This window comes from Mirounga angustirostris, unplaced genomic scaffold (assembly GCF_029215605.1).
Source record: "Mirounga angustirostris isolate CCGP_5_RB_7025 unplaced genomic scaffold, mMirAng1.0.hap1 SCAF_1, whole genome shotgun sequence".
NCBI lineage: Eukaryota > Metazoa > Chordata > Mammalia > Carnivora > Phocidae > Mirounga > Mirounga angustirostris.
Window position 1 is genome coordinate 199,028,642 of NW_026991709.1, and position 563,736 is coordinate 199,592,377.

The 563,736-nt window shown below is 43.7% G+C and overlaps 7 protein-coding genes, 1 long non-coding RNA gene and 2 pseudogenes across 41 annotated transcripts; 8 read left to right on the forward strand and 2 right to left on the reverse strand.

Annotated features, from left to right (window-relative positions):
* Positions 1-15,510: 15,510 nt before the first annotated feature.
* On the reverse strand, positions 15,511-29,882 carry LOC123833851 (uncharacterized). 2 transcript variants are annotated; one of them, XR_010413296.1, is made up of 4 exons: positions 29,756-29,882; positions 28,163-28,253; positions 27,843-27,959; positions 15,511-18,026 (listed from the first exon to the last, which is right to left on the reverse strand). It is a non-coding gene; the product is annotated as an uncharacterized LOC123833851 (long non-coding RNA). The 2 variants fall into 2 exon arrangements; XR_006788351.3 differs by lacking the exon at positions 15,511-18,026 and adding an exon at positions 26,607-27,750.
* Positions 29,883-29,928: 46 nt separating this feature from the next.
* On the forward strand, positions 29,929-230,213 carry MAP4 (microtubule associated protein 4). Of its 17 annotated transcripts, XM_054504783.2 has the most exons (21): positions 29,954-30,082; positions 80,879-80,919; positions 99,106-99,347; positions 117,437-117,502; positions 163,411-163,533; positions 171,112-171,225; positions 173,572-173,706; positions 174,274-175,389; positions 176,052-176,174; positions 178,153-181,491; positions 209,549-209,655; positions 210,671-210,886; positions 213,786-213,969; positions 214,565-214,624; positions 214,739-215,031; positions 216,446-216,559; positions 218,506-218,598; positions 224,926-225,007; positions 226,424-226,536; positions 228,347-228,536; positions 228,663-230,213. In XM_054504783.2, exons 3-21 carry the CDS (start codon positions 99,125-99,127, stop codon positions 228,668-228,670), a joined length of 6,699 nt encoding a protein of 2,232 aa, XP_054360758.1. In that variant the 5' UTR covers positions 29,954-30,082; positions 80,879-80,919; positions 99,106-99,124; the 3' UTR covers positions 228,671-230,213. The 17 variants fall into 17 exon arrangements, with proteins under 17 accessions (XP_045718473.1, XP_054360759.1, XP_054360761.1 ...); XM_045862517.3 differs by lacking the exon at positions 80,879-80,919 and having other exon boundaries at positions 29,929-30,082; XM_054504784.2 differs by lacking the exon at positions 80,879-80,919 and having other exon boundaries at positions 29,929-30,082; positions 228,763-228,902.
* LOC123833850 (short transmembrane mitochondrial protein 1-like) lies at positions 202,459-209,503 on the forward strand. The gene has a single exon (XM_064596754.1). It carries the CDS (start codon positions 202,459-202,461, stop codon positions 202,687-202,689), a length of 231 nt encoding a protein of 76 aa, XP_064452824.1. The 3' UTR covers positions 202,690-209,503.
* Positions 230,214-231,387: 1,174 nt separating the features above from the next.
* DHX30 (DExH-box helicase 30) lies at positions 231,388-260,856 on the reverse strand. Of its 7 annotated transcripts, none has more exons than XM_064596735.1 (22): positions 260,721-260,856; positions 258,753-258,847; positions 256,193-256,247; positions 251,096-251,191; positions 243,749-243,879; positions 243,019-243,129; positions 239,329-239,630; positions 238,727-238,847; positions 237,860-238,009; positions 235,801-235,953; positions 234,651-235,487; positions 234,308-234,383; positions 234,117-234,221; positions 233,677-233,852; positions 233,219-233,425; positions 233,044-233,125; positions 232,768-232,961; positions 232,515-232,674; positions 232,250-232,407; positions 232,052-232,155; positions 231,833-231,972; positions 231,388-231,713 (listed from the first exon to the last, which is right to left on the reverse strand). In XM_064596735.1, exons 3-22 carry the CDS (start codon positions 256,218-256,220, stop codon positions 231,460-231,462), a joined length of 3,585 nt encoding a protein of 1,194 aa, XP_064452805.1. In that variant the 5' UTR covers positions 256,221-256,247; positions 258,753-258,847; positions 260,721-260,856; the 3' UTR covers positions 231,388-231,459. The 7 variants fall into 7 exon arrangements, with proteins under 7 accessions (XP_064452805.1, XP_064452799.1, XP_045718491.1 ...); XM_064596729.1 differs by adding an exon at positions 258,979-259,057 and having other exon boundaries at positions 232,515-232,961; positions 260,721-260,834; XM_045862535.3 differs by having other exon boundaries at positions 232,515-232,961.
* Positions 260,857-282,014: 21,158 nt separating this feature from the next.
* Positions 282,015-282,784, forward strand: LOC123863024 (large ribosomal subunit protein eL13-like; annotated as a pseudogene).
* An 18,359-nt stretch (positions 282,785-301,143) lies between these two features.
* SMARCC1 (SWI/SNF related, matrix associated, actin dependent regulator of chromatin subfamily c member 1) lies at positions 301,144-482,217 on the forward strand. 6 transcript variants are annotated; one of them, XM_064596757.1, is made up of 28 exons: positions 301,145-301,395; positions 311,763-311,882; positions 335,798-335,883; positions 344,717-344,798; positions 346,262-346,354; positions 349,273-349,342; positions 360,985-361,054; positions 367,280-367,355; positions 370,084-370,209; positions 372,434-372,555; positions 376,343-376,467; positions 380,147-380,206; positions 384,035-384,072; positions 387,042-387,163; positions 392,036-392,107; positions 394,689-394,802; positions 395,401-395,554; positions 396,006-396,119; positions 402,354-402,413; positions 410,254-410,512; positions 411,388-411,549; positions 432,396-432,451; positions 434,759-434,873; positions 435,700-435,854; positions 451,854-451,988; positions 462,834-463,095; positions 474,793-474,969; positions 476,870-476,996. In XM_064596757.1, exons 1-28 carry the CDS (start codon positions 301,201-301,203, stop codon positions 476,977-476,979), a joined length of 3,330 nt encoding a protein of 1,109 aa, XP_064452827.1. In that variant the 5' UTR covers positions 301,145-301,200; the 3' UTR covers positions 476,980-476,996. The 6 variants fall into 6 exon arrangements, with proteins under 6 accessions (XP_064452835.1, XP_064452827.1, XP_064452828.1 ...); XM_064596758.1 differs by having other exon boundaries at positions 435,703-435,854; XM_045862541.3 differs by lacking the exon at positions 476,870-476,996 and adding an exon at positions 477,270-482,217 and having other exon boundaries at positions 301,146-301,395.
* Positions 350,837-357,129, forward strand: LOC123833853 (elongation factor 1-alpha 1-like; annotated as a pseudogene).
* Positions 482,218-486,030: 3,813 nt separating the features above from the next.
* CSPG5 (chondroitin sulfate proteoglycan 5) lies at positions 486,031-498,853 on the forward strand. Of its 3 annotated transcripts, XM_064596786.1 has the most exons (6): positions 486,031-486,294; positions 486,943-488,056; positions 491,294-491,482; positions 493,282-493,357; positions 498,335-498,466; positions 498,646-498,853. In XM_064596786.1, the coding sequence occupies exons 1-6, from the start codon at positions 486,198-486,200 to the stop codon at positions 498,664-498,666; spliced, it is 1,629 nt and encodes a 542-aa protein (XP_064452856.1). In that variant the 5' UTR covers positions 486,031-486,197; the 3' UTR covers positions 498,667-498,853. The 3 variants fall into 3 exon arrangements, with proteins under 3 accessions (XP_064452856.1, XP_064452859.1, XP_064452850.1); XM_064596789.1 differs by lacking the exons at positions 498,335-498,466; positions 498,646-498,853 and adding an exon at positions 496,548-496,685; XM_064596780.1 differs by having other exon boundaries at positions 486,032-486,294; positions 498,335-498,853.
* A 41,371-nt stretch (positions 498,854-540,224) lies between these two features.
* On the forward strand, positions 540,225-540,389 carry LOC123834789 (small ribosomal subunit protein uS14-like). Its single transcript, XM_045863814.1, has one exon. It carries the CDS (start codon positions 540,225-540,227, stop codon positions 540,387-540,389), a length of 165 nt encoding a protein of 54 aa, XP_045719770.1.
* Positions 540,390-541,811: 1,422 nt separating this feature from the next.
* Positions 541,812-553,621, forward strand: ELP6 (elongator acetyltransferase complex subunit 6). 4 transcript variants are annotated; one of them, XM_045862542.2, is made up of 7 exons: positions 541,812-541,980; positions 543,764-543,842; positions 545,081-545,151; positions 547,901-548,019; positions 549,451-549,652; positions 551,941-552,087; positions 553,205-553,621. In XM_045862542.2, exons 1-7 carry the CDS (start codon positions 541,819-541,821, stop codon positions 553,331-553,333), a joined length of 909 nt encoding a protein of 302 aa, XP_045718498.2. In that variant the 5' UTR covers positions 541,812-541,818; the 3' UTR covers positions 553,334-553,621. The 4 variants fall into 4 exon arrangements, with proteins under 4 accessions (XP_045718498.2, XP_045718499.1, XP_064452896.1 ...); XM_064596816.1 differs by lacking the exon at positions 541,812-541,980 and adding an exon at positions 542,119-542,635; XM_045862543.3 differs by lacking the exon at positions 545,081-545,151 and having other exon boundaries at positions 541,841-541,980.
* The last annotated feature ends 10,115 nt before the right edge of the window (positions 553,622-563,736 follow it).

The following is a 563,736-nucleotide window of genomic DNA, read 5'->3' on the forward strand; positions in this document are numbered from 1 at the left end:
CTCAGGTCATGATCCCAGGGTCCTGGGATTGAGTCCCACATTGGGCTCTCTGCTCCTTGGGAGCCTGCTTCTCCCTCTGCCTCTCTCTCTCTCTCTGTCTCTCATGAATAAATAAATAAAAATCTTTAAGAAAAAAAGAAAAAAAAAAAAACAACAGACGAGATCAAGATAGCAACAAAAAACACCTCGCGCCGAGACTTCATGAAACCCTATGAGGTCAGGGTCATTATCGAGCCCACTTGGTCAATGGGGAAACAGACACGGAGGGTCTGTGACTCACCACGAATAACCCGCTGAGGCTGACACATAGCCAGGAGGTATGGAGTGGCCGCCCAGCAGAGGACCCGGTCCATATGCTGGCTCAGGCAGGGCTGCTTTCTTTCCTTCCTCCACCCTCTCTGGACACCCACCACCTCGGAGAAGCCTGCTGAGGCAGGTTTGAGAATCTGCCTTTCACAGATGGGGAAACATGGCCCCGCAGGTGAGAAGCTGACATTCTTTCCCCATGTGGCCTCCACCAGCCTCTGTCCTCACTCCTGAGCCCATGCCCCATTCTCCCCGGAGGTCACCTGGGCCTTTCTTCCTCCAGGAAGACTTCCCTCCCTGACTCTCCTGACTGGGAAGGGAGCACTCTGGCCCTGGGCAGCATTATGGAAGCCCATGGTGTCCCTTCCTTTCTGCATGACTTTGGTGAACCAGAGAGACTGGGAGTTACTTCCTGAAGGTGTTGGCCAAAGCTAGGAGACCACCAAAAGCATTATTTACAGAATGCTTCGTCCAACAGCTATCACTAAGCACCTGCCAAGCATCAGGCATGTGGGCCCCACCACCAAAGACCTCAGTCTGGGGGTTCCTTAGCAGGAGGCTTATGTAAGGGGTTGAGTGTAGTGACCTGGGATGGTACTACGGTGACCCAGAGAGAGGACCCAGGTTTCAGATCTTAAGATCAAAAGAGAATTTTTTTAAATTTTATTTTATTATTTTATTATTATTATTTTTTAAAGATTTTATTTATTTATTTGAGACAGAGAGAATGAGAGAGACAGAGAGCACATGAGAGGGGGGAGGGTCAGAGGGAGAAGCAGGCTCCCTGCCGAGCAGGGACCCCGATGTGGGACTCGATCCAGGGACTCCAGGATCATGACCTGAGCCGAAGGCAGTCGCTTAATCAACTGAGCCACCCAGGCGCCCTGGCTTGTCTTTTTTTTTTTAAAGATTTCATTTATGTATTTGTGAGAGAGAGAGCACAAGCTGGGGAGGGGCAGAGAGAGAGGGAGAAGCAGGCTGCCCGCCAAGCAGAGAGCCCGATGCGGGGCTCGATCCCAGGACCCTGGGACCATGACCTGAGCCGAAGGCAGACGCTTAACGACTGAGCCACCCAGGCGCCACCGAGAATTTTTTTTTTAAAGATTTTATTTTTATATAATCTCTACACTCAACGTGGGGCTCAAACTCACAACCCTGAGATCAAGAGTCGCATGCTCCACTGACTGAGTCAGCCAGGCGCCCCCAGAGAGAATTCTTTAATAAACTCCAACTTGCTTCCCTCCATGTGAGGGGGTCCTCACCCTCAAGGGGGTGGTTTGGCTCTGCCAAGGTCCCTCCTGTCCTCTTCTCTGCTCACATGGGGCCACTACTGTAAAAAAAAAAAAAGCCTCACTGTGTCCTGTCCCCATAAAATGAGCACATAGTGTGATAGGGAAAAAATGCCCTCTGGAAGCCACTGGGCGCAGAGTTGGGCCTCCACGTAGGCAGCTTTGCTTCTCAGCACGAATGCCAACTGCCCTTTCAAATGCAAAACCGCTCAGCGTCCCAAGGAGTTTGGTCTCTGTCTGAAGGTCGGAGCCGGGTCCCCTGTTCCGTTTTCCCCCGCTGGCCTTTCTTGTCTGCTTCCTGCCTCCCGTCCAGCCAGCCAACTTGTCAGCGTTCCTCAGCAGCTTGTCTGCTCGAAGCTTTTTGTCCCTGAACATGCTGTTCCCTCGTGGGAAACACCTTTCCTTCCCCTGCTTTGCAAGGCAAACTCCTGCCAGTCCTTTTCACCAGGTTCAGCTCTCCTCCCCCAGAGTTTTCTCGGACTCTGCTGGGCAACATCAATCACCTCTCCTTCTGCTCTCTCTCTCTCTCTCTCAGGGGCATGCGATTATTTATTTATTTTTTTTTTTTTAAGATTTTATTTATTTGACAGAGAGAGAGACAGCGAGAGAGGGAACTCAAGCAGGGGGAGCGGGAGAGGGAGAAGCAGGCTCCCGGCCGAGCAGAGAGCCCGATGCGGGGCTCAATTCCAAGACCCTGGGATCATGACCTGAGCCCAAGGCAGACGCTTAACGACTGAGCCACCCAGGCGCCGCGGCATGCGATTATTTTGCATTTATCCTAACTGCCATTTCTCTCATTCTTTTCCTGTTTCTCTGGTTCTTCCCTAGTCTCAGTAGTTTACCCTAGAGAAACCGAGGTGGGGAGAGGGCTTGTGTCCTTTTTAGGGTACCAGAGCGTGGGAATCCAGATTGTTCCCTGGAACCCACAGCTTGGGCGGGGCCCTGTTGGTGGGAATGCTCAAGGTCAGACCTGAGGACTCCCCGCAAAGCTGGTGTCCCAGCAGGAACCATACCCTGCCTCTAAGTACCGAGGCGCCCACTGCTCTGTGGGTGACCGAATCCCAGTGAATCCTGCCGATGCACCTGGACAAGGCAAGGCCAGAGGCTTATGTCTCTATGCCTGGGCAGAGTGAGGCCTCCTTGGCCAAGAATCCACCTGAACCCCTTTGGCCATCAGAAGGCTGGGATCCTGGCTCTGAGCCCCCATAGGGGACTCTGAGGTTCTGCTGGAAGGATTCTCTGCTCTTTAATTAGGGCTAAATATATATAGTCTCCCCACCCACCCAGATTCAGATTCAGGCCAGGACACAGAACATCTGGCATTCTCTTTGGCTTCCAGAGTCGAACACTCTCCTGCTCTGAATCCCACCTTTACAGACAGAAGCTAGACCTTCACTTTCTCAGCCTCTTGGCAGCTGGGGCACCGCCACGACCTGGGCCCTGCTCCCTTGTTGGCAACTAAGAACCCCGACGGACACAGGCATTGTCCACCGGATGCAATACTTCATTCTGGGGAGGCTCCTAGAATATGGAGATGAGTCACAGCAGGTAAATATAGTAGGGCACCCCGGAAAAGACTACAATGAGGGGAGGTGTCCAGGGTTCTGGGAGCATCAGTGGTGGAGACTTACAGGGAGGGGTCCCATCTTACTCATGTATTAATTGCGCTGTCTTTCTGGCAGTGAGATGTCCTGTAAAGTCAACTGGATTTAATATCTGAAGACCTGAGTTTAAGTCTGTTGTGGCATGTTTTAGTTGGTATCTTGGACAAATTGCCACATCCACAGAGCCTCTGTTTTCTTATCCTCACCTTGAAGGATGTGGGAAGTTAAAACCAGGCAATGTGTGTAAAAGCTCTGAAAGTGGTCCAGCGCTATATAACTCTTCACTTATTTTTTTAATTGTCACTTCGTCCTTTTCAAGTTCTTCTTTTTGGGGGAAGGGGAGGGGCAGAGAGGGACTCTTTAAGCTGGCTCCACGTTCAGCATGGAGCCTGTCACTGGGCTCGATCTCAGAACCCTGAGATCATGACCTGAGCCGAAACCAAGAGTTGGATGCTCAACCGACTGAGCCACCCAGGTGCCCCTTCACTTTCTTTTTTTATAATATATATATTTTTAATTTTATTTATTTATTTGAGAGAGAGAGAGAGAGAGCAAGAGAGAGAGCGAGCAGGGGGAGGGGCAGAAGGAGAGGGAGAAGCAGACTCCCTGCTGAGCAGGGAGCCCGATGTGGGGCTCTATCCCAGGACCCTGGGATCATGACCTGAACCGAAGGCAGACGCTTAACTGACTGAGACACCCAGGCACCCCACTTTCTTTTTTCATAGATTTTGGCACACTGTTGGCACTTGAAAATTTCTACTGAATGGACAAATGAACAAACAAATAGATGATCAAATGGATAGTAGGCACTCAGGAAATGCTTTATTAAAAATAAAACACGGGAGGTGCCTGGGTGGCTCAGTCGTTAAGCGTTTGCCTTCAGCTCAGATCATGATCCCAGGGTCCTGGGATTGAGCCCCGCATCGGACTCCCTGCTCCATGGGGAGCCTGCTTCTCCCTCTCCCACTCCCACTGCTTGTGTTCCCTCTTGCTGTGTCTCTCTCTGTCAAATAAATAAATAAAATCTTTAAAAATAATAATAATAAATAAAACGTGGGGTGTCTGGGTGGCTCAGTCGGTTAAGCATCTGCCTTCAGTTCAGGTCATGATCTCAGGTTCTGGGATAGTCTTGTGTCAGGCTCCATGCTCAGTGGGAAGTCTGCTTCTCCCTCTCCCTCTGCCCCTCCCCTCGCGCCCTCTCTTGAGCACCTTCTCTCTCTCTCAAATAAATAAATAAAATCTTTAAAAAATAAAAATAAATAAAACTTGAAGAAAAATGCCACTTTGGGCACACATATTATCAGCTAATGAGCTGAGAACTTCACATACATTCTTTCACTTAATTTTCACAGTAACCTTGGGACACAACTACTTCCATTTTATAAATGAGGAAACTGAGGCCCAGAGATGTTAAGTAACTTGCCTAAGGTCACACAGCTAGTAGGTGGCAAGGCTGGGATTCACACTCCGGGCCGCTTGCTATAATCTTTTCTTGTCCCGCTTGCTATAATCTTTTCCACGAAACAGGAAATGCCCAGGCATTTCCCAACAATTTGGCCTAAGTCCCTCAACCTTTCACTACTACATAAAAACATAACTTTGTCCATCGCTTCGATGCACCTCTTTAACTCCTGGCGCAGGGCTACTGTTTGAGTTGGCGGATCTGGGGAGCCAGTCAAGGATGGCAGTTTCTGAGAGGCTATCTCCCTGAAAGGGTCCTTGTTTCCACCCTCACTGGTGCTGGGAGCGAAGTCTTTCCCGTTCTCTGAATCCCTCAGACCAGGGGTCTCTAGCCCCTATGAATTTCCCAGCAGGTACCACCCACCAATCTCTTCCTGTTAACTCAGCTGTCCCTAGAGACAGGCAGGATGCAAAGCATCACCCCCGCCGTCGGTAAAGGGACGAAGTCACTGCTGTCACAAGTCCGCATAGGAACGCAAACCCAGATCTTTGGACTCGGAGTTCAGGGCCCTCTTTACCGAATGGCTTGGCCTAGGATTTGAGCCCAAAAACTGGACACAGGAGAGGTTTACTGCAACTGGCTCAGGGCAAAGGCTGCTCAACAGCCTTTGGTCTATTGATCCCTTCCGGGGCCCTCGCGAGGGACAGGTCATGTGCGCAGGTAACAGCTTTGGTGCTGTGTGGGACCGAGGGGCAGAGGGAGGAGCTTGGAAGTGGAGCGGGAGAGATGCTTTCCTGTATAGCGGCTGATGTCCCCGAGACATAAGGAACAGAGTCTAAGTTCTGTAGACATGAAGTCTGCCGAGTCAGGGAAGCTGGACTGCCACAAAGAATCGGGGGGCTCTGGGGTAGAAGACCAGTGTTTGGGGCCTCAGTTTGTTCTGACCACTGTGCACACAGGATGCTACTTTTGGACCAGACCGTGCCTCATCCCTGGGGACATCGCAGGCCTAGGGATGCTCAGGAGGGATGAGAGGGCCCAGGGCTTCCAAGAGATCTGGGTCAATGCTGTTTTCATTCTCTTCCCTGCCGGCTGCTTTGAGCATTTTAATTTATTTAAAAAAAAAAATTTTTTTTTTTTAAGATTTTATTTATTTATTTATTTGAGACAGAGAGAATGAGAGAGAGAGAGCACATGAGAGGGGGGAGGGTCAGAGGCAGAAGCAGGCTCCCTGGCGAGCAGGGAGCCCGATGCGGGACTCGATCCCGGGACTCCAGGATCATGACCTGAGCCGAAGGCAGCCGCTTAACCAACTGAGCCACCCAGGCGCCCTGAGCATTTTAATTTAACTGAAAGGCAAAAATCCTTTAATCGCCAGATCTCCGTTATGGCGTAAATTTGGGGTATGAGGGAGGGTAGGGCGATGACAGTGGGTAAGGTGAGGCTGCAGGGTGGAAGGGCCTCGAGAAGGGTCTGAGTTGGATCTCAACTGGTTAACCTCTGGAAGGAGAGGCTGGGTTCTCCCATTAGCCCTTTGGAATCAATCCCTTGCCTCACACTTCCAATGGCACTGGCTGCAGATGCCCTGAGGAGTGGGGAAGAGTCTGGGGGAATCATGTTTACCTTTAAAAACAGCATTTGAAAACACATGTCCAAGGGCGCCTGGGTGGCTCAGTCGTTAAGTGTCTGCCTTCGGCTCAGGTCATGATCCCAAGGTCCTGGGATCAAGCCCCGCATCGGGCTCCCTGCTCAGCACAGAGTCTGCTTCTCCCTCTCCCTTATCCCTCCCCTCCCACTTATGCTCTCTTTCTCTCTCAGATAAATAAATCTTAAAAAAAAAAATTGTTCGGGGCGCCTGGGTGGCTCAGTTGATTGAGCAACTGCCTTCGGCTCAGGTCATGATCCTGGAGTCCCAGGATCGAGTCCCGCATCAGGCTCCCTGCTCAGCAGGGAGTCTGCTTCTCCCTCTCCCGCTCCCCTCTCTTGTGCTCTGTCTCTAAAATAAATAAATAAAATCTTAAAAAAAAAAATTGTTCACAGGTGATTAAAAAAAAGAAGAAACACACGTCCACATGAGGGCTTGTGCATGAATGTTCAGAGCAGCGTCAGTCACGATACCAAAAACAGCTCTGCCATCCATCACTGATGAGTGGACAAACGCCCGTGATACACCCACATGATGGAATACTACTCGGCAGTAAAAAGGGATGATTTCCTGACACAGGCATGATCCTCGAAAACATTCCACTGACTGAAAGAAGCCCAACACAAAAGACCACATATTGTATGAGTCCATGTATATGACATTTCTAGAAAAGGCAAAACTTAGAGACAGAAAGCAGTCCAGTGGTGGCTAAGAGCTCGGAGTGGGCTTGGGGACTGTCCACAGATGGACCCAAGGGAACTTTCTGGGGGTGGTGAGGATGTTCTAGAACTGGATTGTGGAGATGGTTGCACAATTCTGTAAATTTACTAATACTCATCAAATGGTACATTTGGAATGGGTGAATTTTATGGTATGTCAGTTATATGTTGACAAATACCCGAAGTCCTTTGCTTTTCACAAGTCCATCCCAGAGCTTCCCTGCGTGCCAGGCTGGGAGTAGAGGGCACAGTCCCTCCACCTCCTCCGCACATCTCAGGGCCAGGCTCAGAAATGCTGAATCAGACACTCTGGTGGTGAAGGCCAGCAATTAGAGCTTGAACAACCCTCCAGGGTGGTGAGGACCTCGGTCTGCTGGAAGGTGGAACGGACAGCAGGCGGGCCGTCTGTGTTGAGTGCTCGCTGCACGCAGCCCCCTGACAAGCCCCGAGTCATACCCTCCTCACAGCAGCCCGGTGATGTCCCTGTTATTATCAACCGTGCCCCATTTTTTGCACAAAGAAACGAAGGTTCAGACGGGCTGAGACACTTGTCTGCTAATAAGGGGGCAGAGCTGGGATCTCTGAGCTGAAACAGGCTTGCTCTATCACCCCGCCGACCTTGTGAGTGGGAGCAAGATGCCCAATGTCCGAAGGCCCAGAGAGGGGACAGAGACTTACAATAAATACAGTCCCCTCAGGTTCTATCTTGGAACAAAGCGTGGGTACAAAGAAATAAACAATAAGCAAAGCACTCAACATGCCCAGTATTTTTTCCTCAAGGCTGAGGCAGCCGGCTTTGTTTAACGTTCAATTGTTTACTCCTGGGGGACGAGAGGGTGGGGGAATTTAGAACAAGCTGCTTGGACAGAAGCCCAGGAGGTCCTAGCTCAGTTCCTTGGGAGCCCGGAATGTGAAGGGCTGGGGATACACAGGGAGCAGAACTCAGAGATCCTGGTCAGAAAGGAGGAGAGCCGCTAGGGCCCCGGGAGGGTGGGTCTGTGGTTTCCAGATGCGTGGATGATGTAATGTCTGCCTGTCCTGCAGACACCAGTCCTGTTCCGGGTGGCCTTCTTTGGCCTGCTTCTCAGGGGCTAGGCTACGTCCTGGAGCTGCTCAGGAAACTGAGGCAGACCAGCCCGGCCTCCCTGGTGAAACCCAGCGCAGCCAGAAGCCTGACGTGATGCTGTACGTGTCAGGGGAGGGGAGTGTCCTTTGTCCCTTCTTTTGGTCATTCAGCCCGGGTTGCTGCTGTCTGTTTGCCTTGCTTGGCCCTCCCACGCAAGGTTCACCGCCCGCCCCCACCCCCACCCCCAGCTTTTCCCACCACGGTCATCATTGACAGTCAGCCTTGATCCAACAGAGAAGTTCTTCTAGTCCAACTGTTCAAAGGGGCCGAGAGAGGGGAAGGGACTTACCCTGAGTAAGGGCAGAGCCAACAGCAGCATGCAGAACACTATTTCATAATGATAATCCCTACCATTTGTGTATTTTCATCATTTACCAAGTACTTTCATGGGGTTTCTCCCCCGACCCTCTCACTTAACCCTGTGAGATGGAGGGTGCATGACTGCTTGATTGATAGATGAGCAGCTTGGGCTTTATAGAATTTAACCGACTTGCTCCGGATCCCCCGCTGGTAAGTGACAAAGCCAGTGCTCATGCCAGATGCTTGGGTCCCAAATTATTTGCTCGGCGCTTCATTCCTGATGAATGAGCAAGACCCCCCAGTGCCCAGGGCCCAGGGAGGAGCCAGAGGAATCATATTAAACACAGCCTCATTGGAATCTGTCTTGGAACAAAGCGTGTGCATTTGTCTTGCTCGTTGGCTGAACAGGATCCTCTAAATTGAGCAGGTCTGGGTGGGCCCCTGGTTGACTCATTAGGTGGAGCATGCAACTCTTGATCTCAGGGTCAGGAGTTCAAGCCCTATGTTGGGTGTAGAGCTTACTTAAAAATAATAATAATAAAATAAAATAATAAAAATAAATAAATAAAGGGGTGCCTGGGTGGCTCAGTCGTTAAGCGTCTGCCTTCAGCTCAGGTCATGATCCCAGGGTCGGGATCGAGCCCCACATCGGGCTCCCTGCTCTGCAGGAAGCCTGCTTCTCCCTCTCCCACTCCCCCTGCTTGTCTTCCCTCTCTCGCTCTCTCTCTCTCTGTCAAATAAATAAATAAAATCTTAAAATAAATACATACATACATACATACATACATACATAAAGTAGGTGGGTCCCCAGCTTGAGCAAGTGACCTGGGCAAGAGCTGCTTCTGATGGCTGAGAATGGGGCTGGCGGCTGTGACCTGCCCCCTGGGTCCACAGGCAGCCTGGAAACAGCCTTCTGCTCCTGCCCATTGTGTTCTTTCCATCAGTCTTTTAGGCATTTTGCATGTCGTGGAAGACAAAACCCAGAAGCTGTCATGATCAACCTACTTTCCCCTCCAATCGAGCTCAAACATGATGAGGAGGAGGAGGAGGACCCTTGATTCCATTTGCCAAGGGCATACTGCTACCTTTCACACATCGTTGAGAGGCCTCATAGCTCATTAAAAAGGAGCCAGGACTAGAGCCCAGATACAGGGTGACTTTGGAGTGCATAACATCATCCTTCTGTCCCGTGCTTTTAAGGAAGGATGTGGAGCACACCCGTGGGTCTCAGGTCTGGGACGGGTGGGTACAGAAGCTGGTTGCTGCATGACGCCTGTGGGATCTCAGCCAGGTTCTCCGGGGCAGGGGCTTCCTTCCTTACATAGACTGTTACCTACGCCTCCAGGCAGCGTTTTTCTCACCTGGGTGCCCTGGAGAGAGAAACCAGGCTGCCATGTCCCTCTCTGCAGGCTGGATCCTGGACCCGAGTGCCAATTGCCCGGGATTCCCCACTGACATCAGTGCTGATCTCTGGCTGGGTTCTGGGGTGCTGTGTGCCAGGAGAAATGCCTGGAGGTGGCTTTCACCCAACCAGCTTGAGCAGGGAGGGGAGTGGCTCATCATGATGAAAGTCAGATGTGTGTTTTCAGCCGTGCCATCAGACTTCCTGAGTTTGCCTCCTCTGACTTAACTGCCCCTTATTTGGAATTAAATTAATTTTAATTAATTATTAATTTTATTGAGTAAATTTTATGTGTAACATTGTGTAAGTTGAAGGTGCGCACTGTGTTATTTTGATACATTTATATGTCATAATATGGTTGCCCATTGTAGAGCGAGGCAAAGGGGACCACAGCAACCTCTGAGCTGAACGTAAACAGGCTCATTAAGCGACCCACCTCGAAATAACCATAGACCCTAACTGACCCATTACAACCAAGCACAGTTCCCAAGATTACCAAAAAAGGGGAAAATTCCTTAAGTCCCCATACTCCCTCACTCTGCCCTTTAACTGTGGCCCCTCAGCCCTGCCTTGTGGCAGACGGCCTCTCTCGCCCGTTGTGCCCTTGTGGTGTATTCAAGAAGCTTCTGCCTCTTTTGTTCTGCCTTGGGTGAATTCTTTCACTGCCCATGCCGCTGGCCTCCACCCAGTTGGAACACCTCATGTTTGGTGGCCCCCCATCCGATCGGAACACCCCACATCCATGTCACTATATTTATCACATTACATAATTATAGTACAATATCGTTGTCTATATTCATTGTACTGTGCTTATCTGCCCCATATGATGGACTTCCCAGGCCAAGAGAGGGTGCTGACCAAAAGCTATATCCCTTCTCAAGGACACACAGTCCACCCACTCCTGCCTAAGGGAGTGGAGAGGTGGAGTCAGGGCCCAAGGCTTCAGGAAGACAAAAGCCACAGTCACAGCCATGAAGAAGACCCATGTGAGCCTTTTCACTGTAGAGAGAAACTGAGGCACTGACAGAAGAAGGATTCAGAATGTCAGTGCTGAAGCACCAAAAAAAGCTCAAGTTATGCTCAAAGCAAGGATGCTCATAAAGCATTCATTTTGATAAAAAGTATTAAATACATTCTGATGTAATTGAGTGGGGGCCAGGGAATGGGGTTAGGGGATTAGTCATTAAAATCCATAAATACGATGAAATATTATTCAGCCTTAAAAAGAAACGCAAATCTGACACAAGTTATAGCGTGGATGAACCTTGAAGACAACATGCCGAGTGAAATAAGCCAGGCACAAAAGGACAAATACTGCTTGATTCCACCTATATGAGGTATCTGGAGTAGTCAAATCCATAGAGACAGAAAGTAGAACGGTGATTACCAGGGGCTGGGGGGCAGGGAAGGGGCAGGGAGGAATGCGGAGCTAGTGTTCAATGAATACGGACTTTCCATATGGGATGATGTAAAGTTCTAGAGACAGATGGTGGTGCCGGTTGCACAGCGCTGTGAAGGTACTTCATGTCCTTGAACTGTACACTTATAAAAGACTAATATGATAAATTTTATGTTATGTGTGGGTTTTTTTTTTTAAGGTTTTTATTTATTTGACAGGGAGAGACACAGCGAGAGAGGGAACACAAGCAGGGGGAGTGGGAGAGGGAGAAGCAGGCTCCCCATGGAGCAGGGAGCCCGAAGTGGGACTCAATCCCGGGACCCCGGGATCATGACCTGAGCTGAAGGCAGACGCTTCACGACTGAGCCACCCAGGCGCCCCTAGAACCATCTTTGCTCATGTGTCTGGTGGTTGTATTATCAGTCTTCTGGGACATCACCTGGGGCTTCTGGCCATAGCATCTCCAAGAGGCTTCTCCATGTAGTCTGGGCTTCCTCAAAGTATGGTGTCCTCAGGGTAGTTAGACTTAGTGGTAGTTCAGGACTCCAGAGGTGACTGTCCCCAGAGGACTACGTGAAAGCTTTTGACTTACCCTCAGAGGTCCCACAGCATCACTCCCCCCCACCCCCCACTGCATTCTGATGGTTACAAATTAGTCATTAAGGATGGTCTTTTTTTTTTTTTAAGATTTTATTTATTTATTTGACAGAGAGAGACACAGTGAGAGAGGGAACACAAGCAGGGGGAGTGGGAGAGGGAGAAGCAGGCTTCCCGCCAAGCAGGGAGCCCGATGCGGGGCTCGATCCCAGGACCCTGGGATCATGACCTGAGCCCAAGGCAGACGCTTAACGACTGAGCCACCCAGGCGCCCCTATGTGTATTTTTAAATTTAATTTATTTATTATTTTAGAGAGAGAGCAGGTGCCGGCGGTGAGGGGCAGAGGGAGAGGGAGAGAGAAACTCAAGCAGACTCCACACTGAGCTCGGAGCCTGATTCAGCGCTCCATCTCACAACCCTTAGATCAAGACCTGAGCCAAAAGCAAGAGTCCGACGCCCAACCAACTGTGCCATGCAGGTGCCCCTACGTTATGTGCATTTTGCCATAACTTAAAAGAAAGTGTTAAGAGTTTAATGCTTGAATCCAAACTCTACCAAGAATCCTCGGGAAGATAAGCTATTACTTCATCAGGTAAGTTTGGCAAGTAAAATGCTGCTCTATACTTGTCTGAAATTCTACCTCTCATGAGACTTTGCACTGTGATACTGTGATTTATAATAAATACATATTTGGTCTTCATCCCCGTTCCTGACACGGAGCTCTTTAAACCCTGGAATTTGCTAAGAGATAAGAAAGTCAAGGTGTCGGGCGCCTGGGTGGCTCAGTTGGTTGGGCGACTGCCTTCGGCTCAGGTCATGATCCTGGAGTCCCTGGATCGAGTCCCGCATCAGGCTCCCTACTTGTCAGGGAGTCTGCTTCTCCCTCTGCCCCTCCCTGCCTCATGTGCTCTCTCTCATTCTCTCTCTCTCAAATAAATAAATAAAATCTTTAAAAAAGAAAAAGAAAGTTAAGGTGTCGTTGGTATTCACAACAAACCACGGTCAACCACACTGAGTTTATGTTAATGAAGTGCCTTTGGGAAGCTCCTACGAATGGGGGCTGGTTGCCAGGAAAACCAATCACATGGCTAGAAGGTGTGAATTTTGAGTCCCACTCCCTGACATCCGAAATGAGGAGAGGGGCTGGAGGTTGAATCAATGGCTAGTGGCCAGTGATTTAATGCATCATGCCTCTGTCATGAAGCCTCCACAAAAACCCAAGAAAAGGATGGGGATTGAAGAGCTTACAGGTTGTTGAACACGTGGAGATGCTGGGAAAGCAGTACCCTCAGAGAGAGCCTAGAAGCTCTGAGCCCCTTTCCATATACCCAATGTATCTCTTCCCTCTGCCTGTTCCTGAGTTAGATCCTTTTGTAATAAACCAGTAACCTAGGAAGTAAAATGTTTCTCAGAGTTCTGTGAGCCACATTAGCAAATTAACTGAACCCAAGGGAGAGATCGTTGGAACCTCCGATCTATAGCTAGTCCGTCAGAAGAGCACAGATTACAATCTGGACTTGGGAATGTTGTCTAAAGAAGGTGAATGGAATTGTAGGACACCCAGCTGCTGCTGAGAATTGCTTGATGGTGTGGGGAGGAAACACACTGGAACTTGTGTCAGAGTCATGGTATGCTGAGAACACAGGATGAGGTCTATTGGCTGGTATGCTTTGATTAATTTACTTAGCACGTATGTATCGTGGGTCTCCTATGAGGAGCACTGCGCTTGATGCAAGCTGGTTGAGTCCGAGGATCCAGAGGGGGTCCCTGTAGACCAGCCAAGAGGGTCCTTGGCTTCTTGCAGGATGGAAGTTAAATTTGAGCCAAGAGCAAGTGAGAGGAAAGTTTTTTGAAGATGTGGAGAGAGACTCTAGATACGGACAGAGCATCTGGGAGACTTGGAAAGTGAGTCTTGCCTTCGCTTGGGGCCTGGGTTTTTTGTTTGTTTGTTTTAAGTTTATTTTTGTAGTAATCTCTACACCCAAACTGGGGCTCAAACTCACAACCCCCGAAATCAAGAGTTGCATGCTTGGGGTGCCTGGCTGGCTCAGTTGATAGTGTATGAGACTCTTGATCTCAGGACTGTAAGTTTGAGCCCCACATTGGGTGTAGAGATTCTTTAAAAATAAAATCTTAAAAAAGCAAAGGAAAGAGTTGCATGCTCTTCTAGGTGAGGCAGCCAGGTGCCCCGGGCCTGGGGTTTTTACTGAGGACAGTGTCTGGTACACACGTCTTCTCACTAATCCAGGAACAAAGACTAGTGTTTAGGTGTCCTCCGTAAACCATTTATGCCCTGGAGCAAGGGGTCTTGATGAGTCAGTGGTCTTGGTTCCTGACGACCCCTCCCAGTCACTCCTTAGACGTTATCTATTGCGCCAGAAGGCTCCAAAACATTCATTAAATCCTTGACCTTTGCAAGGAGGACCTGTATTATCTGCTCTATAAGGCCTACATAAGGCGCAGGTGTAGGTCCTAGCAAGGACCAAAGCAGGAAAAGGAGCCCTTAGAGCAGTTTTTTATGGGGTCCCTTTAGTTGCCCTGTTTCAGGCTGAGCACAGGGTTACTAACATTTTATTCGTTTTGTTTAATTAAGGTATAATTTACATACAGTAAAACACAACATATATACGGGTCAATTCATTTTACCTGCGTATAGATCCATTTAACCACTACCTAGATCAAAAAGTTTAGCACCCTAGGAAATTCCCTCCTGCTTCTCCACCCTAGGTAATGACCTCCCCCAGAGGTGATCCTTGTTCTAACTTCTCTCCCCATAGATTGGTTCTGCCTGTTCTGAATGCTGTATAAATGGAATCACTTACTATTGTATTTATCAACTTTTTTGTGTCCAGCTTCTTTTGCTAATACGATATTTGTGAGATTTACCTAGGGTAGTGCGTGTGCCAATAATAAGTTATTTTTTTATGGCTGGGCAGTGTTCCATTTATAACTATACCACAGTTCATGTATCTATTCCTTTATGGATTTTTAGGTTAGTTCTAGTTTTTGCTTCTTATGCATGAAGATGCTCTGAACATTTAAAAAAAAATTTTTTTTTTTTTAAGTAATCTCTTCACCCAACATGGGGCTTGAACTCATGACCCCGAGATCAAGAGTCGCACCCTCTTCTGACTGAGGCAGCCAGGCAGCCCTCTGAACATTTTTGTACAAATCTTTTTTTGGACACATGCGTCTATTTCTCTTACGTGTGTGCCTAGAAGAATTGCTGGATCATAGAGGTGTTATATGGTGCATATTATTAAAATCTAATAGAGTCTAGTTCATAGATACGTCCTGCTCTTTCTCCCAGTGGTAGGCGCCTCCCTCCCCCAACTTCCTACCATTGCATTTGTTTTTCTCTGCTGGCCTTCAGCTAAGGACAAGCCATTCACATGTTCATTTGCATAATGTACATTTCTTGCATGCTGTGCACATGGCACTTTGTACACTGGTTATATAGCGAATACAGATATGAATAAGGCATCCACCTCAAGGAGTCTACAGCAGCTAATAGGGGAGGTTATAAACATAATCATAAAGAAGATACTAAGTGGCCAAACTAAGGTTGAGATAAAGTATTACAGGAGTTCAGAGATGAGAAACATAACATCCAGTGGGGTAACCAGAATAGCTTCATGGAGGAGACAACATTTGGGTTCAGCGCTGTAGGAGAAAAGTCAATTAAAACATGTGCAGAGTGTCGTATGAGGGGTGGGCAGGGGCGAGCTTTCTGGATGGAGGGCACATGGGCCAAAGCGGATATGTGAATGTCTGAAGTGTGTGACCCCTTAAGCTCATGAGGACAGAGCCCACGCTGGTCTAGCCGGCTCAGTGCCACATTCCCAGTGTCTGGCCAGGCCTGGCACACAGAAGATTCTCAGTCAAAATGCACTGCTTTACACAGTGAGTGGTGGAGTTTGGCTGCAGCAGAAGGAGCTTGGAGAGAGGCAGTGGGGAGAAGGATAATGTCCTCGTTATCTACTGCTGTGCAACAAATTACCTCCAAACTTGGTGGCTTGATTCGACAAGAAACATTTATTCTCTCTCACAGTTTCTGCGGATCAGGAATTTGAGCGTGGTTTGGCTGGTCGGTTCTGGCTGGGAGTCTCGAGCCCTGCAAGCCCGTGTTGCTGGGGCCACAGTCATCTGAAGGCCTGACTGAGGCTGGGGGACGCCCCTGTGCAGCAGCTCATTCGAACACCGCTGGTGCTGGCTTTGGTGGGAGACTCGCTTCCTCCCCACAGGGGCGTCTCCAGAGGGCTGCTCAAGTGTCCTAAGGATACTAACTGACCTCCCCCAGAGTGAGCGGTCCCAGAGGAAGGAGCCAGGAGGAAGCTATAACCGTTTCATTGCTTGACCTCCCAGTCAGGGCATCCCTTCTGCCACATTCTATGCATTAGAAGCAAGTCACCAAGTCTGGCCCACATGCAAAGGGAGGGGAACTAGGCTCTACCTGTGAAAGGGAAAAATCTCAAAAGCATTTTTGGATATATTTTAGATCGCCATGGTGATGGTGGGAAGATTTGTCTGCTCAGAACTCAGGGGCTCTCAGGGCCAAGTGGGACCCAGAGGGACCCAGCCTCCTTGAGGGATGCAGGAGTCTTGCCCTGGTGTTATCTACCCAGTGGACCCTGAGCCCTGGAGGGAAAGGTGAGGTAGTAAAAATGAACAACACAGTGAAGACACAGCACCGCACGCCATGGAGAACTCCGACGTGGCTCAGCCCAGGGCAGGAAACACTAGGGGTCTGATGGGAAGATAACCTGAGGACAAGAAAACTCCCCCAGGAGAGTCGGGGGAAGCCTCCTGGGGGGCGTGGCCTCCGAGCTGCATTCTCCCAGTGTTTTGTTTTGTTTTGTTTTTTTAAAGATTTTATTTATTTATTTGAAAGAGAGAGAATGAGAGAGAGAGAGAGCACATGAGAGGGGGGAGGGTCAGAGGGAGAAGCAGGCTCCCTGCCGAGCAGGGAGCCCGATGCGGGACTCGATCCCACGACTCCAGGATCATGACCTGAGCCGAAGGCAGTCACTTAACCAACTGAGCCACCCAGGCGCCCCTCTCCCAGTGTTTTTACTGAGCCCACAGGCGTGGTGCTGGGCACACTCACAGAAGGTTACACATGTGTGGTCAGCCTGTGCAGAGAGTGTCGGAGGCCTGGAGGGACCCCCGTCGACTGTGGCAGCAGACACTGTCTCTGTCCCAAGTCCGCTGAGACCTTCTGAGGCCACTCACTGTGGGTGCACAGCTTTTCAGTTGGCTACAGATTTTCCCAGGAGAAAACCGTGAAGTGTGCTGGAGATCGTGCGTGTGCACTTCTTTTGTTCATTTCCCCCACCAAAGGTCCTTCACATTGTTCAAGTCTTCCCTCCCTCTCTGCTCCTGCTTCTCTGAAAATACTGGCCCTGCGTGTACCTCGCCATTTCTTTGCTTCTTGACTCTCTGTCTGAGAGAGTCTGGAAGACTCTTCCCTGCCGCTCTCTTTCTCCCCTCAACAGCTGACCCTCAGGGCAAGTGTCAGGATTTGCTTAGTGAATGGGTGAGTCTGGGGAACTCCTGTTGTCCCTCAGGGAGCAACGAATGCCACCTCTGGGCCTTTTCCCAGACTGATGAGCAACCCCCTGCCCCTCATCTTCCCGTGGGTACGCCTGGGCCCCTGGGCAGGTTCCTCAGGGCCTGCTGGAGTCTAGTTGTGGGGATGGTAGAATATACCTTTAAAAATCAGTGCTGGGTGCATAGAACACCGTGTAACTGTTCCTTTTGATACGTTGGCTGTGAATTTCTTGGAACTGGCTGTGTGACCTTGGACAACTTGTACAGCCTCTCTGAGCCTTAAGTTCCTTATCTGTCAAAGAGGAAACATTGTGAGAATTAAAGCTGATGTTTGTTAAACTTTGGGCTCTCTCTGAACTCAGTGAGGGCTGAGAAAATGGGGCATTTCTGTCCTGTCCTTGCAGGGCTGGTGTGAGAACCACCACATAGGCTGCTACTGGGCAAAGGAGGGCTGTGACGATCCAGGTGAGTCACTACGTGTCCCCTGCGAACTTCGGGAAATGGAAGGAAGGCGTGGAGGAGAGAAGCTGGGAACGTGTGGTGGAGCAGGCCTCAGGGAGGGGGCAATTGTCAGCCTTTCACACATTCAGCCCCTGAGGCTCAGAGACCCCTGATTTGCCAGCAGGGCTCTTCCCAGATCAGCCAGGAGCTGGAGCTGGACGCTGCGGTGAGAGCGACAGCCTTGCCTGGGAGGAAGGAGACAAGATGGGTAAGACCATGGGGCTGTGATCAGAAAGACCCCTGCAAGTCAAGGGGAAAATGCACGTTTGAAAACTCTTGACTCCTAGTCACTAGACCAACAGCCAGGGAGCTGGAAAGTGAACCTCTGAGAGCCTGGGAGGCTGGTTGCAAGAAGACCAGGATAGAGACGTCTTGGAGCTGGAAGGAAGCATGGAGGACAAGCAGGACCGCACCACCCAAATTCCCAGATGAGGAGTTCCAACTTTCAGTGTGTTCTCGCTGGAGGGTGAGCTGCATCTTCTGGACTGTGGCTGAGGGTCAGAGGCAGGTCGACGGACAGCCTACTGCTTCAAAGGGAAAAGGAAGTCTTGAGGGAGATCAAAGTTCCAAGAGAGCTGGGAATTAGGACAGTCTGAATTATCTTCCTGACTCACTTAAAGACGTCTCACCTCTGGGAAGGTTGCCTCTTAACCATTTTTCTGTCACAAAAATTGCCCTCCTTGTCAACTGGCTAATAAGAGCAGTAGAAAACTTGGACCACCTACTCTGCTGTTCCTCTACTCTGGCTGTCAGATGACAAAGCCTTGCACGTGTGCACACACACACATACACACACGCACGTGTGTATGCCTGTCCAGCTCAGTGGCTCCCATTGTTTCCGGAGGCAAAACCAGATGCCCTTGTCTGTCTTTCAAGGCTGTCCTAGCTTGGGCACAGTTCTTCACCTTGACCTCCTCTCCTGCCACTCTGCCCCCAAAGTCCCTCTGCTGCTTCGAAGCTTCCCAAAGGGGCCTTGCATTTTCCCACTGCCCTGTTTTTCCTACTGGTATGCCATGCCCTCTTCCCCCTTTCCTTCCTCTGCCTTTAAAATCTTCTCTTTCAGGCTCATTTCCTAGGACTCCTCCTCTAGGAGACCACCCTTGACCCCTGCTACCGTCCATCCCCAGCAGAAACAATTTCTCTACCATCCATTTATCAAAGCCTGACTTGAATTACATAGCATTGTCTCCTCCCTCGCCCCCAACATTTTATGGTGAAACAGTTCAAATGCACAGCTAAGTTGAAAGAATTTTACAGTTAACACCCATTTCTCTAGCATCTTGTTTCTACTGTTAACATTTTATCAAGCTTGTTTTTATTATGTATCTATTTATCTTTCTATGCTCCTCTCCATCTGTTATTAACCCGTTTTTTGATACGTGTCAAAATAAATTCTAGACATCAGTACATTTCTCTTGAAATACTTCTAGATGTATACTATTAATCAGAGTTCAATCTTTTTTACTTTTTTTTTCTATTTTTTAAAAAAGATTTTAGGGGCATCTGGTGGCTCAGTTAGTTAAGCGTCTGCCCTTGGCTCGGACCATGATCCCAGGGTCCTGGGATAGAGCCCCGCATCGGGCTCCCCGCTCAGCAGGGAGTCTGCTTCTCCCTCTCCCTCTGCCGCTCCCCTTGCTTGTGCTCTCTCTCTCTATCAAATAAATAAATAAAATCTTAAAAAAAAATTATTTGAGAGAGAGAGAGGAGGGCATGAGTGAGTGGGGGCAGGGGCAGAGGGAGAGAATCCCAAGCCAACTCCACACCAAGTGCAGAGCTGCAGATGGGGCTCCATCTCAGGACCCTGAGATTATGCCCTGAGCCAAAATCAAGAGTTGGACACTCAGTCTACTGAGCCACCCAGGCGCCCCAACAGTTCTTTTCTATTTTGATGTGAAATTCGAATACAGTGAAATACACAAATCTTGGGTGCCTGGGTGGCTCAGTTGGTTAAGCAACTGCCTTCGGCTCAGGTCATGATCCTGGAGTCCCGGGATCGAGTCCCGCATCGGGCTCCCTGCTCAGCGAGGAGCCTGCTTCTCCCTCTGACCCTCCCCCCCTCATGTACTCTCTCTCATTCTCGCTCTCTCAAATAAATAAATAAATCTTAAAAAAAAAAGAAATACACAAATCTTAAGTGTACATTTGCTGAATTTGGACAAGTGCAAACACCTGTTCAATCCAACCCCTAATAACATATAGAACATTAGCATCACCGGGGCGCCTGGGTGGTTCAGATGGTTAAGCGTCTGCCTTCGGCTCAGGTCATGATCTCAGGGTCCTGGGATCGAGTCCCACATCGGGCTCCCTGCTCCTTGGGAGCCTGCTTCTCCCTCTGCCTCTCTTTCTCTGTCTCTCATGAATAAATAAATAAAATCTTAAAAAAAAAAAGAACATTAGCATCACCCAAATAGCTTCCCAGCAACCTCCTCCCTGCCTCCACCCCAGGTAACCACTCTTCTGATGGTTTTTCCTGTTTTAGAACTTCATATGAATGAAATCACACACTGTATACTCTTACATAAGGCTTCTTCCACTCAGCATGTTTTTGAAATTCAGACCTGTTACATAAAAGCACTTGTTTGTTCCTATTTATTGCTGAGTAGTATTCCATTGTATGGATGTACTATAATTTTTGTTTATCTATTCACCTGTTGATAGATGTCCGGCTGTTTCCTGTTTGGAGCTATTAAGAATATAGTTGCCCATTGTCAACTACAATTAAAAAAAAAAAGAATATTGTTGCTGTGAACATTCTTAAACAAATCTGTGTAGATGTATGTTTTAATTTTCTTGGCTAAATACCCAGGGGTGGAATTAAGTTTGCCTTTTTCTTTCTTTGGATCGTGAGCTTTTTTTTTTTTTTAAAGATTTATTTATTTATTTATTTATTGGAGAGCGAGCGAGAGAGAAACAGCATGAGAGGAGAGGGTCAGAGGGAGAAGCAGGCTCCCCGCTGAGCCGGGAGCCCGATGCAGGACTCGATCCCAGGACCCCGGGATCATGACCTGAGCCGAAGGCAGTCGCTTAACCAACTGAGCCACCCAGGCGCCCGGATTGTGAGCTTTTTGAGGGTTGATTTATTTAGCTTCTAGCTCCAAGCACAATGCCTTGGTACATGATAGGTTCTCCATAGACATTTGTTGAAATGAAACAAATTCAAGCACGACATAATTTTCCCATCTTCTATATAATATGCACCTCCCATTTAGCACTCTACGCGCCCAGTAACATATGAGCATTGTTTCTTTTAATCTTCCAATGAGCATCTGAGCTAAGAATTGATCCGTATCACAAGTTAGGAAACAGGCCAAGAGAATCTAGGTGAGCTGTCCCAGTGCAGGTGAAGGGAAGAGACAGAATTTGAAAATGATACTGTGGGAAGCATATTCTTCTATGCTGTTTTGCTTCTCTGAAGGTCTCAGCTGGGACCCGTGGAGTGACTGTCCCAGTTCACCCTGTATCTACTCTCAATGACTAGGCAAGGTAGGCTCTCTCCCTTCCCTCTATTCCCATTAGTCATGAATACATTTTCTGGTGGAACTCCAGATCTCACATACCTTGACAGAGGCCCACACTGCACTCCTCCAGATGGGAGGCATATAGTTTATCTCAAAATGCTGAGTGTCAACAGGTAAATGTGGACAGACAAGTGGACCAGAGACTCTACCACTGTGCAACCATCACAGCGGAGACTGGTTTAGGCAAGACCCATGAATGGATGTGAAATCTAGGGGATAATTTTGAAGAGAGGCAGGATGTCAGCATGTCTTAAAGTGCCTCTCCACAGATTGCTTATTAGTTCCAAGGGGGAAAATACAGTAACAATACATTGGAAAAATCAGAAAAAAAAATCACCATGACTCGATTAAAATTCACATCACTAGTGAGGGGCAGATGGACACCCCATGCCTCCTGGTATGATGCCCTGAGGACACACTATCACTTCCATAGTATTCCAGACTGAATCTAACCTTGAGAAAACATCAGACGCCCAAATGAGATATATTCTTAAAAAAAAAAAAAAAAGCTGTATTCTTCAGAAGTGTTAATGTCATAAAACACACACACACATACACGCAAAGGCTGTGAAGATGTTCCACTTTAATGGAAACTAAAGAGACATAACAGCTGAATGTGTTATTCGATCCTACACTGGATCCTGTTCAGGAGGAGAAAGAAAACAGGGACATAACTGAGTCAAGTGACAAAACTGGAATATGGATGGTAGATGAGGTCAAACTCCTGAGTCAATTTAAAATTTTTTTCAAGATTTTATTTATTTATTTGAGAGAGTGAGCATGAGTGGGAGAAGCAGCCTCCCCCGCTGAACAGGGAGCCTGACATGGGGTTTGGGGCTCGATCCCAAGCCCCTGGGATTATGACCTGAGCCGAAGGCAGACGCTTACCCGACTGAGCCACCCAGGTGCCCCAAAGTCCATTTAAATTTACTGAGTTGATATCTGTATTGCGGTTGTAAGATAGACCTTTATTATTGGGAATACATACTGAAGTATTTAGGGGTCAAAAGCCACCATGTATGTGACCTACACTCTAATGACTCCAAAAATATCTGTGTTTGGTGTGTGTGCAGTACTTAGAGCAACTGAGCAAAGTGTTGAGAAGAGGTGAATCTTGGTAAAGGATATACGAGAGTACTATTTTTATCCTTGCACCTTTTCAGTGAGTTTGAAATGATTTCCAAACAAAAAGTTTAGAAAATGCTCTCCTGCAAAGTCCCTGGAATCCTAGTCAGTGTGGACTGTGACCACAAGAACTGGACGTGAGCATCTCTTTCCTAAGTATGTTAGTCGGTCCCAAGCTGCCAAATGTATGATCCCAAGCAAAGTGAAAAAGTGCCAAGGAGCTAAGGCAGGCATCTTCTAAAAGAATCCCTTCCTCTTTGTCCCCTGTAAGAACATCTTTCTCAGAGCAGGCTCTCACTAGAGGCTTATTAAATCAGCCAGAGTTGCTTTCCGGCTTGTGAGTGATGACGGTGAACTCTGAATAGGTCTGAGATCTGGGTCCTGCCTCCCACTCTCCTGCTGAACTGCTGCATGACATCAGCCTCCTTATCAGTGGGGTGACAGGTTTGGACCAGAGCAGAGGTTGCGAGTTGGCAACCCAAGAGCCATCAGTCCACAGATGTATTTGTCCTACAGAGTATTTTAATTAATTAATTTTAAAATATTTTATTTGAGGAGCGCCTGGGTGGCTCAGTCGGTTGAGAGGTTGCCTTTGGCTCAGGTCATGATCTCAGGGTCCTGGGATCGAGCCCCATGTCGGGCTCCCTGCTTGGTGGGGAGTCTGCTTCTCCCTCTCCCTCTGACCCTCCTCCCTGCTTGTGCTCTCTCTCTGTCTCAAATAAATAAATAAAATTTTAAAAATAAATAAAATAAAATATTTTTTTGAGAGTGTGTGAGCGGGGTAGAGGAGGGGCAGCAGAGAGCCTGACCCGGGGCTCTATCCCACAACCCCTGAGATCATGACCTTAGCCGAAACCAAGAGTCTGACGGTCAACCGACTGACTACCCAGGTGCCCCCCTAACTCTTTTATATTATAACCAATCAGCTTTCTCATTTACAGTTTCTGCTTGGCCTTTGGACTGGAAGATCTCAAAGGACCTCCCAGTTCCCATCTTCTTTGACCATGTCCCATCTCTTTAGGGATTTCAGATGATGAAGAAGAGGTTGGACAGAGTGAAGAGTGAGGTGAAGAAGAATAACCGAACCAAAATGAGAGTCACTTCAAGTACATTGGCTTACAAAGGGCCAGACTGTAGTTCAAGATATTGATGTATCCAGTGGAGCTCTAGATGGGATGGGATGCTTGGAGTCAGTTGGAAAGAAACCAGAAGGTTTCACTGGGACTGAAGGATCAGGACAGAGGATGGAAGAAGGACTGAGGGAAAGCCAGGTATCTGGAGAGACTGCCAAGTGCCTGCAACTGAGGGCATTACTGTGAGCAGTCTTGGGGTCATCGCTAAGAGCAGTTGTGATTTGCAGCCAGGAAGTGGGTCTTGGAGAGAAAAGGGAAAGAAAAAAAAATTCAAAAATCAAGGTGTAGTGGAAAGAGTACTGAGCAAGGAATCAAAGGTTGTGGTTTTTAGTTCCAGATCTGCCACTTACTAATTGTGTGATCTTGGGCATATCACTCCACATCCCTGAATCTGTTTCCTCAACTTCAAAATACGGATGATAATACAAGCCCTGTCTTAGAGTTATAGAAAAGCTAACCTACAATACCAGACAGCAAAGCACTTAGCAACCGGGGAAGCACTATGCCAAAGTGAGATGAAATTTAGAAGGTGTAATTTAGTCTCAGAATTCCGCAACTTGAAGGGCCCTTTGAGGGTCTGTAACCCTCTCATTTAACAAACCATGAGTTTGAGGCCCCAAGAGGAGAAATTACATAGCACATAGCAAGTTTAAGGCAGAGGTGGGCAGAGTGATCCATTAATTTAATTTAATTTTTTTAAATATTTTATTTTTGGGGCGCCTGGGTGGCTCAGTCATTAAGCGTCTGCCTTCGGCTCAGGTCATGATCCCAGGGTCCTGGGATCGAGCCCCGCATCGGGCTCCCTGCTTGGCAGGAAGCCTGCTTCTCCCTCTCCCACTCCCCCTGCTTGTGTTCCCTCTCTCGCTGTGTCTCTGTCAAATAAATAATTAAAAAAAAAAATTTTTTTTTTTTGAGAGAGAGAGAGTGAGAGAGAGAGAGTGCATGAGAGGTGGTAGGGTCAGAGGAAGCAGCAGACTCCCCATTGAGCAGGGCGCCTGATGTGGGACTCGATCCTGGGACTCCAGGATCATGACCTGAGCCGAAGGCAGTCGCTCAACCAATTGAGCCACCCAGGCACCCCAAATAAATAAAATCTTTAAAAAAAATAAAGATTTTTATTTATTTGAGAGAGAGACAGAGAGAGAGAGAGCACACAAGCAGCCGGAGGGGCAGAGGGAGAAGCAGACTCCCTGCTAAGCAGGGAGCTTGATGTGATGTGGGGCTCCATTCCAGGATCCTGATATCATGACCTGAGCCGAAGGCAGCTGCTTAACCAACTGAGCCACCCAGGTGCCCCGCTCCATTAGTTTTATTTATTTTATTTTTAAGATTTTATTTATTTATTTGACAGAGAGATAGAGAGCACAAGTAGGCAGAGAGGCAGGCAGAGAGAGAGGGATCATGACCTGAGCCAAAGGCAGATAGATGCTTAACCAACTGAGCCACCCAGGAACCCCCCCCCCCCGCTCCATTAGTTTTAGAGTAGAACCCTCTTTGAGCTCCCTCTGGGGATGGGTGAATGAAACTAACCAAAGGAAGAGGGAATAGGGACCTACTGGGGGGAATTTGTGTACAGGGAATGTCCCAAAAGTGTGTGTTTCATCCATCCACTTGACAGGGACAGGTCTTAGTAACTAGTCTTGTGGTTATGGGAAAAAGGAAACACTTAGGGAACCTTGAAAGAAGTAGTCTTATTCGAGGGAAAGGAAGTCCCACATTGCACATTATGTAGCATGCACAGTGAATGAAATCACTGTGAAAGTGAGAGGTGAAAAGACCATCTTGTTCTACTTCCCTGATAAAGATGAGGAACCTGAGGCCCAGAGATGGGAAATGGCTTGCCCAAGGCCACACAGCTTGTTCCTGGCAGAGCGAGGACTATAATGGGGTTTCTCAACTTGTAGTCCAGGGCTTTTACTGTATGTGCCAGTTCAGATTGCCTATGGCAGCAAATAAGAGAGACTAATGGTGGCTTACGCCAATGGAGATTTATTGACTAATGATGGCTTTAGGACATAGGGGTTACTTTTCTCACTTTACAAGAGGCCCAGAGGGGGACAGTCAGATTAGTGTAGCTGCTGAAGGATGCTAAGGACCTAGTCTCCTCCTATCTTCCTACTCCTCACCCTCAGCCCATGACTTTTGTCCTTACTGTCTTAAGATGGCTGCATCACCTCTAGGCATTGTGTCTGTATTCCGGGCAGCTCAATTTGTCTTTTTTTTTTTTTTTTTAAGTAGGCTCCATGCTGGGCTTGAACTCCAGACCCTGAGATCAAGACCTGAGCTGAGATCAAGAGTCGAACACTCAATCCACTGAGCCACCCAGGAGCCCCTGAGTTTGTCTTTTTATAAAGACTTACCTGAAAAAAAAAAAAAAAAAGACTTATCTGAAAGCTTCATCCAGTGAGGCACATAGCTATCCCAATTGCAAAGGTGTCAGGGTAGGTAAGTATTTTAAGTGTCCAGGCACTAAAGTGGGGAGCTTTTGAGTTGTTAGTCTATAATGTTTGCAGCCACTATGCTACACCATTTTTAATTAATTAACTAATTAATTAATTTAAGGTTTTATTTTATTTTTTAATTTTTTTTTAATTTTTAATTTTTAATTTTTGAGAGAGAGGAATGACAGAGAGAGAGAGAAGGAGAAGGGTGAGAGTCAGAGGGAGAAGCAGACTCCCTGCCGAGCAGGGAGCCCGATGCGGGACTCGATCCCGGGACTCCAGGATCATGACCTGAGCCGAAGGCAGTCGCTTAACCAACTGAGCCACCCAGGCGCCCTTTATTTTATTTTTTAAAGTAATCTCTACACCCAACATGGGGCTTGAACTTACAACCCTGCGATCAAGAGTTGCATGCTCCACTGGCTGAGCCAACCAGGCATCCCTATGCTACACCATTTTATTTTATTTTTATTTTTTTAAAGATTTTATTTATTTATTTGACAGAGAGAGACACAGCAAGAGAGGGAACACAAGCAGGGGGAGTGGGAGAGGGAGAAGCAGGCCTCCCGCGGAACAGGGAGCCGGATGCGGAGCTCGATCCCAGGACCCTGGGATCACGACCTGAGCCAAAGGCAGATGCTTAACCAACTGAGCTACCCAGGCACCCCTATAATGTTTTTCTATAGAAGTCTTACAACCCTATTGTTACGGTTAATTCCTAAGTTCAAGAAACAAAGAAGGCAGATGATGCTGTGCAGAGCAAGATGTAAGGCAGATGATGAGGGGAGCCAGAGAGACAGCATCATTGCATAGGGTCTTGAAAACCATTTTCAGGATTTTAATGCAATGGAAAGTAACTGAAGAAGTTTCTGGTAAAACTGGAGGGAAGTCTTTATGGTAAGTCATTGGGTTCTGCTTATGTCTGTGTCCTGGCCTATATTTTGGTCAAAATTTGGATGAATAAATATAAAGCACACTTTTCATGGATAATAAATACATTAGATAACCCTAAAATGTCTTATTGTGAACTTGTAGAGCCTCAAGAATATATCCTTAGACATGGGACTGGATGTTCGCTAAGATCCTTTCCAACTCTGTTGCTGGGGTTCTATGCTTTCCATCCTGGGTACTCTGGCACTGGAGGAAGTGTTCTTTCCCATTGGAGGTGGGGAAACAGAAGGAACTGTGCTTTGAGAAACAATCTATTAAGGCAGATCCACGTTTCCACGAGTGATTCCACATAGGTGGTAAGTGCTGTAAGAGAGAGGCATAGAAGGGGTGCAGGAGGATGTGTATGAACTGGAGAGGGTGGTGCCTAAGTTGTGTAACTGGGACTGAAGCAGGTGGAAGGGGGGCTTGGAAGTAGCTGTGGCAGTACATAGGAAAGACAAAAGGGACTGAACCAGAAGGGCATCAGTGTTTAGGTAGAGATATTTCTTTCTTTCTTTTTTTTTTTTTTAATTTTATTTATTCATTTGAGAGACAGAGATACAGAAACAAACAGAGCATGAGCAGGGGGAGAGGCAGACAGAGAGGGAGAAGCAGGCTCCCCACTGAGCCAGGAGCCCGATGTGGGGCTCGATCCCAGGACCCTGGAATCATGACCTGAGCTGAAGGCAGATGCTTAACCATCTGAGCTACCCAGGCGCCCCAGTAGAGATGTTTCTGAGGCAGAAGGAGCATCTGGTAGGCCTGAGATGGGGGGAGGTGGGGGGATAATTGAGAATGACTCTTGAGTGACTATCTTGGGATACACGATACACATAATATGATGACTTTATTACCTTAAAGAAGGAATGGAAGATTCCAACACTTCTGAATTTTCCTAGCCATCTGACTTCTAAGGAGCTCAAAGCTAATTCCACTCTTGAAGCCTGGGACGGGCACTGGGGCTGGTTACTCTAGGCAGCAGAAGAATCAGAATAACTCTTTTAGCTCCCACCCTTTTTTTTAGGCTTTTTAGCTTTTTAAGCTTATTTAGTTCCCACCCTCCCAACAGTTAGGCTCCTGCTTGGACAAAAATCTGTGGGCTTTGGTATGAAGTAATGCTAATTCACTAGGACAGGAAGCCTATTTTATTTACTTTTTTCTAAGTGACCCTCACCATGCAGGCCTTCCTGATGTGCTGGTCCTCATTCAGTGTCTGTTGGATGAATGAATTCAGGCTTGCAACGGCTGTTTCCCTGCTTTGGAGTCTGCATGTGAGAGAGGGGAAAAGCTCTGAGTTTGGTCCCACAACACCTGCCTTATGAATTGGTCTGTGACCTAGAACCGTCATTTCAGTTCTCTGTGACTGGCCTAAAGTTTTTTCCAGGGCTCCAAATTCATAGTACTATGCCTTTTTCACTTATCCTTCTACTCTTCATTCCTTTGTATTTGTATAGGCTATAAATGCTCCTTCATAGTCATTATGAGCAGTACTCTATAAATGCTTGCTAAGTCCTAGGCACCAATCTAAGCACTTTAATGTGATCCACCTAACAACCCTAATAAACTAGGTGCCACTCTTACCCATTTTACAGTTGAGGAAACTGAGGTACAGAGAAATTAAGTATCTCCCACAAGCTCACGTAACTTCTAAGTAGCAGTTCCCAGATGTGTACACAGGGACTCAGGGGCCACAGTCCAAGTTTAACTACCTCACTATGCTACTTCTAGGTCACCCTAATGGGGACTATGACAGAGGCCGGTGACTGCATTATTTCATTTTTACTAAGGCAACTGAAGCTGAACTTCTCTACGGTGACACACAGAGTAGCAGAGCTGACCCCAAACCAGGGCTTTCAACCAAGTCCAGTGTTCTTTCTGGTAAGCAGCCTGCTCTAGAGGTTGACTACATGGCCCCAAGGCCTCGTTGCCTGAGTTAAAGCACCAATCTGCTGATTGCGGGCTTGCTGTCATTAGGTAAATTACCAAACTTCTGTGTTTGTTTCTCATCTGTAAAATGAGAATGGGAACATGAACACCAATTGTAGAGCATTGTTGTGACAGCTAAATGAGTTATTAGGTGTCGCATACTTAACACGAGAGAGCCTGGAATATAGTAAGTACTCAGGCGTTAGCCATCACTTTTCCTGCTATCCAGCAGATGCAGAACGTGACCGAAATAGTAATTTTAAGTTTTCTAGTGGCCACATTTTAAAAAGCAAACAATAACAACAACAAAAAACCCCATGAAATTATTCTAAATGTGCTTTTTTAACCATATATATCTAAAACTGTAACCAATTTTGTCATCAATTATCCAGTTTATAATCAATATAAAATTATGAATGAGATACATTCTTTGGTACTAAGTCTCGGAAATCCGATGTGTATCCTCACCTACAGCACATTTCAACTTGGACCAGCCACGTCACTTGTGCCTGGTGGCAGCGCAGCCCTGGAGCGGCCCCACACCGGCGTCCCCGTCCCCCCACGGTTCCTTCCCGCGACCAGCTGGCCCGCGCCCTAGGCCCCGCCCCGCGCCCCGCCCCGCGCCCCGCCCAGGTTACATCACAGAGCCCGCAGGCCCCGCGGGCGGGGAGACCCGGGGCCCGGCCGCGTGTGCCCGGCCGCTCGCATCCTCCCCGCTCCAGGCACCCAAATTCTGAAAGGAAGCGACGTCCACCACAGAGCCGCGGCGGCGGCCGGTCTACCTGCCGGCCGCCCGGGCGCTAGCAGACGGGAGGCGGGAGTCTGAAGCCCCCATGCGTACCTCGCCCCCAACGGCCCTCCGCTCGCGCCGCTTCCACGGCGAGGTCGAGGCGGCGGGGCCGGCGCCCATTGGCCTGCCACAGCCCTCCGCCCGCCCCCTCGCCTCGCTTATTGGTCGGAGCAGCGGCGCCCGCGGGATAGGCGGTGGCGGCGCCACTCCCTCGCGCCGGCCCTCAAGAGGGCGACGAGGAAGCGGCCGCCTCCCTGCGCCCCGCCCCACGGGCTAGCTCGGTGGCTCCGGCTCCTCCCGACTTCTCCCGGCTCCTCCCGGCTCCTCCCGGGCCTCTCCCGGCTCCCTCCGGCTTCGGCTCCGGCGCGGCGGCGGCGGGTAGGTGCGGCGACAGGCGGGGCCCGATCGGAGGGGCGGCCTCCCCACTGTCCCGGGGGCTGCCCGAGCCGCGCCCCGCGGCCGCCCGGGACCCCGCAGGGCCCGCCAGAGGCGGGGAAGGGCGGTGGCCGCAGACCTGCGGGACGCGGGGGCGGCCGGGCTGGGGGCCTGCGGGCGTGATCTTCCGAGGCTTCGGGGCGCTCAGCGATCCGGGGGCCCCTCGGGGCGGAGCGGGCTGAGAGGACCAGGGCTTCGGGCGTCTGAAGCGTGGGGCCGAGCGGCAAGCGTCGGGCTGAGGATGGGGTTGCGCTCGCGGAGCGAGGGTCGGCTGCGGTCTGGGGCCCTGGGTGGGGCTCGGGGGCGTAGGAAAACTCAAAGGTCGTTCCGTGAGACTTCGGGGGGGTCAGTTGAGGTGGGGGTGATGTGAGCTAGAGAAAGTGCCCAGTCTGCGGTTACGGGCGGGGCTGAGGGGCGGTCTGGAGAACCGGGCCCCAGCCTGGGCTCCCGGCGCGCGTCCCCTCCGGCACTGTTGGGGGACTAGCGTGTGTCTGGCTGCGGGAGGGCGAAGCCGTCGCAGCAAGGGTGGGGATGGGAGGATTGGGACAGGGACCGGGAGGGGACAGTTGGAAACGTTACCCAGAACCGAGATTGTGATTTAGCACTTGGACCAGGTTCTCCGCTGGTGTATTGCCTGAGCTCTTTTTTGGTGAAATTACCTCGTGGGGGAACGTTGGGATTTTTTTGCTCCCATTCAGAAACGTGTAAATTAAATGCATTTGCTGCTTTGGGGAGGAGGCAGTCATTACGCTTAGGTTTGTGTTTTAGCACCCAGACCCGGTGTGAAGCGCGCTTCTCGGGAGGGTTAGTGTTACCCAGCTTTCTCCTGGAAACCCCCTTTCTCCTTTCCCTCCTCTGGTTCGGTTACACTGTTGCTCCCTAGGGCCTCTCGATTCGCTCTCCCTGGCTGCATAGCATTGCAGTGTTTCTCTCTCTCTCTCTCTTTCTCTCTCTCTCTCTCTCTCTCTCTCTCTCTCTGTGTGTGTGTGTGTGTCTCCCGCCCGTTTCCCTGCTGCTGCGCTTTTGGCAACTGCCTCTGCTCTTTCCCAGGGATGGTTGTGGCATTGCATCAGGGGATATTTGTGCTTGTAATTTGCTCACTCAGCCCAGGAAGAGGGAGAATAGTATGCTGCAGAGATGGGAGGGGGGTGCCGTCAGCTCGGCTGGGTAGGCAGAGAAATGGGTGTGGTGAGGGAATACAGCTGCTCTAGGCCTGTAGGGTAACACTGCCCAGTCATCAGCTCAAAGAGATTCAAAGAGCAGCAGCAACAGCTATTTTTATAAATCAGTCCTGAATCCAAGCTGAGCACATGGATTTAGAGTGAACAGTTGTCATGCTCTAACTATTACCGGCTGGGTGTTTGGTAGACAACATTGGAGTTGCTAAGTGAGTACAGTGCAGCAGGTACTTTACTTGCAACTTTTAAACTCTGCTCCTCTCACCTCTCTGGGACGGGACCTCTCTCTTCAGGGGGTGTCTTTCCAATGCAGTGCTTTGATGGTCCAGACTCCTCCTTTTCAAGTGAAATGTTTCTGTATCAGTGGTAGTCTTCCTCTCCAGTTTGGCTTAAAAATAATAAAGCTGTCACCTTTTGAGCACTTGCCATCTTCCAGGGACTAATTGTAGGTATTTGTTTACAGATGGGGAAATTGAGACTGACAAGAATAAGAGGTCACATAGATAGTTATGTGGCAGAACTGGCATCCACATCAAGGTCTCTCTGACCCCCCCTCCCCCCAGTTTAGAAACGTGAAATTTTTGGTTCACACAGGAGTGACTCAAGCGCTTGAGAATTTATTCATGCAAAGTAATCTCACCAGAGACTGATTAGCCAGATACCAGTTTATTTACACCGAAAGTATAAAGTGCATGTACACAATTGGAATTAATTATCCGCTGGCTAGGACGCCTCCTTTGTTTCTGGGCAGCCAAATCAGTAATAAAAAGGCAATTGATTATAGAATGGGAACTAAGGGCCCTGGATGTTCTTAGGGGATGTTTTAATCAAATTACTGAATCCTGGTGAGTTTCCCTTCTTTTCCATTGTATGAACAAATACATTAGTGTTTGACAGTGCTGGGAAGATTCTAAGAACATTTTCCCACCCTGTCTCAGTGTTGTTTTTTTTTAAAGTCATCTCTTGAAATATTTGTCATCTCAGCCTATTTAACCTGTGTTAAGATTCTCAAATTTACAAGCAAGTTTACATTACATATTAAAAAGTCATTTTCCATTGTTTGCTGACATTGAAGGAAGCACCTGGATTTTCTTATGTCCAGGTGGCTTAGCTCTGTTTTTAATTTTTCTTGAGGATATGAAAACTTTTTAATTACATACTCTGGCTTTCAGGGGAGAGTAGGACAGGTTTCCCAAGCTTGCTTGAAATGGTTTGAGAGCTGGGAAAGATACTGCCTTGTGGTTTTAATTTTGGTTATAGGGTGGGGGTGTTTGTGGAAGTGAGTGTTCCCTTGTGTGAAGGGGGGACTTGTGCAATCAAGATAGGTGACTTAGCTTTATTTTTTTAAAGATTTTTTTAAAATTTATTTGACAGCGGGAGAGCACAAGCGGAGGGAGTGGCAAGCAGAGGGAGAAGCAGGCAGAAGCAGGCTCCCCGCTGAGCAGGGAGCCCGATGTAGGGCTCGATCCCAGGAATCTGGGATCATGACCTGAGCTGAAGGCAGACGCTTAACGTACTGAGCCACCCAGGCGTCCTGGTGACTTAGCTTTAGTCAGAGAGTTCTTCCTGATTTCAGTGTCTTGTTCTTTTTCCCCAACTGATCCATCCTTTGTCTCTTTTTTTTTTTTTTTGAAATTTCTGCTGTTGACCCTTCAAATTTAGGGCATCTTCCTCCTCCTCCTTCTCTTCCTTCTTCTCCTCCTCCTTTTTTTTTTTTCCTTCTTCTTCTTTTAAAAATTATTATTATTACTATTTTTAAGTAATCTCTACCCCCAACATGGGGCTCAAACTCAGGACCCCTGAGATCAAGAGTGCATGTTCGGTCCACCAACTGAGCCAGCCAGGCGCCCCCCTTCTTTTTTTAAATACTAAGCATGGTTAGTTGATGTGTAGATTTTATTTTCCCTTAAAAAGCAAGAAAATCTGAGGAACATTTTGACCTAATGGAAGTCATTGGTGGTTCATTTGATTTGGTAATTTGAAAAGGAAACCGAGTAAATATCACAAATTTCACTTTGTTCTTCTAAATGGCACTTTTAGAACCAGGTTTTTGTGGACTTAACTGCTAGGAATGTGTTGAGGACAATTATGGTCAAGAAAGGGGATAAAGCAAACTGACATATATGAGGGATCATATTCACCACCTTTTTAGAGCTCTCTGGGCTAATCTCTCGACACAGACCTAATGGGAATTGTTTTGTATGCCATTACATTTTTGTTTAATTTATTTTTGAGAGAGAGACAGAGTGCGCATGTGCGAGGTGGGGGTGAGGGCGAGGAGAGGGGGAGAGAGTGTTTTAAGCAGACGCCAAGCTGAGTGCCAAGGGATCCAGGGCTCTGTCTCACCACCCTGAGATCACGACCTGAGCCGAAACTAAGAGTCCGAGGCTTAACGGACTGCACCACCCTGGCGCCCCTGTATGTCATTAAATTTTTGAGCTTGAAAGTCAATCCAGTTTACTTTGGTGTTTGTTTATACCGTAGAAAAGTTAATCTTCCTTTAAAAAATTTTTTTTGGATTATTTATTTGGGAGAGAGCACGTGTGTGCATGGAGGTGTACGGGAGAGAGAAAGAGAGAATCCGGTGGCTCTATCTTAGGAACCTGAGATCACGACCTGAGCTGAAACCAAGAGTCTTGATGCTTAACCGACTGCGCCCTCCAGGCGCCTGGAAATGTTAATCTTCTCGCGGTAGAACTTCTTATTGGTTTGCATGTATTTCAATTTCTTTTAAAATGTATTGCTTTTCCTCACTTTCTTTCTGACTTTACAAGAAGGCAGTTTAAAAAATATTTTATTTTGAAATAATTTTAGATTTACAGAAGATTGTAAAGATAGTACAGAATTTCCATATAATCTTTTTTTTTTTTTTTTTTTAAAGATTTTATTTATGGGCGCCTGGGTGGCTCAGTTGGTTGAGCGACTGCCTTCGGCTCAGGTCATGATCCTGGAGTCCCGGGATCGAGTCCCGTCGGGCTCCCTGCTCGGCGGGGAGTCTGCTTCTCCCTCTCCCGCTCCTCCCTCTTGTGCTCTCTCTCTCTCTCACTCTCTCTCTCAAATAAATAAATAAAATCTTTAAAAAAAATATTTTATTTATTTATTTGACAGAGCGAGACACAGCGAGAGAAGGAACACAAGCGGGGGTGGGGTGTGGGAGAGGGAGAAGCAGGCTTCCCGCAGAGCAGGGAGCTTGATGCGGGGCTCGATCCCAGGACCCTGGTATCATGACCTGAGCGGAGGCTTAACGACTGAGCCACCCAGGAGCCCCAGAATTTCCATATAATCTTTACTTAATTTTCCTTAATGTTAACATCTTATATAGTGATACATTTATTAAAATTAAAAAGTCAATATTAGTTTAATATTATTTTAACTAAATTACAGGCTTTCCTCTCATTTCACTAGTTCTTCCCCAGTGATACCCTTTTTCTATTACAGGATCTGATCCAGGATACCACATTACATTTAGGTGTCCTGTTTCCCTAGTTTCCAACAATCTGTGACAGTTTCTTAGTCTCTGCTTGCCTTTTTCTCCTTGACACCTTTGAAGAGTAGCAGTCGGTTATTTGTAGAATGTTCCTGAATTGGGTTTTCTGATATTTTGTCATGATTAGCCTGAAGTGAGGCATTTCGGAGAAGAGTACCATAGAGATGGTATGTCCTTCTTGTCACGTCATATTGCATATCAGGGGATACCTGATAGCAATGTGACTTACTACTGATGTTAACTTTGATAACTTGATTAAGGTAATATTTGCCTGGTTTCACTAAAGTGACTATTTTTCCATTTCCTTACTTTGTTAGAAGCTAGAAACGAGTCACCAAGTCAAGCCCATTTCTGGAGGAAGGGAATTAATTAAGCTCTACCTCCTGAAGGGATGAGTATCAAAGAATTTGTGAGCCTGTGTTAGAATCACTCACAGTAATGAATAAATGTTTTGGGGGAGGTTCTGTGAGGTTACACAAAGATCTTAAGTTTGATCCACGAATTTTAGCATTTATCGGTGAAAATTGCCTGCAGCAGCAATTAGTGTGTAATTGTTTGAATTTCTGTTTCCCTCATTCCTTCTACATTATTTGGAATTCTTCTGATGGGAAGATTTGTACACGACTCTCCCCCAATTTATTTACTTACTCATTTGTATCAGTATGGATTCATGACAATTTATTTTTTCCTTTGGGTTGTAATCCAATACAGTACTTTGTTGCTCACATTCTTCTGGCTTTGGCCATTTGGCACCTATGTTCTTTTGATATGTCCCCCTTTTCTTTTTTTGGAGCTTACTTTCTGATGCTGCAAGATGCTCCAGTCTCATCTTGTATTTTCACTGTCTCAGCCCCCAGAAGAATCAGCCATTTTTCCAAGGAGCCTTGGTTTCTTTTATTGGAGAAAAATATTTAGAAACCCAGATCTAGTTTCTAAATGAAATGGATGTACTCACTGCTACTGGGCTGTCACTGCTTTAGGTCGTCTTAGAGGGCAGACCTAAGAAATACATGTATCTATACTGACCCAGGTACACACGTATCTATGTTTATTTCCGTATCTATCAGTATATACATATGATGCGGTCATACTGGTCTCTCTGACTCTAGTCCAGTACCACAAGTTCATTCTAGCATTCCTCTCCTTGCTTATTAGTAACTTTTTTCTCTGACAGTGAGAAACTTGGCTCTTGTTATTTATAATAGATTTACTTAACTGTTCAACCTCAGTGTATGTGTAAAATAGGAAAATGCAGTTTTCATTATCATAATAAAGTAAATTTCCAAAGCATTTTGCACTTGTTAACTAATTTAAATTATACTCCTATAATATTGATATTTTAAATTACTGTTTTTCAGCTTAAGTGGAGAGGTGATATCATTTGCCCTTGGCCAAACAGGAAGTGAGTGATTGCAGCTGGAATTGATGACCTATTCTCACTCCCACTGCTAGCTTGATCCCAAGCAAATCAGTCTCCTCATATCAAGTACCTTGACTAACAAGTCAACCTTTGTCCCTTCTTGGTGGGATTACTCCCTTTAATTAAAGAAGTTCCTGGTTTTTAGATTTTTTTTTTTTAACTTTTGACAGTGTTGACAGCAAGAGTAATTCCTTTTTGGAATTATTTTGTCCCACTTAAGTTTTTTCCAGACTAAACAGTTTTTTCCCCCAGCCACCTCTTATGAAATGTGCTTTCTAAACCTTTTACTATGTGGGGCATCTCCTGTGGATGTGCTACAGTTTGTCAGTTTGTCAGATACGGTCTGATCCGGGTATTGTGTTAGGCCCTGGAAATGAAGTATTTAAGGAATTCAAAATGACCACTTCCCTGGGGAGCTTACCACTTCGTTTCTACCATTGCTGCTTTACAATAATTTCTTCTTTCTTTCAATATCCACTTTTTAGTGTTGGTTTATACTTGTCTGGTAGTATGCTCCCTTCTAGGTCTTTTTCTCTAGAGCTGCTGTTAACCCAAGTCTTCATTCTTTCTCTCTCTCTTTTTTTTTTAAAGATATTATTTATTGGGGCGCCTGGGTGGCTCAGTCGTTAAGCGTCTGCCTTTGGCTCAGGTCGTGATCCCAGGGTCCTGGGATCGAGCCCCTCATCGGGCTCCCTGCTCGGCGGGAGGCCTGCTTCTCCCTCTCCCACTCCCCCTGCTTGTGTTCCCTCTCTCGCTGTGTCTCTCTCTTCAAATAAATAAATAAAATCTTAAAAAAAAAAAAAAGATATTATTTATTTATTTGACAGAGACACAGTGAAGATTTTATTTTTAATCTCTACACCCAACGTGGGACTTGAACTCAGAACCCCAAGATCAGGAGTCGCATGCTCTCGGCACCTGGGTTGCTCAGTTGTTTAAGCATCGGACTCTTGATTTTTGCTCAGGTCATGATCTCAGGGTCCTGAGAATGAGCCCTGCATTGGGCTGAGCTCAGCAGGGAGTCTGCTTGAGATTCTCTCCCTCTCCCTCTGCCCCTCCCCCTGCACTCCCGAGTGTGCACGTGCTCTCTTGCTCGCTCTCAAATAAATAAATAAAATCTTAAAAAAAAAGTTGCATGCTCTACTGACTGAGCCAGCCAGGTGCCCCTAAGATATTTTACATCTTAAGCTCTGAAGGCACAGCTAGTTTGTTCATTTTTTTTTTAATAAAGATTTGTTAATTTATAGAATGAAAAATTTAGGGGAGATTGAGGATAGTAATGAGTGGGAATAGAAGTTAGAGGCCCTTAAGAAAAATGTTGCTTCCTAAAGTGACTCCTCTGAGTTTTTTTTGTTGTTATTGTTTTTTTTTTTTTTTTAAAGATTTTATTTATTTATTTGAGAGAGAGAATGAGATAGAGAGATCCCTGCCGAGCAGGAAGCCCGATGCGGGACTCGATCCAGGGACTCCAAGATCATGACCTGAGCCGAAGGCAGTCGCTTAACCAACTGAGCCACCCAGGCGCCCCTTTTTTGTTGTTGTTAAACTGCTGTTTAACTGCTGTCTTTGTTAAAAAGAGATTCTTTTTTTTTTTTTTTTAACTGTCTGTAATTCTTGATCAGATGTTCATTTGTGTTAACCCATATTCTCTGTGAGGAATAGAAATACACTGGGAGGATTCAAGAGAGCCCTTATTCATCTTCTTATAGATAGAACATATTTTCATTGAAATAGTTTGTACTGGTGTGTAAATGTTCCTTTGGGTGACAGGTAAGTGATTTATTTCTTTTCTTTTCTTTCTTTCTTTTTCTTTCTTTCTTTCTTTCTTTCTTTCTTTCTTTCTTTCTTTCTTTCTTTCTTTTTTCTTTCTTGACAGGTAAGTGATTTCTGAGTTTAGGGAGGAGTGGGGAAGCGGAGCGGGGGGGGCGGTAAGACAGACTTTTTTCCCTTGGTATCAGCTCAGGTATCAGCTTTAAAAAGCCTTTCTGATCATTTTCTTAGTCTCCTCATGTATTTCTCTTTGGTGTTTTCATGAGTATGTATCTTTGGGCATATGTTATTCCATATTTAAAAAAATTTAAGGTATAATTCACATACAATAAAATTTACCATTTTAGAATATACAAGTCATTTTGGGTTTTGGTGTATTCAGTGTTGTGTAACCATCACCACTATAATTCCAGACCATTTGCATCATCCCTAAAAGAAATCCCAAACCCATTAGCAGTCACTCCCATCCACCCCATCCACCCCTTCCTCTCCTCCCCGCCCATCTTTGGCAACCAGGAATCTAATTTCTGTTGATGGATTTGCCCATTCTGGGCATATTCTATAAATACAATCATATAATATATAGCCTTTTGTCTCTGGATTTTTTCATTAGCATGTTTTCAAAGTTTGTCCATGTAGTAGTATGTATGAGTACTTCATTCCTTTTTTTTTTTTTTTTAAGATTTATTTGAGAGAGAGCATGCACATGAGCGCTCAGGAAGGGGAGGAGCAGAGAGAGAGGGAGAGAGAGAATATCAAGCCGACTTCACTGAGCATGGGGACTGACGTGGGGCTCGATCTCACGACCCTGAGATTATGATTTGAGCCAAAACCAAGGAGTCAGAGGTTTGACTGAGCCACCCAGGTGCCCAAGTACTTCATTTCTTTTTACGGCTGAATAATACTCCATTGTATGGGTATACCTCATTTTGTTTATTCTTTCAAAGGTGGGTTGTTTCCACTTTTTAGCTATTATGAATAACGCTGCTGTGAACATTTTTCTTTTTTTAGAGAGGGAGGGAGGGAGGGGGGAGAGAGAGAGAGCGCGCGCGCGCGCGCACCCTCCCGTGCCCTCGAAGTGGGGGTTAAGGCAGAGGGGGAGGGAGAGAGAGAATCCCAAGCAGGCTCCACGCCCAGTGCAGAGCTCAATCTCATGACCCTGAGATCATGAGCCAAAACCAAGAGTCAGATGCTTAACTGACTAAGCCACTCAGGTGCCCCAATGCTGCTGTGAACATTTGTGTACAAGTTTTTCTGTGGACATACGTTTTTATTTCTCAGGTATGTACCTAGGAGTGGATGGAATTACTGGGTCATATGGTAACTCTATGTTTAACCTTTTGAGGAACTGCTAGACTGCTTTCCATAGTGGTCACACCATTTTATGTTCCCATTAGCAGTATATGAGGGTTCCAGTTTTTCTATATCCTCACAAACACTTGCTATTATGTCTTTTTTTTTAATTTGTTTTTATTGTATACCATATCCATTAATGTGTCTACTCTGAGATAGTTTAACCTATCCAGATTTAATCTGTCTTTAGATGAAAAGCTTGTCTTACAATGGCTATGACAGTCATATCCTTGACTTGGTACTGGCTAGGTTTGAATTTTAATAGCTTAAAGTTGTTCAAAACATTTCTCAGTTATCATTTACTACTTAGGCTTGAAATGAATCTTCTAGATTTGTTAGTCACTTACTGCTCACTGGTCAGTTCTGGTCATTTGTCTCTCATTCCTTCCTCTGTTACTATTATTTTAACCTTTTGAACCCATTCATCTATTTTTCCCACCCACCACCTCTCTGCCTCTGGCATCCACCAATCTGTTATATGTCTTCAATTCCATCCAGTGGGTGTGCAGTGATATGTCATTGTGATTTTGATTTTCCTGATGATTGATGTACTTATTGGCTATTTGTAGATCTTTTTTTTTTTTTTAAGATTTTATTTATTTGAGATAGAGAGAGAGAGAGAGAGAGAGACGGAGCACAGGCAGGGGGAGGGGCAAAGGGAGAGGGAAAAACAGATTCCCCGCTGAGCAGGGAGCCCAATGCAGGGTCCAATCCCAGGACCTTGGGATCATGATCTGAGCCGGAGGCAGATGCTTAAGCGACTGAGCCACCCAGGCACCCCTGTAGGTCTTTGAAGAAATGTGTATTAAGGTCCTTCGCTCATTTTGAATTAGGCTTTTGTTTTTGTTTTTGAATTTTAAGAGTTCTTTATATTTTACAAATTCCTTATCAAATATGTGATTTGCAAATATTTTCTCTATTTTGTAGGCTTTTTTCATTTTCTTATAGTATCCTTTGAAGCATAAAACTTTCTAATTTTGATGAAGTCCACTTTACCTGTTTTTTCCATGGTTGCTTGAGCTTTAGGTCTCACATCTAAAGGTCCCTTGCCTACTGCAAGAGCACAAAGATCTCTGCCTGTTTTTCTTTCACGAGTTTGGTAGTTTTAGGTGTTACATTTAGGCTTTGTGTGCATTTTGAGTTATTTATTTATTTTTTTCTTTTATTATTTATTTATTTTTATTATTATTTTTTTAAGATTTTATTTATTTATTTGAGAGAGAGAGAATGAGAGAGCACATGAGAGGGGGGAGGGTCAGAGGGAGAAGCAGGCTCCCCGCCGAGCAGGGAGCCTGATGCGGGACTCGATCCCGGGACTACAGGATCATGACCTGAGCCGAAGGCAGTCGCTTAACCAACTGAGCCACCCAGGCGCCCCAAGGCGCCCGAGTTATTTTTTATATATGGTTTAAGTTAGGGGTCCAAATTATTTTTTTGCATGTGGATATCCAGTTCTTGTACCATTTTTTGAAAAGACTTGTCTTTTTTCCTTTGAATTGTCTTTGGCACTCATTTTTATTTTCTTTTTTAAGATTTATTTAGCATGCACAAGAGGAGGGGAGGGGCAGAGAAGGGGGGAGAGAGAGAAGCAGACTCCCTGCTGTGTGCGGAGCCCCACACGGGGCTCAATCCCATGACCCTGAGAGCCTGACCTGAGCTGAAATTAAGAGTTGGACACTTAACTGACTGAGCCACCTAGGTGCCCTGGCACTCATTTTGAAAGTCTGTTGATCTTCGACGTAGGGGTTTATTTCTGGATTCTCAGTTCTGTTCCGTGGACTTACATGTCTGTCTTTGTGCCAGTACCATACTGTCTTGATTACTGTAGACATTGTTGTGTGTTTTGAAATCAAGAACTGTTAGTTCTCTAACTTTGTTCTTCCTTTCAAGATTGTTTTGTCTATGCTGGATCCCATGCATTTCCATATGAACTTTAGGATCAGCTTGTCGATTTCTGCATAAAAGGCAGTTGGAATTTTGACAGGGACTGCATATTTATAGATGAACTTGGAGCATATTGACATCTTAACAATGTTGTCTTTCAATCCATGAACATGGAATGTCTTTACATTTATTTATTTTTTTCCTTCTCTTTCCTTTTTAAAGATTTTATTTATTTATTTGACAGAGAGATAGCGAGAGCAGGAACACAAGCAGGGGGAATGGGAGAGGGAGAAGCAGGCTTCCTGCTGAGCAGGGAGCCTGATGTGGGACTCGATCCCAGGACCCTGGGATCATGACCTGAGCTGAAGGCAGATGCTTAACGACTGAGCCACCCAGGCTCCCGTCTTTACATTTATTTATGTCTTCTTTAATTACTCTCAATAATGTTTTATAATTTTCAATGGACGAGGCTTGCACTTCTTTGATTAAATTTATTGCTAATCACTTTTTTCTTTTTGATGCTGTTGTAAATGGAATTGTTTTCTTAATTTCATTTTCTGATTGCTAATTGCTAGTGCATAGAAATACTACTGATTTTTTTGTGTGTTCATCTAGTGTTCTGCAACCTTGCTGAACTTGTTTATTACCTGTAATAGTTTTGTATATGTGTGAATTCCTTTGGATTTCTTTTTAAAATTTTTTATTTATTTTATTTTTAGAGAGAATGAGAGCTTTGGTGGGGTGGGGGGCAAAGGGAGAGGGAGAGAGAATCTCAAGCAGACTCCCTGGTGAACATGGAGCCCAATGTGGCACTTGATCTCACAATCCTGAGATTATAACCTGAGCCAAAATCAAGAATTGGATGGTCAACCAACTGAGCCACTTAGGCGCCCCTTCCTTTGGATTTCTGCATTGGATTTACTTATATATACCTTTCTACTGTGTTGAGATCCTCTTGAATAGTCTCTTGAATTCAGAGACTGTGTCTTGTATTTAATTTCTCTTTCTCTGTTACCAACTGTATATTCAATTAACACTGGTATAAAACTGCCATTGTAGAGGAATTCATTGTAGCATAATGTCATAGAAAATGGCACAGAGGGGGGCGTCTGGGTGGCTCAGTTGGTTAAGTGACTGCCTTCGGCTCAGGTAATGATCCTGGAGTCCCTGGATCGAGTCCCACATTGGGCTCCCTGCTTGGCGGGGAGCCTGCTTCTCCCTCTGACCCTCCCCCCTCTCATGTGCTCTCTCTGTCTCTCTCATTCTCTGTCTCAAATAAATAAATAAATCTTAAAAAAAAAAAAGAAAAGAAAATGGCACAGAGGGAAAGTGGAGTATTGTTAAGATTATTTTACCTATTATAAAATGTTTCCTGAGGTCCAAAAAAGTTAAATCCTCTTACTTCTATGTCTTCTTCTCTGTACACTTGCCTCTAATTACCCTTTGTTACTGGAACTCAGAAATAGTTCTTTTTTTTTTTTTTTTAAGATTTTATTTATTTATTTGAGAGAGAAAGAATGAGAGACAGCATGAAAGGGAGGAGGATCAGAGGGAGAAGCAGACTCCCTGCTGAGCGGGGAGCCTGATGTGGGACTCGATCCAGGGACTTCAGGATCATGACCGGAGCCGAAGTCAGTCGCTTAACCAACTGAGCCACGCAGGCGCCCCCAGAAATAGTTTTTATTATAAACTTCAGTGCCTTGGAATAGGAACCTTAATTTGATTTTATGTATCCTCTAGGGAAACGTGTCCGTCCTTATTCAAGAATAGTTCTTCGGGGGCGCCTGGGTGGCTCAGTCATTAAGCGTCTGCCTTTGGCTCAGGTCATGATCCCAGGGTCCTGGGATCAAGCCCCGCATCAGGCTCCCTGATCAGCGGGAAGCCTGCTTCTCCCTCTGCCACTCCGCCTGCTTGTGTTCCTGCTCTCGCTATGTTTCTCTGTCAAATAAATAAATAAAATCTTTATTAAAAAAAAAAAAAGAATAGTTCTTTGATGAATGTAGGAGTACTTATTAAGATAATGTGATTGGCTATGTTGGTTGTTAATTTTGTGTTCACATTATTGCTTGGGTAAACTTAAGTTCACTCATTTTCATTTTCCTCCTTATCACTAAATCACAGAGAGACAAGGGAGATAAAACATTGGCTGTCAAAAGAGCAGGATCTGTTTGTTACTGTTCTATCTTTCATTAGTAGACATGAAGAAATGCTTGTAAAAAGCTCCTGTTCGGGCGCCTGGGTGGCTCAGTTGGTTAAGCGACTGCCTTCGGCTCAGGTCATGATCCTGGAGTCCCAGGATCGAGTCCCGCATCGGGCTTCCTGCTCGGCAGGGAGTCTGCTTCTCCCTCTGACCCTCCCCCCTCTCATGCTCTCTCTATCTCATTCTCTCTCTCAAATAAATATATAAAATCTTTAAAAAAAAAAAAAAAGCTCCTGTTCTTCAGAAACGGGAAGAGTAGCAAATTGATATTATTAAAATGATTTATTGAAGAATGGATTCTCAGTATAGTAGATTGGCTATAGTGGGTATGGTGAATAATATGTGTAACTTCTGGGGTTTCTGAATATTGCTATATTTGTTATTAAAAATTTAGTGCCATCAGCAATCAAGATAACTATGTTGGCTAGCCCAGATTAGAAATTTCTGAAAGTAGCCACAAGCTGCATGGTTACGTGGTTGAGGAAACCAAGAGTATGTCATTGCTCCTTCTGTAATCCATTTCTCAACACTGGTAGGGAAATACAGTGGTATGAGATATACCTGTGTTGTTAAGTCTGTCCTATTTAATTCAACTCTTAAGATGTGATCTGGTAGTGTCCTTCTATAATTTTTGCCTATTTAAAGGGAAACCTTTTAGGTCTTTACTTGAAGTTCATATTTCTCAAACTTCCCACAGTTACATTGCCCTATCAATTGTGAGTTTGATTGCATAATAGTAATTTTTGTATACCTCATTCTTTTTTGTAGGAAACTTAAAATTTCAGATCCATCACAGAAGTTGAGATTGGTATAATGAAATGAACCCTAAGTACTGAACACTTCTCTTTATTTTTTTATTTTTATTTTTTGAGAGAGAGCACGCACGTGAGCAGGGTTGGGAGGGGGGCAGAAGGAGAGAAAGAATCTTAAGCGGGCTCTACATGCACTGTGGAGCCCGATGCAGGGCTTGATCTCATGGCCCTGAGATCATGACCTGAGTCTAAATCAAGAGTCAGATACGTAACTGACTGAGCCACTCCAAGAACACTTGTCTTTAATAATTATCAACTTATGACCAATTTTGATTGATCTATATCCCCACTTACTCCCCAACCCTTCTGTACTGGATTATTTTGAAGCAGATCCAAGACACCATATCATCTATAAATATTGTGAGATGTGTCTTAAAAAATAGTACTTGTGTTTTGTTCTTTTTTTAATTTAATTTAATTTATTTATTTGACAGAGTCACAGCGAGAGAGGGAACAGGGGGAGTGGGAGAGGGAGAAACAGGCTTCCCGCTGAGCGGGGAGCCCGATGTGGGGTTCCATCCCAGGACCCTGAGACCATGACCTGAGCTGAAGGCAAACACTTAATGACTGAGCCACCCAGGTGCCCCGTAGTACTTGTGTTTTAAGCATAATCACAGTCACTGGAGAGCCTTTAAATATGATAAAAATAGCCAGTTAATATTCAAATTTTCCTTTCTGTTCCATAGATATTTTTTATAGCTGGCCATTTCAAGTAGGATGCAGATGAGGTTTTCGTTAGGTCTCTTCCGTCTCCTCTTTTTTTTTTTTTTTTTTTTTAAGATTTTATTTATTTATTTGACAGGGAGAGAGAAAGAGCACAAGCAGGGGGAGCATCAGGGAGAAGGAGAAGCAGGCTCCTGGTGAGCAAGGAGCCCTATGTGGGGCGCGATCCCAGGATCATGACCTGAACCCAAGGCAGACGCTTAACTGACTGAGCCACCCAGACGTCCCTCCTTTTTTTTTTTTTTTTTAAAAAGATTTTTATTTGAGAGAGTAGAGCAAGTGAGAGAGCACAAGCAGGGGTGAGGGGGAGAGGTACAGGCACACTCCCTGCTGAGCAGGGAGCCCGATGTGGGGCTCTATCCCAGGACCCTGAGATCAAGACCCAAGCCGAAGGCAGACTCTTAACTGATTGAGTCACCCAGGCACCCCTCTTCAGTCTCCTTTAACAGGATCTCCATATCTCTTTTTTTCCTTACAATTTTTATATTGAAAAAAACTGAGTCATTTGTCCTGTAGAACTTTTCATATACTGAATTTTACTGCTTGCATCTTGGTGATGGTATTTAACATGTTTCTCAGTTGCCCATGTATTTCTTGTAAACTTTAAGTAAATCTCCAAGAGATCTGATTTTTTTTGGCAGGATGCCTGCCTCATTCTTAATTTCCATTCTAAGAAAATTATTAAATGTGATGGAGTTCATAAGAGAATGTCATTTAAGCTTGTGAGTAATGAGATATGGAACTGCTTTATAGAACTGATAACAATATATTACAACATTTTAGTTCTGAAGGAGACTGGGTTCTACCAGTTTCAGGCTTTTCTTGGCAAGATAAACATGAAGAACATTGTTGAACCCTCCTATTTAGCAGTTTGTAGTACTCATATTGGGGGTGGGGGGAACAGATGAACCAGTTCAGCTTGTCAGAGAATGCTGATCTGTATAGAAGCGACCCTAGACATACTAAAAGTCTGAAAAAAGTGATAGTGAACATGAGATTATGAAGTCCTTCATATGTGGGGCACCTGGGTGGCTCAGTCGGTTAAGTGGCTGCCTTCGGCTCAGGTCATGATCCCAGGGTCCTGGGATCGAGCCCCGCATCGGGCTCCCTGCTCGGCAGAGAGCCTGCTTCTCCCTCTCCCTCTATCTGCCGCTCTGCCTACTTGTGCTCTCTATCTCTGTTAAATAAATAAAAATCTTAAAAAAAAAAAAAAAGTCCTTCATGTCTTTTCTTAAAGACCACACGTGTCTTTTTCTACATAATCTTTTATTGTTACTTGTTCCGTGAGGAAAATGGGAAATTTGGAAAATATAGAAAATTATCAAGGCAAAAGTAAGCATTTGAAAACTGTCTCCCAGAGATGACATCACTTTAATATAGCCTTACAGTCTTCTTCTTCTAGGTGTACACATTTTTTACTTAGATGTTCCTGCTAATAATTATCTCTTGTTACTTTTTAAAAAGTTAAGACCGCATGATTTTCTGTGTTATTAAAAGCTATTTAATCTTTTTTAAAAAAGATTTCTAGAGAGAGAGAGCATGTGAGAGAGCAAGTGCTGGGGGGGAGGGGCGGAGAGAAGGGGAGAGAGAATCCCAAGTAGATACCCCGCTGAGCGCAGAGTCAAATGCAGGGCTCTATCTCACGACCCTGAGACCATGACCTGAGCCGAAATCGAGAGTCTGACTCTTAACCGACTGAGCCACCCAGACGCCCCAAAAGCTGTTTTATCTTTAATGACTGCATAATGTTGCATCATATGGGTGGGTTTTGATTTACTTAGTTTTCCCTTGTTATTGTATATGGACATTTTTTTTCCATCTTGGGTTATTTTTATGCATAAGAATCTGTTTATATTTCAGATTTTTATTATAATAGAGTCTTTTTAAAAAAACAGATGAATTGAGATATACTTTACACAATGTAAAATTCACACTGTTACTGGGTTTAAGTATATTTACTAAGTCATTCCATCATCACTGCTATCTAATTAAAAAAAAAGATTTATTTATTTTGGGGGGGCAGAGGAGTAGAAGGAGAGGGAGAAACTCAGGCCGACCTGTGCTGAGCATGGAGCCTGACACGGGACTCTATCTCACAACCCTTAGATTACGACCAGAGCCAAAACCAAGAGTCCCAATGCTTAACTGCACCACCCAGGTACCGCCAGGACTTGAACTTTAGTTTCAAGTATTCTTTTTACTATGTTCAGTTTAATACCACAGATATTTATATATCTTCTAGATGTATAGCAGATAAGTGCTGCGGATGATTTTTAAAAAGTAAGTTGTAAAATAGAAGAGAGGACACACACTGACTATTTTAATAATGGTGTCATGAAATAGACTGTAAATGCTCTACAAATTGATTATGCCTTAGTAGGTTAAAGGTGCTTTGTTGGATTGACTCCTAAGCAAGGATTCAGGTCCTTTTCATTAATTTTTAATTAGCAGAGCTGGATAGTTATCATTTATTATTATTTAAGATTTTATTTATTTGAGAAAGAGCATGAGAGAGAGAGCATGAGTTGGGGTGGGTTGGGGGGTGGGGAGGAGCAGTTGGAGAGGGGAAGCAGACTCTCCACTGAGCAGGGAGCCTGACACAGGGCACCATCTCAGGACTTTGGGATCATGACCTAAGCTGAAGGCAGACGCTTAACCGACTGAGCCACCTAGGCGCACCTTAACTATTCTTTAAAACGGTTCTTCACATGCTGCTTTGTTGACTTTGAGAGTAATGGGGAGATAGTGTTATTCAGTCAGAAGCGTGAAGATCATAGATTCTTAGGATTGAGAATAAAAGGACTCTTAGAGGGGAACATAATACTTTGTACCTTCAGTATTGTGTTTAGTTTTCAAAGCTGCATTTTCAGAAACATGACTAATCTAGAGCCCATCCAGAGGAAAACAGTCTAGCTTGTGATGAAAGTAGAAATTAGGGACGCCTGGGTGGCTCAGTCAAGCGTCTGCCTTCGGCTCAGGTCATGATCTCAGGGTCCTGAGGTTGAGTCCCGCATCGGGCTCCCTGCTCAGTGGGGAGCCTGCTTCTCCCTCTGCCTTCTGCTCCCCTTTCCTGTGCTATCTCTCTAACAAATAAATAAAATCTTAAAAAAAAAGGATTAAAAAAAAGAAAGTAGAAATTAGATGACTTGAGGCACTATTTAAGGAATTAGAGATGTTTCACTTGGAGAAGAAATAGGTGGGGGCAACTTTTATCAACTACATCAAGATTTGGCAAGTGGAAGAGGGATTAGTTGTAGTATTTTGTTGCTTTGGCAGAACTAGTACCATGAGGTAGAAGTTAAAGAGAAAGATGGAGTGGAAATTCCTTAGATGATAGTGAGTTTCCTATTCATGTTAAAGCAGAGCCTGAGCGGTGTTCTAGGGATACTGAGAAGGTGGTTAGGTTGAGTGATCCTCAAGATTTTGATAAGTAAGTTGTTCTTGGTTTTATTGGGTACAGATCCCTTTAAGAATTTGACCCACAGGGATACCTGGCTGGCTCAGAGGATAGAACATGTGACTCTTGATCTTGGGGTTGTGAGTTGGAATCCCCACGTTGGGTATAGCGATTACTTAAAAAAAAGTAAAGAAACAAAGAATCTAACTGACAGCAAAGACCCTGTCCCTAGAAAAAGCTTCTAAGTTTGTGTATGTGTATTTTGCTCTCATCCTTGAAAAACACTTTTTCTGGGTATAGGATTGTATGTTTTCTTTTCTTTCAGCATATTGAATTTATCATTCCATTATCTTCTGGCTTACATTGTTGCTATTGAGCAGTTAGCCTTGGTGTTCATTTCTGTCAAGTATTCTGTAGCATTACTAGTTGTTGATGATCTCAAACTATGTTTACAATTTGAGGGTCCTTAGTTTATCCAGATCAGGAGAACCTTGGGTGCCAGTGCACAGGAGGGGTATTCCATGGCCATAATTTCTCAGGAATTTTTGGTTCTTTTGCCACTAAGGCAGGCTTTTGTATCATCTCCTGTGGTTGTGGGAAATTTGGGCTTTGGTTTAAATCTGGTTCACCTTGAGAGGTATAATGGGGTGTCTCCTTATAAGAAGGACAACCTTGGAAGGGTGCTGATTTCTGTCCTGCTTGCCCTGTGTGGCCCTTGAACTGAAGCTCTAGATTAGGGCTTCTCAGATATTAGTGTACATATAAATCACAGGATCTTGTTATAATGGAGGTTCTGAAGGTTCAGAGTGTGTTAGTTAGTTTTCAGCTCATTTGGGTAAATACCAAAAAGCACACTTGCTGGATTGGATGATAATAGTAGGTTTAGTTTTGTAAGAAGCTGCCAAACTGTCTTCCAAAGTGGCTGTGCCATTTAGCATTCCCACCAGCACTGAATGAGAGTTCCTGGTGTGTCCCATCCTTGTCTGCACTTGGTGTTGTCAGTGTTCTGGATTTTGGCCATTCTAATAGATGAGTGGTGGCATCTCATTTTAATTTGCAGTTCTCTAATAACATGTGATGTGGAGCATCTTTTCATACTCTTATTTGCCACTATATATCTGGTGAGTTGTTTTTGTTCACATCTTTTGCCAGCCTCCTTTTTTCTTTTTTTAAGATTTTATTTATTTATTTGAGAGAGAGAGAGAGACAGAGCACGACCAGGGGGAGGGTCAGAGAGAGAGCAAGAGGGAGAAGCAGACTCCCCACTGAGCAGGGAGCCTGACTTGGGGCTTGATCCCAGGACCCTGGGATCATGACCTGAGCCGAAGGCAGATGCTTAACCGACTGAGCCACCCAGGCGCCCCTGGTCTCCTTTTCTTACTGTTGACTTTTAAGAGTTCTTTGTACATTTTGGATACCAATCCTTTATCAGATATGTGTTTTGCAAATATTTTTTCCCAGTCCATGGCTTGTCTTTTCATTCCCTTACAAGTATATTTGCAAATCAGAAGTTTTAATTTTAATAAAGTCCAACTTACAAATTTTTTTTTTCCATGTATCTTGTCTTTGGTGTCTTCCTTAAGAAGTCATCATCAAACTCAAGGTCACCTACCTTTTCTTCTAAGTTATCTTTTAGGAGTATTACCAATTTTGTGTTTTACATTTAGTTCTGTGGATCTTATGATCCATTATTCTTTTAATCTTCCGTAGTTTTGTTGGTTCTCTAGGTTTTGTTCTGTAGCAGTTTTATCATTCATGAGCACAAATGATAAGACTTTTTAGTAGGCAAGAAAGGTCAGCATAATACATTGCCTTCTGTTATACAGTGGTCCAAAGGAAATGTATTAGTAAACATATGAGTGACTGATCCAGGTACTTTTTGGTGATGGAACTATTGTTTGCAGAGTTCGGCTGCAGACTGACAATTTCTGAACCTATGTATACTAAAAGCTATATGATTGAGGGTTTTTTTTTTTTTTTAAGATTTTATTTATTTGACAGAGAGAGAGATAGCGAGAGCAGGAACACAAGCAGGGGGAGTGGGAGAGGGAGAAGCAGGCTTCCTGCCGAGCAGGGAGCCCGATATGGGACTCAATCCCAGGACCCTGGGATCATGACCTGAGCCGAAGGCAGACGCTTAACGACTGAGCCACCCAGGCGCCCCAGGATTTTTATTTTTAAGTAATCTCTGCACCCAATGTGGAGCTTGAACTTATAACCCCTGCTCTAACTGAGGGGTTGCATGCTCCTCTAACTGAGCCAGTTGGGCATCTCTTTATGGTTGTGATTTTATTTATTTATTTTTTTAAAGATTTTATTTATTTTTATTTGAGAGAGAGGGAGTACATGAGAGCGGGGAGGGTCAGAGGGAGAAGCAGACTCCCCACTGAGCAGGGAGCCCGATGCGGGACTCGATCCAGGGACTCCAGGATCATGACCTGAGCCGAAGGCAGTCGCTTAACCGACTGAGCCACCCAGGCGCCCCTATGGTTGTGATTTTAAAGGCCAGAGGTTTAAGAGAAGAGTAGTTTGATTTTGAAGTTATTAATACTTCATATGTCCATAGACTTTATGGACCATAAAGGATCAAAATAAGGATGGCTTGCTGTTATACTAATGTTGATATCATGTGGGGTTTTTATCATTATCAAGTTAGTTCATGTAGTTTTGGCTCATAGCTCTGTACTTTCACTTTTATTATTTAGTCATGAAGTCTGTTGATTGGCTGTTAAGTCAACTTTAACTTCCATTACTAATCATGAAGGCTGCTTCAAGTAATATAGTACCTAGATTTTCAGATCAGGTTCCATGCAGGGGAACTTAAGTCAGAAAAGACCAGCTGTTGGTTGGTTTTAAACAAAGTGAATAAACAACAACAACAACAAAGTGAACACAGGTCCCTGTAAACACTTTTTTCTTCTTTTTTTAAAAGATTTTATTTTATTTTATTTTATTTTAAAGATTTATTTATTTATTAGAGCAGGGTGAGGGGCAGAGGAAGAGGGAGAGAATCTCGAGCAGACTCCCTGCTGAGCAGGAGCCCGACTTGGGGCTCGATCTCAGGACCCTGAGATCATGACCTGAGCCAAAGTAAAGATCCGGATGTTCAACCAACTGAGCCACCCAGGCATCCCTGAAGATTTTATTTTATTTATTTATTTTTTTAAAAGAATTTATTCATTTGACAGAGAGAGACAGCGAGAGAGGGAACACAAGCAGGAAGAGTGGGAGAGGGAGAAGCAGGCTCCCCGCCGAGCAGGGAGCCCGATGTGGGGCTTGATCCCAGGACCCTGGGATCATGACCCGAGCCGAAGGCAGATGCTTAACGACTGAGCCACCCAGATGCCCCTAGATTTTAATTAATTAATTAATTAATTAATTAAATGACAGTGGGTTTTTTTTTTTAAGATTTTATTTATTTATTTGAGAGAGAGAGAAAGAGAGCACATGAGAGGGGGGATGGTCAGAGGGAGAAGCAGACTCCCTCCCAGCCTGATGTGGGACTCGATCCTGGGACTTCAGGATCATGACCTGAGCCGAAGGCAGTCGCTTAACCAACTGAGCCACCCAGGTGCCCTAGATTTTATTTTTTTAAGTAATCTCTATACCCAGTGTGGGAATCAAACCCACAACCACAAGATCAAGAGTTGTATGCTGTACTGACTGAGCCAGCAGGTACCCCCAGTTTTTCTCTTTAATTAATTATGTAGGTCTTTCTGGTAAAATAGGAGACTGTCTTGTTATTAAATGACAGTTTTGTCAAATAAAAGGGATTGTATGGTGGAGATGGTAACCAATTGTGACAGTTAATCATTTAAAAAAAATTTTTTTTAAAGATTTTATTTATTTGACAGAGAGAGAGAACAAGCAGGCAGAGTGGCAGGGAGAGGGAGTAGACTCCCTGCTGAGCAGGGAGCCTGATGTGGGGCCCTGGGATCATGACCTGAGCCGAAAGCAGATGCTTAACCGACTGAGCCACCCAGGCACCCTGTGACAGCTAATCTTTAGGAAATTCTGTTGAAGACACATCATCCCATTCAGCCAGACTCTGTTAAAATCAGATATACTGGGGCGCCTGGGGGCTCAGTCGTTACGTGTCTGCCTTCGGTTCAGGTCATGATCCCAGGGTCCTGGGATCGGGCCCCACATTGGGGTTCCTGCTCAGCAGGATGCCTGCTTCTCCCTCTCCCACTCCCCCTGCTTGTGTTCCCTCTCTCGCTGTGTCTCTGTCAAATAAATAAAATCTTAAAAAAAAAAAAATCAGATATACTGATCAAAGTTAGGCAAGTAGAATAAGATTTTTGGCCTAAAAACTATTTGGAAGTGGGTGGGTATACATAGTATTTAGGTGTGCCTCTTGGTTTCTAAAGAATCTGTTTTATGCAAATTTTCACATTATATACATAGCACTTGTAAGCCCTACAAGCTTGCTTGCTTTCTTTTTAACAAGCCAGAAATAAACTAGCTGAAATGATGAGGTAGTATCTTTCTAGCTCATTATAGTCTAAGAATGAGTCACTGTTCTCTTTGTGAAAAAACTCCAGGATACCTTATTTTCTTGAAGGCAATTTTTTTGCACTTGAGTTTTAAGATGTTGCTTGGTTTAAAGCCAATGAAAAGGAACTGCTGGGTTTTTTGTTGTTGTTGTTGTTAAGATTTATTTATTTATTTGTGAGAGAGAGAGAGAGAAAGCTGGGGGAGGAGGGTGGAGAGGGAGAGAGAGTCCTAAGCAGATGCTGTGCTGAGCATGGAGCCCAACACAGGGCTCGATCTCACTACCCTGAGATCATGACCTGAGCCAAAACCAAGAGTCCAATGCTTAACAGACCGTGCCACCCAGGCGCCCTGGAACTGCTAGGTTTTTAAGCATCTTATATATATATATATTTTTTTTTTTTTTTAAGATTTTTATTTATTTATTTGACAGAGAGAGACACAGTGAGAGAGGGAACACAAGCAGGGGGAGTGGGAGAGGGAGAAGCAGGTTTCCCGCAGAGCAGGGAGCCCGACACGGGGCTCGATCCCAGGACCCTGGGATCATGACCTGAGCCGAAGGCAGACGCTTAACAACTAAGCCACCCAGGTTCCCCTAAGCATCTTATATTTTTGAAGTGCTGATTATATTATTCAATCTAATTCATTATTTGTTGACTTTCTAATATGTCCTCGGTTTTGGCTTAGGTACTAAGGCTATAAGGATAAGTAACTTAAAGTCCTGCCTTAAGTTCAAATATTTAATATATTGGTCAGTTTTTTATATAATTTTTCTACTCTTTTTTTTTTTTTTTAAGATTTTATTTCTAAGTAATTTCTGTACCCAGTGTGGGGCTTAAAGTCACAACCTTGAGATCAAGAGTCACATGCTCTACTGCCTGAGCCAGCCAGACGCCCCTCAATTGTTTTTTAATTCTATTTTTTACACTAAGAGGTAATTACAGATTCACATGCAGTTGTAAGAAAATAATACAGAGATCCTTTGTACCCTTTATGCAGCGCCCCCCCCCCCCAACAGTTTGCAAAACAATATTACAACCAGGGTATTGACATTGAAACAGTTAATGGTAAATGGTACAGCCCTTCTGGAAAAGTTTGGCATTTTGCCTAGAAGTGCAGTTGTTGGGTCATATGGCAGTTGTATGTTTAGTTTTTAAAGAGATGCTGTTTATATTGACATAATATGTTGGAAATCCAGGCTCTTTACTGACAATGCAGTTACCTTATTTTATAGGTCTGCAGGGATTAAAGTCCTGGCTCCCCTCCTTGGCCATCTCTGACTCCACTCTGAAGGGGATGTTAAGTGCCTCATTCCAGCATGGAGAGGGTGGATGCCTGGTGTTGAGCAACAGTGTTTTCTGTGATGTTTGGCTGTAGTAGAGTGTCTATTGTCTAAAAGTTTTGTCTTGCTATGCTGGTCTTTTACTGATTCTTTGGTTAAAGAGAGCAGGATTTTATTGGGGTTTTTCTTGCCTACACTCTTTTTCTGGGTTGCCAGCTTCGTCAGTTCCAATTCTGAGATATATAAGGCAAAAAGAAAACTTGTCACTTTATTATTCCTCGGTTCCTGAGATCCCTAGCTGTTTTACTTTCTTCTCTCCACCTTTCAGAATCTTTGTTTGTTTTATATATAATGTTAGGTGTACCTAGTGGGAGGAATAGGGAAAAGTAGATCTTTTCTATCTTCCCGAAAGCAGAAGAGTTTTTATGTAGTTGTTGTTGTATTTAAGATTTTATTTTTAAGTAATCTCTATGCCCAATGTAGGGCTCAAACTCACAATCCTGAGATCAAGAGTTGCACCCTCCACCGACTGAGCCTGCCAAGCACCCCGTATTTGTTTTTAAAATGATTTATTTTTCTATTTATAAGTTAATATTTAATGTAGAAAATACAAAAAGTACAGAAGAGAATAACACTTTGATAAATATTTTTTCTAGCTATTTTCTGTGGATATGTATACGTACATATTTTTCTTACTAAAATAAGAACTGTTTATACTATTTAAGAAATTTCCAAAAAAGAAATTTCCACTTAACTATATTATAAGCATTGTTTCTTGTTAATAAATACTTATGTATAATACCATTTTTTTGTGGTATCAATTAAGTTGTAATGTGTATGTTCAGGAGATAATTAGTATCTATTACTTTCCTAGGGTAAGTGCTTGAGAGTTCCTATACAAATAAAAGATGTATTGTTTCATGTGAATCTGTGTTGAGGCATTGCTTTTTTACTAAAGAAGTCTGAAGTAGACCAGATTTAGCCATTAGTTTAAGAAATTCTGGGTTTTTGGGTAGGTGTTTAAATTTTAAAGTTTAAAAATAAAAGTATCCACATGTCTTTACAAATGCTGTTTTCATGAAAATTCTTGTTCGTATTTTCCATAATATCATGAAGGATCATTATACTTTGTAGGAGAAAATCAGAGATAATAATGGCTTTCTTGTTTGTTCTTGGAGGAAATAGGAGATACTAGCAGTGTTTGTTTCAGTGAACCCTAGCATTAGTTTTTTGCTGGAACTGCGAAACATAAGCCGGATGACTTCAATCTTTTTCCATAGTACCGCTTATTCTAATTGCTGTGCAGTATATTTCCACATGTTCAGATTTATTGGGGAGTTTAGATTTCATAGATTGTGATTTTTAGTATTAGCTCTCCAGATTCATGTTAACAAGTCTACTAAAAATTATTACCCAATTTCATTTTTTTACTCATTTTGTATAATTTTTTTCCTAGCATGATGTCAATACCTTCAATGTAAGTCAAATCAAAACCAAGAGTTAGGAAATCACTTTACAGATGAACATAGATCAGGGGTGCCTGGGTGGCTCAGTCGTTAAGCCTCTGCCTTCGGCTCAGGTCATGATCCCAGGGTCCTGGGATTGGGCCCTGCTTAGAGCTCCCTGCTCAGTGGGGAGTCTGCTTCTCCCTCTCCCTCTGCCCCTCCCCCCTGCTTGTACTGTCTCTCTCTCTCTCAAATGAATAAATAAAATCTTTTTCTTTCTTTCTTTCTTTCTTTCTTTTTTTTTTAAGATTTTATTTATTCATTTGAGAGAGAGAATGGGAGAGAGAGCACGAGAGGGGGGAGGGTCAGAGGGAGAAGCAGACTCCCTGCTGAGCAGGGAGCCCGATGCGGGACTCGATCCTGGGACTCCAGGATCATGACCTGAGCCGAAGGCAGTCGCTCAACCGACTGAGCCACCCAGGCGCCCTGAATAAATAAAATTTAAAAAAAAATGAACATATATCTAAAAGTACTGTGTATAATATTTGGAGTTATTTTTAGTTTGTATTTCTTTTCTTTTTTTTTTTTTTTGTTAAAGATTTATTTATTTGACAGAGAGACACAGCGAGAGAGGGAACATAAGCAGGGGGAGTGGGAGAGGGAGAAGCAGGCTTCCCGCTGAGCAGGGAGCCCGATGCGGGGCTCGATCCCAGGACCCTGGGATCATGACCTAAGCCGAAGGCAGACGCTTAATGACTGAGCCACCCAGGTGCCCCTTAGTTTGTATTTCTTTCTTTCTTTTTATGAATATAATTATAGATGTTTTACTTTTTTTTTAATTCTTATGTTAATCCCCATACATTACATCATTAGTTTTAGATGTAGTGTTCCATGATTCATTGTTTGTGCATAACACCCAGTGCTCCATGCAGAACGTGCCCTCCTCAATACCCACCACCAGGCTAAACCATCCTCCCCCCCCCCCCCCCCCCAGAACCCTCAGTTTGTTTTTCAGAGTCCATCATCTCTCATGGTTCGTCTGCCCCTCTGATTTCCCCCGCTTCATTCTTCCCCTCCCGCTACCTTCTTCTTCTTCTTCTTTTTTTTTTTCCCTTGACATATATTGCATTATTTGTTTCAGAGGTACAGATCTGAGATTTAACAGTCTTGCACAATTCACAGTGCTTACCAGAGCACATACCCTCCCCAGTGTCTATCACCCAGTCACCCCATCCCATTTAGTTTGTATTTCTTGAAACATGAATGTACATATGTCATTTGTTTAGGTAGCTATCCTTTCAACTTAACATGGAACAATTAATTAAACATGAATTATGATATTGATTATATTTTAAAAACCTTATAACTACATTTACTATTTTCTTCACAAAAGTGATAATAAGTAATGCTATAAAAATTTATTGTGGTGAACATAGCAGAATGTATAAACTTGTCAAATCATTAAGTTGTACACCTGAAGCTAATGTAACATTGTATGTCAACTGTACTGGGGGGGGAATTAAATTTAGAAAAAGGGGGGAAAAATAACAAGTTACTAGTTTTCATATTGTTTTACAAGAGTTAACAATTGAGGGGCGTCTGGCTGGCCCAGTAGGAAGGGCATGAGACTGTTGATCTTGGTGTCGTTAGTTCAAGCCCCATGTTGGGGGTAGAGATTACTTCAAAATAAATAAATAAATTAAGAAAACAAGGGTTAACCATTGAGAAGTGCTTAGCAAGCCCTCTTTCCTCTGCGTCTCTGCAGCTTGTATTTGGGATGTTCATCAGTATCTGAGACACCCTAAGTGTCTCAGACCAGCTTCATTGGGATCACCTGGAGGGTCTTTTAAATAATTTTTGGCGTTCTGAATAAACTAAAGAAAAAAGAGGGGCACCATGCTAACGCTCATTAGGAAGAGCATGTGATTCTTGGTCTCAGGGTGGTGAGTTCGAGTTCCACATTGTATATAGAGATTACTTAAATAAAAAAATAATTTTGGCTTTCTATCTTTGATTCTGATTCATTATATCTGAGGGGGAGTCCAGAATCTGAGTTTTTTAAAACAGATTTATTGAAATATAATTCACATCCTGCACAATTAATTCACTCATTTAAAAAAAATATTTTAGGGACTCCTGGCTGGCTCAGTTGGTAGAGCATGTGATTCTTAATCTCAGGGTTGTGAGTTCAAGCCCACGTTGAGGGCAGAGTTTACTTAAAAAAAAAAAAATTTTTTTTCAGGGCACCTGAGTAATGCAGTTGTTTAAGCATCTAACTCTTGGTTTCTGCTCAGGTTGTGATCTCAGGGTCATGAGATCGAGCCTATGTTAAGTTTTGAGGAGTCCACTTAAAGTATCTCTCTCCCTCTCTCCCCCTTCACCCCACTCTTTCTCTCTTGCTCTCTCAAATCAATCTTAAAAGTTTTTTTTCGGGGTGCCTGGGTGGCTCAGTAGTTAAGTGTCTGCCTTCAGCTTGAGTCATGATCCCAGGGTCCTGGGATCGAGCCCTGCATCGGGCTCCCTGCTCAGCGGGGAGCCTGCTTCTCCCTCTCCCACTCCCCCTGCTTGTGTTCCCTCTCTCGCTGTCTCTCTCTCTGTCAAAATAAATAAATAAAATCTTAAAAAACACACACACACACACACACAAGAAAAACCCACCTATTTAGGAAAAAAAGTTTTTTGGTTCCCCCCCCCCAAAAAGGAGTATACATTTTAGTGGGGTTTAGTATTTTCACAGGATTAAGCATCCATCTCCACAATTTAAGAGCTAAACTAGGACTTCCCCTCCCCCAAAACCCTGCCCCCTTGGCAGTCCCTTTCTCTCTTCCCCTCCCCTTAGCCCTAAGGAACTACCAATCTACTTTATATCTCTATAAATTTGCCTATTCTGGACATTTCATATAAATGAAATCATACAATATGTGGTCTTTGTGACTGGCCTCTTTCACTTAGCATGTTTTCAAGTTTCATCTGTGTTGTAGGATGTATTAGTACTTAATTACTTTTTAAGGATACATCATATTATATTGTATAGATCTATACCACATTTTGTTTATCCATTGGTAGGTTGATGGACATTTGGGTTGTTTCCACTTTTTGGCTATTATGTATAATGTTATTATGAACATTCTAGTGTATGTTTTTATGTGGACATTTGTTTTCATTTTTCTTGGATAGAATTTCTGGATCATTATGTGTAATCTTTTGAGGAGCTGCCATATTATTTTCCAGAGTGGCCGTACCATTTTTCGGTCCCCTTAAGCAGTATTTTAGGGTTCCAGTTTCTCCACATTTTGCCAACACTTACTGTCTGTCTTTTGACTATATCCATCATAGTGGGTGTGAAGTGCAGAATCTGAATTTAAAAAAGTTTGTCAAATGATTTTGATGGTCTGTAGTAGTAGTCTCAGTGGGGCTCGGGTTAAAGATGTAATCTTGTCCCCTAGGGGACATTTGACATTGTCTGGAGATATTTTTCATTTTCACAACTGGGAGAATGCTATTGGCATCTGGTGTATAGAGGCCAGGGATGCTGCTAAACATCTTACAATGCATAGGACAACACCCTACCGCAAAGAATTATCTGGTTCAAAAAGTCGGTAATACAGGGATTGAGAAACTCTGGTCTAGAAGAGAATTAGATTTAACAATTGCAAGATCAAATTTTTAGCCCTCACATTAGCAGTAGGATATTATCTTACATGATAGATTTAAATTTATATCACATCTTTGAATTTATGAGCATACATAGATGAATAGAAAAGGGAACCTTAGGCACCTAAGAGACTTAGTCTAGTTTAGTATAATATCATATGTATTCAGTGAGAGAAGTACATAATGGCCCAGAGTCTCATTTGGTACGTATTTGTTGAATGAACAAGGTGCGTGGTGATAGTTTGAACTACAATGATTTAGTCTAGATGAATGTCTAGATTGGTAGACATTCACCAAAATTAATGATCACATAAAAGAATGTGCATGAGAATCTGATTTTATTGTTTATTTCAAAGAAATTGTTTTAATGGAAATCACTTTAAAAGTCTTAACAGCCCTTTAAGTGAAATTGGAGACTGGCTGTGGTATGGTTCACTGGCAGAGGATATGTGAATGTGTTCGAAATCTTGTGCTTTTTTTAAAAAGATTTTATTTATTTATTTGACAGAGACAGACACAGTGAGAGAGGGAACACAAGCAGGGGGAGTGGGAGAGGGAGAAGCAGGCTTCCCGCTGAGCAGGGAGCCCGATGCGGGGCTTGATCCCAGGACCCTGAGATCATGACCTGAGCGGAAGGCAGATGCCTAACCACTGAGCCACCCAGGTGCCCCGAGGTGGTGCTATTTAATCAGACTAATTGTGGATCTAAGATCTGTTTGTCTTCCCTCCCCTCATCCCTCCATTCTTTTCTCCATGTTTATCAACTTTTGTATTATATTTGGCAATATGAGGGATAAAAGGAAATGTAAAAGTTACCTCTTTTAAATTTTATTACATTATTGAGAAAAATTAGATGTGTAATTTGTGAATACTGTAACTTTTTTCTTGTAGGAAAAGAGTGATTTATTGAAGTGAATTTTGCAGTTAAGCCCACATTTATGTGTGTATATAGGTATGTGTGAAAGCTATGCCTAATGTGGGGCTTGAGCTCATGACCTTGAGATCAAGAGTCACATGCTCTACTGACTGAGACAGTCAGGCACCCCCTAAACCTATTTTTAAAAATAGTTAATAGAGGGGCACCTGGGTGGTACAATCAGTTAAGCATTGGATTTTTAGTTTCAGCTCAGCTATGATCTCAGGGTCATGGATCGTGGGATCAAGCAGTGTCCAGCTCAGTGCTCAGCAGAGAGTCTTCTTAAGATTCTCTCTCTCCCTCTCCTCCTTCCCCTCCTTCCCTAAAATAAATAAATAAATCTTAAAAAACAAAAAAGTTACAAATGTGGGGCACCTGGGTGGCTCAGTTGGTTAAGTGTCTGACTCTTGATTTTGGCTCAGGTCATGATCTCAGTGTTGTGAGATTGAGCCCTGTATGTCAGGCTCTGTGCTGGTTGTGGAGCCTGCTTGAGATTCTTTCCCTCCCTCTCCTTTGTACCCCCGCCCCCCCAAAAAAGTTACAAATGTGAAGTTTTCTAATTTTCAAAACTTTTTCTAGAATTTGACATATGTGAGTATTTTTTTAAAAGTTTGTGATAAATTAAGACAATACTAATAAAACAGTGGGCAGCCTGACATGGAGTTTGGTCCCAGGACCCCGAGATCATGACCTGAGCTGAAGTCATATGCTCAACCAGCACCCAGGTTATTTTTCTTATTTGTTATTTGTTATTTGTTTGTGAGAACTCTTAGTATATTATACAGATTAGCCCTTTGAGTATTATTTGTAATAAAACTATTTTCCTCTTGTTTGTTGATTATCTTTTTTATTTTTTTATTTTTATTTATTTATTTATTTATTTATTTATTTATTTATTTATTTATTTGAGAGAGAGAGCATGAGGGGGGGAGAGTCAGAGAGAGAGGCAGACTCCCTGCTGAGCAGGGAGCCCGACGTGGGACTCGATCCCGGGACTCTAGGATCATAACCTGAGCCGAAGGCAGTCGCTTAACCAACTGAGCCACCCAGGCGCCCCTGTTGATTATCTTTTGACTTACTATTTTTTAAATAAGTTTTTTTTTTTTTAAGATTTTACTTATTTGACAGAGAGTGCACATGAGCACAAGCAGGGGGAGTGGCAGGCAGAGGGAGAGGGAGAAGCAGTCTCCCCACTGAGCAGGGAGCCCAATGTGGGGCTCAATTCCAGGACCCTGGGATCATGACCCAAGCTGAAAGCAGACGCTTAACCATCTGAGCCACCCAGGCGCCCCTTTACTTATTTTTTTAAATGAAAAAAATTTTTTTAAATTTTTGCATAGTCGGTTTCTTAATATTTTACTTTGATTTTGAGGTTTTTAAACTTTTATAAAGTATTTCTTCCACTAACAGGGTAATTTGTTCCTGAGAGCCTTCTTGATATGAGAATTTACAATTGAGGAATTTATAAGACTTTAATATTTTAATCTTCTTCTTTTTTTTTTTTAAGATTTTATTTATTTATTTGAGACAGAGAATGAGATAGAGCATGAGAGGGTCAGAGGGAGAAGCAGACTCCCTGCCGAGCAGGGAGCCCGATGTGGGACTTGATCCTGGGACTCCAGGATCATGACCTGAGCCGAAGGCAGTCGCCTAACCAACTGAGCCACCCAGGCGCCCTTCTTTTTTTTTTTTTTTTGAAGATTTGTTTATTTATTTATTTTAGAGAGTGGGGAGAGAGCGTGTGCATGTGCGGGAGGAGGGGCAGGGGGAGTGCGAGAGAGAGAATCACAAGCAGACACCCTGCTGAGCGTGGAGCCTGAAGTGGGGCTCCATCCCAGGACCCTGACACCACAACCCAAGCAGAAACCAAGAGTTGGTCACTGAACTGACTGAGCCACCCAGGTACCCCATAATTATCCTGTTTTTACAGATAAGGAAAATTTGCTCTGGGCCACCATGGGTCCCCCTCTCTACTCCAAAACAAGGACTCTTGCCATTGCTTTGCCCTATCTAGTGGCTTTAAGGTGAATTGTTTGTCAAGGAAAAGAGGTTCAGATTTGATTGTTAGGGTGATGATTTTTGTGACCTTATGGAGAGCTGGGTGAGAGACTATCAGAGCACTCTGTTCAGAGACGGGTGAAGAGTTTGGACAAGGGAGAGGGTTTAAACCAAGGCACATGGAGATCGATGAGAATTATCAAGTACTCTACAGTTCATGAAGTTATCACTTACGAACACTTACTATGTGCTAGAAACAATACATACTTTCTATGGATTTAACTGTTGTAACAACTCCATGATTGCAGGCTTTAAATTTTTATTGTACCGACAAGGAAACTGAATCTTGGAGAGATTACATAACTTCCCAAGTTTACTTAGTTCCATAGAGGAGAAGCCAGGATGGGCAGGGAGTCTCATTCTGGAACCTCTGCTCGCTCTTGACCATGTCAGTTTGGGGGTTTATTTTCTAATCATTGGAGTTGTTCAGTAGTGAAAGAGGTACCCTGTGAAGCATCACTTGCTAGTCACCAGTCATCTACATCAAGGGTCCACATATACTCTGTGGCTACATTAGAATGTCCTCAGGAGCTTTCTTAAAGTGTCAGGATTCTGTGATTTGATATATAGTAGTCCTTGATTTGTATGGTTGTGATATGCACAGATTTCACGTACCATGATTTAGTTAGATGATAGTCGTTCCCTAATTAACACATTTAAAATTTTACACAGTGTATTAGCTGTAATTGCATAAACTACCAAAATTTACTTTTAGCTCTTTTATCTACAGATAACTATGTAAATAACAGGTGTGCATCACTATCAGTGATCTGTGATGTCATTTTTTATTTTATTTTTTTAAAGATTTAATTTGAGAGAGAGAACAAGTGGGGGTACTGGGGGAAGGACAGAGGGAGCGGGAGAAGCAGACTCCCCACCGAGCAGGGATCCCCACGCAGAGCTCGATCCCAGGATCCTGGGATCACGACCTGAGCCAAACGCAGGCACTTAACAGACTGAACCACCCAGGCACCCCACTTTCTTTTAAAAATATTTTATTTAGGGTGCCTGGGTGGCTCGGTTGTTAAGTGGCTGCCTTCAGCTCAGGTCATGATCCCAGGGTCCTGGGGTTGAGCCCCGCATCGGGCTCCCTGCTCAGCAGGAAGCCTACTTCTCCCTCTCCCATTCCCCCTGCTTGTGTTCCCTCTCTCACTGTGTCTCTCTTTGTCAGATAAATAAATAAAATCTTTAAAAAATATATTTTATTTATTTTTTTTTAAAGTAGGCTCCACACCCAATGTGGGGCTCAAACTATGACCCCAAGATCGAGAGTTGCATGCTTTACCGACTTAGCCAGCTAGGCGCCCCTCACCTCTTTCAAAGCCTGTTGATGACTGGTCACTGCACATCTGTTATTCAGTTCATGCACAGACAGCCAAGTATGTGATTGTGTTGCCTCCTCATCTCTCAGTGATAAACCCACGTTAGCATTTCACAAAAATGGATAGTTGAAAGAGGGACTGGCCAAAAAAGATGAAAGTGCAAAAAAGAACTAAACAATAGTAACACTGGAAGTCCAAATTGATCATAAGCGTAGTTATAGAAAAAACAGCCCACTCTGGGAATGACACTGCTGCCATTCAAAGATTCTGGATAAGCAGCTGGAGGCAGTGAAGGTGAACTTATCAGTAAATGAGGAAGTGGTTTGATGAAAAAGATGAAGATGTCCCAGAGGAAGTGATGCTGGCCTTTCATCTTAAAAGAACTGAAGATACTTTGTGGCATTAAAAGCACAAAGGATAAAATGCTGGAAGTTGATCTAAACTTAGAAAGGAGTAGGACATTTGCCAAGGCATAGAAAAGATGCCCATTCCGTATCTTAGTTATATGATGAGAAGGCAGCTAGCACTGTTCAAACTACCCTTTAAAAAAAATTAATTCAATTTAATTAATATATACTGTATTATTAGTTTCAGGGGTAGAGTTTAGTGATTCATCAGTTGCATAATACTTTTTTTTTTTTTTAAAGATTTTATTTATTTATTTGACAGAGACAGAGACAGCGAGAGCAGGAACACAAGCAGGGGGAGTGGGAGAGGGAGAAGCAGGCTTCCCGCTGAGCCGGGAGCCCGATGTGGGACTCGATCCCAGGACCCTGGGATCATGACCTGAGCCGAAGGCAGTCGCTCAACCAACTGAGCCACCCAGGCGCCCAGTTGCATAATACTTTGCCTGTTCTGGACATTTCATATAAATGGAATGATGGTGTATGTGGTGTTTTGTGGCTCACTTAACATACTGTTTTTAAGTAAACCTTGTAGCTTATATTAGTATTCCATTCCTTTTTATGGATACTTAATATTCTATTGTATGGATGTACCACATTTTGTTTATTCATTTATCTGTTGATGGACATTTGGGTCGTTTCCACTTTTTTTTTTTTAAGATTTTATGTTATTATTATTTTTAAGATTTTATTTATTTGACAGAGAGAGAGCGCACAAGCAGAGGGAGCGGCAGACAGAGGGAGAGGGAGAAGCAGGCTCCCCGCTGAGCAAAAAGCCCGATGTGGGGCTTGACCCCAGGACCCAGGGATCATGACCTGAGCCAAACACAGATGCTTTTTTTAAAAAAAAAATTATTGTTATGTTAATCACCATACATTACATCATTAGTTTTTGATGTAGTGATTCATTGTTTGTGCATAACACCCAGTGCTCCATGCAGAACATGCTCTCTTTAATACCCATCACCAGGCTAACCCATCCTCCCACCCCCCCCTTTAGAACCCTCAGTTTGTTTTTCAGAGTCCATCGTCTCTCATAGTTCGTCTCCCCCTCCGATTTCGCCCCCTTCAATTCTTCCCCTCTTGCTATCTTCTTTTTTTTCTTAACGTATATTGCATTATTTGTTTCAGAGGTACAGATCTGTGATTCAACAGTCTTGCACAATTCACAGCGCTCACCATAGCACATACCCTCCCCAATGTCTATCACCCAGCCACCCCATCCCTCCCACCCCGCCCCCACTCCAGCAACCCTCAGTTTGTTTCCTGAGATTAAGAATTCCTCATATCGGGGCGCCTGGGTGGCTCAGTCGTTAAGTGTCTGCCTTCGGCTCAGGTCATGGTCCCAGGGTCCTGGGATCGAGCCCCGCATCGGGCTCCCCGCTCTGCGGGAAGCCTGCTTCTCCCTCTCCCACTCCCCCTGCTTGTGTTCCCTCTCTCGCTGTATCTCTCTCTGTCAAATAAATAAAATCTTAAAAAAAAAAAAAAAGAATTCCTCATATCAGTGAGGTCATATGATACATGTCTTTTTCTGATTGACTTATTTTGCTCAGCATAACGCCCTCCAGTTCCATCCACGTCATTGCAAATGGCAAATCTCATTCCTTTTGATGGCTGCATAATATTCCATTGTATATATATATACCACATTTTCTTTATCCATTCATCTGTTGATGGACATCTTGGCTCTTTCCACAGTTTGGCTATCTGAACACAGATGCTTAATGGACTGAGCCAGCCAGGCGCCCCATTTAAGATTTTATTTTTGAGTAATCGCTGCACCCAATGTGGAGCTGGAACTTACAACCCTGAGTTCGAGTCGCATGCTCTACCAGCTGAGTCCGCCAGGTGCCTCATGGGGGTTTTCTACCTTTTTAGCTATTGTGAATAATTGTGCTGTGAACATTTGTGTTCAAGTTTTTGTGTGGACCTATGTTTTTCTTTCTCTTGGGTTTATACCTTGGAGTGGAATTACTGGGTCATATGGTAATTCTGTGTTTAACCTATTGTGGGAGATTGTTGTCCATATTGTTTTCCAAAATGGCCACACCATTTTACATTTCCATTAGCAGTATACGAGGGTTCTAATTTCTCCAAATCCTTGTAAACATCATCATTATTATCTGTCCTTTTGATTATAATCATTCTAGGATATGAAGTGGCATCTCATTATGGTTTTGAGTTTCATTTTCCTGATAACTAATGTGCTTATTGGCTATTTGTGTGGTACTCAGATCATTTGCCCATTTTATTTATTTTTATTTTTATTTTATTTGTTTATTTACATGAGAGAGAGCGAGCATGAGCTGGGGGGCAGGTAAGGAACAGAGGGAGAGGGAGAAGCAGACTTCCTGCTGAGCAGGGAGCCCAATGTGGGGCTTGATCCCAGGAAAGGCAGACTCTTAACCGACTGAGCCACCCAGGTGCCCCCTTTGCCCATTTTATTTATTTATTTATTTATTTATTTATTTATTTATTGCCCATCTTAAAATTAGATTATTTTGTCTTTTTATTATTGAATTGTAAGAGGTTTTTTACATATTCTGTTATGTCCTTTATCAGATGTATGACTTACAAATACAGTTGACCCTTGAACAGTACAGGGGTTGGGGTGCTGAGGAAGATTCACATCCTGTGCAGTGGAAGATTCACATTAAGAGAAAACACATTTACAGTACTGTATGTTATCAAATAATTCATGTAGAGTGGACCTGTGCAGTTCAGACTTCTGTTTTCAAGTGTCAACTATATTTTCTCCCATTCTGTATATTTTTTCATTTTCTTGATGGTGTCCTTTGAAGCAGAAGAACTTAAAAAAATTTTTTTTTAAGATTTTATTTATTTATTTGACAGAGAGAGCGAGCCAAGCTCAAACAAGGGTAGTGGCAGGTAGAGGGAAAGGAAGAAGCAGGCTCCCCGCTAAGCAGGGAGCCCGATGCAGGGCTGGATCCCAGGACTCCGGGATTGTGATCTGAGTCCAAGGCAGATGCTTAACTGAGCTACCCATGTGCCCCAGAAAAGTAAATTTTGATGAAGTTTAATTTATCTACTTTTGTTGCTTGCATTTTTGATGTCATATTTAAGAAACCGTTGTCAAATCCAAGGTCATGAAGATTTGTACCTATATTTTTCTCTAAGATAGTTTTAGCATTTAGCATTCTTTGAGTTAATTTTTGTATATGAAGTGAGTTAGGAGGTCCAACTTCACTTTTTTGCATGTGGCTATCCAGCTATCCCAGCCCAATTTGTTGAAAAGACTGTTCTTTCTCTATTGAGTTATATTGGCATTTGTTGGAAATTAATCGACTGTAAAAGTGAAGATTTACTTTTGAACTTCCTGTTCTGTTCTGTTGATCTTTATGTCAGTGCTTATACTAGTACAACATTGTCTTGATCACTGCAGCTTTGTAGATTTTTCTAGATGTGTGAGTCCTCCAAATGTATCCTTCTGATTTCAAGATTGTTTTGGCTACTCTGAGTCCTTTGAATTTCAATATGAATTTTAAAATTAACTTGTCAGTTTCTGCAAAGAAACCAGCTGGGATTTTGATAGGGATTGAGTTGAATCTATAGATGAATTTGGGTAATATTTGCCATAAGTGTTCTTACCCATGAACTTGGGATGTTTTTCCATTTGTTTAGATCTTTAATTTCTTTCACCAGTGTTTTTTTCAGAGTATGAGCTTTATACTTCTCATGTTAAATTATTTGTAAGTTATTTCTGATGCTGTTTTAAGTGGAGTTTTCTTAATTTTGTGTTTGGATTGTTGATTGCAAGTGTTTGGTGCTCTTCTAATACTGACTTTGTTGAATTTAAAACTTTCAGGAATCAAAGGTCTTACTGGCTTGTAATTACAAGAAGTGGAGGCTTGTATAGTAGGGTGCTCTTACGAAAGCTTTATTTCATTGTTGGCTTTCAAACAGTTTGTGGTCAGACTTTGAGCTATTAGTTGATCGCCTTTGAGCTATAGGCCAATTGTACTTAGGAGTTCCAAACTGATGACTGCATATGCTAGTTGTATGGTAAATGTGACTGGTTTTCAAAAGCCCTTTCAGTTATAAAGCAAGTGACTTGGCAACAAAAATGCCTTTCATTCATATCATTCTTTTGTTTTCATGGTGTGAAGAGCTGTAGTTAAGAGGAGCAGTTTTAGGGGCGCCTGGGTGGCTCAGTCGTTAAGCGGCTGCCTTCTGCTCAGGTCACGGTCCCAGGGTCCTGGGATCGAGCCCTGCATCAGGCTCCCTGCTTGGCAGGAAGCCTGCTTCTCCCTCTCCCACTCCCCCTGCTTGTGTTCTCTCTCTCACAGTCTCTCTGTCAAATAAAGAAATAAAATCTTTAAAAAAAGAGGAACAGTTTTAGATTTTAGTGGTTTACCAAGTTGCATTAGAGGAAGTCTATAAAAGCATTGTTGAGCCAGACAGCTTTCAGATTAAAAACCTATCTATTAGCAAAGTAGGAGCCCCTTACAGATACCCTGGTTAACCTGTAGCTTAGTGTAGGTATGTTTCTGATAAGTTATAGTTTTATCATCTGCATCAGAACCATTGAGAGTATTTTGAAATGCAGATTCTGGGGCTTCTACCCAGACTTAACAAATCAGATTCTGGGAATAGGACTTATAATCTATTGTAAACCATCTTTCCAGCGATGACCCCATTAAAGTTTGGAAAACTGCTTTTCATTGGGTACCTCCACCTCATAAGAGATTTGGTTTTTTTGCCAGAATTGAAATTTTCAAATTGTGGGTCACAGGCGGCTCTTAAAAACAAAGCAAAATAAAACAAAACAAAAAACCCAGAAGATATCAGTCCATTTTATATAGTAAAGATTAGTACTGATTCATGAAAGTTGTTTCATTTGTATGTGTATGTGTGTGAGTAGGGGTCATTATATAAAGTGAATTTTTTACCTAGGGGTTGTGATCAAAGCAGAAAAATTAAAAACCTCAGAATGTGAAAAATGTACAACCTAGGAGCATGTGGGTAGCTCAGTTGGTTGAGCCTCTGACTCTTGGTTTCAGCTCAGGTCGTGATCTCAGGGTTGTGGGCTAGAAGCCCTGCATCAGGTTCCAAGCTCAGCATGGAGTCTGCTGGAGATTCTCCCTCTCCCTCTGTCTCTCCTGCTCGTGCTCGCTGTGTCTCTCAAATAAATAAATCTTTAAAAAAAAAAATGTACAAGCTATTTTACTTTACATTGTTTGGTATCTACCATGCTCCTGTAACTGGGAAAGGTTGCTGGTGAGTGTCCAGAGATCACTGAAAATTCTTGCTCTTGAGTTCACAGTTTATAAAAGGTAATAGGCATATAAATAGTAGTTTGTTAGTGGTGTGCTAGAAGCACATAACACATGGAGTGCTCTGGAAGACAGGAGGTTTTCATAGAGATAGAGCTAGTTGAGGTAGGTCTTGAAAAGGTGAAAAAATTGACGTTTTAGTTATTAAGCAAGAGGGCATTATTTTAGGATTAAAGACGATTCGATGTAAATGTGTGATTTGGTGTACGGAGATACTTATCCACTCTTACCCATATGTTATCCACACTCATCCTGATGGAGCTCCTGAGTGCACCAGGAGTTGAAAAGGAGGTTCTATAACTCCTTTCCTCTTTCTGAAGGCATTCTTTCTTTCCTTTCCTCAGAACTTTGTTTATTGGAGTTTACTTGTTTCCTTTTTCAGATTTTTTTTAAAACAATGCTCTTAAAGTTATTTGGCCATTGCATTTTTGTTTCTTTTTTTTTTAAGTAGGCTCCTTGTCCAATGTGGGGCCTGAACTCACAACCCTGAGATCAAGAGTTATTTGCTCTACCAACTGAGCCAGGCAGGTGCCCCTCCTTTTCAGATTTTATTTCATGTTGGTGGTTGTATTACTGTCTTCACTGAATGTATTTGGAACCACCAAGAGTCCAAGACAGGGTGGGGAGGTATACTTGAGAAGGGAATGGTGGGGAAGGCATTACGCCAATTCTACATCTACTTTTGTCTTCAGAATACTTTTCAGGCTACAGGCCAGTAATCTAATTTAGTCTTTATCTCTTTAGGCCATAGAACCATCTTTTTGTTTTATCTTACTGTAGAACAACATTCACCTTTAGATGTCAGATAGCTGGTGCACAAACTACAAGAGATCCTAGCAGTTTTTCTTTATCATCCCCTGCTGTAGATTCCTTTGTTGACATCAGCCATCTTTAGTCATTGGATTCTCAGTGCAGACTGACACATGCAAATTTAGGAAGCTTTCACTCTATAAACAGTGCTCTTGATCAATTTTGTATTTCCTGCGCGTTTTAGAGCAGAGACTGATTATTGACCACCTAAGCAGAAGGCACTGCTTGGGCAGGGGTCTCTAGGTGTGAACCCTGTGTTAAAGCATTTGGCCATAGCTCCATACATGACAGGATTCCTGCTTGAAGCCAAGCAGAGAGGAGGCACATCCATGTCCTTAGAGCACCACAATACAGTAAATGATAAATGACAACTTGTTTTAAGAATTTAAAAAATAGGGGGAATAGGAGTGCCTGGGTGTCTCAGTCAGCTAGGTGTCTAAATCTTGATTTTGGCTCAGGTCATGATCTTAGGGTCATGGGATCAGTCCTGGCACTGGGCTCCCTACCCTTCAGGGAGCCTGCTTCTCCTTCTCCCTCTGCCTGCCTCTCCCCCTGCTTGTGCTTGCACACACTCTCTCTGTCAAATAAATAAATAAAATCTTAAATAAAAAAATAAAAATTGCTGTGAGAGGCAGTTGGGGTCTACCACTTTATTTTTTATTTTTTAAAGGTTTTATTTATTGATTCATGAGAGACAGAGAGAGAGAGACAGAGGGAGAAGCAGGCTCCCAAGGAGCAGAGAGCCTGATGCGGGACTCGATCCTAGGACCCTGGGATCATGACCTGAGCGGAAGGCAGACGCTTAACCATCTGAGCCACCCAGACACCTGGGGTCTACCACTTCACTGAATAATCTCAGGCTTAACCTCTATCTAAGTTCCTTGGTGTCCTCATTTTAAAAATTTTATTTCATTTTTATTTAATTATAATTTTTCAATTAGGGGAGAGAGAGCATGCACGCAAGGGTGGGGATAAGGCAGAGGGAGAAGGAGAGAGAATCTTAAGGGCTTCATGCCCTATGCAGAGCCCAACACGAGGCTTGATCCCACAACCCTGAGATCATGACCTGAGCCCAAACCAAGAGTTGGATGCTTAACTGAGCCACCCAGGTGCCTCATTGGTGTCCTCATTTTAAATGGAGATAATAATGTACTTAGGTACTAGAAACGTTCAACGTAGTAATTGAATTAATATAAGTAAAGTGATTAGAATAGTATCTAGACTATAAGCGGAGAGGAACTCTTATTTTTTATATAAATTGGACCCAAGGTAGGTTCATTATTTGGAGCACAATATGAAGTTTGCTTTTTAATTGCCATAATAATGATTTTTTTCCTGGCATTAAACAGTTCTAAAAGTCTTTCTCTTTGGGGACGCCTGGGTGGCTCAGTCGGTTTAGCGTCTGCCTTCAGCTCAGGTCATGATCCCAGGGTCCTGGGATCGAGCCCCGCATCGGGCTTCCTGCTCGGCGGGAAGCCTGCTTCTCCCTCTCCCACTCCCCCTGCTTGTATTCCCTCTCTCACTGTCTCTCTCTCTCTGTCAAATAAATAAATAAAATCTTAAAAAAAAAAAAGTCTTTCTCTTTGTTCACTTGTGGCCAGACACCAAAGACAGGGGAAAATTCTGTAGAGTAAGTGATTTTTCTTTTTTAATGGTCAGTATGTGAGCTGTTTTTTCCCTGTGATTTCTTTTCCTTTTCCTTGCTCAAACAAAAATAGATCTGGTTTCCTGGGTTATCACAGCTTGTAACAAAAAGCTTTTTGATAAAGTTGGCTGTTGGGTCAGTAGGATGAGATCATTCCTTCCTAAGTAGTTTGCAATGTCTGAAGCATTTGTTGGAACAAAAGCTGGCTGGGTAGGCTTAAGCACACAATAAGCCTGACTTTGTGGTTTTGTTCAGGGCAGGAGTGTGGGTTTTCTGATAGAATACTACTGATACATAGAAGGTGAAAGGTATTTGGCACAATACCTACTCACTCTGGCTTGCCACGTGTAGAAAGAGATTAGAATGATAAAGAGGCTCAGGATACACTTAAATTTGGAATGTCAATTTAGGCCTTTCTTGAGATGTGATGAATTAATTGACAATACAGTGGTCTCTTCTGTGTTTGGTTTAGTGCATCTCTAATCAAAAATTAATTAAAGACATTTTGAAACTAGAGAGAGGTGGATGCCCCCAGATGGCACACTTTAAAATGGTTAATTGTAGGAGTGGCTGGGTGGCTCAGTCGTTAAGCGTCTACCTTCGGCTCAGGTCATGATCCCAGAGTCCTGGGATCGAGCCCCCTGTCGGGCTCCCTGCTCATCCCGGAGCCTGCTTCTCCCTCTCCCACTAGGGGGAGCTTGTGTTCCCTCTCTCGCTGTGTCTCTCTGTCAAATAAATAAAATCTTAAAAAATAAATAAAAAAATTAAATGGTTAATTGTATGTTCTGTACATTTTACCTTGATAACAAAAGAAAATGAGGGGTACCTGGGTGGTTCACTTGAGTAGTTGAGCCTTTGACTCAGGTCATGATCCTGGCTTTGGCTTGGACCGAGCCCTGTGTCTGTGTTGGGCTCCCTCCTCAGCGGGGTGTTTGCTTCTCCCTCTCCCTCTGCCCACCCCCAGCTTGTGCTCGCTCTGTCTTGCTCTTTCTCAAATAAATAAATAAAATCTTAAAAAAGAAAAAATATTAAGGACAACTGGGAGGAAAGCTAATAGAGTTGACCCTTGAACAACACAGGTCTGAACTGTGCTGGTCCACTTAACCGCAATTATTACTGGATAAATACAGGACAGGACTGTGAATGTGTTTTCTCTTCCTGATGATTTTTCTTAATGTTTTCTTTTCTCTAGCTTACATTATTGTAAGAATATAATATATAATATATATAACATACAAAATATGTGTTAACCGACTTTATGTTAACAGTAAGGTTTCTGGGCAACAGTAGCTAATTAGTAGATAATTTTGGCAGAGTCAGGAGTTATATATGGATTTTTGACTGTGTTGGGGTTGGTTCCGCTCAACCCCCGAGTTGTTCAAGGGTCAACTGTAGTAATAAATCTTAAAAGATCATGTAAAATGGCATTATACATTGCCAATCCTATATATTACAATATATAGGATTTTAAACCACTGAAATTACTGTTTTAAGAAATATGAATATGGATTTTTAAAAAAGATTTTATTTATTGAGAGAGAGCAGAGCTAGAGCAAGAGCACAAGTGGAGGGAAGGGGCAGAGGGAGAGGGAGAGGGAGAAGTAGGCTTTCCATTGAGCAGGGTCCTGGGATCATGACCCAAGCCAAAGGCAGATGCTTAACTCACTGAGCCACCCAGGCGCGCATGAATATGCATTCTTGCTCTTTCCTTAAAGCAGACATGTCAGAATGGGGCTTTTCATGTCATTGACAAACTCTTGAAAGAAGAATTAGTGGTTATTGTTTCTTAGGAAAGTAAGACCTTTTAGATGTATCAGTTGAGTTCTGCTTGTGCTCATAGTGTGGGTTTGTTTTGTTTTGTTTTGTTTTTTAATTTTCTTTCTGTCTCCCATCTTTCCTATCTAGTGACTTTGTGATTTAGGTAAACCCAGCCACTAAAACATAGCCAAAATCCTACCACCATGAGGAACTGTTTAGAATTGATGATGACTTAAATAGCTCTAGTTCAGGAGTCTCTTACTTAAAACTCCTACAGCATCCTGGCAGTGAAGGTGGAGTGAATCCTGGAATAAGTGAATTCCAAGTGAATCTTCAAATAAGATTATGCTGAATACACTGAGTGGATGTCTACAGAAGGCGTTTTATTTCTCAGCTCCAGTATATTATTGCTGAGTGGGAATGCGTGTTGGTTGTCTGATTGTATGATTTTTTTTTTTGAAAGAAGCTGTAAGTCTGTACTTCATGCAAAAATTTCTGATTTTTGAGCTGTTGGCACAACTTTTCCAAAGCAATCTGTAGGCGAACGCATGAAGGGCCTTGTTAGACCTCGGATTGCTACTTTATGAACTCTGAAGGAGTGCCTCTCTTGCAGGTTCAGCGAGTACTCACCCTACAGAGGGAACTTTGGGCTGGTTGGGAGTTGGAAGACTTTGATTCTGACTTTAGCTTTGCCACTAATTAGCCAGATGCCTTTGGGCGGGGGAAACCTCTTTGGATCTCACTTTATTTATTTATTTTTAAGATTTTATTTATTTATTTGACAGAGAGAGACACAGCGAGAGAGGGAACATAAGAAGGGGGAGTGGGAGAGGGAGAAGCAGGCTCCCTGCTGAGCAGAGAGCCCAATGTGGGGCTCGATCCCAGGACCCTGGGATCATGACCTGAGCCAAAGGCAGACGCTTAACGACTGAGCCACCCAGGCGCCCCTGGATCTCACTTTACTAGTTGTAAAGTCTGAGAGTAAACTGGATAGTTCAGGGTTCCCTCTTTTACTCCTTATTGTTTTATATATTATGCATGTATTCACTTGAACTGTGAAACAATGACCATTTATAATTCGAGGATATCAGGAAATTTTATTAGTCTAAGTACTTTAGGAGATGTTCCGCTTTCTCCAAAGGTAGCCTCCCGTAGGCAACAGAGGAGTCTTCCCTGCTTAACTTGAATTCTTGGCATACTTGCTGCCTCCAGTCAGTATCTGGTGGATATGCACATAATAATTGATGGTGCATTTTTGTATTTCAGTTTCTTCAAGTAAATGGTAAATTGTAATGCAGTGAAAGCTATATTGATTAGTGGGGTTTGGGGGGGTAGTTGTGATGAGAGGAAACAGTAAAGCTGACAGTGGACAGTATTTTCATAGTTATGGAGGACATAACACTTTTATAGCTTGATTCGTTTCCTTGTTTTTAGTTTAAGCTAATTAATCGGTGGCACTTGTATATGGGAATAATGATGTATGTGGTGTTCATTGCTTAAAATCTGCATACGATCGAAGGATGACTTACACCACTTACTCTAATAGCAAAACTGAAGTCTGAAAAACTTACATTTTGGCATTTAGCCTACAGAGATAAGAGGGTTATCTCCTCCTTTGACTTCAGACTGCATTTTATCCAGAAGGTGGTTTTATTTGGAAGAGTTAAGATTCTTCTAGAAAAATACTAAAGACAAGGGAAATAAATTTTTACATACTTAGTTTTTTTTTTTTTTTAAAGATTTTATTTATTTATTTGAGAGAGAGAGCGAGTACATGAGAGGGGGGAGGATCAGAGGGAGAAGCAGACTCCCCCGCCGAGCAGGGAGCCCGATGCGGGACTCGATCCAGGGACTCCAGGATCATGACCTGAGCCGAAGGCAGTCGCTTAACCAACTGAGCCACCCAGGCGCCCCAGTTTTTTTTTTAAAGATTTTATTTATTTATTTGAGAGAGAGAGAATGAGAGACAGAGAGCATGAGAGGGAGGAGGGTCAGAGGGAGAAGCAGACTCCCTGCCGAGCAGGGAGCCCGATGCGGGACCCGACCCCAGAACTCCAGGATCATGACCCGAGCCGAAGGCAGTTGCTTAACCAGCTGAGCCACCCAGGCGCCCCATTACATACTTAGTTTTAAGGTTTTGGGTTTTTTTTTAATTTTATTTATTTGTGTGTGAGAGAGCACAAGCAGGGGGAGCGGCAGGCAGAAGGAGAAGCAGGCTCCCCGCTGAGCAAGGAGGCAGAGGCAGGATTCGACCCCAGGACCCTGGGATCATGAACTGAGCCAAAGGCAGATGTTTAAATGACTGAGCCACCCAGGCGTCCCTTAAGTTGTTGTTTTGTTTTGTTTTTGTTTTTTTAAAGATTTTATTTATTATTTGATAGACACAGCCAGAGAGGGAACACAAGTAGGGGGAGTGGGAGAGGGAGAAGCAGGCTTCCCGCGGAGCAGGGAGCCCAGTGTGGGGCTCAATCCCAGGACCCTGGAATCATGACCTGAGCCGAAGGCAGACACTTAATGACTGAGCCACCCAGGCACCCCGTTTTTGTTTTTGTTCTTTTTAATTCCAGTTAGTTAACATACAATGTTAAATTAGTTTCAGGTATACAGTATAGTAATCCAGCACTTTCGTACATCACCCTAATTTTTCATATACTCTTAAGAATGCAAGTTAATGGTATTCATTAGATATACTTAGATGAACTGCAGCAATTTTGTAAAAGTATGTTGATTTGGTTCTTGGCATTGTCTTTGGAATAGTGTGGGATTTTTTGGAATACATGATGTAAGGGATTTAGTAAGAAACAGACCTCTATCTTGAGGGCTGGTCTAAATTCCTGTTTTGTATGAATGGTGAAAGTTTTTAGAGAAAACTTTGTGTTTGATTGGGATGTATTATGAGCGTTCACGATTAGGCTTTCATGGGAATGGCTAACTATAAGTAATGTAATGCTCTGTGAGCCGACAGGCAAACTTAATCCTAAATCTTTAAGCAGAAGTCGAAACTGATAGAATGATAAGTAGGATTTATGTTTACACAGTAACTGCAGCAATTTTGGCCAAAACATCTGATTTAATATTCTGATCCAATATATTAATTAACTGAATTTGTGTAGTTTCTTTGTAAATAGCACAGAGCTGCAAGTACTCAGGAGAAGAGAATGCGTAAAAGGTTTTTCTCTCTAACTACGACAGTTCAGGAATCCCTAAATCAGCGTACTAGTTTTTCTTCTAAAAAAGTGTGTATACAGGGGTACCTGAGTGGCTCAGTTGGTTAAGTGTCTGCCTTCAGCTCGGGTCATGATCCCAGGGTCCTGGGATGGAGCCCCACATCGGGCTCCCAGGGAGCCTGCTTGCTTCTCCCACTCCCACTCCCCCTGCTTGTGTTCCTCTCTTGCTGTGTCTCTCTCTGTCAAATAAATAAATAAAATCTTAAAAAAAAAAAAGTGTGTATACCTAAAAAAAATGAGTACTTTTTTTTAATGGCAGCCACATGGCACTTAGTATTAGATCAAGCTATACAAAAATACGGTTTTTATTGGTAAAAAAGTCAAATGCCAACAATTTTATTTGGTTCCGTCTAATAAATATTCAGTACATTTTGTTGGCCTGACCAGAGTCAAATCGTAATCAAAATGAAAGGCTTCAAAGGACTTACTGGATAATTCTTTTTATAAATAAAGTGAGGTAACTTGTCAGAGACCTTGTATTTAGTTTATGTATTTAGTATTGAGTTTTGTTTTTTTGTTTTTCTTTAAAGATTTTATTTATGTGACAGAGAGAGCACAAGCAGAGGTAGAGGGAGAGGGAGAAGCAGGCTCCCCGCTGAGCAGGGAGCCCGATGCGGGGCTCGATCCCAGGACCCTGGGATCATGACCTGAGCTGAAGGCAGATGCTTTACCAACTGAGCGACCCAGGCGCCCCATTGACTTGAATTGTTAAAAGCTTGGAGGTTTTTTTTTTTTTTCCTTCTCCTGTATTAATAAAGGCATAATCAGAAGCTATATATTTGGCCACAGGCCTAATGCCCAGTGCTCTAAATAGAAATAATAACAAATATCATTTTCACATGATATACTTAGATGGATAGTATAATACTTTTCAAATACTCCTTACAAAATGAGGGTAGTAGAATAGCAAATTATATCAAATTTTATGTAATTTATTGCTCTTTTGTGGTATATAAAGTTTTTAATAACTTCGGCCAAATTTTGCTGATGCAAGTCAGAATGTGAGAGATAGTGTCAATCATAGTATTTGGGATGGTTGCCTCTGAGATTTTCATAAGCATTTTTGTAGAAATTTAAAGTCCCTCGTCTTCATATGAGAAATTGTCTATCTTGCTGCCTTTTTGTGGTCTTGTAACACATATTTGGATAATAATATTAATTCAGAATTTAGCATGGAAATCTTTTACTGGGTAAAAGTTCCTGATGGAAAGTCAGGAGACATGGTATTCTACCAACTAGTATAATTTTTAGAAAGTTACTTTGTTCATCAGTTTCCTTATTTGTAAAATGAGGAGGTTAGATACGTAAGATCCCTGTATTAACGGTAATTAATGCTCTCTGCTTTAACCTATCTAGCATTTCAGTGGCTTAATACAATAAAGGTTTATTTCTTGCTTCATGTGATGATTGAAGAATTCCATCTCCTTCCATCTGGTGTCTTGGAATCTTCCAGTGGATCCTTTGTATTCATTTGGTTGACAACAAAGAGCCCCAGCAAGGAGGATTTCATTAATGTTTTTGTGGTAGAGCATATTACTTAAGCTGTCATTTCATTGACTAGAACCCAGTCATATGGTCTCAACTTGTAACTGTAAGGGTGGTAGGAAATGTTGTCTTGGTGAGTACCCAAGAAGAAGGAACAGTACCCAGGAAGAAGAAACAGGACTGAGGAGCACTGAGCACATCTCTGCCACACTCTTATTTAACTTATACGATCTTTAATTCTGTATTTCCTATTGCATGTCACTTTTTCTTTTTTTAAGGGGAGGGGTGGGGGGTGGGGGGGGTGGCAGAGAGAGAGAGAGAGAGAATCTTTAAGCAGGCACCATGGCCAGCACAGAGTCTGATTCGAGGCTCAATCTCAAAACCCTGAGATCATGACCTGAGCCGAAATCAAGAGTGGGATGCTTAACCGACTGAGCCACCAGGCAGGGCCCCTGCAGGTCACTTTTTGTACCTTTGATTACTCAGAATTTACTTCCAGATTTCTTGGAAGAAGTATAGTTTGGAAGTCTTTGCAATTTTAGTTTGTAAACTCTTTGGTGCTTGTTATATTTAGAAAAGCTCCCCCCCAAGATGGTTATATCATGTTATTTTCTTTTTTAATTTCCTTTGTGGTTTAAACTTCTCTTATATCTCATTATGCCTTGCTTATTTTTTGAAGGATTAAAAATGCATCTATGGCAAAAATCTCCCAGTGTACAAGAAATACAGTAGAATATTGAATACAGCCAACATCAGAGCGACCAAGTCATTGTCCACCCATGTTCAGTCTATCAGCCCACTAGCAGAAGGGAGAACAGACAAACCTTACACTGTCTTTTAAAGGTCAGCACATGCAGACTTGCAGACCAATAGAGAAGCACATTCCAGCGAGGAGGCAAAGTTCTTTTTGACTTCTGCCCACTTAAGGTTCAGTTTGGAGAGTCAGCACAAGCCTTTCAGTTGGTTTCAGCTGCTGCTTTAGCGTTATCCCTGTCCATTCTCCCTCCGTTTTTCTTTCTGTGATACATTACATAGACCTTTTGTACCTAAGAATTAAACGTATCATTCTTCATGGACCCATCCTGTGTTAGTAAATCTGATGAGAATGTTCTAAACCTAAGTATTCATTCTTTTCTTAAAATAATTAGCTCAAAACAATGCCACAGCTCCATTTGCATTATATTTGAATCAATACTTTCTTGTATAGTCCCCCTGCAGTAATAGCCCCGCCTGTTTTTTTTTTTTTTTTTTTAAAGATTTTTATTTTTAAGTAATCTCTATACGCAGTGTGGGACTTGAACCCACAACGCTGAGATCGAGAACCGCATGCTGCTCTGCGTGAGCCAGCCAGGTGCCCATCCCTGCCTTTTTTTTTTTTTTTTTAATTATTTATTTATTTGAGAGAGAGAGAGAGAGAAACAGCATGAGAGGGGATACGGTCAGAGGGAGAAGCAGACTCCCCGCTGAGCAGGGAGCCCGATGTGGGACTCGGTCCCAGGACTCCGGGATCATGACCTGAGCCGAAGGCAGTCGCTTAACCAACTGAGCCACCCAGGCGCCCCATCCCTGCCTTTTTTAATTGACTTTTTTCCCCCTTGATGGCAGAAAAATATGCCATCTGTACCACATATTTAAGGTCGTTCAGCTTTTTAAAATTATACTGTTTGTGGAAAGGTTAATTTTGTACAGAGTTGTCTCTAGATCTAGTGCATCACCATCATCCTAGAATTTTCATTTCTCTTACAGGTTAATTGTACTGTTGGATACTGTGGCTTTCCTGTGATGCTGTGTTCATTTGTCATTTTCCTGGTGTCTGCACTGAAAGTTAATTTTCAGAAAGAGTATTTGAAAGATAAACTTTTTAGATTTATTGCATGTTTGAATTTTTCATTTTTGTCTTCACTTAATAGGTTGGGTATAAAACTAGGTTCAAAATAATTTCTCTCAGTTTTAGAGGCATCATTCCATTGCTTTCTAGTGTCACTATTAGAAATCAGAGGCCAATCTATTTCTTATAACTTGATAGGTACTGTTTGGGGAATTTTCTTTGTTTTTCTCTTCCCCCCCCTCCCATCCTTGTCTCCCTGCTCCTTCCATCATCCCTGTCTCCCCTATCCTCCCCCATTTTTTTTGCTCTGATACTTTGTATCTTTCTCTATGTAAAACAGTATATATGTAAAATTTAAAGAATAAAAAGAATAAAATAAAATAAAGAATAAAAAGATAAACATCCATGAATCTACTAGCCAGCTTACAAAATTGGACTTTCCTAAGCCCCTTATTTGTCCCTTCCCTATTGAGTTTTTCTTCCCCTCAGAGAGTATCACTGTCCTGACATTTGTGCCTTTCCTTGTGTTTATTTTTTAAGATTTATTTATCTATTTTCGAGGGAGAGAGAGTATGAGTGGGAGGGCAGAGGGAGAGGGAGAGAGCATCTTAAGCAGACTCCACGCTGAGCATGGAGGCCTGATCTCACAACCCTGAGATCATGACCTGAGCTGAAACCAAGAGTGATGCTTAACTGATTGCGCCATGCAGACTCCCCTTGTGTTTATTTTAATAGTTTGAGTATAAATGTATAATTTTTTAAACACCGTGTTATTGAAATTCATCCATGTCTGTGTGTATATCTGTAGTTAATTCATTTTCAATGCTGTTATTTATTTCATTAATATAAAATTTAATCCATTCTCTGTTGATGTATCTTTGGGTTGTTTCTAGATTCTTCTTACGAATAATGCTGCTTTGACATTCTTATAAAGGTATGTAAAAGTTTATTAGAGATAACTAGAAATGGAAGGCCTGGGTCTGAGGATATGTACAAATTCTACCTTATAAACAATAACATACTATTGAGTATATCAATTTATATCAGTGTATGAGAAGTCCAGTTGCTGCTCATCCTTTCTAACACTTGATATTATCTGTCTTTTTCATTTTAGCAGTTCTGTTATTTGAATACCTATTTATTGGATCTCAGTGTAGTTTTAATTTGCCTTTCCCTGTGATTAGTAAAAGTAAGCACTTTTTCATATGTTTATTGGTTATTTGGATAGTCTCTTGTAAGAGGTGGCTTTTTTTTTTTTTTTTAAGATTTTATCTATTTGAGAGAGAGAGTGCAAGCAGAGGGAAGGACAAAGGGAGAGGGAGAGAGAATCTCAAGCAGACTCCTCACTGAGCCCAGGGTCTGACACGGGGCTCGATCTCATGACCCCTAGATATGACTTGAGCTGAAATCAAGAGTTGGATGCTCAACCGACTGAGCCACCCAGGCGCCCCGGCCTTATCTTTTTTTTTTATTTGTAGGATTTCTTTATATATCCCATATGTGAGTTGTTTTTATGTATTGCAAGTATCTTCTTCAATCTGTGGTTTGCCTTTCACTCTCTTAATGGAATATTTGGATGGACACAAATTCTTACCTTTAATGTAGTCTAATTTATCATTTTTATGGTTATGGTTAGTGATCTGTGTGACCTGTTTAAGAAATTGTGGCTTACTCCCACGATCATGAAGATACTCTCCCTGTTATCTTCTAGAAGCTTCATTGTTTTATCATTTAGGCCTGTTATCTACCTGGAATTGATTTTGGTGCATTGTGTGGGATAGAACTCAGGATATATCTTCCCCTATAATTGGATATCCAGTTGACCCAGCACCATTTATTGAAAAAAGGGTTCTTTACCTACTGCTCTGCAAGTGTCACATTTGTGATAAATTAAGTTACCATATGTAGTGGTTTTATTTTGAAACTGTTCACTTGTATTGGCCTCTTTCTTGGTGGTTGTCCCACTACCTTAATGTCTTCAATTCAATGTTTTTTTGTTTTTTGTTTTTTTTTAAAGATTTTATTTATTTATTTGAGAGAGAGAGAAACAGCATGAGAGGGGAGAGGGTCAGAGGGAGAAGCAGGCTCCCCGCTGAGCCGGGAGCCGGATGTGGGACTCGATCCCAGGACTCCGGGACCATGACCTGAGCAGAAGGCAGTCACTTAACCAACTGAGCCACCCAGGCGCCCCAATGTTTATTTATATTAGTTGAAACATATGAAATCGTCATATTTGTAGGTCATCACTTTTTAACAATTTCATATGGTTTAATCCAGCAGTGAGTTTTGATATCTAGTAGCTTAAGGTCTTCCAAGTTCTTTTTTTTTTTTTTTTTAATATTTGATTTATTTATTTGAGAGAGAAGTGAGCAAGCGAGAGAGAGCACAACAGGGTGAAGGGCAGAGGGAGAAGCAGACTCCCCATTGAGCAGGGAGCCTGATGTGAGACTCGATCCCAGGACTCTGGGATCATGACCTGAGCCACCCAGGCGCCCCAGGTCTTCTAAGTTCTCTAAGACTGTCTTAGCTGTTTGCATTTTTGTACAAAATTTAGAATCAGCTTTTCAGTTTGAATTAAAAGAAAACCTACTGGGATTTTGCTTGTAAAGGTTCAATCTGCAAATCAGTTTGGGTATAATTGACATCTTTAAAATTTGAGTCTTCTAGTCCATAGTACATGATCATGATATATCCTGTCTTTATTTAAATGTTTAATTTCTCTCAATTTTTTGTTTTCTGTGTAGTAGTCCAGGATATGTATTTTTTATTTTTATTTTTTAGAAGATTTTATTAACTTGAGAGAGAAAGAGAGAGATCAGGAGCAGGCGAGAAGAGTAGAGGGAGAAGCAGACTCCTCGCTAAGCAGGGAGCCCAATGTGGGACTCGATCCCAGAGTCCTGGGATCATGACCTGAGCTGAAGGTAGACTCTTAACCCACTGAGCCACCCAGGTGCCCTCAAGATGTCTTTCATTAAAGTTATTCTTAGAAATTTTGCAGAAAAATGCCACTGTAAGTGATATTTAAAAAAGTATCTTCCAATTGTTTTTGCTAGTATGTGGAAATACAGCTGTGTTTTAATAATTTGCCTGGAGTTCAACAACCTTGCTAAATTCATTTACCAATTTTATTTATTTATTTAAAGATCTTTATTTATTTATTTGACAGAGAGAGACACCGCGAGAGAGGGAACACAAGCAGGGGTCATGGGAGAGGGAGAAGCAGGCTTCCCGTGGAGCAGGGAGCCCGAAGAAGGGCTCCATCCCAGGATGCTGGGATCATGACCTGAGCCGAAGGCAGACGCTTAACGACTGAGCCACCCAGGCGCCCTTCATTTATTAATTTTAATAGTTTATTTATTTCCTCTGTGTATAGTTGTTTCCTGCAAACAATGACTGTTGTTATTATTTCTTTATAATCCTTATGCTCTTAGTTTTTTTCCTTGGCTCATTGTACAGTACTGGCTAGTAGCCGCAATAGCAGGCATTCTTATTTCTGTCCTATCTCAAGAGAATTATGCTTGTGGCAGGTTTGGTTTTGTTTTATAGATAACCTTTGTCAGATAAAGGATCCTCCCATCCTGATTTGTTAGGAGTTGTTGTTTTTTTTTCCCCAGAGGCTTTTTTGATTCTATTGAGAGATGAGCTTTTAGTTTCCCTACTTAATCTGTTTTGATGTAGTGAATACATTGATAGATTCTTCTAAGGTTTTATTAGCCAGCTTGGTTCAAGATGTATCTTTTCTACATTACTTGATTTGATTTGCTAATGTTTATTTTAGGATTTTTTTTCACTTAAGTTAGGAGTCAGCAAATTATGGCTCAAGGTCAAATTCAGCCTACCGTCTATTTTTGTATAATTTATGAGCTAAGGGGCGCCTGGGTGGCTCAGTCGGTTAAGCGTGTGTCTTCAGCTCAGGTTGTGATATCTCAGGGTGCTTGGGTTCCCCATCAGCGGGAGTCTGCCTGTCCCTGTCCCCTTGCTCCTCCCCCTGCTTGTGCTCTCTCTCTCTCTCTTTCAAATGGAGAAATAAAATCTTTAAAAAAAATTTATGAATGGTTTCCCACATTTTAAAATAATTGACAGAAAATCAAAAGGAGAAAAACATTTCAAGACAGGTGATGTACACTATTCAAATATCTGTGTCTATAAATTTTTATTGTAACCCAGACACACTCATTCATTTGTGTATTGTCTATGGAAGCTTTCATAGTATAATGGCAGTGTTGAGTCCAGGCAGTTTTTGCTTTGCACAGTAGTTCAGGACTGTAAAAATGGCCATGCAGGGTGAAACTGTGCAAAGCAAAGTTAGTAATCAATGGGAAAAATTATGATTGTTCTGTGATCTTTAAAAACTTTAAAAGCTCTCTTGTCTGTTATAAAATTTAGGGAAATGAAAAAATGGGAAAATTAATATTTACTACACTGTAATTCAAAACATTAAAAACATTGATTCATTTGGAAAACTGTGATTTATTTATTGGAAAAAATTTATTTGGAAAAACCTCCTACCAAGAATAATTTGAACAGTATCAGGCTTCTTCTTATCATATAACTTATGATGTGGAGTGGGCATCTTTTCTGTGTCTGTTCTACTCCTTTCTCAGTTTAACTTCCAGAACATTTTATCCTTTGTGTTTTCATTGGCTCAAAGTATCTTCAGAGTTCTTCTAATGTGCGATTTCTTGCCAGCATCACGTCTTCTAAGGCATTTTCATTTTTTTCACCAAACCATTGTCCTCATTTATGGAGATAAGCTTACCTTCACTGAGTTCCTCCGGCATCATATCCAGAGAGTCTTCTGAATGGTGGTAGTATCAGCATTCCCACAGTGAGCTATTTTTTTCTGTGATACATTGACCTTTGATTTGAATTTCACTTCCTTGTTACTACTTTTTGATTCTTTGCTGCACATTAATTTTTGTTGGCCAGTTCCCTCTTTCAGTTATTCATTTTTTTTTTAAAGATTTTATTTATTTATTTGAGAGAGAGAGAATGAGAGAGAGAGAGCATGAGAGGGGGGAGGGTCAAAGGGAGAAGCAGACTCCCTGCCGAGCAGGGAGCCCGATGCGGGACTCGATCCCGGGACTCCAGGATCATGACCTGAGCCGAAGGCAGTTGCTTACCCTCAGTTAATTCATTTTTATAAAATGCCACATGGGTTTATCATTGGGAGACGAGGAGGCAACACCACTGTTTATGCATGAACTGAATAACAGGTGCTCAGTGACCAGTCACCAACAGGCTTTGAAGAAGTGATGTGAAGAGAGCCTGGGTTAAGCCTCCGACTCTTGATTTTGGCTAAGGTCATGATCTCAGGGTTGTGAGATTGAGCCCTCATAGGGGGCTCCTCGCTCAGTGGGGAGTCAGCTTGGAGTTCTCTCTCTCCCTCCCCCCTCCCTCCCCTCTGAAATAAATAAATAAAATCTTAAAAGAAAAAAAAGTGATGTAATAGGTCACTGATCTCCATGCACACCTGTTATTTACATAGTGATTTGTAGACTGAAGAGCTAACAGCAAATTTTGTATTTTATGTGATTACTCACAATTAATATACCATGGTGACTGAAACTTGAACCATGTTGTTGGGGGACTGGTGTTACTTAACTAAACCATGGTAACTGAAATTTGTGCGTATTAGAACCATGCAAAGCAAGGACTGCTTGTATTTGTGACAAAGTATATGGACCACAGAGTTTAAACAGTTTACTCTCTGGCTCTGTACAGAAAATGTTTGCTGACTCCTTATCTAAGTTTGTAAGTTTATTTTGGCTTGTAATTTTCCATTATTGGGTTCTTCTTGTCTGGGCTTGGTAGCAGGTATATATTATCAATAATCATATAATCAATAGCAAATATATAAAACATATAAATGTTCTACACCCTATTTTATATATTAACAGATCCAGAAAGTAGGTAACACTATTATTCCCAACTAACATTTGAGGAAACTGAAGCAAAAAGGTGAAGAAACTTGCTCAGGGTCACATAGATACTATGTGGTAGAACCCAACTTTGAAACTTAGGCAGTCTGGCTGGAATGTGGGCCTCCAATCAGTACATTATACCTCGGTTAATCTCATAAAATGATTTGGTGAGAATTCTTCTATTTTCTAGAGTTTGTGTTAGATTGGAGTTATCTGCACCTTGAATATTTGATAGAACTATAAAATCCTTGGCGTGTGTGTGTGTGTGTAAGACTTAAAAATACTGTTTCAATTCTTTAATTGATTCGGGACTATTTAGGTTTTATGTATAATATTTTTGGATCAGTTATTGTAATATATGCTCTTTTAGAAACTGGTCTTTTTTTAGTTTATTTTTTTGGGGGCGCCTGGGTGGCTCAGTCGTTAAGCGTCTGCCTTTGGCTCAGGTCGTGATCCCCGGGTCCTGGGATCAAGCCCCGCATCGGGCTCCCCGCTCTGCGGGAAGCCTGCTTCTCCTTCTGCCACTCCCCCTGCTTGTGTTCCCTCTCTCGCTGTGTCTCTCTCTGTCATATAAATAAATAAAATCTAAAAAATAAAATAAATAAAGTTTATTATTTTTTTTTAGTAATCTTTCCACCCAGTGAGGGGCTCAAACTCACAATCCCGAGATCAAGAGTCCTGTGCTCCACGGACTGAGCCAGCCAGGCACCCCGGAACTGGTCTTTTTCATCTGATTTTCATATTTGTTGGCATAGTTGTTGATAATCACTTTTTCCCTCTACCACATTTGTAGCATTATTCTTTTCCTTCCTAAAATTGTTCATTTATGCCCTCTCTTCTTTTTTGGTCAGTTTTACCAAAGGTTTGTTAACTTTATTACTCTTCAAAGAGGGCTTTTGCTTTGTTAATCTTCTCTTTTCTTTCTTTGTGCCTTATTTTTGTTCAAGATTTTATTTCCTTCCTTTAGTTTTCTTCAGATTTATTTTTATCTAACTCTTTAAGATGGATCTTAACTAATTTATTTATATCCTTTTTCTAATAAAAGCACTTAAGGCTGGTGACTTCCTCAAATTCTCTCTTTTAGTATATTCCACAAGGTTTGATATGTAGTATTTTTGTTATTATTCAGTTCTGAGTATTTTTTCATTTCTTTTTTTTTAACTTTTTTAAAAAATATTTATTTATTTATTAGAGAGCAAGCGAGAGAGAAACAGCATGAGAGGGGAGAGGGTCAGAGGGAGAAGCAGGCTCCCCGCTGAGCCGGGAGCCCGATGTGGGACTTGATCCCAGGACCCCGGGATCATGACCTGAGCTGAAGGCAGTCGCTTAACCAACTGAGTCACCTAGGCACCCTATTTTTTCATTTCTATTATGATTTAACTCATGAGTTATTTGCAATGTGTTTTAAAATTTCCTAATAAATTTTTGAAAAATTCAGGTTTTTATCTCTAATTTATTTATGATGTTTCCTAAATGTATATTGTACAATAATGATTTTTTATAAAGTTTTTATTTAAATTCCAGTTAGTTAAACACAGTGTGATATTAGTTTCGAGTGTGCGATAGAGTGATTCAACACTTACATGCAACACCTGGTGCTCATCACAACAGGTGCACTCCTTAATCCCCATCACCCATTTCACCCATCCCTCCACTCACCTCCCCTCTGGTAACCATCAGTTTGTTCTCTTACAATGATGATTTTTAAAATTTGAGATTTGTTTTTTGTTGTTGTTTTTTTTTTAAAGATTTTATTTATTTATTTGAGACAGAGAATGAGAGAGAGAGAGCACATGAGAGGGGGGAGGGTCAGAGGGAGAAGCAGACTCCCTGCCGAGCAGGGAGCCCGATGCGGGAGTCCCGGGACTCCAGGATCATGACCTGAGCCGAAGGCAGTCGCTTAACCAACTGAGCCACCCAGGCGCCCAAGATTTTTTTTTTTTTTTTTTTTTAAAGATTTTATTTATTTGAGAGAGAGAGAATGAGAGACAGAGAGCATAAGAGGGAGGAGGGTCAGAGGGAGAAGCAGACTCCCTGCCGAGCAGGGAGCCCGATGCGGGACTTGATCCCGGGACTCCAGGATCATGACCTGATGACCTGAGCCGAAGGCAGTCGCTTAACCAACTGAGCCACACAGGCGCCCGAGATTTGTTTTATGTCCTAGTATACATTTATTTTACAAATGGAATGTCCCCTGTGTGCCAGAAAAGTGTCTTCTCCAGTATACTCTGTAGTCCATTAGCTGAAACTTGTATATTGAGTTGTTCAGAGCTTGTATATACTTACTGATTTTTGTCTACATGATGTGTCAATTACTGAGAGAGGTGTATTACAATATCCCCCTATGAAGGAGGACCCATCTGTTTCTCCTCATTAACGTCAGTTTTATGTTTTTGTTTTATTTTTATTGAAGTATAGTTGATAACACAACGTCACATTAGTTTTGGCTGTACAACTTAGTGATTGGTCCAGTTTTTTTTTTTTTTTTTTAAGATTTTATTTATTTATTTGAGAGAGAGAGCATGAGAGGGAGGAGGGTCAGAGGGAGAAGCAGACTCCCCGCCAAGCATGGAGCCTGATGCGGGACTCGATCCCGGGACTCCAGGATCATGACCTGAGCCGAAGGCAGTCACTTAACCAACTGAGCCACCCAGGCACCCTGGTCCAGTTTTTATGTTATGCTGTGCTCACCACAAGTGTAGTTACTATCTGTCACCATACAGTGCTGTTACATTACTGACTATATTCCCTGTGCTGTGCCTTTTATTCCCATGACTTATTCATATCATATCTGGAAGCCTGTATTCCAGCCTGGAAACCCACTCCTCTTCACCCATTTTGCCCATTTACCAATATTAAATATTAATCTTGTATGTACCTAACAAGTATCTCTATCCCCGCTATCTCCCTCTCCTCTGGCAACCGTCAGTTTGTTCTCTGTATTTATAGGTCTCTTTCTGCTTTTGTTTGTTTGTTTGTTTGGTTGGTTTTTAGATTCCACATATAAGTGAAATCATACAGTATTTGTCTTTCTCTGACTTATTTCATTTAACCTAATACCCTCTAGGTCCATCCATGTTGTTGCAAATGGCAAGAGCTCATCCTTTTTTATGGCTGAGTAATACTAAATTGTGTGTGTGTGTGTGTGCATGCATGTGTGTAAGTGTATGTATCACATCCATTCATCTGTTGTTGGACACTTGGATTGCTTCCATATCTTTGCTGTTATAAATAATGCTATAGTAAACATGGGGGTGTATATGCCTTTTTGAATTAGTGTTTTTGTTTTGCGTGAAGTTTTATGTTTTTTAAATAGCTCTTGTCTGGTACATACAAGATTAATACTTAATATTGGTAGATCATAGTGAGTTGAACTTGTCACTTTATTACTACTAATGGTTTTTTGCTTAGAGTCTCTCTCTCTCTCTCTCTCACACACACACACACACACACCCCACCCCCAGCTGCTGTGAGTGTTAGCAAGGGCCGTAGCATGTAGGAGCCATCTCTCCTAGAGAAGCCTGGGAAATTATGTCCCTTCCCTTCACATGGCTCTCAGCCAGCGACTGCCTCATGAGGGTTACAAAAACCTGGCTCCCTTACCTCATGGTGGGACTGGCTCTGTGGTGTGGTTGTGCTTCATAGCTTCCCAGACAGGAGGCATAGGCTAACCTTTAGCTGAAACCATAGTTTTGCCTTTCTTCCCTCCCTCACAGGTTTCTCCTGAAGGCACTGCCTCAGTAAATCACTTGTGTAAGAATCCCTGTCAGGCTCTACTTCTAATAAACTCTTATCTAAAGTACCTACCTTCTCCAAAAGGGAGAATTTGATCTCTTTCTAGTGTTAAGATTTACAAATTCTGTCTTATGTTTCATTTCAGTGAACTTTAAGTAGATTGTTGATTAATTCAGTAGCTCTCAATTGTGGGTGCCCTCAGAATCAACACTTAAAAACTGAAATTGCCCAACTCTATTCCTGAATGATTCTGATCCAGTGGCATTTCACTTTTAACTCAGATCTTTACTTCTATTTCAGGTAAAATGTTTAAAGTTATGTTAATTATTAACATGAAAGATTCCTTTGACTTTTCACTTTGCGTGTTCAGTTTTCACTTAGTATTATTATTTTTGACTTCTAGGCCTTTTTTTTTTAACCCCTTCCCCCCATTTGAAAGCATCTATAAGGCACTTTTATGTTAAAGGCAAGTCATTTACTACCACCACTAAGATCTTTCTACAAAATGCCTGCTAACTACTCCTGTAGAGTTTATGCCTTCCTCTTTTCGGCTCAGAAGAGCAGGGCTACTGTACCCCAATGCTGATTCTGTGCCCAGGACCCACAGTGGAAGAGCCAGGAGGATCCTAACAGTTAGGCAGATTCTGGAGGAGACACACATTGTGTGTGTCTATGATAAATAATTACAGAATTGTCAGCACAGATCCTCATTCTCCTCTTAATTCAGTCTTTCATTTTCCTTCACTTTCACTGACATCTTAAACAATAAAATAGAGCACACTCTGACTCTGAGCTTAAGGGAGAAACTTTACTTGGCTTGATGGAGAGGTTTTTCTTAAATAGTTCTCAAAAGCTAGGAGGTGATCAAGTGTGAATACTTTTTCCCTTTACCCAATTTCCCCAACACCAGGTAACCTTAAAAATTACATAGTATATTTACTACTACTTGACAGAAATATGTGAGCTGATACTATGGAGATTTCACATTTTAATAACTACAAAAGTTTTAATATTTATACAGTGATGTTAACATGATGGTGGTAGCTTATCCCTTCAACAAAATGCTATTTGTAAAAAAAAAAAAAAAAAAAAAAAAAAAAAAAAATGCTATTTGTTTCTGCCATATTGCATCATGCTGTTGTGCTTTTCTAAAAGCAGAGAGCTATTTTTATTGCCCTGCCTAATAATGATAAGATGACCAGCATGGAGAGCTGGCTTGTATGGTTACTCCTTGTTGGCTTTCTTTTCATGATTGCAGACAGCATGATTGCTGTGGCACAAAGCTATGTTTGGAAAGAAGAAATGAGGTGAATATGTTAATAAATGGTGACCCTTCAACCTTGAATATGTTTATTCTTTTTCCAGTTCTGAAGAATTTTTGTAGTTTTAGCACCTCTGACTAATTTCAAATTAGACCTACCTTTTTTTTTTTTTTAAAGCAGGCTCCATGCCCAGTGTGGAGCCCATTGCGGGGCTTGAACTCATGACCCTAAGATCTAGACCTAAGCTGAGATCAAGAGTCGATGCTTAACTGACTGAGCCACTCAGGCAACTCTAGACCTACTTTTTTTTTTTTTTTTTTTTTAAGATTTTATTTATTTATTTGTGAGAGAGAGTGAGCACATGCATGTACAAGCATGGGGAGCGGCAGGCAGAGGGAGAATCAGGCTTGCCTCTGAGCAAGGAGCCCAACTCAGGACTTGATCCCAGGTCCCTGGGATCGCGACCTAAGCTGAAGGCAGACGCTTAAGCGATGGAGCCACCCTGGTGTTCCCACTTTTATTAGTTCAGTCATACCATCTTAGAATTCTGGTTAGCCAGCCCCTTTGATTTGTTGGTTTTTGTTGTTTTAGCCCATCTTCTGTGTAAAGTAATCCACCAAGAGAAGATACACACATTGCTTAGACATGGTCCTTCCCCTTTGGGATCTAGCAGTTATAGGAGCCTCTGGTATATACAGCTAACTACGGTACATATCAGACTGTACTGTTTCAAGAGAAATACAGATGAGGTGTTAGTTCTCAGTGGTGCTGGGAGAACAGATCTCAGAATGGAATCACAGAAAAGGTGACAGTTGATGGTAGTTCGTTTCAAGACTCTGACAAGTGAGAAAGGAGTGACGAGGATTTGTTGTGTGGAGAGCAGTATGAACAAGGGCATGTGGCGATAATGTCAGTGATAGGCTTATAAAATGGCAGCTGGTCCCGTGTTGACTAAAGTACAGGGAGAGCCTCCGTGCAAACCACTGATGGCTGTGGTAGGTCCTAGGGCAGGGCCCTGTAGGATTATGTGACCTGGATATCACACAAAGGAGTTGGGAGTGTTTTTTTCCTAATTGGGATTGGGGTCCTTTTAAATCAGCTGAGATTTTTCCCCTGATGTTTAGGACTTCTCCCAATTGCTTTTATACTTTAAGAAGAAAAGGTAAGGCAAAAAAATAGATTTGAAAGTATAATGATGTCATTGTGTCAGATAAAACAGAAACTATAAGATTCCAAGATTTTATCAATTCTGTCACACCCTGCTTGTGTTTCTGGTGTTTGCTGGGTCTCCCCTTAGCCTGATCCTCAGTCTAGCTTCATTTATAAGTGACTTGTTTCTTCTGGTTCCTTTTTTTGTCCACTGTTAAAGTGAGGGAATTGGAGCCTAGATTATTTGAACTGGTGTTTTCATAAAAGCCTTTAGAGGTCTTAAGTGTTTAGAAATAATTTTTGGATAGGTGTAGGGAAACTCTGAACGTGTTTGGGTCTTAATTAGACTGAGGAAGAATAAGTGGGATGAAGAGTAACATTTTAAAAAACTTTTTTTCCTCACAATTCGGGGGCATTAGGTATTGAGAATCATCTTAAGATTCACTTTTTTTTTAAAGATTTTATTTATTTGACAGAGAGAGCGAGAGAGCACAAGCGGGGGGCGGGGAGCAGGAGTAGGAGCGGGAGAAGCAAGTTCCCTGCTGAGCAGGGAGCCCGATGTAGGGCTCGGTCCCAGGACCCCGGGGTCATAACCTGAGTCAAAGGCATCTATGCTTAACCATCTGAGCCACCCAGGCGCCCCTTAAGATTCACTCATTTTCTTTTTTTAATTGGAATAAAATGGAAGAGTCGCTCTTAAGGATGGTGATAGCAGAAATGTAAGTGCTGTGTCATTGTCATCTCTTGTTTTGGCTCACGTTACCAGACTTCAGCGGACATCATGCTGAGTGGATCACATGGCTAACAGTGGGAGGTAGCTAGTGTAGGTGATTCTTCTTGGAGAAATAGCTTTAAATTCACTGGGACAGAAATTTGGTGGGCAGGTGCCTGTTTAGAGGTCCAAAATGCATTCGGTCAGGACTGAACACAAACTGCCTGGATAACTCCTGTAAGTAAGCAAGCTGGGCTTTCAGGCTTGTGCTGCAAGATTTTATGTATGTGAATATGTGTGTGCATGTGTATGCAGTGTTTTTTTATGTTTTGAGGACAGGGCTCCCTAAAATAGCAGTGGGAAAAGGAACTCTTTGTTTTGGGGACTACATGGAAGTAAAATCCATGTGCTCTTCCATATAGGAATGTCACTGGGCAGTGGCTTCAGCTATTCTAGTAATCAGGGCTTTCTCCTGTTGCTGATCCTATGATGAATGGGACAAATGGTGGTTCTGAACAGAACCCTGTGGAGCCTGCAAATACCATCAGTTCATAATAGTACAGCTGTTGTCCTTGAAGTGTGTAGGGAGGTACCTGGGGGTGGAAACTTAATATATTCTGCAGGGGTTTGGGGTTTATTGCTAGGATAGTCAAGATGTTGCTGAGCTGTGCCTTTGCCATTCTGGTTCTGGGGAGGAGCAGGAGAAATTCAGATTAGCCTCAGGGATCACATGTGCCTGTGAGCTGTGTAAGATCTTAGCTGACTCCCATACAGGTCCTTAATAAAGATTTCGTTTTACTTTGAATGAAATACCGTTCTGATTGAAAGTATAAATCAAACTAGTTTTCTAGTTAAATAAATTAAAAGCAGAACACAGATACCAGACAAATAAGGGTCAGCTTGCTATGTAACAGACCTCTGAAAGGACTTCATTAAAACTAATCTGAGGAATAGAGTCCCCATTTAGTAACTGAAAGTTTGCTAGGCAAACTTAAAAAAATCTCATGTTGAATATGAAATCTTCGTGATGCAGGCTATACCACCACCATGTCAGATTATAAATGGTCTCTGGAATTGGCTGGGATGCTGGGTTTCTTCCAAGCCTGAGGAACAAGCACTTCATTTTGGTCACAGCACTCTCACTGATGTCCTGGGATAGCAGCTCAGTGTTGGCCTCAGGATTCTCTGCTGTTTACATCAGTCATTCAAAAAAAAAATATATATAGAAGAAAATATTAGCCCCACATATCTTTTTAGTTCTGTATCTTGTCCATAATTCATCCTCTACCCCCATTCCCCCCCAGAACTGACAGAATATCAATCATCGAGAAAATTCAAGTGAGCATTATGAGCAGTCTTCTGCTTTTAAGAATTATTATTAAATGTTTATTTAGTAAGTTGGTTATTTGGAACTCAGAAGCATTTCCCTTAGATAAACAATGTTATAAATGATAATTTTGTTTTTCACCTCATCCAGGTGACCGTGAAGAAAGTTTTGAAAACTGACAGGAGGTAATATTTGAAAAGAGCTTGCCTTTGGCATTGTATTACCTCCCTTTCTTTGACCTCCTGGGGCCTCTGGGACCACATACCCTCTCCCTACTTTGATACCTTATCCAAATCTGCTTTGTTCTCTGAAATGTTCCGTGTTGCTAAATTAGTATTCTTCTTTTCACACTAAAACCAAAAAGCTCACATACTTTGCACGGACTTGATCTCTGGGATTAAGAGGAAAGTTAACTTGATAAGAAATAAATTCACACTAAGGTGGAAAGATGGACCTTCTGGGATGTAAGTCCCCTTACTCCCTTTGGAATTGTGAAAAAGGATTCTACACTGTTAAAAAGAGCATGCTGGCTACCGCAAATGAATCTCGGTACAGATTTGGCTAATGTGACGGAGTGAAATGAAAATATGACTGTGGTTGTGAAAAGTGTTTCAGTATGTTGGTGGGAATTAGGCTTCTGTTCTTCTTTTTTATCATGAGTTTCCTTGCTCCACTTTAGCTTCGAAGCAGCACCTTTGGGAGGGCGGAGGGGCCAGGGGGACGGAAGTAGATGCAGAGGACAAAAGGCAGCAACAGGCCATTTGCAGACTAGATCGCTAATGGTAATGTTTCATCAGACAGAATGAGCACAGATCTGGAGTGAGTGATTGACATAGGTAAGACTGACCTAAGATTCACAAGAGGAATTTTGGGACCTTAAAAAGTTGCCCATACTTCTGGGTATTTAAATTAGATATGAACACTAATCTCTATAGACCTAGAAAATAGTTCAGTAACTAATTCCAGAGTTTGTAATCTAAAGTAAACCATACAACAGAGGAGATGCTTTGGGACCTCATCATATCTTCTTATTTACTCTGGATGAGTACATGGCTATTAATAGAGGGTAGTTAAGAGACCAAAATTCTGTTCTGTGCTTCATCATCTTGTCGTGTCATTTCTTCTTGTCTTCGTTCACATATTTTCAAAACTCTTCTCACCAGATAGTTTCACTTCAGGCATGTAGTCAGAATGAAATATCAGATGTTCAAAGCGCTATGCTTGAAAACTGTGTGTTCTCTTGGTCCCTGGTTAAATAATATGGGGCTTATTTTCTGGCAGAGTGGTGTCAAGTCTCCTTTGATGTTAGCCAGAACTGGGTGGAGTTTCTTAAGCTCCAGTCAGATATGCTCAAGCAGGGCACTGTGCAGTGATGAGTTTGTTTTTAGTCTCTCCCTTTGCCAAAAAGCTTTTGCCTTTTAATAAACCTGAACCCAGTTATAATTGGGAGTACTTGACATAGAAAAGTCACAGATGGCACATTGAGGATCTATATGCAATATATATGTTGTTTATTTCTAACTTAAGTGATGAATCTAAATGATAAGCATCTTATAGAATAATCAACCTTAGGAATCACTTAACATACCACTCTCATTTTACAGATGAGGGAACTCAGCCCCTGAAGGTGACTCACTGAAAGCTTTTTAGATTAAACTGGTGCCTCAGTGAGGCATAGAAACTTCTGTACCCAGCTTTCTTTTTTGCCTCCTAGTAACAAAATCCTTTTAAAGGTAAAACTTTATACAAATAAGAAAGGAATAGTAGAAATAGTCAAGAAGAAATCATTTCTTTTTAGTAGTTAGTCCTCATTCACAAGGGTACATTTTTGGATCTTCTTGAATATCCAGATTTGAGAATAACATTGCGTCATACCCTTTTGTCCATAAATTACATAATTCAACATTTTAAGGCATAACTGAATATTAAGTGACCTTAAATGGTTCTGTAAGTGTGGGATGAAATTCACGTATGAATTCATTAAAATCAATTCTGGAACACTTGCAGAACCAGTTTAACAAACCTGTAGAACACTTACCGAATTTATTTTTTTTAATTTTTTTAATTTTATTTTTTTTTAGATTTTTATTTATTTATTTGACAGAGAGAGACAGTGAGAGAGGGAACACAAGCAGGGGGAGTGGGAAAGAGAGAAGCAGGCTTCCCGCTGAGCAGGGAGCCCGATGCGGGGCTCTATCCCAGGACCCTGGGACCATGACCTGAGCTGAAGGCAGTCGCTTAACCAACTGAGCCACCCAGGAGCCCCCACTTACCAAATTTATTATACTTGTATATATTTTAGAGTAGAATAACTATAAAATTGAGTCATCTCTTCAATTTATTGAAAACTGGGGCTTTCTGGATAAAAGCCAGAAAGTAAATTGTGTCTGTGTGTGTGTGTGTGTTGTGTGTAAATCATATTTCTATTTATATGTAGTGACAAGAAAGGAATATCTAAGCTGTGTTGATACAGATGCTGGGTAGTTGGCTAGATGCACTCGGAGCCAAATGACCTTCCTGCTTTCCAGCTGTCTAATTTTCTATCAGTTTTACCTTCTTAGGCTGAATTTAAGCTGCCTTTCATATTCCATGAACCGAATGTCAGCTCAGGAAGTGGTTTGGTTGGGGTGGGGGTGAAGAGGGAAAGATTATAGTGGGTAAAGAGCTGCCCTTTGAGAATATGCACTCAGATAATTGAGATTGAAAAGATATTGTTGGTTTTGTCTGTATTTTTACCTGTGTCCTAAATTAAGAAGTTTGAGTGGATTGCATGAAAAAGGTGTCCTAGGTATGTATTATGGAAAAAATAGAGCTATTGTTAAGGATGGTACAGATGTCCTTTCAAGTGCTCTTTGACCTTGAAACTGTCTAATTATAGACATCCTTTATTATTTTTGGTTCATAATAGGTTTCAAATGCTAACTGGTAATGATAGTTATCATAAAAAAGGGAAAAGCAGTACTTTTTATGGAACTTATTGACATTAAATTTGTCAGGCTTTTAAAAAGTTCTTTAATGAGTCATTTTTCAGCACTTTTCCAGGCAGGATCTGGAGAAAATCATACTTTACATGTAAAGTAGCCTGGGAGGCATATAGAATAGGAGTGCCCATCCATATTCATGTGTTGTAAATGGGTTAGATGTGTGCTGCTGATGACTATGATAGGAACTTGTGTGTGGAGACAGAGTTGAAGATAGAATGATTATACTCTTTGGTGTGTATTTCTTTTTCCTTAGTAAATTTCGCTGGAGAGAGGTAGACAGTGGTGGACAGTTTTAAAGGACGGGGCCTTTAAAAATGGCTCGGAATCATAGTAAATTTTGGCTTTTAAAAATTTGGGTTGAGGAAAGACTGTGTATTAGTTGAGATTCTTTGGTTGTAAGCAATAGATTGACTAAATTAGGCAGAAGAAAGATGAGAAGGTTGCTCCCTTAGACTTGAGAAAGAGGACAGCAGGACAACTGAACAGCGGCCACTTGGTGGGTCTTCCATCCAGGATATAGTTATGAAATACTCCTTTTCCATCCATCCTCTTCCTGGTCATGTGCCCAACTCCACTGGGGTGGCTGTTGGTGAATATGGGGGGAGATAAGAATAAATTTCCAGGCAGACAGAAGCAGTAGCTATCATACTATGCAGCTAAGGATTTCTTTCGTTCTTTTTTTTAAGATTTATTTATTCATGAGAGAGAGAGCGTGTGCACGTTCGCACTGCTGTGCAAGCAAGGGGTTGGGTGCAGAGGGAGAGAGAGAAAATCCCCAGGCTGACCCAGTGTGGGGCTCCATCCCAGGACCTTGAGATCACAACCTGAGGCAAAATCAAGAGTGGGACGCTCAACTTACTGAGCCATCCAGGCGCCCTTAGGCAGCTAAGGATTTCTATTTGATTTACCTTTGCCTGCTCAAGAAAGCTCATATGTTCACTTATCTTTATGAGTCTCTTGGAGCCTCTATTAAATTAGACCTTTTGAAAGCAGAGATAGTACTTGGAACACTTTTTTTATTTCCCAATGTGCTATGTATGTATCGGGAGCTCAATTTATTTCAGGCCGTTTGGCATTTTTGCTACACTATTTCTGTATTTTCTGGGCCAGTCACCTGCAGTTTTGCCTGTAGTAGATTATACTTAACTTCAGGTCATATTTAAAAATTGAGAGCCTGATGTTCTGAAAAGATGGTGATGTACATGACCACACAGAGGGGCTGCCACCCCTAGCTAATCAGGGAACATGTCTGTATTTTTCATGCCACCAGGGCTAGGTATAGTTTGGTTAACGGAGCTATCCACAAGAAATTCATGAAGAAGCAGTATTTAACATCAACAAAATAAATCTTTCGTCAGGAGAGATGACTTCCTTCAATGTAACCTTTTTTTTAATGGGAATATAATGTAATCTGTATATTCTTTTTTTTTTTTTTTAAGATTTTATTTATATATTTGACAGAGACACAGCGAGAGAGGGAACACAAGCAGCGGGGGAGTGGGAGAGGGAGAAGCAGGCTTCCCACGGAGCAGGGAGCCTGATGCGGGGCTCGATCCCAGGACCCTAGGATCATGACCTGAGCCGAAGGCAGATGCTTAACCGACTGAGCCACCTAGGCACCCCTCCTTTTGTATATTCTTTTAAGAATTATTCTGGGACATGATTTGGAAACGAAGATAGATGAGATAATTGAAAAGTTTATAAGACTTGAAATCAAAAGACCTGATTTGAGTCTTATTGGCTGTAACTGGATAAATTGATTTTTTTTATACTTTTAAATTTTTTTTATTAATGGACGAAATGGCTCTTGCTCTGTTTACTTCCAAGAGATGTGAGAGAGTGTTTACTTCGGGTAAGACTGTTAACTCAGCTTTCATTTCTAATCTGTGAAATGAGGGAACCTCTTCGAGCCCTCAAGTTTTAGATTTTATTTCTTATTTTGTTTAGAACACCTGAGAAGAGTTTCTAGGGATGTGTTTCCCTTTGCACAGTGCTCATCTTACGCAACTTTTTTCCCCCTTAACCAGGCAGTTGCAGTGGTGCAAAATGGCTGACCTCAGTCTTGCAGATGCATTAACAGAGCCACCTCCAGAAATTGAGGAAGAGATAAAACGGGACTTTATTGCCACGCTGGAGGCAGAGGCCTTTGATGATGTTGTGGGAGAAACTGTTGGAAAAACAGACTATATTCCTCTCCTGGATGTTGATGAGAAAACCGGGAATTCGGAGTCAAAGAAGAAACCATGCTCAGATACTAGCCAGGTTGAAGGTAAGTAGTTAAACCAGGCTGCTGAGAAAGCAGATTAGGGATTATGCTTTGGGTCATAATCTTAGAAATCTTGAGGAAACTGAGCTGAGTTTTTTTAGTATAGGCTAGTCACTTTCTCTTTATCTAAATTTCTGTTAGAAACCAAAGATGTAGGTTCATTCATTACCCTTTAGTTGAGTGTGTGTTCATGAAACTGTAGATTACTTTTAATCTAAAGGTTTCTTCTGTAAAGTCTCAACTACTGTATAATCTGCCTAATTTCCTAGATTAAACTGTCTGCTATGCCTTTACTTTGAAAGTAGCTTTGTAAAAAGTCGGATATATAAAATTCTGTGTTTACATCAATATTGAATTTGGAATGGAACCAGATACCACTTGTTGTCTTTAGGAGTAATTGTAGGTCAGGATTAAACCATGGATTAAATATTTTTTTAAAATTTTATCTTATTGTGTTAATCACCATACATTACATCATTAGTTTTTGATGTAGTGTTCCATGATTCATTGTTTGCATATAACACCCAGTGCTGCATTCAGTATGTGCCCTCTTTTTTTTTTTTAAAGATTTTATTTATTTATTTGAGAGAGAGAGTGAGAGTGAGAGAGAGCACAAGAGGGGGGAGCGGGAGAGGGAGAAGCAGACTCCCTGCTGAGCAGGGAGCCCGATGCGGGACTCGATCCAGGGACTCCAGGATCATGACCTGAGCCGAAGGCAGTCGCTTAACCAACTGAGCCACCCAGGCGCCCCGCAATATGTGCCCTCTTTAATACCCATCTGGATTAAATCTTTAAAAGAGGTTTGCTGCTTTTATATGTTGCTGGATCAGATTTGCTACTATTTGGTTGAGGATTTTTGCATTTATGTTCATGTGGGATATTGGTCTGTAGTTTTCTTATGATGCCTTTGTCTGGTTTTAGAATTGAGGTCGTGCAGCATCATAAAATGAGTTGGGAAATGTTCCTTACAGTTCTGTTTTCTAGCATAGTTTGTGTAGAATTGATGTTTTTGTCTTTAATGTTGGATAGACTTGGTCAGTGAAGCCATCTGGCCCTGGAATTTTCTTGGTCAGGTTTTTTTTTTTAGGAATTCAATTCTTTAAGAGATACAGAACTATTCAGGTTATCTATTTCTTCTCAAGTGAGCTTTAGTAGTTTTTATCTTTCAGGGAATTGGCACATTTCCTCTTAAGTTGTCAAATTGATGGAGATAAAGTTGTACTATTACCTGATTCTTTTAATGTCAGTAGGATATACTTTATGCCCCGTCTTTCATTCATTATATTGGTAATTTGTGTTCTATCTTTTTTCTTGATGAGTCTGGGTAGAGTTTTATTGATTACTGATGTTTTTAAAGATCCAGCTTTTGGTTTCACAGATTTTTTCCCCCTATTTTTCTACTTTCAATTTCTGCTCATATCTTTAATATTTCCTTCCTTCTGCTTGCTTTGGGTTGATTTAGTCATTTTCTGTTTTTTTTTAAGGTCAGCAGTTTAGATCATTGATTTGAAACATTTCTTCTTTTCATAATTGATACAAAATACTGTATTAGTTTAAGGTGTACAACATAATGACTTCCTATTTTGTATCTTGTGAGATAACCACCACAATAAGTCTAATTAACTTCTGTTACCACACAGTTACAAATTTTTTTTCCTTGTGATGAGAATTTTTAAGATCGACTCTCAGCAACTTTCAAGTATACAGTACAGTGTTATTAACTGTGGTTGCCATGCTGTGCATTTCATCCCCAGGACCGACTTATTTTATAACTGGAAGTTTGTCCCTTTTGTCTGCCTTCACCCATTTTGCCAACCCTCCACCTCCCACCTTTGGCAACCATTTAAAATGTTACAAATTTCCCTCTAATCATGGTTTCATATGCATCCCATAGATTTTGGTTGTTGAAGACATCCTTTGAAATTTCAGTTCAGGGCGCCTGGGTGGCTCAGTGGGTTAAGCGACTGCCTTCGGCTCAGGTCATGATCCTGGAGTCCCGGGATCGAGTCCCACATCGGGCTCCCTGCTCTGCGGGGAGCCTGCTTCTCCCTCTCCCCCTCCCCCTGCTTGTGTTCGCTCTCTCGCTGTGTCTCTCTCTGTCAAATAAATAAATAAAATCTTTAAAAAAAATTTTTTTTTCAGTTCATTTCAGTTTGTCATGTTTTATTGTATGGTCCAGAATATGGCCTGTCATAGTCAGTGTTCTCTGAGCACTTGAAATAATATGATGCTGTTACTGTGTGGAGTACTCTTTTTATGTCAATTGAGTCTACTTGGTTGATAATGTTGTTGAGGTTTTCTGTATCCTTACTGACTTTGTATCTACTTGTAATGATTTCTGAGAGGGGGAGAGATGTTGAGGTCTCCACAGAATTTTTTTGATTTGTTTCTTTCTCCTTTCTATTCCACCAATTTTTATTTCATGTATTTTGAAGATCTGTAGTTGACATACAGGGTTATATTAGTTTCAGGTGTACAATATGGTGATTCAGCACTTCCATATATTACTCAGTGCCCATCAAGATAAGTGTACTCTTAATCCCCTTCACCCATGATTGTTACATCTTCTTCATGAATTGACCCTCTTATCGTTATGTAGTATCTCATTATTTTTGGTAATATTGTTTGTTCTGAAGTCTCATTTTTGTCCTACTAATAGAGCTACTGGAGCTTCCTTTTGTTTAATGTTGACATGGTATTACCTGTCTGTATCCTTTTACTTTCAGTGCATTTCTTTCTTTCTTTTTTTTTTTTTTAAAGATTTTATTTACTTATTTGAGAAAGAATGAGAGAGAGGGAGAGCATAAGAGGGGGGAGGGTCAGAGGGAGCAGACTCCCCGCCGAGCAGGGAGCCCGATGCGGACTCGATCCCGGGACTCCAGGATCATGACCTGAGCTGAAGGCAGTTGCTTAACCAACTGAGCCACCCAGGCACCCCTTTTACTTTCAGTGCATTTCTTTATTAATATTTAATAAAAGTGGGTTTCTTGTAGACAGAATATATGGGTCTTGCTTTTGTGTCCAGTCTGAAGATCTGTCTTTTCATTGGTATTTTAGACTATATTTAATGTGATTATTGATATGGTTGGATTTAAATCTGTCATTTTGCTAGTTGCTTTCTATTTCTTCCGTCTGTTCTTTATTGTTTTTCTTTCTGTAAAAAAACCCAGAAATATTGGATTAATTCAATATTTTTTATGATTTTGTTTTTAACTTCAATATTGGCTTATTATGTATATTTCTTTTAAAATTTATTTTATATTTGGGGCGCTTGGGTGGCTCAGTCAGTTGGGCATCTGACTCTTGGTTTCCACTTGGATCATGATCTCAGGGTCTTGGGATCAGGCCCACGCGGGGCTCTGCACTTGGCATGGAGTCGGCTTGGGATTCTCTCCCTCCCCCATTCCCCCCCTTGCCCCTCCCTTTGCTCCCCTTGCTCAACCTTGGCTCTCTCTCTAAATAAATGAATGAATAAAGTCTTTAAATTAAAATTGTTTCATATTTGACCTACTGTTTACAGTGTAATTTCTTCCAGTTTGCTGTCCAGTAATATTGTACCACTTCATGTATAGTGTAAGATTCCATGCTAAACAGTAAATGTCCAATTCCTCTTTCATTTTTTGTTTTACTGTCATACACCTAATTTTACATATGTTAATAACCTACATTGTTACTCTTTTTTTTTTAGATTGTCAGTTACCTTTTAGATTAAAATTTTGGGAAATAACCTTTTACAATTATTCTAATTTTGACCATCTTGGGCACTCTTTATTTCTTTGTATAGATCCAGATTTCTATCTAGTACCATACTCCTAATGCCTGAAAGAATTCTTTTAACATTTTTGGGGGGGGGGATTTTTCTTTTTTTTAATTTAATTTTATTATGTTATATTAGTCACCATACAGTACATTATTAGGTTTTGATGTAGTGTTCCATGATACATTGTTACTTTTAACATTTCTTACAGCACAGGTCTTTTAGCAGTGAATTATTTCAGCTTTGGTTTATGAAAAACAAGCATTCAGTTTTGGAAGATACCTCTCCAAGGTGTATATTCTTTGTGACTTTTTTCTTTCATTTAGGAAAATTAGTCTTCCCACTTGGATAGTTTGTGATGAGAAGTCTGTTATAATCTTTTTTTTTTTTTAAGATTTTATTTAATTATTAGAGAGAGAGAGAGCATGAACAGGGTGAGGGGCAGAGGGAGAAGCAGACTCCCCGCTGAGCAGGGAGCTCGACGTGGGCTCGATCTCAGAACCCTGAGATCATGAACTGAGCTGAAGGCAGACGCTCAGCTGACTGAGCCACCCAGGCACCCCCAAGTCTGTTATAATCTTTTTTTTTTTTTTTTAAGATTTTATTTATTTATTTGACAGAGAGATAGCACAAGTAGGCAGAGAGGCAGGCAGAGGGAGAGGGAGAAGCAGGCTCCCCGCGGAGCAGGGAGCCCGATGCGGGACTCAATCCCAGGACCCCGGGATCATGACCTGAGCCAAAGGCAGCCGATTAACCAACTGAGCCACCCACGCGCCCCCAAGTCTGTTATAATCTTGATCTTTGTTCCTTTTTGCCCCTCTGGCTGCCTTTAGAATTTTATCTTTATCTTTGGTTTTTGGCAGTTGGAATATGTTGTGTTTAGGTAGTATCTTGGTATTTGTCCTGCTTGGGGTTCTCCGAGCTTGATCTGAGCTTTGATGTGGTTTATGAAGTTTGGAAATTTTTGGATTGTTATCTTTTAAAAATACTTCTTTGCCTTATTCTTTATCTTTTCTCCTGGGATTCCAGTGACATTTTTATTAGATTTTTAGGTATTGCTTCACAGCTCTTGGATGCTTCCCCCCCCTTTGTTTTCTGTTTCATTTGGGTACTTTCTTTTGACCTATTTTCAAGTTCTCTGATTCCCATCCCCCACCCCCGCCCCCTGGGTTTCGTTGAATCTAATGTGGAGCCCTCAGCACTCTTTAGTAGCTTTTCTGGTTTTAATCTCTAGCATTTCTATTTGACTCTTTTCTTATAGTCTCTTCTGGCTCTCTGCTGAAGTTCCCCATCTGTTCATGCATATTTTGATCTTTTCCACTATAGACTTTAACAATATTCATAATTATTTTAAGTCTCTTGTCTGCTAAATTTGAACATCTGGGTCATTTCTTAGTCTGATTGTTTTGTCTCTTGACAGTGGTTGTTTTTGGGGGGGCACTTTTTATGTGTCTCTTAATTTTTGAGTGAATGCTGGACTTCACATGTAAAACAGTAGTGACTGAGATAAAAAAAAATATTTATGCCTGGAAGTAGTCTTGTCTTTTTTTTCACTAGAGTTAATATCAAGGGTTGAGTCCGTTTAGGCTAGGGCAGAGTTAGGTTTGAGTTTCGTTGTTACTATGATTGTCTTCAGTGCAGTACTGGCTTCAAATTCCTCTGTTCCTTGTGCTTAGAGCCAGGAGTGCGGTGCTGAAAGGTTCCTCTCAATGTTCTTGTTCCACTCTTAGCTTTTGGTCTCCCTGTGCACCTGTGCCCTTGAAGGGTGTTTGTCCATGTGCTAGCCCCTCCCTTATCAGAAAGGGCTAGCCTGGAAGTAGATAGGAGTTTTGTCATCTTTGGTTTTTGGTCCTGGCTTAGGCTTAATCCTGTGTGCATGGTTGAGTCTTTCTCAGTAATATCCCTCTTACAGTGGGAGGGTCTTCTAATGGTATCCTGCAGGATCCTGGGTAGGACTTACTGCTCCTCCCCTAGGGTAAGAGGATATTTTCTTCACTCTTTCCCCAGCTGCAATGGGTCTTTACCCAGGACCTGGAGTTGACAGGGTTTGGCACTCCCCCCCCCCCGCCCCCCCAGCAGCTCAGCTTTTGTTTGTGTAGAATAGAAGGGTGGGGTGGTTTGGGGAGGTCAGGGCCGCACCCCTTTCCTCTAGTGGTGGCTTTCTCCCAAGTCTGCAGAAGGACACTTTCCCACTCAGCTTGCGGTCTTATGAGCATCTGGTAAATATCTGTACAGGCAGACCTGCAGGTGATGTGAACTCCCCTTGCGTGGATGCCAGGGACCCTATACTCTCATGCAACTATCATTAAACTTTTTAGTTGAATTCTTCTTACCTGCTGGTGTTACACTGCACATCTCTCCCTCACATGCTCTGACACAGGACAGCCAGTGCTTACCTCCCTGTCCTGGAGGGCCATGTCTTGCTTTGGATTTCATTTTCTGTTTTCCTTTAGCAATGCTTCCACCACCTGGGACTCAGCTTAGGTGGGTGAGGATAATGATGTGGCAGCAGTAGATTTTCTTATGCTTCATCTTGGGTGACTTGTGTACCATTAACTTAACCCCAGAAGAGGAAAGTTTTTTTAGAAACTATTTTGCTTATAAAAATTACGACATTGTCCCTAATATTTTTAATATGTGAATAACCTGTAGTTAAGTACTATAATTAAAAGTTCATTAATTCAGGGAGACTACTCTAGAAATTGGTAACCATGATTACTCCAGGAAGAAGTAGCTGGCTGGAGTGTAGGATGGGAGGGAGCCTTATTTTTACTGTTTATCCCTTTGAACCAGTTGGGTTTTGTACACGTGCATTTACTTATTAACCTGTTCAAAAAGAATAACATAAAATTTATAATTACAGGAGAACTAAATTACAAGTTTCTAATTTTTTTCATACGACCTTGTTTGTAGAAGGTTTGGTTAAGAATAAGTGGGAGAGGGGCGCCTGGGTGGCTCAGTCGTTAAACGTCTGCCTTCGGCTCAGGTCATCTGGGATTGAGCCCTGTATCAGGCTCCCTGCTCTGCGGGCAGCCTGCTTCTCCCTCTCCCACTTCCCCTGCTTGTGTTCCCTCTCTCACTGTGTCTCTGTCAAAAAATAAATAAAATCTTAAAAAAAAAAAAAAAAAGAATAAGTGGGATTAGGAGAGGTGGCTGGAGACATTGAAGAAGAAAGGAAAAGAATTTCTTTATTTGGTCTTGCAGAGATCTGGGGCAGTGAGTACACTCTCAGTGAATGGGGGCTTCTCTACTGTGAGTCTGATTTTTATAAATTATCAGACTCTGGTGGATTTTGCCCAAAGGATAGGTTTCATGTTTGTGTTTTACCTGGAGAACGTTCTAAGTAGATGTTTTTTCTTCTGAATACTTCTTCAGAAGTGATGGAAGGGCCCTAGACTTCATTATTTCATGTTTATACTTCATTACTTCCTTATTTCATGTACATCCAACTTTAAGTTTGATTTTGTTATTGGATGAGATTCAGTAAATTATCACTGGAGCTCTAGATGTGATTTTGCAGCAGCCTCAGGTAGGCCAGCCAGTGGAAATTGATCAACCACTTTCTTGCATCTAGGATAGAAAGGGCAGTTGAAAGGGTTACATGTAATAGAACTTTTTGGATAGTGGTGTTTCTATGTCTTTTCATTCTCACATGCCCCCACCCTAATTGCCCTCAACTTAAAAAGAGGGGTAAGCAAGCAGGCTGCCTTTATGATACTTAACACAGAGTAGGAAATGTTGCTCCCCCCCACCCCCCTATACAGTTCCTGCCCCAAACCTGGAAACAATGATTTTTCAAGCCTTGTTACTACTGGATTTGTCATTGTTTTTAGGCCTTTTTTGTGGATACACTATACTCTTTTCCGTTTTACCCCTATTCAGTTTTGTTTCCATGAGTATTTTTATTTTCTTATTGCCCCCATAAAACGTCTAAATAGCCAAACACCTTGAAATAAAACTGGTATCGTACTACTTCTAAAATGCCTGTCACCTTGGGAAACAGTTCTCAAAATACTTTTTCGGATACATGTATTGATTTTTTTTCTTCTTCGGAGATGTTATCTAGATCAGCTCTATGTGGCTCTCTTTTGTAGGCCAGGGAAACAAAAGACAGCTTTCTCATATATGAATAACAAAACAGTAATACTTTTGTGACTTTTGTTCATTCAAAACATTGTCGTAGATGTTTGAATGAGCATCTAGCACATTGTTGATGCTTAGACACAAATAATTGGCAAATTTGTGAACAAGTCACTTAATTTTTCTGAACTCTGTGCTTAGTTCTACTTGTGGGAGTGGGAGAATATCTTCTTCCCAGCATTCCAGGAGGTTTTCACGGCTAAGAAGTTGTTTCTATTAAATTTATTTTTAAAGATTTTATTTATTTATCTGAGAGAGAAAGAGAATGACAGAGAGAGTGGGGAGGGCGAGGGGTAGAGGGAGAAGCTGACTCCTCGCTGAGCAAGGAGCAAGATGTGGGACTCGATCCCAGGACCCGGGCACAACCCAAGCTGAAGGCAGACGCTTAACCACTGAGCCACCCAGGTGCCCTCTATTAAATGTTTTAGGACATTTAGGACATTTAGGACAGTGGTTCTCCAAGAGTGGTCCTTGGACCAGCAGTAGTATCCTTTCACTTGGGCCCACATGGAATCAGAAACTTTGGGTATGTCTGTGTTTTAACAAGCCCTTGCAGGTGACTTTGAGGCACCCAAGAGAAGAAACATTGATCAGGAGAAAGGACCAAAGTCCTAGAAAGGATGATAACTAGGTAACTGCCCAGTGAGTTCTTGTTCAGCTGCCGGGCCTTCTATCACAGAGCATCGCAGCCAACTTTATTGGCCACCAGAGGGCGGTGTTGGAACACACCTGACTTTTTGCACTAGAAGGTGCCCTTGTGCTGCGATCATGCTGAATCCCCCCATTTTGCCCAAAGTGACTAACTGTGGCAGTCTTCCTCACAGCACACATGCCCTCTCAGCTTCTTGCTACTAACCTTTGCCAAATTGGTTTGCCAGCTGTTGGACTCTGAAGTCACTTCAGAGAGAAGAGATTTAACAAAACAATAAATTTGAATATCTTTATTTCTCAGAGCATACAATTAGTTTAAAAAACGTGTGTTGTTTTCAGTGCTGTAGGTGTTTAGCTGAGAAAGTTTTCATTTCATTCCCCCTCTGGGGGAATCGGTGAAAGAAGAGAGGGTAGCATCTTTTGAATTAGGACTTACCCGGTAATGTACAGTGACCCTCTTTCCTACTCTACAACCTAATTGTTGGGGCACCTGGATTGTGCAGTTGGTTGCGTGTCTGACTCTTGGTTTCAGCTCAGGTCATGATCTCAGGGTGGGGGGGTCGGGCTCCATGCTCAGCTCAGAGTCTGCTCGAGACTCTCTCTCCCTCTGCCCCTCCTGCTCTTTTTTTTTTTTTCTTTCTCTCTCTAAAATAAATAAATCTTTAAAAAAATAAAAATCAAAAAATAAAACCTGTTGTTTTTATGTTATAATGTTTGTTTGTTTTGATTCTTCTCTCCTCAGCTTTTTTTTTTTTTTTAAGGACTGTTAGGTGTTATATGTATGGTAGAATCTGAGTCTCTTTTATTTTCTTCTGACCTCCTTGTTTGGCTTTTATTTTATTCTGGTGAGTTGCTTATTTCTTAGACTTCCAGTTATTACATAGTATGCTAATGTCACTTAAGCTAGATTTTTATATAAGGCAAAAGTAAAATAATTTCACTGTTCTCCCAAGGTTACTTTAAAGTTTAGTGATTAATCTACAGTAATCTATAGTCTCCAGATTGATCAATCTAGAGCTGATCTATCTGTAGTTAATAACAATAGTTGTTAACATTTACATAACACTATACAGTTGGCACAATACTGCCTCTAGTATTATTAGTCCTCATGATAACCATGGGGGGTAGATACTATCCCATTTTCCAGGGGAGGCTGTTAAGGATTAGAAAGCACAGGGAATTGGATTTGATCATTTGTTTAATAGTGACAGACCACAATTGTACCCAGATCTCCTGATTTTAAACCCGGTGTTCTTTCGGTGAAACCATACTGTCTTCACGGATGCACAGTTTCTACTTAATTTAGCCTTACAGAGGCTATTTTTCAAAACTAAAGATTCACTTATTTAACTCAAGGCAAAATTATTAGACATATAAGTACTGTCTTCAGGAAATATAAATGCGAGCCTTACTTCATCTGTATATGAAGAACTTGAGCTTTGAACCTGAGCATTGTAAAGTTTTCCACTTTCTCAGACAACTCTTTCACATCTTCTTTCTGTTCCAACCTCCAGCACTTAATTAACTCTCCTGTTCATATTCTCAGCCAAAGACTTTTATAATTATAACAAAGAATCAATAGACTCAGTTAGAAGAGAACTTCTGCACAGTTCCCCCCGCTGCATCCCCCCACTGCATCTCCTCCTAACCTACCGTCCCCTGTGCCCTTTACTCTGCTCTTACTGCTGGTGTTCCGGGCGAGCTGTGCTCTCACTCAGGGCCCTGCTACAAGCAGTTGTCTCTTCTGTCTCCTGCACCAGCGGTTCCTCTCATTCATCGGCATCAAACATGCCATAATTTTTCCCTTCAATAAGAAAATCCTGTCTCAGGACGCCTGGGTGGCTCAGTCGGTTAAGCGGCTGCCTTCGTCCCGGGTCATGATCCCGGGGTCCTAGGATCAAGTCCCACATCGGGCTCCTTGCTCAGCGGGGAGCCTGCTTCTCCCTCTCTCTCCCTCTGCTTGTGCTCTCTCTGTCAAATAAATAAAATCTTAAAAAGAAAAAAAAAGAAAATCCTGTCTCAACCGGCTGCCCATCTCATTTACTTCTTTTTTTCTTGCTTCTTTGAAAAAGGTGGATCTAGGACCTGTCTGGTTCTGTCTGGAGCACCCCCCCACCCCCATCCTGCAGTCACCCCTGCCATACCACCCAAACTGCTGCTTTCACAGCGCCAACGAGGAATCCTGGATGGCCGCAAGGGTTTTAGCATGAGCAACTGAAATGAAGGAATTGCCATCAATTTGAGATTGGGAAGGCTCTAGAAGGAGTAGATTTTGAGGGGAATATAAGAAATTCAGGGAATTGTGGGAGTTGTCAAAGTGTGAGTTACGTGACAGCAGGGAAGATCCTCAAGTGGAGAAGAGCAGTGGGCAGCTAGGTAAGAGTCTGGAGTTCAGAGGAGAGTTCTGGGCTGGAGATACCAGTCTGGAGGTTGATGATATTTAAAGCTTTGGCCAGAGGTAGTAGTTGTAAAGCATGTCATTTTCAGAATGTTTTACTTTTGCCACATAAAAATAAGTTACACCACTGTTTAGTGTATCCAAATCCTTCAAAATATATAGCATTTTGATTCTCATCATCTATTTTAAAAATGCATGAGCAAGCTGTTCTTTATCATTGGAAATGTAAATCCTTCTTTTGATTCCTTCAACTCTTATTTCTCCTTTGTGTTTGTCATAGATGTTTATCTTTGTATAATACATTTTATAGTTGAAAGGTTTTTCTTGATTGTTATGTGTTTTTGTAGCAAAATATGTATATAAGCTTAAATTTTAATTTAAAATGTTCCTGTAGGGGCACCTGGGTGGCTCAGTCAGTTAAGTGTCTGCCTTCGGCTCAGGTCATGATCCCAGGGTCCTGGAATCGAGTCCCACATTGGGCTCCTTGCTCAGCAGAGAGCCTGCTTCTCCCTCTCCCTCTGCCTGCCACTCTGTCTACTGTGCTCTCTATCTCTCTGTCAAATAAAATAAAATTTAAAAAAATCTTAAAAAAAAAAAAAGTTCCTGTAACCATAGGCTATAAGTATTAATTTGGTTCAGAAGAAAAGTTATTATTACAGTTACTAGTAGTATACAACTGATCACATATATTATAATTTTTGGTAAATCATAACTAACCATAAAAGTTGAATTTGATTGGAAATGTTTTTCTTTTTTCTTTCTTTTTTTTTTTTTTTAAGATTTTATTTATTTATTTGAGAGAGAGAGAGAATGAGAGAGAGCACATGAGAGGGGTTAGAGTCAGAGGGAGAAGCAGACTCCCTGCTGAGCAGGGAGCCCAATGCGGGACTCGATCCAGGGACTCCAGGATCATGACCTGAGCTGAAGGCAGTCGCTTAACCGACTGAGCCACCCAGGCGCCCTGGAAATGTTTTTCTTAATGATGGGGATTTATATTTTCCTCAGATCATGAATCTGTGGATCATTATTTTTTGCTGGGATGAGAGAGAATTTAGCAATTTCTATTGCTATTTGTTTAAAAAAGATTTATTTATTTTAGAGAGTGTGCATGCAAACAGGGGAGGGGGCAGAGGGAGACAGAATCTCAAGCAGACTCTCTCTGAGCGCGGAGCCTGACGTGGGGTTCAAACCCATGACCCCGAGATCATGACCTGAGCTGAAATCAAGAGTTGGATGCTCAACTGACTGAGCCACCCAGGCGCCCCTATTCCTATTGTTTTAATAAACGTAATAGCCAGAAAACTTTATTCACATAGCTAAGTATGTGGGAATAGAAGTCTTATTATGGCAATATCCTCCATTCTTTGAGTTATATGTTAAGAATTCCATAAGTCAATATTATTAGAAATTATTTTCAGTTAGAAATTCTTTTCAGCGTCCTATCAGAAGGCAACTACGTTATGACCTCTTTTAATTTTGATGAAAGCAAAGTATTGGAAACTATTTAATCTGGAAGAGGATTTGCTACTCAGTGATTAGATAATTCACTTTGTTCAGGGGCTTGCTTTTGTTTCATGAATCTGGGATGTTTTCTTTTATCCTTCTGAGGGAAATGAGGTAGTTTTTTTTTTTTTTTTTAAAGTCTATTTGCTGTATCAGCATTGTTTCCCTGAGTGATATTTATTCTCTTTGAATGTGATGCCTTACTTTTTTGGTAATAGTGTTCCTCCGTTATTTGGCAATACTATCTATTTGAGATTCTCCCACCTGCCTCTGACAGGGATATAACCGTGCTGCCAGGTGGGGTGTGAGGGCTCCCCATTCCATCTGGGGGTCCGCACAAGGCAGACTTGTGCCGTGAGGGAAGGAAAGTGTGGGGGGAACGGGGACTGGCTTGATAGCTTTTAATGGAGTCCTCATCATCCCTGCTGTTTGTAAGCATAGAGGACCTTGCAGTCCTGCTTTCCTGTGCCTTTGGGCTGTGGGTTTTTTTCGGTGTGATCCCATTTGCTTTCATTTTCTTGGATATTCCTTGTAATTTCTAGGACTTCTTTTAAGCCATCTTTCCTGCTGTTTTTTTTTTTTTTTTTTTTTTTTTTAAGATTTTCTTTATTTACTTATTTGAGAGAGAGCGAGTGAGCTGGGGAGGAGCAGAGGGAGAGGAACAAGCTGACTCCACGCTGAGTGCGGAGCCCGACTTGGGGCTCATTCCCACCACCCATGACCTGAGCCAAAACCAAGAGTTGGATGCTTAACTGACTGAGCCACCCAGATGCCCTTATTATTATTTTTTAATTATTTTTTAAAAATTTTATTATGTTATGTTAGTCACCATACATCATTGGTTTTTGATGTGGTGATCCATGATCCATTGTTTTCATATAACACCCAGTGCTCCATGCAGTACGTGCCCTCCTTAATACCCATCACCGGGCTAACCCATCCCCCCTCCCCCCCCCAAAACCCTTTTTGTTTCTCAGAGTCCATAGTCTCTCATGGTTCATCTCTCCCTCCAATTCCCCCCCATTTTCCCCTTCCTTCTCCTAATGTCCTCATGCTATTCCTTATGTTCCACAAATAAGTGAAACCATATGATAATTGACTTTCTCTGCTTGACTTATTTCACTTAGCATAATCTCCTCCAGTCCCATCCATGTTGATGTAAAAGTTGGGTATTCATCCTTTCTGATGGCTGAGTAATATTCCATTGTATATATGGACCACATCTCCTTTATCCATTCGTCTGTTGAAGGGCATCTCGGCTCTTTCCACAGTTTGGCTATTGCGGAATTGCTGCTATGAACATTGGGGTGCATATGGCCCTTCTTTTCACTACACCTGTGTCTTTGGGGTAAATACCCAGGAGTGCAATTGCTGGGTCATAGGGTAGCTCTATTTTTAAATTTTTGAGGAACTTCCACACTGTTTTCCAAAGTGGCTGTACCAACTTGCATTCCCACCAACAGTGTAAGAGTGTTCCCCTTTCTCCACAACCTCTCCAACATTTGTTGTTTTCCCTGTCCATTTTTGCCATTCTAACTGGTGTAAGGTGGTGTCTCACTGTGGTTTTGATTTGGAGTTCCCTGATGGCTAATGATGATGAATATTTTTTCCTGTGTCTGTTAACCATTTGTATGTCTTCTTCAGAGAAGTGTCTTTTCATATCTTCTGCCCACTTTTTGACTTGGTTATTTGTTTTTTGGGTGTTGAGTTTGAGAAGTTCTTTATAGATCTTGGATACCAGCCCTTTATCTGTAGTGTCATTTGCAAATATCTTCTCCCATTCTGTGGGTTGCCTCTTTGTTTTGTTGACTGTTTCCTTTGCTGTGCAGAAGCTTTTTATCTTGATGAAGTCCCAAAAGTTCATTTTTGCTTTTGTTTCATTAGCTTTTGGAGATGTATCTTGAAAGAAGTTGCTGTGGCCGATTTCAAAGAGGTTACTGCCTATGTTCTCCTCTAGGATTTTGATGGATTCCTGTCTCACATTGAGGTCTTTCATCCACTTTGAGTTTATCTTTGTGAATGGTGTTAGAGAATGGTCGAGTTTCATTCTTCTGCATGTGGCTGTCCAATTTTCCCAGCACCATTTATTGAAGAGACTGTCTTTTTTCCATTGCATATTTTTTCCTGCTTTGTCAAAGATTATTTACCATAGAGTTGAGGGTCCGTATCTGGGTTCTCTATTCTGTTCCATTGGTCTATATGTCTGTTTTTGTGCCAGTACCATGCTGTCTTGGTGATCACAGATTTGTAATATAGCTTGAAATCAGGCAATGTGATGCCCCCAGCTTTTTCTTTTTCAACATTTCCTTGGTGATTCCGGGTCTTTTCTGATTCCATACAAATTTTAGGATTGTTTGTTCCAGCACTTTGAAAAATGTCACTGGAATTTTGATCGGGATGGCATTGAAGGTATAGATTGTTGTTGGAACAATGTTTATTCTTCCGACCATGAGCATGGAATATTTTTCCATCTTTTTGTATCTTCTTCAATTTCTTTCATGAGTGTTCTGTAGTTCCTAGAATATAGATCCTTTACCTCTTCGGTTAGGTTTATTCCGAGGTATCTTATGGTTTTTGGTGCTATTGTAAATGGAATCGTTTCTCTGCCCTTATTATTTTTATTAAGGAAGCTCTACACCCAATGTGGGGCTTTAACTCATGACTGAGTCACATGCTTTATCAACTGAGCCAGTCAGTCATCCCTACTCTTAAATTCTTTAAGGTGCTCAATTAAAATAGGACTTTATGTCTGTGAAAGTCTCCTTTTTATCCCTATCTCTGGTTCCCCATCAGTGGCATTTGGTATATATTCTTTCATTTTTTTCCCCTGATTATTTGTATGTGCGTGCGTTGTGTTTGTGTGTTTTATAATGCTATTATGCCATATTTGCTTTTATTTTTTCTTAATGTGTCCTGGCCATCTTCCCATTTCAGTACATGAAAAGCTACCTAATTTCTTTTAAAATTGCATTATTACTTCACAATTTAGCGAATCTGTCGGTGAGCATTTGTTACTTTTTAAACAATGACATAATAAACATCTCATTAGCATCCATTTTTGTGTACTTTTATGTCTTTCTCTGAACTACATACCTAAAATGGATTGTCAAGTTAAGCATTTCAAAATTTGATAGGCTGCCAAATTGTCTCATAAAAAGGATGTTCCAATTTATATTCCTCCAGTGGTATATAAGATTACCTGTTTTCTTTTTTTTTTTTTTTAAGATTTTATTTATTTATTTATTTGAGAGAGAGACAGAGAGAGAGAGAGAGAGAAACAGCATGAGAAGGGATAGGGTCAGAGGGAGAAGCAGGCTCCCCGCCGAGCCGGGAGCCCGATGCGGGACTCGATCCCAGGACTCCAGGATCATGACCTGAGCCGAAGGCAGTCGCTTAACCAACTGAGCCACCCAGGCGCCCAAGATTACCTGTTTTCTTACACTGTTGCCAACAGTGGCTATTATTAAATTTTAAAAAGATTCTATCACTCTTATGACCAGAAGTTGGTATTTTTTGTAATTTGCATTTTCCTATAATCTGCATTTTATTTTCTTACAATCTGCATTTTAAAATGAGGCAGATTTTAAAAATATGTATTCTTTCTTGAGCTAGGAAGAATAAATTTTATAAGCTTATTTTGTGGGCATAAAAGCAAATTTATTCCAAACATGTTCTATCCCATATTTGGCATAAATATGGGATAGAACGTTTAGTATCTCTTCGGTAAGTAAAACACAGTACATGAAGCCCTAGCATGGTGCCTTGTGCTAGTGGGTATTTAATAAAAGTCTATTCTCTTTCAGTCCTTTATTCCTTTTTCTTCCAGTTAATTAATAGTCTCCTTTCAGTCTGCTTTGTTCTTTAGGTTGTTCTCTGTAGTTGTTCCTCTGTTATCTGAGATAACAGAATGAAAGACTTTTCAGTGAGTTTATATGAAAGATTTCTGCCTTGGATTTGTAGGAGTCAGAAGATTGGGTAGTGTAGTTTCTTGTCTTTCAAAGTAAAACCTTGCATTTTATATTTTTGTAGCATACATTCTAGATTTTTACTTGTCTTATGAAAAATATCTCTGTGAGGTTCTTGAGAGTGACTCATGGGAAACTCTTGGGTTGGCAAGTTGATGGCAGAGCTAGACTGGTTGCTGAAATTTTATAGTCAAAGCCTTTAAGAAAAGGTTGTACATCCTTATATTGATCTATGTAGTCAATGCAGTTTCATTCAGGATATAGAAGAGCAAGAGAACTAGAACAACCAAAACAGTTTTGGAAAAACCCAATTTAGAGGACTCACATGACCTCTTTTAAAGACTATACAAATTCAATAATCAAGATGGTATAGTACTGGAAAAATGAAGAGACTTATAGGCTGGTGGAATAGAAGAGATAGAGTCCAGAAATAGATCCACACATAGTATGGTCAGTCGATTTTTCAACAAAGGTGCAAAGGCAGTTAAGTGGAATAAGGATAGTCTTTACAACAAATGATACAGGAATGATTAGATGTCCGTATGCAAAAATATGAATCTAGACCCATATTTTATACCATATACAAAATTAATCATGTATCATAGGCCTCAAAATGAAACCTAAATTTGAAAACTATGAGTTCTAGAGGAAAACATAGGAGAAGGTCCTGTGACCTTGGGTTAGACAAAGATTTCTTTTTTTTTTTTTTAAGTTTTAAAATTTTTAAGTAGGCTCCACGCTCAGCATAGAGCGAACTTGCGGCTCAAACTCACAACCCTGAGGTCAAGACCTGAGCGGAAATCAAGAGTCATCACACAACTGACTGAGCCACCCAGGCGCCCTTAAACAAAGATTTCTTAGCTACTTCACTGAAAACATAAGAAAGCATGAGGGAAAAAGTGAACAATTAGCGTTCATCAAAATTTAAACTTTTGCTCTGCAAAAGACACAGTTAAGAGAATGAAAATGCAAGTCATAGGCTGGGAGAAAATATTTGCAGAATTCATCTGATAAAAGGGTTGGTATTGAGAATAAATAAGGAATCCTCAAAATTCAGTAATAAGAAAACAAATAGCCCAAATAAAAACGATAAAAAAATTTGACCATTCAGTTCACTAAAGAAAAGGATGACAAATAAACAAACACATGCAAAGATGCTCAACATCTTTAGTCATTAGGGAATGAGACACAACTATATTAGAATAACTAAGATTAAAAGAAAACAAAAACAGTTCTCTGCTCCCAGAAGTGATATTGGTGACCATGTAATTCTCACCCTTAGGAGCAGCAAGGATGATGCCCTGGACTTTTTATGTGGGAATTGTTTTAATGGCCCTTGTAGCATTGGATTTGAATCACAGACGCAAAATCTGTGGTGCTTCATAATGGTTTTGGAATGGAATATAATGGTGATCTTTGACGGTTTACAGAACAGAAAAGATTTCGGCTTGCTTATTAGGAAGGGTTCTTCTGTAGTGTTTGGGTATCGTAAAATTGAATGACTCTGTTCTGTTTCTTGGTTTCCTTTTATTGGATCTTTACATTTTGGACAGATTTTTATCTGCTTTAAGCTCATGCCGTGAAGAGTGACAAAAGTCTACCTGGTTAGATAGCTTTGAATCTGTTTTTCATATTGCTGTCTGTCATCGTGGGTAATTACTCTTTGTGGTTATTGCAGGTACTCCATCCAAACCAACAGGGCTAGCCAATGGTGATCACGGAATAGAAAGGAATGATACTACGGGTAAGTGGTTCCCAGGATTCCCCAAATGTGGGGCTGAAACAGTCACAGTAAACACCTTGATGAGCTCCTTTGAGGAAGATTCTTAGTGAATCACATGAACTATTTCTAAGGATATTGTTGTTCTTGTTGGTGTATTCATGTCCAGGGCCCTCTGCCACATAACATCTCCAACAATGGAAAGAGTGAATTTCCTTTGATGTTTCTTAAGTTATTTGTTGTAATTACACCACACAAGAGCTGGATCAATCTTAAAAATACGCTTATAGATGCAGACTAATCATCATCAAAATATGTTATATTGGAGGCATTTGGCCACTACAGCTCTTTATACAGGCTCTTCTCCACTGTACTTAGCTTGCTTTCCGTGGCTCAATGTTAGGAAACCCGTGAGCTGCAAATTAAAAGTTCTTCCCTTTTGATTTTGCCCTCAGTCTTTCTCTTAGTCTTTTTCCCTTGTTAACTGTTATTTTTGAAATCTGTCTCTAACTTTAATGCCTAGCCCATTAACTAGGGCTTTGATACTCCATCAGCTAGCCCTGAACCCCTGTGGCTTTCCACCTCATAACTAGCACCAGCCCCCAATCCCCAGTGTATTTGTATTGAGCAGAATTCTCTAAGCAGTAGTGGGGCTCTCTTAGGTAGCTGATAAGGAGAGTCAGCTTGTATTTCTGTAAATAACTGCACTGATTTTGCAGTTGTGATCAGGCTGACACTGTTGACCCAAATGAATAGACGTTTAATGGTCAAGTAAATTATTCTTTGCAACAGAGCATGCTCTTAACTGGGGCATCACATTTGATTGACATTACTGTACTGGAGGCAAGCACTAGACATGGATTGTGTCTGTGTTTCTCTTGTATGCCTACCTCAGCCTGGAGAAGATTTTCCTTGAGCCACCGTATGATTTCTCGGTTTTTAAGGCTTCCTTCTGTTAGCAACAGCAATTATTCTAGGATTTATTCTTTATTCTGTGACCTTTGGAAATGTTGTATATATCTTTGTACCTCAGATTTATTGATGGCTGGTTTCCATTTGTTGTGAATGTTAGTTTTGCTCCGTGACATTAACATCCTTATTAGCAGCTCATGACTTAGAAACTCTTTATTTTAAGGTAAAAACATCCAGAAGTGCCACCTTATCTTCCAGTTTTGTGAACTGAATTTTTTTAATTTTTTTTTTTTTATAATCTTTGTTGTATTATTGACTGTTTCTGTGCCTGCTTTGAAAGCAAAGTCATCTATGTAGTATAGTTTTAAGGAAACATTTATGGCAATATCCCTGTGATTAAAGGAGAAGCTTGAACATGAACTTTTAAAAAATGAGTAAGTTCAGCTTTCTTTAACAAGGAGGCAGTGCCAGGGAAAAGAAAGGCTTGGAGGGGATTGACTTGATTAGCCAGTTGAAAGAGTGGATGCCATTTTCATCCAGAAAGGAAGCAGCTATCAAAACTAGAGAGAGTTCTCCAGCAAGATGTCAAGTGTGACCAGAAGAGACTTTGTGTAGCAATTGCTTCCCATTGCCAATTCTTAATAGCACAGAAAAAAAGAAGAGGAAAAACATACAGCTTGGCCCTTACTGTTTCAAGACTTTTAGTTCCCTGGTGGCAAAAAAGAATCCGAATATTTATGAACTACCCAATGACATTATGGCAGCAGGTAGAATATAGTTTGCATATGGGAAGATGTTTGCATTCTGAGTTTGACCACCTGAAAATATGCATGTTTCACTGGGGATGGGAAGGAGGAGTAGGGAGGGGACGGAGAGTGCATGTTTCTGGAGCATGTTATGACCTCATTCTAATTTGGCCATTACTAAACTAGAGCACATAGCTCAGTGCCATTTTGAAAATTCCCATTTCTGTTTCGTTCAGGATGTTGTCTCTAGTCGTAATTGCAGACCAGTTCCACTGATAGCGTATAAAGGGTTTATGAGCATCTTGCTATGTTGAACTTGCTGTTTACTAATGACCTGTGCTTTTCTGCCTTTTCCTTCCCCTTCCTACTTCTTCCTCCCTTTCTATTTTTCTCCTCCTAGAAGCCTAGCGTGTCTCTCCACACTGGGGCTGCTGCAACACCAGACCAGTGATCTTTCCTAAGCACCGTTACACTTCTAAAACCTTCAGCATTTTGCAGAGCTTTGCTTTTCCTTCCTGGACATGGTGTAGAAGAAGCGGAGGGTAGTTCTTCGGGGCCTATTTCTGCTGATGCCTGAGCAAACCACCTGCTTCCTCTTGTGCTCTGCAGGGCTTGATGGAACCTCCTTTCCCTTTGTGAGCACAAAGTGCACGATGAATTCTTTTTAATTTTAGTATTTTATAAAAGTCATCTAAGGTCTTTTATTTCTTGTTCTCTTTTAAAACTCATTTTATCATTTAATTCAGTCTCACGTTTTTTCTTTTCTTTAAACATTTTGAGTTGGCCTTTTCCATTTGGTTTTCAGATCTTCAAAATGAATCAGGATCTCATAACACCAAGTGAAAACGTGTGCTTTCATAAAGGGATTGAGTCCACCAGTACTGCATTGACCCTCCCTTCCCCTCCCCCTCCTCTCTCTGTGAGCTTGCTTTTAGGGAAGGGTGATATTTCAGGCTACCTAGGTTTCTCTCCGTCTTACTAAAATCTGAATAACTATAGCTATTTTAATTTAAAGTTTTCTCATTTAGAGTAGCTCAGATTAAACTTTGAAAAGCATTTCCTCAAATTAAACCATATTTTGTTATTTGCAAGTTGGGCTGAAATGGTTTCTATGACGAAATTATGGTTTATTTGTCTAGAGGCTTAGATTCTCTTGAAAATCTGACAACCTTTTATTGTTTATGAAATTTTATAACTAAAGTTACTTTCATAACATGATCATGAGCTATCAAAACAAGAATTGAGAAGTTAAAGAAAATGCAACCCTGTTTTGTTAGACTACTCGGATGTTGATACAGATAGAAAACAGCTTCTATAAAAATATGGGAACGAAAGTACATTGCAGTACACTGAAGAACCACAACCAGCTTATCAGTTTTCTAATGAAATGGTTATCAGATTGGACTCACACTCTGTTCAGGTAGTGTCTAGTATCCCTTTGATCTCTGGCGCAGCATGCCAGTGGGATTGGTGGACCACATGTGAAGACCTTTACCATGAACGTTATTACCACTTATACTCCTTGTATTCTGAGGATTGTCCCAGTGGGACTTTCTTATTCTCGTTCCTCATTTTCCCACACTAAGAGCTAAAAAACCTGGAAGAACAACTTGGAAAAAGTACTGCGGAACTTTTCAGATAATAAGCTTTGATTGGACTTTGAGAAATAGAATATAAAACCTGGGCCATGTTTTGAAATCTTAGAGGAGTTCTGGTTTAAGATCCAGAATGTGAAATACTCTTTAATTTTCTATCCTCTTACTGATTATGGAGGTTATCGTAATCACCAAGCTATTGATTGTTTCAAATTAAAATAAATAATTGGCAGTATGTTCTGAAGAAGATTTTGAGATGTACATTATTTTAGATCCTCTGACATGAAAGTGCTTTTGAGATGGAAGTTTAAACCGAGTCTCTTTGACTTCTGGAATTTAGGAAGCATTCATTCCCTCTTCTGATCACAGACGGGGGCCACATTGCCAAGAATTCCTCCTGTGAGTTCTTGGAGAGAAGACACTTAGAGGAGGCACATTTTAGAGGGAAATGCTGATGCTTCCCTTCTAAGCAGTTGATAATGAAAACTCTTACCATTGGAGAGCACCCATCAAATAGAACATAGCATTTTCCCTTCGGTGTGTAGTTGTTCACTATGTTTTTTGGTTCTCTGTGTGTGTTTGGTTGGTTTGGCTTCGGTTTTTTGGCTAGGGAAATTTTCAAAACTGGTAGTGCTAACTTTTTAAGGATCATGGTTGACATTTTTCTATCACCGCTAAGCAGTCTCTACAGCTTGTCTTAAGTGTTTGAAGAAGCCTGGGTGCAGCTCGGCTCTGGCAGTGGTCAAAGGGACACACACTCCATTATTACATTGATTTATTCCACTTTTTTTTTCCATTTTGCTGTGTTTTTGTTTGACTTTTTTTTTCCAAAAAAAAATTTTTTTTTTAAACAGAATTGAAATTTTCTACTAGCCAGCTAAAATGTGGTATATATTGTTAGCTCTCTCTGTTTCACTTGGATGTTTCATTTTGTTTTGCATATAGCTTTGTATGAAGCAGCCAGTTCTATAAAGAAATGCTGTGTTGCCATCGTGGTCACACGCAGGTGTGAGGTTACCAGACTGGTCAGGGTTGTTCTATTGAAATATGATGTTTCTTATATGTAATCTTTCTCTCTCTCTCTCTCTTTTTTTTTTTTTCCTTTCTTGGCCCAATGTTGAAGATGTAGAACTTTGTTTACAAATAATATTTTATATAGCCCCATTCATGCACCTGAGTTTATATTTTTTGTGACTTTAGACTTCAACAGTTTGTATATTGGGACATTTTAATGTGATCATTGTGCTAAATAAATTACACTAATAAAAATCTTACATTGACACCCTACAGACTGGATTTTGGTTGGAGTCTTAATTATTGAAGTATAACGTGACTAAGACATGAGTTTGGCAAATAAAGACTCTTGAAGAATGAGTTCTTGGTCTAGCTAAGCTTCTGATCCCACCCATAATAATTTCATAATTGTATGGGTTTTTTTACTTTACCAGGCATTTTCATTCACTTACGTTGTCGTTTTTGATTCTTTAGAGTAACTCCTTTTTATCCAGAAGCCCAAATGACTGATATTTTATAGCATCTGGTGAGAAAAACAGTTGGCAGAGTGGCAATATGCAGTTAACCCAAAAGAGTTTCATGGTATATCAATTATTGTTAGATGCCTTCTAATACTACATGTATGTTTAGTTAATACTCATTTTCATAATCTTCCTAAAATACATTCTGAATTATCCATTGAAACTGTTACATTCAATGACATTTTAATTTTGTAACTTTATTATTTAATGAACTTTAGTATGCTGCAACTGGGAAGAATTCAACAGAATGCCCAGTTCCCTACCCATTCTGGATTAATGTCTCCTTACAGTAGGTAGATTTGCAAATGCAATATGTTGACTGAATTAAGACATTGAAAAGGTTCTATGCCTAAGGTAATTTGCATGGCATAAATAACTTTTTTAGCTTGGCAAGACATTTCTTTTTATTGAAAAACCTCAATTTAACGTTCTAAGTTGTCTTTTTAAAGATTTTGTTTTTGAAAACCCAACGTGGGGCTTGAACTCACAACCCCAAGACCGAGTCACATGCTTCACCAACTGAGCCAGCCAGGCACCCTCTTAGGTTTCCTTTTTTTTTTTTTTTTTTTTAAAGATTTTATTTATTTATTTTGACAGAGAGAGACATAGCAAGAGTAGGAACACAAGCAGGGGGAGCGGGAGAGGGAGAAGCAGGCTTCCCGCAGAGCAGGGAGCCCGATGTGGGACTCGATCCCAGGACCCTGGGATCATGACCTGAGCCGAAGGCAGACGCTTAACGACTGAGCCACCCAGGCGCCCACCCTCTTAGGTTTTCTTTTACTAAGAGGGCTTAACACAATCTCTTCTTAGGTTTAAAGCACAAGAATTTAAATACTATAAGTAATAATTCACAAACCTCACTAACTTTCTTATAAGTACACTAGTATTAAGGCTTTTGGTGGGATGGGGACAATTCTCAGATCTTATTAGTATATTCATTTTGATGAAAGTGACATGAGGGGTGCCTAGCTGGCTCAGTTGGTTAATAACGCGTCCAACTCTCGGTTTCAGCTTAGGTCATGGCCTCATGGGTTGTGAGACTGACCCCACATCTGACTCATCTGGGAGTCTGCTTCAGGATTCTCTCCCTTTGCCCTTCCCCCTGCTTGCCCTCTCTCTCTCTCTAAAAATAAAATCTTTAAAAAAAAAGAGAGGTGAAACCTGGCCCCTTGTCAACCTGATAATATGGTGGAGCTGGGAGGCTAAAGAGGGTTCTGGACAAAGACACAGTACTGATCGGTTGGGCACAGAATATCAGCTTCATTTCTAAGTAATGTGTAAGAGTGGATTATCCTCAATTTTATATTGATGCTGTTTCCATTACAGTGAAGGCTTAACAAGACTTAACCACAAATTATTTGTGGTATAAACCTCGGTGCTACCATGGAGGCTAAGCTAGATGCAGTATACTAAGTGCTCCACAAATGGCTGTTTCCACTGTGAACAGACTAGGTGGTTTTTTATTGTGAGAACTGTTCTGAATGTGATGTGGTATCAATCTCTCAGGTCATACCAGCTGGGAGACAGTAAAACTGCTTTGTCAGAATGTCATGACACAAATGAGATCCTAGGTGTTTCATCACTGTTTTCCTGTAGCATCAGATAGGGTGCAAGGAATTTAGCATTAGAAAAATTCTGAGAGAGGCACCTGGGTGGCTCAGTCGGTTAAGTGCCTGCCTTCGGCTCAGGTCATGATCCCAGGGTCCTGGGATCCAGCCCCGCATTGGGCTCCCTGCTCAGCGAGAAGCCTGCTTCTCCCTCTCCCACTCCCCCTGCTTGTGCTCTCTCTCTCTCTCTGTCAAATAAATAAATAAAATCTTAAAAAAAAAAAAGAAAAGAAAAATTCTGAGAAACCAAAAATGTGAAATCTTAGCAGAAAAATAAATCTGTAATGTTAGAGTTTCTGAGCAGCTATTATAACCAGCATCTAAGTTGGCATTATAACTTATAAGTGAAGCCCGAACATAAAGCTGCACACCGTGTTCCTAGATGTGGACACAGCAAGACCTCCTTTCCCCCTTTCTCCTACCCAAATCCTGGAAACAAAGGTTTGGTTTCTTTCTTTTATTTTCCAGATATGAGTTTTATGTTGGAGACACATGAGTAAAATACGAACACCTTATGTTTCTTTTTTTTTTTTCTTAAGATTTTTATTATTTATTTGTCAGAGAGCACAAGCAGGGGGAGCAGCAGACAGAGGGAGAAGCAGGCACCCCGCTGGGCAAGGAGCCCGATGCGGGACTCGATCCCAGGACCCTTGGATCATGACCTGAGCTGAAGGCAGGTGCTTAACTGCCTGAGCCACCCAGGCGTCCCAGAACACCTTATGTTTCTTGAAGGTTTTTGTTGTTGTTGTTCATGGTTTTCTGGTAAAAATGTAGAACTAATCAGAAAATTCCACATATACCATTAATACAACATGTTACATTCCCTTCTAGGGTGTTTAGGACTCCCTTGAAAACCAGCTCATGCACTGAGCTTTTAATTGTACAGTGAGTCATTTGATTTCAGTTTCTACTGGAGCTTGGTATTGAATAAGACAAAACCGCTTCTTCGTGAGCTTTGAGTGAATCAATTTTTCTGATCTACTTTTTATTTTTATTTTTAAATTTTTTAAAAAATAATATTCATTTGAGAGAGAGAGCAAGTGAGCACGAGCAGGGGGGAGAGAGGGGCAGAGGGAGAAGCAAGGAGCCCGATGCAGGGCTCGATCCCAGGATCCTGGGATCACAACCCGAGCTGAAGGCAGACACTTAACCGACTGAGCCCCCCAGCACCCCTGATGCATGTTTTTAAAGATTTTATTTATTTATTTGACAGAGACACAGCAAGAGAGGGAACACAAGCAGGGGGGAGTGGGAGAGGAAGAAGCAGGCTTCCCGCGGAGCAGGGAGCCTGATGCGGGGCTCGATCCCAGGACCCTGGGATCATGACCTGAGCCGAAGGCAGAAGCTTAATGACTGAGCCACCCAGGCGCCGCCCCCCCCAATATACTTTTTAAACCATAACTTTGTATGATTTGCTTCTCTCTGTGGAATGAAACTCCACCTTATGCCAAAAGGCATATGAAGATAGAGAATATTTTTTTATTTGTAATTTCATAAGCAATATATGAATACATTCTCCTTTTTCTTTTTTTTTTTTTTAAAGATTTTATTTATTTTTATTTGAGAGAGAGAGAATGAGAGAGAGGGAGTACATGAGAGGTGGGAGGGTCAGAGGGAGAAGCAGACTCCCTGCCGAGCAAGGAGCCCGATGCGGGACTCGATCCAGGGACTCCAGGATCATGACCTGAGCCAAAGGCAGTCGCTTAACCAACTGAGCCACCCAGGCGCCCAATACATTCTCCTTTCTAAAAAAAAATTAAAGCATTATAAATATAGCCATACTCTAGAGACCAGAGGAGTTTTATTCAAAGAACTAATATTCACACAGAGCTTCTGTAAATTGATCTTGTATTTTTACCTGAATGTAGACTTGAACAGGTTTTTCTGATATATCTTATGAATAATAGGGATACCTGTCATTTGTATAACCCATTAGAGTTTGTAAACTGTTTTGGAATGTATAACAGTATATCCGTTTTTCATTTGAAGAAGGTGAAGTTAGGTTCATACTAGAGCTCAAAATTGAACCTAGGCTGATGAGCCCTGTGCTGTCTTTACCACAGTATGTCATTTCACAGTGGGTCTTCTAAGTGCTAACCAAGTGTCACAAAGGCAGTTGGAAGGAACAGACCTTTAAAGGCCTGTTTTAAAGCCTTTTTAAGGCACTACTTTCTGGGAGAAAATCCAGGCCAAGGCAAGGGCTTTATATGTACATAGGTAGTTTATTTTGAGAAGTGATCCCATGAAAAAAAAGTAGGGGACCAGGAAAAGTGGAATTGGAAAGAGGAAAAGCCAGTACGATGAGGTATTACTTAGTTACTTCTGTGGACAAAGTGGCCTTAATCCTGAGCCATCTCTTGGCTAACGGTTGTGCTTCTGGGTTTGCACTTTTGCAATGCTGGACTGCAGATATCTCATCTCTGGTATCAGGGATGGCGTGCGGCAGAAAACAGTCAAATCACACCTACATGCAGCTGGATGCTGCATATGTTATAGGTGGAGTGAAAGATGGGCTTTTAAGAAGGATTGGGCACAAGAGGTGTCCAATTAACCAAGAGGTTAATTCAACAAAAAATTCGTCTGCTTATGCCTTATTATAAGGAATGAGGTTCTTGAATTCTACCAAGAGAATTTGAAGGAATTCTACATATCACAGAACTAATTTCCAAAGCCTAATTATTAGAAACTATAGAACTAATCACAAAAGTTAGTTCTGGAATTTCCCATCCTAATATTTTTCTTCTTGAATCAGTTTCAGTAGTTCCTGCCTTTTTAGGAATTCGCCCATTTCATCTTTTAATTTGTTGACATACTGTTGTTTCTAATTTTCTCTTATAAAGCCTTTTATTTCTGTAAGATTGGTGTTGACATCTCCTCTTGCATTTCTGAGTTTAGTAATTTGAGTCCTGTCTCTTTTTCCTGATCAGTCCAGTTAAAGGTTTGTCAAATTTGGTTTTGTTGAGTATTCTCTATTTTTCTTTTTTCTACTTCATTTATTTTCACTTTCATTTTATCATTTCCTTTCTTCTGCTTGCTTTGGGTTTAGTTTGCTCTTCTTCTGGTTTCTTAAGGTGGAAAGTTATGTCATTGATTTGTGATTTTTGTTTTTTACCCCCCTTTAATGTAGGGATTTACAGCTATAAATTTCCTTCTAAGCACTGCGTTAGCTGCATCTCGTAAGTTTGGGTGTGTTATGTTTTCATTTTCATTCATCTTAAAGTATTTTCTAATTTCCTTGTGATTTCTTTGATCTATTGGTAATTTAGGAGTTTGTTGTTAATTTCCACGTATTTGTGAATTTCACAAACTATCTTCTGTTGTCATTTCCTAATTTCATTCCATTGTTGTTGTAGAACATACTGCATATGATTTCAGTCCTTTTAAATATATTCAGGCTTGTTTTATGGCCTAACATGTGGTCTGTCCTAGAAAATGTTCCATGTGTACTTGAGAAGAATGCATATTCTGCTGTTGTTGCATGGAGTGTTCTATAAAATGTCTGTTAGGTCTAGTTGGTTTATAATGTCGTTTAGGTCCTCTATTCCTTATTGATATTCTGTCTAGTCCTATTAATTACTGAAGGTGGGGTAGGGTAGTGAAGTCTCCAATAATCATTGTTGAACTGTTTTATTTCTCAGTTTGGTTAGTTTTTTATTCATGTATTTTAGAGCTCTAATGTCTTAAAGGAGAAATTTGAATAATGTAATTAACTCTTACATGGTTTTTACATTGCTCACAGATTCATTCCTTTTGAAAAATTCTAGGGTTTGGATAAAAGGATGTAAATAAATGAATACTACAACTGTGAGCTTCTAGGAGCTTCCAAAGCAGCAGCAAAATGTCAGTCACTGGTAGGAAGATTTAAAATGCTTTTTGAAAAGATGATTTTTTCTTTCAAAATCCAACCACTTTCTTTGTTTTTTTGGTAGAAATAGGAAAATCTATCCTAAAATTCATATAGAATCTCAAAGGACCCTAAATAGCCAAAACAATATTGAAAAAGAATGAAGTTGGAGGTTTCACACTTCCTGATTTCAGAACTTAATTGCAGTGCTACTACAGTAATCAAAATGGTGTGGTTCTAAGATAAAGATAGACATATAGACCAAGGAATAGAATATAGAGCCCAGAAATAAATCCTTGCAAATATGGTCAGATGATTTTAGACCCTTGCAAATACGGTCAAATGATTTTAGACAAGAGTGCTAAGACCATTCAGTGGGGGAAAAGAGAGTCTTTTCAACAAATGGTGTTAGGACAGCTGCATATCCACACACAAAAGAGTGACATTGGACCCTTACTTTACACCATATGCAAAAAATAAGTCAAAAGGGATCAAAGACCTAAACATAAGAGCCAAAACTATAAAACTTTTAGAAGAAAACATAGGGCAAAAGCTTCATGACATTGGATTTGGCAATAATTTCTTGGATATGACACCAAAACACAGGCCACAAATTAAAATAGATAAACTGGACCACATAAAAATTAAAAACTTTTGTGTATCAGAGGACACTATCAGTAGAAGGCAACCCACAGAATGGGAGAAAATATTCACAAAACATGTCTCAAGGGATTAATATCCAGAATATATAAAACAGTCCTATAGTCAACAACATAAAAACAAACAACTAGATTAAAAATGTGCAAGAGACTTGAATAGACAGTTCCCCAGAGAAGATCTGCAAAGAGCAATAAGCACATGAAAAGATGCTTAACATCACTAATCATTAGGGAAATCCAAATCAAAACCACAATGAGATATCACTTCACATCCATGAGGGTGGCTATTATCCAAAAACTCCAAACAAACAGAAAATAACAAGTGTTGGTAAGGATGAGGAGAAACTGGAACCGTTGTACATGATTGGTGGGAATGTAAAATGGTGCAACCACTATAGGAAGTGGATTGGTAGTTTTACACAAAATTAGAATTACTGAATGATCCAGCACTCCCACTTCTGGGTATATACCCCAAAGAATTGAAAGCAGAGACTTGAACATATTTATACACCTGTGTTCGCAGCAGTATTATTTACAATAGCCAAAAGGTGGAAGCAACCCATATGCCCACTAATGGGTGGATAGATAAATAAAATGTGGCATATACATACAAAGGAGTGATATTCAGCCTTAAAAAAGGAGGAAAATTCTAATACATGCTCCAACGTGGATGCACCCTGAAGACATACTAAGTGAAATAAGCCAGTTACAAAAGAACAGATACTGATTCCACTTAGATGATTACTCTTATATGAGGTTCCACAAATAAATAGTCAACTTCATAGAGACAGAAAGTTGGGGACAGAGTGTTAAGTTTTGTAAGACAAAAAACATTCTGGAGATGGATGGCAGTGATGCTTGCATAACATCGTGAATGTACTTAATGCTACTGGACTGTACACTTAAAAATGGTAAAAATAAATAGGCTAGCTCAGTAAAAAAGATGATTTTCAAATTAACCATCATGTACATGACAGACCTCTTTAGAACTTAAGTAATGCTTTATATATTAGCTGTCTTGTGGATTTGTTCTAGTTTGTCCAGTTTCAGAGAGAAACACACAAATATGTAAACATTACTTAAATGCTAAAGAGTTATAAGGAACATTTGGTAAGAACAGATGTATAATAGTAGTTAAGTTCCATGAGGAGGTTGGATGAGAACTAGGGAAATTTGAAATTAGAACTTGAAATCTCCATTTGGATATAAAGTTGACATCTCAAACTTAAAGTGTCCTAAACTGAAGTGATTCCACCACACCCCCCGGCTCCCAAATCAAAACAAAACAAAAACAAAACCCTGCTTCTCCATTCATTAAATGGAAATAGAATGCTAGTTGCTCAGCCTAAACATTTGGCTTCCCCTATCTCCTTATTTTGCACCCCAATTCTAATTTGTTAGAAAAGTCGACCTACAACCTGACCACTTCTCACCACCCCCACTGCTCTTTCCCTGATTGGACCTACCTCCTCTCACCTTGACTACTGTAATAACCTCTCAAACTAGTCTCCCACCTCCATTTGTTTGCTCCCTACAGTGTATTCTCAACAGCATCCAGAGTGGTCCTGTATATAGATCATGTTGCTCTTTTCCTTAAAACCCTGCCACTGGTTTCCTATCTCAAACTAGAAACCAAAGTCTTTACCAGTGGCCACAGGGCTGTGTAATACCCCTTTAACTGTCCCCTTTGCGAGCTTTGCTTCCTTGGTGTTCTTGCGCTGTTCCTGAACAAGCCAGGTGGGCCCTTACCTTGGGCTCTGAGTCCTGGCTGTTTTCTCTGGATTGTTCTTCCTTCTTATATAAGATATACTCGTAGTTCACGCTATAGCTTTTCAGTGAGGCCTTCCTATTCTGTCTAAAATTACACCCCTTCTATTTTTCTCTCCCAACTTCTCTGCTTTCATTTTCCCGATGGTACTTGTCACTTTATAATTTGTACGGTTTAATGATTTATCTTGCTTATTGTCTGACTTTCCCCACTAGAGGATAAATACTATGACAGGGATAGAGTTTCTGTTTTGGTCACTACCATGGCCCAGCACCTAGAACAGTGTTTGGCACCATAGTATATGCTCAGTAGCTATTGAATGAATCATCTTGTTGAATGTGTAATTTTTAAAAAAGAAAAAATCCTGAAGGAAAGAAATGTGGCTCTGAGAAAGTCTGTCCTAAATTGGCCACGATATTTGTACTAAGATGAAAGAGGTGAGAGGACATAAAGTAGGTGAAGGGCGTATGGGGAGGGTGCACCCATCGAGGCACTGATGAAAGCAGAGAGAAGAGCTCTCTCTGGACCAGAGGGGTGTTTCTGTCATTGCACATTTCCTGCTCATTCTAAAGGATATCAGGCCTTCGCCCTGTAGAATCCCTTGCTGTGTTTCTGTAGCATGTAAGAGAAGTAGCAGGCAGTTTTTAATTTATCCAGGATACAGATGTATCCTCTCCTGTCTATTGAGGCAAAGCCCACGTGTGTGTTATTTAGCCCATTTGCCCTGGTGTTACTCCCAGATCCCCAAAATGTCACGTTTACAACGACTTTCCACCTTCTTCTTTACCTAATACATTTTCACGGCTAAAACATTGTCACCGAGGTTGAAAAAAATACTTGTAATAATAAAGCCTTGTGCTGTGAGCTCTCTAGGCTATTGAAAAAATCACAAGTTTCTGTCTAGACCGTAATGGCTGTTGTGTTTAATGTTGAGAAGACCACCGGGCCCCCTTGCTCTTTTGTGTATAAACAGAATGATGATCTGACTTAAATTTTTTATATTGTGATGTGCCATCAGCAGTTTGATCATGCTTCCTTCTTTTTTTTTTTTTTAAAGATTTTATTTATTTATTTGAGAGAGAGAGAATGAGAGACAGATAGCAAGAGAGGGAAGAGGGTCAGAGGGAGAAGCAGACCCCCCGCTGAGCAGGGAGCCCGATGTGGGACTCGATCCCGGGACTCCAGGATCATGACCTGAGCCAAAGGCAGTCGCTTAACCAACTGAGCCACCCAGGTGCCCTCCTTCTTTTTTTTTTTTTTTAATTTTTTATTGTTATGTTAATCCCTATACATTACATCATTAGTTTTAGATGTAGTGTTCCATGATTCATTGTTTGTGCATAACACCCAGTGCTCCATGCAGAACGTGCCCTCCTCAATACCCATCACCAGGCTAACCCATCCTCCCACCCCCCTCCCCTCTAGAACCCTCAGTTTGTTTTTCAGAGTCCATCGTCTCTCATGGTTCGTCTACCCCTCTGATTTACCCCCTTCATTCTTCCCCTCCTGCTATCTTCTTCTTCTTTTTTTTTTTCCCTTGACATATATTGCATTATTTGTTTCAGAGGTACAGATCTGAGATTTAACAGTCTTGCACAATTCACAGTGCTTACCAGAGCACATACCCTCCCCAGTGTCTATCACCCAGTCACCCCATCCCTCCCACCCCACCCCCTACTCCAGCAGCCCTCAGTTTGTTTCCTGCAATTAAGAATTCCTCATATCAGTGAGGTCATATGATACATGTCTTTCTCTGTTTGACTTATTTCGCCCAGCATAATATCCTCCAGTTCCATCCACGTCGTTGCAAATGGCAAGATCTCCTTCCTTTTGATGGCTGCATAATATTCCATTGTATATATATACCACTTCTTCTTTATCCATTCATCTGTCAATGGACATCTTGGCTCTTTCCACAGTTTGGCTATTGTGGACATTGCTGCTATAAACATCGGGGTGCACGTACCCTTTTGGATCCCTACTTTTGTATCTTTGGGGTAAATACCCAGTAGTGCAATTGCTGGATCATATGGTAGCTCTATTTTCAACTTTTTGAGGAACCTCCACACTGTTTTCCAGAGTGACTGCACCAGCTTGCATTCCCACCAACAGTGTAGGAGGGTTCCCCTTTCTCTGCATCCCCGCCAACATCTGTCGTTTCCTGACTTGTTAATTTTAGCCATTCTGACTGGTGTGAGGTGGTATCTCATTGAGGTTTTGATTTGGATTTCCCTGATGCCGAGCGATATTGGGCACTTTTTCATGTGTCTGTTGGCCATTTGGATGTCTTCTTTGGAAAAATGTCTGTTCATGTCTTCTGCCCATTTCTTGATTGGATTCTTTGTTCTTTGGGTGTTGAGTTTGATAAGTTCTTTATAGATTTTGGGTACTAGCCCTTTATCTGATATGTCATTTGCAAATATCTTCTCCCATTCTGTCGGTTGTCTTTTGGTTTTGTTGACTGTTTCCTTTGCTTTGCAAAAGCTTTTTATCTTGATGAAGTCCCAATAGTTCATTTTTGCCCTTGCTTCCTTTGCCTTTGGCAGTGTTTCTAGGAAGAAGTTGCTGTGCCTGAGGTCGAAGAGGTTGCTGCCTGTGTTCTCCTATAGGATTTTGATGGACTCCTGTCTCACATTGAGGTCTTGCAACCATTTGGAGTCTATTTTTGTGTGTGGTGTAAGGAAATGGTCCAGTTTCATTCTTCTGCATGTGGCTATCCAGTTTTCCCAACACCATTTGTTGAAGAGACTGTCTTTTTTCCATTGGACATTCTTTCCTGCTTTGTCGAAGATTAGTTGACCATAGAGTTGAGGGTCCATTTCTGGGCTCTCTATTCTGTTCCATTGATCTATGTGTCTGTTTTTGTGCCAGTAGCATACTGTCTTGATGATGACAGCTTTGTAATAGAGCTGGAATTCCGGAATTGTGATGCCGCCAGCTTTGCTTTTCTTTTTCAGCATTCCTCTGGCTATTCGGGGTCTTTTCTGGTTCCATACAAATTTTAGGATGATTTATTCCATTTCTTTGAAAAAGTGGATGGTATTTTGATGGGGATTGCATTGAATGTGTAGATTGCTCTAGGTAGCATTGACATCTTCACAATATTTGTTCTTCCAATCCATGAGCATGGAACGTTTTTCCATTTCTTTGTGTCTTCCTCAATTTCTTTCATGAGTATTTTATAGTTTTCTGAGTACAGATCCTTTGCCTCTTTGGTTAGATGTATTCCTAGGTATCTTATGGTTTTGGGTGCAATTGTAAATGGGATTGACTCCTTAATTTCTCTTTCTTCTGTCTTGTTGTTGGTGTATAGGAATGCCACTGACTTCTGTGCATTGATTTTATATCCTGCCACTTTACTGAATTCCTGTATGAGTTCTAGCAGTTTTGGGGTGGAGTCTTTGGGGTTTTCCACATAAAGTATCATATCATCTGCAAAGAGTGAGAGTTTGACTTCTTCTTCGCCGATTTGGATGCCTTTTCTTTCTTTTTGTTGTCTGATTGCTGTGGCTAGGACTTCTAATACTATGTTGAATAGCAGTGGTGATAGTGGACATCCCTGCCGCGTTCCTGACCTTAGGGGGAAAGCTCTCAGTTTTTCCCCATTGAGAATGATATTCGCTGTAGGTTTTTCATAGATGGCTTTTATGATATTGAGGTATGTACCCTCCTCTATGACTATACTCTGAAGAGTTTTGATCAAGAAAGGATGCTGTACTTTGTCAAATGCTTTTTCTGCATTTATTGAGAGGATCATATGATTCTTGTTCTTTCTTTTAATGTATTGTATCACGTTGATTGATTTGCGGATGTTGAACCAACCTTGCAGCCCAGGGATAAATCCCACTTGGTCGTGGTGAATAATCCTTTTAATGTACTGTTGGATCCTATTGGCTAATATTTTGGTGAGATATTGGTCTGTAGTTCTCCTTTTTGATGGGGTCTTTGTCTGGTTTTGGGATCAAGGTAATGGTGGCCTCATAAAATGAGTTCGGAAGTTTTCCTTCCATTTCTATTTTTGGAACAGTTTCAGGAGAATAGGTATTAATTCTTCTTTAAATGTTTGGTAGAATTCCCCTGGGAAGCCATCTGGCCCTGGGCTTTTGTTTTTTGGGAGGTTTTTGATGACTGCTTCCATTTCCTTCGTGGTTATAGGTCTGTTCAGGTTTTCCATTTCTTCCTGGTTCAGTTTTGGTAGTTGATACATCTCTAGGAATGCATCCATTTCTTCCAGGTTATCTAATTTGCTGGCATAGCATGCTTCCTTCTTTTTTTTTTTTAAAAAAGATTTTATTTATTTATTTGACAGAGAAAGACACAGCGAGAGAGGGAACACAAACGGGGAGTGGTAGAGGGAGAAGCAGACTCCCCGCCGAGCAGGGAGCCCAATGCGGGACTCGATCCCGGGACTCCAGGATCATGACCTGAGACGAAGGCAGTCGCTTAACCAACTGAGCCACCCAGGCGCCCCCATGCTTCCTTCTTTTAACGAGCATCTGTCCCTGAGCAGGTGGTTCTCTCTGTTTCAGGCTTCACATGGGCAAAGAAATTTAAGAGCAAGGCCACATACATTTCAGTAATTTTTGTCCAGTATCAGTACATGTCTTTCTGGAAACAAGTCCCTCTTAGTGATTTGTTTAGATTTGAGAAAGCTATGGGAAGAACAGGCGTAGATCTAGCCCCTATAAGCTTGGGTCTCTTGGGCAAGTTATTTGCCCTCCTCGAGCTGAAGTTTCCTCCTCTATAAAAGGCAAATTAGTAATAAAAGAATTGTTTGGGGTAACAGAGAAAATAATTTTGATGCTTTGTAACATGGTGGAAGGGGTTAATAAATGTAAAATGATATGAGGATGATGATTAATGTCCACACCGAAAGTCCTTACAGGTCCAGCCCAGGAAATGGTTTGGCCAATAAATCACTCTCTGTTTGGCCATCAGCCCCCTTTCCTATTTAAATGATTATATAATTGGATGATTTAAATGATTATATTTAATTGGATGTAACTAGAACATGTCTGGTGTCTATTGTGTCTTTGGAGATGCTCTATTTCTACAGGACAAAATTGAAGGTGACTCTTTAAACGAATTCCAGGCAAACTGAAGGAAGGGCTTTTGTTTTGTTTCTTATAAGAAAATTTTAGGACTTTGTCACTGCCAAAACCTGGCATGGCTGGGTTTCCGGCAGGTTTTCAGCAATTTAAAATGAGATGAGAAGATTCTAAGCGTGCAAATTGGAAATGTAAGTACTGATGTTCGACCCTTTACAGGTCTTCATGAAAGAGTTCTGCTTTCTGGTTAAAACAGTTAATATTTTTGGTCTTCAGTTTTTCTGTGGAAAATAAAGAGGTGTTCTGTTGTTGAAACAGCTGCTGCTGTTATTGGTGCTGAACAGAAAGATACAATATGTTCTTTCGTGCACATGATAGCCTTTTAATTAGAAATTAACATGTGCCTTCTGATTTATTTTCTTTGGTTTAAATACCGTTCTTTTCCCCATTTTTTTCTAGCCATCTCACAGTTTTTTAACTCTTTCAATATCCGTATCAGTCAGGGTCTAGTCAGGAGACAAACCACACAGTAATTTAAACAGGGAATTAACTTTTAAAGGGTAAAGAAGACTCTAAGAATACAGGGATAGCAGATACAGCGAACAGTTACTACCTCCAGGACTCAGGCAGAGTACGCAAGGAAAGAGAAATTTGGAAGAGTGCTCTTTTCCCCCGAAGCTAGTTTCTTACCTTAGACGTCTTCAGTGGATGGTAAAGATGTTTGTTGAGTTGATGTAAGCCGAGGTTGGCAAACAGGAAGCTATACATGGAGGTACTGCTGAATCACGAGATAGCCAGCTTTGGGTCACTGTGGAACTTGCTTGGGAAGATGCTCATGTGAGTGCCCACTGAAACACCAGTGGAGTGCCGTGGGAGCAAGAAGATGGAAAAGCACATAGGAAGCAGGAAAAGAAGCCTCTTCCTCCAGCACCCTCTACTAAGCTAATATGCTAACTGATAAGAGGAGAAACATTTACAGGGTCCAGCTCCATTATCACAAGTAATGCAATAAAGGGAAGATTCGAGTCTAAGAAGCAGAACATTGGTAACTGGCCCAGTCTACTCCCTTGGCTACTTAGCTTCCATCTGTACTTTTCTACATATATTTGAACTCTCATATATCAATGGAACAACTCTTATATTTCCACATAACAAGATAAAACTCTCATATGATGAAGAAGCTCTCATCCTTTTCCCAAATGAGAAGATGCTTAGTCACTATAGTCACTGTCTCCATTGCTGGATATATTATTCACCCCTCAAATCATAGGTCACTGAATATTCTGTTGTTAAGAGACTGATTGCAAAGTTAAGCTTTGGCAACTTATAATGGGAAGAAAGAAGAGTAGAAGAAAAATGGTTAGACTAAACAAATAAAACACAAAATAGAACAAAGAGAAAATATGCAAAGCCATCACAGTTAATCATTTTGTAATTTGTCATGAGACCATAATTGATATCAATGCCTTTTTTTTTAAAGATTCCATTTATTTCATTTGAGAGGGAGAGGGAGAGAGAGAATCTCAAGCAGACCCCCCACTGAGCTTGGAGTTTGACATTGGGCTCAGTCCCACAACTCTGAGATCATGACCTGAGCTGAAACCAAAAGTCGGACGTTCAGCTGACCATCCAGGCACCTGATCTCTATGTCTTCTATTCCTGTTTCCCTTGCACTGAGCCAGAATCTCAGGTGGTTGAAGTTCTTTACCTCATGAAATGACCCAAACTTTGGAACTTTCATTTGCTTAGTAGTTTGGCCTTTTTGGAGTAGCTCTAGTTTTCCATTAACTTTATTATGAGCATAGAAGTATTAGAGGTATCTCAGTGAATCCCCTGGGTTCCAGCCATAGTCTTCCTTCCTTTCATTGTGTAGCAGCAATCCAGTTTCCCCTGGATAATCAGGCTCAGTCGTCCCAGCCAGTGGAGTAACCCCCTTTTCTGCCTTTTGGTTCAGTGGAATAAGGAGTCCCAAATGGCCAGGTGGGAGTCTCATTTTCTAACTAATTGAACTGTTGGTGTGTATGCTGGTAGATACATTCCCTCCTAGGAGACTAAGACCTTCAAATTAGGACATCTCAAAGTTGTCAGGAGTGGAAGCAAAAATTTTTATGAGTGGGTTACTGGATATAACAGTGATTCCCCTTGATTCCCAGACCCACATATTATCTGGCCTATAATGGTCTTTGATCTAAAGGATTCAGAGTAATACCCCATTTTTTTTTTTTTTTAGGATGTTGTCTTTCAACTAAAAGTGTAACTGAGTCTTCAGTTAGCAATTCTATTTTTTAATTAGGCCAGCCATTCTGGGTGATGGAGTGTAATAATACCAGTTAATTCCATGGGCATTAACCCATTTTTTTACTTTGCTATGAGATGACTTTCTTGATCAGAGGCAATCCTTATGGAATGTCACGTTGGTGGATCAGGCATTTTGTGAGTCCACGGGTGGTGGTGCTGGCAGAAACATTATAAGCAGAGAAGGCAAATCTATATCCAGAATACACGTCTATTCAAGTAAGGACAAATCTCTTCCCCTTCTCCATGATGGAAGATGTTTGGTATAATCAGCTTGCCACTAGGTTGCAGCAAGTTTCTCTGGGAATGGTGCCATATTGGGAGGCTTAGTGTTGGCCTCTGCCATTGACAGATAACACACTTGGCAGTAGCTTTAGTCAGGTCAGCCTTGTTTAAGGGAAGTCCATGTTGTTAAGCCCATGTGTAACTTTCATTCCTGCCACCATGGCCACTTTTCATGGGTCCACTGAGGAAGCACTTTGGTGGCTGGGGAAGGAGGTTGACTGATATACATAGGTATGTCATTTTGTTGACCGGGGTTATGAAGAGCTTCCTCCACAGTGACTGCTCTTTAGTGATACTCACATGGGGCACAAAACCCTTAATAATGGGATATAAACAGTGTAAATCTGTGCTCTGGCCATCTCACTCCAGGCAGAGGGGACAATCAATGTACTGCTCAAAGTTCTGCCCACTGGGACGGTTGTTGTTCACCACTGTCCTTCAGGGTTAGCTTTAAGTGAGCTTGTGTGCTATACCTGTACCAGCCTATTTTGCAGACCATGTATAAACCAGACTTTGGTGTTTCTTCTTTATTCGGCTAATCTTAATGAAACTCTTAGGAGGCAGTGTGACAGGAGTCAGTGCTGAATCAGGTGTCTGAGCTACCTGCTCATGTAACTTACTCATATCTTTGGACCTGCTTGAATTTAGTCTCTTATATATCATTTCCACTTGAGGATAGATTGATACCGCATATGGCCAACTTGATGGCTAGGTATGTTAGACAATATCCAGTTCATGATGAGAAGCTCAGGTTACATGTTCACATTATGCCCATGTTTAGGCATTTAGTCTCTGCCAACACCCAATAGCAAGCCTGAAGCTATTTCTGAAAAGGTGAATAGTTGTCTGCAGAAGAGAGTATAGATTTTCTCAAAAATTCTAGAAGTTTGGGCTGTGATTCTCTTATTCTTGCTCGCTAGAGGCCCCATTCAGCATCCCTATTTGCCATGGATGCTTCAGATATCTTTGGATCTACTGGATCATAAGGCGCAAATGGCAAACCACCTTCAACTGCAGTCCAGACTTGCTGCAGAGCCTTCTCTTGCTCTGGTCCTCACTCTTAACTGTTAGCCTTTTAGGCACTTTGTAGATGGATTAAAGAAGGACACTCAGATTTGGTATTTGTTGCCTACAAAATCCAAAAAGACCTACTAAGCAGTGTACCTCTTCTTTCATGGTTAGTGATGTGAGTTGTTGCAACTCGTTTCCCTTGGAAGGGAAATCTTATGTGAAGAGCCCTTGAATTTTTGTGGTTTATCTCCCGCCCTCTTAGTTTGCATATGTCTTTCTAAAGCATCTATATTTGCTACTTCCTACACATCAGACCCATTTAGCATAATGTCAGTGTAGTGGGTTAGGGTGATATTTTTTGGAATGCCTTGAGGTTCAGTGTCTCTGGGCTGTATTAAGGTAGAATTGATGTAGCTCTGTGGCAAAGCTCATAGGCATGTAAAAGGCAGGTAAAAGCCAAGTGCTTCTGGTGGTCCTTGCAAGTTGGTATTGGAAAAAAGACATTAACCAGGTCAATAGCTGTGTACCAAGTACCAGGACCATGTTGACTTGCTCCACTAAAGATGCTACATCAGGGGCATCAGCTGCCGGATGGAGTAACCTCCTAATTAAGTTTAGGATAGAGTTCGGGGCGCCTGGGTGGCTCAGTGGGTTAAGCAGCTGCCTTTGGCTCAGGTCATGATCCCAGGGTCCTGGAATCAAGTCCCGCGTCGGGCTCCCTGCTCAGCGGGGAGCCTGCTTCTCCCTTTCTCTCTGCCCTTCCCCCTGCTTGTGCTCCCTCTCTCTCAAATAAATAAATAAAATCTAAAAAAAAAAAGTTTAGGCTAGAGTTCAGTCATTCTACAAGATCCATCTGATTTCTACCCAGGCCAAACTGGTGAGTTAATTATGAATGTGATAGATATCACCGCCTTTGTTTTTTTCAAGTCTTTGATAGTGGCATTAATGTCTTTAATTCTCTTGGGCAGGGGGCGAGGGTGGTGTTGCTTCTGGTTTAGTATCATGGTACAGAAGAGAAGTTCTAGGGGATTCCCACTTAGCTCTTACTTTTTTTTTTTTTTTAAGATTTTATTTATTTATTTGACAGAGAGAGAGAGAGTGAGAGCAGGAACACAAGCAGGGGGAGTGGGAGAGGGAGAAGCAGGCCTCCCGCAGAGCAGGGAGCCTGATGCGGGGCTCGATCCCAGGACCCCGGGATCATGACCTGAGCTGAAGGCAGTCACTTAACCGACTGAGCCACCCAGGTGCCCCCCACTTAGCCTTTCCTATTATGACTCTTGTCAGTTGGGTTAGCCAACTGGTAATGTGTGTGTGTGGAGGAAGCCAGTGTGGGAGTTCTGCCAGTTGTCAAGTATGTCTGTTCCCAGTTATTTATCCAGGAGCTAAGGAAATAACTACAAAATGGGTCTGTGGAACAACTGGGTCCATTGTGAGTTGGACTTGAGCTAAGTACTCCATCTATAGCCTGACTACCAGAAGCTCTCACTTTTACTGGTAAGTGGCATTTTGGGTCCCCAGGAATTAGTAATCCCTGAAAGGTCTAGGTATTTCCTTTTCTCTTATCCAGTCACTCTAGTAAATGGCTTTTGAGGAAGCTCGGAGGAATATTCACAATTTGTATTTTTGGAAACTGCAGGATTCTTCCCTTAGGGTTTCTGGGTTCGTGAATTGACTTGGGTCTGGGAACTGGGTGAGAGGTCATGAGTTTTCAAAAGTGGTTTTCACTACCTGAGGTAGAGTTTTTTCCTCTTATATAGATCAGTCCATGTTTTAATAGGCTGCCTATGGAATGCTGTGATCAGTTTAGTACCACTAAAGATCCTGGTGGACCGAGGCGTTCTGATTACCAATATAACCCTACTGCCTTTTATGGTAGGTGTACCCACTTTGTCTTTGTCTAGTAAGTACTGCCACTTGGCTTCTGCTATTCTAAGATACCATACTCCTTATTGAAATCAGGAAACCCGCTTCAGTGATGACATCCTTCATAGTCATACCTAGGGGTAGTGACAGAGAGTGTATGGCTTGCAAAGCATAGAGTATTTACACCTGGCCCTTTACAGATAAAAGTGTGCCGACACAGGTCTAGGGGGACAGAGCTTTTCAAGCATGCAGGTGTTCCTTCACTAATGTTTTGGGTTTTTCTTGTTGTTGGTTTGTTGTTGTTGTTGTTATTGTTTGAGAGAGTGCATGCACGTGAGCGGGGAGGGGGAGAATTTTTTTTTTTTTTAAGATTTTATTTATTTCATGCGCCTGGGTGGCTCAGTTGGTTAAGCAACTGCCTTCGGCTCAGGTTGTGATCCTGGAGTCCCGGGATCGAGTCCCACATCGGGCTCCCTGCTCAGCGGGGAGTCTGCTTCTCCCTCTGACCCTCCCCCTCTCATGCTCTCTGTCTCCCATTCTCTCTCTCAGATAAATAAATAAAATCTTAAAAAAAAAAAAAAAGATTTTATTTATTTGAGAGAGCACACGAACTTGAGCAGGGTGGGGGGCAGAGGGAGAGGGAGAAGCAGACTCCCCGCTGAGCAGGGAACCCCACCTGGAGCTTGATCCCAGGACCACCCCCACCCCCGATCATGACCTGAGCCAAAGGCAGACGTTTAACTGACTGAGCCACCCAGGCACCCCCACTAATATATTTCTTAATTCCTTAGTTAAAAGGAGTTTCTTCTGGACCTTCTTGTGCAGCTTAGGAAAAATCGATTATGCATGAAAAATCTATTCCAACACTTCTATCTCCCTAAGCCTTTGGATTCCCTCTTTTACATCTTGCCGGGGAAGCTTTGGCATCTCTACCTCATTAAATGTAGTTCACTTTTGAGTCCAAATTTCAGTCAACCAATTGATTGAGCTGCTTATAGCTACTTTGAGCTGCATAAGCTAACACATTAAATTTGGACTCTAGTGAGTGAACCCGTACCAATATATTAGGCCCAATATAGAATTATATCCTACTTCCTGTGGTCAGACATCCTTAGAATCTATTCTTATACATGTTCCCCTGGTTTTATTACCAGAATCTTTTTTTTGTGTGTGTGCACAGATTGTTTTCTTCAGGATCATAGTGTATACTTGTCCTCCTTGATCTGGGTTGGTATACTTTTATCTGCAAAGATCCGCATTTAAATATTTTAGGTTTTTGGGCGCCTGGGTGGCTCAGTTGGTTAAGCAACTGCCTTCGGCTCAGGTCATGATCCTGGAGTCCCGGGATCGAGTCCCGCATCGGGCTCCCTGCTCGGCAGGGAGTCTGCTTGTCCCTCTGACCCTCCTCCCTCTCATGCTCTCTGTCTCTCATTCTCTCTCTCTCAAATAAATAAATAAAATCTTTAAAAAAAAATAAATATTTTAGGTTTTTGCAGGCCAGACAGTCTTCTGTCACAAATACTCAGCTCTGCCATTGTAGCACAAAAGCAGCCGTAGATAATACATAAACAAGTGAGCAGGCCATGTTCCAGTAAAACTGTATTTATGGACGCTGAAATGTGAATTTCACATAATTTTCACATGTCAGAAAATTTTCTTCTTTTTACTTTTTTAAACCTTTTAAAAAATGTAAAACCGCATGGACTTTGGGTGATAATGATGTGTCAGTGTAGGTTCACTGATTGTAGCAAATGTACCAGGCTCAGGGGGATGTTGATTGGGGCGGCAGGGGGTGGGGTGGGGGGGTTGCTGTATGCAGGAGGGATTTATGGGAAAGCTCAGTATTTTCTGTTCAGTTTTGCTGGGAACCTAAAACTAATAAAGTTCTGTTTTTTTAAAATGTAAAAATTATTCATAGGCCATGTACGAAAACAGATGGTAGGGGAGATTTGGCCCATGGACTGTAGCTTGCCAAACCCTACCCAAGAGCATGTTGAGATTTGACCATAGTTACGGGCCCAGAGGCAACAGAGGGTAGTTGTGGTAGGCCATGAGGAAAATGAGCATCCCCTTTCAAGGCATCTGCCCCAGGTGAACTTTTCTTGGGGTTTTGAATCAGGAAGACTAGTATCCTTGAGCACCAGAGGGCAGGCTCCTTTGCTAGAAAGCAAGGCTCAGAGTGACCTGGGGTTTCAGGATGGTCACTCTCATCTAGATATAACCAGATGTCTCCATTCGAAGTGTCATTGTTCTGTTCTTTTCCAGTCAATGTCCTGACTACACACAAGACGCTTGGTGAGACTGTGAGTTCCACAGACTTCGTATTGAACTTTTTTGTTTGATTTTCTTAACAATAGTAGCCTTGGCTAATAGGAAACAAGAGATTCTTTGAGTCTGTGATATAAACTCTCTGGTTCTCAGACTGACTCTAAGAGCTTGAGAGACCTGAGTTTGTCATTGTGTTTCAGTAAGCACACAGTGTGTTCCGTAGAGGGAACCTGTTCTTACTGCAGTTGTTGTAGTCTGCATTATTGCCTGAACATACTTGGGCTCCCAGGCCACTTGCTTCCGTTTGCACTTCAGCAATCACAGATAGCTCAGCTACTTGTGTTGCAGCGACAGGCCATGGGTCCCTAGCATCCTGTTCCCCATTGACAAGGTTCTTATTAGCTCTGCACTTAAACCCAAAGGCCTGACCAAACGAATCACCATATCCCATGTTTGGAAGTTTATCTTCTGGGATTGCCTGACTCTTGGTATCAATTCTGTGTCAGGGTCCACTCAAGAAACAGAAACACAGTAGTTTGAATAAGGGAAAGTTAAAATAAAGAATTAGTAACTAGTAAGAAATTTAAGGGGTAGAAAGAGCTCTGAAGAATATAGAAGTAGCAGATACAGAGTAATAGTTACTACTTTTTGTACCTGACAGAGACTATACAAGAAAGGGATGAATTTGGAAGAGAGCCCTCCCAAGGTTGAGATTCAGACCTCTTTTTTTTTTTTTTTTAAGATTTTATTTATTTATTTGAGAGAGAGAAAGAAAGAGAGCACAAGATGGGGGGAGCGGGAGAGGGAGAAGCAGACTCCCCACTGAGCAGGAAGCCCGACGCGGGACTCGATCCTGGGACTCCAGGATCATGACCTGAGCCGAAGGCAGTCGCTTAACCAACTGAGCCACCCAGGCGCCCAAGATTCAGACCTCTTTGAAGAGGGTACAGCTGTAGTCCACTGGGGTGTGGAGAAGGTCCTGAGATGCCACACGCTGAGGCTGGCAAGTAGGAATGCCACTTTTTGGGCAACCAACAAAACTCTGTAGAAAGCAGCCCTGGATGGATGTACTAAGAAGCTAGCTGGGGTGACAGTGAAACTCACATAAAGCCACGTGTGGGGTGCCACTGAAACTTGTGGGTGTGAGCACCATTGGGTGTCTCACATACTACTTGAACACCACAGGATCGAGAAGAGATAAAATAACTGGAACTTGGCACATTGTATAGGTACTTAACTTTTTATTTGAATGAAAAAGCTTAACGTCCAGCTCAACGATAGCATAAAATTGTCAGTATCTTTGTTATGTTTGATTCATTCAACTTAGTTAAAAAAACAAACAAACAAAAAAACACAGAACCCTGCAATTCGACCTGGTCAACCAACTGAAGTGGATAAATGTAAAATTCTGAATGACTGAGTTAAAAGGATACTTCATTTGGTTTAAAGGATACTTCATTTGGTTTAAAGAAAATTGATTGCCTTTTAGGGCACCAAAGGACACCTTTTCTGAAGACTGTTAATACTTTTCTATGTATACTTTTCTTAACGCATACACTGTTAATACTTTTCTAAATAGTGGGCCGTGGTCATGCTCAGTAACTGCGAAGGACAACACTTATGTTTTTATTGCATTTGTGGAGTAAAGACAAAGCTATGGCATCAGGTGGCTTGCAGTGATACCCTTTTACTAGGCATTAGTAAACCAAGGAATTAGAGATTTGTCAGTTCTAGGAGGATTCTGGAAGATCATTTCATTTGGCATCCGTTGTTGGATGGTAACAGTATGTGAGGCAAAGTAGGAAGCAAATGTGCCTATGGTTGTGTTTTGAGTGAGAGGACCAGGGTTTGAAACCTAAACTTCTCCCTGAGTGAATGCCTCTTTGTGCTGCCTCGGGGTGGAAGATCTCACCACATGTCCAGCTGTGAGGAGAAGGAAGGGGTGCAAAAGCAATGGGAAACCAAACCCTCCCACAGACCTTTTCTGCCGACAAACTTATCAGAGTGAAAAATCCTTCAGAATCTGAGGGAATGAGAAACTGGAAGAGAATAGTATGTTTGGACATTGATTTCCTCTTTGATTCATTTGTGTTTTAGTGTTCCAAATAATATTCTGTAATGAGAAGAGTAAGTATCCATGAATAATTTGCCCTACTTGGGAAAGTGGTTTTTCATCTTCGGTTTAGAACTGGAATGTCAAGTTATCCATAGTTGTCTGGAAGAAATTGGCTGAATGAGTAGAAGTCAGTGAAATATGGGTGTGGACATGAATGCAGTTTAACGTTCACGTGTGATGTCTACCACAGTTGAATTTTGAATATGGATACTTGTAAATCTTTTTTTTCTTTAAACTAAAATCTTGTTAACATCTGCCATAATTTAAATACATACATATAACTGGTTTAACAGAATGTGAAATAGAGATGGGATTCATTGTAATTTATTGACATTTTAAGCAAATTATTTTGTCTGAAGAGCCTAGTTTTTATATCCCTCTAATTGGGGATGCTATATTATCATGTCATGGGTATATGACAGTCATGGTTAATTATGCCTGTTGCTCTGACCTAATTATTACTAGTTGCTCCTTTTACTCTCAACTGTCTTGGCCTACTCTGACCAGGCAGATTTAAGTTTTTGAATGAGCCGATTTAGTTTAATGTAATTTCTATTGTTTAATGGCCTGAATATTTAGAAAAAGGAAATTATCCACTGATTATAATATTTTGATATTCAGCAAAAATATAAAAACAATAAAATTAAGTGGAACAAAGGTGTTACAAAAAGTAGACTCTTAATTTGTAAGTTGTATCTTTAAGAAAAACCCAGCAGAGTACCAGTATTTTTATCTCCAGATAATTTTTTCCCCTGCAAATTGCAATCATTTGTTCATTCAACAAAACCATTTTTGTGCACTGTCTAGCTGTCAAGCATAGTATATGGTGCTGGGAAAACTGAGTGGGGAGGCATAGTCCTTAATCTCATGTGGCTAACCATGGACCAAGTTTGTATTCAGGGGTTTACGTGTGCGCACAGGTTGCAATGAGAGAGGTCCTTGAATTTATAAGAGGGGGTGGTACATGGAGATACTTCCTAGAGGGTGACCCTGAAAGGATGGATGAGTAAGCCTTGGGCAGGTGACTGTGGGGGGAGCTAAGGAAAGTATTCTAGATGAATAGAGTAGCTTACATAAAATGGTAGAGGGATGTGAGGAAGGAATAGTATGGTTAGCTGGGAAGTGGGGTGCATGAGGTGGACTGGACGATTAATGGGACGATTAATGATGTTGAAACATTGAGACTGGTTTGCACAGAATCTTGTGTGAGACAAATTTACCCTTCAATCTCTAGGTTACAAGGAAGCATTGAAGAATTTTAAACCAGAGAGTAATATAAACAAGTTTTATGTTAAGAGAGAGGCTAGAGGGGCACCTGGGTGGCTCAGTCTGTTAAGCATCTGCCTTTGGCTTAGGTCATGATCCCAGGGTCCTGGGATGGAGCCCCGCTTCGGGCTCCCTGCTCGGCGGGGAGCCTGCTTCTCCCTCTCCCTCTGATTGCTGCTCCCCCTGCTTGTGCTCTCTCTCTCTCTCTGTCAAATAAATAAAATCTGGGGGGAAAAAAAAAGAAGAGCGACCAGAGGCAAACTCTTTATTGGATTTTTCCCTCAGCAGTCTTATTTCATCTATCTCGTACTCACTCCCTCCATCCATCCCTAAACATTCTTTGAAGCAAATCTCAGACATCGTATCATTATATCTTTAAATCAGTCTCTATCTCTAAATAATGATTCCTTTCTTTTTTATTTTGTTCATTTGAGAGAGGGAGAGAGAGAGAGAGAGAGAGAGCGCGCGCAAGCAGGAGAAGAGGCAGAGGGAGACAGAGAAGCAGACTCCCCCACTGAGCAGAAAGCCCGACACAGGGCTTTATCCCAGGACCTGGAGCCGAAGGCAGACACTTAACTGACTGAGCCACCCAGGCGCCCCAAAAATGGTTCCTTTTAAAAACATAATTATAGGGGTGCGCCTGGGTGGCTCAGTCGTTAAGTGTCTGCCTTCGGCTCAGGTCATGATCCCGGGGTCCTGGGATCGAGCCCCGCATCGGGCTCCCTGCTCCACGGGAAGCCTGCTTCTCCCTCTCCCATTCCCCCTGCTTGTGTTCCTGTGCTCTCTGTCTCTATCAAATAAATAAAATCTTTAAAAATAAATATAAAAACATAATTATAGTACCATTTACACACACACACATACACACACACATACCAATTCATAATATCAAATGTCCATAACACCACTATTTCCCCCAGTTGTCTCTCTTTTTTTTTTAAGATTTTATTTATTTGAGAGAGAGAGAGTGAGACAGATCACAGAGGTAGAGGGAGAAGCAGACTTTCCGCCGAGCAGAGAGCCCAATGCGGGGCTCAATCCCAGGACCCTGGGAGCCAAGGTCAGCAGATGCTGAATCAACTGAGCCAGGTGCCCCATAATAACTGGTTTTTTGAAATTAGAATGTAAAGTTGATTATTCTGTGGGGGATTTTTTTTCTTTAATACAATGTGGGTCTTGTTTGTATTTTAAAGATGCTAGAGATTTAGGGGCTCCTGGGTGGCTCAGTTGGTTAAGCCTCTGACTCTTGATCTCAGTTCAGGTCTTGATCTCGGGGTCATGAGTTCAAGCCCCACATTGGGCTCCGTGCTGGGCATGGACCTACTTAAAAAAAAAAAAAAGATGCTAGAGATTTAATTGTGCTTATAACCAGAGGAGAAGAAATAGAGAAGGGATAAAAAAGCAAGTCATGGAGGTTGGAGGACTTGATGATAAGGGAGATGTGAAAGGACATACTTGCATAAGTGGTGTCCTTAGAAAAGAGAGTGACCTGTATTTCTCATATTCTCTGGTTTAGCATTTTTTTCCACATTAAAAAAATAAAGGTGGAGGATTATACTTCTCATAAATAGGAAGGAAAGAGGTAATGATGGGCTTATGTAGGTAAGTTTGTGTTAGAGGAAAGGGCAATTGAAGAATATTATTTTCCGTAAAGTAAGAGCTTATATTTTGGGATGGAGAGAAGAGTATGTAACAACCTCTTTGGAGAATAAGAAGTATAGAGACATACGTTTTTATAGGAACAATGTACATTCAGTATGATAGTAAATTGAGTGTGACGGGAGGTAAAAGGAACAACTGAAAACAGTGTAGTGTTTATAGCTAAACCACTGCTCACTTAGCACGTACTCTGGCCTCACAGTGGCATCCTTCTTCACCTGTGCCCACTCTGGGAAGCATCCTGCAGGATTTATGATTGGAGCAAAACAAGCATATTGTGTGGTCTCTTAGGACATTTCTAAGACAAGCATGCTGGTTTGTTTTACAGTGAACCAAAAAGAAACTGTTAACACATAGTCATCATCTCCTTCCCACTGGAGACCTTCAATGCTTCAGTGTTTTCAAATATTATTAGAACTGTGAACTCTTAAAAAAAAAAAAAAGTCTGCCAGCCATCTTAGGATGTCAAAGGTTGTTTAATTTCAGATCAGGAAGGTTTGTGGGCTTTTATTAGTACAGAGAAAGACATCCTAATATAGTTGGATACGAGTATTTAAATCTATTTTATTTTATTTTTTAATTTAATTTTTTATTTTTTTAAAGATTTTATTTATTTATTTGACAGAGAGAGAGGGGACACAAGCAGGGGGAGTGGGAGAGAGAGAAGCAGGCTCCCGGCAGAGCAGAGAGCCCGATGCGGGGCTCGATCCCAGGACCCTGGGATCATGACCTGAGCCGAAGGCAGACGCCCAACAACTGAGCCACCCAGGCGCCCCTAAATCTATTTTATTATAAAAAATGGAGTTGACTGAAAATCTGAGGAGTTAGCTTTCTCCTATCACTTTCTATTTGTAGAAAATAGAAGTACTGAAAGATTTTTAAATTTAAATTCAATTTAGTTAACATATAATGTATTAGTTTCAGGGTAGAATTTGGTGATTCATTAGTTGCATATCACATCCAGTGCTCATTTCATCAGGTGCCCTCCTTAATGCCTGTCACCCAGTTACGCACCCCTCTACACTTTCCCCTCTCCAGCAATCCTCAGTTTGTTTCCTGTAGTTAAGAGTCTCTTATGGTTTGCCTCCCCTCTTTTTGTCTTATTTTAGTTTTCCTTCCCTTCCCCTATGTTCATCTGTTTTGTTTCTTAATTTCCATATATGAGTGAAATCATATGGTATTTGTCTTTCTCTGACTGACTTATTTCACTTAACATAAAACCCTCTAGTTCTTGTTTTTTTTTTTTTTTTTTTTAAGATTTTATTTATTTATTTGACAGAGAGAGACACAGCGAGAGAGGGAACACAAGCAGGGGGAGTGGGAGAGGGAGAAGCAGACTTCCCACCAAGCAGGGAGCCCGATGCAGGACTCGATCCCAGGACCCTGGGATCATGACCTGAGCCGAAGGCAGACGCTTAACGACTGAGCCACCCAGGCACCCCAAAGCCCTCTAGTTCTATCCATGTCATTGCAAATGGCAAGATTTAATTCTTTTTGATGGCTGAGTCGTATTCCACTGTCTGTATATATCACATCTTCTTTATGCATTCATCTGTCAATGAACATTTGGACTCTTTCCATATTTTGGCTATTGCAGACATTGCTGCTATAAACATTGGGGTGCACGTGCCCCTTCGAATCAGAAAAACTGAAATTTTTATTTTGAATTAATTTCAAAGATAGAAAAATGTTGAGAGAGTAGAATAAATAAAACAAAGAACTCTTGTATGTTTTTCCTGATTCACCAACGATTAACATCTTGCCACAATTGCTTTATGATTCTGTGATATATACAGGTATATACATGCTATATGCCTGTTCAATTTTGTTTTATCTTTGTAATAATAATCTAAGACATTCTCAAATGTGTTATTTACACATTTGGTATTGAAAATACCATATTCAGAGATTGCTCCCTGTCTTTTCTGTGAAACCCTCTTGCCAGCATTAATTTTCTTACTTCTCTTTTCATGTAATTTAAATACCTTCATCATACAGTTTAGCCCATTGTGAGATATTGTATTATGTGTCTCCTTATTTCTCAGATGGCTAAGTTTGTATCACAGAAGCATAAACTTAAAAGTACCAACTAATCAAGCATTAATATCTGTATATATATCAAAGCCAGACAATTCTATCAAATAAGATCCATTCCAAATGTAAGATAGACCAACAGATTTTAATATAACAGAATGCAAAATGTTCACTGATAAGGTTTCAGATTCTACACTGTGAAAACCTTTAAGAAACTGCCACTCGTTGGGACACCTGGGTGGCTCAGATGGTTAAGCATCTGCCTTTGGCTTAGATCATGATCCCGAGGTCCTGGGATCGAGCCCTGCATCGGGCTCCTTGCTCAGCGGGGAGCCTGCTTCTCCCTCTGCCTGCCACTCCCCCTGCTTGTGCTCTCTCTGACAAATAAACAAACAAACAAACAAACAAACTTTAAAAGAAAGAAACTGCCACTTGTCAAGTTTTAATGTTAAGTCAAAGCCTGAACTTTGTCTGGGATTTCTCAATGCTTGGGGGTGGGGGTGCTGGGGAAAGGAGCTAGAAGGGCGATCGCTACACATGAGTCTACAGTGTGTATGTAGGGATGTGGACTAGTAATAGACTTTTAGAACTGGAAGGAAGCTAAAAGACCAGATACTGGTGTATATCCTTTCATGATATAAGTGAGATATTGAGGTTCAGGGGAATTAAATGAGCTAAGTAAGGTCTCACCAAAGCGGAGTCTTTCTGCCCCAGTGTTCTTTTTTCTCCTTCTTTATCCTTTTACTTTTCTTTCCAAATAAATAGCAATATTCTCAGGATGCCTGGGTGGCTCAGTCGGTTAAGGGTCCGACTCTTGGTTTCAGCTCAGGTCATGATCTCAGGGTCCTGGGGTCAAGCCCTGTGTGGGACTCTGCGCTCAATGTGGAGTCTGCTTGTCCTTCTTACTCTGCTCCTCCCCTGCTCATGCGCATGCTCTCTCTCTCTCAAATAAATAAAACCTTTAAAAAATATAAATAGCAATATTCTCTAGAGGCAGACTGTCTCTACTCTTTTTTTTTTTTTTTTAAAGATTTTATTTATTTATTTGACAGAGAGAGACACAGTGAGAGAGGGAACACAAGCAGGGGGAGTGGGAGAGGGAGAAGCAGGCTTCCCGCCGAGCAGACAGCCCGATGCGGGGCTCGATCCCAGGACCCTGGGATCATGACCTGAGCCGAAGGCAGTCGCTTAACCGACTGAGCCACCCAGGCGCCCCTAGGAAACTTTTCTAGTGATGGATATGTTCATTCTCTTGTGATGGCATACCTCAAAATTTATCAAACTGTACACTTTAAATATGTGCAGCTCATTGTTTGTCAGTTGTACCTCAGTAAAGCTGGTTACAAAATTAAGGACCCCAAAGAGCTTTTGTTTATATGGGTTACAGCTGCCAATATTTATCAAACTAGATATTAAATCTGAGAGACTTTTAAAACATAATCATTAACATTTTTAATAAGTATAGTTTCAAAAAAAGTTTAGTAGGAAGGACTGTGTTGTTTTACATTTTTCTAAATGTCTTGACTGTCTGGTTTAATAGAAGACAGCTGGATACTCAAATCTGCCTCTGCATTCAGTCTGTCACAATACATTGTTTGAGTTGAAGAATATGAAGAAAATCTGTCTCATACATATGTAGTTAAGAGGAGGAGTATTTTGACAGTTCCTTTTCAGGTAACTGGATATTCTTTGACTTGACATTAAAACTTGACAAGTGGTAGTTTCTAAAGGTTTTCACAATGCAGAATCTGAAACCTTATCAGTGAACATTTTGTATTCTGTTATATTAAAATATGTTGGTCTGTCTTACCCTTGGAATGGATCTTATTGATAGAATTGTTCTGGCTTTGATACATAGATTAACAGATACTAATGCTTGATTAGTTGGTACTTTTAATATTTAACCAGTTGCCTTCACTGTTAAATGCTCCAATTTCATAGGAGAAACTGGCCCCTATTTTTTCCCATTCTAGCATCTTTTAGGAGAACCAAGGTATCTAGGGTTGTTTCCATTGCATTATGTAAATTGCTTCTTATTTAGAATTTCATTTTTCTTTTTTTTACTGAAATAGATTCTCTGAGTAGATTGTAGTTATGCTGGAAAAATAATTTTTATTCTGAAGGCTGTTGTTCCTGCAAGGGAGTTTGCCTACTTTTGCTGTGGAGTTTTAAGAAGGAAATCTAGGTCAGTAGCATTGAATGAAGAGTGGGAGTGAGCCCCTGTCAGATTTGCTCATTAAATACTGTTGGCTGGAGGCTGGCTCTTTCCACGTTGCTCCTGAGAGAGCTGCTCTGGGCTGTGGCGCAGCAATGCTGTGGCAGGAGGATAAACAGTGCCTTCTGCATCTGAAGACCAGAGATGCCCGTTTCTTCCCCAGAATGGATGAGGAAAATGTGTTCCCTTCTCTGATGAAAGATTGTGGGTTTGGGGGGCACCTGCCTGGCTCAGTCAGGGGAACATGTAGCTCTTGATCTCAGGGTTGTAGGTTTAGGCCCCACAGTGGGTGTAGAAATTACTTGAAACTAAAATCTTAAAAAAAACAATTGTGAGGTGTTTTGTTTTGTTTTACCACAATGAAGTATCACTTCACCCCAGTTAGAATGACTAGTATCAAAAATGTAAGATGCTCCAATTGGATCGGGGAGGGGGACGCCAAATGTGGGGCATCCCAGTTGGGTGGGGGCTGGCACCCAGTGTAGTGAAAGAATTCATCCCAGGCAGAACAAAAGAGATAGAAGTTTATTGAATACACCCCAAGGGAGCCGTGGGCAGGACAGCAGAGGGGAGACTTTGAGGCGGTGGTGAGGGTGGAGTGAGGTAGTAATTTGGTAATCTTAGGAATCTTGTGCCTGGTTGTAATTGGTCAGTTAAGGCCTCTGGCTGTTTTGAGGTGGGTTGCTTAATGAGCCTGTTTGCATTCAATTCCGTGGTCCCCGTGTGCCTTTTTGCCTTATTCAAGTTTGCTTTGCTCAGCCTGTTGCCTAAAAGTGGCCTCTACAAAAAAGGCAAGAAATAACAAGTGTTGGCTAGGATGTGGGGAAAAAAGGAACCCTCATACAACTGTGGAAAATAGTGTGGAGGTTCCTCAAAAGATTAAAAATAGAAATAACATACAATCCAGTTATTCCACTACTGAGTATATACCCAAAGAAAACAACACTAATTTGAAAAGATACATGTATCCCTGTGTTTATTGCAGCATTATTTACAATAGCCAAGATACGAAAGCAACCCAAGTATCCATTGATAGATGAATGGATAAAGAAGACGTGGGGCAAGTGCACGCATACGTATGTAAAACAATTGTACTCAACCATAAAAAAGAAAAAATCTTGCCATGTGCGACAACATTGGTGGACAAAAGCATTTGTCACGTTGAAGCCCTAAACACATTGCCTTTGAAATAGTAGATGGTGGGTACACCTCTTCTAGTTCAAAGATGGAAATTCTAGTACTTTTCTATGGAATATAAAATTATTGCTAGCATGTTTTTTTTTTTTAATTACTGTAATTCTAGAACTGAACACATACCTTAGAGGTCATTACTGAAACCAAGAGAGACAAAAACGCTGTCCCAAATTTATACATTTAAGCTTTCGGTCAGAGCAGGGTCAGGAATTCAAATATTTCTGTTTGTGCCCAGCCCTTTGCCCTCCCTCCTTCCCTTTCTGTTGTTTAAACTCTGCTATAGATTGATTAAAATATTTAATGATAAATAAGTGGGGAGGGGCACCTGGATGGCTCAGTTGTTAAGCGACTGCCTTTGGCTCAGGTCATGATCCAGGGTCCTGGGATTGAGCCCCGCATCGGGCTCCCTGCTCAGAGGGAAGCCTGCTTCTCCCTCTCCCACTCCCCCTACTTGTGTTCCCTCCCTGTCAAATAAATAAAATCTTTAAAAATAATAATAATAATAAATAAGGGGGGGGAGAAAAATAATTCTGGAAGGTAGCCAAGGACCAGGTGTTGAGACTGCTGCTTATAGTATTGTTCAGTCAGTTACAGATTGACTCATAGATTCAACCTCAGAGCATCAGAAAACTCTGTTTTCTCCTACCATTTTCTGGTTAATTTCTCTTTAATAATCCAGAATGGAGCTGTATTGTTACATTTGTGCTTATGTGATTTGAGAAGTAAGATAAGTCAATCCATAAAAATTAATTATTTATATTTTTTATTAATTTTTTTTTTTTTTTAGATTTTATTTATTTGACAGAGAGACAAGGAGAGAGGGAACACAAGCAGGGGGAGTGGGAGAGGGAGAAGCAGGCTTCCCGCTGAGCAGGGAGCCCGATGTGGGGCTCGATCCCAGGACCCTGGGATCATGACCTGAGCCGAAGGCAGACGCTTAACGACTGAGCCACCCAGGCACCCTATTTTTTATTAATTTTAAGAAGTATTTATCCAGGGCGCCTGGGTGGCTCAGTTGGTTAAGCGACTGCCTTCGGCTCAGGTCATGATCCTGGAGTCCCAGGATCGAGCCCCGCATCGGGCTCCCTGCTCAGCAGGAAGTCTGCTTCTCCCTCTGACCCTCCTCCCTCTCATGCTCTCTATCATTCTCTCTCTCTCTCAATAAATAAATAAAAACCTAAAAAAAAAGTGTTTATCCAAATACTTGCCACCTTTCCTCTTCCCTCTTTCATATGCCACTTACGAACCTTCCCAAGGACACTGTGGTTTGTTTTTTGATTTATTGTAGACTTTCTGGCTTAACAAGTGTCCAGGTACTTCCATTTATCCAATAGCTTCTGAGTACTTGTATGTAAGTTATATTTTACTAGGTTTTTGAGAGAGATAAAGATGAATGGATAAGTCAGAGGTCTCAGAATTTAGTTTTAGAATTAAAATGCGTTTTAAAAATTATGTATCACAACTTTTTATTTATTTATTTTTTAAAGATTTTTATTTATTTATTTGACAGAGAGAGACACAGTGAGAGAGGGAACACAAGCAGGGGGAGTGGGAGAGGGAGAAGCAGGCTCCCCGCTGAGCCGGGAGCCCGATGCGGGGCTCGATGCAGGGCTCGATGCGGGGCTCGATCCCAGGACCCTGGGATCATGACCTGAGCTGAAGGCAGACGCTTAACGACTGAGCCACCCAGGCGCCCCTATTTATTTATTTATTTTTAACTCTAGGTTAGTGGTCTGTAGCTCTAGAAGTCTCAAGGTCACACCCAGAGTTAAATAGCAGAGCCAGGGTTAGAACCTTATAAAAACTAGGGACTGTACATTTATATATTTGTTGGCTGCCTATAGCTAGGGTTTTTTTTTTAACATATAAGACTTCTAGAATCATACTTGGCTCATAAGTCTCTCTCTTGCTTTTCTCTCCTCCCCTTGTTTCTTTCTTTCTCTGCTTCACTCACTCATTCACTCACACTCTGCCTTTCTCCCTCTCTCCTACTCTTTCTTGTCTCCCCTCTGTTCTCCCCTGCCCTCTTTTTGGCTTCATTCTCAGGCAGACTCTTTCAAGGTGGGAAAGAGGGCCACTGGCAGCCTAGGTGTATCATTATGGCTCAAGATCCAAAATGTCAGAATGTCTGTATATCAAATTTCTCCAGGGTGCCTGGGTGGCTCAGTCGTTAAGCGTCTGCCTTCGGCTCAGGTCATGATCCCAGGGTCCTGGGATCGAGCCCCGCATCGGGCTCCCTGCTCAGCAGGAAGCCTGCTTCTCGCCCTCCCACTCTCCCTGCTGTGTTCCTGCTCTCGCTGTCTCTGTCTCTGTCAAATAAATAAATAAAATCTTTAAAAAAAAATTTTTTTTTCTCCAAAGGACTTTTGTCCTGGTTTAATCACAAGTGTACTTCTTTGGTCAGGAAAGCAGAAACACCGTGATTGACCTCTGCACTAGGATTGCCTGGAAAGGAGTAGGGCAGTTCCCTTTGGAAGGGATATAGGCTGACAAATCTTGGGGTCTGCTCTTTTTGGCCTTTGACATCCTAGCTATTCTCTAGCGGCCCTCTATGAAGAAATGCTGTCCTCCATAAACTTTTTTCATTCAAATTGGTGTGCTCCTTATTTTCCCATTCTTAACCACGGCCTCAACTCGTATTTGGCTCTGTTGAATATTTTCCCCACGTCTCTAGGACTGTGTAAAAACAGGTATGTGGTCTATATAAAATTGGCTCTATGCTGAAATAGTGATGAATACATATTAGGTATTACAGAAAATTAAACCACACAACGAACCATATTTGACAGCAGTCAGCTCTGCAGAACTCCCATGTGTTGAAATGCTGTTTAAAGTTGGCTCTCTTGGGGCACCTGGGTGGCTCAGTGGGTTAAATGTCCCGACTCTTGATTTTGGCTCAGGTCATGATCTCAGGGTGGTGAGATCAAGCCCTGAGTGGGGCTCCACAATGGGCATGGAGCCTGCATAAGGTTCTGTCTCTCCAGGGCACCTGGGTGGCACATTTGGTTAAGTGTGGAACTCTTGGTTTCAGCTGGGGTTTTGATCTCAGGGTCATGAGATTAAGCCCCGCAAAAGGGCTCTACACTCTGTCCAGAGTCTGCTTAAGACTTTCTCTCCCTCTGGGCGCCTGGGTGGCTCAGATGGTTATGCGTCTGCCTTCGGCTCAGGTCATGATCCCAGAGTCCTAGGATTGAGTCCCTCATCGGGCTCCCCGCTTAGCGGGGAACCTGCTTCTCCCTCTGCCTCTCTGTCTGTCTCTTATGAATAAATAAATAAAATCTTAAAAAAAAAAAAAAAAAGACTTCTCTCCCTCTGTTCCTCCCTTCCACATGCAAGCTCTTTCTCTCTCTCAAATCTTTTTTTTTTTTTTTAAGATTTCATTTATTTATTTGAGAGAGAGAGCAGGATAGAGAGCAAGCAGCAGGGAGGAGCAGAGGGGAGGGAGAAGAAGGTTCCACGCTGAGCAGGGAGCCCGACGTGTGTCTCGATCCCAGGATTCTGGGATCATGACCTGAGCTGAAAGCAGATGCTTAACTGACTGAGCCACCCAAGTTGCACCTAAAATAAAACTTAAAAAAAAAAAACAAAACAAAAAAACCCCTCCCTCCCCCTTTCCCCACCCACCTCCTGCTTGTGTGCATGCTCGTATGCACTCTCTCTCTCTCAAAAATTAAAAAAATTAAAGAATTAAAAACAAAGCTGGCTCTCTTAAAGCTAAAGGAAGGACAGAAAGAAGAAAGCATACTGGGGGAGAGAATAGAAGGAGGAAGAGGTGCTTGGAGGAGACAGAGTTGACTATTCAAACCTCTAGAGGTGCTTAGACATGAATATACAGGACCCCATTACAGGCTGTTGACATCCCTGCTGGTAGTAACCTCCAGACCTGAACTGTATTGGTAAGATTTTCTCTTCTCCCCTGCCCCAAGTTGTACCATAACAGGAGGTGTCTACTTTTGTACTTTGTCAATTAGTGAGAGTTGACTTAGGGAATAGCTATGTGTGTCCTATCTCCGTATCATCCATTGTAAGCTGTCACTGATGAAAGACAATTATGATGATCAGTTTCCATCTTAAAAAGACAGTTGTGACAAACATTGCTTAAAGTTCGGAAAAAGTCTTATCTTCTTTTGAAGAATTGATGTGTTTCCTTTTCTTACTACTTACAGCAGAAGTTTCTTAGTTGTAGCAGGTCAATGCCCATAATAACCTCCAGAGAGAAACCACTCTGGCTAGAGGCTCTGGTTAAGACACAGAACCCAGGAGGGTTTGCCATTTGTGATGTTAACTGTCCTACCAGCAGATAAGTTTCTTAGGGATTTGGTGTTTTACTTATGTAAGAAGAGTTTTAGTTACAAAATGATAATTAAATATCTTAATTAAAATTAGAGTATATTATTCACCTTCCATTCTTGTAGGCACGGAAAGTAAATCCACAGATTTATTATGCTTAAGTAAAAATGTTTATAGAAAAAAAAATCTTCCGATATCCAATATTGTCCCAGGAGAGGAGTAAATGCAAATCGAGGATAAATGATTTTGTTTTATTCTTCTTCTGTCCCTTTCCCCCAAATCACTACATGTAGGTGAAATCAGATTTAAATGATTCTATGAAACATGAAAATAAAGGGCAACCTTGAAGGGGACCATTTGTACCTAGAGGCAGCCTGATGAGTTGGCTGCTAATGAGGAGTCCTGTCATTTCTACTCCCACTTTGCCTTGAGGTTAGCGGTCGGTGTATTAGCTGTAGAAGTTTATAAGTACCCTGTGGCGGAGCCTTCTCCTTCTCCCAGCCACATCTTCCTTAGGTCCTCGTCTGTTTTCCAGAAGGAAGACAGTAGGGAAACTTTAAACTTTGGTACTGTGGCTATTCAGCCTTTCAAAACTTCTTTCATTTGCCTTTATGCCCGTGTCAACAAAAGTTCCTACCCCTAACAAGGAAGGTATATACTAAAGTCACCCTAATCCATTTTTAGAATATTTTTTATCACCCTCAAAGTTCCCTTGGGCCCATTTGTGTTCAGTTCCCATTCCTACTTACAGTCTAGGCAACCACTCTTCTACTTCCTGTCTTTAAAGTTGTGTCTTTTCTAGAAAATTCATGTAAACAGAATTATACAATATTTAGTCTTTTGTGTCTTGCTTTTCTCACATTTCATAATGCTTTTTTTTCTTTTTTAAGATTTTATTTATTTATTTGACAGAGAGAGACACAGTGAGAGAGGGAACACAAGCAGGGGGAGTGGGAGAGGGAGAAGCATACTTCCCCATGGAGCAGGGAGCCCGATGTGTGGGGCTTGATCCCAGGACTCTGGGATCATGACCTGAGCCGAAGGCAGACGCTTAACAACTGAGCCACCCAGGCGCCCCATTTCATAATGCTTTAAGGCTCATCCATATTGTAGTGTTTTCAGTAGTTCATTCCCATTTATAGCTGCATAATATTCCACTATATTTTTGCACCCTATTTTGTTTATCCATTCCACCAATTGAGCATTGTGTTTCTAATTTTTAGCTGTTATGAACAATGCAGCTGTGAACATTAATGTATTCTTTTTTGTGTAGATATGTGTTTTCATTTCTCTTGGGTAGATAGATACCTAGGAATTGCTGGGTCAGACCTGTTTAACATTTTAAGAAACTGTCGAAGTCTAGAAATAGAAATTACATCTTTCTAGATTACATCTTTCAACAAGGGTGCCAAAATAAATCAGTGGGGGAAGAATACAGTAGTATCCCCATATCCACAATTTTGCTTTCCCTGGCTTCAGGTATTTGTGGTTAACTGCGATATGGAAGCAGATAGTCCTTCTGACGTAACAGAAGGTCAGTAGTAGCCTAACACTACGTCACAATGCCTACATCATTCCCCTCAGTGTATCTCATCACACAGGCATTTTATCATCTCACATCATCACAAGAAGGGTGAATATAGTACAATAAGATCTTTTGATAGACCACATTCACATAACTTTTATTTACAGTATATTGTTATAATTGTCCCATTTTATTACCAGTTATTGTTGTTCATCCCCTTGCTGTACCTAATTTATAAATTAAACTTTATCACAGATATGTATGAATAGGAAAAAACATGGTGTATATAGGGCTCAGTACTATCTGTAGTTTCAGGTGTCCATGGGGGTGGGGAGGGTCTTGGAACATATCCCCCACCAAAAAGGGAGACTGCTATAATCTTTTCAACAAATGGGGCTGGGAAACTTGGATTATCTATATTTGCAAAAGAATAAAGTTGGGACCCCTACCCAATACCATATAAAAAAATAAAATGGATCATAGACCTAAATATAAGAAGTAAAAGGAAAAATCTCCTAGAAGAAAACATGGGCATAGATCGTTACGAACTTGGGTTAGCCAGTGATTTCTTAGGACTCCAAAGCAAAAGTGGCAAAAGAAAAGCAGATAAATTAGACTTTATCAGAGTGCCTGGCTGGCTCAGTGAGAAGAGCATGTGACTCTTGATCTTGGAGTTGTAAGTTTGAGCCCCACATTGGGTGTAGAGATGATTTAAAAATAAAATCTTCAGGGCGCCTGGGTGGCTCAGTTGGTTAAGCGACTGCCTTCGGCTCAGGTCATGATCCTGGAGTCCCGGGATCGAGTCCCACATCGGGCTCCCTGCTCGGCAGGGAGTCTGCTTCTCCCTCTGACCCTCCTCCCTCTCATGCTCTCTGTCTCTCATTCTCTCTCTCTCAAATAAATAAATAAAATCTTTAAAAAAATAAAAATAAAATAAAATCTTCAAAAAAAAATGGACTTTATAAAAATTAAAAATTTTTTATGCTCCAAGGACATCATTAAGAAAAAGGATCTTGGATAGATCTAGAGGTATAATGCTAAGTGCAATAAATCAGTCAGAGAAAGACAGATACAATATGATTTTACTCATATGTGGAATTTAGGAAATGAACAAAGATAAAAAAGAAACACATCCTTAAATACAGAGCACAGACTGGTGCTTGCCAGAGGAAAGGTAGGTTGGGGGGATGGGTGAGATAGGTGAAGGCGATTAAGAGTACACTTCTTGTGATGAGCACTGAGTAATGTATAGAATTGTTGAATCATTATATTGTACACCTGAAACTAATGTAACTGTATGTTAACTATGCTTGAATTAAAAAAAGAAAGTGAACTGTGTATCTCAATTAAAAAAGCCCAAATAGCTCAATTAAAAAATAGGTAGGGGCACCTGGGTGGCTCAGTCGTTAAGCGCCTGCCTTCGGCTCAGGTCATGATCCCAGGGTCCTGGGATCGAGCCCCGCATCGGGCTCCCAGCTCCGCGGGAAGCCTGCTTCTCCCTCTCCCACTCCCCCTGCTTGTGTTCCCTCTCTCGCTGTGTCTCTCTCTGTCAAATAAATAAAATCTTAAAAAAAAATAAAAAATAAAATAAAATAAAAAATAGGTAAATGATTTGAATAGGCTTTTTTTTTTTTTTTTTTAAGATTTGTTTGTTTATTTTAGAGAGAGAGAGAGAATCTCAAGCAGACTCCACACTGAGCGTGGAGCCCAACGCAGGGCTTGATCTCACAACCCTGAGGTCATGACCCAGGCCATACTAACAGTTGGGTGCTTAACCGACTGCACCACCCAGGCGCCCCTTGAATAGACGTTTCTTAAAAAAAAAAAGAGGCAAATGATTGATAAGCAATTGAAAATATGCAGAACATCACTAGTCATTAGGGAAATGCAAATCAAAACCACAGTGGGATACACTTCACACCCACATCTGGTATAGCTAAAATAAAAAAGATCAACAAGTGTTGGTAAAGATGTGGAGAAATTGAAACTGACGCATTGTTGGTTGGGATTGTAAATGGCATAAGCACTTTGCAAAAAACAGTTTGGCAGTTCCTCAGAATGTTAAACATACGAGTTGCTATATGATCTAGAAACTCGGTTAGGCATATAGCCAGTAGAATTGGAAACATTCCCACACAAAAACCTATACTTAATATTCATAGTAGCATTATTTAACAATAGCCAAAAATGGAAACAATCAGATGTCAATAGATGAACATATAAACTATATATTTTGAATGAATATATAAACTATAAACTTTCCCACCAGTGGGCTGGTGGGAAAGGTGAATTGGTATAGGATTTTGGAGTAATAAAAATGTTTTGAAGTTAGACGGTGGTGGTTGTATAACTCAGTGAATGTACTAAAACCCCCCTGGATGCTACACTTAATTAAAACAGTAAATTTATATCTCAACTAAGCTGTTCATAAAGAGAAGGAAACCATGAAATTAATTTCTAAAGTAGTACCATTTAACATTCCCTCCAGGAATGGAAGAAATTTCCTTTTTCTCTGCATCCTCACAAACTCCTGGTATTGTCTGTCTTTTTGATTTAGTGGTTCTCAAGTGTAGTGGCAACTCATGGTGATTTCAATTTGCATTTCCCTAACGACTAATGATGATGAGCTTCTTTTATGTGCATATTACCCATTTGTGTATTGTCTTTGATGAAAAGGTCTATTGAAATCTTTTGCCCATTTAAAATTGAGTTGCTTGACTTATAATTGTGTATAAGAGATTTTTTTTCAAGTCTTAATTTTTTATTATTAGACTCAACAGACGAAGAATAACATTTTATTAAATATGATCAGAACAACAAAATGTAAGGGAAATAAGATTAAAACTTTACACATTGTTTGTTGTAAGTATGAGCAAAAATAAGCAAAAAGACTGAAGTAGCTATTTCAGTAGCTATTTAAACATATTAAATGTTTAAACAATTTTGAACACATAGTATGTACCAATATTTAAGTTACTTATAAATATTGTTTTTAAGGTGATAAATGAACTTGTTTCTTGTAAAACTTACCTAATAATAGATCATAAGTATAATTATAAGAGATTCTGATCTCTTCTGCATACAGTCCTTTATTAGATTTGTCATTTGCAAATATTTTCTCCCAATCTGTGGCTTCTCTTTTCATTTTCTTAGTGGTATTTTTAAAAAGCAAAAGCTGTAAATTTTGATGATGTCCAGTTCACAAGTTTTTTTTCCTTATATGGATCCTGCCTGTGATGACATTTCTAAGAAATCTTTGCCTAGTCCAGGGTCATAGAGATTTTTTTCTCCTATATTTTCTTCTACAAGTTCTTTTAGTTTCACCCATTTACATTTAGGTTCTTAATCTATTTGGAGTTAGATTTTGCATATGGTGTGAGGTAAGTGACCAGTTGTTTCTGTATCATTGGTTGAAAAAATGATCCCCCATTGAATTACCTTGGCACCTCTGTTAAAAACCAGTTGTCCACAACTTAACGTAGTTTTCCTTCTGAACTCTGTTCTGCTCCATTTATCAAATGTGTTGTCCATACCACACTGACTTGGTTATTAAACATTTGTAGTAACTTTTGAAATCAAATCATTTAAATCCTCCAATGTTCTTTTCTTCAAAATTGTTTTGTCTATTCTGTGGTTTTTTTTGTTTGTTTGTTTTTGTTTTTTGCATTTCCATATAAATTATGGAATGAGCTTGTTGACACCTTCAAAAAATTCTGCTGGGACTTTTAACTGTAGTTGCCTTGAATCTATTGTCAGTTTGAGAATCACCATCTTAACAATATTGAGTCTTCTATTAATGACCATAGTATATATCTCCCCATTTATTTAGATCTGACATTTTAAAAATTTTGGTGACTTGAAATGATTGCTGTTGACAATTTTGTCAAATTTTGTACTTGTTCTTTTGTGGGTAAAAATCACTAACCTTTTCACATACCATACCCAGAAGATAACCTGCGGTGTTTTTAACCTTGTAACAGGCTTATACTTCCAGTATTTTGATTATGTTTTTCTGTCTTAAAATTTAAAAAAAAATTTCTTGAAAATGCACTAGGTAGGTATGATTTTTGTCATATTGTACTAACTGTGATACTAGTAGAAACTCAATTCTAGTGGAGGAGAAGACAGTAAAAAACTCAATTCTAGTGGAGAAGACAGTGATACCTTGTAACTTTTGTTTGGTGTTTCTCTCTGAAGGTTCTCCAACTCCATTCCTTGAAGAGAAAATGGCCTACCAGGGATATCAGAACATCCAGAACTGGCCAGAAAACACAAACTTTTGCTTTGAACCACAACAATTGGTGAATCCTACCCAGACTGGTAAGTGCAGGCTTGCCTGTGACTGTTCAGTATGAGTGATGACACAAACATGAAAAATTTGTAGCCACCACTCAGATAAAACTTTTTAGCCTAAATATAGCTTGCAAAGCACAACCAGAGTGTAACCCTTTGCCCTGAACATTTAGTTGACCCTTTCTTCTCTCAATCCCTTCTTCTGATGCGCATGCCTCTCCATATCTCTCCCTTTCGTGTTTTGAGTAACTTAACTGAAATTCATATTCATTGAAGACTAAATGGTCAGTAGTATTGTAGAATCGTAATTCTTCGAAAAGGAATTATTACAGTAATAGTAGCACCATTTGTTGAATGTCTGTTTTGTGTGCCAGGCACAGGGCTAGAGCCTTTTTATACATATTTTCTGTGTTTCTTACCTAACTCTGCAAGTATGTATTATTCTCATTTGACAGGAGGGAAAACTAGGACTCATACCCAATTTCTATAAAATCAAACTATTCTGTAGAGACAAAAAGCATATGTGTAGTTGCCTACAGCTGGAAATGGTGGCGGAATGGATTGCAGTGGGACCTCAAAGGAGTAATATCAATGGCTCCATGCCAGGTTGAGAGCTCAGTTTTTTTGTTTGCACTTATATATGGCTTCTTTTTTACCATCTAACTTATTACAAGGTGCTCATAGCTGGTTCCAAATAATCTAGTACTTGATGTTCTATACCATTTTCCAGTTATTGGGTATATCAATATATGGTAATTTTTAAAAACCGCTTTATTAAGACATAATTCATATACCATACAATTCACCTTTTTTTTTTTTTTTAAGATTTTATTTATTTATTTGAGAGAGAGAGAATGAGAGAGAGCACATGAGAGGGAGGAGGGTCAGAGGGAGAAGCAGACTCCCTGTTGAGCAGGGAGCCGGATGCGGGACTCGATCCAGGGACTCCAGGATCATGACCTGAGCCGAAGGCAGTCGCTTAACCAACTGAGCCACCCAGGCGCCCTACAATTCACCTATTTAAAGTGTACGATTCAGGGGCGCCTGGGTGCCTTAGTTGGTTAAGCATCTGCTTTTGGCTCAGGTCATGATCCCAGAGTCCTGGGATCAAGTCCCATGTTGTTCTCCCTGCTCAGCAGGGAGTCTCCTTCTCCCTCTCCCTCTGCTCCTCCACCCCCGCCACTCATGCTCTCTCTCTCTCTCTCAAATAAATAAATAAAATCTTCAAAAAACAAAATCAAGTGTACAATTCAGTGGATTTTTAGTATATTCGTGTGTGTGTGTGTGTGTGTGTGTGTGTGTGTGTAGCCATCACCAGAATCAACTTTAAAACATTTTTATAAGCAACCACTAACCTACTTTCTGTCTCTCTAAATTTACCTATTCTGGACATTTTATATGAATGAAATCATATGTGGTCTTTTGTGACTGGCTTTTTCACTTAGCAAGTTTTCAAGGATCATGCATTTTGTGGTACAGATCAGTACTTCATTCTTTCAGAGGAACTCATAATATTCCGTTGTATGGATATACCACATTTTGTTTATCTGTTCATCAGTTGATAAATATATAGGTTGTTAGCATTTTTTTTCTTTTACTGTTGTCACTAATGCTGTTTTAAACGTTTATGTACAGGTTTTTGTGTAGACATATATTTTCATTTCCCATGGGTTTATACCTAGATTGGTATTGCTGATCATTTGATAACTCAGTGTTGAATCATTTGAGGAACTGCCCAACTATTTTCCAAAGCAGCTGTACAATTTTACATTGCCACCAGTAGTGGATTAGGTTTGTAATTCCTCCACATCCTTAAAAATCCTTGTTTTCCCTTTTGAAAAATTTAACCTAACCTAGTTGGGATTGAAGTGGTATATCTTGTTATGATTTTAATTTGCATTTTCCTCTTGGCTAATGATGTTCATTATCTTTTTATTTTTCATATGTTTATTGACTATTTGTATATCTTCCTTAGACAAGTGTGTATTCAGATCCTTATCCCAATTTTAATTGGTGTATCTTTTTTGTTGTTGTCCTGTAAGAGTTCTTTATATACTACACCCTTGTCAGATTTATGATTTGCAAATATTTTCTCCCATTTTGTGGGTTGTCTCCTAATTTTCTTTATAGTGCCCATTGATGCATAAAAGTTTTTTTTGTTTTTTTTGTTTTTTTGCAAAAGAGAATGAGAGAGAGCACGAGAGGGAGGAGGGTCAGAGGGAGAAGCAGACAACCTGCTGAGCAGGGAGCCCGATGTGGGACTCGATCCCGGGACTCCAGGATCATGACCTGAGCCGAAGGCAGTCGCTTAACCGACTGAGCCACCCAGGCACCCATAAAAGTTTTTTATTTTGATGAAGTCCAATATATCTAGTTTTTCTCTTGTTGCTCATGCTTTGGTGTTATATCTAAGACTCCACTGCCAAATCTGAGGTCATGAACATTTATCCTTATGTTTTCTTTTTCTTTTTTTGACGATTTTATTTATTTGAGAGAGAGAGAGAAGCAGCAGGGGGAGCAGCAGGCAGAGGGAGAAGCAGGCTCCCCACTGAGCAAGGAGCCCGATGCGGGACTCTATCCCAGGACTTGGGATCATGACCTAAGCCGAAGGCAGATGCTTAACTGTCTGAGCTACCGAGGCATCCCTATCCTTATGTTTTCTTCTAAAAATTTTATATTTTTAGCTCTTGTATTAAGGTCTTTGATCCATTGTAAGTTGATTTTTGTATATGGTGAGAGGTAGAGAGATCCATATTCATTATTTTGCATGTTGATATCCAGTTGTCCCAGCTGCATTTTTTTGAAGACTGTTCTTTGCCCATTTCATGGTCTTGGCATCCTTGCTGAAATCTGTTGACCATAGATACATAATTTTGTTCATCAACTCTTAGTTCTATTCCACTGGATCTGTCTGTCTGTCCTAATGCCAGGACTATACTGTCATGATTACTATAGCTTTGTGGTAAGTTTTGCAGTTAGGAAGTGTGAGTTTTCCTCACTTTTGTGGGGTTGGGTTGTTTTTTTTGTTTGTTTTTGTTGTTTTTTTTAAAATTGTTTTAGCTATTCTGGCTGGGTCTTTTGTGATTCCATATGAATTTTAGAATCAGCTTGTCAATTTCTATAAAGAAATCAGCTGGGATTCTTACAGGAATTTATAGCTCTATAAATATAGATATATATTTATCAATATAGATATTGATATATCTATATCTATAGATCAAATTGAGTTTTGCTATCTTTATAATATTAAGTCTTTCAATCCATAAACATAGAATGTTTTTCCATTTATTTATATCTTATTTCTTTCAACAGTATTTTTGTAGTTTCACAGTATAAATTTTATATCCCTGTTTATAAAATTTATTCCTAGTATTTTATTCTTTTTGATGCTATGAATGAAATTGTTTTCTTAATTTCATTTTTAGATTATTCATTGGAAGGGTATAGATATACAATTGATTTTTGTATATTGATCTTGTATCTTCAGCCTTGCTCAATTAATTAGTTCTAGTAGTTTTAGTGGATTCCTTAGGATTTTCCACATGTATGATCATGTCATTTACAAATGTAATTTTAGTTCCTCATTTCCAATCTTGATGCGTTTTATTTCTTTTTCTTGCCTAATTTTCCTGGCTAGAACCTTCAGTACAATGATTAACTAGAAGTGGTGAGAGCAGACATCCTTGTTTTGTTACTTTCTTTAGAGGGAAAGCATCCAGTCTTTGGCCATTAAGTATGGTGTCAGCAGAGTATGTTTTGCAGATGCCATTTATCAGATTAAGGAAAGTGCCTTCAATTCCTAATTTGTCAAGTACTTGATTTATCATGAAAGGGTGTTGGGTTTTGTCAAGTGGTTTTTCTGCATCTATTGAAATGATCATGTGGTTTTAATTTTTATTCTACTGATACGTATATATTACATTGATTACCAATCTTGCATTCCTGGGATAAATCCCATTTAGTCATGGCGTATAATTTGTGTTATTTTCTGGCACATTCATAAACATATTTGTTGAAGATTTTGGCATCCATATTTAGAAGAGATGCTGCTCTGTAGTTTCCTTATGATGTCTTTGTCTAGTTTTGGTATCAGAGTAATATCAGGGTGTTAACATTCTGTGGAAATACCAACCAGAGAATGAGTTAGGAAGTGTTCTCCCTGCTTCAGGTTTTTCTGGAAGAGTTTATGAAGAATTAGTTGTAATTCTTCTGTTAATGTTTGGTAGAATTGATCAGCGAAGCTATCTTAGCCAGAGATTTTCTTTGTGAGTCATTTTTAATTAGTACTATTAAAGTCAGGAAGAAGAGGAACCAGCAAGGGTAACGTCAAAGGAATGGCCAGTTTTGAGGTTGGAGAAAACTTGGAAGAGTATAATGTCTTGAAAGCCAAGTGTGATAGTCAGCCCCCAAGATGGTTCCAGTGATCCCCAACTCCTGGTATTCACACTTTTGTGTAGTAACCTCCCACATCATACTAGGCTTGGCCTGTGTGATCAGTAGAATAGATGGCAGAAATAATGGTATGTCATTTCTAAGATTAGGTTATAAAAGACACTGTGGCTTCCATCTTGGTTATTCTCGGTTTACTCACCCTGGGGATAGCCAGTTGCTATGGAGACACCCATGTAGGTGAGAATCAGAGGCCTCTATAGTCAATAGCCATGTAAATAAGCCGCTGTGCAGACAGGTTCTCCAGCCCCTGTCAAGTCTTCTGATGATCACAGCCTTGGCCAGTGCCTTGACTACATACAGCCTTGCGCGAGACACACTAATCAGTGGAGGTGGGGAAAATAGATCCTGGGGGACATTTTGAAGGTCAGCTCAGCTGGATTTTCTTATGAATTGGGAATGGTATATGAAAGAGAGAAGTTAAGGATGACTCCAATGTTTTTGACTAAAAAGATAGAATGCCATTAGAGATGGGAAGATTGTATGAGGGGTAGTTTGGGAAACATGTTACGTTTTGGCTTTATTTTATACATTAAGAATTGGCAATTTGATATGAAAATCAAGAAATAAGGGGTGAGGTCTAGATGGCTGGAGGTACAAATTTGAGTGTTATTAACTTACGGACAGAATTTTAAACTGTGAGATTAGATAAGGTCACTAAGTGGGGGGAATGTGGATAGAGAAAAGGTCTTCATCCCTTTAACCACTTGGTCCTTCAATTCTCAGCTGAAATATTTACCAGGTGAAGATCTTTGACTTGAACTAAAATATCTGTCTGCTAAATGTTCTCAGCCCTGACCTTATTATGCATCTCTGGGTTTTTAGAGCACACAGACTCTGTCATATTAGAGGCATCCAGAAAAAACATAATAAATAAATGACAGAACTTTGTAGAAACCATTCATTTTTACATGCAAGGTAGCACATCTCCCATCCTAATGTGCAAACCATACAGCAGTTACTGTCCTTGATGGTTTAGGCGTTGTGTTTTCCTTCAGTGGAAGTGTTAGGAGGAGCCTTTCCAAACCCGGGGTACCGGGCAGCATGAATGGTTGTAATCTCTCTCATCTCCCAGCTCCCCTGCTGTTCTCGAGAAGCAGCTTTGGGTCTTCCTCCACCCCCAGCAGTTTCTCAGTTTGCCTTCCGCTGTTCATACTTCCCAGTGCCACAGTCTCCTCTGATCTTGCCATCTCTTGCTAGAGGAGGGTGGTACAGCTGCCTCAGAGCCACAGGAATGAACACTGTCCCAAGGCCTAGGCTTTTATGCATCTGCCGCTGACAAATGAAGCACCTTAAGGGAATGAGTCACTAGCATCTACCAAGGAACTAGTTAGAAAGCAGATTCTTAGGGCCTAGCAATCAGTGTTTCTTTAAGGCTGCAGGGTAATTCAGATGTGTGCTAATTTTGAGAAGGCCTTCTTAGAAGCAGAATTCTTTTATTCATTTATTTATTTATTTTTTATTTTGTCTCTGGTAAAGAATAAAGAATTTTCCTATGACTGGGCAGGGACTAAACACTATTAGCCCCATTTCTAGTACCCAGAATAAAACCATGCAGATCACAAATCTCCCCATCTAGAATATCAGAAAGATTAAATCACAAATCATTTAGTCCATTTCTCAAAGTTCTGTTGACTATGGCATTCTTAATATTTCATTTCTGTATCAGGGCAGAAATGTCTTGTGAACATTTTCTTTCTTTCTTTTTTTTTTTTTTTAAGATTTTATTTATTTATTTATTTGACAGAGAACACAAGCAGGGGGAGTGGGAGAGGGAGAAGCAGGCTCCCCACTGAGCAGGGAGCCCAATGCGGGGCTCGATCCCAGGACCCTGGGATCGTGACCTGAGCCCAAGGCAGACGCCTAACAACTGAGCCACCCAGGCGCCCCTCTTGTGAACATTTCATGACTAAAGATCAAAAAGAAAGGAAGCAACTTTAAATAAATTTGGAAACAGTATCCACAGTTAAAGGCTGATTATCCTTTACTTGTATTGGAATACATGCTGATCTATCTGCTCAAGGATGGAAGTAGACTTGCTAGTAGCAGTGAGCACACAGGGCAATTTTTATTTAAATTCTAGTTAGTTCAGGGCGCCTGGGTGGCTCAGTCAGTTAAGTGTCTGCCTTCAGCTCAGGTCATGATCCCAGGGTCCTGGGATCGAGCCCTGTATCAGGCTCCCTGCTCAGTGGGGAGTCTGCTTTTCCTCCCTCTGCCCTTCCACACCCACTCTTGTGCTCTCTCAAATAAACAAATAAAATCTTTTTAAAAAATTCTTGTTAGTGTAATATTGGTTTCAGGAGTAGAATTTAGTGATTCATCACTTACATATAACACCCAGAGCTCATCAGAACAAGTGTCCCTTAGTAGCAAAATTCTTGCTTGGCCTGACTGGCTTTGCTTTTTTTTCTCATGTAAGAAGACACAGAGTTGGGGCGCCTGGGTGGCTTAGTCATTAAGCGTCTGCCTTCAGCCCAGGTCATGATCCCCAGATCCTGGGATAGAGCCCCGCATCGGGATCCCTGCTCCACGGGAAGTCTGCTTCTCCCTCTCCCACTCCCCCTGCTTGTGTTCCTTCTCTCACTCTCAAATAAATAAATAAAATCTTTAAAAAAAAAAAAAAAGGCATAGAGTTTCCCTGATGTTTTGAGTGCCTTTACTAATGGCAACTCATGATTCTGGAGTTTCTCTTCTGAAGATGCCAGCTGTTCACCTTGTCTCATTCAGACAACTTCTTAAAAGTAGGTTTCTTCGTGATGTCCAATGAGGTGAAAATGTCTTTTTTACTTGTCTGGCTGTCTTTTTTTTTTTTTTTTTCTTAATAACCTAAAATGAATGTCTAAATATATATTGGAGTTTAATTATATCTGTAATTTCACCTCTTAGCATATTATAGAATTGAGCATTAGTTGTGCCTTTAGTTTTTTATTTGTTGGCTGATTCAGATAATCAAATCTTAGAGAATATGAGATTATATATTCTTAACTTGTAACAAAGGAATAAGGTAATCTCTACCATATTCCGTTACATATTTTCTCAATTTATTTAACTTCTGTTGATGACACATGTAACCAATCAATACTCATCATAGGATAAGGAATGCTAATCTTTTTAGTTGTATTCACTGGGAATGAGTTTTAAATTTCTTTTTTCCAGATCCCTTTAAGATGCACCATGATGATGGCCTGGAGGATTTTCTCTTTCTCCCCAGTGGAACAACCAATGCTTCAGCATTTACAGAACAAAATGATCCCCTGCAAGACAGTTATGGTATGATGTCTTCAACTGGATTTATTGCTTAACTCCCAACAGTTAATGTGGCCTTTTACCCATCACCTTTGAAGTTAACCACTAGGCAAAGTCATGTTTTTTGGCTCTGGCTGTAACAAGGCTCTACCTAGATTGGGCTCAGGAGAGAATTCAGCAGTTGGGGTGCTCAGGGTCTGCTCACCTCCTCTTGTGAGATCTTGAATACTATATGATAGGGCCAGATTCTGTCTCCACATTTTACTAGCTCATTACCTTGGGTAAGTTATATCCTCTCTAAACTTTTATTTCTTTATCTACAATATGGGGCCAGCAATAGTTCCTACCTTAAAGATGTGGTGATAATGAAATAAAATTTTGTAAAAGCACTTCTCATAGCATCTGGTACTTAGTAAACATTAAACAGATCTTAGTTCTCAATTAGTAGTATCCTCATTCCTGGTTTTGTGTAACTTTTAACATGAATGTGGCCAGGATACTGTGGGGGAGGTAAAACTTAACTTCCTCCCATCTTAGGTTGTCAGCTGGGACTCTAAAACAAAAAGATTAACAGGAGACAATTTGTTAACACATGCAGCATCCATCATACGGGTGAAAAGTGACTCAAAGTGGTAGCTTAGAATTTTGGTTAGCATCTTCAACAAAGAACAGTAAATGTATAAAGAAATAACAGGACAAAGGAAAGCAGTTTTAGGCTTTCATGAGTGCCAAACTGGGGGAAGAAAATGCATGGGAGGGAACTGATGGAGTAAGGTTTGTGTGCAGATTCCTCTGCTGCCCTCTCTGGGCTGATAAGAGTCTGGGTCCAGGAAGTGGAGAATTTATATCCTGTCTTTAAGCAGAAGGTGGAGAGGTTTTTCTAGGTTTACTGCTCCCTACTTGCCTTCAGCTCAAAATAATTTTTATGTCAAAGAGGCATATTTTGGTGGTGACTTTCAGGTTTCCTTCAGTACCTATCACTAGTAAGTCCCACTTCCAACAATGCTTGTAATTTTGTATTTGTAAAGGTCATGGCTAATAATATGTTGCATTTGTGCCTCTCTTTGGACTGCAGATCTCTAGGGGGAAGGATGTTAAATGGGTTGACTTGATGCTTTCTATGTAGTCTCCCGATGCTTTTCAGCTTTTAGTGAGTCATTTAGTCCCATTGACTTCTTTACAGCATCTTCTCTTCCTTTATGCTCCCTCTGCCTTCCCCCATGTAAAGCCCCTATCACTTTATACCTAGGCTGCTCCCTTTTAAATTCATTCCAAATATACCTGCTGATTTGGTCACCAGGTCCCTGTTCTGTATTCATCACCTCATTTTCATTAAGACCTTAAGACACTCTATTTTTTTTCTCTTCAAGTCTAGATGTCTCTGGCTTTCCAGGTCCTTCTTCCATTGTTTGTTCCAATCCTATTTTCCCTTTCTGGTATGCAACATCTACTTGAATCCAACTAATTTTGTAGTCGCAGAAACATTCTTGTCCTATTGGCATTTTCATACCTTTCTTTGCTCAGTGTTCTCCATCCTTGAAATTGACTACTCTCTCCTCTCTTCCTGCTCTTGCTTCTCCTCTGAAGCCTTCTGTGACTATTCTGGTCCTCATGGTTGTTTTTAAACTCTTAGAACACTTAGTCCATACTATACAGTGGTTGATACATGTCTGTCTTGCCTCTCTAGCTAAATTGTAATACTCTTGCTGGCAAGGACCATGTGATAGTAAATCCCCTATTATGTCTTAGAGCACAGCATAATAACAATCCCTTAACAGTTGTCTATTTCTTAATAATTTATAAAGCATTTTCACAAAACTGTTGTAATGTTGCAGAGGGAGGCATTGATTTCCTTTTACAGATGAGGAAATCAAGACTCTCAGTTCCTTACTACGTGTTATGTTGTATCAGTTGTGATATTTATTGGTGCTAGCATTCAGTCTTTGGTATTTTTACTCTTCACAATACAATGTAGAAGGTAGCCAATCAATGCTGACTAATGACATGACAGTCAGTTAACAATTTGCCAGAACCCTGAAGAACGTCAGTGGTTTTTACTTTAAAACTTTCTTGCTTTGTTTTTCATTGGTCTTGTGTCATTATGGCAATATATGTAAAGCTGATTTTTTTTTTTAAGATTTCATTTATTAGAGAGAAAGCGGGCATGAGCAGGGGGAGGGGCAGAGGGAGAGAGAGAAGCAGGCTCCTTGCTAAGCAGGGAGCCCGACATGGGGCTCGATCCCAGGACTCTGGGATCATGACCTGAGCCAAAGGCAGATGTATAAAGCTGATTTTAAATATCATACGCCTTTTTCTCCCTATTATTGACCCAGTTTTCAAAAATCTGTTTGTTTGTGTTTTCAATATTAGGTCTGTTTCCCTGTGACACATTTGCTCCTGCAAGTATTGGACCTCAGGGGTGGCCTGTGGAAGCCCCAAACTCTCCACACTCGGAATCCTTCATTTCCCCAGAGGCCGTGACACACCCTCTGCAGCCCACAGCAGGTAACTTATTAGAACCCCTCTTTATCACTTCATGGTTATAGAGTCTTAGTCAATTTAAATAATCAGACTTAAGTTTTAGCAACGTAGAGCAGTATAGATAAAAATTTCAGAACTATCACAAATGCTTTTATTCCTTTACTGATTTCACAGCTGAAGGAATGAAGGTGTGGTTGAAATACAATACTTGGAGTTCAAGGGCAGAGAAAATCCCTTTTTAATTGAGTACATACTTAGGACTCGGAGGTTTTTTCCTGGATGTCCCACCAGTTCCCATTCTTAAAATAATTGTGTGCCTGTGTTGTTGTTGTTGTTGTTTTTAAACCTGTGTTTTTTTCTTTCCTTTTCCTTTCTTCCTCCACTCTTTACTCTCTCAATATCCTGTTCTTCTCAGTACTGGGACTATCAGAGAGTAGGCACAAATACATTAACTAGACAGCTTTTTAAGTCCTGTTTAGGGTGTTATGGTCACAAAATCTAGATACTCCTATGCTCTCAGAAAATAAGTTTTGAATGCAGAGCTACGAGCACACAATGATGGGTCCTAAATTTCCAACTTATTTCCCGTAGAGCCAGCTGAAGAGGTAGAAGTGACATCAGCAGAAGAGAGGGCATCAACAGAAGCATTGGAAATCATGATGGGACTGAAGGCTGCTGACATGGCACCATCTAGAGAAACAGAGATGTCTCCAGCCAAGGACATGGCACAGGCCACAGAAACAGAGGTGGCCTTGGCTAAAGACACGGAACCATCTACCAAGTCAGATGTGACACTGGCTAAGGACATGGAATCACCTATCGAATCAGATATGGCCCTAGTCAAGGACATGGTACTACCCAGAGAAACCGAAGAAGCCCCAGTTAAGGATGCTGTATTGTCCACAGAAGCAGATGTCTCTTTAGCCAAGGACATGGTACTGCCCACAGAAACAGAGGTAGCCCCAGCCAAAGATGTATTACCATTCAAAGAAACAGAGAGGGCCCCACCTATAAAAATGGATGTGTCCCCAGATGAGGGCCTGGTGCCACCCACAGACAGAGAGATGGCCCCAGCCAAGGGTGTGGTATCACTCTCAGAAATAGAAGTGGCACTGTCTAAGGATGTTGTATCATCCACAGAAATATCCCCAGCCAAGGAGGTGGCCTTGTCCCCAGAGACAGAGGTGGCCCTGACTGGGGATGTGGCGCTGCCTCTGGAAACCAAGGTGATGTCGACTGAGGATGTGGCACTGCCCCCAGAAACCGAGGTGGCCCCAGTCAAGGATATGGCTCCACATCCAGTTACAGAAAAGGCTCTAGTGAAGGACGTGGCTCCATCCCCAGAACCAGAGATGGCCCTGGGCAAGGACATGGTTTCACCTCCAAAAACAGAGATGGCTCTGGGTGAGAATGTGGCTGTGTCCCCAGAAACAGAAGTAACCCTGATCAAGGATGTGCCTCAACCTCCAGAAACAGAGTTAACCCTGGCTAAGGATGTGGCTCCGCCCCCTGGGACAGAGGTGACTCTGGCCAACAGTGTGAGTCCAGCCAAGGATGTTGCAGTACTCTCAGAAACAGAGGTGACACCAGTTCCAGTTAAGGACATGGACACTGCACGGTCACAGGAAGAAATAAGTGAGGAGTCCCAGTTAAAATCTCTCAAGGATGAGGGGCAGTCAGCTGCATCTACTTTTATCATTTCTCCAGGTATGGGTTTATGTTTACTCAGTATTTCTGTCTCCCAGGGTCTCACCAGAAAGGTGAGGGACAAATGTCGTACCAGATAAAATAAAGACAATTACACTGTATTTTGCAAGTCTACACACATTGCTGCTCTCCTAGACGATCTTTCTCACCTTCATCCTCCTCCAGTTTCCAACATCTCCCTCCTTATTTCTCTGCTGATCTGTTTTCCTTGTTGGTAATTTCAACAATAAAAGAACGTTCACAGACTTTTGCCACCTTGTCTGCCGACTTGTGTACTGTACCCCTAGTCTCTGCCTCACTCCCATTACTGGCAGTAAACGGTGCCTGCTCCTGATTACGGCTGATCTCCATTTTGCCCCTAGACCCCACCTCCTCTTCCCTACTTTAGGATGCCCTAGCCATTCTTCCCTTTCTTGCCACTCACCAGTTTTTCCCCCTGTCCATTGAATCAGTCCCACCAACATACAAATATTTATATTTCCCATTTAAAACAAAACAGTTTCCCAGCTTCACCTTCCAGCTACCACTCCATTTCTCTGCTGCCCTCAGAGGAGCATCTCTCATTCCTCCAAAACTATTCCTGCTTCCAGTTTCTGAAAGGTGGAAAAAGAGCTAAAGTAGTGCTACTCTAAAACCTGTGTGGTTTTTATTGTTACATTTAGATCCAGCCACAGCCGTGGGCCAGAAGTCCAACCTGCCGACAGATGAGGATTATGTGTTAGAGAAACAAGAGCAGAAGAAACCATTCAGTAGTCAACCTTCCGACCTTCCTTCAGAGACCTCAGGTAAGCGAGGGAAACACAGTGGACTCTCTGAAACCACCTGGACTGGGAGCGATGGGTTGGTGGTGGTCGACGTTGTCCCTGGTTTTGTGGCGGTTTAATTAGCAGTATTGTTTATGAAGTCCATTCTCTTTCTTAGACAGATTTTTATCTTGTTTAGGCAGAAAGTCAGCTGCTTACATATTTTTAAATTATCGCATCAACTCAAGACATCTAAATCTTAACTCAGTTCAGCTGTCCACTATTCTGTGCTGTGTGGTCTTGGGCAGGTTATTTAACTTCCCTGTTTCTCTGTTTATTCAGCTATAAGAGGAATATGTTGGTCAAATGTTCTATAAACCTTTGCTAGTAAACCCTTGCTAGTTATAGTGTGTTTCGTGGCCCAGCAGCATCTGCATTGCTTGGGAGCCTGTTAGAAATGCATCATCCTGGATTCCACCTCAGACCTTCATATGCATTTTAACAAGTTCTCCAGATAATTCTTGTATACACTGAACTCGGAGAGGCACTGCTCCAAGGTACTTTCTAACTTGGAGTTCAGTCATTCAGTGAACTTTAAGATTACGTGTTTTTGATGTAAGCCCAAAGCATGTGTGTATGATTATCGACTTAATGATTCTCTGCTCACTTCTCTGTGACTGATTAGAATGTGCACTTGAGGACAGGGACCATGACTTAACGTCACTGAGATTCTGTAGTGCTTATATACTGTCTAGCCCCAAGTAGGAGCTAAATAAATTTCGATCTTTTTAAATGTTGTTTTAGCGACAAATACATCAATAAAGATTTATCAAGTCCTTATCATGTACAAAGTACACCATGCTGAGGCATATAGTTATCTAAGTCTGGGTCCTTGCCCTTGTGTTGTTATATCATAGCCTGGATGGTGAGGAAAGTTGCCAGGCGTGAACTCTGAAACCAAAGAGTTATATAATAATTCAATAAATAGTATAAGAGATAGCACCAAATAGCTGCTGGTTAATTGCCAAATTAAATTTAATAAATGTTGTGTAGTACTAAAGCCCAGCACTTTTTTGAGAGAAGCAGTAATTGACCTGAGGTGTTAAATCAAGGGTAGGATTTGGAGGACATTGGAGGGAAAAACAAGAACAAACGGTGCTATGTAAGTGTTCTAATGTTCTCTGAAATCATTTCATTGGGTCAGACTTGACAAAAGCTGTCCTAGACCTGCTCTCAGTGGGACTCTTTCTAGGACCTTAAATCCATGCTGCATTGACTTGGCGACAGGAGGTTGGAGCAGTTGATTTCCTGAAACTTTTCTAAGGGTGGTTATCCTAATTGTTCTCATTCTACCTACTGGGCATTATGTGTATTTTTCTGTCTTTCAGGAAGTACATTTAGGAACAGAACATTGAAATCTAACACATTTGTCTTTCAAAGTAGGAGGCTTTGGTTCTGGAATGATGAGGATTTTTCTTTGGCCAAAATACTAATTCAGTATCTTTTTTTCTTTTCTTCCCCCCGCCCCGCTACCTCCCCAGCATAAGTCTGGCCTCCTGTTTTGTTTCCCAGAGTTGATCTGGTTAGCCTGACAACTAATTAATATAATATTGGTGACAGACTCTTAGAATTATAAATTCTGTCCAAAATCATATATATTTCATTCAGTTAATTAACAAATGTCACCAAAAAGAGATAGGAGCTTACCATCTTGTTGCAGAATTGGGAATTATGTACCTATTAAAAATAATGACAAATATAAATATCAGATGAGATTTACAGGCACTACCTATTGAAGATCTCTGAATTTTTTTCTTTACCTGAGATGATGATCTTTGTTGATTTGCTAATTCCAGTTAAGAGTGAGAAATACTTTAGAAAAAAACTGTTTTCCTAAATCAATCAGTGTGTGGGTTGGTGAAAATAGACTTAACTGAGTCAGTAAATGGACTTTTTTTTTTTTTTAAGAAACAATAACAAGGAGTTTTTTTGGAACTTTGGCCAACTTCATGTATTACAGGTACCCCTCCCACACAAGGCAAACAAGTGTGCAGACCCAGTGATCGCAGGTCCACTCGGCCCAGGCCTGCCAGGGTCCCTCCTGAGCTGCTGGGAGGCTCTTCTCCGTGGAAGACTCTCAATCCCAGCCTGGGCCCCTGCTCTTTGTCTGAGTTGGGTTGGGTCCCTGGTCCGTCTACTTATGGTGAGCCTGGGAACCAAAGGAAAACTACTCATGTTGACTTCCTTGAACCCAAGCGAGATCTTGGCAGGGAGGCCTGGGAGATAGAAAGCCCACCAATGATGATGAAGAAAAAAAAGAAGAAACCAAAGCAAAAGAGATATTCTCAACCCCGGGCTGGGGGACCTTGGGATGACAACAGTGCAGACAACCATAAAGGTCATCCCTTTACAGCAGACCCAGAGAAATCAGGGGTTCTCCCCACCCTGCCTCCCACAGTGGGCACAGAATATGGACTGGCATCCAGAGAAAATTTAAAAAAGGAATGTGAAGTGGAGTCCAGAGCCGCCAAACTGGTAGCTGAGAACTTTGTCTCAGAAAGTCTCAGCGTTCCTTTGTATCCTTTGGAAGAACCCCTGAAAACTGCAGGAAGTTCTCAGCCTAAGCCAGGAAGAGAAGCGAAAGTCAGTGGTAACAAGTCAGTACCACTGGGCCAGGACCAGAAATGGCTACAGCCAGGTGAAGGCAAACCAGAGTCTACACCCCACCTGAAGACTCCTGTGGATGAAAGCCGGACAGTAGGCTCACCTGGTCTGAAAGAACCCTTGACAGAAGTTTCTGCACACAAAGTAGAAATTCCTTTGGAGACCAGACCCAAAGAGGGTTGCTCTCCTGTCTTGGACCAAGAGGCCATGGGTGGGGATTCAAAACCCACAGCAGCAAAAAAATTGCCTGATCTGGTACCCACTTTGCCAGCAGGTACCTCGTTAGGAAGTAGTCTAAAAGAAGGGAATGATGAAAGTAAAGTGACTAAATTGCAGAAAGACAAACAGACAGGGTTTTCTGAAGGGATTAAAGAACTAACAAAGGAAGCTCTTCCAAAGCCAAGCCAAGAGATGAGCATCTTGGCTTCCAAGCAGCCTCAGGACGAGATGTTAGTTCTGACACCTGGGCTAGAGAATGAGCCATCTCAGAGAATGGCAGGCGATGGCAGAAGCAGGAAGGCAAGGGCAGGTTCTGGGAGGGTGAGAGCCAGTTCTGGGAAGGGAAGAGCAAGATCTGAGCCACCATTTTTTGTGGACAGCTGGAAGGATGGTCCAGCTGTTCTTGTGCCAAGTGAGCCAGCCCCTAAAACTGAAAGAACGCCTGCCGGGGAGAAGAGTGAGGAGCTGGGTTCTTCAAAGCAACCAGGGACCATAGTGAGTCTCACTGAGGGGGTGGTGATGGGGGAGCCTCCAGAGACGGCTGACACTAGGGGGGCCAGCACCTCACACATGTTGATTCCTTTGGGAAATGGGTCAGGCACAGCTCAGACTTCCAGCGCTAGAACAGAAAGAGGGGCCGCAGCCGTCGATAAGGGTGTCAATAGCCAGAGCAAGGAAGGAAAGTGTCCTTGGATGGGTAGTGAGGCAGCTCCTTGGATTTCTGAAAAGCCTAAAAAAAGGAGTAGTGAGGGGAAAAACAAAAAGTTCAAAAATAATTATTCCATACAGCCTGCTAGAATGGAGAGCAAGGAAGAAACCCCCAACCCACCTTTTGTAGGGAAGGATAGAGATGCTGGGAGTACTCCTCATCAAAACAAACACGTAGGACTCGCTTTCCCTTTAAATCAGGATCCTTTGTCCCCAAGTACATCAGCTATTCCCACAGTGGAAGTAGGTGACCGAAAGGGGAGGAGTGATGAGGTTAATTCTTTTGAGCTTGGGGCTCTTGGTGGGAACAAGACAAACATAGTCAAGGACTCCACTGTTATTGAACCAGCTACCAAGGTGACAGATGTGAGCTGCCAAGGCCAAATCCAGGGGACAGGATTTGTCCCTTCAGCACTGTCTATAGAGAATAAGACCAATGCAGCCAAGGGACATGCTTACAAACCAAATGAAAGGAGCAATGATGGAAAAAGTAAAAAGGTTAAAAATAGTTTTCCCGAGAAGCATCTTCTGGAGAATAGGATAGATGCGTCAAAAATACGTGTTCCCATGGAAACCACAGGGGACCACAGAACTGAAGGAATGGGCTATGTGGACGAAAATAGAAATATCACTTTTACCTGCCCCAGAACACTCCCAGGGTTGATGAATAAGTCAGCCCCTCCAGAGGCTCTGGAGTCAGCAGCCTGTGAAGGACTGCCCACTCCTGCCTCTCAAGTAGTAAAGGAGGGTGATTCTTTTCCAAACCTCTTGGCAGAAAGTGGGCAAGAGACCTCTCTGGCCCAGATACCCAAATTATTAGTGGTAGATAATTGCAGCAAAGATGGAGTCCCAGGTGAGGAAAGACCCAAGGCCCCCTCCGCTGTTAGGCCTTCTGCAGGCACGGGAGGAGGGGTTGCCCTCACTTTTACAGCAGCCGTAGAAACAGTTAAGAGCCAGGGAGGTAACTGTCTTACGAATAAAGGTGAGCTTGCTGATCCCATGAAGAATGAAGCAGGGATGGATGGAGGACCTGTGATGGGAGGATCTGAGTCAGTGCCCAGTGCTGCATCTAAGCCTTCAATAGAAAAAATCACAGAGCTCGCAAAGGGACATCTTTCTGGAGTGCCAGTAGAAGACCAGAGCCTACCAGGTGAGGTCAGAGTCCTAGAAGCATGTGCAGATATGAATAATTTTCCAACACACTCAGTTAACAAAAAGAAAGAGTCTGAGGAAGGTTCTGCTGCAGTTCAAATCCCTGACTTACTGGAAGACAAAGCACAAAAGCCCGGTTTCTGTGAGGACCAAAATGCTGACAGTCGAGATTCCAAGGACCCAGACAGTTTGAATAAGGAGGTAGATAGGGCCCTTTTGCCTCCAAAAAGTGAAAAAAATAAAGTGGAAGAAGTTAGTCCGGCTTCTAAAATCACTGAATCGGAACATATTTCCTCGGCAACACCAGAATTCCAGTCAGATTTCCCAGACGGCAGAGCTGTAGGTCCTCCGTCGTGGGCAGTAGATAAGTTCGTAGTGCCTACTTCCAAGGATCCGGAACTCCCAGAACCCAAAGATAAGATCTCGGAGGCCCCTGACAAAATGACCGAAAAGTCTGAGCCGAAGGCACCAGGAGAAGGGAAGAAGGAAGATAAAAGCCGAATGGCAGAACCCTTGAAAGGCTACATGAGACCCACCAAGTCCCGAGGCCTTACTCCACTTTTGCCAAAGTCTACCGTCCAGGAGCGAGAGAGACCCAAGCAGCTGAAGTCCAGCGGTATGCCCCTGCCGTGGGGAAATGTGTGTGCTTGTGGCTTTTGAGTCAGCATCCAAAAGGCAAAGAGCTTGTGCTTTGGTTCCATCCAGACTCTAATCATCCTTGTTAATCGTTGGTTTGTCAGCATGAAAATGTGTAACTGCTAATTACGTGTTTTCTGCAGCCAAGGCATGCCTTGTGTCCAGCTTAAGGAGGCTGGTGACTTGGTTGCATGCCTTTTTACCCAGCACTGAACCTTGAGTTTTAGGGGAAGTTGAATTTCAAACAATGAATTGTTTAACAGAAGGTCTATCACCATCCACTATTCTTAATTAAAAAAAAAAAAAAAATGTGCCTCCTGTGTGTAAAGCTTACGGCCAGATTTAATCATTATTTTGTATAAGGATTCACAGAAGGAAAGAAAACATTTCAGGTCCAGCTGTATGCGTGGGATTTATTTTCTTGTCAGTATATATTTGTAGCTTGTGCTGGTGGGACTGAATATCCAAACTGCCTTTGGAGTCATGAAAATGGTCTTCCCCATATGAGGACATGGTGACTAGCTTCCGACCAGCATTGCTAGGCACAGACTCTGTGTTTCTAGAAGTGGGAAACGATCTCTCAGTGATGCAACCACATCTTCTACCAGTTTGCTGTTCATAGCCATTGGCCACAGTTGCACGTCGGGTGGAGTTGGGGCATAGTCTTTGTCCATGTGACATAGTCTGCATCCTTGGACAAGTCTGTAAAACTTGCTGATGTGGGATTCTTCCTATTTTTGCCCTTTTTGGACCTCCTCAGTCAAGTACTTGGAATGAGACTGAGAAAGATATTTCCTTTGAGATTTAGAAATGTTTTCTTTCTTTTTTTCCTGAAAAGTATACATCTAATCATGACTTCCCAGAGCCTAACCTTCAAAAAATGTTTCCTAGCCTTTGAGGTTTTGCAGCCTTCTGATGATGCTGTTTCTCACCTTGCATGATGCAGCTACTAACTCCAGAAATTTAAAACAAAACGAAACAAAAAAACACAAGTTGGCCTTAGGGTTTTGGACAGCCTTCGTCAGGGGATGATGTGCTGCATGATATGGACTTTTTGTTTTGGGTAAAGCTTGTGCTTTGCATGGATTTTGTACCCAGTAAGGAATACGTGCTGTGTGAGTAGAGAATACTAAAGGTCATTATCTGCATAAGACATTCTCATCTTTTCTGTTTTTATCTTTCTTCTGTTAGCTACCCTATTGCCAAGGCAGAAAATGAAGTCATAGATAGAGGGCTTTCCAGCCTTCGTTAGGATTTCAGTGTTCTATCGAGTTCTTTCGTGTTAGTTTTTAGACTGGTTCTTCAGTTTGAACAGTGATACAAAGGGTGACGTAAATTTTCTGAATGCTAGCCATTTCTTTTTGCTCACTATTTCTAAAGAAATGTAGTTAGAGGATTTGTTTGAGTAAGCAAAGCAGAAGTTTCAGAACTTTCAAGGCCTTGCCTTGGCCAAGCCAAGCTCAGAGAGATTGTGTTGGTAGGGGTAGCCCTGCAGAGTGGCTGAGGAGGGAATGGTGATTTCAGGCAAAAGTTATTGTTTCTTCTATGACTCTATCACACCTTCCCCCTAAGGACAGTATTTACTTTTTTTAATAGTTAAATTTCTTTTTCAGGGTGCCTCAGTCATTAAGCGTCTGCCTTCAGCTCAGGTCATGATCCCAAGGTCCTGGGATCGAGCCCCACATCGGGCTCCCTGCTCAGTGGGAAGTCTGCTTCTACCTCTCCCACTCCCCCTGCTTGTGTTAACTCTCTCACTATGTCTCTGTTAAAGAAATTTTGAATCAGTTAGTACATTCCCATGGTATGAAGGGGTGTGCACTTAAACGTAAGTCTGTGTCCTTCCATCAATCCCCAACCAAATTTCCCTCTCCAGAGGCACCCAATGTTAAGTGTGTCTTTATACATCCTTCCAGAGAGTTTATGCATAAAGAAGCAATGACATATACATTTGTGGATTTTATACAAATGAGACCTACCGTACGTACTGGTGCGTGCCTTGCTTTGTAAACTTAACAGTTTTGGGGTTTTTTAAAAGATTTTTATTTATTTGAGAGAGAGAGAGAGAGAGAGAGAAAGTATACAAGCAGGGGGAGAGGCAAAGGAAGAGGGAGAAGCAGACTCCCCACTGAGCTGGGAGCCCAGTGTGGGGCTCGATCCAAGGACCTGGAGATCATCACCTGAGCCGAAGGCAGATGCTTAACCATCTGAGCCACCCAGGTGCCCCTGTAAACTTAACAATTATTTTAAAGGTCTTTACAGATCAGTACAAAGAAGGGGGCCTCATTCTTATTTAATAGCTGTATAGTATTTTGATCATATGGCTATAACCTAATGTATTTTACCACTTCTTTATTGGTGGACATTTAGGTGTTTCCTAGTTTTTCTTTATTAGAAGCAAGGTACATAGACTGTTCTTGTATGTACAGAATGTCCTAGTTGTGCTAGCACATCTGTGTAATAAAAAAGGACTCTGGAGTAGACTCTGGTTTGAAGACTGTGGATTGGTAATTTTGACAGGTGTTGCCCCTCGGTCCCCCGTAGGGCCGCAGAGGTACACTCACACTCGGCACATACCGTACTGCCCTCCTCTGTACTTTCTCCACTCCTGCGTGTTCCTCTGACTGTGTGTGCTGACCTTACAGATGAGCATTTGTTTCTGGGCTTAGATTTATTTTGTGTTTTACTTATTTGGTGACTTCCTTATGTATTACCAGGTTTATAAAAGAACATATAGTTAGCAATATATTTACTTCCCTATTTCCAAAGAGGATACGATTGGCAAAAGAGAATGAATTTAGGGGCGCCTGAGTGGTTAAGCATCCATCCATCCCTACTCTGAGTTTATGAAAATAACTTCTATTTTTAATTTTTCATATTTTGGATCTCTGATCGGTGTAGAGTTGACAAGTGTGTGTGTGTGTGTGTGTGTGTGTGATTTATGAGATGTGACATAGAATTTCTTGGTCGTCGCCTACCAGCATGTGTCTGATCTGTCTCCTACTGAAGTGCCACCCTTGCCAGGCTCTGCATTCCTGTGTGTATTTGCTGTTGTCCGATCCATTGGTCTTTCCACTGAGGCTTCAGTAGCATAATGCGGCTTTAATAGTATGTTGTCCTAACTAAGAGGTCTAGTCCCACTCCTCACCCTATGACTGTTTTTTAGAGTTTTCCTGACTCTTCTGCCCACTTATTACTACATATAAAATTGAGAATTGACTTGCATAGTTTTGTAAAAAGATAAATAAAAATCCAGTCAGCATTTTTCTTTGAATCACATTAAATGTATCGGTTATCCTCAGGAGAGGTGATGTCTTGTATGGTGAGATTTTCTATCCAGCCACAGAATACTGTGCCATGTTCAGTAACCTCACATGTTTGGGTGTGCGTGCCTTCCTCCCTCACTGGGGTATTTTGATGTTTTCTTCATGCAGATCTTCCAGTAAGAAGATCTTCCATGCAGATTTCTAGTAAGGCTTCTTCCAAGATATCCAGGAAGCAGGTGAATGTGCAGATACAGAGCTTCAGGCAACCCTGAGGCAGGGAACTGAGTGGAATGGGGAGTGTAGTGATTTTTGATAGGAGACTAGGCAGGTGGCCCCTCATACTAAAATAGCATTGGTCATGTAGACTCTGAGGTTTAATCCATGACTGGTTCTAGACCTGGCCTTGTTAAATGTTTCCTTTGTTCTTCACTTCAGATCATTTGTGTTAACTACCCGCCCCCCAGATTGCCAGTGATTAATAGCAACTACCATCTATCTGTTGAGTGAATACCATGTGCCTAGTTATCTGTCGATAGGTAGTAGGTAGGTCGTCATTACATACACACACACCAAAACAATGGTATGAAGTATTCTCTCCATTTTACAGATGAGAAAATGGCGACTCTCCACATGAAGGTCATGCAGATAGTATAATATCAGAGGTAGAATTTGAACCCAATCTTTCTGACACTAAGGCCTGTGCTTTTCTCATTCTTGCCTCAGAGGAACCTTCAGAAATTTTAGGTCTTAAAAAGAAACAGATGAAGATTGACAATTGGTCATTATATTTTTTTTATTTTAATATCTAAGCACTAACTAAGTACTTTTTTAGGTAGAGAAATGGAAACACATCATGAGGACATAAATTTTAAATCGGAGGCTAATTTGGGATTGCGATCTAGGTCTTTTGGCTCTGTCTAGCATTTTATTCTCCAGGCCGAGACTATGTTTGATTTATTCATGTGTTTCCTGTAACAGCTAGTATTGAGATTTACATATATATGCTGCCTAATGACATTTTAAAAATTATAAATGAATTATCTTAGGTGCCCCTAATGAATTTTCTTTTGCCAGTCTTATCCTCTTTGGAAATAGGCTAAGTGAATACATTGCTAACTATATGCTCTCACTGTTTCCGCTCCTGTTATGTTTTCATGCCACTCTCAAGTTTACAGAACATTCTGCATGTTCTGAGGCATGGAGGATTGTAAGACTTTGGGAAATCTAAGCTCACTTTGTCAGAAAAGGACTTCCCGTGGGACTGGTTTTTGTGAATGGAAGAGCAGGTGTGAAAGGACGACCCTCTACTGGACTCAAGTCTGTGCTGTCGCTTCACACCAGTTGCTTCCCTGGCAGCCAGGTAGAGCTGTGAGTGACAGTGCATTTGGCATGTTGTCCTGGGAGTGCAACAGTCACCATGGATCCCCGTAGACAGGCCCTTCCCTTTGCCATAGTTAAAACCTGGCCGCCTTTTTTCTGGCTTCATTTCTTTTTCTTTAGTTTGCCTGAGCCCTTCTTCCAGCAGCTGAGAATGTCAGTTTATGGTGGGAAGTTCTCTTGGCATGAAACTCGAAGTAATTTATAAACCCCAGATCCTAACAGTTTCATAAATAAAATATGCTCAGCAGATGAAAAAACCATTTGTAATCTTAAAACTTGCTACAATTTTACAACCGGAGAAGTATGTGTTTGGTAATATCTTTTTTCTGCTGCCTCTTTCCCACCTACCTGCTCATTCTCTGGCTTTTTAAAAAATAGCTGTATATTAAAGAAACTTAATGGGAAATTCTATATGTCATACAACTAAAAATAGCTACCATTTTTTGAAACTTACTATATGCTCAGCACTGTCTTAAACTCTTTTAACCCTCAAAGAATCCTGGGCTACCGTTTGCCTCATTTGGCCAGAGCATGTAAATATTCTTTGAAATGAGTCCAGCATATATTAATTTTTCTACTTTAAAATGAGGTTCTTCCCCTCACACTCCCTCACTGGTCATTTTTATCTTCTGGTGACAATAATATTAGAAGACCTGGAAAACAAACGATAAACAATTGAGCTTCTGATTTTTGATGTTGCAGGTATATTTACTTATTTAAAATATGAAGGTGCACCTGGCTGGCTCAGTTGGTAGAGCATGCAACTCTTGATTTGGGGGTTGTAAATTTGAGCCCCGCATTGGGTGTAGAGATTACTGAAAAATAAAATCTTAAAAAAAATAATAAGATAAAATAAAATATGAAGTGGACAATAAAGAGGTCTTCCATTTATTGTATTTCCCTTTATTTCCCTTACCTTATTTTTTTTTTTAAGATTTTATTTATTTTTTAAGATTTTATTTATTTGACAGAGAGAGAGAAGTAGAAGCAGGGAGAGTGGCAGGGAGAGGGAGAAGCAGGCTCCCCACTGAGCAAGGAGCCTGATGAGGGGCTTGATCCCAGGACCCTGAGATCATGACCCGAGCTGAAGGCAGACGCTTAACCGACTGCCTGGGCGCCCCTCCGCCCTTATTACCTCTTAACTTTAACCTAAGATATTGAAGCAGGTCATTTCAGCTGTGAGCAGATTGAAATTGTTCGTTTTTAAATTGTTTAGCAATGATGGCAGTTTGTTTAAGTTTAGACAAAAATGTAATTGTCATACAAACATTGCCTAGTGCTCTGTAAATAGTGGACACTCAACATGATTTGGACTTTTTAGTATTTAGTTCATTCATTCATTCAGCAGACACCAGGTAACATTACTCCCACATTCTAAGGGTAGATTAATGACCCACTCTCTACTCCTCAAGGATTCCAGAGTGGGGAGATAAACACACAAACAGATAATTTACTGTAGTGAGAAACTCAGTTCTGTAATTTGAGCTATGAGTTTGTAGAGCAAAGGCGAGTAAGCTTTCTAGGGGACAGACTGTGTAAAGGCATAGTGAAGTACAGGTGCATGGAATATTTGAGAAGTAGCAAACATTTTGCAGTGACTGACATATAAGTCAAATTGGAAAGCAGGGAGATCTGTGAAACATTCTGAGATGAGATTGAGAGGAAGAATATAAGCTCTTTTTTTTTTTTCTTTTTTTTTTTTAAGATTTTATTTAGTTGACAGAGACACAGCGAGAGAGGGAACACAAGCAGGGGGAGTGGGAGAGGGAGAAGCAGGCTTCCCGCAGAGCAGGGAGCCCGCTGTGGGACTCGATCCCAGGACCCTGGGATCATGACCTGAGCTGAAGGCAGTCGCTTAACCAACTGAGCCACCCAGGCACCCAAGAATATAAGCTCTTGAAGGGTTCTGGGAGTCCTGTTGCCTCCATAAGTGGAGGATCTTAGACTTTGTGACTCGTGGTGGAGGAGATGGGGAGGTACCTATTTTAGTTGGATGATTCTCTTTTCTTTTTCATGGAGGCTTATGGGAGGGTCAGTACTATGCTAAAAGAACAAAGGGTTAGAGATTCCAAGTCCTACTTCTTGGGGTACGTTTCATCTGTAAGCATTTTAATGCTTTAGGGTGTCAAATGACAAAAATAATAAAATTTAGTAAGGAATTTGATGTCCTTTATTCAAAGGAAAACAATCCATGGATTGGGGAAGTACAGTGCCTAAGAAGCAGAGGCGCTCTCTTCCCGAGGGATTTTGGGCAAGAGCGAGTTTTATAGAGCATTACAAGAGGGACTGTGTAACAGCATGACGAAGAGGTTAGAGACTTCCTTATAAGGCTAGCAGCAGGTCCTATTTTCTAGGGTAAGGTAAGCTAGCTAAAGCTGAATTGGAGGGTTGTAATTGGTATATGTTAGATTTCCTTGACAGTGAGCCGTTTTCCAAATGTGCAGACTTAGATTTTTAGACTTTAGATTTGTGATGTGAGCCAGGCCTCCATTTTATGGGTCCCAGTATGCAATTTATCTTTATCAGGAGTCACAGAAGTTCGATTTCTAGCTTCGGTTTTTTTCATCTTGTTTGCTTCCCAATCTTTGAAACTTAATTAGGGAGAATCACGGTTTTCTTGAGTTAAACATGTACTAAGAAATGTGTCTGAAATTCAGTAGAATATGGCTTTGAAATGTTTTTGCATATAAGTATGTGCATATAAACACAAACATCATTTCCTTCCAGGTAAGAAACTTAGACTGCAACTTTGTACCCTTCGGGTTTTGTTAGTAAAGAGTGTCATCAGTCATTGTAATCAGTAGAATCATCGACTGTCACTGTAGTGATAATTTATTAGAAACTGTTTCCTGGAGACAGTAACTGGGAACATTTGGTCAATCTGGAAAGTAGCTTCGTTGCCTTGGTAACGGATAGGAAAGATGCAGGGAAACCAGTTGTGGAACATACCAAACCAAGGCCCTGAACACGTTGAGCGCTCGCTCAAGGCCCAGGCAAAACCAGAAACATCTGCCAGTTGTGCCAACACGCTTGGAGGCTAGACATGCCGTTATATGGTCCGATGAACGAGCCTTAGAAGCCACCTACTGACCAGACATATGGGAACCTCTGCTCTTTCCTCAGACTCAGAATGGAACGGCAAAGTCTTTAACCCAAAGGACCTTCCAAATTGGAACCTCTCTAAACGAGTTTAATGATGGGAAGGGTCAGGCCAAATGATACAGAGTCCGTATAAAAGGAATCCACTCATCCTTCCACTGAGAGAACTTTTCTAAGATCCTACTTAACGTGTATCCGAGTGCTGGGCACCCCATGGCAAAAATGGACTGGTCATTTTCTCGCTTCCTAGTAGCTCCCAGAAAAGGCACATAAGTAAAAGATTATGGTGTAGTTGCCGAATCCTAAGACAGAGTAGAGCAAGTATGATGTTGTAAAAACATGAATGAGTCAGTTTGGGGGTGAGGGTCTGGGAGACTTCACAGAGGTGACATTGAAGTGAGTTCTGTAAGAATAGTAGAACCTAGAGGAAAGAATTCCAGTGGCGGCGGAGTCTAGAATTGAAGCCTTCTGGTTCCTAAGTACATTTATTTTTGCCTGGACATGCTCAGCCTTTTAAGACTTCATGTAAGTTTCTCATCTACCAACTTGATAAAAATATCACAGTGGCTGGGGAGGTTTGAGTTCTTACTACAGCTGTGTCCTGGGGGTGAATGTGAATTCCCGAGTGAAACTATGTCTTTAATTCTGAATCGGACCAGAGCACTGACAGAGCCATCCTCCGATTTTACTAATTCTTCTGTACTAGGTTTTCCCCATCTTTTGTGATCCAGGTGGCATTCACCTCATTTGAAAATCTTTAAACCCATTAATTCTTGTTCTGTGTGATTTCTTCCTTGGTATGTGTTGGTATAGCCACTCTATCCCCTTCCCTGTGTAAAAGTCTCTGGATCTCCACTTTTTTTTTTACTGAAGCAGGACCTGCCTGCCTATTCAGAAACCCCATGAAGGGAAGCTCACAGTGTTGAGGCACTATACAAAAACATAACATAAACTTAAGGGTTTTTTTTATTTATTTTTTTATTATGTTAATCACCATACATTACATCATTAGTTTTTGATGTAGTGTTCCATGATTCACTGTTTGCATATAACACCCAGTGCTCCATGCAGTACGTGCCCTCTTTAATACCCACCACCAGGCTAACCCATCCCCCCACCCCCCCTCCCCTCTAGAACCCTCAGTTTTTTCTGAGTCCATAGTCTCTCATGGTTCATCTCCCCCTCCAATTTCCCCCCCTTCATTCTTTCCTTCCTGCTATCTTCTTTATTTTTTGTTTGTTTGTTTTTTTGTTTGTTTGTTTGTTTAAGATTTATTTATTTATTTATTTATTTATTTGAGACAGAGAGAACGAGAGAGAGAGCACATGAGAGGGGGGAGGGTCAGAGGCAGAAGCAGACTCCCTGCCGAGCAGGGAGCCTGATGCGGGACTCGATCCAGGGACTCCAGGATCATGACCTGAGCCGAAGGCAGTCGCTTAACCAACTGAGCCACCCAGGCGCCTCTTCTTTATTTTTTTTTTAACATATAATGTATTATTTGTTTCAGAGGTACAGGTCTGTGATTCATCAGTCTTACACAATTCACAGTGCTCACCATAGCACATACCCTCCCCAATGTCTATCACCCAGCCACCCCATCCCTCCCACCCACCGCCCACTCCAGCAACCCTCAGTTTGTTTCCTGAGATTAAGAATTCCTCATATCAGTGAGGTCATATGATACATGTCTTTGTCTGATTGACTTATTTTGCTCAGCATAATACCTTCCAGTTCCATCCATGTCGTTGCAAATGGCAAGATTTCATTCCTTTTGATGGCTGCATAATATTCCATTGTGTGTGTATACATATATATATATATATGTATACACACATACATACCACATCTTCTTTATCCATTCATCTGTCGATGGACATCTTGGCTCTTTCCATAGTGTGGCTATTGTGGACATTGCTGCTATAAACATCAGGGTGTACGTACCCCTTCGGATCCCTACATTTGTATCTTTGGGGTAAATACCCAGTAGTGCAATTGCTGGATCGTATGGTAGCTCTATCTTCAACTTTTTGAGGAACCTCCATACTGTTTTCCAGAGTGGCTGTACCAGCTTGCATTCCCAATAAACTTAAGTTCTCTTGAGAATGGAAACTCATAACTGAAGATTGCTAAGGAAGAGGTTACTCGCACCTTCCTCATTCTTTGCATAATTAAAACAAAACAAGATCATGATGAAGGTATAAAGTAGACAGTAGAACTAAATGCATTGCTTCTTTTTCTCCTTTATTTCAAGCTTGCTTTTCCCCCTAAACCCATACGTATATACACATTGTATCTTAATTTGGAAGTTTTGAATTGATCACAAGAAGATAAATTACAAGTATTGTAAATTAAAGCATGTAGTACTTGTCTTCACTGAGCAAAACAGAAACAATGAAAAGGAGATGCATCCAGTGACTAAGATGAAGTTCTGCTCAGCAGTGTGGGAAGACTGGTGGTTAAAAACCAGGCATCTTCCATGTGGCTTTTCCATTAACTCACCATGTGATCTCAGACAAACCACTGCATTTTCCCTCCTTTAGATCCCGTTTGCTCTTCTGTAAATGGGCAGATGAAGGTAGAGGAGTTGCAGCGTTCTGATCCTGTCCTGTAGCACATAGTTCATTGTCCTTGCAGTACTGTTTTTATAAAATGATCCTTATCCGTTTAAGAAACAAAACAAAGGAGCAAAGGGGGAAAAAAGTGAGACAAACCAAGAAACAGACTCTTAACTACGGGGGAATGGAGGAAGCAGGTGATGGGGATTAAGGAGGGTACTTGTGATGGGCATCGGGTGATTCAAATAAAAACTTTAAAAAAAAAAAGTGAAAATAGAATAAAATGATCCTTGTCCTCAGAGCTTGGGAGAATAGAATATTATTTTCTTTAGGCAATTCCTCAGATTTTGAGAGCTAGCTAGCTTTTCTTTTTCTCTTATCTGTTAATTATTAAAATTGGGGTTTGTATGGTGTTTCTTGGTGGTGGTGGTTTATTTTTGCCTACCTTTGTCAGAGGGGACCTCATGCGGTAATTCTCCAGTCCAGGGATTTATGCTTTATGATTTCACATCAAATTCCCTACTGGAAGTGGTAAAACCTACTTCATACATGAATACATTTTCTTAGTGTTTTGTTGGGGGTTTTTTATTTTATTTTATTTATTTATTTTTTTTAAAGATTTCATTTATTTATTTGACATAGAGACAGCGAGAGAGGGAACACAAGCAGGGGGAGTGGGAAAGGGAAGGGAGAAGCAGGCTTTCCGCCGAGCAGGGAGCCTGATGCGGGGCTCGATCCCAGGGCCCTGAGATCATGACCTGAGCCGAAGGCAGTCGCTCAACCAACTGAGCCACCCAGGTGCCCCTGTTGGGTTTTTTTAAGCTAGCATCAGTGGGTACATTCTCTGTGTTAAATGGTTTTTATGTTGTATTACTTCACCCCTACACAAGGGGTGGATTTTATGGGTGTCCCCATATTATGCCTTATGTTCTCCTGTTGTGCTCAGACCCTGTGGTGACACCAAGCTATGTGTAAGATTGAGCATCTAGCTGACATGGTGTCTTGGGCACTCACCTGTACTCTGGGCTTCCTGTCTGGGCTTATACCTCTTGGCCACTGACCCCTCAGATTGCCTCTTAAACTCTCTGACTCTTGAGCCTTATAACTCTGAGGCCTCTGCTTGGTACAATAGCCAGATGCCACATCATTGTCTTTTTTCAGGCTGACCACAGTCCTGATAAGCAGTAAGAACTACGGTCCAGAATATGTGCTCCTTTGTGACCGGCCGGCTTTATTCTCCTGGTTCCTGCTCCTGGTCTTTGGCTGACTTGCAGTTTGCTATTTATAGATAGAGTCACTGAGACAAGATATGTGGGATTTGAAGGTACCAGGGACTGGCAGTTCTCGTTATTGCCTGAGCTTTGTTTGTTTTGTTTGTTGTTGGTGCCAGTGAGAGGGTTTGGATAAGCTGGCTAGAATTAAAAATCACTGGACTCTAGGGAACAAGTGTCCATGCTTGTTCTTCACCTAGGTTCTCTGCCCCGTCAGAATATGTCAGCCAACTCAGACAGCGGAGTTGTCTCGTCAGACGTGCTTCTGCAGCCCCTAGTCATGCCTCTTCCAACAGGCAGCACCCTTGCATGGGGAGGGGCGGGGTCTACCGAACATACTGGCTCCTGGAGCCCCAAGTTAAATTCCCTCTGAGCTGGACATAGCAACAGACCTGTGATTCCCTGATGCACATTTCAACCTTCTCATTGAGATGTAAGAGTGTTAAAACTGAGAGACCGGAAGCCACCTTCAAGATTCCCCGCATTTTATGGATGAAGAAACTGAAGCTAGGAGCAATTAAGTGCAGTACTCGGAATCGTAACTATTAAGTGGTACAGAGAGATTTTAAAACCTGGTCTTCTGACTTCAAGCCAAATTAATTTATTTCCCCACAAACCCAGATTAGAAGGTGTCAGTGAATTGAGGCTGCGCATGTTTGTTGGGGGCAGGGAGTGACTAGTTTCTGAGTGGATGGGGTTGTTGAGGCATACCTGATGTCTAAGGTATTTTCTAAAATGTGTCTCTGGCTTGTTTGGACAGCATTGCAACAACAGCCTCCCGCCAGACTTTCTTAACTTTCATCATATATTATATATACTTAATTCTATCATTTACTTATAATATATATATATAAGAAGGCCAGGATTCAGCTGTATTTCTTCACCAAGCCTTTCTGTGCCCAAGACTCTCATCTTTCTTTTTCCCCAATTACTTAGTAGAATCATACCTTTCTGGCACCCCCTTCATTTCATTATGCATCTTCACTTCCCTTTCCTTGGTGGGAGCTTTGCGGTAGAGTTAGATGATCTTGGTTCCTTGCCAGTGAACCTTTATTGGCTTCCATGTGTATTGCTACTAAAGTGCCTAAGGTTGAGAGGAACGAGAGGCTCAGTTTATGTTCAGGACAGAGGTTAAATGGAAATGCACATTTTTTGAGGATTTCAACCCCACCACTCCTGACCATGAATGTAGCCCAGTGTTAGGTACTGTAGAAGGCGTATATGGTTGGTTCCTGCACTATAGTTGGGGACTTGAGAGAAGCTATGTGAATGGTATGAATAGTAGAGAAGGGGTACTTGGAGACAGGCTCCACTTAACAAAACTTTCCTGGGCTGGGTTTCGGTTATCTCGTCAGGTTTTATAGATCAAAGAGAACAATCGTAACTTGCCCTTTTTTTTCTAAAAGCATTATTAAAAACTGTAACGAGATCAGTGCAGTTGATGGCAGATGGCTTTAAAACAATCTAGCCTGACTTTTCTTTGTCTTGGAAAAAGGCATCTCATGTATTCTTGAGAGAATATTTCATGATGGTAACTTACAGGGGAAGCAACAAAAATCAGCTATGTTCAAGGTAGAATATGGCCTGTCCTTTCAGTGTAACTTTCTTTTTCAAGAATTTCCTTTTATGGATTCTTCAGTCCTGAATGTACAGTTTATAAACTCAAAGGCCAGCACAGCAAAGGACCGTGCTGGATTAAATCGGGGCCGTGGGCCCTGTCACAGATTGCCAGAGTCTCTGCACTTCAGAGGTCAGAGGAAAATCAACTGGCCCCCGTGTGTTCACATGGCAACTAAGTCAGCTGACTGGGAAGAGCAGGGCTGGTGCAGGAGGGAGGGACCCCGCTTGTCCAAGGAACCAGGGGGGAGCAGGGTCAGGAATCAAAGTGCAAGGCAGGGAGGGTATGTTGTCACACAAGTGTCTTGTAACTGGGATATACGTCTCCAAAGCCCTGATGGCTGAAATCCGTGAAGGAACCCTTTATTAAACTCTGCCACGGTGCAGAGCTACAGATGAAGCTCTCCCTGGGCTTTGAGGATTCCACTCATCAGTTTTCAAGTGAATTTGATAAGTTGCTATGACAGCAAACCCACTTGTGCTCTGAGAAATGAACGCCTCCAATTTTGATACTACATTAAGGTCTTTTTTAAGTGAAATTTTGAGCCATTTTCTGAAATCATTGTTCTCGAAGGGTTATGACTGGGAATTGGCAAATGAGTCTTGTCTGTTTTTAAAACGGTTTTTTGAGTGGGTGAATGGGGAAGTGTGGGCATAGTGTCAGATAAGTGAACATGTGAGTATGCATGTATCTATATCAGTGAAAGCCGGAGTAATTACTATCCTCAGTTCCCAGATTGGCACCATACCGTGTTGTAAATTGCAGATCTAAACAGAGTGCTAGCTCACAGGAAATTACACTTTCAGTTTAACAGTGGCATTTGATTGTGCAGAAAGTAGCAGGTTCTTTCCTTTCTCTTTCTTTTTCGTTCTTTCTTTCACACTAGTAGGTACATGTAGCACCCAGCTGCTGGAGGAGAGAGGAGCTTTGGGGGAAAGATAGGTTTTGTCATGAATACTGGGGACTTGGTGTGATGTCACTGCCAGCTCTGTGTGATCGTAGGTGGTGTTAGAGCTCCAGGAGCGAGGGGGGAGAGCAGTCGAAGAGACGATGTCGCTCTCAGACAAGCAGCCTGCCTCTTGCTCTGCCGCTTACGGCCAGCCCTGTCAGGGCAAGCCTGCAGAGTGCCGAATGGACCCCCCAAAAGAAATCCACCAAGCTGGATTTGAGTGGCAGAGGACAGAGGGCAAACTGAATGAAATCGGACTGAATGTCAGCATGGATGGGCAGCTGAAAGACGGGCTTGTGAAGAATGCCAGCTTCCTGGAGCAGAATAAGCTCTGCTTCTTTGAGGGGAAGCTAGACAAAGAGCTCAGCACTGAAGTGCAGGACAAGGAGTATCAAGCAGCCTCGGGTCACCTTGAGAGCAGGTATGTGATTTCAGAAACCTGCCATTCCTCGGGGGGGAACTCAGTCCACCAGAAGACAGCTGAGTTCCATGTGGGACCCGGAGAGGGTCCAGACAAGAACAAAGCCTCTACAGTTCAGGGGATGGTGGCAGGGAAGAATGGGCCAGAGACCAAGAGCCAGCCAGATCTGGATTTCCCTGGGGCTGCTGACATCCCCACCCAGTATGTTAAGGAGCAAGAAACCAGTGTTTGGAACCCCAACTTTCATCCAGTGGCTCAGGGCTTGAGGGAAGCAACTCCAGGAAAGGAGAACGGCATCACCACCGGCTGCCAGGTGACTGGGGTGGTGAAGGATAACTCTGGGCCGCCTGAATTTGAGTCCTCCCCATCGGTGGCCATCGTGCGCCCAACCCCCACAGTTGAGCCTTCACCCACTGCCATTCCACCGATCACTATGGTGGAGTTCCCACAGGAGTATGTAAGTGCCAGCTCTCATGACCGAGACCACGAGAAGGAGCTGGAGAGATTGACTTTTCCTGAGGAGGGGGCTTTGCTCAACCAAGTGCCCCAGCAGAAAAAAGCAATGCGCCGGGCCCTGTCGGAATGTTCTCACCTCTCGGTTCCCCCAGCTGTCAACCTTGCAGATAAGTATCCTGAGCTCCCTGCCCGAGAAGAGCTTTCTTCTGGCCTGCCGCCTCTTACCAGTAGCCCCGCACCAAGTCCTACGCCCAGGAAAGTGGGGGCTCCTGCCGTAAGGCGCTCCATGACGGTGGCTGAGGAACAGACAGCTAACTACAGATTGATCCCCGGGGAACTGCCCATCCCGTCTATTGCAGAGATGCCTCCTTTCATCTGTGAGGAACCTGTGGCCGAGAAGAGAGAAGACCTGACCCCCTTTGGCAACAGCAGCAGCGACAGCTCCGGGAAGAAGGAACTGGGCCCTGCTGGGTTGTGTCTGCATGGAAAGCTGGAGCAGATTCCTGAAGTAAGCAGCAGGGAGAAAGGACAAGAAGGTGTTAGTGAAACAAGAACGGATTCCTGCTCCCAGCTCTGCCAAGGAGGTGAGAAACAACAGCCAGGAGAGACGGCTCTGGCGGGGAAGAAAGAAATTGAGGTCACTGCAACCCAGAGCACTCCATCGTTCCTGTGTGAAGAGACCCCACGTGATGGTATGTTTCTAAATTTTGCCTCCATGGGGAACAAGCAGACAGCAAGGAAGAAACCGAAGTGACAGATTACCGGCAGGAGCGTTAGGCAGCTTGTTACCGCCAGAGTCTGTGTGCCTGGGGAAAGCTGAATTCTTTGCATTGGAAGGTTGCTGGGAGTGAGGCGACAAAGTGAACAAAGTGAATCTAGCTAGGTCAGCCTGAATGCTGGCATGACGGATAGTGGGGCCTGGGGGTGTGGGCCGATGGGGTCAGAGGGTGGCGGACATAAGAAATAGAGCCCCTTACTTGACCTCATGTCACCCTGCCCACCCCATCCCCCATCCTCCCATCCCTCAGCTCCCTGTTGGTTTGAACCAGATGATTCCTGAGCCCTAAATCATCCAGTCACAACTGATTGATTTCCTTGCTTGAAAATCTGCCACTGTGTGGATTCACAATGGGCGTATCAGCACTAACCTCCTCTCATTAAGTAGCACAGCCTGGGTGCAAGCTCTGTTTTCCATTTCGCTTTTGAGAACATTTTACTTTTGTTCAAGTGGAAAAAGAGCCTTTTAAAACTGGCTATTTAATATTCTTTTCCTGTTCTTCATGTTTGACCCAATCTTGCTTCTAGTCTTCTCTTTCTGTATGTGTGGGGGTAGAATTTGTGGAGAGAAGGGAAAGAAAGGGAAAGGAGAGAGAAGGAGAGACTTGCACTTAATAAACAACTAACCGTCAGGGTCTTTGTGGCTGCCTCCTGTGTCTTTCCCTGGCTCTTCTCTTCCCCATCCCTCCCCCCCCACCCAGGTTATTGTTGGTGGTCTACAAAAGCTTGTTTTCCTCCGAGTCCAGTTTGAGCACAAAGGGCCGTGATTCACAAGCTGCTTAATGGGGATTTAAACCATGTGTGCTGTCTGTTAAAAAAAAAAAAAAAAAGCCTCTTTCCCTAATACTTATTCCTCTCAGTACATTTTCATGAAGTTTTTTACTCCTTTTCTCTTAAAATTAGAAGTGGTGTTTTCCTAGGGGAAGGGGTAGTAGAAAGGACCCTAGAAGACTAAACAGGGTTTTTTAATGGAGATGGGCGAAGAAGCGGCATAGCTCCTCTGTGATTTTTGACTCCAAGACAACAAGAACTCGGGTACTCTGTGCTGTTGCTTACTTCTAGCTGGGGCAGAACTGCAAGCCCCTCGTGGATAGGATTGTGTCATCTTCTTGTTGATCCGCTGCTGCCCAGTTCCGTGCCATATACCTTCTAGGTGGTAATGAGTGCAGAGTTTCGTTTATTTCAAAACAAGTTTATCCTAGTTCATGCTAACAGAAGTTCATGGTGGTAGAAAAAAAATTCAAGTAACTTGCAAACCTCACTGATCTATTCACCTAATAAAATGTTTTAAGTGCCAACTCTGCTAAACACCATGTAGGTAAAACTAGATAAAGATTCATTTACTTAACATGCTTTCCGTCTGCCAGTCACTATCTAGGCACTGGATATCGTCATTAGATTGTCAAGCAAGTTATGATCTAATTGGGGTTGGGGAAAGGAACAGTGAGAGAGGGGTGAATCATGGAGGAGAGGGAGCCTGGGACTGTCTAACATTGCGAGGGAAAGCCTTCCAGGCAGAGGAACTCATGTAAACAAAGGTATGAAGCCTAGACAGCTCACAACAGGTACAAGAACAATGGCCAGTATTCGTGGGGCACCCTTGTAAGGATTATTTAATTTCAAAGAACGGAAACACACTCAGAGGAACTCAAATTTATAAAAAGGTGTTTATTGACAGGGAATCTCAGGGAAGCCAATTGCAGGAAGTGTAGCCAGGCTGCAGCCATTGTGTGCCTCTCAGAACATCTGCTTTGCTCTAAACACGTGTTCTATTCTCTTCCCTTCTGGGAACTGTTTTCTCTCTGCCATCTCTTACATTTTGCTGCTTTGGTGACTGGTCCGCACAGGGCATTGGGTTGCCGTGGTTTGGGCTCCGTGCCCCACTTCATGCTACCTTACATCCCTTATTATCTGTTTACCTCATTCATCTGGGGGCTTCTCAGGAGAAGAGTGTAGGTTGAGCAAATGTGTCCAAGCCATCTGTACATACGTGGCCAGAAATAATGGGAGAACAAATCTAGAAAGTTGTTTGGAACCCAAGCTTCAAATGCCCCCCTAAGATGTTTTAAAAAAAAAAAGTGGCTGCCTCTGACAGTAAAGTGGCCCAAAGTCGGCTTTGGGATGACTCTCCTGTTTTCAGTAGATAAGATGAACTGGAGGACAGACGATTGAGGGCAAAAATTCTTGTGACAACAGCCTGATTCGTGTAGTAGTAGCAGGTGAAATACGACATGAAGGGGAAGTATAATAGGTGAAATCAACTAATCAACTTGACTTGAAAACTGGGTGTGGAGGGTGAGAGAGAGAGGAGTCAGAGTGGTGCTCTGACACTGAGCCTGGGTTTCCCCACAGCATACATACTGGAAAAATCCAACAGAAGGGAGAAGTATGGTAGAGCAGTTATGAGTTCCGTTTTGCGCATTCTTTTTCGAAACTGTGGGGACATTTGGGTGGTGGTCTCTAGCAGTTGGTTGGCATAGACCCCTGAGGCAAAGATGGAGGGTCATGGTGAGAAGCGCCATCTGGGTGGGAGACAGCAGTTTCTGCTTATGTGTATGTCAGGTGTTCTTCACTGGATGACAATTACTTATACAGGTTGAGATGTTAACATGCTTATGTCATAGGCAGTGCGACTTTGTGTTCATGTTGTTTACTGAAAAATCCTATGCCTGTTGAAAAATGTTCATAGTGGTCTGGGGCTAATGGCAATAAGTCACACATTTGGTAAGATATTCTTTCAGCTTGCTATAGAAAAAAAAGACATTAGCAACGCGTAGGTATGGGTTTTTTTTTCATATATTTTTAAAAGATTTTATTTATTTATTCAAGAGAGAGCACGAGCCGGGGGGAGGGAGAGGTACAAGCAGACTCCCCGCTGAGTGGGAAGGCCAATGTGGTGCTGGATCCCAGGACCCGGAGGTCATGACCTGAGCCACTTAACTGACTGAACCACCCACGTGCCCCCATATTTTTAAAACAAAGCAAATTCAGTTTTCACTAAAAATACATAGGGTTTCAAACATCAAAAAGTACAAAATGCTATACATTAGAAAATCTCCTACCAAGAGAAGACCACTTGATTCACTTTTTTTGCTCCTTTCCTCTAAATACAGATAAATACCCTGAAAAGAATTCAGCAGACAATTATAAAAGGAATCTGAAAGGTGGAAACGAGAGGGCAGACTGGGAGGGAGCTCAGGACTTGAGGAAGGACAGTGCACATGAGTTCCCTGGGTTTTGTTTCTAATCTCCCATGTACCCAGGTCTGGGCCCTGTGGAGTACCTGCAACCTAGAAGTGCCAGCAAGCATAGGCGCCCCCCCAAAAAAAAGAAAGAAGAAGGAGAAGAGAAGGAAAAAAAAAGAACGAACAAAAAGCCTACTTTTTCTTGCTAAAAGACCAGGAAAGGGGAAAGCCTATTTCCCTCCCCATAACCAGCAACAGCAGTGGGCTCAGTCCTGTTGAGCAGTGCTCATGAGGACCTACCTGTTGCCCATTCCACACCTGACAGCACTACAGTACGACCTATCCCTAGTCCCCCACAGCACCAGGGACACCCACAGGCCTGGCGTCTTATAGCCTTCTATCCAGGAGCAGAACGGGACCTTGGGAGGTTTCCTCCTACAACCTTAACCTCCAGCAGCAAAAGGCCAGGTAAGTGCTTCCTGCTTCCGGTGGTACCTGCAGAGATTGAACAAAAGTCTTGCCAGCGCCAGGCAGCCAGAGAACAAGTCAAGAGAAACTGCATTCTTTGGGTCCAGCATTGCTCAACCCCCACCTAGTGAAACCACCTGGCCCAGGGAAGTGCCTTCAGCCCTTACTGGAAGTACCAGCAGGCATTGAGTGACAGTCTCAGGAAGCCAGAAGAACACAGCAGGCCAGAATTGCATTACAAGGGCTCTGGAAACTAAATTGTCATTGAAACTACAGCCAAATTTAAAGAGTGATTGCCTGCTAACATACAAAATTAGGACTTTAAAGCAGCCATTATAAAATTGCTTCAAGCAATGATGAATTATCTTGAAACAAATGAAAAACTAGAAAATATCAGCAAAGAAATAGAAGTTATAAAAAAGTACAAAATGGAAATTATGGATAGGAAAGATAAAATAATCAAATTAAAAACTATGTCTGATGGGCTCAATAGTACACTGGAAATGTCAGAGAACAGAGTCATTGAACTTGAACACAGATCAATAGAATTTATTCCATCTGAACAACAAGAGAGAAAATAGACTGAAAAAGAAATACTACAGCTCCTCAGAGACTTTGGGAGAATAACACAAAATCTAACATATTATTGGAATCCCAGGAGATGAGAAAGAATGTGAGACTGAACAACTATTGGAAGAAATAATGACTGAATACTTCCCAAATTTGTCAAAAGACCTAAACCTGCAGATTCAAGAAGCTGAATGAACCTCAAAGAGAAAAACCCAAGGAAATCTACACCAATATATATTATAATTAAATTCTGCAAACTAAAGACAAAGAAAAAAAATCTTAAAAGCAACCAGAGAGAAATTATGTATTAGCTGTTGGGGAACAGCAGTTCAGATGACAGCATGATTCTTACCGGAAACCTTGGAGGGCAGGAGGAAGTGGCACAACATTTTTTAAGTGCTAGAAGAAAAGAAGAGTCAAGTGCAAGTTCTATATCTGGTAAAACTATCCTACAGGAATAAAGGGAAAGTAACGACATTCTTAGAGGAGAACTAAGAGCATTTGTTCCTAGCAGATATACCCTTAGAGAAAGGCTAAAGGAAACTCTCCAAAAAGATAAAGATACCATAACAGGAGGAGGCTTGGAATTTCAGAAATGAAAGAACAACAAGAACAATGGAATGGGTAAAAATCGGGGTAAATATAAATGGACTATCCTCATGAATTTTAAAAATCATATTTGATGATTGAAACAAAAATTATAGTACCATCTGATGTGGTGCTCGATGTATGAAAAGGAAATACCTAAGACATTATATTTAAAAAGCAGGGAGAACAAAAGATCCTAAATGGAAGTAAGCAAAACCATACACTCAAAAGCGAAAAGTGAAAATGGGATTTTAAAAAATGTTTAAGTAGCCCACCGGCAGGCAAGAGAAACAGAGGGAACAAATAAAAATAACAGAGCCACCCTCCATGCCCTCCTCACTGACACCATGCTCCAGTTCCTACTTGGATTTACTTTTAGTACCATGGTGGGAATGTATCTGGCTCAGAACTATGACATACCAGACCTGGCTAGAAAACTTGAAGAAAAAAAGGACTTGGATGCCAAGAAGAAACCCCCTAGTTCATGGAGCAGACTCCAGCACTACCTTCTGGATATTCCGATTCTGCTGTTCTTGAGGGCCTCCTTACCATCTGAACCAAAATTCCAGCCTCAGTGATTTTCCTTTCTCCTAGATCCTCCCTTGGCTCAGAGCACAAAGGGGGCCACAAGCGAAGAACTATGCTTTTCCAACCACCTCATCTCTTCCCTTCCTCCTTCCAGCCACTTGAGATGGCCTAAGACTGGAACTATGGTGCTAGATTAATGAATGTGACCTTTAATTAGTAGTCTCTTCCTTCATTCTTTGGGATTTCTACTACTTTTTTCCTAAAGAAAAATGGATGGGTTTGCGTAGCTGATTAGATTAAGCAATGCTGATTACACAGTAGCAATTATAATGGATGTTTAAACATTTGGTACTAAGTTATGTTTTTTGGGGGGGTTTTTTTGTTTTTTTAATTTGACAGAGAGACACAGCGAGAGAGGGAACATAAGCAGGGGGAGTAGGAGAGGGAGAAGCAGACTTCCTGCTGAGCAGGGAGCCCAATGCGGGGCTCAATCCCAAGACCCTGGGATCATGACCTGAGCCAAAGGCAGACGCTTAACAACTGAGCCACCCAGGCGCCCCCTAAGTTACGTTGTTTTGAATTAATTAAAATTAAAGTCTAGAGGGAAAAAAACAAATAATAAAATGTCAGTATAAGCCTTAGCCTATCAGTAATTACTTTAAATGCAAAAAGTCTAAATACTACAATTAAAAGACAGAGATTGGAAGGATAGATTATTTAAAAATGGCCCAAGGACATGCCCTCTACAAGAAATGCATGTCAATCATAAGAACCACAGGTAGGTTGAAAGCAAAAGGTGGAAAAAAGATATATCATGTTAACATTAATTTTTGGGGGGTGCCTGGGTGGCTCAGTCAGTTAAGTATCTGCCTTCGGCCCAGGTCATGATCCCAGGGTTCTGGGATGGAGCATGACATCGGGCTCCCTGCTCAGTGGGGAACCTGCTTCTCCCTCTCCCTCTCCCTGCCACTCCCCCAACTTGTGCTCTATCTCTCTCTCAAATGAATAAATAAAATATTTTTTTAAAAACCTTAATTTTTTTAAGTGGCTATATTAATATCAGACAAACTGAACTTCAGAGCAAAGAATAAAGAATCAGTCCATCAAGAAGACAGAGCAGTTCTAAATGTATACGCACCAAAAGGCAGAGCTGCAAAATACATGAAACAAAAAATGATGGAGCTGAAAGGAGAAATAGATCCACAATTATGGTTCAGGACTTCTGCATCCCACTCTAAGCAATCGATAGAACTATTGGACAGAGTATTAGTAAAGGTAAAGAATAACTTAATACCATCACACAACAGGATCCAGTTGACATTTACAGAAATTCCACCGAACGACAGCAGAATGAATATATATTCTTTTCAAGATCCCATGGAACATATGCCAAGATGGATCCTAGGTCACAAAATGAACTTCAGTACATCTAGAAGATTAAAATCAGGGGCGCCTGGGTGGCTCAGTCAGTTAAGCATGTATCTTCGGCTCAGGTCATGATCCTGGGGTCCTGAGCAGGCAGTCTGCTTCTCCCTCTCTGTGCCTTCCCCTGCTCATACTCTCTCCCCTCTCGCGTTCTCCCAAATAAATAAAATCTTTAAAATAAAAAAAAAAGGGCACCTGGGTGGCTCAGTTGGTTGAGTGACTGCCTTCGGCTCAGGTCATGATCCTGGAGTCCTGGGATTGAGTCCCGCATCGGGCTCCCTGCTCAGCAGAGAGTCTGCTTCTCCCCCTGACCCTCCCCCCTCTCATGCTCTCTCTCTCTCTATCTCATTCTCTCTCTCAAATAAATAAATAAAAAATCTTAAAAAAAATAAAATAAAATAAAATAAAAATCATACAGAATATGTTGTCTGGCCATATGGAATCAAATCAGAAACCAATAATAGAAAGACCACAGGAAAATCTTTAATCATTTGGAAATTAAGAGTACACTTCTTAATAATCCATGGGTCAAAGAGGAAGTTATCACAGGAAATTTTAAAAATGAGAGGGTCTGGCTGGCTCAGTCGGTGGAGTGTGCAACTCTTGATCTCAGGGTTGTAAGTTCGAGCCTCAAATTGGGTGTGGAGATTACTTCAAAAAAATTTTTAAATCTTTTAAGAAATTTAAAATGAACTTCATGATCCCAGGGTGCTGTATGGAAGTGTCGAATTACTGTATTGTACACCTGCAACTAATTTTTTTTTTTTTTAAAGATTCCATTTATTTGACAGAGAGAGACAGCGAGAGCAGGAACACAAGCAGGGGGAGTGGGAGAGGGAGAAGCAGACTTCCCACCGAGCAGGGAGCCCGATGTGGGACTCGATCCCAGGACCCTGGGATCGTGACCTGAGCTGAAGGCAGATGCTTAATGACTGAGCCACCCAGGCGCCCCACCTGCAACTAATATTACACTGTATGTTAACTAACTGGAATTAAAATTTAAAACAAAATAAATTAAAAATAAAATGAACTGAATAAAGTGCTCGCTTCGGCAGCACATATACTAAAATGAACTGAATAAAAACAAAAATACAACATACCAAAATGTGTAGAATGCAGCCGTAGCAGTGCTGGGAGGGAACTTATGGCCTCCACGTGCTTACATTAGAAAGAGAAAAGATCTCAAATCAGTAGTCTAAGTTGCTATATCAAGAAACTAGAAAAAGAAAAAATAAATCCGAAGCAAGCAGAAATCAGTGAGATTGTAAACAAGAAAACAACAAAGGAAATTTATTAAACCAAAAGCCGGTTCTTAAAAAAATCCCAATACAGGGCACCTGGGTGGCTCAGTTGGTTAAGCGACTGCCTTCGGCTCAGGTCATGATCCTGGAGTCCCGGGATCGAGTCCCGCATCGGGCTCCCTGCTCGGCGGGGAGTCTGCCTCTCCCTCTCCCACTCCCCGTTTGTGTTCCCTCTCTCGCTGTGTCTTTCTCTGTCAAATAAATAAATAAAATCCTTAAAAAAAAAAAAAACTAATACAGCTGGTAAACCTTGAACAAAATTGACAGATAAAAAGAAGACGCAAACCACTAACAACAGGAATAGGGGACGTCACTACAGCCATTAAGAGGATAGAAGTGAACACATTAAGAGGATAGAAGTGAACACCAGGAGCACCTTTACACCCCCAGATTCAATAACTTAGAATAAATTGCTTGAAAAGCACAAGTTACCAAAACTAAACCAAGATGAAATAGATAACCTGAATAACCATTAATAAAATTAGATTTTTAAATTAAAAAGTTCCTGAGGGATTCACTCTAGGGGTTTACCTTATATTTAAAGAATAATTAACACCAATTTTACACATTCTCTTCCAGAAAATATAAGAGGAGGGAAAATTTCTGATTCATTTCTTGAGGTCTGAATTTGTCTGATAGCAGAACCAGACAAAGACCATACAAAACAAACTACAGACTAGTATCTCTCATGAACTTAGATACAAAATGTTAACATCATATCCAGGAATATATAAAAACTGTACCCAACAGCCAAATGGAGTTTATTCCAGATACACACGGCTGGTTCAGTAATCAAAAACCAAATCAACATAATCCATATCAACAGTCTAAAAATTCATAAGCACAGAAATGCATTCAACAAAACCCCAACACTCATTTATGGTAAAACACTCATCCAAGATTAGAGGGAGAACTTCCTCAGCTTGATCAACTTCCTCATCTACAAAAAACCAACTGTACCATCACACTTAACAGGGAAATACTGAGTGCTTTCCCCCTGACTGGGAACGAGGCAAGGATGCCTGCTCTCACCACTCCTACTTAATGTGGTTCTGGAAGTTCTGATCAGCACAACAAAGTAAAAGGAAATAAAAGAGCATTTAGATTAGAAAGGAAGAAATAAATCTGGCTCTCTTTGCAAATGACATGACTGTCTATATAGAAAATCCCAGGGGCGCTTGGGTGGCTCAGTCGTTAAGCGTCTGCCTTCGTTCGGCTCAGGTCATGATCCCAGGGTCCTGGGATCAAGCCCCGCATCGGGCTCCCTGCTCCGCGGGAGGCCTGCTTTTCCCTCTCCCACTCCCCCTGCTTGTGCTCCCTCTCACTGTGTCTCTCTCTGTCAAATGAATAAATAAAATCTTTAAAAAAAAAAAAAATTTCCAAGGAATCTACCAAAAAACGTCCTAGAACTAATAAGTGTTTCAGCAAGGTCACAGGATGGAATTAACTGTATTTCCATATACTAACAGTGACACCATTTTTTTTTTTTTAAAGATTTTATTTATTTAACAGAGAGAGAGACAGCGAGAGCAGGAACACAAGCAGGGGGAGTGGGAGAGGGAGAAGCAGGCTTCCCACTGAGCAGGGAGCCCGATGCGGGACTCGATCCCAGAACCCTTGGGATCACGACCTGAGCTGAAGGCAGACGCTTAACGACTGAGCCACCCAGGCGCCCAACAGTGACACCATTTTAATAAAAATCCTGTGCATCAATATTTGTAGCCGCAGTAGGTGGATAGTGAAACTGGTAGAGCCGTACCACGAGCAGTGACCGCTGATACATGCAACACCACCGATGCATCTCGGAAGCACCGGGCTGGATGAAAGAAGCCAGACACAAAAGGGAACATACTGTATGATTCCACTTATGTAATATTCTTGAGATAATGTTGTAGAGATAGAGAGCAGATTAGTGGCTGCCAGAGATTTAAGGATTAGAAAAGGAGGGGGGAGGGTGGCTCTAAAAGGGTGACATGAGGGAGCCCTGTGGTAATGGCACACTTATCTGTCCTGATTGTTAGGAGTGGTTATGTAAAGCTACATGTGCTAAAATTGCACGCATGCGCGTGCACATTCTCACGAATGAGTGCACGTGGAACTGGACACATCCGAGTAACCTCCGTAGATTGTACCAATACCAGCGTCCTGGTTTTTTGTTTTTTGTTTTTTGTTTTTGAGTGAGAATGAGAGCACGAGAGGGAAGAGGGTCAGAGGGAGAAGCAGACTCCCCGCTGAGCAGGGAGCCCGATGTGGGACTCGATCCTGGGACTCCAGGATCATGACCTGAGCCAAAGGCAGTCGCTTAACCAACTGAGCCACCAAGGCACCCAGCGCCCTGGTTTTGATAGTGTGCTGTACTTTTGCAGGAGGTAGTGTTGGGGGAGGCAAGGTCAAGTGTGACCTTGGAAGTTCCTTCCAAAGGCCTTTTTAAAATGCATGCACAAGTGTATTTGCATTAGAAATGTATTTGCCCCCATCCCTTCTCTAGACAAATGGGTTTCCTATAATCTTAACTATTCTGCACCTTACTTTTTTTCTTCACTTAATAGAGATGGTTCCATATTGGTCATGCTTTATTTTTTCAGATACAGAGAGTACATTGATATTTCTGCCGTGGTGCTTAAATCACGTTTCTATGAACAGACTTCCGGGGTGTTTCTGTTCTGTGCTGTTAGGAGCAATGCTCTGATGAAGATCTTGCACATTTGCTATTTTGCTGGTGTGTGAGTATGCCTCTGAAATAAGTTTCTGGAAATTGGATATCTGGATTAGAATCTATCTATACCTAGAGTCTTCAGAAACACCGCTAGATTGCCCTGCATAGGAGTTGTACCATTCCATACACTTCGCAGCAGCGAGTATCTTCATTTATCCCCACAGGCTGTTTTCACATTGTAGGACTTCCGACAATATGTTAGGTTAAAAATGGCATCTCAGTGTGGTTTTAGTTTTTATTTCTATGAAAAATTGGACATCCTTTCTTATTTTCAATTTGTATTTTGATTTATATTTCCTTTTCTGTAAACTGTGTTCATAATCTTTGGGCCGTTATTCCAGTGGGTTGTTGGCTTTTATAGGAGTTAGTGATTTGTAGGAGTAATTTATATAATAAGCTCTGTCTTTGATGTGATGTTAATGATATTTTTTCTGTTAATTGTCTGCCTTCTGACTTTTTTTTTTTTTTTTAAAGATTTTATTTATTTATTTGACAGAGAGAGATACAGCGAGAGAGGGAACACAAGCGGGGGGAGAGGGAGAGGGAGAAGCAGGCCTCCCGCCGAGCAGGGAGCCCGATGCGGGGCTTGATCCCAGGAACCTGGGATCATGACCTGAGCCGGAGGCAGATGCTTAACGACTGAGCCACCCAGGCGCCCCTGCCTTCTGACTTTTCTTATCATTTTCTTTTTTTTTTTTTTTTGGCCACACTGAAGTTTGTTGTTTTGTTTTTAATTTTTCCTTAGTCAGACTGATCTTCTGTGGCTTCTGGATTTTGTGCCACTCAGAAAGGTCTTTACCACACCCAGGTTATAAATTTCATGGTATTTCATTGCATTCAGGTGTAGCCCTATTGAAATCTGGAGTTACGTCCCCACAGTGGTGCTGCTGGGCCAAGCATTAGGCGTAGACTTTATTTCTGGCCTTGGGTCTGATTTCATGGGTCTCCTCGGGCTTGTTGGAAATCTGGGTCACTGCTAGAACCAGATCAAGTTAATCTCACATCCTCCATAAAGTGGTGCTTTATAGGGAAAGGAAGTAAGGGGAGGACATTGGATGATCTTCTGGCTCTTATCCCATCTTCAGCAACCTTTATTCTAAGAGAGAAACTCTAGTAGAAGAGGTGTTTGTCCCCTGTGTGCTCCAGGGTTAGTGGTTGGGTGACAGAACCCCTTTGCTGGTCTCCAGGGAAGGGAAACCAAACTTTAAGGGCTGTTTCCTTCCATTGGTCATTTGTGCAAATCCCACTTAGGTTGCTTTTCCACAGGGACTGTCTGCCTGAATCTCTGGAATCTAAAACGGTCCTGTCACAGTGAGAGGAACTTGGGAGTCTTGTCCACAGTTCAGAGCACAGCACTGTGGATTTTCTTCAGAACGGAGTCCTAGTCAGTGGTCTGTCTTCCTAAGACTTGCTTTTTCAAAATGGGTATGAAAAACATCTGCTTAGCATGACTTTACCCCCACTTAGGAATAAGTAAGCCAGAAGAAGGACGGCCTGCAGGGAGTGTGACCGGAAATGACATCACCGCCCCTCCAAACAAGGAGCTCCCACCTAGCCCAGAGAAGAAAACAAAGGTAGGCACCAGAGTGGTGGGGTTATCTTCTCCTGCTACCATTTTTAAAAACTGTATCTTCTGCTATTACTGCTTGAATTAATGAATGAAATTTGGTTTTTTCTGAGCTATCAGTAGTCCTTTTCTGGACATTCTTAGAAAATATTTTATATTCCTATTTTATCATCGTAGCCTAACTCAACCCTTAAAATCTCTGCCTTTGACCCCATTATCTTGAATACATGTAGAAATGTTCTGTAGAGGTTGTTTCTGCTTCCCTTAACAACAACAATAACGGGATTTGCAGAACTATTCAGAAATAGATTCTTCATTCGTAAAAAGGGAACTCAGATTTTTTTTTTTTATTTGAAAGAGATAGAATGAGAGAGGGAGAGAGAGCATATGAGAGGGGGGAGGGTCAGAGGGAGAAGCAGACTCCCCGCTGAGCAGGGAGCCGGATGCGGGGCTCGATCCTGGGACTCCAGGATCATGACCTGAGCCGAAGGCAGTCGCTTAACCAACTGAGCCACCCAGGCGCCCCGAGAACTCAGATTTTTAAGGTGGAGCAAAGCTTCAGGAACTTACCGGTGCTCGTTGGAGAATACAAATGCCATACTTCAGTGTGGTCCTAAAACCCTGCCATGTTGCCTCATCAAGGCACAAATAATGACCGTTTAATTACCTGCTGGTGACTTCTTCATAGAATTATTGCAGCCACCAAAAATTAGTTAATTGTTTAAAACCATCACTGAATTTAAGTCTTCAGGTACTGAACTGCTGGAATTTGTGACACTGTCATTAAGAATGAAGTCCCAGTTTTCTTTATTTTTCTCATGGTTTCTTTCCACTCCTTACCAAGCTCAGAAGAACGGAATGCTGCTTTTCAGTTGCATATATCCTCATTGCTTATAATTTTACTTTGAATTGTGCAATTTATACTTTTTTTCATTTGTTTTTATTTTTGTCTGTGTGTTTGATGTTGGCTTTAAAAAAAAAAACCAAACAAACAAACAAAAAAACAACACATCAACTTAAAGCCTTTGGCCGCCACTCAGCCTGCAAAGACTTCAACATCGAAAGCCAAAACTCAGCCCAGTCCTCTCCCTAAGCAGCCAGCTCCCGCCACCTTTGGTGGGGCGAATAAAAAACCCATGAGCCTCGCTGCAGGCTTAGTGCCGGCTGCCCCACCCAAACGCCCTGCCACCGCCACTGCCAGGCCGTCCACCTTACCTTCAAAAGACTCAAAACCCAAGGTAAGTAGCCACCCAGGCCCTGTGCCTGGGAGACGTTCTCCCCTCCGAGGGTCGATCGCTCTCGTTGCTGCCACGCAGTGCAGTCGAGCTGGTGGAATTGGGGGAAGGGGAGAGAGGCGACTTGCAAATCTTGAGGGTGCACAATGCAGCCATAACACCTGAAGGCCTTTCAGACTTTGTACCTTTCCCTGCCCTGCTGGGAGGCAGTACTGCCTCTGCTTAGGTTTCTTTTCCTTTCTCCCAGCTCCTCCTTACTCTTCCCTTGTTTGAACACCTGTTAGCGAGTTTGCCCTCCTCCACATACTGTCACCTACTCCTTTTTGGTACAGTTCCACGTCAGAGTCCCCATATTCGCTTCCTTATCGTTCTCTTTAATCCTCTAGCAGAAGTGAGTTTCGCCTGTGACTTTTTTGGATAAGGTCTTCTGGCTGATCTCTGTAGGTTCCAACAACGTGTGACAACTTCTTTGCTTTTGACATTGGGCCTCTCTCAATGGGCTCCCCGCTGCAGGTTTTCAGTTTTCCAGGTCAGCCACACATAACTGCCTAGAAACCGGTCCATTTGGAGTAGGAGTGGCTTCAGCAGGATCGTTCTAGAAGGGCAGCTGGGCTCTGTGGCTGCCTTCCTTAACATCTTGTTTTGCTTGAGAAGGGCTTTTCGGTCAGCTCAGTGTTGTTCTTTAAATTCATGGTGGGCAATGTTAGTGTATCATCTAATCTTGTAAAGAAAATTGATGGAACCTAGGAATTGTAGTCTCGGTTGGAATCTGGCCAAGAAACTGAGAAATCCTGTCATAGGTTAAGAATGATAAAATATATAGCTTTCTGGCGCTCCCCATTTACCCAGTTGACTGCTTTTCTTGATCGTGAGAAGATGATTTAGTTGCATGAGAGGGCAGAGGGAGGGTGACTGGAGCCCTGGCATGGCAAATCCTGGGGCAGACAGAAGACGGCAGGGGGAGGTGGTCCAGTGAAATTTCACTTGGCAGTAATAACAACCATGAAGTGTCCTCTACTGGTTCCTTTATATAAGTTAATTCCTTTGATTCTCTCGGTCAGCAACCCCTGATGTGTGGGTATTAGTATTCTCATTTCATAGCTCAGTGAGATAACCTTCCTAAGGTCCAGTGCTAGCTGGTAGCAGAGGCAGTGTGGGAGCTTGGGGCTGACTCCACCACTGATGCTCAGGGCCTCTGTCAACACTGTTCTTTCGTGGCTTTTGCCATGCAGCTTTTAGACAGCACTCTGAGATACAGCTGACCTGAAAATGTGATCTGCATTCCAGTTACTACTGCTGTTTGTTTTTTAGATAAGAAACAGATGAAAATATTTTGAGAGATTGATTAAAAACTAAAGTCTAATGAAATTTATTTTTATCCTTATTTGGTAGAAAGAGAAAGCAAAAGAAAAAAAACAAACAAAAGGAAAAAAAACTTACTTAGAAAAAGTAGATCCAGGATTCTGGTAGAGAAGAAAATTTGTAAAATGATAAACAGCAGAGTAACTGCGGTTATGAAAGCAGGCTGGTTCTGTCGCTTGCTGAAGCCAAGAGCCTGACCTCTAAATCAAGGATGTCACATTTTTTAGAGCCTTCTATCCTTAGTACCTTTTTTCCAACTTATTTTATCACTATTATTAGCAAAATAAGACCCTAGTAGATTATTCTGAATCATAGTCCTAATATTGAGAATTTGAAGGAGGCCTCAGAGAGTGTCTGTTTTATACTCAGATCTTAGAGCCGACAGGAGGGATCCCTCTGCATAAATCCTACGATCTATTCCAAACAGAGCTGGTGGCTGAGCCAGTTCCTCTAATTCCAGCTATACTTAGGGACTTCATTTGTAGAAACAGCCATTACCCTGCGCTTTCAGGGTTAGACTTTAATTCGATGCCAGCCCTTAATTTCTGAGCACCTCCTTAGCTGATTTTCCATTTAAGCTGTATCCTGCTTGTCTCCACCAACATACGACACTGTGTGGCCATTTGTCATGGAGTAAAAGGGCTGGATACACTGTGTCTATGATTTGGCTTATTGTCTAGAGTAACTTGGTACTTCTGTTCCCATAGAAACCAGGCTACATGATTCCTTCCCTTCCTTACTAGTGACGCCATGCCCAGCCTCCCTGGAAGAGGGGCTAGAGTGACCCAGATGCCAAGACTTTTCCCCTTGGCTCTCAGTCACAGCTGCGACATCAGTGCTCCTCATCCCCTGTGGGGGTCAGGCCTGCCCCCTCCGCCCCGCTCTCCACGTGCCTGTGCTCTCAGAGACTTCTCCTCCTCTAGTCCCTAACACCACATGGCATCACAGCTGGTCCCGGGGTCCTCTGTGCCGAATTCCTTTATCCGACTGAGGAAATAGAGCCCAGAGAGACACTGTGATTTGCCAGGAACACACTGAGTTGGGGGCCTGCCTGGGACTTTAGAGCTTAGCATTCTCATCTGACTGGTGAGGCCAGTGTTCTCACTGTTTGCAGCCTTAACCAGCATTCACTGTGTGCATCTTCGCCAAAAGAGTGACTGGATTTGAACATCATTTTTACATTTTTTGTGTTGTTTATATATTTACTTATCTTCGGTCAAGTAATTAAAATACTGATATATTTAATGTATTTAAATACATTAGATCCTGAGACAGACTGTGTTTGTGATGTGGTATACTTTTCTGGTTTGTTCATTCTCACTGGTGCAGGCTGGATTGAGATAGTTAGGCTCCGTTCCCTGACTCCAGCTGACACAGCACCCTGCATGGCCCGTTTCTCACTCTGTCTGAAGGACTTAGATCTTAGAACAGCATAAACTGTTCTGTCAGTGAGTGCCAAATCCACAGTTTTTCTGGTGTCCGCTGACTTCCCGGGCCGCCTGCTGACCTGCAGCTCTTATTCCCATTTCCCTGTCACCAGCCTGTTGCAGAGGCAAAGATTCTGGAGAAGCGGGCCTCACCATCCAAGCCAGCCTCTGCTCCAGCCCCCCGGCCTGGCGCCAAGAGCTCCCAGACTGTTCCAAAAGCCCCGGCCGCTGCCAGTCCTGCCTCAGCTGGGCCAGGCAGTCGGAGCCCCCCCACGCCTGTGCCCAAGAGGCCCACCGGTGAGTACTGTTACCCTCCACTCCCGTGGGAACCAGTGGGGAGAAGGGTGGGGCCTTGGCTTTGCCCCAGCTGTAGCTCCAGCCAACGTCACAGAAAGCCGTGCACCCCTGTTTGTGCCCTCGTCCTTAATGGGGTACAGTGAAAAGTGGATCCTTGATCTCCATATGAGGTTAGCAAGTACGTATATTCAGAAAATTGAGTGAAAGGGATTCTTACGGATTCCCAGGTAGTGTTTACTGTTCCTTTCTTAGTAACTTCGCAGCACTCAGCACATCGTGGTCATGGGCATACATGACAGGAGATAGTCCCACTGGTGCATGGACTGCTAACCCACTTCCGAGGCCATGCGGAAGGCACTGGCAAGGCTGTAGAAAAGAATGAGATAGAGTGGGTGGCCGTGTATGCTCCAGAAGGGCACAGTCTTTCCCTGGCTGTCTAATTTACCCCTCATTTATTCCCAGCGACTAGCACAGCGCATGGCCCAAAAGGGACATTCAGTAATTGTTGAATGAATGAATGAATCTCAGGATGGGATGAACCATTCACTAGGTTAGTTTGTAAACACTAAATGTTAAAACGTGTATGTTTGTGCAGCCATTAGGACTGAGGGAAAACCTGCGGACATGAAGAAGACAGCTACAAAGTCTGCACCAGGTAACACCCGGTCCCTTGCTTCTAAAATAAACCCTTACCTCTCTGTGGCTCTAAGGCTCCCTTTTGCTCTCTCCCCCTGAACCCTTGTCCTCTCTCACACTCCTACCTTTGCAGCTGACTTGAGTCGCTCCAAGAGCACGTCCACCAGCAACGTGAAGAAAAGCGCCACTGTCCCTGGGGTTGCCCCCATGGCAGGGGTGGCTCCCAGCCGAGCCAAGGCCACACCCACCCCTCCCCGGCCCTCTGGGACCCCTTCCTCAGACAAGAAGCCCGCCTCAGCCAAGCCCAGCTCCTCTGCCCCAAGGCTGAGCCGCCTGTCTACCAACACTTCTGCCCCTGATCTGAAGAATGTCCGCTCCAAGGTTGGCTCCACGGAAAACATCAAGCATCAGCCTGGAGGAGGCCGGGTGAGTCCAGGGAGCTGGGGGTCCTCGGCATGCCGGCCCTTGCTTCTTCCGCTGCCACACCCACCCACCCGCTGTCCCCCAGGCGTGTCCTCACATCAGCCCCAGGCGCCAACCAAAGAAGAAGGGTGGTGGGGACATTGGATTCAGTGCCAGGGACTTTCAGCCTGGGCTCCAGGTCCCAGCAGCAGGCTCTCTCTTCCCGTCCCCATCAGAGGAGGTCTTGTTCTGTATTTCGGGGTTTAGGCTTACATTTTTGTTTGGAGGCAACAGGGTTCTTCTCCTTAACAAGACGAACAGAGGTGGACTGTGAGACCGTGTGAAGGTGAGAGACTGGACGTGCTCCTTACCCTTGCGCTGTCTGAGCAGCAGGACGTGTAGGAGGTAGAAGCTTTGATGTGGGGGGTGGCGGGGGGGGGGGTGCCTTCAGCGTGAAAGAGGTAGGGCATCCTCTGGTGGCCGGGAGGACTCGCTGCTGCAGACCTCCTGCTTTCCTAATCGGAAGGGCGGCCCGGGAAGTCGTGGTGGAGGGCGGCAGGGCAGGCCCCGGCGCTTTACTCTTAAGGCTTTTCTGGTTGCATCCACCCCAGAATTACTTGTCAGCTGTTAGCAGCAGTGGGACTTTGGTGTATGAAAAGATGGTGGCGAAAGTCCCAGTCGAAGTCCTTGGAGCAGGAACCTTCTCATTTCCTATGTGATTCTCCAGCATTAAACCACCACCCCTTCTCCCACTCAGGGTAGGATAGCTTAATTTGCTTCAACCCAGAGCCCTTAAAAAATTGAACAGGGCCCAAAATGAGGCAGAATCCTGGTACTTTTGGAAGACATTGATGGCAAACTGAGATTAGTCTGGAAAAAGGGCCTGAGAGTTGCTTTTGCTAAGAGGCTGTGGCTCTGGCGTACCCAATGCATGACCCATCTCCCCCTTCCTGGGCTCTTCTTATGCTTTCCTTGGGCAAAAGTTGCAGGTGGTCCTGGGGGGACGTTGAGTGACTCGGCCTGATAATCAAATTATTTTTTGCTCCCAACATACCTGAGTGGTATGAGACTTCCCATCATCAGTAGTGGCTCCCTGTTGACTATGGCAGCTTGCTTGGGGTGAGGACATTTGAATGGGAGGGCATGATGATTGGCAAACACACACTCCAAAGGGAATCACTAACTTAGCCCTCCTTCCCACCTTTCTCTGTGAGTGCTATCTTGATCTCTTCCTAGGGTCTCAAGACTTTGTTCTGCAGCTTCTCCCCCTGGCTGGTCTACCCTGGAAAATGGTGGGGTTTTTTCCTAGGAGCACGGGTGACCTGCTTCTGCCGGTGGCCTGGCCTGATTTTGAGTCCCCGACAGCTTTCTTCCCTTCTTGGCATTTGGGCTCTTACCCTCTTGGTTTGAAATGTGCCCTCCCTTTATCTCCATCCAGGCCAAAGTAGAGAAAAAAACAGAGGCATCTGCTCCGGCTCGAAAGCCTGAACCTAACGCAGTCACTAAAACAGCCGGTCCCATTGCGAGTGCGCAGAAACCACCTGCTGGGAAAGTGAGTTTTATTTAGACTTTTACCTCTTGAAGGTGAAAGATGATAAACTGTTTCTTCCAGCCTGAGTCACTTTCCCTTCTATTGCACTTTTTTCCTGTCCTTAGTTTCTACTTTGCTCCCGCATTCCCTCCTCTTTGTTTGATGACTCAGCCATCAGAAAAATTTTTGTATTAACCCTGACAGTTAACAGAGTTGGGAGCCCATTAACCTTTGGGAAATATCTATTCAACCGGATAACATGGATCCAAAAACCTTCAGCCACTTTCTTCATACTGACCTTGATGTGAAACCCCAGCCGTTTTGCACGTAGAACACACAAACTGAGCACCCAGGTCCTGCCTCAGTGAGGCATGTGGTATTGGTTACTTGCCAGCACCTGGAACCCTGGACCCCTGGTGCTTTAAACTGACCTTTCAGTTTAAGAAGGCCCCTTTCACAACATGCTGGCTACAGAGATAGCTTTGTTTGCCCTGGTTCCCCATGTCCCCTTCTCACTGAAAGTTCACATGCTCCATTCCCTCTGGAAACCCGCTCAGCTTAGGGATTGCACAGGTAAGAGGAAACTCTGGGTTCTTTCCTCTTGCCTCCACATCCTGGAACCAGGCCCCTCCCGCTTGCTGTGGGAACCTTCTTCCCTTAGCTGTGGCAGGTAGGTGGTCTCTCCAGCCAGGGGCTGCTAGAGGACCCTAACCTCCAGCTCTCAGGGACCAGGATGGGGAGTCTCAGCCCAAGGAATTCGTACAGTCGGTGAGGCTTCCAGGTGACTCCTAGAGGTCCTGTGGGTCTCTGGTTCAGAGCAGGGTTTCATTAGGAAACGGTTTGCTAACCAGTTATTCATCACTGACATTGTAAAGAAGGCACAAAACGGTGAGGTATTTGGGTTGGAATTTCTCGGGGTGGATTTCTCTGCTCTGTGGAAAACTCTTCCGCTTGGAGCCTGTTTCATTTGTGAAGGGCTCTGAAGCGAAGGAAGGAAGCTGGCAACTGTTTCTCTTTCAGAAGACTCAAAGAGAGTTCTTTGTTCCAGCCCTTAGAGCCTGGGCCTTTGTGTGGCTGCATTCCAGGGGGAGCCACTCATAAGCACTACAGTGGGCTGTGTCCTGTGGTCCGTCCCTGCCCCCCCCCGCCCCGCCCCATTACGCATCACTGCAGCCCTGCTTGGAGCGGCTTCTCTTTGCGCCCGAAAACTCACAGGGCACAGGATTAGGCATCTGGAGGACTGAGGGAAGTGTTGTACCCTCGAGTTGAAGAAAAGTCTAGACCAGAGGCTCAGTGTACTTTCTTGAGCCCGAGACTACCGGGCTGCTTGTGGAGTGTGGAGCTGCCGAGAACGTGGCTTGCGCTCCCCCTGGCGTCCGGATTCTGCATGGCAGGCCCAGCGGCCTCTGGTCCACTTGCATTCATGATTGAGCTCTGATGTCCCTTCCTTCCTGTATCAGATCTGTGCCCTGTGAGCCAGCTGCCCAGTGCTTCTCGGAGCTGCCTTTCCTTCCCAGATAGAAGGGAAGGGCCAAGGTTCGGTGAGGACCAGTCCAGATGAGCAGGACCCTTGCAGAGAGGCTCCCCCAGACACTCCCAGCTGTCGGGGAAGAACAGGCGGGAGCAGGAGTGGGGCTGTGCCTGGGTGGGCATCCGGGGCCTGCTGCTGGCTGGGCCTCGTGAGCCACGGCCCAGCCCCAAGGAGCAGTGAGGAGGACCATTAGCCCTTCTGCAGCCTCTGCTTCTGTCCTTGTGTTGTTTGTCTTTGTCCTTCACTCCCTTTCCTGCTTCCCTCAGATTCCTTCCCCTGTGCTTCTCCACAGCTGTTCGGCTGCAGGTGGGGGCGGAGTTGGAACAACACTCTGTTGTCACTTTGGTCACGTGTGGACGCGCTGCCTGCCCTTTGTCGGTTCTAACCAGCCCTCTCCCTTTATGTTGTTTTTTTTTTCTGTTCTCTAACACTCCAGGTCCAGATAGTCTCCAAAAAAGTGAGCTACAGCCATATTCAGTCCAAGTGTGGTTCCAAGGACAATATTAAGCATGTCCCTGGAGGTGGTAATGTAAGTATGGGCTCCGGACAGCTAGCGTCTGCAGCACAGCCCCCGTGGGGCACACTGGGGAGAGGGCCATGGCAGCCTGGCCCGGGGCTTCCTTCCAGATGCAGGCTAGCGGAGTGAGGGGAGGCCTCAATGCCCCGGTATATTTAGGCTGGCTGGTCCTGGGAAACCCCTAAATATTACAACCCGGTGACGCCCACTCGGCATCTCACCTCTCTTTCCCCCACTTTCACCTTTCTGAGTCCTCCCTCCTCTTATTCCCTCAGCAGCTCCTTTTCTCTTTGTCCTCTTCCTTCTTCCATCCAGACATCCCTTTATCATGCTGCCCTTCTGTGCCAGCCCTAAGCTCTGCTAGGGACACAGGTGACTCTGGCTAACAGGGAGGCCCTGGTCTAGCATTAAGAACACTCTGTTCGCCCTCCACGTGTCCCTGTGACCTTGCAGAGGCAGGCGAGGCTCCAGCACGTGCTGGAGGGAGGGGTGTTATGGAGCTGCCACGTGTGGCCTCCGCCTTCACTGCTCCGCACCCGCTTCTCCCCCTGATCAGCCTGATCACTCCGTTCCTTCTCCTTACTGTCCTGAACTGGGCTGAGTCCTGCTCTGCTCACCCCGTTCATTTTCAAGCTCTGTCCCTCCTGCCCTTTAGTGGCCATGCCATCCTGCCTGTGGCTGACCAGCACTCCCCCTGCCCAGCAGTTCTGTTGTGAGGAATCCGCCTCAGGGCATCCCTTTGTTGCCCCACCCAAGCCCCCTTACCGAAGCTCCTTCCAGTTACTTCCCCGCCAGTGGCTCTGCTGGCCTGGGCAGGAACTGCATCCTTGACACGCGGTGGAATGCACCTGGCTGGCTTGGTCACTGGCCTGACCAGAGCCAGCCTGGTGTGGGATCTGCTGAAGTGGGTGAAGCGCTTAAAGGCAGTATCTGGTTAAGGTGATGAGGATCCAGCTTGAGAGCCCCAGGGAGGCACCGGCTTTAGCTTTTCCTTTCAGGCTTTTGGGCGAGCTGAAAACAGGAGGTGAGCAGGAGACTCCGAAGGAGTTGGTCACTGTGTGTGTGACCCAGGAATGCACTTGGTGTGGTGTGCGGTGTATGCACAAGCTCGGAAAGTAGGCATCATGTATCACCTCCTGCGCTCTCCCACGCTGCTTACACACAGCTTCAAGGTTTTTTCAAAAGCACTTTTTTAATAAAAGATTGTATTTAGTTGGGAGAGAGAGAGTGCATGAGCCAGGGCGGGGGGTGGGGGGGCCACACAATGACAGAGCAGGAGGGAGAGGGACGAGCAGACTCCGTGCTCAATCTCATGACCTGAGCCAGAGTCAGAGTTGGCCGCTGACCCGACTGAGCCCCAGGCGCCGCGTCAGCATTTTAGTGTGGGAGGGAGGCTCCCTTCGACGGCAGGGCGTTCCGAAACCGCCTGGGAGCCGCGCTTGCCTGCGGGAAGGGGAGGGTAAGCGGCCTGGCTGGAGGCACTGTGCTTCCTTCCCTCGGCACCCGTGAAGCCAGCGCGGATGCACGTGCAGTGCAGAAAGAGTGGGCCCGCCGTGCGGGTAGAACAGTGTCACACGTCACCCGCAAACCCTGTCCCCTCCTGGTTAGAGACTCAGAGTCTGGCACCCAGAGGGGAGGCCCGGAGCAGGGCCCCCGTCAGTACCACAGAGCGCCCCGGCGCACATACACGCGTCGCCTTGTCGGGAGCCAGGGGCACGCGAGGGCAGGGAACAGAGCAGATTTCCCCCCGGTTTTGTGTGTGTGTGAGACCGTTTTTCTGCCATTTCACCCTCGTGAGGGGAGACATGTGTGATGGGTTGATGGGTTCTTAGACCCGGCGGCTGTGTCATCTCAGCAGCCTCTACCCCTCCCCGCGGCAGGCTGCGGGGCATCACCGGACTGGGGGACGGGGGGCGGGGGGCAGACGGTGTGAACAGCTAGAGCGAGGTGCAGGGGATGTGGGGTTGGTGGTGCAGCGAGAGGGCCGTGGGGCTTTGCTGGGGAGAGGACATCTGAGAAACGCGTCCTAGGCCAGGGAAGCGGCACGTGGCTCCCTTAAGCATCGAGTGGCGGCGAGTGGCCTGGGGGGGACAGGACGGCGGGGGGGGACAGGACGGGGAGGATAGTCTGGAAGGGACTGTGGCTTCTCTCCATGCCAGCCTCAGGAGGCAGAGCCACATCTCAGATGTAGTGGGCCTCGTTAAGTGAGGGGGACACGGTTACGCTTTTTAAAACTTGCAATTATAGAAAATTTTCAAATACATACAAAAATAGAAAAAAAAAATACTACCATGAACTGGATATACCTTTTATTTATTATCCTTGTGGCCAGTCTTTTTTTTTTTTTTTAAGGGATCTCTACACCCAGCGGGGGGCTCAAATTCATGACCCTGAGATCAAGAGTCGCACGCTCCGCCAAGCCAGCCAGGTGCCCCTCCTCGTGTCCAGTCTTGTCTGTGTATGCCACCCTGACTGTTTTGAAGCCAGTCCTAGATACGGCATTCATCTGCAGAAAATCCATTTATAACTTTAACAGATAAGAACTCTTCAGTGTACGTGTGTGTATGTGCATGTATGATGTGTGTAAAACTCCCACGGACATGTTAAACAGGTTTGCTGATTTGAATCAGGATGCAAGTAAGGTCCATAAATGTGATTGGTTGATGAGTCTCTTGTCTTTTATAATCTTAGGTTTCTTTTACTCTACAGGCTCCCTTCAATTTTTTTGTAGCAGTATTTTTCTTTTTTTCTTTTTTTCTTTTTTTTTTGGTGAGTAAAGCTATAGAAGCTTATTGAGTGAAGATACAGAAAAAACTCTCAAGAGTGAGAGTGGTCCTGGCAGGGTTGCTTGTAGCGGTATTTTTCATGCGTAAACCAAGTAGCTTGTCCTAGAATCTGAATTCTGCTGCTGATTACACCCCCGTGGTTTCATTTAGCATATTCCATCGTCCCTTGATAGTCTTTAAATTGATTCAGGATTGATCCCCGCCCGCCCCCCGCCCCACCCAAATTTCTGCAAGCCTTTCATAGGTAGTGGTGGCGTTTCCGTCAGGAGGCACTCCATCTGATGGCCAGTAGCTAGACCCATGTGTTCAGTAGGAGTGCACTGTGGAGAGACTCTCATTCTGCCACTCCTTCGTTTATTGGCTGGAGCGCGTCTGTAAAGCAGAATCTCCCCTAATCAGCTGTTCTGCAAGCAGTCAGCAAGTGGTGGCTTCAGTTACAGAACGCTGGCTCAAGCAGTGCGTGGGCCCCACACCTCAGCGAGTGAGCTCCGTGACTGCTCACGGGTGTCTCGGGGAGGGCACGAGATGGGCTTGCCCCCTCTGCAGCAGGACACATTTGTCTGGGCTTCAGCGGCTGCCAGACATTTGGCTGGGAAAAGTACTTCCCTGTGTTCTCGTTTAGGAGAATTGCAGCCTTGTTGGAAACACAAAGCAGAGGCTGCTGTTTTGAGGGTGATAGGTCCTTTGTAAATGATGACTGAATACATGAAGCACTTAGTGTCCGGTTGATGCTGATGTCCCTTCAAGAGATGATGTGAAAAGGTGGAGTGAAGCTCGGGCCTGGGAAGGCTTTGAAGAAGGTGGCCCTTGAGCTGGGCTTTGAAGGATGGGGAGGAGAATGCATTGGGCTTGCCAGGCTAGGGAGCAGTATGAGCAGAGAGTGAGGATGGCCGAAGCAAGCGGAGGATTATGGGAAGTTACTCTGTGGCCGGCCCTGGGCGGTGGGTGGGCACATGAAAATGCAGTAGGCATCACATGTGTTCTCTTGGAGTACAATGGAAACTGTATTTCCTGACACCGAAGAAAGGGAGTGTCCTAGAAGGTAGTCATTGAATGGCATGGCGAAGAAACCCCCACCAGAGGGTGTGGCACCTGCTGGCAGGGCTCCTGGGGCCCCTGCCTGGAGGACTTGACTGGGATGGAAAGCTGGGCTTTTCCACAGAACCGGGGAGCAGCTGGGTCACTTACAGGGACCCTGGAATCTTCATCCCAGAACCCAGTGCCCAGCTGTAGATGACCACCTTTCCTAAGTGAAACACATGCCCTCAGTCCCAGTAGCAAGATGTTCACCCCAACGGGATTCATGTCAGATAAAAGGCTATTCGTCCTTTTGATTACTCAACAGCTGTGGACAGAATGTCAGATTAGCCAAAGGCCTCGTGGAGCCTGGAGGTTGCGCCTCATCACTGCAGATGTCGGGCCCCGGGCTGCTGGCTTGGGCTCTGTGCACATACACGACCGTGCTGGACCCGGCTCTTTGGGAGAGGGAGGGGGTATATCGTGCACATGGTTATTAGTACCCTTAATAATGAGCAGAGCAACCAAAACTGAGCAGTTTTCACGTATAAATTGGCAAAGTTTTGGTGGTGGTGGTGGTGGTTTTTTGTTTTAACTTTTATTTGCATGTGTTCTATACAGAATTTACTCCAGGGCCGTAAGTTTTTGTTTCTTCAGTTTCTTCTGGGATATCGTTTTTCTCCTGTGCAACCTCCACTTCTGGTTTAGGAACAATCTACTCTTTTCCGTCAGGAGCATCTCAGTGTGGCAGGGAAAGCGCATGTGTGGGCTGATCCTTCCACGAGCCCTGTAAGCTCCACGCCGCATCTTGGCGGCTTTGTTCTCCTGGATGTGCTCCATGACCAGAGAATCTGCATCTAACCCCTTCAGTTCAGCATGACTCTCTGCATTTTTTTTTTTTAAAGATTTTATTTCTTTATTTGACAGAGACACAGCAAGAGAGGGAACACAACCAGGGGGAGTGGGGGAGGGAGAAGCAGACGCTTAACGACTGAGCCACCCAGGCGCCCCGACTCTCTGCGTTTTTTAAGCATGTGCAGTAAAAATACAGCACTCTCTTGGGGACACCCATCCTGTGTCCAGCCCTGCCATTTGGCCTGGCCACGCGTCCCACCTCCAACACTGCATCGTGGTGACAGCGTGGGTCATGTTGCTTCTGCAAAGTGACATCTTTCAGATACTTGGTGGCTTTTCAGATATGCTTCCTCTTGATGACCTGGGCCATTTCACATGTGTTCTTAAAGTGAACGTGAAGGTTTGAACCTCTTGATTTGCCTGATTTTGTAGGGTTTTCTGGGTCAAGTGAATAGCGAACCATTTTCAGAGATCACCTCAGGCTGCTTACTGGAAAAGCGTTGTTATTGTTTTTAATGGGAATGTCCAGTGCTGGGAGGATATGGTGAGACAAACACTTAAGCTCAGTGGTGGGTGTCCATTGTCACATTTCTAGAAAGCAGTTAGGCCGCATGGCTTAAGAACCTTGATACATACAGTCTGAACCTTTCACCAGGTAACTAAAGTTCTGGGCATCTTGCTTAAGGGGTCATCAAAATTGCCATGACTTCTATTCACAAAGATATTTATTGCTGCCATTGTTTTTTTGTTTGTTTTTTTTTTTCTTTTTTTTTTTAAGATTTATTTTGGAGAGGGGCTCCTGGGTGGCTCAGTCATTAAGTGTCTGCCTTTGGCTCTGGTCATGATCCCAGGGTCCTGGGATTGAGTCCCACATCAGGCTCCCTGCTCGGCGGGGAGACTGCTTCTCCCTCTGCCTCTGCCCTTGGTTGTGTTCCCTCTCTCACTGTATCTCTCTCTGTCAGATAAAGAAAATCTTTAAAAAAAAAAAAAAGGTTTATTTTGGAGAGAGAGTGAGTGGGGGCGAGGGGCAGAGGGAGAGAAAGAGAGTCCTAAACAGACTCCACACTGAGCGTAGAGCCCAACATGGGGCTCGATCCCACATCCCTGAGATGGCGACCCAAGCTGAAACAAGAGTCAGATGCCCAACCAACCGACTGCGCCACCCAGGCACCCCCATTGCTGCCATGGTTTTAATGGTGAAAAATGAGAAAAAACCCAAATGTTCAGTATCAGGCATGATATTGGGTTTATATAAGATCTTATAGGATGGATTATTATGTGGCCCCCTGTTTACATTTCTCAACTTCTGTGGGAAGATGCTTGTAACATGAATTAAGCAGGAGTACATATTGTAGACAGATAGATACCTATGTGGCCAGCCAGGAGGGAAAAATGCACTGAAAAGAACTGGAAGGAGAACATGAAAACATTATTCCAGATTATCTCTGAGCAAGGAGTTAATGGGTAAGATTTCAGGTGGAACAAAATGACACCTTAGGAGATTTGGATCCAGCAAAATGGGAGAAGAGCTGCCTGGCAGATGCACAGATACAGCGGGGAGGGAAAGGCCTGGTGTGTGTGGAACACCGGTTTGGTCTGCCTGCGGGTGGGCTCAGAAGCTGCGGGCCCTGAAATACACCCTCTCTCTGAGGCAATGATATTTTTGTGGTTTGTTTCTCAGGTTCAGATTCAGAATAAGAAGGTGGACATCTCTAAGGTCTCCTCCAAGTGTGGGTCCAAGGCCAACATCAAGCACAAACCTGGTGAGTGTGTCCCCCTGAGCCTAGCATGCCTGGGGCGTGCGGTCCTGCCAAGGCCGCTGGGTTTCACCCCAATGCTTCTGTCATTCCATAAAGATTCCTGGAGCCACCCCCACCCACCCAGGAGGCAGCGATGGAAACCACGCAGTTCAGTGCCTGTCGGGGGAGGGGGGTGGGTCTTAGTGCCTCTGAGGAGGAACAGGTCGTGAAGGGCACTGCTGTCTCGAGCACCTGCCGGGAGCTGATGCGGAGGGAGCTGTTGCACTGGGAGCAGGGCCCGTTCCGAGGCACTGAAACCTCAGCGGCCACTGGCGGGTCACAGAGTGGGGCTGTGGCTGGGGGTGTCTCTGCTGCGGCAGGGGTGCGGTTCGCCCGGCTTCTTGGAGGCAGGCACCGGGGCCAGTTCTCCCTCGGCAGAAAGTGTCATCATCCATTTTAGAATGTGTTCTGTTTAAAAGGATCAAAACAGTCTGGCCCTTAACTCCCTGGCATTTTCTCCCTTTTATCTGTTAAACCCACTCTTGTGCGATACCTCCCTCCCGAGTGCCGCTGACTGACTGGAGGCCCGGTTTTTTTGGGGGGGGCTTCAGTGGGTCGGCGAGCTGGCAAACTTGGCAAGAAGCTGCGTGCTCTGGTTTAGGACGGGAGCCGAGGAGACGGCTGCGTGAGGGAAGCCAGGCTGCGGGAACTGGAGGGGGCCGACCCGCCGGGATCCTGTGGCCACACCGTGGCTGTGAGCTCTGAACCTCACCCTAGTGCCCCAGCCGCGCAAGGACACTGGGCCCCGGGGCCAGGCCAGGCCTATCCCTTCTCAACTCAGTGCCCAGACGACTCCCACCTCTCCCCCTCTTCCTACACTACAAAGAAGCCACTTTCCACTTTCCTTCTTGTCACTATAGTGTGGGTCAGTTCAGCAGCTCAGACAGACCACACTCCCATCCTGTCTCTGTCCGTCGCCGGCTCAGTGGTGACTTTGGGCAAGGCACGCTCCCAGCATCAGCCCTAGCAGCTGTGAAACCAGAGTCCCGACCCTGACAGGGCGTTCGTAGACTGAAAGGAAGCTGGGGCGCCCCGTGCCCCCAGCCAGTGAGAGGGAGCTGTTAACTTTGCCAAGGGAACCTAAAGCAGACCCCTCGAGGCACCTGTAGAGGCTTGGCTGGAGGCTGTGCGGTGGAGGTGAGGGGGACTTCGCTCTGCGGAGGCGTTCCTGCCGGCCAGGTACAGGTTGTCAGCCCCACTTTGAGATGAACCCTGTGTGACGAGCACGTTCACTGTCCTTTTGTCCACTGTCCCCAGAGCCGCTGGGAGGAGGTCACGTTGGTGTCTATACTGGGCACGTAGCGAGTCCTTGGCCAAGCTAGGATCTCTGCTCCAGCCTCCTGGCTTTGCCCGTGTGACCGGTGGTTTTGTTGGTTCCAGGTGGAGGAGATGTCAAGATTGAAAGTCAGAAGCTGAACTTCAAGGAGAAGGCCCAGGCGAAAGTGGGATCCCTCGATAATGTGGGCCACCTGCCTGCAGGAGGGGCCGTGAAGGTAGTGAGTGGGGCAGCAGGGGCCGCCGCTTGGGAGGGGTGGGTGGGGTGGTGCAGCCGGAGTCTGGGTCCCAGCAGCTGGGCGCCTGTCACCGCCCCTCAGTATCGTCAGGAGTCCTGTTTCCCCCACACCGGTGTGTTTTCCCCGTGTTCATCATCAGTCCCGAGTGAGGCAGGAGAGGTAAAGAGGCCCCGGCCCAGCCGCCTCTGCCCTGTCTACCTGGAGACAGAACCTCTCCTGGGAGCCGCGGCCCGCCTGCCTTCCTGAGCCCATCTCAGCTCTGCGGGCTGGGGCGCGGCTCCCCCACAAGGCGGGTGGTCTGCGTGGCACCGCTGTCCCCAGCTCCCTCACGAGAGGCCATGTGGGGTCGTGTTCCATGCCAGGCGCGTCCCAGACTGGGGCTCCGCGAGAGCGCTCAGGTGGGCAGGGCTTCCCATGCTCAGGACCGGCTGGGCCTCTCCTGCCTTCCCTCCCTCCCTCGTGCCTTCCCTCCCTCCCTCCTTCCACAGCACCGTGAGACCCTTTGTAAAGTGCCAGGATGCTGTTATCCTCTGTTCCATGTTGGGGGGCGGGGGGACCCGTGGGGGCAGCATCCTGCAGGCTTCCAAGCATGAGGATAGGTGCAGGGGCTCGGGGCAAGGTGAGCACGGGGGAGGGCAGAGAGCAGCTGCAGTGGGCCTTCCGTCTGCCCAGCCCGGCCCAGCCTCTGTCCCAGCTTCCGTCAGTGCCCCCATTCAAGGCCTGACTGGCTTCCGTGAATATTTGGGGGCCTGGCTCTGTCACAGACTCTCAGTCATGCCTCTCTACCTTATGAGGAGCCACTCCCTAGTCAGCCCTCGTGGGGCATTAGCTCGGGTGTCATCACTTGTCCAAGGCCACGTGGCAAGTACCCGACCAGGGTTTACACCTGGACCTTCTGACTCCCAAGTCTTGCGTTCTTTTCTTTATTCACATCATCTCCCTTTATTATTTCTGGAATTGTTTTTCTAATACAGAGGCCTGTCTCCTTCACTAATCTGATTAGAAACCACTGTGGAGTCTCCGTTGTCACCTTTTGGGCATTCTGGGGCCCAGGGGTTCCAGCTCCCCCTGCCCCGGCCTTCCCTCTTCTGCTTTACTCACACCGGGTGCTCACTGCCCACCCCATCCGCCTCCTGGGAAGCCCTGCAGGCCCCCAAAGTTTCCCTGGGTCACACTTTGGACACCCCTTCCCTGTGGTCCCCAGGCTCCAGGAGGGCGCCCAGCGCAGAAGAGGCCTCAGTGTCTGGAGGTGGCTAGATGGGCAGGCAGGGCTGCCCCCTCTGTGGCGGGAGCAGTCTGGGATTCGCTGGGTCGGAGGAGGCGGGCTGCACCCCTCCGAAGTGACTTCGGGCTCCCAGGGCTCCCTAGCTGGCCTGCAGCACCCCTGCCTCCCAGCCGCTCCCAGAGCCACGCTCCAGCGGTCATGCCCAGGGTTTCTGCTGGCGACCCGCCGTCACGGCTAGCTGCCTGGTGCCAGCCTTGCGGAGAAGCCGGCACATCTCTCCTCTCCCCTCGGAAAGCCTTGCGGCAGCCTTGCCCTCCCCAGAGGAGTCTCCCGGAGTGTGGTCCAGCTCGGCCGCACGCTGGGCCTAGGGCTGCACTCGCCGGCTCCTGGGCCAGCAGTCGCCTCCGGGCAGGGGTGCGCAGGGGAGTACCTGGCCTAGATTCTTCGGACGACCGTACGGTAGTCAGTGGGGGGCAGGGGGCTATGTGTAAAACCCACCACCATCACCCATCCCACCTCCTCCCCGACTGACCCTGCACTGTCTCCCCCACTGTTTCATTGTAGACTGAGGGCGGTGGCAGCGAGGCCCCTCCGTGTCCGGGCCCCCCCGCTGGGGAGGAGCCGGCCATCCCTGAGGCAGCGCCCGAAGCTGGCGCCCCCACTTCAGCCAGTGGCCTCAGTGGCAACACCACCCTGGCAGGGGGTGGTGACCAAAGGGAGGCCCAGACCTTGGACAGCCAGATCCAGGAGACAAGTAAGTGGCTGGGCTTGGCCTGAGGGCCGGCCGGGGGCCCTGCCACTGGCTGTTAATTCAAACTCCTTTTCTGTTTTTGACTAGAGTGTGGCCTAAAGTTTAACCAAGCAACCTTTTATTTTCCAGGCATCTAATGATGACATTCTGGTCTCGTCTTCCGTCCCCTGTGTTCCCCCTCTTGTGTCCCTCGTTACCCCCTCCCTTCCCTCCTCCCGTGTCACTGCAGATTGAGACCTACAGGCTGACGTTCCGGGCAAATGCCAGGGCCCGCACCGACCACGGGGCTGACATTGTCTCCCGCCCCCCCCACTTCCCTGGCGGCCCCAGCTCAGGCACCCGGGCCCTTGGCTCCCTCTCCCGGGCTGCAATCTAGACCCCACACGGCTTGGGTGCTGGGCCCCAGGCCCCAAGTCCTGCAGGCCCCACCCTGTTCCCCCTGCCTTGCTTGCCCAGGGCAGCAGCAGGCCCGCCCCCAAACCTCCTCTGCTCCCTGCCCTGGCCCCCACCCCACCCCCGCTCCTTGCTTTGTTCCTGTCCCATCATTGCGCACCGCTCGGCAGACGAGGTTGGGAGGTGAATGGGGTGGAGAGGCCAACTTGGGATCTTGTGGGATCTGGGGGTGGGGGGTGGGGAGCCAGATTCCAACCTCCTCTTTGGGTTTTTTGGACCAAACCCAAGAGAAACTGACATAACTGCCCTCCTCGCTGGGTCCACCTGAAGAGAAGAGTGGAATTGGACGGCCGCACGGTGGCAGGATGCTGATTGCCTCCCCCGGAGCCCGCTAGGCCACTGCCTCTCCCTTTGACCCCTCCGTGGTGCCCACCGTGCAGGTGGGGCCAGGCGCATCTTGCTGCCCTGCCCCAAGTTAGTTAGGGGTCGGCTTATACTGTCCCCACTGCTTCCCATACCTGCCTAGCTGCTGTCACACTCTTTTCTTGTTTTATCTTTTTTTTTTTTTTTTTAAATAACCTAAAAACTGGTAGAGGAGTTTCGCAGGTTGAAGCCATGTCTAAATGAAAGTCCTCAGTAGGTGTTAAAGGAAACAGGGAGGGGAGATCCTTAAGCCTCCAGCCGGGAGGTCAGGCATCAGGGGCTGCCCTGACCTGGGCAGCTCGGGGCCCCGGAGAAGGTGTGGGCAGGGCAGGTGAGACGCAGGGGCTGTGGCCTGGTGGGCAGGTAGGGCACACTAGGGCTGGTCGGTGTGGACTGGTGGTTCTGGTATTTTGTGTGTATGCTGCTTTTCTTTTCTAACCAAGAGGCTGGTTTTGGCATCTCTGTCTCATTCCCTGGGATCTAGTGGGAGATACAAGTTTGGGGCTGGAGAAACAGGGAAGGGCTATGGAGGTCAAAATTCTCCAGACTCACAGGCCTAGGACACCAGAGCCCTCAGTTACCAGGGAGCCCAAGATGTCCAGAACTCACGTGGGTGATGGGGAATCAGGTGTGGAAATTTTAAAAAGGCATGAGACAGGCCATCTCCACCCCCACTACAGCCTGACTGGGGAGGGGGGAGAGGCGAGGCCGGCCTGTGGAGGGGTGTCCCAGCTAGGCCCGGTCTTGGGGTGGCTGCGATGATGAGAAATCCCGGGAATTGTATTGACACGAAGATTCTTATTGCACTTGTATTTTTTTTTTTATTAAAGTTTGCATGGTTTCTAATAAAGGATTAAAATATAACAGTTTGTAGTGAAATGGCCCGGGAGTCTCCGAGGGCGTGCCTCTGGACGAGCATTTCCTGCAGTGCAGACTTGCCCCCGAGGAGGCCGGCACTCGGCCCCTCGCCCTCCCCGCCGCTGCTCATGCTGCCCCCCTTCCTGGAGCCCAGAAGGTAGGGGTTCTTGACTTAGGTTCAGATCGGACCTCCGTGTAGAGGGAAGGCATCTGGGCCGGCAGGTTCTCCCACTTCTGAGGTAGCATTTCTCTCGGGGAGGTGGGACCCCACATCCGTGGCTCCCCACATCCAGCGCAGACTGCAGGGGTCTTCCCCGCACCGAGGACTGCAGAACGCCGTGTGCCAGGGACATCGGGGCACCCGTGTTTTGTCGGCAGGAGGAAGGGGCAGAAGGAAGCTGGGGAGGAAGCGGTAGATGGTGCAGGGCCTGAAGGTGCCGATGCCCTCCTTGTGTGAGTCCCGGGGCCACGCACGTGCGGAGGTGGACAACCGGTCCAAGGGTAGGGGTGGGAGAGGTGACCCTCGTGGAGAACGCTGTAGGTGGGCTGGAGTGGTCCCAGCTCCCTTGAAGTGTCCCCCAAGCCCGAGAAGCAGAGAAGGCGCCCTCACAGCGAGGGACCACCTGCAGCCGTGTGGGGGTGCGTCTCTGAACCTCCAGTTTGCTTCTGGCTCAGCCACTGCCTGTGTCAATCTGTGGTTCTGTTGTACCGATTGCGAGAGTGAATAAAGCTCGTGCTGGCCCACCACACAGGTGGTCTCTTCTGTACGTCGTGCGGTCTGGTCGGGGTCCACCGCCAGCATCCCCGACCTCGCCGCCCCCCCAGCTCGTCCCCTGGCATCAAGGGGCTGCCGTGCACCGTGCAGTCTGGATGACCTTAGCCCCTCATCTGTGCACTGTGGATGTGACCGAAGTCCCAGCTCACGGAAGGGCCGCTACGCAACCCAAGGCCCCTCGAAGGTTACGGTTCAAGTGGCCTTGGCTGCCTGGGGAACTGCTCCCCGGTTCTGCTCGGGGCGAGGCGCGGAGCGCGAGGGAGGCCTGGGTGAGTGCGTGCTCCGTGCCCGCCGGCCCGGCCTGAGGGGACAGGGACCGGGGGCACGGGGGGGGGGGGCCCTGCGCAAAGCAGGAGTGTGGGTGCTGCGGCCCCGAGAGAGGAGCCCCCCCGCGGACAGCGATGCTCACAAGGGATAAATAGAACTTTATTTTAAATAAACATTTGCACTCTGTACATGGCCCCAGCAGACGGGGGCTCAGTCGTCCGCCGTCTTGCGCACGTCGAAGCTGCCACAGGGCCCCCGCAGCAGCTCGGCCAGCAGCGCCAGCAGCTGCCCGTGCTCCTGCTGCACGCCCGGCGGCAGTGCGGCCAGCTCGCTGCGCAGGCTCCGCTCCACCATGCGGCCCAGCGCCCGGCGCAGCTCCCGCAGCAGCCGCACGGTGCGCGAGTCCCCCTCCAGCCGCAGCAGGTCACTGTCGCTCAGGGAGATGGTGGCTCGGCGCCCATCGTCTGGGGGGGGGGGGGAAGGCGGCGCAGAGGCGAGGTGAGACCGGGCTCCCCCCCCCCCAGGGGCCACAGAGCAGCCCAAGCCGCAGCGGGAGGGGGCGGGAGGGGCGGCCAGTACCCACCCCGGATGTGCACGTCCCCGTCGGTCAGCAGCAGCACGGCTAGCGGGTGCACCTGGGAGGAGTCCCGCACGAAGACGCTGCCGTTGGACTTGACAGCCATGAAATACGTCAGCCATCGGCTCCGCAGCCGCGTGGCCTCCCTACGGAACAGAGCGCGGGCGTGAGCCCACCGTTCGGGCCCCCACCAGCCACCCGGCCCCGGCCCTGCCTGCCTCCCACCTGTTAATGGTCGACTTGTGCAGCAAGATGTTGCCTGATTTGGTCCTGTAAGTGACACTGTTGGGCTTGAACTTGCCCTGCCGGGTCACCTTGCCCTGCCTCACCTGCGAGGATCAAAGGAGAGAGGGGCGGGCTGAGCGAGGAGCCCGGGGTGGCGGAGGAGGCTGGGGCCCACCGGACCCTTTCCCGAGATGGCACCTGGATGAGGTTAGGGTAGAGGCCCGCCATCAGCACACCCTTCACCAGCTCCTCCTCCTCGCTGTACTCGTTGCACTGGGCAGAGGCCAGGGTGCAGTCGGAGGGCTTCCCCACCAGGAAAGCCTCGTAAATGTTCTCCGAGAACTGCTTGATGAGTCCTGGGGAGGGGAGGGCGGGCTGAGCCTGCGGCCCCCTGAGCCACAAGGCCGGGGAACCCCAAGCCCGTGCCCTGGGCCAGTTGGGCGGGGGAGGGGGGCCCACTGACCGTGGATGAAGCGCAGGCTGGGGGCGTAGAGCAGATTTTCCTCCAGATAGTTCTCACGGGAGCTGCGGTCCTGCCAGCGCAGCACCTCCTCCCAGCCCGCCACGGCCCGCACGAAGGCCAGGTGATCACTGCCGCTGTCGTGGCTCAACAGTGCCTTCACCTGGGAGGGAGCGGAAGGGGGCGCCGAGGCCACAGGGTGAGGGCCGGCTGCAGCGGCTTTCCGGACAGGGGGTGGGGGAGGGGCGGGGCTGACCTTGTCCACCTCCGCCCGGTTCTGCAGGCTACTGCTGAAGGGGTCCCGGGTGAGACAGGAGACGACCACTAGCAGCGGGTGCAGGCAGCGGAAGATGGCGGCCAGCACTATGGCCTTGGCCAGCCGGGGGTCGGTGGAGATGTGGGCCAGGCGCTGCCCCAGGGTGGTCAGGTACTCCCGCTGGTCCAGCACTCCTGCAACAGCTCAGCGGTCAGACTCGCCCTTGAGCGCCACGCTGCGGCGCGGCCCGGCCCGGCCCGGCCCGGCCCCACTCACCGATCTCCTGGAGCAAGATCACAGCCTCGTCCACCGCCTTAATGTTTGGACTGTCCACGGCCTTGGAAAGGAACTCCACCGCCTACAGCGAGAAGCGGCCGGAGCCCGCCATGAGCCCCACCTCCCACCTTCCCTCACCAAGTCCAGCCCCGGCCCGGCCCCGCCTCTGGCGCACCGTCTTCTCAGGCATGTGGATTTTGGCTTGTAGCACCAGGTTCTCGAGGGGCGTGCGCAGAATCTCCGGCACTTGGAAAGGGACCATTTTCTCCAGCCGGCTCCGCGGGAACAGGTGGTAGGCAAAGCCTGACTGGCAGCGGCCCGCCCGGCCCCGGCGCTGGATCACATTGGCTCGTGACACCCACACAGTCTCCAGGCACGACACCTGGGGGAGGGGGCAGGTGAGCAGCGACGCAGAGGCCAGCAGGCCTTCCTCAGTGCTGCCCCTCGTCTGGCCTTCACCTCACTTAACCCCTCAACGGCCCCCCCACAACAGGGACACCGACAGCCCACGAGTGTGGCCTTCTCCGGACACACGACACAGCGGCAAGTCCAAGGCTGATCGGGGCTGGGGGCCACCTCGGAACTTGTAGTTCTTCCCCCAGGGGCTGGCTGGGCCCGGGAGACGGGTGCCACCTTGGTCTTCAGGTCATAGCGTTCCTCCTTGTGCAGACCGCTGTCCACCACGTGCACGATGTCATTGACTGTAATCGACGTCTCCGCGATATTGGTGGCCAAGACGATCTTGCGCACCCCAACTGGCGGCTGCTGGAATATGGCCTTCTGGTCCATCATGGGGATGTTGGAGTGCACTGGTGGGCAGCAAGAACACGCTGGTTATGGGTACTGCTCCTGCTCCCTGGGATGAGGGTACAGGGCAAGGACTTTGACCCCATTTTGATGAAACAGAGGCCCAGATCAAGGATACGTGAGTGCCCAGTCAAGGTGGAAAAGCCAGCCAGAGCAGGGCAGCCTGGTCAGAAATCCAGCCCCGAGTCCCAGCTGGGTGGGAGTCCCCAGGCCAGAGGGCCAGACTGGCGTCTGGGGGCAATCGCGCCTCGCTCGCCCGCTCTCACCTGGCAGGATGAGGTACTTGCTCTCGTGCATGCCCAGGGCCTCCTGGAGGCGTTGCTGCACTCCTTTGATCTCCTGCCAACCAGGCAGGAAGCAGAGGATCCCACCTGTAAAGGGGCCCTGCAGGCATGAGCCGTCACTCTCGGCAGCTGGAGGGCAGGGTGGGCACGGGGGCGGGGGGGAAAGCACCCACCTGGCTCCCCTCGGGCATCGATGTGCAGAACCAGATCCGTCACGAGGTCCAAATCGAGTGCACACTCATCCTCAGACTGGGGGCAGGGGGGTGGGGGGAGAGGCCACAGTCACAGCCCCCGGGGAAGGACGCAGCCACTCTGTGACTCGGCGAGGCCAAGGCACTCAACAGTCACCCCCAACCCTCACCGCCCTCTCGCCCAGAAGCCCTGATCGTTCTGTTTCTATCAAGGACACCGAGACTTGGGAGCACGGCCTTGCCCTCGGCCACGGCACCACAGGGACAGGCAGGCGGGGAAGCCAGGGCAAAGGCCGGGGAGGGCGGGGGCGGCGGGTCCCCTCACCTCGTGGTGCCGGTGCCGGTGCGGGTACTGGTGCTTGCCCAGCTTGGCCAGGATGTCCTCCAGGTAGTGCTCCTTGACCGGGTACATGAAGCCCGGCACCTTGATGACCGGGCAGCCGCCAAAGTAGCGGGAGAAGCGCTCGTTATCGCCCGTGGCGCTCATCAGCACTAGCCGCAGGGCCGGGTTGAGCCGCTGCAGGCCCTTGAGCAGAATCAGCAGGAAGTCTGTGTTCACGTCCCGCTCGTGGACCTCGTCCACGATGACATGGCTCACGCCCTCCAGGCTGGGGTTGCTCTGCAGCTTCCGCAGCAGGATGCCCACGGTGCAGAAGAGCAGGGCCCCGCCGCGGGCCGGGGGCTTGCTTTCCAACCGCACCTGGAAGCCCACGTTCCGGCGCAGAGAAGGGCCCAGTTCGTGGCTGACCCGCTGTGCCACAGACACGGCGGAGATGCGGCGCGGCTGGGTGATGATCACGTTGCAGCGGGCGCCGCGGCCCTCGGTCACGAAGCGCTCCAGCAGCAGCTGGGGGATGCGCGTGGTCTTGCCGCAGCCCGTGTCCCCAGAGATGACCACCACCGGGTGCTGCTCGATGGCATTGAGGATGGTGTCCCGATGCGGGTCCACGGGGAGCTGGGGGGCCTCCTGCCAGACTGGCCCTCGCCGCCGCCACAGCTCCAGCAAGTTCTGGCTCAGACGTACCTCCTCTGCTTCTGACAGGGGCACGTAGGGCTTGCCTGTGATAGGGTCACTCAGGGGCCCTGAGTCCTTGCCCAAGGGCAAGATGTCCTCGCTCTGCAGCCGGAGCTCCGGGGAGATCCAGGAACTGTCCACAGGGTACTGAGGGATGGGAGAAGCAAGCACAACGGTGAAAGACCGACACCTTTTTCCTCATTCACTCGCGATACCCTCCACACGGTTCACCGGGGCCGGACGCCGAGGCCCGGCCCACTGGTGGGGGACTCCGTGCACGACTGCCCGAGGACGTTCTCGGGCAAGACAGGGCTGCTCGGGGCAAGGGTGCTCCTGGGCTCCGGCCTCAGCGGGGACAACGGGCAGGTAGCGCGCCCGCGGCACGCGTGGAGCCTTTCCGTCAGGAGAAGCTGGAGGCGGGCAGGGGGCGGGGGTGGGGCGGCGCTCTCGGCTCTCTTACATGGTTCAGGAAGGTCTCTATCTTTCGGAGGATGGGCTCAGGCACCTGGATGGTGCATGGCCGGCGCTGCGTCTCGCCCAGCTCACGCAAGGAGGCCAGGTTATACATGGCGTGGGTAAGCGGCTCATTGTTGCGGTCCACCAGGCCCAGGCTCTGCAGCGGGGACAAGCACAGCTCGCTCTGGGGCCCTGCCTCCCCAGAACCAGCGCAAACAGGCTCAGGAGCTTGAGAGAGATCACACAGAGCAACTGCTTCTCTAAGAGATTTTGGTTTTTAGCAGACACGTACAGAAAAGAGTAATTAGAAACCTGGAAAATGCAAATCTCCACCCGTCCCAAAATTTAACTAGTTAAAATCATTCCAAGAAAAACAAGCCCTGACATATCCAAGAGGAATGCCCCTCAGAAACCTCTCCTTGAGCAGCGGGGGCCCCCACAACAGCCCAATCTCGCCTCTACGAGTTCCCAGCACGGACGCTAAGCCAGGAGGGCCAGGCTCTCACTGACCCCATCACAGCCCCACAGCACCCATTTTCACTACCTCCAAAGCACACCCCCTTGCCCCCGCAACCTTTCTGGTCCACATGGCACCTGTTCCACCTGTGACCCCATCATACGAACACAGGTGGACTTTCCTAGAAGTGTCTATTCACACGACTCGGTAAACACCGCGTCTTGCTTCCCTCCCTAGACCTAACCCTCGGCATCCCAGCACCTCCGACAGGCGTGCAAAACCGGTCGTCCTTCCCTAGTCCTGTGTGCCTGTCCCCTGTGCTATTGGGACCCCCCCCCCCCCCGCTTCAGGAACACTGTCCCCATGGGGGCTCGCCCCCTCCGCGCTCATGACCGACCTCAAGCACAAGCATCTAGTCCCTGGGCCACGGAGGCGCCGACACAGACACCTCGCCCCCAGAGAGGCTTCCACCTCTCCCAGGCCTGGGGGTTTCCCTGTGGCCTCGGAGCAGCGGCCAGCCCGGGGCTGTCTCCGCACCGCTGCCACCTGGGAGCTGGCTCCTCCCCACGACACGGCTGGCCCGCGCTGCGAGGCTCCCAATCACCCGTGCCCGTGGCCATCCGGCTGAAAGTCAGACTTCCGCCAGGTGCCGTCCATTAGCCCCAGTGCTGCCCTCCGGAACCACAGGTTCCTGTACCTCTCCCTCTTCTTTAAGATTTTACTAATTGATTCATTCAGTCACTCGCTGGTTTATTTGAGCGAGAGCGCACCCACACGCACGCAGGGGGAGGGGCAGAGGGAGAACCCGCGAGCAGACTCCCTGCTGAGCGCAGAGCCCAAGCACCGGGCCTCGATCCCAGCACCGAGATCACGACCTGAGCTGAAACCGAGAGTCGGACGCTTAACTGACTGCACCCCCAGGCGCCCCGATCCCTCCTCCATTCTCCAGGCTCTCGCTACCTCTCACCATCAGCTGGGTCTAAAACGGGGTTCCTGGAGCCGAACGCACACCAAAGGCATGTCTGACCAGAGCAGAGGGCAGGGCCTCCTCGCTCTCTTGCTCTGCACACTAAGCCTGTGCCGACGGGGTTCATATCACCCCCTTCTCGGGCAGTCACGGCTCTGCTGGCTTCCCACTGTGGGGCACAGCTGGCCTCCGCAGCCTCTTCACAGGAACTGCCTCACCTTGGACTTCGCGGAATCTTCGATCTCCATCCCAGGTAAAGCCTTAGGATCCGTTTTGCCCACAAAGCCCAGGTAATTCAGATCTTTCTAGACACCAAGTCTGCCACTCAGCACAGGCACCATTCCCCCAGCTTTGTGCCATTCAGAAAAACAGGCGTGTCCCCTCCGGGCTTCAGCTGGGCGCCGGCAACACCCCAGAAAAGGCTGAGCCCACAGGCAAAGCACCTTCGCAGCGAGCGTGAGGGCCTCCGGAAGGCAGCAGCCACAGCCGGACGAGCAAGGCTCGGGCCCCAGATGCTTCTGTGCTCGGGCCAAAGGCCCGGGGTGGTGGATTTCGTTTCCTGGAGAACGGGACCAATCCGCCAAGGGTAGGGGAGCTCCAAGCCTCTGACACATCAGGCCAGGGACCCGCCCGACTCACCTTCAGTTTCTTGCAGGCCAAGGCTGCCGCCTTATTCTCAGCCTCTGCTTTGCGGCGCCCTTTGGCGACAAAGGTCATGGGACAGGGCCAGAGCAGGGTGAGGGTGGACAGCTTGGTCTTGGTGCCCACAGTATGGAACTGCATGAGGTTCTACACGGAAGGCAAGAGAAATGGCTATAGAAAGGCAGAGAATGCGGTTCTCAGGATGCCAAGGAACCCAGAGATGGAATTAACCCCCATCACAGCAGGTGCCAAACATCGGCCACACGAGACGAGCCACTGGGCAGCAGAAGCAAGCCCCGACAGGGCCGCAGCTCCCGGGGCTGGCTCCGGCTGTCCCGTGGTTTCACGCCTGAAGTCAGTGTCTGGGCAGTGCCTCCACCTGCCCTCCTAGCCCACGGTGCTCTCGGCACCTTCAAAGCAAACAGGCATGGTGGCAGCTGTGGGTCGAACCTGTCAGCGTGAGCCAGAACCAGGCACATTCTGGGGGTGCATGAAGGCCTTACCCCCTGGGGAGGAGCTGTGCCGACCGAAGCCCTGAGCCCAGCCACAGAGATGAAATTCAACCTCAGCCAGAGAGCGCCACCCCGACCCCACCCCTGCCAGCCACCCCGGACCAAACCCGGGTCTCCCGCTCCCACGGCGCCAGCCCGACCCCCGAACTCCCACACCAACTTCCATTCACTCCTGGCTGCTTCACCCCCTTCACAGTGCAAGGACCCCGAGCCCCCCCGACTGGCTTAGGTGCGGGCTGAGGGTACAGGTAACCTCGGCCTTCCCAGCTTCCCTCCTACCTGGTCCCGGGGACGAGCAGACACAACCAAGCCAGCTCCCCACCCACACGCACTTCTAGGAGACCCGACTCACCTTAGCTGTGGAGGACGATGTTGCTATCTGAATCACTTTGGCCAGAAGGTTCTTGGGAAGCGGAAACTGGGTCAGGGCCCTGATAGCACTGTCGTCATCTGTCATTTCAAAGGAACCCCCCCTGGGAGGACCAAAAGTTCAGGTGAAAAAGCTCTCTCTCTTCCTGCGCCCATTTCACCTCAGGCTCTGAGGCCCAGGGGGGGCTAGGACACTGCAGGCGGGCAGCAGGAGGTATGGAAAAAACAACAGGCCCGGCGTCTTCGCGTGGCCCCTGATCTTCTCAGACACACAGCATGACTGACGCTCCCTCAGTTTCCCCAAACAGATAACTGAGGGCAGGGGGCAGGGGCCCAGGGGCAGGCAGAGTAGTGGCTGGGCCTCGGAGGGACCCAAGTGTGACCCAGAGGGAGGGTCCCTGCTGTTGTTTTGCAGAAGCCCAGCCACACAGCAGAACGACAGACATGCCGATATGAATAACGGGACACACAGGCAGAGACGCAGGGCAGGGACCCTCCCATTTTAGAGAAGGCTCCCAGGGAACATCACCCATCCCCATGTCAAGGTGCAGCCAGCTTCCCCGCATCCCCCACGTCCAGCTGTACCTCGAGTCCCTGAGTGGGGTGTGGGAGTCCTGCTGGGTCATGGACAGGAAGTCGGTGACATCAATGGTCCCCTCTTCCAGCTCTTCTTCCTCATCCTCCTCTTCTTCCCGGCCCAAGGAGCGGGACAGGCCCCCAGGTCCCCCCGGCCGGATGCTCTCAGGGTTCAGCTGCCGCCAGGAAGTAGGTGGCATGGTGGGTTCTGGGCGCCACCAGCTGTCAGCCGGAGAGCCAAAGCGGTCAGCTAGCACGCGGTATTTGGCTGCATCAAACAGCTCATTTCGGGGACCCAGCAGGCCCCAGCCCTGGGGGGGGGGGGAATATTGTGAGGGCCCATCCTCGTGCCTCAGTCTGCCCAGAACCTGCCCCCTTACACTGTTAAGTCCCCTAGGCATGAGTCATACCTTTGCACCCGTCCGCCTGCCTCAGCCCCCAAGCCACAACTGGGCATCAAGAGGGCACGTGAGATGTCTAGCTCTGACACATGAAAATGACAAGGTAAACTCTTACAAATCTATTAGACAAAAAAACTGGGGGAAAAAAAAACCCCAAACCCCACAGGCAATGGAAAAGCTGATACATTCACAAAGTGATCTAGAAAGCTTTAGTGAATACAGCAGTTAAGAGAAATGGAACCCACCTCACAAAACAGATCTATCTCTGGTCTGACCTAAGAATCCTATGCTGAGAACATATTCTAGAAATAACCTGGGATGCTTATAAAGCCATTCATACAAAATATATTATTTTAAAATGTATTACAGCTTCATTCTCTTCTAGACAGAATACCAAATAAAACTTGCTGAGTCTCTAGCACGCATAAAACAACACTCTGGCTACCCTGAGTATCATCAGGAAAGACGGGACCTGGTCCCTGCCTGCAAGAAACTCCCGAATCCACAAGGCAGAAGAGAAATGCAGGTGACTAGGGTCTAAGGAACCACACACTGAGAAGCCAGATGAACATAAATAACATAATTCCAATCCAAGTCTGGCTAAGCTGCTCGGGCATTTGACAAGAGCACACTCAGTAACCCCGTGCTGCTGGCAACAGGCACCGAGCAGGAGGGCAACGCTTAATAAACACTCTGGTTCGGAAGGGGAAAGGAAGGAGCTGCGGAACGGTGAGTGCCGACGTTGGGGAATAAAAAAGCTGCGAACTCCCATGTGAACAAAGGACTCCCATAACAACAAAAACATCCATCCGATTAAACAACAGGCAAAGAACTTCAGACATCTCTCCAAAAAGACACAGATGGAAGAAGCACAAGATGCAAATGCAGTCTCAAAACTTAGAGCTCTTTGGGGCGCCTGGGCGGCTCAGTCATTAAGTGTCTGCCTTTGGCTCAGGTCATGGTCCCGGGGTCCTGGGATCGAGCCCCACTTCAGGTTCCCTGCTCGGCCGGAAGCCTGCTTCTCCCTCCCCCATTCCCCCTGCTTGTGTTCCCTCTCTCGCTGTGTCTGTCAAATAAATAAATAAAATCTTTAAAAAAACAAACAAACAAAAAACTTAGAGCTCTTTGCAGCATGGCACAAAATGATACATACAGGCACAAATCCTCAAAATCCACTCCCACCTGATTTAGGTACATTTGGGGCAAAAAAAACTTTTTTTCCCCCCAAAGAACCAATTACTGTATGTGACTACGGAACTTCATCTTCCACAAATTCATAGTCGGCTTGGTTTAATGTTCTTTAGAGCTTCTGCCACATTTTCAGCTCCATCAGGTCAAAAAGAAGAGTTTATGAAAGCAGTCCCTTCCCCCCCACCAACCCAGAAGGAGATTTCATTTGGCTCTAAAGCAGCTCCCTGTGATCTGTAGCTATGAGTTTCCTAAGGGGAAGACAACAGAAGGACACTGAGAGAAGATGCTTCTGGGAGCTGTGAAGAGTGGACAGAACTACCTCCTCCTGACAGTCAGAGACAAGGACTGGGGATGTGAAAAACAAACACTGTCTTCTGTCGCATTCTGTCCTCTGCAGCTACTCTATACGAGATCTACCATCAGGGTGTGATACCTTACATACTGAGAAAACACTGTGCAGTTAACACAAATTTAAGAATTTACCTTAAAAAAAAAAGAGAAAAGAGATGCTCAACATCAGTACCCCTTAGGGAAATGCCAATCAAAACCAAGAGATCCCACCTCACACCCACGAGGACAGCTACTAAAAACCACCACCCAGAGCGCTGGTGCAGATGTAGCGAGACTGTGCCCCGGTGGTAGGAATGTGAAACGGTGCAGCCCCCCGTGGAAGAAGTATGGCGATTCCTTAAAAAAGCTGAGAACAGAACTACCGTACGATCCAACAATTCCATTTCTGGGAACTGAAAGCAGTGTCCCGAAGAGAGTGTCTGTACACTCGTGTTCACAGCAGCCTTATTCACAAGAGCCAGAGGTGCAAACCACCAAAGTGCCCACCAGTGCACGATGGAGCACACGCATACCACGGAGTGCTCCTCGGCTTTGAGGAGGAGGGAGGTTCTGACACGAGCCACGGGAACGGACCTTGAGGACACTACGCTAAGTACGATAAGCGAGCCACAAAGAGACAGATACTGTTTGACTCCACTTCTCCGAGGAGATGAAATGCCTGAGGAGGCAAATTCATAGAAAGAGGCAGTAGAATGGCGGCTGCTGGGGGTTGAGGGGAAGGGGTAGGGGATCTGCTGTTTACTGTGTATGGTGTTTCAGTTTTGCAAGGTGAAAAAGTTCTGGAGACTGGCTGCACAATGCTTAATGCTATGCTTAATACTATTCAACTGCTGAAAAGTGGTTAAGATGGTAAATTTCATATTTTGTGTAACTTAACCACAATTCAACAAACATACAAACAAACGAGAGGCTATGAGCAGAGCGGAGACAGAGACAGAGAAAGGGCAGGGAGGAACGTGACCGTGACTTGCTGCACACAGGCCACCTTCAAACATGCAGAGAATCTCTCACCCTCGGCATACTGACGCAGAAAGGGGACAGAGACGAGAAGGGGGCGTGGGGCCCCAGCAGGAAGAGGGCCCTCCCTCCTCAGATGCAGGGAGCAGGCGGGGACAGTGAAGGCCTGGGGATTCAGTGGGAGAGAATCTGAAGGAATACCCGCCCTACAGCTTTGTCCCCAGTGGAGCAGAAATAAAGACCGAGGAGTCCGAGCAAGATTCAAGGTTGGCGCAGCCACAAAGGGAGCCAATTAGGGATTGACAGAAAGGCTGGTGAGCAGCACCGAAGGGCTCGTTAACTACTGGGTAACCAAGAACCTGAAAGCAGCCCGTGCCCACCCACTGGGGAGTGACAGAAGCAACGCCCGTGTCCGTTACAAGGAACAGACAACTGTGTGGGTGCACGGAAAACCCATGGGAAATCACTGGAAAAGAAAAACCGAAACCAAAATGGAAGTGTGGCCACGGTGCCGCACGAAGGGCGCGTTTTTCATCAAGAGCTCTCCTCCGTGTTTTCTGAAACCACAGACAGTAGAAAACTACAGTGGCAAAAAACCAAACCAAACCCAAACAGCCAAGTATTCCCTTGCTGGCTGCACAGCAAGAAAAGCAGCACGAGGTGGGAAGGACAGGGGAGTGAGTGAACACCCGTCAACCTCCACCGAGAGGCACCTGGTACCAGAAAGCCCATCAGAGCCTGGGGCGAGGACCTTCCCAGGATGGAGGGTGGCCTGGCTCTCTCGCCAGGGGAGGGTCACCTTGAAGAGCTGGCAGGCCGCCGCTGCCGCCTGCCGCTCGGCGTCGATCTTCTTGCTGCCATAGCCTTCGACCTCCACGCTCTTGGGCCACTTTATGTGGAGGGTGACTTTCTGGGGAAGAGAAGAGAGAATCAGGACCGTGGCCTTTCCAGACTGCAGAGCTGCCGCACGTCACACGGGGCTGCTCTAGGCCTGATGGCAGCAGAGCCGAGTGCAGGCAGCACTCCATGCCCACGGCTAAGCCCCGTGAGGCTCTAACCAGCCCACCCTCAAGCCGTTCATCCCACCTCAAGTTGTTTTGCTTCTTCAAAGTGCCATGTTCTAGCCAGAGAGCAAGGTGGAACCCATCTTTATTATTAAAAATCTTCATTCAGAATGGTCTGCCTGCATGCTTCTGTGGGTCCCAGGACCTACGAGACTCTAGGAACAGGAATTTTTATCAACTCTGACCCTCTGCAGTCCCAGTTATTCAACAGGAACCAGAACCGGGGGTCAGTGCAGAGGCCGGTCATACCCAAGATGGGAACTCCTCACCTTATCTCCCCCGTGTTCCCTTTCTCTAAATCAGGCTCTTTTTTAGACCTAGCTTTGAGAGTCTCTGCTGGCCATTTTCAATTCACGAAACCCACTTTATGGGCTTCCCTGACAAAGAAACTGAGGGAGAAAAGGGCAGCCAGCCTCTTTCCTGAGAGTCACACCAACATGTCTCCCAGCCACCAGTCAGTTTTACCTTTTTCTTCGGTCCATTCGTGTGCACGTAGACCAGTTTGTCTTTTGCATGTGAGATGCCGAGGGCTCTTCCAATTACACTGTTGAGAAGGTTTTTGGGCTGTGGGAACTCTTTTAATAGGTCCCTAGAAGCTAAGAAAATAAGAACAAAAGCATTACAGTTGCTCTTTTTCTTTTAAAAACTCCGTGGGGTGTGTATCAGGACAACCCTGGGCTGGATACTGAGGATGTTGGCTCATGACCCCAAACCACCCAGGAGCATCTTGGTAAAGGAGGGAGGAACGGCTTCAGGGTTTACAGGGGACGGTAAACGTGCACGACCAGACCCACTTGCACAACCATTTCCTGAAGGAGGACCAGTGAGCCACACACCACAGAGGAGAACCAGCCAGCATCCTCTCCCCCGTAAGCTCCTGATTTAATACATCAGCTACAGAAGCCGAGGCGGCAACAAACCCCCCTTGTCTGAAAGAAGGTACTGAACAAAAAACAAAACAAAACTCCACCACACACACAAACTGGAGATCAAGACAATGCAAGGCCCCTCCTAAAACAAACGACACACAAAAGGGAGGGTTGGTCCCAAAGTCTGAATACCAGGCCCTAGCTCTCAATTGCACCTCAACATCCTGCAAAAGGCCTCTTAGAGCCAGATTATATGTAGGGACATTGATCAGGGATCTCCACAGCTGAGACACAGGAAATAAGCTGTTCCCTCCCCAAGTTCAAGTGGAATCAAGTGGAGGCAGGATGCATCAGACACCCTGAGAAGTAGCTCACTTTTTTTCACTTGTACTTTGGATCGATCCCAGAATACAAATGGGTGAGATGTCCAACCAGAGGCAGCTTGTGCCAGACCCAAGGCTCAGCCAGGCCTTGGAGAAGCCTGCTGGGAGCAGCTAAAAACAGAAGTAAGGGCCCCAAAGCACCAAAGTGGCCCTTCAAGAGATGCAGGGTCAGAGACTGGCAGAGGAGATGGAGAAACCTTTTCATTCTCCACCCACAGTCTCCGGTGTTATATTTGGCTTTAAACCAGCTCCAAAAAGAAAAACTTTGGGGCGCCTGGGTGGCTCAGTTGGTTAAGCGACTGCCTTCGGCTCAGGTCATGATCCTGGAGTCCCGGGATCGAGTCCCGCATCGGGCTCCCTGCTCGGCGGGGAGCCTGCTTCTCCCTCTGACCCTCCCCCGTCTCATGTGCTCTCTGTCTCTCTCATTCTCTGTCTCAGATAAATAAATAAAATCTTTAAAAAAAAAAAAAAAGAAAGAAAAAAGAAAAACTTTGTACACAGGCCCCTGTACGCATCAGTCATAAATCGCCCAGGGAGATTTTTCACCACAATGGCCACCCTGACCCCCAACAGGCACTTAAGAATGGTGGTGATGTTGGGGAAGCCTCTATTTTGACGAAGCTCCCCACAGGAGTCCTGACGTAACCCGAATCCTGGGTTGAGACTGTTTCCCTGGAGCAGATGACTGTGTCAACTGGCCAAGAAGGAGGATTCTGCCTGACTCTGTCTCCCTCTAAAGAACTTACAAAGCAACTGAGATTCAAGCAGTTAAGAGTGGTACTTAAGTAGACTCAAAGGGCTTCCCACAGAGGGACCCAAAGTTAAGGAGCCCACTAGACCCCCAGGCACAACAGATGTGCACCGGTCCCCCCTCCAGCTCTACAGGAACGGAGGAGGCTGGCTCCCTATCCGTCGTTGATAGGCAGGGATGCTCTCACCAGTCTCATTCCCCGCGCTATTCAGGAGACACAAGGCTGGGAATCACTCTGTCTCGACCTCAAATCCTCAAGTACCAAGTGTAGTTTGGGCTCTTTTCCCACGCTGGTGAGGGCGTGCTTACCCTTGATGCTCCAACCCTTGACCACCCATTCGGGCAGCAGGTGGATGTTTTCCTGTTGCCCCCACGCCCTCGAGGTCCCGTGCCTCTCACCTATTCTTGCCTGGTGCAGGCGCTCCGGTCCCCGAACCTCCGCGCCCGGGGTCCATTTGGGCCTGTGCCACACTGAGCTTTACAACAGCAGCGCTGCGGCCCGCCAGCGGCCGGCGGTCTCGGCCACTAGCGGAGAGGGGCCCCGGCCCGCCAGGCCCGGCCCCGGCCCGCGCCCCCAGCTCTGCCAGCCCCGGCAGCCACGGACGTCGCGGCGTGGCCGCCCCGACCCTCACCGTTCACCATGCGTCCGTCGCCTTCCCCGGGGCCGCTAGGGGCTACCCCTGCCTCGGCGGCCTCCTCTGTGCGATCGGGGTGGGCGCAGCCTGACGAGAGGCCGCGCGAGCGTCCCTGTCGCCCGCTAGCGCGGGGGCCCGGCGGTCGCAGGCGCGGAGAGACGCCGGCAGCCAGCGCCATGAGCCTCCTGGCGGCCGCCATCGCGCTCCCGCCGACGCCCGCGGGCCCGGAGCCGGGAAGGGGAGGGCGGGAGGGCGGGAGCAGCGGCCCGCGCGCCCCCTGGCGGCCGGGAGGACCGGGGACAGGCGCCAGCCGAGGCGGTCCCAGCGCCCGGGTTCCTCAGCAGGGGCCTCCCGCGTCCTGGGCTCGTCACCTGGCGGGCAGCCTGGCACGGCTGGCACCCAGCTGAATTCACTGCCCCGGCAAAGCCAAACCCACAGATCCGTCGTCTGAATCGGGGGCAAGAAGACGGAAAGGGACTTTTTGGGAAAAGTTCAGGCCTTAGCTCAATCAACGTCCATCCAAGGAGATGAACTCCAGGTTCCCTCTAGGTCCCACCCATTGCTCATAAATACCTCTCACGTGCCCTGGCAAATTGGCTTGCACTCCAGACGGAAGAGGGAGGATAACCACTAAACCAGGGCACCCCCATCTCATTTCATGGCTTACAAAGTAAACCTGATGAAGAATCTGGATCTGGGACAGGCAAGACCTCCTGAACATAAGCAGACCACTTTTAATTCCAGGGCTGGAGTCAAAGTTGAAAAATACCAGACTTGGGTAACGTGCCCAAGAACTGAGCTGGTCCAGCAGTGTGAATCTGAAGCTGCTGCTCCTTACTTGTTTGAAAGCCAAATGGGATTCTATTTCCAAACTACTATGCCTGGGTTCTAGCCAGGCTCGCTCCCCTTCTGCCTCGTATGGCATTGAGGAACGGAAATTTGGCTCAGCTGGGCTTAACAGAGTCTGCATGTTGGGGCAGCGACAGCAAGGGGCTTGGTTAGAGGTTGGCAGTGCAGCTGGGGATACACTGGGAGGGAGGGTTTTGTTTGTGTGTTTGTTTTGTAATTCTAGATCTGACTCTGAAGACTCCTGGAGAGCTTGTGAAAACATTGCTGGGAGCCACCCCCAAGTTTCTTACTCATTAGGTCTGGAGTGGAGCCCAGGAATCTGCATTTTTAACAAGTTCCCAGATGATAATGAGACTGCTGGTCTGGGACCTCACTCAGAACTGCTGGCCTATGGCAAGAACATAGCCTATGAGTCCTAATACTTGGGCTTAGTCCAAGCTCTGTCACTTGCCAGCTGTGAACCTTGGGCAGTTTCATCAGTTGGGAAAATGAGGACATACTTGATCTCATTTGGTACAACTGGGGTCAGGATAAACTGGGAATGTCTGGAAGGCGGCTCTACAGAGTGCTTTGTTAGAGAAGCCCCTGCACTGAGGTCTGAGACAACAGACGCAGGGCAGGATGGGGCAGCTTCAACTCCCCCTCCTCTATTCCCTCCTCAGTGGGCTTTTAGCAGGAAAGGGGCAAAAGGGAAGGTGACCTTGGCGGCAGTGATGTGACCTCCCAAGGGGACACCACCATCTGTATCAAACGCCCTTATCCAGATCATCCACCTTGGGATGGTGAGACCCTTGGGGCATAATGTGATTTCACCATGGCTTTGACTTTGGCCAAGTGTCACTCTAACTGGCCAAAAGCCAAAGCATCCACCCAGCTTCAGGGTAGTTTTCAAGGACTGTTAGCAGCCCAAGTTCCCTCAAAAGAATCTAGAAGCTTACCAAGCCTGATAATGGCATTAGGGGCTGAGGCCAAATTTTGAAAATGGTGGTGTCTGAAAGCTGAAGGAGACAAAAGCCTAGACAGAAAGCCCCCCCACCCCCTCACCCCCCCGGAAAGCAGGGCCTGGGCCCATCATGGTGCTGCAGCAAGTCCTCAGTATAGCACTCTGTTCGACAGCCACTTAGGCTAAGGTCGGAATGCTCTGATTTTTTGGATCTGCTCCCAAAGGGGCCAAAGTGGAGGGAAAGACACAAATCAAGACTGACCACGAGTTGTTAACCGGTCAAGCAGGGTGATAAGTGCTTGGGGTTCACCATATTATTTTCTCTATTTTATTAAATGTATTTCGAACAGATGTCTGAAATTTTATGTTTAAAAAAAAGCATCATGTGATGCCAACCAACTAGTTGATTCTCAGGGAGCTCCTTGACCCCCTTTCCTATTTCATTTACTGCATTTGGGCTCTAACAGTTGGTATCACCTTGAGCAACTATTTCACTTCCACAAACCTCACTGCCTCTTATAAAATGAGGGCATCTCTTACACTGGATCTTAAAAACTTTCTGGTTTTGTGATCTTCTCCCCATTGGTCCAGAGCAGGGGTTGCCAAACTACAGCCTGCAGACCAAATCCACCCACTGCCAGTTTTTATAAATAAAGTTTTATTGGAACACAGCTCTGCTCATTGTTTGTGTATTATCTATCACTGCTTTCACACTGCAATGGCACAGTGAAGGAGCTGCAAAAGAAACCATATGGCCCAGAAAGCCTAGAATACGTATTTTGTGACCCTTAAAGAAAGAAAGTTTGCCGACTCCTGCCTTAAGAGAATTTTGAAGAAAGTTAGAAGGGCTCAGGTATGCCCTCTTCCTTTCCACCAATATTAAAGACTTCTCCACTCTCCATTCTTTGGGGAGAGAAAGTTGACTCCTTTGCCTGTGAAAAGGAAGAAACTTTTGGGAAAAAAAAAAAAAAGAAATGTTTTACTGGCTCAGGGATCTCTCCATTCATTTCTCAATCAAGCACAACATCTGGTACTAAATGTGCTAAACAACAACATCAGGGAGTGTGGAATTAAAGTGTGAAGGATCCGCTGAATACACAAGAGGATGTTTTAGGACCCTAAACTTTAGAGGTCCCAGGAGAAAGGAACAAGAGGAAGCCCAAGACAGTCTAGACTTGGGGGAGACTGGAGAATTTCTGGGGGTGGGGGTAGTGAGAGGGAGCATCTCAGTCAACATTCTGTCAGTGTCTTCAACCACAGTTAGATTTTGTGGATGGTCAAAATGGCAAGACATGGTCCCCTTGGCTGGCAACGAGAAAGGCAAAGGGATCTGCAGGAGCCAGGTGGCCACCCTGACCGCTCTATGCATCCTCAGGGCTTTTCTGTCCACATCCGTAAAGCCACAGGGTCCCTTGAGGTAAACCACCATACCAAGAAGAGGGGACACATGTGCATGAGGGAATGGACAGGAGGGACTAGTCCTAGGAAGGATCCTGCCAGAAGGGCTGTTATTCCACATTGCTTTCCGGTGCTCTAGGTCTCAGATCAGGGTGGGTGGGAAAGATTGACAGAAGAGGCTCTGAATTTCCTCACCCTTTACCAAGGAGGCCTTGTTAAGAGGCTGGCGGTAGAGTGGGGGGAGACTGGCAAAGGAGGTGAGAGTTTGTTCCAATTCCAAATCTGACTCTGATAGGCACTGTAACCTATTCAAGTGGCCACCATTTTGTGAGCGCTGTCTTCCTATCTGAACACCAGAGAGACTGTTTCTGCCATACACACTTCCTTCTAAAGGCAGAGGCACCGGTGAAGTCACTAGGGAATCAGAAAGCATGGCAGAAAGGCCCAACAGTCATGTGTGCACTAAAAGGTCTGTTGCTTCTGGGATGAAGAAATGGAGGCAAGAACCCTTTTTAGGTTGAGAGAGAGAGAGAGAGAGAGAGAGAGAGAGGAGGCAAAGATGCATACACCCATGGATGCCTCCTGGAGGCGCAGCTGTGAGGAGACAATCAGGCTCGGGGCGGGGGGCGGGGGCGGCCCTGAGCTCCTCCAGGGAAGACAGTGCGGGGACTGTCCCCCACCAGGAGCAGCTGCCCCCCCAAGTACAGCAGCCTTCTCCCCTGCATGTGCTCAAGGAGGCACTACCTAGTCGTGCTGCCTGGTTCATCCCACCTAACCATCTTTAAGCTTAGCCAAAGCACATCTGACACTCTCAGAGCCACTCACCTGCCATGTTGGAAATGTTAACGTTCAGCCTTTTCGAGTTACAGGGCATTTTAAGAAAGAAAAAAAAAAGGGCAATCAACTCTTGTTTTGGCAACGGTAGGGGGTGGCATTTCTTTAACACCTAAGTCAAATGGTCAGAGGGGCTGGAAGTCTCTCTTTCCATGCTGCTGTCTGGAGTCGGGGCCACTGCAGCAGGAAGGCATTGCATGTGGACACGGTGTGGGACCAGGGCAGCAGCGTGGGCTGCAGAAACTGAGGTGCTCTGTGCTCCCCGACCCTTCCTGAACTCTTGACCTTCAAAGCACTTTACAGACAGAACCTAAAGTGGACATGCTGTCTCCACATGAGGCAAAGACTCTATGACCTAAAATAGTGTTCTTCCGCTAGGCAACTGGCATCGGGGTGTGAACAGACAGCCAACGGGGCAAGAGGGGCGGCTGTCGGAGGACAAACAAGAAGCCACCAGGAGCACTGGTCTTAGCGGACCTGGAAAAGATCTAAGTCTGAGGGAGGAGCGGAGACACTCCCAGGCAGCGATGCTTCCCTGGGTCCCATTACTGGCCCCATCCCTGGGTACCAGTGGAACCTGAGGGGAGCGATCACCTGTCCGGGTGCTCTGACATCCTCCCCAATCAAAAGGAGAGCCTACCCTGCCAAATGGACTGAGAGACAGATTTTAATGTCAGTAAAGTGCTTTGAGGAGCTGGGGGGGGGAGGGGGAGGTGAGGAGGGGATCTGCCAGGCATCCCCAGAGCCTCCAAGCTGGAAGACACGGGGCATGGGCGAGGGTTCTCAGTTCTGGCCTGCTACAGGCACCCTGTGCTTTCTGAACCGCCTGAGCCAGGGACCGCCTAGAAGATCTAAGCCCTGCAGATTCTGGTGCTGGTGCTGAACACCCAGACTGAGCCTAGGCTGTACGCCTGGTCACACGAGGAAGCCCGAGGAGACCACGAGGTCTAAGCCAGGGGGCCAAGGCTCATAAAATAACCCAGACCTTTCCAAATGATCTCTCCCTGAGGGTTCCAACAGCTCCGCCAGCCCCACTCCTCCTCTCTTGCTTTCCAGAGGACCGTGACCCTGGCACCCAGGCTCCCACTGCCACCCGCCTCCCCACAGACCCTGGACCAAGCTGATGCTGGAGGCAAGGCTCCTCCCTTACCTCGAGAGATGGTCCCTCCAGGGGCAGGGTTGACACACATGGGTGGAAGGCGGGGTGGGGGAAGTTTGCACTGACGCTGCCTGTGCTGGGCCCGATCTGGGGAAAGAGAGAGGGCATCAAGGTGGCATGTTCTCACACCTCAGTTACAGACCCCTGGCCTGACTCACCCCAGAGTGTCTGGGAGGAGCTCTGGGCAGCAGGGCTGCCGGGTGGTACGTGCAGCCAGTCACCGGCTCTGAGAAACAGTCCCACAAATCCCACACAGAAAGAAGGCAATTGTCTTACGTAGATGGGATACGCAACAAATTTGTAGAGATCCCTTCCTGACTCTCAAAACAGCCCTCAAACTATCCCTGTTCCCTGAGCCACCTTGGGGGAGTCAAACACCCATCCCACTTCCTTCTCTATAGTCGTGAGTGGTGAGGATCAAACAAGAAAACAGTTGAAAACTGGAAAACCATGGTACCGTGTAAATCCCCTTGTCTGTCTTCTGCTTATGGTAGCTATCCCTGGATCTGCTCTTGGTTCCCAGATGGCCATTTTAGCGACCAGGTCTCAAATTACTCTGTCCCTCTAAGAAATGGGCAAGAAAAGGACCAACTGACTGTTGGGGTCCTTCCTAAGCCAAGACCAGCCTTCTCTCTCCATAAAAGTCAATGGTTTGCCATTCCAAATACTTCCATTCATTTGGAGACTAAATACTACTTATCAGTGACCCATAAAGTATGTTTTTAAGAAGTTCCAAAACTTTGATATGCATGAACATCACTTTTGCACGGGGAGGTGGGATTGTACAAGGAAGTAAGGTTCACATGTTGAACACCACCTATGTGGTGAAGACATCACCGAATCACTGGGTCTGGGGGGGGAAGGTACGTGAGCTCTCTGCTCTCTTTGCCCCACTGGTTTCAATATGATAAACGGGGCAGGAGAGGAACAGGGAGAGACACCCACCCACACGACACACTTGAGCAACATTCTGTTCTGCTACCATCATGTCCATTTCCATAATGCAAATTGGCTCATATGTAATTGGTACATGAGGAAATGATATCAGTAAAACATGAGAACCCTCAGGTCAAATGTGATTTTTCTAAAGCAAGGGAACTGAAACAGCAAAGATAGAACTATAATTTTCAACAAGAAAATAAAAGACCCTTTTATATATATGTATACGTACATATATATATCGCGCAGTCCCTGCAGCGAGGTCCTCCTCCCCCACACTACCAGCTGCACGCGTACCTTCTTGGCAGCCCCACGGGCTCAGAGCCCCCCTGCCCCCCGCGCGGCCTCGGCACTGCCAGCTCTGTGCCCGTGGGAACACGTCCTGCACATTTTTAGCATTACACTGCGCCACCAGTCTCGGCTGTCCACAGCATCCTCCCAGGCGACAGCGACTGCCGTCGGCACACTCGGGCCATCTAGCTGCGCTGTACCGCCTCGGCTCTGTTTCTCCCACGAGCCCTCTTATGATATGAGAGGTGTGTGATTCTGCAGAAAACGCGTCCAGTGTTACGGCAGAAATACCTGTAGGGTCTTCTGGAACAAAGTGCCTAGGATCAAGGTTTATCTTGAAACTAAGGTGGAAAATGACCAGCTCAACCTCGCCAGTCCTGTTTGAGAAGGGCTCTCATTCATAACTAGGGATGCTGGATTGAAAAAAAAAGAAATAAATGATTTGGGGCACCTGGTGCCTCAGTCATTAAGCATCTGGGGTCCTGGGATCGAGCCCTGCATCGGTCTCCCTGCTCGGCGGGAAGCCTGCCTCTCCCTCTCCCACTCCCCCTGCTTGTGTTCCCTCTCTCACTGTGTCTCTCTCTGCCAAATAAATAAATAAATAAATAGATCTTTAAAAAAAAAAAAAGAAAGAAATGATTTGATGATTATCTGTTTCCTTAAGCATTTTCAGTAACTGGGAGGGGGAGAAGTGAGCCCTCTTCTGACCATGGAGCTGGAGGAAAATGGCACATTCTTGCTGTTGATCTAGTGTTTTTCCAAGTTTTGTGCTGACTGTAGAAGACTCAGCTTGCTCTCTTTGGCCTGATCCTGACGGCATTACCTCCGAGAGACAAGAAACTTGTGTTAAGAAGCCAGCAAAGGCAGTAACAGGCCACTTACCAGGCACACGAGCGTGCTAGTTGGGCGGGGCGGGCTGCTCCGCTGAATCACGTAAGAGAAAGATGGCAGCCACAGACCCAGCGGGCCACGGTCCACAAAGCTGCAGGGAACTGCTCTAGCTCGTACCTTCAGAAGCATCCAGTGGCCCGCCCCACCGAGACTCTAAGCGCCGGAGTGCAAGAAAGCATCTCTGACACGGAGCTGTCCCCACACCAGTGTCTCCCACACAGGTGCTCACTCGCGCAGCCGCATAGCACACCGCACGCTAAGGCCAGGCTGTCACTCTCTGGCAAAACACCAGCTGCAGGGATGCACCCCAGAGAGCTCCATCTACTCACACTTAGCAAGGGCCTGCCGATTCAAGACTAAGGGCTGGAGACAGACCACAGCCAAGTGCTTTTCCTATATCATCTCTAATCTTCGTTATACCTCTGAATATAGGGGCTGGGGAACGGGATCAGGTAAGTTAATACCTTGCTCGTGTTAATGGGGATGAGATATGAACCCCAGAGAGTCTGACTCAAGCTTGACACCATGTGACATTTCCCCTCAGGATTCATGACACCTTAGGGAGCTCATAATCTCATCATGAGGAGCAAAGAAACATAAAAACTAGATAAGAGATAAAGAACAGTCCTATAGGACAATAAAAATGTCACAAGGCCACACATGACCAATTGCTGAGGTCATGGTGCAAACCACAAGTGATACTAGCATTCAGAAGACAGGAAAGGGCATTCAGCCTTATAGTCAGAAAAGAAAAGGTAGGTTTGCCTGAAGGAAAGTATTCAAGGCAGTAAATTCTTTCTGATTAACGGTTTTCCCTGAGACCTTCAAGCATAAGATGGTTGTTGGTAAGAATATAACACTTACCTGTGTGGAAAGCAAGGCCCCAAATCAGACTATGTCTGATTATTATGTCCTGAAGCTACTTAATACCACAGATTGTGAATTTACCAGGTGTCAGGCCCTGTTCTAAGCTCTTTATATGTATTAACTCATCTGATCCTTAGAACAACCCTGTAAGGCAGATACTAAGGTCCGACCTACTTACATCATGAGGAAATGAAGGCACAGAGGCCCAATCACCTGCCTCCAGCCTTGGCCAGCAAGGGTGCAGGAGTATGATGTGAACCAGGCATCTGGCTTCAGAATTTTTGCACAGTGAGGCTATGTTGACTCCCATGAAACTGAATGCTAACAACATCACCCCTGACGAAAAGCCTCTCGAACAAATCAATCCCCAGCCTAGAAAGAAAATCACAAATGCTCTAAAGGAATTTTGCCACAACTCTCTCCCCTGGTACCATCTCCCTATCACGTGGGAGTGAAATAACACAGAAAAAAGGAGGATTATGATTTTTACTGGGCTCTCCATCTCTTTACAAAATCAGTGCCGTTCATTCAGACACTCCCACCATGAGAGAACCTATTTTCATCCAACTTTCACAAGTGGGTGGACAACAAAGCCCACTGATTAATAAGTAAACACAAAGTGTACTTAATTTTCAGCTCAAAATATGCTGTTTGCACTAATCTCAAACCCAATATTTCCAGTCAGTTAACCAATGAAACCAGGACGATAGAGATTAATTTCTTCATGCACTATGAAAACAGTCGGAGTGGCTAAAAACAAACAAGGAGGGGGCGCCTGAGTGGCTCAATCAGTTAAGCGTCTGCCTTCAGCTCAGGTCATGATCACAGGGTCCTGGGATCGAGCCCCACAACGGGCTCCCTGCTCAGCGGGGAGCCTGCTTCTCCCTCTCCCTCTGCTTCTCTCCCCTGCTTCTGCTCTCTCCTCTCTCTGTCAAATAAATAAAATCTTTAAAAAACAAACAAACAAATAAGGAGGCAGGAAGAGGCTGTTCTGAGTGCCCTGGTACATCCAGCCCTCCTTCTGACCCCATTCAACAGGACACCACTCAGCCAAGGTTTTCCAGGCCTCTAGGAACATAAGTGGGGGAGGAGCCATCATGGGCAGGAAGACCTTTTTTCTTTTTTTTTGGTAGGCTCCATATCCTGTGGGGAACCCAACATGGGGCTCAAACTCACCACCCTGAGATCAAGAGTCACATGCTCTACTGACTGAGCCAGCCCGAGGCCCCCAGGGAAGGACCTTTTAAATCAGCGGTCATGGAAGGTCTATTATGGTTCTCACTGATTTGTAAAATATGCTCAGAAAGGAGTCTCACAGTCAGCATCAACACAGGTAACAGGCCTGCTACTCACTGGTCCCTTAGAGGAGGAAAGTCATGCCCCTAAGATACGCAAAGCCCTCTGGAATGTGGTCCTTGAAGGCTTCCCCAGCTATAGCACTCCATGTAAGCAGGAATGAATGCTACCCTACGGCCCAGCCATGGCTCAATTCTGCCATTGCTTACACAATCCTCTGACCCCAGCTGCCGGAGAGCACGGGTTCCAAAACTTGCCACAGTTTCTATGACCACTAATATAGCAATGACTCAATCCACCTTCCCCAGCGTTTGCTGAGGCCTACCCCGTGCAGAAGGCTGTGCCAGGTGTCACAGATGATAAAGGAGCCCTGGCTTCAGGGAGCTTCTAGTCTAGAGATACGACGATTAGTTCAGAACAGACTAAGCGCAAGAAAGTCCAGACACGGTGCTGAGGAAAATCAGAGAGAGGGGAGAGACTGCCTTGGCTGATAGAATCAGCAATGGTTCATGGAGGAAATGGTGTAAAACACTGACTTAGAAAAACAGATGGGAATCTAATGAGCAGCGAGTACATGTGAGAGGATATTCAGGGGGAGGGGCAGCAAACAAACAGAGGGACTCGGCCAAGGAGTCAGCCCCAGGTCGTAAGCACCGTGCAAGCGGAAGGCAGAGAAAGGACTCTGGTAAGTCATGCAAAGAAGGGGTCTAAGGGCTCCACAATGGTAAGGGATCTCCACAGCTCTCACAGCTGCCCATCACACGGAGGGAGGGCATGAGGTCACAAGCACAGCTCCGTTCTTACCTTTTCTGAATGAGTCCAGGCTGAACATTTCTGGCCAGGAGGGAAGGCTTGAATCCTAAAAAGGAGGGTCGAGAGGCAATGGTTACTATTCTTGGTCCAGGATCCCGCAGAGAAGACTTCAATAACACAGACAGCGCTGTCCAGAAGGCGAGAAAAATGAAGCTTTTCACTAATGAGCCCCAACTGCTGCTCCCAGTCGTAAGGATGGAAGGGCCAACTATGGCTTTATTACAGGGCTTTGTTTCTTTCTCATTGAGAGCTTTCTTCTTTTTTCTGTCCTAAACTCCCTGAACCCTGCTCAACAGAACGAAATACATTTCGTCCGGAGAGACATATTTCCACCTCATCACAATACTTGCAATTTTCCTGGGACTTCTGGGAAGAAAGGAAATTCTAAATGGGCCCCTTTTCTCATGTGGCAGCAGCAAGCGGGACTGATGATTACCCTATGGACAAACTAGTTTACGGGGCTTTCACAAAACCCAGTCAAGCCCCTAGAGATGGGACCTGACGGCAGTATCAAAGAGTAACTGGGGCGCCTGGGTGGCTCAGTCGGTTGGGCGACTGCCTTCGGCTCGGGTCGTGATCCTGGAGTCCCGGGATCGAGTCCCGCATCGGGTTTCCTGCTCGGCGGGGGGTCTGCCTCTCCCTCTGACCCTCCTCCCTCTCGTGCTCTCTGTCTCTCATTCTCTCTCTCTCAAATAAATAAATAAAATCTTTAAAAAACAAAGAAAGAGGGCGCCTGGGTGGCTCAGTTGGTTAAGCGACTGCCTTCGGCTCGGGTCGTGATCCTGGAGTCCCGGGATCGAGTCCCGCATCGGGCTCCCCGCTCGGCGGGGAGTCTGCTTCTCCCTCTGACCCTCCTCCCTCTCGTGCTCTCTGTCTCTCATTCTCTCTCTCTCAAATAAATAAATAAAATCTTTAAAAAAAAAAAAAAGAGTAACTGTATTGTAATTCAAAATAAAAAGCTTTTCACAGTGGAGTCCATTAAATAACAAATATTAAGTTAAAGTTCAACTGTTGGACAAAAAGTTTTGGTACATTTTGTTCATTTAACTGAGGAGTATACCTAGAACCTTAAAACATACACACACACAGAGATAAGTAACACCTCTGGCTTAATGATTTTGTTTAAAAAAAAAAACCACTCAGACTCACTTATAGATGTTTTTAAGAATGTAGTAGTACTCCTGTGTTGGTGCAGTAACCTTATGTGGCCTCAGTTTAAAAACATTTACACACTGTGGGGCGCCTGGGTGGCTCAGTCGGTTAAGCATCTGTCTTCGGCTCAGGTCATGATCTCAGGGTCCTGGGATCGAGCCCCACGTCGGGCTCCCTGCTCAGTGGGGTATCTGCTCCTCCCTTTCCTTCTGCCCCTCCTCCTGCTCATGCTCTCTCTCAAATAAATAAACAAAATCTTTTTAAAAAATTAAAAAACAAAAACATCTACACAATGTTTTAGCAAACCAGGATAACGTCCAATATTACAAGGAGTCTAATAGGGCCTATACTCCTGCTCCTGACTGCTTTTCTGTCTAATTCTCAAATGGCGGGGAGATGGAGGTAGAGGGGTGACCTGGGGCCGAATCTTTCAGGTCTATAGCAGGTCTGCCCTGATGGCCTCCTCTCCCCCAGGGATGCCAGAAATTTCAGCCAATAGGATATGGTAGCTCAGAGGGAAAACTTCAATACAATATCAACAATGATACAATTCACTTTAAGAAGTTATATTCTATAGATTCCTTCTTTCCAAATTTTTTAAAAAAGGGTATAATTTGAGATTCTAATCTTAAAGAAAAACTGAATACTATAAAATCTAAACCATCTGGGGCGCCTGGGTGGCTCAGTCGGTTAAGCGTCTGCCTTTGGCTCAGGTCATGATCCCAGGGTCCTGGGATCAAGTCCCACATCAGGCTCCCTGCTCTGCGGGGAGCCTGATTCTCCCTCTCCCCCTACCCCTGCTTGTGTTCCCTCTCTCGCTGTGTCTCTCTCTGTCAAATAAATAAATAAAATCTTAAAAAAAAAAATCTAAACCATCTAAGTGATTATTATTTGAGAGACAATACTTTCTTGCTAAGAAAGAGTAAATTAATTTGCTTGTAAACAGACTGCTCTGCTTTTAAAAAGTCCCCGACCCTCTCCAAGGCTCACATATACTATCTTTTCCTGTATCAGTCTAAAAGATATGTATGATATTCAAGATAGGATGTTTTAGATATTTCACTGAGCTCTAGAACATTTCATAGAGATTGAAAAGAAAGCTGAGTTCCATGAAATATAATTATGTTGGAAACTTTTATGATTCAGTGTTTCTCTTAAATAATTCAAAGATAAGTAAAATGATATTATGTCAAGAGTTCTTGCATAATGAAACACCACTTAAGTCCAGGTAGAGTCACTATGGGATGATTCAAGGACAGAGAGATTCCATAACGACTAATTAAAAATCATACCCTTCTTCCAAGACAGCCACAAATGGATTTAATACGTGCCTTTGCTTTGCAGCGTGGCTAAGCATGAGGTCCGCCACTGTTCTGTGTGCATGGCTAAATCAACTTACCTTACACGAGCAGTGACAGTCTCAGATTTTGTAGGCTTTTGAACTGGAGCTGAATTCTCTCCTTGCTATTCCTCATCACGAGGCTGGGCCTCCTCCTAAAAAATACAAGGCTGGGTCACTAAAGTGACGGGCCCCACAGGGAAAATAAAGTTGTTGCAGACCACTGAAATCCATTTACTAACTCTAACAACAAGGACAAGTTTTGTTAATGGCATGAAGCACACACCGGACACGCCGGCCTCACTTCAGGACCCGCCACGACAGACTCACGACCCATCCAATTGTGAGCTGCCCTACACCGACACCTGTAAGATACCAAGAAAGAGATGTCATGGTAAAGAGGGGCTTGTAGCCCTGAAAGCATTTTCTCCAAGCCCAGAGCAAAACTGGCTTCAGTTCTGAGTTCTAATCCCATAACGACTCTAATATGACCCTATCTAAGGTAGATAAAGAAGCTCCTCCAGATTAGGAAAGTAACAACCAAATGTTGAATGCCATTTTTATAGTTCACAAAGTACTTCCATAGACTTTATAGCACTTAATCTATGCAACTAACCAGGGAGGTTGAAATTATATTTCCCAGAGAAGGAAATTGAGGCAGATTTTCCCAGAGAAAGTTACACAACTTGTCCAAGACCCCATAGCTGACTCAGGACAGAATGGAAGTCTGCAGTTAGGTACTGGACTCCAAAGCTTTCCATGCTTATATTACACTATCTTTCTTATTTCCATGATACTATGCTGTTGCCTAGGTGTCCCATGGTTCATTCCTGGAAATAATATTTTATAGTGATACAAAGGTTGAAAGGGGCAAGATGGATCCAACTGATAAACTTCGGACCATGGCTACATAATTTAAAACACTTGGAGAATAAATATCTTTTGGAGGTAAAACAACAACCTACACAGGTTTAAAAAAAAAAAAAATGCAGCAAAGGATGTATCTCCTGCATCTTAAACAGCTCTACAAATAAAGAGCACTATCATAAACTCCATCAGGAAAAGAGGCCCCCCTCCTGGAAACTCCAACACTCCAAGATTTAAGTGTAAATTGTGAGATATAGTCAAGACCCACAATGACAGGGGTTTCATTGCTTTCAAAGAAACTGCAAGGGAAACCATCAGATATTGTCTCCTTTCCCTTTGGCCAGTAAGTTGCAACCAAAAACAGTTTGAGAGTGCACCTGGCCATCTGCAGTCCACCTGCTACAGTGTATGGCAAGCCCTGTGGATTGGGGTTGCAAAGTGGGACAATCTCTGTCTTGCAACATCACAATTAAGGCGACCAATGTTGCTACACGAGGACTAGCTAGACAGCATGCTGACGCCATACTCCGGGCTTGGGGGTTCTGAGGACCCCTGGGACTCCAGTTCACTGCAAACAAAGGACCCAACATGCATTAGGTCTTCCCCTGCGAAATGGGGCAAGTCACCACCAGCAAACAAAGAACACCTCACCCCTTGGCCTCCCCCAGTGACAAGGTCGGTGCAAAAAGGGGCAAACCAGGGGGGCCAGAATGCACCAGGCCTCCCTTTGGACGAACGGTCCAGGCGGCACGGGGGACAGACAAAGGTCCCGGGGCACTCCGGGGGCTTCCTCCAGGCCCTGCCTCGGGGAACCGAGCATCCCCTGAGGCGGAGGCGTCGTTGCGCCAATGAAGCGGCCTCTCCCGCGGTCCCCGCGGAGCCCCTGGCTACCAGGCCCGCCCCGGCGGACCGGCCTGGCCCCCGCCCCCGCCCAGGCTCCATGGCAACGGCAGGCCGAGGCCTGGCTGCCCACGGCTCGGCCGGGCCGGCTTCGCGGGCAGGCCTAGGATGCCCGGCCTGCTCCTCGGGCCCGCCCGCTTCTCCGCCCCACTCTCCGCCAAGCCGGCGGTCGGACCCGGGCCCCTCCTCGCGCCGACCACCCCCGGCCGCGGCAAGCTCCTCAAGAGGACACGAAAGGGGAGAATAAAAAGCCCAATTCACCTGTTGTTACAGATGTGAAACAAGCCTCGGTGCACCGCGCATGAGCCGCGGGCCCCCCCAACCACGGCCGGACTACAACTCCCACCAGCGGCGGCGCGGCCCCTTCCGGGTCCCGTGGCGGAAGTCCCGCCGGCCGCCTCGGCGCTCCCCGCCCTGTCTCCTGCGCCAACGCCGCGTCTGAGCGGGTCTCCCGCGGGTCTCCAGCGGGTCCCCCACACGGGGCTCACAGTGGCCTCCTAGGGCTCACGCCGCTGGGCGGCCAACCCGCGGCGAGACCCCGGCGCTGGGCCCAATGGGGGGGGGCCGCGGTGGGCGCAGGCGGGACTTCCGGCAGAGCGGCCGAGGGGGTGGGCGCGCGGGCTGCTGTGGGGCCGCCGAGGGAGCGGGACTGGGCTGCCGGGGCCGGGGCCTCACACCGCGCCTCCTCGCAGCGCCTCAGCATGCGGCAGTGTGAGAGCGGGAGGGCCCTCGCGTCCTCTGCGCCCCCACCCCGCGGCCCCCGGCCAGTCAGGGCTGAGCCGGGAACGAAGTCCTGCTCGGGCTCCGGACCTGCACCCGCCTTCCCCGCCACAGCCCGTTGCCACGCCTCTTCTCCTCTCCATCTCTCCTCCGATCTTCTGTTGGTTTAGGGAGGTGAGAATTTCTGCCTCACGACGTTGTTAGGAGGAGACCAGCGCGATGGCACGTTGTAAACTGTACAACGCTGGGGAAAGGACGAGGTGGCACTTGCTGGTCCGAACGCCGCTGGGCGGCTCTGGAGGTCTCGCCCCCGCCCCCTGGCCTCCGAAGTGAGCAAGGAGCATTGTCGCTGTCACATGCTGCGGTCCTCTAGATGAGGCTCCTGTGGGAGTTCGGTGGCATCCAACTTCAAAAGGAGAGAACTCAGATGGGATTGCTCTGAGGCTGGGTCAAGATTTTACAGCTGGAACGACCTAGAACATGCTTTTAAGACGTGGCCTTTCAGGATATATGAAGAATTTTGCCATATCCCGTCTTTCTTGTCCAAGCAATTAAATGCAACAAGTATTTTTTTTCTCTCTACATTGGACAGAAGGGTGGGGGAGGTGAGCGTGGAGCATCATCCACTCATTCAAATAATTATTACCTTTTCTGAGCAGGGCATGGTGCGGGGCTATGGTGTGTGGGAAATGATCCCTGTACAGATATTTGAGTGAACTGTATAGCAATTGATATAAGCAGGTTTTGAGGATACAACAACCTGCCCTCGAGGGGCTTAGGGCATGGTAGACAAGATGAGAACATCGTGTGGGGCAAAAAGAAAGTGATAAATGCTGGGGAGGAGATATCAAGTGTTAGAGGATTGAGAGAAAGGAAAATCAAGGAGAAGGAACCACAGAAGCAAAGACACCAGTGGAACAAAAGGCAACTTCTAAGAATATGCAGTAGCTTGGTGTGACCAGAGGGTTGGATATGTGTACCAGCTTTAGAGGCGATGAACAAAAAAGTATAGCGGGGAATGCTATGCTGAGGGATGTTAACTTTATTTGTACACAATTATCTTTCTAAGATACTATTTTTACAGTTCTAAGTAGGAAAGAACCATCGGATTTCAGGAAGGTTATTCTAAAAGTATGAGGGTAAAATAGAAGTGAGGGTACTAATGAGATGAGGAGGTACCGAGGGATTCAGCTGTGCTCAGGAGTGAAAAAGGCAAGAAAGAGGTATGACAGGGTGATGGTAAAGCGCCAAGCTGACCTCTGGCCACAGGTGTGTGGAAAGGTGACTGAGATCTGTGCCGGGGGACTGGAAGGATTGCGCACTGTTACCATAATGAAGGGACAGGGCAGTCGGAGATGATGGATTCCACTTCATACAGATTATGTTTGAAATGCTGTTGGGAACATTAAGTGATGAACATGTCCCTACTGCAAAAGATGTCCTGACAGAATGAGAAAAGCAGGTAAACAAGTCTTAAGACCTAGGGGAAACCCTGCAAAAGAGGCACAAGTGGAACATTCATAGTGCTTTTCCTTGCTGCAGATTTCCCATTTTTAGTTTTCTTTCTGAAGGACCTTTCCTTGAACTATTCTTTTTTTTTTTTTAATATTTTATTTATTTATCTGATAGAGAGAGACACAGTGAGAGAGGGAACACAAGCCGGGGGCGTGGGAGAGGGAGAAGCAGGCTTCCCGCTGAGCAGGGAGCCCGATGCAGGGCTCAATCCCAGGATCCCAGGATCATGACCTGAGCTGAGACGCTTAACGACTGAGCCACCCAGGCACCCCTCCTTAACTGTTCTTAATGAATGGCTGTATCTGGTAAAGTTGATAAAGTGATCCATTTTATAAGATAAGGTGAGTGCCAATGAGTGTCTTTTTCCCTCTCCCATATATTTCCCCTCTTGTTTCCTGCTCATTTCCTTATCACTACCTTATTTTCCTGGGTCCAATCCCTAGACTTCATTCTTTGCTAATATCTCTATCTAGAAACTCCGCTTCCTCAGACCATGTAAGGCCCTCTAACAGTTTCTTCTTCCCCATGTGGTAGCACCCAAGGTATATCTTTGATCTGTCTTCCCCAACTAGAACGCCAGCCTCTTGGAGTTATATTTGGGTCCCAATGCCAGGTAAGTGCTCCAAGGAGTGTTGTTGTGGGTTTTTTTTAAAGATTTTATTTATTTATTTGACAGAGACACAGCGAGAGAGGGAGCACAAGCAGGGGGAGTGGGAGAAGGAGAAGCAGGCTTCCCGCTGAGCAGAGAGCCCGCCCAATGTGGGGCTCGATCCCAGGACCCCGGGATCATGACCTGAGCCGAAGGCAGAAGCTTAACGACTGAGCCACCCAGGCGCCCCTACAAGGAGTGTTTGGATAATGGTTTTCCTCCATCAGATTCTCGTCCTGTGGATTCATGCTACTTAGGTTACTTTTCTTCAGGTTCTTAAGGTTGAGGTGTTGATAGAACCAATTTTATTTTATATATTGAAGTAGAACTTGTAACGAAGGCCATCAAGCCACAGAATAGAGGGTGGAAGAAGAACATAATTTTATAATAACTCATGGGATCTATAGCCACGAGAAGTGGGATCAAAGACCTCCCTTGCAGCTCCACGCTACTGTTTCTATGTGCCTGCAGGAGATTCTGTGTTGCTAGTCCCACAGTATTTCTTGGATTCCTTTAACCTGCCCACACTTTCTGTCAGTAGTCCCGTTTGTAAACTCTTCTTCAGTTGCCTAGTTTGAGTGGCATTTCCCCCCCTTACGTTTATTACCCCAGACTAACCTACTTCAAAGTAGGTTTTCAAAAAAGGCTAAATACTCTCTTTCTGTGCTTTGTCAAAGTCAGAGCTGAGTAGTTGGCAAAATATACTGTAGAGTTAGAAGATTCTTAAGTCAGAACAAAGTTGAACCAGATGACTTTTCAGGCCTTTTCAGTTCTGAAATTTCATTACTCTGGACAGAATTCCATTTACAGTGGCACCTGGGTGGCTCAGTCAGTTAAACCGTCTGCCTTCAGCTCAGGTCATGATCTCAGGATCCTGGGATTGAGCCCCGCATCCAGCTCTGCTCAACAGTGAGTCTGCTTCTCTCTCTTCCTCTCTATCTGTGATCTCTCTTGCTCTCTCTCAAATAAAAACGTAAATAAAATCATTTTAAAAGGGGGGGGGTTGGTGCCTGAGTGGCTCAGTCGGTTGGGCGTCAGCCTTCGGCTCAGATTGTGATCTCAGGATCCTGGGATAGAGCCCCGTGTCGGGCTCCCTCCTCGCAGCGAACCTGCTTCTCCCTCTCCTCCCTGCTCTTGCTCTCTCCGGCTACCTCTCTCTCTCTCAAATAAATAAAATCTTTAAAGAAAATCTTCAAAAAAAAAAAAATTCCATTTACAGTTAACGGGTGCTTATTCAGATCTCTGTAAAAATGGAAAATTCCAGGGCGCTTGGGTGGCTCAGTTGGTTAAGCGACTGCCTTCGGCTCAGGTCATGATCCTGAAGTCCCGGGATCGAGTCCCGCATTGGACTCCCTGCTCGGCAGGGAGTCTGCTTCTCCCTCTGACCCTCCTCCCTCTCATTCTCTCTGTCTCAAATAAATAAAATCTTTTAAAAAAAAAAAAAGGAAAATTCCGTAAACTCTGGTTTTTATTAAGGTGGGGAATTAATTTACTTAATATGCAAAGAATTTCCGGATTAATTTTTTAACATCCATAATGCAATAAAAAATGGGTATTGGGCATGAATAGGAAGTGAGCAAAAAAAGCATTGCATATGGCCCTTAGGTTTAGGAAGAGAGAAGTTCAGCCTTGCTTTTTTTTTTTTAAATGTATTATCTTTTATTGTGGCAAAATACACCTAACATAAAAATTTGACATTTTAGGGCGCCTGGCTGGCTCAGTTGGTTAAGCGACTGCCTTCCGCTCAGGTCGTGATCCTGGAGTCCTGGGATCGAGTCCCGCATCGGGCTCCCTGCTCGGCGGGGAGTCTGCTTCTCCCTCTGACCCTCCCCCCTCTCATGTGCTCTCTCTCATTCTCTCTCTCTCAAATAAATAAATAAAATCTTTAAAAAAAAAAATTGGGGGCGCCTGGGTGGCTTATTCGTTAAGCGACTGCCTTCGGCTCAGGTCATGATCCTGGAGTCCTGGGATCGAGTCCCGCATTGGGCTCCCTGCTTGGCAGGAAGTCTGCTTCTCCCTCTGATCCTCTTCCCTCTCGTGCTCTCTGTCTCTTGTTCTCTCTCTCTCAAATAAATAAATAAAATCTTAAAAAAAAAATTTGACACTTTAACCACTTTAAAGTGTACATTTCAGTGACATTTGGTACATGTACATGTTGTGCAACCATCAGTACTGTCTAGTTCCAGAACATTTTCATTACCCCAAAAGGAAGCCCCATGTGTACCCATTAAGCAGTCACTCCCCATCCTCCTCCCACCCTCCCCAGCAACAGTCCCTGGCAACCACTAATCTGCTTTCTGTTTCCACGGATTTTCTTATACCAGATAGTTCATTTAAATGAAATCATATAACATGGCCTTTTATATCTGACTTTTTATCAGTTAGCATCGTGTTTTCAAGAATTGTCTGTTATGTGGCATATGTCAGTACTTCATTTCTTTTTTCTTTTTAATTTTTTAGTAATCTCTACACCCAGCGTGGGGCTCGAGCTCACAACTCTGACATCAAGAGCTGCATGCTGTACCAACTGAACCAGCCAGGCCCCCAGTACATTATTATAATATATTTATAATATAATATTCCATTTTGTTTCTCCATCCATATGTTGCTGGGCACTTGGGTTGTTTCCGCCTTTTGGCTATTGGGAATAGCACTGCCATGAACATTGGTGTGCACGTTTTGGTTGGAACAACTTTTTATTTTGGGGGTACATACCTAGAAGTAGAATTGCAACTTTGCTTTTTTTGTTTGTTTGTTTAAATATTTATTTATTTGACAGAGAGAGAGAGCACAAGCAGGGGAAGTTGCAGGCAGAGGGAAAAACAGGCTTTCCACTGAACAGGGAGCCCGATGCAGGGCTCAATCCCAGGACCCTGGGATCATGACCCGAGCCGAAGGCAGACACTCAACTGACTGAGCCACCCAGGTGCCCCGCAACTTTGCTTTTTTTTAAGATTTGTTCATTTTATTTATTTTAGAGAGAGAGCACACGTGGGAGGAGGAACAGAGGGGGAGAGAGAATCTCAAGCAAGCTCCGCGCTGAGCGTGGAGCCCGACACAGGGCTTGATCTCACAACCCTGAGATCATGACCTGAGCTGAAATCAAGAGTCAGATGCCCAACCAACTGAGCCACCCAGACACCCTGCAACTGTGCTTATTTTTTAAAGACAGTTAAAACTATGGGACCCACTTGGCATTCTTCCTTCAAGAATTTGTAAGATTTGTTTTCTCTCTTCATCTGGGTATCTGCTCAGATGTTAATCTCAGAGACTGCTTCCCAGACCACCTTGTGTATTTATTTGTGTTATCCTTACTTATTGCTTGTTTCTCCCCTAGAATAAAGGTCTTGAGGGTAGGGACTTAATTCTTTGTCGCCAGTGTCTCCTTAGCACCTTGCACAGGATCTGGCACTGTTGAGAAGTAGGTGCTGAGTAAATTCTGAATGGGCACTTCCACTTGGGAGACAAGCACTCATACACTATTGCGGGAACTGTAAATTGGTAGTACTTATTCAGAGGGTAGTTTGGCAGTGTCAGATTTAAAATGTTCATGCCCTTTGACTCATTTCAGTTCTAGGAGTTTATCTAACCATATCCCCATATATATGTAAGAAAATTCATTGCTGGGGCGCCTGGGTGGCTTGGTCGGTTAAGTGTCTGCCTTCGGCTCAGGTCATGATCCCAGGGTCCTGGGATAGAGCCCCCCATGGAGCCCCACATCGAGGCCCGCATTGGGCGCTGCACTGGGCCCCACTTTGGGCTCCCTGCGGGAGTCTGCTTCTCCTTCTCTGCCCCGCCCCCTGCTTGTGTGTGCTCTCTCTCTCCCCCAAATAAAATCTTAAAAAAAAAAAAAGAAAATTCATTGCTGCATTATTTGTGATATACATATTTTTTAAATTTTTATTTATTTGTCAGAGAGAATGCACAAGCAGGGGGAGCGGCCGGCAGAGGGAGAAGCAGACTCCCCGCCGAGCAGGGAGCCCAATGCGGGACTCGATCCCAGCATCCTGGGATCATGACCTGACCTGAAGGCAGACACTTAACTGACCAAGCCACCCAGGCGTCCCTATTTGTAATATATATATATATATATTTTTTTTTTAAGATTTTATTTATTTATTTGACAGAGAGAGAGACAGTGAGAGAGGAGCACAGGCAGGGGGAGTGGAGGGGGGAGAGGCAGGCTTCCCGCCGAGCGGGGAGCCCGATGCGGGGCTCAATCCCAGGACCCTGGGACCATGACCTGAGCCGAAGGCAGACGCTTAACGACTGAGCCACCCAGGCGCCCCGTGTAATATATTTTTTTAAAAAACCTACCTATCCCTTATTAAGAGGCTGGTTGCATTAAATAGAATGCATCTGTATTAGTCTTCAGCTATCATAATAAAATACCCCAGTCTGGGCAGCTTAAACAACAGAAATTTACTTTCTCATAGTTCTGGAGGCTAGAAGTCCAGGGTCAAGGTGCCGTCAGAGTTGCTTTCTGCTGAGGCCTTTATTCCTGGCTTGCAGGTGTTTGCCTTCTTGCTGTGCCCTCACATCACCTTTCCTCTGTGATTGTGTGGAGAGAGAGAGGTCTCTGGTGTCTTCCTTTTTTAAGGACACTAGTCCTATCAGATTAGAGTCCCACTCTTATGACCTCATTTAACCTTAATTACCCCCCTAAAGACCCTATCTAAATACAGTCCCACTGGGGGCTAGAGTTTCAACATATGAATTTAGAGGGGACACAAATCAGTCCATAATAACATCAATTAAACGAAGTAGTATGCAGCAATTTAAAAGAATGAGTTAGGTCTAGTGTGCAAACACTGAAAAATATCCAGGAAATGTTGAGTTTAAAAAGTCATGTTTTATGATTGTGTGTTTATAATTCCAACTGTGTTTTTAAAAGACCATGTGTTTGTACATATGCTTATCTAAGCATAGAACATTTCTGTAAGAATATATCAGAGCTGTTTGTTGTTGTTGTTGTTGTTGTTGTTGTTGTTGTTGTTGTTTTAAATAAGTTCTACACCCAGGATGGGTCTTGAACTCACGACCCGGAGATCAAGAGTCACACGCTCTACTGAGCAAGCCAGCCAGGTGCCCCTATATTAGGGGCAGCTACAGCAGAGTCTCTTAGTTTTCATTTTATACTCTTCTACATTGTTGGCTTTTGGGTGGCCAAAAGTATATTCCTTTTATGGTAATAAAAAAATAAAAATAGGGCGCCTGGGTGGCTCAGTTGGTTGGGCGACTGCCTTCGGCTCGGGTCATGATCCTGGAGTCCCGGGATCGAGTCCCGCATCGGGCTCCCTGCTCGGCGGGGAGTCTGCTTCTCCCTCTGACCCTCCCCCCTCTCATGTGCTCTCTCTCATTCTCTCTCTCTCAAATAAATAAATAAAATCTTTAAAAAATAAAAAAAAAATTTAAAAAATTTAAAAAATAAAAATAAAGCATTTGGAGTGTACAGGGCTCCTGAGAAAGAAATTTGGTTATAATGGTAGCCATTAACACACCTGTGCTAGCTAACGTTGCATGCATTTTCAAATATATTAAACTCAGATGTACATTTCTTTTTAAAACGTTTATTTACATTACAATTAGATAATAATTCCATAATAATTTCAAACATAGACAAAGTAACAAGATAGTATATGTTCTGCCATGGGCCCTGTGTGTCCCTGAAAGTTCTTGGATATACCAAGAATTCAACGCCCTACCTGCTATTCACTTGGGCTGTTGTTCAGTTGTGTTTTCTTTTTTTTTTTTTTTAAGATTTTATTTATTTATTTAATTGACAGAGAGAGAGAGAGACAGCATGAGGGGGAACTCTAGTAGGGGGAGTGGGAGAGGGAGAAGCAGGCTTCCAGCTGAGCAGGGAGCCTGATGCGGGGCTCGATCCCAGGACCCTGGGATCATGACCTGAGCCGAAGGCAGTTGCTTAACCAACTGAGCCACCCAGGCTCCCCCAGTTGTGTTTTCATCAAGAAACCTTGAGGGATGAAGTATTGTCTCCCCTCGGACAAAAGGCAGACTTAACTTCCACTTGCTATAAAAATGGAATCTCCCAAGCTCAGTGTTCCCCTCTGATAATGAAACACTGTGTGAGCAGACAACTATGGTCAGCGCTTTCGAATCACACCCAGGAAACTTGAGGGCATAGGGAACTGTTACAAACCAACATGAAGCTCTGGCTACTGCTTTTGCTGTGGTTGAAGTCCTTTGTGTCTGACCCAGGAGTCTCGTGTCTTCTATCAGCACCTATGAAATAGTAACAGAGTAGCTACTAGTCTAGCTTGTAAATTGGGTAAAACTCCAGACCTGCACCTGCGTAGTTCCTGACCGTGACCCAATGTCCACCACGCCAGATTTTTTAAATCAAATCATACCATTTCATTTGTAATTATATCAGAGTGTGTCTCTATAAGATTTTATTCAGCACAACCACAAAACCAATTTTATACCTCAAAAGGCCAGTAAATCCTTAATATCATTTGCATTATACTTAAATATAGATAAATTCCTTTGAGTAAATCGAAACTTATCCCTGTCCTTTGCATCAGTATTTTAAGTTTGGTATCACTACAACATTGAAACATGAATATATTTCATTTATGTGGACTTCTTTCAAAGCCTTGGGTTGATTTTTTGGCCCCAAACTGCAGAAATAGGGGGATTTGGGTAATGGAGTATCACATTTTTTGGTATGCAGTGAACATTTATAAATCAATTATTTCTGACAAAAGCTCTAGTTAACATCATTGGCCAAATTGTACAAATCAGTTGTTCTCACAACTTAGAAAATATTAGAAATATTAGAAAATATTTATTGCTAAAACTGGAAAGAGAATGTATAGCTTCTAGGCTGCTTTTTTTTTTTAAGCTTTATTTTTTTTTCCAAGTAGGCTCCACGCCCAGTGTGGGACTCGAACTCACAACCCCAAGATCAAGAGTAGCATGCTCCACCCCCCAGGTGGGCACCCCCCAGGCTGCTTTTTAGCTATCACTGTTAACCATGGTACTGCCAAAGGACCAACATACGGGCTTTTTAATTATTTTTTTTAAAGATTTTATTCATGTGAGACAGAGAGAGAGAAGCAGAGGAGAAAGAGACTCCCCACTGATCAGGGAGCCTGATGAGGGACTCAATCCCAAGACCCCGGGACCATGACCTGAGCTGAATGCAGATGTTCAACCCAGGTGCTCCAATATGGGCTTATTTATTTATTTATTTATTTATTTATTTTTTAATATTTATTTATTTGACAGAGACACAGTGAGAGAGTGAACACAAGCAGGGGGAGTGGGAGAGGGAGAAGCAGGCTTCCCGCCGAGCAGGGAGCCCGATGCGGGGCTCGATCCCAGGACCCCAGGATCATGACCTGAGCTGAAGGCAGACGCTTAACGACTGAACCACCGAAGCGCCAACTCACTGCAATTAAAATGAAAATAATGGAGTAACCTGATAATAACTTTAAAATATGTATTTTAGAATATCCAGACATAGGGCGCCTGGGTGGCTCAGTTGGTTAAGCGACTGCCTTAGGCTCAGGTCATGATCCTGGAGTCCCGGGATCGAGTCCCGCATCGGGCTCCCTGCTCGGCAGGGAGTCTGCTTCTCCCTCTGACCCTCCTCCCTCTCATGCTCTCTGTCTCTCTCTCTGTCTCAAATAAATAAATAAATAAATAAAATCTTAAAAAAAAAAATATCCAGACATAAAGGAAGGATACCTATTTTTAAAGAATAAGAAATTATGGGGGCGCCTGAGTGGCTCAGTTGGTTAAGCGACTGCCTTCGGCTCAGGTCATAATCCTGGGGTCCTGGGATTGAGTCCCACGTTGACTCTCCCTGCTCAGCAGGGAGCCTGCCTCTCCCTCTCCCTCTGCCTGCCACCCCCCCTGCTTGTGCTCTCTCTCTCTGTCAAATAAATAAATAAAATCTTTAAAAAAAAAAAAGAAATTATGAAATAAAAGTCATCAGAAATGAAAAGGTGACAGATAAATATGTAAAGAACCAGATGGAGGGGCGCCTGGGTGGCTCAGTTGGTTAAGCGACTGCCTTTGGCTCAGGTCGTGATCCTGGAGTCCTGGGATCGAGTCCCGCATCGGGCTCCCTGCTCGGCGGGGAGTCTGCTTCTCCCTCTGACCCTCCCCCTCTCATGCTCTCTCTCTCTCTCATTCTCGCTCTCAAATAAATAAATGAAAATCTTTAAAAAAAAAAAAAAGAACCAGGTGGAAATCTTAGAAATTAGAAATGCAATTGTTGAATAAACATAGATGTCATGAACTCTTGATAGGTCTTAGTGCTGAGAGAGGTTTAGTGAATTGTAAAGTTATGTTATATTCTGAGTGAACAGCTCATTACTAAGAAAAAAATGAAAAAGAACAATTAAAAAACGAAGACTAGATTGAAGGGCTTCAATATAAGTGTATAATATAAGTTGCAAAAGATTACTGGAGGGACTGCACAGAAGTAATACTGCATTTAACACGATGTTTGGAAATGTTCCAGAATTGAAGATACATTCCTTAGAACAAATATGCACACTGAATGCCATGCAGGATAAATAAAAGTAATCACTTGGACACAGTGCAAGGAAACTACAGAACATTAAGGATAAATCTTACAAGTTACCAGAGAGAAAAGGCACAAAACTCACAGTGGAAAGCAATTTGACAACAAACATTCTTCACAGCAATAATAGATAGCAGAAGACAATGGAGTAACCTGCAATTTGCTGAGAAATAGCTGTCAACTTAGAATTCTATATCCAGCTAAATTCTTGCTAGAATGAGGAAAAGGTAAATACATTTTCCGTTCCCTAATGAGTAAGAGATGGTCTCAGCCAGTGACCCTTACTGAAAGAACTAGAGAATGTGCTTCTCAGAAGAAAAGTTAACCCAAAGGAAGGGAGTGGGATAAAAGAAACAATGACACGAACTAATATTAGAAACATGTATCAGTAAATTTTCATTTACTATTGACTATTAAAATCAGTTTTTTGGGGCGCCTGGGTGGCTCAGTTGGTTAAGCGACTGCCTTCGGCTCAGGTCATGATCCTGGAGTCCCGGGATCGAGTCCCGCGTCGGGCTCCCTGCTCGGCAGGGAGTCTGCTTCTCCCTCTGACCCTCCTCCCTCTCATGCTCTCTGTATCTCATTCTCTCTGTCTCAAAAAAATAAATAAAATCTTTAAAAAAAAAATCAGTTTTTTTGTGTGTACATGTAAAAATAAAACTTGGAACTAAAATTTTAGGTAAAAGTAGAATACAAAGATATGTGTCATTTGGAGCAATGAGGAACAGAAAACTTTACTGAAGGCTGGCTTAAATTAAGTATACAGAAGTGCATGGTCTCACATAACAGGAAATCCTCAAGTACAGCAGGCCTCCTTGACTGGTTCAGGGTTTCAATAATGTCATCAGGGACCCAGATTCTTAACATTTTTCTGTTTTCCATCTCCAGAGTAGGCCCCGTCCTCAGGTTTCTAGCAAGATGGGTTTAGCCATTCTCATAAAGCTTCAGAAGACTCCTTTTCATGTTTCACTGACCACAGTTGGACACCATTTTGTGACTTTATCCCTGCCCATGGGGAAGGAGTCAGCCCTTAGGGCAAACATGCCCATCCCTGATTCAAGAGGAGTCAGTTCTTATGCAGAAGAAAGATAAAGACAGTAATTAACTTAGGATTTTGTTAGAAAATTTTATTTAGAATGTATAAAAGAAATAATTTATAGCTTCCAAGCCAGTCAAGGGGAGATAAAGAGAAAATATTCATTGAACAGAAGGCAGGAGAGGAGGGGCAAGTAAAACATTTGGGGGGTGCCTGGGTGGCTCTGTCAGTTGAGAGTCAGACTCTTGATTTCGGCTCAGGTCATGATCTCAGGGTCATGAGATCGAGCCCCACACATCAGGCTCTGCACTCAGCAGAGAGTCTGCTTGAGATTCTTTGCTCCTCTCCCCACTCATGCTCTCTCTCTCTCAAATAAATAAATAAATCTTAAAAGGAAAAAAAAAGGCAAGGAGAGGTGAAAAAAGAAGCAAAGAAAAACCATGGTAACGGGAAAAAAAACAGATGATAGCAATACATCAAAACATACCAATGATCACAATGAATGTAAAAGGTGTAAACTTTCCTGCTTATTGCCCTCCCACCAGGGAACTCAATGAGCAGCCAGCCAGTGGGTTGGTTTTGTTTTGGGGTTTTTTTTTTTTTTTTTTTGGTACCAGTGTTGTTTGGGTCTTTTGAGTGGGAAATGTAATTCCTCTATTAAGCACTAGAGGTCAGCAGCATTCATTACTGAATCTCTTTCCCTATAAGACTTGGTAATACCTCTGTCAGAGACTCAGGAATCAGGAATGCGTTTCTTTAGAGCTGACATATAATCTTTCATCTAAGGTTCATTTCCAAATTAAAAAAAAAAAAAACATTTTTGGAGCACCTGGGTGGCTTAGTCAGTGGAGTGTGGGACTCTTGATTTCGGCTCAGGTCATGGTCTCAGTGTCATGAGATTGAGTCCCACGTTGGGCTCCGCAATCAGTGGGGAGTCGGTTTGGGATTCTCTCTCTCCCTCTGTACCCCTCTCATGTGTGTGTGTGCTCTCTCTCTCTCTCTCTAAAACAAATAAATTAATTTTAAAATTTTTATAGCATTTAGAATTTCAACTACTCAAAATAGTTGCCAAAAATGTATTTTGTTGTTTGTTTGTTTTTTTAAGATTTTATTTTATTTATTTGACAGAGAGAGAGAGCACAAACAGGGGGAGCGGCAGGCAGAGGAAGAGGGAGAAGCAGACTCCCCGCTGAGCAGGGAGCCCAACGTGGGGCTCAATTCCAGGACCCTGGGATCGATCATGACCTGAGCCAAAGGCTTAACCAATTGAGCCACCCAGGCACCCCTCAAGAATGTATTTAAGTGCCTGGTAGATCAGCAGATACTGAGGCCAGCTTCTTTATGGATTACACTTCTTAATTGATGGAAATAGATGTTCTGTGAATATCTATCGTATCGTAGCTATCTATCGTATCGTAGTCAATATCTATTGAATCGTAGCTTCTTTAGCTACGATTCAAACAGGACATATGCAGCTAGACAGCCTTCATAGGATCTAAAGACAGCTAGATTTATGCAAGTTAATGTCTTTATCATTGTTGAAAGGCTGTTCTCTTTCCGGCTACCATGGAAAATCATATGGCTTGTTCACTGTCTGGAAGGTGCGTTACCAGACAGGATTCTTTTCCTCACTCTCATCTCTTTATCACAAGCTTATTGGACTTTGTTTTAAGTCCTTCTAGAAGAAGCAGAAGGTGAGGGACACCTGGGTGGCTCAGTCAGTTAAGTGTCTGCCTTCAGCTCGGATCATGATCCCAGGGTCCTGGGATCGAGTCCCATGTCAAGCTCCCTGCTCAGTGGGGAGCCTGCTTCTCCCTCTCCCTATGTCCCTCCCCCTGCTTATTCTCTCTCCCTCTCTCAAATAAATAAAACATTTTTTAAAAAATAAAATAAATTTTAAAAAAAGCAGAAGATGAACAGGGATTCATAAAGGGGAGTACCCTTCGGCTCTGACCAGTTGCCCAGTTTTGCCAATCTCACCTTTACTTTTACCTTTACTACGTTAATTCTAGTGGCAGTAGCTATTAGTCAACAGTCACTGACTGCAATGAATATACAGTTACTTGGACTGAATTTAAAACCAGCAATTATATTTAACTTGTGTTTAAACAGACAATGGCTCATTTGAACTTCATTTATCTGACGCTGTCATGTGGGAACAGAATTTCATTGTGCTGCTAAGACTTATTATTATAGCCCAGCATAGATGTCTAATAACTTTGTGGGATCAGGATGAATTAGCTAATGGGATCTTTTCTTTCAGGTTTGACTACCAATGGATAGAACTTTAATTTTATTTTTTTAAAAGATTTTATTTACTTATTTGTCAGAGAGGGAGGGAGAGAGATCATAGCAGGGGGAGTGGCAGGCAGAGGGAGAAGCAGACTCCGTGCTGAGCAAAGAGCCGATGCGGGGCTCACTCTCAGGACCCTGGGATCATGACCTGAGCTGAAGGCAGACGCTTAACCAACTGAGCCTCCCAGGCGTCCCAATGGATAGAACTTTTATTTATTTTTATTTTTATTTTATTTATTTTTTTGACAGAGAGAGAGAGAGAGCAGGGGGAGCAGGAGAGGGAGAAGCAGGCTCCCCGTGGAGCAGGGCACCCTATGTGGGGCTCGACCCCAGGACCCTGGGATCATGACCTGAGCTGAAGGCAGCCGTTTAACCAACTGAGCCACCCAGGCACCCCTGGATAGAACTTTTAAAGTTGAGTTGCAAAATCCAACGTTTGTTAAATGCCTTTTCCAGAAGTGAACTGTGCCTTTTGTTAAAGTTTTATTTAATTAAATTAATTATTTTTCAGAGAGAGAGAGAATGTGCATGCACGAGTGGGGGGAAGGGGCAGAGGGAGAGAGAGGGAGAATCTCAAGCAGGCTCCACGCTGAGCACAACCCTGAGATCATGACCTGAGCTAAAATAATCAGTCGCTCAGCCCACTGAGCCACTCAAGCACCCTAATTTTTTTAAGTGTTTTTTTTTTTTAAAGATTTTATTTATTCATTTGACAGAGAGACACAGCCAGAGAGGGAACACAAGCAGGGGGAGTGGGAGAGGGAGAAGCAGGCTTCCTGCCAACAGGGAGTCCGATGCGGGGCTCGATCCCAGGACATTGGGATCATGACCTGAGCCAAAGGCAGACGCTTAACGACTGAGCCACTCAGGCATCCCACAAAGTCTAATTTTCAAAGTAAGATTCAGTGTTAAAACCCCTGAGCAAGTGGTCAAACTAATATCTGGTGCAGGAAGTCACAGGGATGGTAATCTCTGAGATTAAGAAGCAGTAGTGATTGGGGAAGGCATGGAGAGAAGCTTCTGGGCGGATTCCCAGGTTCCAGTTCATGAGTGGGGTGGTGGTTACACAGGCATGTCCACTTTGTCATAATCTAAGCCCTACACCTATGATTTATAGGCATTTCCGTAAGTACATCATACTCCAGTACAATTTTTAAAAAATTGTTCTTTACTGAACTTCACTTTCCTCCGGATTGCATCCTAAAGTTCCATCAGGCAAAGGAAACTTTTCCAGGGTAGTCTTTACCCTGCCTTTGAAAGACTTTGGTTCCGTTGTGTTCTGGGAGCCCTGCTAAGAATGAGTCTTCCCCAGTTTATTCCAACCAAGACTCAGGGGACCTAGAAGTGATGTCACCCCTATCCTTCTGAGGGTATTGTACTTTATGTTTTATGTTGGAATATTTGTGTCTTCTGTGCTTTTATTTGAGTCCCAGAGCATGTAGGCTCTGAGAAGGAGACTGGGAATGCCCGGGGAGCCATTATTATAATCAGTACTGGGAGAAATTAATAAACCTGGTTTGATCGTTATAAGATTATTGTCCTTACTGTGATATCAAACACTTGCCATAGGCTTGGAATGTAGCGTCAACTGTATCTAAGTGTATTTTGTAAAAGTTTGAAGTAATTTCACCAGCAGAAATATTTAAAGAATAATGCAAAGACCTCCTCTATACCCTTTACCAATGTCCCTATTGTCAACTTTATCACATTCCCTTTCCTTTCTTTCTCTTTTGAAAGTTAAGTTGCAGACAGGTTGCCCAATTGCCCCAAAATAGTATGTATTTCCTACAAATAAGGGCAATCTTCTATAGGTAACCCTCAAAATCAAGAATTTAACATTGATACCCTGAAATCCATAAACCATAGTCACGTTTTTCTAGTTATCCCAGTAACGTACAGGATCATGTATTGCATATATATGTCATGTCCCTTTGTCTCCTTCGATCTAGAACAGTTCCTAAGACTTTCCTTGTCTGTCACAAGCTGGACAGTTTTTAAAAGCACAGGCCAGTTACTTTCCTGACTGCTTCTCAGTTTGGATTTGTCTGATGTTTCCTCATGATTAGATGTAAGTCAAGCATTTTGGCAGGAATGTCACAGAAGTGAACTGTGTTCTTACCATGTGACGTGCAATGTTGATTTGCCCCAATCCAACACTGGCCTTGTTGATTCTGATCGCTTGGTTAAGGTGCTGTCTCCTGTTTCCTTCACTATGAAGTTATTTTCAATTAGTAACTATCTAATGGGAAGATACTTTGAAACCAGGTAAATATCTCAATCCTCTAACAAAAATTTCACCACTCCTTCTAGCATCTATTGGTGATTCTTGTCTGAACCAGTTTTTACTGTGATGGTTGCCAAATGGTGATTTTCTAATCCCATCATCATTCTTTCTGCATTTATAGTTGGCATTCTTCCATAGGGGGGCACTTTCTCGTCTCTCCAAATTATCCATTGATTCATTTATTTGTATTGTCACGTGTCCATGGATTCCTATTTTATTCAGTGGGTGATCAATCCATTACCACCACTATTTATTTGATACTCAAATTGTCTGATTTGTCCAGCAGGACCCCCTTCGCAATGTCCTCTCAACATCATTCTTTGAGTACCTCTTTACTTTGTAGCATAAGATGAACCATACTGATCTTGTAGTTTCCATGCCCTACCCCTGGAACCAGCCACTTCCCCAAGGAGCTCTGGTTCCCTTTCGTGGAGTAAGGTGCTTAGAAATCAAGATCTGGATACTAGGTGTGTTCATTGCTAATGAGCTCCCACTATATACTCACACACACACTCACACTCATATAAGTGCATACACTTACAACTTATAACTCTATTTCTCTGTGTACTCACACCGATACTTCCAATTCCTGTCAAACTCTACAAGCCTCATTCTAGCCTTCCCCACACTGTATTTGTAACTTCGTGGGAAACCTGGCTCTCGGTACCCTCAATATATTTACTTATTGCTCAATCTCCCTTTAAGTAACCAATATTTGGGCACACTGACCTCCTTGAACTTAATTGTGCTGGCTACCTCCTCACGTGGCCCTGGTGCTGTTGGCTGCCTCCCATAAATATTGGGGAAAGAGAAAGTCATCTAAGGTTTATTGATTTTTGTTTTAATGAGGTCAGTAATTGGTGAACTATTGAAGGTATTTTTGAATGATCACATGATAAAAATGTAGTTAGATTGTGGTTAATCACAGATAATTCATCTCAATAATAATTCCTTAGCTAAGTAGAGTTCCAGGCAAATATAAAGAAAAAATATGTCAAATTTGAGGAGAAATTTGAATAATAGTGAAAACTTACATTTGTATAAAAATAATAGAGTTCACAGTTTGGAGTTCTTACTATGGGTCCGTCACCAAGTACTGTACATTTGTTATATCATTTATCTTCCAAGTAATTCTTTTTTTAAAAAAGATTTTATTTATTTTTTGACACAGAGAGAGACAGCGAGAGAGGGAACACAAGCAGGGGGAGTGGGAGAAGGAGAAGCAGGCTCCCGGCTGAGCAAGGAGCCTGATGCGGGGCTCAATCCCAGGACCCTGGGATCATGACCTGAGCCGAAAGCAGACGCTTAACGACTGAGCCACCCAGGTGCCCCCAAGTAATTCTAGTTATGCCCACTATTAGTGTCTCTGTTTTACAAATGAGGAAACTGAGGCTCAGAGCAGGGTTAAGTAACTTGCTGAAGGCTGCTGAGATTTTTAGTGGTGAAGCCTTTGAGTTGAGTTAGTTCATTCCAAGTTTGTACTGTTAACAGTAGATGGTTCGCCATTAGACCTTAGTTGGTTTTGTGTGTTTGTTTGAAATTAAGACTAGAACTGACTTAGACCACTTTAGAAATCTTAAAATCCTGGGAGAGAGGTATATGTTTCTTCTACTTCCTCTGTAGCCCTTTTTTTCTTTTAATTTTTTTGAAGTAAGTAAATAAAATAAAGTAATAAAGTAAATAAAATTATTTATTTGAGACAGAGAGAGAGAGCAAGAGCGGGGTGAGGGTGGAGGACAGAGGGAGAGGGAGATGCAGACTCCCCTCTGAGCAGGGAGCCCCACATGGGGCTCGATTCCAGGACCCCGGGATCATGACCTGAGCCGAAGCCAGACACTTAGCTGATTGAGCCACCCAAGCGCCCCTTTCTTTTTTTAAAAAACATAGTACTTATAGGGGTGCCTGGCTGGCTCAGTAGAGCATGCCACTCTTGATCTTAGGGTCCTGAGTTCAAGCCCCACTTTGGGTGTGGAGCCTACTTAAAATACAAAAATAAACTGCATTAAAAAGAAAGCACATAGTACTTATATACATAGAGTTTAAATTCTTACATAAATGAGAAAGGTACTGAAATGAAGAATAAGAAACTATGCACAAGTACAAATAAAGTTTTTATTGGATGTACTCGTATATTATACTTCAATGACCTAAAGTTGTATGAATTACTTCAAGTTCACGACTATGTACACCTAAATGGAATAAAGGAAAACAGCCACAATGGAACAAAAGTTGGTCTATAAATTGTGCTTTTTTTTGCTTTCCTGTTTTTAAACCTTCCCTTTTACTCTTTGGTGAGGGCAGAACGCTATCAGACAATGATACAGTTGACAGTCTGAGACTCAGCTGGACAGCATAACTAATTTAACAACTATGTCTTACGTGTCAGTTAAATGTCAGGACTGTGTTTTATATTTTGAGGATATAAGGCATGTACACCATCCTCAAGAAGTGTTCAGTTAGTGGGACAAACTGATATGATTCTTCATCCATTCCATCATTCCAGCAGTTTTTCATTTACCCAACAGATACTAAAATTGTGCCAGACAGGATGCTTGGTGCTGGAGTACAAGGGTAAGCAAGACAGAAAAGTCCTGCATTCAAGGAACTTGTATGCCTTGAGAAAGAAACAAAAGAATGACACACACACACACACACACACACATATATATATATAAAAATTCCTAATTGTGATATGTGTCATGAAAGAAACAGATAAGGGGTAGAGAGAGTACCAGCTGTAGGCAGGGATGGAGACATAACGTCCTTTAGATTGAGTAGTCAGGAAGGGTAGATGTGGATCAGTAGGGCCTTTTGCCTGGAAGTAATCAAACACCCACCAAAGATGGTGTAAACTGGGAAGACATTAACTCACCTAAAAGAGGTGTGGGCGTAGGTGGTAGTAGGGTTGGATCAATTTCCCCACTTGGTTCCTAGATGGTTGCCATAACTCCAGGCATCCTAAACTAACTCAACTATATGGAGGTCTTCTCCCTGCTGCTCCTTTTTTTTTTAATTTAAATTTTAGGTAGTTATCATACAGTGCAATATTAGTTTCTGGAGTAGAATTCAGTAATTCATCACTTACATACAACACCCAGTGCTCATCATAACAAGTGCCCTTTTTAATACCCATCACCCATTTAGCCCACTCCCCACCCACCTCCCCCCATTAAGCCTCAGTTTGTTCTCTATCATTAAGAGTCTCTCTCTCTCTCTTTTTTTTTTTAATATTTTATTTATTTGTCAGAAAGAGAGAGAGAAGAGCACAAGCAGGGGGAGCTGCAAGCAGAGGGAGAAGCAGGCTCCCCACCTAGCAAGGAGCTTGATGTGGGGCTGGATCCCAGGACCCTGGGATCATGACCCGAACCAAAGGCAGATGCTCAACCAACTGAGCCACCCAGGTGTCCCTCATTAAGAGTCTCTTATGGCTTGTTTCCCTCTCTCCTTTTTTTTTTCCCTTCCCATATGCTCATCTGTTTTCTTTCTTAAATTCCACGAATGAGTGAGATCATATGATATTTGTCTTTCTCTGACTGACTTATTATCACTTAGCATAATACATTCTAGTTCCATCCATGTCATTGCAAATGGCAAGATTTCATTCTTTTCGATGGCTGAGTAATATTCCATTGTACATACATACACCACATCTTCTTTATTCTTTCATCAGTCAGTGGACATTTGGGCTCTCTCCGTAGTTTGGCTATTGTTGATAATGCTGCTATAAACATTGGGATGCATGTATCCCTTTGAATCTGTATTTTTGTATCCTTTGGGTAAATACCTAGGAGTGCAATTGCTGGATCCCAGGGTAATTCTATTTTTAACATTTTGAGGAGCTTCCATACTGTTCTCCAGAATGACTGCACCAGTTTGCATTTCCACCAACAGTACAAGGGGATTCCCCTTTCTCCACATCCTCACCAATACCTGTTGTTTCTTGTGTTATTAATATTAATTAATATTAATATTAATTAACCATCCTGACAGGTGTGAGACGGTATCTCATCGTGGTATTTCCCTGATGATGAGTGATGTTGAGCTTCTTTTCGTATGTCTGGTAGCCATCTGGGTGTCTTCTTTGGAGAAAGTGTCTATTCATGTCTTCTGCCCATTACTTAACTGGGTTGTTTTTTGGGTGTTGAGTTTGGTAAGTTCTTTGTAGATTTTGGATACTAACCTGCTGCTCCTTTTTATCAGGGAGAATTATTTCCCCCAGAAATCCCAACATACTTCCCCAACTTCCCACTAACCGGAACTTGGTCACCTAGCTGTCCCTTACCCACCCCCCTGGGCTTACCATCATAGCCTTAAAACAGTGAAGGCTCAGAGTATGCTGGATCCAGGCCCCATTGGCAGCAGGCAGCACTCCAGGACTGCTCCCGCCCTGCCACAGAGGGGACAGGGCCGCAGCCTGGGCTCTGGGGACACCCAGCCAGAGCCCAGGGTTGGACAAGCTCCCCTCTCCCACACCCCCAGGCCCATAGGCAGCAGCCATGGAGCCCAGCCAGAATGGCATGATCTCGAAGCCTGGCTTCCACAAGGACTGGGGCAGCGGCACGTGGCCACATGGCTCAACCGGCCAGAGCAGAAGATCCGCAGATGCAAGGCCGGGGAAGCCCAGGCACACCCCGGCACCCTGAGCCCCGCGTCCTATCAACCCATCCGGCCCATCATGAGGTGCCCCGTGGGGAGGTATCACACCAAAGTGCAAGCTGGCAGGGGCTTCAGCTTGGAAGAGTTACGGGGAGGATGGCATCCACAAGAAGGTGGCCCGGACCATTGGGCTCTCAGAGGATCCAAGAAGATGGAGGAAGTCCTCGGAGCCCCTGCAGGCCAACAGGCAGCGACTGAGGGAGGGATGCTCCAGGCTCACCCTCTTCCCCAGGAAGCCCTCGGCCCCCAAAGAGGAAGACTACTCTGCTGAAGAACTCAGATGACCGGGTCGATCATACCCATGTAGAATGTCTATAAGAAGGAGAACGCCAGAGTCATTACAAAGAACGTCAGGGCGTTGGCCAGTCTTCCCATGGCCCATGCCAATACCTGACTCTTCAATTTTCAGGCCAAAAGGACCAAGAAAGCTCCAGAACAGGATGTTGAAAAGAAAAAATTAAGTGCCACTGGCAGCTTGGGATTAAAACAACCACAACCACAACCACAACCACAATCATCACCAGGACCACCACAACAGGCCGGTGCAGGCTCAGCCCCTGGGACTGGGGAAAGGGAAGCTGTCCACCCAACAAAATCAGTATTGTGCTAGCAGGCAAGAAGCAGAGAATGGTTGTTGGGAGGGTGGACAACAGTGTCTGGGAAACCTCTCTAAATTGGTGACCCTTGAACTGAAACCTGAAGGACAGGAATTAGTATGCAATGCAAGGGTGGGGTGGGGAGACACGGTCTCGGGAGAGCGGGGGGAAAAAAGCCATGCAAAGATCCTGAGGCACTGAAGAGTGCTGTGTGTGACACACAGGATACAATACAAGCTCTCAGTGCCTTTGCACGTGCTCCGCGGTTAATATGGAATGGTCTTCCCCAAAGCCCTGGCTGGCTTCCCCACCTTCTCCGAGGTTTTCTTCACAAGCCTCATGTAAAATTTGTACCTGCAACGTCTCATGTCTCATATCCCTCTAGTATGCTTTATATTCTCCCCCTTAAACTTACTGCTATTCAACATACTGTGTATTTCTTTTCCTACTACATATGGGCTTGCTCCGTAAGGGCAGGGATGCTGATCCATTTTGTTCACTGCTTTATTCCTATGACCTAGGACGGTGTCTAAGACATACGAAGGCCTCAGTGGATTTTAGATATTTTTCCGTTAGTAATTTAACATAGGAGAAGAAAGTCCAACTTACTATGGTTCATCCATTAAGCAGACAGTGGAAACAATAGTTGAGAATGATGAGCAGCTTTGAACTCAGTGTCTTCAACACCTATGTAATGAGTGTGCATTATTTCCTCTTTGTCCGTCCATGTTGAGAAGCACACTTTTCAAAAGAAAGTAGTATCACGGCCCATCACCCCCGAGGAAATGGAGTCAACCAAAGGTTTCACTATGATGTGTTTAGCTGTGGCTTTTTTTTTTTTTTTTCTTTTTTCCCTTCTTGGGGCTCTTGGTCTTCTTGACTCTTAGGATTATTGTTGGAAATAAAGTAAATTTTTTTTTGTATTTCTTTTTTAAAATTTACTATTTATTTATTTTAAGTGTTTATTTTAATTCCAGTGAATTACCATGCAGTGGTATTTTATTTTCAGGTGTACAGCATAGTGGAAACAAAGTATTTGAAAGTTATCAGCCATTATCATCAGTCATCAGATTTTACCTCTGTTATGTTCTTTCTTTTCTCCTTCTGGGAATCTAATCAAATATATGTTAGGACCTATCTATCCTCTATGTGCCTTACTCTATTTTTTATCTTTTTTTTCTTTTTATTTCTCCATGCTTCTTTGTGGATATTTCTTCTGATTTTCCAGTTCATTCATCTGTGTCTAATTTGCTCTTAAAACCATCCATCGATGGGGCGCCTGGTTGGCTCAGTCCTTAAGTGTCTGCCTTCGGCTCGGGTCATGATCCCAGGGTCCTGGAATCGAGCCCCACATCGGGCTCCTTGCTCAGTGGGAAGCCTGCTTCTCCCTCTCCCGCTCCCCCTGCCTGTGTTCCTGCTCTCGCTCTCTCTCTCTCTGTCAAATAAATAAATAAAACCTTAAAAAAAAAACCATCCATCAAGTTACCAATGTCAATTATTGTGTTTTTCAGTTTTAGCATTTCTATTTGCTTCCTTTTGAATCTTTTATGCTCATTTTTCTTTCCTGAAATTTTAAATCTTTTCTTCTCCCTTTAAACTAGTTAGATATCAGGGTGCCTGGGTGGCTCAGTCAGTTAAGCGTGTGCCTTCAGCTCAGGTCACGATCCCAGGGTCCTGGGATCGAGCCCCACATCGGGCTTCCTGTTCATCGAGGAGCCTGCTTCTCCCTCTGCCTGCTGCTTCCCCTACTTGACTCTCTCTCTGTCAAATGAATAAATAAAATCTTAAAAAAAAAAAAAAAAAAAAAACTAGGTAGGGGTGCCTGGGTGGCTCAGTGGATTAAGCGTCTGCCTTTGGCTCAGGTCATAATCTCAGGATCCTGGGATCGAGCCCCCTCATCGGGCTTCCCGCTCAGCGGGGCGGGGGGTGGTGTCTGCTTGTCCCTCTCCCTCTGCCCTTCTCCCCTGCCGTGGCTCGTGCTCTCTCTCTCTCTCTAAAATAAATAAATTAAATCTTGGGCGCCTGGGTGGCTCAGTTGGTTAAGTGACTGCCTTTGGCTCAGGTCATGATCCTGGAGTCCCGGGATCGAGTCCCACATCGGGCTCCCTGCTCGGCAGGGAGTCTGCTTCTCCCTCTGACCCTCCTCCCTCTCATGCTATCTGTCTCTCATTCTCTCTCTCTCAAATAAAAAAAAAAAATTAATTAATTAATTAATTAATTAAATCTTAAAAAAAAAAAAACTAGTTAGGGATGCCTGGGTGGCTCAGTTGGTTAAGTATCTGCCTTCGGCTCAGATCATGATCCCAGCATCCTGGGATCGAGTCCTGCATCGGGCTCCTTGCTCATCAGAGAGCCTGCTTCTCCCTCTGCTTGCCACTCCCTCTGCTTGTGCTCTCTCTCTCTGACAAATAAATAAAAGCTTAAAAAAAAACTAATTAGGTATTTAATTTTAGTCTGCATTATCAAACATTATCTACAGCCCCGGGAGATCTGTTCAACAGGCCCCGAGGCTCTGACACTCCATCTCCGCCTGTTCTCTCTGTGCAGAGGCTTTTCCTCACCTTGCTCAGGCTCTGCTAAAACATGCCAGGCGGCTCTCCCACGTGAAAACCCTTCTCATTCCACCTGGGCTCTGATACCCCATGCCAGGTTGCCCCCTCTACTCCCTGAGCACCCTCCTCACCACATTTGGGAAGTGACACCCTGTGGGTGGGTTGCCCCCACATGGATGCCCTTCTAACTGTTCTCGCACTGTGACACCCACGAGGGACACTCTCTCAACCACCATGTGGATGCCCTTCTCACCAGGCTCAGACCGTGATACCTTACTCTGGGCTACCATAACCCCCCACTTCCCTGTGCAGAGAAACGTCTCACCTGAGAGCTTCCGGAACAAATTGCTCAGGATAGGAGGGGAAGGGCAAGAAGAGAAAGAGAAACATTTAGTTTAAAAATCCAACGTGGGGGTGCCTGGCTGGCTCAGTGCGTGGAGCCTGCAACTCTTGATCTCAAGGTTGTGAGTTCAAGGCCCACACTGGGTGTGAGCCTACTTGAAAAATTAATTAACTAATTAATCAATTAATTAAAAGTCTACTCTGAAATATTTCTTTTTTCTTTTTTATTATTATTATTATTTTTTTAAAGATTTTATTTATTTGACAGAGAGAGCACAAGCAGAGGGAGAGAGAGGGAGAAGCAGGTTCCCTGCTGAGCAAGGAGCCCGATGTGGGACTCGATCCCAGGACCCTGGGATCATGACCTGGGCCGAAGGCAGCCACTTAACCGACTGAGCCACCCAGGCGTCCCATCTTTTTTTTTTTTTTTTAAGAGATTTTATTTATTTATTTGACAGAGAGAGACAGCGAGAGAGGGAACACAAGCAGGCGGAGTGGGAGAGGGAAAAGCAGGCTTCCCGCTGAGCAGGGAGCCTGATGCGGGGCTCGATCCCTGGACCCTGGGATCATGACCTGAGCTGAAGGCAGACGTTTAATGACTGAGCCATCCAGGTGCCCCGAAGTATTTCTTTTAATTGAAGACTTTTGGTTCTAATAAATTTAATGTAATTGCTGATACATTATGGGCTGACTACCCTTTGGTCAGTTCCACTCTTCTAGTGCCTATCATGTTTTCACTTTACTACTCTGGATGATATGCAAGGCCTCCACTCCTCTAGTGATGCACTAGAAATTAAACACACATCATTAATTTATCAAATATTAACCAATATATTTACCTTTTTAGGAGACTACCATTTCTCCACTCACAACTTACATATTATTCTTGTTAAATATTTAAATTCTGTATTTTAAAATCCCACAAGAGGAGCACCTGGGTGGCTCAGTCAGTGAAGCATCTGCCTTAGGCTCAGGTCACGATCCCAGTGTCCTGAGATCGAGCCCCACGTCGTCCTCATAGTTGAGCTCTCTGCTCAGTGGGGAGCCTGCTTCTGCCTCTCCCTCTGCCTGCCACTCCCCCTGCTTGTGCTCTCGCTCTCTATCAAATAAATGAATAAAATCTTTAAAAATAAATAAATAAAATAAAATCCCACAAGACAGGGGTGTCTGGCTAGCTCTGTCGGTAGAGCACGTGACTCTTGAACTCTGGGTCATGGGTTCAAGCCCTACACTGGGGTTAAGACAGTACTTTAAAAATAAGATCTTCAAATCCCACAAGACATTCTTGTTTTGCACCACTAATATTGAGAGTTTTCCACCAATTACCACTTTCTTTGCTCTTTGTGTGTGTGTGTGTGCGTCTGTGTTTTTTGTTTGTGTGTTTTTTTTGCAAATCGGGGTCATCTTTCCTTTGTCTGATATACATCTTTTACAATTTCTCAATTTTCTTTTTTAAAGATTTTATTTATTTATTTATTTGAGAGAGAGAGCACAAGCAGGGGGAAGGGCAGGCAGAGGCAGAAGCAGGCTCCCTGCTGAGCAAGGACTACCCCCCCCAACATGGGACTCGATCCCAGAACCCCAGGATCATCTCAGCAGAAGGCAGACGCTTAACCGACTGAACCACCCCGATGTCCCTTAGCATTTCTGCAGTTTTACTAAAGTGAGGTCTAAATGAGAATTTCTACTTATTTGTTGCTCTTGGGATTTCTTTTTTTTTTTTTTTAAGATTTTATTTATTTATATGACAGAGGGAGACAGCGAGAACAGGAACACAAGCAGGGGGAGTGGGAGAGGGAGAAGCAGGCTTCCCGCTGAGCAGGAAGCCCGATGCGGGGCTGGATCCCAGGACGCTGGGATCATGACCTGAGCCAAAGGCAGACGCTTAACGACCGAGCCACCCAGGCGCCCGCTGTTGGGATTTCCTTGGTTCTTGAATCTATGAATATGTATAATCATTTTGTGTAATTCGTAATCATTTTTCAGTTATTGCTTCTACTCTCTCTCTCATCCTTTGAGATTCCAGCTTATTGCCCATTTTCCCTCCTCCAGCCCCTGACAATCACCGTTCTATTGTCTCTTTATGATTTTTGACTACGTTGGGTACCTCATATAAATGGAATCAGATACTACTCGTATATGATTTGCATGTGTGTGATTGGCTTATTTCACTTAGTGTAATATCCACCAGGTTCATTCCTGCTGCAGCATATGTCCAACTGTCTAATTTTTCTTTTGTTGCCTTTGCTTTTGGTGTCATAGCCAACAACTCATTATCAAATCCAGTGTCATGAAGCTTTTGCCCCACGTCTTTAGTTTTCTCTCCTACATTGAGGTCTTCGATCCATTTTAAGTTAATGTTTGTATATAGTGGGAGGTAAGGATCCAAGTTCATTCTCTTGCATGTAGCTAGCTAGTTTAACCAACATCATTTGTTGAAAAGGCCGTCCTCTCCCCATTGAATAGCCCTGGCACCCTTCCCAAAACTCACGTCACCATATATGCAAGAATTTATTTCTGGGTTCTCTGTTGTTTCTCTTGATCTATACGTTTGTCTTTATGCCCATACCACACTGTCTTGAAATTAGGAAATGTGAGTTCTTTGGCTTTGTTATTGTTTTACAACACTGTTTTGGCTATTTGGGGGTTTGAGATTCTATATGAATTTTGGGATGGATTTTTCTATTTCTGCAAAAATCATCATCGGGAGGGGCGCCTGGGTGGCTCAGTCGTTAAGCGTCTGCCTTCGGCTCAGATCATGATCCCGGGGTCCTGGGATCGAGCCCCACATCGGGCTCCCTGCTAGGCGGGGAGCCTGCTTCTCCCTCTCCCACTCCCCCTGCTTGTGTTCCCTCTCTCGCTGTGTCTCTATCAAATAAATTTAAAAAAAATTTTTTTAATCATCATTGGGATTTTATTTTATTATGTTTTAAGATTTATTTATTCCAGAAAGAGGCAGGGGAGGGGCACAAGGAGAGGGAGAGAATCCCAAGCAGACTCTGCACTGAGCACAGAGCCCGACGAGGGGCTCGATCCCACAAACCCAAGATCATGACCCTAGCCAAAATCAAGAGTTGGACACTTAGCCAACTGAACCAACCTGGCACCCCCATCACTGATATTTTAATAGGAATCGCACTGGATTTGTAGAATGCTTTCGGTAGTACTGACATTTTAACAATATCAAGTCTTCCAAACCATGATCAACGGATGTGTTTCCATTTATTTATTTCTTCTTTAATATCCTTTAGCAATGTTTTTATAGTTTTCATTGTAAAATTCTTTCACCTCCTTGGTTTAGTTAATACTTAAGTATTTTTTTAAAAGATTTATTTATTTATTTTAGAGAGAGAGAGCTCGTGAATGAGCAGGGTGAGGGGCAGAGAGAGAGAGAGGGAAAGAAGCAGACAGTCCGATGCAGGACTCAATCCCATGACTCTGAGCTTATGACCTGAGCTGAAATCAAGAGCCTGAGGCTTAACCAACTGAGCCACCCAGTAATTTTTTTGATGTTATTGTAAATGGAATTGTAATTTCCTTTTCAGATTGTTCACTGTTAGTATACAGAGATGCAACTGATTTTTGTGTCTTGACTTTACACCCTGCCACTTTGCCAAAATCATTTATTAGTTAAAACAGTTTTATTGTGGAATCTTTAGGGCTTTCTATGTATGAGATCACATCATTTGCAAACAGAGATAATTTACTTCTTCTTTTCCAATCTGAATGATTTTTACTTCTTTTTCTTGCCTAATTGCTCAGGCTAGAACTTCTTGTACTGTGTTGAACAGAAGTGGTGAAAGCAGATATCCTTGCATTGTTCTTGATCTTAGAGGAAAAGCTTTCAGTCATTTGCCATTGAATATGATATTCACTGTGAGTTTTTAATGCTGAGGTGGTTTTCTTCTCTCCCTACATTATTTAGTATTTTCATCAAAGAAAAGTGTTCAATTTTGTCAAATCCTTTTTCTGCATCAATTGAGATGATCATGTGTGTTTTCCGATTGTTCCGTTAATGTGGTGTACCATGGGGGTGCCTGGGTGGCTCAGTTGTTAAGCAGCTGCCTTCAGCTCAGGTCATGATCCCAGGGTCCTGGGATCCAGCCCCGCATCGGGCTCCCTGCTCAGCGGGAAGCCTGCTTCTCCCTCCCCCACTCCCCCTGCTTGTGTTCCCTCTCTCACTGTGTCTCTCTCTGTCAAATAAATAAATAAAATCTTAAAAAAAAATGATGTCAGGCTTTTCCTGACAAAAATAAAGGTTTTGCTAATTGGCTTGACAAGAAGGACTGGTTTTGTCAATTTAAGTTATATGGCCAACATTTTCCATAACTTGAATGAGCTTAAATGTGTGGTTCTAAGGTCTAGATGAAAATACACCTAAAATGGGTGCCTGGGTGGCTCAGTTGGTTAAGCGACTGCCTTCGGCTCAGGTCATGATCCCGGAGTCCCAGGATCGAGTCCCACATCGGGCTCCCTGCTCGGCGGGGAGTCCACTTCTCCCTCTAACCCTACCCCCTCTTGCGTGCTCTCTCTCACTCTCTCTCTCTCAAATAAATAAAATCTTTAAAAAAAAAAAAAGAAAATACACCTAAACTTTGTGATAAAAGTATTTTACCAAAAATATTGTATTGTAAAAGTTTAATGAAATGAACAATAGTGTGATTTTCTGAAGCAGATCTGAGTAAACTGAGTGAAAGGAGATGCTTCTAAGTCCAAGGAATAGATGTCACAGTCTTTGTCAAGGATCAACACACTACGGCCCCACGAGGCCCAATTTGCCTGCCTTTCATGTTTTGATTCATTTTGTTGGTGGTAAAATACAAGGCTATTCACCATTTTAACCATTTCTTTTCTTTTTTTTTTTTTTTAAAGATTTTATTTATTTTATTCATGAGAGACAGAGAGAGAGAGGCAGAGGGAGAAGTAGGCTCCCCGCTGAGCAGGGAGCCCGATGCAGGACTCGATCCTGGGACTCGATCCTGGGACTCCAGGATCATGACCTGAGCCGAAGGCAGACGCTTAACCATCTGAGCCACCCAGGTGCCCCATTTTAACCATTTCTAAGTGCACGATTCAGTGGCATTTATTAACTATATATTCAGAGTGCTGTGCAACCATCACTACTACCCATTTCCTGAACTTTTTCAATATCTGAAACAAAAACTCTGCCTACCACCTATTTTTGTAAATGAAATGTCATTGGAACACAGCCATGCTCACTTATTTACATATTGTTTACAGCTGCTTTTTTTTTTTTTCAAGATTTTATTGATTTATTTGACAGAGAGAGACACAGCGAGAGAGGGAACACAAGCAGGGGGAGTGGGAGAGGGAGAAGCAGGCTGCCTGCCAAGCAGGGAGCCCGATGCAGGACTCGATCCCGGGACCCTGGGATCATGACCTGAGCCGAAGGCAGGCGCTTAAAGACTGAGCCATCCAGGTGCCCCGTCTACAGCTGCTTTTGAAATGCAATGGCAGGGCTGAGTAGTTGTGACATGGAACTGTGGCCTGCAAGCTTTAAGTATTTGTTGACTCTTTAGAGAAAATGTTTGCGGAACCCTAGTCTTTGATACATTGTAGAAAAGCCTTCTTGGTATCCTTCCCAGAAATTGATCAAGCTAATGACTTTAAGGACTGGTAAACAATCATGCAGTTTCCATTTCTTTTTTTCCCCTCAAAATTGAAGAAACTTAATCCACTTTTCACCTATAGATCAATAAATTTTTGATAGATCACTATGTGATAAATTTTGATAGATCAGTATAATCTGGAGAGCTAGGTGAGAACTATATTTCATCTCTAAACACTCCAGCATGCATATATTTTTTTAAAGATTTATTTATTTATTTCAAAGAGAGAGACGGGGGGGGGGGGGGAGAGGGAGAAAGACACGGGGAAGAGGGAGGGGCAGATGGAGAGGGAGAACAGCAGACTCAGGGCTGAGTGCTGAGTGGGGATCCCAGGATCCTAAGATCATGACCTGAGCCAAAATTAAGAGTCAGACACTTAACTGACTGAGTCACCCAGGCACCTCTCCAGCATGCATATTTTTCACAAGAGATCAATATTTGTCTAGGGTTCTTTTCTTTTGAGGGAAAATTTATAGTGAAATACACAGATCTTGTGTACCATTCCATAAGTGGTATGCATACATCTGTGTAAATGCAAATCTGTTTCAAACTACAGCTTATTACCATCTGCCCAGAAAACTCCCTCATGCCCCTGTTCCTCCACTCCCCTGAGACAACCAAGCCTGTTCTGTAACTTCATATATATTGAATCTTACTGTATACACTTTTTTGGATAAGACTTATTTCACTCAATATAGTGTTTGTGAGATTCATCCATAATGTTGCATGTACCAAGTTTATTCTATTTGGTTACTAGTTAATTAGTCAACTGTGTTATTGGTCCTTTCATATTTGAGTTGTAAGAGTTCTTTCTATTACTCTAGATAGATCTTTTTTTAATCAGATATATGATTTACAAATATTTTCTTGCTTTGTGTTTTTCATTTTCTTGTTGGTGTCCTTTGATGCACAGAATTCTTTTTATTAGTTTCCGGCATATAACATAGTGATCTGACAATTTTATACATTACACTATACTCTCCACAATAAGCATAATTACCATCTGTCACCATATAACGTTATTACAATACTATTGACTGTATTCCCTATGCTGTATTTTTTATCCCTGTGAGTTATTTATTTTATAACTGGATGTTTTTACCTGTTAATCCTCTTTACCTCAAAAGTTTTTATTTATTATTTATTATTATTATTATTTAAGTGGGCTCCATGCCCAAAGTGGGACTCAGACTCACAACCCCAAGATCAAGAGTTGCATACTCTACTAACTGAACTAACCAGGCACCCCACCTCAAAAGTTTTTAATTTTGATAAAGTCCAATTTATTTTTTCATTTGTTGTTCATGTTTTTGTCTAAGATTTCTTTGCCAACTCAAGGTCATGAAGATTTGCCCTCATATTTTCTCCTAAGAGTGTTGTAGTTTTAGCTTTTTTTTTTTTTTTTAAGACTTTACTTATTTATTTAATTGAGAGAGAGAGAGAGAGCGTGAGAGGGAACATAAGCAGGGGGAGTGGGAGAGGGAGAAGCAGGCTTCCAGCAGAGCAGGGAGCCTGATGCGGGGCTCAATCCCAGGACCCTGGGATCATGACCTGAGCCGAAGGCAGTCACTTAACCAACTGAGCCACCCAGGCGCCCCTGTAGTTTTAGCTCTTACATTGAGGTCTTTGACTCATTGTGAGTTAACTTTTGATATAGTGTGAGATAAGGGCCCAACTTCATTGTTTTGCATGTAGCTACCCGGTTTTCTCAGGACTATTTGTTGAAAAGACTATTCTTTCCTCATTGAATGATCTTGACAGCCTTGTCAAAAATTAGTTGACCATAGATGTGTGGGTTTATCTCTGGACTCTCAATTCTATCCCACTGACCTATATGTCTATCCTTGCGTCAATAGCACAGATGTTTTGATTACCATAGCTTTGTAGTAAGTTTAGAAATCAGGAAGTGTGAGTCCTCCCACTTTGTTCTTACTTTTGGGGATTTTTTTTTTGGCTATTATGGATCTTTTGCAATTCCATATATATTTTATTTATTTTTATTTATTTATTTATTTATTTATTTATTTATTTATTTATTTATTTAAGATTTTATTTATTTGCGAGAGAGAGAATGAGAGACAGAGAGCATGAGAGGGAGGAGGGTCAGAGGGAGAAGCAGGCTCCCCGCCGAGCAGGGAGCCCGATGCGGGACTCGATCCCGGGACTCCAGGATCATGACCTGAGCCGAAGGCAGTCGCTTAACCAACTGAGCCACCCAGGCGCCCTATTTTATTTATTTTTAAAGATTTTATTTATTTGAGAGAGAGAAGGGGAGAGAGAGAGGGAGAGCATGCATGCAAGCTGGGAGGGGCAGAGGGAGAGAGAGAGAGAGAGAATCTCAAGCCGACTCTGGACTGAGCATAGAGCCCACCTCAGGGATAGATCTCATGATCCTGAGATCATGACCTGAGCTGAAATCAGGAGTTGGACGTTTAATTGACTGAGCACCCCACCACATGCCCCTCCTTATACATTTTATACATTTTAGAATCTGCTTATCAATTTATTTTTATTTTTTAAAGTAGGCTCCATACCCAATGTGGGGTTGAACCCTGAGATCACATGCTCAATGGACTGAGCCAGCCAGGTGCCCTTAATCTGCTTATCAAGTTCATCAAAGAAGTCATTTGGGATTCTGATAGCAATTATGTTGAATCTGTAGATCAGTTTGAGTTTTGCCATCTTAAAAATGTTAAGTCTTCTGATCCATAAACATGTTTTTCTATTTATTTATATCCAATCTTTTTAATTTTATTATTTTTTAAAGATTTTATTTATTTATTTGACAGAGAGAGAGAGACAGCGAGAGGGAACACAAGCAGGGGGAGTGGGAGAGGGAGAAGCAGGCTTCCTGCGGAGCAAGGAGCCTGATGTGGGGCTCGATCCCAGGACGCTGGAATCATGACCTGAGCCAAAGGCAGACGCTTAACGGACTGAACCACCCAGATGCCCCTATATCTAATTTCTTTCAACAATATATTGTATTTTCAGAGTATAAGTGTTACACTTCTTTTAAAATTTATCCTAAATATTGTATGTACTTTTTGATATCATTGTGAATGTAATTTTTTCTTAATTTCATTTTAAGATTCTTTCTTTCTTTTTTTTTTTTAAAGATTTTATTTATTTATTTGAGAGAGAGAATGAGAGAGAGCACATGAGAGGGGGGAGGCTCAGAGGGAGAAGCAGACTCCCTGCTGAGCAGGGAGCCCGATGCGGGACTCGATCCAGGGACTCCAGGATCATGACCTGAGCCGAAGGCAGTCGCTTAACCAACTGAGCCACCCAGGCGCCCTAAGATTATTTATTTCAAGTGTATAGAAATACAGTTGATTTTTGTGTAGTGATCGTATATCTTCCAACCTTGCTGAACGCCTTAATTTTAATTTTAATTTAATTTTTTAGTGTACTGCTTAGGATTTTCTATATAAAGGTCATGTCATCTGCAGATAGAGAGAGCTTTACTTCTTACCTTCTAATTTGAATGCTTTTTTTTTTTTGCCTATTTGTCCCGGTTAGAACTTCAATGTTGAAGTGGTAAGAGCAGATATCTTTGTTGTTCCTGATGTTAGGAGAAAAGCAGTCAGCCTTTCACCATTAAGTATGATGTTATTGTTAGCTATGGGCTTTTCACTGATGCTCTTGAGCAGGTTGAGGAATTTCATTCTACTTCAAATTTGTTGAGGGTTTTTGTCAGGAAAGGGTATTGGATTTTGTCAAATGTTTTTTTCTGCTTCTATTGAGTTGTGAGATTTTCTTTTTTATTCTATTATATGAAGTGAAATTCAAATCAAATATAAATAGCATTACAGAAGAAAGAGCTGACTTTGGGAATATTGACCTTGAAGCTCTTCCAGAGACTCTTGAGGAACTTTGTTATGCTAAATTTATCCATACAAATGAGGAAAGTGATTGTGAAGAAAAAATGACGACATCTCAGAGGAGTTGATACTTGCCAAAAGCTTCACATTAAAAGTGTAAAGTACAAAATGTTGGAAGCTGTCCAAGCTCAGAAAGGGGTATGAGAATTTGACAAAACACAGAAAAAAATGCTTGCTCCTAACTTATATGAGAAATTCAAACTGCTAGTGATTAAGTTTTTCACCAAAAAATAGAACACTTTAATTCTTTCACAATTTATTTTTTTTAAGATTTTATTTATTTATTTGAGAGAGAGTGAGAGAGAAAGAGAGCATGAGCAGGGGGTGGGTTAGAGGGAGAGGGAGAAGCAGGTTTCCTGCTGAGCAGGGAGCCTGATGCGGGGTTGGATCCCAGGACTCTGGGATCATGACCTGAGCCAAAGGCAGATGTTTAACCGACTGAACCCCAGGCGCCCCAAACACTTTAATTCTTAATGTTTCTGGCTTATTATTATTTTTTGGTTTACTTATTTTTAGTAATCTCTACACCCGATGTGGGTCTTGAATTCCAGACCCTGAGATCAAGAGCTGCGTGCTCTTCTGACTGAGCCAGCCAGGTACTCCAATATTTCTAATGTTTTAGATTGTACTAAATAAATTTAATTATACTATATCCATTTCCTTATACATTTATAACTGATAGGGTTTTTCATGTTTTGATAAAGAAGTTTAAAGGTCATGGAATAATTGTGATTTTCCCCATTGATTATTAAGGTTGCTTTGCATAGTTTCTGCTTGCAAAGTCATTTTTAGGGTATTACACTCCTGTGCAGAGATTCTGTATTACAATATGGCCCTCAAGTTATTACATATTTAGACTTCATTAAGTTTAAGAGTGATGTCTTTTTTTTTTAAGATTTTATTTATTTATTTGAGAGAGAGAATGAGATAGAGAGAGCATGGGGGGGGTCAGAGGGAGAAGCAGACTCCCCGCTGAGCAGGGAGCCCAATGCGGGACTCGATGCGGGACTCGATCCCGGGACTCCAGGATCATGACCTGAGCCAAAGGCAGTCACTTAACAACTGAGCCACCCAGGCGCCCCAAGAGTGATGTCTTTTTTTTAACGATTTATTTATTTGAGAGGGAGAGGGAGAAGCCGACTCCCCACTGAGTAGGGAGCCTGCTGCAGGGCTGGATCCCAGGATTCTGGGATCATGACCGAAGTAGAAGGCAGACAGACACTCAACCAACTGAGGCACCCAGGCACCCCAAGAGTGATGTCGTCTTACTTTTCCTATTCCCTAACCATCTCTTTTCAAATAATTCAGTCCTAAAGCTTTTAGGTGGTGTCAGCAAGGTAGACAAGCATAATAGGGTGGCTTAGCATGTGACTGTAGGAGCCAAGAAGGATAGAGGTTACCTACACACTCCTGTGTGTAGCCCAGCATGGAGAATGGTTACATGTAGGTGAACTGATAAAGTAAGTAAATATAGTAAGGATAATGGCAGCACATGTCTTATTGTTAGAGTTACAAATCTGTACTTAGTCAAATTTGCAACCATTTGACTTTGTCTGATAAAAGGAAATGGGAAGTTTGATGAAGAATGGGGTATTTACATACCTTCAAAATCTCTCTCCAGAAAATACTAATTAATTACAAAGGCAAAAAGAATAACATCATAGTAGTGTGCCTGGGTGGCTCAGTCCTTAAGCATCTGCCTTCGGCTCAGGTCATGATCCCGGGGTCCTGGGATCGAGTCCTGCATCGGGCTCCCAGCTCGGTGAGCAGTCTGCTTCTCTCTCTGCCCCTCCCCCCATTCTCTCTCTCTCTCTCTCACAAAAATAAGTAAAATCCTTAAAAAGGGTGCCTGGGTGGCTCAGTCGTTAAGCGTCTGCCTTCAGCTCAGGTCATGATCCCGGAGTCCTGGGATCGAGTCCTGCATCGGGCTCCCGGCTCAGCAGGGAGCCTGCTTCTCCCTCTGACCCTCTCCCCTCTCATGCTGTTTCTCTCTCTCTCTCAAATAAATAAATAAATAAAATCTTTAAAAAATATCATCTTAAAAAAAATCCTTAAAAAGAAAAAAAGAATAACTTCACAGTAGAGAAGCCTGCCAGAGACTCTCTCTCTTTTTTTTTTTTTTTTTTTAAGATTTTATTTATTTATTTGACAGAGAGAGGCACAGCGAGAGAGGGAACACAAGCAGGGGGAATGGGAGAGGGAGAAGCAGGCTTCCCGCCGAGCAGGGAGCCCGATGCGGGGCTCGATGCGGGGCTCGATGCGGGGCTCGATGCGGGGCTCGATCCCAGGACCCTGAGATCATGACCTGAGCCGAAGGCAGACATTTAACGACTGAGCCACCCAGGCGCCCCTGCCAGAGACTCTCTTAATCAACTCATCAAAGTTATGGAAGTCATGAAATCATGCACCATTTGTATATAGTGAAAAGAACACTGCGTGAAAAACATCCACCAAACTCAAACTGAGGGACATTCTACAAAATAACTGGCTTGAAATCTTCAACATTGTCAACCTTGCGAAAGTTAAAGACCAAGGAACTGTTCCAGATTGAAAGAACTTGAAAACTGATCTAATGAGATGCATGATTCTGAACCGGAGACTCTGCTGTTAAGAGAGTTTACAGGGGCAGCAAGAGAAAGGAATGGGGTCTGAGGATAGTATAAATGTTAATTTCCTGGTGTTGATGGTTGTTGTGATTATGTAACAGAATATACTTGTCTGTGGGAGATCTACACTAACTTTTTTTTTAATGTTTTATTTATTTATTCATGAGAGTCAGAGAGAGAGAGAAGCAGAGGCAGAGGGAGAAGCAGGCTCCCTGCCTAGCAGGGAGCCCGATGTGGGGCTCGATCCCAGGACCCTGGGATCATGACCTGAGCCGAAGGCAGACGCTTAACCATCTGAGCCACCCAGGTGCCCCTACACTAACATTTTTGAGAATGATGGGTCATCATGTCAGCAACATACTCTTATGTGGTTCAGGAAAAGAAAAAGCTCTTTGTACTGTATTTGTAACTTTTTTGTAAGTTTGAGATTATTTCAAAATAAAAACTTTTTAAATTATTTATTTATTTATTTTTAAAATATTTATTTATTTGAGATAGAGAGCGAGAGAGTGAGCGCGCATGAGCTGGGGGGGAGAGGGGAGAGGGAGAAGCAGGCTCTTCGCTGAGCAGGGAGCCGGACGCAGGGCTCAATTCTAGGACCCTGGGATCACAACTTGAGTGGAAGGCAGATGCATAAACAACTGAGCCACCCAGGTGCCCCCAAAATAAAAACTTTTAAAACATGATAAAACCATTTTATTTAAAAATGCCCATCTTGGGCGCCTGGGTGGCTCAGTTGGTTAAGCGACTGCCTTCGGCTCAGGTCATGATCCTGGAGTCCCTGGATCGAGTCCCGCATGGGGCTCCCTGCTCCGCAGGGAGTCTGCTTCTCCCTCTGGCCTTCCTCCCTCTCATGCTCTCTGTCTCTCATTCTCTCTGTCTCAAATAAATAAATAAAATCTTTAAAAAAAATGCCCATCTTTATAATGTGCTCAATTAATTTTAATGACAAATTTTAGATGTTTTTCTTAAAAGGAAAAGGTATGTAGTTTTCCAAATTAGTTTAGAAGTTATATGAGCAAAAAAATTGGAATACCACTGGCCTGGAAGAACTAACTTCCTTCTCTATGGCTACGGGCAAATGAAATAGTTTTCTGAATTCCTCCAGAGCATTTTCTCTGCTCTACTCACAAGCTAATAGTAAACACAGTTGGGGCACCTGGGTGGTGTAGTCAGTTAAGTGTCAGACACTTGGTTTGGGCTCAGGTCGTGATCTCAAGGTCATGAGCTCTAGCCCTGCTTCCGGCTCTGAGCTCAGCACGGATGCTGCTTAAGACTCTCTCTCTCCCTCCCTTGGCCCCTCCCTGCATCTTTCTCTCAAATAAATAAATAAATCTTAAAAAAAAAAAAAAAAAGAAAAGAAAATGCAGTGTACTTAGGAAGGAGGGGGTGCATTAGTACTCCAGGGTCTAATACTCTAATACCTGCTAGCCAGTTACTTAACCTCTCTCTGCCTCAATTTCCTTATCTGCAGTAATACAGGTGTACCTAGCACAGAGGACAGCACATAAAAGTGCCCCATCAACACCAGCTATTGTCAGTATTTCTGAAGTCTGAGCTCTGAGGGGAAAAGATTCACATCTGACTCATATTATTCTCATTGTTTCTGTCCTACATTGTTTATCAGGTAATCTTTTTTCATCTTCTTTCTCTAATATATCTTTCACACTTGCAACTATTATCTTCCTAATCTGTAGATCTGATCACATCATTCTCTCTGTTCAAGCTGATTTCCCAATGCTTACAGGATAAAGTCAAAATTCACTGCCACAATCAAGTAACATCTCTGCTTCCACACCATGGGCTCAAAGAAGGTTTCACCCAGCTTGCTTTCACACTTTAACGACTTTGATCCAGTTGTTTTTGTGTGTCTAAAATGTCCTTTCCTCCCTGATCACATTCTATTCATTTTTTTTTTTTTTAAAGATTTTATTTATTTATTTGAGAGAGAGAGAATGAGAGACAGAGAGCATGAGAGGGAGGAGGGTCAGAGGGAGAAGCAGACTCCCTGCCGAGCAGGGAGCCTGATGCAGGACTCGATCCCAGGACTCCAGGATCATGACCTGAGCCGAAGGCAGTCGCTTAACCACCTGAGCCACCCAGGCGCCCCCATTCTATTCATTCTTAAAAGTTGGTCTCAAAACCTCACCAGACTTTCTCACAAGTAATTAGTCACCTGCTGTTCTGGTGTTATATAACATCATGTTTATAACGCCATAAAGGCCAATCATACTTTGTTAGTAATTTAAAATCTTTCTGCTCCTCCGTAGGTCATTCATTCACTCATTCATCAAATATTTATGGACTATCCATTAGATAACAGGCCTGTTCCCAGCACTGCAAGTATCCCTGTGAACAAGTCACGATTAGGTTCTCATGTAATGAATGTGGACAAGTAAGAAAATAAGAAAAATACCAGGTCGTCTTGAGTGCTACACAGAGAATGTCGAGTGAATATGATTAGCTGTTCAATATTGTACGCTCAGAGATCGTTTTTCTTTTTTTTTTTAAAGATTTTATTTATTTATTTGAGACAGAGAGAATGAGAGAGAGAGAGCACATGAGAGGGGGGAGGGTCAGAGGGAGAAGCAGACTCCCCGCCGGGCACGGAGCCCAATGCGGGACTCGATCCAGGGACTCCAGGATCATGACCTGAGCCGAAAGCAGTCGCTTAACCAACTGAGCCACCCAGGCGCCCCCAGAGATCGTTTTTCTAAGGTACCCTTAGGCTATGAATTTGAAAGCGCCTAAGCGACAGTCATAGGGGAAGAGCCGTCCAGATCTCAGGAACAGCCGGTGCAAGGACCCCGAGGTAGGAAATAGCTGGTGTGGATAAAGCCACGAGGGGGAGGAAGGTGTGTGCTGCCAAAGCAGCTCCGGGTGGTGGTCCCAGGTGGACGTTTACAAAGGGTACGCGGCCGCTTTGTGCAGAAAGTCTGAGGGCAGGGGGGCAAGCCGACGCAGATTCCCACCCTGCGTGGGGGTTCCTCGGCCAGCACTGGACACCCTAAACGGGCTTCCCCCTCGAAACTTCTCACGCCAGGTCTTTTCTCCGACGGTGTCACGGGATGACACAGAACCTCGGTGCAGTGGTTGACGGGATGCCGGAACTTGGATACAGCACCTCCCGCAGAGGCCCAGGCTCGGTAGCGGAGAAAGTGCGCAGCCTGCCTCGGCTGGCGGAAGAGGCGGGGGCAAGTGCTCGTCCCAAGCCCGCCCGGCGCCGGTGCTGCGCATGCGTGCGCGCGTGCCCTCTTCGGGTCCCTAGAAGGGGCGGGGCCGGCCCTCCGCGCCGGAAGGGGGTTGGCTGGGCGGGGTCGGGAGGCGGTGGTGGCGGCTGCGCGCGCGCGCGAGAGTGCGAACGGGGATCGCTGCGAGGGCCGGGGCGGGCCGGGCGGTGGGGACGACCGACGGCGACTATGGCCGCGGCGGCGGGCGGCGGCGGGCTAGGGGCGGCGGCGGGCGCCGCGGGCGCGGGAGGCGCGGCGACGGCCGCGGGCCTGGCCGTTTATCGGCGGAAGGACGGTGGCCCGGCCAGCAAGTTTTGGGAGAGCCCGGAGACGGTGTCCCAGCTGGATTCGGTGCGGGTCTGGCTGGGCAAGCACTACAAGAAGGTGGGTTCGCGCGCCCGTGGTGGCCGGGGAGGCCACGCGACGGGAGCCGGGCGCAGCTACTGGCCTCGCGGGCCTCGGGCCGCCCCTCCCCCCCCCGCGCGCCACGAGGGACAACAAAGGCAGGCGCCGGGCCCGCCACGCCCCCGCCGTCCGCTCTCGGCGCCCGCGCGCCGGGGGCTCCAGCGGGCCCCCGGGGCCAGGCCTCTGGGAATCCCCGCGTCGCGGGCGCGAGCCCCAGCTCACCCCGGTGTGCAGGAGCATCTCGAGCTCAGCAAACCGGAGGGCGTGAATCTCTTTTGTTAGCTGCACTGGGTGTGCGAACAATGATTATTACAAACTGTCCAAGCCAGGGTTGTAAGAGCAGCTTCAAGTTTTGTTTAGAGACTCATCTTCAAAGTCAAGTGAGATAGCTAAGGTTCTACTACCTGTTGTTGGCTTGGTAAAGAATGACTAGACGACTGTACTCGGAAGTTAATAAGCAGCAGGCCAATATATGATGATATTATGGATGAGCACCGATATTAAAAAAATGACAGTTTTTACTTCATTGTACTTTTAGTTCCGTGTAGTGTGAGTACAAGAGTTAACGTTCAGTGGTACCTAATGTGTTTCTCAGTGAGGCCTTCCCTGAGAATCCCATTTACACTAGAGTGCCGCACTTCATATCAATACCTTTATTTTGTTTGTACCACTTTGTGAGATGGTTTTTTTCATTTAGCTGTTTCTCCTACTTTTGGGAGGTAAGTTCCGCTGGGTCAGTGGTATTGAAAGTTGTGAATTAACCTTTTATTTATAACGAAGTGTTTTTTTAACTTCCCTTTGTAGATATCTAGGAGTGACTCCCTTAGAAGGTGTAATGAAGCAGACAGCCCAAAATACCTCCTCTGCCCCAGATTTCCGAACACCCTTTTCAAGTTCCATACTTCCCCCATTGAGAACCATAGCACTGGGGCAAGGACCTTGTCAGACCTCTTCACTGCAGTGCCCCCCCCCCCCCAGGGTTGGTACTAATTGCCTCGCCCTTAGTAGTTGCTTAGTAAATATTTGTTCAGTGAATGAAAAGACGAAGTAGTTTAGAAACCTATTCATTTGAGTTCTGCAGCGCAGTGGAGTCTGTCAGGTTTTGGAGGTTGATAGGGACAGGATCTTGGGTTCTTTTGACATTACACTGTGGTACTTTCAGAAGTGATTGTTTCTTACTGAGGTTTTAGGAAGTGAGAGACAATATATATTTTTATATGCTTTGACTTTTTTTGCCCCCAAATTTTGCAATCACATTTAGGATTGCCAGTTTTTCTCATCTGTGTATAAGTAGACAAGAATATTGCTCTCCCTTTTACAGTGATAAATTGGTCACTTTTTTTTATGTAGGCAGCAGAGCTTCTAGAAGTGGCTAAGGGAATTTAACATTTATATTATGAGAGTATTATTTTTATCTTATGCCCTTCAGCCAATGCTTTGGGTTTTAAATTCAGTGTACCTTAATGTAGCCTTCCCCTCCCCCAGTCTGGATTTCTTTATTGAGGTATAATTGACATATAACATATTAGTTTATCAATGTAGTTTTAGCAGAAATGAGGAGTATTCATTTGGATATCAAGGAAGAGGAAGGAGAAAGAGAAATAATAGTAATTTCTACCTCTCCAAACTCTGTGTGCATCTGTTTGGGCCCAATTTTGTTTGAATGGGTGAAGAAGTGGTTCTGGGGCTGACTGAGGGATTTGTCCCAGAGTGTTGACGCCATTGGGTAAATGTTGGCTCAGTGTTCTTCAGTCCTTAAAGATCAAGTAAAAGTTAGGTCTCAGGGTTTTATAAGGCCAGAGTATATTTCTTGGGCCTCCTCAAATTCAGAATTGTATATTCCTTATGCCTGACAGCCAGAATCCTGTCAGCCTTAGAGAGTGGTGTTGGAGTGGCGAAAGTACTATCCAGGACACAATATATTTCCACTCAGTGTACACATTGATGGGTTTTAACTATTTTCTGTTGCATTTAATACTACATTTTCACATTCATGAATCTCAGTAACTGAATGAAACATGACAGTGGTAGTCCCATTTTTATTAATTTCTTTTTTTTTTAAGATTTTATTTATTTGAGAGAGTGAGCACACGAGCAGGGGGAAGGGGCAGAGGCAGAGGGAGAAGCAGGCTCTCCACCGAGCAGGGAGCCCGATGTGGGACTCAGTCCTAGGATCCTGAGATCATGGCCCAAGCCAAAGGCAGCCACCCAACGGACTGAGCCACCCAGGCGCCCCCCATTTTTATTAGTGGGTTTATCATGCGTTCCATGAACAACAACTGGGCATCTAACTGTATCTGGGCACTTAAACCATTACTCAAATCCTTATAACAGTCGTGGTTCATAGATACTTATTTCATTTTACACATGAGTGGAACCTGAGACTCCATATATAAGTGACTTCTCTAAGATTACAATTAGGAGTGGTGAAGGTCTGCCTGGCTCCAAAGCCCCAATTTTTTTTGCTACACATAATCCCTCTCATCAAGGAATGTAGTGGAAGGTAGTGGAAAATGTCGTGGTGAGAGACATAGACACTTACTTGTAAAACTCATGTGGTTTCAAATGAAAAGAACTTCGGTTTATTTTTGTTTTCTCTGTGTCCTTAGTAGGTGCTCAGTACATGTTTGTTCAATGGATGAACAGATTCTAGTCTAGGAACCTATTCATTCACGCTTTGTTGATAAATTTGGCTCAGGAACACAGAAGGGAGAGGGAATACTTTTTGATTAGGATGAGCTTCAGCTGGGCCAAAGAAGTCCGGAGGAGGTGACTCCTGGAGGGAGGCAGGGTAGGTGATTGGGAGCACAGGTGGTTAACCGTTGGCTTGAGGTTGCATTTTAAGTCCAGCAGCAGGGCGGAAGCTTCCTCATCTCCCACCTGAGCTACCTTTGTATTATTGGGTACATGTCTTTTCATCCTAACTTTGATGAAGATGAAAGCTGTATTTCTGTCCGTGGTTTCTGAGTGGTTTTCAAATGATAAAACCTTACTGATTTTAATGGTTTCAACTCAGATACTTTGGAGGTGAAGGATATCTGTAAACCATTAAGTTCCCAGGTAAGTTTCTTCCTGGTTTGGCTTCTTAATGAAATAAGATTTAAGATGTCAGGATGATTTCAATGTCAGGGTGATCGCTAAAGTGGACTAGATTGCCTAAGGAATGCATTTCAGTACACTTTACATAAAGTATTTAACAGTTAAAGAGTTTTTTTGTTTTATGGGGCATTTGCTGCAATAGGCTTGTTTAGGGACAAGTTATTAAAATTTGGATACTTTATTGATGCCATAGGTAGCATAAAGCAGATATATTGATAAAACTTTCTAAACTTATCTTTCTACCTTTCTTTTCTTTCTCTTTTTTTATCTTCCTACCTTTCTTAATCAAAATACTTGAGACTAAAAATTTTTGGTTGTCTTAAGTAAAACATGCTGTTGAACTTTTTTTTATCAAAAGATAAAAGTTTATGACTGAAATAATCTATAGTCATTATTTTATTTTATTTTTTTGTTAATCAGAATTCACTATTTTGAAAGCTGTCAAGAACCCTTTATGTTTTAGGTAATGTTTTTGGAAGCCATTTGAAGTGAGCTCTGTTATGTCACTGTAGGATAGTGAATGAGCATTATACTTTGGAAGATGTAGTTCAGTACTCTTGGCTGCTAATAACTTGTCCCTAATTGGTGGTGTCCTTGAGCAGATGACTTGATTCCTGTTTTAATTTTTCATATGTAAATTGAGAGTAAGATTGACTTCCTTAAGACTGAATCAAACGAGATAGTTGTTGGAGATGAGGTTATGTAAATTTGAGGTGGTGATGATACTTTTGTGTATATCCCATGGTCAGCTTGCTTTATTCTTATTGGTTAAATAGAATGTTAATATTTTGAAGTGTTTAAAAGTTGATTTAAAACATTATAACATTGGCTGCCTTTTGAGTGGTTGTGAGGTATAGATTAATACATTAACATGACAGTTCATTTATGAATTAAAAATGTCATCTTTTTCGTGTTTGGTAACTTTTGTGGATGATTTGGAAAAAGTATTTAACCAAGGTTAAATATTTTATAATTTAAAAAATTGGGGGAGGGGTGCCTAAGTGGCTCAGTTGGTTAAGCGGCTGCCTTCGGCTCAGGTCATGATCCCAGGGTCCTGGGATCGAGTCCCATGTCGGGCTCCCTGCTCAGCGAGGAACCTGCTTCTCTCTCTCCCTTGTCTCCTGGCTTGTGTTCTCACTCTCTCTCTGTCAAATAAATGAATAAAATATTAAAAAAAAAAAAATTGGGGGGTGCCTGGGTGGCTCAGTCGGTTAAGCGTCTGTCTTCTGCTCAGGTCATGAACCCAGGGTCCTGACATCCAGCCCTGAGGCAGTCTGCTTCTCCCTCTGCCTCTCTCTCTCTCTGTCTCTCATGAATAAAATCAAAATAAAATCTAAAAAAAAATTGGATTTTAAAATAGTTAAGGTAATAATTTTGATTGAACCTGGCTATCTTTATTTTGAAACTATAAGGTTGTTCACATGAAACCTTTTACATGTTTTTGTATTCTGAATGATAATATAGCAAATGAAACATGCATAGTAGTGAAATTTAGAATATATATGAAGCTATGTATATAGCAGTTGCTAAACTTAATTTTTGCCTAAAGGGTTGATTTGGTTTTTGCTGAACAGCCTTCCTCCAAGATGGTGTGTTTTTCAGTTTTAGGATTTGGCATTGTTCAGTTATCTACAGGTATCTGAAAAATAGAAGGTTAGGCTTTCATGTTGCTTTACTATGTACAAAAAGTTGCAGTACAATTTTGTACTGAGAAACCCATTCTTTTTTTTTTTTTTTTTTTTTTTTTTTTTTTTTTTTTTAAAGATTTTATTTATTTATTTGAGACAGAGAGAATGAGATACAGAGAGCATGAGAGGGAGGAGGGTCAGAGGGAGAAGCAGACTCCCTGCCGAGCAGGGAGCCCGATGCGGGACTCGATCCCGGGACTCCAGGATCATGACCTGAGCCGAAGGCAGTCGCTTAACCAACTGAGCCACCCAGGCGCCCCTGAGAAACCCATTCTTATAAAAATAATAAAGTTACCTTGTGGATATATACTCCATATTTTGTCAGTTCTGTAGTATACATTTGAAAAGTTTATTAAAGATTACATGAGTGCTATGAATTACTTACTAATTGAGTGTTGCTTATTAAAGATTTACTATGTTGAGTAAATTGGAAAAAACCAGATACTGAATTGTCACTTGTAAGTGTATAGTCCTTAAAAAAGTAAACTTGATAGTTTTTGTGGGAATTGGCAACTGGCAAAATATTATAGGAAAGGGGAATCGTAAGTAGTTTTCAATGTTAAAAATTCTTTAACTCGGGGTGCCTGGGTGCTCAGTCGTTAGGCGTCTGCCTTCGGCTCAGGTCATGATCACAGGGTCGTGGGATTGAGCCCCAAATCGGGCTCTCTGCACCGCGGGAAGCCTGCTTCTCCTTCTCCCACTCCCCCTGCTTATGTTCCGTCTCTCGCTGTCTCTCTCTCTGTCAAATAAATAAAGAAAATCTTTAAAAAAAATTGTTTAACTGGTTTTTAATTTTTTAAAATTTTAAAAAGATTTTATTAGAGAGAGAGGAAGAGCCGTGGGCGGGGGGAGAGCAGAGGGAGAGGGAGAAGCAGACTGCCTCGGGGCTGGATGCCAGGACCCTGAGGTCATGACCTGAGCCTAAGTCAGAAGCTTAACTGATTGAGCCACCCAGGCTCCCCTTTAACTTTTAAATTATAATACAGCATATTCTTTAACTAAGATGTGTAGTAATACCTGAAACAGATTTTTAAAAAAAGTTTAGTGGTTCTTTTTTTTTGAATATTTTACTTATTTATTTGAGGGGGGGGGGCACAGCAGGGGGAGGGGCAGAGGGAGAAGCAGACTCCCCCCTGAGCAGGGAGCCTTGTGCGGGGCGGATCACAGGACTCCAGGGTCATGACCTGAGCCGAAGGCAGACGCTTAGCCGACTGAGCCACCCAGGTGCCCCAGTTTAGTGGTTCTTAAAGTGGGTTCCCACTCCAGTTGTGTCACCTAGAACTTCTTTTTTTTTTTTTTTTTTAAGATTTTATTTATTTATTCAACAGAGAGAGAGAGCAGAGAGGGAACACAAGCCGGGGGAGTGGGAGAGGGAGAAGCAGGCTTCCCGCCAGGCAGGGAGCCTGATGCAGGGCTCGATCCCAGGACCCTGGGATCATGACCTGAGCCGAAGGCAGACGCTTAACGACTGAGCCACCCAGGTGCCCCTCACCTAGAACTTCTTAGAAATGCAAATTCTTGGGCCTGACCTATGGAATTAGAAACTCCAAGTGGGTCTAAAATTTGAAAAACATTTTAGGCCAACAAAATTGACATCTTATATGCTTAATTGTATGAAGTTTGTTTCCATTTTTTGACTGGTGTGTGGCGCAGGTGTTTTACTTTGTGGCCTTACGAAATGTGTTTTCACAGAACACTCTTAGTATAAAAGAAAACTTTTTATAAGGATGAAAAAGGAGTGGTCTAGAACAGGAATAGACAGGTTTTTTTCTATAAAGGGCAGGAGAGTAAAGATTTTAGGCTTTTCAGGTCATGCCATCTCAATTATAACTGCTTGACTCTGCTGTTACATGAAAGCCATCATAGACAATGTGTAGTGAATGAGTGTGCTGTGTTTTGATAAAATTTTATTTATGGACACTGAAATTTGAATTTCATGTAATATGTGTCCTGAAATATGACTTTTTTTTAAAAAAGGATTTTGTTTATTTGAGGGGGAGAGAGACAAAGCACAAGTCGGGTGTAGAGGGAGAGGGAGAAGCGGACTCCTCGCTGAGTGGGGAGCCCAACATGGGCTTGATCCCAGGACCTCGAGATCACAAGCTGAAGGCAGATAGATGCTCAACTGACTGAGCCACCCAGGTGCCCGGAAATATTATTCTTTATTCTTTAAAATTTCTTTCCAGAGGTGCCTGGGTGGTGCAGTCGATTAAGTGTCTGACTCTGTTTCAGTTCAGGTTGTGATCTCAGGGTCATGAGATCCGGTCCTGTGTTGGGCTCCCTGCTCAGCGCGGAGTCTGCTTTAGATTCTCTCTCTCCCTCTGCCCCTCCCACTCATGCTCTCTCTCTCTGAAATAAATAAACCTTAAAAAAAATGAAATAAAATAAAATTTCCTTCCAACCATTTAAAAATCAAAAAACTGTTCTTAGCTTGTGGGCCACAGAGAAACAGGCAGTGGACTGGATTTTATAAACCTTTGGTCATGTAATATACAGCATTCCAACAAAATACCAGTCTTTAGCAAAGTGAACTGCATGCTGGCTGTTTCATTTAGAGTGGAAAGCTAATGCACCTGTATAAATAAAATTTGGGAGGATACTAAGCTTTAAGAAGAACTGCCTTTTATATCATGCCTTATCTTTGCTTGGCAGTAGTACGAATTGAGAGCCATTCAATTCAGTAAGAGTAGACTGTGCAGCTGATAATCATTTTGCCATATATAAATCACTTACAAATTATTTTTTGTAATGGAAACCTACCACATTAATCTTGAAATGTTGGATGATACTGGGAACGAGGTTTGTTCCAGGAAGAAAAATTCATTTTACTGTCTTTTGTTATCTTTTCAGTTTCAAGGAGGTATAGATGTTTTTCCTTTTCAAAATTGGAGGTTTAAAAAAATTTATTGAATGGGGCGCCTGGGTGGCTCAGTCGTTAAGCATCTGCCTTCGGCTCAGGTCATGGTCCTGGAGTCCTGGGATCGAGTCCCACATCGGGCTCCCTGCTCAGCGGGAAGCCTGCTTCTCCCTCTCCCACTCCCCCTGCTTGTGTTCCCTCTCTCGCGGTGTCTCTCTCTGTCAAATAAATAAAATCTTTAAAAAAAATTTGTTGAATGTATTGGCTTTTCAAGGTGATATTGAACATTTCATACTTAAACTTTCACATTTAATTTAACTTGCTAATTTATGCTTTCCCTGTCATGTTACGTATTTCCTTGCTATGGAACCAGCTTGCTCTCTGCCACTGGTTTGGCCTTTGGACATTGTCGACATTAGCGTGGATAACTTTTCAGATACATTTGTTTACAATTTTTTAAAAGATTTTATTTATTTGAGAGATAGCAACAGAGATAGTGACAGAGATAACGAGAGAGAGCACAGTTGGGGAGAGAGAGAAGCAGGCTCCTGTGGAGCAGGGAGCCTGACCTGGGGCTTTATCCCAGGATCCTGGGATCATGACCTGAGCTGAAGGCAGACACTTAACCAACTGAGTCACCCAGGTACCCCTAAAAAAAAAATTTTTTTTTTTTTAAAGATTTTATTTATTTATTTGACAGAGAGAGACACAGCGAGAGAGGGAACACAAGCAGGGGGAGTGGGAGAGGGAGAAGCAGGCTCCCCGCAGAGCAGGGAGCCCGATGCGGGACTTGATCCCAGGACCCTGGGATCATGACCTGAGCTGAAGGCAGTCGCTTAACCAACTGAGCCACCCAGGCGCCCCCAAAATTTTTTTATTGTAGTAAAAAACATAACAATTTACCATCCTAACCATTTTTTTTTTTTTTTAAGATTTTATTTATTTATTTGACAGAGAGAGATAGCGGGAGCAGGAACACAAGCAGGGGGAGTGGGAGAGGGAGAAGTAGGTTTCCCGCCGAGCAGGGAGCCTGATGCGGGGCTCGATCCCGGGACCCCGGGATCATGACCTGAGCCAAAGGCAGACGCTTAACGACTGAGCCACCCAGGCGCCCCCCCGTCCTAACCATTTTTAAGTGCACATAAAAATAACCACTTTATTATATTCAAAACTTCTTGGCATAAAACAACCTATTTTTTTTTTTTAAAGATTTTATTTATTTGACAGAGAGAGATAGAGCAGGGATACAAGCAGGGAGAGTGGGAGAGGGAGAAGCAGGCCTCCCGCGGAGCAGGGAGCCTGTTGTGGGACTTGATCCCAGGACCCTGGGATCATGACCTGAGCTGAAGGTAACCGCTTAACAACTGAGCCACCCACACACCCCTAAGACAACCATTTTATTATGCTCAAAGTCTGTGTGTCAGGAATTTGGAAAGGTACGATGGGGACAGTTGTCTCTGAGAACTGTGTCTAGGGTTTCAACTGGGAAGATTTGATGATTGGGGATAACTTGACAGCTAGGGCCAGAATCATCTGGAACCATCTTTTTTTTTTTTTTTTTTTTAAGATTTTATTTATTTATTTGACAGAGAGAGACACAGCGAGAGAGGGAACACAAGCAGGGGGAGTGGGAGAGAGAGAAGCAGGCTTCCTGTGGAGCAGGGAGCCCGATGTGGGGCTCGATCCCAGGACCCTGGGACCATGATCTGAGCCGAAGGCAGACGCTTCATGACTGAGCCACCCAGGTGCCCCTAGAACCATCTTTGCTCATGTGTCTGGTGGTTGTATTATCAGTCTTCTGGGACATCACCTGGGGCTTCTGGCCATAGCATCTCCAAGAGGCTTCTCCATGTAGTCTGGGCTTCCTCAAAGTATCGTGTCCTCAGGGTAGTTAGACTTAGTGGTAGTTCAGGACTCCAGAGGTGACTGTCCCCAGAGGACTACGTGAAAGCTTTTGACTTACCCTCAGAGGTCCCACAGCATCACTCCCCCCCCCCCCCCCACTGCATTCTGATGGTTACAAGTTAGTCATTAAGGATGGTCTTTTTTTTTTTTTTTTAAGATTTTATTTATTTATTTATTTGACAGAGACAGTGAGAGAGGAAACAAGCAGGGAGAGTGTGAGAGGGAGAAGCAGGCTTCCCGCTGAGCGGGGAGCCAGACGTGGGGGTCGATCCCAGGACCCTGGGATCATGACCTGAACCGAAGGCAGACACTTAACGACTGGGCCACCAGGCGCCCCAAGGATGGTATTCATTCAGCAAAAGAAGGGCGTACACCCTATTTCTTGATGAGAGGAGTATCAAAGAAATTTGTAGGCCTGTTTTAAAAACAATACAGTCTGCTCTCTGGCCACAAGTTATTTATATTCATCCCACTTAAAAAATACATTTGCTGATAGGTCTCATCTGATTATAGTATCAGGCTCAAGTTTGAGGTTCAGAATCTCACCATCTACTTTAGGTGCAGGTGCACACGAGATGACGTGGATTCATTGCTTGGGCATGGTTTCTCTCCTGAGACCTGTTAACTTTCCCTCCCCACTGTACCCAGTATTTTTGTAAGCTTCTTTACAGCAAAGACCATGGCTCAGACCTGTGCAAATCTGTCACCTGGCCAGTGTTAGTAGGTAATAGGAAGTAAGCTACCATTCTCTTCTGCACGATTGTCCCAGTTTTTGAGTCCTCATCTTTATCTTACAGTATGTTCATGCGGATGCTCCTACCAACAAAACGCTGGCTGGGCTGGTGGTACAGCTTCTTCAGTTCCAGGAAGATGCCTTTGGGAAGCATGTCACCAACCCGGCCTTCACCAAACTCCCGGTAAGTACATCAGCTTATAACACTGGGGAATCTGCCGTTTCTGTGCTCTCAGGTGCACCCTACAGCTCTTTCCTTTATTGCTACTATCCTGTAGAATAAACAAAGAGCCTCAACTGAATTTTAGCTATAGATTATTATTGCTTTTTAAGTGTAGGAAGCTCCACTTTCAGGAGTCATTTAACATTTGCATGAAACATCACAATAGCTATTTATAGACTTAACTATGTACATTTTACTATGTTGTAGTTTCCTTGTAGTCTCTGCTATACCAGGTCTTCTCCATTCTTTCTCCTGATTGAATTCTTGTGGCTAGGATACTTGTGGAATTTTTATCTTGTGTCGGTAAGATTTTCTGAGCTTGTGTGAAATATAATTCTGTTGTCCTTGCAATTGATACTTTGATAGTTTGGTTTGGTATATAAATACTGGGTTATGCTTTTTTTCCTTTTGAAATATGTAGGTTTTATTCTTTTTATTTTTAAGTTTGTTTATTTTTAGTAATCTCTACACCCAGCATGGGGCTTGAACTCACGACCTGGAGATCAAGAGTTGCATGTCTTCCAGCTGAGCCAGCCAGGTGCCCCTGGTTTTGTTCTTTCCTTAACATTTGATTTTGTAGAGAAAAATCTGATACTTGATTTCCCCCCCCCCTTTTTTTTTTTTTTACTGATCTTTGAAATTCAGAAATATGACAGAAATATGACTAGTTACAAGTCATGATCTGACGACTCAGTAATGTTTCTTTAGCTCAGGGAACATTCAGTCTATTAGTCTTCTCTCCCATCCTGTATTCCTTCATTTATATTTTTGAATTCTATTTGTGCAAACATTAGGATTCTAGGAATTACTTGTAGCTTTTCTCATAATTTTTGTCTTCTGATTCTCTGATTTGGATTTTTGCAGTTTCCAGTCTGTTTGCTTCCTCCACTGAATTTATAGATGGACCTTTTTTTTTAAAATCTCAAGTTTCTGGGGCACCTGGGTGGCTCAGTCGGTTAAGCGTCTGCCTTCAGCTCAGGTCATGATCCCAGGGTCCTGGGATCGAGCCCGCATCGGGCTCCCTGCTCCACGGGAAGCCTGCTTCTCCCTCTCCCACTCCCCCTACTTGTGTTCCCTCTCTCTGTCAAATAAATAAATAAAATCTTAAAAAAGAAAAAAAAAAAAGTTTCTGATTTGGGTGTTCCTATTTCATCACTAACCTTTTTGTTTTAACAACCCATTGCTCTCTCGGGTATAATTGAGAATAGGAGATAGTGTATGTTTTTTTACTGATCTTGTAGTAAATGTGTTTAGTTTGCTTATGGTATTTTTGCTGTCCAGACATTTATTTTTATTTAGTCAGATACAGAATTGTTTTGTTTTGTTTGTTTTGTTTTTGTTTTGTAATCTCTACCCCCAATGTGGGGTTGAAACTTATGACCCTGAGATCAAGAGTCATATCTCTACTGATGGAGCCAGCCAAGCACACATAGAATTGTGGGTTTTTTTTTTTTTTTTAAGATTTTATTTATTTATTTATTGGAGAGCGAGTGAGAGAGAAACAGCATGAGAAAGGAGAGGGTCAGAGGGAGAAGCAGGCTCCCCGCTGAGCCGGGAGCCTGATGTGGGACTCGATCCCAGGACCCTGGGATCATGACCTGAGCCGAAGGCAGTTGCTCAACCAACTGAGCCACCCAGGCGCCCTAGAATTGTGGTTTTTGAATCATGTTAGGAAGCTTTCTTCACTCGTAGGTGAGGAAGGAATTTAATCAGGTGTTCTTCTAGTACTTATATGGCTTCATTTTTTATACTTAATTCTCATCTATTTAGATTTTATCTTGGTGTTCAGTGTGAACAATAGATCCAGTTTTACTTTTTTCTTAGGATTATCTGGTTATCCCAGTGGTGTTTATTAAAAAGTGCTTCTTTCCCCCCACTGATATGAGCTCAGCAAGTATTAAGCATTTGGTTATTTATCAAATTCTGAGACTTTAAAGAGCAATACAGTGTATTGTTTGTCCTGCATACTCTAGTGAGCTGAATGAATAGAGCCTTGGAGTTTCCTGGTGATCCTGGTGAGGAAATGTCTTCCAGGGGAAAGGGCATTTGAATTTGAGACTTGAAAGTTGAGTATGAGTTCTTCAGGGAAATGCTGAAGGATGGAATTTTCAGGCAGTGATAGCAACGTGTAAAAGCATAAAGGCCTGAGAAAACGTGGTACTCGAATGTAGTTGTGACAGTTCAACAAGATTAGAACTGAGGGGCGCCTGGGTGGCTCAGATGGTTGAGCGTCTGCCTTCGGCTCGGGTCATGATCCCGGGGTCCTGGGATCGAGTCCTGCATCGGGCTCCCTGCTAGGCGGGGAGCCTGCTTCTCCCTCTGCCTCTGCCTCTCTCTCTCTCTCTCTCTGACGCTCATGAATAAATAAATAAAACATTAAAAAAAAAGATTAGAACTGAGGACAAATAGGCAGAGAAGTGGGCTAGAGTCTGTCGTAATAGGCCAAGTTTACTGTGCTAGATGTGTGGCCTTTATCTCGTAAGTGATGGGGATCCATAACAAGGGAGAGAGTAGTAGGGGGCTTAGTTGATTTTGGGTTTTAGAAAAACCCCACAGGCTTCAGTGTGATGAATGGGTTGGAAGCTGTTGAGATTGGAGGCTTTGAAAACTCTTCATGAAGAAACTGCTCTCGTAATCCACTGTTATGGTCCCCTGTGGAGGAAACAGTGGATTGATTGATTGATTTTTAAAGATTTTATTTATTTGAGAGAGAGCAAGAGCGCGCGTGAGAGAACATGAGCGGGGGGAACAGCAGGTAGAGGGAGAAGCAGACTCCCCGCTGAGCACGGAGCCTGAGGTGGGGCTCCATCCCAGGGCTCCGGGGCCATGACCCGAGCTGAAGGCAGACACTCAACCAACTGAGCCACCCAGGCGCCCGAGAAGCAGTAGATTTTATTAAAGAGGACAGAAAGGAACTCAGAGTTTAAGGGGGCAGAACTTGGTAATATCTTGGGGGGGGGGCAGTATAGGGGCTGGAAAGAGAAAGAATTTACTGGGAGGACTACACTGAGCAATCAGACACTGTTAGCACGAAGGGGAAAGCCAGAGTAAAAGCAGGTTCCTGGGGAAAGGTACTCAGTTTAGCCTGTGTTATGGTTGGTTCTCTGATAGGCACCTCGGGTTTAGAAATCTTGTGGGTACGAGGAAATGAGATCTGGAGTTCAGAGTACAGGTTGAATTAGAAAAGATTTGGGAGTTACTGTGTACTGGATGAATTCACAGTTGTGGAGCAAGATCATTCCTTCTCTTTGGATTTGCTTTTTAACTTTATCCTTTTAAAATACCTACTTTTTGGGTGCCTGGGTGGCTCAGTTGGTTAAGCGACTGCCTTCGGCTCAGGTCATGATCCTGGAGTCCCTGGATTGAGTCCCGCATCGGGCTCCCTGCTCGGCAGGGAGTCTGCTTCTCCCTCTGACCCTCCCCCCTCTCATGTGCTCTCTCTCATTCTCTCTCTCTCAAATAAATAAATAAAATCTTAAAAAATATATATATAAAAAAAATACCTACTTTTTAATGTGTGATTTATGTTGTATACGTGTAATATATTAGCAGTATAGTAAGTACCTGTATATAATTTATGAATAAATTTTTAGATATTGGAGGGACATGTCTATTTTGTACTAATGGGAATTACTCAACTGGACGATCAACTTCATTTTCTTAGCCATGTGACTCATTGAGGTTCTGGGGTAACTTTTGTACGTTTAAAATTAATTCAAAGTAAAAATTTTGCAAGAATAATGCAAAGAACTTTCATTTTCCCTTTATTCAGAATCCCCGATTGTTAACATTTTACTACATTTGCTTTATCACTCTTTTTCTCTGTGTGTGTGTGTGTGTGTGTGTTTTTTGAATCATTTGAAAGCTCCGTGTTCCTTTACCACTAATTACATGGGTTTACTTCTTATTCCTGTATATTATGAAGCAGATTAGAATTACTCATTAGGAACTGGTTGAAGTTACCATATAAAACATTGTAACATAATACCTATAGATTGTACTTTATTAAGTATAACATTAATATTTAGAATAAAATTTACAGATAACATTACATGAAGTATTTTCTATTACGTGATTCACATTATTTGGTATTTCTAATTAGGATTGTATGAATGTTCTTAAAAAATAGTATGTACAAGAGGCTTTATTCATGGGATATTTAACTCTTGGGAATGAAAGCATTCTTTTTTTTCCAGATTTTAAAGATTAGGGAAGAATATTTTTAGGCAAAAGCCATAAATAAAAATAATTCATGGCGTAGTGCCAGTGGGACCAGATGTACTTTTCTTCCTCTTAAAATAGTGTTTAACATTTTCCCAAATGAAAGGGATTGATGTAATGTGTAATGGTGTCAAGTAGAAGTGGATGAGAAAGACAGTTGATGAAGCAAAGAATGTTTTAGTGAAACATGTCAGCTGTTTAACCTTAAACTTTTTTTCTCTTTTTTTTTTCTGAATAAATGGTACTGGTATAAGAGTTCACTATTTGGGCTGATTCTTTTTTTTAATCAGAGTGGAACTTTATGTACTGACTTCCTAAGTCATACCGGATATTAAACAGCTGGCTCAATGTAGGGTATGTTCTATCTAATGCTAAAATGAGAAGTTAGGATTTAGGGAAAATTTGAAGGTTTATAAGACTAAAAATAATGTTGTATAGGCAGGGACACCTGGCTGGCTCAGTCAGTAGAGCAGGCGACTCTTACCCTCAGGGTTGTGAGTTGGAGCCCCACATTGGGCACTTAAAAAATAATACGTTGCATAGGCAAACAAAACATGAATTGGAACAGAAGAAAAAAGTGTTTTTTACCTCCACCACAATTAAAAATTCTGTTTTCCTATAATCTCTTCAAGCCTCAGTGCATACCATTATTGTAATGATAGGGTAGAGTCAGTTTTGTATTCTGCCTTTTAAAATAGATCATAAGCAACTGTGTTTAAAAACAACAAAGGTCTAAGATCTAGAAGACTGCTAGAAGGTCAAGTCAGAGTCTAAAGTAGCAGAAGATTTTTTTAAGTACGTTCATGAGATGTTCAAAATTTTCACTTATCATTACACTTAAAAAATTAATCCTTTCATTTGCAACTATGACCTGACTACACCCTACTATTCCATAAATTTCGGAGTGGAGAGACTACCTTTGGGAACATGGGACGAGAAAGAAGATTCTAAGTGTTTTATAAGTCCTGGAAGTTAGTCCTTTAAGTTTGTAGCTTAGACCTTTGCCTTATGAAAGTGCAATGTAAGTAAGTGGCTGTTTAAGTGAGATGGTGGGGAACATTTCCTCTGTGGTGCAATGATTTAGCTTCAGTTTGCTTTTCTTTATATGTATCACCATGTTTGTATGAATCTCTATGGAGAATCGTGTAGTTTTGCTTGTCTTTGAATTTTATAGGAATGGAATCCCAAGTATCTGTGTTGTGAGCCGTGGAGGAAGTATTTGTAACCATTGAAAAGACACGTTGAGCTAAAATGAGGGAGATAGTCCAGCTGAACTGTCCAGCCATGTACCTGTAGATAGTACAAATTACTGTAGATAAAAGGATAAGTCCGAGAAAGTCTGGTCAGTTCTCTTCTTGCCCGTGTAATTCATCTGCAAGGGCAGTGAGCCTAGATGATCTGGCATGACTGGTTAGAGCTCAGTGGACTGCACAGTATGGGCTTTTAGGGTCTGGACTTGGATGCCACGCAGAGGGCATGCTGGACCAGATGTTGATTAGGGCTCCAGAAAACTATAGGACCAGTGTTAATGGCAGGCCTATATAGTCCCATCTGTACCATGTGGAGTACATAAAGTAGAAACTTTAGTTCACTGGCATTGTATTCCTGATTTGTTTGGGTGATGTTTCATTTATTTTTTACCTGTTACCCCCCTTTTACTCCCCCCCCCCCCCACCATTTCCCTCTTTCTTTTCCCATAATGTTTCTCCCTCCAACTTTACTCATGTCTGATGGATGCATTATAAATGGTACATATTTAAATTTGAGTTCAGGGTTTCAAGGTAATGACATTTCCATCATCCCCAAAAGTTTCCTTGTAACCCATCTCCCACCCTGGTCCCCTGGCACCATTGAGGGTACAGATTCATTTAGAGCTTCATGAAATTGATATAAATAGATCACACAGTATACTTTTTTTGCCTCAGTTCTTTCACTTATCGTAACGGATTTTGAGATGTTCATCTGTGGTGTTCCGTGTGTTACTTTTCCTTTTTATTGTTGATTAGTATTCCATTGTATGGATAAACCACAGTTTATCCTTTTACTGTTTGATGGGAATCTGGGTTGTTTCCAGCTTTCTTTCTTTCTTTTTTTTTTTTAAAGATTTTATTTATTTATTTGACAGACAACAGCGAGAAAAGGAACACAAGCAGGGGGAGTGGGAGAGGGAGAAGCAGGCTTCCCGCTGAGCAGAGAGCCCGATGTGGGGCTCCATCCCAGGACTCTGGGATCATGACCTGAGCTGAAGGCAGACGCTCAACAACTGAGCCACCCAGGCACCCCTGTTTCCAGCTTTCTGAGTAAAGCTGCTATCACTGTTAATGTACAAATCTTTTTGTGACATGTTTTCATTTCTCCTAGGTAAATAACCCAGGAGTGGAATGTTTGGGTCATAGGGTTGGTAGCATTTAACTTTAGAAGAAATTGCCAAACTGTTTTCTAAAGTTGTTGTATCATTTTACATACCATCTAGCAGTGTAGTGTCTGAGAGTTCCAGTTCCTTTGCATTCTTGTCAGCGGTTGATATGATTAGTCTTCATAATTTTATCCATTTTGATAGGTATGTAGTGAAATCTCATACTTTTAATTTGCATTTTCATGATGACTGATGATGTTAAACATCTTTTTATGTGCTTATTGACCATTTGTGTTTCTTCCTTTGTTTTTCAAACAAGTTTTTAATTTGGTCCCCATGACCACCCCACATTCAGAGATTTGCCAGAAGGACTTATGGAACTCAGCCTATACTTGTATTTATAACTAAGATTTTTTTTTAAAGTTTATTTAAGTAATCTCTGCACCCAACCTGGGGCTGGAACTCCGAACCCTGAGATCAAGAGTCACATGCTTTTCCAGCTGAGCCAGCTAGGCGCCCCATGTACTAAGATTTGTAACAGCAACGTAGTAAATATACAAAGCCTAGTCACAAGGGGAAAAGACACAGGTGTAGCCTGGAGGAATCTGTGCTGCAGGCTTCTGTGTGCTCTCTTTCTTGAGGTATCACACAAAGTGCATTCTTCCCCAGCATTGAAGATGTAGTAGCATACGGGCAATATTTCTGCCCAGGGAAGCCTGTTAGAGTCTCATACCCAAGGATTTTATTGGGGGCTGGTACCTTTTGTCTAGCACATATTTAAACTTCCAGACTCCCCCTAAGGAAAGCAGGTATTCATCATAAACCACATTGTTTGTTCAAATAGTCTAGGCTCAGTGAACCACCCTTCTTATCAGTTGACTAGGAATACTCCTAGAGGCAGATTCCCAGATGCTAGCCAAGGGCCAATTGGCAAGCAGGCCTTACTGAGGGTAGTCATCTCAGGCCTGCTGTGTTAATTCTTTTCTGCACAGGTTTTTTTTTTTTTTTAATTGAATTTTAAAAATTATATGTTTTGCATATAGGTTCTTTATAATATATATATATTGCAAGAATTTCCTCCCAGTTTGGGATTTGACTTTTTGTTTTCTTATCAGTGTCTTCCCAAGAACAAAAGTTTTGGATTTTGATGAAGTCCAATTTATTGATTTCTATGATTTGTGCTTTTTGTGTTCAGAGGAACCTTTGCATACCCCAAAGTTACAGACTGTTTCCAGTATTTTTCTTCTAGAGATTTTATAGTTTTAGGTTTCATGTATGTCGGGTTAATTTTTATGTGTAGTGTGAGGGTAAGGGCTAATGTTCTTTTTTTCAGTTATGGATATTTAGTTTTTTATTTTATTTTATTTTTATTTTTTAAAAATATTTTATTCATTTATTTGACAGAGAGTGACAGCTAGAGAGGGAACACAAGCAGGGGGAGTGGGAGAGGGAGAAGCGGGCTTCCCTCTGAGCAGGGAGCCCATTGCGGGGCTCGATCCCGGGACCCTGGGATCATGACCTGAGCCTAAGGCAGCCGCTTAACCAACTGAACCACCCAGGCGCTCCTAATTTATTTTATTTTTTTAAAGATTTTATTTATTTGATAGGGAGACGCAGGCAGAGGAAGAGGGAGAATCAGGCTCCCCGCTGAGCAAGGAGCCTGACGTGGGGCCTGATCCCTGGACTCCCGGATCATGACCTGAGCCGAAGGCCGAGTTAACCTGCTGAGCCATGCAGGCTCCCCATATCCGGTTAATTTAGAGCTACCATTTGTTGTAAAGATGTTCTTCTTTGAATTGGCTTAGCACTTTAGTTGAAAATTAGTTGACCAGATGTGTGTGGCTGTATATCTGGATTGTTTTTTCCTGTTGATTGAAATGTCCATTTTTTTGTTAATACCACATTTTTGATTACTATAACTTTATGATGAGTTCCCCCCCCCGCCCCGATCTTTATGCTTTTAATTTCCTTTTCTTGCCACATTGCACTGGGTAGCACGTCTGACTCAATATCGAATAGAAGTGGTTAAGACAGGGTTTCTGGCTGGCTCACTTGGTAGAGCATGTGGCTCTTGATTTGGGGATTGTGAGTTTGAGCCCCACATTAGGTGTAGAGATTACTAAAAAAAAATGTTTAAGACAGAAATTCTAAGCTTATTCTTGTTAATGGAAAAACATTCAGTTTTGCACTATTAAATATGATATTAGCTGTAGGTTTTTCATATGTGATCTTAATTCAGATTATGGAAGTTCCCTACTATGGCTAGTTTGCTGAGAGCTTTTATTGCAAATGACTGTTGGATTTTTTTTTTTTTTAAGATTTTATTTATTTATTTATTTGAGAGAGAGAATGAGAGAGAGAGAGCATGAGAGGGTGGAAGGTCAGAGGGAGAAGCAGACTCCCTGCTGAGCAGGGAGCCCGATGCGGGACTCGATCCCCGGACTCGATCCCCGGACTCCAGGATCATGACCTGAGCTGAAGGCAGTCGCTTAACCAACTGAACCACCCAGGCGCCCTGGCTGTTATATGCTTTTTGTGTATCTTTTGAGATGATCAAGAGGTTCTTCTTTTATTCTGTTAATATGGTGAGCTTCATTCATTCCCTCATTTTCAGTTCATCTACCTGGTATTCCAGGATAAACCCTACTTGATCATGATACATTATCCTTTTTACATATAATGGGGTTTAACTTGCTGTATAAAAGTTTTCTTAAGTATTTGATAGAATTCACTAGTGAAATAATTTGGGCTTAGAGTTTTCTTTTGGGGGAAGTTTTAATAACTGATTTAATTTCTTCAATAGCTATAGGGTTTAGATTCTATTTCTTGTGTCAGTTTTGGTGATTTGGATTTTTCAAGAAATTTTTCAGTTTCAGGGCGCCTGGGTGGCTCAGTTGGTTAAGCGACTGCCTTTGGCTCAGGTCATGATCCCAGGGTCCTGGGATCGAGCCCCGCATCAGGCTCCCTGCTCCTCAGGGAGTCTGCTTCTCCCTCTCCCTCTCCCTCTGCCTGCCGCTCCACCTGCTTGTGCTCTCTCTCTCTCTGTCTCTCTTTCTGTGTCAAATAAATAAAATCTTAAAAAAATAAAAATAAAAAAAAATTTTCAGTTTCACTTAAATTGAAGTTAAACTAAAGTTCATGTTATGCTGTTAATCCTTTTTAGAGCCGTTTTAGGTTCATAGCAAAATTGAGCAGAAGGTACAGAGGTTTCCCATATACCCCTTGCCCTGACATATGGGGCATAACCTCCCCTCTTACGGAAATCCTGTGCTATATTTGTTACAATTGACAAACTTACACTGACACATCATTATCATCCAAAGTCCATAGTTTACATTAGGGTTCACTTTTGGTGTTGTACATTCTGTAGGTTTTGTCAAATGTATAATGACGTGTATCCACCATTATAGTATGACACGGGACAGTTTCACTGTCCTGAAAATCCTCGGTGCTCTGCCTTTGCATTCCTTTCTCCCTCAGTAACCTCTGACAACCATAGATCCTTTTACTATCCATAGTTTTGCCTTTTCCTAAGTGTCATATAATTGGAATATGTAGTATGTAGTCTTTTTAGGTTGTCTACTTTCACTTAGTAATATGCACTTAAAGTTACTCCATGTCTTTTCATTGCTTGCTAGCCCATTTTTCTTAGCACTGAATAACATTCCGTTCCTTACCAGCATTTGGTGTTGTCAGTGTTCTGGATTTTGACTATTCTGATAGGTGTGTAGTGGTATCTCGTTTTAATGTGCATTTCCCTGATTACATATGATGTGGAGCCTCTTTTCATCTCTTTCTTACTTTATTTAAGATTTTTTTTTTTTTTAAAGATTTTATTTATTTGAGAGAGAGAGAATGAGAAGAGAGCGAGTACATGAGAGGGGGGAGGGTCAGAGGGAGAAGCAGACTCCCTGTCGGGACTCGATCCAGGGACTCCAGGATCATGACCTGAGCTGAAGGCAGTCGCTTAACCAACTGAGCCACCCAGGCGCCCTTTATTTAAGATTTTATTTTAAAGATTTTATTTATTTGAGAGAGAGCGCGTGAGCGGGGGGTGGGGGGGACGGGCAAAGGCAGAGGGAGAAGCCCCTATGCGGGGCTCAGTCCCAGGACCCCCGAGATCATGACCTGAGCTGAAGGCAGATGCTTAACCCACTGAGCCACCTAGGCACCCCTTAAAGCTTTACTTTTAAGTAATCTCTACACCCAGTGTGGGGCTCGGACTGATAACCCCGAGATCGAGAGCTGCACTCTTAACCATCTGAGCCAGCCAGGCACCCCATCTCTTTCATTTTTGAAGGGCAGTTTTGCAGGATACAAACTTATTTACTTTCAGCACTTTACCTGTATCTTCTCATTATTCTGGCCTCCATGTTTTCTGAATAGAAATTGGGTGTTAAATGTTATTTAGAGTTCCTTGTATATGATGAGTCACTTCTCTCTCCCTGCATTTTATTTATTTTTTAAAGATTTTATTTATTTATTTATTTGACAGAGAGAGACACAGCGAGAGCGGGAACACAAGCAGGGTGAGTGGGAGAGGGAGAAGCAGGCTTCCCGCTGAGCAGGGAGCCTGATGCGGGGCTGGATCCCAGGACTCTGAGATCATGACCTAAGCCCAAGGCAGACCCTTAACGACTGAGCCACCCAGGCGCCCCCTCCCTGCATTTTAGATCCTTTGTCTTTCTTTTGACAGTTTGAATATAAAGTGTCTTGGCGTGGAGAAAGGAATGAATGGGCAGAGCACAGAGGATTTTCAGGACAGTGAAACTGTCCTGTGTCCTACTATAATGGTGGATATGTCATTATACATTTGACAAAACCTATAGAGTGTGCAACACCAAAAGTGAACCCTAATGTAAACTGTGGACTTTGGATGATTATGATGTGTTTGAGTTCATTCAGCTTGGAGGTTGTTGAACTTCATGGATGTATAAATTCACGTTCTTCATAAAATTTGGGAAGTTTTGGCCATAATTTTTTCATATATTTGGTGTTCTTTTCTCTCTTTTGGGACTCTCATAACGTGTATATTGGTAAATTCGATGGTGTTCCATAGGTCCCTTACACTGTGTTCATTTTTCTTTCCTTTTTCTTTCCTCTGGGATAGTTTCTGTCAATTTTTTTTCCTTCTGAATGGACCATACTTTCCTGGTTCTTCATATGCTGTGTAATTTTTTTTTAAAAAAACAGGGCAGTTTGTGTGTTGTAATGTGCTAATAACACAATAATAAAAGTTAATAATAAATAAGTTAGATTCTCTGCCATGCCCAAGCATTGCTGTTGTTGCTTGATGAAGGCTGCAGACATTTGTTTGCTGAATTTTACAAAGTGCATTTGTAAAGACTATATTCTTTGTCAGTATTGTCATTGATGTTTCTGTGCTGTTATTCTTCATGGCCAGCCAGTTATCTTTCAGAGATTTCCAATTTTACTTTTGTTAGAAGATGTTTTGTGTATTATATCAGCATTTTTAGTTCTTTTTCAGCAGGACGATTCTGGATACTTAGCCCGGTATATTTTCTGTAATGATTTTTTTTAAGCATTTTAGGTTTTGGAGATCAGAGATAAAGTATAGGTCTCTTTGATCTGACTTGAATCAGAAGTCTTGAGAGAGTTTAAAAGCCGTTGATTTTGCTAAAATAAAGCTCATTCTTTTTTTCTTTTTTTTTTAAGATTTTATTTATTTGACAGAGAGAGAGAGAGAAAGCACACAAGCAGGGGGAGCAGGAGAGGGAGAAGCAGGGAACCTGGCCCGACGTGAGGCTCCATCTCAGGACCCTGAGATCATGACGCAAGCTGAAGGCAGACGCTTAATCTACTGAGCCACCCAGGCGCCCCTCATTCATTTCTTAAATTGAAATAATGTAACATAAGGAATCACCTCAGACCAGTTTCTGGAACCAGGTGTTATGAAAGAGCCCTGGGCTTTGGAGTTAACTAGCTATGTCCAGCACTCTGTGACCTTGGGGGAGGGTACTTCCCCCTGTACCTACTGCTTCTGGGAAAGTGTTTCTTACTCTACAGACACTATGATGTAGCTGTGAGGATCACAAGATGTGTGATAATGAAAGCTCTTTGAGAAATTAGAAGTGGTATATAGTACTTAACAGCATGAAAAATAGATTGCTAGTTTGGTCTAGCAGAAGTTTTCTTGGTAAAGTAAAAATGTAGATCTAATGGAGACATGTTGTTTGAACATTTGTTATACTAGTTTGCCATCACCTCCAGCTCCTAAGGAAGGCCCCAAAGAGCTAGGTCTTTTGTTTCAACTCAACTCATATCTGAGACAGTGTATTTTATGTAAACCTGAGGACTAACAAAATGTTGCAGTGCCCTTTGAATTGAAGCCAAATTTTATCAATTAAATATTGCCTTTGTTGTCATGTTGGTAACTGTCTCAAAGATAGGAAGAGTGAAAGGCTGTTAATGAAGTTAGCTGGAGAAGTGAACAATACTTTGCGAAATTGATCTTTTCTTAAAGTATCTATCAAAATGTAAAACACAGCGCTGGTTTATTTTAAAGCAATGATCAGAACTTGGTGACATTATTACTTCTCAAAAGGAGGTACATTATGATGGATACACCTATTTTCAGGGACGTTCATTAAATTTTTTGGAATTTATTTTCAAACTGTCACAGGAACTTAATACATTTTAATATATAACTTTGGAATGCATGTAAATACTTTGAAGGTAAAATTTATTGTCAAAGCCTTTTCTACAAATGAGGCTGTGTATTTGGACTGGGTAGTATTATTTTGGGACATTTTAGATGAGTCACAGTCCATAGGCTATCTCTCTCTGACACTTTGGAATTTCTATCCAGTAAGTGTGACTGACTTCATGGCAGAGATTCTCATGAACTTGGTCAGTCTGGTGTAATGGAAAGAATACGAGTCCAAGGACTGTCACTTTGGCAATCACTTTTCTTCATTTGATTTAGTAAACTATGCTGTGTGGTAAATAGTTTTAGGGAGAAGGAAGTTGATAAGAAGAGGCATATAATTATCAGAAAAAGGAGTTGGACCTGATTATTGGTTTTATAATTGTTCCTTGCAGAGCACCTGAGTGACTGAGGGAACAGAGGAATAAATGGGGAGGTCTAAGAGGAATCTGTTGTTTTCAAGTTTTTCACTTTGAACAGTTTTTCCTGATAGACTTCTTTTTGAGCTTTCTGCTCCTGAAAGAGCTCTTTGGCAAAGAAACATTAGAAAACTGTTGGATTTGGGCGCCTGGGTGGCTCAGTTGGTTAAGCGACTGCCTTCGGCTCAGGTCATGATCCTGGAGCCCCGGAATCAAGTCCCGCATCGGGTTCCCTGCTCAGCAGGGAGTCTGCTTCTCCCTCTGACCCTCCCCCCTCTCATGCTCTATCTCATTGTCTCTCTCAAATAAATAAATAAAATCTTTAAAAAAAAAAAACTGTTGGATTTGGTGAACATGATGATTCCTCCAACTTTGGGTTTTTATGATCTGTATCTGAGTATTGTTCTGCTAAGATCATACAGAATTCTAGGACTTTTTGGAATGGAGAAGGGTGAGAGCCAAGATTAGCATGTAGGTCTAAGAAGCAAGAACAAAAGGACTTCTGAGGACAAATTACTAGTCTGTCAGTACAGTGACTGCACTTTTGAAGTCACTTGAGAAGTTCCTGGCGTTCAGGAGATCCAATCTAGCAGGGAGGTGGTGGCTGTAGAGACTTCAGACTGCATGCAGCATGGCTCTTCTTTAAACCTTGTCTTACAATGATCAAATTTAGGAAATTTAACGTTGATACAGACAATACTGTTATTTACTATATAATCAGTCTTCACATTTCAACAGATTGTCACAAGAATGTGTCCTCTTTAAGATCCAAATCAGGATTGCAGATTTTATTTAGTTATGTCTCTTTAGTCTTAATTTGAAATAGTTCATCCTGTCTTTGTCATTCATGACTTAAATTTTTGAAGCATATAGGCAAGCATATTTGTAAAATTCTACCATGTTATTACTTGGAGTTGAAATTTCTTCATTCTGATTGCTGTTTAAGGGGTTGGTAAATGTATTCTTAAAGGGATGGATGGTAAATATTTTAGGCTTGCAAGCCATACAGACTTTGTCACAACTAATCAGTCTTTTGTAGCGTAAAAGCAGCCAAAGATAATACCTAAATGAGTAGGTGTGACTGTGTTCAAATAAAAATTTATTTGAAAAATGGGCAGCATTGTCATTTCTTGCTATGTAGTGTTCCATTATGGGAATATTCCACAATTTATCCATTCTGCCATTGATTGGCTTTTAGGGTAATTTGCAGTTTAGAGCTATTATAAATATTGCTGCTGTGAATATTTTTGTATGTATATGTCTTTCGGTGAACGTACATATTTCCTTTTTTTTTTTTTTTAAAGATTTTATTTACTTGACAGACAGAGAGGGAATACAAGCAGGGGAGTGGGAGAGGGAGAAGCAGGCTTCCCGGTGAGCAGGAAGCCTGATGCAGGGCTCGATCCCAGGACCCTGGGATCATGACCTGAGCCGAAGGCAGACACTTAATGACTGAGCCACCCAGGTGCCCTTAAAAGTACATATTTCTGTTATATTCCTAGGAATGTAATCGCTGGGTCATGGGGTGTGCATTTTCAGCTTTGGTAGATACTGCTAATCTTCCAGAGCAATTTTACCAATTTATACTCCCACAGGCAATGTACAAGGGTTCTAATTCTTTACTTTCTTACTGATGCTTGGACATTTTCTTGTTTTAGTTTTTTTTTTTTTTAAGATTCATTCATTTTAGTTTTTTTAATCAAAAGATTTATTTGAGAGAGAGAAAGAGCCTGAGTGTGGGGGAGGGGCAGAAGGAGAGGGAGAGAACCTCAAGCAGACTCCCTGCTTAGTGGAGCCCGGCGTGGGGCTTGATCTCATGACCCATGAGATCATGACCTGAGCCGAAATCATGAGTTGGACGCTAACTGATTGAGCCACCCAGGTGCCCTCTTATTTTAGTTTTTGGGTGGATTTGTGGGTTTGCATTTTCTTTAGTTGCTGATGACTGGTGAAGTTGAGCACCCTTTTGTGTTTATTGACTATTTGGCTATTCTCTTTGTTGAAGTGAAGTTCAAATCTTTTGCCCATTTTTTAAATCCAGTCATTTATCTTTCTCATTTAAAGAAAAGTTAATTCCATAACATACAGTGTTACATTAGTTTCCAGTGCACAATACAGTGATTCAACAGTTCCGTACATTACTCAGTGCTCATCATGATAAATATATTCCTTAATCCCATTACCTATTTCACACATCTTCCCAACCTACCTCCACTCTAGTCACCATCAGTTTGTTCTCTATAGTTAAGAGTCTGTTTCTTGTCTCTCTCTCTTTTTTCCCTTTGTTTTATTTCTTAAATTCCACATATGAGTGAAATGGAATTACTGGCCCATACGGTAGTTCTATTTCTAAGTTTTTGAGGAACCTCCATACTGTTTTTCACAGTGGCTGTACCAGTTTGCATTCCCATCAAGAGTGGGAATGTTTGTTTCTTTTCTTCTTTTTAAAGGGGTTTTTCTTACATGTTTTGGTTATGGGTCCTGTGTCAGACATATTTATGGCAAATATCCTCTTGGTAGCTTATCTTTTTATTCTCATGATGATGTCTTTTGATGAACAGAGGTTCTTAATCGTAATATAGCGCAGGGATCAGTAAACTTTTTCCATAAAAGGCCAAGTGGTAAATGGTTTTATCTGTAATGTCTGTAAAAGGTCAGAGAGTAAATATGTAGTCTCTGCTGCAGCTTCTCATCTTTGCTGTTGTGTGAACGTAGCCTCAGACAATGAGCATGGATTTTTTTCCCAATAAAACTTTACTTACATAAACAGCAGGCTTGATTTGGCCTGTGGGCTACAGTTTGCCAATCGCTGACATAGAATAATCTATAAGATTTTTTTTATGCTTAATATTTTTATGCCCTTTGCCTATTCCAAAGTCATCAATATATTCTGTTGTGTTTTTTTTTTTTTTAAAGATTTTATTTATTTATTTGAGAGAGCGAGAATGAGAGAGAGTACAAGAGAGGGGGGAGGGTCAGAGGGAGAAGCAGGCTCCCTGCCGAGCAGGGAGCCCGATGCGGGACTCGATCCAGGGACTCCAGGATCATGACCTGAGCCGAAGGCAGTTGCTTAACCAAATGAGCCACCCAGGCGCCCCTGTTGTGTTTTTTATAGAAGCTTTATTGTTTTATGTTTCACCTTTATAACTATAATCCATCTGGAATTGATCTTTGTGTATTACATGATGTAGGGGTCAGCATTCCTTTTTTTTTTTTTCCTTTTAAACATGTGCATCTCCAGCTGTGGCTCATACGTTTTGATCTGTGTAGTTCTAAAGTATTTTCGGATTTCTTTTTTTTTTTTTTAAAGATTTTATTTATTTATTTGAGAGAGCGAGAATGAGAGAGAGAGAGAGCACACGAGAGGGGGGAGGGTCAGAGGGAGAAGCAGACTCCCTGCCGAGCAGGGAGCCCGATGTGGGAGTCGATCCCAGGACTCCAGGATCATGACCTGAGCCGAAGGCAGTCGCCTAACCAACTGAGCCACCCAGGAGCCCCAATATTTTCTAATTTCTGTTTTGACTTCTCTTTTGACCCTTGCATTATTATTTCAAAGGTGATTGGAATGATTGTTTTTTTCTTATTATAAATTTTGAAATTTGTTATATTAAGAACATATTTTAATATTTTTTGTAACTTGTTGAGATTATTGGTGTTGAGAAATCCATCAGTCCAGCTGTTTGGTTTTTTTAGGTACTCTCTTTTCTTCGGGTTGCTTTTAAGATCTCTTTGTCTTTGCTGTTATGCAGTTGTACAATAGTGTGTCTAGGTGTAGCTTCTATTATGTATTTTTAATATATTCCTCAGAACTTATATGTTTCTTGGGGGTCTGGGTGGCTCAGTCAGTTAAGTGTCTGACTCTTGATTTCGGCTCAGGTCATGATCTCAGCGTCCTGAGATTGAGCCCCTGCACTGGGCTCCATGCTCAGCAGGGAGTTGGCTCGAGGATTTTCTCTCTCTCCCTATCCCTCTGCCCCTCCCCCTGCTCTAGCTGTCTCTCTCTCTCTCAAATAAATAAATCTTTAAAAAAAACCTGATATGTTTCTTGAAGCTAGGGATTTAAATCCTTCACAATTTCTTTCTTTGTTTTTTATTTATTTATTTATTTATTTATTTATTTAATTTTTTAAAAGATTTTATTTATTTATTTGAGAGAGAGAGAGTGAGAGAGCACAAGAGGGGGGAGCGGGAGAGGGAGAAGCAGACTCCCCGCTGAGCAGGGAGCCCGATGCGGGACTTGATCCCGGGACTCCAGGATCATGACCTGAGCCGAAGGCAGTCGCTTAACCAACTGAGCCACCCAGGCGCCCTCTTTCTTTGTTTTTTAAAGATTTTATTTATTTGACAGACACAGCGAGAGAGGGAACACAAGCAGGGGGAGGGGGAGAGGGAAAAGCAGGCTTTCCGCAGAGCAGGGAGCCCAATGTGGGGCTCGATCCCAGGACGCTGGGATCATGACCTGAGCCGAAGGCAGACGCTTAACGACTGAGCCACCCAGGCGCCCCTCCTTCACAATTTCTAATCCTTCACAAATAAGTTTTAAACTTTTCTTTTTTTTTTTTTTAAAGATTTTATTTATTCATCATTTGAGAGAGCGAGAATGAGAGAAAGAGAGCACATGAGAGGGGGGAGGGTCAGAGGGAGAAGCAGTCTCCCTGCTGAGCAGGGAGCCTGATGCGGGACTCGATCCCGGGACTCCAGGATCATGACCTGAGCCGAAGGCAGTCGCTTAACCAACTGAGCCACACAGGCGCCCCGTTTTAAACTTTTCTATGTGTAGTTGTCTGATCTGCTATATAACCTGACAGTTGTGCTTTTATTGAATGGTACATGTGCTAGGAGTTACATGTATATATTTTTCAGATCTTTCTCTTTAGTGTCTTTATTTATTTATTTTTAAGATTTTATTAATTTGACAGAGAGATAGCACAAGTAGGCAGAGCGGCCGGCGAGGGAAAGGGAGAAGCAGGCTTCCCGTGGAGCAGGGAGCCCAACGTGGGGCTCGATCCCAGGACCCCGGGGATCATGACCTGAGCCGAAGGCAGATGCTTAACGACTGAGCCACCCACGCGCCCCATTTTATATATTCTAATTGTACAAGTCCTATCCTAGTTTTTTCTTTTATCTGAAATGTTAGGATTCTTCTGTTTGTTTTTTCTGTTGACTTAAGGAAACAAAACATAATTAAGATTGCTGTGTATTTGAATTTTGGAACATCAGCACTTCCTTCAGTGGAATTTTACCTGGGAATCCTATTGGCCTGGGCTGAGAATTTGCTCTTTAAGGTACTCTAGAGGACCTGCTAAATTTAGGACCAAATTCTTACATGAATTTGTCATGGGATTTCTAACTGAGTGGTTAGTTAAGTTCCAAACTCAAATTATCTTGAGATGGAAGCTTGTTATCTTCTTTGCTGGCAGGTATTTTTTTCTAGCTCATCCTTTCCCTACTGGTGAACCTGTTGATAGCCCTGGCTCTCCATGCGTTTATGGTGGGTGATAGCCTTAGTTTTGACGTCCTCCCTTGCTTAGGTCTGTAGTGTTATTTCCTGTCCTGCATTGACAGTGAAGCCCTAGCCTTTATCTTATCAATGTTGTCATTACTTGCCTGTTGAGTCTCATTATCCCCACCCCATGTCACCCTAGCGTGGTATTTTTTTTTTTTTACCTCAGAAGATTGCCACTTTGACTTTTAGTTTGATTTTTTTCTTCTTTGATTTTTGTACCTAGGGATTTGCTTTCTTCCTAGAAATCCAGCTGTACATTTAAGATAACGTCTGTTGTATTTTGTTCAGCGTACATTTGAAGTGGTAGGGTTTTCTGGTTATTCAGCCTGTCATATTGCTGGAGCCATTAACACTTTTTCATCTGTAAAATGGCATGAAAAGAGTCAACTTTGTAGGATTGTTGAGGAGTAAATGAGGTACATTATTCTCAGCTAAGATGCCAACACTATGGAATTGCCATGACTTGTGCATTTTTTCAGATAAATAGCAAGTTGTCCATGATGTATATACAGTGCCACACAGTAAATGTAAATTCTCAGTAATTGGTAGCAATGAAAATACTTTTTGTTCTCCCTAAGAATAAGAGTACTACAGCAATTATTAGCTATGATTAGAGGTGCTAATTATAAGACTGTTACAGTTTCTCTTATTAATAACATTGGGGAAAATTTCTAGAAAGCACTATCTGAACTCCAAAAGCAGTTAAAGTACACAGAGAAATGTATGGAATATTTGATTGTCTTATTTTGTGAGGTAAAAAGGTTCTGGAGTCTAAGTGATATGCCTTTTTCCCCACAACTTTTCAAGGTGTGAAGATGACATTGTGATTTCTGTGACCTTTCTTGGTGTCTTGGACATTCTCCGTTTCTGTTCCTTTATTACTTTCTCATGTTTATTTTTTGCACCATCATATCGATTAATAGACCAGAACACGGTATTATAGACGTGTATGTTCTACGTACACAAGTATATATCCTCTTTTTTCCAGTTAAGACAAACTGCCTTTAATAAATAAGCCAAAGAGGGGCGCCTGGGTGGCTCAGTTGTTAAGCGTCTGCCTTCGGCTAAGGTCATGATCCCAGGGTCCTGGGATTGAGCCCCACATCAGGCTCCCTGCTCCGTGGGGAGTCTGCTTCTCCCCCCTGCAACTCTCCCTGCTTGTGTTCCTTCTCTCGCTGTGTCTCGCTCTGTCAAATAAATTAAAAAAAAAAAAAAAAAAAAAGCCAAAGAAATAAATAAGGACACTATGGTACAAATTTTAAGCACTTTTAAGTATTGCAGTTAGATTTATCTTTTTCTAGGTTTTATCAGCTCAGCAGAATTTTAGGTGGGCTATAAATAGGTAGGATGAGACCACTTACGTACATCCAGAATAAGATTAGATTAATTTTCCAAATAGTTAACCAGAGATAGAACAGCTTATCAAAAGCAGTATAGTCACACAGCTAGGAATAGAAGCAGCCGATTAGAGCTGTCCTTGATCCCAAGTCTCTGATGGGGTGTGTAGCTACTGAGATAATTCAGGCAAAGCAGCATCTTGCTGGCTCTGGAAAGCTCAAGTTTTGGAATCCTCTTGCCCTCTTATTTTTTAAGTTTTTCAATACTAATCAAGAGGAACTTACAACGAACAATCCGCGCTGCTCCTTCAGAGAATGTCTAAGCACATGAGCTCTTGTATTCGAATTATATCCAGTGTCAGTTAGGGCAGGGCCTCTTCCGTGTTGGGGGTGGTTGGGATGAGGGTTGGGTGAGGTGATACAGTCAGGGCCCCGTGGGTGTCCTTGCAAAGTCTCTTGTCTCTGCCTCCAACTTGCCGTCCCCTGACTCTGATCTACTACTTTTTTATCCGGGTGATTTTGATAATGAGCTTATCATTAGGCCCAGAGTCCCAAATCCATTCCCATGCAGGCTCTAAGAATCCTTGATGTCTGGTGCGTGTCCCTTTTTGTTTTTTTTCTGTCACATCTTTATGGATTTATGTTTTCCTTTTTGCATTTCATTGCTGGAACTAGTGCCCTTGACAGGTTTCTGAGTTTCCCTCTTTTCTTTCCCTTTATTTAGATGTTACCTCTGGAAAATTGGAAGTCTCAGTTTCTACTTCTTCAGTTATCACTTGTTCCTGCAGTGGTTGATAGAAGTTACTGTGTCTATCTTAAACATATATCTGGTATTTTAATTTCTCAAATTTACTGCCTGTCCAGAAATTGACCTTAATCTTAAATTACGTGTTTTGTTGTTCTGGTCTGATCAATATGTAGCATGGCTGATCTTTTTTTTTTAAGGCTATGAGCTTTTAAATTGTTTTAGTATACTTGAACTGCTGAGAAAAGTTTTACGGATTACCTACATTGTCAGGCACTCTGTTGAATATTGATGTTAAAGATTTGAATAGGACACTGTTCCTGTCCTCAAGGAGTTCATATTACAGATAAACGTATAAACCAGTCATTTCAGTATTATGCTGTGAGTGGTTTGCATGTGCATCAGTAGTGATATGCATATGTGGTTGGAGAGAGCATTTTAGCCCAGTCTCTGTGGGTTCAGGGAAGGCTTAGTAGAACTGTTTCATTCTACTCTTGTAGGTACCTACCAGCGCATTATTCTTTTTTTTTTTTCAAATTTTTTTTTTTTTAAGATTTTATTTATTTGCGAGAGAGAGAATGAGAGACAGAGAGCATGAGAGGGAGGAGGGTCAGAGGGAGAAGCAGACTCCCTGCCGAGCAGGGAGCCCGATGCGGGACTCGATCCCGGGACTCCAGGATCAAGACCTGAGCCGAAGGCAGTCGCTTAACCAACTGAGCCACCCAGGCGCCCTCAGCGCATTATTCTAATTTAAGATGCCAACACTAGAAATTGTAATAACTTGTGCATTTTCTCAGATAAATAACATGTTGTCAATGGTAAGAATTGCACCTGGATGTATTTGTTTAGGAATATGTAATGCAACAGTTGGGGTGTACCGGGAATAGTGTTGGGCAAGAAATTAGGAACTTGGGGCACCTGGGTGGCTCAGTCATTAAGCATCTGGCTTCGGCTCAGGTCGTGATCCCAGGGTCCTGGGATCGAGCCCTGCATTGGGCTCCCTGCTCTGCAGGAAGCCTGCTTCTCCCTTTCCCACTCCCCCTGCTTGTGTTCCCTCTCTAGCTGTCTCTCTCTGTCAGATAAATAAATAAAATCTTAAAAAAAAAAAGAAATTAGGAACTCAAACCTATGTATTTAAAAAGCAAGAGGATAACCAGAATGACTTGGAAGGCTCACTTGTTAGCTTATTTTGGAAGAGCTCATCTTAATGATTTTCTTAGTATTTTTTATTTTTAAAAATGTTATTTTTCATTGTAGTAAAATATTTTAATCATCTTTAGGTGTGTAGTTCAGTGGCATTAGTATATTCACATAGTAGTCCAACTGTTACTACCATCCATCTTCAGAACTTTATCATTTTCCCAAATTGTAACTGTACTCATTAAACCTTAATTCTGCACTCTCTACCCAACCCTTAGCAACCACTGTTCTGTTTTTTGCCTTTGACATCATGCAGTTCTTTTCATTATATTATTTTGTAGGAATCATTTTCAAGGAAAAAAATGCATGCCGTATTTCTAATACTTCCACCTTATATTTGATGATCAGTTTATGTGAAACTTTTACTTCACTTTTACTTATACTTCATAATGTATAAGTCATTCAGCGTTTGATTTATTTGAGCATGACTTTTATAATCCATAAAGTGCACATCTCTTTCAAGTTGTACAGATTTTAGCTATAATTTTACATATAATTTACACTGTGTTTCATGGTCATTAAAATATTATTGTAAGAGTACAGTTATAATTTTTGCATAATTTAAAGTCAGGGACCTCAGTTGGGAAAAAAGTCTAATGTATACTAATATTTCTCACTCTACAGGAAATCATATTGTTGGAAATTGTGTTTTACTTGAATTTTAAATATTTTAAAAATCACATTTTAGGGGCGCCTGGGTGGCTCAGTTGGTTAAGTGACTGCCTTCGGCTCAGGTCATGATCCTGGAGTCCCTGGATCGAGTCCCGCATCGGGCTCCCTGCTCGGCGGGGAGCCTGCTTCTCCCTCTGACCCTCCCCCCGCCATGTGCTCTCTCTCTCTCATTCTCTCTGTCTCAAATAAATAAATAAAATCTTAAAAAAAAAAAAAAGTCACATTTTAAATTTATCAGCGGAGTTTGTAGTATATCAGTATTTTCTGTCCATTAGTATTTCCTGCTGAAACATTTTGATTTATCTTTTGTAAATCTTATTTTTTTTTTTTAAAGATTTTATTTATTTATTTGACAGAGAGAGAGATAGTGAGAGCAGGAACACAAGCAGGGGGAGTGGAAGAGGGAGAAGCAGGCTCCTGGCTGAGCAGGGAGCCCGATGCGGGACTCAATCCCAGGACCCTGGGATCATGACCTGAGCCGAAGGCAGACGCTTAACGACTGAGCCACCCACGCGCCCCTGTAGATCTTATTTTTAAGAGACTGTTTACTAAAAGAGTAATACATTAATTGAATTAAAAAAATTTTTAATTCACTTTTGGAAAAATTTATCCTTATGTCTTATTTGGTTCTAGAAAGTATTTAAGGTTAAGCTAGCAGTTGATAACTTTTGAGTTTATAAAACTTTGAATTCAGACATGACTAATTTTGTCAGAACTTTTATTTTTCTCATGTGTAACTTGTATCATTTTTAGGCAAAATGTTTCATGGATTTCAAAGCTGGAGGCACCTTGTGTCACATTCTTGGGGCTGCTTACAAGTATAAAAATGAACAGGGATGGTAAGTTTTTATGTTTATTTGTATGTTTTGATGTGATATTTATTTAATGTTAAATCCTTTTCCTTCTTTGTATGGTGTTAGAGAATTCTAAAAGCACGTTATAACTGATGTGCCAAGTGAAAGTTTCATCTGGTTTTCTAGTTTGTACCTACATCTAGGAAAAACATTGAACAATTATTGCATTTATTAGGCAAGTTATTTCTCATACATGGTTGTACCTAGATAATAGGTGAGTGTGTATTGTTAGCAAGTTGGAAGGTAGGCTCACTGTGAAATATGTAAATGTGTATTGTGAACTTAATGTTGTGCTAAAATATAGCAGCTTAATTGTTCCCGTGAGCCAGGCCTTCAGAACGAGAGCTGTCTAGTGTGTTGTCCTGAGGACACAGACGAGAGGAATCCAGCTCAAGAGCACAGACCATTACTTGGGCAGTGGTGCAGCTAGGAGTGGAATCATTGCTGTTGTTCTTGCAGTGTTGCATTTTCTCTTCACTCTTCTCTTTCCCTTTTCTTACCCTGTCTCTCTTGGTGCTTTCCCTCTTGAACTCTGGGGTTTCTGCCATCTCTGTGTGGGAAGGTCAGCTGCTGAGACAAGTGAATGTTTCATGGTGATGGTTCCGGAGTTCAAGGATAGCGGGAGTCACCTCACGGGCAGGGGGTTGAAGAGGTGCTGGAGGGAATTGAAGTCGTTTTGAGGTTTTAGTTGTGTTGTCTATGTGCAGTTCAGTCTTAGCATCTTTCTAGGAGAATACTTATGTAATTTGGGTACTTCAAAATATGGCTGGGAAATGCAAATAAGTACTCACATTGATACATAGGACAAGTTTATGAGTAAATGATTTATTTACAGTGAATAGCAAGTGATACAGACTTTGTGTATTTGCTGAACTTTTTATGTATGGGTGGGTGTTTAATAGATATTGGTTAATTGATGCAATGAGCACAAGTGTGTTGTCACCAGAGGTGACTTGCTGTTTTGCCCTCTGCTTCTGGCTGTGGTGTTGTGACTCTTACAGGGTGTTCCCTGAGCTAGGATTGACAGCCTATCTGACTACTCATATGATTTCGTACCCTACTGTTAGCTCTAGATTCCCACATGGAACTCTCTTCTTAGTTTGTGTTCAGTTTGTGTCCTAAATCCTGACCTGGACTCGAGGACAGTCTCAAAGTGAGATGACTTCTCCTAAGTCACCTGTTCTGGAACTTGCTTTGTGTGCCAGTACAATGGAATATTTTTAGGCAAAAGGGGTTTAGAAGGATATGTAAAATAAGATGTTTTTATTTTTATTTTTATTTTTTAAAAAGATTTTATTTATTTATTTATTTGAGACAGAGAGAATGAGAGACAGAGAGCATGAGAGGGAGGAGGGTCAGAGGGAGAAGCAGACTCCCCACCGAGCAGGGAGCCCGATGCGGGACTCGATCCCGGGACTCCAGGATCATGACCCAAGCCGAAGGCAGTCGCTTAACCAACTGAGCCACCCAGGCGCCCCAAATAAGATGTTTTTAAATTAAAAGGGAGGCCAAGAAAGAAGTAAAGGTTAAAGTTGGAGCCTTTAAGAGGAGTGAGGAATAAGAATTTTTCCAAGTCTTTTACTCACACTGTACCAGAATCATCCCCTTTTTGGTGTCATTAGACACTTAGTTGCAGTGCACACTTCCCCCTCCTCCTGAGACGTACACACTTGCAGCCGGTGGATCACTTACACTCTGACCATGCATATTTTAGTGACCACCCACCCATTCGGATGTCTGATTAGTGGCCTGTCATCTTGATGGTGCCTCCGACTTTCCCCACGCCAAACATACTCCTCTGAACCTCGTTTGTGTTCCCTAGTTAACCTCACAGTCTAGCTCCAGAGTTTGCTCATTTCCTTCTAAATGGCTAAACATTCTCTTTTTCTCTTGTTTCTGTTTGGTTCTTTCTTTCCCCACACCCAGCATACCCCTCTGAACCTCGTTTGTGTTCTTCAGTTAACCTCACAGTCTAGCTCCACAGTTGCTCATTTCCTTCTAAGTGGCCATTCTTTTTTTCTCTTGTTTCTATTTGGTTCTTTCTTACTTCCTGCTTTCTTTTAGCTTTCAGTGATGTCAAACTGGAGTATCATTTTTGAGGTTGAGTGGGAACATTCAACAGACAGTACAGATTAAGATTCCAGAGTGTTTGAGTATGATCTTTCTGGATGTCTCTAAATAGTCAGAAAACCTTATTTGTAGGTTTTCATTAAAGTATAAAATTTTGGGCTAATTTCATGTATAGTTGTATATAACTGAGGGATACCAAACCAGGGGGATTTTGACATCCTATGGAAATCTAAAAACATTTCCTGAAGGAGGAGAGATTAAATACAACCAAATTCAACTCAATAAATGTCAGTGTCCTCTTGCAGAGTGATTAGAATTCTATTTATTCTTCAGTTCTACACAGATTACTGTGTATTGTAATCATATTTCATGACTTTTAAAGATTTTGTTGATTGAAAATATTGTGTTTTATTAGTTTTGCTTGGCAGTGATGAACTAGGCTTAGTTAAATAAAGTTTGGGATTTGTCTTAACGTGAGAAGTGGCCTTTTATTTTTCCCTTTGACACGATTTGCTGCTGACATTTATTTCTTGCAGATAAGCTCAGACCTACTTTTCTTCCTACCTTCAGACTTGGTGGTTCAACTTTTATTCCCTGCCTTCAAAGTCTCCTTTTGATTTTTGTTTTTTAGATACTACCACAATAAGTCTCGGGCAGTGGCTTTCAAACTTTAGGAATCACTTGGAATACTTTTTTTTTTTTTTTTAGATTTTATTTATTTATCTGACAGAGAGAGCCAGTGAGCACAAGCAGGGGGAATGGCAGAGGGAGAGGAAGAAGCAGGCTCCCTACTGAGCAGGGAGCCAAATGCAGGGCTCTTGATCTCAGGACCCTGGGATCATGACCTGAGTTGAAGGCAGGCCCTTAACCAACAGAGCCACCCAGGTGCCCCCACTTGGAATACTTCTAAAAATACAGATTACTGGGCTTCGTGGACATACATTGTTAACTACTAAGTGTGGTGTGAAATGAAAATCGGCATTTTCAGAACACTATGGTCATCAGGCCTTACTTTGAGAAATGCTGGTCAGTGAGTTTGTCATTCTCGCACAAACATGGTTTAGAACTTTTAACTTGTGAAGAATTATCCATTTTTATAGCATATTTTAAAACAGCCATCTGGCTTTTAAATTTTTAAAAAATAATATAGCAAGGATCCAAACCACCTTAATTATCCCCGAAGTCACATACCTAAGCAGGATATAATTTGTTGTCTACTTCTATGTAGTAGACCTCCCTCCCTGCATATATGCCTACCTATTTCAAGCTGTTTATCTGTAGGCTATTTGCCATCCTTTTGGATTGTGGTATACAGGACTATCCTTCTGTTGATGGTCTCCATGCTTTTGTAGCTTGCCATTATTAGACAAAGCCCCTTACTCTTGAGGCCAACTTCCATCACTTCCCACACAACTGTTCTGCTATACTGTTGTCTGCTTTTCACCTTGCTCCCAGCTCAATGCGTTTTGTCTTGCCTTTTCCAAGTTTGCTTCTGAAGCTACTTACCAAGGAATTAAACTCATTCTCCAGGATCCTTTGTTGATTATTTTTATTCAGACTATATTTTCTGTACGTAGCTGAAGATGAGAAGAGAACATCCCTAACAATAGTCACAAGAGGCACAAAATTGGAGCAGTAAAGCTAATGAAGGCCCTTTTGACAGATAGTATTGCCTTAGATTGAAAGGCTGCCCTAAGACATTGCCGGGCAGATTGCCAGAGGGAAACAAAGCAGAAGATTCATTAATTAGTAAGCCCTCAATGAAGAGCTCGTATCTACATTTTAAATGAGCAAAGGTTTTAAAAGCCAGAGAGTTACATGTTCATCTGTTGTCTCTTCTATAGGGCTACGTTAAGATTCAAAAAGCTTTATAATTTTAGCTTTAATTTGATTTCTCTTGTGTGTAGGTTTGAGCATTTTTCTATATTGTATAAAGTAAAACTTATTTAAATAGTCGTGGTAATTTCAAAATAAGTCAGATTAAATCTTTCAACTAGAGGTTATACTATATTTACCTGAGTTTTATTTCAGTTTTTCTTTTTAAAGCTTTTTAAAATTAATTAATTTAGAGCATGAGTTGGGGGGAGGGGCAAAAGGAGAGGAGAGAGAGAACCTCAAGCAGAGCCTGACCCTTGATCTCATGACCCTGAGATCACCACCTCAGCTGAAATCAAGAGTTGGATGCTTAACCGACTGAGCCACCCAGGCGCCCCGTTTCAGTTTTTCATAATATGCATATATTTTAAATACTTTTTTTTGCTTACATAGCATATTGCTGAATCAGGAAAAAGCTTTAATCTGTTGTATTATTAAATCATTGTTTGGCAAACCATTTTAGTTTATTATGGAAAATATAAAAGAGAGAATAATATGAATTGCCATTTACCTTCATGCACCTTCAACTTTATATAATTTCATCTGTTTGTTTCTAAATTTTATTAAAAGCATAGGATTTTTGGGGGGCGAGGGGGAGAGGCAGAGAGAGAATCCTAAGGGATGCAGGGCTCCATCTCACAACCCTGTGATCATGATCTGAGCTGAAATCAAGTTGGACACTTAACTAACTGAGCCATCCAGGCGCCTCATGAGATTTTTTTTTTTAGGTAATCTCTGTGCCCAAGATGGGGCTCGAACTCACTACCCTGAGATCAAGAGTTGCATGCTTTACCGACTGAGCCAGCCAGGCGCCACCGAAAAGCTTTTTATTTATTTATTTTTTACATGCAGGCTGCACGCCCAGTGTGGAGCCCAACGTGGGGCTTGAACTCATGACCCTGAGATCAAGACCTCAGCTGAGATCCAGAGTTAGGCGCCTAACCGACTGAGCGAGCTAGGCTCCCCAGCATAGGATTTTTTTAAAAAGCATTATAACAGTGCCATTATCACAGCTAAGAAAATTATCAATAATTTTTCATTGTTACTAAATACCCACTAGTGTTCAAGCTTCCCTGATTATTTCATGGGTGGTTTTTATATTAATTAATATTTTTTATATTAATTTGTATTTTTAAAGATTCATACGTGGCATTTGGTTGATGTGTCTAAGTCTCTTTTAGGAAATTGGGGCACGTGGGTGGGTTAATAGGTTAAGATTCCAGCTCTTGATTTCAACTCAGGTCATGATCTCAGGGTTATGAGATCATGGAGCCTGCTTAAGATTCTCTCTCTGGCCCTCCCCCCCCCTTTAAAAAAAAATTTATAGTTTTCCTCCTTGCACTCTCTTCCCCCCTTATCCTCGCAAGTTATTTTTTACAAAAGCAAGTTGTCTTGTAGAATTTTCTGTGTTCTAGATTTTGCTAATATGTTCCTTAGGATATTGTTTAGCATAGTCTTCTAAATTTCTAGTAAAGTGGTAGTTAGATCTAGAGGCTTAGTCTGATTCAGCTTTGTTTTGTTTTGTTTGGTTTGTTTTTGGTCCGCAGTACTTAATAGACAGCATTGTGTTCTTCCCTCTGGAGGCGTACAATGTCTGGTTGTTTCTGCTTGTAATAGACCGATGTTGATGTTCAGTGCCTAGAATCATGTTATCATTACAACTTTTCCAAGCTGTAGTGTTCAAATTTTGAAAAATTAAAAAGTAGGTAATTCTAATATATAGATTGAGGTGCTTATTGTTTTTTAGGTAATTCTTTGTAAAAGACTGTTACTCTGTCATTCCTACTTCATTTATTAGCTGGAATACTGAGAAATTTAATTCATCAATAATCAGAAAGGCAGAATAAATTCTTAATTTTCTTTTTCTGTTACCACATTCATTTAGCTTTTCATTTTCATTTGCAGGTAAATCCAGGCAACCCTGTTTTAATTTGTTTAATGACTACTTTCAAACTATTTCTTAGATTTCCACGAGTGATAATTCCCTTCAGCCTCATCTGAATCATTTACTAAGGAAGCAGTTTCTCTATGAATAATAAGAGTAAAGGCTTATATAAGCAATTCTGAAGTGAGACATTTCTGGATATAGTTCTTTTGTTATCAGAAGCCTGTGGAAGAGTGACTCCTCCCCCTTTTTTTTCCTAAGATTTTTTTTAATTTTTATTTTATTTATTTATTTTTTTTAAGATTTTATTTATTTATTTGAGAGAGAGAGAGAATGAGAGACAGAGAGTATGAGAGGAGGAGGGTCAGAGGGAGAAGCAGACTCCCTGCCAAGCAGGGAGCCTGATGCGGGACTCGATCCCGGGACTCCAGGATCATGACCTGAGCCGAAGGCAGTTGCTTAACCAACTGAGCCACCCAGGCGCCCAGATTTTTTTTTATTTGACAGAGACACAGCAAGAGAGGGAACATAAGCAGGGGGAGTGGGAAAGGGAGAAGCAGGCTTTCCGCAGAGCAGGGAGCCCGATGTGGGGCTCGATCCCAGGACTCTGGGGTCATGACCTGAGCCGAAGGCAGGTGCTTAAGGACTGAGCCACCCAGGCGCTCCAAGAGTGTGACCCCTTCTTTTAGAAAGGGGAGATACTCACATGGCTCTCCCTGTATTGTGCTGAAAGAAGCAGTGGAAACCTGTCCGCTCTAATAGGGTTGTCTCAGTCAGTCACGTGTTACTCTGTTGTGCCAGTTAATGGAAATTGTTTGGAATTTCTGACCTATGCCTTCCCTCAGAAGAAGTTAGGAAAGGAAGATACTAAACAACCCAAAAAATGGGATTTAAGGGTAAGTTCTGGGTACCAAGGTTAAATCAAGATACAGTTACTTGGGACAAAGGTCCCTCTTACATGTAAATGCCATTTTTAAGCTGTAACTAGTTCCTTTCCAAATTACCTATTTCTGTGCTTTAGTGGACATGCCTTAATTTCCGAATTGGATCTCAGTCATAATATTAATTTCCTGAGTGGTTTGCTTTATAAAGCCACACATTCTTTTTTTTCTTTTTCTTTTCTTTTTTTTTTTTTTAGATGTGAGGAGGGGCAGAGGGAGAAGGAGAGAGAGAGAAGAATCTTAAGCAGGCTCCGCGCCCAGCACAGAGCCTGACACAGGGCTCAATCTCACGACCTTGAGCTCATGACATGAGCTGAAATAGAGTTGGACGTTTAACTGGCTGAGCCACCCAGGTGTCCCTAAAGCCACACATTCTGTTAGCCACTAGGGCTATATAGGATCATTTTCAGAAAAACCTGGTTTTTGCCCCCAAGGCATCTAATGAGATGTCTCACCAACAAGATGATTCCGTTGTGGGGCTTTAACAGCAGAGTGCACAGGCTGTATTAGGAGCCTGGCGGAAGCCAGGACTAGCTTCGTAGGGGGAGTGGCTTGTGGCAGACCCTGGAGGCGATAGTATGGAGCCCACAGAGTAGGTAGTGACATACAGGAAAGGCTGCAGAGTTTGGAAGAACGGTTGGAGGTGTGGGGAGCATCTCCAGGTTAAAATAGGACAACCTGAGAGGTAGAGCATAAGCTCTGGATTCAGACTGCCTAATCCTAGCTAGCACATGGTAGTAATGATTTAAAAACATAACCATAGGGGCGCCTGGATGGCTCAGTTGGTGAAGCAGCTGACTCTTGATTTCGGCTCAGGTCATGATCTCAGGGTCCTGGGCTTGAGCCCTGCATCGAGCTCTGTGCTCAGTGGGGAATCTGTTTGAGGGTTCTTTCTTTCTTTCCCTCTCCCTCTGCTCCTCCCCTTGCTCTCTCTTTCTCTCAAAATGAATGAATCTTTTTTAAAAACCCAGAAAACAGGGGCACCTGCGTGGCTCAGTTGTTAAGCGTCTGCCTTTGGCTCAGGTCATGATCCCAGGGTCCTGGGGATCGAGCCCTGCGTCAGGCTCCCTGCTCTGCCGGAAGCCTGCTTCTCCCTCTCCCCCTACCCCTGCTTGTGTTCCCTCTCTCGCTGTGTCTCTCTCTGTCAAATAAAGAAATAAAATCTTTAAAAAACAAACAAACCCAGAAAACAAACATTATGACCATAGTTAACATTTATTGGTCACTTACAGACTAAGCATAAACACAGTCTTAAGCCCTTAACCTATATACCTCATTTGACCTTCACAAAAACCTGTAATGGGCCATTGTACTCAGGGAGAAATTGATCCTTGGATTTAGTAAATCACTCCAGACTGCATAAATACAAATGGGGTCAGGATTAGAACCCAGAACAGTTTGACTCCACAGCCCACACTCTCAATCACTGAGCTGTACTTTCCCTGGAATTAAAATGGAGCAAAATCAAAGTAAGTGTTGAATAAAAGATACGGAGAAAGAAGCATTCAAATTTGTTAAGATTTACTCATATGGAAGTGGGTGAGAATAGGCAGACAATGTTAGAATGTTAGGCTTGGGTACTTAAATAAAAAGACATTGGGGAGAGAGAAAAGGTAAATAGACGAATTTACCAGATTTAGGACAATGGTAGGCTCAAAGAGAACACAGACACTGAATTTGAGCAAATGACTTGTAAGCATATAGAAAGTAGGTAAACTTTCTTTATACTTGAAGAGTGGTGTAATAGTTTACTGCCTTTGGATCTGTGGACTCCTTTTTTATATGATGTAGTATTTTAGACTTAAAAACAGGATACCTCATGGAATTGGTACTTCATTTTGACTGGAGTGGACCTTAATGTCATAATGTTTAATGTTTTACAAAGATTTTGACACTGCTTTCTTATACTGAGAAAATACCCTCATGTTTTGTAGAGCACTGTTTTAATTTCCACATCTTTGGAATTCATTTGTGTTGAGTGCTAAAACTAAGTTTCACTTTTGTTTAAGGTAGAAGACAAATTAAGTAATGATTTTCTTCTCTTTAGGCGTAGATTTGATCTACAGAATCCATCCCGAATGGATCGGAATGTTGAAATGTTTATGAACATTGAAAAAACATTGGTGCAGGTAACTCAGAACGTTAAATTATTAAAAAAATTTTCCCTGTAATATATTTTCAGTTCTTAGATTGGCTTTATTGACTGCCAAAAGATCAAAGGAAGAAAAATTTTCTGAAATCTATTCTATTATTTTTATGGGTTTTGGGGGATTAGAGCTATAAAGTATGACTAAAACTTGTCATTTATAGAATATTGATCCTAAACTTCTGGTGAAATAATCTATGATATTTTCTTTCTTTCTTTTTTTTTAGAGAGAGAGAGAGTGGGGGAAGGGCCAGAGGGAGAGGGAGAGAATCTAACAGGGCTCGATCTCATGACCCTAAGATCATGACCGAGCTGAAAGTAAGAGTCAGATGCTTAACTGACTGAGCCATCCAGATGCCCTGATACTTTCTTCCTTTATATCACCTAATCTGTTATTTGAATTTCTTTCATATTTAATATAAACACTCTCAATCTACTGGTCACTCATTTATATAGTCTCTCTCTCTCTGTTTTTTTTTTTTTTGGATTTGTTTCAGGGTTATACCACAAATATAGATCTTATTTCCCCAACTGGATATAACCTGGAAGAGAGAACACTTAGTATTCTTCTTTTCTTTCCTAGTATTTTTATTGATTGGTAATTTATTTATTTATTTATTTGAGAGAGAGAAACAGCATGAGAGGGGAGAGGGTCAGAGGGAGAAGCAGGCTCCCCGCTGAGCTGGGAGCCTGATGTGGGACTCGATCCCAGGACTCTGGGATCATGACCTGAGCAGAAGGCAGTCGCTTAACCCACTGAGCCACCCAGGCACCCTATTGATTGGTAATTTTTAATGATTACTGAATTAGCCTTCCTGGGGGGGGGCAGCTAGCAAAGATTCAACTAGATATTATCATTAACTCGATGCCTGAAACTTGTCTCATGAACCGCTAGAGAAACAATTTTTTTTTGTTGGTCACTGATTTTTGGTGATGAGGAGTTAATATGCATGTTTTAATCATTGCTATTTGTAAGTTTACAAATGGGAAAAAGAGCTATAAGTAACTTACATAATGAACCAAAATGGGCATTCCCCTGGGATCCAGTTCGGGGGTCCCCCCCTTGCCAATAAAAGGTGTAGGTGGAAATATTACATTAGATTTGGACTGTTAACGTCAATTCAGGTAAGATTGGGTATAGAAGTATCAATATGTCAATGTGGTACCTTAATGAAAAATATGATGAATTTCTTTAGGTTGTGATTCTGAACATTTTTTGTCCAGGTGTACTTAGCTGCAGAGAAGGGATCTGGGGATGGCATTAAGTGGCCTGCTGAACACCTAGCCTTTATATTGAGTTGAGAGTTCTATAGTCTATACTAAAAAAACATCTCATTTTAAGCACTATGGCTTTGAATGTCAACTTTGGTCATTGGGGTAATTCATTAATAATGTGACATCATTTCAAAACCAAGAGAATTTCAAAATCTGTTCTTTCTTCCTCAGAGCAACTGTCTGACCAGACCCAACATCTACCTCATTCCAGACATTGATCTGAAGTTGGCTAACAAATTAAAAGATATTATCAAACGACATCAGGTAATAAACATCAATTCAGAAAATTGTGTAATAAAAATAGCTTGTAAATCTCAATCATAATATCTTTTAGTTTCTGTATATATCTGCATTAAATGAAAGTTCTCTCTTTGGGTTCTTACAGTACCAAGTTTTTTCTTTCCATTCACCTCCAGTTCTTTTCCTAGAAGCATTTTCCCCCTTAGCATTGTTGAGATATAATTGACATCTAACATTGTGTAAGTTTAAGGTGTACAATATGGTGGTTTGATGCACATATATATCCAAAATTAGCATTTAATAGTCATTGGTATGGGGTCACTATAGTCTTACTGTGAAATATGGTTATGCAATTTATTTTTTAAAGATTTATTTATTTAATTTTATTAAAAAAATTTTTTTAAAGATTTTATTTATTAGATTTTATTTATTTGAGAGAGAGGAGAGGAGAGAGAGTGAGCATGAGTATGGGGGAGGGGCAGAGGGAGACGGACAAGCAGACTCCCCGCGGAGCAAGGAGCCCGATATGGGACTTGATTCCAGGACCCTGAGATCATGACCTGAGCCGAAGGCAGATGCTTAACTGACTGAGCCACTCAGGCGCCCCTAGACTTATTTATTAAAGAAAAAGGGAGAGAACAAGTGCATGAGTTAGTGTAGGCTGCAGGGGCAGAGGGAGAGGGAGAGAGAATCTCAGGCAGACTCCCTGCTGAGTGCAGAGCCCGATAAGACCCTGAGATCATGACCTTACCCGAAATCAAGAGTTGGATGCCTAATGGACTGAGCCACCCAGGTGCCCCTGGGCTTATGTAATTTAAGGAGACCATGTGGTCTGCATCACTGTAATCACAAAGTCAAACAAAGTAGAAGTTGATGGCACAGCTGTTAGTAAGAGGAGATCACATATTGTTTCAAGTAAACCTATCTTTCCTCACCCCTGCCACTCCAGTGATACCTATTGTATTTATATATGTGGACTGGGAAATTCTGTTTTCCCCATAAGCTTACATTGTCTTGATTCACATGTGCCAGTGTTCTCTTCGGTCGTCTTTCCCTCCCTCCTCTAACCTCGTTTTAGGCTGGGACCTTGGGTATTTACTGCATGTAGGTTTGTGGCTACATGTGGCTGAACTATAAGCAACCCTGTATCATCGTAAACTAGCTGAGGAGACCCAGGTAGAAGATAATTTTCTGAAACAACATCATTTGAGTGACAAAGTTTTACAATCCTTAGAATTAGCTGAGAAGCCTTCTGAAATATCTTTTTTCTTTCTTTCTTTTTTTTTTTTTTAAAGATTTTATTTATTTATTTGAGAGAGAGAGAATGAGAGAGAGCACACGAGAGGGGGGAGGGTCAGAGGGAGAAGCAGACTCCCTGCCGAGCAGGAAACCCGATGCGGGACTCGATCCAGGGACTCCAGGATCATGACCTGAGCCGAAGGCAGTCGCTTAACCAACTGAACCACCCAGGCGCCCTGAAATATCTTTTTTCCTTCTGCAAAAGAGATTGCCAGTTGTATCATGTTCAGTAATTAGTAAAATATCTTCCAAGTTCCTAAAATAAGGATTTCTAATACTGTTTACATTTGGAGATTTAGTATAGTCCTTTTCTTACATACAGCATCCCTGCCAAAGAGAAAGATAATATAATTGTGCTGTCAGATCAGGCAGTCTCAGGTCCATTTCCTCGTCCCACCAGCATTTTGACTTTGAACCAGTCACTTAACCTTTTCTCTTTTGGACTGCTTATTGGAGTGGCTGTCAAGTGTATTGTAATTACATGTAGAATGTTAGAAGGCAGAAACGGAACAAATTAACCTGCTGGGTATTACCTTCAAGCTGAAATTACCTACTCTTATTGCTACCACATTAATCCTGGAAGAAGCTTATATATTTTCCTACAGTTGATACTGAACATTTAGTTCTCATTTTTCTTAAGAGTCTGGCTTAGCGATTGTGTTCTAGGGATAACTTCTGGAGGGACATAAGGATCTTCCTGGTTTCATAGACTCATAGGGAAGAGACAGTAAGCTAGTGATATTATCGAATACTGATGATTAGGCCTTTGTTCAGGCATTTAAAATGCATTAATAGGGGTGCCTGTGTGGCTCAGTCATTAAGTGTCCGACTCTTGATTTTGGCTTGGGTCATGATCTTGGGGGCCTGGGATTGAGCCCCGTGTCCAGCTCTATGCTCAGCACGGAGTCCACTTGTCCCTCTCCCTCCCCCCTCTTGTGTGCTCTCCCTGTCTCAAATGAAGATTTTTTTTTTTTTTAAGATTTTATTTATTTGACAGACAGCCAGAGAGGGAACACATGCCAGGGGAGTGGGAGAGGGAGAAGCAGGCTTCCCGCAGAGCAGGGAGTCCGATGAGGGGCTGGATCCCAGGACCCTGGGATCATGACCTGAGCCAAAGGCAAACACTTAATGACTGAGCCACCCAGGCACCCCCTAACATTGACTTTAAACAACAGTAGTGTACATACATGCTAGAGCGAAGTAAAATGTCCATCCTATATGTATGTAAGCATAAGTTATGGCTCATGGTCATAAACCTGCATTGACTCACTTCAGATAATTGTGATAATTTCTGATTACTTTGGAGTAACTTTTAGAATTAGAAATACTCATATTACAGACAAGGTTTCCTAGAGAGATACATAGAGAATTAGGTAAGAGGTACTTGCATTATTTTTCTATACAACAATATAAACTGTGTCTATAGATAATTTACGTGTTTTTATTTTTCCTTGTTAATAATTCTTTACTAAAAATAAAAAAATATTATATAGTCTTGACAAATATATATATAGAGAGAGAGATGGGTAGATAGTACATAATACATAAAGTAATGCCTTTATGATTCTCTGGCAGTTTCCATCTTTCATTGCATAGTCTGTTTGCCATGTGCTTTACCCTTATATTGTTCATTTGCTTTCCAGGGGACTTTCACTGATGAGAAGTCAAAAGCTTCCCACCACATTTATCCATATCCTTCCTCACAAGAGGATGGTAAGTTAATTTTTGGTTATGAACTCCTACTTCACTAGATTTTAAATTTTATCAGAGATTTAAACAGTATTACTAGCTTTTTGAAAAAGAGACTTTCAAGTATTAAATAACTTGCACAGATTATTTAAATGTAGTTTTCTATTTTTTTTGCTGAATTGATCTAAGCAAACTAATTCTTTGATGTCCGACTTTTTGATCATTTGACTTTTATTTTTTCTTTGTTGGTTATTATCTGGGTGTTTAGGTGTGCCTTATGTATTAACTTTGTTAATGTTTGCTGTGTCCCTTGTGTTCTGAAAATTAAGAGACATTGCAAAATGAAAGAACATCTTTGGGGAAGATGGGCTTACTGGCTCTCTGAATGCGGTCCTTCAGCAATATTTTAGTTTGGTGAATTTATAATGGTTCATATTCTGAACTTTAGCTCTTCTATCCTCAGGTTGATTTTGTGTGTGGCCAAAGTTCGATAGGGCTATGGAAGCTGATTTTTTGAGAAAGAAAATATGAATTAATAAATTAACCAGATTAATTTGAGAAATAGGTCTTCTATAAGGGATCAAGTCTTCTGGTTAACGTAACATATCCCTTTAGGTCATCTTTATAAGAAGCTAAATTATATCACATTTGAGTTGCTAATTACCCCATGCTGAGTATTTTTTCTGACCAGTGCAATTATGCTAGAAGTCAATAACAAGATTACCAGACAATCCGTGTATGTTTGAAAATTAAGAAATATATTGCCGGGCGCCTGGGTGGCTCAGTTGGTTAAGCGACTGCCTTCGGCTCAGGTCATGATCCTGGAGTCCCTGGATCGAGTCCCGCATCGGGCTCCCTGCTCGGCAGGGAGTCTGCTTCTCCCTCTGACCCTACCCCCTCTCATGTGCTTGCTCTCTCTCATTCTCGCTCTCTCAAATAAATAAATAAATCTTAAAAAAAAAAAAAAAAAGAAATATATTGCCAAGTAATCCATGGGTCAAAGAAGAAATTACAATGGAAATAGAAAATCCTTGGAACTGAATAATTATGAAATGAATGATAAAGTACAAGAATGTTAAATTTTGTTGGATACAGCTGAAGCTATGCCCAGAGGGAAATTTCTATCTTTAAACGTGTATGTTAGGAAAGAAGAAAGACTGAAAAATCAGTGATGCACATATCTTTCTCAAGAGATTGGAAAAATAACAGCAAATTAAACCTAAGGAAAGAATGAAATAATTAAGAGCGAAAATTAATGATGTGGAAAATATACAGGAGCAAGGTGCTCAGCAGTGTCAGAAATCGTTCTCAGAAAAGATCAATAAGGCTATTCAAATCGTGCTGCAAGTAAGCAAGAGAAAAAGAAAGAACAAATAATGTCAAGAATGGAAGAGGGACATTGTTACAGATCCTACAGATATTGAAAACAGTTGATAGGTTGCTTGATGGCTTATGCATGGTGTCAGATCTAAAGAAACCATTGCCTCATTCAGAGTCATGAAGTTTTACAGTTTTAGCTGTTACATTTAGGTCTTCTCATCATCAGTTTGATAGCTAAAAGTTTGATTTTATTTGTTACAGTCAAAAATCTCAGCTCTGTGATTATTACGCTTTTATAAAGTGAGAAATCTCATCCTGCCTTTAGTGTTTACCTGGTTGTTTCTCAGCCTTTTTCCTGTTTGGTAATAGCAACTGGTGCCCACTAGATGGGGGTGGTGGATAGCTGTGATGTTAGAATACTGATTCTGTTGCTGGCTCTGTTGAGCTAATAAGGCTGATAGAAAACTTTTACCATGTGAGCTTTTTGAGAAAAATTGCCTTTTACAAAAGATTTGAACTGTAATTGTTACATCTGGCTACTTAGTGATTCCTTAGTGGTGCTAGTTTTGTTTTTCTCCTTTGTTTAATACAACCTAGTTTACTGCATACTGATGATGCTCGCTTGGTATTAGTAGTTAGAGCAATTGTTAGGGGATAGCATTTAAATTTAATTTTTAATGTATTGAAGGTATTTTTGAAATATAGGACATGGTTTGGCACACTGTACAATTTACCTTAGAATAACTGTCAGGTAAATGTTGACTCTCAGCAAAGCCTTGTGCTGGGCTTCTTATAAGTACTTGTTTCAGGTAAGTGTGCAGATGATAACAGTACCAGCCACAAACATACTAGAAACCGTATTGTAAAGCCCTTGAAAATGCAATATACCTTTAATGAGGATTAGTAAAAGTTTTAAATAAAAGGTGATATTTAATGGGCCTTAATCTGTTGGTAAGATTTGGGGTATGTTATGCTAGAAGGGGCAAAAGCATAGTGGTAATAAATTATGAACTTTGAAGGAAAGGAAATGGCAAAGTTTGGCTATATATCTTAGCATAGTGGGAGAGAAGAGTAGGTAGGTGAGAGGACAAAGCTCTAGTATAGAGTTTTGTTTTTATTAGGTGGATGAGGGCGAGGGTAGATAATATTGATGATTTTAGTGGAGAGAAATGAGCAACTGTGGCTGTATTAGGAAAATTTGCCTGGGAGCTGATTTCTGGGACATATGATAGAAGGAGACTGGTCAGAGCAAGACCCTTTGGGATGCTCTGAGTTAAATTGCTGAGTGAGGGAAAATTGTGTCCTTGGATGAGATAAATACATTTATCAGGAGAGCAAAGGAAATTAGATGGCAAGCCAAGGATGGTCCATATATTAAAAGTCATGGGAAAATAAGGAGAGCATTTTAAAATGCGGGAGGTTTTCAATGGAACTGTTCTACAAAGAAATAAAAGTGAGGCCTGAGACAAGGCATTTGGATTTGTCAATAAGGAAATCATTGATAACCTTTGAGAATGAAGTTTTGGTAACTTGCCAGTGAGGGTAAGTTGTGGAGTTGGTGGAAGATCACCAGTTTCTCAGAATGTATGACAGGGAAAAGAAAGTGGAGGATGGCTTTTTTGCAACGGGTTTGCCGCCAGAACACAAGTGTCGTGAAAACCACCGCTCAACCTAAACCAAAATGGGAAAGGAAAAGACTCACATCAACATCATCGTCATTGGACACGTAGATTCGGGCAAGTCTACCACTACTGGTTATCTGATCTACAAATGTGTGGGGATCGACAAAAGAACTATCGAAAAATTTGAGAAGGAGGCTGCTGAGATAGGAAAAGGCTCCTTCAGGTATGCCTGGGTCTTGGATAAACTGAAAGCTAAATGTGAACGTGGTATCACTATTGGTATCTCCCTGTGGAAATTTGAGACCAGCAAGTATTATGTGACCATCATTGATGCCCCAGGACACAGAGACTTTATCAAAAACGTGATTACAGGCACATCTCAGGCTGACTTTGCTGTCCTGATTGTTGCTGCTGGTGTCGGTGAATTTGAAGCCGGTATCTCCAAGAATGGGCAGACCCGTGAGCATGCCCTTCTGGCGCACACACTGGGTGTAAAACAACTAATTGTGGGTGTTAACGAGATGGATTCCACTGAGCCACCCTACAGCCAGAAGAGGTACAAGGAAATCGTTAAGGAAGTCAGCACCTACATTAAGAAAATTGGCTACAGCCCTGACACAGTAGTATTTGTGCCAGTTTCTGGTTGGAATGGTGACAACATGCTGGAGCCAAGTGCTAACATGCCTTGGTTCAAGGGATGGAAAGTCACCCGTAAAGATGGGAATGCCAGTGGAACCACATTGCTTGAAACTCTGGATTGCATTCTGCCACCAACTCGTCCAACTGACAAGCCCTTGCGTCTGCCTCTCTAAGACGTCTACAAAATTGGTGGTATTGGTACTGTCCCTGTGGGCCGAGTCAAGACTGGTGTTCTTAAACCTAGCATGGTGGTCACCTTTGCTCCAGTCAGTGTTACAAGTGAAGTAAAGTCTGTTGAAATGCACCATGAAGCTTTGAGTGAGGCTCTTCCTGGGGACAGTGTGGGCTTCAATGTCAAGAACGTATCTGTCAAAGATGTTCGTTGTGGCAATGTGGCTGGTGACAGCAAAAATGACCCACCAATGGAAGCAGCTGGCTTCATGGCTCAGGTGATTATCCTGAACCATCCAGGCCAAATCAGTGCTGGATATGCCCCTGTGCTGGATTGTCACACTGCTCACATTGCTTGCAAGTTTGCTGAGCTGAAGGAGAAGATAGATCGTCGTTCTTGAAAAAAGCTGGAAGATGGTTCCAAGTTCTTGAAACCTGGTGATGCTGCCATTGTTGATATGGTTCCTGGAAAGCCTGTGTGTTGAGAGCTTCTCTGACTATCCTCCTCTGGGCTGTTTTGCTGTTCGTGACGTGAGACCGACGGTTGCTGTGGGTGTCATCAAAGCAGTGGACAAAGCAGCTGGAGCTGGCAAGGTCACCAAGTCTGCCCAGAAAGCTCAGAAGGCTAAATGAATATTATCCCCAATACCTGCCACCCCAGTCTTAATCAGTGGTGGAAGAACGGTCTCACAACTGTTTGTGTCAATTGGCCATTTAAGTTTAATAGTAAAAGACTGGTTAATGATAACAATGCATCGTAAAACCTTCAGAAGGAAAGGAGAATGTTTTGTGGACCATTTGTTTTTTTTTGTGTGTGTGTGTGTGGCAGTTTTAAGTGACTAGTTTTTAAAATCAGTACTTTTTAATGGAAACAACTTGACCAAAAATCTGTCACAGAATTTTGAGACCCATTAAAACAAAAGTTAAATGAGAAAAAAAAAAAGTGGAGGATGCCACCCAGCAGGTGGCCAGGCTTTGTCTTTCAAGATTTGGTTTTACAGTTTATTTCTGGGCAGAGCAAAAGTAAACTGAATCACATAATAGAGTTGAAACCTGGAAGGGATAAAGGAATTGATTTAAGAACATGGGTTGGTGGGGCGCCTGGGTGGCTCAGTCCATTAAGCATCTGCCTTCAACTCAGGCCATGATCCCAGGGTCCTGGGATTGAGCCCTACATCGGGCTCCCTTCTTGGTGGAGAGCCTGCTTCTCCCTCTCCCTCTACTGCTCCCCCGGCTTGTGCGCTCTTGCTCTCTGTCAAATAAGTAAAATCTTAAAAAAAAAAAAAAAAGGGGGGGGGCGCCTGGGTGGCTCAGTCGGTGAAGCATCTGCCTTCAGCTCAGGTCATGATCCCGGGGTCCTGGGATTGAGCCCTGCATCAGGCTCAGCGGGGAGCCTGCTTCTCCCTCTGCCTCTGCCTGTTGCTCCCCTTGCTTGTGCTCTCTTTCTCTCTATCACTCTCTCTGTGTCAAATAAATAAATAAAATCTTAAAACAACAACAACAACAACAAAACCATGGATTGAATTACTGATTTTAGTAGAAAGAATATGTATTTCTCTAAGGAATGAGAATTTTTAAAAATCAAGATACTCATTAGAAGAGGAAGATAAATCTTAATTCTACAACATTTATTTAGATGAGTGGATATGTCTCTTAGGTTTTCTTATCTTCATTCTTTTTGTTCATCTGACTTGAGAATTTCAAATGTCTAGTCTTTGAGTTCTCAGATTCTTTCTTCTGATTGGTCACATCTGATGTTGAACCCTCTAGTGGAGTTTTCAGTTCAGTTACTCTATAACTCCAGAATTTTTGTTTGATTCTTTTTTATAGTTTCTGTCACTTTGTTGATACTCTGTTATTGTTCATACGTCATTTTCCTAATTTTATTTAGTTTAATGTGTTCTTTTATAGTGCACTGAGTCTCTTTTAAACCATTATTTTAATTTCTGTATATCAATTTCGTATTCTGCAACTTTACTGAATTCATTTATTCTAAGTTTTTCAGTGCAGTCTTTAGGATTTTTTAAATACAGTAGCATGAATTCTGCAAATGGTGATCATTTTACTTCTTCCTTTCCAATTTGGATGCCTTTTATTTCCTTTTCTTGCCTAATTGCTGTGGCTAGGACTGCCAATACTGTGTTGGATAAAAATAGTGAAAGTGGGTATCATTGTCTTGTTTCTGATCTTAGAGGAAAAACTTTCAGCTTTTCACCACTGAGTATGATGTTAGCTGTGGGTTTGTCATATATGGCCTTTATTATGTTGAAGTATGTTCCCTCTATCCCACTCTATCAAGAGTTTTTATTCTAGCTGTGGGCTTGTCATATATGGCCTTTATTATGTTGAAGTATGTTCCCTCTATCCCACTCTATCAAGAGTTTTTATTCTAGCTGTGGGCTTGTCATATATGGCCTTTATTATGTTGAGGTATGTTCTCTCTATACCACTCTATCAAGAGTTTTTATTTGTAAGTGGATGTTGAACTTTGTCAAATGTTTTTTCTGCATCTATTGAGCTGATAATATGATTTTTGTCCTTCATTTTGTTAATGTGGTATATCACTTTGATTGATTTGCTGGTGTTGAACCATCCTTGCATCCCTGGAATAAATCCCAGTTGATCATGATGTATGATCTTTTTAATGTATTGTTGAATTTGGATAATATTTGCTTGAGGATTTTTGCATCTGTGTTGACCAGGGATATTGGCCTTGGCCTGTAATTTTTTTTTTCTTGGCACCCTTTTCTGGTTTTAGTATCTGGATAATGTTGGCCTTGTAAAATAAGTTTGGCAGTATTCCTTCCTCTTATTTTTTGGAAGAGTTTGAAAAGGATTGGTATTAAATCTTCTTGGAATGTTTGATATAATTCACTAGTGAAGCCATCTGGTCTGGGACTTCTGTTTGTAGGGGGTTTTTAAGTTATTGATTCAGTCTCCTTACTAGTAATCAGTCTTTTCAGATTCTCTATTCATGATTCAGTCTTAGAAGGTTGTATATTTCTAGGAATTTATCTGTTTTTTCTAGGTTGTACAGTTTGTTGGTGTTTAACTGTTCATAGTAGTTTCTTACAATCCTTTTTATTTCTGTGGTATCAGTTGTAACATCTCTTTCATTTCTGATTTTATTGATTGGAGCCCTTTCTCTTTTTTCTTTGATGAGTCAATTTTGTTTATTTTTTACGTTTTTTAAAGATTTTATTTATTTAGAGAGAGAGTGAGAGTACAAGCAGGGGGAACAGCGAGGGAGAGGGAGAAGCAGCCTCCCGGCTGAGCAGGGAGTCCCAACGTGGGGCTTGATCCCAGGATCCTGAGATTATGGCCTGAGCTGAAGGCAGACACTCAACCCATGGAGCCACCCAGGAGCCCCAATTTTGTTTATTTTTTTCAAATAACCAGCTCTTGGCTCTATTGATCTTTTATATTGTCTTTTTAGTCTCTGTTTCATTTATTCCTGCTCTGATTTTTGGTATTTCCTTCCTTCTATTAACTTTGGGCTTCATTTGTTCTTCTTTTTCTAGTTCCTTGAGGTGTAAAATTAGGCTGTTTGAGATTTTTCTTGTTTCTTAAAGTAGGCATTTATCACTATGACCTTCCCTCTTAGAATTGCTTTTGCTGCATCCCCCAAATTTTGGTATGTTGATTCTTTTTTGTTTTGGATTTTTAAAATTTCTCTTTTGATTTTTGTCGTTGTTGTTGACCCTTTGGTTTTTCATTTAAAATGATTATTTTGGGGCACCTGGGTGGCTCTGTTGTTTAAGTGTCCAACTCTCTTATTTATTTATTTATTTGACAGAGCCACAGTGAGAGAGGGAACACAAATATGGGGAGTGGGAGAGGGAGAAGCAGGCTTCCCGTTAAGCAGGGAGCCCGATGCGGGGCTCAATCCCAGGACCCTAGGATCATGACCCAAACCGAAGGCAGATGCTCAACCAACTGAGCCACCCAGGTGCCCCCGGCATGGAGCCCACTTAAAAAAAAAAAAAAAAAAGATTACTTTGTATTTGTCAGATAATTTATAGATCTTTTCTTTCTTCTAGGGTCAGTTTTTGAGATTAATTATTTTCCGTTGATTAGACCATTTCCCTTTCTCTTTGTGTGTCTTGTTATTTTCTGCTGTGTTTTATGCCTTTGAAAGAACAGCTGCTTCTCCTGGTCTTTATGGTCTGACTTTGTACAGGGGAAGACCTTCACCAGTCAGCTCAGTTTGAGATTCGAGGCATCTCTCAAAGGTTTTCAGAGGATGCATCTTCTCTGCACTTGTGTGTGTAAAGAGTATGCTGGTTTCTCTTTCAGGAGCTTGTAATATCTTGCTTTCTCTGTGTCTCTCTGCTTTACCACAAGTTCTCTGTTGTTGCAACAAGCCACTGAGCTCTCTCTTGATCTTTGTGGTTCCCCATCAGCACTGAGTCATTTGAGACAGAAACCTGTCCCTTGGGCAGCCCTCAGAAAAGTCAGAACGTAGGGTGTACATTCCACTCTTCTTTCTTCCTACCAGGGGAGAAGTTGGGATCTTGGTGCTTTTTCCTGATCACACCCAGTTGACCAGCCTCTGTCTGTGGCATTACTGATTCTCTGGTACTACAATAAGTTGCTTAGATTTCATTTGCTCTCATTGACCACCACACATCCAAAATATGTCCATTCTGTCAGTGCTCTAAGTCCAGTGAGGCAAACAGCCCCCCTAATAATTTGGAATATTGGATGCACATTCACTCTTTTCAGCCCAAGGGAGAAGCTGCAAGCTGAGCTCTCCCTCCTGATCCTGCTGAACTCTGCTGGCTTGGGAGAATTTCTATTGCGGTGGATACGAAATGGCTTTTCTTACTGTTACAATGCAGCTGTTCTTGACTTTGAGCTTGCCTGAAGTACTGCAACTCCTTAATTGGGTTCTAGAGTTCTCATGGAGACTTTTTAGGTGGTATATTAGTGTTAAGTCAGTGTCTCCGTGGTGGAACAAGGTCTGGGGCCTCCTGTAATGTTACTTTGTTACTTCCTGTACATGATGGCCAAATAACATTACATTGTATGGATATACTACCTTTTGTTTAGCCAATTGTAAGTTTATGAACACTTACTTATAAATAATGCCATTATGATTATTTGTGTACAGGTTATCGGGTGGATGTATGGTTCCAGTTCTCTTGTGTTTATACCTAGAAATTGAATTGCTGAGCCATATTGGCAACTCTGTAGTAAACATTTTCTTATACCACCACGATGTTTCCCAAGGTAGCTATACCATTTTACAGTCCCATCAGCATTGTGTGGAAATACTAATTTCTCTACATTTTCATCAACACTTTTTATTTGCTCTGTTTTTATATTAGCCATTCTAGTGGGTGTCAGGCAGTATCTCTTTGTGGTTTTTTTTTTTTTTTTTCTTTGTGGTTTTGATTTGCATTTCCCTAATTGTTAATGATCCCATGATCCCCAAGTGTCTTTTCATGTGCTTTTGGGCCATTTGTGTATCTTCTTTGGAGAAATGTTTCATTTGCTCCTTTGCTTGTGTTTTTTTTAAGATTTGTTTATTCGTGGTGGGGGGGGGCGCAAAGGGAAAAGGAGAGAGAGAATCTCCAGCAGACTCCCTTTGAGCGCGGAACCTGAAGTGGGGCTCGATCCCATGACCGTGAGATAATCACATGAGCCAAAGCCCAAGAGTCAGACGCTCAACTAATGAGCTACCCAGGTGCCCTCCTTTGCTTGTATTTTAGTTAGACTATGTCCTTATTGTTGAGTTGTGAGAGTTATGTATATATTCTCAGTTTGGACTAATTTTTACTCATAAAACTGTGGCTTTTTTATTGGTTCTGTGTAGCATATGATTATCTCTGGGAAGAATGTGGATTTATATCTCTAACCATTAGTTATTTCTGCTACTGGGAAAATTTCCAAAGGCAATCATTGCCACAGTCTCTTTCTATCAAAATCAGCTGTAAAAAGAATGAGTGTTCTTTTTTCTTTACCTCCTAAAGCTGCACAGCCTTTGAAGATAGATTTAGTATCCTAAAGGGCAGTTCTTACTAGTTAAGAGGCAGTATATTTTGTTTGTTGCTACATAGTGAGTTATAAAAGACCAACTGGCCTCCTCTTCACTTTTTTCTTGGCCATTTTGGGATATCAGGTTAAGGACCCGGGCTTGATTTTTTCCTATTCACTTTCTCTCAAGATAGTAAGGTGAACAGTTGGATGCTTGAAAAAGAACACAGGCTTGGGGCACCTGGCTGGTAGAGCATGCGACTCTTGAGCTCTGGGTGGTGAGTTCGAGCCTCATGTTGGGTGTGGAGCCTACTTCAAATAAAAATTAAAAAACAAAACAAAACATAGGCATGTGGGCTTTCATGCCTTTAGTCAGTGAAGCTGGGATGATTTCTTGTTGAAATTGGCAATGAAAAGCCACGTTTACTTAGCTGGTTTCACTTAAGTTTTTCTGTTTTGCTATTTCTTGGGTTTCAAGGGGCTTTATTAATTTCCTCTGAGCACTAGAGACAAGTTTGCTAAGCTAAATTTATTTATTTATTTATTTATTTATTTGACAATAAACTACTGTTTATTTATTTTTTTTTATTTAAAGATTTTATTTATTTATTTGAGAGAGAGAGAATGAGAGAGAGTGAGTACATGAGAGGGGGGAGGGTCAGAGGGAGAAGCAGACTCCCCGCCGAGCAGGGAGCCCGATGCGGGACTCAATACCGGGACTCCAGGATCATGACCTGAGCTGAAGGCAGTCGCTTAACCAACTGAGCCACCCAGGCGCCCTGTTTATTTTTTTTAAGATTTTATTTATTTATTTGACACAGACACAGCGAGAGAGGGAACACAAGCAAGGGGAGTGGGAGGGGGAGAAGCAGGCTTCCTGCCGAGCAGGGAGCCCCATGCGGGGCTCGATCCCAGGACCCCAGGATCATGACCTGAGCTGAAGGCAGACGCTTAACCATCTGAGCCACCCAGGTGCCCCGTGCTAAGCTAAATTTAGACTACCAAAGAAACATCCCATAACAAGTACTAAAATGTAGATATAATACAACTATGATTCAAATCAATAAGGGTCATCCTGTAAATTTGTATAAATTTACACCTATATTTGGTAAGGAAATTCAAAATAAAAATATCTAATATGATCATATGCTTAAACTGTTGTTGGGAAGGCTAAATTAACAGGTAGGATGCCATTAAAAAATAATAAAAATAGTATTATTGGTAAAAACTTGATGTAGCAGTCTGTGAAGTGCTACAGGATACCAGAGAAAGTGAATCTAGAGGAAGAAGAGTATATGGTGAAACTTTCATCAAGGACATGAAGCAGGACTTACACCTTGAAAAATGTATAGTAATTGCAAAGCCTCACAGAAAGAGGGAGGAGAGGTTTTACTTGGAAATGTGGTAGTAAAGAATATAGTGATCATGATTCGGGTGGAATTGGAGACAAACAGGCAGGTGGGTGGGAGGGGAGTATTTTACTGCAGTGGACAATTGGATTTGCCAAGAGTAATGGATAATAGGCCTATGCTATAGGAGTTCTGAATACATGGCTGAAAAACTTTCTCTTAATATAACAGATACAGTGTTCATTTATGAGAAAAAATTTTGGGGGGGTGCTTATGAGCAAACCAAAAATTCTTTTTTTTTTTTTTTTAAGATTTTATTTATTTATTTGATAGAGTGAGAGAGCACAAGCAGGGGGAACAGTAGAGGGAGAGGGAGAAGCAGGCTCCCCACCAAGCAGGGAGCTCGATGCGGGGCTCGATCCCAGGACCCTGGGATCATGACCTGAGCCGAAGGCAGACGCTTAACCATCTGAGCCACCCAGGCACCCAGAGCAAACCAAAAATTCTAAGTAGAAATTAAGTCTAAATAGCAGTTTATTCATTTATTTTGTTACCTTGACTAAAGTATTTTCTTTTTCTCTTTCAGAAGAGTGGTTGAGACCGGTGATGAGAAAAGATAAGCAGGTGTTAGTGCATTGGGGGTTTTACCCAGACAGGTAATGTCCTGAGATCTGGTATAAAGATTTTTTTTCAGTGCAAGCTGGAGTTATTTATGTATAGTTTCATTTTCGGAAGAGTGACAACTTTGTTTGCTTCAGTGCTTGATCTCACTTTTTGAGTCTTACTGAAGTTAAGGAATTCAATTCAAAGCCCCAATTTGCTGCATTTGCCAAAACACCCCTTCAATATGGTATTAGACTGCTAATATAGATTTGTTTCCTTCAAGAAATGAATTTTTCTCCCTAGTATTTTATGACTATTTAGTTTTATTTGTTTCTTCAAAAAATCTTCATGCCATACTATTAAGAATGAATTATTTTATTTCTAAATAGAGTTTTTCTTCTTGGCAGAAGAAGAAATTGTCGTTATTACTTTGAGATAATCATAACTCATACTGTGTTTCATTCTCTAAGTATAGATAAAGAATATTATAAATATGAACTAGATGTTAGTGAAAATGGTGGTCCTTTTTAAATTTATACTATGCCTACATAGGACACTGACAAATAAGGATAACCTTCCATGAACTTCATCTTCTTAAACCTACAGTGGAGCTGTGGGGAAGATTCTGACCATTGTGGGTTTTTCATGTCAGACCAGTCCTCTTTCATCTATACCCCTATCTACTTTTTTTTTTTTTTAAAGATTTTATTTATTTATTTGACAGAGAGAGAAATAGCGAGAGCAGGAACACAAGCAGGGGGAGTGGGAGAGGGAGAAGCAGGCTTCCTGCCGAGCAGGGAGCCCGATGTGGGACTCGATCCCAGGACCCTGGGATCATGACCTGAGCCGAAGGCAGACGCTTAACGACTGAGCCACCCAGGCGCCCACTCCTATCTACTTTTATTAACATTCTCATATTATTGGAAGCAAATACCACACATAACATTTTTTTTTTTAAAGATTTTATTTATTTATTCATAAGAGACAGAGAGGCAGAGGGAGAAGCAGGCTCCCCGCCGAGCAGGGACCCCGATGCGGGACTCGATCCCAGGACCCTGGGATCATGACCTGAGCCGAAGGCAGACGCTTAACCATCTGAGCCACCCAGGCACCCCCCCACACATAACATTTTAATGATAAATATTTCAATATGTATTTCTAAAAAATGCCTCATTTGTTAAAAAAAAAAGGGTAATATTGTCAAATCTAAAAAACAAAATGCCTTTATGTCATCTATTCAGTGTTGTCATATGTAATACATATGATTAATTTATAGATTGCTATTTGTTAGAAGTAGAATTCAGCCACATTTTGTGATTAATTGATATATTTCTTAACACATTTTTCAGTGTCTAGGTTCTCTCTCTGTCTTCCCTACCCACCTGACCACATGCATTGTATTATTTAAGAAACCAGGGTGTTTTTAAAACATTATTATTTAGGGCACCTGGGTGGCTCAGTTGGTTAAGCGACTGCCTTCGGGTCAGGTCATGATCCTGGAGTCCCGGGATCGAGTCCCGCATCGGGCTCCCTGCTCAGCAGGGGGTCTGCTTCTCTCTCTGACACTCCTCTCTCTCTGTCTCTTTCAATAAAATAAAATAAAAATAACAATAAAATCTTTTTAAAAAATAATAAAACATTATTATTTAAATGATAACATTCATGTCTTTTTGTTTTATAGGACACCCTATAGAGTTTACCACAATGTGGGTGGTGGTGTTGTTTTTTTTTTAAATGCCATCACTGTGGTGTATTTGAACATGTTTCTCCATTCTCTGTATTTTCTTTAAATTGGCAGTTGGATCTAGAGTTAATCAGAGTGTATTTCAGTTTATGGAGGGAATAGGACTATTGCATAGATGTGTGTTGTTCATCATCTAATGATGACCCATAATGTCTGGCTGTGTGCTCCTTTTTTTTTTTTAAGATTTTACTTATTTGAGAGTGAGCAAGAGAGAGAGAGCACAAGCAGGGGGAGAAGCAGACTCCCTGCTGAGCAAGGAGCCAAATACAGGGCTCAGTCCCAGGACTCCAGGATCATGACCTGAGCCAAAGGCAGATGCTTAACTGATTGAGCCCCCTAGGTGCCCCCGTGTGCTCTTTTTTAAAAAAAAAATTCTTTTATTTATTTATTTTTAAAGATTTATTTATTTATTTGAGAAAAAGAGTGAGAGAGAGAGAGCATGAGCAGAGGGAGAGGGAGAAGCAGGCTCCCCGCTGAGCAGGAAGCCTGATGCAGGACTTGATCCCAGGATCCTGGGATCATGACCTGAGCCGAAGACAAACACTTAACCGACTGAGCTACCCAGGCACCCCAGGATTTGTATTTTTTTTAAGATTTATTTATTTATTTGAGTGAGTGAGAGAGAGAAAAAGAGTGGGGGGAGGGACAAATGAGGAAAATCTCAAGCAGACTCCACACTGAGTATGGAGCCTGATGCAGGGCTCGATCCCATGACCTGAGCTGAAACCAAGAGTGATGCTTAACCAGCTATGCCACTCAGGCACTCCTGTAAAGATTTTTTTTTTCACTTTTAAAAATTTGAATTCAATTAATAAACATATACTGTATTTGTTTCTGAGGTAGAGGTCATTGGTTCATCAGTCTTATACAATACACTGTGCTCATTACATACGTGTCCTCATCAATGTCTATCACCTAGTTACCCCATCCTCCCACTTCCCTCCCCTCCAGTAACCCTCAGTTTATTTCCTGTGATTTAAGAGTCTTATGGTTTGGGGCGCCTGGGTGGCTCAGTTGGTTGAGCGACTGCCTTCGGGTCAGGTTATGATCCTGGAGTCCCGGGATCGAGTCCCGCATCGGGCTCCCTGCTCGGCAGGGAGTCTGCTTCTCCCTCTGACCCTCCCCACTCTCATGTGCTCTCTCTCATTCTCAAATAAATAAATAAAATCTTAAAAAAAAAAAAAGAGTCTTATGGTTTGTATCCCTCTCTAATTTCATCTTGTTTTATTTTTTTCCTCTCTTTCCCTATGATCCTCTGTTTTGTTTCTTAAATTCCACATGTAAGTGAGATCATACAATAATTGTCTTTCTCTGATTATTTCGCTTAGCATAATACCAAGATATTTTTTAAGGAAGGAAATATGTCTTTAGATATGTTCAGAATTTTAAGAGTATATGCACGGTTTTCATATGGGTTGAGTTAATTAGAACCAGATTGAATCAGCTTGCTGAACCATAATTGATGACTTTAAATGAACTAGCAGATTTTTAAATAATATTTAAATGAATCCTTCCTATAAAACATCTCTAGTCTTGAGGCTTCAAGTAGTCCTTGGCACTGTTAAGCAAACATTTCAATATTATGGGAAATCTTAAAGGAAATCAATTTGCCCTTTGAAACATTTAGATGGAAACTCAAATTTATGATGATTAGCTTCATAAGTATACAGTTGAAATAAATTCTATAATACAGTAAAAACATGTTAGCCTGTTTGTTAACCTTTTCTTTTTCTTTTTTTTTTTTTTAAAGATTTTATTTATTTATCTGAGAGAGAGAGAGAGAGCACATGAGAGGGGGGAGGGTCAGAGGGAGAAGCAGACTCCCTGCTAAGCAGAGAGCCCGACGTGGGACTCGATCCCGGGACTCCAGGATCATGACCCGAGCCGAAGGCAGTCGCTTAACCAACTGAGCCACCCAGGCGCCCGTTAACCTTTTCTTTATGTTTCAGATAAGATATAGTGGCTGGTTTGAGTCTTATCTTCTCAAGGCCTTGTTCACTTTCTTTATTAACTATATAACAGTCCCCCCACCCCCCTCATCTGTGAGGGCTTCATTTTAAAGACTCCCAGTGTATGCCTGAAACCATGGATAGTACTGAACCCTATATATACTATATTTTTTCCCTGTATATTCGTACCTGTGATAAAAGGTGATTTATAAATTAGGCACAGTAAGAGATGAACAGCAATAACTAATAATAAAATAGAAAAGTTGGAATGGTATAGTGTAAGAAAAGTTACATGAATGTGGTCTCTCTTTTCTTAAAATACCTTATTGTACTGTACTCACCCTTCTTGTGTTGACGTGGGATAATAAATGCCTGTGTGGTGACGAAGTGAGGTGAGTGGTGCAGGCACTGTGATGTTGCGTTAGGTTTCTTCAGTCAGAAGGAGGACCATCCGCTTTCAACCACGTTTGACTGCGGGTAACTGGAAGTGCAGGATGTAAAACCCGGGGTAAGGAGGGACTGTTGGAGTCTGTGCCCTCACTTCTACCTCTGTGACAGTTTGTATTCAAGACTTCTAGAGAATGTAAGGTTATCAGTTGCTAACTCACCATTGTTATCTTTATCTGTTATAATTAATAACTTGGCAAAGGATCTTTTTTTCTCCAGCTCATGTTTTAAGTGTTCCTAGAAAACTTACCAGAGTGCCATTAATAGACATATGGAGCTGTGCTTGTTCCGTATGCTTTTATTTATTTATTTATTCCCCCCCTTTTAAATTTATTATTATTTTTTTAAATGTTTTTATTATTATTGTTCCGTATGCTTTTTTTTTTTTAAAGATTTCATTTATTTATTTGAGAGAGAGAGAGAATGAGAGACAGAGAGCATGAGAGGGAGGAGGGTCAGAGGGACAAGCAGACTCCCTGCCGAGCAGGGAGCCCGATGCGGAACTCGATCCCGGGACGCCAGGATCATGACCTGAGCCGAAGGCAGTCGCTTAACCAACTGAGCCACCCAGGCGCCCTGTTCCGTATGCTTTTGAACTGACTTCTGAGTAGTGGCTTCAGGGAGCCGGTGCTGGTTACCATACTTGTATTTAATTTAGATATTCCTTGCTTTTACAGTAATTTATTGGCCAGTATAGTAGCGTTGACAGTTTCAATTTGGTAATTTTATGCTTACCTCAGAGTTGTAGGGGAGCAGGGGGAGTGATTCAAGAGAGAACCCTTGAGCAAACAGGTGTGAAGATATGAGGGGTGAGCCATATGATATCTGGGTAGCGAGAAGCCTCTGTAAAGGGTTTAAAGTGGCCACTGCCTGGCATTTTTAAAGAACACCATGAAAGCCCAGGTGGCTCAACTGAAACGTGAGTTGAGGGGAGAGTACTAGGAGATGGGGTCAGAGTGGCAGTCAGAGGACCAGGTCATGAGGCCTTGGCAATCCACCGTAAGGATTTTGGCTCTTTGAGTGAGGTGGGAGTTGTTGGAAGGTTTTGAGTAGTGGTAATGTGGACGGACTTGATTTTCTTTTTTTTTTTTTTTTTTAAGATTTTATTTATTTATTTGACAGAGACACAGCGAGAGAGGGAACACAAGCAGGGGGAGTGGGAGAAGGAGAAGCAGGCTCCCCGCAGAGCAGGGAGCCCGATGTGGGACACGATCCCAGGACCCTGGGATCATGACCTGAGCTGAAGGCAGTCGCTTAACCAACTGAGCCACCCAAGCGCCCTGGACTTGATTTTCTAAAGGATCACTTTGGTTGCTTGTGAAAAATGGACTCAGGGCTTTGGGCAGAAGTAGAAGGGTGAGAAGTAGATAGATTCTGGGCATATTTTGAAGATGGAATGAACTGTCGAAGTTGTTATTGGTTGGATTGTAGGATGTGATTGAGGGTGAAGTCAGGGATGTCTGCACGGATTTTGGCCAGAACAACTGGAAAAATGGAGTTGGCATTTACTAAGATGGGGATGATTGGCTAGGGCGTATTTTTGGGATCAGGAAGACATTGCATGCTGAATTTTGAGTGTGTTAGTTTTGAAAGCCTTCTTGAATATGTAAGGGAAAATGTGGATTTGGCAGTTGGATTCATGAGTCCAGCATTCAGAGAAGAGGGCAGATGCGTAGATATTTCAAGCCATAGGTCTGCATGAGATCAAGAGAATGAGTAGACAAGAAGAGGAGTGTTGCAAAACAAACTTGGACCTTCCAATGTTGAAGAGGTTTGGGAGAAGAGGAGAAACTGGCCATGCAGGATGGGGAAAGGCTGTGGCTAGAAGAACTAGCAGATGATAGTGCTGTCTTGGAGACCAGGTGAGGGAAATGCTTTGAGGAGAGAGCGATCTCATTAAAATTCTGTGAATTCTGTGCACTGAGACTTGAACTTTGGACTTAACAGTGTCAGGATCACTATAGACCTCTACAGAAGTGTTTTCTTGTCAGAGTGGCAGAGACAAAAGTGTGTGAAATATTGCTATTACTTGATGCTAAGAGTATTTCTAAAATACAGTTTCACCTTTTTATAAAAGGTCTTTTTAGTGAATGAATTTGGGTTCTAAGCTGTTTTTCCTTTTTTCATTTCCTTTGTAGCTATGATACTTGGGTCCATAGTAATGATGTTGATGCAGAAATTGAAGATCCACCAATTCCAGAAAAGCCATGGAAGGTGAGAGATCATTTTTTTAAAAAATCTATTCTTATATAACTTAATAGTTTTTCTCAGCTCTTTTTCACAACAGTGTTTCAAGGAAGTATAGAATGAGGATCTTCCTTTCTTGTCATCCTGTTAAGCTGTCCATGACCACAAAGAACTCATTATCTAGGTCTTAGCAGAAATGTTTACAGCGGAGTTTGAGGAGACCCCAGAGTCCAGTTACATTGTGCTTTGAGGTGGTTGAGAGAGGAGTGGAGGAGTGCATTTGAACCTTGGTAGTGTCATTTAGGAAGGCTGGAAGCCATGCCTGCATGGCTCTTACGATGAAACAGACTTATTTTATTAGTCATTTCTGTCACAATTGTAAGAGCCCATGTATCAACTCTTTTTTTTTTTTTTTTTTAAAGATTTTATTTATTTATTTGACAGAGAAAGACACAGCGAGAGAGGGAACACAAACGGGGAGTGGGAGAGGGAGAAGCAGACTCCCTGCCGAGCAGGGAGCCCGATGCGGGACTCGATCCAGGGACTCCAGGATCATGACCTGAGCCGAAGGCAGTCGCTTAACCAACTGAGCCACCCAGGCGCCCCAGAATACCATTGAATATCAGCTATTGATTCAAATGTCCTGTCTCTTTTGTTTCCTTTAATCTGAAACATTACCCAGTGCTTCCTTGTTGATGATGCTGATCACCCAGTTACGGTGTGTTCTGTTGGCTCCACTGTATAGTTCCTTTTTTTTTCCACTTGTAATTTATAAGCAATCTGTAAGAGATTCTTGTAGGCCATACAGATATCCTGCTTCTTATCAAAATACTCTCCATTGCCCAGATTTAGCATCTACTTGAAATTCTTGCCTGAACCAGTGTTTTCTTTGATGATTGCACAGGGATAATTTTCCATTCTAGCCCTCCCTCCACATTTACCAGTCGGCTTTCAGAGCCCTTCCTTTCCCCTCATTTACTTTTTTATTCATCTGTTACCAGTATGGGTTTATGGAGTTCTAATGTTTCAGTGGTCAGTAACTTACTACTTAATTATTTTGGTGCTGAAATTATTTCATATTTGTCTACACAGGGAAGGATTGTCTAGTCCCAAATTCCAGTGTACCATCTTTGAAAAATTCTGTTGGATAATAGGAATATGTAGGCTAGGTCTGTGGTTTCAGTATCTATATCTCCATCTATATCTATACAACATTCGGAGAACCCATCATTTTTAAAATTCTTACCCAGAAACATTAACAAAAAAAAGCAAGAGAAGTTACCATATAAAGGGCTTGGAAGAATCCTGAATCTGATTCTCACTTCTCCACTCCCCAACCTTGGCTATCCCTGAAAGGTCTCCACAGAGCACCTGTATACTCGACAGGGCGAGGTGATAGGTCTGATGATAGGTCTGTGTAAATGTCCTCTTTCATCATTCCATAGAATTTTGTTGAACGCATAAACATAGAGACATCCTTCATGCCTAGAGCAGTGACTAGGCCTATTGCTTTGAATGGCCTAATGCTGTTAAAATGTTTTTATCAGTGTTTTTCATCAGAATAAAGAAGACATGATTAGTGAAATAAGCCAAATGGAAAAACATAAATCCTGCATGATACTGCTTTTATATGGAATCTTTAAGAAAAAAAAAAACTCTAGAAATAAGAGAGTAGAGAAATGGTTGCCAGCAAAGAAGGGCAAGGGGGAGTAAAGTTGGTAAAAGGGCACAAACTTGCAGTTGGGATAAGAATTGTCTGACGATCTAATGTGAAACATGGTGACTAACGTTGATGACACTGTATTGTATAATTGGAATTTGCTAAGAGAACAGAACTTAAATATTCTCACACATAAAAAAGTTAAGTATGTACCGTGATGGATGTGCTAATTAACTAGATGGGGGGATCCTTTCGCAGTGTGTATGCATATCAAATCATCATGATGTATACGTTGAGTATCTTACAATTTTATTTTTCAGTTATACCTAAATAAAGCTGAAATGAAGACAGATGACATGATTATCAAATTAAGGGCCAGTTATTAAAACCTCAGTCTTTGCAAAACCAGTGATGCTTTCTTACTATATGCAGTAACATGGAATAAAAATTAGAAATGGTTAAGTTGCCATTCACAGGTCTTTAATATTCTCATGGTTGGGGTTTTTATTTTTATTTTTAGATTTTGTTTATATATTTGAGAGAGAGAGTGAGAGAGAAAGCACATGCACGCTCGAGAGAGCAAGCGGGGTGGGGGGAAGGGGGAAAGGACAAGCGGACTCTGCACTGAGCTCCGGAGCCTGACGCAGGGTTCGATTCCAGGACCCCGACTGAGAACATGACCTGAGCCAAAACCAAGAGTCTGAAGTTCAGCCAACTGAGCCACCTAGGCACCCTTACAATGTCATGTTTTTAAACTTTTATGCAATTGAGGCTTTGAGTTGAGAATAAGTCTGCTTCTTTAGTGTTGAATATTTTTATTTATTTTTTTTAAGATTTATTATTTATTTATTTGACGGAGAGAGACAGTGAGAGAGGGAACACAAGCAAGGGGAGTGGGAGAGAGGGAGAGGGAGAAGCAGGCTTCCCGCTGAGCAGGGAGCCCGGTGTAGGGCTCGATCCAGGACCCTGGGACCATGACCCGAGCCAAAGGCACACACTCAACGCTGAGCCACCCAGGCGCCCCAATGTTGAATACTTTAAAAACTGTAATGATTTACTATTTATATAGATACACACGCTTGAATGTGGTTTTAGGTTCATGCGAAATGGATTTTGGACACTGATGTTTTCAATGAATGGATGAATGAGGAGGATTATGAGGTGGACGAGAACAGGAAGCCCGTGAGCTTTCGTCAGCGAATTTCAACAAAGAATGAAGAGGTATTTGGTTTGGCACCATTTTTCTCCACTTGATGTTTCTTCTTTCTGGGCCTCACTGTTGTCAAATCTTCATTAATAAGCTGTGACATACAGTCCAAGGTGCATCGCTCGTCAGGTGTGTGCAAAAGTTAACCAAATGGTCATACGACCATCTCAGGAGCTGGCATTCCCAAAGAAGGGGCATGACGCTCTCAAAGGGTCATGGAGATGTAAAGTGGCATATGCAGTGTGGCAGCGGTGTAGCTGATTTCGTTTCCTAGGTCTGATTTTAATTTTGTGAACCCAATATTATTACAGGATAATGTAATTTAGTTGGTTTTTCAAGGGAGAACTAATTTTGTCTTCATATTCTTTAATAGCTTTGTTACTGTACCCACAGTAGTTAGTACATAGTATCGGCCTCAAAGATCTCAAAGGTAGAGTTCAGCCCTTTTTAAGGTGGGATGATGTGGCATTTATTACTCTTTAATCCTTTAAGAAGCCCAACTACCAAAAGTTTTTACCATGGTTCTTGAGAAGCCACAACCTGTGAGGTAGGTGTGTCACCCGGAGGAAGAGGAGTCTGAGAAGGCTTAGATGTATTGGTGTTGGCTGATGAATGCTTAAGTAAGATTCTCATTCCTCTTCACTGGGGACACATCAGGTTTTTGCTTTTTGTTTTGTATTGTAGATCTTTGAAAAATTTCTGAGACAGAAATACTTTTAATTGTTCACTTAGAATGTACCATTCTCTCATACCTGTTTTCAGCCCTGAGACTTTCTTACTAAAACTCTTGGGCTCACGATGTGTATTTTTTATTTTTAAGAAAAATATTTTAAAACTGGGTCTTGTTCATATTCTTTCTTTCTTTTTTCTTTTTTTTTTTTTTTAAAGATTTTATTTACTTATTTGACAGACAGACACAGCGAGAGAGGGAACACAAGCAGGGGGAGTGGGAGAGGGAGAAGCAGGCCTCCCGTAGAGCAGAGAGCCCGATGCGGGGCTCGATCCCAGGACCCTGGGATCATGACCTGAGCCGAAGGCAGACGCTTAACACTGAGCCACCTAGGTGCCCCTCATATCCTTTCATTTTTAATTGGTCCTTATTTGCTGTGGAATTTGACTTAAATTTTATTTTTTATTCAGCCTCCCCCCCCCCACCACACCCCATATGCTTAGATATTTGCTTTCCCTTAATGTGTTTCCAACCAATCTTTTTTGTCATTAGGAATAGTCTAATTTGTACAGCACATTATTAAAGAGGCCTGTCCGTAGCCATCTCTGTTCAGATTTAGATGGCCTATGTATTAATTTATTCACTTATTTTTCGCGTGATTCTATAAAAATGCATTTAATATCTCTTTTTAAAAGTTTAACTTCAGACTTACCATACAGTGTGGACAGTTTAGATTTTCTTTAAAACTTCTTGTGTAGGCCTGTAAGATGACTTAGATTCCAATTTGATGCTACTGAGCTTCTGAAAGGAAACAGAGTTGTAAGGAGTATGAAGATACCAGAGATGATGAATGTTTAATTAACGTTCTAATCTCTGATTTTTTTTGGCACCTCGGGTACAATACTTTGGATTGTCTTAGGTGTTAATTCTTTATTGTCTATTTTATTAAATCCATAATTATCATCTACAGGTTTACTTTCGTATTTTGATGTGTATCCTGCAACTGCTGAACTCATTAGCTCTGATAGTTGGTAGATTCCTTAGGGTTATCTATATATAAGATCATGCCATCTGCAAATAGGGGTATTTGTACTTCTGTTAGATTGACTTTTAAGTCATAAGTTGCAATCTTATTTAACATCTTTTGTGTCATAAAGTTTTCTCCTATTTTACTGACACGTCAGGACTAGTTTCTGATACACTTTCACAAGATCATTCAGCCATTGTTTGTATTTCATTAATTAAATAGCATATGTTTTGTATTTTCTAGTAGTTGTTGAAAATGCTTTTCCTCTCTGGAAGCAGAAGGTGAACAGGAACAGTTTTTAGCTGGGCAGGATTTGGGCATGTCTGTTTTGTAGCACAGTTTGAATACCTGTGGGATGGTTCTAATATTTCCATTGGTGGTACATCACCTGGAAGGTCAGAGAGTCTTGACTGCTGGTCGTTTAGGATGCTCTGAGTGGTATTGGTATTATCTTTGTGAAACTCATCTTTGGACAAGGGTTTGTAGAAACTGAGGAGTCAGAAAAGCTGGCTGATATTTATTTCCATTTACTTCTTCCTAGCCAGTCAGAAGTCCAGAGAGAAGAGATAGGAAAGCATCAGCTAATGCTCGAAAGAGGAAACATTCGCCTTCCCCTCCACCTCCTACACCCACAGAATCCCGGAAGAAGAGTGGAAAGAAAGGGTAAGAACTGCAGCATGATTCAGAGGCATTAAAACAAACTGCAGAGGGAATTCCAGATTTTTACGTTTATACTAGAAGTTTTGCTCAAAGGAAGTTGTCTTATTTTGACTTGGTAGATGTCTTTGCTCTGGTAGCTCATCTTGTCAGATGTTATCTGATGGCCATCTTCTGTTGTATTTATGCTAAGGCACCTTGCATTACAATCTTTTTTTAAATCGATATGTATAGTGAAATAATCACAATAAATCTGGTTAACATCCGGCACCACACATAGTTAATATTTTTTTCTTGTGATGAGAACTTTTAGGATCTACTCTCTTAACATCTTTCAAATGCACAGTACTGTGTTAACTGCAGACCCCATGCTGTATATTACACCTCTAGGGTTTATTTTATAACTGGAAGTTTATACCTTTCACCAACTTTCCCATTCTCCCCCACCCCCTACCTTTGGCAGCCACCAGTGTATTCCCTCAATCTGTGAATTTGTGTTTTTTGTTTTGTTTGTTTTTTAGATTCCACATATAAGAGAGATCATATGGTATTTATTTTTCTCTTAGTTATTCCTCCTAGCAAAATGGCCTCAAGGTCTATTCATGTTGTCCCAAGTAGCAGAATTTCCTTTTTAATGGCTAAATAATCTTCCATCACACACACACACACACACACACACTCTCTCTCTCTCTCTCTCTCTCTCTCTCTCTCGTGCGCGCGCGCGCGCACATACACACACACACATCACATTTAACTTTGTATTCCACATAAACATACTGTGAAATCTAATCTGTACTTAAAATATAGCCACTCCAATTCCATGATCAAATTCTGAGAGAAACTATTTTTCTCTCTCTGGCCTAGCCATGGGAAGGGGATGAATATTTGCCTTCTGGATTAGAGCTTTGGCTCACAGCTTAGTGAGAGTAGAAACCATGTTCAGAAACTTAAAACTGAAACAGATCTTTGAAGTATCATAAGCGTCTTTATCTTAAGAGATAGAGATTGAGGTTCAGGATAGGGAAGTAACTTTTCCAAGGTCACATAGAGATTTTTCCTTAGAGTCAAGATTCAAAGCTGGACTCTCGGCTTCCTGTTACTGTATCCTTTCAACTAAGTTCCGTCACCTTCACCAAGGTCTGAGGGTGGAATATTTGGCTCTTTGTCTTTCTTTTCCTCTTCCCCTATTTTTCCTTCCCCTTCATCTCCTTTGTAAGATGGCCATCTGATGTTGTATTTATATCAAGGCACCCTGAATACAGTCTTTTCTGTATCTAATTATATGTTGAGCAGTGTGGCTGGTAAGGAATTTAAGAAATTATATTTGCCATAGTTAGTGTCTCTTTCTCTGATTTTACCACCTGTCCCATTTGTGATCAGAGTGACTCATAGAGGAAAGGAACCTATGTCTGTTTCATGTTGAGCAGAGTGCCTTGTTCAGGGCATCACATTTGTACTTTAGTGAATCTTGCTTGAGTGGGGTTCCTGGTTTCTTTTGAGTAAGTTGTTGTGGGGATCAAGTGAGACTTTAGAGCCCCTGTGCAGTGTCTGGCCTGAAGTAGGTACTTAATAGATGGTAGATAATACTTAACATTTATTATTGTATATTAAGTAGATACTTAATTTCTGGCTTGCTTAGCTTGTCTCACTCAAAATTTTTTTAATTTAATTTCAAAGAGGTTAAGTTTAGTCTTATAAAATGACAGATGCAAAATTTATTCTTTTCATGCAACCGGAAATTTGTTAAATTTCTGGCAGTTGACTGGACTATAAAGATCTACTTGTTATCTTCCCTTCATTAGCTTCCTTTTATTGACTTTTTCCTATAGCCAAATTAGCATTTTTTTATGCCCAGAACATGCCTTGAATCATGTTATTTCTTTTTAAAAATTTTTTAATTAACATATAATGTATTTTGTTTCAGGGGTATAGGTCTGTGATTCATCAGAACCATGTTATTTCTTGAAGGGTAGGGTTATCTGAAGCATTGTTAACCGTGTATAGAAGCTGTTAGGGAAGTTAAAAAATTCTTAGTTTTATAAATAATATTAATGAGCCAGTCATAGTCATAAAAGGATGTTGTTATTTTGTCAAGTCACATGTATTATGATAGAAAAAACCACAAAAATAGATTTTTCTTTAGCAATTAGTGAGAGTAACCTTATTTCTTAAATCTCTAATCTGAGTCTTATGCTTGATATGCAGGGAATTGAGGGCTTCCCTGATGTCCCTGTGAAGAAAGCCATACAGCTTTTCCAAGTGTTCCTGGGCCTGAAATCGATGTACGCTTCTTCCCACTTAGGGGCTGAGATGCAGTGCCAGGACACTAGTAGTCCCCCCAAAAAAGACGTGATGTCTAGGAGGCTCACAGTGATGGTACTGAGCCTCTACTCTGAGTATAAAACCCACCAAATGGAGTTTCCCAAAGTAGATGTATGCGTGTCCTTCAACTGAATACAGCTGTCTCCTTCTTTTTTTTTTTTTTTAAAGATTTTATTTATTCACTTGAGACACAGAGATAGAGAGAGAGAGAGAGCATGAGCAGTGGGAGAGGCAGAGGGAGAGGGAGAAGCAGACTCCTGGCTGAGCCAGGAGCCCGATGTGGGGCTCGATCCCAGGACCCTGGGATCATGACCTGAGGTGAAGGCAGATGCTTAACCATCTGAGCGACCCAGGCGCCCTGAATACAGCTGTCTTCTAATGAGCGGTCATTCAAGTTTTGTGTTGTTTCCTTTAGTGAAAAGACATTGATATCTGTTTTCCTGACTCTTGTTTTATTGACCTTCCCTTATTTTGTCTCCCTAACACCTTTAGGTTCACAGGCTTTTGAAAAATTGTCATGCAGTTTTTATTAAAAATTTAAAAAATATTTTTACCTATATACCTGATTCTAACCTATGCCAGTGTGTGGTCTGTCATGAAGAGAGCTCTGCTCATGCTCTCTGCAGTGTGAGGACGCGGGCTGGCCCACTGTATATTTCCATCAGCTCTTTCTCCACTCCTCACTTGTTTGTGTTGCTCATTCCGTCTCAGAACAGGTTGTCTCTTTTCTTATGCCTCCACTCATTATCCTGAAACATTGCCTGTCCTGAAACATTGTGAATTGTTACAGTTCCAAGATTGAGCTTAACTGTCACTTTCGATCTTGATTATGTCTTGTTTTCTTGGTACCCTTACTCGTTTCTGGTACACATCATGTTATATGAAGTAGTTGATAATTTCTATCCTGTATCCCCTGTAATTCTTCAAGGTAAGAAGTCTTTCCATTCTTGTTTGAACCCTAATCTGCTTTCTGGAATGTGTTAGTTTTAAAAATAAAGAAAGGGCGATGGCAGTTTTTACACACACACACACACACACACACAAATTAGTACTATCCTAAGTGATTTTACTTTGCAGTTTGATATTTGGATGATACAAAGAACCAGGAAAATACGGTTGTACATATCTTTGAGAAAATTTCTTATGTAAGTGATTGTTTATGTGAGATAAAATATGTACCATATTTCCTTAGCAGGTGTTCTTTTATTACATAATTTAAGCCCCCTTTAGGATACTGTCTGTGATTTGTATAGTAGAATTTCTGGGGCCATTTCTTCCTCCCAATAACCTTTACTTTCCTTCTGGCTGGTTAGATGTAACTTGGGAATGTACCTAATTTGTTTGGTTTCTATTTGTCTTTTTAAAGAGATTCTGAGCATAGATTCTAACAATGAGGATAAAGCCTCTGAAATTGTCTGCTATGAGTAGCTATAGTCAGCCTTTTTATATTTATATGCATTGTATGTTTTAGCCAAGCTAGTCTTTATGGGAAGCGCAGAAGTCAGAAAGAGGAAGATGAGCAAGAAGATCTTACCAAGGACATGGAAGACCCAACACCGGTACCCAACATAGAGGAAGTGGTGCTTCCAAAAAATGGTTTGTATTCTTTTGCCTAGACTATGAGAGTATTAGATGTGATTTAATCACTCTGTAGCAATGCCATGGGATGAATCATTTCTTGCTCTGTGCCCCCAGTTCCCAACTTTCAAGGTGCAAATGTTTCTTCCCTTTCCCAATCTTTTGGTGTACTTCTGCTACTTACTGAGAAAAACACCGTGACCAAAAAGTTCTCTAATGGGGCGCCTAGCTGGATCATTTGGTCAAGCAGGTGACTCTTGATCTCACGGTTGTGATTTAAGCCCCACAGGGGCATAGAGCCTACTCAAAAAAAAAAAAAAGAAAGAAAGAAAAATTCTCTAAATTGAGCAATGCTTTGAAATAAATGGTTTTTAAATTCCATTAGAATCAATATACAGATGAGAAGGTGGCGTATTATCTATGATATTTTAACCTATTTAAATAAGTTATTGGGAGAATGTTAGACCCTTTTAACTATATTTGTGGATTTGTCTATTTTTTTCCTTGATTCCTGTGAATATTTTTTCTTTTAAGTATTTTTATTCATGTACTTTGAAGCTCTGCTATTTAAGGGCATATACACTTAGGATCATCATGTCCTCCTGATGAATTGACTCTTATGTCGTGTTTGTCTATGTGCCATAGTAGTACTTGTCTTGAAGGCCAGGTTCTCTGATGATAATAAAGCCTCATCACACCACACCCTTTTATTTCTACACTTTTTAAAATTAGTCTCCACTGTACTTGACTTCAGCAGAGCAGTTTGTAAATTACACAAGCTTTGTTCTTACATGTTAGATTTCTGACTTACATCTCTCTTGCATCCTGTTACTTTCAGTTTGATTATGTAAAGATATCGATTTTATTTTTTTATTTTATTTTATTTTTTAAAGATTATTTACTTGTCAGAGAGAGAGACAGTGAGAGAGGGAACACAAGCAGGGGGAGTGAGAGAGGGAGAAGCAGGCCTCCCGTGGAGCAGGGAGCCTGATGCAGGGCTTGATCCCAGAACCCTGGGATCAGGACCTGAGCCGAAGGCAGACGCTTAATGACTGAGCCACCCAGGCGCCCCAAGCATGTCGATTTTAAACAGCATATTGTTGAGCTTTGCCCGCCTCCCCAATACACATTTTTTGTTTTTAGCAGTATGTGGTCCACTGAAATGTTATAGAATTATTGATGTCATTGGGCTTAAGTCTGCCATTATGATAATTTTTTTCTATTTGTCCTTCTCTTACCTCCTCCCTTCTTTTGCTTTAATCCACTACTTTCAATGTTCTGTTCTGGCTTCTGTGCTTGCTTTTCTTCTTCTTCTTTTTTTTTTAAGATTTTATTTATTTATTTGAGAGAGAGCAAGAGTGCATGAGTGGGGGTGGGAAGTCCAGAGGGAGAAGGAGAAGCAGACTCTCTGCTGAGCAGGGAGCCCGATGGAGGGCTCGATTTCAGGACCCAGGATCATGACCTGAGCTGAAGGCAGATGCTTAACCGACTGAGCCACCCAGGTGCCCCTGCTTTTCTTTTATTTTAGAACTTCTATGACTTCCTTTTTTATATAGCATAGTTCTAATTGAGATATTCTTCACATAGCATAAAATTCACCAGTTAAAGTGTATTTTAATCACTCCATTGGTTTTTTTAGTGTATTCATTATGTTGTACAATCACCACCTCTTAATTCTAGAACATTTCCGTCCCTCTGAAAACAAACCCTATACTTACTGGGGGTTAGTATAGATTATCTCCTTTCTCCCATATCCTGGCAACCACTCTTCTGTTTTCTGTTATATAGGTTTTCATATTCTCTATTTGATTTTTACCGGTTTTTTTCTCAGTGGTTGCTGTAGGGACTACAATATGCATCTTTCAGTTGTTTTTTTGTTTTTAAAGAGTTATTTATTTATTTTAGAAAGAGTTGAGTGCAAGCGGGACAGAGGGAAAATGAGAGAATCTCCAGCAGACTCCATGCTAACCATGGAGCCCCATGGGTGGCTTGATCACAAGAGTCAGATGCTTAGCTGACTGAGCCACACAGGTGCCTCTCGTTTGTTTGCCTTTTTTTTTTTTTTTAAGCTTTTATTTTTAAGTAATCTCTAACCAGTGTGGGGCTTGAATTTACAACTCCCCAAGATCAAGAATTGCATGCTCTACTGACTGAGCCAGCCATGCACCCCCAAATATTTATTTATTTAAATTGTATTCATTTAAGTTTTGTCTATGCCCAGTGTAGGACTCGAACTCACAACCCTGAGATCAATAGTTGCATGCTTTTCCCACTGAGCCACCCAGGTGCCCCCCAAATATTTATTTTAAGTAAAAGAGCTACGAAGGTGGTGGTAGTCCTAACAGATAACTAACTGAACTCTAAAAACTATAATAATGGATATAGTATGATTTGGACACAGGAATGTCGCCGAATCCATCAGTAGAGTAGAATGTTTGATTCAACTGTAGATCCATGTTTGTTTATCAATTTAATTTATTGTGAATTTGGCAGGGCGAATTTGTGGGAAAAGACCAAACTGTTCCATAAATACTTGTGGTAAAAATTTAGTACTGTTCTTTGTGTCAGAAATAAGAACTTAAGCTTCAGGTGGATTAAAGTGCCAAATTAAAATGTAAAAGTAACCTTCCAAATATTAATGTACTTTAAGCAAGTGTTAGCCTTGGGGGAAAATATTCATTAGCCATTTAACAAAGAATTAGAACTCTAAATTTGTATAAAGATTCTTACACCCTATAGAGTGAGGGGCAAAGTATTTTGTACTGGTAATTTTATCAAATTTCGGGGCCAATAAATGTGCAAAAAGATGCTCAACCTCATTTAACCAACAGTATGTAAATTATTAAAGGAACATTTTTCATACATTAGATTTTCAAATCTTAGAAAATAGATGATTCCCAAAGTACAGATGTTTTGAGGAAATGGGTACTCTCAAATGCTATTAGTGGAAGTGTAAATTGGTGAAGGCACTTAACACAATTTGGCTATATCTGTTGTTTTAAAATGTGTATATCCATTAGCAGTTTTAATTTCAGAGCTCTCATTTTAAGTAATTATATGCATGCTTAAAGGTGAATATAAGAATGTGGATTACTTTGCTGTAAAAAATTGCAAATAAACTAAGTCTCCATTAATCTAGGACTAGTTACCTTATGACCCACCCATGAACATAGTGGATTTATTGAAAATGAAAGAGATATAATTTAACTAAAAATACATAACATGGAAAGGTCATACAGGCACACTCTTGAATGAGAAAAGTAGAGTGGTAAGGAAGAGCACAGTATGGGTAACATTTCTATTTTTGAAGTCTACATAGATATGTAAAAGGTATTAGTTCTCCTTCAGCTTATCTAAGTGAATGCCACAAAAATGGGAATCAACAAATGCACAGAAAATGTAATAAAAAATACTTTTGGGGAAGGGATTGAAAGGTTCTTTTCAGGTTTTGCCCTATATATTTTTGTATTGTGTACTTTTGTCATGAAAAAATATTGGTACTTGGGAAATTACAAAATGCAGTCTGTTACAGTAAGTGTTAATCTTTCTGTTGGGTTTGGAGTTTTTCATGATGGTGAACTCTGGATGACAGTGGATTTACATTGAGATTCATGTAGTTTTCAATCGTCTTTTATTCTGTTCTCTTTTAAAAAAGTAGAACTTTTCCCCTAAAACATGATTTTTTTTTTCTTTCTAGTGAACCCAAAGAAAGACAGTGAAAACACACCTGTTAAAGGAGGAACTGTCGCAGATCTAGGTAAAACCAAAGCAGTCTATAGACTTCTGTGTTGTTTTCTCTCTCAAAGATTTAGTTCCTCTGATAATTCTTTCTTCCCCAAGAGATGTCACTTCCAGTTGCTACCATTTTGGTCCAGCACAGACGTTGACCGTGGCCCCCTTAGCACCACTGTCATTTTGTTTGCTGCCATATCAGGAAATTTAATTTCCTGTGATCCATTTTTTCCGTTCTTACCAATTTGATTTTGCATCTTCAGAACAAAAGTCTGTTGACTCTTAAATGATTTATTTTCTCAAGTATTTCTTCTAGCTTTCTAAATAGTGTAAAATGAGAATCACATCATCTGCTCATAGTATTTGCAAGTTACAGAGTACATTTTCACAAGTAAGGCATAATCCTTGGATGTGCTGTCGGGTAGACAAGAGGAGTGTAGTCACTTTCTTCAATTTAAAAAATAGAGGTAGTTTTAAACATCTTTGTTCTTGAGTGTTATATATGGATCTCGGTTTCTTTCTTCACTTGTAAAAATCAAAGGAGGGATGCCTGGGTGACTGAGTGAGTTAAGCGTCTGCCTTCAGCTTAGGTCATGATCCCGGGGTCCTGGGATTGAGCCCCATGTTGGGCTCCCTGCTCAGCGGGGAGTCTGTTACTCTCTCCCTCTACCCCTTGCTCTTGCTCTCTCTCTGCTCAAATCTTTTTTAAAAAAATCAAAGGAGAACCTACTGTTTTCAGTATATACTACATTTTTGACGTTCGGGAATTTTACACCTGGAAGGGGTATTCGAGATTTCCTTATGTGGAAAATGAGACGGCAATTTCTCTCTCTCTTCAGTAGGTGAATTCTGTATTTCAGACAAATTGCAGAGATTCTTTTTTTCCCCCAGAGATCCTTTTTTTTCCCTTAAAGATTTATTTATTTTAGAGAGAGCGAGAGTGCAAGTGCATGAGCTCGGGGAGGGGCAGAGGGGGAGAGAATCCTCAAGCAGACTCCCTGCTGAGTGTGGAGCCTCACTCAGGGCTGGATCCCAGGACCCATGAGATCATAACCTGAGCCAAAATCAAGAGTCAGCCACTTACCCGACTGAGCCATCCAGGCGCCCCTTTTTCAGAGATTCTTGATGACAGCTATGAGTAGGTAGTTAGGAGAGGTTTTTTTACTTCATTTCACTACACCCTCCCTTTTCTGGCTTAAAGCCTGCTATTTAACATTAGTGGATGACTCCATTTTTGATTATGTCAAAAGCAGAAATAGAAAATTGTCTTGACAGTTTATGTAAAGTTGGTGTTAGGTCAACAAACGAAAAAGAAATGCTGTCAAAACATTCCTCTCAGTTATCTTTAACATTATTAATAGAATATTAATAACAATAACTCCAATTTTCTGTAAGTTTTTATATTTTCTATTCCACAACTGGTACCACTGAATCAAAGGCCAGGAAAACAAAACGAGTTATATGTAGTCTTTTATATTTTCAGTAATGTAGCAGGGTAAGTGTTAAGACTTGATTATCTTCACTGAGACACTTTGTTAAACAGAATGATAGGGTGTATATTAAGTATATATCCTGAAAGGAATCAATCTAGTTTTAAGGGAGTGGGCAGTTGTCCTTTTAGAGGTGGAGGTAAGTATTAGAGTGTTTATGTAATAGACTTTATCAGAGGAGTCAAATTGAAGCCATTTTTAAGAAACGGATAAAGGTGTCAGTTGGATTAAGATTTTTAGTGCTGGGTATAAGAGATCTTCCCTTTGTGTTTGTGAATGGTTTGAGGTCTAAATAGTAAGGGTATTGTGGCCGAAGGTGCTGGTCATCACAGCTGGAGAGCTAGAGTCAAATGGAATTTGAAACTGTTGTCCTGGCCTCTCATCCAGGGACCAATGGGCTTTCCATGTATTATTTAATCATCTGGCTTCCTGCATTAGGTATAACCTGAACCATGCCAGGGGTAACTGATCCATCAACTGGGACTTCCTGTTCACAGAGTTGTTTATTGTTTTAACTGGTCCATATTATGCCTTATACGTCACCTAGCTACATAATACCGAGTCCTTCCTTCCTTTCTGTCTTGAGCTCTCTGAAAGGGCAAGATCCAGGGGCTGAGGTGAAAGTGTGATTGCCCACATCTGGAAGGAGGAAGAGAACATTTATTACTACTGTTTAGGAATCAGTAAGCAGGATATCTCTCCCTCCTACTTTAGTATTATCAGAAGTCTGTTTCCATCGGGTACCGACTACGTCAGGGACAGAAATCTGTCAAACTAAATTTAAATGGTATATATTTTGAACAGAGAGAGATCATTAGGTTGTGTTCCCACCATCTAGTGAGAAATTGTTTATCGTGTGGTTTATCAAGATCCAGAGGACAAAAAGTTCATTTTTGATAACCTTATTTAGATCCCTTCGTCACTTCCTAGAATAAAAGTAGTCGCTGTGTAGAGCTGGATGACCATAATTTATTTACCACACAGTGAATCCCATATTCGTGCTAGCAGGTGTTTGTCTAACTTAGAAATCAAGCAACAGTGTCCATCTCTGTTTTGCATGAGTACCTGCCAGGTACTCATTCTACCTTTGTTTGCATTTCACTGCAAAACCATGTTAGCCCTGTGTCATTGCTGAGGAGATGGAGGCTGGAGGGTTTCAGTAGTGTTTCCAAGCAGATAGCTATTAAGCGACAGAGCAGTGACTCAGGTCTGGGTCTGTCTAACTTTTGTGCTGTGCTCTTCTCTTGTGCTGTGCTCTTCTCTTGTGCTGTGCTCATTTCTCCCAGCCTTTATTCATGCTCAGAGTGGCCTTGGAGATCTCTGACGGCGGCAGGTCCACCCCCACCTATGGCCCTTTGACCAGGCTGGTTACCTCTTTATTTGGAAGGGTCCACCCACCCAGCGCCTCTCTAAAATATATTGATTTATTTTCCTCTGATACCATCTGATACCTGTTCGTGTGTTTTCTCTTCTGTCTCCTGCCACTCCTAACTGGAATGTAAACTCCGTGAAGATGGGACCTTTTCTTGTTCTTTATTGTGTCCTTGGCATTGGGACCATGGCCAGCATGTAGTAGAGGCACTGTATGAAATACAGTTGAAAGTTTGAGTACCACCTGTTTGTCTACTACTGATCTTTGTATATTCTCTAAAATAGAGGTTGGCGGACTTAACCTGGAAAGGGCCAGGTAGTAAATATTTTAGACATTGTGGGCCATATGGTCTCTGTCTCAGTTAATCAACTTTGCCATTGTAATGCAAACGCAGCCTTCATTCAATAAAGGGAGGACAATAAACAATTGTCCACACAGGCACTTTTCGCTGTGGAAATCAGCTGCCTGGTTTAAGTTATACTTGGGTTTACTCCTGTTCTTTTGCAAGGCCAGCATTTATGTCCTGGAGTCCTCTATCCTCAGAATATATTAACAGCCTTACCAGGACTTCATAGTGATTGATGTTCACTTCTTTTCTTTTCTCCTCATTTCCTTCACTCATGTCCTCTGAGATCTAAAATGTCATTACTTTGTTTCATCAAATCTCAGGAGTAAGAGCCCCAATCAAGTCCTTTACCTGTTATTAGCAAGATCATCACTAAGATAGTAGCCCAAGCAGTAATTAATTATAAATTCCCTGTTGTTGGAAATTTTTAATTATTAATGCTTTGAAGTTCTACTCACCTTTGTGCTTCTGTGTACGATTTCAATTTACTGAATTACTAGAGGTGGATTTGCTTTCGTAATGCTTTATTTCTTTCCTTTTCTCTGCATGTAACAATTTAAGTTTTTAAAATTACCTGGAAGTTTTCAAGTAATCCAAAGAGTGTTTACTTGATTTTTAAATAAATCATATATTTTGATTTTACAGATGAGCAGGATGAAGAAACAGTCACAACAGGAGGAAAGGTAACAATTTAGTTAGGCCTGGTGCACAAGTGGCTGTCTGAGGGGTCCTGTGTATGGAACCGTAGGAACACGGGTTAGAAGTGTCCTTAGAAATGTTTAGTTTTGAGGCCATTCTGATTTTTTTTTTAACACACCCCTGAAATAATTTGTCTTTCTTGACTCTCAAAGTTTTATTGAGAGGAGATTTCTATCTCCTCATGAAGTGTTCCTCTTACGCTATAATTTCTGGTTCTGTCATCCCCTGGTTGCAAGGTAGTAATCAGAGCTGACTGCAGTGTTCCAAGTGTCCTCTCACAGGACAGGTAAGCAGGGACCATGTCGATTGCCTTGATTTTCTCACTTCTATTTCTGTGGGTACAACTCCAGCCCACAGTCTTTGAGCATACTCTTAACCTTTTTTGAGCCCTCACAGCACCTTCCTGTTTCATCAGTCCTGTGGTAGAGACATAGCAATAATGATGTTGAAGGTGTTGGATTGTTCATTCAAACTGTCTTATTTGTGTTATTAGTTAGGTGTAACTAATCCCTACTCCTTGAAATAACAATCCCCTTGAAATAACTCCCTTACTTTGCTGAAAATGGATAGTTCTTTTTCACTGAGTTAGAGAAATCCCCCAAATTGACATTTACTGTATTTTTTTTTATACATTCAAGGAATGAATCTACTTATGATAGGATTTCCCTGAAAATGTTCAAGAAACTCATCTACATAAGGCTCTTTAACTGAATTGTTCTTATGATTCCTTTTTTTATAAGATTTTATTTTATCTTTTAAAGCTTTGGTTTTTTTTTTTTTAGAGAGAGCGTGCATGACCGTGCATGCGCAAGTTGGGGGGAGGGACAGCGGGAGAGAATCTTCAAGCTGACTCCCCACTAAGCGCAGAGTTCAGTGTGGGGCTTCATCTCAGGACTCATGAGATCATGACCTGAACTGAAACCAAGAGTCGGACACTTAACTGACTGAGCCACCCAGGCGCCCTAAAGATTTTATTTTTAAGTAAACTCTACACCCAGTGTGGGGCTCGAACTCACAATCCCAAGATCAAGAGTCATACACTCCACTGACTGAGCCAGCCAGGCGCCCCTATGATTTTTTTCTTTAAAATTAGACTTCTTTTAAAGAAGTCTAGAGAGCTACTTAGGAACCATTAACAGATGTTATATTTGTAAAAAGATGTCATCATTTAGTGTAAATACTATTGTGTGGTAGTGAAAGAGACCGAAATAAAAAGCCAGACAGTCGACATGTAGATTTTTTTTTTTTTTATGACAGTGGCTGGGGGTATCTTGAAACTAAGGCCAAGTCTGTTGTAAAATTGAACCCAAAACTGGTTAGAAGTAGTCACTCTTAACAGCTGGTCCCATAATGTCATCCCATGCGTTCCCCCTCATTCTGATAATTAAATCATAGACTATTGGCTTTTTTTAATCGCAGTGCCAGTCTCTCCCTGGTTTTCCTGAATAAAGGAAATTTTTTGTGTTATAATTGAGTCTGTGAAATCTACATCTCAAAAACTCATTAACCATGAGCATATTTTTTTACTAGCTCCCCTGATTTGGGAAATAACATTTCTTACCTTTGTCATCAAAATTGTTTCAGCATCATTTAATTAACAACCAGAGTTTCCTTGGGGCTTTCATACATTACATTTTTTTCTATATTCATTGATCTTAAGGAAATTATTGTCTTAAGTTTCTAGGCAGTAACAGTAGATCCTCACTTCAAATACTGTAGCACAGGACATTTATGATGAATTAACTTAAAAGGTAGAAATTAAACTATGGAGCCAGTATGAAAGAGTATGATTCAAAATTTGACTGGTTCTTAATAGAAAAAAATTTCATAAGAATAAAGACAGTAAAACACCACAGATGAAAGCTTGATAGATATAATGGTATAATAGAAAATGGGAAAACATCTGAATGTCAAAAAACTTACTTCCTGTGGTATTCTTCATAAAAATGTTTGATCGGAAGTTAATTATGAAGAATCAGTAAGATAAATAGAGATTGTTAGATATTGCATAAGTAATTTGGCCTGGAATTTTGAAACATTTGAATGTCATAAAGTACCCCCCTCAAAGGGAGGCAGGGATTAAAGGAAGCTAAAGAGATGTATCATATAATGTGGATTCCTTGATCAGGTTCTGGTTTGGGGAGAAAAATGTATAAAGGGCATTTCTGGGTTAATTGGAAACATTTGAATGTAAACTGTGTATTACATGATACTTTTATTTAAAAGTAATTATTATTACTCTTTACTGGTAGCATAAGAAATGTTCTTGGGTTTTGACCCAAAGCAATGATTTTGAAATTACTGTTTTAGCCAGGCAAGGTTTTTAGGTGGAATCATTTGTAAAACCTCCATAAATCTGATAAAAATCAGAGCTTATAGTAGTGAAAGTGATTGAGAGTCTAGGCCCTCAAACTGGGTTTTCTGGAGTTATACCCTGTTTACAACTTACCGGCTCTGTGCATCATTTTCTCATCCATAAAAGAGGTGATAATACCTGCTGTTTATTGTGAGGAATGAATGAGATAAGGTGCATACGGCCACTAGCAGATACTTACTGATCAATCTTTGGGGTAGGGGAAGGCGTGTCATTATGCCTCATTAGTGTCCTTTAGTCACCTTCTTATAAATAACTTGAGAACTAGTAATTTAGATTTGTGACCCTAGGATTAGATAAAACTGGCCAAGTAAGAAGCAAGCTGTTGTGGGAAAAGTTCTGGGCCTTCTCTGAGTTGATTCCCTCATCTGTAAAAGGGAGGAATCTGCTATATCATCTGGACATCTTATGAAGGTACTTTAAAAACTGAAAAGGCTGTTTTTATTTGAAATTTGTTTTTCTGAGCCTTGAAATTGGATCAGATAGCTTCATTTTGTGCCCTAATATGAGAAGTTTGAAAGCTGTTATTTATGTCTCTGCAGTTCTCTGTTTCTCTAAACTCTGGCTTCTTTTCTATAGGAAGATGAAGATCCTAGCAAAGGTGATCAGAGTCGCTCACTTGACCCTGGAGAAGATAATGTGACAGAGCAGACCAATCACATTATTATTCCTAGTTATGCATCATGGTTTGATTATAACTGGTGAGTGGGCCATGTACACCTGTGAGTACGGTACTTAGGTGTGGAAGAACTTCCCTGCCCAAATCCCTTTGTCGCTAATCACTGTCAGATTGGATGAAGGGAGATGGAAAGTGATTTTATTTTCACTTTGGAATGTGTTCTTCAGAGCAATTTAGGGATTGCAGCTAAGTTGTGTTGTACCTAGGGATTGTAAAATTTTGTCAGCTTAGACTTAACTCATTTAGAATCAGTTACAGTTCAGATGGGCAAATAATTGAGTATTTAATAATTTTAAAACATTATAATATGATTTTAAAATATTAGGGGTGCCTGGCTGGCTCAGTTGGTGGAGCATGAGACTCTTGATCACAGGGTTGTAAGTTCAAGCCTCACACTGGATATCAGGATAACTGAAAAATTTAAAAAAAAAAAAAAATTTTTTTTTTTTAAAAGATTTTATTTATTTATTTGATAAAGAGACACAGCGAGAGAGGGAACACAAGCAGGGGGAGCAGGAGAGGGAGAAGCAGTCTTCCCGCTGAGCAGGGAGCCCCATGTAGGGCTCGACCCCAGGATCCTGGGATCATGACCTGACCTGAAGGCAGACGCTTAATGACTGAGCCACCCAGGCGCCCCCCCCAAAAAAGAATCTTTAAAAAAACCACATTAGGGGGCTCCTGGGTGGCTCAGTCATTAAGCGTCTGCCTTCGGCTCAGGTCGTGGTCCCAGGGGCCTGGTCTGGAATGGAGCCCCTCAGTGGACTCCCTGCTCAGCGGAGAGCTTGCTTCTCCCTCTCCCTCTCCCCCTGCTTTGTGTTCCCTCTCTCGCTGTGTCTCTGTCAAATAAATAAATAAAATCTTAAAAAAAAAACAACAACACATTAAAGAAGTAAATCTTATTTTCTTTTATTATTTTTATTTATTTATTTTTTAAAGATTTTATTTATTTATTTGACAGAGACACAGCGAGAGAGGGAACATAAGCAAGCAGGGGGAGTGGGAGAGGGAGAAGCAGGCTCCCGTGGAGCAAGGAGCCCAGTGTGGGGCTCGATCCCAGGACCCTGGGATCACGACCTGAGCCGAAGGCAGACAACGACTGAGCCACCCAAGGCACCCAAAAAAAGTAAATTTTAAAAAGAACTCTTCTCACTACCTAGTAATGGCTTCATTTTAATAGGAATTTTTTTTTAAGTGAGTTCTACACGCAGTATGGGGCTTGAACTCATGACCCTGAGATCAAGGGTCACATGCTTTACTGACTGAGCCAGCCAGGTGCCCCAGTAGGAAATATTTTTAACATTAAGAGGCTTTTCACATACAAAAAGTTCAAGAATGAGGTGCCTGGGTGGCTTGGTCAGTTAAGCGATCCCTGGGAGTCCTGGGATCAAGCCCTGCAATCAGGCTCCCTGCAGAGGAGGGAGCCTTTTCTCTCTCTAGCTCTTTCTCAAATAAATAAATAAATAAATCTTTACCAAAAAAAAAAAAAAAGTTCAGGAAAACACCTTCCTCAGCATCTTCCCTGTCATTTACCACAACCGTTTGGCATCATTGGAGCGCCGTCCTAGATATATTATTTGTTGAGTACTTACAAAGTGTGATTATTTTGTATCAAGCTGATTTTTATTTGGCTTTTTATTTTTAAACATATGTACCAGAACTTACCCCTCCAAATAGTTAGCTTCTTTAAGGTACTTTCATTGGAAAGTTGTACACTTAACTCTAGTGATGTTGCCCTTACTTGGAATCCTGTGGTCTTATTTGGATCTATTGCTTGCTCTCAATTGTTACACATTATCATTCTTTAAAGATAAATGTGATTTTATGTATGTGTGTCTTTATACATATATGCATCTTTATACGTGTATATATATAAAGAATATATATATATATATTCTTTAGAAGCCAGTTTAAAAGAATAGGGTGGATGATTCACTTGGAACTATACCTAATTTTTTTCCAAAACCCACAAAGTATGACAGTAATACTGAGACTTTTCTGCATGCCTTTAAGATCAACTCTGAATGCTGTTCCTAAATGTTTTGAATAAATAGAACCTGGGACAGAGTAAGTATATAGCTCTTCTTTGAAGGTCAGTCTTCATTACATTGATGATGTATTTTTAAATTTGGAAGTGTCTAAGTCTCACTGTTGGTAATTGTGATTACATGTGTGGGTTCAGAATGGTTTAATAGGACACACCAGAGAAACTAGCGTTCTTTTCCTCTAAAATTAAAATAAGTAGTCATAACAGTATATAACTTGGCAGGTTTTTATAGGTTGCAGAAACACTCATTTGCATCATGACCACTGCATGTCACATAGCTTGCTCTTGCTCTTACGGACAGTGGAGGTGTAAGTCACATCCCTATTTTATAGATAAAGACTAGTACTGTGTCAGTGGAAGTGTTCCACTGTTGCAGTGGACAACTGGAAGAACTCAAGTTTTCTGATTCTGACCACCCCACTTCCAGACTCATTCTCAGAACCTAAGGAATCAGCTGCCAGCAATTCAGAAAAGTGCTTGGGGTTAAACATTCATGTATGTTTTGTTCTTGGTGAATACAGAAATTGTGTTTTTTGTGGGCTTCCTAACCTTTAACAATAAAACAATGAGAGGTATATTTGAACTATATAATTAATTGCTTACAGCTATTTTTATAGTAAAACTTGGAAAGTCATTACATGTAACTATATAGCATTAATTCATCTTAGAAATTATCTTCCTAGAAGTTTTCAGGTAATTCATTATATTTATTGTATTTGGCAGTACAGATCCTGTTCAAACAATTTAATGTTTGACATAAATTGATACAACAAATGATGTAAGAGTGAATGCTTTTTTTTTTGTGCCCAACGGCGGGCGGGGGGGGGGGGGTAGAAATCAGGACCCCGAGATCAAGAGTCACATGCTCTGCTGACTAAGCCAGCCAGACGATGCCTATAGTTACATTCACAGATTATTGATTTGCTCTTCCCTGCATAACGAGTACATGTTGCATATGTGGAAAGCCACTGAGAAACTAGAAAGTGTCATCATCAGTAAAAACATTGATTAGTATTAGTGTCAAAACCTTTGTACTAGATACACAGTTGGGTCATTTGTATAGTGCATTAGGCCTGAGTTTTATCTGGTCTCTATAGTGCTTATCACCTGTTAAGATTTTATAAAATTGGGCGCCTGGGTGGCTCAGTTGGTTAAGCGACTGCCTTCGGCTCAGGTCATGATCCTGGAGTCCCTGGATCGAGTCCCGCATCGGGCTTCCTGCTCGGCAGGGAGTCTGCTTCTCCCTCTGACCCTCCCCCCTCTCATGTACTCGCTCTCTCTCACTCTCTCTCTCTCAAATAAATAAATAAAATCTTTAAAAAAAAAAAAGATTTTATAAAATTATCAGTGCCTTGTGGGTGGAACTGGAGGGTATTATGCTGAGCAAAATAAGTCAATCAGAGAAAGACATGTATCATATGACCTCACTGATATGATATGAGGAATTCTTAATCTCAGGAAACAAACAGGGTTGCTGGAGTGGTGAGGGGTGGAAGGGATGGGGTGGCTGGGTGATGGACATTGGGGAGGGTATGTGCTATGGTGAGTGCTGTGAATTGTGTAAGACTGTTGAATCACAGACCTGTACCTCTGAAACAATACAGTATATGTTAAAAAAAAAAAAGATAGCAGGAGGAGAAGAATGAAGGGGGGGAAATCGGAGGGGGAGACGAACCATGAGAGACTATGGACTCTGAGAAACAAACTAGGGGTTCTGGAGGGGAGGGCGTGGGGGGATGGGTTAGCCTGGTGATGGGTATTAAAGAGGGCACGTTCTGCATGGAGCACTGGGTGTTCTATGCAAACAATGAATCATGGAACACTACATCAAAAACTAATGATGTAATATATGGTGATTAACATAACATAATAAAAAAAAGTAAAAAAAAATTACCAGTGCCTATATCTCAATATTGAAAATTAGTTCTATAATCTTTTTAAAGGCAGTAGATTACTGAAATTAAAAAAATTCAGTTCAGCACAAAGTTTCTGAGGTCTGGACAAAAGGGCACATTGATGTTAAGAGCCTGAGAAACTGATGATTGTAAATTCCATTGTCTTGGTTGGTCGTTCACTTCATCAGTTTGTTGCCATGCCAGCTGCTGTGATGTCTGTCCATTTTCATACAAAGGAGCTCTTTGTATTTTGTGGCTCATCATCTACTTGTGATGTGTTATGTCAAGAACATAATAAAATAGATAGCTTTCAATGTGTTGATAGAAGTTTTTGAGTTTGGGTATGGGAATAGAAAAACTACAATTAAGTCTTTTTTTTTTAAGATTTTATTTATTTGACAGAGACACAGCGAGAGAGGGAACACAAGCAGGGGGAGTGGGAGAGGGAGAAGCAGGCTTCCTGCCTAGCAGGGTGCCCAATGCGGGGCTCGATTCCAGGACTCTGGGATCATGACCTGACCCGAAGGCAGACACCTAACGACTGAGCCACCCAGGTGCCCCTACAATTAAGTCTTAAGGGTGAGAGAGGGAAAACTTTCTTTATAATATGCTTTTAATGCATAGGAACTTGTGCAAGCCAATTAATTTTTGAAAATAATGTTCAGGGGGCGCCTGGATGGCTCAGTCATTAAGCGTCTGCCTTCGACTCAGGTCATGATCTCAGGGTCCTGGGATCGAGCTACGCATCGGGCTCCCTGCTCAGCGGGAAGCCTGCCTATCCCTCTCCCTGCCTCCCCAGCTTATGTTCCCTCTCTCTGTTAAATAAATAAAATCTTAAAAAAGAAAAGAAAAGAATGTTGAGTTTTTGGATTTCAGTTTTACTTTGAAAATTAAACTTAGCTTAAATTTCAAGATTTCATTTTTCTAAGAGGACTTTTTATTTTTTATTCCCCAGTATTCACGTGATTGAACGGCGTGCTCTTCCTGAGTTTTTCAATGGAAAGAACAAATCCAAGACTCCAGAAATGTAAGTGAAATGTGAAGATGTAATCCTGATACCATTAATTACTTTAGAAAGGGGCCAGTGTCTAGAAAAATTGTTCATTTGAATGTGTTGAGCAGGGGTTTTTAAAAGGATACTTCTGAGATCATTTTTGGTAATGTGTGGAAGTTTGCAAATGTGTTATTCCATTCAGAAAAGGGTGCATATCTCAGCCACATAGAATTCCTTGCTGTAAAGGAAATTGTTCCTTTAAAAAGGTATTGACTTTTTCTTTCATTTGCATCTTGAACCTACAACCTTGAACTATATGCATGTCAGCTCTTACAGCTAAGATTGAGTTTGGTAACAGGCATTCACTAAAATGGATTCAGGTTTCTGCCTGACAGTTCCCGCCTTGTGTGTACATATGTGTTATAGATTATATATATTTACATATAATAATCTAGGAGAAAGTGGAATCTTTATCTTATTTTGATGATGAATGACTAGTAATTGAAAGAATGCCAAATATGAAGACATAGCTGCCTATAAATTGATCTTCATTACATAAAGCATTGTTGTGCTTTTGCCTTGGAAATACAAAAACTTGGAAGAATCTTGTCAGGAAGAATTTTTGCCTTTGCCTGGTGACCCTTAAATATACATTTCTGGAAACCCTTTCCCCTAAAATAAATCCACACCTATCGTACTATAAATACTTTTCCGTATATTATCTTTCTACTATTAATTCATTGTTTGTTATGCTCATGTGGCTTCACAAATAAATGTCTCCTGTTTAAGTTGTTAGAGAAGTATCATTTTCTACATAAAACATGTTAGAATACAGATAATTGAATAATAAATATTTTCTTGTAATAGATTGTCCATGATAGTTTGAGATTTTAAGTTTAGATGTCAGAGATAATTCCAGCCTTTCTTGACAAAGCTGTAAGGTTTCATTTAAAACCACAATCAGAGGGATGCCTGGGTGGCTCAGTCGTTAAGTGTCTGCCTTCGGCTTGGGTCATGGTCCCAGGGTCCTGGGATTGAGCCCCGCACCGGGCTCCCTGCTCAGTGGAGAGTCTGCTTCTCCCTCTCCCGCTCTCCCTACTTGTGTTCCCTCTCTCAGTCAAATAAATAAATAAAATCTTAAAAAAAATAAAAAAATAAAAACCACAATCAGAGAGTTGGCATAAGAAACCCTTTTAGGTTTTCCATCTAGTTAGACATGGTATATTCTAGCTAACGTGCCGATTGCCAGCATTTGTAAATACTTAACAGTTCTTGGCAGTCGTCTGTTTACAAGCACAGTTTAGCATTTTAGTCAGCTTAAATTTAAAAATTTACCTTTAGGGGCACCTGGGTGGCTCAGTTGGTTAAAGCGACTGCCTTCGGCTCAGGTCATGATCCTGGAGTCCTGGGATCGAGTCCCACATCGGGCTCCCTGCTCAGCAGGGAGTCTGCTTCTCCCTCTGACCGTCCTCCTTCTCACGCTCTCTGTCTCTCATTCTCTCTGTCGCAAATAAATAAAAATCTTAAAAAAAAAAAAAAATTTACCTTTAGGTCTTTGTTAATCCACTTTTGCTTATATAAGACCTTTTTTGAGCAGTGTACCTTTTCTACTCTGATGTGGCTACCCTTACTTAACCTGCCAGATTTCTGTTTTACTTTTGTGGCAAGAACTTTTGCTGGGTCTCTAGTTTCTCAACACTCTTGTTTTAAATATTTTGTTGCAGAAATGCTTGGGTATGTTGTGAAATCTGCTGTGACTCAGAATTTCAGTTTTTCTCTCCTTTTTTAAATCTGTTGTTGTCTTAACTTTGATTTTGGCCTCATGGGTTCTAGTCCTCACCTAGCTGGGTATATAGCCATTGTTGGAGCCAGATCCACATGTGGCTTTAGGAAGAATCTAGAAATGAGATGCAGCATGTGTTAAGAGCATAGATTCCAGAGCAACCACCCCCCGCCCGGCCCCGCACTGTGTTGAATTCTAGCTCCACACTTAACCAGACTTGTGGTCTAGGACACATTCTTTAATCGCTCTGTGCTTTAGTTTGCTCACTGATAAATGAGATGATAGTACACCCTACCTTATGGAGAAATTGTGAGGTTTAAATGAATTATGGCTGGATACACAATAATTAGGGAGACAGCATCTTAAGTAACCAGGTGTTACTTGCAAATTCTGCAGGGAACTAAGGATTTATCCATTCACTCCTGTGATCAGTTTTGTATTTATGTTAGTTCACATTATTACTGTTATTATAGTTATTATTATTTTTAATGTAAACTCTGTGCCCAGAGTGGATCTCAAACTCACGTCCCCAAGATCAAGAGTTGCATGCTCTACCAACTGAGCCAGCCAGGTTCTCTGTGTTACTTCACATTAACTTCATCAGATTTTACTCCATTTTACTTACTGTTGTTAAAGATTAGTAAATAGTTGTTTTGCATATTAGTGGTTCTTATCCTTGGTTACATTCGTGACTGTAAATACTCAGTACTGGTGTTGGTTGGAATATTAACTTTTTGTTGGATTTGGTTGTGAGGAATATGATTTTTGGCTCTATGAGTTATTTCTGAAAGGATGTGTGTCCACCTTATGAATTTTGCCACTGCTTTTTAGATACTTGGCATATCGAAATTTTATGATTGACACATATCGCCTAAACCCCCAAGAATATTTAACCAGCACTGCTTGTCGGAGGAACTTGACTGGAGACGTGTGTGCTGTGATGAGGTAAAACGCCTGACTTTTTCTCAGACGCTTCACTTCAGGTGGTTACTGATGCACTGCTGTTCAATGTTTGATTGATTAAACTCAATATTTTCTTTGTTAATAAAATACCTTAGTCACATGTCTTTCATTTAGGGGTTGAATGTATTTAATACCTTGGCGTTTTCTCCTCGTTTTAAGATTTTATAATTGACATCTTTTATTATATAATGAAATCATGAAATGACCAAGGATGAAGAGTGGATAAGCTCGTACACTAGATCTGTCTGAAGAATCAAATCAAATGTGAATCTCCTTCTTTGAATTTGGTCTGTGTGTGAGTTCTTTCACTATGGACTTAAATGAACATTTCTTATTTCTGTGATTGAAATAATTAGGCTTTGTACTAGGGTTTGGGGTGCTGTGCTGTGAACATTGAGTTTATAGAAATTGTCCCTCATACAACAAGCCAGACTTGTCAGTTAACTTTGTGATGGCTTATAGCCTACAGAGAACATTTACTTGTTTTATTGTTCTTATGTTTTAATGAAATGTAATGATGGTTACCAAGGAGATGGGGTACATTCTCTAGATTTTAACTTTCAGAGCTTTATTCTTCCAGGGTTCATGCCTTTTTAGAGCAATGGGGGCTTGTTAATTACCAAGTGGATCCAGAAAGTCGACCCATGGCAATGGGACCTCCTCCTACTCCTCATTTTAATGTATTAGCTGATACCCCCTCTGGGCTTGTGCCTCTACATCTTCGATCACCTCAGGTAACTTATTACACTAATATAATTCTGGCATTAGTAATTATTACACTAATAAACTAATATTAGGTATTATTCCACTATACACTGATTGTGTGAAACTTGTTCCCCTTTCTAACATTTGGAAAGTGGACATCCATACACATATTCTTGAAAAGATTAGTATGTCAACCAGATTTTATATAGCCTTAAGTTAAAATAACATGAGTAAGGTATAAATTGTTCTTCACATGAAATGGGAGAGCACATTAAAGAAAATTTGTTATCTCTTTTCTCTGGGATTTAAAAAAGGCAGAAAAATGTTGCTTATACAGTATGTTGAAATGTTGGAAGTATAGAGTGAAGGTGTGGGTATTTATTTTTTTAAATCTCCTTATATATCAGTGTTAAACAAAACTTCTCTCTCCTTGACTTTGTAGAGGTGAATACAGCCATTTATCATTTTTCCAACTCCTAGGTCCCTGCTGCTCAGCAGATGTTAAATTTTCCTGAGAAGAACAAGGAAAAACCAATTGATCTGCAGAACTTTGGTCTTCGTACTGACATTTACTCCAAGAAAACCTTAGCAAAGGTAAGGACTTTTTTCTAGGCACAGCTGGGCTGCAATCCAGCATGTCCTCTTATTTCTTCTTCTAAGAAGTGTTATTTTTCATAAGAAGATTTCTTTGTGTAGTGTAAGAATATGCTCATTCTACTTAACCTGTTGGCATTTTATAAAACAACAATCACTTCTCTTACCATTTCTTCTGTATGGTTAGAATATAGGTATTTTAAAGTAACTGGTTAATATGTTAAAACAAGGAAAAGTGGAGAATTTCAACATAATTGAAATCTATAGGAACAATCAAATGAATATTGTATAATTGAAAAATATGCCTGAAATTAACTCATTGGATGGTTTTAGCAGCAGGCTGAACACAACAGAAGACAGGATTAGTGAGCTCAGACAGGATAGTAGATATATTAAAACTGAAGCACCAAGAGAAAAAGAAATTGGTTGAGGGTGAGGGAGGGGGACAAAGGGAATGGGGCACAAGGGACATGTGAGCTACTGTAAGAAGAATTCATGTTTATCATTAGAGATCTGTAGGAAGAGAAAGAATGAAGCAAAAGTGATACTTGAAGATGTAATGGCTAAACATTTTTGATTTAAAAAAAACATACCAACTCATAAGAGTCTGAACAGATCCAAATTTGGATACAGAGGAAACCACATTCAGGCACATTCATGCTTAAACTTACCTTAAAAAAAGCCACATTGTGGGGGGTGAGTGGGGTTGGAGAAGGACACATTAAATTCAAAGGAACAATCATAAAACTGATGCCTGACTTTTCAACAGAAATGACAGAAGCCAGAGTGGATAGCATAAAAACATTTTAAAGAGCTGAAAGTGAAGCTGTTGTTCTGGAGTTGTGTTTCCAGTAGAAGTACCTTCAGGAGGGGAAGGGCAATAAGGACATTGAGAAGGTGTGAGGGCATCACTAGCACACAGTGTAGGTAGGAAAACCGAGGGAAGGTTTTCAGGATGAAGGACTCTGATCCCTGATGGACGCACGTGACTAGGAAGGAAGCGGTCCAGGGCAAAGGGTGAATGTGTGGTTAAGTATAAAGGGATGTGGACTGTTGAAGCAGTGATGATTTTCGGGGGTTTATGGCATGTAGCAAGGACCAAAATGGCAGAGAAGAGACAATTAGATGGAGTTAAAGTCCTGGTATCTTTTAGAAATGTGATCAAAATGCTGATTCAGGTTAGACTAATACTTGGGCACAGCGTTTTGGAAGAGGCCTGGATCTGTGCGGAGGAAGGAGGATGAATGCCAGAAGAGGTCAACACCTGAGTCCGTGAGGAGAGGTTTTTTCCTCATTTGTAGTTGTATGAGAGGGTAGTAGGCTATTCAAACTAAGAATGGTAGGTTTTCAACATGAGAATGTTAAAGAGCAAGCGGGGCTAAAGGCACAGGAGAGGAAACTGGAAGTGCACTGTGTTACAGTTCCTCTACTAGATAGGATGTGTAACGTAGTATTTGAAGATGCACCGTGGCAAGTTAGACGGGAGTATTGTGAATCATAAGAGTATTTAAAGACCCGCAACTAAAAAGTTAATGATGGAGATAAAAACAATAAGACTCCAAAAAAGACTCAGTAAGAGAGAAGGAGTGAGAAAGGCAGGGGATAGATGTGCCAAGTAGAAAATAGCAAGATGATAGGTGTACATATGTCCACGGGGATAGCAATAACATTAAGTGTAAGTGGTTGTAATCCCATTAAGCAGCAGAGATTGTCAAATTGCATAAAAAACTAAGTATAAGCATATATTGTCTATAAGAAATCCACGTGAAATATAAAAATAAAAGAATGACAAAAGACATACCTTCTAAACATTAATCAAAAGAACACCAGAGTCGGGGCGCCTGGGTGGCTCAGTCGTTAAGCGTCTGCCTTCGGCTCGGGTCGTGATCCTGGGGTCCTGGGATCGGGCCCCGCATCAGGCTCCCTGCTCCGTGGGAGGCCTGCTTCTCCTTCTCCCACTCCCCCTGCTTGTGTTCCCTCTCTCGCTGTGTCTCCCTCTGTCAAATAAATAAAAATCTTAAAAAAAAAAAAAAAGAACACCAGAGTCATTGTGTTAATTTTAGCAAAAGTAGACATTAGGACAAGTTATTTTACCAGAATTAAACTGTGGGCATTTCATAATGATAAAGGAGTTAATCAAAAGGATATAATTGGGGGCGCCTGGGTGGCTCAGTCGTTAAGCTCTGCCTTCGGCTCAGGTCATGATCCCGGGGTCCTGGGATCGAGCCCCACATTGGGCTCCCTGCTCAGCAGGGAGTCTGCTTCTCCCTCTCCCATTCTCCCTGCTTGTGTTCCCTCTCTCGGTGTCTCTCTCTTGTCTGTCAAATAGTTAAATAAAATCTTTTTTTAAAAAAGTCATAATTGTCCTAAATATGTGTACAGTTAATTAAAAAACTTCAAAATATATAAAGCAAAATCTGATAGAATAGAAAGGAGCAATAGGCAGACACACAATTATACTTGGAAATTTCAGTAATCTATTCTCAGTAATTGATACAACAAGTAGATTGAAAGTAAGAGAAGACTTAGACCAACACTCTGAACCAATATGACCTATTTGGTGTATAGAAGGCTCTATGCAAAATAACAGTAAAAGCATTTTTTTTAAGGTTTTATTTATTTGAGAGAGAGAGATTGAGTGGGGGCGGGGGGTGTTGGAGAAAGCCTCCCCACTGAGCAGAGAGTCTGATGTGGGGCTCGATCCCAGGACCCTGAGATCATGATGTGAGCTGAAGGCAGACGGTTAACCAACTAAGCCACTCAGGTGCCCTGAAAACACATTCTTAAAAAGTTCTTGGGGAACACTTACCAATCAGTTCTGAGGCATAAAATGGGTCTCAAGAAATTTTAAAGGAGTGATACTATAAAATGTGGTTGTATGATTTCATACATGTGATATAAATGTGGTTGGCTAACCGTAACAAAATTAAGCTAGAGATCAAAACCAGAAAAACAATAGAAAATTAATGAAATAAGGAGGTGGTTATTGGAAAGGATCGATAAATTTGATAAGCCTCTGAAAGAGTTGTCAAGAAGAAAAGAGAGGACACAAATTACGGATCAGAAAAGAGAGAGAGGGAGAGAGAGAATCTTAAGCAGGTTTCTCGCCCAGTGTAGAGCCTGACATGGGGCTCGATCTCACCACCCTAAGATCGTCATAACCTGAGCTGAAATCAAGAGTCGGAGGCTTAACTAACTGAGCCACCCAGGCACCCCTATGATTATATGTTCTTACAAGAAATGAATGCTGAGAGATTTGCAGACAGAACAGGAAAGAACGGGGTGCCTGGGTGGCTCAGTCAGTTAAAAGTGTCTGCCTTTGGCTCAGGTCATGATCCCAGGGTCCTGGGATTGAGTCCCGCATCTGGCTTCCTGCTCGGTGGGGAGCCTGCTTCTCCCTCTCCCTCTGCCTCTCTCTCTCTCTCTCATGAATAAAGGAAAGGGCAGTGTGACCTTGGGCGCATAGGTTAAAATGAGGTGGCTATAAACCAAGGAGTTCTGAGGCAGCCATCAGAAAACAGAAGAGGTGTAGAATGAATTCTGTCCGAGAGCATCCAGAGGGAGTGCGGCCCTGCTAACACTGTGATCTTCGTCTCAGTTGTATTGATTTTGGACTTCCAGCTTTCTGAGCTGTGAGAGAATGAATTTTTGTTCTTTTAGGCCATCAAATCTGTGATAATGTGATTACAGTAGCCACAGGAAACTAATGCGTTGGAATAACCTTGTATCTGTTATATCTGTATATGGTGCAGCACCTTCATGAGTACAAAACTCTAGGCCCACATGATTCTACTGATGCTTTTGTATCAAAATCTTTTTCTTTTAAGATTTATTTATGTATTTATTTGTCAGAGAGCGAGCACAGGCAGGGGGAGCAGCAGGCAGAGGGAGAAGCAAGCCCCCTGTGGAGCAAGGAGTCCAATGCGGGACTTGATCCCAGAATCCTGGGATCATGACCTGAGCCAAAGGCAGACACCCAACCGACTGAGCCATCCAGGCATCCCTGCACCAAACATTTAAGGAAGAAGTAATACCAACCTATATAAACTCTTCCAGGAAATAAAAGTGGAGGGAACACTATTATAGCTAAATATAAATATATATATATGTATATATATAAAAACACACCCAGTCACTGAGCTCCTGGCTATATAAATAAGATAAATCAGTTTAAAAAAAGAGTGAATATATACAGGAATATGCATGAATGTCCTTAGCAGCCTTATCGAAGATAGCCAAAAACTGTAAACGTGATCAATCAAGCATATAATGGATAAATTGTGGTTTATTCAAATAATGTAATATTAACACAGAAATGAAAAGAATTGACTTCTTTCATGTAAAGAGTGTGGTTGAATGTCATTGACATAATACTAAGCCAGACCCACAAACTCATACTGAATGGTTTTACTTACAAAGTTCAGATCCAGGAAAAACTAACCTATGACTATAGAATTGAGAATAGTGTATACTTATGTGGATTGCTATCAACTTGAGATTTAAAGGAGAGACCCCTGGATGTTGCTTTGAGTGGTTGTTATATGGGTGTATATGTGAAATTGTGTTTAATTGTACAGCGAAGATTTGGGTATTTTTTTTTATTTTAAAAGATTTTATTTATTTATTTGACAGAGAATGAGAGAGAGAGCACATGAGAGGGGGGAGGGTCAGAGGGAGAAGCAGAAGCCCCGCTGAGCAAGGAGCCCGATGCGGGACTCGATCCCGGGACTCCAGGATCATGACCTGAGCCGAAGGCAGTCACTTAACCAACTGAGCCACCCAGGCACCCAGATTTGGGTATTTTATGGTACATGCATTCTACCCCAATAAATACAAACGTAAAAATTTCTGAAATCATGCAAAACCCCCCATAAACATCTCATGGGCCCTGTTGAGATTATGCACTCTTCCCGGAACCAGTTTTTATCAAGAGGAAAAACTATACTTTATAGCTGAGAGGTGGAGAAATGCTCGCTGTGCACGTACCCAGTAAATGCTGTCATGTGTAGGTTATAAGGATCTTTTCTGTAGTCAGGTTTGCCTTCTTTAGAATTCAGGTGAAATGTTAATGAATTTTGTTTCTCTTTGAGCTCCAAATCTGATTGATGGTCACTTCTGAGGTTGGTTCACTAAAAGATGAACATTGGTTGTTGTAAAGTAATCCTTAAGGAATCTGAACAATATGTTATGAATTATAGCTATATGCATTTTTTTCTTCTCAGAGTCATGTTGTGAGACTTGAATTCTACAATGCTTAGATTCCTCTTTATTCTGTAGTTAAAGGACTAGTTATTTTTAGTACATTTTTTGCAAAAATTTCAGAATGATATGTATTGAATACCACGGAGACCTAGCAAGTCATAATTTAATTTTTACCCACAGTATGTAGCACAGTTATGCAGAAAGGTTGAGTCAAATAACTAGAGAAGCTTTATTGTCACAAATAAGGAAATCACAGACCATAAAAATTTTCTCTTCATTTATTAAATTGTGATCTCCCGAAATAGAGTTTTCAGAGAAGGGCTATGGTAGAATGTATATTTTGAATTAGTAACATTTACACGTGAAGAATAATGTCAGGTATACCACACATCCAGTCCTCTGCTAGTCTATGAATGGAGCAGGGCCTACCAACTCAAGACGTATGAATCAATTCACAAATCTTAATTTTTACATAACAGCGTTGGCTTTCTTCTACCCCCATGCTCACGTGAGTTGGCAATTAAAGGGATTCTTATAGAAAGAGTGATTTAAAGCTTAAGGAATCAGTTGGTGATTATAGGTGTTAAAATTGAGAATATGAACTTGTTGCAATTGGAATTAAGAATCCTTCAGAGTGATTTATATGTAGTATAATTTGTCTTTGAATCTTGGAAAAAGTATTTCCTTCAAGTTATACCAAATATTTATATTATGTATAATATCATAGCTAATTCATGGTATGCATTAAAATATTGTAGCCTTTGTAGCTTCAAAAGGTATTTTTAAATATCAGAATAATAGGAATAATATATCTGAATGGTCTGTGAGTCCTTGATAGACAGCAAGAAATCTTCAGAAATAAGTCTGTCTTTGTGTTGGAAGTTGAGGGTCCTTAAGTGTTTTATCCCTGTTGCTCAGGGACTTATTTGGTGGTTTGCATAAAACAGCCCCCTCTACATAGAAGGGACTCCTGCTGAGCTCCATGTTCAGCCTTTAGAAACGAGTACCTAATTTCTGGTTTTGTTTCTTTAGAGTAAAGGTGCTAGTGCTGGAAGAGAATGGACTGAACAGGAGACCCTTTTGCTCCTGGAGGTAAGCACATTAATAGCAGAGCCCCATTACCACACAGGAGATGGGTGCTTCAGTTGTGTGAGCAGTGAAATATGCCTTTGGAATTAATCCTAAAGTTTTTTGAACCACGTATTGAGTTTTAATAGAATTTTCTTGGGCCATCATTAAATATCATACCTTGAAGTGTTGTACTGGCTAGGGAAGATCAAGCCTGGATATGTGGTTTTTGGCCTGGGTTGTGTTTTGTTTATTTTAAATCTTTGCCAATATGAAACAAATACTAGAACTTTGGAAAAGTAGTGTAGATTTCTAATTTTTCATCCAAAATTGGAAGATGTGGCAATTCTGGCACCTCATCCCCATATAGCAATAATTGGCTGACCTTGAGTAGCAGATGTTCCTTTGAAGTGGAATGTTTCTTCAGATTCCAGTTTTCTTTAAACTTAGCCCACCTTGGTCATTGTTGATGTGTTCTCCAGTGCTTGTACGAGCACTGGAGAACAGTGTACGACCTCTGTATTTCCCAAAAGGATTCCAGAGAAGTAGATAAAGACCTCTGTCCCTGAAAATACTGTTTTGTCCTTGAAAGCAGAACACTTTGGTAAACCAATGATAATTCAAGATATCTGTCCGTCAACTTGTTGAATGCTTTTTGGATTTCTTCATGTCTTAGAGACTCTTGCAAATACTTACACAGGTGAATCTTAGCAATTATTTTTGCCCTAGAGAGTAAGAAGTATAGAATATTGGGTTCCATATTTATCATCCATTTCTGAAGAAGGACCATTTGTCTTTTGTCATAGAACAATCATTGGGTAAAGTGAAGACTGTGTGACACTACTTAGTATTTGAGGGTAGAATGTGCATGTGAGAGCTAAATTAGGACTAAATGAGGAAGTTTACTGTTTAATCTCTTAGGAATGCTTTTGCCTACAGAGAACAAAATCTAATTAGCAGTAGATTAAACCAGAAGGACATTGGTTTTTTTGTTCAACTGGCTGTCTTCAGATTGGCAATTCCAACATTTTTTCTTTTTAATGATTTTATTTATTTATTTGAGAGTGCACGTGCATGCACAAGTTGGGGGGGAAGGGGCAGAAGGAGAGGGAGAAGCAGACTTTGGGCTGAGCAGGGAGCCTAACTCAGGGGCTCTATCCCAGGACCCTGAGATCATGACCTGAGCCAAAGGCAGACGCTTAACTAACAGCCACCCAGGCGCCCCCGAACATTCTTTTCACTGCTGAAGTATATCATCAGGTTCCTAGCTTTTCTGTTTTGTTCCACCTTCTTTACGTGTCCATGTTCTGTCTCCGTGTGTTCTCTTCTGGTCACAGGAAGGCTGGTTTGTTCCCTGGCTTCATATCCCCATTCAAAATAGGAAGAATGTTGGAAAGGGCACTTCTGGGGCCTTTTCTTCTTGGGCTCTTCTTGGAATGAAAAGCTTAACCAGAAGCCGCTCATCAGTCTTTTCTCTTCTACCTCATTGTTCAGAATTGGTCTCAGTGCTCACCAAGTACCACAGGTGATGCCGGGAAAACAAACACGTGGTTTTCTAGTTTCATTAGTGGGGTCAACCTGGAGGAAAGGAGTGATTGTTGCTGGTGACTTACAGTGCTTGCTTTGTCTGTAACATTAGAGCAGTGAATTTACAGAGGATGAGAGCTCCCTTTCAGTAGAGTATTGATGTGATCCAGACTTGTAGATCATGTGTAACATTTGCAGTTCAGAAATCAAGCATCAAATAGAAGATTAGACTAGGTCAGCAGTTGTCAAACTTTTTGGTCTCAGGATATACCTACACTCCTAAAAATTACATTGAGGACTTCAAAGAGTTTTTGTTTGTGAGCTTGTCAGTATTTTCCTGTATTGTAAATTAAAACTGAGAAAACTAATTTACTTAAAAATAACAGTAAACCCATTGCAAGTTAACATAACAATTTTATGAAAAATAGACTGGAAAACAAAAGATACTACTGAAAAGTATGGTGTTACACATTAGTAATATCTATAATGCCTGGCTTATTAGAATACAGCTGGATTTTCATACTTGCTTTTCCAGCATATATGTTGTTTTAATTTAAGTATATTAAGAAAATTTGGCATGACCTGCATATGTATTTGGAAACAGAAAGAGTATCTTAATGGCCTTTTCAAATAATTATAAGTATTCCTGTAGGATAGGCTTTCATGGCAGGTATGTATTTTTCAGAATTCTAATTTTCACTTAATCATTCGCAACAAATACTCAGCTTTCTTCGAAGTGACATTTAATTTTTATTCCTTTTTTTTTTTTTAAGTAAGCTCCATGCCCAGCGTGGAGCCCAGTGTAGGGCTTGAACTCACGACCCTGAGATCAAGACGTGAGCTGAGATCAAGAGTCAGACACTTAACCAACTGAGCCACCCAGGCGTCCCTCACAGTGAATTTTTGAGAGTCCTGTTTGCTTTTGAGAAAATGTCTGCCGGGCCATTGTGGTGGCGAGTACCTGTTAGTCCCAGATACTCTGGAGGCTGAGGCAGGAGGATTGCTTAAAGCCTGGGGTTCTGGACAGGAGTCTGCTATGCTACCTGGGTGTCTGCACTCAGTTTGGCGTCAGTGTATGGTGACCTCCCCGGAGCGGGGGCCCACCACGATACGTGAGGCAGGGTGACCTGGCCTGGTCAGAAACGGAGCAGGTCAGAACTCCTGTGCTGATCAGAAAATGTCTACTAGATATCTATGCCTCCAAACCATGGCGTATTAGCCATTTGTTCTAATAAAAACGGTCTTCTATGAAAATGGCTAGTTGAGCTTGAAACTCAAGTGGTTGAACAGTGCTTTTCCTTCAGACCGCCATCGTGCTTGGATGGTTGATTTTTAGTCTTCTTGTGTACCTCACATTTAATAGTACCAAATACTGAAAACAAGTGGACTTCAATATTTAGATTGATAAAATTCATAATTTTAAAGTTGGATTATCTTTGTGAGTATGTGGCGGTAAAGACTAGAGTGACCCTGAAGACAGTGGCGCTACAGCCTTGATCATGCAGAGGGTAAGCAGATCACTCACCACTGCTTCTGCACCGATTGTGCAAATGCCATTGTAATGAAAAAGACAGCAGTGTCCTGTTGTTACTAGGAAAATGGGTTGATCTCGGGGCCTCCCTGAAAGAGTGGTGCCCCGTGGGTCTTCAGGCCACACTGAGATACTGGACTTGCTGATGGCTCATGGTCCTGTACCGCTTTAATTTGGTTTTTGGAGTTGTTCCAACAGTTGTATTTTTAAGAAGTTTTAGTGGTGTGTTAACTTCCTTTCTTTACATCCCTCGTCTACTTTTCCTTCTTCTCTCTTCTCAATCTCTCTCGGTCTCTGGATTAAAATTCAAAAAGATTTCTTCTTTTTTTTTTTTTTTACTACTGTTTTAATGTACTCTCATCTACTCATTCATTATCAGTGATATGCAGAGAGCTTCTTTTCTGAGCCACCCTTTATTTATTTCAGGACTGTTTTGTCCAGTCCTGTTTGCCATGGATGTTAACTTAAAGGTTCCCAGTATTTGGAGGGAATATGATACACTTTCATATTGCTTTTTTTTTTTTTTTTTTATTTGAGAGAGAGAGAATGAGAGAGAGCACATGAGAGGGGGGAGGGCCAGAGGGAGAAGCAGACTCCCTGCCGAGCAGGGAGGCCGATGCGGGACTCGATCCAGGGACTCCAGGATCATGACCTGAGCCGAAGGCAGTCGCTTAACCAACTGAGCCACCCAGGCGCCCTCATACTGCTTTTTTAGAGTCTCTGGGCTCTGGGGAGAAATTTAGTTGTGCAGCACCAGTTGGAACACCAGTCTTATCAGTTCTTGTTCTTGCTACACACTGATATTCAACATTTTCTCCTCTTCTACATTTAAGAATAGTGAATAGTAAATACAGAGTGAGGCCAGAATGGCTGAGCTGCTGTTTACCCTGAACATATCCAAGAAAACCACAGTATCCTTACACAATAGTACATTTTCTTCTCCTGCAGGTGGAAGCTGTCCCGTGGTTGGGTTTTCTTTTAAACATGCAGTTGAATCAACAGCTGTCATCTTCGGTTATACAGAGGCTCCCCAGCAGCGTTGTTACCACTAACACCTTCTATTTCTGTAGTTTATTTATTGGTAATTAATAGCTTAAGAATTTGAAGTGGATTTATAATGGTTTTATAACCAAAACCAGTTAATTTTTTCCTAATAAATATATAAATCTGGAAGATTTGTTAAGGTCTGTGGTTCCCCGCCCCCTGAAATCACACCATTTTATTAGACAAGTATATCACACAGGCAGCATCCCAACTATTTTAGACTATTCTTAGACCACCCGCTTTTATTTTAACACCTTATTTCATGTGGTCTCTCATCAAAGCACAGTTCTTATATGGAATGCTGCAGGTTATTATCAGTGGGTATGTTCAGTTCATTGTCTTATTATAGATTTTGGAGGCATAGTTTCAGTTTTGCAAATAACCAATGTGGAATCTACACATTGGATGAATAAATGCAGTTTGAAAAAGACCTTGAGTTGGTAGACATGAAGGCTAATACAAGGCTTTATATTAGTTTTTTGAAAACATATATTGCATAAGATAACGATGATGGAGACTTGTCTGAGTAAATTTCATTTGTAAAATGTGTGAGGAATTCCAGGTGTGCCACCTGAAAATGAGTCACCAATTTAAGAAGCCACGAAGGGCTAACCTGGTCCGTCCATCAGTTTGAAGTTGCATTGACAGTATCAGGCTGCCAGAATGGAAGAAGAAATGGTGCCATTCTGTTCCATAGTGATGGCGGAGATTTTTAAGAGAGGCTTTCATAAGTTCTTTTAAGTCCACAGCTGATAATGTAGTCTTCCTGATCATTGTAATTGTCCTTGGGCTTGAAATTGACAAAACCTGAGTCTGGGAGCGTATCGGTTCTCCTTTGTTAACTTTAGTCTCTCATGCCTGCTTGGCTTTCTCATGCCTTGTATTTATTTTCCCTTAGATGACTAGTGGACATGAAATCTTGTACCTGCAGGTAAAAGCCATGAAGGTTATTAACGTTGATCACTAGAAGAGTTCTTCACGTACTTTATACTGGCTAGATCACAGAAACAGTAGCATTGGAAGATAGTAAACAGCATCAAAGATTTCCTCACAGTCTGCATGTACCTGATATGTGCCTTTCCTTGATAGGCCACCCAAGAAGTATTTTTTGTCTGTGTAATTTTGAATTACATTTTAGATGAGTATGTCTTCCAGTTTAAAAAAAAAAATACAATTGTCTTGAGGAAAAGCCTTTTTTTTTTTTTAATTTTTTTTTTTTTTAAGACTTTATTTGCGAGAGAGACAATGAGAGACAGAGAGCATGAGAGGGAGGAGGGTCAGAGGGAGAAGCAGACTCCCTGCTGAGCAGGGAGCCTGATGTGGGACTCGATCCCGGGACTCCAGGATCATGACCTGAGCCGAAGGCAGTCGCTTAACCAACTGAGCCACCCAGGCACCCGAGGAAAAGCCTTTTTTTTTACAGGGTGTTTTTTTACATTTGGAGCCAAGGAAAACTCAAATTCTTTTCCTGGTCTAGTCCAGTTCCCTGTGGTTAAGTTCAGCAGGTTTTATTGGGCTCTGTGGCAGGCTCTGCATACTGAGATAGCTAGACCATAGACTCTACACTGAAAGGATTCGTACTGTAGTGGGTGACAGAAACAGGTTAAAACACAGCACGAGTGCAGCGTCCTTAACTTCACGATTGGAGCTGTACCTGGAGTACAAGTCCTGTCTAGAGGGATGGCTGTGTGACAGGCTGGGTGGATGAGACTCAGAGGACAGCTTCCCGGGAATGGGACGGTTGTGTTGGCTCTAGTACATAATATTTCTGGTGCAGAGCAATGTGTCCAGAGGCACAATAACTTGGAAGAGTGTTTGGGATCAGGATATTCCTAGAACATGAAAGAGGAGAGTGCGGTGGAGTGGGCCCTGATCCTGTTTGGACTTAATTCCGTAAGATAATTATAAGCAAGGAAATAGTTTTAGGCAGAGGAGAGACAGTGTCATGTGTGAAACCTAATTCATTTTGGCAACAGGAAGAAGGATGAATTTAAGGTTAGAGAGACAGGGGATTCTAAGAATCCAGGTAAGGAGCAGTGAAGGGACCCAGGTCATAGCAGGAAGAATGAAGGTGTTTTGTAGTACTGTAAAATGTCTGCTAACATATCAGCCCTCCCCCTCCTTCCCAGCCAGTCTGTCACCATGTTCTGTTTGAAAACATGTCTTCGATTTCCTGTTATGTAATGCTACCATCAGTGCCCAGGCTTGGATCTTCACTTTCCCAGCCTTGCGCTTTTCTGGACACTGACTCTTTCCTGAATTTTGCATATCAAAGGGTTTCTTAGCTGTATTCTGGAAAAAACTTTCTGGAGTTTCTTATTTTACTCTGGCTGAGGAAAATAAAGGAAGAAAAATTTTTTAATAAGTTTGTTTGAAAAGACTATGGTAGAGTATCCCAAGAAAATCTCCCCATAATCGGAAACACAAGATAGCCCCAGTTACATGTTTCTGGCCCCAGGGACCCTAGGGAGAGAGATTGATTTTCTTTTTTGTTACAATCTAGGTCTTTTTTCTAAGTAATTCCTTCTAGAACTACCTGCGGCCACTGGCTATCCAGAGGAAGCCCAGAATTAACGTTGTCATTCAAGGGATTTAATGAATAAGACCATCTGCTGGTGTGGGTTTTGAGGAGTCCTCTACCACTCCAGCAAGAAGGCAAGCCTGGGGCAGCAGTTGGAGCCCTGGGTTTAAGAATTTACTTAATAAACGTGGAAAGAACCATCTCACGAGCTCATCTCACAGTGTAGATCAGCAAATCAGGCTCTAGAGCAGGATTTTTCAGCCTCCTGCAATCCACATTTGGGCCAGATTTTTGTTGTGGTGGCTCTTCTTACGTGCACTGTACGGTGTTTAACAGCATCCGGGCCTCTACCCACTAGATGCCAGTAGCACCTCCCCAAAAATGTCCCCAAGGAGGCAGAATTGCCCCTGGTTGAGAATCATGTAGGAATAGCAACTTTAATCAACTACTGAATACATTCTTTTTCTCCAATTAATTCCTTGAGTTTCTTCATAACATTCTGTTCCTCTCCCCCTTGGACACTGCTTTTACTTTTTTTTGCAAGTTTTTCAGCATTTTTCTCTGACAAATTATGAATATTTAAATTGGAAATTTATACACTTTATAAATTTTAGTACCAGTTTCTTAATTTCTAACAAAAAAGGCTTGGAGTTTGAATGGGATTGTGTTGAACCTGTTATTCAGTGTGGAGAGAGTTGATATCTAATATTGAGACTGCTGATGGATGAACATGGTTAGCTCTTAATTTATTTAGATCTTTAGTTTCTCTCAGAGTGCTTTATGTTTTCCAGCATGTTGATCTTACACATTCTTTATTATATTTATTCCTAGGTATTTCATTTTTGTTGTATTTTAAATACTTTTTTTCCAACATAAAACTTTTCATTGAAATAAAATTGAGTTTTTCTATTCCACGTCTGTCCTGTGACTTTGCTAAACCTTTTAGTTTTAGTATCTTTTTGTACATTTCTTTGGGTTTTCTATATAAACAATTGTGTGTATTAATGAAAGACAGTTATTCTTCCTTTTATATACGTACGCTTTTTATTTATTTATTTTGCCGATTGAGATTTAATATAATTAGGAAAGCAGTCAGATCTCCCTATTTTCTTATGGACTGTATAATCATTTTCATTATTTTTTTAAAAACCCATCTAAAGAACAGTCACAGGCTTCTGATATTGTTACATATTAGTTCCTTATTACCTGATACTAAAGCTCCTGGTTTTTTTCTGTTGTAGGCTCTGGAGATGTATAAGGATGATTGGAACAAAGTGTCAGAGCATGTTGGAAGTCGTACTCAGGATGAATGCATCCTCCACTTTCTGAGGCTTCCTATTGAGGACCCATACCTTGAGAATTCGGATGCTTCCCTGGGGCCCCTGGCCTACCAGCCTGTCCCTTTCAGTCAGTCAGGAAACCCAGTAATGAGCACTGTTGCTTTTTTGGCATCAGTGGTGGACCCTCGCGTGGCATCTGCTGCAGCAAAAGCAGCTTTGGGTATGGACTTTCCTGAACCATGTTGCCAACATAGTAGTTTCGGATAATGGTTTAGTACTTTCCTTCATATACAAGTTGTTTCAGATTTAAGTGTTACCAGCTGCTATGTTCATTTCAGTTATATAGCAGAAAATCAGACATTACCCCTTTATGTTATATTTAAAAGTATTATAATATTTTTTTAAGATTTTATTTATTTATTTGAGAGAATGCATGCACAAGTGGGGCGTTGCAGGGGAGAGGGAGAAGCAGACTCCACATTGAGCTGGGAGCCTGACTCGGGGCTCGATCCCAAGACTCTGAGATCATGACCTGAGCCGAAGTCAGATGCCCAACCAACTAAGCTACCCAGGCACCCCTAAAATATAATAGTTTTTAAAATTAAGAGCATTTATTAAGCATCGGAGGGGCAAAACAGAATTTTTGTGGTATATTTTGTGATTCATTTGGACTTGGACCTAACTAGCAAAAGAACAATTTAACATTGTTTGATTTTATTATAATTAGAACTTTCTCAGACTGTAAAACCCTTTCTTGGATTTCTGGTTGTTTAATCCTTGTTTGCTTTATTATCAATCTAGCCTGCAGAGTTAGATTAAGTTTGGGCAGAAATTTTGATTGTTACTAATGGAAATTTAGAAATCTCTGTTCATACAGTAAAGTACTGCGACATGTAAGTTAAAACATAGAATCATAGAATTTCATTAGTGTACATGACTGTCTCATTTGGCGTTCTTGTTTTGCTGGGATAAATAAGACTGAGTCCCCAGAAAAGTCACTATGCAAGACCCTAATGTGTTGGATTTCCTGATTTACATTAAAGCACATATTTGTGCAAAACCAGGTCACACTATTCCATTTTTATTCTTGAACAGAGGAGTTTTCTCGGGTCCGAGAGGAAGTGCCACTGGAACTGGTCGAAGCTCATGTCAAGAAAGTGCAAGAAGCAGCACGGGCTTCTGGGAAAGTGGATCCCACCTATGGCCTGGAGAGCAGCTGCATTGCAGGCACAGGACCTGATGAGCCAGAGAAACTTGGTGAGTTATGGCTGTCCCCAAGGACAGGGCTAACAGATGTTGTATTTTCCTATCAGCTTGCTAAAATAATTGGGTTTGTTTGCACTTAAAAGTAAGAACAATGGGGGCACCTGGGTGGCTCAGTCGTTAAGCGTCTGCCTTCAGCTCAGGTCATGATCCCAGGGTCCTGGGATCGAGCCCCGCATCGGGCTCCCTGCTCCACGGGAAGCCTGCTTCTCCCTCTCCCACTCCCCCTGTTTGTGTTCCCTCTCTCACTGTGTCTTTCTCTGTCAAATAAATAAATAAAATCTTTAAAAAAAAAAAAAGTAAGAACAATGATTAGTAACAACTTGTCCCTTAAGATTAGTATATGATTTTTTTTTTCTCTTATCCCTTCCTTTTATGGTAGATAGAATTTAAAAGTTGTCTGAGAGCTGTTAATAACATCACAATTGTGAAGTATTTGATGCCAGTTTTTAAGATTTACTTATTTATTTAAGTAATCTCTACACCCAACTGGGGCTCAAAATCAAGACCCCGAGATCAAGAGTCACACACTCCACCGACTGAGCCAGCCAGGTGCCCTGTGATGCCTGTTTTTAGATCTAGGTTTTGAGCATGTGAATATAGGAATACTGGAAGGACTTCTGATTATTTTAATTTGTATGTTGCTGGGTAGGTTTAAGTTCGTTGTTTTTTTGTTTTTAATTGAGGTAAAATTCATATAAAATTCTCTGTTTTAATCACTTAAAGGTATACAGTCTAGTAGCTTCTAGTACATTCACAGTGTTGTGCATCCATCACCACTAATTCCAGAACACTTTGATCACCCCAAAAGATAATTCCGTAGCAATTAAGCCAATATTTCCCATTTCTTCTCTCCTCAGCCCTGGTAACCACTAATCTGCTTTCTGTCTCTATGGATTTGCCTATTTACATTTCCTATAAATAGAATCATACAATACGTGGGCTTTTGTGTCTGACTTCTTTCACTTAGCATAAGGTTTTCAAAGTTCATCTGTTTGTCATATAAAATCACTACTTCATTCCTTTCTGTGCTGAATAATACTCTTTCAGTGGATACACCACATTTTACTTATCCATTCATCAGTTCATTTATATTTATATTGTTTCCATTTTTTCATTATTTTGAATAATGCTGCTATGAACACTGAGGTACAGGATGTTGTGTGAACATAGGTTTTTCGATTCTCTGTACCTAGGAGTGGGATTACTGGATCAACTGGTAATTTTATGTTTAGCTTTTCGAGAAACTAGTCAACTGTTTTCTGTAGTGGTTCTACCATTTTATGTTTTCACCAGCAACGTATGAATGTTCTGACTTCCACATCCTCACCAACACTTGTCCCCCCAACCCCCGCTTTTAAAAAATATGCAACTGGAGTGTTTGTGAAGTGGTTTTCATTTTCATTCAATTTGGGGAGGGAGTATTGCCGTCTTAACAATATGAAGTCTTTCAGTCCTTGAACACAGGCTGTCTTTCCATTTATTTAGATCTTCCTTAATTTAAGCATTGTGTTGAAGTTTTTAGTCTTGCAGTTCTTGGCACCTGTTTTACATTTCCTTTAGTTAAATTTATTCCTTTGTATTTTACTCTTTTGAATGCTTTTGTAAGTGAAATTATTTTCCTGTTCTTAAGGGGAAAGCATTTCATTATTAAGTATGATGTTAGCTGTTGGATTTTCCTACATTTCTTTTACCAAGTTTAGGGAAAGTCCCTCTATACATAATTTGTTGAATGTTTTTATCCTGAAAAGGTGTTGCAGTTTGCCAGCTGCTTTTTCTATATCAATTGAGATGACCATGTAGTGTTTTTACTTTTTTCTTTAAATATGTTGTATTAATTGATTCTCGCCTGTTGAACCACTTTTGCAGTTCTGGGATAAATCCCACTTGATTGATTATGGGAATATTCCACATAATACTCTCTTGGATTTAGTTTGCTTCTAGTATTTTGTTGAGGATTTTTGCACCTGTATTCATAAGGGACATTTGTTTAGTACTTTTCATTTTTTGTGATAACTTTATCTGTTTAACTGACCTCTAAGAATGAGTTAGGAATTGTTCTTTATTTTTTTGAAGAGTTTGAAAATTATTGATGCTTATTCTTCCTTCCTTCCTTCCATGCAAATGATGGTTTTATTAAAGCATGGGTGTTACTGGATTTTTTTCTCTGTCGGTGCCTGCGATTCTTGGTCATGGGGCTTTGAAGAATGGAGAGGTGGACCAGACAGAGTGGTGGGCAGCAAAGCAAGGTTTATTGAGTGATAGCAAAGTGATAGTACAAAGCTCCCGAGGAGGGAGGGGACCTGAGAGGGTTGCCCTATGCTCATTCTTCTATAAATGTTTGCTGGAATTCACATAGGAAGCCATCAAGTCCTGATTTTTAATGTTTTTTTAAGAACTGATTTAATCTGTTTAGTTGTTCCAAGTCTATTTATGTTTTCTATTTCTCTTTGAGTCAGTTTTGGTAGTGTGCATATCTTTCTAGAAATTTGTCCATTTCATGTACATTGTCTCATTTGTTGGCGCCACACACACAAAGACACACAAATCATAACAACGAAAAGTGGAAACAACTCAAATGTCTATCAGCTGCTGAATGGATAAACAATGTGGTATTACAATGAGAATATTATTCAATCATAAAATGGAATGAAGTACTGACATATGGGACCTCATGGATCATCCTTGAAAACATGGTAGGTGGGGAGAACAAAACAGAAGAGACAATATATTATTTAATTCCAATTATATGAAATATCATGAACAGGCAGATTTATAGAGATAGAAAGTAGATAAATGGTTGCTTAGGGCTAGGAGGAATAGGCAAAAGGGGATGATAGCGAAAGAGTATGGGGTTTCTGTTTGAGATGATCGAAAGGTTTTAAAATTTACTGTGGTAATGGTTACATGTATCTGTGAATATCCAGTTGTTCTCTTTTAATGGGTTGGTTGTATGGTATACGAATTATATCTCAGTAAAGTTATTTTTTTTAAAAAGTTTATAATGTCTTTTTACAAATTCCTTTTTATTTCTATAAGGTTGGTAGTGTCCCCATTTTCATTCCTGATTTTAGTAATTTGGTCCACTCTTTTTTTTTTTTCCTTCATCAATCTAGATAAAGACTTCTCAGTTTTACCAACTTTGGGATTTCAGTGATTCTGTTGTTTTTCTGTTCTCTTTAAGTTATCTCCACTGTAATCTTTATTCTTTCCTTTTGCTTGTTGTTGGTTAACTTTGCTTTTTTTACCTTTTTTTTTTTTTAAGATTTATTTTAGAGAGGGAGGTTGGGAGGTAGGGAAAGGAGAGGGAAAGAATCTCAAGCACACTGCCCGCTGAGCATGGAGTCCACCGTGGGGCTCGATTCCACGACCCTGAGATCACGATCTGAGCAGAGATCATGACCTGAGCCGAAATCAAGAGTCAGATGCTCAACGAGCTGAGCCATCCAGGTGCCCCTAAGTTTGCTCCGCATTTTAATATTTCCTTACTTTGGAGGATGGGAAATTGATTTGAGATCTTTCTTCTTTATTCTATAGCTATATAAATTTCCCTCTCAGTACTCTTTTTACTGTGTTCTGTAAGTTTAGACATATTTTATTTTTGTTTTCATTCTTCTCAAAGTATTTTATAATTTCCCTTTTGGTTTCTTCTTTGACCCATGGGTGGTTTTAAGAGTGTGTTGTTTAGTATATACCAATTAGTGATTTTTTTTAGATTTTCTTCTGTTACCAATTTCTAATTTCATTCCATTGTATTCAGAAAAGGTAATTTGTGTGGTTTCTATCTTTTAAAATTTATTGAGACTGGTTTTGTTGTCTAATATATTAGCCTGGCGAGTATTCCTTTTGTATTCTATTGTTGAATGGCACCGTCTGTGTATGTTTGGTCTGGCTGGTTTATAGTGTTGTTCAAGTTGTCTGTCATTCTTCACTGAAAGTGACGTCTTGAAATTTCCAACTATTATTGTTGAACTATCTATATTTCTCCCTTCAGTTCTGTCTGGTTTTGCTTCATGTATTTTGTTAGTTGCATACATCTTTATAATTGTTCTGCCTCTCTCACGGATTGGCCTTTTTATCATTATATAACATCTTCCGTTTTCTCTTTAACCTTTTTTTGCCTAAAAGTCTATTCTATCTCATATTAACATACCACTCCAGCTGTCTTTTGGTTACTGTGTTTGCATGGAATATCTTTTTTCCATTAATTTACTCTTCAATCTGTGTCTTTGGATCTAAGATAGGTCTCTTATAGACAGCATATTTTTTTGTTGGATTTTAGGATTTTGCAGACTTAGTTTGTACCTTCAGGTCTGCCCTGTATAGCTATAGCACTTTCAAAAGCTATTTGCCTTCGTTAGCTCTGAGTTCTGTCATGTGTGGCATGAAAGTGATGGTTAGGTACTCTCTATAAAGTACTGTATAGTTATGTTAGTTTGTGATATTGGACAGATGACATTTTTGCTGTTAAGGACTTTTGGTTATTTTTATTTAATTTATTATGAAGAGGAGTAAAATTTTAGGAGTAGCTTCATAAGCAATACCTGGCTTCTCAAATGGCAAGTGTTGCTATATGTTAAAAGAGGCTAATTTTCACACCAGGGTAAAATATTTTATATACAATTATCAGTAGTGTATTCCCAACATTTCTTACATTGTTCATTAATTCTTTCTTTTCATTATGAAATAATTTCTGTTGAATAACTCAAGCTAAAGATTTCTTGCTGTCACCTTGCCTAATTCCATCTCTAAGTTGTATACAGTTTATTAACTATGCTTCAACTGCAGTCATTTTATTTTTGTCTCTTTCATTTATTCTTCTAGAATAAAGGGCATGTGAAGTAAAAAGTAAAACTGCCAGGCAGTACTGCACAGATGATACTGTCTGACCTCCTGGTGCTCTGTTCTGGGTGGTTTGAGTAGATACCAGTGAGTCTCTTCAAGCACAAAACCTTCTGATTCCCATTAGGTTGCACAGGTCCTACCCCTGTTGTTGCCTCTGGTTTCTTAAAAGTGTCAATCTAGCAGTTTCATTTTGCAGATATATCTGGGAACAGATTAATCAAACCTCTCACTTTTAGCCCTCAGAGCAAATTATTGACCTGTTCTTAACAGAGTATTTGTTAGTTTGAAAACTCACTTATTTTTCTGTCTTAGATGGATCCCCAAATTAGCAAGCCCAGCCACATCTGTCTTGCTTTTTATTGATTCTGCACCACCAGGCAGTGCCCAGCTCAGGCAGGGGAAGCCTGGGCCTATTGAATGCCTGGGAAATGTCTTACTTTCCTCTACTTTTTGTGGTTTTGGTTCATTTTGCAGGGTCTTTGGTTCCCTGTGGTCATGGAATTGAAAAGGGTTGGCACCACCTTCTTAGTTTGATTCAAAGAAGTTTCTGTACTTGGCAAAATCAGGGGCAAGTTTCTACATGTAAATCTGTTTTTTAAAATTTTGGTAGGTGATACCATAGAGCATCAGGGGTTAAGAAACAGGTTGCAAACTTAGCCATTTCTAATTTAGCAGGACAAAAACAAAATCTAGCAACTTTAGTCTGTGTGGGGTCCTTTTTCTGACTCAGTAGTGAATGTATGGTTTCCGCATTGTGCAAAGCTTGGATCTGACTGCTGCAGGAAGCACAGGAGGCGGCAGGACATGAATCTTTGAATGGCATGGAAAGTAAGCTTCATTCATAGTAGCTGGAAATAGCCTATCAGAAAACCTCTCTGAAGTGCAGTGGTTATTCAGTAGTTGCAGCAACAGAATTTGGGTCCTTTTACCATTTAATAAGGGCAAAGGAAGATACCAGTATAATGTGAATATTTTGGAATGAGTTGTAAATAGAATTGTAACTTAATGCTGGCCTGTGATAGTTAATGGGATTTATGTTGGGCTGTGACTGATAGAATAAATTAGGAGACAGCAAATGGTTCTTGCTGTGGAATTGGCTCAGCAAAATAGTGATGTGAAGGCAACAGTGTACCTCCTTTCCTTGTGAGCCACCTTCCAGATAGGGAGTTCAAGGGAAGGAGGTATTGATTTTACATTTATTTATTTAGTTAGTTTTAAGATTTCATTTATTTGACAGAGAGAGACAGCGAGAGAGGGAACACAAGCAGGGGGAGTGGGAGGGGGAGAAGCAGGCTTCCCGCTGAGCAGGGAGCCTGATGTGGGGCTCCATCCCAGGACCCTGGGATCATGACCTGACCCAAAGGCAGATGCTTAACGACTGAGCCACCCAGGCGCCCCTCGATTTTACATTTAAACTGACACTTGATATAGCAAAATAGTGCCACTGATTTGAAATAGAATGATGTAGGATTTTCCTTATCAAAATACTGTACTTGAATGGGAAGTTCACATACTTTTTATTGTGATACTTAATTTACTATGTTGTCCGTGTTAACTTATATGTATTAACAATGGTAAAATGATAATACAGGAAAAAATAAGTTTCCTTGTGAAATACAGGACTTCTCTTGGGTTTCTCTCATTGACCTATCTAACTTTTCATTGTGGGTTTTAGAATGTGGGGAGTGTTTGGTAAAATCTGAAGCACCTCTTATTTTCATTTTAGGAGACTTCTAGGAATTCTTGAGGAAATGAGTGCTCACTTCTCAGAAGGGGCTTGTCTTTAATTCTAGTCGTTCACCAATATGTACTGACTTCTCTAAATCTGTATGGTTTTTTGTTTCTGTTTGGCCAGAGACCATTCTGGGAATAGAAAAAATACTGATATTTGAGACCTCTTGCATTTAACTAAAAATATTACCAGGTTTTATTTGCCTGGTTATAAGGGATGGTGAGGGAAGTTAAGAAAAGAAATGAAAAGAATTTTTAAATATTTTTCAGAAGTCGCTGGAAATCAGCATTTCTTTGTGACACGTTCTATAGGGGTTTTCTGACTGGTCCTTTGAAGTATTTTTCCTGGGTAATCCTTTGGAGGAAGTGGCTTTGTTTTTATTGCAAAACCAAGGAAACTAAGTTTTATCGGGTTACATAGGCTTGTGAGAATCTGGTTTAAATTTTGAACCTAAATCTCTGGTCCTAAAGCTCAACCTCTTTTTATTGTAGCATGCTGCCAGAAGTAAAAATGTGTTGGTATGTCTGTATTTTTCATTCAATGAACAAGGATCATTTAAGACCTTAGCTCCATTGTACTGTCCTGCCTTATATCCTATGGGATATATAGTAGGAAGAGACCCAGGTCCTCTTGAAAATCTATAGGAGCTACATAAGGAGACAGGCAAATTTACCAGGAAGAACAACTGGATGATTCATCTCTACGAGATCAAGGGCTTAGAAACCCACGCCAAAATTTAGAGTGATTCAGTGTACGAGCCTACACCACATAAGCATTCTTGAATGGGAGGTCAGTCTTAAACTAGACTTTTTTTTTTTTCTTTTTTCTTTTAACTCCTAGGGATAAATAAGACTGTAAATGTGTTACCGTGTCATTTCATTGTGTGTTAGGTGCTAGGGTACTGGTGACCAAAACAGACCAAAATCCCTGCCTGCACAGATTGTATAGTATATTTTCAAGGTGGAAGATGAAATATGTGATACATAAAACTTAGATTATGTAAATTAAATATAAATATGTAGAAAGAGTATGTTGGCTGGTAAGTGGTATGGTAAAAATTAAAACAGGATTAGGAAGATAAGCGTGAAGTGTATGGAATTGCAATTTTCAAAGGTCAGGGAATATGTTACCAAGAAAGCGACATTTGAGCAAAGATGTAAATGAGGCAAAGGAAGGAGTCATCAGACATCTAAGATCAGAGTGCCGTAGGCATTGGGAGCAACCATTGTACAGGCCCCTAGACAGGAGCTGCCTGGCACAGTTGAGGAATGGCAAGGGGAGATCATGGACAAGTAGCTGGATTGCATGGTAGAGGCGGTCATGGGAGATGATGAGAGGCTTATGGGCCATTGTAAAGTTTAATTTTTACTCTGGGTGAGATGGAGCCTTTGGGGGGGGGGGTTGACCAAAAGAGTGTCAGGAGTGCCTATATATATATATATTTTTTAAGATTTTATTTATTTATTTGAGAGAGAGAGAATGAGAGACAGAGAGCACGAGAGGGAAGGGGGCAGAGGGAGAAGCAGACCCCCTGCTGAGCAGGGAGCCCGATGCGGGACTCGATCCCGGGACTCCAGGATCATGACCTGAGCCGAAGGCAGTCCCTTAACCAACTGAGCCACCCAGGCGCCCAAGAGTGCCTATATTTTTAAAACTCATTCTATTAGGTTGAGAACATCACCCGTCTAGGAGTTGTTAAATTGATTTATTTTTCAGAGAACTTTATGTAATATATTTGAATATCAAAGTAATTTTTTTTTGCTGTATCACAAAAGCTTTTATTAAACACTTGTTAAATTTTTCTTTACTTGACCTGGAGACTAAACAAAACAGTCTTTCTGATAACCTGTTCACTTGTAGTCAAACATAGTGAAAATACCAATAGGATAGCACAGTGAGATGTAGGTTCAACTTTGCTGTATCTATCTATCTATCTGGCAATCTAAATGAATGATTTTTATTTTGATTTTGGTGAACTATTTCAAAGTAAGTTGTAAACATCATGAGTCTTTGCACCCTAGACAGTTCAGCATGCATCATCTTACAGGAATAAGGACATTCTCCTATATAACTATCACAGTATGGTGCATCTTAGTCCCTTTGGAGGCCGGCAGCCCTTCCTTCCCCAGGGAATTGGAACGTATGTGCATATTCAAGGGTCTGTCGAAGACTTATTTATTGTAACCCCCATTTGTATTTCCTGATCTCAAGTATTAGTTTTATTTATTTAATTTTTTGCCTCTGAGTAAATTTACTGTCTGTATCTTAATTTTGGTTTAGAGAAGTTTGAAAGATTAAGTTAATCGATGCTTATTCCTTACAATTGACTGTGTAACATGCTCTAGGGCTATTGAATCACAAGTAGAATGTTCAGAGAAGATTCTTTTATGTTAACGAGTGGATTGTCCACTGAGCTCCTTAATACCCTGTGGAATATGGGACTGCAAAGAGTGTATCTTGAGCCATTTGTCCCAGCTCTGTGTAGAAGAGCCAAATTAATCACTTCTAGTTTTCAGGAAGGTTAAAAACTAGTCTCTAGTCCTTCAGGAGATTAAGAAGAGCATCCTGATAATAATGTTGAAAGGGTCACTTTCTAAGAACAGGAAGCCTAGAAGTGACTGTTCCAGTTCTTGCTTCAGATACTGTTCATCGCTTATAATAGCTTCATTCTTCTCATCACGAGGATTTCCATAACATTTTAAAAATCAGGCACTTCTAGAACACCATGTGTGAAAACATGCTAGGCTGGTGAACCTAAGCAAACAGTGGAACAGTATTTAAAATGGGACTTATATAGAGTGGCTTCTCTCTTCTCTTTGTCAATATTCTATTTGAAGAGCTCTTAGATTTCAAGAGGCAGAGAAGGATAGAGTCACTTTTCTAAGCAGCTCATAATTGCACATTTTAACCTCTGAGGACTGGCTAATGCTGGCTGGGATTTAAGTGACTTGCCTAATGACCCATATATATTAAATGGTAGGATACATATTTTTAGGAAGAAATTGGCTTCCATTATGTAATATAATTATGTAATGCCTTTTGGGGACCTTTATCAAATTAGGCCTTTTGTTTACTTGATAGAGATCTCTTGCTATGGGCTACTATGTATAAGACATAAGTAATACCCTCTATTCAGGGCACCTGGGTGTCTCAGTCTTGGTTAAGCATCCAACTCTTTTTTTTTTTTTTTTTTTAAGATTTTATTTATTTATTTGACAGAGAGACACAGCAAGAGAGGGAACACAAGCAGGGGGAGAGGGAGAAGCAGGCTTCCCGCAGAGCAGGGAGCCTGACGCGGAGCTCAATCCCAGGACCCTGGGATCATGACCTGAGCCGAAGGCAGATGTTTAACGACTTAGCCACCCAGGCGCCCCAAGCATCCAACTCTTGATTTCAGCCCAGGTCACGATCCCAGGGTCATGAGATGGAGCCCCATGCTCAGCAGGGAGTCTGCTTCTGTCCTTCTCCCTCTCCGTCTGCCCTCATCTCTCTTGCACACACTCTCTCAAATAAATAAATAAATAAATAAATATTTTTAAAAAAGCAATACCTTCTATTAGTAATTCAGTGTTCAAGGATTGGAGACATAGTGAAGCATAAATACACATAGTGTTAATTGTTCAAGGAGGACTGGGTATGGGAAGTGCTGTAAGAGTTAGCACAAAGGGTCATGTAAGTTTAGACTGAGGAAGATTTCACAAAGAAAGGATTTGAGCTGAACGATGAAAAGGAGGTTTAGAATGTCACTGAGCCAGATTGGAGCAAGTATTTGGTTCTGCAGAACAATGTGAACAGAGGCACAGAGATGGTAACGGAGGGTTGTGCAGAGAGGGTGGGACACAAACCAGCTTAGCTGCAACCAAGAGTTCAGATAAGGACATGGAGAGATCAGATGCACAGCTAGATGGGAGCAGAGTCACAGAGGGTGGTGCAGGCTGGGACTGTATATTGGCAGCTCTGCAGAACGCTTGAACTGTACTACAGGGAATGATATGGTCCATTTCCCAAAGTGTTAAGTGAGTTCCTAACATGGGCCTTACTCTGTTCTCTGTTCCTGAAAAGACACAAATTATTGGACTAGCAGTTCTCAAACTTTTTTGGTCTCAGGACTTCTTTATGCTCTTTAAAAATAATGAGGAACCCAAAGTGCTTTAATTTATTTGAATTATATCTGTTGATACTTACTGTATCTGAAATTAAAACAGAAACTTTTAAACCAAAACAATACACAGGTGCACGTTCCTGTAGCTGACTTCATCATGCGTCCTGCAGCCTCTGGAAAGCCACACTGCACACTTGGGGGAGAGGAGAGTGGAAAGGCAAATAACATCTTTGTGTTGTTAATAAAAATAGTTTTGACCCTGGGGACGTTTCTGCCACAGAGGGTAGGGGTGGTACCTGAACCACACTTTGTGAATTACTGAATTAAACACTTGTCCTTGAGGAATATTCAGTTAGGGTGGGGAGACATTATAAGAGGTAGGTAGGAAAGGTGGGCAGAAAAGAAGGAAGGGAGGGAGGAAGACAAAAGACAAATACGGTTATAGATAGAGGCACATGTGAAGGAAACAGTTATGCTTGGTTTCACAGAGGAGATAATCTTTTAAAGAATAAGGAAAAAAGGATGAACATGTGTGGCATATTCTGGAGATAGTACCAGGTGTGGGGAGCAGGTACTGTGGCCAAGTGCAGCTGTAATAGATGTGTGTGTTGGGGGGGGGGGGGGCGGTGATTCTGAAGGGCTTTTACCTTGTGGAAATCCAACAAGTCGCCAGGAAAGAGAAATAACAGGATTCAGTCTGTTTTAGAAAGTCCCTGCAGACAGTTTACAGATGATATGCAGGAAATGGAAGAGTTCCCACGGCATATCATAGTTCTTTTCCAGGAAGCATTATTACTTATTTATAACCCACTTTATTATTTTTGCAAGCATTTTGTTCTCTACTCCAAGCTACCTTTCCCAGTTCTTCCAGCTCTTAGGGGATGGTGTCTAGATCACCTCCTTCTGGTTTTGCTGGCACTATTATCACTATACTGAAAAGCACTTGGTTGCAGAAGCTAGGAGGAAGGTGCGGTGCCCATGGAGGACAGTGTTCTGGCCTGGTGGGTGGGAGGAGATAGAAGCTCAGCTCTCTAAGAAGAGTGAAAGAGACACACAGCTAAAGTAGGTTTGGGGGCATGGGGCAAATGTGGAGGTGGAGGCCTGGTGTCAGTTGGGGGATCAGTGTTGCATCTGTGGGAGACAGAGCATTTCCTGTTTCTAGTCTCTGAAGATGTTGTTATCTCGTGGATGCCAGCTAATTTGCCTCTCAGCCTTGGTTGAGATTCATTCAAAAGTCCAGTAGGTGTATAGATAGTTATCTGTTGCTACAGAGTCAATTACCACAAAGTTGGTGGCTTAAAATTGGATATATTTATTGTCTCATTGCTTCTGTGAGTCAGAAGTTTGTATGTAGCCTAATAGGGTCCTCTGATTAGGATATCACGAGGCTGCCCTCAAGGTGGTGGCTGGGTTGTGTTCTCATCTACTGAGGAATCCACCTCCATGTTCACTCCTGTTGTCAGAATTAATTTATTTCTATTTGTAGAACTGAAGGCTCCAGCTCCTTGCTGGCTGTTAGCTGGAAGCTGCCCTCAACTACCAGAGGCCACCCACTGTTCTTCACCATCCACACTTCCCACTGTGGCAGCTTGCTGCGTCAAGCCCGCAAGGAAAGTCTCTAGAGTGAGTGTAGTGAAGACAGGGCTTTGTATAAATGAACATCCCATCACCTTTCCCGTATTCTCTTGTCTAGAAACAAGTCACAGATGCTGCTAACACTCAGGGGAAGGGGAGTGTACAAGGACATGAAAACCATGAGTCAAGGATCAGTGGGGCCACTCTAGAATCTCACCACCTTTGTAGCCATTCTCCTGGGTTCTGGTCACATCCCCGGTTTGTCATTGTCTCTCAATTCCCAACATTAAAGTTAAAACCTTAAGAGTTAAGAGATCTCCGCAGTATCTGTATTCATAAGCAGGACTGTCACAGCATGAATTTTCTATCACAAGGTTCAACAAACATTTTCTGTAAAGAGCCACATGATAAAAATTTCAGGCTTCTGCAAACTGGACAGTCTCTGTCATAACTGCTCAGCTCTGCCTTTGTGTAGTGCAAAAGCAACCATAGACCCTCTTTAAACAAACGAGTGTGGCTGCGTTGTAATGAAATTGTATTTACAAAAATAGGCAGCAGGGCTGTAGTTGCTGACCCCTAGTCAATCAGATCGGTCAGCTATCTCTGACTCATTAGTAACATTTTAAGAGAATGGGACAAGGGCAGGTGATTTACAATGACTTTCCTTTAAAGGAAAGTCAAAAGTCACATGGAGAGGAAAAGTCACAGATGGCCTATCAAATTGGGAAGGACCTTTGGAAGTTCAGGGCAGAATGAGAGCCCTCTGTAGGTATCACTGAGGCAATGCCAACGGCTATGGCAAGAGCTCATGTTAGTAGAGAGATAGGACTTGGGTCCAGTCAACTGAATTTGCTAATAACATTAATATTGTTGAGCACTTACTACGAGCCAGTTATTAGCATTTTGCATGAAATAATTCGTTTAATTGTTAGCATTGCACTTACCAAGTAGGGTACTATCATTCTCCTTTTGTAGATAAGCAGACTGAGGCATCTGTCAGCTAAGTAGCTTGCCCACGGTCACTTCGGCTGGTAAATTCAGGGACAGGATTTGAACCTAGACAGTCTGGATCCAGAACTCATCTACTTCTTCTAGAGCAGGGGCTAGGAAATTTTGGTTCCTAGACAAAAGTCCAGGTTGTCCCCTCCTTTTATTTAGCCCAGAATATATAAGAATAGTTTTTACATTTTTAAATGGTTGGAAAAAATCAAACGAAGAATACTATGTTGTGACACATACAAATTATAGGACATTCATGTTTCAGTGTCTGTAAAGTTTAATTGAAACACAGCCACACTCCTCCAGTCCCAGGCTGCTTTAACGGCTGATCTTACCCTGCTGTGGCAGAACTGAGTCGTGGCAGCTAAGACTCATGCAGCCTGCAAAGCTGAGAATAGCTACTCTCTGCCCTTTGCAGAGCCCTGTTCTCCAGATAAGGTCTGACTGTGAGCCATGATGCTGATATTTTCCCCTGGCTGACCAGGCATTCTTCTCATAGCTCAGTTATGTGTCCAAGGATTTTGTACTTTCTCCTCCTTTGTATGTTTGGCGTAACTTTTTTGTTGTTGTTGTTCCTTCTAGTATCTTCTTCATTTATCTCCACAGACATGGGTCAGACCACACATTTGTAGGGAAGGATTCTGAACCGTCTAATTTATATGACATCAAAAAGACAACATGGCATATGGGAAGGGCTGCAGCCTCTTAAGCGTTTACACTTCCAACCAGAATTCAGACCAAAGAGAAGCTGTTGTTTTGTGTTTCTTTTTCCAAGAAGATGTCTAAAAGCAGCTTGAAAAAATGTTTTGTAGGATAGAAACCACTTTACATACTCCTCCACATGGCATCTTGAGGAACACACAACTCCTAATTAACTCTTAATAGACATCTCATTAAAGGGCTGAGCACTGGCCACAGGTTTCTCCTCTTTAACTGTACCATCATCATATGAATAGGTATTAATATCATGTAACTATTCATCATGGACTCATAGCTAATTAAAAGTTAATATCAAATGTGACTTGCCTTGTAATAGAGTGAGTGTGTGATCTCTTTAGAACGTGGAACTATAGGTTGTGGGTCATCATTTAAAAGCAGATTATCTTTTTAAAAAAAACACGGCATTCCTCCCACATAATACTCTGTAATTAAGCTGACTCAGCAAAGGTGGCCTAAGGCCCATTCAGTTAACAGTAACTTGTGAAGTTAGGGTTTTTTTTTTTAAACTCCATCTGTATTTGGTTTTTGTTCAGATTTCTTCATTTTTATATCTTAATGTGTCTTTTTTTTTTTTTTTTAAAGATTTTATTTATGTGTTTGACACACAGAGAGCACAAGCAAAGAGAGCGGCAGGCAGAGGGAGAGGGAGAAGCAAACTCCCTGCTGAGCAGGGAGCCCAATGCGGGGCTTGATCCCAGGACCCTGGGATCATGACCTGAGCCGAAGGCAGTGGCTTAACCAACTGAGCCACCCAGATGCCCCTATCTTAATGTGTCTTAATGCATGCTGCATATTTCATCTGAACTAAGAATTAGAGCATTACCAGTAACGTTCATCTCTGTTTCTCCTTTATCTTCTCACTTTCTAACCGCCAGCACTGAGAATCCTAAATTTTGAAATACTATTCTGCTGCTTTCTAAGTGACTTTTTTTTTTCTTCTAAGTGACTTTTATCACAAAGAAAGACGTACTGAATATGTTAGGTGTAATTTTGTTTGTTTTTAAACTTTATCAAACATGGTTTATTTAGACTTCTGAACTGTTTTACTCACTCTTAGGTGTTCAGGGCACATCCATGTAGCTACGTTGTCCAGGTCAGCACAGTTCATTTATTTCCACTGCTGTGAAATAGGCTGTTGTGTGATTGTAACCCACTTTAATCATCTGTTTGTCTGTTACTGGATGGGCAGTTTGGGTTGTTCTCTTTGTTCCGTGTCAAACATGCGTGTCCAGTCTTGTACGTACCTCACCGGCCCCCTGTGCAGGGTTTCACTGAGATGCAGCACTCCTCCAAGTGTGCTTAGCGGACCGGTTGTCACATTGAGACAGGAGTTGGCATCACTCAGCCCTCCGTTTAAATTGGTTGTTACTTTTTCATAAGGTGAATTTTTTGGTAGAGGAAAGTTAGAGCATTGACTATTTTGAACATTGAAGCTTGATCATTCTTTTTTTTTTTTTAAAGATTTATTTATTTATTTGAGAGAGCGAGAATGAGAGGGAGTACATGAGAGGGGGGAGGGTCAGAGGGAGAAGCAGGCTCCTCGCTGAGCAGGGAGCCCGATGCGGGACTCGACCCCGGGGCTCCAGGATCATGACCTGAGCCGAAAGCAGTTGCTTAACCAACTGAGCCACCCAGGCGCCCGAAGCTTGATCATTCTTGTGTAACTTCTTATTTTGTTGTGGACTAATCCTGTGCGTTGTAGGGTTTTAGGAAATTCTAGTTTTTTCCCCATAGTGAGTGTATCAGTTGACACTTGGACCATAACACTCGATCATACACTTCCTAGTGTTAGGCTCTGCAGATGTAGTGGGTGTAAAATGACATTCCATTGTGGTTTTATTTTATTTTTTTTAAAGATTTTATTTATTTATTTGAGAGAGAGAGCGCATAAGCAGGGGAAGTGGCAGAGGGTGAGGGAAAAGCAGACTGTCTGTGGAGCAGGGAGCCCGATGTAGGGCTCCAACCCGGGGCTCAATCCCAGGACTCCTGGGATCATGACCTGAGCCAAAGACGGACGCTTAACGGACTGAGCCACCCAGGTGCTCCTCCATTGTGGTTTTAAATTACAATTCTCTGTAACTCATTTGAGTATCTTCTGTTTACTGGTCATACAGACATCATTCTATAACACAACTACTTTGTCTTTTGCTCACTTTTTAATAGTTCTTATGGTTTGCTTTATAAATCTGATACACTGCTCTAGTTGCCTGTGTTTTCTCCTGTTTGGTTACTTGTTCTTTCTTTTGGGCATCTTTTAATGAAAAGAAGTCCTTGATTTTAATAGAGTGAAGTTGGGGCTCCTGGGTGGCCCAGTCGGTTAAGCGACCGACTCTCTTGATTTCGGCTCAGGTCATGATCTCAGGGTTGTGGGATCAAGCCCCACATCAGGCTCTGGGGTGAGCGTGGAGTCTGCTTGAGATTCTTTTTTTTTTTTAAAGATTTTATTTATTTATTTGGGACAGAGAGAATGAGATACAAAGAGCACGAGAGGGAGGAGGGTCAGAGGGAGAAGCAGACTCCCTGCCGAGCAGGGAGCCCGATGCGGGACTCGATCCCGGGACTCCAGGATCATGACCTGAGCCGAAGGCAGTCGCTTAACCAACTGAGCCACCCAGGCGCCCTCTGCTTGAGATTCTTTCCCTCTCCCTGCTCCTCACTCCACTCATGTTCTCTCTCTCGCAAGCAAACAAATAAAATCTATTTTAAAAAATAATAGAGTGAAGTTAGTCCTTTATGATTAGCACTTTTTGTGTTGTGTTGGAAATATTCAGGTTTGTTTTTTTCACGTGTCTTTATCTAGAATTGGTTTTTAACATGGGGAAAAGTGGTTGTTTCTGTATGTTAATTCTATAACTAACCACCTTGCCCTGTGATTATTTCTAGTAACTTTTTGGCAGATTCTTTTAGGTATACAGTTTTATTCTCTATAATCAAACTGCTTGCTTCATTTTCTTAATTGACTACTTTGGGGTACAACCACTCTGGCAGCATTAAAGGGACATGGTAATACTGTTACCCATGTCCTGCTCTTGATTTTGGAGGAGATACTGTAGGCATCTCTCCAGGAAGGATGACATTTGTTGTATGATTATTGATAACAGTCTTCTGGGGGCTCAGGAACTTCCCTTGTATCCTTGGTTTTCCAGGAGCTTGTCATGAAAGATACTGAGTCTTAACAGATAGTTCATGGGTATGATCAAGTAAGTCTATAAATTTATAGACTCATAAATGTTAAATTATCTTTCTGATACTGTCATATTAATTTGTCATAATGTGGTGCCTTTTTTATACACTGCTGTATTCTGTTTTCAGATTTTTTTGCTTAGGAGATTCTCATTTGTGATTATGAGTGAGATTTAGCCTCGTGGCTCTACTATCCCTTATCTGTTTGTCTGCATCTGATTTGTAAATCAAGGTTATACTGGCCTCATAGAATGAATTAGGGGGTATTCTCTCTTTTCTCTAGAAAGGTTTAAGTAAGATGGTAATCCTCAATTCCTTGGAAGTTTTGTGGAATTCCCCCAGTAAAAACACCTGGACCTGTGGTGGTTTGGTTTTTTAAGTTTTTTAATTATTTTATTTTTTTGTTATGGGCCTACTCAGGACTTCTTTTTCTTCTTGAATCTGTTTGGTAAAATGCATTTTCTAATTATTTGTCCATTTAATTTTTCTATTTGGCATAAGGTTTTTTGGCAGTACTTTGTCATTTCTATATTGACCTTATTAATAGTTATGACCTTTCTTCCAGTCTTTATATAATTAATTTGTGCCTTCTTTGTCTTTTCTTGATCTTTTTTTTTTTTTTTAATATTTTGTTTATTTATTTGACAGAGAGAGACACAGCGAGAGAGGGAACACAAGCAGGGGGAGTGGGAGAGGGAGAAGCAGGCTGCCCGCGGAGCAGGGAGCCCGATGCGGGGCTCGATCCCAGGACCCTGGGATCATGACCTGAGCCGAAGGCAGACGCTTAATGACTGAGCCACCTGGGCGCCCCAGTTTTCTTGATCTTTCACATCAATTTATCAACTTTATTATTTCAAAGAACCAAGTTTGGGGTATATTGAGTCTCTCTATTGTATGTTTTAACTCTGTCGTATTTTTGCTTTTTATTTCTTTGATTTTTATCCTTGTTACGCTTTTCTCCGTACCTTCTATATTCTGTTATTCTTTTTCTGCTTCTTCTCAAGAATATAGAGCTTGTAAACATCAAGCTTTTTTTACTTTTCTGATGTAAGTTCAAGAAGGCTTTACATTTCCATTTCCCTCTTTGTGCTATTTTTACTGACTCCCAAAATTACATTTCTAAGCACAGAGAAATTTATCTATATATTTTAAACTTCTAACTTCTAATTTCATTGCCTTATGGTGAGAAACCTTGGGCTGTATGTCACTGACTTTTTGAAAAATGTTAAAATTTGCTCTTTGACTTAATTTGTGACCAGTATTTTTTAACGTAATGTGTAAGCTTGAAATTAAATACGTATATATTATCTGATTGGTGGGCATAGAACCCATCTTGCTGCATTTACATCCACTGTTGATCTTAATTGAGTAAAGTATATTCAAATCCCCACTGTGAGGCACATTTTCATTTCTGTCCTGCCATTCTGTCAGTTTTTGCATTATATAGTTTGACACTCTTTTATTAGGTTCCTAAAAGTATGAAAAATTAAAATTTTCTGGTGAATTAAATCTTTGCTTCATTACATTGTCACCCTCCATTTCTCATAATGCTCTATTCTTGATGCCTGTATTAAGTAATAGTACTATGAAGACGCCACCATTCCTTGGATTTGCTTTTGCCTGGCTTATCTTTTATGCTTTTGTATTTCCCGTTTTCGTGGTCTCTGTATGGATCATTTCTTTAGAGGTGTTTTATTTGTGCTTTTCTTTTTACCTGGTGTAATCTCTTTCCCTTGACTTTATTTCTAGAAAATTTTTTGATCTTTGGGTTTTTAAAAAAAATCTCTGCACATCTCTAATATTGTGGTTTGGAGATCTTTATTATTCTCTCTTTTAATTATCTGTTATATCAATGGCTGTGCTAGATTTGGGATCTGGCAGATCTCATCTTGGCAATCTTGAGTGCTGACACTGTTGATTGATGTTTCTGCTCAGTGTTAGTGGCTTCCTTTCTTGGTGTTTTGCTCTTTGTGAGCTCATTACTTGGACAGCTACAGTTGGGGTTGGAAAAACTGTCTGCAGAGGATTTTGTTTCTCTTAGTAGCCAGGGGTTGCCACTGGCTTGAGATCCCGTTTGCCCCCCCCCCCCCCCCCCTCCCCGGCCGGCTCTGTAGAATCCCTGGCTTCCTTTCCCTGCCCTGGACCTGGCTAGTCCAGTGCTCAGCTTCCTGATGCTGAGCTGCTCAAAGCAAATATGTCTGGGTGTGACCCTACCCCTCCAACTTTCCAAATATTCCATCCAGGTACAGGATCCCAAATACAGAGCCTGGCTCCGCTACTTCCACACTCTGGCCCCACTCCTGGCACTGTAGTCTTTTGGCATTTTTTGGAAGGTAGTAATCTTCTACCTTATGTGAGATTTGTGATATCCCAAACTATCATGCCCCCTGGAGCTCCTGGTCAGTCAGAATTCTGAAAGCAAGGTTTGCTTCCATCTGTAAGAATTAGAGCAAGAGGGATTTTCCTATTCAATAACTTTAACATGATTAGTTTAAACTATGTTTGTTTAAATATGTTTTAAGTATTCTCATTGAGGATAAATGCTGTTAGTCTTGTTATTTAAAGAGGATAATATTCAAATTAAAGCTGTAGGATATTTGAACGTTTTTATTTAAAACCATGGCAAACCCTCATTATGTATAAAATATTTGTTTCTATATAAAATTGTAAAACCAAAAATATTTATCTGATTGTGTTGTTTTTGAAATCTTCATTAACTTCTTAGCTACATATAGTTAAGCATATAGGTAAGCTTATATATAGTTAAGTTATATATATATATAGTTAAGACTCCCTTAGTACCACATTCAGGGCTCTTCCTCCTGAGGCCCTTACCAACATTATGTCCCTCCTTCTGATCTTTCCCATCTGTCCCCCTTCCCCTTTCCTAGTCATCACAAAGGACTGACGTTTTCCCCGCACCCTTGAGTCTTTCTGTCTCTTCCCTTGAAATGTCCTTCTCCATACTTGTACTACCCACCCCCAGCCCCAGTCATGTCTGCATGGCTGTAACCATTTATTCTTCCCCAACTGAAACAGTCGTGCCCTCTGTGCTGCTCACAGCGTCTCCTGCATGCACATCTGTGATGGACTTGTTCTTTTGTGTCCTCTCCATCCAGAATGGGATGTTCTGGAGGTTCAGTGAATATCTAGCTCAGCATTATTTCTCCAGTACCCAACGCAAAATACTCAAAATACATCCTCATTAAGCATTGGTTAAATAGTAATAAATTATTTGGGGTTCTTTTTTTGCTTTTTTGTACTTAAAATTTTTTTGAGGTTTTTATTTTTATATATGCAGAACAGTAAAAACCCTCAGTGTGCAGCTCCATGCATTTTCACAAATGAAACACATTCATGTAAGCAGCCCTAAGATCAAAAAAAGATCATTACCAGCACCTCAGGCCCCCCCTCCCCCCGAATCATTTTCTGTCTGCCCACCCCTTCCCTGGTTAACCGCTGTCCTGATTTCTAACGCCATTGATTACTTGCATCTATTTTTGAACTTTGAAATTAATATAGTCATAAAGCCTGTGTTTTATGCTAGACTTCTTATGTCAGCCTTACAGTTGGGAGACTCATCCATATTATTGTGCGTACTTGTGTTTCAAGCATCACAGGTGTATGGTAGCTTTTACCTTTGTTCCATATTTGTGTTACTTGTTCTTATTCTTTTGCTCGTAGAAGGGGCTGAAGAGGAAAAAATGGAAACAGATACTGATGGTCAACAGCCTGAAAAGGTGAAGTCTGTCTGTTTGAATTCTCCTACCACAGGAAAGACAAAGAGAGAGCATGCCTTTCAGAGCGTAACGGTTTGGGTTTATTTTGATCTTTGATCCCTCTCAGGGGATTATAAATGATTCTTTCAGCCATTGGACTTTGCTGGTTTAAGGTGTAATTCTCACAAAGCATAACATATGACATTTTTCACTGATTCATTCTGGGAAGATTTATCCACTCCCCGGCCTCCTCTTTTATATCCCTTTCAGGCACAGTTGGGAAAATGAATACAAAATTGTGGTTTTTATGAATATTGAATTACAAGGGTTTGGTCTTGTACTTGTGCCAGAAGAGAATTGTAGAATATTAAGGGATTTTGTAGGAGAGTTAACTGCCAGCAGGAAAATAATCAGACAGGTCTTAATGAGAAGATGATGTTTGAGGTCGGTTTTAAAGAGCAGGTAGCTCTATAACGATTGGAATTGAAGCGGAGGACAGGGAATCAAAGATCCGACCAACAGTGGGGGAGGGACACTAAAGCCTGTGTGCAGAAGGCACCATCACAGTGCCCCATGTCTGTGACCCGCTCTCTAACTCAAAGAGGCTCCGAATGCCTGGTGACTAAGGCAGAACAGGACTTTACAGCGTCTTCGAGATCAGGGGCACATGATTTAAAAATGGGCAGAGGACCTGACCAGACATTTTTCAAAGAAGATATCCAGATGGCCAGCAGACACATGAAAAGATGCTCAGTATCACTCATCATCAGGGAAACGCAAATCAAAACCACAACGAGATATCCCCTCACACCAATGAGAAAGGCTAATATCAAAAAGACAGCAAGTGTGGGCAACGATATGGGGAAAACGAACCCTTGTGTATTGTTGATGGGAATGTAAATTGGTCCAGGCACTCTGGAAAACTGTGGAGCTTCCTCTGAAAGTTAAAAATAGAACTACCATATAATCCAGCAATTCCACTACTGGGTATTTATCCCAAGAAAATGAAAACACTAATTCAAAAAGATATGTGCACCCCTGTGTTCACTGCATTATTTATAATAGCCAAGACATGGAAGCAACACAAAGGTCCATTGATAGATGAATGGTTAAAGAAGAAGTGGTGTGTATCTCACACACACAGGAATATTATTACTCAGCCATAAAAAAGAATGAAATCTTGCCATTCACAACAAAACAGAAATAGACCCATAAATACAGAGAACAAACTGGTGATTGCCAGAGGGGAAGGGAGTTAGAGAGATGGGCAGAGTAGGTGAAGGAGGATTAAGGTACAAATTTCCCATTATAAAATAAATAAGTCACGGGGTTGACAGCATAGGGAATATGGTCAATACTGTCATAATGTATGGTGACAGTAACTAGCTTTATCACAGGATTGTGTAATGTATAGAATTATCAAATTGTTATGTTGTACACCTGAACCTAATAAAATCTTGTGTGTCAACTATACTTCAATGAAAAGATAAGATTAGGAGCACATGATGAGCATTCATTCACTATTTGAGTGAACATATACAAGCTGGGATTTAAGGTCTTGATTGCCATGTGTTTTAAAATTGTAATTAGATGAGGATGAGGTAAAATCATAGTTCTTATACTGTTTTAAATATTATACTTTGTACTTTACATTTACGGATTTATGAGTTCATCTGGTTCCTAAACAGTCTCATCAAGTCAATGATAATCTCTTCATTTTATAGACAGTGTTACATGATTTGTCCAAGGTCTCAGGGATTTCAAAATCCATAAATGAAACCAATTTCTGACCAGAGGAATTGAAGTTTTCGGTCCCCAGAGCATAATCATTGATGCCCTGTTGTGACTCTTCCTAAAAACCGTTAGCAAATGACTGTATTAAAGGGCTTTGTCAGCTTTTTTATTTTGGCAGCATTCCATCTTGCTTCTCTGTTGATCATGTCCAGTTTAAATGCTCTTGGTCCTTTTGGACAGGTAGTCGATAATTCATTTGTTTATTTATGAAGCCTTTCTCTGTTTAACCAGTAAGTAATATACATGAATTTCCATGACATCCTTTGGACACTCTGACCCTGGCTTTATAGCAGAGGGCACAGAGAGGGTAGGGACTGTGTGTTTTGGAGGCGTATTGACCTGTGAGCACTCAGGTGTTGAGGAAGTGAAAGGTATTTCTTTGAATTTATTAATTTCTTTTCCAGCTCTTCTCTCCAAGGCCCTTCTGAACCTAGTTCGTTTCCTGCCAAAAATAGTAGAGGCTTTTGTTACTCTAAGGTAATGTCACTTGTAGAAGGACTGTTTTTGCTCACTCTTCTTTTGTACCCCTTTTAGGCAGAAAACAAAGGGGAAAATGAAACAGACGAAGGGGATAAAGCACAAGATGGAGAAAATGAAAAAAATAGTGAGAAGGAGCAGGACAGTGAAGTTAGTGAGGATACCAAATCAGGTAATTCAAGGAAACTCTTTAGACTTTATTTACTTTTAAAAGATTTTATTTATTTGAGAGAGAGCAAGAGAGCTGGAGGAGGGGCAGAGAAAGAAGGAGAGAATCTCAAGCAGACTCCCCACTGAGCACGGAGCCCGACGTGGGACTTGATCTCATGACCCCGAGATCACGACCTGAGCCAAAATCAAGAGTTGGATGCTTAACCAACAGCCACCCAGGCACCCCCTCTTTAGACTTTATCATGTAAAACTAAAAAGCACTGGAGAAGCGGGGGCAGTTTAATTATACAGAAATATTTCCTTATTCGTTTTGGGTTTGTTTCTTAATGTAACAGTAAATACACGTTAGAGTTTTATTTTGCTCCGAGTGCTAATGCTAGGGGCTGCCTTGTGTCAGTAGCATGTAGACAGACAAGTTGTTCTGTGTGACTGAAGTCACCACGCAGACCTGCCATTTTGGTCTCCGAGTCAGTGGCTTGCAGAAGTGCTTAGTACTCAGCTTCTGATTTCCTGCAGACCCCAGGGTTTCCGGGAGCATTGCATTGACTGATCTTGTTGGTCTTCGGGCTTAGTTCCCTTTGTATCTTCGGGAACTACACAGAGAGCTTAGAGAAATGAAGGGGAGACAAAGTGTACTATTCAGAAAATCCGTCTCAGATAGAGGCGCACTTACATGCATGGAATGATTCTGCACAAATCTTAAGAAGGCGGCGGCACTGAGATCTCTTTGTAACCTCAGTCCTAGTTTGTCATGTGGCGGAGGTGAGAAGTACGGTGGCTTATTGAGGCTGGGCACACTGGTAATAAAGCTTTCTGATTTCTTTCAGAAGAAAAGGAAACTGAAGAGAACAAGGAACTCACTGATACTTGTAAAGAAAGAGAAAGCGATCTCGGGAAGAAGAAAGTAGAACACGAAATTTCCGAAGGAAATGTGGCCACGGCTGCCGCAGCTGCTCTCGCCTCAGCTGCAACCAAAGCCAAGGTTTGCTGCTCACAGCCCTTGCCAGGCTCCCTTCAGCCGTGAATGGTCGCCTTGTTTTCCGTTATTGGGAATGGTAGTACCCAACGGGAGATGACTGCTTGACCGGCATTTCTAGGTTAAGAATTCGCAGGCAGGAGGAGGGGCGGGGGTGTGCGAGTCGCAGATCTGGTCTGGGGTGGGGGGGCTGCCTTCCAGGCATTCCTTGTTCCACTCCGCACTCGGCTCTTGGCTTGTGGACACTCCAGGGAGGGGGGACAGAACTTAAAGTCCCTCGTGTTGGCCTGCAGAACTTGTCTCGGACTATTGTTCCAATTTCTGCTCGATTGAAATGTTTGTGATTTTTAAGACAAAAATCTGTTTCCTTGTATAAATACTTCACCCTGCTCTTACAGACTGAAAGGAGAGAGGGGGACCTAAAATAACTCTTTTTCTTCTTGAATTTGCCAGCTTTTCTGGGGGTGGTTTTCTCTATTTATAACCTAGTATTGGCTTCGTGGCATATTTAAGAAGAAAGGAGAATGTTATTTTCCCCACTTTGTGTTAATTTAGCATTTTAAAGCCTTCCAGGCATGAGTTTTAAAAAAACCCTTTTCACCTCTTCTCCATCGTACCCTGCGAAGTAGTTTCCTTCCATTGTAGATTCCCATGTTTTGAGCAGTATTTACTGGAACATACCTAATCGTTTTATCTTGAGCTGTTCTTAATCCATTGGTAAAGATACTCTTTCATGGTCTTTAATACCCACAGACTGTACAGCTGCTGCAGACTACTTCTCCAAGTGTTTAATCTGTGATGCACGATTTATAACAGACCCACAGATGACCCGGTTCAAGCCACAAGACCTCCGTTTTGAGTGCCCACCATCGGGCATAGGTGCCGCCCATGAGGAGGAGGGGTGTTGCCAGTCCCTCCGGGTGGCTCCCCCAGCTGCCGGTTCCTGTTACAGTAGCTGGAGGTTCTGCATGTTCAGACTTCCCAGTGTCTTCCCAGGATGCCTCCTGGTCTTCATGGTGATTTAGCTGCAGTATTAGGTATTCTCTCTCCTCTACCTTCCCCTCCCTCTGGGGACTGCTGAGGTGCACTCTTGACCGAGTGAGTACTTAGTAGACACCAGTTGGATGGTGGTTTCACGTCTGTTTGGTTTTGCTCCTTCATCAGAAATAGTTTTTGGAGCCTCTCTTTCTTCTGCCAGGTTGGACTCTGGCACCTCCTTGTCTCTGAGCTGAGTTCTCGTTGTTCAGGCTGTCACCAGGGACCTTAAGGGCTGCCTTGGGCCTGTTTCACAGATGAACTGGAGGCCAGGAGGGCTTCTGTCCTTCGTGACTTTTATCAGCTGACAGCACACCATCCCCCCAGTCTTCAAACCCACAGCCTGGGGTCCTCTCTGTCTCCTCTCATTCTTTCACTTTCCACGGCTGCTAAGCCACCAAATCCTTCTTGGTTGTGTTAGTGCCCCTGGTGATGCCCAGCCCCTTCACTGCTCCCTTAGGCTGGCTTCCCATCATCTGTTGTCTGTCTTTTTCAGCCCATTCTGTGTTTTCAGCCAGAGGAATCTTTCTCATTTTTTAAATTTTCTATTGAAGTGTAACTTATATTTGAATAAGTCTATTGAATATACGTCTATAGCTAGTGAATTTTTCACAGACTGAGCCCATCTATGGGCTCACAGACAACACCTACATCAAGCAACATAACATTCCCAGCCTTCCAGAAGCTTCCTCATATTCCCTTCCAGTTACTGTGCCCCTCCCCCCAAGAATGGTTGCTAGCCTCTTAATGCCATGGATTACTTTCTGCTTTTTTGACTTCATATAAATGGAATCGTACAGTATGCAGAAAAATCTTTAAAAATACAAACAGGAAGAGGAACAAACATGATACTTTCTTAAATAAGCTCCCTAACTCTCTCAGGCGAAAATTTCAAACTCTCTAGTGTGCAGTTCACGAGTTTTCCTGCTCAAGACGCTTCTCTGTTCTTAAGCGTCATTTTTTGCCTGTCTGACCCGAACTGTCTCTTGCAGTTCTCCCAGACAGAACCCACTGTGACGTCTCCAGCTGGGCTGTTCTGGACCCACTTCCCTCTCACAGAGATGTTTCTCTCCCTTGCCCTCTCGTTGTTTCTTCTCCCTCTGCCGCTGTGTCTGCTTCACTGTAGGTTGCCAGAGCAGGAACTAAAATGGTAGACTCCGTAAAACATTTTACAGATGCTTCATGATGTTTTCATGGCGGATGAAAATACGATGGCCTCGTAGCTGTTAAGATGTGCAGCTTTGGGCACAAAAGTTTGTGTATTGTGCACTCCTGACCACCTTGCAACAGCTGTTTGATTCCTTTACTGTAGAAAAACTGCTCTTATGGATCAGTTGCCCTAGTCCTTCCATACTCCGTACAAGGTTTAGAAGAGTCCAAAGAACATTTTCCTTCCAGGTCACTGAATTTTCACTCCCTCATGCTCTCTCAGTCTTATTTCTGATAACTGGGAACTTAGATCGTTATTCTCATGACAGCTGCCTTTTCCACAGATCTGTGAGTGATACACATGTGTGTGATGCATGACTTGGCACGTGTGAACTGTTGAGTGCCACTTACAGCTGGGTCTCATGCATTTCATAGCACACATAATCATTTGTGTGCTACATGGGAATTAAGGGTAAGGAATTCACTGAAATTACTGTAATTAGTACAGTTTATCTAGCCAATCCAAGTTTTCTCTTATTCTCTTTTTGTTCTTCTGTATCTATAAACAGCTTTGTTATTAAGAGTTTTCCTTGATACATTTTAATTGTTTGTCACACTGACATGGAGTGGTAATTATAGGTTCTGAATCTAGCTCCGCAGGGAGGGTGAGCATGCTTTCTGGCTTTTCCCCATCCTTGCCATATGAGGGATTCTTCAGTAGCACATCCATTTCTTCGTTGCACCTACTGACACGCTGTGAATTGACCCACCTGAAGAGTGGTGTGCGGGTGTGAGAAGGAACACCATTGGCTGGGTGCTCTATATCCCTTCCATCTGGGTGCTTAGATTTAGCTGGAAGGAGGAGTCCAGAACTATTGCTGGAATAAACCAGAAACCCCCCCAAACTAAAATATATTTTCTTTTTTTCAGCAGCAGGATGATTCAGTTCTTCCAAGATAACAGAGATCACATTTTCTTAAGACCACAGACATTTCTTTCAGATTGATTCTGTCACCATCCCATGTCCATGTACCTTGAAATGGCTAAAGTAGGTTTGTCTTCATGGTTACTGGGTGTTAGTTCTGGAGTAACAGGAAGATTCTTTCTTGCCCCTCAGTAATACCTCTTACTTTCTCCCTTTTGCCTGAAATTCTTTCTTGAGATAGGAAATTTTTCATTGTACATTGTAGTTCTAAGGCTTTACCAGATTAAGTATTGACAGAAATGGATTGACACTATATGCATTGATCATTGAAACCATATCTTTTTTTTTTTTTTTTTTTAAGATTTTATTTATTTATTTGACAGAGAGAGACACAGCGAGAGAGAGAGCACAAGCAGGGGGAGCGGGAGAGGGAGAAGCAGGCTTCCCGCTGAGCAGGGAGCCCGATGCGGGGCTCGATCCCAGGACCCTGGGATCATGACCTGAGCCGAAGGCAGACGCTTAACGACTGAGCCACCCAGGTGCCCCAAAACCATATCTTTTTACTTGATACTGCGGAGAGAAGACAGAAGGAGAAATTAACCTATTTGATCATTTTGCCCATAGTTAGCCCTATTCACTTTCATCCTTAAATGACTAAACAGAATCTACCCTTGTTCTACTAGTCGAAATCCATGCTTTGCTGTGTAGAGTTCACCTTAACTCTATTACAACCAGGTTACCTCTTTGTTATCATTAATCTTTTTGTGGTTGTTCTTCATCTAGCATGCATCTGTGGCACACTCCCAGACTCCATCATTCTTTTTTTTTTAAAGATTTTATTTATTTATTTGAGACAGAGAGAATGAGAGACCGAGAACACGAGAGGGAAGAGGGTCAGAGGGAGAAGCAGACCCCCCACTGAGCAGGGAGCCCAATGTGGGACTTGATTCCGGGACTCCAGGGTCATGACCTGAGCCGAAGGCAGTCGCTTAACCGACTGAGCCACCCAGGCGCCCTCATTCTTTTTTTTTTTTAAGATTTTATTTATTTATTTGAGAGAGAGAATGAGAGAGAACACATAAGAGGGGGGAGGGTCAGAGGGAGAAGCAGACTCCCCACCGAGCAGGGAGCCCGATGCAGGACTCGATCCCGGGACTCCGGGATCATGACCTGAGCCAAAGGCAGTCGCTGAACCAGCTGAGCCACCCAGGCGCCCTCATTCTTAAGTTCCATAAAGCCAGTATGTGAATACATGGGTGCTCCCTCCAGCCCTTCTCGGGAAGGTCCTGGTCATCACTGTGGCCAGACCTTCAGGATTCCACAGCCTGAGCATCAGCAGTGCTCTTGCCCCAGTTCCCCATGGCTGTGTAACCACCACAAAACCTGGCGGCTTAAGAACATCATCACTTTATTGTATCTTACCATTTTTGTGAGTGAGAAGCTCAGGCCGACTTGGCTGGAAAAGTCCTGCTCTGTGTGGCATTGGCTGGGCTGTGAGGGGGGACCTGGGGTGGCTGTACCACGGGGGACTAGCTGGCATCACTGTCCCCACACAGCTCATCTACAGAGTCATCTTGGGCTTCTTCATATTAGGATGGTATCACAGTAGTTGGACTTTGTATGTGGAAGCTTATAACTTTATGAGAAGAGTGTCCTGAACAATGAGAATGGGAACCTGCCAGTGTCTTATGTCTTGGGAGTCCAACCTGGCACTGTATGACCTCATCCCAGCTCTCCCACTCAAAAGTTCTATCCAGATTCAAGGTGCGGGGATCATTGACCACACCTCTAGATGGAAGGCATGCCACCCTAACCCCACAGTCTGCCCTCTGGTCACAAATTACCTACATTTCTCCCAGTTGAAAAGTATAGATTCCGTTGTGTCATGTTTATGATGTCAGGCTAAGGCTGGGGGTCTGAGGTCTTCTCTAAATCAAGTCCAGGTACAGATGAAGCTCCCTTAGGAATGGCCTTTCAGGTACAGCTCCTTGCATCTTGGTCTTCTCAGTTGGAAGAATTTGAGAACTGACATAACAGTGGTAGGGCATGTGGAGAAAAACTGCACTCACGTTCAAGAAGGGTGAAAATGGGAGGCACCAAGAGAGCACTTGTGGTTCATAGCAACTTTGAAATCTAGTCAGGTGCGCATTTCCAGTGTCTTTCTTCACCAGGGCCCGGTCCTGCCCCGTATGACTTATTCTCTGCAGCTTTTGATTTGGCCTTCTGGGCTTTGGATTCCACCTTCTGAGTCATTTTCCTTTTCCATTAAAAAAGCAGCCCTGTTTTTGCTGCTAAGGGGCTTTCTTTACCTGCAGTAAGAGTCCCAGAAGGAAAGAAGGGGAAGAAATCATGGCTGATTGAAAACTCCAAGCTTGAATGAAAACATTAGTTTATGGTAATATAGAATATAGGAGACATGTTCTAAAGATACTTAGAGATCCTCCCATCTAATAGAGAGGGTCTAAGGGGCAGGCATACCCTTGTAATTCTTAGAAATCCTATCATGCACTTGGTTCAGAAGCTCTTACAGCCACACCTTGAGCTGTTTACTCTGAGGTCGTGATTAACTGGTAGTGCTCTGGATTTTATCTTTGTCCTGAAGCCATTTTCTAGTTTTAAATCCTTGCTGGTAGCAACTAGAGATGAAAAACCGTTCTTTTTTCAAATCCTGCTCTCTTTGCTCTCAGTTGTCTAGGAGATTTCTGACTCCAATAATGATGGCCTGGAAACTGAATAGTTCCTTCTTTGGTTCCTTTCTCTTCTGGCTGCTTGTAAAAAAATACCTAAAGGACGTTTATGTTTTGCCTCGAAATCACTCCAGCCAGATCCGCAAGTTCATTAATGACCCTTTCTACTGTCCACATCACTAGAAGTGACAGTGTCGTTATAGAATAAAGACTGACTTCTCTCCAACCTCCAGTATGCTCTCCCTCTCTGTCTTAAAGCTCTCGCTAGTGGTTTTCTTGAGGTCCTTTCAGCCTGCGCCCACTGCATGATACAAAGCCATTGGATCTTTCTTGATAGGGTTTTGATAAAACAGCACCCTATCTCCAGATACCAAATTTCTCTTCCCAAAGCAAGACTTAGCAGTTAGAAAAAAGAAACCAAACAACCATTTTATTATATCTCATGATTGTACAGAATTTGAGCCCTAGCCACCTGGGCAGTTTTGCTCCACAGGGTTACTTGTTGAATTGTAGTGGTATTCACCTTATGGGTAGGTTCGTCTGGAGTGTCTGAGACAGATCCCTTCAAGTCCTAATCCTTGGCAAGGGTGGCTGGACCCTATCCCCTCCTCATACAGTCTCACGGTCTCTCCCTGTGGTCTCTGGTGTACATACTTACTACGTGGCAGGTGGGGACTCCCAGAAGGAACGTTCCAAGGGTCAGGACATGAAGTTCCTAAGCGGGGAGCTGGAAAAGGGCACCACTGTTTTCTCTTGGGCAAGGCAATTAAGAGAGCCTGTCTTGATTCCAAAGGAGGGATTATAGACCCTTCTCTCCATGGAAAGAAGGCCAGTGACTTTGTGGCCATCTTTAATCTACCACAAGTCCCTTCTAAGAATTCCCCAGGAAAGTATCCACTAAAATACCAGTTCTAATAGACATTTGTAGATAACTGTAAAAGGCCATTGGATTTCAAATTTGAATTTTTAATTCCATCTCTGCCATTTACTTGTCTCTTAACCTGAGGCAACTAAAATAAATTTTCTGAGCGTGTATCATTTTGTTTGAATCAGAAGGCCTTTCTGATCTGCCTTTCTGACAAGATTATTATTATAAGAATCAAATTAAGTATTAAAAAAACATTCTGTAAGCTGGAAAGTGCCATATTTTGATGATTCATTAAACCAGTATCTGAGTGTCCATTATGTGCTGGACTCAACTACAATAGTGGGTTTATTTGGTACCAAAGAGATATGGATGGTGCCTGCCTCTTAAGAACTCAAAGTCAACCCACTAATCTTGAACCTCACATTTTGGTTGAGCCATTAGGATTTACAGTTAGTTGTGAAGGAAAAAAACAACAACAACAAACAAACTAAAGAACATGTATAAAATGCTGGAAATGTAACCTTAAGGAGTCAGTATCAAATGAGATCTAATTAGAGATTATATACAATTTCATATAATGTATATTGGAATGAAACTCTTAAACACACAATACATAAATTTAGTCTACTTTTGCATATTTGATTTTTACACAAGTTATGTTATGGATGGATTACTGCTTTAGTAGATATTTAATCCCTAACAACAAAGATCTTTCCTCTGTAATGTCGAAGATGATTTTTGAGTTTCTTGAACTCTTCATCTCGTAGATGTGGAAACAAATCCACAGAAGGTAATGAGAAGCCCAAAGTTAGGTGACTAGTTGTGGAACCATGACCAAAATCCAGATCTGCAGACTTGGAGTCTGGCTGGTCCCAACCAATGCAGAGACATAATCTGATAAAATTCTCCATTCTAACCCAACATTTTACAATTAAAAACCCAACAGCTAGCTCAAAAAAAGAAAAAGTACCTTTTTTGTTGTTGTTTTTTTGTTTTCTTAGTATGTTTGTGATTGAAGTTTCTAATTTTGAAGAACCAAAAAATAAAGAACAGAAGAAAGAAGGAAAGATCTAATACAGTTAACTCTTCCCTGTCTCCGTGGCTTGCCTTACTGGCCAGTTTTTTTTCTAGGTGCCCTTCAGAAAGGAGTTCAGTTCCTACTTAACTGTGACCCTTGGTGAGATTATTAAGTTTTCTAAGCTTCAGTTTCTTTCTATATATAATGAATTCTTTTCTAGCACATTATTATTAGAAGTAAAAGAAGTAGCATGAAAATACAGCATGGTGTCTAGAATGTCATAAGTGCTTAATAAAACCCAGTATTTCCCCTTAGTCCAGTAATGAATTTCAATAGGTAACTCTCACTTTTACCTTCTCAGATTTTTTTTTAAGCAGACACGAGTTGTATTTGGATCCATTAACAACTTTTGTCCAGTGCTTCCTAACATTTATCTAATCATTTCAAGGCCCTGTGAAGGTTTTGTAATTTCCTCCAGAATTTACTTCTAATAAGCCTTCGTGTCTCTTCTACTGCATTGACTTAGTACATGTATGTCACCAAATCTGTAAAGTAGCATAATTTTTTTTTAAAGATTTTATTTATTTATTTGACAGAGAGAGACACACACACACAACATAGTGAGAGAGGGAACACAAGCAGGGGGAGTGGGAGTGGGAGAAGCAGGCTTCCCGCCGAGCAGGGAGCCCAATGCGGGGCTTGATCCCACAACCCTGGGATCAGGACCTGAGCCGAAGGCAGATGCTTAACAACTGAGCCACCCAGGAGCGCCTAAAGTAGCATAATTTCATAGATTCTTGATAGCAGGACATATGCTGTTCTGTGAAGCATACTACTTTCTTGCCTTCTCCCAGGTACAAAAGCTTGTACCAGTAAAAATAAGGATAGTCATAGAAGTCAAATAAAAAAGGAGGCTCTTCCCCTAGATCTAGAAATACAGGAGATCAAGAAATGGCATGTTAACACATTCATTAGGATGCAGTCAGCAAAATTCAGAAAGTGAGGCAATGCAAAGGACCAGGCCATTTCTTTCAGAGAAACCTAATGTTGCATTTCTCCTCTTACAAATAAAGATTGCAAGATGGAGCAGAGGAGAAGGTGCAGTCATTTGGTTTTAATAATTGTATAAAGAAAATCAGAGCTAATATATAAATAAACATTATTATTAAGGCCCAAAATATGAAAAAGCCAAATTTGATGTGGAACATTAATTCTTTTCTCCGGTTTCCACTCAAAATCCAAATGTTATCAAGCTCACCAGTGAACAGTTTTTATACTTGATATGGGGTAATTTTGATACCTATTAAAATTTTTTCTTTACCTAGAGGTCAGACTGAATAATTCTATAAATCCATAAACTGCCGTAGAATTTAGAGATTGAAGTTTTTGTTTTTTCTTTCCCTAAGTCTTTTACTCAAATTTGTTTCTTTAGTTTGAAGGCCACGGGTTTTTCATATTTCACTCCACAAAGTGCCCACGTTCATTTGTAGAGATTTCTGGTGGTTTTTCTAACTTTGAGCATGGGTGAATTCTAGACTTTTGATAAAGGCTGCCGCTTCTCCCTGTTCTCTCTACTCTCCACCTCATGTCCTTGTTGCCTCTCTCTCTTAAGTTGCCAAGCATGCAAAACATGGGGCTTTCCCAGGCCTTGGCCCTGGGTAGTGCAAGTCAGGTGAATAGATAAAATATAGCGCAGTAAGTATCATCATGGAGACTGTGGGAGCCATGACGCAGGGAAGCTGCCCAGAGGAAGTGATGCCTGATGCTGAGTTTTAAAAGACATGTTGGGGGGTGCCTGGGTGGCTCAGTCGTTAAGCATTTGCCTTCAGCTCAGGTCATGATCCCAGAGTCCTGGGATTGAGCCCCACATTGGGCTCGCTGCTCCACGGGAAGCTTGCTTCTCCCTCTCCCACTCTCCCTGCCTGTATTCCCTCTCTAGCTGTCTCTCTCTGTCAAATAAATAAAATCTTAAAAAAATTACAATAAGTAAAAGACATGTTAGAAGTGGTCCAGGGCAGGTGGAGGAGGGTCTTCCAACAAAAGGAGCTCCCAGGGCCACAGCACTGTTAGCTCAGAAGTACCAGTCACCCACTGTGTCCCAGGCACTGTTCTCCGTACATTGTGTGTCTCCTCACCACCACCCTCATGTGGGTGTAGTTGTTTTCCGGGGTCCTAGATGAGGAAACAGCAGAGAGGCAGGGTAACTTCTAGGCCATGGTTACACAGGCATACCTCGTTTTATGGAGCTTCACAGATCCTGCAGTTTTTTTTACAGATTGAAGGTTGGTGGCAATCCTGAGTTGATCAAGTCTGTCAGTGCCATTTTTCAGTCTGTCACTGCAAAAGCAGTGCATTTGCTTACTTCGCATCTCTGTATCACATTTTGGTGATTCTTGGAGTATTTCAAACTTTTTCATTATTGAATTTCTTACAGTGATATGTGACCAGTGATTACTGCTTTCTGAAAGCTCAGATGGTGGTTAGTATTTTTTAGCCATGAAGTATTTTTTAATTAAGCTATATACATTTTTTGAGGCATAATGCTATTGCATACTTAATAGACTTTACAGTATAGTGTAAACATAACTTTTATGTGCACTGGGGAAACCAAAAAATTGATTTGACTTGCTTTGTTTTGATACTTGCTTTATTGGGTGGTCTGGAACTGAACCTCCATTATCTCCAAGGTATTCCTGTGCAGGCAGTAAGCCCTCTAGCCTGCCCTTTCCTGCCTTTTATGAACCTCTGTTGATGTGGCGTATCAAGAGAGAAGTGAGCCACAGGGGTTAGCTTGGCAGAAAACTCTTAGTGTAAAAGGCAACAAGGCGAGTACACAGGAAACTGTTAAAGAACGTTCTAAATGTATCTGATTAAGGGCTCACACTGGTCCAGTTTAAATTCTCAGGTAATTAAACCACACTTGATGCATAAAGTAGCACATAACGTTTGCCTAGACAGCCACTGTTCAGTACCTCTCCTACCTCAGACCGTGTATGTCACATTGAAGAGTCTTTAGCCAGGTTTTTAATCCCTTTTCTGCCACCTGATAGTTGTATAGCCTTAAAGAGGCTTTTTTTTTTTTCTTCCCACTTTTTGTTTGGAAATAACTATGGTTTGGGGCACCTGGCTCAATGGGTTAAGCGTCTGACTTCAGCTCAGGTTATGATCCTGGGGTCTTCGGATCGAGCCCCACATAGGGCTTCCTGCTTAGTGGGGAGTCTGCTTCTCCCTCTGCTCCTCCCCCATGCTTGTGCTCACTCGCTCTCTCTCAAATAAATAAAATTTTTTAAAAAACTAAAATAACTATACTTCACAGAAGTTGCAGAACGTGATATCACAGAACAATCCTGTGGATTGTTCACCAGTTTCCTCCAGTGGTAACATCTTATTTTTAAGTAATCTACTATTTTTTATTCTGTTTTCTCCTCTGTGATCTTGTTAATTCCGTAGACTTTTGTTACGCTTTCAGCGTTGTTTCTAGTGATTTTAGGATGCATCCTTGAGTTGTTGCAGTTTAATCCCAAGTGTTCTTACCATTTCTTCAGTAATGGGAGAACCTTACTGCTTTTCCTTGTCCACTGCTTCTCACTTCCTTTCTCCACTGCAGTGTTTTCTTTGATGAAATAGGTTACTTTCCTCCTGTTCCAAGAACTCTTGAGAATTTCTTTCTGTGCAGGCCTACTGGCAATGACTTCTCTGTTGTTTCTCTTAAAAGGTCTTGATTTCACCTTCCTGTTTGAAGTATATTTTCAATGGGTACAGAATTCAAGGTTGGCGGTTATTTTCTATGTCTCTTATGCTTGGTTGTGGGTTTTTGTTTTTGTTTTTCCATTTCCTCTCTGATACAGTTTGAATATTTTCTGTTGACCTATCTTTCAGTTCATTAGGCATATCTTCTGCTTTTAAACCTAATCTTGGAGTTACTATTTCAGTTATCATATATTTTAGTCATAATTTCAATCAGGTGTATATTGATCCTTATATAAATTCTAAATATATTGAACTTCTTTTTTTATCCATATTTTCCTACATTTTCTTATACATAGTGAGTGATCTTAACATATTTTAATGTTCTTGCCTACTAAGTCCAATGTCTGTGCCATCTGTGGATCTGCTGTTTTGATTAAATGCCAGATATGTATAAAAATTTAGATTCTCTGAATAGGAAGAAAAAAATATTTTATATATACATAAAATTTAGATGCCCCAGGTGATGATGTGTAGTCCATCTATATGATTTAGTGTTCCTCTGTGGTGTTGACAGACCTGAGAAGGTGTCAGGGCTGAGGTGAAGCTAGATGGCAGTTTGGTCCTTCTCCAGGACCACCCCTGATCCTTGGCTGTGACTCTGCAGAACTTACGATTGGGATTTTGAAGGAGTCTTTATCACTTCAAAAGGGAGTTTACAGGAATTTTTGTCTTTCCTTGAACCCGACTCTGCATCTTCAAAATATCCCATGTGTCTGAGATGGTGACCAGCTTGTATTTGAAGTCCCCCCACATCTCTGCCAGCATCACTTCATCCAGAGCCATGAGTTGCCACAGTTCTTCATTATACACTGGACACAAATCTCTCATCACACATACGATTTGCAAATATTTTCTCACAGAGTGTGAGCTGTGTTTTCACCTTCTTGATGGGGTCTTTTGAAGCAGAGATGTTTTTCATTTTGATGAAGTTCAACCTCTCAATCTTCCCTTTTGTCACTTAGGCTTTTGATGTCACATCTAAGAAATCTTTTATTTCACCCCCAAGATCATTTAGATTTACTCCTGTTTTTTCTTCTCAGAATTTTTTTTTTTTCCCTAGAGAGAGAGCACACAAGTTGGAGGGGCAGAAGGAGGGAATGAATCTTAAGCAGGTTCCATGCTTAGCACAGAGCCCAGTGCGGGGCTTGATCTCATGACCCTGAGATTATGACCTAAGGCGAAACCAAGTCAGATGCTTAACCAACTGAGCCCCCCAGGTGTTCCTCTTCTCAGAATTTTTTTTTTTTATTAAAGATTTTTATTTATTTATTTGAGAGAAAGAGAGAGAGACAGAGAAACAGCATGAGAGGGGAGAGGGTCAGAGGGAGAAGCAGGCTCCCCGCTGAGGTGGGAGCCCGATGTGGGACTCGATCCCAGGACTCCGGGATCATGACCTGAGCCGAAGGCAGTTGCTTAACCAACTGAGCCACCTAGGCGCCCAAACTATTTTTTTTTTTTTTAAGATTTTATTTATTTACTTGAGACAGAGAGAATGAGAGACAGAGAGCATGAGAGGGAGGAGGGTCAGAGGGAGAAGCAGGGAGCCCGATGCGGGACTCGATCCTGGGACTCCAGGATCATGACCTGAGCCAAAGGCAGTTGCTTAACCAACTGAGCCACCCAGGCGCCCTCTTCTCAGAATTTTTTTAATGTTAGCTCTTACCTTTAGATCTTTGACCTACTGAGTTAATTTTTATATATGATATGAGATAGGGTCCAAATTCATTGTTTTGCCTTCGGATATCCAGTTGTCATGGCACCAGCTGTTGACCCACCCACCACCCCCTTTTAAACTTTATTAAGGAACTCTTAGAATATATATAGAAATAGAACAGTATAATGACTCTCTGTGTATCCACCACCAGCTTTGGTTATCAACACCTTGCCAGTCTTGTTTCATTCGTTCCTATTTACTTTTGGCCTGTTGGTGACCCCCTATGGACTTAGGGCTCCTTTCTTAGGTTGAGTCTGTGACTTCTCGATCTCATGTCTTTGCCTTTTTCTGGTTTTACACTAAATTAACTGGACCATATCCTTCAGTAACAGGTGTAGGAATTAAGTTTTTTTTTTTTTAAGATTTTATTTGAGAGAGAGAGCACAAGCAGGGAGGAGAGAGCACAAGCAGGGAGGAGGGGCAGAGGGAGAGGGAGAAGCAGATTCTCTGCTGAGCAGGGAGCCCAACTCAGGGCTCCATCCCAGGACCCTGAAATCATGACCTGAGCCAAAGGCAGGCGCTTAACCAACTGAGCCACCCAGGAGCCCCAGAAGTAAACTTTTTGAGTCCTTGATTTCAGATACCTCTTTATCCTGTGCCTACCCTTAATTCATTTAAGTTGCTGTACTTGAAATTCTAAATTGAAATGCGTTATCCCTCGGAATTGGAAGGTATTTTACCATTGTTTTTAAAAACCTAGTTTTGTTTGTGAGAGAAGCCTGATGCGGTCTGAATTTTTTTTTTTTAATCTATTTTTTTATTTCTTTGTCTTTCTGGAAACTGCTGTAGGATTTCACTGTTTCATGGTCTTAAATTTCCAGAGTTGTTCCTTGCTGTGTATTTTTTCAATTTTTATTTTCTTGTTACTTGTAGTGGTCCTTTCTATTTGAAAACTCTTGATCTTCAGTTTTGTGCTCAGCTTTCCAGATGCATGATGGTATAAAATTCTTCCCTCTACAAAAGTTAGATCTTAGACTTCTTTTATGTCCTACTTGTTACCAGTAAAGTAGAATTCATATAGATCCATTGTCTGATTCAAGAATTTTCTTTATTTCCTGTCTTCTTCAATACAAATATCAGACAGTAGGAGTTATTCTTCTCTTGAGTTAGGAGCCTTGTTTCTCTGACCCCTTTTAACCAAAATAGTTTGGTGTGTTGGTGTAGTAGTACATGGGGATGTTCCCAACTGCCTGGATAATTCTCAAAAAAATAGAACATTTTCTGCCAAAGCCATCAGAGTTCTACAGGTTCTATTCTCTTAGAAATAGATCTGGGAACTGATAACATGAGTCTTCTCTGAAGGTGGGGTTACTGGTGGCAAGGCAGTAACATGTGAAGGAAGACCCGTTTCTTGTGTGATGCCTCCTTATAACCTTCTGATTTTATGTTGTGCTGCATTTCTTATTCAGAAATACAAATTGCATAACACTATACAATGATTAGCAGGTTTAGGATCATGTAATCTTTATTTAAAGTTGATCTATAGCTCAAAATGTGGTTAGGGAGGCAAACACTTCATGAACAACTGTAGATTCATTCATAAAACCTGCTCATTGTCACCTTTTGCTTATACTTCTGCATCTTCCTATAGATGGATCTCTATGGTATAAAACTATTTCTCTTTCTAACTATAAAAGAGTGAAAAATAAGACTCTCACTGAAGTGTTGTCTATTAAGTTAGCTCCCCAAAGCCTATGTTAAATGTCTCCTGCATGTTAGCTCCTTCTAGATTCTCTGTGAAATAGAAATCAGTAAGACAGCTGCTTCATGTTACTTCTCACTTGTGTGGAAGAAAGATGAGCACATAAATTCAGCAGATATAACGAAAGTGAATGCAGAATGGTGTTGGGAGTTTGTTGGCGCAGCTCTTGGATGGTGTCTGGGGAAGGTGGGATTGACCCCTGGCCAGGTACAGGTAGTCACGGTGAAATATGGGCCTTTCATCTTCTCTGTGTAATGTGGTACCTTCCTCTGTGTGCTGCTGAGTAGGCAAAAAGTGTGAATAGGGCTCATCATCCTGTGGCAGGCGAGTAGCACATTCTTCCAGAGTAACTCCTTGTCCTGTACTATATTTGTTTCTCTTGCTCCAGATCCTATCCTCAAACGTAGAGGTGGAATATTGTTCACCCCCTCCTTTCCACAGCCAGTGCCACTCACTAGAGAGAAAGCAGAGGCTTTACATCTGAATGTTGGGTGTGGGGGGAAACCATTGCTTAGCTTGTCCCTGGACAGTTCCTGAGGACGGAAGGATAGTGAGGGGAGGCATAGAGTAGAGGGGTGAGGGTGCAGGGTAAGTGGGTGGCAGATGGGGAGGTGTACCCCAGGCTACTTGTGTCCTCTTTGCCAGGGTCCTGATTAAACTGCCCCTTCCTGGTGGGCTCTTTTTGAGAGGAGTAGTTTACCATGGGAGGCTTTTGTGGGTTTTTTTTTTAACTTTAAAAGGGATATTTATACCTATAAGAACCAGAAATTCAGCAACATTTATATTAAATTGAAGTAAATGTTTGGTAGAGACACAAAGGAGGCATCTAGGGCACCATTCTTAATTCTATAATCCCTACTTTGAATAGCAACTTCAGCATTTTGTTGCTCTATTTTATTTTATTTTTTCAAAGATTTTATTTATTTATTCGACAGAGACAGACACAGTGAGAGAGAGAACACAAGTAGGGGGAGTGGGAGAGGGAGAGGCAGACTTCCTGCCGAGCAGGGAGCCCGAGGGGGGCTCGATCCCAGGACCCCGGGATCATGACCTGAGCTTAAGGCAGACGCTTAACAACTGAGCCATCCAGGCGCCTCTTGTTGTTCTATTTTAAACAAATGTTTACCTAAATAATTTGAATGATCTTTTACACTTAGCATCTGGCTGCCGTGGAGGAGAGAAAGATCAAGTCTCTGGTGGCCCTGTTGGTTGAGACACAAATGAAGAAATTAGAGATCAAACTTCGACATTTTGAGGAGCTGGAAACTATCATGGACAGAGAAAAGGAGGCTGTAAGTATAAAGGGGTGTTTATGGTGGCTTTCTGACCATTAAATGCTGACCACCTTTCATAAACTACAAGTTAGATAAAATGAATGGTAGCCTACTCTGTTGGTCCTTTCTACTGTGTTTGCTTTGTCCTTTCAAAGGGATTATCAGTCATTGATGTTAAACAGAAGAAACTCTGTTCTCATTCTAAAACTAATGATTTAAACTTCAGGTTTACACCGCTCAGCTTTCCAGATGCATGATGGTATAAAATTCTTCCCTCTACAAAAGTTAGATCTTAGACTTCTTTTATGTCCTACTTGTTACCAGTAAAGTAGAATTCATATAGATCCATTGTCTGATTCAAGAATTTTCTTTATTTCCTGTCTTCTTCAATACAAATATCAGACAGTAGGAGTTATTCTTCTCTTGAGTTAGGAGCCTTGTTTCTCTGACTCCTTTTAACCAAACCCTCCTCTGGTCCAGCCTTGGACTCAGTTTTCCTCCCCTTCCCTGCACGGTGGAGGGCAGGTGGAGGGCAGGTGGAGCTAGGCCCTTTCTGAGCTCCTAAGCGGCACGGGTCGGGGCAGACACTTGTGAGAGAAGGATGTGGCCCAAGTAGGGTCAAGAGAATTATGAAAAAGGCCAAAACTGAGGAAGGAAGCAACAAAAAGTAAGAAACATAGAGGCAGGGGAACAGTTGGGTCATTCAAGGTAATTTTTGGGGAAGTTTATTTTAGAAGAGAGATTGGTAACTTTTTTTTTTTAAGGTTTTATTTATTTGACAGAGCACAAGCAGGGGGTAGGGACAGTGGGAGAGGGAGAAGCAGATCCCCACTGAGCTGGGAGCCCAATACGGGGCTCGATCCCAGGACCCTGGGACCATGACCTAAGCCAAGGGCAGACACTTAACCAACTAAGCCACTCAGGCGCCCCAGGAATCGGTAACTTTCTAAGCAATGGACTAAATTTGAGGATTTAGTTAGGACTTGTGCTTTCTGATTATTTTGGCTGTTTTATCTATATATGAGATACTGGTATCTAAATGGTAGAACCTTAAGTTATCCCAGAGGAGTTCTAATTTTAAGGACCTTTTTGTATTTATTTAGCTATTTCTTGGTGGTTAGTCCAATCACATCCTCTGGCAGATTCCTCAGGATGCGTAGCCCAGTAACTATCACACAAACAGCCCATTTTCATTTTGTCCTGAGACCAGCTCTGCCACTTCGGCTGGCATCCTGGCCCTGGAGGACGGCGAGACTGCTTCAGTAGCTCTCTACCCACATCCTTCCCCATCCCACTCCCAGTTCCCTGACCTTGTAAGCATGTCTCCCATCACTGGCCCTCTCCTGCCCTGGTAGCTGCTGGCCACCCCAGTCTCCTCTCCGTCGCCCTCTGTGTACTAGCCACAACATGCCCCGTGCAGGCTTCCCTCTGGCCTTGTTCTCTGTGCCACCTGTGTGCGTTCTCCTCCGCCAGCAAGGCCCTCTTCCCCAGCCCTGCATCCCTTAGCCCTGCCCCTCCGGGTGACCTGTCCCCCCGCTTCTGCTGCCCTGGCAGCCTGACAGAGCACCCACACTGTTGTAGTTGCTGGTTCCCATGTCCATCTCCCATACCAGGGTATAGGCCCTTTGAGCGCGGAAGTGATCAAGTGTCCTTACGAGCACAGAACTGGCACATTGGGGGCTCTTGTTTCAGTGACTGTTGATTGCATGTATGCCAGCATCAGTGTCGGAAGCTAGAGAAGTAGAAAAGGGAAGTCCGCCGTCCGCCCTTTAGTTGAATGGGGAGGACAGTCCAGTAAACAAATGATGGCACAGTGTGTTCAGTGCTCCTCTGGAAGCAGAGAGGAGGCATACCTGGATCACGGGGAGAGGGAGAATACTTCTGCGAGGCGAGCCGCCGCTTTGAGGAATAGCTATTTGTGTTTATCTTATCCTCATAAGCTGCCCTTTTGTCAGGTATGGATCTTTTTAGTGGACTCGGGGTAATGGGGTTATAATATAGTGGATTCTTGGCACATGCAGGATTCACCTGATGATTGGGTCGTATCCACTGGCAACCAGGTGCCCTGCTGTCACTCCTAAAGCAGCACTGATGGATGAGCCTGGAAGACTGGCAGGACCCTGGGCACTGAGAGAACAGTGTCTGAATTCTCAAGGGGCTTTTTTCTCAGCTCTACGTCACTTTCTCTTCAGAGGTTGAACCTGGGGATCCCCACTCTTTGAAACCCCTAATGAAACTGTCACCTAGATCAGCACCACCCTCCGCCCCTCCCCAGTTCTCACCCTGAGTCCCAGACACCCAGCGGCCGAGTGTAATGGCTGCACTTCTCTTAGCCCTTCAGAATTTCCCTTGTGCTGTGGATTTGTAACAATTACTGTCTCAAATTACAGAATTGCATTATGGTTTTCTTATTTGAATCTTTTTTTGTTGTTATGTTCAATTCTAATCAGAGCACATAAGACATTTTAGAAGCTAGTCTCTGAATAAAACAACACAACTGAAATTGTTGGGAACACATTTCTGCTGACTCTCCACCACATCAGGGTGCTCTGCTCACATCCTTGGGTGGTCAGCCTGCCTTCTCTCAGTCAGCATCTGGCGCAGGAAAATCCCTTGTACGGGATAGTCCCGAGCCCTAGCCACTGACTGTCAATAGTAACACAGCTGTGTTAGTTATGGAAACTAACTATGTGCTGTGGAAAAAAATGACCCCAAAGTTTAGTGACTGAAAACAGAAAACCAGGTTTCCCGTGGTTTCTGGGAGTTGAGAGCCAGGCACCTTGGCTGGGCGGCGCAGGCGCCGGGCCTTGTGAGGTTGCAGGCTTCCTGGGTTCAGCAGGGCTGGGGCTCCCACCTCCCAACTTACTCTTGGGGTTGTTGGCAGGGGCTTCAGCTCCTACTGCACGAGCCTTTCCGGGGTGCCGTTCATGAAGGGGCTCCCCCAGGGTGAGTGATTAAAAAGAGCAAGAACGTGAGCGAGCACCCAGAATGGAAGCCACACTATCGCTTGTAACCTAAACTTAGACGTCACCATTCCTTCACTTTGCTGTGTTCTCTCAGTCACCCAGACCAGCTCTGGTTCTGGGACCAGGTTCGGGGAGGCAGAAGGTGTAAAGACCAGGAAGTGGGAGTGTGGAGGGCAGCTTGGAGGCGCACTCTCAGAACCAGAGGGTCCTGCGAAATTCGTGTTGTGCGCAGTGACGGCATAACCTCTTTTTCCCCACCAGGCCCTGCTATCCTGTCCTTCCCTGTGGGCAGGCAAAGCCATGGCTACTTTCCTAACCAGTGATTTCTGCATGGGACTGTTGTGGGAGTTAAATGAGAGAAGTGTGGCGTGGGCCCGGCACAGTGCCTTGAATACATAGTAGATGTTCAGTAAATACTTACATGCCTCCCTTTCTTTAGACACACTAGTAACTAGTGACTCTATATTAAATTCTCAAAATTTTAAGCCTTTGTTGACTTTATAAACATTTATTGGACCAGTCACTGTGCTAAACTACTTTATATGGATTTTCTCCTTTAATCTCTCAAAATCTATATGAGGAAGCCATTAGTAAGAAAATACTGATTGCTTTGAATCTCCTTGGACAAGAATCCAGCAGTGATGCTGGATGGGCACATAAGGCTGTATCTTTGTTCACCCGTCTTACGGACCGAGAGACTGGAGCTTGGACAGGGTACATCATGCACCTCCCGTCACAGTTCATAAGACACAGAGCCAAGTGTCAAGCCTGTGTCTGTTCACCTCTGTGCTTTTATCTAACACTTTATAGTCTATAAAGAAATGAGCCATTCTCCTCACATTATAACCAAGAGACTCAGATATGCAGGGTTTTATCCTCCCTCTATTACAACTTAAGAAAGTTGAGACTAGAAGGTCCAGGTCAGCCAGGAGCAGAGCCTTGTAGTTACCACCTGGTGCTCCTTTGCCTACCACATTGCCTCAGTTCAACTTTATTTTTTATTTTTTAAAAATTGTATTTATTTGAGAGAGAGAGAGCATGAGCTGGTGGGGGGGAGGAGCAGAGGCAGAGGGAGAAGCAGACTCCCCGCTGAGCAGGGAGCCCGATGTGGGGCTCGATCCCAGGAGCCTGGGATCATGACCTGAGCCGAAGGCAGACGCTTAACCGACTGAGCCACCCAGGCGCCCTGAGCCTGCAACTCTTGATCTCAAGGTTGTGAGTTCAAGCCCCACATTGGGTGTGAGCCTACTTGAAAAATTAATTAACTAATTAATTAATCAATTAATTAAAAGTCTAGTCTGAAGTATTTTTTTCTTTTTTCTAAGAGATTTTATTTATTTATTTGACAGAGAGACAGCAAGAGAGGGAACACAAGCAAGGGGAGTGGGAGAGGGAGAAGCAGACTCCCCGCTGAGCAGGGAGCCCAATGCAGGACTCCATCCCAGGACCGTGGGATCATGACCCGAGCCGAAGGCAGACGCTTAATGACTGAGCCACCCAGGCGCCCCTGCCTCGACTCACTTTAAGGTGTACTTCTTTACCTACAAGCAATAGCTCCAGGACATACTTTTTTTGAATTAAACCTTTGTTTTTATTTATGTAGCAGTAGATGTCAAAATCTTTTCTTAGACTTTAAGAATCAAATATGGGAGCAACTAGGTGGCTCAGCTGGTTAAGCATCGACCTCTGATCTCAGCTCAGGTCTTGATCTCAGGGTTGTGAGTTCAAGCCCCATGTTGGGCTCCACGCTGGATGTAGAGCCTACTTTAAAAAAAAAAAAAAAGAATCATGGGGCGCCTGGGTGGCTCAGTCGTTAAGCGTCTGCCTTCGGCTCAGGTCATGATCCCAGGGTCCTGGGATCAAGCCCCGCATCGGGCTCCCTGCTCCGCGGGAAGCCTGCTTCTCCCTCTCCCGCTCCCCCTGCTTGTGTTCCCTCTCTCGCTGTGTCTCTCTCTGTCAAATAAATAAATAAAAATCTTTAAAAAAAAAAAAAAAAAAGAATCAGATATGAACTTTCTTTTTTTCTCTAATGACTTAAAATCAGTTCTCTTGAGTCTTTAAGTATGTAGTAATTAAGAACAAAGGATATAAATGTTAATCTTTTATGGAATTATGCATACAGTTATAATTAGAGCTCAGTAGATATTGTTACAGCTCTTTCATGAAGTGCTGTATTGGAGGAAGGCACATTACGAAATGTACAGAGCTCGTCGAGGAAATGACATGATAAAAAGTATTGACTCTACTTCAGGTGAGGATGCTGAGCTTGTGCTGGGTTCATAACTCAGAGGGTCTGCCCACCTGAGCAGCCTTCCATGCCAGGTGGATAGCACACATCAGTCTAGAGAGCAGGTTTCAGACATGGGTTATGTTGGGCACTGGAGCTACCTGGAGAGAACTGAGGGGCGTGGGCCCTGTCTAAAGCATTCTCATTTGGATTAAAAAAATAATAATTTGATGCCCATGAGAATGGTTCTGTGAGCTGATCTGGTGGACTAAATGCTCTCTGAATTTCTGCAGGTCATTTGGCTAGGTGTAGAGATTGAATACGTTCCATAAGGAGAGACATTGTGGGAATCCCAGACCCAGTCCTCGAGGAAGTTGGAGGAGGGTGAGTGTGAGACACTCAGACATAGAGACACTACTTACTGCGAGGTGATGGGGCGGTGGAAATCCAGAGGAGAAGGGTTGTGTGAGATTATCAAGGAAATCTTCCTAGCGGAGGAGGGACTGATCTGAGCTATTAAAAAGGCCTAAACCCAGAACGTGAAGAGAAGGACATGATTTTAGAGGAGACCGAAGGGTCAGCCTGCCCAGAGCTGATGGCTTTTGCCGCCTAGGTGGTGTAAGATTAAGGTCATTTGCTCGTTCCACAGATACTTATTAAGCACCTCCTTTGTTCTAGGCATGCATATGGTACTGGGGATACAGTGGTGTATAAAACCCAACCAAACTCTTTGCCTTGGTAGAGCTTGAAATAATTAGGGTGTTAGGAGATGTTCCGTGCTGTGTGTGTATGCATACACACTGTATGTTACAGGCTGGGGAGGGGCAAGGGAGAGATTGCACTTTGCGGTGGTGCGGTCTGAGTAGGCCTTATTGAGAAACTGACAGGCACGTGCTTCTAAGGCCTAGAAACAGCTCAGAGGCTCGGAGGCAGGAGCATGTTTGGGAACTGAGGAGTAGGTGGTTGGGCTGGAGCACAAATGAGGAGGAGGTGAGAGGATAAAGGCAGAGATTTGGTGACCTAATCGTGGAAGTCCCTGTAAGCCATCCAGAGACTTTTCATTTTACTCTGATTAAAGTGTGGATAAAACTACAGAGCCTATTTTATGCATTCCATAAAAATAGAGAGTAAATGCAGAGGGCTGGCATGATCTTCCTTAGAGTTTCGCAGGGATCCGTGTGCCGGCTGTGTTGTAGAGAGGAAATGACAAAGCGACAAGGCTCGGCAAGGGGAGACTGTGGTGGTAAGGCTGTTAAAGTAGCCCACATGAGATGATCGTGGCCTGGACCAGGGTGGTGGCTGGGCAAGAGAAGAGAAATGGTCAAGTTCCGGATAATAGGATCTCATCACACACAGGATGTAGGTTTAGGAAAGTTTGTTGTACTTTATGACAAATTAGGGAAGAAAGAACAAAGAGCCACAATGTGAATTTCATACTGCCCTAGGAGAAGCACATTGCATGTGGTGTTCTGGGTATTTGGGCTAATGCATCTCTATGCTGCCTGTCCTGTAACGGAACATGTTGTTAGACGTGCACTATTACATTAGGGGTAGTTTTAGCTGAGATAAAGAGAGCCGTACTCAGTTGTAGGTTTAGTTCCGCATCAGAAACGCCTGGCCTCAGGAGGCAGGCACAAGGCAGCAGGACAGAATGACCAGTCACCACGATGTGCAGCTGCCCCTTGGGTTTCGCCTCCAGAAGCACACAGGGAAACCACAGGACGCAGTTGGGATGTTCTCTTCTCCACAGCTGTAAGAAGGAATGAATGGGTCTGTTTGGGACTTGGGTTTTTGTAAATGGATGTCTGGTCACTGACACCAAACATTTCAAAGGAAGGTGTGTGATTATTTACTTAGTTCTGAGGCCAAGTAGTCAGAGGCTTCAAGTCTCGGCTGAGACTTCAGCCCCTGCAGTGTAGATGGACTGGTATGGCCCCCACCTTTTACTCTTTCCCACCCTCCTCCCTGCTCTGAGCCCATGAATCTGGGAGAAGAGCTCTGTGTGAGCTTGGGCTGCACTTTGCAGCTGGGTCTGCGTCTGGTGTCTTGGTGCAGAAAAGTGCTCTCTTGTGCTCCGGTTCCGCTTGTATCCGGCCGTCTGACGCATACAGAGTGTAGCAGTGAGCGGGGAGAGGAAGACAAGAGTTTGAATGTGGTGGGGGGATGTGTCTTCTGAGCGGGCCTGCAGGCCGCTTTGTGTGAGACCGGCTGCCCTTGAGCCAGATTGGAGCCATGAGAGAAAATGGACAGATTCATTAACATTCTATGTCCGTGAATGTACATGCACTGTTCGCTTTAGCTGTTGGGACTTTGTCCACAGTTCTAGGAAATGGAAAACGGAGAGGAGAAAATCAAGCTATCTATATAGCATATGACTTACATGCTTTTAGTGTTGGGTTTTTTTTGTTTTGTTTTGTTTTTTTTAAGATTTTATTTATTTGAGAGAGAGAACGTGAGCACGAGCAAGGGGTAGGGGGCAGAGGGAGAAGCAGCAGGGAGCCCAATGCAGGGCCCCATCCCAGGACTCTGGGATCATGACCGGAGCCCCAAGGGCAGATGCTTAACCCACTGAGCCACCCAGGCTCCTAGTAGTTTATTTTTTGACAAAAATATTATGTGTGATGAAAAAATTTTCAAGAAAGAAATGAATAAATTAAAAGGTCTCTCTTACCCTCAATTTCATTTCTAGGAATAATCACCTAATAGTTTGGTGTCTTCTAGGACATTTTCACTGTGTATATAACGTGTGTGTGTATGTGAATACAGCGGTTTTTTTTTAATTAGGATTGTGTAATAAATATTACTGCCAACTTTTTTTTCTCAGTGTATCTCAGACAACTGTGTATCAAAACTGCACTCTAAAGACTGTCCTTTGCACACATACATAGAGTTTTCCCAGATGTAGAATCACTGGTTTCACGCATTTAAAATTTGCTTAATACTCTCCAGCTCTCCTCAAAAGCTGCCAGTTTACGTTGTCTCTGATTGCCAAAAAGTGAATGCAGTCTTCAGTTGAACTCAGTAGCAGTAAGGTATCCACAAGAGAGGTATATCTGTTGCGTGATGAGACCAAGATGTGTCCCTCGGCTCTGCTTCGTGTGCTGCAGAGCAGAGGTGGCCCTCTTGGAGCCCCGCTGTAGCCTGCTGTCTGGGCACCGTGCTCCCCCCAGCAGACCTTTCTAGCCCACACTGGAGCTGTAGTTGAAACTGAGTTCTCTTTCAGGAGTGTGTGCATGCATGTGTGTGTTTAATCACTCATCTATTTTAATTCTTCTAGTTACTTTTTTAATTACCTCCCATATTTTGAAATGACAAATGAAGCTCAGGAAAAAATAGAATAATTAAGGTTAGCACATGTGTAGACATGGAAAATTGGGCAGATCTTTCTTTCTGAGGTTAATACTTTGAGAGTAAGGTCAGTTCCCAAAGAAGGACTGGTTTGGTTTAAAAACCAAACCAAACCCCTGAGACAGGTAATGCAGAGACTAAAATTTCCCTTCAGAGACACAAGATCTCTTCCAGTAACAGTTCAGCTTCTTCACAGAACAGATCTTGACCTAAATTATAGTTCTTACATAACTGCGGGACTTCAGCCAAGCCATCCAGACCAATAGTGCTTGACAAGAACATAGATAAGAGGTCCTTTTCTGGCAACCTCTCATGTCTAACCTCAGCAAAGGCCTGAATTTCCTAGAAAGAATCGTTAGAAGAAAGCGAATCCTAGGACCTGTAGTTAGAATTTTTCGATCCCTTTTTTATAGTCTGCCTCTTACTCACTGATTAAATGTCTTGCAGAGCTGGACTTCCCAAGAACTCTCTTGCTTTTTACATCTTGCAATTCCCTGTTCATTATACAAACAAAGAGGGCCAGGCTTTAGCCTCTTCGGGCCACCCACCCTAGAAAATGAAGAGCCCAGACCAGTCTGTTAGGACCGTGGCAGCACCCTGCTGCACTCCCTCCTGATGACCTTCAACCACTCACAAAATCATTTGTTTCAGAAGATCTCCTTCTCCCTAGGAGACTCCCTGCAAGCCAGCTAACCAGCCTCGGACATAAGCTTTTACCATCTATTCTCTTCATTCCCCCTCCTCCTCACCTGGTCATGCCTGTTCTTGTCACTCTGTCTGTGGCCCATCCTCCTGCACCCGGTCTGTCCATGGCCACTCCCTAGTTGCTACTCCTGATAACCAGTAATGCTTCTCACTTGGTTCTACAGGGTCTTCTCCTCAGACAGCCCTCTGCTGAGAGCCCATATTCTTAGGCTAACTCTCATGCATATTCCAACCAGTTTTTGCTGGTGATAGTATATAGTATTTATGTGTAGAACTGGCTGCTCCTGAAAGCTGAAATGTTACGTTTTCTTAATCTATTAAATGCCTTGGAATAGTGCTATTCAGCAGAAATACAGTGTGAGCCACATACGTAATTTAAAATTTTCTAGTAGCCATATTTTTTTAAAAAGGTGAAATTATAATGTTTATTTAATTCAATAAAATTCAAAAAATTTAATTCAGTACATACAAACTATTATTTGAACACGTAATCAATATGAAAAATTAATTTTTTTCATGCTAAGTGCTCAGAATTCGGTGTGTGTTTTATACTTAAAACATATTCCACTTCAGATTAGCCATATTTCAGGTGCTCAGGAGCCTTTTGTGGCTTCTGTCTGCCATCTTGGACGACAGAAAAGCTCTAAAAATATCTCCCAGTGACTCAGTTCTTGCCATTGGAAATGGTGGGCTCAGACATTATTGAAAAGAAATAGATCTGTTAACCCTCCTTAATGATCTTTACACTTCCTACCTCCAAAATCTGGATTTTTATTTTCCTTCATGTTCAAGTTGATTTTCTTTTTCAGGCCTGAGTTAAATTAATTTTGATAGCACTTAAGGTGGGCTTCATTCTCTGAACTATTCTCAGGCATATGGTTTCTGGGTTTCCTGGCACGTATAATAGCTTATTTCTCTTTATTTTAATTTGGGTCCCAGAAAGATTATCTCGAATATTGAAATACTTCTTCAAATCAAGATTCATGCACATCTTTATTTAGGCACCTAAAATATTCTGTGAATGTGTCACCCAGTATAATTTTTGAGTACTTGAAAGCTAAAATTTACGGTGGCATTGCCAAAGCTCCACATAGAAAAATGTGTGTGTTTGCGGCTAAGGCCACGTCCACTCATCCAGAGGACCTAACTCTGTGTCAGTTCTAAAATAGTAACCAAAGGATCACATCCAGAAGAGAGCCCCTGGGAAGGTTGTGTCGACTTGAAATTTTAGTAGTGAAGGACTATTAAAAGGAGAGGAGAGGTGTGTTTTACTTGGGCAGTCATGAAATCTATTTTTACATCTCCGAAGGCCTGCCAGACAGAGGATTCCATGTGTACTGAGTGGGCCCAGAGAACACTAACTGCACTGGCTGAAGGTTACAGAAAAGGCAGACCTTTTGTATAACACCGAAAAGACCTTGACCTTGGTAACAGGTGTCCATATGGAAATAAGCTACTCAAGAAGTAATGCCTTTTCTCACCGTAGATGTTGCAGGAGGCGAGGTGGCTGTGTCCCCGTGAGGTGGTATAGGGAAGTCAGGCATCAGGTCCTGCGTGTCATCCATTCCTGAGAAGCTCTCTCGGTGTCCTCTCTCTTCCCCTTCCTTTTCTTAACAGTTAGAACAACAGAGGCAGCAGTTGCTCACTGAACGCCAGAACTTCCACATGGAACAGCTGAAATATGCCGAATTGCGAGCCCGGCAGCAGATGGAACAGCAGCAGCACGGGCAGAACCCTCAGCAGGCACACCAGCACTCAGGAGGACCTGGCCTGGCGCCGCTTGGAGCAGCAGGGCACCCCGGCATGATGCCCCATCAGCAGCCCCCTCCCTACCCTCTGATGCACCACCAGATGCCACCACCTCATCCACCGCAGCCAGGTGAGCGGCAGGCTGTGCTCCCGGGTAAGGCTGCAGCCATCCCTGTGGCCCAGCTGTCAAAGGAGTGAACCACACCCTTGCTGATTCGGGGCTAGGACTGTGACTAGGATGCCCACTGTCATCTAGGTAGTTGTAGGCAATGGGACCTGGTTGTAGAGCCATCACCACATAATGCTTGTCATGTTCTGTTCATGGTGTGATGCCTTGCCCTGGGTCGGTCAGCCTCCACGTGGCCAGTATATGCCAGAGTTCCTTAAAAATTCGTCCTTGGGTTGTCTACACTTGTTTTGTTTTGTTTTGTTTTAACTTACAGACATTTTAAAAGATAGACACACACAAAAATAATAATGCAGTGAACTCTTATGACCCGGCTTCCACACCCATCACTTTCCTGCCATTTATCACCTTTTGTTAGAGAAATCTTCTACCATGGGCAAAAGTAGAGCGCATAGTGTAAAAATCCCCCCATATATACCTATTGTACAGTTTCAGAATTACCGATATTTTGTTTATTCCTCAGTGCTTATTTTTAAAATTTATTCCTAAAACTACTGGGATAAATATTTAAGAGAGAAATTCCCTATGGCTACTTGGTGCTTGGTTCTGGCTGGTGTTAAGCATCAGAATCTGTAGTAATTGTTTACAGAGGGATCCTGAGGAGTTCCAACATCTGCATTTAGCTTGTACAGGATGGGAAGAGAGATGCTTTTGCCTTTTTCCCTAAATAACATCCTGGTGAGGACAAGTCTTTGCATGCTAGGCCAGTCACCCACCTTGTTCTGCTCACTTCTCATTGTCCTCACTTTACAGTTGAAGAACCGATGCATGGCAGGGACCACACGGCCTTGCTGCCTGATGGAGCCAGGATTTGTGCTGGGCTCCGTCTGATTCCAGAATGATAGCCGGACACTGCCCCGTGACCCCCGGACTAAGAGGGACTTGCAGCAGATTCAGATACAGCTCTTCTCTTAGGGAGACCATGCCAGAGAAACAAGAGTTCATAAAAATAGCCTTTAGAATGGAAATAGGGCGTTTTTCTCTTTTTACTTTCTCACAGAAATAAGCTCTTCTTCAGTGAATTTTAAAGAAAAGGATCATTGCATGTATGATGAGACTAAAATCTGTGATGAGATCTTTTTTCTTAAAGTTTTTTATTGAAATACAATGTACATATGAAAAAATACACAAATCATGAGTACTTAGTGAATTTTAACAAAGAGAATATACCTGTGCAACTACTACCCAAAAGCCCCTGCTTTTCTCCTCTCTACCTCCTTTTCTCCGGGGGGCAACAGCTATCCTGGTTCCTGACAGCAGCGACTAGTTGGGCTTGTTTTGAATGTTATTTAGAGGGAATCACACAGTGACTTTTGTTTCTGTCCGGTTTCTTTCACCAACACTTGGTATGTGAGATACATCCACGCCGTTGGATTTGCATGGGGTTGCAGATTTATTTCTCCTGTTTGCTGTATGTAGTCCATTGTGGGCTCTACCCCAGTTTATTAGTCTGTTCTCCTGTTGATGGACATTTGATTCGTTTCCAGGCTTTGGTTTTAACAGATAGTACGTGCTACTGTGAACATGCGTGTGCACATGTCTTTTGATAGAAGTAGGTATACATTTTTTAATGTATTTTTAAATTTAAATTCAATTAATTAACATATAATGTATTATTAGTTTCAGAGGTAGAGGTCAGTGATTCATCAGTCTTTTATAACACCCAGTGCTGATTATATAGTATTCCCTCATTAATGCCCATCACCCAGTTACCCCATCCCCCCACCCACCTCCCCTCCAGCAACCCTCAATTTGTTATCTAGAGTTAAGAGTCTCTTATGGTTTGTCTCCCTCTCTGATTTCATCTTGTTTTATTTTTTCCTGTCTTCCCCTATGATCCTCTGTTTTGTTTCTTGGATTTCATATATGAGTGAAACCATATGATAATTGTCTTTCTCTGATTGACTTATTTCCCTTAGCATAATACCCTCTAGTTCCATCCACATCATTGCAAATGGCAAGATTTCATTTTTTTTTTTTTTGGATAGCTGAGTAGTATTCCAAGATGTGGAATACACCACATCTTCTTTATCCATTCATCTGTCGATGGACATCTGGGTTCTTTCCAAAGTGGCTATTGTGAGCATTGCTGCTATAAACATTGGGGTGTAGGTACCCGTTCAGATCACTACATTTGTATCTTTGGGGTAAATCCCTAGTAGTGCAATTGCTGGGTCATAGGGTAGCTCTGTTTTCAACTTTTTGAGGAACTTCCATACTTTATTCCATAGTGGCTGCACCAGCTTGCATTCGCACCAACAGCAGACATAGGTATACATTTCTGTTGTGTGTGCCCCAAAGTCCCTAGAATGGGTCATAGGATATGCATATGTTCACATTAGTAGATGCTGCCAATATTGTTCCAGAATGGTCATACAGATTTACATGCTTGCAATGTGTGAGAGTTCTAGCAGCTCCAGGTAATCATTTTTCTTAATTGCCCCTTTTGTGGGGGTGCTTTAGAGTTCAAAAGTAAAGTTAAATCAAGTGTGTTAGTAAAATTAAGAACAACAATAAATTGAACCCACTAGTTAAAAGTTGCCTTAATATCACCACTTCAGAAAAAGCTGGTTGTTAACGGGTGAGCCTAGAGCACCTATATTCTGGTGATGAGCTAAAGGGGCCTTTGGAAGCTGGGCAGATGAGGAAGTGGGTAGTGTTTTAGGTGAAGTTCCTCTTCAGTCTCTGGTTTGCTACAAGGTGTCAGTTAAGAACTTTGAGTTTGGTCCTTCGAACTGTTGTTTCCTAAGTCCTAGAAAAGTTTACAGGCCACAGCGTTTATGTTAGGAGCTGAGGATAATTATCCAGATCAGTTGGCTAGCTTTTGGTATTTGGCCAGAATTTATGGTGTGTGAAGGAAGGGGAAATCAGCCTCTGAAAAGCCAGCAAGGTTGAGGAAGTGGCGAGAAGGTCAAGACTAATTTCTCACTGGGTAGTTAATTTGTCCAGCTCTGTTAATTAGGGTTTGTATAATTATGTAGATAAATCCCACGTAATCTCTTCTCCACAAAACTGTCCCATCAGTTAGTGGTAGAGCCCATTAAAATAGCAGCTCAATGTCATGAATCTGCCAGGCTGTCAAACACACGAGCCTGGGCCCCAGAGTGGCTGGTATAAATCAACACCTGTCCTCCTCTGAGGACCACTCCTTAATTCATTCGCTTACTTAGAATTTTGTATAGAGGGGCGCCTGGGTGGCTCAGTTGGTTAAGCAACTGCCTTCGGCTCGGGTCGTGATCCCAGAGTCCTGGGATCCAGTCCTACATCGGGCTCCTGGCTCAGTGGGGAGCCTGCTTCTCCCTCTGACCCTCTCCCCTCTCATGCTTTTTCTCTCTCTCTCTCTCTCAAATGAATAAATAAATAAAATCTTTTTTAAAAAAAATAATTTTGTATAGAGAATACCGTCTTTATGCTGTTCTCATTCTTCCTCGGCGCTTATTATTTGGTCCTGCTCCTAACCCAGGAAGTCCAGCTTTGTGTAGGTTTTATTTTGTTCCTGTCTCTGACAAACTGTCCCAAGTAGGTCTGTTTGCTACCAAACAAAAAGGCAAAAAGGAAGTATCTGTAGTCTGTTGCTGGTGTACAGAGAGCACATGGAGACTGGAGGCGACTCCAGCCATCTTTGTACCGCCCTTAGGTTTTGCTCATCATGATAAAGTCGTGCCACTGCATTTCCTCTTTACATTTAAATTGGAAAACTGATTTCATGAAGTGATTTCTAGATTTAAGCCTTCTGAGTTCTCCCTGTAAAACTGCCATTCCAGACGAACAAGGTGAGCAGTCATGATAGCAGCCGGTTCTTGAGCACTCGCACAGTAGCCTTTGAGTGTGCCCTGGCCTGCGGTATCCATGACGGCACGTGGGGAACCAAGGACAGGGGCCTGGGTCGAGGCTGCTGCTTCCTGAGGTGCTCTTGATTGCGCTGCTTACCTGAGCCAAGAGGACACCTCCCATGGCTGGGGGTCTTCAATGTCGGCACTCCCAAGGGCCTCAGCCCGTTCTTAGAGGAACACGACCTGTCAGTGATTTGAGTCAAAAGGAAATGACAAAAATCTAGTATGTGAGTACAGCCTAAGCTCTGCCCTCCGCTGGACATTTATAGTAGATGAGGCACTTTGGAGTTTTCATGGATCTGGAAAGAGCTGCCTTCCCTGGGGAAGCCCCTGTGTGAAAAGCAGAAGGAAAAGGACATGTTGGTTTAGATACCTTTATGGTTTCCTTGTGGTTAATAGTAGAAGGATTTCTGGAAGTGCCTAAAATAACCAGAATAGAAATGGATCTGAATTGGTGAGAACTCAGACATGGTAAAAATGATGTTTTAATGATAAAACTAGAATTAGTAAAATGCTGGTAGTTTAAGGAAATTTCAACCAAGGCATTAGTCACTTGGCTTTTAAGCCCCCAAGTTAGACCCACTTACACAATTCTGCCCGTGGGAACCATGCTCAGGAAAGGATTCCATCCAGTCATCCCTTCCCAGGCTACTCCCTGGACTCCCAGCCCCACACCGAAAAAGGAAAAGCCCAAGTTTTTATTATCTGCGGCGCCTTTGGTCCTGCTCGCATCATGTGATAACAAGGCCACTGAGCCACTTTCCGGCTTAGCAGGTTACCCTCACAAAGAGAACAGTGAGGGCCCAGTCTTCAACAAAGAGCGTCTGTCGTGGGTGCCCCCGGAAGCTGCTGCAGCAGGAGCATTCCCTGAGGAGCCTGGGCTTCCCCTCACTTGGCCCTGATTGTGTTATTTCCGTTCTCCAGGGCACTCAGCCAGAGGATGTGCTGTGGACGGTTAGAAAAGGGAGTGATGAAATGTGCCCAAGATTGGAAATTCACAAGTTCCCTCTCCTAGTTTCATGTTCTTTTCCCACCTGCCTCTTCCATCCCAAAGAATAAAAATCTTTAAATAATATTCCACCAGGCATGATGGGCATAATGCTTTAGTAAAAGATCTAATAGACCCAAGAGAGTATGAAGGATTTTTCCACTAGGCTAAACCTAATTTTAGCAAACCTTTCCATTTTTCAGGCTTCAGATGCCTGCTGTTTTTTTTTTGTTTTTTTTTTTTAAGCTTGTATGTAGGTCAAACTCCCACCAGTTTTTGCTTTGATGCTACTGTTTTGAAGCAATGTCTCATCTCTTTCTCCTTTTCACCTCCCTTTCTACCAGGGTAGGAGATACCTGAACTTCTTTTTTTTTTCCTGGCAAAACATACAAACATACCCTTCATTTTGTTCGGTAAGGCCTGCTCCTGTGGCTTTCTTCATGTTTAGTAAGAGGTCATGGCAATGCCTTCAGACATTGTCATCCTTATAAAAGTGGTGAGACCTTTGTCGGACACCAGAAAAAACACAGGAATGTTTAGGTATCAAAAGACAGAGTTTGCATTACAAAAAACTGATTCTGTCTTCTCCCTAGTCTTCTTAAATTCTGCCCCATTTCAAATTTGATCCTTAGAAATCAGCTTTTCCAAGGAGAGAGCTGCTTCTTCAAGACACAGTGGTGTAGGTGTTAAGGAAAAGAGAATGAGCCTCAACTCAGTCTCTGCTCCTTGGGAACTCATGGGCCAAATTACACAGTCCCTCTGAGACTTCGTTTCCTTATCTCGAAACTGGGCTCTTTGTGTCTTGCAATCTCCCCAACAACCTAGAGGATTCAATAAAATAACTGTCATTGCTGGCAAATGGCAGGCCCTGGCTCAGAAGGGTATCCTTGTCTCCCCGCTATCTGTTCCTAAATCTACACTGTCCTAGATACCCAGCACTGTGAGTCACATAGTATGTGAGAGCAGTAACCTCCGGGTGGCACAGGGACATCGCCCACTCTTGGTGCTCCTTGCTCTCCTGAGAAGTGTTTGTGCGAAGTCCGATAAGCAGAAGTAATCTGTTTTTTCTCTAGCTCTTCTTTTTTGCTGCCACCTCTCCAAAGGAGTCACTGTTCTCTCCTTCACACCTATGTCCCAGTGGCTTTATTGCCCTGTTAGGACAGGAAGGTGAGAGAACTTTGGTTTTCAGGAGACTTCGGGATTTGTAGCAAGAAAAAGAAGTTTCTTGCAACTGTTGGGCTTATGGCTTTGGAAAACCCTAAAGCTGCCCTGTCACAGCATGTTGCCATAAAAATATAGGGAAATAGGTAAACAGGCCACTGCTGCTGAGCAGGTAGCTTTGGAAATGGCACCACTGGGCCCTGCCAGCAAGAGCCTTCAGGCTTAGCCCCAGTGCCTGTTGGATAGGCGTCACCTCACGGGTCTGTGTCAATCTGCAGCTGATTCTCCTCTTTGCCAGATTATTTTGTGAATAGCTCTTTTCCCTGCTGGAACTCTCACACTGAGCTGCTGGTTGGAGAACTGTCTCTCTGGAGCCGGGTATGGGTCAAAGAAGTGACCCATCGGTTTGGTGGCAGCACAGATGGCATCGCCAAGTCTGTGGACCCCCTCCTCCAGACCCTCGTCCACGGGGGGCACGAGCACCGTCTCTGGGGCCATGGTACCCAGGTCCCATATGGGCTCCCCTCTTTACACTTCATGACCTCGGCAAGTTACTCTGCTTTTATGTCTTCTCCTTTCACCAACTTGGTGACTTAAAACAACAGACATGTTCTCTCAGTCTGGGAGCTAGAAGTTCATTATCTAGACCTCTCTCCCAGGGTTCTAGGGAACAGCCTGTTCCTTGTCTCTTTCAGCTTCTGGTGGCTGGCGGCAGCTATGTGTCTCTTATAAGGACACTTGTCATTGGATTTAGGGCCCACCAAGATAATCCAGGATGATCGCCTCAACTCAAGATCCTTAACTTAATCACATCTACAAAAACCCTTTTTCTGAATATGGTTGCATTTATGGGTTCCGAGTATTAGAACATGTACCACATATCTGTTGGGGAAGGGGGGCAGGTCATCATCCAACCCACTGCAGGGTGCCGTATGTTTGATAAATTAAAAAATGACTGGGCGCCTGGGTGGCTCAGTTGGTTAAGCGACTGCCTTCGGCTCAGGTCATGATCCTGGAGTCCCTGGATCGAGTCCCGCATCGGGCTCCCTGCTCGGCAGGGAGTCTGCTTCTCCCTCCGACCCTCCCCCCTTTCATGCTCTCTGTCTCTCATTCTCTCTCTCTCAAATAAAAAAAAAAAAAAAAAAATGACTTACTGCAGGGGCACCTGGGTGGCTCAGTTGGTTGTGTCCGGCTCTTAGTTTTGGCTCAGGTCATGGGATCAAGCCCCGCATGGGACACTGCACTCAGTGGGCAATCTGCCTGAAGATTCTCTCCCTCTGTCCCTCCTTCCCTACTTGTGTGCATTCTCTCTCTCTCTCTTACAGATCTTGTTAAAAAAAATTACTGCAGGAAGCAGAGAAGAACTAAAGTGGCTAGAACTAAAGTATACACCTTAGTTTTTTTTTTAAGATTTATTTATTTGACAGAGCACAAGCAGGGGGAGGGACAGAGGAAGAGGGAAAGAGAGAGTCAAGCAGACTCTGTGCTGAGCATGGAGCCCAGTGTGGCGCTCGATCTCATGACCCTCAGATCACCACCTGAGCTGAAACTGAGAGTTGGACGCTTAACAGATTTAACCACCCTGGTGCCCCAATTTTTTTTTTTTTTAATGCTGGCTATTATATTAAATCCTTTCGCATGAACTGTTTCATTTGAGCACAGAATAGTGTGGTAGCAAGAGAATTGGATTTAGAGTTAGAAGACTTGGATCTGATACCTCTTAACAAATTCTGTGACTGTCACAAGTCCCTTAACTTTTCTGAGCTGCTTTTTTCTCTCTATACAATGAAAATATTTGCTCTCACAGCATGTTGGAGGGGCCAGTGACATAATAAGGCACTATAACAAATAAACTGGTTCCCCGATCAGACAGAAGCTATAGGGTGAGAGTGGGGCAGATACCTAGTTTCACTCTGTATAATCTCAGGAAACCCAGGCTCTGGGCATCCTCAGTGACTCCAAGAACACTCGATCTTGGTGTGGGTGACATGGAAGTAAGATCGTGCTGTTTAGTTTTCCAGTCTGATTAGTTCATACTTTCCCTGTTGAGGATGGTACTGGGTGGCTGCTGACAGGGATGCCCACTGGTGAGCCAGGAGTTGGGGCAACCCGCACCTTGCTCTTCATTATCAAAGCATAAATGTCTGTCTTGCTGCTAAAAATGAGCAGCAGTTGGGACTGCACAGCTGTGTGTCATACCCCTTCTGTGAGCGCTCACTTGCTGTGCCCTTCCTTCTTCCTTCTTCCATCCTTACCAGTACTCACTATGGCTTTTTTTTGTAAAAGCGTGCCTTACCGCTCTCTTCAGTTTTCTGGAGGGAAATCTGAAAAGGGCTGGCAAAATATTCTTCCACACTTGCTCAAGGCCTCTTGTCCAGACTGAACTTGGAAGGAAGAGGCAGCTTGCACCTGCTGAGAGACAGGGGCTGTATGGGCTGGTCTAGTGCATGGTTTCCATTGGCCACGGGTCCATGAAAAGTTCTTTGATCTCCAGGTTGGGAAATGAGCGGTCCAGGCTTAAAAGTGGGCCTCATGTCTCCAAAAACAAAAGTATCTGCTGTCTCCCTGTCACACCACCAGAGAATACCTTTAGAGAATCACTCTTAGAGACTTAGGGACTCGGGAGCCTCTTGAACAGCGGCAGGGGACTAGTTCCATGGACCGCTGCCCATGTGAGCCTTTGAGAGTTCCATACCTCCCCTGCATCCCACCTCACCATGCTCCTGTCACTACAGGGTGGCCTGTCCCGCGTCTCCCGTTCCCAAAGCAGGAGTCCTTGCCCATCCTCCCCACTTCACCCCCACTGCGCTTTGCACATCGAATTCTCTCTCCTTCCCGCTGCACACTTGCCCTCTGCCTTGCTCTCTCACCCATTCCCAGGCCACCTGTGGGGTGCTGCCCCTCACCCCTCAGCTCCTACCATTGTCTGCTCAGCCTGCCCTCACCCAGTCCCTGCTTCTCTCCATCACACAGGCCATCAGTCCTGCATTCCTCCCTTCAAAATCTTTCACCCAAGTCCCGACCCCATTCTGTGTGTAAGGCTCATCCAGACTCTTTGCTGTGAGTCTTTTCAGAGAGACCGTGGGTCACGTGGCTATTACTTGAGCACCTTTTTTTTTTTTTTTTAACGTTTTTGAGCCTGTTGTTCCTCAGGAAATGCAGGCAACAGCTAATAAGGTGATACAGGTACCTCAGGGAGTGGCGAGTATGAAGATGCTACCTATAAGTGGTAGCTCCTAGGAATAACGGGGATGACACTTGTATTATTTTCTGATTGCTTAACTCCGGCTGGGCCTTGTGCGTAGGATAGTCTGCTCTTGTCCTATCTCCAACCCGCTCCTTCACTCCTTTGCACATCATCCAAAATCCCAAGTCATTCACAAGTTTGTCTCAGTTGACTGGAAGGTTTCAGGGTTTTTGGCCTGCTCCTTCTGCAGGCTTCCCTGGATGCGCGGCCACGCTGTATGTGTGTGGGCTATAGGACATACAACATATTGCATAGTAGCTCCTGGAATCTCCATGTCACTCCCTAGATGGATGGGCTCTCCATCGCTGCCTGCATGTGCCCCAGCCCTGTGGCACTGGGCCCAGCAGCTTGGCTTCGATGCTCAGTTGGTGTGAGGGGGTGGCAGTGTCCGCCCCACAGTGAGTCCAGTTCCTGCCCTTTTGTGAAGCAGTTTGACCAAGCTGTCCCCCAGTGGACGCACCTTGGGGGCTCCTGTGCTGGACTCTTGCCTTTTTGCATTATAGAGTACAGAAAAGTGGGCCTGAGAGCCCCCGACTTGTCCTTTTTATTCTGAGGCATAATGGTGATATATTTTGCTTTCTAAAAATTGTCCCCCAAAGTCAGTAGACCACCTCTTTCTCTGACTCTTGAACTTCTGGAGTGCTCTTCACTGACAACCCAGTAGTGAGGGGCTCCTGTCCCTGGGTCCTGGGTCAGGGAACAGACACTGGAGATAGGTGGTGTGAGGCTTGAAGCTTCGTGTGTCATTTCTTTTTTTTTTTTTTAAGATTTTATTTATTTATTTGACAGAGACACAGCGAGAGAGGGAACACAAGCGAGGAGTGGGAGAGGGAGAAGCAGGCTTCCCGCGGAGCAGGGAGCCTGACGAGGGGCTCGATCCCAGGACCCCGGGATCATGACCTGAGCCGAAGGCAGATGCTTAATGACTGAGCCACCCAGGCGCCCCTCGTGTGGCTTTCTTAAGACGGACCTTTTTCTAAACAGTGACCAAGAACTCCCCTTAGGTTATCTCCAGTACTGCTCTCTACATTGTAATTGATTGGTAGCTATCAGTCCCATCTCCCAAATTTACAAGACTGGACCTCAAGCATTCTTACTTCCAGCTTTCTCAGAACTGTCTAGAAACCTGTATTTAGTTTCATACAACTGACCTTACAGAGATACCGAAGTCCCTAGATTTAAAAACAAAATACCATAGATTCTCTTTCCTTATTCTATAGAGAGTATAATTTGCTGAGAGAGAGAAGCATGCGCTTCAACCCTAGTGTGTGCCCATTAAAGTATTCTCCTTTGTTTGTAGCTCTTTAAAACCAAGCCCAGCAGCCAAACCACTGAGTTTAAGAACTAATAAATATTCATCATATCTAAAGCAAGATTGGCAAACTACAACCTGTGGACCAACTCTGGCCCATCTCCTGGTTTTGTATGGACTGCAGGCTAAGAATGGTTTTCACAGTTTAAATGGTTGGGGGAAACTCAAGAATGTTTATATTTCATGAAGATTATGTGAAATTCACATTTCAGAGTCCATAAATAAAGATATATTGGGACACAGTCTCTCATATTTGTTATCTGTGACACTTGTATGTCATCTGTGACTGCCTTCATGCTACAATGACAAAGTTGAATAGCTGTGACAGAGACCATATGGTCTGAAGGTCCAAATATTTACTGTCTGGCTCTACAGAAAAAGTTTGCTGAAAGTCCTGAAGGCTCAGTGTGAAACTGCAGACAGGAGGTATTTTACTGTTCTTGTGTCTGGTGTCTCCTCTCGTTAATTTCAAACCAGTAGGAAGAGATGAAGGGGTCATCTGTTTTTCTCGCAAGCCCCCCGCCTCCCCACCACAGTGTTTCATGGTGGGGGCTAGAAGGAGATACGTTTTTGTGAACAGGACTTGGAACTTCTGATCAGAATCTCTTTTTGATGTTGATTTCACAGTTGTGACCAATATCCTTTCACACATACCCTCCCACGAAGCCCCTGTGTGAAGCTCAGTCTTGACTGAGTTGGAATCCTTGGACTGTGCACTAACTTGCTGTAAAAGTCCACTCCATCCCATGTGGCCTGTGCTTGGTATTTTGTGTCCTCAGGAAGATGTATGACAAGCCACTGTCCACCCAGACTAACCAAAACAAATGTTTTCTTCTAGGGTGTTTTTCTTGTAATTGCTTCTTACAGCTACCTGCCTGTACCAGGGTTTAGGGTAGTCATTCGCTCCATAGATTGCCCCATTATCCTTCCTCCTCCCAAAAAATGAAAATCTGGACATAGAGGTTATTACAGATTATTGCTCTGTTGGTATTTCAGATCCTTCGGAGGGTTAGGTATTTGTATTTAGCAGCCCTGGGCATTGACTTGATCCCTTTCTCCCTAGTACACTTACCTTAATACTTTAAATCTCCTTCCACAGGTCAGATACCAGGTCCAGGTTCCATGATCCCTGGGCAGCCCATGCCAGGCCGCATGATTCCCACCGTTGCAGCCAACATCCACCCCCCCGGGAGTGGCCCAGCCCCTCCTGGTATGCCTCCAATGCCAGGAAACATCTTAGGACCCCGGGTACCCCTCACGGCACCTAATGGCATGTGTAAGTAGCATGATGGGGGGAAGCATCACCGTAGGGTCTCTCTGGGCGGGCGGGAGACAAGGGACGAAGGCTTTATTCTCTAGGTGATCTGTAGTTTGGCAGGTCCATGGACAGTGCAGCCTGTGGCAGTGGGTTCCAGAAGATCGGTTTGTGGTCAGTGCTCTTCAGCACCCCTGATGAGCAGGTGCACAGGTGGTGAGTGCAGATGCTTACAGTTGTTTGGCCGTGTGTACCATAGCCTTTGTGGCGTGCACTCGCGCCCCTGAGGTCTGTGGGGAGGCCAGGAAGACAGTCCTCACCCACTCCTCTTTAAGCCTTAGGTCTAGCTTGAATCTCGTTAGACATACCGAGTTGCTGGTGGTTTTCCTACAGGAGCCTTTTTTGGACACCGGGTTCAAAATGGGAGGGTGCGAAGAAAGAAATAAGAACCGGTTTAAGGCAGAAATCACAAGTCTCTCGTAGCTACTCTGGGATCTTGGTAGTAGCGGCTTAGACTCGGGAAGGCGTATTGAGGGGCTATGTTGAGAGGGAATGGGAGGTCCTAGCAGGCTCTGTGGAGAAGGCACGGCTGCTGCTGAGCAGTGTCCGTGTGACATACGTATGAAGCCCAGGGCTTTTCTCCAGTACACCGTGGTCTCCCCCAGTCCTAGCCTCCAGAGCGTTGCTTCAGAAGCTCTGCCCTGCCCTTAACTCCTGTCGATCTTCTCGGAACGATCCCAAAATGCAGCCAGTAGTGGCCAGGTACCCCAGCCACATCTGTGATCTTGGTTCATTTACAAGTTCATTTATGTGCCAAGGAGATAGCTCCTGTTCACAGTACAGAGCTAGGACTCCAGAAGTCCTGGTGTCCAGGAGCTTTAGTTGGGAAAACAAGAAATGAACAAGTAGATAGTAGTATATAGGATTTACAAGTTATCTGAGATTCTGAAGTGCTTTGAGTGCACTGTAGCACTCGGGGAGACCTCCCAGCGCCAGGAGGCAGGCTGCACAAAGGCATGTCTCATTTCTCTCTGGGCCCCTAGGGGCTAGGACAGAGTAGGTGCACGGAAGAAAGACAGCAATATAGCTGGGTGTATAGGATCGTAACAGTAGAAAAACATTTCCCTTGAGGCCTTGGTCAACGATTGTAGTGTAGCGGATACTTCTCTTCCTTGGCAGGACACACTTGAGCTCACTGCCTCACAGGCATGTACGGATGTGCCAGTCTGCCAAGACGGCTGATCAGTTTGCCATCTTAGTTGCAGAGATAATATCCTTGGTCTTTACCACCGTCCAGGATTTCATCCTGAAGGGCCCTGAGGGGAGCACCTTGAGAATGTGGAGGGTTTCAGGTGCCCCCCCCCCCTTCCTGCCACAAATGAGTGTTTCCAGGATTCTGAGCCACTCACGTGGCTGTAGGTCCCAGGCAGGCCTCATTGGGTGAGGTGGTTCCCCTCTTCAGGTCTTAGTTTCCTCCACTGGAAAGATGACCCAAGGGATTAGATCAGCGGCCTTCAGAATGCTTTGAAGAGCTCTGTCAGTTTGGTGGAAATCTCTTGGGGGGAAGGGTGGGTGAACTGACTGGTAAGCAAGGCTGTACTTGAATTCTTTGTTTTCATATGTTTCCGTTTCTGACAAAATCAAGAGGTTTAAAAAACCCTGGATTAAATCATCTCTAGGGTTCCTTTGTATGCTAAGCAGCTAAAGTTGAAATAGGAAAGAGCCCCAGACACTCATACTAATTGTTCCTTCAGGACCTGACCTAGTTTTGGCCAAAAATCCAAGGACTGCAGTTCAGGAGCTGTGGGGCCTCCCAGGACTGTCCAGCTTGTCAGCAGCTGCCTCGAGTGAAGCTCTCTGGCCCTGGTGGAGACACTTAATCAGCAAGAAGTTATTGATAATCTGTTTTGTGCCCACCTAGGCCAGGCACTGAGAGAGAAAGAAAAGAAGACACAGAACTTGCCCAGGAAGGAGCTTTATCATTTAACTGAAGAAATAAAATTAGCAGAGAGAACCATTAAAATGCAATAAAATCAAACTATAATTAAGTTCTGCAAAGGTCTGGAGTGATTCTTGGAAGGGCTGGGCCGCGGAGGCGGTTGGGACAGATTCAGACACCTCACCAGGCGAGCCGCGCGACCCGGGGCTTCCGGGGGACCTCACCCGCACGACCCGCGGTGGCAGCCGCGCCTCGAAGGCTGCGTGGGTTGCCTGCCTTTACGTAAAGAAAATTACTTCCTCGGCCCTTTCTCTCTGACTGGGCTCTTTCCCAAGCCCTTGTGTTTCCAGCAATGACGAGTCCCTCTTGGCTGTGTTTGCAGATGCCCCTCCGCCGCCGCCGCCACCGCCGCCGCCGCCGCCCGCCGATGGAGCCCCTCCGCCTCCCGCTCCAGGCCCGCCCGCCTCGGCCGCCCCTTAGCCCGGAGGATGCAGGCAGCGTCCACGCCCAGCGCCGGCAGCTGCAGGGGGATGACGAGACTTGTGCTCCGCGGCTTCCTCGGGTTTCTTTTAGGATTTTTCTTCTCGCGGCCCCAAGCACGCATCCTGTATTTCCCCGTCCCTCTTGCCAGCCCTCGCCGTGCTCTGACGCGTGCTGTGTCAGGTCCTCCGCCGGCACCGGGGGGGTGGGGGGTGGGGGCGGTAGCCTGCGTCCCCCTGTCCTGGTGTGGGGTATACTGACCGTTTCTCCGCGGGTCCTGTCAGCACGAGAAGTTCATGTCTATTGTTTTGGTGCTCTCCCCGCAGTGTTTGGCTTTGTCTGATGCTTATGTGGCTCATGCTTTATAATCATTTTTTTTTTTCTTTTGTCATTGTTGCTTTAAACGAGAGCATCCTAAGTTCATAGGAACCAAAAAAAAATGGTAATGGGCAGAGGAAGTAGCCAGAAGGGACAAACCTAAAGGCATTATAAGTGACCTTATTTCTGCTAATCTGAGCGAAGATTGGTGCTGATGGTGAAGTTTCATGAGACTTTTGCCCCACATAGACGCACCAAAATTCAAAGAGATGGGGACGGGGGGACCCCACTGATTTTATTCCTGGTGAGGAATGGGAGGACCCCCGCCCCCGTGGCCCCTTTAGTACCTGGTAGGGGAGCGCAGAAGCGTTAGAGCAGACCTCCTCCTCTGCCGGGCCCACTGGTTCTGGCTTATTGTACAGGTGATTTGTTGGGTTAGGGGTGGGATCTGGGGAGGCGTTTCTTCATTCCCTAGACTAGCCAGGAACATTTGAGAGTCTAGGGACATGACTACCCACTGAGTCTAGTCCACTAGTCACTGCTTTGTACTCATTCTTTTTTTTCCTCCCCCTCTTTAAAAAAAACCTTTAAAAAGGACAAAAAAAGTAAGTAGATAGTGCTAAACATTTTAGCTCATGGAACTTGGTTTAGGATGGCTGGGGGTTCAAGTCCCCGAACTACCTCTTGCAGTCCAGGGTGAGTGGGGTTTAGTGAAGCGGTACTTTAGGTTTGGGATGGGATTGGAGAAGTGGGGCAGAATCAAGGGCCTCGTCCCTTCTCCCTTCCCTTTCTGACATCTCACATTCCATCTGTCGCAGGGTTGTCAGGGAGATGCTGGGGGGTTCCAAGGCACTCAGTTGGCAATCAGAGCGTCATGCTTTGAGGGTTGGGGTACTCGGACTGAGAGATCGGAATGCCATTCCAGAGGAGGAGCCACAAACATGCCTTAACTCGAGCCCATTTCTACCCCTGCTGATGAATTACTTGAGAGTTTTGGTTCTCTCTTCCTGTCCTTCTTCCCTCCCCTCTATCCTTCCATGGATGGGGGAAGGGTGTGTTTGGTGGATCTTGATTTCCAAAGCACCTGGCCTCTTCATGTCACATTCTCAAGTGGCAGTTTTATTATTTAGAATGCAAAGTGGAACACCTTTTGGATATCTTTTTCTATATATTCTGTAAAGCTTTACATACGAGAGGGTGTAGGGAGGTGTTTGTAAAACACCTCAGAACTTTCTTCCTTAGTATCAGAAAGCAAAAAAATAAATAAAACCACAATTAAGATTTGCCTTTCAAACCCTCAGGTGTTGCCTCTAACCAGGTGGCCCTGGTCACCATCCGAGTACTGGAACCAAGGAGACCTTGTTCTTTTGTGTGTGTGTTCTGGACTCTTGGAGTGGAAATGAGCTTGTTCCTGCTGGAGTTGAGTTCCAATGCATTTGCCTCCAGAAAGATCCCAGTGCCTTTTGACAATGGTCAGGGTGTTCCCTAATTCCCGCCAGTCTTTCCCAAAGGAAACTCATTCCAAATACTTACCTTTTCCACTGGGGTCTTAGAAGGAAAATGGAATTCTGGTTCATACTGTGGTCCCTTGTAACCTCAGGTCTTTATTGTGATCACTTTCAAATTTAAAAGATCCAGGTGGAAATATTTTTACTATGCTGATAACAATTCTACAGAATACCTGAATTCTTAACACTGTTATGTTTCAATATAAGTGGTGACTTTTTCTTTTCATGTCTTTGATCTGGTTTCGTTCCTGTAATAAAGCCACCCAATTTGAGGGGGTGGGGGTGGGAATAATACGTGGTTTTTGTACAAACGTGTTTCTCAGTGTGTTATTTTGGAAAAATGAAGGGAGGGGAGTTTTGGGAGATTAGAGGAAATTGATCAAGAAGACCTAATCTCCCTCTTTTTTAGTGAATAAATAGAACATTTCTGGATTCTAGTCCCATTCTCTGCATTCACACACCAATCTCTTCATGTGTCCTATGAGGAGCCTAAATATTCAGCCCCACCTGGTCCTGGTCCGCAGTGAGTTCAGCAATTCGGGGCTTTCTGACCGACCACCTTGATGATGCTTAAGGAAGATACAGTTAAATGTGCCTTGCCCACTCTTTTCCATGGTCAAAGTGAAGAAAGAAGTGTGGCCAACATCCTGGCACCTCCAAGAGAATGAATAGTTTTGTTTGGCAAGCTAGAGCATGTCTGTCAGGATGCAGTTTAGACGGCCCTAAGTTGGAGGCAGGCCTTGAGGGCAGTTGGTTCCATGAACCTGGATGTACTTCTAAGGACAGCCTTTGAGCACCCACAGGCACAAACCCTGTGCAGAAAACAGGAAGAAGCCATTGCCTTCGAGAGGCACATGAACCCAGTGAAGCAAAACCGGTGGATTCTGTGCAGAGTTGTGACCGCTTGACTCCTTGCAGAGGTGTGCTGGCCGCGTTGTGTTCTGCTGCCCAACCTGTTCCAACTTACCTGTAGTACACGGTGCTAGGAGCAGCAGGGTCTCCCAGAGTTCCTGTACTTCCCCAGGGTGATGAAGGAGGTTAATCCTTGACCCAAACTAAAGACTGGTCTATAAACTTGAGTGTGAGTTCTTTTTAAAGTATAACAGGACATGTATAATCAACCAGTCTTTCACAGGTTCCTCAGATCCTTACTGTGGAGTGGTTCCCCCAAATGTAGTTAAGGACAGTAGTTTGCCAACCTCAGGACAGATCAGGATCACCCATAGGATTGTTCACAGACAAGCTGCTCAGCCCCACCCTCAGAACTGATTGAGCAGGTCTGGAGTGAGTTCTGAAATACTGTGTTGTTTAGAGGGGGACAGAGGGAGAAGGAGAGAGAGAATCTTAAGTAGGCTCCATGCTGAGGCTCAGTCTCACCACCCTGAGATCATGACCCGAGCTGAAATCAAGAGTCGGATGCTTAACCAACTGAGCCACCCAGGCGCCCCTGAAATACTGTGTTTTTAACATTTCCAGGGGGTCCTGATGCACCTGGGCAAGGGACTACCCTTTGAGAACCACTAGTTAGGAAGGTTGTGTGGTACAGCAAGATCTCTGTGGTTCCTGACAGTTCATTCTTTTTTTTTTTTTTTTTCAATTTGACAGAGACACAGCGACAGAGGGAACACAAGCAGGGGGAGTGGGAGAGGAAAAAGCAGGCTTCCCACCGAGCAGGGAGCCCGATGCATGGCTCGATCCCAGGATCTTGGGATCATGACCTGAGCTGAAGGCAGACGCTTAACAACTGAGCCACCCAGGCGCCCCGCTGACAGTTCAATCTATGCGTTCCATTCGTCCAGTAAACATTTGAGGGCCTCTTAGGTGCCAGGCATTTGACCTTGCATGCAGTGAAGTCATAATTATGAATAAGGTAGGCAAGGCCCCTGCACTCCAGGCCACTTACATTCTTGTGGGGTGGGGGATACAAGACAATAAATAGTAAGAAATAGGATTATTTTGGGGGCGCCTGGGTGGCTCAGTCGTTAAGCGCCTACCTTCGGCTTGGGTAATGATCCTGGGGTCGAACCCCGCATTGGGCTCCCTGCTCAGCGGGGAGCCTGCTTTTCCCTCTCCCACTCCCCCTGCTTGTGTTCCCTCTCTCGCTGTGTCTCTCTCTGTCAAATAAATAAATAAAATCTTAAAAAAAAAAAAAAAGGATTATTTTAGATAGTGCCAAGTAGTCGTGAAGAAAAACCGTGTAATCAAAGAGCTTTCTGGGGGATAATGTAAATAGTCTGTGAATTGGATGTGTTTACATGATTTCTGTCCTGGGTGTGGTAACCTGAGGGTTCACCTTCATTCCAGGAAGACCTCATCTGAATAATCAGAGCACCCCTTTGGATACACAGTGCCTGCCCTGAGATTTCCTTCTGCAAACCTCTCTGCCTGTGACCTTTAGTTAACCCTGCTTTCTCTTCTCCGGCTCCTAGAGCATAGCTGCACTTCACTTGGTCCTGTTGAAGGAGGACTTACTGGGAACAAGGTGAAAGCATCTTGCTCCGCTGTGAATGGATGGTCTCCATCTAAGGAAATCACCTTGCAGAATAGGATGGAAGCCCAGGACCCTCAGTGTTGGATCTCCTTGTGAATAGCTCCCCTGGACTTCATTTCCTGGTGGCTTGTTTTTAGGCCTGCCACCTCTCTTTACTAGGAAGCACCTTTGACCCTGAATTTGAAACCGAACTGAGACAGTAGTGACCAAAAGGAGTCCTATGAATAGGCTTAACCAGAGGTTCCGAAACAAATTAGAGCTAGCTCTCTCTCCCCGAGACCCCCCAGCCCTTTCCAATCCATGGGACCCCAAGGGGAGAGAGACTTGTCTGATCCCCTCTTCCTGCTCCTGGCCTGCCTTGGAGAACTGGGGCCAGCTCTATTCCCTCCTGTCCCCAGAGGCCTTTCTAGGCCCTTCCAAGCCCTCGGAGAGCATTCAGGTGACTGCCGGCAGCCACCTTACCACTGCGGACCCTTAGGGTCTGCAAAATAGCCATGCCTTCATACAGTACCATGACCAACACCTTCCAATGACTTAGACCGGAAAGAAAATGCCTCCCACTCTCTCCTGTGGCAACCTACCAGCTCAGGTGCCCTCACAACCAGATGGTCCCAGAGGGAGTTACGAAGCAGCGGTGCCATTGGAAGGTAATAGCTCCTTTGCACGGGCTGATTTCCGTGGCTGGTTTGGCCCTGACACTTAACGGATTTCCCATAGTCATCCCAATGGAGTGGCATTCCTTGTTCCAGTCTGCTTATTGTGTAGTACCTATGGGTTTCCTGAGAACCACCTGGAGAGGTCACCTGCCGAGACAGCAGGACTCTTCCTGCAAACAAGCCTAGTTGATCCATGTCTGAGGCAGTGTTGGCTTGTGCTGTGTGGCTTTCTCCCAACTGACTTGGCTTTGGGGAAATGAAATTCAGGGTTTTTTCCCATCTTGCAGCAGACCCACTGCCACAACAAGATGACCACCTCCAGGTTGTGACATGCTTTTCTAGGAGTACTTGTGTGATTGAGAGTCCAGAGTTCTTGCAGCGAGGAGGTGCTTGTCAGCGCACATAACTCGGGCCCCTCACTCTTGGCTCTTCCCTTCTTCCTGGTAATGGTGCAAGAAGGTCCACTAGCAGCAGCCCATCACCAAAAATGGTCAGAGCTGACTGCCCCATAGTCCAGATCTCTCCTGGCAGGGCAGAGGCCGTGCTAGACGGCCCTTTCTGATTCTGACCTAGGATATGAGTCTGGATCATTGCCATGTTGTACCCTGTTAAGAAAGCATAGCATTGACCCTTAAATGCCCGGGTGTGGGGGTTGGGGAGAGAGGCAGGGCTTCCGTTCTGCCAAGTGAGGCCTGACCTCTGCATCCTGATTCCTCTTTTGAAATTAAGAAGCAAGAATGAAAACGTTTGAAATTAAGATCTCGGCTCAAGTCCTGGCCCTACCACGTCATGAGCATGATCTCAGTGTCGGTTTGCAAATGTGCAAAATGGTTAAGATATTTGTAGCATGATAGTGAGAAACAGGACAAATTAAGAGTACTAGGAAAACTAGAAACTCACAAAAATGTTAGTAGTTACTACTGAGGACTTAAAGCCAGGAACCATGCTGCTTCCTGTCCAGACTGAAGTATGGCCCCAGCCATGGCAACTGGAGCAGCTCCTGTCCTGGACAGCAGCCCCTAGTTAAGCTAGAGGCTTTCTATGCACAAGGAGGCAGGCTGTAGCCATGGCAGTGGGCCTTGTGCCTGCCTTGGCACCGGAGGCAGGTTGCCAAACCCAATAGGAACCTCAGAGGCATGTGGAAGCCATTGCCTCACAAAAGCATCCCTGATGCCCAAATGCACAAGACTTGAATGTGGGGACATGGGTGTAGGCTCTAGATAGAGGTTTAATTTCACTCTGCAGTTCCTACATCTTCGATCTCTTCTTTGGCCCACCCTAAGCCCTGGGCCCAGAAAAAGTACTGCAGTCACTGGACGCTGTGGTTACCCCGGTCTCATAAAGGAAATGGGTTACTGACTCCCAAGGTCACGCAGATCTGATGCCGATCCTGCTTTTCCTGTCACCCTCCATTGCCTGGTGAGCTTCTCCCATTCACCTCGTGGAGGTGGTTCCAAACCAGCTGTGCCGTGCTCAGTTCGGAGGTCTAGGGGGGATCAGGATAAAAGTGAGTGGCAGCCATTGGCTTAAAATCCCCAAATGAAGAAAGTGGTTAGAAGAATTTGTCTCCAAGGTAGGGAAGAAGGTCATTGAGGAAGGCGATGGTTCACATTTTATTGTATACCATATGCTTGTTCTAATTCAAAAACTGAACTGAAGCCAGCCTGGCTGGCTCAGTGGGTGGAGCATGTGACTCGATCTCAGGGTGGTGACTTCAGACCCCACCTTGGGTGTGGATCCTACTTAAAATTTTTTTAATTGAATTTAAAAGAATATATTTAAATACTTAATAAAACATTAAAATGAGAAACAAACTGGAGTTGCTGGAGTTTTAACAAAGAAGTGGGAGAAGGGTCCAATTCAGACCTTTCTAGTGAAAAACACAGGGTGGTCATCATGCCCCAGACGTCAAGGCCCCATTGGTGAGGCCTCATCCCCAAACAGACCAGCCTGGGGAAGGGGGAGCTGGGCAGGTCCACCAAGATCCTCCGCTCACAACCACCACCAGAAGCAAAGGAACACAGACTTGTACATAAGCCAAAGAAGAAAATACAGAGATAAGCCACAGACAAGGGAAGCAGAGATGGGGTTGGAAGGGTGCGTTAGTGTCTCAGTGGTCAACCAGCAAGTGCAAAGCCCAGCCTGGCCCTCTGCTCAGAGAAGGCTGTAGTCCAAACTGGTATTTACTGTCCCCCAGAGGCAGCGGGAAGCCATGGAAAGAGCCTCACGAAGTCAGCCCCTTTGCAGGAAGCTCCAGACCCTTGGCTCTGGGGTGGGAGTACCTGGTTGCCCTTCATGCGTGTTTGCTTCTCCCGGCCTTCGGGAGCCTCCCAGCGCCTGGTCCTGTGCACTCATCATGCCCTGCAGTCCAGTGGGGAATTACTGTAGACCAACGATTCCAGGAGCAGGCTGGGAAGGCTTCGCAGAGGGCAAAGGTGACAGGAACTGAGCTTTCTGGCCCGTTTGCCAGGCAGACTTGGAAGGAAGGGAACACCAGCCTGCCTAAGAGGTTGCTGCCGCAGTAGTATGGTGAGAAGAACACACTTTGAACATAGGGAACCCCATCCAGAGACACACACTAGGACATGAAGGCATAGATTCTCCAACTTGGTTACCTATGTGGCTCCCTAGGGACAGAAATGGGAATGTCTCAAATACCATGGGTGTCACGTCGAAGGTGGTGACCCCGAATGTCATTTGGGTCAATAACACATCAGGAGGTGGATGGTTGCTTTGGGCGATAGGCTAGGTGAGTAGGCCACAACTCCCCAGCAAGCAGGGGTCTGGGGGTGAGGGGTCCCTGGCTGAACACTAAGCTTTGGTCAGCCCGCAGACTACTCTAACGCCGGTCCTGGAGCCCGCGCGTCCCTAGGCTGCGAGCTTGTATGCTTGGGTCTGCCCAGGACCCTGAGCTTTGGTGGCCTGGGACACATGGGTGGGGGGGAGTGATGTATCCTGGGAGGAAGGGGCTAGGGTTAAAGGCCGCTGCCCAGGCTGCCCCCGAGGAGGCGAGAAGGAAGGCGGGGTAGCCCCAGCCTCAGGAAAGTCTTGCCCCCTGCCCCTGGGATGCGCTGCGGAGGGCCTGGCTGTGCGAGGTCTGGGCTTTGGCTGTGGACGGATTAGGTCTGATCCGATTAGAGCCTGAGCTCTGGGCTTCGCCCCCTTGCCTGGCGCTGCCAGCGCCCGCCCCGCCCCCGTGGGCACCCGCAGACCTCCCTGAGACCCTTCCCCGCCCGGAACACGGCATTGGCGCAGAAATCCGAGAGGCTCCGTGCGCCCCGGACTCGGCTCATTTCCACAGCGCGAGCTCGGGCTTCCGCCCCCTGCGGCCCTTCCGAGCCCCGCCCCGAACTTGCGGGTGTCTGGGCCCCCGCCTCCGTGCTCGCCGCGTGGCGGGTGGGTTCCTCGCAGGTGGGGGGGCCCGTGCCAGCCCTCCGCGGGGAGGGCGGGCCCCGTCCCGCAGGTCTCCCGCCCATGCACCTGTCGGCTAACGCCACGCGCGGCGCTGTGCTCCGCATCCACCCGCGCTACTCCAAGTCCGTTTGTCTCGGCGTCCCGAGCCGGGGGTCGGTCTGTCCCCGGCAGGCGGACCGAGCAGGGCAGGCGTCAGAGCTACGTGCGGCGGGGCGGGCGCGGCGGGCGGGGTGGGGGCGGCGCTGAGCGCGGCAGCGGCGGCGCGGGAGGCGGGGAGGCGCGGCGCGCCGGGGACAGCGGCGGACGGCGGCGGCGGCATGCGGCTTCTCGCGCTGCCCATCGTGGGCTGAGACGGCCGCAGCGCGGGCGGGAGGCGCGGCGGCCGGCGAGCCGGGGGCGCACCCAGCCGGGCAGACCGCGGACAGCGGTCGGGGCGCCGCGCCATGGGCCGAGCCGGGGGCGGGGGCCCGGGCCGGGGGCCGCCGCTGCTGCTGCTGCTTCTGGGGGCCACGCTGGTCCTCGCTGCCGGGGCCGCGCCGGGTAGGTACCGACTGCGACCGGGACCCCAGTGGCTCTCGCGCCTCACCCTGGGCCAGGGTCCCGCTGGCCTCGGGTACAGGCGGAGTTCGCGATCTGTGGCAAGGGGGCGGGGCAGCGCCTTGCCCGCGACCGGGGCGGGGGAAGGGGCGCGCGAAGAGGTGGGGTACTTGGGGGATGCCGAGAAGTCGGGGGCGGCCCCGACCGGGGTGTGCGGACAGGGGTGCCGGCTGGGGGTGGGGCCTGAGTGGGCGGGGCCTAAGGGTGAGACTTCGGGGCGGGACCTGGAGGTGATGGGGCCCTGAGGATGCGACTTCAGGGCGGGGCCTGGGGTGGGGCGGGGCCTTGAGGGTGCGACTTCAGGGCGGGGTCTGGAGGTGGGGTGGAGTCCTGAGGGTCAAACCTCTGCCTAGGGCCGAAGGTGGGGGCCGCCCCGTTACACTGCGGACCCTGTCGGGGGCGGGGCATGGGCCTGAGGGGCGGGGCCTGAGCGGGAAACGCAGGGCCGGGTGTGTTCCCCGCCTTGGGGGACGGGGGGCGTGGCCTTGGGAAACCTTGTTCCGGAGTCTTCGGGTGGGCGGGGAGGCTGGGAGAGCAAGCCGCGGCGGGGGGCGGGGCCTTGACGTCGTGCCCTCTCCCTCCCGCCCACAGCGCGTGAGGCGGGCAGCGCCGTCGAGGCCGAGGAGCAGGTGAAGAGCGTCCTGGAGTGGAAGCCGCGTGCCAACGGCACGCGGGAGAAGGCCGGCCCACCAGCTGCTGGAGAGGATGAGACCTCGTGGACTGCACCTGGCGGCCAGCCGGCCGTGGTGGGCACTGGGGTCGGGCCAGAGGAGGCACTGGAGGCGTCCGCGGCGGTGACCGGCACCGCCTGGCTGGAGGCCGACAGCCCGGGCCTGGGTGGAGTGACCGCAGAGGCCGGCAGCGGCGACACCCAGGCCCTTCCAGCCACGCTCCCGGCTCCCGAGGAGGCCCTGGGACAGTCATCGATGCCCTCTGCCACCCCCGAGGCTACAGAGGCCAGCGGACCACCCTCCCCCACTCCTGGCGACAAGCTGAGCCCAGGCCCCGAACTCCCCAAGGAGAGCCCCTTGGAGGTTTGGCTGAACCTGGGAGGCAGCACACGTGACCCGCATGGGCCAGAGCCCACGTTCCCCTTTCAGGGCACACTGGAGCCCCAGCCGGCATCAGATATAATTGACATCGACTACTTCGAAGGATTGGATGGTGAGGGCCGTGGCGCGGACCTGGGGAGCTTCCCGGGGTCGCCAGGGACCTCAGAGCACCACTCCGATACTGGGGGAGAGACCCCTTCCTGGAGCCTGCTTGACTTATACGATGACTTCACCCCCTTTGATGAATCTGACTTCTACCCCACCACATCCTTCTATGATGACTTGGATGAAGAGGAGGAGGAAGAGGAGGATGACAAGGATGCAGTGGGAGGTGGAGACCTGGAAGATGAAAGTGACCTTCTGGTGCCCACTGAGAAGCCTGGTCTGGGGCCCGGGACTGGCCAGCCCACCAGTCGGTGGCATGCTGTCCCCCCACAGCATACTCTGGGGATGGTCCCTGGCAGCAGCATCGCCCTCAGACCCCGCCCGGGAGAGCCAGGCAGGGACCTGGCCCCAAGTGAGAATGGCACTGAATGCCGCAGCGGCTTTGTGCGGCATAACGGCTCCTGCCGGTCAGTGTGCGACCTCTTCCCAAGTTACTGCCACAATGGCGGCCAGTGCTACCTGGTGGAGAACATAGGGGCCTTCTGCAGGTAAGGGTGTAGCAGGCAGGTGCACAGGGGCTTGTAAAAGAACTGAAGGGTGTATGTGAGGCAGACTCAGCAAAGAGGGGGACATGATGGGCACAACTTCCAAGAGGTGGTGTGTTCCCAAACCAAGAAGATCCTGGGATTCCCAGGTCAAGAGATGTTCACGCAGTATCTTCCGTGGGGAATTCCTTCTTAAATGTACTTGCTGTGACCTCATCACTAGGACAGATTGCCCAGAAGTAAGATTTTGTATTTCCTCCAAGTGTGTATCCTTTACCAAAGTACCAAACTATAAAGGCAAAGTGAAGGGACTTCTCTAAGGGTTTTGGAAAGCGGCCTTTACTGGCTTGAGGGGTCTTGTTGGAGGGTTCTGGCTACACTAGCACAAAGAGTAGGCTTATAAACCTACTCTGGAGGAGAGAAGGCCTCTGAGACACGTATGTGGCAGGAGGAAGACCCCGTCTACCTGCAGGGCAGGTAAGAGTCACAGTGAGGACCTTCTCGTTGGGAGCAGACCCTGAGAGCAGCCACTCAAGTAGGTCAAGTCAAGCAGAGTATCTTTCCTGGCATAGTAGAGGTGGTGGGGTTCCTTAACTTTGGGTAGTGGCTTTTTTTTTTTTTTTTTAAGATTTTATTTACTTGACAGAGACACAGCGAGAGAGGGAACACAAGCAGGGGGAGTGGGAGTGGGAGAGGGAGAAGCAGACTCCCCGCTGAGCAGGGAGCCCGATGCAGGACTCGATCCCAGGACCCTGGGAACATGACCTGAGCCGAAGGCAGATGCTTAAGGACTGAGCCACCCAGGTGCCCCTTGAATGTAACGAGGTGTGTGGTTTTTTTTTTTTTTTTTGAAGATTTTATTTATTTATTTGACAGAGAGAGACACAGCGAGAGAGGGAACACAAGCAGGGGGAGTGGGAGAGGGAGAAGCAGGCTACCCGCGGAGTAGGGAGCCCGATGCAGGACTCGATCCCAGGACCCTGGGAACATGACCTGAGCCGAAGGCAGATGCTTAAGGACTGAGCCACCCAGGCCGCCCCTGGATAGTGGCTTTTTCCTTTCTACCTTGATTTTTGTCCTCCTTGGGATTACCCAGCGCAGAATGTTTTAAAGACCCAGAGAGTTTAGTGTCTCTAAGGACGTTGTCTGCAGCCACCATGCCTCATCAGGAATACATCATATACCTGCCCTCATGGCAAGGTAGTTAACCTGCTGGAGAGCTCACTGGCTTATTCTGGAAGAATCCCAAGTCAGGGGTGATCTGGGTAGTTTGCTTGTCTCCATCCTTTACAGGCCCTAGAAGTGGGATAGAACCCCCAGATTCCTCTGGGACTTGTTTCTGTTGGTCCTAGGAGGAACATTTCTGTAATCTGGGTGTCTCTGTAAGTGTCATTCCGGATGTTTGTTTTTCTTGGTCTTTTGGGAGGTATGTGAAGAATTCAAATTCTGTAGGTCTTGATGTTCCGATAGAAGAATAATATAAGAAAGTGTGAATGTTGTGCTTTCGGCATTAAAGCTTGACTTCCAGTTCCTTCTTTCCTCTGAATGATCATGAAATGATTAGGGTCAGTCATATAGGATGCGTCCACACACTTCTGATTGGAGTTGTCCAGTCACTGCTGAAAGGAGAAACTGTCATCAAGACATTATGGGAACAAGACCTTGCCAGTTGGCTAAGGGCTACCAGAAATATGTGGAAACCCTGTGATTTTGCTCCTCAAGCTTTGTTAGTGGGACTATAGTGATGGTTAGTGGGATTTAGCCTGGGAGCTCTGAAATCTCTGTGCAAAATCATTATCTTTCATCCTATTGGAGGCCTGACTTTTCACCTTCCAAGCAGTCTTGCCATCGCCGCCTGAAATGGAGAGCCCTTGCTGCCTCTGGAGAGGTAGAAAAGTTCCCAGAAGCTCCTGGAGCTCTCGGGACTCCCGAGTGGAAAAGCAACCTTGTCCTCAGTAAGCTGCATGGCTGTGCTGACCGGGGATCGTCCTGTGGGTCCCACCTCAGAGGGCTTTTCTGCAAGTCCCCCCACCGGTTCCCCTTGCTCACCTTCCCTCCCGGGGGCACACTCGGGCCTCCCTCCCAGAGATCCCTCCTCCAGCTGTGCACGCCCAGGCTCGGCTGTGGCTCAGAAACTGTTTTGCATTCCGCTCACAGGAGACTGCCGAGCCCTCAGTTGCAGACTGCAGCACGCCTTTGTCTCTGTCACCCTGACCCACTGCAGGGAAATGAGCAGAGCTATGGCAGAACTTGTCTAGAACCATGGGCTAGTGGGAGCTTCTTTCCCCACGGTCCTCAAACAGATAGGCTCCCAGGACTGCAGAGGGTCCCTTGGAAAAGAAAGACTTTCCTGTTAGTCATGTCTCCCCACCCTGTTCTGGGTGTGGAGTGGCTAGTTCTCCGAGGCATAATTTCCCCTTTTCTGGACCCCTTTCTCTTGTCTGTCACTCACCCTGAGGTTCATGTCCTCCCTCCTTTGCCTGCCTCTGTATCCTTCCACATCTTTCCTCTTTGTTCCCATGGAAACAGCAATGTCATTGGAAGAGTTGGAGCCTGGGAATGTCCCCAAGGGCAAGAGAAAGTCACTCAACAAAAGGACTAAAACCCACCCAGAGGGTTGATTCTCACTGTGCTTTCATGACCGTTCTTATGGTAATAGGACAGGAAGCTTTAGGGGCAGAATTTGGGGGGCTGCAGAGATAGGAGGAGAATATACATCCATCTTTGTGTTCGTCCTTGTCTGTCACTTCCTTCTATTTCAGTGTCTGGGTAGCTTTGTGAACTAGACGGGACTGCAGAGCGGCCGGATAGGTTTTCCCGGGTAGAGTGGGTTGACTCCTTTTGTGGCCAAAGGTCCTATTATCTTGTTTTTCACCCAGAGCCAAGGGCAAGGGGAGCAGAGAGAATCCTGTGATTGTCCTCCTTGAGGCTGCGACGTAGAAAACCAGGGTTCCCGCCCTCTGCGGTCCCTGAACAGTCCCGTGAGTGACCAGTTCACTCCATCTCTTGGCGCCCTGGTTGTCTCATTTATCTCCTGGACCCCAGCGCTGTCCTGCCCACTGCGTAGGGCGGGTACGCAGAATCTCCTCTGTGGGGTCCGCACAGACTGGGCGCATCCCGGTTCCTCTAGACACTCATAGGAACAGGCTGCTGAGGTGAGTATGCGGCTTAGGGACCAGGCCCTTGCTGTGGCCGTGATTGCATGCCCGTCACCTCAGTCTCCCTCTGTCGCTGCCCCAGGTGTAACACGCAGGACTACATCTGGCACAAGGGGATGCGCTGCGAGTCCATCATCACCGACTTCCAGGTGATGTGCGTGGCGGTCGGCTCCGCCGCCCTCGTCCTGCTCCTGCTGTTCATGATGACGGTCTTCTTCGCCAAGAAGCTCTATCTGCTCAAGACAGAGAACACCAAGCTGCGTAGGACCAAGTGAGTCTGTGTCAGCCAGCCCCCCCATGGCCGCACCCCTCCGTCTGATCCGGGGCTATGGTCGCGAGGGTTCCTGGCACCTGCTCTGCATCCCTAGCTGTGTTGTCCATCCCAAAGACTCAGCCAAATCTAGCCATTCCTGCACAGAATGTGCCGGCATTGTGGCAGAGGCCAAGCCCCTGTGGCACACGGCAGCTCTCTGGCACCATCCCCAGCACCCCCCCCCCACCCCGGGACCGACGGCGCTTAAGGAAAAAGCACCCAGTGCCCTCCTGGGTGTGGTCCCCCATGTAAGTTACTGTGCTCAGTCCTCCAGCACCAGGCTGCACCTGCTTCCTGGGTCTTGGACGCCCATGGCCAGGGTGAGGATTTCACTCACAATTCACGAGAAGTCACTCCAGTCCCTCAGATCTGCTGTCTCTCAGTATTGGCTCCTTCTCACTGATGCTGAATAGAAGGGGTTTGCCAACACATTGCCGTTCCAAGCTTGTCAACCCTTGGTCCAGACAGAAGGAATTTAGGGAAGGTCCTCTTTACCTCTCCTAAGTAGTTTTGGGGGTGGAGGGGCCTGGGCTCAACTTCCTCGGCTGTGGATTTTCAGGGCCAGATGGGAATAGAGTCTCATTTCAGCTTCTCTCTTAGCGGAGGAGTGACTGCCGTGTGCATGTGAGGATCCACACGCGTTTCCCTTTAAGTCCATGCCTTGAACACTTGGATGTGGTCTTACACACTGTGAGAGAATCACTCTACCCCTGAGCAAAGCAAGGAATGTTCTGAGGTGTCACAGGGACTCACAAAAGCAGGAGGTTGCAGTTCAGCTTCCTTGGGACCCAAGAGACAATTTATGCAGAACTGCCCCTACCTCCTTGTCGACCTGTTGCCCCCTTTCCCTGGGTCCTGGGAAAAAGGACAAAACGCCCTCTGTTGCTCCTTTGCTGGGTACACGCCTGCCCTGGGCAGATGCTGACGGCCGCCTGGAGCTTTCAGCTAACCGCCCCGGCCCCGAGGGGGCCTCTTCATTGTGCCTGTGCACTGAGGCGGGGCCGTATCTGTGCATGTGGGGCATCAGCCAGAACCCTCGGTGGCAGGGGGAGGAGAGGGCCAGGGTGCGACCACCTATCAGGGTAGCTGCGGAGGAGGACGGGGGAGAGAAGGAACCCCTGCCGGGGACTGGAGAAGCAAGAGTGGTGGCCAGAGACAGGGCCTTGTTCTAGGCCTTCCTCCATCAGCAGGCTACGTGTTCTGCACAGAGCCTGGCCCCCGTGGCCCTTCAGCTCCGAGGCTGTCACCCTCATGTCCCACTGCATGCTTGCTTGCTTTCCCAAGCCCGGATACCGCTCTGGTAACACTACACGTCCTCGATGCCCGACGGATACTGCTATGGTTTACTGACTCTAAGATACACACTTTTCCCCCACATATTAACGTCTCTGAAATTGGATTGTGTCTCACAATTGCTGGCATCTTATAATCACTGTTGGCCAGATGGCAGTCATGCTGTAGTTGTAATTGCCTGGCATGCACAATCCTGGCCAGAGCTGTACATAGCGTTGTCAGTGCTTTATCTAAAGTCTCAATGAGCTACTTCCAGTATATAATAAAAATTCTAGGTGATAAGAAAGTATTGGATCCCGGTTTAAATGGCAGAAGTTTTTTTCTCCGCGGTGCATCAAATAATGGCACATCTTATTATGGTCCGTGGCGTTTGATGAAATAAGTGTTTGACCCGTGAAGCCTTGGTCAGGCTTTGCCATGATCCTTGCACTCACATGTCCCCTGCTCTCTTCTGTCCCAACCAGCAAATTCCGGACCCCGTCTGAGCTCCACAACGATAACTTCTCCCTCTCCACCATTGCTGAAGGCTCTCACCCAAACGTAAGGAAACTTCGCGACAGTCCCTGTACCTCCTTCCCCCACTCTGCGTGCCCACACCTTGGCTCTCTCTGATAACTTATCTGTCAGGTGACTCGTCTTCTCCAGGCCTCCCCTTATCCATAGGCACGCCCCGGCCGGCCGCTGCCCTTGTCTTTGGGCTATTTCAGAGCTTGGAGCTGCTCCTCCCAGCTCTGGAGGTCAGCTTAGGGAGGCGAGTTGGGGTGGTGACGTGGGACTGGGGGCAGAATGGTGTGTCACTTCCTTGACAAGCAGTTATAGGTAGTACCGCAGATTTTTTTCCAGGATGACTCGTGATTTTTAGCTTCATCTAGACTTTAGAAGTCTGATTTGTCTTTCTCTGTGTCTTTCTACTTTCTGTATCGAGAAGAAAGACTCTGCTTCCGTCGTGAGGGAATGTCCTGGTGGTCACCTAAGTGAATGGTGGTTGCTCTTTGGGATGGCTGGAAAAACAGTGTCCTTTCCACTGTCTGAGGACCCTAAAAACTGGCAGGCATATTTACACGGGTTAGAGCTAAGGAGGGCACAAAACACTGGTGGAATAATAAGTCTAGGGGTAAATTCTGTTCTTGGGAGGATAAATACCAGTTGAAACTCAATAGAAGGTCCCAATAGACCAGTTTCTAAAGATGCTGGCCTTCTGGTGTGTTTTCTGGACCAGACTAACCAGTAAAGTACTGGGTACCGTCAGAGAAAATTTCATAAAAAAAGCAAAAACCATCCAAGCTCCAGATCATGTCACATCCAAGCCCGGGAATTCGGCACGGGATGCAAGCCCCATACCGCAAGGTAAATGCATTGATACACAGATGAGGGAGCTAAACTCAGACCCTCCAGATGGGCACGGTGAAGACTGAGAGCAAATTTTGAAGAAGTTCTTTGAAATAGCAGCGCGCAGAGGCACATAGAGGCCTCAACAGTCCGGGCCGGCGCCGCCCCGTGGCGCCTTCTGTGACATGGAGATGCTCTGTGTCACACGGTCCACTCCAGCAGCCACAAGCTGCCTGCAGCTGTGGAGCTCAGGGGGAGCGGCTCGAGCTACCGTGTGGGACAGCACAGATCGAGACCATTGTTTTCCTTTGATAGTTGGGGACAGTGTAGCCCCAGAAGGGGAAAGAGAGAATAATAGTAAATGTGACCTTGTTCAGCAAACCCCAGGGAAGAACTTGGCCTGGTGGAGGAGGAGCAAAGGGGTTAACTTTAAAGAAGAAATGAAAGAGGTTAGTTTAGGATAATTTTTTAAAGTCTTTCTTTTAAAGTCTTTCCCAAGCCCGGGTGGGGGTTGGAAGCCAGGAAATCTCCAGGTGAGCTGGGAGAGGGGGCGAGGGGCATCTGAGTCGAGACTGCTCATGTATCTCTCCCGGCCCCTTCCCCTCATCCCTCCAGTGTCCTTGGTGGTATTGATGGCTCCGAAAATTTTGGAGAGTTCTACTTATCTTTTTTTTTTTTTTAAGATTTCATTTATTTATCTGAGAGAGCGAATGAGAGACAGAGAGCATGAGAGGGGGAGGGTCAGAGGGAGAAGCAGACTCCCCGCTGAGCAGGGAGCCCGACGTGGGACTCGATCCCGGGACTCCAGGATCATGACCTGAGCCGAAGGCAGTCGCTTAACCAACTGAGCCATCCAGGCGCCCAAGAGTTCTACTTATCTTAATAGAGGGGTTATTTCTTTTACATAAGTAAAGGAGGATGAGTGGGTCATTTTCCTAGGCATTTCCAGTCATCTCTCCGAGCCACACTCTGAAAGGTTTCAACCCCAAAAAAGGTGCTGCTTTGGGCCTGTGTCGGGGGACGGAGCGTGGCTGGTGCCTGCTCCAGGGGCACTTCCTTCCCCGCCTGCAGTGGCCCAGGGCTGCTCCTCGCCCGGCTCTGCAGCTGGTGAGCCGGTGGCCTGGCGAGCATGTGTGCAGCGAGGCAGCCAGCCCCTGAAAGGAGCATCGGGAGGAAAGGGAAGGCCTGTTCTCCTCCGCCCATGCTGTGGAGACTGGCAAGCTTTCCAGGAGGACTGGCTAGTGTGTGGGAAGCACGGCGTGACTCAAGTCACCTGAAAGCCACGGGCAAGAGAGCCGCCCTGTTGCTTCTCACAGCCGTGCTGTCCACGGAATGTTGTGGATACGACTTGGTCTTCCTGAGATTCGACAGACCTTCCAGGATTTCAGTTTATTCCTTACTAGGACATCTCCATGGTGTCCCTTAGTGCTTCTCTGCACCTCGCCCCCATTTAAATCTTCCTTGCTAGGCTCTATTTCTTTCATGCCCCCTTCTGACAGAGGTTTGTATCTGGACAAGTGGGGCTCCAGGCCTGAACCCACACCACACTGGGCTGAAGGCTGCCCATTTGGCTGGGGGGAAGTGCCGGGAAGGGGGACACAGAGCAGTTCCCAGGACTTAGGCCAGATGGAGGACCAACTCCCTTGCCATGCGGGACTTCCGGCAAATCAAAGGCAGATGGGCCTTCTGCTGAGGATTCAGCAACCCTAGACTTAAAAGGATCCAGTTCTGGAGGAAACGCTTGGATTAGGATGGCTCTATCTTGGTTCAGACACTCCCTCACCTATCGTATTTGTTGGAAGTACTTAGCTTGTCAAATAGCATTGTTTGGATACCTGTGTTCTTATTTTTAGAATATACTTATCCCACCTATTGGCCCAGAAGTCTGTTTTCTCATCTGTCTAAATCCCATGAGCCAGGCTTAATTTGGGCCCCCACCTTCATGGCATCACAGCTTTGATGCCCAGGTCTGTAAGCACCCCTAAATCTGCTCTTCCTCACATGCTGCCTATTTGCCCCAAAGACTGTGATATCGGGTTGGGGGTGGGTGTTAGAGGGGGGAGGTGGTGGTATTGAGCAGCATGAAAGTGAGTCCCATCTTTGTAAGAGGCTTGACAAGGACAGGCCGTCCTGTCCTATTCCAGGTTTGCTGTGATCCAAAGTCTGTTCTTCCGGGGATCTTTACAGGCCCAGCTCTCAAGCTTCCGTGCCCAGTGTCTCTCCCCAAACAACACAGAAGTACACGGCGTGAAAAGCACAGTTCTTCCTCATCCCACTTCCCTCTCCATACAGCCTGTGTGTGCATGAGTGCATACACATACTTAATATGTCAGGGAGCTCTTTCCATTTCACTACATCTAAATTTATGTCATTGGAGTTTTTTCTAAATCTCTTCCAGCAGCGATAGAAAATATCAAGTGCCTGAAATCTGTCTCAATACCGTATGAAGTTCATTTCTTCTGGCTCTTGTGGCGTTGAGAACTGGGAGCATGTGTTCCCCTGTGGTCTGGAAATCATTCCTGAGGTCTTTGAAGCTCTACTGTACTGCTTGGTTCAAGCTGGTCTTCTGGAAAAGTGCCAAGTGAGGCGGGGGGCAGGGGAGGTGACAGTGATTTCTGTATGCACAGTCCCTTTGAATACCTGGGGTGTCCTGTGTAAGCCTGTAATGGGTCAGACTTGGTAGCAGTCAGCATGGGCAAGAACTCCCCCCGGTTGTACGGAGAAGGCCCTGCTCCTGAAGCAGGATGATTCCCTTCGATTTCAGAAGTGTTGAAGTAGGAAAGGTCTGAGCTAGCTGGTCAGATACCAACATTCTCTACGCTTCTTGCCACTCGTGTCTTTGATCAGCCGAGCTCCAAGCACTTACAGGAGCTGTTTGGAACACCTAAGAAAGAACTGAGGCCCCCCCGATCACACTCACACGGGTATGCAGGCATATCTCCGAGATAGTGTGGGTTCCATTCCAGACCACCGCAATTGATAAACATCAAGATGAAGTGAATCAAAGGAAAGGTATGGTTTCCCAGTGCATGTAGAAGTTAGATGTATACTGTACTGTAGTCTAGTGAGTGTACAATAAAACAATGTACATATCTTCATTTAAAACTACGTTCTCGCTAAAGAAGGCTAACCATCATCTGAGTTTCCAGTGAGTCGTAATGACTGACCACAGATCACGTAACAAGCATAATGGTAATGAAAAAGTTTGAAATGTTGGGAGAATCCCCAAAATATGACACAGAGACATGAAATGAGCAAACGGTGTTGGAAGACGATGCCGACAGACTTGCTCAACCCAGGGTTACCACAAACCTCCAATTTGTTTAAAAAAAAAAAAAAAAGCAGTGTCTGCGAAGCACAATCAAATGAGGTGTGCCCATAATGCCCAGATGGCCCTGAGGGAAGAGAGCCTCGGGAAGGCAGGCGTTGCCGTGAGAGCTTTCTGAATGCGCAGAATGCGGAGCTGGGGGACTGTGGACCAGGGTGGGGTTCCTGACAAGCTGCAGCAAGCAAACTCAGGTCAGGGTCCGCAGCTGGTCCTAGGGCTACACACCTGGGGAGGCAGGAGGGCTCGGGGCGCGTCAGGAATGGGTGGTGGGCCAACGGCGCGACTGTCCAGTATCGTCGGACGCCAAGCACGGCAGGCCGTTGAGGCAGCGGGACTCACCTGGGCTTGGATTGAGGAAACACCTTTGTAAGTTAGCATCTTCTGGTAGATAAACTCCTGCCGGTAAGGGGCACACACACGTCTGGCCTCTCGTCACAAGACGCGTTCCCTGATCAGTACGGTTCTGGGAGAGCAGAACTCAATGTGGGGGAAGGCCCTGGGAGGCGGCCGGCAGGCCGAGCTCATGCTGGTGAGACTCTCGAGGGGCCAGACCACGTGTTAAAGGGACCGTTTCGCGCCCCCCCCCCCCGCCCCCGCCCGCCGTCTCTGCCAGAGGGAAAGCCTTGCCCTGGCCTACATTAAAGACGTTTGTAATCCAGTCACCTGCTGGAGGTGTCCATCTCCATCTGGCCAGTGGCTTTTAGGATGACATTCCTAGAAAGCAGCTGCAAAGGAGTCCCTTTGGTTCATTCGACTCTTAGAGTTTCTTCCTTTCTTCCTTCAAAAGCCTGGGGTGGTTATTTGACCCCTCTATCCGCTGTCTCCTTCCCACCCCTCCCTCACCCTTTTCCCTCTTCCAGGATGATCCCAGTGCTCCCCACAAAATCCAGGAAGCTCTCAAGTCCTGCCTGAAAGAGGAGGAGTCATTTAACATCCAGAACTCCATGTCACCCAAGCTCGAGGGTGGTAAAGGTGACCAGGCTGACTTGGAGGTGAACTGTCTTCAGAATAACCTCACCTAAAGCAGAGCAAGAAGAGACGGAATGGGGGGCGGGGGAGGGGCGGGGGAAGGAACGTGACCTCCTCTTGTACAGAGTCTATTTCTTGTAACCATTCGTTAAACTCTTCTCTTTTTCTGGTCTCATGGCATGCTTTGATGTCTTTTGTACAGGAGGGAGAAAACACAAAATAAGCAAAGAACCTGAACAGAATCGCACACATGGGGTTGTTTGGTCTGTGCCGTCTGTATATTGCTTCGCTGCTGTGATTTCTAAACCTCTGCTGTTACTCGACTGACTTTTTTTTTGTACTTTGACCCACCTTTTTTTGAAATAAGAGTAAAAAACAAAGTTCTTGAAATAAAACTTTTTAAAAAGCCATTTTACAGATGTCACTGTGTCCACTCCCTACCATTCTTGTCAGTCCGTGTTGAATTCTTACCTTCCCTAAAGATGTATATTTATACATGTTTGAGATCCCAGAAGTGCTCTGTGTATTAGCTTGGGTTGCCATCACAAAACACCATAGACTGGGGGGCCTTCAACAACAGAAATTTATTTTCTAACAGTTTTGGAGGCTGGATGTCCAAGATCAAGGTACCAGCAGAGTTGGTTTCTGGCGGGGCCTCTCTGCCTGGCTTTCACACAGCCACCTTCTTGCTGTTTGCCTTTATTCTGTGCACACGTGGAGAGAGAGAGGTCTCTGGTATCTCTTCCTCTTCTGATAAGGACACCAGTCCTATTGGATTAGGACCCATTTAACCTTAATGACCTCCTTAAGGCCCTATCTCCAGATACAGTCACACTAGGGGTTAGGGCTTCAACATATGGCTTTTGGGGTGATACAATTCAGTCCGTGAGTCTGTAGCACCTTATTTGTTAAGAATACCCTTTCCTGGGGCACCTGGTGGCTCAGTCGGTTAAATGTCTGCCTTCGACTCAGATCATGATCCCAGGGTCCTGGGATTGAGCCCTGCATCAGGCTCTCTGCTCAGCGAGGAGCCTGCTTCTCCCTCTCCCTCTGCCTGCCGCTCTGCCTACTTATGCTCTCTCTCTCTGTGTCAAATAAAAAAATAAAATATTAAAAAAAAAAAAAAGGAATACCCTTTCCTAGTGGTGCCTGGCTGGCCCAGTCAGTAGCACATGTGACTCTTGATCTCAGGGTCATGAGTTCAAGCCCCACTTGGGGTATAGAGCTTACTAAAAAGAAAAAAAGAGGAAGGAAGGACGGAAGGAAGGAAAGAAGGAAGAGAAAGAAAGAAAGAGAAAGAAAGAAAAGGAAGAAAGGAAGAAAGAAAAAGAAAGAGAAAGAAGAAAGAAAGAAAATACCCTTCCCTTGAGCAGTATTGAGCACTTAGCCAAGCATTATGCTAGATGCCAAGAACTCTGGATGAATAAGACAGACCCTAACCTCAGGAAATTAACAGTGTACCTGAGAAATAGAATTATAAACAAATAATTATAGGGGCACCTGGGTGGCTCAGTTAGTTGAGCGTTTCACTCTTGGTTTCAGCTCAGGTCTGAATCTCAGGGTCCTGGGATCGAGTCCCGTGTGAGGCTCCACACTCAGCAGGGGGTCTGCTTGGGATTCTCTCCCTCTCCCTCTGCCCCTCTCGTCCCCTGTTCCCAATCTCTCTCTCTAAAATAAATATATCTTTAAAAAAATAAATATAATACATTGTGTCAACATTATAATACAAAACCGTGAGACTTGAAGTTTCCAGTTCAGAAAAGCTTCAAGGAGAGAGCTTTAAATTGGACTTTGAAGGATGAGGAGGCGTTTTTCAGGATAACGTGGGAGGAGAGGACATTCAAGGTGGAGGATATTCGTAGAAAAGTCTTGCCATATGACCAGAAATTGTGAGAGGGAGGGGTCCTAGGTGATGAGGCTGGAAAGGGCAATTTAGGACAGATTATGAATGCCATTAAAGCTGAGGTAAGGTCAGATTTGTTTTCTAAGAAGTTACCTCCAGAGACAGTGGTGAAGGCAGACAGGATGGAGATCATAGCAGAGCAGGCAACAAATGAGGATGGATTAGAGAGAAAATTAGGAGTTCAAATGGCCAGAATTACTACTGGGAGGGTTTTCTAGAACTTTGCCTGTGTTTAATCTGTGATAATCCCAATAAATGGAATTCCTGTGAGCATGTTTCTGTTGCATAATTTCTGCTAGTTCTCCCTGATTTGTCTTCCCAAGTGCCTCATTATTTTTTATTTTGTGCTGAACTTTGTATTTAGAAAATAGTTTATTGAAATATTTTGCCTAGGATGATTTCTTCCTTTAGAGAGGGGTTTTTGTTTGCTTTTGTCACGTGCCCAGGGGCACTAGAATTCTGGGGTCACATTATTCCAGATCAAGGCTGGAGAGTTCCAGGCCACTGAAACCAGTCCACAGACCTATCAGACTATGCAAGGGCTGGTTTGCTTTTGGTTCATCCTTACCTCTAAGGGAACAGCCCCAAACAGGCAGTGGTTTACCAGCTTTGCACCTTTGGTGGGCCCTGTACTCCAACTCCCTCCCCATGCCCCCAGACGTTCATTACTGTTCTAGCCCCCTCTTCCAAATGGGTAGGTGCCTCTAGGGAAGAAGTCCTCTAAATGCTGGGCTCACCTGTCTGAGTTCCTGTTCTCTCTGGGATGTCAGCCTGGTAATTCTGCGGTATTTTGTTAGCTCTCTGATGCTTTTCAGATGTTTGTACGTCTTTTGGTGTTCTTAGTGAAAGGGTTGGTCTAAATTTACCTAGTCTCCCATTTACTAACAACAGAAGTCCTCTGTTTTCATCTTGGGACTTTTGCCCAGATGGCTTTCAGCTGGTTCTATGAGCTCAGTCTGCTCTTTGCTATTGGATAGGGCTGCAAATTAGGATGTTGGGTTATGGCCTGTGTGTATTATGGTTTCCTAACCTGATGCTTATCCACTTTGGGGGGTTTGGCATGGTTTTACTTAGGATTTCCTGTACTCTCTGAATCAGGGGACAGACCTGTCTTTCATGGCTAGGCACCTCTGGCTCCTTTCACAAGGAGGCCCAATCAAGAGGGATTGTATGTGAAAGTACTTTGTAAGTTCTAAATCCCATCCAGACATAAGGGTTTGTTAGTATCGTGTTTTGTTTTTCCCACAAGAGTATTATGGGATGCAGGTCACTGCCCTTGGCTCTATCCCATGTTCACCGCACATGCAGGAGGGATAGGAAAACCCAGATCGGAAGGGGAGCAGGAGACAAAGCAGGCCTGATGATTAGAGTTACCAGATGTTGCCAAGAGTCTTTGACCCTCCGAAGAGGCCGCCGTGTTGGAGTCGCATGTATCAGTGTCTATCTGTGCTGGCCCTCCTGCCTGGCAGGTGTTCATGCCTCTCAGTGGCTGTGCTCCATGAGCCTAGCCAGCATCCTCTCCAGGGACCTCAGCTCTGCCCCTCAGGGATTATCCAGTGCTTGGGATGTCCCTCTAAAGCACCCTGTCGCTGCCAGGTGATGGTCCCCAGATCCCTCCTGTCTGCTTTTTCCACCCCACTCCATAGCCTGTTCTGTGTCCTCCTCTCTAAAGAAAGGACAAACCGAAAAATGTGGGAAACGTAGGCTTCGTGGAAGAGAGTTCATCTGTCTGGGGGCCTTCCAGCACTGATGGATCCCTTCACTTAGGAGAGGTGTACATGGGGTGCTGAGCCATCTGTCTCCACAAGGCATTTCCTTGACACGTACTCCACACCCGTGTTCATGTCCCGGGGCTGCCACAATGAGTGAGCACAAGCTAAATGGCTAAAACAACAGGAATGTTCTGAAAGCCAGCGTTCTCAAATCAAGGTGTCAGTAGGACCGCGCTCCCTCTCACTGCTCCAGGGAAGAATCCTTCCTCACCTCTTCCCAGTTTCTGGGGGCTGCCAGTAACCCCCGGCACTCTTTGGCTTATACTTACATTACTACAGTTTCTGCCTCTGTCTTCACATGGCCTTCTTCCCTTTGCGTGTGTCTGTGTCTCCGTGTCCTTACCAGGCCTTCCTATAAGGACACCCGGTCATTGGGTTGAAGGCCCACCCTAATCCAGTAGGACCTCCTCTCAACTTGATGACACCTGCAAAGACCCTATTTCCACACGAGACCGTACTTACAGGCAGTGGGAGTTAGGACTTCAGTATGTCTTTCCGGTGAGACTCAGTGTAACCCCTAAGGCACCTCACTATTTACAGGACACTTCGTATCCGTGGTCTTCTCTCACCCTCACTGGAGCCTGGAGTTGGGGCCTTTTTTTTTTTTTTTTAAGATTTTATTTATTTATTTGAGACAGAGAGAATGAGAGACAGAGAGCATAAGAGGGAGGAGGGTCAGAGGGAGAAGCAGATTCCCTGCTGAGCAGGGAGCCCGATGCGGGACTCGATCCCGGGACTCCAGGATCATGACCTGAGCCGAAGGCAGTTGCTTAACCAACTGAGCCACCCAGGCGCCCCTTCCTGCCTCTTTCTTACAAGGTCACTTGTGATTACATTTAGGGCCCACCCAGATAATTCAGGATGATCTCCCCATCTAAAGATTCTTTTTTTTTTTTTTTAAGATTTTATTTATTTATTTGAGAGAGAGAGAATGAGAGAGAGAGAGCACGAGAGGGAGGAGGGTCAGAGGGAGAAGCAGACTCCCCGCCAAGCAGGGAGCCCGATGCGGGACTCGATCCCGGGACTCCAGGATCATGACCTGAGCCGAAGGCAGTCGCTCAACCAACTGAGCCACCCAGGTGCCCCTGGAGTTGGGGCCTTAAGACTGGAAAGCATCAGTGACAATATTAACCCAGACTCTAAAGTTCTATTTCAGTGTCCTTTCCTCTGTGTGACATCACACCACAGACACTGGCCCTTGTCCTTTCTCACATAATTTATAGAAAAGGAAGGTTAGCCTGGGCTCTGAGAAGCAGCACTAACACTGGACTCGGAGCTAGAAGGCCTCTCCTTTGAGGAGTCAGATGAGCTCTCTGAACCTCAGGCTCTTCATCTGCAAAATCCTTACCTCTTCACAGGACTACCTGGGCACCAGGGATATAGCGAAGAACAAAATGGACCAAAAGCCCAGCCTGTTGGAGCTGACTTCCCAGTGTCATGATGTTCACGCAAGGTATGTGAATGTATTCTGAGAAGTGGAAGGGGGCCGTACAAACCCACCCCCCAAACCCAAGGGAAAGGGGCATAAAGGCAACTTTATTGGTCAAGCAAGCAATGAGGTGTGTGAACACCTCCATCGCTGAGAACTGCAGCAGAGGCTCTTCCCTCAGCCCTGGGGCTCACTACCGGAATTTGAGAGGCTTTGGGGGAGTGCAGGTCTCCACTGAAGTGAATGTGAAAGTAATATTGTCTCCTGAGTGTGTAACCGTGAGACTACACAAAGTATATGGGAGCGAAGATAGGCCAGGTTACCCTGAGGGATCTGATGGCCAGCCAGCCTAAGCAGTACCCTGGCCCAGGGTTTATCCAAGCCAAAAAGAAGAATGTTTTGTTTGTTTTTTTTTTAAAGATTTTATTTATTTATTTGAGAGAGAGAGAGAATGAGAGACAGAGAGCACGAGAGGGAAGAGGGCAGAGGGAGAAGCAGACTCCCTGCCGAGCAGGGAGCCCGATGTGGGACTCGATCCCGGGACTCCAGGATCATGACCTGAACCGAAGGCAGTCGCTTAGCCAACTGAGCCACCCAGGCGCCCCTAAAAAGAAGAATGTTTTAACCCCCCCGTGTACATCGTGTGCCGTGCTGAGCTATGTGTCTGGGAGCAGAGTTGCTAGGATGGAATTCAGCCTGTCTTGACCTTTACAAGATCATGTCAGAAGTAGCTCCATCGATTAACAGCTCCCACCAACAGCGGATGGGAGCTGCCTTTGGTGCGCATCCTCATCAGCACTTGATATGCTCACATTTTTGGAGTGCCCGGCTGGCTCAGTCAGTGGAGCACGCGACTCTTGATCTCGGGGTTGTGAGTTAGAGCCCCACGTTGGGTGTAGAGATGACTTAAAATAAAATCTAAAAAAAAAAAAAAGAGAGATTCTCACATTTTCAGTTCTAGCCATTCTTTAGGCATGTAATGGTATGTAATTGTGGTTTTTTTTTTAATTTTTTTTTAAAGATTTTATTTATTTATTTGAGAGAGAGAGAATGAGACAGAGAGAGCACATGAGATGGGGGAGGGTCAGAGGGAGAAGCAGACTCCCCGCCGAGCAGGGAGCCCGATGCGGGACTCGATCCCAGGACTCCAGGATCATGACCTGAGCCGAAGGCAGTCGCCTAACCAACTGAGCCACCCAGGCGCCCCTGTAATTGTGATTTTTAATTTGCGTTCTCTAGTTATCAGTGGATTGCATCCCTCCCCATATGTTTATTAGTCATCTACATTCGTGCTTTAGTGAAGCATCTGCTTAAGCCTTTACCCCATTTTTCTATTAGACTATCTTCTGTCACATTTATGAGCTGTTTTACTGGTCATATGTGTCGCAAATATCTTTTCCCACTCTATGGGGAATTTCATAGAGTGCAATTTCATACTTGCAATTTCATACTCCTAACGTTAAATTAACATTAAACTTAAGTTTTAAAGGGGCACCTGGGTGGCTCAGTCGTTAAGCGTCTGCCTTCGGCTCAAGTCATGATCCCAGGGGCCTGGAATCAAGCCCCACATCGGGATCCCTGCTCGGAGGGAAGCCTGCTGCTCCCTCTCCCACTCCCCCTGCTTGTGTTCCCTCTCTGGCTGTGTCTCTCTCTGTCAAATAAATAAAATCTTTAAAAAAAAATTAAAAAAAAACCACTTAAGTTTTATGTAGTCAAACTTTTTTTTTTTAAAGATTTTATTTATTTATTTGAGAGAGAGAATGAGAGAGAGAGAGCACACATGAGGGGGGGAGGGTCAGAGGGAGAAGCAGACTCCCTGCTGAGCAGGGAGCCCGACGCAGGACTCGATCCCGGGACTCCAGGATCATGACCTGAGCCGAAGGCAGTCGCTCAACCAACTGAGCCACCCAGGCACCCTATGTAGTCAAACTTATCAATCTTCCTTTCCAGTTACAAAATCATTCCTAAAGAGTTGCTTCCACCTAGGGTACTCCAAGTCGCATGAAGACACTCCTTACATCTTAACGGCAAGAAAAAGTCAGATAACCTGCACAATCACAACTTCTTGGGCTCATCCAGGAGCTGAGGTCACAAGGCAATCAGGTAAATTGAATTCCAAAGGGTGACAGGGCCCTTCAAAGAGAGACAGCACAGATAAATTTTGTCCATGGCAGAGCCCAGGAGGAAGAGGCAGCACTATAAAAATGGGAAAGGAGACAGCCATATGTTAATGAATTCATAAAGGCAAAGTTTAGCTAGCCTGACAGTTCAGAATCTTTGAAAGCTCCAGACACAAGGGTTGTCTACAGCCATTCACACGCTCTTTTCCACAAGCCTCAACTGGGTGCTCACAGGAGAAACTGGGGGTGGGAAGCATGAAACCTGAGAGCACCCCAGTGAACAAAATAACACCCACTTCCCAGACTCCTCTATCACTCAAAGCAAAAGCCTTAAACTTCTGGAAACCTTGCTGTTCCCACAACCAGGAAAAATGAACTGCCTCTGAGAGAGCTAAAAGCAAAGCCACCTGCCTGGGCAGGTGGGGCAGGAAGCCCTTCTCCCCTCTATAAGCCTCATTTCCAATACCTGTTGAGGGAAGAACAGGAATCCTTCTGCAAATGTATGAGGGAAGGATAACAGCAAGCACAATGCTCCTGGAGGGTGGGCAGACCCTGCACTCTGCTGCCACTGTGGGGCGTGGGATCTAAAAACTGGCTCCCACCCCAGCCTACCGTCAGATACAAATCAGAGTTTGGCGCGCAAGGAAGGGAAGGGCAAGAAAGGGAAGGAACCCCACCCAGAGACTCAGGAGTGCAAGGTCTTATCTAAGAGTGAAGCTGAACTGGGAAAAATGAGAAAAACTGCCCCCATCACAGGTCTCACTCTGATTAACAAGCAACAGCAATTTACTGCTGACGAAATGGGAAAGCATGAAGAGACCCTCCTTCTCTGAGGTTCAGGCACACAGGGCCTGCTGAAAGTGGAATGCAGAAACACTGAGCAAAACATTCTAGCATCCCAGGCCTCCCATGAATCAAAAGGTAGCAGCAGCTTGCCATTGGGGAAGTTATAGCAACAGCAAAACTCAACTCAGCTCTACTACTGACTTGACTGCCTCAATCCCTCTACTGAGAACCCAACAGAAAAAGAGACATGCCCATCTGTGGGCATCAATACTATTTACCTAAATCTCGACCATTCTTTTTTTTTTTTTTTTTTAGATTTTTTAATTTATGGATTTGAGACAGAGAGATACAGAGAGAGAGAGAGCGCGCATGAGCAGGGGGAGGTGCAGAGAGAGAGGGAGAAGCAGGTTCTCCACTGAGCAGGGATCCCGATGTGGGACTCAATCCCAGGACCCTGGGATCATGATCTGAGCCGAAGGCAGACACTTAACCATCTGAGCCAGCCAGGTGCCCAAATCTCTACCATTCTTTTACACACAATATCTGGCATTTATTTCACACCCAGAAACAAAAAAAGAAAAGAAAAGCAAACCACTATCAAATGATAAAGGGGTCAAAACAACCAGACCCAGAGATGACACAGTTAATGGAATTACGGGAGACGAATCTGTTAAAGGATCTGGTGGAAAAGATGAACAATATGCATAAACAGATGGAGAATTTGAGCAGAAACATGAATACTACAAAAAAAGGAGTCATGAAAATGCTAGAAATAAACAGCAAAAAGATCACCACAAATCAGATATGAAGAGTCCCTTCAAGTATATTAATAACATAGAAAATAAACTTCAGAACAAGGAATTTTACAGGGATAAAGAGGAGTATTACATAATGACAAAGATAGTTTATCAAGAATACATGACAGTTCTAATTGTATAAACCTAATGATGACTTCAAAATATATAAAACAAAACCTGATTGAAATCAAAGAAGAAATAGCTAAACTCCACTTATAGTTGGAGTTTTCAGCACTCCTCCCTCAGTATATGGAAACTAAAATCATTGAAGATACGAAAGATTTGAATAACACTCTCTACCAACTTGATCTACTTGACCTGTCTATAATGCTCCTCCCTACAACAGCAGAATATACAATATTTTCAAGCGTGCATAGAACCTTAGTCACGATAGATGATATTCTGGGTGACAGGGGTGCCTGGCTGGCTCAGTTCGTAGAGCATACAACTTGATCTCTGGGTTGTAAGTTCAAGACCCATGTTGGGTGTAGAGATTACTTAAAAAAAAAAAAAAGCTTAGGGGCGCCTGGCTGGCTCAGTCGTTAAGCGTCTGCCTTCGGCTCAGGTCATGATCCCAGGGGCCTGGGATAGAGCCCCGAATCGGGCTCCCTGCTCGGCGGGAAGCCTGCTTCTCCCTCTCCCACTCCCCCTGCTTGTGTTCCCTCTCTGGCTGTGTCTCTCCCTGTCGAATAAATAAAATAAAAAATTTTAAAATTGTTAAAAAGCTTAAAAAAAAAGCTTTTAGGGGCACCTGGGTGGCTCAGTCATTAAGCGTCTGCCTTCAGCTCAGGTCATGGTCCCAGGGTCCTGGGATCGAGCCCCGCATCGGGCTCTCCGCTCCGCGGGAGGCCTGCTTCTCCCTCTCCCACTACCCCCTGCTTGTGTTCCCTCTCTCACTGTGTCTCTCTCTGTCAAATAAATAAAATCTTTAAAAAAAAAAAAAAGAAGCTTCTAAGATGATATTCCAGACCATAAAATAAATCTCAAAATGTAAATATATTGAAATCATACAAAGCGTGTCCTGACTAAAATGGAATTAAGCTAGTAATCAATAAGGTACCTGGAAACCCCCACCTCCAAGCATTTGAAAATTAAACCACACATTTTGACCCACTGTTCAAAAACTAAATCATAAGAGAAATAAAATAATTGAATGAAAATGAAAACACAGCAGATCAAAATTTGGGAAACACAGCTAAAGCAGTACTTAGAGGGAGATTTATAACATTAAATGCTCTTATTAAAAAAGATTTCAGGGGCACCTGGCTGGCTCATTTGGTGAAGATGACTCTTGATCTGGGGGTTGTGAGTTCAAGTTCCATGTTGGGTATAGAGATTACTTAAAAATAAATCTTAAAAAAAAATTTGAAATCAATGATTTAAGCTTCCATATTAATAAACTAGAAAAAAAAAAAAAAGAACCCAAAGCAAGCAGAATGAAGAAAATGATAAAGATCAGTACTGAGATCAATGATATAGAAAACCAAAAAAACAATAGAGAACATAAATGAACCAAAACTGGTTCTTTGAAAAGATTAATAAAATTTCAACTTCTAGCCAGACTGATCCAGAAAAACAAACAAAAAAAGAGGATACAAATTACATAATGATCAAGAATGAGAAAATGGGTCTCACAGCAGTACAAATCCTATAGACATTGAAACAATAATGAAGAATTTTCTGAAACATTTTATGCCAATAATTTTGTTAATCTCAATGAAAGGGACAAATTCCTTCAAAGACAACGAGTACTAAAGCTCAATCAGGAAAAAATAGATAACTGTAAGAGCCCTATACTTACTAAAGTAGTAGAATTTGTAGTTAAAGTGTATTGACAAAATTTTTTATTTTGATAAAAATTGAGAATTTCTGCTCTTTGAACATCACTGCTAAGAAAAGGAAAAGATACGGGCGCCTGGGTGGCTCAGTTGGTTGGGCGACTGCCTTCGGCTCAGGTCATGATCCTGGAGTCCCAGGATCGAGTCCTGCATCGGGCTCCTTGCTCAGCGGGGAGTCTGCTTCTCCCTCTGACCCTCCCTATGCTCTCTCATGCTCTCTCTATCTCATTCTCTCTCAAATAAATAAATAAAATCTTAAAAAAAAAAAAAAGGAAAAGATAAGCCAGAGAAAAGAGAAAAATATTTGCAAAACACACATTGATAAAGGACTTGTATTCAGAATAAATAAAGAACTCTTACAATTCAATATAAGAAGACAACCCAATATATTTTTAAAATATTTTATTTATTTGAGAGAGGGAGAAAGACTGAGAGAGAGCACAATTAGGAGGATGGGCAAAGGGAGAGGGAGAAACAGCCTCCCCACTGAGCTGGGAGCCTGACAATGCAGGACTCCATCCCAGGACCGTGGGATCATGACCTGAGCTGAAGGCAGACGCTTAACCGACTGAGCCACCCAGTTGCCCCGACAAACCAATATTTTAAATGAGCAAAATATTTGAACAGACATATCAATATAAAAGATATTTTGGGGGGATGCCTGGGTGGCTTAGTCGGCTAGGTGTCTGCCTTCGGTTTGGGTCATGATCCCAGGGTCCTGGGATCGGGCCCCACATTGGGCTTCCTGCTCAGTGGGGAGCCTGCTTCTCCCTCTGCCTGCCGCTCCCCCTGTTTTGTTCTCTCTCTCTCTCTCTGACAAATAAATAAATAAATAATCTTAAAAAAAAAAGATATTTTGGGGGTGCCTGGCTGGCTCAATGCAAAGAGCATGCAACTCTTGATCTTGGGGTCATGAGTTCAAGCCCCACATTGGGTGTAGAAATTACTTTTTTTTTTTTTGTCAGAGAGCTCAAATAGGGAGAGTGGCAGGCAGAAGGAGAAGCAGACTCCCTGCTGAGCAAGGAGCCCGATGGGGGACTCGATCCCAGGACCCTGAGATCCGGGACCTGAGCGGAAGGCAGATGCTTAACCAACTGAGCCACCCAGGTGTCCCTAGAAATTACTTTAAAAAAAAAAAGATACTTTGGTAGCAAGTAAGCACACGAAAAGATATTCAACATCATTAGTCTTTAGGGAAATGCAAATTAGAACTACAGTAAGATGCCATTAGATAGCTGTAGAATTGCTAAAATGAAAAGGCTCGGGCACCTGGGTGGCTCAGTCTGTTAAGCGCTGCCTTCAGCTCAGGTCATGATCCCAGGGTCCTGGTTCGAGCCCTTGTGTCCGACTCTCTGCTCATCAGGGAGCCTGCTTCTTCCTCTCCCTCTGCCGCTCCCCCTACCCACTTGTGCTCTCTTGCGCACGCTCTCTCTCACTCTCTCTCAAATAAATCAATAAAATCTTAAAAATATATAAAATTAGGGCGCCTGGGTGGCTCAGATGGTTGAGCGTCTGCCTTCGGCTCAGGTCATGATCTCAGGGTCCTGGGATCGAGTCCCACATCGGGCTCCCTGCTCCTTGGGAGCCTGCTTCTCCCTCTGCCTCTCTCTCTCTCTCTGTCTCTCATGAATAAATAAATAAAATCTTTAAAAAAATAAAAAAATAAAAAAAATAAAAATAAAAAATATAAAATTAACTTAAATTAAAAAGACTGACAATACCAAGTGCTGGTGAGGATGCAGAACCACTGGAACTCTCAAACATTGCTTCTGGGAAAAAAAGCACTCTGGAAAACAGGTTGGCAGTTTCTTATAAAGGTAAACATACATACAGCCCATGAATTGCATTCCTAGATGCTCAACAGAAATAAAATACATGTCCATACAGAGACCTGTATATGTATGTACATAGCAGCTTTATTCAGAATCACCAAAACCAGAAAACAGCCCAAATGTCCATCAGCTGTGAACAGACAAACTGTCATACAGTGGGATACTCTTTAGCAACAGAAAGGAATGAACGACTCCTACATCAGCATGGATGGATCTCAAAAACAATAGGCCGAGTTAAAGAAGCCAGAATCAAAAGGCTACATCCTGGGGCACCTGGCTGGCTCAATCAGTAGAGCATGTGACTCTCGGTCTCGGGACTGTGAGTTTGAGCCTACATTGGGGGTAGAGTTCACTTAAAAAGAAAAAGGCTACATACTATCCGATCTGTTTATTTTACATTCTGGAAAAGGCAACTCTGTAGGGACAGAAAATAGATCAGTGGCTGCCAAGGTCTGAGGATAGAGGGAGAGAATTGAGTGCACAGGGATAAGGAAACTCACACCGATGGAAATGTCCTATAACTTGCTTTGAGCTGGTGGTGACATGAATTGCATAGGCATCAAAGCCCATCTAACTGTATATTTTATTTATTTATTTATTTATTTATTTATTTATTTATTTATTTATTTATTTATTTAAAGATTTTTTATTTATTTATCTGAGAGAGAGAATGGGAGACAGCATGAGAGGGGGAGGATCAGAGGGAGAAGCAGACTCCCCGCCGAGCAAGGAGCCCGATGCGGGACTTGATCCCGGGACTCCAAGATCACGACCTGAGCCGAAGGCAGTCATTTAACCAACTGGGCCACCCAGGCGCCCCTAACTGTATATTTTAAAAAAGTGAATTATATACCGTGTGTCGGGAGTGCCCAAGATCACACCCAGGGATAAGGATTCACTAGCAGGATTTGTAAGACTCAGCATGTAGTCCTACTCACAACTAAGATTTATTACAGTGAAATCACACAAAGCAAAATCAGCAAAGAGGAAAGGCATGGGGAGGGAAGTCCAGAGAGAACAAGGAGCAAGCTTCCAAGAATCCTTTCCCAGTGGAGTCAACACAGGACATACTTAATTGCTCTAGCAATGAATTGTGACAACAGATTTGAAATGTCGTCTATCAGGGATGCTCAAAGAGACTCAGTGCCCGGACACGTTACTGAGAGCTGGTTATGGAGGCACCTGCTGCTTAGCGTATACCGTTTCCAGTCTCCCAGAAGGCAAGCAGGTGTTCAGCGTAAACCACGTTGTTTGCAGAAACCCTGTAGGCACAGTGAGCCACTCACCAGAGGGAGTGGTAAGAACCCTTCTGAAATCTGGAGTTCCCAGACGCCAGCCATGGGCCAACCTTGTAAGCAGTCCTTTCTCAGGTCGGCTATATTAACTCTTTGCTACATATATCTCAACAAACCTAACCCAAAAAAGAAAGAAAAAAAATTTGTTCTCTAACTTGAGATGATGAAAGCACTTTCCTGGGGCGCCAGGCTGGCTCAGTAGGTGGAGCGTGCAACTCTTGATCTCGGGGGTGATGAGTTCGAACCCCCTGTTGAGTGTAGAGATTACTTAAAAATAAATCTTAAAAAAACTTTTTAAAATTATAGAATAATTCCATATTTTTAAATAAAAACTATGTTTTGCCTTTCACATCCAGGTCTGTAATCGGTGTGCTAGAGCTGACCTATACTGGCTCAGGAGAAAGTGGTTCAATTTTCATGTATTTTGTGAGCCAATTGTTAAATACAGTGATTATTAAAAATTAACCTGTATAAACTTACAGTTAAATAGATTATGTTAAAAACAAAAGTAATAGAAAAAACCCCAAAGGTAATACTCAAAATTCATCACTTCCTACTCATTTTACTATTATCTCTGCTCTTGAGGTTATTTATGTCAAATTGAATCTGTATGTTGGAAATACCATCTATGTACTGCTCCTGCACATTTTTTTTTCTCCTCCTCTGCTTTCAGTGACCTTACTTTGGTTCCTTAGAGTCAGCCGGGGTAGGAGTATTTACACCACGGAACTCACTAAACACTGAAAGTCAGGGATCATTCTCCTCGGGGAGCAGCTAGTTGTTAAATATTCATCAGCACATGGCTGTCTGTAATCCACCTGGGATTGATTTTTGTAAATGACATTAGGTAGGGGTCCAATTTCATTTTTTTTTTTTTCTCAAATGGATATCCAGTCGGCCAGCATCATTTACTGAAAAGGCTACCATTTCTCATTTTCCTATTGCTCTCTCATGTTTGCATTATTCTAACATACGTATATGAGTGGGTCTGTCTCTCAGATCTTTGCTGTTCCTTTGTCTATTTGTCTACCTCTGTGCCACTGTCACACTGCTTTCCTAGCTTCACAGCAAACTGATATATCCAGTCTACCAAGCCCTCTCACTTTGTTTCTCAGAAGTGTCTCAGTAGTTTTGAGTTCTTTCTATTTCTAAATATGCTTCAGTACCAGCTTGTCCGGTTCCACCAAAACAAAAACAAAAACAAAAATCCTTGAGATTTTGATTGGAACTGGGTAGAATCTGTAGGTCAATCTGGAGAGAATTGATCTTTACAATATTCAGTTGTCCAATCAATGAACATGGTCTATCTCTCCATTTACTTGCATCTTCTAGAATTTCTCTAAATATTATTCTGTGGTTTTCTTTTTTTTTTTTTAAGATTTTATTTATTTATTTGAGAGAGAGAGAATGAGAGAGAGAGAACACCTGAGAGGGGATAGGGTCAGAGGACGAAGCAGACTCCCTGCCTAGCAGGAAGCCCGATGCGGGACTCGATCTAGGGACTCCAGGATCATGACCTGAGCTGAAGGCAGTCGCTTAACCAACTGAGCCACCCAGGCACCCCTTATTCTATGGTTTTCTGCATGAAATGTATTTGTTACATTTCATGCAGAAATGTAACAAATTTCCAGTCTACCAAGACCTCTCACTTTGTTTCTCAAAAGTGTCTCAGTAGTTTTGAGTTCTTTCCATTTCTAAATATACTTTAGTACCAGTTTGTCTGGTTCCACCAAAACAAAAACATAAACAAAAATCCTTGAGATTTTGATTGGAACTGGGTAGAATCTGTAGGTCAATCTGGAGAGAATTGATCTTTACAATATTCAGTTGTCCAATCAATGAACATGATCTATCTCTCCATTTACTTGCATCTTCTAGAATTTTTCTAAATATTATTCTATGGTTTTCTGCATGAAATGTATTTGTTAGGGGCGCCTGGGTGGCTCAGTCGCTTAAGCGGCTGCCTTCGGCTCAGGTCATGATCCCAGGGTCCTGGGATCAAGCCCTGCATCGGGCTCCCTGCTCAGCGGGAGGCCTGCTTCTCCCTCTCCCCCTGCTCGTGTGTTCTCTCTCACTCACTCACTCTTTCTCTCAAATAAATAAAATCTTTAAAAAAATTTTTTTAAAAAGGAAATATATTTGTTAGATTTCTTAACAGGTACTTAATTTTTTTTTTACAGTATTATAAGTGATAGCTTCAAAAAATTTAAAAAGGAGATCTTCAGAGTTTTTAATTTTCTATTTTCTATTGTATTTTATACAGAAATAATTATTTTTAACATTGATTTGATATTCAGCAACCTTGATAAGCATGCTTATAATAATTTACATATAGACTCTTTTGGATTTTCTATGTATACAATTATATAATCTGCAAATAATGATAGATTTGTTCCTTCTTTTATAATCCTTATGCATTTTAATTCTCTTTTTTGGTTTATTGCATTATCCAGGACCTTTCAGTGTATTGTGAATAGATATGGTGGAAGTAGACATCCTTTTGTCATTGCCAGTCTCAGAGAAAGTCTTCAACCTTTCATCATTAAAAATAATGTTTTCTGGGGGCACCTGGGTGGCTCAGTTGGTTAAGCATCTGATTTCAGCTCAGGTCATGATCTCAGGCTCTTGGGATCAAGCCCTGAGTCAGGCTTCCCACTCAGCGAGGAGTCTGCCTGTTCTTCTCCCTCTGCCCGTCACCCTGCTCATGCTCTCCTTGTCTTTGTCTCTCTTTCTCTCAAATAAATAAATAAAATCTTTAAAAAGATAGTATTTTCCGTAGGCTTTTTGCAGACATCATTTATCAAATTAAAGAAGTCTCCTTCTATTCATATTTTGCTAGGAGTTTTTACTTTGAATGGATGTTAAATTTTATCAAAAGCTTTTTGGCATCTATTGAGATAATCACGTAATTTTTGTCTTTTATCCTCTTAATACATAAAATTACACTGACTTTTCAAAGATCAAACCAATTTTGCAATTTTGGAGTGACTGTAACTTGGTTGGATGCATTAACCTTTCGATTTGTTGCTAGGCTGTATTTTCTAACATATATTTTTAGAAATTTCACATATAGATTCCTGAGTTAGATTGCCTTGTAACTTTCCTTTCCTGTACTATATTTGTTAGGTGTTCAGTATCAGGGTTATTTCAGCCTTATAACATGTATTGGGTAGTTTTTTAGTTCCCAGACCCAATTCTAATGCAGGGGTGGGGGGCTCCCGCACAATACCAAGCATTCTCAAACACCGGTGGGGTGTCCCAGAATTCAACTCAATTCTGACAGTATCTACCGGAGATAGAATCAGATCCCACAGGGTTAGGTTTCAGTCCTACGAGGCTGCCCCCCACCCTCCACTTCAGATGCCAGTCACAAACCTCAGGCTGTCACTTGTGCTTTGGATGACTGGCTACAGATTGGAGGTTCCAATGGCCTTGTCCTTAGGTTTGACTGGTTTGCTAGAGGTGTCACAGAACTCAGGCAAACACTTAAGTTTACCAGTTTATTAAAGGATATGATGAAGAATATGAATCACTAGCCAGATGAAGAGATACATTGGGCAAAGTCCCACACAAAGGAGCTTCTGTCCTCAGTGGAGCTTGGGGCCCAGCTTGGTGGCATGTGGAAGTGTTCTTCTTCCCCAAACATGGAAGCTCTCCAAAAAAAGTACCAAAAAGCTGTTCTCTTTTCTATGGAGACTTTATTACATAGTCCTGATGGACTAAGTCATTGACCATTAGCTGATTCAATCTCCAGCTCCTCTACCCTCCTGTTGCTATAAACAACCTTGTGTAGGGTTTTGTGTGGACATAAGTTTTCAACTCCTTTGAGTAAGTCTCCAGGAGTGCTATTGCTGGATCATATGTGAGAATGTTTAGTTTTGTAAGAAACTGACAAGCTGTCTTCAAAGTCGCTATATCATTTTGCATTCCCACCAGCAAAGTATGAAAGTTCCGGTTGCTCCATGTCCTTGTCAATACTTGGCATTGTCAGTGCTTTGGATTTTGGCCATTCTAATAGATGTGTACTGGTATCTTGTTTTTTTAATTCACATCTCCCTGATGGTACATGATATGGACCATCTTTTCATATGTTTATTTGCCATCTGTACAACTTTGGTAAGGTGTCTGTTAAGGTTTTTGGCCCATTATTTATTTATTTTTTTTTTTAAAAAGATTATATTTATTTATTTGACAGAGAGAGACGCAGCGAGAGAGGGAACACAAGTAGGGGGAGTGGGAGAGGGCGAAGCAGGCCTCCTGCCGAGCAGGGAGCCTGATGCGGGGCTCGATCCCAGGACCCTGGGATAATGACCTGAGCCGAAGGCAGACACTTAACGACTGAGCCATCCAGGCGCCCCTTGGCCCATTTTTTTAATCAAGTTTTTAAAAATTATTGTTGAGGTTTTTTTTTTAATTCCCCCTAGCCTCCAACCCCAATTATTGTTGAGTTTTAAGAGTTCTTCTTATATTTTGGGTAACAGTCCTTTATCATTTGTGTCTTTTGCAAATAATTTCTCCCAGTCTGTGGCTGGTCTTCTGATTCTCCTGAGATTGTCTGTTGCAGAGCAGAAGTTTTTCATTTTAGTGAAACCCAGCTTATCAGTTATTTCTTTCAGAGATCATGTCTTTAGTATTGTATCTAAAAAGGCCTCACCATACCCAAAGTCATCTAGGTTTTCACTTATGTTATCTTCTAGGAGATTATTTTTTTAAAGATTTTATTTTTAAGTAATCTCTATGCCCAACATGGGGCTCGAAATCATGACCCCAAGATCAAGAGTCACATGTTCTTCCAACTGAGCCAGCCAGGCACCCCATCTTCTAGAAGTTTTATAGTTTTGTTTTACATTTCACTTGATTAATTTTTATGAATCATATAAGCTCTGTGTCTAGGTTCTTCTTTTTTGCTGCATGTGGATGTCCAGTTGTTCAGTACCATTTGTTAAAGAGATTAACTTTGCTCTCTTGTATTACCTTTGCTCCTTTGTCAGAGATACTATATTTATGTGGGTCTATTTCTGGGTTCTCTATTCTGTTCCATTGATCTATCTGTTATTTTGCCAATATCTTACTGTCTTGATTACTGTCGCTTTATAGTAATTCTTGAAGTTGAATAGCATCTGTTCTTTAACTTTGTACTTCTCTAGCAATATAGTGTTGATTATTCTAGGACTTTTGTCTCTCCATATGAACTTTGGAATCAGTTTATTAACATCCATAAAATAACCTGGTGGGATTACATGGAATCTATAAATCACGTCGGGAAAAACTGACATCTTGACAGTATTGAGCCTTCCTATCATGAGCATGAACTATCTCTGCATTTATTCAGTTTTTTTAAATTTTATTCATCAAAGTTTTGAAGTTTTTCTCGTATAGGTACCATATGTATTTTGTTAGATTTATACCTAAGTATTTCATTTTTTGGGGTGCTAATATAAATACTATTATGTTTTTAATTTCAAATTCCACTTGTTCATTGTTAGTATATAGGAAAGCAGTTGACCTTTGTACGTTAACCTTTTGTCCTGCAACCTTGCTATAGTTTATTGGTCTCAAAAGTTTTTTTATTGATTCTTTCAGATTTTCTACAAAGATGATTACATCATCTGCAAACAAAAACAGTTGTATATCTTCCTTCCCAATCAGTATATCTTTTTTTTTTTTTAAGATTTTATCCGTTTTTTGACAGAGAGAGAGACAGTGAGAGAGGGAACACAAGTGGGGGGAGTGGGAAAGGGAGAAACAGGCTTCCTGCCGAGCAGGGAGCTTGATGCAGGCCCGATCCCAGGACTCCGGGATCACAACCCGAGCTGAAGGTAGATGCTCAATGACTGAGCCACTCAGGCGCCCCTCAGTATATCTTTTTATTTTTATTTATTTATTTTTTCATTTATTTTTTTTTAAAGATTTTATTTATTTATTCATGAGAGACAGAGAGAGAGAGAAGCAGGCTCCCAAGGAGCAGGGAGCCCAATGCGGGACTCGATCCCAGGACCCTGGGATCACGACCTGAGCCGAAGGCAGACGCTCAACCATCTGAGCCACCCAGGTGCCCTCAGTATATCTTTTTAAAAAAATATGTTATTTATTTATTTGAAAGAGAGAGAGTGAGTAGGGGGAGGGGCAGAGAGAGAGAGAGAGAATCCTCAAGCAATCCCCTCTGAGCACAGAGCCCTACCTGGAGCTCAATCCCAGGACCCTGAGATCACGACCTGAGCCAAAACCAAGTCAGCTGTTTAACTGAGCCACCCAGGCGCCTGATTCAGTATACCTTTTATTTCCTTTTCTTGCCTTATTGCATTAGCAATGACTTCCAGTATGGTGTTGACAAGGAGTGGTGAGAGGGAACAACCTTGCCTTGTTTCTGATCGTGGTGGCAAAGCTTCAAGTGTCTCAGCATTAAGTAAGATCTTAGCTGTAGGGTTTGTGTCGATAATCTTTATCAAGTCCAGAAAATTCTCCTCTGTAGTTTACTGAGAGTTTTTATCAAGAAGAGTTTTTGGAAAATAAGTCAGGCAGAGAAAGACAAATACCATATGATTTCACTCATATGTGGAATTTAAGAAATGAAACTAATGAACATAGGGCAAAAATTAAAGAGAGAGAGAGAGAGAGGCAAACCATAAAACATACTTTCAACTATAGAGAACAAACTGAGGATTGCTAGAGGGGAGGTGGGCTGGAAGATGGGTTAAATGTGCGATGGGTATTAGGGAGAATGCTTGTGATGAGCACTGGGTGTTGTATGTAAGTGATGAATCACTAAATTCTACTACTGAAACTAATATTACACTGTATGTTAACTTACTGGATTAAATAAAAACCCAAAACAAATTTGAAAAAAGTTAATACCAAGAGGCAAACTAGGTATTACAAACATTGGTACAGAGAATTTTAATTACCTTTTATTAAGTTATAAAATGTTCACCTATATTCTAAAACTTTAATAAAATAAAAATTGTTGAAAAAAAGAATAGTTATTGGGTTTTGTCAAATGCTTTTTCTGTAACTATTGATATCATCATATGATTCTCCTTTTTTAGTCTGTTGATGTGATGGATTACATTAATTGATTTTCAAATGTTGAATCAGCCTTGCATACCTGGGATGAATCCCACTTGGTCATGGTATATATAATTCTCTTTATACATTGTTGGATTTAATTTGCTAATTTTTGTTGAGGACTTTTGCATCTATGTTCATGAGAGATCTTTGTAGTTTTCTTTCCTTGTAATATCTGTGTCTGGGTTTGGTATCGGGACAATGCTGGCCTCATAGAATGAGCTTGGAGGGCGCCTGGGTGGCTCAGTTGGTTAAGCGACTGCCTTCGGCTCAGGTCATGATCCTGGAGTCCCGGGATCGAGTCTCGCATCGGGCTCCCTGCTCAGCAGGGGGTCTGCTTCTCCCTCTGCCCTCTTCCCTCTCGTGCTCTCTGTCTCTCATTCTCTCTCTCTCAAATAAATAAATAAAATCTTTAAAAAAAAAAAAAGGAATGAGCTTGGAAGTATTCTCTCTGTTTCTATCCTCTGAAAGAAATTGTAGAGAATTCTTATCATTTCTTCCTTAAATGTTTGGTGATATTCACCAGTCACCACATGTGGGCCTGGTGTTTTCTGTTTTGGAAAGTTATTAATTATTGACTCCATTTCTTTAATAGATACTGGCAGATTCAGGTCATCTGTTTCTTCTTGTGTGAGTTTTGGCAGATTGTGTCTTTCAAGGAATTGGTCCATTTCAACTAGATTATCAGATTTGTGAGCATAGAGTTGTTCATAGTATTCCTTTATTATCCTTTTAATTTCCAGTGGGATCTGCAGTGATGTCCTCTCTTTCACTTCTGATACCAATAATTTGTGTCCTTTTTTTCTTAGCCTCGCTAGAGGCTTATTGATTTTATTGATATTCTAAAAAATCCAACTTTTGGTTTACCTGATTTTTTCTGTTGTTTTCCTGTTTTCATTTTCATTGATTTCTGCTCTAATTCATCTTTTCTTCTGCTTACTTAGAATTTAATTTGCTCTTCTTTTTCTAATTTCCTAAGGTGGGAACTTAGAGGATTGATTTTAGGTGATTCTTCTCTTCTAATAAATGCATTCAATGGTATAAATTTCCCTCTAAGCACTACTTTCACTGCATCCCCTAAATTTTAGTAAGTTATGCTTTAATTTTCATTTAGTTTAAAATATTTTTACATTTCTGTTGAGATTTCTTCTTTCACTCATGTGTTATTTAGAAGTGTATTGTTTAATCTCCATGTATTTTGGGATTTTCCAGTTATCTTTCTGTTATTCATTTCTAATTTAATTTCATTATAGTATGAGAACAGACATTATGTACTTTCTGTTCTTTTAAATTTGTTGAGGTATGTTTTCTGGTCCAGAATGTGGTCTATCTTGGTGAATGTTTAATGTGAACTTGAGAAAAATCTGAATTCTGCTGTTCTTAGTTTTTGCCTTATATAGTTTGATGCTGTGTTGTTAGGTGCATACATAATAAGAATTTTTATGTTGGGGTGCCTGGGTGGCTCGGTTGGTTAAGCATCTGCCTTCGATTCAGGTCCTTATCCCAGGGTCCTGGGATCAAACCCCGTGTCAGGCTCCCTGCTCAGCGGGAAGCCTGCTTCTCCCTCTCCCTCTGCCCCTGCCCCCCTGCTCATGCTAGCTCTCTCCCTCTCTCAAATAAATAAAATCCTTTTTAAAAAAATAATTTTTATGTCTTCTTAGAATTGATCTCTTTGTCATTATGTAATGACCCACTTTGTGCATAAAAAGTTTCCTTACTTTGAAATCTGCTCATTCTGAAATTAATATAGCTACACTTGCTGTATTTTGGTTACTGTTAGCATGGCATATTTTTTTTTAAAGATTTTATTTATTTATTTGAGAGAGAGAGAATGAGAGACAGAGAGCATGAGAGGGAGGAGGGTCAGAGGGAGAAGCAGACTCCCTGTCGAGCAGGGAGCCCAATGCGGGACTCGATCCCCGGACTCCAGGATCATGACCTGAGCTGAAGGCCGTCGCTTAACCAACTGAGCCACCCAGGTGCCCCAAATATTTGCAATTTCTAAAGACATTATTGTTATCATTTTTCACCGTGTCCCTTCGTTGGTCCATTTCTTAGCCCCTCTGGCCTTTTCTTTCCTTGAATGTCCTTGAATTGCAAGCTCATTTGCACCCCAGAGTCTTTGCACTTGCTACTCTGCTAGGGTACTTACCCTAGACTGTCTTTCCTTACATGGTTGTAAGGTTGGCTCCTCCTCATATTCAGGTCCCCGCTCAGGTGGATATTCTTGAGGCCTTCCTTACATTCTATTGCATAATTTGTTGATTGCCTATCACACTACCATATGGGATCTCATTCCTAAGAACCTTCATTGTTATGCATCCTCTGAGAGACCCTGTGTTTCGGGGTGGGTCCTGATTGGCAAGCCAATCAAGGTGAGCCCTGTCACCCTGCCATTGATTGGTTTTAAGCTTGAGCCTATGATGCTGCTCTGGTAAATGAGGGAAGCTTGCTGGAGGAATTCTGGGGAAAATTTCCTATTCCAGGAAATGATGATTTCTTTAGTAAATATGTCATGCCTGAATGTGATGCCTGGGCCTGCAGCAGCCACCTTGAGACCATGAGGGGCACTAGCCTGAGGACCCCTTTAGGGTCCTCATAATATTTATCACTATTGGACACTATTCTTATTTTTTATTTAACAAATATTTATAGGGTATTTACTGTATGCCATACACAGTTTGAAGTACATTACAAATATTAACTCTTTTATTAGCTCTTTTAATCCTTGTAACTACGCCATACAATAGATGCTTTTATTGTCCCCACTTTCCAGAGGGGAAGGCTGAGACACAGGGGTTAAATAGCTTCCTTCTGGTCTGAAGGTGGACCTAGAACTGAGCCTTGAACCTTGGCCCTCCGACTCCAGAGTCAGTGTTCATCACCACTGTCACCTCTCTGGTTTTTCATTACCGGAGACTTGTTTTCTGTCTGACTTACAAGGAATAATCATCTCTTGAGAGCAGAGATCCTGTCTTGTTCACAACAGTGGTTCTAGGGCACTGCAGGCAGGCTTTCCTGAATGCACGAATGAATGAACGAACTGTAGACTCTGGTTCCTTGTTTACACCTGCAGCCCCAGCCCTGGAATAGGGCTGAGCCTTCCTCAGGGTGTATTAACTGGGGCCTGCGGAGTGAACCCATCCCTGATGATGCCCCATCTTCGGGGGACCCAGGGGAGACCTGTGCAGAAGTCCTAATAGGCCTCAGTGTTCGGCATGGCCTTGTTGTTGCTGGGTGCTCTCGCGCCGGCCCCTTCCCATCCCTTCCCTGCAGAGGGAAGGGAGCTGGCCGGCTTCCCCATTGGCACTACATACGCTCATCTGCAGTTCCTGAGGCCAGGCCCAGGGGGCAGCCCGAGTGGCCATCGTTAATCACACAGCCCGCGGCTGCCTGCCCACGCGGCCGGCTTTGAGGGTTGGCCAGAAACTCTGGTGGGAACTGCTCACTGTCCTAATTGGGCCTCTCTTGGGAGGCGGCAAGTCCTGCTTCTCACTTGTCCCTGCCCTGGCTGTGGCTTCACCCTCTCACGGAGGACAGCACGCTTCCTGGTCCGGCTGGCTCCCCCGCCAGCCAGGGCCGAAGTTCACCCTTGTTCTACGACTGGAGAAAGAGAAGGCCTGGGGTAGTCTGGGTGCCTGCCCGAGGCCAAGGCAAGGCCAAGCAAGGTTGCCAGGAGTAACCACCAGAGAGCCAAGTGACACAGCTCTGTTCCTCACTCCGCTGGCAACTGGAATGAGTTCCCACAGGAAAAAAAGACCTCCCTTTGGCTCCTGTGGCCACCCAGGCCCTGCCAAGCAGCATCCATGAAGATGCGTCCATGTGAGAATTGTTGGACGCCCCCCCCCCCCCCCCCACTGGAGACTCTGCCAAACCTGCAAGAAACATGAGAGCCTGACCAACAGAAGTAGATGGCCAGCCCCTCTGATGCATAGTGGGGCAAAGCTGGGTTGCCAGGTACCGCTGTGACTTCCCTGCTCTGTACCTCAAAATTTGCCCTGCCTGGAAAACGGAAAAAGTTTTCAGATGCTTGACGGCAGGACCAGGGGAGGCCTTGTCTGTGAGAGACTTGCAGGGTGCCTTTCATTGGTCAGCCTCAGGTCAGGGAAGAGCTTAATTATCAGCAAGTCCTGGTCACCTATCTGTGGTTTAAATCACCTCTAGAAAATCCTCCAGGATCAGCAAGAAGGCTCTCATGACCTCCTACCACAGTCCATTTTTCTTCTTCTGCCACCTTCCCCACCTTCTGGCTAAATGGGTCATTTTCTATTGAGTCTCTGACCTCCCTGAGTCACCCCCTGGGCCTCTTTCTACTCTCTGAGCACTTAGAATGAATCAGGAAGACTCTTTTTTGCTTTGATGGTCTTTTCAGGACCCAAGGACAACCAGAATGCTGTTCCTGAACCTTCTCTTCTCCTGGATGAGTGTCTTCATCCCTTCAGCCATCCCCATCCTCCTGTGACAGCTCTCCTGGCCCCTGGTTTTCCGGATGCTCTTCTCAGGACATCCTGGGTGGGTCCAGAAGGGGTCTGTGTACTCCAGGTGTGAACCCTGAGGGGACGCTTGCCCCAGGCCCACCCCAGCGCTCACAGGGCCAGGGCTGGAGAAGCAATGCAGACCCATGTCTGGAAGTTTACAAGTTATCATTCAGGCTAACCATTCAATAAGCTCTACTTTGATCTTCATACCTTCCTAATGTCTTGGAAAGCTAAGCTTGCATTTAGGATTCCTAAACTTGGAGTTCTGCCCCAGAATGTGGCAGGGCTAGGGGAGCAGCCTGGTGCCTGGTCCTGCAGCCTGGTCCCCTTCTGTCTTAGGCCTGCCTCCACCTTCAATGCAAGATATGCCAGGAACACACAGGAGGACACCTGAGTCCACGTGGTCCAGCTTTGCCCACAGCCATTGACTTCTGCAACCCCATCCTTCAGGGAGAGGGCCGGGGAAGTAGGCTTGGGGGCCATTTGGGCAAGAGATTCTGGGGCTCCAGGTACGGAGAGTGGTCTGGAAGGGGAGAGTATGGATTCTGAGCAGGCAGGCCCTTGGCCCTGAGGACCCTTCTTGCCTGGGTCTCAGGGCCGCCGTGACTTGCCTTGTCCCCATGACTAGCATCGTGCATCCCTCCATCGAGGCATCGTGAAGTGACCCCCATGCATTCCCTTATGTCATTTTCCTGTCCTGAGGGATGTAAGAGCTCTATCAGTTCACCTGGTTTGAGGGGCTTGGTGTGCTGGACTTGTCCTTTGTGAAAACCGAGTTTCATGTTTCTAACCTGTTCAGCTTGTTCTGAGCCCCGCAGTGCTGTCCTCCAGAAATAGCGCTCCAGAAGCGCTAACTGCCCGTGTCTCTGCCACCCGTGTGGCTCTATGTTGGCTGAATGTGCGGCCAGCACCCCCAGGCAAGCCCCTCGTAAGTCATCGCTCAGGCGGAGTGTGGCTTTCTCCCCTAGTGTCAGTTCCTCTCTGGCTATGTGGGTCCCACGGTGTAGGGTTAGTGGCACTGAAAGCCAGCTAACCATGGCTGAGGTGGGTGGTGGCGAGTGGGGAGCGTGAGCAGCACTCCGTGAACTGAAGCTCCCGCACGAGCTCTGCTTCCTGGCTGCTGGCTGCCTTGCCCAGCCCATCAGTAGGGCTGTAGGCAGCAGGATGCCCCAGGCAGAGCTTCAGGATGTGGCAGGGCTCACAGCCCCCCCCCCGCCCCCAGGAGCTCCAGCTGGCTCTGGTCCAACCGCAGGCCAAGCTGCCATGTCCTCTTCCCCGTGCCCTTCATCTCAGCCCTCCCTCCACATAACCCCATCCTGATGGTCCTTCCAGTGCCTCCAGCCCTGTGCCCACCCCTGTCCTGTGTCTGAGCGGCACTGTCCAGACACTCCCCGCAAGGAAGGAGTGCGGTCAGCTGCGCAGAGTCACCTTGCTCAAAGTCACCTGCTTCCTTTAGCAGCCCACATCCAGCAACTGATCCAACCGGGGGTAAAAACCCTGGCCACCTCAGCCCAATGCCAGACAATCCCGATGACCCACTGGAGCCGCAGGCCTCCCTGTGGGGTCAGCGAAGGCTGCCATTGGGCCTGCATCACGTCTTGACTTCTCGGGCACGTTGCAGACAGGAGCGTGTAGGTGACAGCAGGCTTGATGGGGAAATTCGGAAGGTTGCTGCTTAGCCCTTGGATGGCCATGGTATTCCTTCGCCGTAACCCTCGATTCCTTAAGCTTTATTGAATTGTGATTAGTAAACTTTTTTTTTTTAAAGATTTTATTTATTTATTTGAGACAGAGAGAATGAGAGACAGAGAGCAGGAGAGGGAGGAGGGTCAGAGGGAGAAGCAGACTCCCCGCCGAGCAGGGAGCCCGATGCGGGACTCGATCCCAGGACTCCAGGATCATGACCTGAGCCGAAGGCAGTCGCTCAACCAACTGAGCCACCCAGGCGCCCTGTGATTAGTAAACTTAATAATAGCTGCCCTCAAGCCAGGTACTAGGCAAGGTGCTCAAGAGCATTACTTAATTTAATTCTTACGACAACCCTCAGATACACATAGGCATTACTTCTGTTTTTCAAAAGGAGCTACCTGAAGCTCAGCAAAGTTAATCATCAAGGATGGGAACCTGGAGCCAGACTGATCTTTCTTTTTTTCCCCCCACTTCTTTTGATGTTTATTAGTTTGCCAAAACTGCTTTTTTTTTTTTTTTAACTTTGGGTTTTTTCTTAAGAAAAAACCTTAACTGGGGTGCCTGGCTGGCTCAATTGGAAAAGCATGTGACTTTTGAAATCAGGATTGTGAAGTTGAGCCCCACATTGGGCCCAGAGCCTACTTTAAAAGGAAAGAAAAAGAAAAAAACCTTAACTAAGACACATTATTCTCAAGCACACAATTACAATAATGCCCCTCATCTCAATATGATTTTTTAATGTATTTTACTTTTTTTTACCAAGTATATGGAGAGAGGGACATACAATATTCAATAGTATATTTCATAGCAAGGTTTTTTTCAGACCAGTATTTTTTTTTAATCTCTTAACCTTCTTATATATTCATTCAAATATCTTTATGCTCTTATTAGTCCTTTAGGGAAAGCTATTTTGAAATTTCCATTTTAAAAAAAAATCTATGGGCACAATGCTTATTTTCTGGTTTCTCGGTGAAACAGTTGTCTTCCTCATCGTATTTTCTGTGTTTCCCGAGGGGCCCAGGAGAAGTGAGTCCTTGGGGGTTGAAGGAATAATGGAGGAATTACTGAACGGACCAGCAGGGGTGTTAGGTGTATGACAAGTGTCAAGTACAGTGAGAAATCTTCGGAGAGCTATCTGAACCTTTCGGCTCTAATCCCCAGGTTTGGGGACTACATTAAGATCCACCAAAAAATTGCTAGAACCGATATAGGAACTCAGCAAAGTCACAGTATATAAAATCAGTGCACAGAAGTCAGATGAATGTCCATACACTAATAATGAAGCAGAAGAAAGAGAAATCAAGGAATCAATCCCATTTATAATTGCACCAAAAACCATAAGATACCAAGGAATAAACCTAACCAAAGAGGTAAAGTAAAAAAACTATAGAACACTCATGAAAGAAATTGAGGAAGACACAAAGAAATGGAAAAACATTCTATGCTCATGGATGGGAAGAACAAATATTGTTAAAATGTTTATGCTACCCAGAGCTATCTACATATTCAGTGCAATCCCTATCAAAATATCACCAGCATCTTTCACAGAGCTGGAACAAACAATCCTAAAATGTGTATGGAACCAGAAAAGACCCCAAACAGCCAGAGGAATGTTGAAAAAGAAAAGCAAAGCTGGTGGTTTCACAATCCCGGGCTTCAAGCTCTATTACAAAGCTGTCATCATCAAGACAGTGTGGTACTGGCACAAAAACAGACACATAGATCAATGGAACAGAACTGAGAACACAGCAATGGACCCTCATCTCTATAGTCAACTAATCTTCGACAAAGCAGGAAAGAATAGCCAATGGAAAAAAGACAATCTCTTCAACAAATGGTGTTGGGAAAATTGGACAGCCACATGCAGAAGAATGAAACTGGACCATTCTTACACCATACACAAAAATAGTCTCAAAATGGACGCAAGACCTAAATGTGAGACAGGAATCCATCAAAATCGTAGAGGAGAACACAGCAGCAACCTCTTTGACCTCGACTGCAGCTACTTCTTGCTAGACATGTCTCCAAAGGCAAGGGAAACAAAAACAAAGATGAACTATTGGCACTTCATCAGGATTAAAAGCTTTTGCACAGCAAAGGAAAGAGTCAACAAAACTATAAGAGAACCAATAGAATGGGAGAAGATATTTGCAATGACTTATCAGATAAAGGGCTAGTATCCAAAATCTATAAAGAACTTATTGAACTCAACACCCAAAAAACAAAAAAGTCCAGTCAAGAAATGGGCAGAAGACATGAACAGACATTTCTCCACAGAAGACATACAAATGGCCAACAGACATGAAAAAGTGCTCAACATCACTCAGCATCAGGGAAATCCAAATCAAAACCTCAATGAGATACCACCTCACACCAGTCAGAATGGCTAAAATTAACAAGTCAGGAAACAACAGATGTTGGCGAGGATGTGGAAAAAGGGGAACCCTCCCACACTGTTGGTGGGAATGCAAGCTGGTGCAGCCACTCTGGAAAACAGTATGGAGGTTCCTCAAAAAGTTAAAAATAGAGCTACCCTACAACCCAGCAATTGCACTACTGGATATTTATCCGAAGGATACAAACAGTGATCCAAAGGGGCGCATGCACCCCAGTGTTTATAGCAGCAATGTCCACAGTAGCCAAACTATGGAAAGAGCCCAGATGTCCACTGACACATGAATGGATAAAGAAGATGTGGTATATATATAAAATGGAATATGACTCGGCCATCAAAAAGAACGAAATCTTGCCATTTGCACCGACGTGAATAGAACTAGAGGGTATTATGTTAAGCAAAATAAGTCAGAGAAAGACAAATATCATATGATTTCACTCATATGTAGAATTTAAGGTTTTTTTTTTTTTTTTTGAGAGAGAGAGAGAAACAGATAGCACAAGACGGGGGAGGGTCAGAGGGAGAAGCAGACCCTCCGCTGAGCAGGGAGCCCGATGCGGGACCCGATCCCGGGACTCCAGGATCATGACCTGAGCCGAAGGCAGTCGCTTAACCAACTGAGCCACCCAGATGCCCTCATATGTAGAATTTAAGAAACAAAACAGATGAACATAGGGGAAGGGAAGGAAAAATAAAATAAGATAAGAACAGAGAGGGAGGGGAGCCTGGGTGGCACAGTCGTTAAGCGTCTGCCTTCAGCTCAGGTTGTGATCACGGGGTCCTGGGATCGAGCCCCGCATTAGGTTCCCTGCTCCATGGGGAGCCTGCTTCTCCCTCTCCCACTCCCCCTGCTTGTGTTCCCTCTCTCGCTGTGTCTCTCTCTGTCAAATAAATAAATAAAATCTTAAAAAAAAAAAAGTACAGAGAGGGAGGCAAACCACAAGAGAGTCTTTTTTTTTTTTAAGATTTTATTTATTTATTTGAGAGAGAGAGAATGAGAGACAGAGAGCACGAGAGGGAAGAGGGCAGAGGGAGAAGCAGACCCCCTGCTGAGCAGGGAGCCCGATGTGGGACTCGATCCCGGGACTTGATCCCGGGACTCCAGGATCATGACCTGAGCCGAAGGCAGTCGCTTAACCAACTGAGCCACCCAGGCGCCCCACCACAAGAGAGTTTTAACTCTAGGAAACAAACTGAGGGTTGCTGGAGGGGAGGAGGTAGAGGGATGGAGTAACTGGGTGATGGTCATGAAGGAGGGCACGTGAAGGAATGAGCACTGGGGGTTATATGCAACTGATGAATCACTAAATTCTACCCCTGAAACTAGTAATACAATATATGTTATCTAAACTGAATTTAAATAAAAAAATTAAAAAAAAATCCTGTACTGGGGCGCCTGGGTGGCTCAGTTGGTTAAGCAACTGCCTTCGGCTCAGGTCATGATCCTGGAGTCCCAGGATCGAGTCCCGCATCGGGCTCCTGCTCAACAGGGAGTCTGCTTCTCCCTCTCCGGCTCCCCCCTCTTGTGCTCTGTCTCTAAAATAAATAAATAAAATCTTAAAAAAAAAAAATCCTGTACATGATAAGGGTTGAGTGGGGGCAGGGTTCCCAGTGGGGGGTCAGGGATGTGAGGTGTAGGAGCAAGGAAGGGGCTGTTCTTTTGCCCACACCCAGCAGAGAGCCCTCAACACTGGCAGGAATTATTTCAAAACCAGAAATCCAAGCCACTGTAGGCTCAGAGCCCTGGGGTTCACCGTGGTGAGGAGGCCTGGAGGCAAAGAGGAGCACGCTGCAAAGGACACTGAGAAGGAGCAGCGGGGGAAGTAGCAGGACAACCAGGACAACCACTCCCAAGAACCTGAGTCAGGGAGTGACCGGGCTGTGTGAAGGGCTGCTGATGCTCCGTAAGGTGGGGAGCGATGAGACTGGTCGCGGGTGAGCCACCTGGGCATCCTGGATGACCTTGACTCGAGCAGGTCCCAGGGAGTGGTGCAGATGGAAACGTGATTAGAGGGGATGAAGGACAGTGTCTCCACAAACACATTTTTTTTTAAGGTCTCTTCCTTTCATCTTTAAAATTCACATCAAATTTGCATTTGACTTCATTTATTATATGGCTCTGTTTATTTCAATTTTAAAGGATTGATCTTTACAGTGCTTACATGTTAAATTCTTAACTTCTCCAATTAAAAATTCAAGTAAAACCGATGCCCAGGTTGTCCCCTGGCCTCCTGAAGTCCTGTCTCCCTGAGGTATATGTGCCCCCTTGCAAGTGCCCAGGCCTTACTGAAGGGACGGGTGAGCCCAGAGAGACCCTGGGATTACCCAGGCAAGGCCCCCCTTATCGCTTGAGGAACCGTCTGGGCCCCCAGAGGAGGGAGGCCACCCTGGGTGAAGTTGGGGGTGTGTAGATCTTGGGGCCCATGGGTGCTCAGCCTCTCTGGGGCTGGCCAGTCTGACGGCTCCCTCATTAGAGACCCTAGTGATGATTACTGTCAGCTGCGCGGTTGCTGGCCAGGGTGGCAGCGCTGTGTGATGGGGACTGGCTGGCACCAGAGTGTGGGACTCAAGGGGTGGCTGACAGGGAAATCAGAGCAGCCCTCCGGCCCCTGGCTCCAGTTTGCCGCTGGTGACATGGAAAAGTATCAGGGCTCAGAACTCTGGACAAGGGGCTTTTATTCTCAGGGCTACGTTGTCGTTGGCTTGCAAAGCCCTGGAGACAGGAACAAAAGCCGAGGGGGCCCTGCCAGACCTCTTACCCTCCAAGCCCTGTGCCCTGCGTGAGCGCAGGGGGCCCCAGCCCCGCTTGTGGTGGGCGCCTGGCATCCAGCTCCATCCAGGTCTGCCTGAGGCCAGAGCTCCAGAGCCCCAGGGACAGCTTCTTCCCCTGCCCGGAAGGCCTGAGCCACCTGCAGGCTGGCCCAGGGGATTCCTGAGGGGGCCGGCTTGCAGGGGAATCCCAGAATCCCGGAATGTCAGCATGGGAGGAAGCAGCAGACACCTACCCCAGCCTCCGCTGAAATCTCCAGGGGGGGAAACTGAGGCCCAGAGAGAGACCATGACTTGCCCAGGGTCACTCGGTGAGGGAAGGCCCGAGCTGGGACTAGAAGAATCCTTGCCCTCCAGAAAGGCACCAAGGCTGATGTCTTCCCACCCCTGGTTGGTTTTGCCTGCTCTAGAATTGCTTACAAATGGAATCCGATAGTACGTGCTCTTTTGGATGAGACTTCTTTCTCTCAGCATAATGGCTTCAGGTGTTGAGGGTACCAGTATTTTGTTCTTCTTATTGCTGAGTATATTCCACAGTTTATCTGTTCGCCAACTGATGGGCATTTGGTCTGTTTCCAGCTTCTGTGCCGCCGGGAGGGTGGCGCACCGTGATCGTCTAGTGGTTAGTACTCTGCGTTGTGTTTCCAGCTTCTGTCTCTTACAAAGGAAGCTGTTATGAACATTTAGGTACAAGTCCTATTTTTATAAAAAAATTTTGTCATGGAAAAGAGAGAGAATAATGTGGCAAACACATTTTTTAATCAAGCGTGCACATCTCATCACATTTGCTTCTTTTTTTTCTTTTAAGAAGAAAATACACATATAGTGAAGGCCCCTGATATTTGCCTCCTCTTGCTCCCTCCCCAGAGACATCCACCATCCAGACTTTAGCTTTCATTCCTGCGTACATGGTTGGCAGTTTTACTAGGTACATTCATTCCGTTCAACAAATACTGAGCACCTACTAGCCCCTGGTGGTGCAGTCATGAACCTGACAGGCAAAAACCCCTGCCTTTGGGAGACATTTACTAATTAAAGTAAATGAGTAAATTAGAGACATTTACTAGTTAAAATAAATTAGACTTCCCTATCAGGTAGCAGTAAGTGCTGGGGAGAAAAATCAAGAGAAGGGAGACAGAGAGTGAGGAGGTGGGGGAGTGTCTTGAAATTTTAAATTGGGTCCTTAGAGCAGACCTCACCAATTTCTATGGCTGTGTAAGAAATAACCCCAAACTCCAGACAAGTGGCTTATGCCCAAGAATCATATACCACCTCTCCGGGCTTCTGTGGGTCAGGAATTTGGGAGCATCTCAGCTAGGTGGCTCTGACTTGGGGTGTCTTATGAGGTTGCAGTCAGAGGGTGGGTGGGCTGGGACCATCACCTTGAGAGCTCCTTCACTCACACATCTGGTTCCTGGCCTGGGGGAGAGCCGGGCAGCTGCAGACTAGGGGCTCTCTGGGCATCTCAGTCTCTCTGTGGTCTCTCCTCTTGCTCCCTCCAGCAGTCAGGGTTCTGGAAGCATGTGAGTGGGAGAGAGCCAGGAGGAAACAGAATTGCCTTATTGGAGCCAGGTTTAGAAATCAGGGTCTCTCCTGCCATCACCTTGGTCAAGACCATTACAGAACTCCATCTTGGTTCAAGGGACGGAAACACAGACATCACCCCTGCCCCCCCATGGAGTGTCAGCATCATGTAAGATCACGTGAAATGGGATTTATACTGGTGTCTGAGAGCTACTGCCTGCCCCAGAAGAGAGCAGGTGTATGAGGGCCCGAAGGAGGTGAGGGGCAACCAAATGCAGATCATACTCCTGAGGGAAGGGCATTCCAGGCAGAGGGAATCAGCAAGAGTTGGAGGTAACTATCTGGCATGTTCAAGAACCAGCAAGAAGGTCAGTGGGGTGGAGAGTAGTGAGTGATGGGGAGGATGGTAGGAGAGGCGAGGTCAGAAATGTAACCTGGGCCTTTAGGTCACAGCAGGGGCCCCAGCTCTTCTCAGAATGTGAGGGGACCCATAGAGGGATTTGTAGCAGAGGGGTGCTATGATCTGACTCGGGTTTTGTTGTTGTTGTTGTTGTTTTAAAAAACATTGATATATCAAAAGGCCTGCTTTAGTGACATGCTAGTCCCACCAGAAAATAATCCCAATAATCCTTTGTCAGGAGCATGCTCAAGTTGACCAGCCAACTCTTATTTCTAAACCTTTGTGTGTACACGTGTGTCTTTTATTTATTTTTTTTAAGATTTCATCTATTTGAGAGAGAGAGAGCACAAGTGGGGAAGAGGACCTGTATTTGGTTTATATAGCTGGAAGATGTGCTTTCTAGAAGGTTGCAGAAGTTGAAGGAGGAGCGTTCTTACCTGGCTTCCCTAAAAGCTGAGCCAAGATGAGGTCACTTACTGGGAGGGGCACCCCGGAGCAGGGTGAGACAGAAGTGGGGGAGCCTGGGCAGGGCTGTGTGGTCAAGGGGCAGGAGTCTGCTGGGAAAAGCACGCAGAGTGCCCCCTCCCCAGAAGTGCGCACCTGCAGGACAGGGGACTAGAACCTTTTTCTCTTGGTGTCCATCCCCACTGGTTGAGGATCAGCCAGGGAGTGCACACCGTCTGCACCTCTGAACCCTCTGCTGAGCCTGCCCTTCTTGAAACTGGAGGAGCCTCAGGGCACATGAGACTCTGTTTTGGGTGAGAGGCTGAGCACACAGAGGGAGGTGCTGTGCCACCGAGGTGAAGGCGGAGGCCTCGGGGGCCATGCTGGCCAGGAGGTGGGAGTGATGCCCTGAGTGCAGCTTCAGAGGGCAGGGAAGCTGCGGATACAGCCGCATTAGGGGGTAGGGCAGGAGGGCAGCAGGGGCTGAACCAGGCCTGGCAGTGAGGACCAGGAGAGGAGAAACCCTAAAGTGCCATGCAGGCTGGAGGAGCAACACGAGGGGAGCCGTGAGAAGTCTAGGCCACAGGGACAGGCGCCAGCATCCTGGGATCGAGCCCCCACATCAGGTTCTCTGCTCAGCGGGGAGCCTGCTTCTCCCTCTCTTCCCCATTCATTCATTCATCACATTTATTTAGCACCTACTGGATCACCGGCCCTCTTCTAGGTCCTTCATTAACAAAGAGACAAAATCCCTGTCCCCCCGCCCCCCAGCCTACGTTCCAGTGAGGAGGGGCCCTGGGTAAGGCGGTGAAAGTCAAGCGGAGGAAGCAGGATTGGGCAGAGGCAGGTGGGCACGGACAAGCGCAACAAAGCCACGGTGGGGAGTTCTGGAGCAAGTATGGCAAGTATGGTCTGTCGGGGTGTCCCACGGGGGGGGGGGGGGCTGGGGAGGACAGGCCGCTGCAGCCGCTATTCCCCCTGCAAGAGTGTGACTTGGGGGAGGCTCTGTGCAACCCGCGCGGACCCCCGCGGATGTGAGCGCTGGAGGCTGTCCGGTGATGGCTCTTCCTGCAGATCTTTCTGGAAAGGGGGCCTGGCACACGGGCGGCGCTCAGGGAAGGCCCGGTGGAGTAGAGACTTGAAGGAGTTAGGGACGCGGAGCTGAGACACGTAGAGAATGAGCCCTATGGACAGGGGACAGAGAAGCCCAGGCCGTGGGTGAGCCTGCCTCTGAGGCCTCCAGAAGCACGGTGGGGCTGGAGTGAGTGAGCACCGTGAGAGGAGGTCAGGGGAGCGGTGGGGCCGCTCTGAGGTCATGTGAGAACGAGGGGCGCAATGGCGGGGTTGGGGGGGCTAAGGCGGGGAGGACCTTACTGAGGGAGGGCGATTCCGGAGCAGGAGAGCCCATGACGAGTCCACCGCCAAGCTCCCAGGGAGGGGAGCTAAGGACTGTCAGCCCGCGGGCACCCTGGAAACGCTCCGGAATGCAACGGTTTCGGGATCGCGCCGGGCTGCTGCGCCCTGCATCTTTAAGCAGTGTCTGCTGCCCTCTGGTGGACATGCAGGAGATTGCCCAAGCCCGCTTGCAGCTTCGCTTTTGCCGGCAGTCTACGGGTCCTGTGGGTTCACCTTCAACTCCGGGCTATAAAAACTCTCTTGGCACGGATCGTGGAAGCGCCCGGCAGCACTTGGCAGAAACAACTCATCAACGTAGACACAGGAAAGCAAGGGAAACTATGGTGTGGTTGCAACAGTATTTGGAGTGGAGCTGGAGCAGGGCTGTGTGATGTTTTCTACGAGGGGTGGTCAGAGACAGAGAAGTGGGGCTGAAGGACACTTCTAGGGCTGGAAGCTGTAGAGCAGTCACTGTTCCGAGGAGGAGAGCAAGGTGAAAACACAGGCCGTGCTTGCCAGAGAGCTCTGAACTCCAGGGCAGACATGAGATCATGCTGGGCAGGGAAGGGAACCAGGCTCGCGAAGTCCCAACTCATGGAAAGAAAATGGACATTTGAAGGCCCAGCAGAGTCACCAGAAGCAGAAAAAATGGCTTCTTCCTTCTTCTGCCTTCCAGTCTCCTGCCAGTGTCTCCCTGACAGAACTAACAAGAAGCCAGCTGGCAAAGGAGTCTAGAAGGCGTAGTTTGCAGGCTTCTCCACCCCTTCTTATAGAAGAGGGCCCTTCAGCCCAGGCAGTACCAATTTCCTAATTGTGTGTGTGGGTGTTTTTTAAAGATTTATTGATTTATTTATTTGACAGAGAGAGACACAGCGAGAGAGGGAACACAAGCAGGGGGAGTGGGAGAAGGAGAAGCAGGCTTCCTGCTGAGCACGGAGCCCAATGCGGGGCTTGATCCCAGGACCCTGGGATCATGACCTGAGCCGAAGGCGGGCGCTTAATGACTGAGCCACCCAGGCGCCCCACCATTTCCTAATTGTTATGTAAGATCCCCTTCTCCCTTTTGTTCTTCCAGTCCTTCCCACACCCTTTGACCCAATTTTCTGCATCAAATCCTTCTATTTGAATTTTCCAGATTTGCGTTCGTTTGTTCAACATGTGCATAAACTATGACTGGGAGCAAATCCAGCTATCTGGGGACCTGAGGCTTATACAATGGGAGAGAGGCATTCTCATTAAGAAAAGGAATAGAGGGGCACCTGGGTGGCTCAGTTGGTTAGGCGTCCAACTCTTGATCTCAGCTCAGCTCTTGATCTCAGGGTCCTGAGTTCAAGTCCTGCGTTGGGCTCCATGCTGGGTGTGGAGCCTCCTGGAAAGGAAAGGAAAGGAAAGGAAAGGAAAGGAAGGAAGGAAGGAAGGAAGGAAGGAAGGAAGGAAGGAAGGAAGGAAGGAAGAGAGAGAGAGAGAAAGAAAGAAAGAGAGAAAGAAAGAAAGAAAGAAAGAAAGAAAGAAAGAAAGAAAGAAAGAAAGGGGAAGGAAAACAACATTATGCATAAAAAATGAGCTTTAGGGGCGCCTGGGTGGCTCAGATGGTTGAGCATCTGCCTTCAGCTCTGGTCATGATCTCCAAGTCCTGGGATCAAGCCCTGCATTGGACTCCCTGCTCGCCTGCTTCTCCCTCTCCCTCTGCCTCTCCCCCTGCTTGTCCTCTCTCTCTCTCTCAAATGAATAAAATCTTTTTTAAAAAAATGAGCTTTATAATCTTCATGGTAAATTCACCTTTCCTATGACCCAATGATTTCACTCCAGATACTTCCCTGGACAAAGTCTTGCACATGTGTATGAGGTACCAAAAGACCTGATTTGAGTATGTTCACAGAGGTATTCTTTGTCAAAGGAAAAAGCTGGAACTAACCCATCACCATTGATAGGAAAATGGACAAATACAAGAAGAGTCAACATTTTATATTAAAAAGATACCTATTCTCAGGGCGCCTGCATGGCTCAGTCATTAAGCATCTGCCTTTGGCTCAGGTCATGATCCCAGGGTCCTGGGATCGAGCCCTGCATCGGGCTCCCTGCTCGGCCGGGAGCCTGCTTCTCCCTCTCCCGCTCCCCCTGCTTGAGTTCCCTCTCTCGCTGTCTCTCTCTCTGTCGAAAAATAAATAAAATCTTTTTTTTTTAAAGATACCTATTCTCGGGCTCCTGGGTGGCTCAGTTGGTTAAGCGACTGCCTTTGGCTCAGGTCATGATCCTGGAGTCCCGGGATTGTGTCCCACATCAGGCTCCCTGCTCAGCGGGGAGTCTGCTTCTCCCTCTGACCCTCCTCCCTCTCATGCTCTCTGTCTCTCATTGTCTCTCTCGCAAATAAATAAAATCTTTAAAAAATAAATAAATAAAGATACCTATTCTCCTTGAACTGTATCTAACAATTCAATACGATACCAATCACATTTCAGCAAGGTTAAATAGAACATACTACTTCCAAAATTGATCTGTATCCCTTCACACCAAACACAAAAATCAGTTACAGGTGGATTAAAGACTTAAACGTGAAAAGAAAACTTTACAACTTTTGGAGAAAATCTAAAATATCTTTATGAACTTTGGGGTAAGGAAGACTTTCTTAAAGAAGACTCAACAAGCTCAAACAAAAAAAAAAAAGGAAAAGTTTGCTAAATTCTGGTTCATTTAGATAATCCACAGACTTCTACTTCCATCCAAAGTGGGGTAGAAAGGTCTAGATTAACTTTCTTGCTTAAAAACAAAACAAAACAAAAAACAAAAGGAGGGCGCCTGGGTGGCTCAGTTGGTTAAGCGACTGCCTTCGGCTCAGGTCGTGATCCTGGAGTCCCGGGATCGAGTCCCGCATCGGGCTCCCTGCTCGGCAGGGAGCCTGCTTCTCCCTCTGACCCTCCCCCCTCTCATGTGCTCTCTGTCTCTCTCATTCTCTCTGTCTCAGATAAATAAAATCTTTAAAAAAACAAAACAAAACAAAAGGAAAAAATGACGTATATAAATATAGGCAACAGCAACTTGAAAGACATTGGACATTAGGCAACAAAGGGTAGTGATCCTTGAGAAATAGGCAAAGAACAAGGTGACCCTGTGATTGTCCAAGCTGACTGCCTTGTTTCCAGATAGAGAGGAGGAACTATGGTGAAATACTCCCTGAGTTGAAAAGATGGAACTAAGAACCTGGGGAGACTGAAGCTGCCTGAGTTCATAGACAGGACAGAGTACTAGCAAAGAGAAAGAATTTCACAGAGAGATCCCCAAGACCTGCAGGGGATCACCCTCACATATCCAGTGTGTGAGGAACTGCCCAGGATGGGGAAAGAAGCATCACAAAGAAGAAAAGGATTAAACATGCTAGGAATAGAAGGGAACTTCCTCAACCTGATACAGGGCATCCATGAAAAACCCAGGTTAATATCATAGTCAGAGGTGAAAGATTGGATGCTTTCCCACTAAGAGCAGGAACAAAACAAGGATGTCTGCCCTCACCTCTCCCATTCCACATCATACTGGATGTTCTAGCTAGGGCATTTAGGCAAGAAAATGAAATAAGAGGCATCTAGATCGGAAAGGAAGAAGTAAAACTATCTCTATCTGTACATGACAAGATCTTATATATAGGAAATCCTAAAGAACCCACTAAAAAAAAAAACTCCCGTAGGATAAAGAAGTTCAGCAAGGTTGCAGGATACCAACTGAGTATATATAATCCATTGTATTTTTACCCACTTGCAATGAACGATGTGAAAAATGATGAAGAAAAAATTCCATTCATGATAGCACAGCAAAGGAAAAAAAAAAGACAAGGGAGTAAACTTAACCAAAGTGCAAAACTTACATTCCAAAAGCTACAAAATATTGTTGAAGGAAATTAAAGATCCAAGTAGATGTAAAAATATCCAATGTTCATGAACTGGAAAACCTAACATTGTTAAGATGGCAATGCTCTTCAAATTGATCTATACATTCAACACAGTCCCTATCAGAATCCCAACTGAAGTGATCCCTACCTCACACCATGTACAAAAATGAACTCAAAACAGATCAATGACCTAACTGTAAGAGCTAAACCTATAAAATTCTTAGAAGACAACACAAGGGTAAATGTCCATGACCTGGGATTTTGCCATGGATTCTTAGATGACACCAAAAGCCCAAGCAAACAAGGAAAGAAGCTAAATTGGATTTCATTGAAGCTAAAAATTTTTTTTGCTTCAAAAGACACCATTAAGAAAGTGAAAAGACAGCCCATAGTTACAGAAAAATACAAACATTCACTCCTTCAAAATGAGCATGTAGCAGGGGCTGAGGAATGAGAGTGAGTAAGCCAGACAAAACCCCCTCTTCTGTCTTCTAGTGTGAGGATTCAAAAAGGACATTAAGAAAGGAACAATAAGCTCAGACTCTAACCCTGGCTGTTTATCATCAACACCTGTGACCAGAAACAGTATTTCCCTCAACGATATGTTGCAGCTGCAGCCTGATAACAACCCATTTCTTTGAGGACTCCTGCTTTCTTTTTTTTTTTTTTTTTTGAGGACTCCTGCTTTCTTTTCTTCTTTTTTTTTTTTTTTTTTTGAGGACTCCTGCTTTCTTACTCAGAAACTATTTGCTAATTCTGAAGTTGAAACTGAAATCCTGTCATTTCCTTCCAGGAAACAACCACCAGGAATTCACCTATTGTTGAAAAGTTGGGTTTATTATTCATTGCTGTGAAAGAGAATGCACACCATGGGAAATTATGGGGTGTATCATTAAGAGCATTAGAACAGAGGCACCTGGGTGGCTCAGTCGTTAAGCATCTGCCTTTAGCTCAGGTCATGATCCCAGGATCCTGGGATTGAGCCCCGCATCCAGCTCCCTGCTCTGCGGGAAGCCTGCTTCTCTCTCTCCCACTCCCCCTGCTTGTGTTCCCTCTCTCGCTGTGTCTCTCTCTGTCAAGTAAATAAAATCTTAAAAAAATTTTTTTTTGATTAAAAAAAAGAATGTTAGAACACAATTATAGGATTTGGCTTGTTAGGTGATTGGGAGGAGGGTTTGGGATTGGGTGCTGTTAAAAGCGGGGTTAATTCTATGATCGAGTACCTTAATGAATCTCATCTACAGGGAGGACTGAAAGAGTGAGGCTAAAGCTGTGATGGTAAAGAAGCAGTAGTCTTTAGCTGGGAGTGGGAACGTCTGGTTGGTTGTGGCTTGGACAGTGCTCTTGTTTTGTGTTCAACATAACTAAGTGGACTAGTTTTGTCTTGACCCATCATAATCACTCTGATGTTGATGTTTTATGAAATTGTTTATGCTCAACAGGACAACACCAAGAACTAGCCCCTGGATGCCGGGGACTGCTCTTCTCCCTCACATACCAGTAAGCATATAATGTCCCGTTCCTGGCTGGAGGACCTAAGTAATTTTGACAGAGAAGCAGCTTCGAATTCCGGCCCAGGTGGGGAGTTTCAAATAAGTGAGTGACTACATATATCTATGTTTAAAAAAACCTTTTTAAAAAATATTTTATTTATCTGAGAGAGAGCTCACGTGCGAGCATGAGCATGGCAGGGTGGGGGTGCGGAGCAGAGAAGCAGACTCCCTGCTGAGCAGGAAGCAGATGTGGGGCTCAATCTCAGGATAATGGGATCATGACCGAGCCAAAGGCAGACGTTTAACCAACTGAGCCACCCAGGCGCCCCGAAAAACTTTTTTTTATTGAAGTATAAACATACAATGTTATAATAGTTTCAGGTGTACAATATAATGATTCACCATTCTATACATTTCTCAGTGCTCATCAAGGTAAGTGTACTCTCCCTTCTGCCTCTTTGCATCCAAGAGAGCAAGATGGGTCACCAGCAGTTCTACTGGAGCCATCTGAGGAAAGATGGCCAGGGTTCTTGCCACATCTGCTCAAACAAGCAAGGTCTGATCCAGAAATACGGCCTCAATATTTGTTGCCAGTGTTTCTGTCAATATGCGAAGGATATAGGCTCCATTAAGTTGGATTAAGTGAACTTCCTTGAATGGGTCATCCCAGATACCTACCTTAATGCCAACTCATTGTACATAAGATAAAGATATTTCAATTATGAGTGTTTTAATGTGGAAAAAAAGGATAAGTGTACTCTTAATCCCCTTTATCTATTTTACCCATCCCCCCCCCTCATCTCCCCATTCCACATCTATCTTAACCATGTGGTATGCACTGGAAACCTTGGTCCTCTTTACAGTCCAGGCCAGATATTGACCCCTCACACACAGCTATGCTCTGCTTCCAGCCTATCAACAAAACAGCACTTCGTTTAAATTTTACCTGAACTCCATCCTTTCCCAAATCCTAAAACAACTCCCTTTCCTTTGCTTAGTAACAGGTCCCAGGACTCTATTGGTATGCTACCTCTATCCTTGCAATGAATCAATAAAGGTGATTTTGTCGAATTATAGGATTGTCCCTGGTGCTCTGAGGCTCATTGGGCTACAATAGAACTATACATAGTAAGTTAGATATAAACGCTATGAAAAAAAGAAAGCAGGGGAAAAGGGTAAGTGTTGGGGAAAGGACAGCCTTGCAATTTAAACAGGATGGTCAGGGCGCCTGGGTGGCTTGATTGGTTGGGCAACTGCCTTCGGCTCAAGTCATGATCCCGGATCCTGGGATCGAGTCTCACATCGGGCTCCCCCTGCTCAGCGGGGAGCCTGCTTCTCCCTCTGCCTGCCACTCCCCCTGCTTGTGCTCTCTCTCTGGCAAATAAAATCTTTAAAAACAAACACAAAAACAATTTAAACAGGATGGTCAGGGAAGGCCTCGAAGATTAGTGATATCTGAGCAAAGACCGGAAAAAAGTGGGGGATTTTTTAAATCTTCTGAGTATCTGGGAAAACAGCATTCCGGGAGGGAGGAACAGTTGGTGCAGAAGTCCGGAGTAGGAGCATGCAAGGTGTGTTCCAATCATATTTTCATAGTGCGCTGACCTTGACAACCTCTTTAATTCTGAACCTACCTTTACCCACCATTACTCCCTTTTCCAGCTTTTGCCTTTTTTCCCAATAACTTTCCCATATACAATTCCGCGTTTATTACGTTTGTTTTCTGCTTTGCGAGAAAGGGCGGGCATCCTCACCCGTCTCGCTCCCTATGTAGCTTGAGCTTAGAGACCTGGGGGACACAGCAGGAGCTCGACAGGCGCGTGTGGAAGGGCGGACTGTACGGCCCTGAGGCCCGGGGCTGGGGAGAGAGCAAGGCCACGGGAAGGCGGAAGACACCCGTCGCGCGGGGCATCGGGGGCCACCGTGGGGCGCGTCGGAACTTCAAGGACGCGCCGCAAGGCCAGCACCCCCACCACTCCGGCCGGACGCGCACCCTCGCGCGTGCGCCAGCAGCGGACCGGTCCAGGCGCCCGCCTGATTGGCTACGCGGCGCCCGGAAGCGGCGTTGCGCATGCGCGCTCCCCCCGCGCGGGCCCGAGTGGTGTGTAGCTCTTCGGTCTCCGTCGTTCCCGCTGCAGCCCTAACTCCCGGTCCGGGACGCTCGTGCCCGGAGCTCGGAATGTTCCCGGAACTCAATAACCTTCTCAACATCACCCCTGACAGGGCGGAGCAGGTTAGACGCCGCGCGGTGGGAAGGGGGCGGGTTCCGGAGCGTGGCGGAAGACCGCATCCCCGGATGAAGCGCACGCGGAGCCGTGGGAAAGACGCGACGGCCGCGGGCACAAGGGCGCCTGGGAGTTGTAGTCCGGGGAGGGCCAACCCGGAAACGGCTGGGCGCGGGCGCTTACGAGCCGTGAGCGTCTTCTCAAAGGCCGTGTGTACCCTCGAAAGTGCCCGGAAAGCTTGACCAACTGTGCATTGGCTTACGTTCACAGACGTTTACTGGGGGGCCCTGTGCATGCTCACTGCGTCCCGGCGCCCAGAGGAGGTTGCCTGAGAGTCGGGAGTTCGACTGTCCACCTTTCCCAGGAGACGAGCTTCTTAACCGCCCGAGTCTCTCTCTCTGGCCCTGCGGCATTGTGCAGGTCACAGTGAACGCTGCTCCCCCTCTTCCTCCTCATGGTCTTGAATGGTGCTCTTCCAGGTTGCTCTCAGCCGGCGTTGGCTTGTATCAAGTCGGCCTTGGGCACAACAGCTCCGCCACTTTTTCTCCACCCTCCTTCCCGCACTCCGAGGCATCCCGAAATTTTTCACATTTTGGCCCGGCGTTACTTCTCCCAGGAACTTAACCTGGTTTATTTTATAACCTTTGTCTTCCTGAGGAAATGGTAAGCTCCTCCAGGCAGCCAAGACACCAAATGTATCAGGCCTTTTTTTTTTTTTATTTATTTATTTGAGAGAGAGAGAATGAGAGAGAGCACATGAGAGGGGTTAGGGTCAGAGGGAGAAGCAGGCCCCCCGCCGAGCAGGGAGCCCGATGCGGGACTCGATCCCGGGACTCCAGGATCATGACCTGAGCCGAAGGCAGTCGCCCAACCAACTGAGCCACCCAGGCGCCCTGTATTCAGGCCTTTTTATGAACCCACGGTATCAGGCAAATTACAGTTTTCAGTAGACCCTGTGGGTGTCAGTTGCCCAAGCCTGCAGGTGGCACTGGCGACCTTGCTAGTTATCTGGGCACCTCCAGAGCGCTCAAGCCAGGGCCAGAGTGGAGGACTGGAGCATCAAAGTGGGCACCGGGAAATGACAGCACTGGAGGTAACTCTCAAGGTCTGATAGTGCGATCTTTCATATTTTATAAGTGAAAAAAAGTCACAGCATGGAAGTTCTGTATCTGATACCATTTGATCCTGACCTCCCCTTTCACCGACAGGGAACTAGAGGTGGCTGGAGCAGGACAGCCAGCCCCTGTGGAGACCATCTTTAGAGGTCTTTCCAGGACTTTCCATGATCAGGGCTCTGCCTGAAGCAGTGTCCAGGGCCACTGGGATGGGATAACTTTGTTACTGGAGGCCTCTGTCAACTACTACTACTCCCCTCTCCCCCACCCTATTGGACAGAATTGGTATCAGAATTAGAAATAGGAAGTTGGATCAGATTAGTTTTTTGAAGGTGCATTCCAATCTTGGCAGGCTGTGATTTTTGTTGGATTCTGACGGTAGAAGCTTCTTTCATTCAGGATCTCGTTCTTCCCAGGACTGGTCCCTGAAGTACCAAGGTGAATGAGGAAGAGGAGGCACTTTATTCTCTGTTTGCCTTGGGAAAGTGGAAGCTGAGATATGCTTGCCCATAATAAGTGACTTAATAGCAATCACTTTAAGTGTTGTTTTTTCCCATAATTTTGACTTATTTTCTTCTTTTCGGTAATCTGTGTGTGTGTGTGTGTGTGTGTGTGTAGATATCGACCTCCTTCCAGGGAGTCTAATTCAACTTTTTGTGTTCCTCTTAACTTGTAGGGGAAACTGACTCTACTCTGTGATGCCAAGACAGACGGCAGCTTCCTTGTGCACCACTTTCTCTCCTTCTACCTCAAAGGTATAGGACTCATTGATGCTGTAGAAAAAGAAACCTAAGGGAAAACGCAATGGGAATAGTATTAACCAACCAGGGCTTTGGTGTTTGGGTAGCCAGGTGGCTGTTTATTAGGTAACAGGTTACTGACCATCTTGTTCCCTGCCCATCCATCCCAAAGGGTGGTAAGTGCTCTCTGTATCTGTGTCCTATCTTCCCTTCTCCACCAAGTGTGCGCACAGTCTCACTGAGTCTCTTACGTGGCCTGCTGATTTTGTTGCTCCTCGGTCCTTGTGCATCTTGAGGTCTTTGGGCCCTGGACCCATTGACACGTTGCCCAGCCAGTAGATGGTTCCTAAAGAACATCGGGAGGAAAACTGCAGGGTCACTGCAATTTATAGACGGAAGTAGATTAGAAGAAGAAAACAGCCAAATGAAAAAAAAAAAAAAAGACTCATTTATCAACTGATTCTCCTTGAGCTCCTGCTGAGCCAGGCCAGGATAGAGGGTAGACTTTTGGCACTCTTAGTTGTAATAGTTCACAGCTTTGAAAGTTGTTTTCTTTTCCAGATGATGTTATTGTCAGCACTGAAAGAGTAAGAGAATCTACAGATGAATTATTAGAAACTAATTATGTTTAGTAAGGTAGCTAGAGCTTCTTTGTGTTCCCCTTATAACTTCTTGGATATAAGAACAGTTGAAAAGAAATCAATTATATTTCTGTATACACCAACAACAAATGGAAAAATATTATTTTTTATTTATTTAATTTTTAAAAAAGATTTTATTTATTTATTTGTCGGGGGAGAGAGAGAGAGAAGAGCACAAGCACAAGCAGGGGGAGTGGCAGGGAGAGGGAGAAGCAGGCTTCCCGCAGAGCAGGGAGCCCGATGCAGGGCTCAATCCCAGGATCATGAACTAAGCCGAAGGCAGACGCCTAACCGACTAAGCCACCCAGGAGTTCCAAAATATTATTTTTTATTTTATTTTATTTTTTAAAAACCACAACTCGTTGACAATCGAACAAAATAAGGTACCTAGTAATACACATAACAAAAGTACGTCTCAGGTTCAATGAAATAAGATATAATTATTATATATGAGAAAATGTGTGTCTTAGAATGGAATTGGGTATGTCAGGTTGCAGGGCCCCTTGAGTCTGTCTAGACCTGGCCCAGTGCTTTTGTTTCCAGAAGTATGAACTGTATGAGACTGATTGTAAGTAAAGATGTCACTAAAAATCTGTTTGTTTTGTTTTCTAGCCAATTGTAAAGTCTGCTTTGTGGCACTCATCCAGTCCTTCAGTCACTACAATATCGTGGGACAGAAGTTGGTAAATATCATAGACCTCCGAGGTGCAGTCCCTGAGTATGTGGGTCACGCAGGTGTGAGTGGGGCCGAGGCTGGTCTCCCCTGTGTGGGTTGTAGAGAACTTAGCAAGAGAGTGACTGGGGAAATCACGGGGTGCTGAACCCCTTATCTGAAGGGCTAAGGCAGCATCTCTACCTGTTTTATTAATTTAGAGTTTATAGAACCACATCTGTTGTTAATTAATCAAATGCAGCTCTACTGACTCTGGACCAGTTAAGATTTTCTCCTTCTCAGTGTGGGCTTTAATCTTAGTCCTGCTCGGTTGATCACAGCTTGGTCTGCCACCAAATTGAGTGCCTCCTACTGTCTCCCTAAGCTTAGGGCTTAGAACCCAAATGTGGGGAGAGGTGCTTTTGTCACCTGCTCCTTATTTGATCTTGGCCTGCCCTTCGTCTTATCAGATGTGGGCAGGCAAGAATAAGATGGCCAAGAGGCTGGTGAACCTTCTGGCCTAGCCTAGGCTGTCGCCCATGACCTGTGACCAGAGGGGCTTACTGTTTTGTTTTTTGTTTTTGTTTTTTTGGTCTTTTTTAATTTTGTTTTGTTTTTAATAGGCCAGCCTCAGAGGGGAAAAGAAGCAGGCTACCCATTAGCAGTGATCATTGAAATGCCAGTCTTCCTACTGGGCCATGTCACTGCCCGATGTCACTCTGATGGGGAGAAACAAATGAGAGGATGAGAGGAGGGTAGACTTTCCCATCCTCTGCTGAGAAGGAAGAATTTCCTGGGTTAGAGGTCAGAGCATGAGCTCAGGGAGAGCAGTCATGTTAAGAACACATTACATTCCAGGTCTGTGAAGCATGTCTCTCTGACCCTAAGCATCTGTGTTTCTGGATGAGAAACTGGTGTACACTCATGTCCAGATGGGCTACTTTTTCTGTTACCTTAGAATCGTCATTGACACAGCAGGAATGGCCCGCACAGGACTGGGCACATGAAGGACTAGAGTGTGAGCCTCCATACTCTTGGTGTATTACTGAACTGCCATTAGTAGAATGGTAATGAGCAAGGGCAGAGGGGATGAACAGGAGTCTTTCTGTCTGCCGGGGTGACCGTGGAGCTAATGGCGCTGCGTAGTGGGGGACACTGGGGTGAGAATGAACAACTGAGACCTGGTCAAGGGGCATGAGCGGTGTAAAGAGCTCCGTGTGACCTGGGTCTGCACAGACAGAGCAGTGGGTTGCATATTTAGACTGTATCCATCTTTCGGTGTTTGCCGAAATGCAGATTCTTGGGCCCTGCCCACAAAGCGTCTGGTTCTGGAGGTCTGGAGTGGCGCTCAAGGATCTGCCTTTTAATCAGGTGACTCTAGAGCTTCGTAATCGGGTAGGTCATGAAGAGCCATGTTAAGAAGTTCTGGTCTAGGGGCGCCTGGCTGGCTCAGATGGTTAAGCGTCTGCCTTCGGCTCAGGTCATGATCCCAGGGTCCTGGGATCGAGCCCCACATCGGGCTCCTGGCTCAGCGAGGAGCCTGCTTCTCCCTCTGCCTCTGCCTCTCTCCCTGCTCATGCTTTCTCTCTCTCTCTCTCTGTATCTCTGTGTCTCAAATGAATAAATAAAATCTTTAAAAAAAAAAAAAAAAAGAAGTTCTGGTCTAGGGGCACCTGGCTGGCTCAATCCAAAGAGCATGCGACTCTTGATCTCGGGGTTGTGAGTTTGAGTCCCACGTTGGGTGTAGAGATTATTTTTAAAAAGTTAATTAGGGGCACCTGGGTGGCTCAGTTGTTAAGCGTCTGCCTTCAGCTCAGGTCATGATCCCAGGGTCCTGGGATTGAGCCCCATATCAGGCTCCTGGCTCAGCGAGGAGCCTGCTTCTCCCTCTGCCTCTCTCCCTGCTCATGCTTTCTCTCTCTCTCTGTATTTCTGTGTCTCAAATGAATAAATAAAATCTTTTAAAAAAAAAAAAAAATAAAAAAATAAGTTAATTTAAAAAAAAAGTCTGGTCTAGAGCAGGGGTTGGCCCGTTTGTTTATGAGTCGTGGGTGGTTGCTGTCATTCTACAGAGCTGAGTAGTGACAGCACAGACTATGGCCTGCAAAGCCTGTCTTGCCCTACGCAGAGAAACTTAGCCCACCCCCGAACTAGTGCGTTGAGAGTTCATGTTGCCGCAGCTCTCGTGGGAGTGCCGCCTCTGAGGAAGAGGGCAGAGAAGGAGAACCTGGATCTCCCTGTGTGGCCGGCAGCCTGGCCGTTCCGATCTCGGAGCTATGTTCCTGAAAGCCTCAGAGCAGCTCTGAGGTCCTGTACCACTGAGGCGTTCCCGGAAGGGTTTGTGAAACTCGAAGCCAACATCTGGCCCTTTCTTCTACAGCCAGCGTGTTTCAGACCTTGGTCGTTCTCCCACCATTTTATTGTCATTATTACCGTTTCTAAATGTGCTTAACTTTGTAAATACATACTTTTAGAAAAGTTGATGATACACTTCCTGATACTATTGCAAATTAAAACCATTGAGCCGTCATGAAAACGAATATGTGAGCAAAACATCAGTTTTTTACCAAGTGACAAACGTAAAGGCACACCTGAGCACAGTGGGGATTGTGGGTTGGGAATGCACAGTGGAGAGAAGGCATGGGCCCCATCCGAAGGTGGACAGGTGCACATTTGCAGGGCTTAGAATGTGTCCTGTGCCCTTTTGTGAGCTGGAGTCTGGCCTATGGGGTGGGTTCCCCTGCAAGGCACTGTGATTCACTCTCTCCTGTGTTGTTTAGGGTGTCAGCCTGACTGCGGCCCGGGAATGCGGGCAACTTGTGTTCCTCGAGGGTCTTAAGTCTTCGGTGGATGTCTTCTTCCGGGCTCAGGCGGAGCCACACCCCCTGCAGTTCCTCAGGTCAGTCAGCCCGCAGCCCCGCCCAGAAGTACCCATGGGGTGGGGGGGCCCAGACCAGGCTTGCCCTGTGATTCCTTCTCCCTGGTGTGTGGCACGTGGGGGGACAGAGCTGGCTTCAGGAGGCAGACACTTCCCTGGTGTGGCTTCATCAAAAAGCCCTTGGCTCTTAATCATGGGCCAGAGGGCGTATGGATGACCCAAAGGCTCCAGAAAGCATTATTTGCTGAGAGTATGGCAGAACGGTGTTTTTTCCAACCCTGGCTCGGAGCCCTTGCACACACCTTTGTTCTGTTTTTGGCTCGATACAGGGCTCAGCAAAGTATGGCCCGTGGGCCAGCTACCTGTTTTTGTAAATAAAGTTTTATTAGAATAGCTGCATTCATTTGTTCGTATATTGTTCCTGGCTGTTTTGCACTCCAACGGCAGAGTTGAGTAGTTGAGACAGAGATCATAGAACGCACAAGCCTAAAATATTACTGTTGCTCTTTAAGAAAAAGTCCATCGACTCCTGGGTTTGCTATTCTGAGATTGGTTTTCCTGTTTCTTGTCCTTGATGAGTGCCAGCCACAAACATAACTGTGCAGACTCCCAACGTGGGTGCTCTTCTTCCTCCACCACGAAGGAGTCCCTACGGGAGCTCTCCCTGCCGCCCCCTCTCTCAGACTCAGCCTGATGCGGTGGATGGAAAGCAGTATGGTCAGAAGGCCCCATGCCCTGACCCTATGCATGTGATCTTGCACACAACCTTTACCATCTCTGAACCCAGCTGTCTTCGTCTGAATGATGGGCCTGGATACACCTCACCCCCGGGTTGGAGGAGGTTGTCCTTGCTGTTAGCGGGGCTTGGACCTGGAGCATGGGCACATGCCGAGGCCCTTTGCTCGGGTGCTTTTTGAGCCTCTGTTGCTGGGAAGTGACCGCCAAGGGTAGTCACTGGGGAGGCGGAGGTAGCTGGGCCAACTTGTTCAGAAACAGGTGGAATCTGTTAGGTACACAAACAGCCCTTAGACCTTCGTCCCTCACCGCTAGGTTACCTGAATTGCTGTTTAGCTTTTTATCCCCATGATGATCTCCCGGGAAGGCTTCTGCCTGCCCAATCCAGATTAATCTTCGATGCCTTAAGCTCTTAGGAGGAGGGGCTGCATGGTGTCTCTTGAGGGTCCGAGAGCCTGTTTATTTTTGTGTCCCCCAGTTTCTAGCACAGTGCTTTATACCTCTTAGGCCTCAAGGAGTGTTTGAAGTACAACTTGCTCTTGTATGAATGCATGCCTTTTCTTTCCAACCAGATCAGGAGCCCCTTGGGCCAAGGCCTGTGATCCAGTTCTTTGCCCCCCACCCCCACCCCCAGCCCTTTCCTGTGGTGCTGCTCAGTCCCGGATAAACATTTGTAGAGAGAATGAGCTCTCTGGTGACCCTTGCTTGATGCTCCAGGGAGGCCGATGCTGGGAACCTGCAGCCCCTGTATGAGTTTGTCCGAGAGGCTCTGAAGCCCATGGATGACGGACGGGCCGCGTGGAGGTGCCCAGTGCTGCTAGTGGACGACCTCAGTGTGCTGCTGAGCCTGGGCCTGGGGGCCGTGGCTGTGTTGGACTTCATCCACTACTGCAGAGTGGCCGTGTGCTGGGAACGAAAGGTACTGATCAGCCTGCTCTCTGTGCTCCCGCCTGTGACCTCCATGGGCCCACGTGGGTCCACACCTCCCTTGCTTGCGGTGGTCTTTCTTGTGTATTTGCCTGGGGGTTTGGCTTTACTCTGGTAGCCCCAGAAATCTTTTGGTCTGCCATCCTCCACTCCCCTACTTGCCGCTGCTAAAAAATGAAGGCCTCAAAATGAAAAGGTTGATCGGTACTGTCTTGACTGTGGCCTGTCGTGTGTGGTTCTGCGGAAGTCCCAGTCTGGCATACATTGCCTCGTGTCCTGGGACAGGTCATTGTCTCTCTGTGTGGCCTTTGAAGATCAGTTGAGATATAAACGGCTGTAAAAAAATTCTGTGATGCGATGCAAGTATAGGACCTGATCTTTATTGTCAAATGATGAGGCAAAAATGGGGATTTTGCCAAAACAGAGAGTTAAACAATGGGAGTAGACCCATCTATACAGTAGGAATGGCTCTGGTGCCTGCCTCACAGGAACGCAACGGCAGGAGTTTAGTGACACGAAGCTTGCAGCATGCCCACACAATGTCTGGCCCACCGCGGCCGCTCTTCAGCATGTGATGGCGCCCCTGGTAGGAGCCTGCGGCCCTCAACACCGTGTGGTCAGGCCGCGTTGCTGGGCAGCAGTTGGCGTGAGCTATTGGAGTCAGCCGGGGCTGCGTGTCCCCAGCAGGGCATGTTGAGCACCTCCTGTGCTCAAGGGCCTGCCTGGCAGCTGGGTTCAGGGGAACTCCGGGGGCCGCGGTCACAGGGCCAGGAGCCGGGCGACATGGAGGAGGAGGGAATGGAAGGGGCGCGGAGGGCGCGATCAGCGACACCGAAGTGGGCACACCGCCTGCAGCTTAGCTTGCTCTGTGGCCCACTGCCATCCTCGTTTTGTAAAAATACCTCTTTTAGTTGAAAAAGTAAAACTTCGGAATAGTTTAAGAAAGCAAAAATAAATAGCACAAAGAGTACTTTAATAAAAAGTAATGGTCTCTTTCCCGATGTGGATATTGTTCCAGAGAGTCTGTGCAATTGTGAACGTGTTGTATGTGTGTGTGTCTCTCTGCGTTTTTCTTTTCTTTTCTTTTTTTTAATTTCTTTCTCTCTCTCTGTTTTTCTTTCTTTCTTTCTTTTAAGATTTTATTTATTTATTTGACGGACAGAGACACAGTGAGAGAGGGAACACAAACGGGGAGAGGGGGAGGGAGAAGCAGGCTTCCCACGGAGGAGGGAGCCCGATGTGGGGCTCGATCCCAGGACCCCGGGATCATGACCTGAGCTGAAAGCAGCCGCTTAACCAACTGAGCTATTCTTATTTTAAACGTTGGAGGCAGGAACTTACTAACTTGCTAGGGCAGCCGTAAGGACAGATGAAGCGGCTTTTTTTGCAGGAATTTCTTTTCTTTTTTTTTTTTTTTTTTAAGATTTTATTTATTTATCTGACAGAGAGACAGCGAGAGAGGGAGCACAAGCAGGGGGAGCGGGAGAGGGAGAAGCAGGCTTCCCGCTGAGCACGGAGCCCGATGTGGGGCTCGATCCCAGGACCCTGGGATCATGACCTGAGCTGAAGGCAGACGCTTAACCGACTGAGCCACCCAGGCGCCCCTCTCTGCATTTTTCTTCACATCGCTGGTCACCTGCCATGCCATTTCATAGCACACCTGTATCTTGGTGTCCATTGCCTAAGAACAGAACACTCGGGTCTGCTTAATTCTTTTGAACAACTCGACACTATACCTCTGAAAGGACTTACTATTCAGGGTATCCCCTTCAATGGGTCGACCTCCCCCTCGGTTCTGGTTGGCTAACTCCTGCTTGCCCTTCTAACTCTGCTCATGTGTGTCCACCTCCTGACCCTCTCCGCTGGGCCAGACATGATGCCTCTTCCCTGTGCTCCCTCAGCCCCCCATGCTCCCCTTTCTCCTGGCCTGTGTCCTGTGTTGTCTCCAGGGCCCACACTGCTCCCCTCTGGTCCCCGCTGCAGTCCGGCACTTGCTGAGCACTCAGGAGCCTGGCAGAAAGGTGGCACTTTCTGCTAACATGGAGGACCACAGGCTGAGCTGAGCTTGGTTTAAGAGGGACTGAGCTGGCAGGATAGGTTGGATGTGCTGGCGAGGCTGGAATTAGGGTCCTGGAGCACAGGCAAGGGTCCTTCCCAGTAGTAGCAGCATGAAGGCTGATCAGGGCGAAGACATGCAGGGGATTGGAGGCACCGAAAGCCCAGTGCTCCCTCATGGCCCTGCCTGGAGGAGCAGGTTCTCATCTTGACTCTCTGTTGCAGGGAAACATCGTGACCCTGGTACACGACAGTGGAGACGGCGAGGACGAGGAGAATGACATCCTCTTGAATGGCCTTAGTCACCAGAGCCACCTGATCCTGCGGGCCGAGGGCCTGGCTACGGGCTTCTGCAGGGACGTGCATGGACAGGTGCGCAGGGGCTCATGGGGCACCAGCTGCTGCCTCTGCACCTGAGCCAAGACCATACGTGGGATAGTGTCAGGTCCTAGGGGCTGTCTGGTTGGGGCGTTCCTTCGGGTGCAAGGGAAACCTCAGGAGTTGTGTGAATGCAAGACAGTCTGTTCCAGATGGGGCTAGCCTCACACACCAGTGCACGTTTTCCATGGTGGTTCCATTTGTGATCGAAGCAGAACTTCCTAAAAAGGAGACCGCCGTCTGGAGCAGAATGCAGGGCCCCTGCTGTCCGACAGCAGAATGCCTCTGCAGGACCACAGAAGGCTTTGTTTACTCAGGTCAATGCTGCTCCTTTTAAAATAAAAACCTGGGGGGACCATACCCGTGGCTGGGGTTGCTGCCGCCCCCGCTGCTGCCTCTGACCAGAATGTTGGAGAACTCAGGCAGAAGCCGAGAGTCCTGCCTTGTGAGGGAGGTCAGGTTCTACCTCCTCCCAAGGGGCTGCCATGGTTCTCTGCCTTCTGGAACTTTTCTTTCGGAATCTCCTCCCACACCCCCACCACGGCTTCCAGGTTAACTTGACATTGACCACTCTTGGCCCATTAGGCATGGGTGGGAGTTTTGGCCCAGAGTCAGAAAAGAAAACAAATGGGTGAGCCCCGAGATGCCGTGTGGTAGTGCCTGTGTGCACAGCGGGAGGAGAGGGTTCGGAGAGGGTTCTCTGCGGCCAGTCCCGTGGAGCATCCTAGCCTGCCTAGCATTGAGACATCATCAGAATAAACCTCTAGCCTTCCCGAGCCTGTACTGGTTGGAAGGTACTGAGTCGATTCTCAAAATCAGTGCAGCCCACAAAAGCATGCATAGAAAAAGACCAAATTACTTCAGTGGTTTTTCCCTGGATGGCTGTTTTTCTTTTTCTTCCTCTTACAGATTTTCTGTAACGGGCAGGTATCACTCCTGTATCGGAGAGGGGGAATCTTTAGTTTTAGTTAGCTGGTAATAAGCTTTGTTTTCGAAGTGGGTCACATGCTGCATGGCACATGACCGGGACCTCCTCGAGGCCTCGGTAGCAGGTGGTGGAGCAGGCGGGTACTTGGGGGCTGCTTCTCTTTCATTCTCCTTTTCCCTGTAGCTGAGGATCCTCTGGCGGACACCATCACAGCCCACAGCCCAGCGGGACGGGAGCCTCACTTACCAGTACAAGATACAGGACAAAAGTGTGTCCTTTTTTGCCAAAGGGATGTCTCCTGCTGTTCTGTGACCTGATTGAGGAGCACACAGAGCGACCTTGGACCGTTTTCAGATGTGAAAGATAAAGCGACGAGTCGGAATGGATCTGTACACCTTTGAAGTGGCATTTCAGCCTGGACCAACAGCCTCACTGCGGGGCGGGGCCGTGGAAAGGGGCTGTGACGGCACGTCCTAGTTCCCTGGGCTGTTTGGATAACAGAGGAAATAGCAACCCGGCCTCTGAGGAGAGAGACGCCACATGTTGAAACCGGGTGAAAGTGGTGCCGGGAGCCTTTCATTAAATACGCTTTAGCCTCAACTGCCCATTTGGCTGTTCCTTTCAGAGCCAGAGTGGGTATGAATGTGCCAGCTAGGAGACAGCCCCGGGTGGCAAGCCCCGGAGGGACACCGTGGGTAATCATGGCTGGCATGAGGAGAGTCCCTGTATTGTGGCTTCCTAGTGATGGACTGTCTCATTTAATTTTCACCTGCGTCCTGCAGAGGCATTTGCCCTTCAGTCTGGTAAGAAAACCGGCTTAAAGAGGTTTGGCCAGCGCGCTCAAGGCTGGAGAGCCGGCCGTAGGTAGTGGAGCCCGACTCTGAAGTTCACACTTGCTGACCGAGCCTCCCAGAACCCAGGGGCAGGCTCCCCACTTGGTTCACAGCTTCACTTCCTCCTGGTTCTGGGGTCCCTGGCACATGAGGCTTCCTGGCTTGGTGAGAGGGGTCAGGAATGTTCTTGCTGCCAGATGGGATGGAGCCTTGGCAAGTTCCTCCCTCACCTGTGAAGACCGAAGAGGTGAGCTCTTGCCCCAGCATCCTGTGGATGCCACACTCAGCCCGTCAGTCAGGATCGCCTCAGAGTAGACACCAGGGGCATTCCCTTAAACTGGGTACATTTTTGCTATATGCAAATTATACTGCAATGAATTCGAAATGAAACAATTACACTGATCAGCAGGGACTAAGGAAATTTCATATCTATTGTTTAATTTTAACTTTTCACGTTTTTTAGTTTTCATAAAAGGGAACAATTCATCACTCCTCTTCTCAAGTCACACTATTATGTTGGTTATCCCACTGATAACCAGTAACAGTAGCTGCTTTTCTTCCCAAAAATATCGCAGACCTGATAGAATATTTGAAAATTATGTGTACAAGTAACTTGAGAAAGTGGTTATTGAAGAACTAATGATTCTTCTATGAATACTCTTCAGTATTTATACCAGCTTCATCTGAGCTACAATTCTGAATGGGCACGGCACCCCAGAACATTTTTTACATGATACGGATGTTGCTATTCTGTTTCTTCACTTAATTTATAAATGAATTTACTAAATCTTTTTAATAAGATTTTATTTATTTATTTGAGTGGGAGAGAGAGAGAGCACAAGGAGAGGGGAGGGGCAGAGGGAGAGAGAGAAGCAGACTCCCCTCTGAGCAGGGAGCCCGATGCAGGACTCGATCCCAGGACCCTGGGATCATGACCTGAATTGAGGGCAGACGCTTAACCAACTGAGCCACCCAGGCATCCCTGAGTTCACTAAATTTTTTTTTTTTTAATTTTTTTTTTAAGATTTTATTTATTTGCGAGAGAGAGAATGAGAGACAGAGAGCATGAGAGGGAGGAGGGTCAGAGGGAGAAGCAGACTCCCTGCTGAGCAGGGAGCCTGACGTGGGACTCGATCCTGGGACTCCGGGATCATGACCTGAGCCGAAGGCAGTCGCTTAACCAACTGAGCCACCCAGGCGCCCCGAGTTCACTAAATTTTAATGTTTAATGGTTACTGAGCATTTTATGGTGTCATTATTCTAATTTGCTCAGCTATTCTCTGAGCGTGTAGGTTCTGGGGTTTGTAATTATAAATTATGTTACGAATATTATTTTATTATTTTTAATCTCATTAAATTTTATTTGGGGGGCATCTGGGTGCACAGTCGGGTGCTTTATCTCTCTCTCAAATAAATGCAATCTTAAAAAATATTATGAAGATTTTATTTTTAAGCAATCTCTATGCCCAACATGGGGCTCAAACTCAAAACCCTGAGATCAAGAGCCGCATGCTCCACTGACTGAGCCAGCCAGGTGCCTTATGAATTTTATATACCATACTTATTTGGAGGTGGGGGCAAATACTTGTTTCCTTAGAACTTTCATTCAGTCACTCAGCAAATATTGAATACCTTCTATATGGCAGGCTGCTGTTAGGCAGTGAGGGTATGACCATGACAAAGCAGGTCCCTGCCTGCAACAAATTGAGAAGTAATCTTTGTAGAGTTAGACTGTGTTAAGTGCTATAAGTAAAACAGGGAAGGGGCACCTGGCTGGCTCAGTCTGTAGAGCATGTGACTCGATCTGAGGGTTGTGATTTCGAGCCCCACGTTGGGTGTAGAGATTACTAAAAAAAAATAAACTTTAAAAAGTAAAAATAAGAGGCGCCTGGGTGGCTCAGTCATTACGTGTCTGCCTTCGGCTCAGGTCATGATCCCAAGGTCCTGGGATCGAGCCCCGCATCGGGCTCCCTGCTCTGCAGGAGGCCTGCTTCTCCCTCTCCCCCTTCCCCTGCTTGTGTTCCCTTTCTCGCTGTGTCTCTGTCTGTCAAATGAATAAAAAAAAAAAATCTTAAAAAAAAAAAAAATAAAGCAGGGGAAGGGGCCTGTGAAAGTGAGGGATGATGAAATTTTAGTCTTCTCCCTGAAGTGGAATTTCTGAATTAAAGCATGGATTGGGGCACCTGGCTGGCTCAGTTGGTAGAACATGTGACTCTTGGCTTCGGGTCCTGAGTTCAAGCCTCATGGTGGGTGTGGATCCAACTTAATTAAAAAAACAAAACAAAACATGGACTGGCCCTCACATGGTATCAGATTGTTCTTCAGAATGATGGAGCCAGTTAACAGTGATCTATAAGTTTTCCTCCACCAACGTTGGATTTAACTTATCTTTTACTAATTTAATAGTTGTGCAGAGTTGTGGGAAAACGGACATTAATGACTAAGATATGATTTTCTCTCTATTTTCCCATGTGTGGAGAATGTATTCCTCACCCTTAATCACTTATCAATTAGAACCTGGGGTCAACCTTGTTTTATCCATTCTTTGTAATATTTTGGAAAGGATTTTATCATTTGTTCATGTATATGTTTTTCTACTTGAAAAACATTTTATCTTCAGGAAGATTTGTTTTCTATTCTGATATGCATTTGTTCAAGAAATATTTGTGGACCACCTGTTTTATATAAGGGGCCATTAAGAGAGACAGTCTTTCTTTTTTTTTTTTTTAAATATTTTATTTATTTGAGAGAGAGAGAGAGCATGAGGGGAGGAGGGTCAGAGGGAGAAGCAGACTCCCTGCCGAGCAGGGAGCCCGATGCGGAACTCGATCTTGGGACTCCAGGATCATGACCTGAGCCGAAGGCAGTTGCTTAACCAACTGAGCCACCCAGGCGCCCAAGATAGAGACAGTCTTAAAGGCACCTGCTGTGCTCTGATGGGGGCTAAGCAACAGGCACTTAAGTAATGTGACACAGTGGAGAAGATGATGAGGGCCATAAAACAACACAAGTAATGGACGGTGACAGGCTGATGGTCACAGGAAAGAGTGATTATTTCCTCATCACTTTTTTGCTTTTGTCTTGTTGAGGGAGCAGAGAATTGGGGAAGAAATTATGGAGGCAATACTGTTTGTTTTTTTTTAAAGATTTTATTTATTTAACAGAGAGAGACACAGTGAGAGAGGAAACACAAGCAGGGGGAGTGGGAGAAGGAGAAGCCGGCTACCCGCTGAGCAAGGAGCCCAATGTGGGGCTCGATCCCAGGACCCTGGGATCATGACCTGAGCCGAAGGCAGATGCTCAACCGACTGAGCCACCCAGGTGCCCCTCAAATTAACTTATTTAGAATTTGCTACAGTATTGTAATTTGTCTTCGTGCTAGTAACTAAATAGCCCAACAGTATTTACTGAAAAGTAGTGATCCTTTCTTGTTATGTAGTTTGGGTTTATTTATATGTAAAGTTCTTAAAATTGAGCTTTTCTGAAATTTGTTCTTAGTAGGTATTGAAAGGTTAGTATATGTCTGCTCTCAAGAGCGCTTATTAAAAGGATATCTGCCTGCTTATTTATCCAGATGAATTTCACCAGCACATTATCAAGCTCTGTAAAGTATCCTTCAAGGATTTTTTGCTCTCGTTTTTAAAATTGTAGTTGTGTAATTTTATTTAAAAAACAGGTGAAGAAATTAATACCCTGTTATTAAATGTTTTTTTATTTTATTGGAAAAGAAATCTGGTTTTGTGGAATTTTTTTTTTTTTTTTTAAGTAGGTTCCACACCCAGTCTGGAGCCCAACACAGGGCTTGAACCCATGACCCTGAGATCATGACCTGAGCTGAGATTAAGAGCTGGATGCCTACCAACTGAGCCACCCAAGCGCCCCCGATTTTGTGGATTTTTCTATGGTGTCTTTGACATAGGGATGTAGTTGACTTTTTGAAATATATAACTTATTCTACAGTTTTTCTAAACTATTCTAATAATTTTCTAATTGAGATTCCTGAATTTTTAGATATTTTTTCTTGTTTTCCTTTTTCAGATATTAACATCTACAAATAATGCCAACCTTGCTTATTTTCCTTTAAATAGGGAAAATTTTTTTATAGAAGTATAGTTAACTTACATTATTAGTTTCAGGTGTAAAACATAGTGATTCGATAGTTACATACATTATGAAATACCACCATACAAGTAATGGTAATTCTCATCTGTCACCATACTAAGTTATTACACTATTATTGACTAAATTTCTCATGCTGTATTTTGCACCCTGTGACTTGCTTATTTTATAACTGGAAGTTGTACTTCCTGATCCCCTTCACCTATTTTGCCCATCCCCCTCCCCCTTCCCCTCTGGCAACCACCAGTTCTCTGGATTTATGAATCTGTTTCTGTTTTTTGTTTATTTTTAGTTTCCACATGTAAGTGAAATCATACGGTATTTGTCTTTCTCTGACGTATTTCACTTAGCATAGTACCCTCTAGGTCCATCCGTATTGTCACCAATGGCAGTAGTTCTTTTTTTTTTTAAGATTTTATTTATTTATTCGACAGAGAGTGAGAGAGCACAAGCAGGGGGAGCAGGAGAAGGAGAGGGAGAAGCAGGCTTCCCACTGAGCAGGGAGCCTAACGTGGGGCTCAGTCCCAGGATCCTGAGATCATGACCTGAGCCTAAGGCAGATGCTTAACCATCTGAGCCACCCAGGCGCCCCAGTTCATTCTTTTTTATAGCTGAGTAATATTCCTGTGTGTGTGTGTGTGTGTGTGTGTGTGTGAGAGAGAGAGAGAGAGAGAGAGAGAGAGAGAGAAAGACATCTTTATCCATTCATCTATCGATGGACACTTGAATTGCTTCCATGTCTTGGCAATAAACATAGGGGTGCATTATCTTTTTAAATTAGAGTTTTTGGTTTCTTTGGGTAAATACCCACAAGTAGAATTACTGGGTCATATAGTGTTATAGTGTTTCTATTTTTAATTTTTTGAGGAACCTCCATATTGTTTTCCATGGTGGCTGCACCAGTTTACCTTCCCATCAAGAGTGCCTGAGAGTTCCTTTTTTCTCCATATCTTCCCCAATACTTGTTACTTCTTGTGTTTTTGATTCTAGCCATTCTGACAGGTGTGAAGTGATACCTCATGGTTGTTTTGGTTTGCATTTCCTTGATGATGAGTGATGTTGAGCATCTTTTCATGAGTCTGTTGGCCATCTGGGTGTCTGAAAAATGTCTATTCAAGGTCCTCTGCCCATTTTTTTTTTTTAAAGATTTTATTTATTTATTTGACAGAGAGAGAGATAGCGAGAGCAGGAACACAAGCAGGGGGAGTGGGAGAGGGAGAAGCAGGCTTCCTGCCGAGCAGGGAGCCTGATGTGGGGCTCAATCCCAAGACCCTGGGACCATGACCTGAGCCGAAGGCAGACGCTTAACGACTGAGCCACCCAGGCACCCGCTCTGCCCATTTTTTAATTGGACTTTTTTTGTGGTGTTGAGTTGTAGGAGTTTTTTTTATGTATTTTATTTTATTTATTTATTTATTTTTATTTATTTATTTGAGAGAGAGAGAATGAGAGAGAGCACATGAGAGTGGGGAGGGTCAGAGGGAGAAGCAGACTCCCCGCTGAGCGGGGAGCCCGATGCGGGACTCGATCCAGGGACTCCAGGATCATGACCTGAGCCGAAGGCAGTCGCTTAACCAACTGAGCCACCCAGGCGCCCTTTTTTATGTATTTTAGATATTAACTCCTAATCACATACATTATTTGCAAAAATTTCTTCTATTCAGTCAGTTGTTTTTTCATTTTGTTAATGGTTTTCTTTGCTATGCAAAAGTTTTTTTAGTTTGACATAGCTCCAGTAGTTTATTTACCCTGAATAACTTTAGTCAGCATTTTGAAATTTGTGAAGAGGGATGTGAAGGTATTTGTTGTCTTAATTTCTGTTTTTAAGGGAATAGGAAGCATTTTTTTTTTTTAAGATTTTGTTTATTTATTTGACAGAGAGAGAGAGACAGCGAGAACAGGAACACAAGCAGGGGGAGTGGGAGAGGGAAAGGCAGGCTTCCCGCAGAGCAGGGAGCCCGATGCGGGGCTTGATCCCAGGACCCCGGGATCATGACCTGAGCCGAAGGCAGACACTTAACGACTGAGCCACCCAGGTGCCCCGGGAATAGGAAGCATTTTTATAGTAATTCTTAGTTTTTAAAATACATAAATTATCAAGTCAGTGAAATAACCTTGGAAGGGGAAAGGAAAAAGAAATGCTCCTCCTCAATCTCCTGCACCCCGCCCCTCTTTAGAGTTTAACCAGTAATCATTAGTGAACTCTGTACTTTCTCAGCCTCACTGAGGTAACGGCACTATTTATCCTGTGGATGTGTTGAGCATCTCTCTGTTGTGTGAGCCCTAAGTTCCTTTTACAGCTTTTTCTTGCTGGTATTTGTTGTAGTTTCTATAACCAGCTGTTTATGTTAGGCTTGCTGAGATTTTTATTTTTTATTTTTATTTTATTTTTTATTTTATTTGACAGAGAGAGACACAGCGAGAAAGGGAACACAAATAGGGGGAGTGGGAGAGGGAGAAGCAGGCTTCCCGCCGAGTAAGGAGCCTAATGCGGGGCTCGATACCAGGACCCTGGGATCATGATCTGAGCCAAAGGCAGACGCTTAATGACTGATTACCCAGGCGCCCCTTGCTAAGATTTTTAAATTAATATTATTGAGATACTGTGCAATCTGTATTTGTAAGCAAACATGAACTATAATTTTTTGCTTATCCGTTAGCTTGGCTGTGTTTGAGCATTAGAACAATATATGGTTCAGGGTACCTAGGTGGCTCAGTCGGTTGAGCTTCTGACTCTTGGTTTTGACTCAGGTCATGATCTTTAGGGTCCTGGGTTTGAGCCCCACGTTAGGCTCCGCACTCGGCAGGCAGTCTGCTTGAGGATTCTCTCTCTCTTCTCCTTCCATACTCTCTCTCTCTTAAATAAGTAATCTTTTTTTTTTTAAAGAGCAATATATGCCTCATAAACCATGTTGAGGAATTTGCTACCTTTTGTATGCACTGAAATTCTTAGTGTATTTTTTCCCAAATTAGGACTTGCATTGGTCAAGGTCAAATAATTTTTTGGAGGTAGTTTAAAAATACTTCTTTGTTATTGGTCTTTATATATGATAACTTTTCTTTGTTGTGCCAGTTTTAGTACTTTATTTTTGAAATAGTTATCATTCTATTTTTTTACAAAATTATTTGTAAATCGTATATACCATAAGAGACTTGTGTCCAGAATATATAAAAAACTTAGACCTCGTTAAGAAGACAACCCAGTTAAATAATAGGCAAAAGAGGGGTACCTGAGTGGCTCAGTCATTAAGCGTCTGCCTTCGGCTCAGGTCATAATCCCAGAGTCCTGGGATCAAGCCCCGCGTCGGGTGCCCTGCTCCTCAAGAGGCCTGCTTCTCCCTCCTCCACTCCCCCTGCTTGTGTTCCCTCTCTCGCTGTGTCTCTCTCTCTGTCAAATAGATAAATAAAATCTTTAAAAAAAAAATAATAGGCAAAGATTTGAACAAACATCGCACCCAAGCAGACATGGGGATGACCAACAGGCACATAAAAATATGTTCAATATCATTACCCACTAGGGAAATACAAATAAAAACCACCATGAGATGCCACTGTGTAATCACTAAAATGGCTGCAGTGAAAAGACTGAGAATTTCAAGGGTTAGCAAGGAGATGGAGAAATTGGGGCCCTCAGGTATTGCTGGTGGGAATGTAAAATGGTGCAGCCACCTTGGAAAACAGTTTGGCAGTTGGTTGGTTGTTTTTAAGATTTTATTTATTTATTTATTTGAGAGAAAGAGAGATAACAAGAGAGAGCATGAGCAGGGAGGAAAGGAAGAAGCAGGCTCCCTGCTGAGCAAGGAGCCCGACCCCAGGACCCCAGCATCATGATGCTTAACGACTGAGCCACCCAGGCGCTCCTGTTTGGAAGTTTCTTAACATAGATTTACCATATGACTCAGCCATTCAATTCCATGTATATACCCAAGAAAAATGAAAGCATAAACACTTGCATGTGGATGTTCACAGCAGCGTTATTCATAATGGCCCAGAAGTGGAAACAAAATATCCATCAACTGATGAATGGATAGACAGACAATAAGCGGTACAGCTCTACAGTGGAATGCTATTTGGCAATTAAAAGGAATGAAGTGCTGCAACATGCTACAACATGGGTAAACCTCAAAAACACCATGCGAGACACAAAAGATCTGATAGCACACTATTCCGTGGGACTGGGTGTGAGAATGGGAAATGACTCCAGTAGGTTTCTTTTTGGCCGGATGAAAATGTTCTAAGGTTAGAATGTGGTGATGGTTGCACTTCGCATATACTGGAAATCATTGAACGCTTAAAACAGGTAAAGTTTATTTTAAAAAACCAAGGCTAGGACCCTGACTCCACCACTTAACAACTCTTCTGTAGTAACAAGCAGCCTCCAAATCCCAGTGGCTTAAATGCACAGACATATTCTTCATTTAAGTTACATGTTTGCAACTGTAGGGCATTGCTTCCATTCCACTCCATGATCTCTCATTCTGGGACCCAGCTGGAAGGAGCAGTCCCAATGTGGCACTGCTGTCCCCCTGGCTAAGGGAGAGAATGAGAGGCTCATCCTCCCAGCCAGTGGCTCAGAGCTTCTGCCAGGCCCATGCAGGTCATGTTCACTCACACTCTGTGGGCCAAAGCCAGACAGGTGGCCAAAGTTGCCAATGGAGAGGGCAGTGCACTCACCCTCCAGGGAGACACCACAGTTGCTCGACAGAGGGCAGGGCTGTGTGTATGATCCGACCACTCACCAAGAAGGGAACAAGGAAATAGTCAACTGTAAAGACTTTACTCGAGTACTCTCCCCAGGTGCCCTCTCCAAAGTCCCATCTGAAACCAGAAGCCAATCCTGAATACAGGACAAAATCTTAAAGGCCACTTTAGACCAAGGCCAGTTGTCCCCACTATTGTTTAATTTCCCTCTGACAATAGTGTGGTGGGCAGGGAGGGAGTCAAAACACCGGTGGCCTTGGAGAGGTGGTCCTGAGTCCAGTGGAAATGAATGGGTGTGAAGGAGGGGGTATGTCTCTTTGAAGAAGGCTTAGAAGGGGGCAGGGGGCTGGACCGGCAGAAGGGCCGCTTCTGAGTCCCACCTCGAGTTGTGGCTATGTCTACATCTTATGCCATCCCAGAGCTGCGGCCTCTGAGGGCAGGAGCAGGGTCTGCCTGGGATGGGTGCGGCTGAGCTGAGTGTGCCCAGGGCAGCGGGGTTGGGGCGGGGCTGATCCCTGACTCTAGAGATCCGGTCCCTTGAGCGCAAGGGGATTGCGATCGAGGTCCCTGAGTGCGGACCCCGGGTAGTCTCAGCGCGTAGCATCCCGGGTTGGCCAGCGCTGGGCGGGCCGGGACCCGTGTCCCCACAGCGGGTGAAGCCCCCCTCCGTTCCCCTTGTATGAGACTCAGTAAGGAGACCTCCCTCGGGGTTTTCGGGATGCTCAGATAAGTGCTCAGCTCAGCACCCGGCACAGAGTAAACGCTCAGTGGATGCAGCTATGCGATTCCAACAAAGACACAGTCCGTGTAAAATGGTTAAATGCCCGTCGGAGAACGGAAAAACCCCAAACCCTAAATCTGCAACCCAGATATATCCACCCACTACACAGCAGCAGCACCCAGACCCTTCCTTCTCCGTGGATGGCTTTCAATAAAAATGAGATCGTACTCTACAGTTCATTTTGAACCATCTTTCAGGAACAGGTTTCAACATCAGTAAGTATTCATAAAACTTGTCCTTTAGAAAGGCTGTAGGAAGGGTGCCTGGGTGGCTCAGTTGGT

Coding starts and splice junctions, on each gene's coding strand:
- MAP4 (XM_045862517.3), top strand. CDS start 99,125: ATGGCTGACCTCAGTCTTGCAGATGCATTAACAGAGCCACCTCCAGAA. Junction 216,560..218,505: donor AGAAACCACCTGCTGGGAAA/GTGAGTTTTATT, acceptor CTAACACTCCAG/GTCCAGATAGTCTCCAAAAA. Junction 218,599..224,925: donor ATGTCCCTGGAGGTGGTAAT/GTAAGTATGGGC, acceptor TTTGTTTCTCAG/GTTCAGATTCAGAATAAGAA.
- LOC123833850 (XM_064596754.1), top strand. CDS start 202,459: ATGCTCCAGTTCCTACTTGGATTTACTTTTAGTACCATGGTGGGAATG.
- DHX30 (XM_045862533.3), bottom strand. CDS start 246,120: ATGGCGGCCGCCAGGAGGCTCATGGCGCTGGCTGCCGGCGTCTCTCCG. Junction 238,010..238,726: donor CATCGTCCTCCACAGCTAAG/GTGAGTCGGGTC, acceptor CCTTCCGTGTAG/AACCTCATGCAGTTCCATAC. Junction 235,954..237,859: donor TGGCCTGCAAGAAACTGAAG/GTGAGTCGGGCG, acceptor TCCCCGCTGCAG/AGCCTGGGCCTGGTGGACCG.
- SMARCC1 (XM_064596757.1), top strand. CDS start 301,201: ATGGCCGCGGCGGCGGGCGGCGGCGGGCTAGGGGCGGCGGCGGGCGCC. Junction 411,550..432,395: donor TGATGAGCCAGAGAAACTTG/GTGAGTTATGGC, acceptor TTTTGCTCGTAG/AAGGGGCTGAAGAGGAAAAA. Junction 435,855..451,853: donor CAGCTGCAACCAAAGCCAAG/GTTTGCTGCTCA, acceptor TTTTACACTTAG/CATCTGGCTGCCGTGGAGGA.
- CSPG5 (XM_064596780.1), top strand. CDS start 486,198: ATGGGCCGAGCCGGGGGCGGGGGCCCGGGCCGGGGGCCGCCGCTGCTG. Junction 486,295..486,942: donor CGCTGCCGGGGCCGCGCCGG/GTAGGTACCGAC, acceptor TCCCGCCCACAG/CGCGTGAGGCGGGCAGCGCC. Junction 491,483..493,281: donor ACCAAGCTGCGTAGGACCAA/GTGAGTCTGTGT, acceptor TGTCCCAACCAG/CAAATTCCGGACCCCGTCTG.
- LOC123834789 (XM_045863814.1), top strand. CDS start 540,225: ATGGGTCACCAGCAGTTCTACTGGAGCCATCTGAGGAAAGATGGCCAG.
- ELP6 (XM_045862542.2), top strand. CDS start 541,819: ATGCGCGCTCCCCCCGCGCGGGCCCGAGTGGTGTGTAGCTCTTCGGTC. Junction 543,843..545,080: donor TCTCTCCTTCTACCTCAAAG/GTATAGGACTCA, acceptor TTTGTTTTCTAG/CCAATTGTAAAGTCTGCTTT. Junction 552,088..553,204: donor GCAGGGACGTGCATGGACAG/GTGCGCAGGGGC, acceptor TTTTCCCTGTAG/CTGAGGATCCTCTGGCGGAC.